At 41.1% G+C, this 576,716-nt stretch overlaps 1 protein-coding gene across 3 annotated transcripts in view; it reads right to left on the bottom strand.

The window, feature by feature from the left end:
- Positions 1-2,301, bottom strand: part of si:ch211-131k2.2 (protachykinin-1) — a 14,812-nt gene extending 12,511 nt beyond the window's left edge. The window contains exons 1-3 of one of the 3 annotated variants that reach the window (XM_059955652.1): positions 2,191-2,301; positions 1,691-1,848; positions 29-131 (exon numbers count right to left, since the gene is read on the bottom strand). In XM_059955652.1, coding sequence (XP_059811635.1) covers positions 29-131; positions 1,691-1,810 — 223 coding nt within the window. In that variant the 5' untranslated portion in view covers positions 1,811-1,848; positions 2,191-2,301. Of the gene's footprint in view, positions 1-28; positions 132-1,690; positions 1,925-2,190 lie in introns of those variants that run through there. The other 2 variants (XM_059955653.1, XM_059955654.1) reach the window with 2 other exon arrangements.
- Between the last annotated feature and the right edge of the window lie 574,415 nt (positions 2,302-576,716).

The following is a 576,716-nucleotide window of genomic DNA, read 5'->3' as shown; positions in this document are numbered from 1 at the left end:
ATAAACCAGGACAGATAGAATCTCTTACCAGAAGAACGCTTCCCCATTAAGCCATAGAATTTATCAAATTTTGCTCTTTTTACCAGGCGCGCAAACTGTTGGATAAGGTTGTTGTCTTCTGGTAAATTATCCTGCAGACAGAACAAAAGCGTAATTACTTCTTTCAGCAATGTTTTAAATCACGCACATTATCGCAATATACAGTATTTGAGAACAGCGGAGAAGCAAATGATTTGAAAGGTAGCATGAAACCAAACATGAGGATATGATAGGTTGACAATTTTAAGACCGGGAGATCAGGTGCCAATGCAGACCAGATATGTGAATTATTTTACAATCAGAATCAGGCTTAATGTCACCGGCTTGTGTCGTGAAATTTGATAATTTTGCGGCAGCAGTACAATGCAATGCATGATAAATATAGAAGAAAAGCTGAATTACAGTAAGTATATATATATATACATTAAATAGTTAAGTTAAAAAAGTACTGCAAAAACAAAAATAAAAGTGAGGCAGTGTTCATGGCTCCACTGTCCATTTAGGAACTGGATGACAGAGGGGAAGAAGCTGTTCCTGAATCACTGAGTGTGTGCCTTCAGGCTTCTGTACCTCCTACCTGACGGTAACAATGAGAAAAGGGTATATCCTTAATGCGTTTAATAAAATAGTTTCCTTGTTTTAGTAAGTGAATGGGGGAATTGTGGAATTAAGTCTAATTTAGTTGAATAAAGATACGTAGTTTATCTTCATGTATATTGATTTGATGGTTATGCATTCCTAATTCGGTGAGGATGGACCTGATTATTAAAACTGGAAAGTACATGGAATTCTGACAGCCGATCAGGAGAGATGGTGGGACGAACCTAAGCTCAGACCCGGCGGTAAAACCATGGCAACGAGCTGTTGGAGACGACCCCTGTACTCTCTGTGATAACTTCTAACAAGATGAGAGATTTTGTTACTTCTCCATTCTCCTGCAACGATGATCGCGCCGATTGAAATTACTCTTGTAGGGACTGGACATCAATCGGTGCTTGGCTTTCGCCTTTTAAACGGGGAAACTCAGGACACGACCGTGTTATTGGAAGGTGAAGAAGAAATCTGGCGCTAACAGGGGACCTAGGCTCGCTGCCGATCCCAAATCCCAAACACTGGTACAAAGAGAAAACGAGGAGAAAAAGCGCGGTGGAGATGGGACGAGTTGGAGAAATGTCCGGAAAAGAACTTTTTTGGCATGGGTCAGCTCCCGAGTCTTCAGGGCTGTCACAATGGGCTGTGCAATGTGGGGCGCAATGTGTACGAAATAAGCAACGGGGAATATATCCCCTGGCGTTTCCCTTTATGGAGGACACTGATCGAGAAAACTCGAGGAGTTCACCTCAATGTCAGATCTCTGGAGAACAAAATGACTTTATCGAATGAAGTTTATATCAATTCACACTGAACACGACTTGCTCTTCATATTTTTCATCAAGCCCCAACAAACCTCTTCCCAGCCCCTGCCTGTCCCCTGCCCTTGGCTCACTTTATTTCCAACAGCCCGACTCTTCCCAACGCTCTTCCAGTTTCCACCCCTCTCTGCAACCCCAATCCTCCCTTCTCGAGATGAGTCGCCGATGGGGTCAGGAAGTTTCAGTTCAGCATCAAACGGACCAGAAAGTATTCTAGGAAGTTAACGTGCACAGGTTACCTGCCAGTTCTCGGTGTCGAGGTTCCACGAGTTCCTGTCGGCGGTCGGCGACGGCTCTTCATCGCAGTAAGCATGTGCAAACACCACGATCAACAGAAGGATGGCTTTTACCATTTCCATTCTCTAGGGTGGACTGGCAAGTCTTGAGATCCGACTTCCTACTTGTTGGGGAGGGAAACAATGTGACTCAACCTATGGTATCTATTTACTTATAAGTGAAGGAAATATGGAGAGAGAGAGAGAGAGAGAGAGAGAGAGAGAGAGAGAGAGAGAGAGAGAGAGAGAGAGAGAGAGAGAGAGAGAGAGAGAGAGAGAGAGAGAGAGAGAGAGAAGAAAGAGAGAGAGAAGAGAGAGAAAGAGAGAGAGAAGAGAGAGAGAGAGGGAGAGAGAGAGAGAGAGAGAGAGAGAGAGAGAGAGAGAGAGAGAGAGAGAGAGAGAGAGAGAGAGAGATAGAGAGAGAGCTCTTCCTATCAGACAGAACAAAAGTGAAGTTTTCCAACCTCTGTGCAGTCTCACCAGCCTCTTTAGCTTCTCGCTGACGCTTCGGTGCGCCCAAGACTCATTTATAGGAAATCTCAACGTGATCTGTAGGTCTAAGACCCTCCTTTCCGTTATCGAAAGCGAATGAATCACCAACCTGTCGTTTCACTATCAGATTTATCAGGGAGGAGGGGAGAAGTAGTAGGCTCGGTGTGACAATCAGTACTTGTCCCATGAGAGCATCAGTATTGATGGAGGCAGGTCGTCAAATGAAACTGGTAACGATTAGTGAATGGAGCGATAAGGAATAGGTTAGAAAAACGAGACCTGTTTGCAACAAAGACTTGTCCTCCCGCCCTCCCGGGATCTCACTCTCAACCCGACTCTTTGCTACACACTGAGAGAAAAACACCTCGGGTTTTTGTAACTATGTCACTAGGGATCATTTTAATGATACAGACCCAACATCTAAGCGACGAAACTAACTGAACTTCTAATTCATGCTATTCTAATTCCATTATAATTCTAAATGTTTATAGGCGAGTGTGTGTAAAACTACATGTTAAGTACGGAATGTGCAAATTTGTATGGCCAACACTTCTGACGACTATTCCAGATCAGAAAATCCGATGGAATAATTGGGCGAGCATTCGCTTTGTTTTGGGAGAGCGCACCTTTAATTGCAAAATAAAAGAGCACATTTAAATTTTCGGACGTTTTCATCATACTCACTACGTTTCTTTTCACCCGAGAAAGAATTGAACATTGAAATTACGGAGTAAGATTACGTGGAGGGGAAGTGATTCAGTGGTGTGGGGATATGAGTTGAATCTGATTAATTTGATCTAAACGTAAGTAGTCAACTTTTGCGCTCTGCTTGCCTCTCCACAGATGCAGAATAACCTGTTGAGCATATCCAGTAATTCAGTTTAATTTCAGATTTCCAGCTGTGTTTGGATTTTAGATGTGGGACTGAGCTAATGAGCTGGAATATTCGTTTGAATCAGTGAGGCTGACAGAAGCAGTAGCGTTGGACTCGATAAATTGACGGAACTGTAAATATGGACTGCAGGGTGAGTTTGCGGAACTGGTAATCCTGATTTGGAGATGGGGAGAAATGATGAAGATATTAAAATGGATTTCAGGGTAAAGTGGCAGGGCTGGTAAATTGATTAGTATGAATCCGTGAAGCTGATATTAGTGGGTCCAGTAATTTTGGATACAGGGGTGAATTAATTGATCTAATAGATTTTTTTCCCGTTTGTAGAGGTCCATGGAGGTCACATTATGCTGCTGATGTGTCTTGTATGGTGACTAGAGAGTTAAATCAGTGTCTCAAAGATTGGTGTAGGGGCAGTGGGTTTGAATTCATGGGAAACTGGCAGCAGTATTGGGGAAGGAGGGAGCTGTTCCTTTGGGTTATGCTGCAACTGTATAAGGGACTGGTGAGGCCGTACCTGAAGACTGCATATAGTTCTGGTCTCCTTACTTGAGGAAGGATATACTGGCTTTGGTGGTGGTGTGAAGGAGGTTCACCAGGTTGATTCCAGAGATGAGGGGGTTAAACTATGAGGAGAGATTGAGTCACCTGGGACTGTGCTCACTGGAATTCAGAAGGATGAGAGGAGATCTATAAGAAACACATAAAATTATGAAAGGGATAGATTAGATAAGATAGAGGCAGGAAAGTTGTTTCCACTGGTAGGTGAGACTAGAAACGGGGACATAGCCTCAAGATTCAGGGGAGTAAATTTAGGATGGAGAAGAGGAAGAAGTGCTTTTTCCAAAGAGTGGTGAATCAGTGGAATTCTCTGCCCAATGAAGCAGTGAATGCTACCTCAGTAAATATGTTTAAGACAAGGTTAGATAGATTTTTGTATAATAGAGGAATTGGGGGGTATGGGAAGAAGGCAGAGAGGTGGAGATGAGTCCATGGTCAGATCAGCTGTGATCTTATTGAATGATGGAGTAGGCTCGATGGGCCAGATGATCTACTCCTGCTCCTATTTCTTATGTTCTCATGTTCTTATGGACTCAGTTCAGAACTCTGATCTCAAGTCAAACAACTTGGAACTTTGACACCTGTAATGTTTAAAGGAGGGAAGATTTTTCTGGAGAATGGTGAGCAGTGAAGGAAGGCCTAGAAGCATGAAACCAACTTCTCCTGATGTAGGGTCTCAACAGAAGTATTGACTATCTTTTTTGCCTCCACAGATGCTGCCTGACTCAGAGTTCCTCCAGTAACTGTTTCATTTTTTGCATTTTTTAAACTTTTTCGGTAATACATTTATAACTGAAAGTATATGCTTATAGTTGTTCTTTTCCAAGACAGCTGGGGTCAAGGTGCTTTTGGGAGCTTATCTTATATAATTGTTTCAATAATTGACAGACAACATTTCGGTAGATTTCTGTAGGACTCAAATTTGCAGACGTGTACACCTACCAGATTTGGAAATTATAAATCAGCTTCCTAACAGAAGAACCTCAGTCTTCTCTTGTTATTTTGTGCATCAGGTTGTAAAGTACTGATGATCAGAATTGTTTCCAAACTCAGATAGAGACAAAGAGAAGCACTTTGTTACAAAAAAAATCTTGGGAAGAGAAGGAAAGCCTAATAACTGGCTGCTTTTTAAAGAAAAGGAAAGGGAAGGGAAGGACCACCAGGATAGGTTTGTTGCATCATATTAGTGTCAATCAGTGGCAAAATATTACAGGATGTTGTTATATTTATTTACTGCAAATGACACCAATAGAAATGAACAGAGGTCCGTCCTAATTAGGGTGGTGCAAACACTTATTTATAGCGAAAGGTCTTGATGATGAGGAAAATTATTGCCAAACTCAGGTGTAAAAAAAAGAGAAATTCTTTAAAAAAAATAATGCAGGAAAATCCTGCAAGAAACAGGTAATAAAAATAATGGATTTGTTGAAGAATTGCTTTAAATAGAATACTATTCAATGGTTTAAGTTTGATTCACAGTTAAGAAAACCTATTGAAACCGTGACTTAGATTTTGCTGAAGAGTGGAAGTTATTGTAATTATGGCAAATGTTAATGGGCAGGTCAGTGCGTGGAATCAATGACAACTGGATCCAGAAGTGGTCATTATCAGAAGTGATTCTGATCTTTGAAAACACAAACAGTAAAATATGCAAAACTTGGAAGTGAAACGGGCTGTTGTCACATATGTAATGTGTGTGCAAGTGATGGACACAGTTCTGAAGCCAAATATTACTTTAAATTTCTATTACCACTCTGGAGGGAAATATATGCCATCTGAATTCTGGTTTAGGCAAGAAATGTGTGACATTGTGGTTTAAAAAGCTGCATTGCCACAGTTCAAGTTTATTGTCATCTGACTGTACATATATACACCAAATGAAACAATGTTCCTCCAGACTGTAGTACACCCATAAAACATACATCACACACAGCACATAAACCAAAATATTACCATGAATAAGTTAATAAACTACAATGCAAAATGTATGTAGTGCACAGCACAGGCAAACAGTTAACAGTAAACAGGTCGCTGTCCTTGTGCACCCATAAAACATACATCACACACAGCACATAAACCAAAATATTACCATGAATAAGTTAATAAACTATAATGCAAAATGTATGTAGTGCACAGCACAGGCAAACAGTTAACAGTAAACAGGTCGCTGTCCTTGTGATGAGACCTCGGTGGTGGCAGGATATTCATTAGTCTCACAGATTGGGGGAAAAAGCTGTTACCCAGTCTGGCAGTCCTCATCCTGATGCTCCTGTACCTCCTTCCCGATAGTAGTTGGTCAATGTGATTATGAGATGGGTGGTACGGATCCTCAACAAAGCTTCGAGCCCCTTGCCTGCAAATCTTGTGGTAAATGTCACAAATGGTCATTCGGCCATACACATGTATGCAGGTAAACAAACCGTCGTTCGTCTGGGGTGAAGGTGAAAAACACAATACATGCAGTCACATAGAGATATAATAAAGCATTATTTAGTCACAAAATAATATTAGCACAAGTCCTTGAGTGGCCTGGCCTGAAGCTTGATGGTGCACGGAATTAGTGGTAAGTAATTTTAAGCAAACAAATGAGAGAATAAGTAATTCAAATTAAGAATGTAAACACTCAAATTTTAGAAGTTTCCATCATTTTCACCATATAAAGGAAAGCTGTTATACAGAGAAAGCATTCACAAGGTTGACATTTAAAAGGGACAAACTTATCAAAAGTGGAGCCGATGATTACTGTCATGAAAGTGAATGGCAGAAGTGTTGGATTTTCAGTGTACAGTGATGAGCCAGTTTGAATATGCAGCTGAGTGGTTGGACGGCATTATACCTGAACTTAAGTTCTGGTTTCCTGTCACATCCATAACAATACACAAATTGGCAGGTTGATTCCATTATAACTTGTTCTAGTATGCAAATGAGTGGTAGAATTTGGAAAGAATTGGAAAGGATATAAGGAGAAGAGGTTATATGGAAAATTGGTTGGGAATGTGTTTGCACTGAGAACTGGTATTGACATGATGAACTGAAATGAGTTTCTATTTTGTAAAGAAATATAAAATATGAAATTGTGGAAAATTACAAGCTGAGTGTTAATTGCGTCTAGTCCCTGGAGCAGTATCTTATTCCTGCAGTGGACTTACTTGCAGTGTTTTCTGGAAGGCAGCAGTTTTCCAACAGACTTCTTAGATTTATCCACAAACGTTATGTGTCAGTTGCCTTGCACACCAGTAGATAATATTAGCAGATCAATGTAAGAAGTCTGTGAAGACTCACAAGGACTACTAACCCTTCAGAGTTTTGCCTGTGTTATTCTTTCTTTCAAAGGTCTATGGAAGGGTATTTCCATGGTCAATGTTCACTTAGGTGCTTGTAGCAGCCTTGAGAGATAAATACCTGTGGCGTCAGGAAGAAGTGGTGAGTGGAACACAGAAAAGGCAGGACTACATCTAAAAGGTGTACTTTCTTGGTGAATGAAGTACAATATTTGAGGTGTTACATGGATGCTAAAGACTAAACGCAGATTAAGAGAAGGTAAAAGATATTATCACAGCTGCTGCCACAGAAAATGTAACTAAGATAAAGACATTTCTATGGTTGTTGAATTATTGTAATAAATTCTTCCCAAATTCTAACAATGCACTTAACTTCATTGCATTAACACTGAAAAATAATGTGAAGTGGTTGTGAATTGAAGCTTAAGGTAAGGCTCTTATGCACTTCAAGTAACTTATACAGTTCTTTGATGTGCCTGTTTTGTTCAGTAGGCAGAGAGTCTAGTGATGCAGTCCATACAATGTTGGTGCTATATTGGATGGAAAATAGTTCTAGAAGGCTGGTAGAGTTTATATCCAGCAGACAATGAAGGGTCACCCATCTTGTTTGGAGTGGAATAGTTTCATAAGGATATATATGGACGTCACTTCACCATTTACGTGAATTACAAACCTTTGAAATCCTTGTTCATGAAATAAAGACAGTGCTTCAAATGGTTTCCCCATGAGTTGATGCTGTGATTTGACCTGGAGAATGTATGAACATCCTTTGTTTTCAAAGCCAGGAAGCACCATTGAAATGTATATACTCTCTGTCAACTTCTGGTATTAGAGACAAATACTGAAGGAATCCAGGACCAAGTGCTGGTAAAGAATCACTTGTGAAGACTTTGTCAGATGTGGACAGCAAAAGATCACATATTGGTTGGAGGTCAGACCTTTTCTAGAAAAATGGTCTCTAGAAAAGATTTTGTTAAGCAATTTTGAATTAGCTTGGTGTGCAGGGAAGAGGTTGAGTACTCCTTATCCAAAATTCCAAAATCCAAATTTTTTTTTGAGTGCTGACATGATGTCACAAATGGAAAATTCCACAAGGCACTGGGAAGGATCCCAGATGATATGCAGGTCTTGCTTCACAACGGACAGTTCTGAGAAGCGACCTCACATATGTAAATAATGAAAAATAGACAAACACTGCATAAAGTGAAAAATGAATATCTAGATTATGTATTGAAAGAGTGAATTTGTCAACATTGGAGTGAATATATGCTGCTTAACGGTATGAGTAATCAAAGGTCCATCACGACAAACTGATAATTGAAGTTATTGTGAATATTAAGCAGGCTTGTTGCTGAAATTTAAGAAAAGGTGTGGCATTAAGATAGTAAAGCATCTGCTTATCATAAAGTAGCAGAGAAATTCATTGAGTTTGATGAGGTCGTCGCTGATGAAAATCTAACACCAGTACAAGACACCAATGCTGATTGTTTTTATACCTTACATAAAATCTTTTCTTTCTTTTTCAATCTTTTTATTGATTTTCACATATACACAAAAAAATAACATAGTAATAAGTAAATTATAAATACAATAGACTTGAAATCACATTGATAATAAGATAATAATATCCTACTAAACATCAACAAAAGAAAATACCTTAATCAAGTCCACATGATTATATGAAAAAAAAACAAATAACCATTAAAAAAGAAAAAAAATATTAAAAAATATGTGAGAAAAAAAAATATATTAAAAAAAATATAAAACACTAAACTAAACTAACATAGGCAATAATAACAGTTTACAAGTATAAGATAGTGTCAAAGAACTCCGGAACTCCATACCTGAACATGAATAAGCAGAAAGGTCTGGAGAAGGCCAAATTAATTCATATGAAAATGTCGAATAAACGGTCTCCAAGTTTCTTCAAATTTAATTGATGAGTCAAAAATAGTGCTTCTAATTTTTTCCAAACTCAGACAAGAAATAGTTTGAGAAAGCCATTGAAATGTAGTAGGAGGATTTACTTCTTTCCAATTTTGTAGTATAGACCTTCTGGCCATTAATGTTACAAAAGCAATCATTCGTCTGATTGAGGGGGAAAACTGATTGCCATCTTCATTTGGTATGCCAAAAATTGCAGTAATAAAATGAGGTTGTAAATCTATATTCCAAATTGAGGAAATAGTAGTAAATATATCCTTCCAATAATTATGTAAAGTGGGACAAGACCAAAACATATGGGTCAATGAGGCCATTGCTAAATGACATCTGTCACATAGAGGGTTAATATGAGAATAGAATCAAGCAAGTTTATCTTTAGACATATGAGCTCTATGTACAATTTTAAATTGTATTAAAGCATGTTTAGCACATATAGAAGAAGAATTAACCATTTGCAAAATTTTTTCCCATTTATCTGTTGATATGTTGTATTGAAGTTCTTTTTCCCATTCTTGTTTAATTCTAACTGATATTTCTGGTTGTATCTTCATAATCATATTATAAATAAAAGCTACTAATCCCTTCTGACAAGGATTTAAGGTAAAGATCAAATCTGTAGTGTCCATCAAAGTTGAATTAGGAAAAGATGGTAAAACTTTATGTAAAAAATTTCTGATTTGTAAATATCTGAAAAAATTAGATTTAGGTAATTCAAATTTATTAGAAAGTTGATCAAATGACATCAAAGTATCTTCAAAAAAGAGATCACGAAAACATTTTATACCTTTCCTTTTCCATATGTTAAAAGCTTGATCTGTCCAGGAGGGTTTGAAAAAGAAATTAAATAAGATAGGGCTATCAAGAACAAAGTTTTTCAAAATAAAAAACTTACGAAATTGAAACCAAATTCGTAATGTATGTTTAATAACAGGATTAAATATTTGTTTATTAAATTTAACTAAATCCGCAGGAAGACAAGAACCAAGAACAGAGAATAGAGAATATCCCTTTACCTCATTACATTCCAAATTTACCCACTGTGGGCACAGTGGTGAATCCAAATCTAATTTCCAATACAATAAATTACGAATATTATTTGCCCAATAATAAAATCTAAAATTAGGTAAAGCTAAACCACCATCTTTTTTTGATTTTTGTAATTGCTTTTTACTTAACCTAGGGTTTTTATTTTGCCACACAAATGAAGAAATTTTTGAATCAATGTTATCAAAAAAAGATTTAGGAATAAAAACTGGTAGGGCTTGAAATAAATATAAAAATTTCGGTAAAATCATCATTTTGACAGCATTAATCCGACCAATTAATGATAAAAACAAGGGAGACCATCTTGTAGTAAGTTGATGAATTTGATGAAGCATAGGTAAAAAATTCATTCTAAATAAATCTTTATATTTCTTGGTAATTTTTATACCTAGATAAGTGAAGTTATCAGTAACAACTTTAAATGGTGTCCTATCAGTCAATAAAGTTTGTGCATTTAAAGGAAATAATTCACTCTTATCTAAATTTAGTTTATAACCAGAAAAAGTACCAAATTGAACCAACAAGGATAAAATAGCAGGAATAGACCTATCAGGGTCAGAAATATATAACAGCAAATCATCAGCATAAAGAGATAATTTATATAACTTCTCATTACGGGTAATACCAAAAATATTAGGAGATTCACGAATAGCAATAGCTAAAGGTTCTAATGCAATATTAAATAATAAAGGACTTAAGGGACAACCTTGTCTCGTACCACGAGATAATTGAAAAAAAGAGGATCTGTGGTTATTCGTAAAAACAGAAGCAACAGGTTTATGATATATTAATTTAATCCATGATATAAAATTAGGACTAAAATTAAAATTTCTCAATGTATTAAATAAATATATCCATTCAACTCTATCAAAAGCTTTTTCAGCATCTAATGAAATAACACATTCTGAACATAAAATCTAAAAAGAAGTAAAATACAAATATAGTGTTCTGTAACCTGTTAATCAAAATGTGGCATTGTAGATGGAGACTGAAAGCCTGTTGTTCAACAGCTGATTCAGGTATGCTCCCGATGCTGTGTTGCTTTTGTTGCCTTGCACACACATTATATTTTCATTTTTTTGATGGTTTGTAACAATTTTTACTATTAATTGCATATGTGTGATGAACAAGTGTAAGACAAAGACTGCTTACCAGTAGCAGACAAATTCAGAGTCAGAAATGATGGCGATCCCAAGCTATCTCAATATATATTTCAAAATCCAAAATCAGAGACACTTCTGGCACAAAGCATGTTGGATAAGGGGTACTCAATCTGTAATATATATCAAACTAAATGTTGATAGTTGATAGTTGCTCTCCTCCAAGCCAGCAGGAGCCATGTGGGGGCCTACTGTGTAACTGTTTTGATCTTTAATAAATGCCATTTTGGTAGATCTCTGGAAGGGCTGTTTCTGCAGGTGTGTGCAATCAGCAGGTTTAAAGAAAATAAACTTCCTGAAGGCTGATACTCAGCTTTTTTATATGTGATGACTGTATAACTATAGAGTAAAATAGTCTGGATACTGAAGGTGAATGAAGACAAAAAGCCTCTTGATAAAATGTTTTTAAATGTTCCAGACACAAAGATGCCTTCTGCCTGTCCCTGTTCTCTATTTTTGTTACTGTGACTTGTAACATAGAACAGAAGAATGTAGTTGCAAACAGATACATTACTTACAGTATATATATTTCAGGAAACTCTCACGAACAACAGCAGATAATATTAGTTACAGTATTTCAAGTGCCCTATCTATTTTGATGGGGAAATTTTCTTTAAAAATTTTAACAATTTGCCCAGTATTATAACTCCACTTCGGAAGTTTTAATCGTTGAGATATACTAAAAGTCTATTTATGAAACAAAGATGTAAATTAAATGATTGGTTGTTGCAGCTGGCTCATTCAGTCTGAATCTTTTCTTCCTAAAATCACCTTCTTATTTCTCCATTTATTATTTGTGTAGATGATGCAAAAGTGAATTGTTATTACAATTCTTATACATCAGTGTAATTAACTGATTATCTCCATCTGTTTTCCATCTTCAGCATTATTACTTCATTGACAAATGCATTCCTCTATAAAATGACTTTCCCTGTTCTTTTTCTCTCTCTTATAAAGTCGACTGTTGCAACTTGTGATTTGTGCAGAGACCAGAGGCTGTGACGAATGTCTGTTTCCTTGATTGCACTGGAAACTGCCCTTCATAAGTAAATCCACAAATTAAATTATATTTTCTAGTGTTTTAACAATTGTTTACTTGCTACTCTATATTATGAAATAACCACTAATTCCTCCTCAGCTCCATTCATTGAAAGCAGCTCTGGCATTGACTTCAGCTTGGAGCTGGTGTTGAGGCAACAACACAAAGTTTCAGCAGAGTATACTGATTAATATGGGATTTAACAGTTTCATTTTGTGCTAGCCCGAGATCACTTGTTACATTAGTTGATATTACCTTTCAGTAATCTACACACTTTGAAATCACTAACACTCTTTATTGGTGAATCAATGTCAGTATAGACAAATCCATGTTATGTTCTCATACATTGGAACAAAAGTAGTTACTTCAACCCCTTATCCCTGCTTCGCCATTCAGTTAGATCATTGATGATGTGCATCCCAGCTTGATATAACTGTTGGAGCTTCATAACCATTGAAAGACATATGTAACAGAAATATGCCCATCTCATAGAACATAGAACAGTACAGCACAGGAACAGCTTCATAGGCCCACAATGTTGTGCCACACCAACTAAATTGAAAATCAAATGTCGAACTAAACTAATCCCTTCTGCCCATACAATGTCCATATTCTTCCATTTTCTGCACTTTCACGTGCCTTTCTAAGATGCACTTGAACTTCTCTGTTGTTTCTTTTCCAGCACCACCCCAGCAGCGTGTTCCAGGCACCCATCATTCTCTGTGTAAAAACTTGCCCTGCATGTTTCCTTTGCACTTACTCCCTCTCACTTTAAATGTGCTCTCTCTGGTACAGGATACTTCAAACCTGGGATAGAGGTACTGACTGTCTGTGCCTCTCATAATCTTACAAATCTCTAGATCTCCCCTCAGTCTCCTTCACTCCAGAGAATACTAGCCAAGTTTGTTCAACCTCTCCTTATAGCACATGCCCTCTAATCCAGGCAACATCCTGGTACACCCTGCCCAGAGCCTCAATATCCTTCCTATAACAGAGCAATCAGAACCAAATGCAACAATCGAGTAGTGTTTTAACACTCTATATAGACTGTTGAACTCAATTCCTCAACTAGTAAAGACATATGACTTTTTAACCACCCTATTAACCTATGTAAATGCTTTATGGGAGCTACGGACTTGGAGCCCAAGATCCCTCTGCTCTTCAACATTATTAAGAGTCTTGTCATTAATAGACAATTAGCATATTCATAATGGATCCCATGCACCTTAATCTTCTAGATGAGCTCCCAATGACTAAAATCCATGTAGGCAACATCCACAGCTCTGCCTTTCATTCATGAAAGCTCCAGCTGTTATTGCATTTGTAATCTCTGAGAAAAGAATATTCCTTTTCTCTAATGTATGCATCTCTCTGGCACCGTACATTGCTGAGACACTTCTGCTTATCATATGAGCACCTGGTGTCAAATGTTCGATAAAAATTTTCGAATGTTGAAAGACCTAGACAGAGTAGATGTGGAAAGGATGTTTCCCATGGTGGGGGAGTCCAGGACAAGAGGGCACAACCTCAGGATGGAGGGGCATCCATTTAAAACTGAGACACAGAGAAATTTCTTTAGCCAGAGGGTGGTAAAGTTGTGGGATTTATTATCACAGACTGCTGTGGAGGCCAGGTCGTTGGGTGTATTTAAGGCAGAGCTTGATAGGTTCTTGATTGGACGCAGCATCAAAGGTAATGGGGAGAAGGCCAGGGAGTGGGACTGAGGAGGGGAAAAAAGAATCAGCCATGACTGAATGGTGAAGCAGATTCAATGGGCCAAATGGCCTTAGTCTGCTCCTATGCTTTATGGTATAAAAAAAACACCAGGAAGCCCTAATCTAGCACATGTCAATGGATGATTATCACCTCTATCACATACCATCATTGTAAAGATAAAATTACAGTAAGTCTGCTTTTAGACTCTTATGGAATGTTTCATTAATGCTTCTCTCTAGCAAAACTGGCAACCTGGGCAGAAACTCAAATCTAGTGAATACTTAACAAATGTCACAAGGAAAGCTGCTATATTAAGAGGTGAAAGGATGTCAAGAATCAAGAAAGAAGAAACAGCAGTAAACAGCAGGGATCTGCATAAAGAGATTACCTAAAAATGTACTGAAGCTAATGTTGTGATGCAGTATAAAGTTCTAATTTTCTGATACTGTCTAAATTAACCTTAAGCGGTCTGAATATTGTCTGGAATTAGCGGGGCTGTGAATGATGAAAGATCTCAGACAAAGAGTAGTGTAAGTGAAGTTTAAAACGACTTTGAATTGTATGATCCAATATTATTCATCTGCCAGTTCAATAGAGAGCACTTTACGTTCAACAGCAGTGCACTATTCTATGATGTTATTTATTATTTGCAATTTTTTTCACTCAGTAAAATTGAGACGCTTGTTCCATCCATTTGCCTTCACCTCACCATTAGAGAATCTGCCCTGGTAGACCAATGTAAACTTAATTGCATATTTATCTCTCAATGGTGAGCAATTCTGTATAAATGTATACTATATAATAATGATTCATCATTCTTGTCCAATGTATAAATCTTTTCAGACTTATTTCCAGTAGGACTCTTGTAGAAAACAGCAAAAAATGTATGCTGCACAGATTCAACATATAAAATTATAATGTATTAATTATGCTAATAATTAATATCCACAAATTAATTTCCTTAAATAATGATCTGGAAATAATGTTAGCAAACAAAAGAAAAATTTAATGTTTAATAATCTATTGTGTATAAGAACAAGGAATGTTGACCATTATGACAGAATGTAATTTTATCCAGTGGAATGTATTTTTTCAGTCATATTGTTTAGTATTCAAGTGACATCTTTCTAATAGTAGAACTTACTCATTCTTTGTTGTGATTGAATCAATATTAATCAATGCGATTAGTTAGCGGATAATTCTCTTTTTATAAAACAATGGTAACAATTAAGACATATCTGGATATTTTGGTTACTGGCTCCAACCTAAAATCCTTTTGTTGGTCAGCTATTGAATGATTTCCAACCACAACTTCTATCAAGGGCCTGAGTCTGATAGTATTACCAATGAAAGGGGTCATTTAATATGATTTGCAAAATTGGACTTGTAAATGTAGCTGAGTTTGTTTTAAATCAGAACCAAGTATTAGGAAGACGGACAAACAAAAGAGATAAAGGCAATGAAATTAGATTCGATGAATTGGGAAACAGGGCTTTTATAAGGTTTAGAAAGGTAATTTTAAAAGTCTATTTTTGCTATCAAATATATTTGTAATGTGATTTGCTTTCTTACTGTGTGCTTTTGAATTAATCATTGTAGGAAGTTATACAGTAATGCCATGGAACTATAGATGACACACAGAGATTATGCAGATGTTGGAAATCTTGAGTAACACACACACAAAATTCTGAGGGATCTCAGCAGGTCAGGCAGCAACTGTGGATGGAAATAAACAGTTGATATTTTGGGTTGGGATTCTTCAACAGTACTTCATCAAGACTATATAGATTATTTGGCTTCATACATAGTTTGATAAGGGATTTACTAAGAAATGTTGTCCTTCAGACAACATTTGTGCTACGAGTCCTACACACACTAAAACTTTATGAAACAGTCCATTTGTTAATGAATACTAAAAAAAATTATAAGTATATCAAATTGTTATGTATTAGCAGACCTTGAACTAATTTCTCCTAGTGTTTGAGTCATGCACAAATTCACTGATAAGCTGATTATTTCTATTATTGTGCATATCCTGGCTAATGTATCTGGAGAAAAATATTATTTTAGGATGGCATCATAAATCAAATCTAGAATTGTATTGCGGGATGGAAATTTGATTTCTCCAAAACTGTCCACATGAACCATTATACGTCATTAAACTCAGAAACTATCACTCAGACACATTAATTGAGCCACCAGGCAGTAACTTGCAGCTCATTTGTCAGTGCTCTTGACTTTGAGTCAGAATATGTGATGCACCATCAATAACTCTCTCTGAGATGTGAAGTCGAGATATTGGCTTTTAGTGACTGGAAGAAAGAACAAGCAGTAGTTGACCACCAAACTACATCCTGGAGACTCCGGGCCGGGCTCAGGCCTCAATTGCCTTTATACCAGGGTCTGTGGGAGGAGCCACAGGAGCAGTCAGCAGGGGGCGTGTCCAGACAGGTAAATGTAGTTCACCACAATATGGCAGATTTAAATCCAATCCCAAAGGCTTGACCACAACAGTTTAGGGTGACAATATAGTGAGGTATTGAAGAAATGCCATGCACATGTACATATTTTCATATGAGATGTTAAACTTAAGCCCTAGCCATCTCAACTGGAAGCTAAGGATGTCCATTGCACTACTTCAAAGAGCAGAGGAGTTAATTCTTCATGTATTGGCTAATGGCTATCATTACAATTAACAGCTCTAAATTATCAAGTAATTGTCACACTGCTATTTGTGGAAGTTTATTTATGCATTAATTAGCTGGCCCATTTCCTACTTACTGCAGAAGTTCATTACAACTATGACTTTACTTCAAAAGTAAGCCAATTTTGGATGTTTTGAAAGGTTTGTAGAAGGCACAACACAGGAAGTGGCTGGTTTGACATATGGATCAATTTTCAAATGGAATTTAGGTTCTGGGAGCAAATGGCCTCCAAAACTTTGAGGATTAAGTTATTCAGAGCAAATGCAAGAAATTGGTGTTTCCAAATAATAATGCTTGTTGTATCCTTCTGAAAGTTAAAGCTGCTTCAGGTTTCCCTATTTCGTAAAATGTTAGATACCGCAATTAGAATCCATGCCCCACCTCACCACCCCACCAACGTTCCTATTCTTCTCTGGGAGAAGCAATTCCAGTGATAATTCATTATCTCTGGTATTCCCCTGAATCTTTGTTCCAAGATAAATCCTTAATTTCTGTTGTGTGATGCCCAAAAATTGAATAGAATATGTTAGTTGACAGTTGATCAAAATTCTGAACAACTGAGCTACCACTTCCTCAGATTTTTTTTGTTGAGATAAAGATCAGTTTTCTATTAACTATTTAGATAATCTTTTATGGTTCTGCAATAGCTTTCAATAAAAATATATTCATGCATTCCAAATCCCTATTCCTCTTTTAGCCTCAGTGAAAAGAAAGCAAGGGTTGTACTTCTGGAATCCTGTATAGAGTCCTCTCTATTCTTCCCTCAATGTAAAAGTGTGCCGAGGAAAAGTTTTGCAGCTATCAAGCAAAGGTGGTGACAAATCAGCACATAGGAGCGAGATTGAACATCCGTCTGATTGCTGCCACAATAACAACCTCTCACTCAATGTCAGCAAAACCAAAGGGCTGATTATTGACTACAGAAGGAGGGAAACTGGAGGTCCACAAGCCAGTCCTCATCAGGGGATCAGAGATCAGCTTCAGATTCCTCAGCGTTATCACTTCAGAGGATCTGTCCTGGGTCCAGCACCTACGTTCCATTACATAGTATGCGCAGCAGCGCATCTACTTAATTCATCTAAAACCTTGACAAACTTCTATAGATGTGTGGTAGAGAGTATACCGATTGCATCAATGCCTGGTATAGAAACACTAACGCCCTTGAATGGAAAATCCTACAAAAAGTGGTGGATAGAGCCCAGTCCATCACAGGTAAAGCCCTCCCCTCCATTGAGCACAATTTACAAGGAGCACTGTTGCAGGAAAGGAGCATCCATCATCAGGGACCCCCAGCACCCAGACCATGCTCTCTTCATGCTGCTGCCATCAGGAAGGAGGCCCAGGATCTTTAGGTCCCACACCACCAGGTTCAGGAACAGTTATTACCCCTCAACCATCAGGTTCTTGAACCAAAGGGGATAACATCACACACCCCAAAACTGAACTGATTCCACAACCTATGGACTCTGGAAAATGTGTTCTTGATATTTATTATTATTATTATTATTATTATTATTATTATTATTATTATTATTATTATTATTATTATTAATTTTCCTGATTTTGTATTTGCACTTTTGTTGTCTTTTGCATATTGGTTGTTTGTGCAGCTTTGTGTGTGGTTTTTCATTGATTCTATTGTGTTTCTTCGTATTCACTGTGAGTACTGCATGATGAATCTCCATGTAGTGTATAGTGACAGTCGTGTTGTAAACTTTGTTGAGGTTAGTTACCTGTCAGGTCAGGAATATGGACCCTTCTGGATTTTACTGCTGAGATATGTTTGTGATTGAAATCAAGAAAGAAAGTGTTAAATTTTTAGAATGTCTTTTGTGATTTCAAGATAATTATTAGTTGAAGTTCTTCTGAATTGTAGCCACTTTCATAGCACTGTAACTAATTTATGTACAAACAGCTCCCAAAAAACAAAAAAAAACTGCTGAGGGACTGATATGCCCTGAACCAATGATTATCCTGTCTCCACACAGATGCTGCTCAACCTGCTGAGTTCCTCCAACAGATTGTTTTGTTTGCTCCAGATTCCTACATCTGCAGTCTCTCATTTCCCCTAAACAACATAATAATTCCCTTAAAGAACAAATAAAGTAAGAGTAGATTTTCTTGCTGTGAGATTTAAAAACAAATCCTCCCAAGAATGTAAAAAAAACACATTTTAATGCTACATCTAACAGGAGGAGTTTTTGGCAATGAGGTTCTCAGAACTGGTTAGCCGAGACTTTTGCTTTCTTCATTGCAAAGCCCTTTTTCTCAGAACTGCAGGTGTGACTTCTTTGTGACTGCATCAATTTGTTGGGCCCAGGACTGATCCTCTCAGGTGTGAAGTTGCTCGCCCTTTCTGCCACTGACCCCTCAATGCAGACTGGTGTACATTTTCATGACTTCCCCTTCCTGAAGTCCACAATCAAATCCTTGTTCTTGCTGACACTGAGTGTGCGGCTATTGTTGCAACACCACTCAACCAGCTGATCTATCTCACTCCTGTACGTCTCTGTCACTATCTGAGATTCTACCAACAATAGTGGTGTTATCAACAAATTTGCAGATCGTGTTTGAGCTGTTAACTTGCACAGTCCTGAGTGTAGAGCGAGTAAAGCAGTGGGATAAGCATACATCTTTGAGGTGTACTTGTGTTGATTGTCAGGGAGGAGGAGGGTTTTCTGAACTTCTGTTTAAACAGTGAGGGTGTAGTTTGTTGCTTCATGAAGGAAGTCATGCAAATAATGTGCCACATTTTACAGCTTAAAAAAGAATGATTGAATTGACAATTTGTTGAGTGTGAGAATGATCCTGTATTCTTGGACTTTTCAAGTGCAAATCTGTCCACAGAGCAGATTTGTGAGAGTGGTGTACCTATGGAGATAATTTACAGTGATTTTTGGACTGATTGCCTGAGGTGAAAACTTCTCTGTGAAATAATTCCTAATTCAATCTTCCTTATCCCTTGTGACTGAGGGGAGTGTGTAGAATAGAAGGGTAACAAGAAGAGGCTTAACTGGAAAGAGAGGAGAAGAAAGGGCTGTTATTCCCAGTAAAGAGAAGGCTGGGGTGTGGGGGTGGGAAAAGAAACAAGAAGAATGTTCAAAATTATCAATGATCTTTCTTGAGTAGGTAATGAGAAATGGCTTTTGATGGTAGTGGAAGATAAGTTGAGGATAATTGCAACAGAGATGCACTTTTCTTTTGTAAACTGTTGAAATGCACTGTCTGAAATAGTGATGGAATTAGATTCAGCGGTAACGTTCAAATAATTGAATATTTCTGTGAAAACAAAAATATTTGCAGAACTTTGGGGAAATAACAGTGGGATGAATGGAATTGGTCTTTTCCAATAGCTAGTTTGTACACCATGGCATGAATGGCTGTTGTCCATGTTGCAAGACTATAATATCCTAATTAGGCAAAACTGATTCATAATGAAGAATGCTCAGTCGCTAGTCTTTGACATGAAATAATGTAATAGGCTAGCCTCATCAATAAAGACATGCACAATGAAGCCAACTGTGAGTTATCTACAGAAATAAATTGATTAATATTAGGTGGTGTGACTGAGGCAGGTAGTTGAATAACATAGCACCTTGTGCTGATTTCTGTCCCGCAATAAAATGTAATAGAAGGTAGACAATGGAAGTTGAATTTTAGATATATAAGATCTATTAACTGATAATATGATGAAAGCACTGCTGTGCTCAAGGAACAGCAATTGTATACCTGTATTTATGTTTAATTGGATTTTTAAATGATGGTCAATGAACATAGACTACACAGTCTGTATATGCATGTTTTAACATTTCTTAATTTGAAAATTACCTTACTTTACATATTCTCATGAAAGTTCCAGAAATTGAAAACAAAAATAATTAAAGTTGAAGTATAAAAGGTCAGTGCTTGATTATCAAAAATGACTTGTGCTTTACAATAATTTATGAGAGGAAATGACTAGCCTGATGCCTGATTTGATCTGACTCTTTTAACTTTGACAAGCATTGAGAAGAAAATGTCAAAAATGGCAATAGCTAGTTAGATTAGAACAGACAGCTCAATTTAGTGGTGCTCTTTGAATGTTAAGTTGTTGCTCAGAGAAATGAGATTAATGATACCATATCATAGTTGATTTTGTAGCTTTTGTGCTCACATCAAATCCATTTCAGTGCCTTGAATACAAGCCTGGCTGACAATGAATTGTAATACCAAGGCATTGCTGGACTGTTGGGGCTTCTGCTATTCGGATGAGCCTTTAAACTGAGGTCTTTCCCTTCCAACTAGGCTTAGGGGGATTTGAAAAATCCCAGGTATGTTCTTTATACATATTTGCACAGTATTGTTCCGTCAATCATCATAAATAAATCAGTTTGGTCATTGTGAAATTGCGTATGTGAAATTCCTGAGGCCAAATTAGCTGCAATGCTCAATGTATTTCTGAAGCAATTCATTGGTGCCTCATGCTAAGAAAGACAATTATATTTATTTCACCTAATGTTTTCTCTTTCCCATATCTTTTGTCTCCTCTCTCCATCCCTTTTCTCCCCTTCTTTCTCATTTATTCCTGTGTCAAAGTCCATTACCTCTTGTATTTTTATAAATGCAAGGTTAATATTTTGAGCAATGCACCTTTAAATTTGATGGCTTCAGGTATTGTTCATTCAATATTGTAGAAGTTATCCTATACTTGGAAAATACAAAATAGTTGTACTTTTAATACATACATACATCCTCTTAGCACTCAGCTTAAAATATGTTCATTAGAAGTACTTTACTTCTAGTAGACAATAGGAGGATGAGGAAATGTTGGCCAATAGTTTGTGGTGAGGAGAGAAATGGAGAAAACATTATCTGCATGGAGGAAGCAGGTTATGGTTTGACTGGGCTTTTGAATATATATAGATTTTATATTATTAATATTGATTTTATACTGGAAATTATTTATTTGCCATTCCTGTTCTGGCACAGGACAGTGTAAATAGCAAACCATGTCATAAAGTGGTTCAAATCCTTCCTTTATTAGAAAGGGAGGATTAGCATTTTACACTTCAGATTTGGCTTCCACACTTTAAAGGTTCTGTACTGGACCAGAAGGTTCATTGCAAAATTAATTAGCTCAATATCCTCTGAGCAAAGAAGTTTCCCTACATGTTCCCCTTAAACTTTTCACCTTTCATCCTTAACCTAAGACCTCTGGTGGTAGTACCACCCAACCTCAGTGGAAAAAGCCTGCTTGCATTTGCCCTATCTATACCCCTCATAATTTTGTACACCACTATCAAATCTCCCCTCTGTCTTCTACATTCTCAGGAATAAAGTCCTAACCTATTCAATCTTTCCTTATAACTCAGGTCCTTCAGACTTGGCAACATCCTTGTAAATCTTCTCTGCGCTTTCAATCTTTCTTACATCTTTCCTGTAGGTAGGTGACCAAAACTGTACACAATACTCCTAATTCAGCCTCACCAATGTCTTAAACAACTTCAACATAACATCCCATCTTCTGTATTCAATACATTGGTTTCTGAAGGCCAATGTGCCAAAAACTTTCTTTACGACCCTATCTACTTGTGACACCACTTTCAATGAATTATGGATCTGTATTCCCAGATCCCTTTGTTCTACCTCTCTCCTCAGTGCCCTACCCCTCACTGTGTAGACCTACCCTGGACGGTCCTATCAAAGTGCAAAACCTTGCACTTGTCTGCATTAAATTCCATCTGCCATTTTTTAAGTTTGTTTTTCCAGCTGATGCTGATCCCTCTGCAAGACATAATAGCCTTCCTCACTGTCCACTGCACACCCAATCTTGGTGTCATCTGTAAATGTCCAGATCATATATATAGTTGACAAACAACAATGGACCCAGCACCGATTCCTGTGGCCTATAGTCAGAGAGGTAACCACCTACTACCACTCTCTGGCTTCTCCCCCAAAGCCAATGTCTAATTCAATTTACTACATTATCCTGAATGCTGAGTGACTGAACCTTCTTGGCCAGCCTCCCATGTGGGACCTTGTCAAACACCTTGCTAAAGTCCATGTAGACAACAACCACTGCCTTGCCTTCATCTACTTTCCTGATAACTTCCTCAAAGAGCTCTAAAATTAGCTGGATGTGACCTACCACACCTTAATCAGTCCATGTCTATCCAAATACTCATATCTAGTCCCTTAGAATACCTTCCAATAACTTTCCCACTACTGATATCAGATTCACTGGTCTATAATTTCCTGGGATATGTTTAGAGCATTTCTTAAACAGTGGAACAACATTGGCTATCCTGCAATCCTCTGGAATCCCCCCTGTGGCTGAGGATAATTTATGTATCTCTGGTAGGGCCCCAGAAATTTCTGCACTTGCCTTCCATAGGGTCCAAGGAAACACTCTGTTAAGCCCTGGGGATTTATCCACCCTGATTTACCTCAGGATAGCAAACACCTCCTCCTCTGTAATCTGTACAGGGTCCATAAAGTTGATGCCACTTACCCCTCACTTTGATAAACTCTGTGTCCATCTCCTTAGTAAATACAGATTCAAAAATATTATTTAAGATCTCAAAGGTCAAATTTAGTGCGAGAGAAATGTATACAATATACATCCTGAAATGCTTTTTCTTCGCAAACATCCACAAAAACAGAGAATTGCCCCAAAGAATGAACGACAGTTAAACGTGAGAACCCCAAACTGCCCCCTGCTCCCGCGCGTAAGCAGCAGTGGGCAACCATCCCCCCTCCCCCCACCAGCAAAAAAAATGCGCATCGGTACCATCACCGAGCCCAAGCATGTGCTAAGCAATAGCAAAGACACAGACCAAAGTTACCCCAAAAGCTTCGCATTTCATCTGACATTCAACAAACCACAGGTTTTCTCTCTCCCTGGCAAGGGAGAGGGAAGTGTCCCCCATTTTCACAGTGAGTGGGAGACATAACAACAACCCGCTGGTTTATGATCTTAAAAGTCCGTTCCCTCACTTTTTTTGAGATCTGTGTCTGAAGATCGCAAAGACCCCAGGACTTTGGGCCCACAGCAAAAGATTTTCCCGGGCTCCCTGACGACACACGAGTCTCCTGCCTTGACACGACTCTTGGTCCTCCCGTCTCCAGGCTTCTGAACACGATCGAGATTCTCAGGCCAAACCCTTCTCCCCATTTGTTTTTGCTCCACACATGGAATACCATTCCCTAAAGATGTCCTGGGTACTTTGTAAGCTGGTGCCCAAGATGGACCTGACTAGATTTACAACCCTCTGCAGCTTCTTTCGGTCCTGTGCAGTAGCCCCTCCATACCAGACAGTGATGCAGCCTGTCAGAATGCTCTCCACAGTACAACTATAGAAGTTTTTGAGTGTATTTGTTGACAAGCCAAGTTTCTTCAAACTCCTAATGAAGTATAGTGGCTGTCTTGCCTTCTTTATGACTACATCAATATGTTGGGACCAGGTTAGATCCTCAGAGATCTTGACACCCAGGAACTTGAAACTGCTCACTCTCTGGTCCCTCTATGAGAATTGGCATGTGCTCCTTCGACTTGCCCTTCCTGAAGTCCACAATCAGCTCTTCCGTCTTATTGACGTTGAGTGCCAGGTTGTTGCTGCAGCACCATTCCACTAGTTGGCATATCTCACTCCTGTACACCCTCTCATCACCACCTGAGATTCTACCAACAATGGTTGTATCATCAGCAAATATGTAGATGGTATGTGAGCTATGCCTAGCCACACAGTCCTGGGTATGTAGAGAGTAGAGCAGTGGGCTGTCATAAGGGGACAGGAGGCTGGACCCAAGCACAGGACACAGGCACTGAAGTACTAGGGGCAGGATGGGAACAACTAAACAATAGACAAGATGTGGTGACCGTGGAGTGTGTGAGGGACGTGACATTCAAGGTGATTCTGGGGTTCCGGGAGAGTCTTAGAGTTCGGGCAAGGCAGGATCCCGGAGTTCACTGGGCGGGTTGCATAACTCATGGCCCAGAGGAGCAAGACAACGCCCAACTCCACTCATTCCCAGAGCCCCCTATGTACACCGCCAGCCGATGGGCATCAGGTGCGCCTCCTTGAGCCCCAACAAGCCACGATGATCCACAGGTGTGATTAATTGGGCTCAAGGGTGAAAGGAGGGATGGCTACAAGACCCAGAGTCCGGAATCTGTGGACCGGATCAAGACCTGGAATGCGGGTTCCGGACCGGACCATAACATGGGCTAAGCACACACCCCAGTGTTGATCGTCAGCGAGGAGGATATGTTATCACCAATCCGCACAGATTGTGGTCTTCCGGTTAGGAAGTCGAGGATCCAATTACAGAGGGAGGTACATAGGCCCAGGTTCTGCAACTTCTCAGTCAGGATTGTGGGAATTATGGTATTAAATGCTGAGCTATAGTCGATGAACAGCATCCTGACGTAGGTGTTTGTGTTGTCCAGGTGGTCTAAGGCTGTGTAAAGAGCCATTGAGATTGTGTCTGCCATTGACCTATTGTGGCGATAGGCAAATTGCAGTGGGTCCAGGTCCTTGCTGAGGCAGGAGTTCAGTCTAGTCATAACCAACCTCTCAAAGCATTTCATCACTGTAGTTGTGAATGCTACCAGGCGATAGCCGTTAAGGCAGCCCACATTATTCTTCTTAGGCACTGGTATAATTGTTGCCTTTTTGAAGCAAGTGGGAACTTCTGCCTGTAGCAGTGAGAGGTTGAAAATGTCCTTGAATACTCCCGCTAGTTGGTTGGCACAGGTTTTCAGAGCCTTACCAGGTCCTCCCTACACTTGTTAACTTTACCTTTTATTCTGACAGGCACATACAAGCTTTGTACTCTCAAAATTTCATTTTTGAAGGCCTCCCATTTTCCAAGTAGACCTTTGCCAGAAAACAGCCTGTCCCAATCCATACTTACCAGATCTTTTCTGATACCATCAAAATTGGCTTTTCTCAACTTAGAATCTCAACCCGCGGACCAGACTTATCTTTAAAACTAATGGTATTGTAGTCACAAGATGTAAACTTTGGTTACCTGCCCTGTCTCATTCTCTAATAGCAGTTCCAGTATCACACCCTCTCTCTTTTGGACTTCTATGTATTGATTACTTTCGTGAACACATTTGACAAACTCTATGCCATCAAGTCGTTTGACAATATGGGAGTTCCAGTCAATATGCAGACATTTATAATCACATACTATAACAACCTTATATTTCTTCCAAAAGTCTGCAATCTCTCTACAAATTTCTTCTAAATCCCTTGGCGTTGGGTGGTCGGTAATATAGCCCCATTAACATGGTTATACCTTATTTCTCAGTTCCACTCATAATACCTCACTAGTCAAGTTCTCCAGTCTGTCCTGACTGAGCACTGCTGTGACATTTTCCCTGACTAGTAATGCCACCCCTCCTCCTTTAATCCCTCCCACTCTGTCACATCTAAAACAAAAGATCCCCAGAATACTGAGCTGCCAGTCCTGCCCCTCCTGCAACCAAGTCTCACTAATGGCTACAACATCATAATTCCATGTTGTTGATCCATGCCCTGAGCGCATCCACCTTTCCCATGTTATTTCTTGCATTGAAATATAGGCAGCTCAGGACACTAGTCGCACCATGATCAACATTTTGATTCCTGACTGTCTGAGGTCTTATCAACATCTCTCTCTACAACGTCTTCACTAACTTTTCCACTAACTCCTCTTGCTTCCCTTTCCCCTGCAACTTTAGTTAAAACCCCACCGTACACCACTAGAAAATCTTCCCACTAGGATATTAGTCCCTCTCCAGTTCAGGTGCAAACGGTCTCTTCTGTGCAGGTCCCACCTTCCCTGGAAGAGAACCCAATGATTCAAAAATCTTATGCCCTCCCTCCTACACCAATTCCTTAGCCACATGTTAAACTGTATAATCTTCCTATTTCTGGCCTCACTAGCATGTGGCATGGGTAACAATCCTGAGATCACAACGCTGGAGGTCCTTCCCTGTAACTTCTCACCTGACTCCCTGAACTCCCTTTGCTGAACCTCGTCACTCATCCTACCTATGTCATTGGTACCCACATGGACCACGACCTCTGGCTGTTCACCCTTCTACTTAGGAATGCTGATGACTCGATCCAAGATATTTCAGACCCATGCACCTGAGAGGCAACATACCATACAGGATTCTCGTTCTCGCCCACAAAACCTTCTTTCTGTTCCCCTAACTAATGAATACCCTACCACCACATTTGTCTCTTCTCCTTCTGAGTCACTGAGCCAAACTCAGTGCCAGAGATCTGTCCATGAGGTCATTCCGCCTCCCCCCCCCCCCCCAGCAGTATCCAAAATGGTATACCTGTTACTGAGGAGGCTGCCCACAGGAGTGCTCTGTACTGGCTGTTTAACCCATTTCCCCTTTCTGACTGTCACCCAGTTTCCTGTGTCCTGAAACTTGGGTGTAACTACCTCTCAATATCACACCCTCAGCCTCCAAAATGATCCGGAGTTTATCCAGTTGCAGTTCCAACTCCTTAATGGGGATTGTTAGAACTGCAGTTTGATGCACTTCTCGTAGTTGTAGTTGCCAGGGACACTTGAGGTCTCCCTGCCTTCCCACATCTTGCAACAAGAACATTCCACTATCCTGCTTGGCATCTCTACTGTACCTAACTGAGCAAATGCAAAGAAAGGTAAAATAAGTCTAAAAGATAAAGATCTCTACAAATATTTACAAGCAAAATATTACAAAAGAACTCATTATATATAGATATATAAAACCAAGAGACTGACTAGATGTATTTAAAAAATCTGCTGACACTGGTGTTCTGAAATAAAATCAGAAAATGCTGGAAACACTCAAAACTGACGAAGGGGTTTCAACCCAAAATTATAACTCCATTTCTCTTCCAATATATTGTATACTGTCTGACCTGCTGAGTGTTTCCTGATTTTTATTTCTGACTAAATATATGTCTGATTAGGTTTCTAAGTGTGTCAATAATGCTCTTAATATGCACTTTATGTCGCAAGAGGTATATTCTTTACTGTAATAACTTTGTAAGTAATTTAGTGGTTGTACGATTTTCTATGAGTAAGTAGTTGTTAAAATTGCATAATTTTGTATTGTATTTTATGTGTAATTGTGGATTGATAATTCATGAGTATCATCACATTCTCACTCAGCTACACGCCAAACGCCCACAGCTTAGCCTGTGTGCTCTTTGGAAAGCACATTGTATGAATCCCATTTGGCACTTACCTATGGTACATAAGTGAAAGCTTCTTCAGCATAACAGTACAACTCAGTTACCACAGTCTGGGACATCTCAATACAGGTCATTAGGGGAGAAGCTGGCCAATGATAAGTATGTGATTGGACACTATGTGAGGTTACTAGTTTGGTTTTGGAAGATGGGAGTTGAGGTGTCTTGCTTGACCACAGGTATAAGAACATTGAACTTTGTCTTGCATCATCCTCAAGGCTTGACTTCTTGCATTCTTCAGGAATCTCATGAAACTGTAAAAATATCTTGCATGAAAAGTACGTTATTTTTATTTTAAATGTCATCCTTGATAGTCACCTCTGCTATTGTCTCTGTTTATCTAAAGACTTCCTGGCACTGCCAATGGAGGGCCGTACTCCTCAGCACCATCTCACCAATGCCCATTTCCCACCTTGTTCAAGTCTGGATGCCAAAAACCTTTGGAATGAAGTTTGCAATTGTTCACATGTAGGCTGGTTTTAATGCACTGTGGATAGCTTGCACTGTTAGATACCCACTGAAGAAATTAGGCCCATAGGCCCGTATTAAGATTAGCAACTGTACTAATGATCCTAAATCATCACCAAGTAATCAGCTTGCTAGATATGATTCTTACATTGGGTCAAAGGGCAGTGGATTAATGAGTCTCACTATCACAGTATTCATTTCCTAGCACTATCCACTTTAGTTCCTTCTGTGCTTTATAGTGAGAATAATTGGCAAAGAAAGTCATATAGTTAGCTTCCAAAGATAGAGATTAGGCAGTAGATAATAGATCCTAACTCTAACCTAAGTTATAGTTCCCTAAGTGGGTGATATTGCCCCCCACGGGGACAGTGGGAGATTCTAAGAGGGCAATAAATATAAAGGGGCACTTGGTAGCAAGGGGAAAATTGAGGAATGACAGGCTTAATTTAAGAAAATAATTATTTATTATAAGCTCTTGCTCCTCATTGTCCTATAATTGATTACAATGATCTCATAATCATCTCATTTCCTGCTAACCCACTGTTCTCTTAGACATTGCACAAAATGTGTTATAGATGTTGAAAAGTAAAGTGACACTTTTGTGTTTGGCATATCATGAGAAATCTGAACTGAAGAAATTGTGCCCGCACATTTTTGCCATTCACTACTGTAGTACAGTGTTAGCTAGTCCAATTCCCATACTCTAATCACACAGTGATGCATTTCCTGTGAATTAGAATGTGGTGTTCAATGGGGTAAAGTTCTGGAACAACCCTTTGAATGGTCTTGACTGCATTTCTCCACCCCAAGGTCCAACTGAGATATCACCTTGGTTTATGTACCTTCAGGCAGAGTCAAGTCTGTCTGAGCTATGATGAAATCATAACTTTCCCCTTTATCAATCGCAGTGCTTGAGGTAGGACTTAAAACAAAAGACGATTGATTGTGGTTGTTAATCCATAATGAAAATGACAGAAACAGACCAAACAGAAAAGAAGTGTAGACAGTATAGTGTGGAGTATCTAAAATATGGGTTTATATCAGCACTAAGCCAATGTGTCTGTTGTGTGAAAAAGCTTGACAACAGAATTTGCTCTGCAATTGGATGAACTAACCTCGTCAGGCAACAAATCTTTGCTTCTTGGTTGTATTTGCTTCATAAAAGATGAAAGCATGGTTTAAGAGTTATTATTAGCAAGGGGACTAGAAGCAGAAACGAAGGGGGATAATTTTGAAGGGAGTATAGGCTCTAGTGTGCATGGCAGCGTATTGCTTTATTCTGACAGTGAGATGGCATCTAATGACATCAGCATTTGATGGCATTAGCACTGCCTTCAGACCCGCCACTGAGTCTAGGGGCAGTTCCATAAAGCGCTAAACTGAGGGACTGGATATACTTCATGTCTGGCTTCTCAGCTCTGAAGCCACCAAAGCTGGATTATGAGCAAAGACCTCTTCATTTGAATGAGATTGCCAACAAGTTTGGAACAGGAAATTGAAAATGAGTCACTTGCTTTTCCTGACTTTAATTACTATTATTGTGACTACTGAATTTCCATAAGTTGAATGTTTTTTAATAGTTATTTATTTCTTCCATAGATTATTTTTAATGACTTAAAAGCATTTCAAATGATTTTAAATGTATTTAATCTTGAGAGACATGTAGAGACAGTGGAAAGGATCTTCTGAGAGCATCAAATCTTCAGGACACAATCCCTGTTGCCCAGGGGTGGGGATCTCTTTGTGTGGACTGATGGCATGAAGAATATCCAGTCCCTCAGCTCCTCCTTATGGACTACCCCAACTTGCAGCTGGTAAGCTTTGAGGACTTTGGTTGCTCCAGGGTCACAAAAGTACACCACTTGGATCCCATGGGAGGTGTCATTGGACAGGTGACCCAAACCAAAGTCTGTAAATACTGAAAGTTGAAATCAATGAGTGAATCCACAATGGACTGATCATGCAACTACTTGATAAGATTTTGAAACAAAATTCCTGAATTTCATTGCTTTTGGACTTTTAAAAGAATAATAATATTGGAAAAAAAGATCGCAAGTGATATTTACTTTTAATATGACGAGTTTGTCACTTGTGAGCTTAGCTTTGCAGGCTTGGTTTGGATTTATTTTCTTAAGAATTCATCTTTTGCTTTGATGTCTGTTTAATGTTTGACTTTTGATTGATCCATAAGCACAGTCTGAATACAAAGAATTAGGTGTGATGTAAATGTACCCAACATGCAACTGTTTTTTGATTTCAGTTGTGATCTTGTATCAAAAACTGAAAGGATGCTTTTCATACCTTCCACCTCAGCACAATTAGCCCAGAAAGTCAGTTTTTATTCCTACACTGTTGGCCTTTTAAAGTGGCATTGGCTGTGAATAATAATTGTTCCTATCAGACTGTTAACCTGTTTTAGGTGCACTGCTCTCTGCGTTGCATCAGTGTTCAAAGAAAATTCTAGAGAGACAGAATGGGAAGGCCTGTTGAACAGAAAGGTGATGTTTTCTTTTGAGCTCTTTGAGCCTCCATGAGTATTTGACTGTATAGTCTATAGATGGATCTAGTTGGATGTTACGAATCCCAGAGAACAACATACCTCAAACCAAGCTTGTGCATTTTTTTTTGTTCTCTGTAGTGGTTGTAGCCATTCCAATAATGTGATTTGTTCAGTGGCATTTAGACAGCTCAGAAGAATTCTTCAGAGGCCTAAAGGCATCTTTGAGTACTTAATGAATGGTGCTTGAATTAATATATTGGTATTTAAATGAGAAATGTTAAGAAAGAGAAGTGAAGTTTTGAAACTGGATAGATCAGTTTTTTGGTAATATTTAAAATATTGCAAGCAGTGACAGATTAGAGTGATATAGCACAGAAACAGCCTTCAGTTCTCCATGTCTATGCTAACCATCAAGTACCCATCTAAACTAATTCCATTTACCAGCAAGTGCTTTGTAGCTTTAGCAATTTAAGTGTTCGTCCAGATCTTTAAATGTTGTGAAACACCAATTTAAAAATCAATGTACAACATATTATTTTCAAAATTAGGACAGTCATACATTGGATTCCCGATGAAGTTGTTCCATCATACACTTGAAATATATTCTTAAGGTATACCGTTAATGTTATTTCAGCTATGTGCATTCCTTTATGCATAATTAAAATCATGATTTGTAGTCCCCCAGGTTTATGTGCCAGGTAATCTGCAGTATGCTTACCATTGTTTATTCAGGTGCTAAATACATGGAAGGCAATTATTGAAAAATAAACAGTTATTACAAATATCATTATTCAAAATTAATATGTCAGAACTCTGCCTCAATCCCAGTCATTAATCATTCATCAATTGTTTCACAGAGTGTAAGTACTATAGTTCTTCTGTCTAATCACAAAGGCAAGTCCTGAGTGTAAATGTTGCCAGTTTAAGTAATTTATAAATGGTTGTCTCTAATGAGCTACTATTGATCTCCGAAAAAGTCACCTTGTTGGAGAGATCACTTCACAAGATGTCAAAATTATAGATCAATTTAACAATGTGTGAGAACATTCCAGATGCCTAATTAATGGTATTTATCACTTTGAAAAACAGTTTGACTCTGATCCTTAATTCCAACTGACATCTCTGTTTCTTCCACTAAAGCCTTCTTTAGCATTTCATCTCTTATTTAGGTCTTTGACCTAAATATTTGCAATACCAACCTTCCTCAACAGAAAGGGGCGGCTTCTCATTACTGACAACAGTTCAATCCCACATGCTTGATCAGTGGCCGTTCTGTGCTGAGGTGTGTGGGGGTATCAGAGGACCTCCCTGTGGGCTTTTGAGACAGAATAGAAAGAACATGTACTGTACATTTAGGGAATTTGACCAGAGATGAAAGATGGAGTGATCTTACTGACTCTACAGTAGAAATAAGTTTTCACTTAAGAATGAAGGCAAAAGAACAGACATTAATATGTTTTCTACAGGAAATGGATGTCTTGAATAGCCGAAGTTAGTTCCAATTTGTACATTCTGGAATGTATCACCAGCTGAGATTATCTGAGCTCAGAGATCAACTTTTCTAGTTTTCATTCACAAATCATGGCCATGAGATGGAAACCATCATTTAATGGTTATCCTCAATCTCTCTTGAAATATGTGGTGAGACTATTTCAGTCAAGCACTGTACAGCGGCCAAAAAACAGCAAATTATATGACATATATCAGTGATAATAAACCTGATTCTGATTAAGTTATAATAAACTATGTAAAGTAAGGATAGGAGATACTCTATATGAGAGGGTATTAGTGAATTAGATAGAATTTTATTACAGATGGTTTTATGGTCACTATCAAATAGTTTTTTCCCAGTTTATTTAATTGATTAAGATTCCCAACTAATTATTTGGGATTTGAAACCATGTTGTTGAATAATCATATCAGGTCTCTCAGGATGATGTTATAAACCACAGATATTTTGATTGCTGTTGGTTCTTGGATGATATGCTTAAAACAATAAGTGTTGTGTTTCTAAGCTCCCTTACTATCTCACCCCTGTACGTGTATACATGCACATAACCACCCAGAACTCAGTCCTACAAGGAAGCATCTTCTCTCTTTCGCAGTTAAGGCAGATATAGTGAAGAGGAAACCAAGCAGATGTTTCTGGTTAATCAGTTCTGATGTGGAGTTTCTTTTGCATGGTATATAGTCATTGAAAGTTTAACTGGATCACACCTTTTAGAAATTGTAAACCAACCTGAAATAGACTTTATTGCCCACCCCTGTTTTTACTGAACGTTTGTTACAATATTTGCATATATTTTATCATAATCAGATGACTACATATTAGTCTCCAGATATCATAATTTGCATATACAATACATTTTACTTGTGGTTTTAAAAATGGTCCTTTTAAAACTGATGCAATGTCTACAGGATTTAAAGAAGATAAAAATCTGTTCAGATTGGTTTGTGTAACATGTAGCAGAACTTCCAGATTAATAACCTTTCTATAACTGGGGTTGGGTCATAAAGAGCTGATTATGTTGTTAATTGTATATTGATGCTATGCTTTGATTGATTGCAGGAAATAATTCAATTGATATCCCCTTTTTTAAAATCCCAGCAACACAGTTTCAAGAAGAACAAACATTATTTACCTTCAGCTGTTGACTGACTCATTTGCATTGAACCATCTTGATGAGCAATGTTCCAAAATGCTTTGTTTATAATTGGACTGGGCAGTTTAATGCATGAATAGAGTTAACAACCAGAATCTTTGTAATGCATTGCAGAAATGATAAAAACAGAATCATTTTTGTGTTTGAGAATTAAGGTTTTCCAAAATATTCTTCTCTTGAGTAAATTCCACACAGCAGGTTAGTGTTGAAAACTAAATGATGTATTTGTATGGACTGAAAGAGCGGGAATTACTGGGTTAATGCTGAGGTGCAGAGCAGAGACTAGTTGGGTACTGTAGGGATCAATGCTTGGGGCCAGCTGTTCAGAATGTATATGATTTGGATGAAGGAATTGGCTGTTGATGACACAATGCTGGGTGGGATTGTGAGTTGTAAGGAGGATGCAAGGAGGCATCAAGGTGATTTAGGCAAGATGAGAGAATGGCCAAATACATGGGAAAATCAGTGATGGGTGTATACACTGAATGTATGTGTGTGGTCTTCTGGTTCTGTAGCCCATCCACTTCAAGGTTCAACATATACGTTCAGAGATGCGCTTCTGTTATAATACGTGGTTATTTGTGCCACTGCCACCTTTTCAGCTTGAACCATTCTCCTCTGATCTCTCTCATTAGCAAGGCATTTTTTGTCACAAAACTGCCAATCAGGGGATTTTTTTTGTGTTTTGCACCATTCTCTATAAGAATTCTAGAGACTGTTGTGCATAAAACTCCCAGGAGATCAGTTCCTGAGATACTCAAATCACCGTCTGGCACCAACAACCATTCCACCATCAAAGTCACTTAGATCACATATCTTCCCCATTCTGATGTTTGGTCTGAACAACAAATGGACTGCTTGACCATGCTTTCATGCATTGAGTTCCAGTCACATGATTGGCTAATTAGGTCTTTGCATTAACGAGCGAGTGAACACATATACCTAAAAAAAAAGTGGCCATCGAGAGAAAGTACACCCAAGTCCCCTTGTGCATAAATGTTATCCAAATTTTCTATTTAAATAATTTTTGGCCTTTCTAGTTTTCCTACCAATGTTGGTTAACTCATATTTATTCACATTAAACAGAAGTTTTTTTTTAAAGTGGATCATCTTTTCCACATGCTCTTCAGTTCAATTTGCTTTTGTTCTGACAGCTGTTGAACGTACTAGTGCTGTGAGGACAATGAGCATTTGGGACCTTGAGAAATGAAGCTATTAGTAAGTAGCACATTCCTTTAACCAATGAGATTTAAGAAAATAAGAGGCAGTGTGTGAATTAAAGAAGATGAATACAGAGACTAACAGCACTGAAGACATTGTGCAAAACTGAGGACAAACAGCAAATACCATCTGATATGTTTACATTAATAACAAAATAAATCCCACCCCCATTTTACTCTCTGCCATTCTTTCAGGGTTCATAAAGAAATTGGGCTGCATTGTGGTGTAACAAGTGATGTTACTGTTCCTGTGACCTTGTAGATATCTTCTGGGTGCTCCAGTTTCTTCCCACATCCTAAACATGTACTGGTTGGTAGGTTAACTAGAATTGACCACATGGTATAGGTGGGTGGTAGGACTTGTGGTTGTGGGACTATGGATGGGGTGGAGAATTGATGGGAATAGATCACAGGAAGGATTGGCAAGGGTATAGAATTGCTCTGTGAGACAGCATAAGCACAATGGGCCAAATGGTCTCCTATGTCACAAAGAAATATAAAAATGTGGAAAATATAGAGGGATAGAGAAGAAAAAATAGAATGGTGAGGATATGAATGAGGTACAATTCCTATATAAGCTATGTATACAGACCAAAGCAGACAATTGAATGGCTCGTTGCAGAAATTGAAGCCAGAAGAATGGATTATATTTCATCTCATGTTTCTTTCATGCTTTCTGCAGTTCTCTACCCCATTCCTAATAAGCCTGAACTGCTTTCTACATTTGTACAGTTTCTTTGCCACTTGGGTGATTTCACATGTACAGTATATGATATTTCCACAGATAACCTTCTTACACAAAAGGTCGAAAAGTCTCTTGGAGACTGTTTCCAGCTACCCATAATTAATGCTGTAAATTGAACTTCCTTGAGCATGTTAAATTCCCAATAAATCAATTATTGATATGCTAAGTGGTTGCTTTCATCTGTTCTGCAAGCTTCCTTGAACTAAGCAACTTAGCCAGCATTGTTTGTTTTGAAACAAGCCAAATAAAGTAACTTTTTATCTTATACTGCACTCCTTGTGCAGTAAGATGTTGTGGACTAGCATTCTGCTCCATAGACAGAGCTTGTTTGTGAAACTGTTTTCAAACTCCAAGCTGATTACTGCTTGCTATTTACATTTAATGAAGTGAATACTGGCTCCTGTTTATGACTGGAAGCTAAATAAAGGATATAGTTGGAAGTTTAACTTGCATTGTTTGATCATACAAGTAGCAGCTGCTGTGTTTAGAAAGCCGAGCTTGGCAAACATGTAGCATTCTGGTCCAGAAAGCAAGTATCCATCACAAGGTTAAATAGGGTTCCATTCTTGAGAGCTGTTCGTCAGTTGGAAGTGAACAAAACCTGTGTGGGAAGAGAATGGCAAAAACAGCTATTATGGGACACAGAGCAAGTGCAGGAAGAATGACTGGTAACTGGCCTCACTGAGTCTGTTCAGTGTTCTCCAATTCTGCTTGGCTTAACCCAGATCCCAATTGTTGTGGCTTTGTGTTGGGGGCTGGGTGAGTGGGGAGAGAAGGGACATGGAAATATTCTGCTGTAAAAATGGTAGGAGGTTCCAGCAGCCTCACAGTAGTTTGTATTTCCTATCCCCATTTATCCTGCTGATCCCAGGAACACACACTCATATGTCTGGGCTGTCTCTCTGTTGGGCACCCATAACCTGGGGAGAACCGGTATATTATTATTAAGGACAATACTTCATATTTTGTTAATTCCTTTTTAGACCATAGAACATAGAAAACCTACAGCACAATACACCACAAAGCTATGCCGAACATGTCCTTATCTTAGAAATTACTTAGGGTTACCCATAGCACACTATTTTTCTGAGCTTCACGTACCTTTCCAGGAGTCTCTTAAAAGATTCTATTGTATCCGCCTCCACCACCATCATCGGCAGCCCATTCCACACACTCACCACTCTCTGCATAAAAAACTTATCCCTGACATCTCCTCTGTACCTACTCCCCAGCACCTTAAAACTGTGCCTTCTTGTGTTAGCCATTTCAGCCCTGGAAAAAATGACTCTGACTATCCACACAATCACTGCCTCTCATTATCTTGTACACCTGTATCAGGTCACCTCTCATCCTCCATCGTTCCAAGGAAAAATGGCTGAGTTCACTCAACCTATTCTCATAAAGCATGCTCCCCAATCCAGGCAACATCCTTGTAAATCTCCTCTGCACCCTTACCATAGTTTCCACATCCTTCCTGTGGTGAGGCGACTAGAATTGAGCACAGTACTCTAAGTGGGGTCTGACCAGGGTCCTATATAGCTGTAACATTACCTTTTGGCTCTTGAACTCAATCCCACGGTTGATGAAGGCCAAGGCACTGTATGTCTTCTTAACCACAGAGACAACCTGCACAGCGGCTTTGAGTGTCCTGTGGACTCAGATCCCAAGATCCCTCTGATCCTCCACACTGCCAAGAGTCTTACCATTAATACTATATTCTGTGATTATATTTGACCTACCAAAATGAACCACCTCACACTTATCTGGGTTGAACTCCATCTACCACTTCTCAGCCCAGTTTTGCATCCTATCAATGTCCCGTTGTGACCTCTGACAGCCCTCCACACTATCCACAACACCCCCAACCTTTGTGTCATCAGCAAATTTACTAACCCATCCCTCCACTTCCTCATCCAGATCATTTATAAAAATCATGAAGAGTAAGGGTCCCAGAACAGATCCCTGAGGCACACCACTGGTCACCAACCTCCATACAGAATATGACCTGTCTACAACCACTCTTTGCCTTCTGTGGGCAAGTCAATTCTGGATCCACAAAGCAATGTCCCCTTGGATCCCATGCCTTCCTACTTTCTCAACAAGCCTTGCATGGGGAACCTTATCAAATGCCTTGCTGAAATCCATAAACACTACATCTACTGCTCTATCTTCATCAATGTGTTTAGTTACATCCTCAAGAAATTCAATCAGGCTCGTCAGGCACGAGCTGCCGTTGACAAAGCCATGCTGACTATTCCTAATCATATTATGCCTCTCCAAATGTTCATAAATCCTGCCTCTCAGTATCTTCTCCATTAACTTACCAACCACTGATGTAAGACTCACTGGTCTATAATTTCCTGGGCTATCTCTACTCCCTTTCTTGAATAAAGGAACAACATCTGCAACCCTCCAATCCTCCAGAACCTCTCTCATCCCCATTGATGATGCAAAGATCATCGCCAGAGGCTCAGCAATCTCCTCTCATGCCTCCCACTGTAGCCTGGGGTACATCTCATCCGGTCCCGGTGACTTATCCAACTTCATGCTTTCCAAAGCTCCAGCACATCCTCTTTCTTAAAGTCCACATGCTTATGCTCTTCAGTCTGTTGTAGGTCATCCCTACAATCGCCAAGATCCTTTTCCGTAGTGAATTCTGAAGCAAAGTATTCATTAACTGCCTCTGCTATCTCCTCCAGCTCCATGCACACTAATCCACTGTCACACTTGATTGGTCCTATTCTCTTCCGTCTTAACCTCTTGCTCTTCTCATACTTGTAGAATGCCTTGTGGTTTTCCTTAATTCTGCTCTCCAAGGCCTTCTCATGACCACTTCTGGTCTCCTAATTTCATTCTTAAACTCCTTCTTGCTAGCCTTATAATCTTCTAGATCTCTATCATTTTTGAGCTGAAGAAGTCAATTGGCAATAGTAAGAACATAATCTGCATAATTAATAATCTACTTGCAGCATTAAGTACTAGTCCCTGCATAAATAGCAAATAAGGATTGAAAGAAAGACTTTGCCTTGACAGCTCCTTTCATGTAATCGCTGTTGTAAAGTAAAAAGAACACAGCCATCTTGGGCACTCAATTTATGCATCAATGCCGTGCAAACAACGATGCAATAATGATCAGATAATGTGATTTATAGTGCTGTGTGGGACGTAGCTATCAGCCAATGTTACAATAACATATTTTCCTTCAAAATAATGCAATGAATTCGTTTGCATGTGACTGAGGGACCAGACAAAATTTACAACATCTGGCACAGCAGCACTCCCACAGTACATTACTGCATGTGGGCCTTGACATTTTCTGGTCAAGGAATAAACAAATTGCCTTTCCTTTTCATTAAAGATGTCTTAAACTCTCAGCATAAGAGTCATACACTTATTACTGCAAAAATATTTTAAAGTTTTGTTTTTTTATTGACTTGTCATTTTAAATTTATTTAATTTATTTTTTATGTGAGATGATTTCTTAGAAATTCATTGCCTTCAAATCTGCACTCTGTTCATGTAAGTTAAACATGTTAAAAACATTTTCTAATGAACTGATTTATTATATGCATTTCTGTTACTGCATTTCAATGTAGATTTATAATGGTAAAAGAAGACAAAAAAGAGCATTATATGTATGTAGCAAGTTTAAATGTAAGAATGCTTCACTAAAAATTAGTTTTTTTTCCCATGGTGGTACATAGTAATTAAAATTAAGATGGAACAAAAGATTATATGTACACAAAGGAAATGCACAAGTGTCAGAAGGGCACTATCCTGATCTGTTTACTGATGTAAAGGAGCATTTTAAAATTCTAACACGGCAGTACTGGGTGTGCTATATTTGATGCCATGGGCATCATAGAGTCATGGCTGAAAGGAGATCACAGCTGGAAGCTTAACGTCCAAGGATACACATCGTATCAAAAGGACAGGCAGGTGGAGTGGGGTGGCTTTGTTGGTTTTAAAAAAAGAGAAATCAAATCCTTTAGAAGGAATTGACAGAGGATCAGAAGATGTAGAATACTTGTGATTGGAGTTAAGAAACTGCAAGGGTAAAAAGACCCCGATGGGAGTGACATAGAGGCTTCTGAACAATGGCCAAGATGTGGAGTACAAATTACAATGGAGGAGAGAAAAGGCATGCAAAAAGGACAATGTTAAAATTCAAAGTAAATTTATTACCAAAGTACACCATATACAACCCTGAGATTTATTTTCTTGCAGGCATACTCAATAAATCCCATAACCATAATAAAATCAATGAAAGACCACACCAAACAGACAAAGTGTGCAAAAGACAACAAACTGCGCAAATACAAAAATAAAGAAATAATAAATATAAATAAATAAATAAATAAATAAGCAAGCAAGCAAGCAATAAATATTGAGAATATGAGATGAGTAGTCCTTGAAAGTGAGTCCATAGTTTGTGGGAACATTTCAGTGATGGGGCAAGTTAAGTTATCCCGTTTGGTTCAAAAGGCTGATGGCTGAGGGGTAATAACTGTTCCTGAGCCTGCTGGTGTGAGTCCTGAGGCTCTTGTACCTTCTGCCTGATTGCAGCAGTGGGAACAGAGCATGGTCTGGGTGGTAGGGATCCCTGATGATGGATGCTGCTTTCCTGCGACAACATTTCATGTAGATGTGCTCAGTGGGTGGGAGGGCTTTACCCATGATGGACTGGTCTATATCAATTGCTTTTTGCAGGATTTTCTGTTAAAGGCATTGGTGTTTCCATACCAGGCTATGATGCAGCCAGTCAATATACTCTCCACCAGATGTCTGTAGAAGTTTGAAGTTTTAGGTATCATGCTGAATATTCACGAACTCCTAAGGAAGTGGAGGCTTTGCTGTCCTTTCTTTGTACTTGCACTTGTGTGCTGGGCCCAGGACAGTTCCTTTGAAATGATAATGCTGAGGAATTTAAAATTGCTGACCCTCTCCACCTCTGATTCCCTGCGTAAGACTAACTCATGGACTTCTGGTCTCCTCCTCCTAAAGTCAATAATCAGCTCCTTGGTCTTGCTGACATTGAGTGAGACGTTGTTGTTGTAGTATCACTCAGCCAGCTTTTCAATTTTCAATGTTACTACAATGATCATGGGTGATTTCAATATGCAGGTAGATTGAAAAAATCTGTTGGTGCTGGATCTCAAGAGACAATTTGTAGAATACCCACACGATAGCTTTTTAGAGCAGCTTGTGATCGAGCCCACTAGGGAAAAGGCAATTCTAGATTAGGTGTTTTGTAATGAACTGAATTTGATTAAGGATCTTAAGGTAAAGGGACACTTAGGAAACTATGACCTTAATATAATAGATACTCTGCTCCTATGTCTTATGGCCTTATCTGTATATAAGCCACCCTTTATGAGGCAACTCGATTTCTACGGTTGCTCTAGATTCTCCTGGTCAGTGGAGTTACAGAATGAAAAATTTTTAAACTTGTCTTGAATAACTTCTTAAAATTTTGTCTGCAAATACTTAATCCTTTAGAGCTGCAAGTGATTGTTCCAGTATTCAGGTCATGTTTTCCACATACTTATAAGTTTTAAGTTGATGCTGTATTGAAGATATTTATAAGGTCTTAAGGAAAGTGACTGGTAAGAACATTGTACAGTTTGCCTGTAAGAACAGAGATGGGTTATTTCCCATCATAATCCTTGTTCTTGTCATCCACTCAATGAGGGGTGAGGGGTCTGAACTTAATTCATACTGTGTGGGAAAATTCAATTCCAAAGACAATCCAGACAGGCAATCAGATAGCTACTAAAGGGAAGCTGCAGTTCAGTGATTGGAGAAACCATTCAGATTAAATCAAACTCTTGACTCTATGTGAACCGAGTTTTAAAAGATAGCGAAGTATGTTACCTGGTACGAAATGTTCACTCACTGAAGAACAATTGATGCATTGTTATTCTCTTTTTTGGTTTATGGTTTAAATTCTGCACGTTTGTGAGTTAATTGAGAGTAAAATAATCATTACATTATTATACTTGTTTTTCTCAGTCTGAAAACAGCTTTAATTTTCAATGTTCTTTAAAATTTAAGAATGTAATCTGAACACAGTAACATTTCACAAATACTTTAGCTTAAATATTGAAAGGCTCTGGCTATTAAAAAAAAGATTTATATTGCTTCCATTCCAATTGTACCCAATTAATGCCCCATTAAAATTGCAATTGTGAATAGTTTGCCAATTAGCTATTCTTTCTGTTAAGGTGATGGGAAAGACGTCAAGATTGCCTTCACTGTTAATGGATAGTGAGGAGGAAATTACTTTAGAGAATATTGATGAATAGAAAACAATGGTGTGACAAATATATTTAAGTGCAATACCCTCATAAACCTAGAGTAGCAGTTAGCACATTCACTTTACAGCATCAGCGAACACCGATTGAGAGTTTGTACGTTCTTCCTATGACCACATGGACTTCTTCATGGTGCTCTGATCTTCCCCCACATTCCAAAGATGTATGGTTAGGGTTTGCTTATTAAATTGTGGACATGCTATGTTGGTGCTGGAAGCACAGCGACTCTTGCAGGCTGCCCTTCGCACAAGATTTGATTTGATACAAATGATGCATTTCACTGGATGTTTCATTGTATAGGTGGCAAATAAAGCTAATCTCTTTAATTTTTAAAAGATATTGATGTTATTGCAAAAGTTGGAATCAAGTAACTCACGAGCTGATGCACCATAAAATAACTCAAATCCTCCCCAACAAATTTGAAGGAGAATTCATGTAAATAAACTCTGATATTCCAAACCAATTATCTGGCTCACTGATCTAAATGTAAAATTTAGATGTTTTTCCACATCTAAATTAACCATATGAAAAATGCTTTATAAATTATATTTTGTTTCATGTTTTGCCTTTTCATTTAATTAGCCAACCATTTGACATTTGAATAGCCATATAAATTTAAGGAGTATGAAAATTAAATTGATTCTTTATCAAACTTGGCTCTTCAGTTCAGACAGTATTTTCTCTGGCAGAAATGGAACTCAGATGGACATGATGGTGGAAGCTGCAGAGTTTTTTTAGCTATTGAGGTAATGTAGCTTTCCAGGTTGAGTGCTACACATTGGATTTCTTAGCAACACAACAAGTAATTCAAAATTAATCCCACATTTCCATGTGCATTGATTGAAAAATCAATTCAAGGATTTGTGATCCACATATGACCTATGAAAATAATTAGAATACCCTTTGCTGAAAATAATTGCGTGCAGCTCATGAAACCATGAAAACTATAGTATCAAAGCAGTCACACCAATTTGAATGAACAGCTATGACATAAATAGTTGTAGAATATTTATTGTTCAGGATTTTTAATGGCCATTATTTGGAAATAAAACACCCTCATAGATATTAAAGATGTTGTTGTGCATAAATGCAATGAAACAATTACAAATCTTGGCATCTCTGAGGTGCCATGGCATTCCTAGAAGTGGATGATAGGATTGCAGGTCTGTGATTGAAGCTCTTTAGTACAATGTTTTAGAATTTTAGCAGGGCAAGTGACTGCTCCCAAGGAATTGTTATCTTTTAGTTGGAATATGAATTCAATGGCCACTTTATTAGGTACCTCCTATGACTAATGAAGTGGCCAGTGAGTGGATATTCACGGTCTTCTGCTGCAGCCCATCCACTTCAAGGTTTAACATGTTGTGTGTTCAGAGATGCTCTACTGCACAACAATGTTGTAACTCGTGGTTATTTGAGTTACTGTCAGCTTGAACCAGTCTGGCCATTCTCCTTTGACCTCTCTCACTAACATGGCATTTTCGCCACAGAACCGCCACTCACTGGATGTCTTTTGTTTCTCGCACCATCCTCTGTAAACTCTAGAGACTGTTGTGCCTGAAAATCCCAGGAGATCAGCAGTGTCTGAGATACTCAAATCACCCTGTCTGGCACCAACAATCATTTCACAGGCAAAGTCACTTAGATCACATTTCTTCCCCATTTTGATATTTGGTCTGAATAACATCAGAACCTCTTGACCATGTCTGCATGCATTGAGTTGCTGCCACATGATTGGCTGATTAGATATTTGTATTAAGAAGCACGTCTACCTAATAAAGTAGCTACTGAGTGTAGCTGCCTTGTTGGCCAAAACTGGTTGCTGTGGAATGGAGTCAAAGTACTCACGTCAAAGAAAGTATCAGCCAGTAAAAAAACTTGTGGTCTACCAGATTATCAGTGTTTCCTGCCCTCCTATGTGCTTCTGATTCCTGGACCACTTTCGCAAAGCACTTGAAATATACCAGCAACACAGTTTAAAATTAGAAACAGAATCAAGTTTATTATCACTGACATATATTGTGAAATTTGTTGTTTTGCAGCAGCAATACAGTGCAAGAAAGAAAAATAAATTACGATGTTACAAATATATATATTATTGAATGGCCCATATTATATATATATACAAAAGATGAATAATGATGACAAGTTCATGGACCATTCAGAAATCTGATGGTGGTAGAGAAGATTCAGGCTCCTGTACCTCCTCCCTGATTTTAGTGCTGCAAAGAGGGCACTTCCCAGATTGAGAGTATTTAATGATAGATGCCATCATCTTGACGAACAACTTTTTGAATTTGTCCTCAAAGTCAGGGAAGGTTGTGCTTGTGATGGAACTGGCTGAGTCTATACAACGCTTTGCAAAATTCTCCAAAATTCAATGGAAAGAAATATAAACCAATGTTAATGACCTTTACCGGGGCAACACTAAGTCACTCTCAGACAGCTGTGTCGAGCAGGCCACATGGTCTGCAGGCCTGACAACAGACTCCTGAAGGGGGTTGTCATGAAGACAGAGAAAAAGATTCAAGGATGTGTTCAAAACTTTGTTGAAGAATTGCAACATTTTGTTGAATACTGGCTCATGACTGTTCAAAGTGAGCTGCCTGTTTGAACTGCTGTAATTTTTGAGGTGTGTGTATACCCATAATGATATTAGGGGATAAGTCGCAGGATCTGACCCAGTGACAGTGAAGGAACCGTGATATGTTTCTGAGACAAGAAGGTGTCCTGATTGGAGGACAACTCATGATGGTGGTGTTCCCATGCTCTTGCTGTCCTTGTCCTAACTGGAAAATGTGAGTTTGAAAGGAGCTATCTAAGGAATCTTGATCAGTTGCTGCAGTGTATTCTGTAAATGGTACAAACTGGTGCTACTGGCATTGGTTGCAGAGGGAGTGAAAGATTGTAGATGAGGTACCTATCAAATCCATTTCTGTCTTTGGATGTGGACTACTTTATTATCTAAATAGTTGCAAGTAGTGCTGAACCAGCTGGAAATGGTTGGGCTTGCAACACTACCCTGAGGAACTCATGCAGAGATACCCTGTGACTGAGGTGACTGATCTCCAACCACCACACCCATCTTCCTTTGTGCGAAGGATAACTCCAACAGATGAGGGGTTGAATTTAGGTTCCTGTTGGCTCCTGTCTTAATCAGGCTGCTTAATGCAGTACTCAGTCAAATGCTTACCTGAAGTCCAGGACAGTTACTCTCAGTTCAACTCTGGAGGCCACCCTTTTGTCCATGATTGCAATGAGAAGCTTTGCAAAGATCTGATCTCCTTGTTAAGGGATCACTTTGTTCTGCCTGTTGCATGCTGCTTATGCAGCTTGACGTGCAAGTAGTCCTGTCCTGCAGCTTCGTTATCTTGATCCATCATTTTGTGGTATACCCCGATGCAGCTCCTGGCGTTCTTGCCCTTTTACACTCCTGCCTCCTGCATTCCTCATTAAAGATATACAATCATCAAGCTGCAAGGCTTTATGTTACATCCTGTATCTTGCTTATCATCTCTCCTAGCCATATCAGGAACAAAACAGCAGAATTATGGTCTATTCTACACATTAATTTCAACTTCTTTTCATCTCATAATTGTGGCACACACTAATAAATGGTTCTGCTCTGCTTGTGAAGTGAAAAATCTCACCTGCCTTTGATACAATATCTGTCAATTCAGTTCTACTTGCATGCAATAATAGACCATCTTTTCATAGAACATAGAAAACCTACAGCACAATACAGGCCCTTCGGCCCACAATGCTGTGCTGAACAAGTACTTACTTTAGAAATTACCTGGGGTTATCCATAGCCCTCTATTTTTCTGAGCTCTATTTACCTATCAAGGAGTCTGTTAAAAGACCCTATCATATCCGTGTCCACAAGCGTCACCGGCAGCCTATTCCATGCACTCACTACTCTCTGCGTAAAAAACTTACCCCTGACATCTCCTCTGTACCTACTTCCAAGCACCTGAAACCTGTGTCTTCTCGTGTTAGCCATTTCAGTCCTGGGAAAAAGCCTCTGACTATCCACATGATCAATGCCTCTCATCATCTTATACACCTCTATCAGGTCACCTCTCATCCTCTGTCACTCTCAGGAGAAAAGGCTGTTCACTCAACCTATTCTCATAAGGCATGCTCCCCAATCCAGGCAACATCCTTGTAAATCTCCTCTGCACCCTTTCTATAGTTTCCACATCCTTCCTGTAGTGAGGTGATCAGTACTGAGCACAATACTCCAAGTGGGGTCTGACCAGGGTCCTATACAGCTGCAACATTACCTCTCGGCTCCTAAACTCAATTCCACGATTGATGAAGGCCAATACACCATATGCCTTCTTATCCGCAGAGTCAACCTGCGCAGCAGCTTTGAGCGTTCTATGAACTCGGACCCCAAGATCCCTCTGATCCTCCACACTGCCAAGACTCTTACCATTAATACTATATTCTGCCATCATATCTGACCTACCAAAATGAACCACCTCACACTTATCTGGATTGAACTCCATCTACCACTTCTCAGCCCAGTTTTGCATCCTGTCGATGTCCTGCTGTAACCTCTGACAGCCCTCCACACTATCCACAACACCCCAACCTTTGTGCCATCAGCAAATTTACTAACCCATCCCTCCACTTCCTCATCCAGATCCTTTATAAAAATCATGAAGAGTAAGGGTCCCAGAACAGATCCCTGAGGCACACCACTGGTCACCGACCTCCATGCAGAATATGACCTGTCTACAACCACTCTTTGCCTTCTGTGGGCAAGCTAGTTCTCAATCCACAAAGCAATGTCCCCTTGGATCCCATGTCTCCTTACTTTCTCAACAAGCCTTGCATGGGTACCTTATCAAATGCCTTGCTGAAATCTATAAACACCACATCTACTGCTCTATCTTCATCAATGTGTTTAGTTACATCCTCAAAAAATTCAATCAGGCACATAAGGCACGAGCTGCCTTTGACAAAGCCATGCTGACTATTCCTAATCATATTATACCTCCCCAAATGTACATAAATCCTGCCTCTCATGATCTTCTCCATCAACTTACCAACCACTGAAGTAAGACTCACTGGTCTATAATTTCCTGGGCTATCTCTACTCCGTTTCTTGAATAAGGGAACAACATCCGCAACCCTCAAATCTTCCAGAACCTCTCCCATCCCCATTGATGATGCAAAGATCATCACCAGAGGCTCAGCAATCTCCTCCCTTGCCTCCCACAGTAGCCTGGAGTATATCTCATCCTGTCCCGGTGACTTATCCAACTTCATGATTTCCAAAAGCTCCAGCACATCCTCTTTCTTAATGTCTACATGCTCAAGCTTTTCAGTCTGCTGTAAGTCCTCCCTACAATTGCCAAGATCCTTTTCCGTCGTGAATACTGAAGCAGAGTATTCATTAACTACCTTTGCTACTTCCTCCGGTTCCATACACACTTTTCCACTGTCACACTTGATTGGTCCTATTCTCTCACATCTTATCCTCCTGCTCTTCACATACTTGTAGAATGCTTTGGGATTTTCCTTAATCCTGCTCGCCAAGGCCTTCTCATGGCCCCTTCTGGTCTCCTATTTTCATTATTAAGCTCTTTCCTGCTAGCCTTATAATTTTCTAGATCTCTATCGTTACCTAGTTTTTTGAACGTTTCGTAAGCTTTTCTTTTCTTCTTGACTAGATTTACAACAGCCTTTGTTCACCACGGTTCCTGTACCCTACCATCCTTTCCCTGTCTCACTGGAACGTACCTATGCAGAACGCCACGCAAATATACCCTGAACATTTGCCACATTTTTGCCGTAGATTTCCCTGAGAACATCTGTTCCCAATTTATGCTTCCAAGTTCCTGCCTGATAGCTTCATATTTCCCCTTATTCCAATTAAACGCTTTCCTAACTTGTCTGTTCCTATCCCTCTCCAATGCTATGGTAAACGAGATAGAAGTGTGATCTCTATCTCCAAAATGCTCTTCCACTGAGAGACCTATTCCCAATAGCAGATCAAGTACAGCGTCTTCTCTTGTAGGCTTATCCACATACAGTCAGTCCTCCTTATCCGCGAATTCCACATTCGCGACTTCAACCAACCGCGAATCGCAAAAACCCGGAAGTGCTCTTCCAGCACTTGTTGTTCGAGCATGTACAGACATTTTTTCTTGTCATTATTCCCTAAACAGTGCAGTATAACAACTATTTTACATAGCATTTACATTGTATTAGGTATTATAAGTAATCTAGAGATGATTTAAAATATACGGGAGGATGTGCGTATGTTATCGTGGATCAGGATCGAAAAAAACCGGAAGTTCTCTTACTAAGTAAGTCGGAACATGTACATCCGGTATTATTTAGCGTCAGTTAGTCAAACGTTTGCATTCGTATATAGTATATATGTTACCTTTCTATGCATATAAAACATTTAAGAATGCATGTTTCAGCGCCAGGCTCGGGAAGTTCCCGAGTTCAATCTAGTGACAGATCACTATTGAGTGCACTCTGCACCGTGCCGGGTTGATGTGGAGGATCAAAAACCCAAACCCAATAATTAAACCACTGCGTTGCTTAGTAATAATTGTAGCTTTCATCGGGGTAGGGCCTTTCTCACTTTATCCTTTAAAATTGTTCCGATTGTTGACCGACTGTAGCCTAATGCTTTTCCAATGACTGATGGCGTTTCACCTCTTTCCAATCGCTTTATTATTTCCATCTTATTTTCAATCGTGATTGTGATTATTTTTGTGAACAGAAACACTGCGGATTCAGACATCTGCCACTGGGTCCTAATGTCCACCACACTGAAACAGGTTAAATAAGTTCTTGGGTTCCGCTGGGTCCTAGGGTCCACAGCATTGAGACAAGTTGATTAAGGGACTTGAGCATCCGTGAATTTTGGTATCCGCGAGGGGTCCGGAACCAATCCCTCGCAGATAAAGAGGGCCGACTGTACTGTGTCAAGAAACCTTCCTGAACACATCTAATAAACTCCATCCCACCTAACCCCCTTGGTCTAGGGAGATGCCAATCAATAATGGGGAAATTAAAATCTCCCACCATGACAACCCTGTTAATATTGCACCGCTTGCAGTATCTGTCTCTCTACCTGCTCCCCGAGTAACCTGTAATAGTAACCCTGTTACTATTGGGGGGTCTATAAAAAACACCCAGTAGAGTTATTGACTCCTTCCTGTTTCTAACTTCCACCCATAGAGACTCCGTAGACAATCCCTCCATGACTTCCTCCTTTCTGCAGCCGTGACACTATCTCTGATCAACAGTGCCACGCCCCCACCTCTTTTGCCTCCCTCCCTGTCCTTTCTGAAACATCTAAAGCCTGGCACTCTAAGTAACCATTCCTGCCCCTGAGCCATCCAAGTCTCTGTCATGGCCACAACATCATAGCTCCAAGTACTGAGCCACGCTCTAAGCTCATCCACTTTGTTCAAGATGCTTCTTCCATTAAAATAGACACATCTCAAACCATCAGTCTGAGCTTCTCACTTCTCTATCACCTGCCTATCCTCCCTCTCTCACTGTCTACAGGCTTTCTCTATTTGTGAGCCAACCTCCTCTTCCCCAGTCTTTTCAGTTTGGTTCCCACCCCCCAGCAATTCTAGTTTAAACTCTCCCCAATAGCCTTAGCAAACTCCCCTCCAGGATATTTGTCCCTCTGTGATTCAAGTGCAACTCGTCCTCTCAGCCACACATTTATCCTCCACCTCACTCTGTTCTTATACTCACTGTCACGTGGCACAGGCAGTAATCCTGAGATTACCACTCTTCTGGTCCTGCTTCTCAGCTTCCTTCCTAACTCCCTGTATTCTGTTTTCAGGACCTCCTCCCTTTTCCTACCTATGTCGTTGGTACCGATATGTACCACGACCTCTGGCTGTTTTCCTTCCCACTTCAGTATATCGTGGATGCGATCAGAAACATCCCAGACCCTGGCACCTGGGAGGTAATCTACCATCTGCATTTCTTTCCTGTGTCCACAGAATTGCCTATCTGACCCCCTGACTATAGAGTCCCCTATCACTGCTGCAATCCTCTTCCTTTCCCTACCCTTCTGAGCCACAGGGCCAGACTCTGTGCCAGAGGCACGACCACTGTTTCTTCCCCCAGGTAGGTTGTATCCCCCAACAGCACTCAAACAGGAGTATCTATTGTTAAGGGATACAGCCACTGAGGTACTCTCTAGCATCTGCCTCTTGCCCTTCCCTCTCCTGACTGTTACTCATTTATCTGTCTCCCCAGGTCCTGGTGTAACTACTTGCCTATAGCGCCTCTCTATCACCTCCTCACTCTCTCTGACCAGACGAAAGTCATTCAGCTGCATCTCCAGTTCCCTAACACGGTCCCTAAGGAGCTGCAGCTTGACACACCTGGCGCAGATGTGGCCATCTGGGAGGCTGGGAGTCTCCTAGACTTCTCACATCTGACACCCAGTACAGAACACCGGCCTCACAGACATAATTCCTCTTCCTATTCTTCACAAGTAACTTACCTCGCCTCAACCTGTTATCGCTGAAGTCCCGTTGAGCCAAAGCCCTCCTACTCTGACTCCCTCTACTCGCATGCCCGCTCTATAAAACTGTCTTCTTTTAAAATTCTTCCCTCTGGTCTAACTCGCTGATGTCCATGCGCCTGCACAGTCATGACTCGATCAAACCGCTGAAGAAAAACTTTATCCTTTTAAATTCTTCCCGCCGGTCTAACTCACTGACATCCACACACCTACGCAGTTGTGTCTTGATCAAACTGCTGAGGAGAAATTGATCATTTAAGTTCTTCCTACCAATCTAACTCGCTGAAATCCACGCGCCTGCACAGTCGTGCCTCGATCAAAAGTATGTCAGATTATTTTTGAGCAAAACTGTACGAACCTGAACTGTGGACCATTATAAGAATCCAGTAATGCAGCGAGGGCACATATCACACAGAAAAGTCTCCTTTGGGTCTACAATCCATGCCCTAGGAGGCACATAACTGCAATGTCAACAGGCACAGCAAATGGTCCTATAATAACTGAAAGTAGTCAACATACATTCTCTAGAAAAATGGGTACAACATGTTTACACAATAGCTGTACATAATTATGTGGCCTTTATTCCTTGTACATAGACCAGGACATTGAAGATCTAGATCAACTACCTTCTATGAACACCTCTCATGTGCCGAGTACCCCTGTACTACCTTCAGATTCAATGCTCCGGGCTGCCATCTGGCACCTTAGCTCACCAACAGCCAATGCAGCTTTCACCACAAGGGTCTCCACACCCCCACATAATTGGACATCTGTTGTAACATTTGTACTTTAGCTTAAGGTAGTTTTAAAGGTAAATGATCAGAGTGAAACAACTGGTAATAAGAAACTTCCAAAAGCCAGCAATTCCAAAACTGACGGCCAGGACCTTTGTCAATCAATGAATAACATTTCTATGGGTCAATCTGATTTCTGTTTGTCATGATGCACCCGAACAGGATTCACTTGTTTGCTCTACATAACTCTCATGCGCTCCAGGCCTCCACTCTGTACAATAACCTGCATAGAGGACTGCAAATATTGGCCAAACCTGGTAAAAATTAATTAATACTGCAGCATCCCCAGAAGAAACATAGAAACACAGAAAACCTACAGCACAATACAGGCCTTTTGGCCCACAATGCTGTGCTGAACATGTCCTTACCTCAGAAATTACCTAGGGTTACCCATAGCCCTCTATTTTACTAAGCTCCATGTACCTATCCAGGAGCCTCTTAAAAGACCCTATCGTATCTGCCTCCACCACTGTTGCTGGCAGCCCATTCCACGCACTCACCACTCTCTGAGTAATAAACTTACCCCTGACTTCTCCTCTGTACCGACTTCCAAGCATCTTAAAACAGTGCCCTCTCGTGTTAGCCATTTCAGCCCTGGGAAAAAGCCTCTGACTATCCACATGATCAATGCCTCCCATCATCTTATACACCTCTATTAGCTCTCCTCTCATCCTCCGTCGCTCCAAGGAGAAGAGGCCAAGTTCACTCAATCTATTCTCACAAGGCATGCTCCCCAATCCAGGCAACATCCTTGTAAATCTTTTCTGTACCCTTTCTGTAGAGAAAAGCATGGCATCAGCAGCCAGATCTCTTGCAGTTTTCCCTAGAAAGGTCTCAGCTGTTCACGTCAATACAGAAAATCTGACTGACAACTGCAGATTGCATAAATGCACTTGTTACATTACGGCTGGACATTGTGGCTCTGTAACCTGTCAAGTACCTCATCCCACACTGTCAAGCACCGCTTTCCATCTCTGTGGCAACAAGAATATCCTGGTTGTTTACACACCTCAAGATTCCCTTCAGCTTTTCACCCATTGCAAAGGAAAAGATCTCGGGGGCCAACTTTACCCCATTTGGTAAATTGATGTAAGTATTAAACGTGTAACTTTGGCTTGGAACACATGTAAGAAGGCGGGATAATTACTTCCGCAAAATCTGGAAGCTCCTTTTAACCTGCACGATGGCAATGAATCACAAAGCAAATTAGGTGAAATAAAGAAAATAACCTCACAAATCCAGCAAAGGGACAGGAGCTTCACTGAGATTAATTCCATCTTAGATTCAGGGACAAGAGCATTTGAGCCACCAGTCCATGGGATCTCTGATGAGCCCCACGAAGCATCATCCACTGACTGAAAAAAAGTGGGCAACATAAAAGCTGCTAAAATAATGCAGAATGAAAGACTCTTAGATAGTGATGGAAGAAATTGCTGGGGTTTTGACAGTGATCTTTGTGTCCTCATCAGACACTGGAGTAACATCAGAGGATTGGAGGAGAGCAAATGTTGTTTGTTTAAGAAATGTTAATAGGGAATTATAGACCAGTGAGTCTTATGTCAGAGGTGGGCAAACTAATGGAGAGAATTCTTAGGGACAGGATTTACAAACATTAGGGATCGTCAGCATGGCTTTGTTTGGGACAGGATGTGCCTTAAGTGTCTGATTGACTTTTCCCAGGAAGTGACAGAACAAACTGATGGAAGGTAGAGAGGTGGATGTGGTCTATATGGATTTTAGTAAAATGTTTGACAAGTTTTCCCATGGAAGGCTTGTCCAGAAAGTAATGAGGATGGAATCCATGGACACTGGCTGCATGGATTTGGAATTGCCTTGCCCACAGAAGGCAAAGGGTGGTAGCAGAAGGAGCACATTTTGCCTGGAGATCTGTGAATAGTGACAGTCTGGAACACCTGCTGTTCGTGCTTTGAAGGCAGAGTACAAGGTTAAATGCAAGATTCTTAGCAGACTGGAAGAACAGAGGGATCTTGGGGTTCAAGTCCACTGACTGCTCAAAATTGCCACACATGTTGATAGGGTGATTAAGAAGGTGTACGGTGTGTTGGCCTTCATTAGCCAGGACACTGGGTTCAGCAGCTGCAAGGTAATGTTGCAGTTCCATAAAGCTCTGGTTAGATCTCTCTTTGAGTATTGTGTTCTGTTCTGTTTGCCTTATTATTGGACAGATATGGAAGCTTTAGAGAGGGTGTATTGGAGACTCACAGAACATGTCTCATGAGGAACGGCTGAGCGAGCCAGGCCTCCCCCACCCGAGGAGCAAAGGAGGATGAGAAATAACCTGATACAGGTGAACAAGATTCTAAGGGCACCGATGCAGAGGATAGGCAGCAGCATTTTCTCAGGGTGGCAATGACTACAACCAGAGAGCATACTTTTAAGGTGAGTGGAGGAAATCTTCAGGAAATTTCAGATGTAGTGTTTTTTTAAAAATACAGGCAGTGTGTATATATACATCGATGGGTCTCGACCCGAAACGTTGACTGCTTCTTTCAATGGATGCTGCCCGACCTGCTGAGTTCATCCAGCTTTTTTGTACGTCTCTTCCCTATGATATGCTCTCCAACCCAGGCAACATCCTGGTAAAACTCCTCTGCACCCTCTCTCCATCTGGAGCACACATTGCATACAGCTTCACATGATGATCATCGACAGGTGTTTAAGTGATATTGTTAAGTGTCATCGATTTCCTGACATTAAAGTTAGCAAAACAGCCAATATAATCAAAGGCCCCTCTCCCACCTGACATAAACATTAGCTTAACTGTTTCCTCTTCCCCACGAGCTTGAAGAAATAGAGAATCTCATTTGTATTGAGTAGCTCTTAAACACACATTAAACTGTCCAATTGTTTGGTGATTAGTTTATTGTTGTCACATGTACTGAGGTACAGAGAATTTCACAACATCAATGCATCAAGGTAGGACAAGGAAAAAACAATAACAGAATGCAGAATATAGTGTTACAGTTCTAGACAGTGCAGTGTGCAGTGCAGGTAGACAATAAGCCACAAGGTCGTGACAGAGTACAGAAGGTTGTGAGGTTAATGGTCCATTTTATTGTATAAAAGGTTTGTTCAATAGTCTCATAATGGTGGGATTAAAGTTGTTCTTAAGGCTGGTGTAGATGCTTTCAGGCTTTTGTATCTTCTGCCCAATGGTAAGGGGGATAAGAGAGAATGTCTGGTGGGAGAGGGGCCTTCAATTATATTGGCTGTTTTGCTAAGCCAGTAAAGAAGTGAAAACAGACTCCATGGAGGGGAGGCTGGTTTTCAAGATGTGCTGAGCTGTGTCCATGGTTCAGACATCCCACCTTGCAAAAACTCATTTCAGGGAGGTAGTACCACCCCCCTGGTCGACCTCCAAGGGTGTATGTAATACTTTGTTTAGTGATTTTGTCTAATCTGTAAACCAAGTTGGGTATATGCAGAAAATGTGACATTATAAAATGTACTTATATTATATTACCATGGAGTCTTTTATTTTATTCTATTACAACTTTAAGTAAGTCTACAGGGGGTTTGGCCTCATCATGTAGGGCATCAATAGAGTAGTTCCTTAGCAGCTAGCCAGCTAGTTTAAATAACGTTAGCTATGCTAATGAACGAATGACACCTGTTAAACTCACCTCAACATGTCTTTTACAGTCATTTAACCCACCATGGGCAATAGAAAAGTCACTGTTGCAAACAGTGCAGCGGGCAACACTGACATTATTTTTTACCCCTATTAGGCAGGAGTACACTTTAGTGTAGTCTGGGGTGAAGTACATTTTATATTTTCTTTTTTTTGGAACACTCTGCCATGGCGCTGCAGGACACCAAACTGAACTGATGGACAATGAAAGAGAGAGAGAGAGAGAGAGAGGTCGACTGTAAAGCCCGCCCACAGAGAAAACTGATAGGTCTACTTAGCACAAGGAGAGACCAATCAGGATGCTCCCTCTCGCTCTTCCTCTTCCTCTCCCTCTCAAAAAAAATCAATTTCTGGGATATTGTATATAATTTGCTGATGTCAGGGAGCTGCTATCTATATGCAGGAGACTCCCGGAACTTCCGGGAGAGGTGGGATGTCTGATGATTCTGCAATGTCTTGTTGTCTCGGGCAGAGCAGTTGCCATATTAAGACATGATGCATCCAGATGCTTTCTATGGTGTGTCTATAAAAATTGGTTAATGCTGAATTTCCTTAGCCTCCAAAGGGAGTAGAGGTGCTGGTGTGCTTTCTTGGCCATGGCTTCAATGTGATTGGATCAGGATAGGCTATTGGTGATGATCACATCTTGAAACTTGAAGCTCTCAAACTTCTTCACCTCAGCACTTTTGACTTAAAGAGGAGCGTGTGCTCTTCCTGATGTCAATGACCAGCTTTTGTTTTGCTGATGATGAAGGACACCATGTCATGAGACCCTCAATCTCATTCCTGGACTCTTACTCATTGTTATTTAAGTTTCAGCCCTCTTCTGTGAACTTGTAGATGGAGTTAGAACAGAACCTGACCAGACATTCCTGACTGTACAGTGAGGCCAATCATGTCAGACTTCCTGCTGCTGTCCTTACTGACTGTAGTCCACTGAGTGTTATTTACTTAAAGTCTCTTTTGCAGCAAACACTGTCTCCTCATAAAGTTTGTAGCTAAATCTAAATAAATTGAACAATTTGAACCATTGCAGCTTTAAAATTCTGCCTGACTATACGAGGGGTGATTGATATGTTTGTGGCTCAGGTTAGAAGGATTCAATTTTAGAAAACCTAGCACATTTATTTTTCAACATAGTCCCCTCCTACATTTACACACTTAGTCCAGCGGTCGTGGAGAATACGGATCTCGGACCTCCAGAAAGTGTTCACAGCTGGGCTGATTGATAAATTTGTGGCCTAAGGTAGAAGGAGATGAGTTATACAGCTCTTGATACATGCACATGCAGGTCAACTCTTTGAATGATTATGCAGAAAGTTTGAAGTTAATAACTCATCTCCTTCTATCTCAGGCCACGAATTTTTTCAATCACCCCGATGAGTTATTAACCTCAAACTTTCTGCATAATTATTCAAAGAGTTGACCTGCATGTGCATGTATCAAGAGCTGTATAACTCATCTCCTTCTACCTTAGGCCACAAATTTATCAATCAGCCCAGCTGTGAACACTTTCTGGAGGTCCGAGATCCGTATTCTCCACGACCGCTGGACTAAGTGTGTAAATGTAGGAGGGGACTATGTTGAAAAATAAATGTGCTAGGTTTTCTAAAATTGACTCCGTCTACCTTAGGCCATGAACTTATCAATCACCCTGGTAAGCTAGAGTTTATAAATTCCTGGGCAGCATCCCCATGTTCATGAATTTGCAGGATGTAAACAGTTTTAGAGCTGATTGACTTCAATAGGTGAGAAATAACACAGATTGTTGTGACCTCAAATGAACATTGTTTATCAGTAATGTAATCCTTATTGCAAGAAAGAAAAATTTGCATTTATATATACACATAATGCCATTCACAACCTTTTTAAAATGTCCCCTTCATCAACATTCTTTGCTGGTTCCTGACATTGAGCCGATGTGATAAAAGGACAGATTCATCCTTGTGTGATCAGCAAGCATGGAGAGTAGCTATCATTAATTCTCATTTTACCATGGGGGCAGTGATGCCAAAAGGATTACAATGGAAGGTCCTAGCGAAGTATTTCAGAGTCAATTCACCTTTACTTTAAATGCAATTAGTATTGTAATGCTTGAAACATGGCAGTTTTAGAAGGAACTCCCTCAGAAATATTATTTTGCAGCCAGGGAAAATTACACACAAATACTTTGTCGGATCTTTAATTCCTTTATCTGTTTTAGATGTTTTAATGCAGAAAAAGTATCAAAATAAAGATGACAAAATGAATTAAAAAAAGCACAGTTCCTGGGTGACAACTTCAGCTTAATTTCGGTCCACACACTTGTGTATCAATTAGTTACGTATGCAGTATGAAAATAAGTAGAATATGCAGAACCAATTCAGTAGTGACAATTCTAAAAAAAATTAGAATCTCACCAGCCCCATGCCTTATACACAACATCAAAACATAAATAAATACATCTCATCTTAACTAAGAGGTATATTCACTTTGACACACGTGTGCTTGACTTCCAAACACGTATAGGCTGAACCCTGAAACGAATTCTCCTCACTCATGCTACTAGGCCGATAAGGAACTTTGCACAACCACGCTATCCAGCGCCAATAACTATTTGCAAAAATGTAAAGCATGCACATACAAAACATGTCAAATTACCGATATTCTAGATTTACAAACGGGTATAAATGAATGTACATGGATATTATCAAATACTATTGACCTTTGCTCACCATATGTTCAGTACTCGATGGTTTTTCTAGAACATTTTAACTCTTTCTCTACTCTGCACAAGCATAATGACATCACTGTTTTCTCTTAAAGGCACAGGCAGCTATTTTAGAATTATGTGAATACATATGTGCATGTTAACAATAAAAAATAATATTCATCAGTCACCTGGTTACAATTAAATATAACTGGATATAATTGAATGTTAGTTTTAATTAATTTTCATATTATACAGAATTACAGTTTATTAAGCAAGAGAAAGGCAAAATTGTGACTCAATTCTTTTTCCCCAATTAAGTTTGAATAAAGCAAGTATACTTGGTGTAATGATATCCTTCCATCTTTGAAATATCCCTAAAATTACTGACTCATCAGAAGCCTTGATCTATCTGTCAATACAAATTTGTTTTGGCTTTTAATTCTGGGTGTGGTGAGTAAAAGACTTGTAATGTAATATATTAACAACTATTGCTAAACTCTGTGAATAAGCAGGAGGTTATTCTCAAATTTAGATTGCTAAAAGCTTTCATGTTGATTTTAAAAGTAGAAAGTAAATGCCCTTATCACTGAAGTAATTATGGTGCAAGTGACTCATTTCAATGCTATTATGATGATTACCACCTTTTAAGGCTCAGCAGTACTCAATTGATTGGAATGCACAGCAGAAGACAGAAGCTTGTCATCCATTTTTCATAACACTTTCAAGTGTATATTCTAAGGTTGGTCCACACTTAGAAATTGAATAGATTTCTAAACAGGCAACTTGCCATTGGAGTTAAAGTAGTTTAAGTGAGAAAGATTATTAATAAAATTACACAAAATAAATATGTCAGGTGCTTCATTAAGAACTCAGGTGGGGAGAAATCTTTGAGCACCAGATGAAGTTCAGTCTTCCTGACTAGAAATGTAAACCTTGGAGAGGGAAGCAAAGAAAAATGCTTCAAGAAAGCCAAGGGGAGACACAACTTCAGCAAGAGAAGCTTGGAAAATGTATTATGGTGAACCTGATTTTTAGGCTCTTCATCATACAGTTTGGTTTTATGTGGAATTAGTAAATATTTCTGTGTGTGATGCTCTCTACATTTCACAGAAAATGGACAAAAAAGTGGTGTGATTGTGGTTCATTGGAAACATTTTTATTAAAAACGGAATTATCTATGACTGCATCGTAAAATACAGAATGTGCAGAGACTTCCAGTTTGGAGTTTGAAAAGTTTTTAGTTGTATCTGATCTAAATAGCCTTAATTTTCAAGAGAGGGGGAACAATGATTTCAGTAGCTTCAAAAAAAAGTCTTCCTGCTGTCTGTCACAGGGATAATAATCATCAAATTCTTCTTCAACCCCTCCTCCCATTGGCTGAAAAGTTGCTCTTTGAATTACAGTGTGGATTTGTTCTCTGCATAGTGGTCATTGTCAGGACGCTGGAGCAGGGATTCCAAAACATCCACAGAAATCCAAAAACCAGAATCAGGAAACGGGCAAAATCGATATTCAGACAGATGGAGTACAGATACAAATGCTGGACAGGCTCAGGAAAACTCACTGGCACAATCTGACGACAAACAGGTGAAAACACAGGACTGTTTTGATCTCTGCCTGAACTTTGACACTGACTTTGTTTGCACCTCAGGATTTGTTACTCAATTAATATCACTGTGTACACAGTACTGCTCTTCCAGCACTTGTTGTTCGAGCATATATAGACTTTTTTTCTTGTCATTATTCCCTAAACAATGCAGTATAACAACTATTTTACATAGCATTTACATTGTATTAGGTATTATAAGTAATCTAGAGATGATTTAAAGTATATGGGAGGATGTGTATAGGTTATCATGGATTGAGATTGAGAAAAAAATGGAAGTTCTCTTACAAAGTAAGTCGGAACAGGTACATCTGGTATTATTTAGCGTCAGTTAGTCAAACGTTTGTCTTAGTATATAGTATATATTTTACCTTTCTATGTATGTAAAACACTTAAGAAACGTATGTTTCAGCACTGGGTGAGCCAGTGACAGATTGCTCCCGGGTGCGCTCTCCATCCATGCTGGGTTGATGTGGAGGATCAAAAACCCAAAACCCCAAAGCCCAATAATTAAACCACTGCATTGCTTAGTAATAATTGTAGCTTTCATCGGGGCAGTGCCTTTCTCACTTTATCATTTAAAATTGATCCAATTGTTGACCGACTGTAGCCTAACGCTTTTCCAATGACCGATGGCGTTTCACCTCTTTCCGATCGCTTTATTATTTTCACTTTATTTTCAATCGTGATTGTGATTATTTTCGTGAACAGAAACACTGTGGATTCCGATATCTGCCGCCGGGCCCTAATGTTCACCGCAGTGAGACAGGTTACATAAGGTCCGGGATTCCGCTGGGTCCTAAGATCCACCTCATTAAGACAGGTTGAATAAGGGACTTGAGCATCCCTGAATTTTGGTCTCTGCGAGGGGTCCCGGAACCAATCCCTCGCAGATAAGGAGGGCCGACTGTAATAGGCAGCGAGGCAGATGATAGGTGGAGCACAATGAGACACAGGTGGCAGCAAAACAAGTAATAAAGAGAAACAGATGAGAGATGGAGTACTCAGTAATACAGGGGTCGGAGTAGAGCAGGAGTAGGGACAGGAGCACATGGCAATACAAGACCACAGACCGACAGCGAGGGGGAAACACACAAAAAGAGAGTTCAACTGGAGGTCTTGCCTTGTCTTGTCCATACTGCACCAATCGCCGCCATTACTGACAGTCATGATATTAACCAAGCAGCTATTCCAACAGAAACGCGGGGAGCAGCAGCCACACCATACACGGACTTTCTTGACCTCACCAAAGCTTTTGACCCTTTCAATCAAGATGGAAAATGAAGTTGTCTGTCCTCAGAAATTTATTTCCCTCAGCTATATGATGGTGTTCAAGCTGTGATCTTAAGCATCAGGACTGTACAGATTCACTATTACTTATTCATCCTAACAAAGGGTCTTTGTTCTGAAACATTAAATCTGATGATCCTTTACAGGTGCTGTCAAAACTACTGAGTTTCCCAACGTTTTCTGTTTTTATTTCAGTTTCCAGCATCTTCAGTTACTTTTTAAATAAAAGCAGAAAATTCTGCAAACCCTCTGCGGGTTGGAAGGAGAAACAGTTAATGTTTAAGATTTGGGATCCTTCATCAACACTGGAATAGAGAGAAGCAAGTTATTGTAAGTAGACAAGAAGTTGGTAGAAAATGTATGGGACAAAGGCAATATCACAGATAGGATGAGATTGGATGACCTAATGTGGTAGTTCAGGATTGGTTTAAGTTTCTGGTACTGCTAATGATAAGGCAGTGAAAAATGCCCAGTAAGCCGAACTGTACAAACAAAAGAAAAATAAATGAAAACTGAGCCAAATGTTGGCAGGCAAAAAGGACTAATTCTGATATAAACAGAAGGAAAGATAGAAAGAGTTATCTCAAGTTGGTAAACACTGTTTACATAGTCCTGCTGGCTGCAAGATGGGATCATATCACGTTTATTGTCATGTATGCACAGTTGCAGTGAAAAACTTACAGCAGCTTCACAGGTGCATAGCATCTGATAAGCAGCATCACAAGAAAAACATAAATTAATCAAAAATGATAGACTATTTTTACAAGAACATGATTAGAACAAAAGAATGTCCATTTCAGTGCAAAGTGACCGTAGTGTTGTTAAACTGTACTGATCAGTATTTTTTGAATGGTTGAAAGGAAGTAGCTGTCCTTGAACCTGCTGCTGTGGAAGTTCAGGCTCACGTACCTCCTGCCGAATAGCTGTGAAAAGATGGCATGACTTGGAAGATGGGGATGTTTGATCGCAGATGTTGTCTTCTGCAGCACCTCCTGTAAGTACTACCGATAGTGGGGGGGGGATATGTTCGTACTATATTGGGCAGAGTCCACTATTCTCTGGAATTTCATACATTTCTCAAGCTGTTCTGGGCCTCATTATTACCACACAGGAGGCCACAGATAGATAGATCTGAGTAGGTGTAAGATGATGAATTAAAGTGGCAGGTAAGAGGACACTTAGAGTCACTCCTGCAGACAGTGTGGAGGTCCTCAACAAAGCAATTTTTGATTTTCAATCTCAGTGCAGACTTGGGTCGAGCTGAGCTACATCACTGCTCCAGCATACCATTCCTGCCAGGTATGATTAAGGGCAAAAAGGATTAAAACCATGCTATGATATGTAACTATCCTTTCAAATAAGGGAACTCCCAGGCAGCTCCCCTTGACCTTCAGTAGCAGCATCAGCATGATTGGGGTTATGATTGATTAGCTATGTGAAGTATGGTTGGTTCTAGGTATGCTGAGATGAATGGCCTGTCTCTGACCCATCAGGTATGTGTTGCAATATTCAGTAGTTGGTGGGTTCCGCCACAATAACATGCAAGAAGAATGAATGCATTAATGTCTTTTCCACTGGACCCTACATTCAACCTCATTCAGGGCACCACATGTGGCTGCAGTATATGTGACCTATAGGACATGGTCCAGCCACATCCTATAGCTCACGTATATAGAACTTTTAAACTACAATGTCTTTTAATCCTTCTTCTTTTGAGCTCTGAGGACAAAGGTTGGAGCGATGTAGTGAGCCCTACAAATTTTTCTCCTATTCATACTATGTTTCTAACCTAGGCGTGTATTGCTGTACATTCAAACCTCCAGGTTGATTCCCCACTGAGCACCACTCTGAGAACATTATCACCACCAGTCTGCAGTAGGTTTTGAGCAATGTTTTTGGGACAAGTAGGGATAGCAAAAAGAACATTGACTTCAGCATTACCCACAGACAGAAGACACACTTACTAGAAAAAAAGCTTCAAGTTGTAATTGACATTGAACCTAAAATGTTAAAAACGGTAAGGAGAAAAGTTATATTTCATCATTGAGGTTAAATGTGTAAATGAATTTTGAGTACTGATTAAGCTCATCTCAATGCATTGAATTCACAGACTGTGTGAGCAGAGATGAATTATTGCAAATGATTGATACTGTCTAATAGCGTTGACTAGCAAAGAAGAATTCTTTCATTACTGGTTTTTAGTCATTCCATGTGCTTCATTTAATGCAATAGTCTGTTCATTACATGGCAAACGTTCTCAAATTCACAATTAGATGGTTAATTCCCACCTGTCAATTTAATAGCCCTTAATTATATGCTCTCCATGCTCTGTCTTTCTCATAATGCAGTAATCAATATAGTAATCCTGGCTAAGTTACAACTTAAGGATCGTCCCTTGAGATTTCTGCTCTATTTCTTTGTGCATACAGCCAAATATATTTGTAAATCTACTGATGTACACAATCTAATGGTTTTGGCAACCAATTCATTTGCATCCTCAAATTGTCTTCCGATGTCATACTGTAAGATCTTGTTCCAAAAAACATAAACCAAAACGTACAGCAAAACTTGGTAGAATTTCTGCTCATTTAGTAGCATCACGCTTTGAACAAATTATCACACTCCTTGTACGTGCATATTGGCTGGCAATGTGAGAACAAATGGGGAACGATTGTTTAAGTAGGATGACATACTATTCTGTTTACACTTTATGCAGATATTTGTAGATGTCTTAAAAATGTAGAATCAAAATGAAGAAAACTGTAAGATTCTTTAGTTATATTTCATTTCATTATTGGACCACATTGAAAGCATTTGCCAGAAGCAGCTTATGATATTTGAAATTAATGCACGTAACTCAAGAAGAGAAAATAATTCATTTAAGCAATTATTAAATGTTTCTCTGCTGTCAGCCTGGAAATTAAATTTAGAAACTCAATATATCAGTTGTTGTAAGAAATAATTCACCCTAGGCTTTCAGCCTAACATATTACGGACCAAGACTGCAATAGAGCAGTCTAATTCTGCAACTGCCAATATCTTCTAAAAGTTCAACATAAATTTAACATCAAGGTACATAATATGTCACCATATACAACCCTGAGATCCATTTTCTAGTGGACATTCACAGTAAATACAAGAAACACAATTACATTAATGAAAGAGCACGCCTAACAGAACAGACAACAACCAATGTACAAAAAAAAAATGCAAATATTCTAGGTAGGCAGCCGTCAATCCCAGGAGATCATGAGTTTGCACCTCTGGTGGACTGTGTCCTCTCCAGGGTGCAAGTCTGGGAGGAAAGATTTGAAAAACTGGCTGTTGCCAATGTAGCAGGTTCCCCCTCTCCACATCACTGATGTAGTCCAAGGGAAGAGTAAACACCGATACAGCTTGGCACCAGTGTCATTGCAGAAGTTGCTGGAGTGAAGTTGCAGATACCATCAATCTGCCTTAGGGACCCCGGCTCCGGATTTCTTCCTCAGGGTTTACTCTCGAAGCTTCTCCTATGGGTGGGTATGGCCGCAATAACAGAATAACAGAGTTTTCCTTCTCCTGGGCAGGATGCTGCCCAAGGCTGATAAACCCCATCTGCCTGAAGCAACTGGTTTTGAGGCGCAAACGGTCTGCCTTTCCCCCTTCTCTTGTCAGTAGACACAGTTCCATCAGGCTTAATAGCTAGACCATACGTGAAGGCCAGGAGTTGAACTTGGTTGCCAGAGGCTGTTAGAGTCACATGCCATTTGGAACACTTTGTAGGTAGTGGAAGCTTATTCCCATTACCACCCCTGGCTATGACAAACTTAGGAACAGTGCAAATATAGAAGAAAGAGAAAATAAATAAATAGATAGATAAATAAATAAATAAGCAATGAATGTTGAGAACATGAGATGAAGAGTCCTTGACAGTGAGTCCATAGGTGGTGGGAACAGTTTGATGATGGGACGGGTGAAGTTATCCCCTCTGGTTTAAGAGCCTGATCGTTGAGGTGTAGTAACTGTCCCTGAACCTGGTGGTGTGAGTCCTGAGGCTCTCGTACCACCTTCCTGATGGCAGCAATGAGAAAGGAGCATGACCTGGATGGTGGGAGTCCTTGATGATGGATGCTGCTTTCTTGTGACAACGTTTTGTGTAGATGTGCTTAGTGGTGGAGAGGGCTTTACTCGTGATGGACTGGGCCATATCCACTACTTCTTGTCAGGATTTCTGTACAAGGCAATTGATATTTCCATACCAGGCTGTGATGCAACCAGTCCATATACTCTCCACCACACATCTCTAGAAGTTCATCAAAGTTTTAGATGACATGCTGAATCTGTGCAAGTTTCCAAGGAAGTAGAGGCGCTGCTGTGTTTACTTCGTAATGGCACTTACGTGATGGACCCAGGACAGATCCTCTGAAATGTTAACACTGAGGAATTTAAAGTTGTTGTCCCTCTCCACCTCTGATCCTCCACTGAAGACTGGCTCATGGACCTCTGGTTTCCTCATCCTGAAGTCAATCATCACCTCCTTGGTTTTGCTGACATTGAGTGAAAGGCTGTTTCCGTGGCACAACTCAGCCAGATTTTCAACCTCCCTCTGACATGCTGATTCGTCACCACCTTTGATTCAGCCTGTGACAGGGGTGTTGTCAGCAAACTTAAACAGGCATTGGAGCTGTTCTTGGTCTCACAGTCATAAGTATAAAGTGAGTAGAGCACTGGCTAAGCATACAGTCTTGTGGTGCACCTGTGCTGTTGGTCCATTAAATGGAGATACCACAGGATTGTGCCTTTTAATGTTTTACAGCTAAGGTTTATCTTTCTCTCTTCATAAGCCTTTAAGTAGTTTTGTTTGCATGAAGTCTCAGTTAAATATTCAAGTCATTAGATGAACCTGTAATGCTGCGACCAGTTATACTATAATCCCTTGCATGAGTATGAAAGACTAATTTTGCCATTGAGAAAAATATCTTATGAATTGATTTGAGCCCCCTGAACTTTCAAAGCCTTTTGGGAAATCACAATGACATAACAGTCAACAAGAACTTGGGATTCCAACTGGGCTGGAATATTAAGGAATCTTTTTATCATTGAAGTATGGTGTTATATAAGGACAGATTGATGGTCTCATGTGGACAGTAGCATTCTTTCATGATTTGTATGTCTATGATTAAAATTGTACACAACCATCATTTCTAACGTACTCCAGTTTTCATTCTGGCCTGAAAGGTGAACTCTGTGTTGAGTCTAATATGTGGAGTTTGTGGCTATCATGAAATTCGTATAAAATGTGTTTTTTTATCAATTGGCTCCCCTCACATTAGTCTGAACTTTAGTACTAATATGCATTGTATAAAAGTGCAGGTACATTCGCTCACCTGTACCAATTATTGATTGCATCAGCTGTAGCACTCCAAAAGCAAAGTATGCAGATATTGAAAACCTGAAATAAATACAAAGAAATATTGGAAATACTCAAGGGGACTGGCAACATCAGTAGTGGAAGAGACAAAAACAACGTTTCAAGTTAATATTCTTTCAAAAATCATTGACCTAAAATGTTTATATGTTTAATCAAATACTCTCTGCATCAATTCTATGTGACCTGCTGACACTTTCCAGCATTTCCTCCTTTTACATCAGCTCTTGGTTTTACTATCAACTCAAGTTCTTCTGACTATTGCTATTCAGCTTTAACTTTGGTTATTTAATAGAGAGTTTAAGGAGAGCTATTGAAGTTTATTGTTTCATAATTGGTCCAGGTTGAGCTTGTATCTTGGTTAGGTATGATGTGTACCTTGTTTAGAACAGAACTGAGCTTAAGCAGGTTTGGCCAAATAGGTTTGTTTCCAAAATTATTAATGCTAGCTGTGGAGATCTAAATCAAAAACTTGAATTTAAAATAATCATCTGTAAAACTTGCTTATTCTCAAACCATAGACAAACTTCCTGCACTGACATCTTAACTGAAACTCTGCATGATTTCTGTTATTCTCAAAGTAAACTAACCAAAGTTGCTAAATATGTAATCACCTGCATGACATTTTTTTTCTTGTGGCTTTGTAGTCTTGATCGTTTACTGTATAATGCATTAAATTATTTTACTCATCAGTAGATTTTCCAATTTTAAAAGGGAAATGTTTCTCCCATCACTCATGCCAGACTGAAATGTTTCAGGGTTAATACTGACAGACAGACAGATAGACATACTTTATTGATCCCGAGGGAAAATGGGTTTCATTACAGCTGCACCAACAAAGAATAGTGAAGAAATATAGCAATATAAAACTATAAATAATTAAATAATAATAAGTTAATCATGCCAAGTGGAAATAAGTCCAGGACCATCCTATTGGCTCAGGGTGTCTGACACTCCGACGGAGGTGTTATAAAATTTGAAGGCCACATGTAGGAATGACTTCCTATGACGCTCAGTGTTACATTTCGGTGGAATGAGTCTCTGGCTGAATGTACTCCTGTGGCTAACCAGTACATTATGGAGTGGATGGGAGACATTGTCCAAGATGGCATGCAACTTGGACAGCATCCTCTTTTCAGACACCACCATCAGAGAGTCCAGTTCCACCCCCACAACATCACTGGCCTTACGAATGAGTTTGTTGATTCTGTTGGTGTCTGCTACCCTCAGCCTGCTGCCCCAGCACACAACAGTAAACATGATAGCACTGGCCACCACAGCCTCATAGAACATCCTCAGCATCGTCCGGCAGATGTTAAAGGACCTCAGTCTCCTCAGGAAATAGAGACGGCTCTGACCCTTCTTGTAGACAGCAGTGTTCTTTGACCAGTCCAGTTTATTGTCCATTCATATCCCCAGGTATTTGTAATCCTCCACCATGTCCACACTGACCCCTTGGATGGAAACAGGGGTCATTGGTTCCTTAGCCCTCCTCAGGTCCACCACCAGCTCCTTAGTCTTTTTCACATTAAGCTGCAGATGATTCTGCTCGCACCATGTGACAAAGTTTCCCACCGTAGCCCTGTACTCAGCCTCATCTCCCCTGCTGATGCATCCAACTATGGCAGAGTCATCAGAGAACTTCTGAAGATGGCACGACTTTGCAGTAGTTGAAGTCCGAGGTGTAGATGGTGAAGAGAAAGGGAGACAGGACAGTCCCCTGTGAAGCCCCAGTGCTGCTGACCACTCTGTCTGACACACAGTGTTGCAAGCACACGTACTGTGGTCTGCCAGTCAGGTAATCAATAATCCATGACACAGGAGAAGCATCCACCTGCATCACTGTCAGCTTCTCACCCAGCAGAGCAGGGCGGATGGTATCCCAAACTTCAGTGGACCATTGTTGTGCTTTTGAGGGTAATTAAAATCATATTGTTGTGCTTTTGAGGGTAATTAAAATCATACCCAGTTGCTGACTTTGAAGATGTATATATTTTATAAATGCACCGGGAAAAATTCTTTTAATGTATACTGCTTGAACCTTCAGTATCTGCGAAACTGTTAATTGTGTTACTCATGGGATGGCATATTGAGGTTCATGGAGTGTCATGCATAGAGCATTTGGTAATTTGATGTTGAATCATCCTAAACGTATGTAACCTGAATAATTATGGTGCATTAAAGCTATTTTATGTAAATACAAGGATGACCTTCTAAGATGACTTATTTGAAGGTTGCTTTTTCCTAAATGAGTATTCATTCAAAGGATAGAGTTGATTTTTAGTGCTGTCATCTTGCACAAGTGTTTTTAAATCTTAAGAATATTTTTGTGCATGGATAATTGACTCGAGAAGTTCATCCTCATTTGCTAGTGCTCACTACATTACATTGTCATGTCAACAAATAACCTTAAATTCCATTTTCTCTGAAACTGCTTTGTACCTGTGAAGGCAGTTTAGTCAGCCTGTTCACAGCAGGCCAACAGAAGTTTTGTTCAAAGGCCAACTTGTAAAAAGTTTAGTAATGCATGAAGCCCAAGCCATCGCTCTGATAGAAGAGGTTTTATGTACTCAAGGTCTTCTCTACTCACCTTTTGCCAGTGGAGAATACACCAAGTAAATTGGGTAAATACTGCAACAAATTTGTGTCCCAGGGAGAACTGCCCGAAACTAAGGATGATGGTACTGGAAGAGCAGGCTTCTGGGTGCTGAGGACAGGGGTGGGCTGTTGGGACTCATTGAAGTGTGGGTTTCATCTTGTTAAAATACAGCAACACCACTTGTGTTTCTTTCTTAAATAATACACCCAAGAAGTGTTTGAGAGGTTGTTACACTTTTAGTCAAAGTTGAGAGTCAGCAGGATGCTCGGCCATGGTGCTTCCCCTTGGACTCTTTGTGGTAGCTACACCAAGCTTTAGTACATCCCTCAGCACGTGCTTCTGCATGCTTCAATGTGCCAGATGACAGCATTTGCTTGAAGACCAGTGAGTTTCAGGCATAGGTTTCTCTTACTGTATGCCTGTAGAATCAGACCATAGACCAGAACACCTCAAAAAATACGCCTCAGTGCAAGTCTTGACAAGGACTGTGGTACCCTGGAAAATCCACAGTCCACAAGGATCTGGATGAATATCTCATCTGCACCTTACCCATCTGGAAGGTAGCATGCATTGGTGTAGGAAGGATCTGACAGGGAGAGCCACTCCTACTGCCAGCTGAACAAGGTCTTTATGCTTGTTTTGAGTTCTGGTGATGAGGCCTACTGCCAAATGCTTTTGACAGCTCCTCAAGAGTCTTACTCACAGTTGTGTACTTTTCCTGCTTTATGGCTTAATGTCTGGCTACTAGCTGATTAAGTTATGGCCAATGGTATTTTTTTTCAGCAGGGGCTTTACTAACAAGGACAGGTAGTGTGGCAAGGTCTGACTGACTGGAATATTTTGTAGCCACGAGGCCTGGCTCATCCTTTGCAGCATTGGGTACTGGAAGAACTTAAGCATGTAGTGAGACTTGGGTGTTTTCATGCTTTTTTTATGCAGTTTGAAGTAGCCACACAATGGTGGCCGTCAGGATGAGGGCTTTGTGGGTTTGCTTCCCCTTTTCACTGGAGACTTTTACATCATCACTTGATGGATGCAATCTATCCTGGCTATCCAGATGAAATGGAAGATGACCTGGGTGACTGCTGTAGTGGAGGAGTAGAGTCAGGACCACACCTGCCTCACGCACAGAAACACTGAGAATACCTCACACCTGATGACCTCATACTTGCCAGCCCAGGTAAAGGAGTGCTGCTCCCACATTCCCAATTCCTGTGTCACCTTGCCTACCTGCTTCTAACTAATTCTTGCCATATGCCCTGACCCCTATTAACTAGATTTCCAGCACTTTCAGGTAGTCACCCTTTATGGTGAATGATACAGAGGATCAGTAGGCCAGTTGCTGAAAAAACATGGCCTTGTTCTGCTTACAAATAATTCCATTCCCCAGGACGAGTTCAAACTGCTGTGGACTCCAGTCAATGTGTGGTCACACTGTGGATCAGGGCAGGAGATGGTGACGTCCATGCATAATGAAGCTTTGATTTGAGTGTTCCAGTGTCTGGCATCATCATCCTTTGTGTCCAGCAAAGGGCTGCACACAATGCACAAGGAAGACAGAGATAGTAGGCAGCCTTGTCTGAGACCAGGTTTAATAGGGAAACTTTCCCAGAACAGATCCCTGAGGCACTCCACTGGTGACTGACCTCCATGCAGAATATGACCCGTCTACAACCACTCTTTACCTTCTGTGGGCAAGCCAGTTCTGGATCCACAAAGCAAGGTACCCTTGGATCCTGTGCCTCCTTATTTTCTCACCAAACCTTGCATATAAGTCTTATATTTGACACGACAAAATATAGGTTCTTTTTTATATCACAACATTTGCACTTATGGTAAAGTGGCTTCCAGGTGCAGAAATGTTTCCATGACCTCTTCCTTTTCCATTCGTTACTTTCCTTTCTTATTCTATGTTCTATGTCAGTAAACTGCTTCAGTACTACCATCCTTTTAGAGGGTCTGATATCTCTGGCTTTTTGAAAATTTCCATTTTCATTGCTGCCTCTGGTGAATGAGGTCTTTAGATCTGGAATTCTATTTTTTTCACTCTCCACTTTTCTCTTCCCTTTTAAAATGGTCCCTACAACTCACACAAAACATGGGAGGAACTCAACAGGTCAGGCAGCATCTGTGGAGATGAATAAACCATCAACATTTCAGGCCTTCTTCAGGACTGGAAAGGAAGGGGGAAGACGTCAGATGGCCCTTACAGCCACCTTGATGACCAAGTCTTTGATCATGTGATCATTTGCTCACGTGGCTTGGCATTGTACATATATTGCCTGTTTATGGTCCTGTAAAATGCCTGGGATCTTTAGTTACATTGAAAGCACAGTTTCTTTCTCTGATATTAAAGCAATGTTTGTGATGTTGCAAAGAGACCTATTTAAAACTTTGAATGCATCAACCTGTCATGAAGAAGATTTCTGGGAATATTTGACTGAGTCCACCTAATTGCAAAGTTACGAAAAATCTACTGACTATATTTCACATGTTGAAAACATGAACAGGAAATACACTTTAATGTTCATGGATGTCTGAGGAGAGTGGTAGCTCTATAAAGAATGCCTGTTCATTGTATTCTTAACCTCTAATGTAATATTACAGACAGAGAGATGGGGAGCATTGCATCGCACTAGAATTCAATGAATATTTTACAAGTGCAAACAGTACTGCAAAATCTAATCCCCTGAGTATCCATCAACACCATTGCATTATCAGGGAACATTCCAGCTTGGGCTACGCTTAAGTGCCTTCTAAGCAAATTAATGAGATCGATATTACTGTTAAATGCAGTGAATTTAAAATTCTAATCATTTTTATTCAGAATATTTTTTATGAGTATTCTAATACTTTTTTGTGTTTAACTCATCTTTTTTCTCTCCTAATAGTTTCAAGTCAAAGTGTGGAAACAATCTGTTATACTTGCCCTAATTGCTCAACTTAATTTCCCTAAAATCATACTAGGTAAACACAAGTATCTCTTGTTCTGTTTCAAAAAAAGCTCTAGCTATTTCAATCACCACTTTTACTTGACCCAGTTTTTTTTTCTCTGGTAATAATGCATCTTCTCCATTGTTATGGAACCTTCCTTATAACCAAGTGTTAGGAATGACGCAGTATGAGTGGTTGTTTTACATTCTATACTTCTTGCTCCAGGATTCCAACTTTTAGCAAGTGCCACTTTTAGCAGCAAGTAATCTACACATCCACTTCTATGACTAATAAATCAAAGCAATGCAAGCTCAGTCTCTGACGTACTCATCTCTGTAAATTGAGAGGTTTGCACAATCCAGCTCATGGTTGTGAAATTCCTAATATAACCCGGGATCAGTCTGTCTTTCACCTGGAAAATGATGAGCTTCTCCCACAGCTCATTTCCTTCAATGTGTGTGAGATCAAAGATGACATGCACAACACTTGAAAAACATGGGGGTCTGCCTTAAGTCAGACATTGTCATATCACATCAGCACCCATGTAAGTTAAGGGTATAGAGTGGGATTCAATGAATGGAGGCTCTGTCAAGATCTGTCAGATGATCCAATATCAACCTGAATATATCAACAACAGTGAACTCCTCAGAATATCTTATCCATTATTGTTTTGAGAATTTTAGCTGTTTGCTAATTTTTATATATGATTGATATTTTTTAAAAAGTTTATTCAAATGATTACATTAACACAGCAGTACACTATTGTACAATATATACAGGACTTCATAAAACTCTGTATTTACAGTTTCAAGTTAAAAACTATTCACAGCACACTGAAGTCCTTGAGGGGTGACAAATAGAAGATAGGTTTGATCCTTCAGCCTCTGGGTTTTGGGTCCAGCACACTTCTGCTGTTGAGCATTGGCTCCCTTTGTGATCTTTACATTGGGCATAAGTGTGGGCCAGAGCCTTTTTAGTGAAGACCTTTGCTCCTGCAAACATTCCATTACCGGTCATGCAGTGGGCAAATGCTCTTGGTTTTCACCCACTACTTTACCATGGGTCATTTTATAATCTGCACAAAGCCAATCTTGACAATCCTGGTGACCTTGGGGTACCATGGCTTCAGGTGTCACCTGCTCATTATGCCCCATTTTCACCAATAGTCTGTGCTCAAATTTATTTAATTCTCCCTCCACCTGTGTTTTGAATGCATTGTATCCTGGCCTGGGTTTACAATGCATTATCTTAGCATTCAACTTTTATGTACATGAACTTTGTGCCACCTGATGCCTGTGAGTGCATCTTAAAATACCACTTCTTGTTTTTACAGAAACTTGCTTATACACAAGCATGCTCTATTCACACTGAACATGTCTTTACAATCTCTCCCAACCACTCTTTCCCAACCCAAATTAGTTTGATGCATAATCAGCCATTAAACTGTCAGCTTTGCTATTTACCTATAATAGGAAACCATCCAGTCCACTTGTGCTAATATTCTTCAGGTCTCATGGTGCTACATTCAACATTTCATTGCAATTCTGGCTAGAGGTAGAAACAGCTGGTCTAGTCTGCAGATGTGCTAATTGGTGCCTCCGTTATTAACCTTTAATTTTGAAATTGTTTTTTTCATAATGAATAGTGGCGCACATGCTATTCAAAATGCACTACTTGATGTTTGATAACCCACCTTTATGTAGCTATCCACTGCGATTGTTCTCTTTTGATTTGTTCGACTGTCTACACAGAGTCGATGTGATCTACAATTTCACAATTAAAACTGTTCTGAACCAACTGTTTTTTTATGTCCCAGACTGGATGCTGCGACAACCACCATTGCTCCTCATATCAATCAGAATTTATGTTAACATTCTGTACCAGCCAAAATCCCTTCACTGTTTTGGAAGTCATGTTCAAAGACATAACTAACGGCATGCCCCTTCAATAATTAAGTGTTAGTGCTAAGCTCCTTGGACTGGATATGTCATCCATTAGTCCACACAAAAATACCATCAAAAATCCACTGAAGTTGAAAGAGATGTCCAAGATGAATTATATAATCATTAATTGTCTCTCCTGACCTTTGATATCACTTATAAAGTAATAATAATAATTGTAATAATACCAGGGAAGAAAAACTGTCATCCTTAGCTAATCCAGCCTTTATGTGATTCCAGAAGCAGAAATGTGACTGACTCTTCCAGTCAGCAACCACTTTATTAGGTACCTCCTGTCCATGGTCTTCTGCTGCTATATCCCATCCACTTCATGGTTCAACGTGTTGTGCATTCAGAGATGCTCCTTTGCATGCCACTCTTGTAATGTGTAGTTACTTGAGTTACTGTCACCTCCCTGCCACCTTGAACCAGTCTGGCCATTCTCCTCTGACCTTTCTCATTAGCATGCTATTTTCACCCACAGAATTGATGCTCGCTGGATGTATTTTTTTTTTGTTTTTTGCTCCATTCTCTGTAAATTCTACGCATAGTTGTGTGTAAAAATCCCAGGAGATCAGTAGTTTCTGAGATACTCAAACCACCCCACCTACTACCAACAATTATTCCATAAGACCATAAGACATAGGAGCAGAATTAGGCCATTTGGCCCATTGATTCTGCTCTGCCATTCAACCATGGCTGATCCTTTTCACTCCCCCCCCCCACAGCCCCATTTCCTAGCCCATAACCTTTGATCCTGTGGCCAGTCAAGAACCTATCCAGTTCTGCCTTAAATACATCCAATGACTTGGCCTCCACAGCTGCCTGTGGTAATAAATTCCACGAATTCACCACCCTTTGGGTAAAGAAGTTCTTCTGCATCTTTGTTTTAAATGGACACCCTTCTATACTGAGGCTGTGCCCTCGTCCTGGATTCCCCCACCATGGAAACATCCTATCCACATCTACTCTGTCTAGGCATTTCAACATTTGAAAGGTTTCAATAAGATCCCCCCCCCCCCCCACATCCTTCTAAATTCCGCTAAGTACAGACCCAGAGCCATCAAGAAGTCCTGATATGATAACCCTTTCATTCCTGGAATCATCCTTGGGAACCTCCTCTGAACCCTCTCCAATGCCAGCACATCTTTTGTTAGATGACGACCCCAAAATTGATCATAATGCTCAAGGTGAGGCCTCACCAGGGCCTCATAAAGCCTCAGCATCACATCCCTGCTCTTATATTCTAGACCTATTGAAATGAATGCCAACATTGCATTTGCCTTCCTCACCACTGACTCTACCAGCAAGTTAACCTTTAGGGTGTTCTGCAGGTTTTTGGATTTTCTCCCCGTTTAGAAAATAGTCTGCACATTTATTTCTACTACCAAAGAGCATGACCATACATTTTCCAACATTGTAATTCATTTGTCACTTTCTTGCCCATTCTCCTAACTGGTTGAAGTCCTTCTGCAGCCTACCTGTTTCCTCAACACTACCTGCCCCTCCACCAATCTTCATATCATCTGCAAATTTGGCAACAAAGCCATCTATTCCATCATCCAAATCATTGCTATACAGCATAAAAAGAAACGGTCCCAACACCGACCTCTATGGAACACCACTAGTCACTGGCATCGAACCAGAAATGGATCCTTTTATTCCCACTCGCTGCCTCCTACCAATCAGCCAATGCTCTAATCATGCCAGTAACTTTCCTGTAATACCATGGGCTCTTAACTTTGTAAGCAGCCTCATGTGTGGCACCTTGTCAAAGGCTTTCTGAAAGTCCATGTATACAACATCCACTGCCTTCCATTTACCTATCCTACTTGTAATCTCCTCAAAGAAATCCAACAGGTTAATCAGGCAAGATTTTCTTTTAAGAAAACCATGCTGATATTGTTCTATCTTGTCCTGTGTCACAAATACTCCACAACCTCATCCTTAACAATGGACTCCAACATCTTCCCAACTTCTGAGGTCAGGCTAAGTGGTCTATAATTTCCTTTCTGCTGCCTTCCTCCTTTCTTAGTCAGTCGAGTGACATTTGCAATTTTCCAGTCCTCCAGGGCCATGCCAGATTTTTGAAAGATCATTACTAATGCCTCCATAATCTCAAGCACTCCCTCGTTCAGAACGCTAGGGTGCAGTTCATCTGGTCCAGGTGACTTGTGTACCCTTAGGTCTTGCAATTTTTGGAGCACCTTCTCCCTTGTAATAATAACTGCACTCACTTCTCTTCCCTCACACCTTTCAGCACCAGGTACACTCCTAGTGTGATGCAAAATACCCATTTAGTTCATCTGCCAACTCCTTGTCCCCCATTATTATTTCTCCAGCCTCATTTCCTAGCAGTCCGATATCCATTCTCATCTCTCTCTTATTTTTTTACATCCTTGAAAAAGCTTTCAATATCCACTTTGATATTGTTTGCTAGATGCTTTCATATTTCATCTTTTCCCTCCTAATGATACTTCTAGTTGCTCTCTGTAGGTTTTTAAAAGCTTCCCAATCCTCTATATTCCCACTAATTTTTACTTTGTTATATGCCCTCTCTTTTGCTTTTACATTAGCTTTGAATTCTCTTGTCAGCCACAGTTGTACAATTTTGCCATTTGAGTATTTCTTCGTTTTTGGAATACATCTACCCTGCACCTTCCTAATTTCTTTCCAGAAACTCTCACCATTGCTGCTCTGCTGTTATCCCTGCCAGCATCTCTTTCCAATTTACTTTGGCCAACTCCTCTCTCATACCACTGTAATTTCCTTTACTCCACTGAAATACTGCTATGTTAGACTTTACATTTCTCCCTATCAAATTTCAAGTTGAACTCAATCATATTGTGATCACTGTCTCCCGAGGGTTCTTTTACCTTAAGCTCCCTAATTGCCTCCAGTTCATTTCATAAAACCCAGTCCAGTATAGCTGATCACCTAGTAGGCTCAATGACAAACTGCTCTAAAAAGACATTTTGCAGGCATTCTACAAACTCACTCTCTTGAGATCCATATCCAACCTGATTTTCCCAAACAACCCACAAGTTGAAATCTCCCATGACTATCATAACATTGCCCCTTTGACACGCCTTTTTTATTTCCCGTTGTAATCTGGTCCACATCGTGGCTACTGTTGGGAGACCTGTATATTCCATGGTCAAAGTCACTTAGATCACATTTCTTCTCCATTCTGACCTTTTGACCATGTCTGCATGCTTTTAGGCATTGAGTTGCTGGCACATGGTTGGCTGATTTAGATATTTGCATTAACGAGCAGATGTACAGGTGTACTTAATAAAGTGGCCTCGAGGTGTAGATTCCTATTGAGATGCACTTAGGGATGGGCAATAAATGTTTGCTTTGCCTGTGAGGCCAAGATCCTGATAAATGAACTTTAAAAATGGTTTACATTAACTAGGTACTTACCATGGCTGAGTTAGTATTTGGCCCTATTTTTACTCACATGATTGCCTTCTTGTGTTAGCCTCATGCCAAGCATATTCACCCTCACCACTTATTTCAATAATGCTATTCAGCCCCCAAAATAATTCCATTATTGTGATGTAGGAATGAAGGAGGGTGGGGTATAGTTATACCACAGTGCAGATTTTAGTGCTGCTTCATCCCCATTAGTTCCCAGTGCTGATTTCTACTCTATTCCTTAATTAGTAATTGGTTTATTATTGTCACATGTTCAGAGGTACAATGAAAAAACTTTGTTTTGTATGTCATCCATACAGAACATTTCACATCAGTACATCGAGGTAGCACAAGTAAAAAACAATGAAAAAGAGCAGAACATAGAGTTATACTGACAGAGGAAGTCCAGTGCAGTCAGGCAATAAGCTATGACAAGGTAGACTGTGAAATCAGGAGTCCATCTTATTCTACAAGATATCTGTTTGATAGTCTCATAACAGTGGCATGGAAGCTGTCCTTGATTCTGACGTATATGCTCTTAGGCTTTTGAATCTTCTGCCTGATAGGAGGGGGGAAGTCTTCCTCGTGTTGATTGGCATGGCTCGTGGCTGTGGGCTCGATTTTGGAGGACTCTGTAGTTCATGTTACATGTGTTTCTGGTTACTCTTCTTTGCTATTTTGCAAGATTTGATTGGGGCTCTTTGATGGAGACTGGGGCTCTTTGTGCAGATTGGCTCTGTGGCCTACAGTCAATGAACATCAAAGCACTAATCTGAACTGAACTGAGCTAAAGTGAACACTCCTAAACCATTTTGAGGACTCTTGTGTTTTAATAGGGATGTTATTCGATTGTTTTTTGCCATTTGTGTGATTTGTTCCTTTTTTCATGTCTTGGGTGTTTGATGTTGTCTTTGAGGAGGTTCCATGGTGTTCCTTTGTTTCGTGGCTGCCCGCGGGAGGATAAATTTCAGGGTTGTACGTTGTATATATACTTCGATAATAAATGTACTTTGAATCTTTGAATCTTTTGAAAAGCAGTCAAGAGGCACATGAATGTGGAATGTGCAGGAAACAGAAGTGTATGGACATTGTGTGGGCTGAAGGGATTAGTATAGTTGGCCATTTGATTACTAATATAATTAGTTTAGCAGAACATTGTGGGCCAACGGGCCTGTTTGTGTGCTATACTCCTCTATGTATTATAACAAGGAAATATTTCTGGTAAAAGATGATTTTAGAACCAGGAAGCATTGTCTAAAAAAATAGAGTCAAAACTTCCAGCTGTGGGGGGACGTCACGTGATGATGTAGGATCGAGACGCTGGAACTCAGCTCTCCCGTAAAAAATCAATCAATTAATGTTTAAGTGAAGAAAAGTTAGTCAATACTTTCTAAAAGTTACTTATAAACTACTCCGGATTGTTTCAAGCTATGCCTCAAAAACAGAAGATGAAGAAAACCACTACCGGGAAGACAAAGCAACTTGGAGCAGAACCAAGGCCCACTTCTACCAAAGAACCGCGGACGCAGGTACATTATACCACCGGCGATACGGAACCGGAAACTGCGGCAACATCGGACATTCCTAAAGGAAAAGACCAACGAGAACTACGCAAGCGCGAAGCAAGGAGCATGCGCAAACGGGAGCAACCAGAACTGCAAAGCCCAGATACGACTGCAACCGAAAGTGAAAGTGAATCTGAGGGAGAGTCAGATTCTCTGGAAAGATCAGACGGAGATGGAGATAAAAGTTCTTCTGGAAATATAGAGAAGACTTTGAGGCAAATAATGCGTAAATTAGGCACATTAAAAGTAATCAAAAAGAAATCAAAATGATAAATATGGAAATTATGTTTGATAAAATGACAAAAAGACAGGAAAAAATGGAAAAGAGAATTATAGACTTGGAAACTACAACAGAAGACATGGTTGAAAGAATGAACAAAATGGAAGATGAGAATACTGCTTGGACATCAGAAAGGAAACAATTTATGGAAAAAATTGATAAGCTTGAAAATTTTAGTAGACGAAACAATATTAAAATTGTTGGACTTAAAGAAGATAAAAAGGTGATGATCCAATAAGTTTTTTTCAAAAATGGATCCCTGAAAAATTGGAAATGGAAGGATAAACTCCAATTGAAATTGAAAGGGCTCACAGAACCTTAAGGTCAAGACCTCAACCTGATCAAAATCCACGATCAATTGTGATAAAATGCTTAAGATACCAAGATAAAGAAAAGATCCTGAAGGCGGCTGCCCAAAGAGCCAAAAAGAGAAACGGGCCATTGATGATAGCAGGGAAACCAGTTCTTTTTTATCCTGATATAAGTTATAACCTTTTGAAGAGAAAGAAGGAATTTAACCCAGCGATAAAAGCCTTATGGGAAAAAGGTTATAAATTTATGATGCGTCACCCAGCAACACTGATAATTTTTTTGAAGGAGGGAAAAAGAAGATTTTTTTCCGATTATCGAGAAGAGGAGGTGTTCGCACAAGAACTTCCATCTAGTGGCTAATTATACGTAGAGACTTCCAAACGTAATGGATTAAAGATGAAGATAGAGACAGTGAACAGAAGTGATGGACATTTAAGGATAATATAGAGGAGAAAAGCAAAATTTTAGAAACACTAATTGAGAATAGTATTTTTTTTTCTTCTTGAGTATATACTTTTTTATGTTGCGGGGGGGGGGGGGCTGGGGAGCTTTGGACTGGTTTCTGCGGGATTCACGTGTTTAATCATGGCAATTGCCATGACCCATACAACAGAGGGGGGTAATGTTGTGTTTTTTTTCACAACATTAGCAGGGGGGGTATTTTGTTCTTTTCTTTATATTCTATTTTTCTTTTATCTTTTTGCCTGGATGATTGGTGGGGACACACATAGCAACATGGAGAATTTTAAAAAGATTTCCCAAGTTACCACAAAAGTTGAAAGATTAGGTATTATTATAGCTTGGAGTAACATAATTAAAAATAATGACTAATTTACTGAATTTTTTAAGTTTTAATGTTAATGGGCTTAATGGACTGGTAAAAAGAAAAAGAATTCTAACATACATTAAAAAAATGAAAACAGATATAGCTTTTTTACAAGAAACACATTTAACAGATAAAGAACATCAGAAATTAAAAAGAGACTGGGTTGGAAATGTTATTGCAGCTTCATTTAATTCAAAGGCGAGAGGAGTTGCAATTTTGGTTAATAAAAATTTACCAATTAAAATACAAAACGTATTAATTGATTCGGCGGGGAGATAAGTAATTATACATTGTCAAATTTTTTCAGAACTATGGACTCTTATGAATATTTATGCACCAAATGAAAATGATGTAAAATTTATACAAGAAGTCTTTTTGAATTTGGCTAACGCACATGACAAAATATTAATAGGTGGAGATTTTAACTTTTGTCTAGATCCAGTTTTAGATAGATCAACAAAGGTGGTCACAAAATCAAAAGTAGTAAAATTAACTCTATCATTGATGAAAGATTTAAACTTGATTGATATATGGAAAAGAATTAATCCAAAAGAAAGTGATTACTCATTTTATTCAAATAGACATAAAACATACTCAAGGATAGATTTTTTCCTATTATCAACGAATATTCAAGATAGAGTGAAAAATGTGGAATATAAAGCGAGAATATTGTCAGATCATTCTCCTTTGATAATGACAATGATAATGACAGATAAAGAGGAATCAATTTATAGATGGAGATTTAATTCAATGTTACTAAAACATCAAGATTTTTGTGATTTTATGAAAAAGCAGATTCAGTTCTTTTTAGATACAAATTCACATTCAGTTGATGATAAATTCATATTGTGGGAAGCAATGAAGGCATACTTGAGAGGTCAGATAATAAGTTATACTTCTAAAATTAAGAAGGAATATATGATAGAAATAGATCAATTGGAAAAAGAGATTACAAAATTAGAAAAAGAATCTCAAAGAAATATGACAGAAGAAAAACGAAGACAACTTATTAATAAGAAGTTACAATATAATACACTCCAGACATATCGAACAGAAAAAGCAATTATGAGAACTAAACAGAGATATTATGAACTAGGTGAAAGATCACATAAAGTCCTTGCATGGCAGTTAAAAACAGACCAGACTTCTAAAACAATAAATGCAATTCGAACAAGAGTAAATAAAATTACTTATAAACCTTTAGAAATTAATGAAACTTTCAAGAATTTTTATTCTGAGTTGTATAAATCAGAATCACCAAATGACAACGTCAAGATAGAAAGATTTTTATCAAATAACTCTTTTTACAAATAACTATTTTTACAAATAACTCTTCCAAAATTAAATACGGAAGAACAGAAGGGATTAGATGTGCCTTTTACATTGAAAGAGGTTGAAGAAGCTCTAGGATCACTTCAAAGTAATAAATCTCCAGGAGAAGATGGTTTTCCGCCTGAATTTTATAAAAAGTTTAAAGATTTATTAATTCCTCCTTTTATGGAGTTAATGCATCAAGCGGAAAGAACACATAAACTTCCAGAATCTTTTTCGACTGCTATTCTAATAGTATTGCCAAAAAAAGATAGAGGTCTTTTAAAGCCAGCATCATATAGACCTATTTCTTTATTAAACACTGATTATAAAATAATAGCAAAAATCTTATCTAGCAGATTATCTAAATACTTACCAAAATTAATACATATGGATCAAACAGGATTTATTAAAAACAGACAATCAGCAGATAATGTAACTCGGTTATTTAGTATAATTCATTTAGCGCAAAAGAGGGAAGAAATGAGTGTGACAGTTGCTTTAGATGCAGAAAAAGCATTTGATAGATTGGAATGGGATTTTTTATTCAAGGTATTGGAAAAATATGGATTAGGAGTATCTTTTATAAAATGGATTAAAACCTTAAATACTAATCCCAAAGCTAAAGTAGTGACAAATGGTCAAATTTCAACACCATTTCAGTTAACGGGGTCAACTAGGCAAGGTTGTCCATTATCACCAGCTTTATTTGTGTTGGCGATAGAGCCATTAGCTGAGTTAATTAGAGTGGACCCAGATATTAAGGGTTTTAGAGTTAATCAGGAAGAATACAAGATTAACTTATTTGCTGATGATGTTCTGCTTTATCTAACAAACCCATTACATTCGTTGCGTAAATTATCCTATAGATTAGAAGAATATGGGAAAATATCAGGTTATAAAATAAATTGGGATAAAAGTGAAATTTTACCTCTTACTAAAGGAGATTATAGTCAATGTCGATTATTAACCCAATTTAGATGGCCGCAAATGGTATAAAATATTTAGGTATAAGAGTTGATAATGATATAAAGAATTTATATAAATTAAATTACTTACCACTATTGAAAAAAATTCAAGAAGATCTTGATAAATGGATGATATTACCAATAACATTAGTAGGTAGAGTAAATACCATAAAAATGAATATATTTCTTAGATTACAATACTTATTTCAATCACTACCAATACAAATACCCCAGAAGTTTTTTCAAGAGTTAAATAAATATGTGAGGAAGTTTCTTTGGAAAGGTAAGACGTCAAGAATATTGTTGGAAAAATTGACATGGAAATTTGATCTAGGAGGGTTACAACTTCCAAATTTTAAGAATTATTATAAAGCAAATCAACTTAGATTTATTGCATCTTTTTTTGAGAGAGATAGACCGGCATGGATTAGAATAGAACTAGATAAAATAGAAGAAAATATACCAGAAGATTTTATATATAAATGGGAATCTAAATGGATACGGGAAAAGAAAGAATCTCATATATTAAAACATTTGATTGATTTATGGAATAAGATAAATGTTGACGATGAGATAAAGAAATCCTTATTAGCAAAGAGATCTTTAATTCAAAATAGACTTATTCCTTTTACAATGGATAATCAACTTTTATATAATTGGTTTCAAAAAGGGATTAGATATATAGGTGATTGTTTTGAAGGAGGTATATTAATATCATTTGATCAATTAAAGAATAAATATAAAGTATCAAATAACACTCTTTTTTGTTACTTTCAACTAAGGGCTTATTTAAGAGAAAAATTAGGTCAAACAATGTTATTGCCGAAATCTAATGAAATAGAAACTTTAATTCAAAAAAGAAAGATTAAAAAATTCATTTCTTGTATGTATAATTTGATTCAAAAACAGGCAATTAAACAAGGAGTCCATAAATCAAGACAAAAATGGGAAAGTGACTTGAATATTAAAATTGAAGAAAAAAATTGGTCAAGACTATGTCTTGAGAGTATGACAAATACAATAAATATCCGGTTAAGATTAGTGCAATATAACTTTTTACATCAATTATATATTACACCACAAAAAATAAATAAATTAAACCCAAATTTATCTGATCAATGTTTCCGATGTAACCAAGAAATTGGTACTTTTTTACATTCTACTTGGTCTTGTTCTAAAATTCAACCTTTTTGGACAAATTTAAGAGTTTTATTGGAACAAATTATTGGAATACAACTTCCACATAATCCAATATTATTTTTATTAGGTGATATTGAAGGGATAAAACTGATACCCAAATTGAATAAATATCAGAAAGAATTTATAAAAATTGTATTGGCAGTAGCCAAAAAAGCTATTGCAGTTACTTGGAAATCAGATACATATTTAAGTATAGATCGGTGGAAGAAAGAAATTTATAGCTGTATTCCACTTGAAAAAATTACTTATAATTTAAGAGATAAATATGAAACATTTTGAAAATTTGGCGCCCTTATTTACAAAAGACAGGATTAAATATACAGATGCTCCGAAGATGAAGTAATTGGTTATTTGGGGAAAGAAATAAATATATATATTAAAGTTATTACGAACTCCATGGAGCATGTTGGGATCTTCCAATATCCAGGCACTCTTTCTTTCTTTTTTTCTTTCTTTCTTTCTCTTTTTTTTCTATAGGGATGCTAGGGGGAGGGGTTAAGGGGAGGGGGGATGGGTAATATACATTTTTTTTCTCTACTTTTATTTTGTAACTACTTGAAATACAATAAAAAAAGTTTAAAAAAAACTTCCAGCTGTGACATCTGGAATCAACTTATATTCAGAAGGAATTGAAGCTTCTACATGGTATAAATTAATACTAGAGTTTTGTAAAACAAAAATAATAAGGGATATGGTATAGGGGTGCGTGTATGGAGTTAGGTCACAGGTAAGACAAGATGTTATTACACAGCAGGTCAGACCTGACTGATGTATTCTAATACTTAGAATGTTCTTGTATTCTAATATTTATCCCTTGTTTATAAATTATTTGGATTCATTGGTTTAAGGGTACCCTTTCAACAGTAAAAGTCTTGGTAACCCTACTTTTAATATTTTATTATGGTATAGGAGCCACTTATTTTGCCCACGGTGACTCCCAATATAACAATCCCATTCCTCCTCTCCATATTGCCCTCCACCTCTGTAACAAGTTCTGTTTCACACATCTATCAATACCTTTCTTCCATTTTGCCATTTATCTACACTCGTTAATTAACCTACCTGTGTGATTTTGGGTTATTTGAAGGAAAAAGAGTACCCAGATGAAACATACATAGCTAGGGGTGATCGTGCAAGCTGTGCATGGATACCAATTGAGGCCATGGTCAAACCCTGGTCATTGGACTTCAAGCCAAACTACAATGGCAGGATCTTGTTAGCAAATATACAGTCACTGGAGAACAAAACTGAGAACCTAAGGGCAAGATTGCTGCATCAGTGGGAAATGAGGAATTGCTGCGTTCTCTGTTTCTTGGAGACATGGATTACTCTGGACACGCTAGATATGTTGGGCTTCTTGATACTCCAGATGGACCAGACTGCTGAATCAGAGGGCAAAAGGTGGTGGTCTGTGTTTCATGATAAACTCCTCGTGATGCTAGGATGTAGTGGTATTGTTGCACTTCTGTTTTCCCAATCTGGAACATCTAATGATTAAGTGCCAACCTGTCTCCTTACCAAGAGGGTTCTCCTTCATGATCCTGACTGCAGTTCAATTGTACCAGTGCCCAAGAAGAATGTGGTAACCTGCCTTGATGACTTGTCCAGTTGCACTTACATTCACAGTGATGAAGTGCTTTGACAGGTTGGTGATAGACATATCGAGTCCTGCCTGAGGAGTGATTTGGATCTGCATCAATCTGCCACCCAACATGACAGGTCAGCAGCAGATGTCACTTCATTGGCTCTTTATCCTATAGTTCAATAGTTCCACTTAATATCAGAGAAATGCGTACAATATACATCCTGAAATTCGTGCTCTTCACAGATTTCCACAAAAAAAGAAGGGTATCCCAAAGAATGAGTGACAGTTAAAACATGAGAACTCCAAAGCCCTCACCTACTCCGTCTTCCACGCACAAACAGCAGCAAAGTATCAACCCTCCCCTCTCCCACAAAAAAGCATCAGCACCCTCCACCCACCAAGCAACCAGTAGCAAAGCCCCCAAGAAAGATCATGATCTGCAGTACAACAAAAACTAAGTACAACAATTTGACATACCACAGACACTCTCTCCCCCAATAAAGGGAAAAGGAGGTGTCCTCTTTCACAGCGAGTGGGGAGGTATAACAAAACAACTCACTGATCTACTGGTGTTAAAGTTTGCCGTGTCACTCTTTTTAACTTTAAATTCCTAGGTTAACCAATGTCAGGTCAAGAACGCTGATGATCAGAGCCAGCCCTTGACCATCCATAAGCTCTTCACCCCTGTCGGAGCTGTCTTGCAAGAATGCAGAATCCTGGCACAAGCTTGGCCGATGGTTGAAATTCGCCAGATGCACCCAAAGATATTCACGTGTTGGTAAAAGCGAAGTGCCCGAGGAATATGTGGGACAGTTTTGCCCAGGGGGTGCAGGATAGTACATGGGCAACTACGGGGAATGCCAGCAATGAAGGAAGATATCGCTCTTTTAAAGGGAAGTGAGACAGTGACTGGGGGGAGGTGAGAGTAACAGGGGAATGATAATATCAGTGATTCAGAGAGCTGATGAGCCAGCCATGGAACATCCAGAATGTAAATACAGAGTGGACGAGGAGTATTCCGGCTTGGATAATCCAGGGAGAGACAACCCGGACTTCCTGAAAATGCTGAAGGAAGGCCTGAGCTCAGCCCACCAGGAAGTTTTAGATGTTGGGGTGAGATCAGTCTGCTCTGCGATAGCGTCATGGGACAGTGAGGTAGACCAGAGGAGGGGGAGGGGAAGCCGTTGTGGCTGTAGTGAACGTGGCCTATGTGACGTCACAGAGAACTTGCTTTGTGTGCCGGCAGCTGGGACACGTCGCAAGGAACTGCTGGAATAGACATGGGAGGGTACAGGGGATGATTTGTTACAGCTGTGGCCTCTCAGGCCACGGTTGGAGAGAGTGTCCTGAAAAGAGAGCAAAGTGTGAGAATCACTCACCAAAGCAGGCAGAATCCACAGTAGAGAGAATCCTCTCAGTCTGATCTGAGTGCTGACCGGATTATAGAGCTGGTGAGGTCAGACAAACGGCTGACGGCAGCCTCTATGGCCAGTGGTGGTCATCCACGGATGTACACAGGAAGTTTATCAGGGAATGAGCAATGTGAGATGTTAGTGGACACAAGATCATCAGTATTGATAACTGATATATCCTTGGCCACGACTGGAGAGATGGTGTACATTGCCAGTGCAGGAGGTGAAACAATGAGGGTGGAGAGAAGTCAGCCCCAGGTGCTTGAGATTGAGGGAGAGCAGCTTCCTGTCGATTTCTGGGTGAGCCCAAACAATGAAGGTACTATCCTGGGGATAGACACACTGAGTAAAGCAGGAGTGATCATGGACTCAGGAAAAGGAGAAATAACATGGACAAGACAGGGACAGCAAATGTGTGTGACCCACAAAGCAACTAGCATAACCCACAGAGAGACAGCAGCCCCAAGCAGAAAGGAGACAGGCGATGTGCGGGAATCATGTCAGGAGGTCCCAAGGGTTGGGCCAGGCACAGTCAGGAGCTGTTAGAAGTAGTGCAGCTGCCTGAGGAGGGAGCAGTGATTAAAGTAAAGGCTCACCAGAAAGGGGAGAGTTAGGAGCAGATAGGGAATGACTGGGCAAACATCAGTGTGGGGGGGGGGCAGTGAAAGAACAAGATGCAACAAAAATTACAAGTGTACAGGAAGAAACTACAAATGCCAATTTAGTAAGATGATGTGGAGACGTGATAGGCCATTGTAACCAGGTTAAAGTTTTTTTGAAGGACTGAGCAAAACAACAGTAGTGAATCGCTGATCAGAGAGAGCCAGAGGGAAAGGAAATGGTCCTCCTACAGCCTGGTGACCAAGTCATGGTGAGGGAGCTGCTGGAAAGGACAGGTTTTTCTCCCAGGTGGATAGAACCACATGTGGTGCCCCAGATGGATGATGCCTGTGCTGGTGTACAGTCCTTGTGAAGCAGCCAGAGGAAATGCTGGACTCAGGTTAAACCACATGACTCATCTTGTCACCCCCACAGACAGAACGAGAGGTCAAGTGTGCCCAGTAACAGAGTCATTGAGGAGAACCTAAGTGATGACCACCAGCCGGCTGCATCAGATCTGATCACAGCTGATGGAGCAGACCCATAGCAAACACAGCTGTAGAAGATACTGAGAGACCATGAGGGCCAAGAGGAGGGAATGTTAGGGCATATTCTAGAGTTAGGGTATATTAACCTTACCAGCAACCAATCTTCAGGCATGAACATGGATTGTAGATTGAATTTAAAATGCAACTCTGAGCATGGTTTTCCTGGAGCTGTGGACTAGAGTTGATTGCAAACCAGACAATGCTGATTAGCATTTATTTTGGGTGTCTAGAGTATGTGTGTGAAGAAAGAAGTGTGTGAAAATGATATGTAATTCAAAGGAAGCATTGTAGATACACTGTACCTACAGAATTGCCCTTCTGTTACCTTTGATCTTAGCACATAAAATGTCATTTAATATTGGGTTGGGAATCCTCTACCTCAAACAGTGTCTCAATATAATGTCTGTTGCTCATTTTCTTTGAATAAAATACTTCTATGTCCACTGTCTTCAGTGCCTCTCTGGTCATTTTGTTCATGTTACAACACTAGTATCTTTACTGTAATACAATGGGTTCTAATCTTGTTAAGCAGCCTCATGTGGGACACCTTGTCAAAGGCCTTCTGAAAATTCAAGTATACAATATCTACTGAGTTTGCTTTGTCTATCTTGCCTGTTATTTCCTTAAAGAATTCCAACAGAATTGTCAGGCAAGATTTACTCTTAAGGAAACCATGCTGACTTTGGCCTAATTTGTCATGCGCTTCCAAGTACCCCAAAACCTCACCCATAATAATGGTCTTCAAAATCTTCCCAGCCATTGAAGTCTGGCTAACTGGCCTATAATTTCATTTCTTCTGTCTCTTTCCTTCTTAAAGAGTGAAGTGATTTTTGCAATTTTTCACTCCTCCAGAACCATTCCAGAATATAGTGATTCTTGAAAGATCACTACGAATGCCTCCACAATCTCATCAGCTGCCTCTTTCAGAACCCTGTGCCGGTGTCACCGACATCTTTTTTTTACTTAGACAGGATTGCTGATAATGATTTTGAGAAGTCTGTTGATCAGAAGATTGCAGTTAGAACTGCCAAAGGAGAGTTTACGGGCAATTGCAGATGTGAATATCTTACCTTTCAGTAGGTTTGCCTGCACTCAAACCATCCCACTCAGGTTCAGGAATGAAAAAAAAACACAAATGACCCTTGGTCACAATCCATAAAATGTTGAGCATGATTGAAAATTGTAAGATTGGAGATTAAGGCAGTCTACGTAGAAATGATATATAGTTTTCCATCTTACATGAAAGGTATGTCATTTTACTTCAGCAAGATACCGGAATGTAAAAATATATAAATGAAAAATGGTCAATTTAGACTTGTCATCTCTCTTACAGGAATTATTGTGAATCTTTGCCCTCCTATTTAGCTGCCTTCTCATAAGTTAGGAAGTGATTTAAATTACTTTCTGAAATTTAATTTGAATCTCCCTTTAATGCAGAAGTCATTAGTTCAAAACTCGAATAATTTTCTTCCCTAAGTAAATTTGGAATTCAGAATCTAATTTGGGATTTGGATTCAACAGGTTAGTTTTGTATTTTGTCCATCTAATTTCTTTCATAATAGATTTAATTTCTGTAGTTATTATTTACAGAATACTAGTAATGGAGGACAAAGAAATGGTTGTTGAACTTAATAAGTATTTTGTATCAGTCTTCATTGTGGAAGACACTAGCAGTATGCCAGAAATTCGAGTATCAGGAGGCAGAAATGAGTGTTGTTGCTGTTACTAAGGAGGAGGAGCTTGGGAAACTGAAAGGTCTGAAGATAGACAAGTCACCTGGACAAGATGGACTACACCTAAGGGTTCTGAAAAAGGTATCTAAAGAGATTATGGAGGCTTTAATAAAGATTTTTCAGGAATCACTAGATTCTGGAATGGTTCTGGAGGATTGGAAAATTGCAAATGTCACTGCACTCTTTAAGAAGGGAGATAGGCAGAAGAGAAGAAATTAGAGGCCAGTTAGTCTGACTTCAGTGGTTGGGGAGATGCTTGAGTTTATTTTTAAGGATGAGGTTTTGGAGTACTTGGAGGCACATGAAAAATATGCCATAGTCAGCATGGTTTCCTTAGGGGAAATACTGGCAGGATATGCAAAAATGAATCGGTGAAGGTTGTTTTCTTAAATTGTCAGAAGGCCTTTGACAAGGTGCCACACATAAGGATGCTTAACAAGAAAAGAGCCCATGGTATTACAGGAAAGATACTAGCATGGTTAAAAGATTGGCTGACTGGCAGGAGGCAAAGAGTGGGAATAAAGGGAGCCTTTTCTGATTGGCTGCTAGTGAAAAGTGGTGCTCTGCAGGAGTTGGTGTTGGGACTACTTTTTTCACATTATATGACAATGAATTGGATGATGGAATTGATGGAACTGATGGCTTTGTGGCCAAGTTTATGGATGATATGAAGATAGGTGGAGGGGCAGGTAGTGTTGAAGAAGCAAAAAGTTTGCTGAAGGACTTGGGCAGATTGGGAGAATAGGCAAAGACATGGCCAATGGAATATAGTGTAGGGAGGTGTATGGCCATGTACCTTGGTAGATGAAATAAAGGTGTAGACTATTTTCTAAATGGGGAGAAAATTAAAAATGAGAGGAGCAAAGGGACTTGGGAGTCCTCATGCAGGATTCCCTAAAGGTTAACTTGCAGGTTGAGTCGGCGGTGAGGAAGGCAAATGCAATGTTAGCATTCATTCTGAGAGGACTAGAATATAACAGCAAGGATGCAATGCTGAGGCTTTATAAGACATTGGTCAGACTGCACTTGGAGTATTGTGAGCAGTTTTGTGTCCTTATCTAAGAAAAGATCTGCTGGCATTGGAGAGGGTCCAGAGAAGGTTCATGAGAATAATTCCAGGAATGAAAGGGTAAAGCTGTGAGGAATGTTTGATATCTCTGGGCCTGTACTTATTGGAGTCTAGAAAAATGAGGGGGAATCTCATTGAAACCTAAAGGCTCAGATAGAGTGGATGTGGAGAGGATATTTCTAATAGTGGGTTAGTCTAGGACCAGAGGGCACAATCTCAGAATAGAGGGATGTTCATTTAGAATACAGATAAGGAGGAATTTCTTTAGCCAGAGGGTAGCGGACCTGTGGATATCATTGAAGCCCAAGTCATTGGGTATATTTAAAGCAGAGGTTGATAGCTTCTTGATTAGTCAGGGCATCAAAGGTTTTGGGGAGAAGGCAAGAGAATGGGGTTGTGGGGGAATGATAAATCAGTCACATGGAATGGCAGACACAGTGGACCAAGTGATTTAATTCTTCTCCTATGTCTTATGGCCTGATACTTGGCTTAAAACTAGGATTTACCTATGATTTTTCCTCTCATGCTTTATTAAGTATCAAAGGAAGAACAATATTGCATGTTTGTGTTGAGTCAATGCCATTAATTTGGATTTGTGTTTGATAGATCTATGTTTATACTTCAGTATTCTGTTTCTTCATACCCTACATTGCCACTTAGTAGTTGGCAGGCCATAAATGTAACTGACATTTTTTTCTTTCCTTCAGCTGAAATGCCTTTAATGTTTAATGTTTAGTGTTTAATGTTAATGATGCAGAGATCTTTGAATTTATGCCTTTGACCTGATGCTTTATAAAAGTTGTCTGTTATCTGACAACTTTGCCCTTTTACTACAACATAATTTATCGATGTTCTTTTTAATCATCATACTCAGCCATGTTCTCAGACTGATAGAACATAAACATTAGAAATATAGGCAAGAGCCAGCTATTTGGATGTTCGTGCTAGCTCTTATATTCAATTAGATAAAAGGCTAATTTGACACATACTCTCCCACACTACTTATTGATTTCCCTAATATCTTGAAATCAATTGCTCTCAGTCCTGAATGACAAACAACTCGTTTTGAGTCTATGACCTCAATTCTGAACCCACAAAGCCAGGAGAAACATCATCATATTTTGCCTAGTGAGAATTCTATACATTTCAATTAGATCTCTTCTTATTATGTTAAACTCTTAAGAATATATGTACATAAGGATTAATTTCTCTTTGTATAAAAATACACTCTTCCAGTATTTACTCTGTTGAACTTTTACTGCACTCCCTCTATTATAAGTTTATCGTTCCTGTACATAATATTCAAGATCCAGTCTTGCCATTCCCTTAAATAATTGGCAAAAATACGCTCCTACTCTTTTACTCAAATCCTCTTGTATAATAGTCCAACTACCTGCTTCCTTTTCTGATTATTTACACTACTTGTGCATTAACTTTCAGTGATCCCTGCACAAGGATACCTAGATGTCTTTGTGTACCAATACTTTTCATTCTCCTACCATTTAAAAAATGTTGTGCATTTATTTTCTTTCTTCCAAAGTCGATGACTTCACATACTTTTCCCACAATATATTCCATTGGGCAAGTTTTTATCCTTTAATTTTACCTATTGCTCCCTGAGACTTCCTAACTCCATCTCCAAAGCTCTTAGCCTCCCTCTAATTTTATCCCCACTTACTGACCACCTTCCAGATACTTTCCAACACCTGGCAGTTTCTATTGTGATGATTACCCCACCACACTCCTCTCCCCAGCTTCTGAACTGAGTCCTAACCATGTCTTTCCTCCATTAACACCCTACTTTTGATCGTCTTCCCACCAACATAATCTTTTCCTCACTGATCTGCATCCACGATTGCCTGTCTCTATTATGATGGCAAACAAGATTTGTGCAGAGATATTTATAACAAGTAAAATGCTTTGGATGCTCTGAGTTTTAGGACATGAGGCCTTCCAAACCTGCTTTGAAACTTAAAACTAATGTTACAAAACCTGATGTTTTGAATATCAGACAACATTGGACTAAAACTCTCAAGTTCTCCATCACATTCTTAACGATTTGTTTTTATTACTGTTGAAGAGTTATTAATTGTTTGCCTTGCTAATAGTAAATAAGAGTTATTATCATTTTATTTAAATAGATGCTTGAAAATGTTGAGTATTGTCAGGATTATGATGTAAAAGTATGAGTACAAATGACATTATGTAGAAATTGCAGTTTATCAGGTAGAAAATTGCATCCATATTAGCATGTTGTCCCATTGATGAATTTCAATCCATCTTGTTATCCCTTTGGAGTTACAGTTATACTTATCCTTTTGTTTGCTTCTGATCCTGAACCCGTTTTCTCATTGCTATTTTCTTTATGCAAATTTTCTTGTTTGAAATGAAACAGCTGCAAACACTACCATACTGAGAGTAAAAACAAATTAAAAAAAACTAATTAAAATGTAATTTAAACCCATTGCTCATTTGCAATAAAGCAAAGTGATAATCAGCAACTAAATATTTTATAGAAACACACTTATCAAATTAGAAATATAAAGCAACTCTTCCCCATCTCATCAGGTCTATATAGTCATTAATGTGAACCAGTTTATTGATCCAACACTATTTGAACTATTACTATTTTAGTGGATAATTTGGCCAAAGTAATGATATTAAGAAATTTATCTCCCTAGTAAGTTATGAAATATAATATGCTGGTTGTGATAGTCTCTTCAATTTTAAAATTTCTGATACTTATATTTATCTATATTTTAGTCATCCTTCCCAGGAAAGAAAACACAGATTTCAGAAAAGTCAAATGTTTAACTTTGGAGATAATGCTGGAAAGCACTAACCCTCTAAAGTAAAACAGTAACTCTGGTATGATATTACGTATAGTTCTTTACTTGTTGCCAGTTGCTAAATAGCAAAGAAATAGCTTGATTGGATCACCTTCTAATATACTGATGCCCAAGGGATTAAATGAAGTAGATTGTATGTTGAAATGTCCAATAAAATGAGGGTATTTGAAAAACATTAAACAATATACTGTGCATTAATTGAAAACATACAGTCATAGAGTAATAGAGAACAGATACAGATCCTTTGGCTCAATGAGTCCAGGTCAACCACAGAGCCCACTGGTCTAGTTCTAATTTCCTGCTTTTGGCCCATATTCCTCTAAGCCATGCCCCTCCATGAACTATCAAAGAACTTGTTAAGTGTCTGTTGGCAAGCACTTTGTGCCTGGTGGCCAAAATTCTATTAGTTTTAAAATACTTTTGGAGAAGGATACAGGTTAAGGTCATAAACTGGGGAAGAGGATATTTTGGAGTCATTAGGTGAGATCTTGCTTTGTTTGATTGGATGAGATTACTTACAGGGAAAGGAGCATCTGCCAAGTGGGATGTTCTGTCAAGAGCTCAGGGTCTGCATGTTAGTCTAAGACTGGCAGGTTTCGGGAATCCCGGTTGTGACTGATGTTGTGATATTAAGAAAAAGAGGGAGGTATTCATTACACGTAAGTAAATCAAAGCTAAGTAATGTCTTGATGACTACAAGAAGTTTTGGAATCTATTTAAGAGAGGTTAGAAAAGGAGAAGGATGATATGAGAAGGATTTTGCAGGCAAGGTGAGGCAAAATCCTGGGAGATTTTATTTGTATATTAAGAGTAAAAGGGTGGCTAGGGAGAGAATATATCTCCTTAAAGCTCAACATGACTGTATGTGTATGGAACCAAAGGAAATGGGAGAGATTTTTAATAAATATTCCTCTTCAGTTTTTGACTGTGAAGAAAACAATGGACGCTAAGGAAATGAGTGAAAGTAGTTTTTTCTTGGACCACATATACATTAGCATGGAAGAGGTACTTGAGGCGTTAAAATGCATTAAGGTGGATAAAGCCCCAGGTCTTGACCTAGTGCCATCCTAGTTCTTGTGGGAAGACAAAGAAGAAATTACAGAAGCCCTTGAAGAGATTTTTGCTTCACCCCACAGATGAGGTTTCTGAGGGCTGAAGTGTGACTAGTTGTTTAAAAAGTATAGAAAAACAAACCAGGAAACAACAGGCCAGTGAACCTTTTGTTGGTAGTGGGGAAATTGCTGGAAGGGATTCTGAGATACAGGATCTACCCATAGTTGGAGAGACAGGGTATGATTCAGGACAGTCAGCAGGAACATGTGAAGTCATGTCTGACAATTCTCTTGGAGTTCTTCGAGAAGGTAACCAAGAGCATAGATGAGGGTAGGACAGTGAATGTTGACTATATGGATTTTACCAAGGCCTTTGACAAGGTTCTTCATGGAAGGTGCTGTAGAAAGTTAGGTCACATGGGATTAGGGTGAATTGATGGACTTATTTATCTTTTCAGGACCAGTAGTATGCCACTGGAAGTAAATTATCCTCATTCCTGAGGGATTGCTTAAGAAGAACAGTATTTAACAAAAAAATGTGTTGTGGGGGCTCTCCATTTTGGTGTCTCTAAAGAGGTGTATGACTGAAAATAAAAATTGCAGGTAATTCTGAAAAATTCCATAACCTGAACCTTTCACTGGTTCTGTATTGTATTGAAGCCCAGGCACAGGCATAGATTATAATCATGCTTCATTGAGTGCACATACATGTACTGCATTTACTCCATACATGAGCCATGTTATTTCACCGACTTTTTGACATGTTGTGTCCCGTTTTTGATTTCTAGACTTCAATCCTAGTCTTAATTACTCATCTACTGTTTTTAAACTGAAGCAAAACAAAATAAAATGCATAAGTATTGGATACTGTGTCAGAATGTGTACTGTTTGCTTTAAAAGAAAGATTAGTCACAATTATAAAAAGCATGTGTAGGCCACTCAGAGCTTTGGGCCTGCTCTGTCATTTAATAAGATCATGAGATCAGATTGTAACCTGAAATCCACATTCCCATTAACCTACTGTAACTTTTCAATCCATTGCTTATCACAAACCTATCTATCTCTGTTTTAAAAATATTCAATGACTCTGCTTCCACTGCTCTGAGGAAGAGAGTTCCAAAGACTCAAAATCTTCTAAGGAAAAAATATCGCCTCCTCTTTGTTTTAAATTGGTGACCTCTATTTTTATGAAGTGACCCTTAATTCTAGATTCTCCTACAAGACACGGCATTCTCTCCACATCCATCCTGTCAAGGATTTTATATGTTTTATTGAAGTCTGCTTTCATACTTCTAAACTTCAGCAGATACAAACATAGCTTACCAAACCTTTCCTCAAAATGTATTTCTAGTACTAATCAACTAAATTTCTGAACAGCTTCTGATGCATTTATATCTTTCCTTAAATGAGAGTAATACAGTACACAATACTCCAGATATCGTTTCACTTATGTCCTGTGTATCCCATAATCTGTCTCACTAATTTTAGATTCAATTCACCTGGCAGACAGCAGTAACATCTAATTAGATTTCCTAATCACTTGCTTGCCTGCAGACAGGTGTTTTGTGAATTAATAGCTTGATGACTCTACATCTCAGATGATGCATCACCATTTCTGAAAACAATGCTTTTTAAATTTTCTTTACCAGACAGTTTCCCATTTTCCCACTCTATGTGCCAGGTCTATGCCACTTTCTTTCATCCATCAATATCCCTTTGTAAATATCTTATGTCTTCTTCACAACGTGCAATTTTACTATCAGCAAACTTACTAACCAAAACTCTGTATTCGTCCAAGTCCTTGATATAAACTGCAAAGGGTTGAGGCCCCAGCACTGATCCCTGTGGTACACAGCTCATTACATCCTGCCAACCAGAAGGTCTATTTACTCTCTCTTTCCTGTAAGCCAGCCATTCTTTCATCAATGCCTATATGTTACCTCCTAAACTGCAAACATTTATTTTCCAAAATATTTGTTGTACCACCTGAACAATATTTTATTTTAAATTCTATAGCTGTTGTCATGGGGCAATTTCTGCAAAGATATCACAAACAATCATAAAGCTAACTTATGGGTCTGTTTCTTATTAACTAATGGAGGGATATTGGTTATGAAACAGTCCCTTCTAAATTTTGTCGTCATCTTGTTCTTTATTGTAAATAATTAATTATGAGACAGATATACGATTTAAACACAAGAAATTCTGCAGAAGCTGGAAATCCAAAGCTACACACACAAAATGCTGGAAGAGCTCCACAGGTCAGGCAGCAGCTGTGGAAATTAATAAACAGTTGACGTTTCAAGAGGAGACTCTTCTTCAGGACTGGAAAGGAGAGGGGAAGATAACAAAATAAAGAGGTGGGGGAAAGGAAAGAAGATAGCTGGAAGGTGATAGGTGAAGCCAGGTGGATAGGAAAGGTAAAGAGCTGGAGAGGAAGGATTCTGAAAGGAGAGGAGAGTGGACCGTGGGAGAAAGGGAAGGATGTGGGGACCCAGAGGGAAGTGATAGACAGATGAGGAGAAGAGTTAAGGGGCCAGAGCGGGAAATAGCAGAAGAGGGAAGGGGGAGGGAAAATATTTTTACTGGAAGAAGAAATTGATATAAATGCCATCATGTTTGAGGTACCTGGACAGAATATAAAATTTGCTCCTCCACCCTGAGAGGGGTCTCAACGTGGCATAAGAGGAGGCCATGGGCTGACGTGTTGGAATGGGAAAGGGAATGGGGATTAAAATGTTTGGCCACCGGGAAATTCCGCTCTTGGCGGATGGAGAGGAGATGCTCGACGAAGTGCTTCCCACAATTTATGACAGGTCTCACCAAGGTAGAGGAGACCATATCAGGAGCACCGAACATGAGAGATGACCCCAGCAGATTCACAGATGTAATGTTGCCTCACCTGGAAGGACAGTTTGCGGCTCTGAATGGAGGTGAGGGAGGAGGTGAATGGGCAGGTGTAGCACTTAGGCCGTTTGCATTAGTGGGGAGGGACCATTGGACAAGGGAATCACAACGGGAGCAATCCCTGCGGAAAGCAGAGAGGGGAGCTTTAGGTTTAGGTTTTAGGTTTTAGGTTTAGGTTGAACAAGTTAGGTCTTTATTCTTTGGAGTGTAGAAGGTTGAGGGGGGACTTGATAGAGGTATTTAAAATTATGAGGGGGATAGATAGAGTTGACATGGATAGGCTTTTTCCATTGAAAGTAGGGAAGATTCAAACAAGAGGACATGAGTTGAGAGTTAGGGGGAAAAAGTTTAAGGGTAACACAAGGGGGAATTTCTTTACTCAGAGAGTGGTAGTTGTGTGGAACGAGCTTCCAGTAGAAGTGGTAGAGACAGGTTTGGTATTGACATTTAAAGTAAAATTGGATAGGTATATGGACAGGAAAGGAATGGAGGGTTATGGGCTGAGTGCAGGCCAGTAGGACTAGGTGAGAGTAAGCGTTCGGCATGGACTAGAAGGGCTGAGATGGCCTGATTCAGTGCTGTAATTGTTATATAGTTATATGGGGAGTGGTAAAGATACGTTTGGTGGTAGGCTATCTTTGGAGATGGCAGAAGTTGCATAGAATAATGTGCTGGATGCGGAGGCTCATAGGATGGTAGATAAGGACAAGAGGAACTCTGTCCCTGTTAGGGTGGTGGGAAGATGGATTCAGCGTGTTCAGTTGCAAATGGAGGAGATGTGGCTGAGGGCACCATCAATGGTGGAGGAAGGGAAACCCCGATCTTAGAAGAAGCAGGACATCTCTGATGTCCTGGAAAGGAAAGCCACATCCTGGAAACAGGTTCGGTGGTAACAAAGGAACTGAGTAAAGGGAATAGCATTTTCACAGGAAACAGGGTGGAAAATGGTATAGTCAAGATAACCATGGAATGGGTAGGTTTATAAAAGATGTTGGTCGACAGTTGGTCTCCAGAGATGCAGACAGAGAGATCGAGAAAGAGGAAGGAGGTGTCAGAAAAGAACCAAGTGGCAGGGTGGAAGTTGGAGGCAAAGCTGATGAAATTGATGAGCTCAGCATGGGTGCATGAAGTAGCACCAATGCAGTCATCAATGTAGCATAGGAAGAGTTAGGAGCATTACTGGGGGAGGCTTGGAACATGGAATGTTCTATGTAGCTTATGAAAAGGCAGCCAAAGTTGGGGCCTTTGCAGATGCCGATGGGTACCCCTTGAGCTTGGAAAATGTGCGAGGAACCAAAGGAAAAATTATTGACAGTGGGGATCAGTTCTGCTAGACGGAGAAGGTGGTGGTGGAGAGGAACTGGTTGGGTCCATTGTTCAGAAAGAAGCGGAGAGCTTTAAGGGCTTCTTGATGGGGGATAGAAATATATAGAGACTGGACATCCATGGTGAAAATGAGGTGGTCAGGGCCAGGGAAATCATATTTTATATATATCCTATCTAGTAGAATGATGCTACAATCATGTGTAAGTGGTGATTATTTTATCTAAATGTCACTAGATCTTTATTTCATAGTTTCTGTTAAATAGTCATCTTTTATCTAAATCAAGCTGTTTATTTGCCTTTCACCCCCACCCCCATAAACTGATGTTCCGCATTATTCTCATTTAGTACAGAGTGACCTTTACATTTGCCCAACAGCTTGCAATCTGTCTTCTCTCCTTGAGCTTCAAGAAAAAGCTAAAGCTGGTTACTACATGTACCTCATTACCAGCCCTAACGGGTACTGCTTCTTCTGGTTATACTGCATGACTACTTAGTTCTGGTTCTGCTGTGAATTGTGAAAGGAATCATAATCAAATTAATCCTATATTTGCTTGAATTTTCTACACCTGTCAGGTTACAGTCAAGGTTAAGTCCTTGCACTCTTACAGTCATAGAAAAGTACAGCACAGAAACAGGCCCTTCAGCCCATCTAGTCCATGCCAAACCATTTAAACTTCCTACTCCCATCAATCTGCAGCAGGACCACACCCCTCCAGACCCCTACCATCCAGTACCTCACCAAACTTGTCTTAACTATTGAAATCGAGCTCGCATGCACCACTTGTGATGGTAATTAATTCCATACTCTCACAACCCTCAGAATGAAGAAGTTTCCCCTCATGTTGCTGGTAAACTTCTCACCTTTCATGCTTAACCCACATCCTCTAGTTGTAGTCCCTCCCAACCTCAGTGGAAAAAACCCGTTTGCATTTACCCTTTGGCAGGAATGCTGAAGGATCTCGGCCTGAAACGTCAGCTGTATTTTTCTCCATAGATGCTGCCTGGCTTGCTGAGTTTCACCAGCATTTTGTGTGTGTTGGTTGGGTTTCTAGCATCTGCAGTTTTTCTTGTTTTTCCATTTACCTATCTATACTCCTCATAATTTTGTATAATTGCCAAAAGGATCTAAAGATTGCAGGTTTATAGTTCAATGCCATTCTGAGAAGGAAGCAACTGATCAGATGGTATTTTAATCCAAGATTCCTTTTGTCCTCTCAAGTCCATGGTCAGATTTGAGGACCAGAAGAATTCTCCTAGGTGCGCCGGCCAATATACTTTCTTTAACCAACTTTATTAAGCAGGTCATCTGATCATTATTGTTTGTTTTATGGCTGCCCTATTATATGAAGGATGTGGAGGCTTTGGAGAGGGTGCAAAAGAGGTTTACTAGGATGCTGCCTGAACTAGAGAGCATGTGCTATAAGGGGAGATTGGACAAACCTGGGTTATTGGCTCTGGAGGGGGTGGAGACTATTACAGCTTGGGGCATTAGAGTTCGGAGTTCAATTCCTAAATGCATGGATTTCCTCCGAGTGCGGTTTTCTCCCACAGTCCAAAGATGTATGGTTAATTGGTCATAGTAAGTTGTCTTGCGATTAGGCTAGGGTTAAATCGGGGGTTGCTGGCGACATGGCTCTAAGAGTTGGAAGGGTCCACTTCGTGCTATATCTCTAAATAAATAATCAAACAAAATATTAAAATTTGCATTGTCAACATCATCTTGTCCTATTTGAATCAATTATTATATGATTTTTATTCTTAGTCCTGGCCCATCCTGTTACCATTCAATACTCAGTCAACAATAATCATTCTCTTATCTTTACTGATTCATGCATTAGCCCTGATTTGATACGTCTTTCAATATGACTGTCAAATGGAGATGGTCTTTATTTTGAAAAATGGGGAGATATTATTTTCCTTGCTTGGAAATGATTGTTTTCCTTAAGCTGCTTCTGACGTTGTACGATTGGGTAATTTGCAACTGTCCAAATTTTGTCTCTATTCTTTAGTTGACAGAGACTACAAATATATCATGATTTATTAGCACCTTTCGCATCCATAATGCCAACATTATTGTGTACATCAAATAACTCAATTGGCATATAATTTGTGTGCAAATGGAACAAGCACAGCAAACTCCACAAAATTTAGCCCCAAAAACTTAGTAATTTTCACTTTTTTTAACAATTCATTCAGATTTTGTTGGCTCAAGCAGCAGTTGAGGACCTTGTTCTTGCATAATTAAATGCATTGTGAGTCTTTTTCTTCTTCTTTGGAGCTCAATGGCTAAAATTTCCATGACTGTGACTTTCATTTCCATGAAAATGGTGTTACGAGTTGATAGGGTCATAAAGAGAGCTTTTGGCACATTGGCCTTCATAACATAGAAACGTAGAAAATAGGTGCAGGAGTAGGCCATTCAGCCCTTCGAGCCTGCACCTCCATTCAGTATGATCATGGCTGATCATCCAACTCAGAACCCTGTACCTGCTTTCTGTCCATACCCCCTGATCCCTTTAGCCACAAGGGCCATATCTAACTTCCTCTTAAATATAGCCAATGTACTGGCCTCAACTGTTTCCTGTGGCAGAGAATTCCACAGATTCACCACTCTCTGTGTGAAGAAGTTTTTCCTCATCTCAGTCCTAAAAGGCTTCCCCTTTATCCTTAAACTGTGACCCCTTGTTCTGGACTTCCCCAACATCGGAAACAATCTTCCTGCATCTAGCCTGTCCAATCCCTTTAGAATTTTATACGTTTCAATAAGATCCCCCCTCAATCTTCTAAATTCCAATGAATATAAGCCTAGTCGATCCAGTCTTTCTTCATATGAAAGTCCTGCCATCCCAGGAATCAATCTGGTGAACCTTCTCTGTACTCCCTCTATGGCAAGAATGTCTTTCTTCAGATTAGGGGAATCAAAGTACTGAGAACAGGAGTTGGGATGTTATGTTGAAGTTGTGTAAGATGGTGGTGAGGCCAGCTGTGTGCAGCTTTGGTCATCTATCTACAGGAAAGGTGTTAGTAAGATTAAAAGTCTACAGAGAAAATTTACAAGGATGTTGCCAAGACTTGAAAACATGAGTTAGACAGAAAGGCTGAATAGATCAGGCAAAAGAATGAAGTGTGTGCCTTATGATAAACTGTCACTTGTGCTCCGATGTGGCGTTTTGTCAAATTCAAGCTCCTCCATAATCCTAACTGCAATTTAGCTACCACCAGTGCTCACAAGAGCATAGTGACCTACCTTATTGACTATAACCCAGTAGCACTTACACCCATGGTGATGAAGTGTTGTTTTGAGAGGTTAGTGATGAAACATTAATATGTTTCTGCCTGAGAAGTGACTTAGATCCGCTCCAGATTTGCCTACCAGAGCAACAGGTCCATAGCAGATGCCACCTCATCTGCTCTTCACTCAACCCGGGAACATCTCGACCGCAAAGATGCTTATAAGGATAGTCTTTATTGACTACAGCTCAGCATTTAATACCATCATCCCCTCAAAACTAATCAATAAGTTCCAATATCTTGATCTCAATACCTCCTTGTGCAATTGGGTCCTTGACTTCCTCACTTGCAGACCCCAGTCAGTTCGGACTGTCAACATCTCCTCCATCATCTACATCAGCACAGTTGTACCACAGGGATGTGTGCTTAGCCTCCTGCTCTACTCACTTTACACTTATGACTGTGTGGCCAAGCACAGCTCCAATGCCATATTCAAGTTTGCTGATGACACCACTGTTGTGGGCTGTATCAAAAGTGGTGATGAATCAGCATATAGGAGGCAGATTGAAAATCTGGCTGGGTGGTGTCATAAGAATAACCTCTCACTCAATGTTAGCAAGACAAAGGAGATGGTTATAGACTTCAGGAGAAGGAAACCAGAGGTCCATGAGCCAGTCCTCATTGGAGGATCAGAAGTGGAGAGGGTCAGCAACTTTAAATTCCTCTGTGTTATTATTTCGGAGGACCTGTCCTGGGCCCAGAAGTTACAAAAAAAGCACGGCAGTGCCTCTACTTCCTTAGGAGTTGCAGAGATCTGGCATGATGTCTAATACTTTGACAAACTTCTACTATAGATGTGTGGTGGAGAGTATATAGACTGCCTGCATCACAGCCTGGTATGGAAATACCAGTGCCCTTGAACAGAAAATCCTACAAAAAGTAGAGGATATGACCCAGTCCATCACAGGTAAAGCCCTCCCCGCCATTGAGCACATCTATAGTACATGAAATGCCGCATCTATCACTGGGGGCTCCCACTAACTAGGACATGCTCTTTTCTTGTTGCTGCTGTCGTGGTTACTTGAAATGACCAGGAGACGCAGACAATTCTTCGAGAAGTTTAAGCCTTTATTTGCAAACAAAGGCTGAGGCAATCAATGAACTTGTCACCGAAAGCCCGCCGAGCTCCGGTGTACAGCGTTCTTTATAGTAATTTCTTATCTCAGTTACATTTCGGTTTTATCAGCATACCCAATCAACTTTTAGTTGCATATCATCTATACATTAACTAATCAATCGCTCTTGCCTAGCTCTCGGTGCGTCACCAGTATTTCTTTCCAGTTCACATCTTGGGCCTCATTCCTGGCCATGGTTGTTTCTCAGTCAGCCTCCTTAACCTCCCTCACATTACATCTTCTGTTCGTAACATTCTGTCCACCACCATTATCTCTTAATAAACAAAGGCTGAGTATAATACATGGAGTACATTTCAGCTAATTAGTGCTGCCAGCTAAACAGGTGTTCTTTAACTGCCACAGTATGTAGCTAAGAGAATACAAGGTATCTGGTAAAACAATACATAGCAAAACGTGTCTAGTAAAATAATACATAGTAATATTCAGTACATAGGAGTGATTACATAGTGTAGTAAATAGCTAGTACATAGTGGTTATATTTCAGGTATATATAGTGATTATGTCAGGTATATTTTTCAATACTGCCATCATAAAGAACTCACACTACCAGGTTCAGGAACAGTTATTCCCTCTGAAAAATAACTTCACTCAACTTCACTGAACTAATCCCATAACCTATAGACTCACTTTCAAGGACTCTTCATCTCATGTTCTCAATATTCATTGCTTATTTATTTGTTATTACTGTTTCTTCTTTTATATTTATACAGCTTGTTGTCTTCTGCACCCTGGTTGAACATCCTGGTTGTTTGATCTTTCATTGATTCTGTAATAGTTGTTAATCTAAAGATTTGTTAAATAAGCCCACAAGAAAATGAATCTCAGGTTTGTATATGGTGACATATATGTACTTTGATAATTAAATTTACTTTGAACTTTATCTCCTGAAGCACAAGGGAATGAGGGGTGATCTGATAGATATTTATGAAGAGATCTATACATAATTATGAGGACTATAGGCACGATAAATGCAATTAGGGTTTTTCCACTGAGGTTGGATGAGACTCAAACTAGAGGTCATGTGTTAAGGGTGAAAGGTGAAATATTTAAGGAGGACAGGAGGGAGAACTTTTTCACTCAGAGTGTGGTGAGAATGTGGAATGAGCTGCCAGTGGAAGTGATGGTTTGGGGTTTGATTTCCAACATTTAAGAGAAATTTGGATACAGTACCTATAAAAAATATTCACACCCCTTGGAAGTTTTCATGTTGTATTGTTTTACAACATTGAATCACAGTGGATTTCATTTGGCTTTTTTGACACTGATCAGCAGAAAAAGAGTCTCTCATATCAAAGTGAAAATAAGTCTCTACAAAGATTGATTGCATAAGTATTTGCCTCCTTCAAGTCAGTATTTAGTATCTTGAGAGGGCATCTTGAGAGGGTCTCAAGATGGCTGTGTCTCAAAAGAAGGGAGCCATGGAGTTATAAGTAGCTAGCCATCTGGACACAAGCTGGGGTCTGATCAGCCCTGGTTGGGTCACCTGGAGGAGGGTGTATGATGTTGAAAGACCCGAAACACCTGATGATTCCAGGAACATCACTGAAGATGTGTCCAGAGGCACCAGTAGATGCACCTTTGGCAGCAATTATAGCCTTGAGTCTGTGTGGATAGGTCTCCATCAGCTTTGCACATCTGGACACTGTAATTTTTCCCCATTCTTCTTTACAAAACTATTCAACCTCTGCAAGATTGCATGGGGATCATTAGTGAACAGCCCTTTTCAATTTCAGCCATTGAATCTCAATTGGATTCAGGTCTAGACTCTGTCTTGGCCACCCTAGGACATTAACTTTGTTGTTTTTAAGCCATTCCTGTGTAGCTTTGGTGTCATGCTTGGGGGTCATTTTCTTGCTAGAAAACAAATCTTTTCCCAAGTTGTAATGCTCTTGCAGACTGCATCAGGTTTTCCTCAGGATTTTCCTTCATTCATTTTACCCTCTACCTTCACAAGCCTTCCAGTGCCTGCTGCAGTGAAGCATCCCCACATCATGATGCAGCTACCACCATGCTTCATGGTACAGATGGTGTGTTTTGTTGATATGCGTAGTGTTTAGACTGATGGTCAGAAAGCTCAATTTTGGTTTCATCAGACCATAGAACCTTCCTGCTGAATTCAGAGTCTCCCACATCTCTAGCCGAGATTTCACGTGAGTTTTTTACAACAGTGGTTTTTCCTTTGCCACTCTCCCATAAAGCTGCAACTGGTGAAGCACCCGGGCAACAGTTGTTGTATGTGCAGTCTCTCCCATCTCAACCACTAAAGTTTGTAACTCCTACAGAGTTGTCATAGGTCTTCCTCACTAGTCCCCTTCTTGCATGGTCTTTCAGTTTTTGAGCTCTAGGCAGATTTACAGCTGTGCCATATTCTTTCCATTTCTTGTAGATTGACTGATTGATTGAGGGATATTCAGTGACTTGGAAATTTTCTTGTATCCATCTCCTGACTTGTGTTTTACAATGACCTTTTCGTGGAGTTGCTTGGTGTGTTCTTTTGTCTTCGTGGTGTAGTTTTTGCTGGGATACTGACTCACCAGCAGTTGGACCTTCCAGATACAGGTGTATTTTTACTACAATCATTGAAACACCTTGACTGCAAGTGGTAATCTCCACTTAATTAATAATGTGACTTCTAAAACCAATTGGCTGTACCAGTGATGATTTGGTGTGTCATATTAAAGGGGGTGAATACATATGCAATCAGTTATTTTGTGTTTTATATTTGTAATTAATATAGATCACTTTGTAGAGATCTGTTTTCACTTTGACATGAAAGAGTCTTTTTCTGTTGTTCAGTGTCAAAAAAAGCCAAATTAAATCCAGTGATTCAATATTGTAAAATAATAAAACATGAAAACTTTCAGGGGGCTGGGGGTAAATACTTTTTATAGACACTGTAGGTACATGGATGGGAGGGGAATGGAGAGCAGTTTGGGTTTGGGTGCAGGTTGATGCAACTAGGCAGATTAATAGTTCAGCACAAAGTAGATGGGCCGAAGGGCCTGTTTCTGTGCTGTAGTATTCTATGACTCTGACTGCCTAATTGACAGAGCTTTATTAGAATGAACAGGTGTTTTTATGGTGCCTCTTACAACGTGAAGATGTCACAAGCTATTTGGAGGTGAAGAAGTATATTTCAAAGTCATGGTCAAATTTATTGACAATTGCAAAAATACATGTAAGTATTGGTGTGATGAAAAACTTGCCTGATGTAGTACCATAGGCAGATAGCATTAGAGGAACAACATTCACAAGAAAAACATAAATATACAATAAAGAATTTTAAAAAGTTCATTGTTGTGTAAAATGGTCAGACTATTCAGACTGTTGCTATACAGAGGCTGTGATTAAGGTTGTGACATATAGTTGCTGTTGTAATATAGGGAATTTGTCTTGTATTCACCCATAACTGCTTCATCACCAATCAAAATAGGCATTCAGTTCTGTGACATGCCAGTGAGCGTTCGATTGAGACCTCACCACAGAGAATTGGAGTGTTTGAGAACTATGATTTTGTCTAGCTTCAAATTAAATAGTAGTGACTCTGTGTTCTGGTCCAGTTCCTGGAGAGCAGAGGATTTAATGGAGCCTGCAGCTGAAGAAGGGGTAAGGCACAGTGAGTATGACTGCTCGAAGATCGGAATATTATGAGTGGAGTTGCTCGGAGTTTGGGAACTGTGGGATTGTTTGACCAGGTACTGATATATTTGGGGTTGCAAGGAGATCAAAGCTTGATTGTGGGGGTATGATCAGAACTTTGGGAGGAGAAGGTGTGAAAATATCAGAGACTGGGATGACGGCTGGCTGAGCTGTTATTGCTGCTGAAGCCACACTTCACGGTCAGAAATGCAGTTAAAATGTCCTGCATAATTTAACCTCATTAAAGTTACATAAATTGGAAAAGCAACTGACTTCATGTTTGAAGGTAACATTTATAGTCTTTTTCAAAGGGAATTACACTTCATCTGGTATATTATTGTAGAAAATGAACAAAATCTATTTGAATTCACTTCAGTAAGAACTTTGCCACTGTAAAATCTGGTTGATGGTTGAGTATTGCTGAAGTCCATATTTGTAAGAATATAGAAGTCTAGAAAATTAGAGCATTGATAGATCATTGGTTTTCCTTGAGTCTGCTCCATTATTCAATGAGTGAATAAATAAAAGTACATTAATAACATGAGCTGCCTGCCGTTTCACTTAAACTGAATGTTTAGTAGCCCCTGTGCATTTGAACATTCTACACATAGAGCATTTAGGCCAAGTGTTGGAAATTGAACAACCTGCTCAGAATATGAAACACCGAGTTATGAGAAAGGAACGTCTATTTTTAGCTCATATTCTTTTAAAGTCTAGAGAATATTGGTCTATTTTACTCAATATCTCCTCATAGCACCCTCATACCAGATTCAAGCTTATGAACCTCTATTTCTTTCCCCATAAGGAGAGACTATCCTTCTCTGGATAAACTGAGTGGTGAAAATTATTGTAGGAATCTATTGCTAAAAGTAATGCATAAGTAGAAAAACAATCAATATCAAAAGGAACGAAGGTGCAGCCACTGTACAATATTAAAGGGAGTATTTGTATTTCGTTTCATTAATATAGATAGTTTGTTTTCCTCTTTGAACCTTGGGACTTTGATTTTCTCCAGTATGAATTTGCCTTGTAATGAGAGCACAATTTCAGCCAACTCACCTTTTGTGTGAAGATTATAGTTTGCATTTCTTTTGTACTTCCACATTGCAGATTTTACTGGAATATTTTACTACAGTCATAAGGTTGTACAATAAAATTGGAAATTGTAAGTCTAATTCTGAGAGATAACACCAGATCAAACAATTTGTACTATAAAGTTAATCCAACTTTAAACAGTTTCCTCTGGGATCAAAGCAGCATTTGAAAATGTTTTACAAAAATGTGAAAAGCATCCCTTGCAACTGTTCTCTGTTCCATCAAATGAGGTCCCTGGACTTATCTCATTCAACTAATTCATCATTTCTCAGTGTAACAATTGGAAGATCTGCAAATAGTTGCTGTCTGCTTCTAGATAACAGAAAGAGTCAATCTCAGAACTCAGATAGGGGAAAATGGTTAGCGAGCTGTGCAGAGGGTTGGGTCTTCTTGAATTTATGTTCAAGTCCTGATCTCCATAGTTATAGTGGTGAATTTTGACTGTTCTCTTTGGAACTGATAAACTATGAAAAATTCTGCTGATCTATTCAATGAGATATTTACAATAAGTCTAATTGCTGAAATAATAAAATAAAACTGTTAAAATTCTCAGAAAAAAATTGCAAATAATAATGGTTTAATGCTCCAAAATGTTACCAGGTATAAGTATTAGTAATTTTGTGTGGTTAAATTTTATAACAATACTACAAACACAAAATTAAATACATCATAGTTGTAAGAACAAATCTTTTTTTATTGTTCGAAGGAAAATCAAATGCAGTATGCAGCTTGATAAGCATTTCTTTGGTATTAGGCTTTAGTGTGATCACTTAGACCATTCACTTCAATTTCAGTGAAGACATATTTAGGTCAAGGTTGTAGAAGCCAATTAGCAAAGACAAGCTCTTAAAAGAATGTACTCTTTCATTCACAACCTTTGGGATGGTGCAGTTAGAAGAGCTGCTGTCTACAATTCCATTAACCCTGACTTTTGGTGCTGTCTGTGTGGATTCTGTACATGAACCCTGTGACTACCAGGTGATCTAGTTTCTTTCCTTATCCTAGTGATGTGTGGGTAGTTGAGTAATTGTATTTTATTTGGAGATACAATACGGTAACAAGCCTTTCTGTTCCAATGCCCAATTAGATATCTAATGTCATTGGAACATGGGAGGAAACTGGAGCACCTGGAGGAAATCCACATGGTCCACATGGGAGAACGCACAAATTCCTTACAGACAGTGGCAGAATTGAACCCCGATCACTGATGCTACATTAGTATTATACCAGCCACCACACTACAATGCCAACTGTGACTGATGACTGTATAGGGCTGTGATAGAATCTAGGCAGTTGATGGGAATGAGGGGAGAATAAAATTGGATTAAAACAGGATTGGTGTAAATGGGTTAGTATAACCTTGTGCCAAAGGGCCTATTTCAACACTTTATCTAAAATACTTTTGCTTTCCTTTATAGATGCATTAATTTACAGGTTGTGGAAATATTCAATGTATTCTCTAATGTGTTACTGAAGGGATTCACTGGCCACTGGCTGTTCACGCTTTAGCATGCCTTCGATTTCCACACATGCAGTCAAAGGCACAAGTCCAAGACAGACAAACTCGTGATCAAATGTTGACACTGCTGATAGTTTGTCTGCCACTGCTCTCATCTTCAGCCTATTAAGTTGAAGTTTATAAGGTTATGAGAAACATGGTGTAGGCAGCTGGTATCTTTTCTCCAAGGTCAAAATGTCTAATGTTAGAGGGCACTCATTTAGAAACAAAGAAACATAGAAAACCTACAGCACAATACAGGCCCTTCGTAACAGAATGTTGTGCCGAACATGTCCCTAACTTAGAAATTACCAGGCTTACCTGTAGCCCTCTATGTTTCTAAGCTCCATGTACCTATCCAAAAGTCTCTTAAAAGACCCTATCGTATCTGCCTCCACCACCGTTGCTGGCAGCCCATTCCACGTACTCACCACTCTCTGAGTAAAAAAACTTACCCCTGACATCTCCTCTGTACCTACTCCCCAGCACCTTAAACCTGTGTCCTCTCGTGCTAACCATTTCAGCCCTGGGAAGAAGCCTCTGACTATCCCCACAATCAATGCCTCTCATCATCTTATTTAAGGTGAGAGAAGTAAATTCAAAGGAGATGTATGGGACAGGTTTTTTTTTTGCACTGGTGAGTACCTGTAACATGCTGCCAAGGTCGGTAGTGTGTACAGATATGATAGAGGTGCTTCAAAGCCTGTCAGATAAGACACATGAATATGCAGAGAATGGAGGTATATGGACATTGTGCAGGAAGAATGGATTAGGCTAGTTAGGCATTTAATTTCTAGAAGGGTCTGTTCTTGTTCTATGTTCTGAAATGTGCAATGATTTAATATAACCAATATAGGGATGAAACATGGAGGGATGGAATCGTGAACAGTGAAAACACACAAAGTTAGCCAATCTTTGGATTTGTGAATCTGCAGATTTTTAGGCTAACTACTAAATCTTGATCTGATAAATCTTTGCTTTAATTTATAAACTGATGAGTAAACCATTGAATTTCAATCAAGGATTGTTAAATGGAAAAGATTCATTACTGTTACATCAGACATGCTTCAATAAATATCATTGCTTTTCGTTTAAATTAAATTGTTAACCAATGATTAAATGGAATGTGATTATAAAATGGTTCAATTATACATTTTGACTGGAGCTGTGGTTTTCTGGTAATGTATAATATTTGATAAATAATGGTCATCAGGATTTGACAATTTAATTTATTCAGATAAATAGCACAAAGATAAAATTACAAAGTAAATTCATGGGTCAGTAATTCTGTACTGTTGTGTAGTGTTTGTATGATGCAGCTCTGAAGATTAAGTTTGGTGTTTTTGAAGACTGGAGTGGTATGTTAGTTCAAAGTTCAAAGTAAATTTTATTCTCAAACTACCATTTTACAACTCTGAGATTAATTTTCTTGTGTGCATACTTAACAAATGTATAGGATAGCAACTATAACAAGATCAACCAGAGTGCAGAAGACAAAAGAACTATGCAAATACAAATATAAATAAATAGCAATAAATAATGAGAAACTGAGATAATGAGATAAAGAGTCCTTGAAACTGAAATCATTGGTTGTGGGAACATTTCAATGATGGGGCAAGTGAAGTTGAGAGTAGTTATTCCCTCTGGTTCAAGAGCCTGATGGTTGAGCAGTAATATCTGTTCCTGAACCTGGTGGTGTGAGTCCTGAGACTCTTGTACCTTCTAGCTGAAGGCAGAAGAGAACATGATCTGGGTGGTGGGAGTCTCTGATGATGGATGCTGCTTTCCTATGACAGATTGGCTAAGTACATCAGAAGTAAAACCCTCCCAACTATTAAGCACACCTACTTGTTATTTCCATGATAAATCCATAAGATACAGGAGCAGAATTAAGCCATTTGCCCCATTGAGTCTGCTCCACCATTTCATCATGACTGATAATTTTCTCTCTGTCCCAATCTCTTGCTTTCTTCCCATATCCCTTCATTCCCTGATCAATCAAGAATCTATCAACCTCTGCCTTAAGTATACATACAGACTTGGCCTCCACAGCTGCCTGTGGCAATGAATTCCACAGATTCACCACCATCTGGCTAAAGAAGTTCCTCCCCATCTCTGTTCTAAAAGGATGCTCCTCTATTCTGAGGCTGGGTCCTCTGGTCTTGGACTCTGCCACTTCAGGAAACATCCTCTCCACATCTCTCTATCAAGCCCTTTCACCATTCGATAGATTTCAATGAGGTCACCCCCTCATTCTTCTGAATTCTAGTGAATACAGGCCCAGAACCATCAAATGCTCTTCATACGACAAGCTATTCAATCCTGGAATCATTTTCATGAACCTCCTTTGAACTCTCCAGTTTCAGCACATCCTTTCTTAGATAAGGGGCCCAAAACTGCTCACAATATTCCAAATGAGGCCTCACCAGTGCTTTATAAGGTCTCAACATTACATCCTTGCTTTTATATTCTAGTCCTCTTGAAATGAATGCTAACATTGTATTTGCCTTCCTCACCACTGACTCAACCATGGGACACGTGATGTAGAAACATAGCAACATAGAAAAGCTACAGCACAATATAGGCCCTTCGGCCCACAAAGCCGAACATGTCCCTACTTTAGAAATTACCTAGCGTTACCCATAGCCATTTATTTTTCTGAGCTCCATATACCTGTCCAGGAGTCTCTTAAAAGACCCTATCGTATGCATCTCCACCACTGTCGCCAGCGGGTTACGTAGGTGAATTACATGCATGTAGCACCAATTTATGAGCTGAATCAAGAAAGCTCCATATGAATCTTTATCAGGTAGAATAAAGACAACACTTTTAAACCCTTAAACAGTTAATGTACAATTATTTTATTGTTGAATTGACTATTTCAAAAATAAATGCAACTTTTTAAATAAGATGTGACAAAGTCACATCACAACCTTTGTTTGAAAGAGAAACATTAACCAGAACACCTGAAATGATATTTGTTCTTCCTTGATTGTTCGCATGAGATTCCTTAACTTTAGAGTGTGCTTTAATAAATACTTCACTATGATAGTAGTTGTCAAGCAACTTTATTAACTCAAGCAAAGAAACAGTGTGGATTCATATTATAATAAAATCCTCCCTTAGTTCCAAAACATTAGGAAATCACACCTGCTCTGCTAATGTAATCTAAAACCGATTCGTAGGACATGGGGACTGGTGCAACATGGCTCAATTGGATGATGAGGCTTGGAAAACTTCAAAACCCACTTAAGTGCCTTGAACTTGAATTCTAGCTGAATCCATAAGGATTATTAGTACATTAACACAGTAGAAATGGCTGTTTCTCTGTGTCCTAAGGGTAAATAGTTGTAACTTTACCATAAATGTGTTAATGCTGGTGACCAAGAAATGGTCATATAGGTGCTTGGGACCCACAGAAATACTTACAAGGCAAAGTAACTATGGAGGAAGAGAATATTTGAAATGACTGGATTTTGGGTTCAAGTAATGTGTGGAGGGTGAATCTGCAGGTTGCGAAAACCAAAGGTATCTCTGCAGTGCCTGGAAATACACTTCTCCTTTCCTTGGCCGCAAGGATTCCACGTAAAACAAAATGATAATTTTATTTTCTGTAAACCCTATTATCACTGTGATGGTAGGGATTGGCACCCTTGGAGCCTCAATATGTAAAGATGAAAATGCTGCTTTGCTGTTGCCAATGTTACTGGGCTATGACTTTATACTTAAACTATTTTGAGAGCCTTAGCTTCAAAGTCACTAGCAATTACATGACAACAGATGAATTGTGCAGCCCTGGAAACATATGTAGATTCTGATATTAACAGTATCGTGACCATCCCTGCTGAGCAGAGTGGCGGAAGAGGAAAAGCTGTCTACTAAACAAACGAAACAATAAACTTGGCAGGATGTTTGATCAAGCAGCAAGTTAACAATTTATCTTCTGCATTGGAATACTTTCTGGGGATATCTGATATTTAACTGCTAATGCAATATGACGAAGGGAGGAAGGAAGCACTGGTGTGATAAATTATTGATAAGATGTTTCACTTTTATAATGAATGATTGAAAATGGCCTGAAATTTAGAACTACATAGATAACAGGTTTGAATGGACATGAGAGCACACCAACTAAAGACACCTGATAATAGCTTTTACGTTTACTGAAATGTGCCAAGCTGAGTTATCCATCCTGTCCTCAAACTGCGTGTTCATATTTCAATGAAGCTTGACAGCTGTGCTTGGGTCGAATTGTGATTTGTATTAAATTCAGACACATTAGATAGATACATAGATAGATAGATAATTTATTGATCCCAAAAGAAATTACAGTGTCACAGTCACATTACAAGTGCACAGAGGAACAAATATATAAATATCAGAAGAGAAGTAAGAAAGAATAAAAAATAAGTTACCTCAAACAGTCTAATGGGAGGGGGTCATCACTTCCCCGGCTATAGGTTGACTCATTATTGAGCCTAATGGCCAGGGTAAGAATGACCTCATATAGCGCCCTTTGCAGCAGCACAGTTGTCTTAGTCTATTACTAAAAATGCTCCTCTGTTTAGGCAAGATGGCATGCAGAGGGTGAGAAACATTGTCCAGAATTGCCAGGATTTTACATAGTGACCTTTGTTCTACCACAGCCTCCAGTGTGTTCAGTTTGACTCCTATAATAGAGTCAGTCTTTCTAATCAGTTTATTGAGCCTGTTGGCTTTTCTCCCAGCAATGAGGGCTGTATGGTATTATAACTTGAGAATGTAAGTTCTGTGAAGATCTGCTCTTTACGTGTATATACATTCAATGGCCACTTTATACACCTGCCCATTAATGCAAATATCTAGTTAGCCAATCATGTGGCAGCAACTCAATGCGTAAAAGCATGCAGACATGGTCAAGAGGTTCAGATGTTGTTCAGGCCAAACATCAAAATGGGAAAGAAATGTGATGTAAGTGACGTTGACCATGGAATGATTATTCGTGCCAGATAGCGTGGTTTGAGTATCTCAGAAACTGCTGATCTCCTGTGATTTCCATACACAATCGCTTCCAGAGTTTACAGAGAATGGTGCAACAAACAAAAAATATCCAGTGAGCAGCAGTTCTGTGGGCAAAAATGCCTTTTTAATGAGAGAGGTCAGAGGAGAATGGTTCAAGCAGATAGGAAGGAGAGAGTAACTCAAATAACCATGCTTTACAACAGCGGTATGTAGAAGAGAATCTCTGAATTCACAACACATTGAACCTTGAAGCGGATGGGCTACAGCAGACCACAATATACTCAGTGGCCACTTTTTTATATACTCCTTAGCCAAATACATTTAAATTCAGTTTTTCATAATTCCTGACATTTAATCCTAGAAAACATTCCCTGTCTGAGGTCAGTTAGGATCACTATTTTAAGAAAGTGAAATGTCAGAATAATAGTAGAGAGAATGATTTATTTCAGCATCTATTTCTTTCATCACTTTCCTGGTGGGTTAGAAGTTCACATACACTTTGTTAGTATTTGGTAGCATTGCCTTTAAGTTGTTTAACTTGGGTCAAACATTCTGGGTAGCCTTCCACAAGCTTCTCACAGTAAGTTGCTGGAATTTTGTTGCATTCCTTCTGACAGAACTGGTGTAACTGAGTCAGGTTTGTAGGCCTCCTTGCTCGCATATGTTTTTTCAGTTCTGCCCACAAATTTTCTATCGGATTGAGGTCAGGGCTTTGTGATGGCCACTCCAATACCTTGAGTTTGTTGCCCTTAAGCAATTTTGTCACAACTTTGGAGGTATGCTTGGGGTCATTGTCCATTTGGAAGACCCATTTGCGACCGAGCTTTAACTTCCTGGCTGACATCTTGAGATGTTGCTTCAATATATCTACATAATTTTCTTTCCTCATGATGCCATCTATTTTGTGAAGTGTACCAGTCCCTCCTGCAGCAAAGCATATCCACAACATGATGCTGCCACTCCCATGCTTCACTGTTGGGATGGTGTTCTTCGGCTTGCAAGCCTCACCCTTTTCCCTCCAAACATAACGATGGTCATTATGGTCACCAGTTCAATTTTTGTTTCATCAGACCAGAGGACATTTCTCCAGAAAGTAAGATCTTTGACCCCATGTGCACCTGCAAACTGTAGTCTGGCTTTTTTATGGCAGTTTTGGAGCAGTGGCTTCTTCCTTGCTGAGCAGCCTTTCAAGTTATGTCGACATAGGACTCGTTTTACTGTGGATATAGATACTTGTCTACCTGTTTCCTCCAGCATCTTCACAAGGTCCTTTGCTGTTGTTCTGAGATTGATTTGCACTTTTCGCGCCAAAGTAAGTTCATCTCTAGGAGACAGAATGCATCTCTTTCCTGAGCGGTATGATGGCTGCATGGTCCCATGGTGTTTATACTTGTGTACTATTGTTTGTACAGATGAACATGGTACCTTCAGGCATTTGGAAATTGCTCCCAAGGATGAACCAGACTTGTGGAGGTCCAGAACATTTTTTTTTAGATCTTGGCTGATTTCTTCTGATTTTGTTTGTAAGCTTCTGACCCACTGGAATTGTGATACAGTCAATTAAAAGTGAAATAATCTGCCTGTAAACAATTGTTGGAAAAATTACTCGTGTCATGCGCAAGGTAGATGTCCTCAACATCTTGCCAAAACTATAGTTTGCTAATATGAAATCTGTGGAGTGGTTAAACAATGAGTTTTAATGACTTCAACCTAAGTGTATGTAAACTTCTGACTTCAACTGTACCTCCTGTATCTAATAAAGTAGCCACTGAGTATACGCTGTGGTATTCACCTGATCAGAAACAACTATGTACGTAAATGTGTATTATGTATTTGAGATCAAAAACCCTTTAGTATTTCCCAGGTTATGACACTAAAAAGATAAATATGCAGATGAATAAATATTTGACCTATTGATTTTGTTTCATTATCTAACTTGCATTGACATTCTTATATTGCTTATCATTATTTTGCATGCTGCTAAAGCTGGCTAAGTCCTCTCTCACTTTTTGGTCTCTGTTCATTGAATTGCTTGTCTCTGGTCTTTTAGTCAGCTTCAGAATTCTCATTGTAGAATGAATTTGACCAACATTTATGATCGACTTCCTGACTTTCTACACTTCATGCATCCTCTATGATGCTTTCTTCAAAGTGTATGTGTGTGTGTTGGAAACAAGATTAATTCAAACAGCTCGGTTTGCTGAGAGGATCATCGGGGTCTCTCTTCCACCCATCTGAAATACTTATCAGGAGCTCTGCGTATGCAGGTCCCTTAGCATTGTCAATGATCCCTCCCATCCATCCCACGATCTCTTTGACCGCCACCATCAGGCAGGAGGTACCAGCACATTAAAGCAAGGACTGTAAGGATGGGAAAGAGCTTCTTCCCCCAGACTACTGAACTCCCTGCCACCACCCAGGTCTCATCATGTAACAAGTGCCAATATTGTTATACTGTTTGCGTTTAACTTGTGTTGTAAATGCACCTTATGCTAAATGTCAATCTTCTGGAATATATTTTATTATTTGTTAATTTATTTGTGGTGAATATTACTTTATGTTTTGTGTGTGAGTTAAAAGTACTGTGTTGTGCACCTTGTTCTGGAGGAATGTTATTTCATTTGGCGGTATACATGTATACGGCTGAATGACAATAAACTTGAACTTGAACTATCAATCGTGTGGATAGTCAGAGGCTTTTTCCCAGGGCTGAAACAATTGCCACAAGAGGACACAGGTTTAAGGTGTTGGGAAGTAAGTACAGAGGAGATGACAGGGGTAAGTTTTTTATGCAGAGAGTGGTGAGTGTGTGAAATGGGCTGCCGGCAACGATGGTGGAGGTGGATATGATAGGGTCTTTTAAGAGATTTTTAGATAGGTACATGGAGCTTAGAAAAATAGAGGGCTATGGGTAAGCCTAGTAATTTATAAGGTAGGGACATGTTTGGCACAAGTTTGTGGGCCGAAGGGCCTGTATTGTGCTGTAGGTTTTCTATGTTTGTAATTTTGAACTCTCCTTGGTTACACACAATGTGACTGATTTGCAGTAACTTCCTCTATCATGCCACAGTAATGTCTTGACTCCAGTTTACCTGCCACTCTGTGCACTCTGAACAAGACTGGTAGCTCTGTTTGGTTTTATTTGGTAGTTCTATCTCAAGACTTCTCAAGGTGGTATCACATAAATTCTTTAGAACTGGTAGAGCAAATATCCTGCCACTTGATTTTGGACAAATCTCAAAAAATAATATTAAAGTGCAGCCTGCACATTCTCAATGGGCTGAGTGGTCTCTGGCTGGGCTGAGTCATCTCTGAGCCCTGAGAGTCAAAGGTAAAATCTCAATCAGTGGGGTATTACTTGAAAGGAATTTATTTATTTTACAAGATACGCAGGTCCATAATTAGATGAATATATTGTTTTAGTATTTTAGAAAGTACCCTTAGCACTGTAATGAAGGATGTGGCCAATTCTTTTAATCAAAGGAGATGAGCAGAATGAGATTCTTCTCTCTCTCTCTGAAAGAGAGAAAGTATTATCCAAACTTTGTGCATACCTCAAAATTATGCTTGCATAGTAGATGATAATTAGATCACTGCTGCTCCTGTATCCATTGATCACATACCATGATCATCATTTTGTCACTAGGAGCCAAGAAACTCAGAATGCTTGTGAATTTATTTACGCATTGGAGTGAGGTAGGTTTCAAAACGAAGGGTACATTAGCTCTGAATAAGCAGTACATTGTGTGCTCCAGTTGCCTTTGTTTATCAGCGGTTGTAGGATGTTTGGGTATATCAAGTCAAGTTAGCTGGCAGACTATATGCCTCAGACCACTATCAATTGACATGATATTTAATTCCCCAGAAGAAATTATATTCCAGATATAATTTATCATACAATATTTGAGATATATTTGATCATTGATCCTCAAAACCAATTATTTTCAAAAGCTTGCTTTTTTCAGATTCTTTCAACACTGTCTTTAAGGAGCTTACAGCCAGATGGGTTTTTCTTGCCTCGCTTCTTGTTCAAAGGTTCATTTATTGTCAAAGCATGTATCAATATACAACTGTGAGATTTGTCTTCTCCAGATAGTCACGAAACAAGAAAGAACATGAAAGTCATTCGGAGAGCAAAATCAAACCCACCCCCCACCCAAAAAAGGACGACATTGTGACTATCAACCCCCAAAACCCCCCTCCCCTTGCACAAAATGGAAGAGGAACATCGACCCCCAAAAGACAAACCCTTATTTGCACAAAAAAACTAACAGAACACAAAAGAACATCAACCCCCAAACACCCTCTCCTTGCACAACGAAACAGAAGTGGAATGGATGATAAAACACACAGGATATAAAAACAGGAAGTCTGAAAAAGTTCATAGTCCATAAACGCAGAACCACGATATCATCCTACAATATCACCGACATTCATCGAAAGAGAAGGACACCACAAAAGACAGAGAGGCCTTCCTGCCTGCCACAGCAAGCCACACAGTGATAAGCCACTCATAGACTTGTTCTCTGGCAGCGATCAAAAGTAGGTAGTCTGCACTGAAATTCTCACTCGCCTTCCATATTCACCTTGATGTCTCGGTCTTCCTTGATGCTTTAATTGGAGATTAATGGACGCATTAAATGGTGAAACGGAGTCGAACATTGGCTTGAGCCCTGTCATAATGTTTCTTCACATCGAGGCCATCTGAGTACACGCTCACTTCCTGGAATCTTCTCAGAGACAGCAAAGCGCTGGATCACTCAACCGATCTCCAAACTGTAAATCACAGGCTCTAACAGTCCCTGAAACACATTTAAGATGAAAAGTAGACATAAAAGAAGTAAAAGAAGACATTTTCGTGGGCTATCGGGAAGACGTTGACCGAGGGAACATTGTACACTGGCAACATCTTGACCAGAACTCCAGCAAAGCTTTTACATTGATGGACTTCTTCACCTTATTCAGGTCTTTCTGTTATCATGTGTGACTAACAGGACTACTTTGTGCCCAAAACCAGAGTTATTTCTGTCAAGCATAATGAAGGGATTTTTTGATGCAATTAGACAGACATATAGCAGGCGTATAAATGGAAGATTCTTTATTGATAGCAGTAATTTCTTATTAGCAGCTTTGATAAAACAATGTTTCACTAATAGAATGCTCAGTTCTTTAAAGTACCTTTACACTCGTATGAACCACACATAGCTTGTTGTTTTCCCTCTCATGGTGTCCAGTGGCTTGGCGCAATAGAAGGTATGAAACCATAACTGTATTCACATCAAAGACCTGAAGCAATTGAAGATATTTGGGTAACTTATGGGAACTGGCTAGGTTGCCCTTCCTATTTCTCTCCTAACCACTGCCTATACCAAAGTCCTTCCAGATCAAATGTTTACAAGATCTCCCTCCATCAACACTTTACAATTGCTTATAGTATGGATGAGATAATCCTCAGTTAAATTTGGAGACATGAAAGACTGCAGATGCTGGAATCTGGAGCAACAAACAAATTGCTGGAGAAACTCAGCACACTGCGAAAGCAAAACAATGGTTGACATTTTGGGTCAAGACCTTGCACCAGCACTGAGAATAAAGATGGGATATGGTCAGTATAAAGAGGGAGGGGTAATGGAGGTGATAGGTGGAACAGGTGAGCAGAGGGGAATAATGGACAGTGAGAGCTGGTTGGGGAGGGGTGGAGATGGGAAACAGTGGCTGCCAGGTGATAGGTGAACACTGATAGGGAAAAAGAGAAAATGGTGGTAGATGGAACTAGTTGAGGGAGGGGAGGGGAGATGTGGAGATAGAAACTAGGAAGTGATAATGGGAGGCACAAGAGGCAGCCAATGCTGGAATATGATAAGGAAGGAAGGTGATAATGGAACTGGATAAGAGAGGGATGTTGGGCAGATGGGACCCATTGGGGAGGGAAATGAAACTCTGTGAAGTTTGGGGTGGGGGGGGGGGGGTGGTGTAAACCAGAAGTACAGGAAAGGGAGCACAGTAGATGTGAGTAACTTGAAATTGGAAAATTCAGTGTTATTACCATTGGATTGCAGACTACTTAGGCAGAATATGATGTGCATCCTGGCAGTGGAGAAGGCCACTTATCCACTGACAGCTCAGACAGACGGCTTAGTGTGGGAATGGGAAATGCAACTGAAACAGTTAGCAATTGAGAGGTCTGGATGTCCACTGTGGATGAAGTCCAGCTTATCTCCGGGCACTTGAGACAACTCCATTTGAACAATACTCCCTCCATGAGGTGTGGCAATGCTAGCTTGGGTTTCTGTCTTCTGGTCTCTGAAGTATCAAGTAACCCCTCAGCCTTTGAACTCAGAACCAAGAGGGTAATAAAGCCATAGCTGATATATCGCAAAGCAAACCCATGTCAATATATTGTTCTATTTGCATAGCTGATCAAGCTCTCAAAAACCTGTTAAGTTGTATAATTTTAGATCACAAAAGCTTTCATCACAAACTGGTAATTTTTCACAGCGTATAATAGCTGCTGGTGAGAAGACCGTAATTAGTTAGCAAAAATACAATCTGCTGGAGGAACTCATTGGGTCAAATAGCTTCTGTGGAGGCAAAGAGTATTGGGTTGAAATCCTGCAACAGGACTGAGAGTGTTGAGGGTAGATTGTTAGTATAAGGTTGGGGGTGGGTTGGTAACGGTTGGTGGGGCAAGGGCTGGCAAGTGGAACCAGGTGAGGAAAGAGATGGCAGGCAGATTGAGCTAGTCGAGGGAGCGAATAAGTTGGAAGAGAGCTGCTGGCGAATGATACGGAGAGAGAGGAAAAAGAGGCAGGGAATGGTGAAAGTAGAAACAGGCTTAAAGGGTTAGGTTAGGAAGGTGATAATTGGAACTCGATAAGGGAGGATAATGAGCTGATGGAACCATGTAAGGGATGGGGGGGGGGACAAAATCAGATGAGGGGACTGGAGGAGGTGGTTTGGGAAAAGGTGGCTGAAAAACTTTGGGTGGATCAAAAGGAAAGAGAGTAACTTATCTCTTGGGATACTCTAGGTGTCTGATATAACAGAGAATGTCTGATTAGTTGTAGGATCAGGCAGTGATTCCACAGTATGAACTTGATTTGAAGGATGTGCAAGGTCAGTATGGAGGTGAACTTGTAGCAGGTACCAATTTATTACCCTGCGCTTTTTCATTTCTTTTTGATCGGTCAGTTGATGAATTCAGACCAAAGGGAGGGTGCTGCTCCTTGTTTGGGTGAACCATGTCTTTAAGCTGATTAGCAGAAAATTCAAAAACATAAAAGAATATATAGGTTAGCCTTTTCAGTTGAGAATTTAAAAGGATTTCTTGCTGCCTACTCTTCCTATTTAAATTTTACACAACAAATTATTGATATGTTATTTTACTTCTATTCATTTATCTGTTCTACTCTGAATTGAAATAAAAATTGAAATTCCCTTGTGTAAGGTGCTGGTAAATTATCTACCATGGGAGAATGTTAAAGAACAGGAGAGTATTTGGGCTTAATAATCCCTTTTGACTTAGATTCCACTGAATCTGAGCTGGCTTTTTGACATATTTCTCAATCCTTTCTCCAGAAGCTTACCAGTTGTCCCTTGGACTTGAATATTCACTTAATTTTAATTATTTTCCAGGTAATTTAGTCCATGAGTATTTGTCAAAGGGGTTAATTATTATTTCAAATACAACTGAATTTGAATCTTTCCTGAAAATAAACTACAGTTTTTTATAGAAGGACTTTAGTGTTTTCATATTCTTTTTCCAAATACTGTACATGGAATGTTTGCAAAATTGAATATTTTTAAGGATCAGTTTCCTGGGGAGGTTTCTGTATATCCAAACTGGCAGCATAATTAATGTTTTCTTATTTGCAAGTACAAATACTGACATTTTATTTTTAAAAAGTAATTAATATTTTCATTCCAAATTAATTAAAGGTGTTTTGGCGAGATTTAAGCCATGCAAAAAAATAGAATTAAAATGAAGAAGGTGGTGGTGGTGGTTGTGTGTGTGTGTGTGTGTGTGTGTGTGTGTGTGTGTGTGTGTGTGTGTGTGTGTGTGTGTGTGTGTGTGTGTGTGTGTGTGTGTGTGTGTGTTACTGTATACACAATTCACAACTTCACTATCAAGAAGCTGATAGATTTGAATGTCAGTGAATGGAGCATTTTCCTTTCCAGTTACTGTTTCATTAAACTATCAATTATCCTTAGAATTATGGTTTTATCCCTATCAAAACTGATGTACAGTGTAGAGTTAGTCAAAAATTAATTACTTACAAGAACAAAAAATACTTAAAGATGGTTGCTTTATCTATCATTTCAATGCTAGCTCTTAGTTATATTATCATAGAATTAATCCTCCTTCTCTGCTTCCGATAAATTCCATTCAAGACACAATAGTTCACACCACCATAATAGTACATTCCCTGCAAAAGGAATGGTTCCTAATCCCTTTTTCTCATTGACTGAGAATTTTAAACAAATAATCATTCATCATTGACTTCCCAAACTGACAATAACAAATCATTTGTTTAATGTCCTCGATCAATGAAAAGTGTTTGGAACAGTATTCTTTCCCTATCATTTAATTTGCTGGTTCTATTTTCTTTACTCTTTTTGATTAGATTTCTTAACCATTTAGTGTTGAACAATTAGCTGTTGTCACAAAGCATTGCCACCTCCTGTCATCTTAGTTAATCTTTAAATGTTCAATTTTCATATGGATTTTACCTTTCTCAATGTAAAAACCATGCTATACCTCAAATATTCCTGAAGCAAACTCACTGCTACCAATGATCAATCTATAGAAAATTCCCCTGCAAGTTTACCTACTGTTGTATTACTTGATTCATTGACCAACCATTTCTGAGATTCCCTCATTTTTCTTTGTAATTACTTTCCTGTTCTGTTGGGAACCACTTTTGAAAAAGATGCATTACTGAACACATTAACGAAATGACACTGTTCCACTCTGACACCATTTACTCCATCACGTGTCAAATAATTCTCTGGAGTGTTCTGGGCAGCATAGTTTGCTTTACATTTTTAATAGGTAAATGTACATTGATTATCTGAGACACAAAGCAAGCAAAGAAGTTCGGAACATTGTTAGCTTCAGGGGTGACTGCCTCCCTGAATGGAAAACACTCCAATAGGGGGCCTTTAACAGAAGATTAAATTGGAAACTATTTCTTAAAATTTCAAGATTCTAAACACTCTTTTTCATGCAGTGCTCTGCACATGAAAATTGTATTTTCTGCAAAATGAAATATAATAATTTCCAAACTGATTTATTGTAATCTGAAAACTGAGCTGCAGACTTCCTGCTGTGAGATACTCTTGCAGGTCTGTATTGTATGATATCATTTCCTTTTCTAAGATTCAGCAAACTATATCTGCAGTGGGATGTCCATTATTGGGCACTCTTGAGGCAATTAGGACTACTCACAATTGTGCTGGTTTGGGACTCCACTAAGTTAAGTCCCTTATTAACATTCTGGATCCCACCACGCACCCTCAGCCCCTTCTACGCCCCCCCCCCCCCGATTGATAATCTACCATCCTTAGTGTTAGTCCCAATCCACTAAAGGTCAGTCCCTGACTTGTGAGCTCCTGTAATGCACTCATTTAACTCTCCAAATCTTTGTACCACCACACTCTCCAACCCTTCAATCCTCTTGAGCTTGAGGCTCCTTGAATCTTATGACTACTTCATCCTAAGATCCTTTGATAAAGCCTCCATCTTGAACTTGTCAATCCCCACCACCTACTCAATCAACGTTCCTGATTCCTGGTCGCCTTTGCTGACCTTTGCCTGATGCACGACTGTTCATTCTTCCGGCACCTTCACCCCTGCATCTTGCCACTTTGTCCTTTGATCAAGCACCAGCATTTCCTTTGCTCACTCGCCCACAATGCCGTCAGTGGTACAGGCATGGATTGGACCTCTGGCAGGGTCCCTCCTACCCCTCGGAACGCGGTCTTGGTTCCATGCAATGTTTTCATTTCTGACATCGAACAACTGAAATTTGAAGTGGGGTGCCAATGATTCAATAGTCACTTGCATCTTTCCTGTTCACCTGCTTGGTGCGCTTGGTATTCTAGACACATGAGCAAAACCCATGACAAAACTAAGCACAGACTGGGCAACACTGTTCCCACATGGAGTTAACAGGGTTGCTTGTACTACAATTCTCTATTCTACTCCCACTCTGTCTTCTCTATTTTCAACCTTTTGCATTGATTCAATGATACCTAATGTAAGCCTGAGAAACAGCACCTTAACTTCTCCCAGGCACGATGCAGATATTGGGACTTAATTTCAGTAACTGCCTCTTTTCTCCCCTCTCTGTCAATGCAATAATGTCTTATGGCTTCATTTTTTTCCTTTTCTTGACTCTCTTATCTCTGCCATTTTTAAAAAAGTAATTATTAGCTTGACAACTTTCATTAGCACCATATTTCAGACATACATTTGGAGCAATGGAGGATGAGAGGTGACCTGATGGAGGTGTATAAGATCATGAGAGGCATTGATCGTGTGGATAGTCAGAGGCTTTTTCCCAGGGCTGAAATGGCTGCCACAAGAGGGCACAGTTTTAAGGTGCTTGGAAGTAGGTACAGAGGGGTAAGTTTTTTTACGCAGAGAGTGGTGAATGCATGGAATGGTCTGCCAGTGACGGTGGTGGAGGCAGATACAATAGAGTCTTTTAAGAGTCTCCTGGATAGGTACATGGAGCTTAGAAAAATAGAGGGCTGTAGGTAACTCTAGGTAATTTCTAAAGTAAGTACATGTTCAGCACAGCATTTTGAGCTGAAGGGCCTGTATTGTGCTATAGGTTTTCTATGTTTCTATATCCCCTGTTCATTTCACACTTGTATGTCAGTGCTGTTTTCTCACTTTTCCAGTTCTGTTAACGAGTGCTTTACCTGAAATTTCATTTTTGTTTCCTTGCTTATTGTTACTTCCTGACCTGTTGAATGCTTCCAGTTTTATTTGATTTTGTTTTGAATTTGCAGCATCGTGGGTTTTGGTGCATAAAACTTGCCAGTATCCTGATACCAGGTTTACAATGATCAGCTCTTATTCCATCCCGGAAATGCACATTAGCTTTTAGTTTACAAGAACACAGCTTACAGTCTATGACACATCCCCATCCTGCATGAACCATTAGCATGAGACAACCAATTACTCAATCTTATGCTGTTGGTTTATACCAGTGTGATCTGATGAAGTTCATTTTATTTTTGGCCTTTACCAGGATGTGACAAAGGACCATACTAGTGAGAGCTAATGTCCAATTTGGGTCACAGTGGTGAAAATGCAGAAGTAACCCCTCATTTTCCTGCCAGATTAATTAAACTTGTGTCAGTTGAAGATAGTTAAGAAACAGAATTATGATGCCTGTACTGTATGAGGAATCTGCTTTTGTTTGGCAAACGAATTTACCATAAAATGATGATCATGACACTATAAAAATTCATTGAGTCTTCTCAAGAAAAACCTTTTAAAGGGGAAATTAGTTAAAAGTATAGCTTTTGCTTTCTGTATGGAGTAATTATATATCATTACCAACAAAATGTGTAATATCATTTAAAATGAGAGGTACTGTTTGCCATTACTTTGATCCTTCTGAAATCAGACCAAGCTACTTACTGAAATGGAACCATTTCTTGCCTCATTTACTCAGATGAGGTCAACCCTTCTTATTGTGTTGGTATTGGAAGGAGGAGATAAGGATTATTTTAAAACCATTAATGGAGAGGTTATAAACTCATACAACACTACAGCACTGAAGCAGGTCCTTCACTCCATCTAGTCCATGCTGAGCTATTAATCTGCCTACTCCATAGACCAGCACCCGGACCATAGTCCTCCATACCCCTCCCATCCATGTACCTATCCAAATTGTTCTTAAATGTTGAAATCAAACCTGCACCCACCACTTCTGCTGACAACTCATCCTACACTCTCACCATCCTCTGAGTGTAGAAGTTCCCCCTATACAGTTCACCTTTCACCCTTAACCCATGACCTCCAGTTCTCATCTCACCCAACCTCAGTGGAAAAAGCATTTTTGCATTTGCCCTATCTATATCCCTCAAAATTCTGTATACCTCTGTCAAATCTCCGCTCAATGGAACAAAGTCCTAACCTATTCAACCTTTTCCTATAACTCAGGCCTTCAAGTCCCAGAAACATCCTTGTAAATTTTCTCTGCACTTTTTCAATATCATTGATATCTTTCCTTTAGATAGGTAACCAGAAATACACACAATACTCCAAATTAGGTCTCAACAATGTCTATTGCAACTTCAACATAACATCCCAACTCCTGTACTCAATACTTTGATTTATGAAGGCCAATGTGCCAAAACCTTTCTTCATGACCTTACCTACCTGTGTCTCCACTTTCAAGGAATTATGGACCTGTATTTCTAGATCCAGTTCGACTGCACTCTTTAGTGGCCTACTGCTCACTATGCAAGTCCTAATCTGGTTGATCCTCCCAGAGTGCAATACCTTACACTTGTCTGCATTAAACTCCATCTGCCATTTTTCCATCTGGTTCAAATCCCAATGCAAGATTTGATAGCCTTCTTCATCATCTACTACACTCCCCCAATTGTGGTGTCACAAATTTGCTGATCCAGTTTTTTACGTTGTCATCCATATCAATGGCCTGGAGAGACAACAACGGATCCTGTACTGATCCCCGTGGCACTCTACTAGTCACAGCCCTAAAGTCAGAGAGGCAGCCCTTTACTACCACTCTTTGGCTTCTCTGACTAAGCCAGTGTCTAATCCAATTGATTATCTTAGGTCTCGGTTACTTGTCAAGTTCTATATCTGGATTCCTACTATGGTTAATTTGACTAATTACTTAGTTAAGAATTACAAAACTTCAGAATCCTACAACACTGATTCTGCCAGAAAATGTAGAGGAGGCTTGACCCAAAAACAGAGTAGAAAAGATGAGTTAGCGGTGAGTGATAACTTTACTAATAAACTGTAAAACAACAACTCATGAGTGGCATCAAAACAAGAGAGGTAATATGGTAACTGAAAGCTAGGAGCAACTGGTTGAGGCCAGCCGGTTGGATGAGTGAACAAAGACTCTGGATGAGAGCTGGGTTTAAATAGGCTGCAGGTGATGGGTTGGAAATGAGTGGCAGGTGATTCCTGTTAGTTGGGTGGATACTGGGAGGTGCTTGCCTGGGCAGGCTTGACATGATCCTCCCCCCCACCCCCACAGCTGGCAACCATTGGCCCAGGATGATCCAAATGGATTTAATGGAAATCCTCAATGAGTGATAGATGCAAGATGAAACTGGACACCACCCAGGAGCTCTTCTCCTCACTGTACCCTTCCCAGTTGACCAGGTACTGTCCACTCCATCCATGATGATGTGAATCCTTCAGGCAGTGAAGTGTGAGCACGGGGCCACTTTCCCAGGTTTCGGAGGTGCAGGCTCAGGTGGGATGAGTGGTCCATTGTGTCTCTGCCAGAGCAGGCTCATGCTGTGGAACCTGGCAGATCTGGTTCTCATAGTCCTGGATGATTGGAGTAAGGATCAGGGAGGATGGAATGATGGGCTAGTGTTCGACTTCCATTTCAGCTGCATCAAATTGACGTGACAGGGTGTCTGCCTTAGTGCTCTTGGATCTGGGTCAGTAGGAGATGAAGTTGAATTGCTTGAAGAAGAGGGCCCAGCGATCCTGACATAGGTTGAATTGGTGGGTCTGTTGAATGGATATGAGGTTCTGGTGGTCTGGTGTCTCCTGCTCCATAATGGTGTTATGCAGAGTTGAACTTGTGTGAGGAGTAGACACGTGTGTGTCTTCCTAGACCTTGCTGGGAGAGGCTGGACCCAGCAACCACGTAGAATGTGCCCAGCTCTCCCACAAAAGGTCTAGAGGAGTTTGGATGGTGGAGAATGGGAGCATCTCTTGAGCTCCTCAAAAGCAGCAGACCAGGTTATCCATGAGGAAGGGGAGAGGAGTGATGATTTGGCTATAGTTTCTGATGAATCGGCAGTAGAAGTTGGAGAAATCTAAGAAGCACTGTCACTGCTTGACGGAGTCCGGCCAGGACCATTCAACGATGGTGCACACTTTCTCTCAGTCCATGGTTAGACTTGGGGTGAAAGGTTGTGACCCAGGATGGAAATGACTGGCATTTCTAACTTGTAATACAGTTGGTTTTCGTGGAAATGCTGAAAGACTGATTGGATGTGACTGACATGGTCTTGGAGGACTTGGTGAATGAAGGCCACAAAAACAGCTGGACAGTTTCACAGTCTGAAAGGCATCGCCAAGCATCATGACTCATCTCCCTGGCAGTTGGGATCAGGTTGTATGCACTCTGTAAATCCAGTTTGGTAAAGATGTGGGCCCTGCAGAGTATTTAGAATGTGCTATCTATCAAGGGGAGAAGATCGCAGTTCTTAATGGTGATTTTGTTGAATCCACGGTAGTCAATACAGGGACGAAGATCCCCATCTTTTATTTTGACAAAGAAGAAACCTACACCAGCTGGGGACTGGGTTGGTCAAATGAAGCCATCTTATAGCACTTTGGCAATGTAATCATTCATGGCTTAGGTCTCAGGAGGGGATAGAGAGAACAGATGACCAAGTAGCAGTACAGTGCAATACATAAAAGTTATAAATTACAATAAGAAATATATATAATAAAGTGTATACATATTAAACATTTAAATTAAGTAAGTAGTGCAAAAAGAGAGCAAATATACTAAGGTAGTTTCATGGTCTGTTCAGAAATCTGATGGCAGAAGTGACGAGGCTGTCCCTAAAATGTCAAGTCTGTGTCTTCAGGCTCCCGTACCTCCTTTATGATGGTAACAATGAGAAGAGAGCATGTCCTGGATAATGGAGGTCCTTAATGATGGAAGATGCCCTTGATGAACCAGAGCTTAAAGCAAAAATCTGCTGAATTGTTACAAAAGATGGTGGATTATTAAATATCTACCAGGAGGAGAAAACTTTGGTACTTTTCTATCCTCTGTGCTGGCTAGTCTATTATGTAAGTATTAAGTATTGTATGCTAAGTATAAGTATTAATTATATATTGTATTTAGAACTATTTCACCCAAAAGTCCCAAAATAAATTATCCATTTGGATTCCTTGTGTCTCCCCTCAACTGCAGGAGCCAATCTACAGTGAATTTGATTCACTCCCTGTGATATCAGGAAACAGCTGACTGGATACTAGATACACTGAAGTTTCAGGGAACAGTCAACACTCAGACTTCATTGCTTACAACTTTTGCTCCAAAAATTAACTGTACATTGAGCATATCTACAACAATGGGTTCTAAACAGCTGCATAGAATATTGCTTAGGTAAATCCACAAGAAACAAAGCACACTTAAGCAGCCAGTCACTACCCAATTATTCTACTCTTAATCATCATTAAATTCATGGAAGGTACCAGAAAAGGTGTTATCAAGTTGTTTCCAATTAGTCTACTGACTGATATCCATTTCTTGATTTTGTGAGGGTCCTCAGTTTCAGGTAACATTATATCCTTGGTCCAAATAGAAAATTACAGACATAAGGTGAGAGTGATTGTCCTTGACATCCAGTCAGCAGTTAATAGATTGTGGCAACAAGGGGCTGTGGTAAAGCTGCAGTTAGTGGCAATCAGGGCAAAGGCATTCCAATAACTTCTGACAATAGGCCATTGACATGAAATTGTGAATCCCTTTCTCTGTGTACCAAAACCCACTGCTGAGTATTGTGGAAATGTGGAACTTGTTTAGGGAACACTTGTGTCAAGTTTAGGTTAGGTTTATCCCATGGAGACAGGGGAAGGATGATAGGGTGACAAGAAAGGTGGAATATTTAGCTTAGAGGAAGAAGGGAGCATATTTAAGGTTTAGGAATCAAAAGTTAGACAGGGTTCTTGAGAGCTGTATGGTGGCAGGAATGAGCTTAATAAGGAACCTAGGATAGCTATTTAGCAATCCTGGAAAATTTTATGACCCATTATGGCTCAATTTCTCTCAGGGAGTTAACTGAGGTTTGAAACATTACTGACAGTTGAAAGTTTTAATGTATGTATCAATCTTTCCAGTGAATTTGACAGTTCTTGGTATAATGTTGACCTACTTTTTCAATGAATTCCAGTCATTCCTATTTATAGAGTTGATTCATTTAACTGTGAAAGTTGATTGTTGCAGCAATGGGAATATCTTAACTGAGAATCACTAAGTCAAATCCTGTGAGAGTTTGTTTAATGGGATTGTTATTAGGAATCCATAGTTAATTTGATCTGATTTCATGTCTAGTAGGAAAATAACATTCTGGAATTTTTGGGCTAGTTTTGCAGGATTGAATCAGTAAGTAATTTTTATTCTTGCAAAATTCAGCCATATGCACAACAGTTAGCTTTTTTAAGTACAAACAATAGATATTAGGGATGGCATGCTAGCAAAGCAGTTGGTATAATGCTTTCACAATGCCAGTGACCTGGGTTTAATTCCTACTGCTGTCTGTATGTTCTCCCCATGATTGAGTGGGTTTCTTCTGACTGCTTCGGTTCCTTTCCACATTGCAAAAATGTACAAGTTAGTCGGTTAATTGGTCACATGGGTGTAATTGGGTGGCATGGGCTCAAGGGCCAGAAAGGCCTGTTACTGTGCTGCATCTCAAAATAAAAATAAATAAAATTTCAAAAATATATTTCTATTGAGTGACACATTGTAAACAGCACCTAAACAGATCGTTCAGCCTAACAGACCTGTGTTAGACTTTAAGCTCTACACGAGCCTCTTCTGAACCTACTTTATCAAACCAAACCTGACCTTCTGCCTCATATTGATAGACCTTCTGCTTAAGTATTTCCCACTTTCGCATTTTTGCGACTCTGAATAATTGCAATTTTATTAACGACCATCCTGTGTTAACATCTTTGTTTCAACCCTATCACATGTGGCAACATTTTCTCTGCATGTTAAACAATCTTTATTGACTTAAGTACATTTTGTCAGGTCACTTCTCTTTTCTAGAACAGAGAAACCCAATTTCTTTCTTGGTAAACATATCTTCTCAGTGCTTCATTATTATTGGTAATTTTTTTATACTTTTCCCCATGGTACAATATTTTGTTTATACTATGCTGATTGGTGATGTGTAGCAACACACACAAAATGCTGGTGGAACGCAGCAGGCCAGGCAGTCAACGTTTCGGGCCGAGACCCTTCGTCAGGAATAACTGAAAGAAGAGATAGTAAGAGATTTGAAAGTGGGAGGAGGAAGGAGAGATCTGAAATGATAGGGGAAGGCAGGAGGGGGAGGAATGAAGCTAAGAGCTGGAAAGTTGATTGGCAAAAGGGATACATGGCTGGAGAAGGGAGAGGATCATGGGATGGGAGACCTAGGGAGAAAGAAAGGGGGAGGGGAGCACTAGAGGGAGATGGAGAGCAGGCAAGGAGTAATTGTGAGAGGGACAGAGAGAGGAAGAAAAAAGGGGAGATAATTAATAAATAAATAAATAAATAAATAAATAAATAAATAAATAAATAAATAAGGAATGGGGTAAAAAGGGGAGGAGGGGCATTAATGGAAGTTAGAGAAATCAATGTTCATGCCGTCAGGTTGAAGGCTACCCAGACAGAATATAAGGTGTTGTTCCTCCAACCTGAGTGTGGCTTCATCTTGACAGTAGAGAAGGCCATGGATTGCCAAATCAGAATGGGAATGGGACGTGGAATTAAAATGTGTGGCCACTGGGAGATCCTGCTTTCTCTGGTAGACAGAGCATAGGTGTTCAGCGAAATGGTCTCCCAGTCTGGGTCGGGTCTCACCAATATATAAAAGGCCACACTGGGAGCACCAGACACAGTATACCACACCAGCCGACTCACAGGTGAAGTGTGGCCTCACCTGGAAGGACTGTCTGGGGCCCTGAATGGTGGTGAGGGGGGAAGTGTAAGGGCAGGTGTGGCACTTGTTTCGCTTACAAGGATAAGTGCCAGGAGGGAGATCGATGGGAAGGGATGGGGGGGAATGAATGGACAAGGGAGTCGCGTAGGGAGCGATCCCTGCGGAAAGCAGAAAGAGTGGGGGGAATGGAAAGATGTGCTTGGTGGTGGGATCCTGTTGGAGGTGGCGGAAGTTACGGAGAATTACATGTTGGACCCGGAGGCTGGTGGGGTGGTAGGTGAGGACAAGGGGAACCCTATCCCAAGTGGGGTGGCGGGAGGATGGGGTGAGAGCAGATGTGCGTGAAATGGGAGAGATGGGTTTGAGAGCAGAGTTGATGGTGGAGGAAGGGTAGCCCTGATGGCATGAACATTGATTTCTCTAACTTCTGTTAATACCCCTCCTCCCCACTTCTTACCCCATCCCTTATTTGTTTATTTATTTATTTATCTATCTATCTATTATGTTTTCCTTTTTCTCTCTCTGCCCCTCTCACAATCACTCCTTGCCTGCTCTCCATCTCCCTCTGGTGCTCCCCTCCCCCTTTCTTTCTCCCTAGGCCTCCTGTCTCCCTTCTCCAGCTGTGTATCCCTTTTGCCAATCAACTTTCCAGCTCTTCGCTTCATCTCTCCCCCTCCTGTCTTCTATCATTTTGGATTTCCCCCTCCCACTTTCAAATCTCTTACTGTCTCTTCTTTCAGTTAATCCTGACGAAGGGTCTCGGCCCGAAACGTCGACAGTGCTTCTCCCTATAGATGCTGCCCGTCCTGCTGCGTTCCACCAGCATTTTGTGTGTGTTGCTTGAATTTCCAGCATCTGCAGATTTCCTCGTGTTGGGTGATATATACATTATTTTAAGTGTGGTCTAACCAAGGCTTGGATTTATTTAACAGAATATCCCTAGTTTACTGTTACTTCACCTCTTAAATAAGCTCCACTAATTGTTTTGCTTTTAATGTGTTTTGTTACTTTCAGTGATTAGGATACCTGAACCATTGGAGTCCTTTAGCTCTTAATTTCATTTACTGCTAGTTCTAAATGTGTGCACGTACTGGCTGCATTTATGCTCATGGCTTTGTCCTTGTTGTAGCAGGTTAAGACAGTGGGACAGGATGCGCAGATGCCATGAGTATCTTTGGCAGTTAATACACTTACTTGCAATTAGAGCTAGTCACCAAGCACAAATGTCCATCCTTTATTATCCAAGCAGAACAGATACTTGAAAAATATATTTATCTGTGTTGAAAACCATTTGTGAATTATTTTGCCATTTTCCAGATTTCAAAGTCTTTCTCCATTATGCTATGTCCTCTCTTTGCATAAATTTCATTTGGTTGGGGTTTATTGGTGAACATTGACATTTCTGAGTTTGTCATTAATCAAAGTTGCTACTGATAGTGAAACCAATACCGGCTCTATTAAACAACCTTTCTCACTCTTTCAATGTGTGAATAGCTGATCTTAACCTTCAATTCATGTCTGTTTTTCTGCAAGCTTGCTATTCATTCTGAAGCCTGACTTTCCAGTACATAACTTAATCATTGTTCTATTTTACCAAAGGTTTTTATAAAATCCTGATTCAGTTTTGTCCTTTTGCCTTGTTCTTTTATTGCAATTGTATTAATTCTATATTGATTGGTGTTGAGCTTATCTCATCATCAGTATATTGGATTTTCTACTAGTGTTCAATAGGAAGTCAATTTTGTTCAATGCCAAGCAATTTTTCTCTTCTTAAAAAGTGAACAGTTAAAAACTAGTGCCTCATTTCAACAAATAAAATATTATTAGAATATTAAAATATTATTATAAATCAATCAAGCTGATCAAATGGCACAGCAGACTCAATGGGCCTAGTGGCCTAATAATTCTCTGTTTTACGGTCTTATGGTCTTCCTCCTTCTGTACGCAGTATGACTCTGTACAATGTCCAGTGTATGTTACTCAAAATGGCTTCTTTGGTTTGTTAAGAGTAGGAATGCTTCTTTGTCTGATAAGTGTTTCTCTCGCAGTTGTTTAGCTTTAGACTTGCTGATATGGGGATTGTATTCATTTGTTAACCAATGGGGAATGTTATTTTGTCTTGTGAGGCTGGGAGCTTGGGGGCTTTTCGTGGGTTTTCATGAGAGTCGGGAAGGAGACGCCGAGGAAGGTGGACGTGCGCTGTACTGCTCAGTCGACCAACGGAGTGGTCCCAGGTGCGAGGACGTGGAGGTCGGTGGAAAGTGACGAGGGGTCGAATGGTTCGATGGTTGAGCTCCAACGATGTGCACTAAACTGACTGAACTTTGATAAGTTGGCACCTTTTGCTTTTTCTTTTCTTTTATATATATAGTATTGCCTAATACTCTTTTAGTTTTAGTAAAATCTTTAAAGTGTATTTCATAACGGTATCTGGTGTGAATTTGATACTGTGTGCGTGCGCGAGGCATAAACTTGATTCCCACAGCACCTACGTGTACAGGAGGTGGGGGTGGTGTGTGTCTGGATCTCATTTTCCCCTAGACATACACCAGCCTGTTGGGTGACTGTTACAACTCTAACTCATTGCTCTCTGTTTTTTTTTCCTTTCTCAATTCCAACATCTCATTGGCTGAGGAGATAGATGATCAGAGATTGAATGATGGCTGTTTCATGTGCTTCAGCTGGCAGGCGAACAAGCATTTCATCCACAAGGAATAGTTTTGGAATGACAGTGACAAGTTTGCTGCAAGGAATTTGAAACATCCTTTTGGATATCCTGCTTTTCAAAGAATATTTGGGCTGATGAATTTAAAATTGCCAATGCATCACTAATTTATCAATGGAAACAGTTTAAGCTTAAAGTATTTTTAAAGACAATAGATCTTTTTAAAAACAATGTAATTTCAATTTTCAATATGACCAAAAGTGGGCTATGAGCTTATAATGACATTTAGTTCCACTGGGACCATGTCTGTGCCAATTCCTGCACCTAATAATAGTTTTAAATATTAATATTAAATATAGTGGTGTCTTGCTGCTTTCAATTTATGGTGTACGTACACAACGCTGGAAGAACTCAGTAGGTCAGGCAGCATCCATGAGAAAAGAGTAGCCAACGTTTCGGGCCGAGACCCTTCATCAAGAAGCATCTGCAGTTGTATTTTTGTGTTTTAATTCATTGCCTGACCTGCTGAGTTCTTCCAACGTTGTGTACGTATTCTTTGATCCACAGCATCTGCAGTTGTATTTTTGTGTTTCAATTTATGGTGAATTTGTAGTTCTTTGGGGTATAGAAAGATATGGTCCTCATGCAGGCAAAAGGGATGAGTGTAGATGGGCAAAATGGTCAGCTGGGGCTGAAGGGCCTGTTTTGTGCTGTACAGGTCTGACACTTACGAGTGCACATGTCTGGGGTTGGTTACTTTTGTGTGTGTACATGGCGGTTAATGGTTAAGAGGATTGACTGGGTGCAATGATATTTTCAGGGATCTGAAACTTCATCTTTCAGAAATTCCCAGGTTTTTAATTTCCCTTCAAGACATTCTTGCCAATCTCTAAAATGCGCTCTCTCTTATACAATGCCTTATGCTGTCATTGCAATAATAATTAAATTTTAATGCTGTTAATGACTGCTGATACAATGTGCCAAATCCCTGATCAATATACTTCTAATGAGCCTGTCCAAGATTCCCTTGGGTCAGCTATGAATATTGATCAGTTGTACATAGTAAAGTGACAGAATTCATCTTGCAATTCTGATAGTGAATGATGTCAGTAACCCGTGCTTCTCATTTTGTCACAATAACGTGTTGAACTGCCGGCTTCTGACATCTGTGCTAATATTTCAGTAATACTATTTTCTATCTGTCCTTTCTAAAGTGAAGTTTTTAATCTTGGACTCACTCTTGGGCTTCCAAGAAATTGTGCATGATTAACAGAAAGCAATTCCAGCTTGTGAATAAAGCACTTGAGACAAAAATGTGGATGCACTAATCCAAGTAGACATGTTTGAAAAGATTTATGTGGTCTGAAATTGTGCAATTATTTGACAAGTCGATATCTTTGGCATTTTGGTTTACCTGAGATCAATAGCACTAATGTGAAGCTTTCAAATTCCCAAGTGTCTCAGTTTCCTGAGTAAGGTAGATTGATGCTGTCAATTGTTCTCATTAAAACTGCTAAACATATTTAGCTTGGGATGTTTAGAACTAACAGAAAGGAGACACTGAAGATTTCACACTGTTACATTTGAAGTTGTTCTGCTGAATGAGGAGGATGAAGAGGAGTCACCTACCCCAGTGAAGTGTCATATTGATGCTTTCTGTTGACATATCCTTGCATTAAAACAAAAACTTTAAAATTAAATTGTAATGCTTTATCAACCTCTAAATGATCTAAACACTCCTTTCAGCTTTTGTTAAATAGTTTTGAACAAAGGTTGTTTTGGTAATATTGGAAATTTAGCAGCTGTTTTCACAATGAACAATAATTTGATAATCACTAGTTAACATGATAATCACTAGTTAACCAACGATATAGGTTGAATTTAGGGAGTTAGGAGATAAACTAAAAAGTAGGACCACAAAGGTAATAATCTCTGGATTACTACCAGTGCCATGTGCTAGTCAGAGTAGAAATAGGAGGATATTTCAGATGAATACGTGGCTTGAAAAATTGTGCAGGGGGAGGGATTCAAATTTCTGGGGCATTGGAACCAGTTCTGGGGGAGGTGGGACAGGTATAAACAGGATGGTCTGCACCTGGGCTGGACTGGAGCCAATGTCCTAGGGGGAGCGTTTGCTACTGCTGTTCAGGAGGCTTTAAACTAATGTGGCAGGGGGATGGGAACAAGTTCAGAGAGACAGAGGGGTGTAAAATGAGGGTGTGGTGAACTACATATACCTGTCTGGACATGCCCCCCCTGCTGACTGATCCTGTGGCTCCTCCCACAGACCCCTGTATAAAGGCGATAGGAGGCACTGCTCCTCCCTCAGTCTCCAGGATGTTGTGTGGTGGGCTCTTGCTGCTGACGGTGCTTTCTTCCAGCTAATAAAAGCCTATCACAACTCATGTCTCCGAGAGTTATTGATGGTGCATCAGAGGGTAGAAACAAAAAGTAGTAAGGTGAAAAGTAAAAGTGGCAGGCAGGCAAATCCAGAGCAAAAAGCAAAAAGAGCCACTTTTCAACATAATTGTATAAGGAATAAGAGTGTTGTAAAGACAAGCCTGAAGGCTTTGTGTGTCAATGCGAGGAGCATTCGTAACAAGGTGGATGAATTGAATGTGCAGATAGTTATTAATGAATATGATATAGTTGGGATCACAGAGACATGGCTCCAGGGTGACCAAGGATGGGAGCTCAACATCCATGGATATTCAATATTCAGGAGGGATAGACAGGAAAGAAAAGGAGGTGGGGTAGCATTGCTGGTTAGAGAGGAGATTAATGCAATAGAAAGGAAGGACATTAGCCTGGAGGATGTGGAATTGATATGGGTAGAGCTGCATAACACTAAGAGGCAGAAAACGCTGGTGGGAGTTGTGTACAGGCCACCTAACAGTAGTAGTGAGGTTGGGAATGGCATTAAACAGGAAATTAGAAATATGTGCAATAAAGGAGCAGTAGTTATAATGGGTGACTTCAATCTACATATAGATTGGGTGAACCAAATTGGTAAGGGTGCTGAGGAAGAGGATTTCTTGGAATGTATGCGGGATGGTTTTCTGAACCAACATGTCGAGGAACCAACTAGAGAGCAGGTCATTCTAGACTGGGTATTGAGCAATGAGGAAGGATTAGTTAGCAATCTTGTCGTGCGAGGCCCCTTGGGTAAGAGTGACCATAATATGGTGGAATTCTTCATTAAGAGGAGAGTGACATAGTTAATTCAGAAACAAAGGTTCTGAACTTAAAGAAGGGTAACTTTGAAGGTATAAGACGTGAATTAGCTAAGATAGACTGGCAAATGATACTTAAAGGGTTGACGGTGGATATGCAATGGCAAGCATTTAAAGATCGCATGGATGATCTACAACAATTGTTCATCCCAGTTCATCCCTTAATTAGGAAAGGGAAAAAAGATTATGAGAGAAAGCTGGCAGGGAACATTAAAACTGACTGTAAAAGCTTTTATAGATACGTGAAAAGAAAAAGATTGGTCAAGACAAATGTAGGTCCTTTACAGTCAGAAACAGGTGAATTGATCATAGGGAACAAAGACATGGCAGACCAATTGAATAATTACTTTGGTTCTGTCTTCACTAAGCAGGACATAAATAATCTTCCGGAAATAGTAAGGGACCGAGGGTCTAGTGAGATGGAGGAACTGTGGGAAATACATGTTAGTAGGGAAGTGGTGTTAGGTAAATTGAAGGGATTAAAGGCAGATAAATCCCCAGGGCCAGATGGTCTGCATCCCAGAGTGCTTAAGTAAGTAGCCCAAGAAATAGTGGATGCATTAGTGATAATTTTTCAAAACTCCTTAGATTCTGGATTAGTTCCTGAGGATTGGAGGGTGGCTAATGTAACCCCACTTTTTAAAAAAGGAGGGAGAGAGAAACCGGGGAATTATAGACCGGTTAGTCTGACATCGGTGGTGGGGAAAATGCTAGAGTCTGTTATCAAAGATGTGATAACAGCACATTTGGAAAGAAGCGAAATCATCGGACAAAGTCAGCATGGATTTGTGAAAGGAAAATCATGTCTGACGAATCTTATAGAATTTTTTGAAGATGTAACTAGTAGAGTGGATAGGGAGAGCCAGTGGATGTGGTATATTTAGATTTTCAAAAGGCTTTTGACAAGGTCCCACACAGGAGATTAGTGTGCAGGCTTAAAGCACACGGTATTGGGGGTATGGTATTGATGTGGATAGAGAATTGGTTGGCAGACAGGAAGCAAAGAGTGGGAGTAAATGGGACCTTTTCAGAATGGAAGGCAGTGACTAGTGGGGTACCGCAAGGCTCAGTGCTGGGACCCCAGTTGTTTACAATATATATTAATGATTTAGATGAGGGAATTAAATGCAGCATCTCCAAGTTTGCAGATGACACGAAGCTGGGCGGCGTTGTTAGCTGTGAGGAGGATTCTAAGAGGATGCAGGGTGACTTGGATAGGTTAGGTGAGTGGGCAAATTCATGGCAGATGCAATTTAATGTGGATAAATGTGAGGTTATCCACTTTGGTTGCAAGAACAGGAAAACAGATTATTATCTGAATGGTGGCCGATTAGGAAAAGGGGAGATGCAACGAGACCTGGGTGTCATTGTACACCAGTCATTGAACGTGGGCATGCAGGTACAGCAAGCAGTGAAAAAGGCAAATGATATGTTGGCATTCATAGCAAAAGGATTTGAGTACAGGAGCAGGGAGGTTCTACTGCAGTTGTACAAGGCCTTGGTGAGACCGCACCTGGAATATTGTGTGCAGTTTTGGTCCCCTAATCTGAGGAAAGACATTCTTGCCATAGAGGGAGTACAGAGAAGGTTCACCAGATTGATTCCTGGGATGGCAGGACTTTCATATGAAGAAAGACTGGATCGACTAGGCTTATACTCACTGGAATTTAGAAGATTGAGGGGGGATCTTATTGAAATGTATAAAATTCTAAAGGAATTGGACAGGCTAGATGCAGGAAGATTGTTTCCGATGTTGGGAAGTCCAGAACAAGGGGTCACAGTTTAAGGATAATAGGGACCGAGATGAGGAAAAACTTCTTCACACAGAGAGTGGTGAATCTGTGGAATTCTCTGCCACAGGAAACAGTTGAGGCTGGTTCATTGGCTATATTTAAGAGGAAGTTAGATATGGCCCTTGTGGCTAAAGGGATCAGGGGTTATGGAGAGAAAGCAGGTACAGGGTTCTGAGTTGGATGATCAGCCATGATCATACTGAATGGCGGTGCAGGCTTGAAGGGCTGAATGGCCTACTCCTGCACCTATTTTCTATGGTTCTAACACATTGGTTGTGGAAGGTTGCGGAAAGAGTAATTTTAGATTGTTTACCTATGGAAGTTTTAGTCATGGGTATATTGTAGCACTCATGACCAAAGATATCAAGAGTTGAGCAAGGGTCTTGTTTAAGGTGTTGTAATGGCATAGCTAATACAACTATTGCCTCACAGCACTAATGATCAGATTCAATACTGGCGTCCACTTTTTGTGTGGGGTTTCCGGGCCCTCTCTGTCACTGTATAGCTTCATTCAGCAGTGACATCAATTTTTTTTTAACCTTTGTTCCTCAAAGGACTTCAACATCCTCAAGCAGTCCTCTATTTTTCAAGAGGAGCTTCAGCAGCACTTTCTTCTTTAAGATTCTTTGCTCCCAAAGTACTACAGCTTCAACAGACTTCAAATAGCTTGCACACTGTACCAAATTTGCTGGCACATCAACAGTTTTTGAGAAGTTTAGCCAACTCATAGCTGACCAGTCTCTCCTCTGCCAGGAATCCTTATATGATGAAATCAAATAGATCACTCTGGACCTGTTAATCTCAGTTTATCTTGAATCTGAAATAAGCGTATTAAGACTTCTAATAATGCAAACATGACTATGATGAAATTTCTCTCAGCTCAAAGCATATGGGATTTCATATAGTAGATCATTAGTACTAATAGTGGATAGAAAAATAGTATTATTAATTTCTACAAGTATGAGATATATAAATTACTTTGTTGTGTTGAATAGAATGTTGGGGGAATTACTAAAAACAGGTTTGAAGCCTGAAACTACCAATTGTGCATCAGTTGTCAAGATGATGGAGATTAATTATAACCTGGTGAAATAAATTTTTATTCTCAAAATATTGAATGATAATGGTTTATTATGTCACATCTTTTAATGAGGTCAGGGCGATGGAATTGTTAAGATCTTTTATGTGCAAAGTTTTTGTCTCTTTTGCTTGCTATTTTAGATTTTCTGACAGGAGTACCAGATGCTGACAGAAGGCAAAAACATAAGAAATAGAAGGAGTTGAGCATTTATTGAGCCTGCTGTGGCACTCATTAGAATTGTGTTGATTTTATGCATCAATTCCACAATCTCTCCTGATCCCTGTAGCACTGATTCTTTTACTGCCCACGAATCTGTCTCAATCACTGAACACCAAAGGAAGAGAATTCCTCCTTAGTGTGTGACTGTAGAAGAAAAATATCTAAAAGCCATGACTCCTTCAGATGGCAAAGGACGGTTTTGTGGGTAATAACCTTTGATACCGTGTTCAGTGTGTTATTAATGTCCATTCATATTCCACCAGGTATATGAATGTACACCAACAACATGCTGAACACTACATCATTTGTCAATTTTGTTAATTACTAAACCCACTATCTGTTTGTGAGGTATTAACATGGTGATTTTATACAGAGCCCAGAAAGTCTCTTATAGTGTTCTATCTTGTAAGCAATAATCTGAATTCCTTGTGCTGTGCACTTTATTTTGCTATTGTGTTGTGAGTAAATACTGAAATTAATGTATTTGCTTTCTAGCTTAGTAGATAATGAATTTGGAAAACTATTTCTTATTTATATAAATGAGGACATGACTTAAATACAATAATTTTATAATGCAAATATAGCTGATGTTTGAGTGATGGTTCCAAATTAAATTGCAGAATACATCTTTGAAACTTAAATTCAAATAATGAAATTTATTAATTGACTTCTTATATATTTACAGACCTTGCACAAAACCAGAGAACAAAAATGTAACATATGCTTACAAGAGTAATATTTTAATCTGTTGCATTTTATTTGCTCAGTCTTTTTTCTAGGAAAAAGTTGTATTTTGATTTTAATTTTTGGAATAATGCAGTGATTTGCAATTCTAAGAAGGAATAATAGTATTGTGATTAAGACACTTTACTAGCTTCTAGGAGACTTGATACTGGTCCCAAGAAGCAAGTTCAATTACCATCAACATCACAATTGTGGAACTTAAATTCAACTAATAAGTGTATTGAACGTACTAATAATGGTGACCATGTGACTGTCAGATATAGACCTATCTGGATTATTATCCCTCGGGGCAGATGATTTGACATCCTTATCTAAGTTGATTTATAAGTGATTCTAAGTCCAGAATCTGCTTTCTTAATAAGTGAAAATCAAAAAATCAGAAACAAACCAGAAGATGTTGGAAACACTCAGCAGGTCAGGCCACATCTATTGAAAGGGAAATGGGGTTAGTGTTTTATGTCCAAACCCACATTGTTGGAACTGGGAAAGCAAAAACAAATTATTTTAAATTTGCAGTTTTTTTTCCATATCCATCACTATTTTTCTATATTCCCCTATCTCCTGTTCTAACTTCTCTTGAAGATACTGATCATTACAGTGTTGTTTCATATACATGATTATTTAGTCATATTTTTTCACAAATAAGAAAAGTTTCCAGTATTACAAGTGAAGGAACATAAATAATTCAGTAAAGTGGCAATCCAGTGTTAAAAGCAGATGAGTGTAGGATAATGTGAATATGAATTTAATGTAGACTGAATCATCTAGTAACTTCTCATGGTGAAAGTTAAATATTATAAAAATACCAATGAGATGTTAAAATAAAAAGCGAAAATGATAGGAATGGATAGCTGTCTGACAGCACCTGAAACAATTATCAAGAGAAGTGACAGTTATCAGTAGAGATGCTTCAATAATGTAAACAAGATCCCTAACAAACTCGTAAGCTAATTGAAAAAGTTCAAAGTTCAAGATAAACTTATTACCAAAGTACATATGCAGTATGTTACCATATGCAACCCTGAGATTCATTTTCTTGTGGGCATACTCAATAAATTCAACAACCATAATTGAATCAATGAAAGACCACACCAACAGGGCAGACAACCATGCAAAAGACAACAAGTGGTGCAAATACAAAAAGAAAGAAAAGCAGGAAATAATAATAATACACAATAAATATCAATAACATGAGATGAAGAATCCTTGAAATTGAGTCCCTAGGCTGTGGGAACAGTTCAGTTGTGGGGCCAATGCAGTTGAGTGGTTATCCCCCTTTGGTTCAGGAGCCTGATGGTTGAGGGGTAATAATTCTTCCTGAACCAGGTGCTGTGAGTGCTGTGGCTCCTGTACCTTATTCCTGATGACAGGGGCGAGAAGAGAGCATGATCTGTGTGGTGGGGGTCCCTGATTATTGATGCTGCTTTCATGTGATAATACTCCATATAGTTGTGTTCAATGGTGGGGAGGGCTTTAACTCTGATGGACTGAGCCACATCAAGTTGTCAAGGGCATTTGTATTTCCATACCAGGCTGTGATGCAGCCAGTCAATGTGCTCTCCACCACACATCCATTGAAGTTTGTCAAAGTTTTAGATGTCATGCCAAATCTTTGCAAACTCATAAATAAGTAGAGGTGCTACTGTGCTTTCTTCATAATTGCACTTGTGTGCTGGGCCAAGAACAGGTCCTCTGAAAAGATAACATCAAGGAATTCAAAGTTGCTGATGCTCTCCACCTCTGATTCCTCAATGAGGACTGGCTCATGGATCTCCAGTTTCTTCCTCCTGAAGTCACTAATCTGCTCCCTGGTCTTGCTGACATTGAGTAAGAGACTGTTGTTTTTGTACCACTCAGTCAGATTTTCAATCTCCCTCCAATATGCTGATTGTTCATTCTGTAGTATGCTTTCAGTTTGGGACTAAATAAGTAAGTCTTCATCTGGAAATGTTATTGCTTTTGCAGGTGGAGGAGAGGATTTTTGTTAATAAAGTGCTCAGTTTATGCAGAATTCATCATCATCAAATGCCTGTTACACCACTGGCATTTAGGGCAGCTTCTTTGCTGTTTACATAACAATTTTTTTGACCAGTCAGGGTTGTTAGCCTTGAGCTGAACCCCTGAACCTGGAAGACTAGTGGACTACTCTTAGTCTGGCCTCTACTTTTTGACCTGTTCGGCATGGGTGACCCTACCAGTCAAAGCTCAAGGCCCTGACTCTAGCCAATATAGCTCTGTGGGTCGTTGAGGCACAAATAAGCAACTAAAATGATTTCCAACCATCAAGAACGTCACCTTGAAGAGTGTATCATCTTCAAAGTGAACAGAAAACTGAATAGTATTTGTGACATAATATTATTTATTTGTTCATTCTGTTGCTGGGCTGCAAAGAGCAATAAAAGGTTGTCGTCTGGAAATTAAATTTGTGGGCAAGCCTAGGTGCTCTGGAATGATGGACCTGCCCAACTATAAACCAAAGACAACCTCCCACTTTTTAAGTTGTTTAGATTGTACTGTAGAATCAAGAATGAGTGGATTCCAAACAACACACACAACTCCTGACGAAGTGTCTCGGCCCAAAACGTCGACAGTGTTTCTCCTTATAGATGCTGCCTGGCCTGCTGCGTTCCACCAGCATTTTGTGTGTGTTGTTTGAATTTCCAGCATCTGCAGATTTCCTCATGAGTGGATTCCACTTTGGTTTTGTGGGTTCTGAAGTAATTGATGAGTCCATTGTGAGAACTACAGACCATTCTGCAGATGGGCAAGGGATGCTTCTCGGGCAGGTGGGTATATTTTAAGGTGCCTCTCATTCTGCTGCTGATATGAGCCTTTTGTGCACCATTGATACGTGGATTTCAGATAGTCAATACCATCCTAAATACCTTTATCTTGGGTGGTTATGGGCCCAAGATTCCCATAAGCTGCTGGAGATAATGAATTTTTCAAACCTTTTACAATTTAAAGCATGTAGCACATCTAGCTGCAAACCTATACTTTCACTGAGGTTCTGCTGCTTAGAACACGCTCCTTTTTGCTTAAACAGTCTTTTCCCCAGGTCTGTTTGACTCTTAATATTTAAGATCACTATTTCTATATTGTGGTGCTTTTGTTAATATTGACTTCTCGACTCCTGTCACTGACCAAGGCAAAGAATGAGTCCAGAGCAAGCACTTGTAAGCAAGGTGGGAGAGCTCTGGAAGCTGATTCCTGTCTGAACTTTCAGTTGCCTTTTAATCTGGAGCTTCAGGCAAAAGGAAATTTGGTGCTCCACCACTGTGTGCCTTTTGGTATTCAGCAATTTTAATTGAGTTGAGTTCCATTTAAGCTGAGTTAGTGCTAAAAATCCCTTGCAATACTGTGGACAGAGTAATTAAATATTCTCATTTAATTTTAAGATTACATACATAATATTACAAGTTTCTGTGTCACAGAAATATACAGATTCGAAATGGGCCCTTTGGCTCACAGAGTCCATCTTGACTATCATGCACCCAATGACTACAATGTCTACAAATTACAATGTCCAATTACCCTTTGGAATGTGGGAGGAAACAGAAGCATCTGGGAGAACCTAGAACATAGAACAATACAGGTCCTTCAAAGTAAGTTATTTATCAAAGTATGTATATGTCACCAGAAAATGAGATTAATTTTCTTACAGACATTCACAGTAAATCAAAGAAATACAATAGAATCAATGAAAAACTACACACAAACACACATTGACAAACAACCAATGTGCAAAAGACAAACTGTGCAAATACAAAATAAAATAATAATAAATAAATAATACTGAGAACATGAATTGTAGAGTTCTTGAAAGTGAGTCCATAGATTGTGAAATCAGTTTGGAGATGAGGCCTATATAAACCTATTCCATGATCAACCTAACTCTTCTTCCCTACACAGCCCCTAACCCTTCATTTTAGAAAGATGTGCCTACCTAAGAATCTTTACTACATCCTAAGAATTGTCAGTATGTCCCTATTGTACCAGCCTCTGCCACCCCCTGGGAAATTAATTCCAGGCATCCACTTTATGTAAAAGAAAACGTACCTCTGACATCTCCCCTGAACTTTCCTCTACTCACCTTCAACAGATGTCCTTTGGTATTTGCTATTGTCACCCTGGGAAAGAGATGTAGACTGTCCACTCTATCCAGGCCTCTCATAATCTCATACACCTCTATCAATTCACCTTTCATCCTTTGTCATTCCAAAGAAAAAGGCTCTAGCTCTCACAACTATTCCTCATGAAATATGCTCTCTAATCCAGATAACATCCTGGTAAATCTTCTCTGCACCATCTCCAAAGCTTCCAGATCCTTCCTATAATGGGGTGACCAGAACTGAACACAATATTCCAAGTGTGGTCCAACCAGAGTTTTATATTGCTGCAACGTTATCTGATGGCTCTAGAACTCTATCCCCCAACAAATGAAGGCCAGCACACCAAATGCCTTCTTAACCTCCCTATCAACTGTGTGACAACTTTGAGGATCTAGACCCCAAGATCCTCCTGTTCCTCCACACTGTTAAGAATCCTGGCATTAACGTTGTACAGTACTCCACATTCAAGTTTGATTTTCCAGTTATATCACTTCAGTTTTCTGGACTGAACTCCATCTGCTACTTCTTTGCTCAACATCGATATCCTGATGTAACCTACTACAACACCTCCAAGCTGTGTCATCTGCAAACTTACGCACCTTTCACTTCCTCATGCAAGTCATTTAAAAAAAAAAAATAAACTGCAGGGATCCCAGAACAGAACCCTGTGGAACACCAGTATTCACCAACATTCAGGCAAAATACACTCCATCTACTATCACTTTCTAACTTCTGAATCCACACAGCCAAGATTCCAAGGATTCCATGCCTCATGTCTTTCTGGATGTACCTACCACAGGGAAACTTGTCAACTGCATTACGGAAGTCTATTTACACCATATGTGCTGCTCTACCTTCATCAATTTGTTAGTCACCTTCTCAAAAAACTCAAATTAGGCTCATTAGGCACCTACCCTTTACACAACCATGTTGACTATCTCTAATTAGATTGTGATTCTCCAAATCCTCAAGTCCTGTTCCTATGAATCCTCTCCAACAGATCGCCCATCACTTGCTGGTCTATAATTCCAGGATTATCCCTATTACCTTTCTTGAACAATGGAACAACTTTTGCCATCCTCCAATCCTCCAGTACCACTCCTATGCCTGGAGAAGATGGAAAGAATATTGTCAATGCCTCAGCAATCTCTTCCCTCGCTTCCATAGTAGTACCTTGAGTTATATCTTGTCCAACCTAGGGACTTATCTATCCTAATGTATTTCAGAAGCTCCAACACATCCTCTTTCTTAACATCATGCTCCAGCATATTAGCTTGTTCTACACCAACCTCACATTCATCGGTCCCTCTTTCCTGAAAGCAAAGTATTCATTAATACCTCCACTGAAGCAAAGGATGTTGTCTACCTCCTCTGCCTTCAAGCATAAGTTTCCCTCTTTATCCCTCAGAGGACCTACCTCACTTGAGTCATCCTCCTGTTCTTCACACATACTGTATGCACAATACTTTGGGGTTTTTCTTAATCATCAAGACCTTCTCATGTCCTCTTCTAGCTCTCCTAGGTCCATTCTTTAGCTCCTTCCTGGATCCCTTGTAATTCTCAAGAGTCCTGTCTGATTTTTGCTTCCTAAACCTTAAGTATATTTCCTTCTTCCTCTTGACTCTCTTAACAACCTCTCTTATCAAGATAGTTCCTTCAGCCGACAGTCCTTTCAGTCTCAGTGAGACAAACTTATGCAGAACCTCATGCAAGTGGTCTCTAGCCAACCTTCACATTTTTGTGTGCATTTCCCTGATAATACCTGTTTACAATTTCCCAAGTTCCTGCCTATTTCCATCATAATTAATCGGCTCCCAGTTAAATGTTTACCCACAATGTCAGCTCCTGTCATTGACCATGGCCATGCTAAAAGTCAGGGAGTTATGGTCACTGTCTTAAAAATGCTCGCCTACTGAGAGGTCTGTCACCTGATCAGGTTCACTGCCCGGTACTAGAAAGAGTATGGCCTCTCTTGTAGTTGGTCTGTCCACATACTATGTCAGCAATCCTTCCTGGGCATACCTAACAAATTCTGCCCCATCTAAGATTTTTACACTAAGGAGATACTAAAATATTAGGGAAGTTGAAGCCACTCATGACAATAACCCTGTGTTTTGCACTTCACCAAATTCTCCCTACCTATCTTCTCAATGTCCTGGTGTATTCTAAAGAATACTCCCAATGGAGTGATTGCTCCCTTCATTCCAGGTCAATTTTGGCACCTTATTTATTTATCATATGAACCCTTAGGGTATCACAGCTCATGCCAATGGCTTGACAGTGCTGGAGTTGAAAGGCTAAGAAGTGTACTCATGTTTCTATCATTAATCACTATTCCATGAACTGCTGAGTGGTGACGGTGTGAAAGCTGAATAAAAACAGAGAGCGTTATAAGCACAAGAGATTCTGCAAGGAGCATTAAATTGTTTTGAGTGATTATGCATAAGACCAATATTGATTCAGGTGTACGGCACTGAAATTTTCTGGCAGGTATAATGGATATTGCATCATTGTTGCCCTAAGCCAAATTTATTTCCAGTGAGCAGATCAGCAAGGAGACTAGATATGTGAATAGAATGGTTGAGGTGAATGGATCTTTTAAAAAAAAGTCACTGAAGAAAATCACCATGAACACAAGAGATACTATAGATGCTGGAAATCTTGAGCAATGCACACAAAATGCTGGAGGAACTCAGCAAGTGAGGCAGCAACTACAGAGAGGAACAATCAGTTAACGTTTCAGGCTGAGGCCCTTCATCGGGACTGGAAAGAAAGGTGCAGAAGCCAAAATAAAAAGTTGGGGGACGGGTGGCTGGAAGGAGTACAAATTGGCAGTTGATGGATGAGGCCAGGTGAGGGGGAAGTGGGTGAGTTGGGGAGGGGGATGAAGTCAGAAGCTGTGAGGTGATAGGTGGAAAAGGTAAAGGACTGAACAAGAAGAAGAAATCTATTAGAAGAGGAGAATGGACCATGGACGAAAGGGAAGGAGGAAGGGAATTGGAGGGACGGGGTGATAGACAGGTAAGGAGAAGAGGTGAAAGGGTAACCAGAACGGGGAATGGAAAAAGAGAAAAGAATGGAGATAAATGAAATTACTGGATCTTATAGAAATCGATGTTCATGCCATCAGATTTGAGGCTACTCAGGCAGAATATCCAGTCCAGAGTGCTCTGAGAGCATGATGGGATGCACACAGATCACCACGATAGAACATTTTCCACCTGCTTGAATGAATGCAGCTCCAATAACACTCAAGAATTGATTGGCAGCTCATCTGCTACAGTAAATACAAGTCCATGAAGTATAGGAGGAGAATGGACCATTCTGTCCATTGAGTTTGCTCTGCCATTCAACTATGGCTGATTATTTCATTTCCATTCTCATCTACAACCTGTAATCCTTAGCAATCAAGAACCTACCAATGTGTGCCTTAAATACACCCAATAGCCTGGCCTTCACAGCCGTCTATGGTAACAAATTCCACAGATTTATCACTCTCAGGTTGAAGGAATTCCTCCTCATCTCAGTTTTGAAGGGACATCCTAGATTCTCTGATTAATGGAAACATCCTCTCTATATTCACTGTATCCAGGCCTCATTTGGAGATATCAGTATACACCCTCTCCATGACTAACCCATCATGGCTGCAGTACATGCCATCCATAAACATACTGTGCTTGGTTGAACCACTCCATCAGCATTTCCTAAGTCTCCAAAATTTACTACCGAATAGGACAAAAACAGAAATCACACACTGTAAGATTGACAGTACCTGCATGCTCCCCTCCCAAGTTGGAAATACTATGTATCAACTTTTCTTCACAGATGCGGGCTCTAAATCTTGATACTCCTTCCATCCTGAGTTCCCTCCTGCAGCAGCTAAAGAAGATAATTCATCAGCACTCATGGGGATGGACAGCCGATGGTGTCTTTCACATATCCCAAAAATGAATTAAAAATAACAGTGATAACAAGTAAAGGATGGATGATTTAAGTTTGCACATTTCTAAATGCAAATAAAAATTGATTAATTGAAATGGAAAATAAAGGAGACACATGGGAAGAAAACTGAGAATGGACGGAAATAAAGAAGTTGAATAATTTTATAACTTCAAAAGAAATCAAATAAAATATGGTATCAAAGAAATGTCTAAAGATATTGGATCAAATTCTGTGTGGTTTATAATTGTGAAACTTGAGGACCAAAGCAAAGGTGATTGCCTAAAATTAGATCATATAGTATCATGCTTTTGTGCATTGTGTGATTCAATTTCCATAAAAGTAAACCATTAATGGAAATAGGGCATTCTATGTGGATTGTAATGCTGCACTTTTTGCTGCAAGACCATTTGTAACATTAAAAATTAACTTTACCTCATTGATTCTGAAGTCTGCAATGTCTTTTGCTTCTCCAGTAGCAAGCTGTCCAATGGTGAGTCTGTGAACAGCAAGATTTGTCGATCATGCAGAGATGGTTCATGTACCATTGTAAGAGATAATCAATTCCATGTTTTATCTGGAAAAGACTCAAAAACAATGCCATCCTCAATGCATTTTCATTAAAGTTCTATTCTCTATACTTTTTTTTATTGCTGTAGTATGCATGTATGGCATTATATTTGAGAAGCTGTAGAGAAATTTAAGCAGCCATATAGGAATTTATTGGTCTGACACACTAGTCAGACTAATTTGTTGTGCTAATTTGTCTGCAGGCACTAACTCTAAACTAACCACTGCACTCCGTAATTGTCTACTGATTCACGTTGTTGTTTTGCTATCAATTCACATATCAGCTTATCTTTTTAATTACTTTGTGTTCTCAGTTGACACAAAATACCCAAGTTGATATAAAATACCCAAAAAAGTATTGTAATTGTGAAACCAGTTGAGGTGCTGGACATCTTAAATAGAAAGAAATAGAATAAAAAGAAATGGAAAGATGGGGGGAGGTTGATGCTTTGATGCTTGGTGCTGTTTGTGCAGGAGAGGGGGGAGAGGGGGCTTTGGGGATTCTAATATTTTTCTGTTGTTCACTCTGTTTGGTTTCTGTTTTTTGTGGATGTCTGCGAAGACAAGTATTTCAGGTTGTATACCTTATACATTATCTGATAATAATCGGAACCATTTGAACCATTTCAAATCAGTTGAAACACTCTGGAGGTTAAGCAGTATGAGTGAAGAGAAGAACAACTTTCATGTTTCAGATCCTGAGCTTTACTTTTTCTTAGAGAGAACCAGCTTGGTTCAGCAGTGCTTATGGCCCAATTACACCCATGTGGTCAATTAACCTACTAACTTGTAGTCTTTGGACTGTGGGAGGAAACCTGAGCACCCGGAGGAATCTCATGTGGATCATGGGGAAAACGTACAAGCTCTTTACAGGCAGCAGCTGAATTGAACCTGGTCACTGGCAGTATAACAGCATTATACTACAGTGCTGCCTCTACTTCTTGAAATGCTTCTCAAAGATCGTACTGGGGAGATAGTACAGGTTGGATGAGTTGGGATGAATAACCTTGGGCATTCTTAATCTGAATTACAGGCTTCATGAACTCTCATAGTAACTGGTCTTGGTCAAACCTGATGCATTCTACCCTGTTTCCAAGCATCAGCTGCAATAATTAAGAGCTCCTGATAAGGGGCAGGTTGGTCTGGTTGTTCTAATGAGAGGGTGATGATCCAGGATCTCAGATAACCAAAGCACCTGTAATTTCTGAATAAATTGTCAAGTGTAATGAATTTGAACTCATTGAAAAGTATAATGACCCAAGAGACTACAGACACTGGAATCTGGACAAGAAACAATGTTTTGGAAGGACTTAATGGGTCTGTTTTGTTTGCTCATCTTTAACTACTGAGGAGGCATGAAGCCAGGAGAGAGGCCAATGCCAGAATTTGAAATAGTCCTTTATTCAGTAAAACCACACAACTACAAAATCCCAAGACTCAAACCTCAACTGTATATCCCAAAACATGGTTTACCCAAAGAACTTTCAAGACATTGATAGGAACAGCGACTAATTTGTGAAAGTCATCCTGGGATTGGTTTTCAGCTGACCAATCAGCTCACTGTTACAGGGTCAAATAACATCTGTGGGTGAAAGGAATTGTTGATGTTTTGGGACATGGTGGAAAGTACACTACATGATTGTCTTTGCGTCAATCATCTTGAGGTGTTATTCCAGAGAAGACAGACCATGACTGACTTGCTCCTGCTTGTAAGACAACAGCAAAAACCTTTTGCACATGCTAAAGATTGTTCCGCCTCACCAGCATCCATCACTCGTAAACAAACAGAAGGCTTAAGAAAGACTTACATGCACAACAAGCTGGACTCAGGACTCAGGGTCTCGGCCTGAAACGTTGACTGTTCATTTCCACAGATGCTGCCCGACCTGCTGATTTCCTCCAGCGTGTTGTGCATGTTGCTTTGACCCCAGCATCTGCAGAGTATTTTGTGTATAAGAAAGACCTAGCTTTTAAACTGGGTATGTGGTCACCACACTAGAGAAATTCTGTGATTAAATTAGAGAGGATACAGAAAAGATTCACAAGTATGTTTAAAAACACAAACACGAGGAAATCTGCAGATGCTGGAAATTCAAGCAACACACACACAAAATGCTGGTGGAACGCAGCAGGCCAGGCAGCATCTATAGGGAGAAGTACAGTCGACATTTCGGGCCGAGACCCTTCATCAGGACTCTCTCACTGCTCCCCATCTATAATTTCTTCGGCCCTTCAACTTTTCAACCACACACTCACCCAGACCCATTTACCACAGCCATATATCCTTCCTTGGAACATGTCTCCACCACCAACTGACTCCAGTTGGCTTCAGGATCCGTTTTCGAGCTTCTCAATTTGGACTTCCTGAGGATCCCAGGTACTCACATTTAATTGACTCTGCCTCCCGTTGTTTCTCCCGTCGAGATCTGAGGGCGACACTCTCCGCCATGAGAAGGTACCTGGCGTCCCTATCACAATCCCTTCCACGCCTCCGGGACACTTCCTTCACCGTTTGTAATGGACCTGTCCGTTATTTCATCCTCCGTCAGACCCACAGGTGCGATCGCCGTTTCTTTGACTTTGTCACAGCCTGCAAGGATCACAAGATCTTCCATCTGCAGACCCCAGAGCATGCTGGCTCCGACACTAGCAGGCATGGACTTTGGATCGTGGCCTCCGCCATCGATCTCGGCGGCCCCACCAACCCAGGGCATATTCAAAACCCAGAGTCCAACACCATCAATGCAGGTTCCAACGACCATGGACAGCTTCAAAGCAGCCTCCAACTGCGACTCCAGCCTTGAACTCCAGGCCGGGTCTTCACTTGCTGCGATTGTGACTCCTGTCTCCCCTTCCCCCACCACCACTCAGCAATCCCCTCTCCCTCAGATCCCATCGTCAGCTCCTGGGCCCTCAGAGGCTCCATCTTCCTCTCACCCCGACCCTTCCCTCTCCACTGACACTACCAGCCTCCCTCCCCTCTGATCCCTGCTCTCATCCGTGCTGGGTCTTTACCAACCTCTCCGACCCTCAAATCTCTGAGTTAGAGTGCTCTGACCTCAGTAAGGGCCTCACCTTTGTCCCCCTTCGCCCACACCTCAGCGAGTTCCGTGTACGCCATGACACTGAACTATTCTTCTGCCAGCTCCGGCTTCAAGATTACTTCTTCAGCAAGGACTCTGCCACACCCACCGATGACCCCTTCTTTTGTCTTCAACCCTCCCCCTCTTCATGGACACCCCGCTCCGGTCTTCTGCCTGCTCTGGATCTCCAGTCCTGACGAAGGGTCTCGGCCTGAAACTTCAACTGTGCTTCTTCCTATAGATGCTGCCTGGCCTGCTGCATTCCACCAGCATTTTGTGTGTGTTGCTCACAAGTATGTCTGCTGGATTGGAAGGATTGAGTTATCAGGAGAAATTGGATCACCTTGGTCTGTTTTCTCTGGACTGAAGAAGGTGAATGATAGATGTATCTAAAATTATGAGAGGCAATAGATAGTTTAAATATTTAGTACCTGTCTCCTGTAGGTGTGACACCGGAAGCAGTGAGGGGCAGGGGGATTAAGGAGATCTAAAGGGTACATTTTTCATGCAGAGTAGTTGTATTTGGAATGAGCTGTCAGAGAGATGATGGAAGCAGGAAGAGTAACAACATTTAAGAGGCATCTTGACGTGAATGAGCAGGGGACAGAAGGATATTTCTCCAAGAAACAAGCATTTTTGTTTTTAAGAATTAGGAAGAGTAACCCCAGGATCAGCATTTCCAGTAAGTTGATTGAAAGCATCAAAAGGTTTATTTGGAAACGTTAGCTATGTCACTTAATTGGAAAGGTTACACTGTCTGGTGCCCAAAAAGATTACTTAGAACATACAAGTCAAGTCAAGTCAAGTCACTTTTATTTTCATTTCGACCATAACTGCTGGTACAGTGCACAGTAAAAATGAGACGACGTTTTTCAGGACCGTGGTGTTACATGACACAGTACAAAAAACTAGACTGAACTAAGTTAAAAAAAACAACACAGAGAAAGCTACACTAGACTACAGAACCTATACTGGACTGCATAAAGTGCACAAAAACAGTGCAGGCATTACAACAAATAATAAACAGGACAGTAGGGCAAGGTGTCAGTCCAGGCTTCGGGTATTGAGGAGCCTGATAGCTTGGGGGAAGAAACTGTTACATAGTCTGGCCGTGAGAGCCCGAATGCTTCGGAGCCTTTTCCCAGATGGCAGGAGGGAGAAGAGTTTGTATGAGGGGTGTGGCGGTCCTTCATAATGCTGTTTCATTTGCGGATGCAGCGTGTAGTCTAAATGTTTCTGATGGTGGGAAGAAAGACCCCGATGATCTTCTCAGCTGACCTCACTATCCGCTGCAGGGTCTCGTGATCCGAGATGGTGCAATTTCCGAACCAGGCAGTGATGCTCAGGATGCTCTCAATACAACCTCTGTAGAATGTGATGAGGATGGTGGGGTGGGAGATGGACTTTCCTTAGCCTTCGCAGAAAGTAGAGATGCTGCTGGGCTTTCTTTGCTATGGAGCTGGTGTTGAGGGACCAGGTGAGTTTCTTCGTCAGGTGAACACCAAGAAATTTGGTGCTGCTTACGATCTCGACCGAAGAGCCATCGATGTTCAGCGGGGAGTGGTCGCTCCTTGCCCTCCTGAAGTCAACAACCATCTCTTTTGTTTTGTTCACATTAAGAGACAGGTTGTTGGCTCTGCACCAGTCTGTTAGCCACTGCACCTCCTCTCTATAAGCTGACTCGTTGTTCTTGCTGATGAGACCCACCAAGGTCGTGTCATCGGCGAACTTGATGATATGGTTCTAGCTGTGTGTTGCAGCACAGTTGTGGGTCAGCAGAGTGAACAGCAGTGGACTGAGCACGCAACCCTGGGGAGCCCCCGTGCTCAGTGTGATGGTGTTGGAGATGCTGCTCCTGATCCGGACTGACTGAGGTCTCCCAGTCAGGAAGTCTAGGATCCAGTTGCAGAGGGAGGTGTTCAGGCCCATTCGGCTCAGCTTTCCAATCAGTTTCTGAGGGATGATTGTGTTGAATGTTGAACTAAAGTCTATGAACAGCATTCGAATGTATGTGTCTTTTTTGTCCAGGTGGGTTAGGACCAGGTGGAGGATGGTGGCAATGGCGTCGTACAATAGGTTTGTGTCAGTAACAGTGATATTATGTCAAATATTTATGGTATTATTGCAGTTGTATATCACAGTGGAATTTGGTCAACCATAAGACATGACTTCTTGGGTTGGTGGGATTGTGGCGACCCATTTCCTGGCACATCCGAACTGACTCACAATTAGATAGCCTACGGGGGTTTGCGAGCACAGAGCTTTGGAGCCTCTGCGTCATGGGGGGCAGGTTGAGGGAGGCTTAAAAGTGAGGCTGAAGTTTTCGAATAAAGTTTTTTCCTTCGACTGCAGTTACCGACTCCGTATCGTAATTTTAGCGCTGCATGTAGCACACCGCTACAGGATGATCTTTTATTGTTTGCAGTTAGGGGAAAGAACGAATGCAATGTTATTTTACAAATTAAGTTAGCATTCTATCTTCTTATTTTCACTGATTTGTGCCAAAAGTGAAAAGAATAACTTGTTCAATTATAAATTAGCATTGAGGTGTATTAATAAATAAAGAGCTGCCCAGAGGGAGTGCTGAGGTAACATGCCATAAATAATTCCTGCATCTGACTTAGAGAACATGATTTCCCCTCCTCATGAAGAACTTATGTTAGCATATTGATACTGACAACATTGACATGCATAATAACTTAAACAAACTGTATTTCATTCTTACTTAAAAATCTTATTGTTCGTTATTGATTTTTTGTGTCTTCCAGAGATGAGTGTTAATTACTTAGGACCTGAAAATAAAAGGGAATGTACAAGAGCAGGTAATGTTAACACAGAAACAGTGGCCTGGGTGATAATAAGAATGGGATTTGTGACTTACATACAGCTCCATTACCAAGCAAAATCTACCTTGTATCTAAAAACTGTACCCTTCAGGAACAGGATTTTCAAGGAAGCGGCAACATTGTAGGTCTCATAAAGTTGGGGGGGGGGGGGCGGGGGTAGATGTTTCCAGTTTGTGAGGCAATAAGGCACAGTAGCTCTGTATGCTGCAAGACAGGAGACAGTGATTTTGCATGTCAACACAAATACAGGCTCTGCATTGGAATTTCAAATCGCTGGCCTTTGGTGGGAGAAAGTGACCTTAAGATGACAAGGTACATTTCTTTGTAAGATTATTTGGGGCCTGTGACTCTCCTTGCCTCCGCTGTTCTGCTTCTGTTAAGAAATGTCACAGAAGTTCTCTTCACTATTGGATTTCCACTGCACTTTCAGGCCCTTGTATTTGTGTAATGTACATACTAAATACTTGCGAGAACACTGCAATTCCAACAAATTTAAAAGTTTATCACTGGTCTATTTTGTACAAAGATCTTAAAAGAAGTGAACTCTTTGGAGTGTAACAATTTTAACTTTCAAAGAATAAGTTGAAAAGGTAAAACAATGAAATAATTGTCAGAAATCTCAGCTATTAATGGAGCAGAGTGCTTCTGAACAATGGCACAGAATGAAATTGACAGCTACAGGCTGGCAACGAGAGCTTCTCTGCAGGAAATTAAACTTGATATTTGAAGAAATTGCTGTTTGTGCTTTGAAGACTTGCTCACTGCAGATCGTGGGGAGGAGGGAGGGTTGAGAGAAATCATCAAAGCACTGTCATTGTGCACACTCTAAAATGCTCATTAGAAACTTGTGTGGGAGGGTATGGAATTGACAGCCTTGCAATGTAAATAATGCCTAATAGCTTGCCAGCAATGAAGTCACGATGTTACGTGAATTATTTGCAATGGTGAAATGTAAATCAAAGTATTTGGGTGGTTGTGATGATATGGAGCCTAGAATAAATGTTTTAGTCATCTTTCCGTATGAGAGATGAGTGAGCCTGGTTTGTATTCCTCTGTAACCGTTCTGTAACTCCAGGTTCAAGACGTGGACTTTGTGTTTTGAGCTGAGATTAGGGGACATGACTTAAAGGAGGGAAGATCTGCCCTCCATCCCTCCAAATATGAACTGATCCTGATAGCCTTTCTTATTGTGTGGCTGCCTCTGGAGAAGCTTAGTCCCAGTATGCAAAATCCAAGTGTGGCAATGTCAATAGGTTCAACCTTTCTCCCTCTCTGGCCACAATAAACCCAAATGGAAAGATTCCTGAAGAGGAGCTTGTTTGACTATAATGCAGTTGGGGTCCTGAGAGGAGAGGAGAGGAAAATTAAGCACTTCCCAGTTAGACAGCTGATGCCATTTAGCCAAAGATCTTGTTGCCAGAGATGCTTAACATGCACCAGGATGCCACCTGAGTAACGGAAAACTTGGTGTGTCACTGTACAATACTACACAGCTGAACCTCCTCCCCAAATTATATAAGAGGTCTTAGATTATGCAGCATAATTACAAAGAAATGAGATTGTACTGCATACAACTTGGAATGTGTTAGATACATTTGGATATTTTTGCGCAAATTATGTGATTCCATAGATATCTATGAAATTTTCCTATGAAATCTTATACGCTCAGTGGCTACTTTATTAGGTACCGCCTGTATTTCTATATGTTCATGGTATTCTACTGCTTTAGCCCATGCACTGTAAGGTTCAACATGTTCAAGTCAAGTCAAGTCACTTTTATTGTCATTTCGACCATAACTGCTGGTACAGTACATAGTAAAAATGAGACAACGTTTTTCAGGACCATGATGCTACATGAAACAGTACAAAAACTACACTGAACTATTTAAAAACAACACAGACAAAAAAAAACTACACTAGACTACAGACCTACCCAGGACTGCATAAAGTGCATAAAACAGTGCAGGCATTACAATAAATAATAAACAAGACAATAGGGCAGGAAGGTGTCAGTCCAGGCTCTGGGTATTGAGGAGTCTGATAGCTTGGGGGAAGAAACTGTTACACAGTCTGGTCATGAGAGCCCGAATGCTTCAGTGCCTTTTCCCAGACGGCAGGAGGGAGAAGAGTTTGTATGAGGGGTGCGTGGGGTCCTTCATAATGCTGTTTCCTTTGCCAATGCAGCGTGTAGTGTAAATGTCCGTGATGGCAGGAAGAGAGACCCCGATGATCCTCTCAGCTGACCTCACTATCTGCTGCAGGGTCTTCCGATCCGAGATGGTGCAATTTCCGAACCAGGCAGTGATGCAGCCGCTCAGGATACTCTCGATACAACCCCTGTAGAATGTTGTATTCAGAGATGCTCTTCTGCACACCACTGTGGTTATTTAAGTTATTCTCGCCTTCCTGTCAGCTTGAACCAGTCTGGCCATTCCCCTCTGACTTCTCTCATTAACAAGGTGTTTTGACCACAAAACTGCTGCTCACTTATTGATTTTGTTTTTCACACAACTCTTTGTAAACTCTAGAGACTGTTAGGCATAAAAATCCTCAGACTGGCAGCAACAATCATTCCAGTCAAAGTTACTTAGATTACATTTCTTGCCATTCTGGTGTTTGGTCCGAACAACTGAACCTCTTGTCCATGTCTGCATGCTTTTAGGCATTGAGTTGCTGCCATATGATTGGCTGATTAGATATTTGCATTATTGAGTAGGTGTAAAAAAAATAAAGTGGCCAGTGGATGTATATAATTTTGTTTCTGGAAGTTCATGGGCCCAAAATTGTTCCAATAATATACTTTTTGTTTGTCGTGGTGCACATGACTAATACAGGTGCACATTTGTGTTAATTCATTTGACAATCACAGGCAAATTTAGTGGATCAATTATCTCCTTTTGACTTTGCTGCTTTATTAGCCATGGCTGATTTTGGCAGTAAATTATTGACAAAACATTGCTTCTTTTTTCATTTGTCTTTGGGTGTTACTGTTATCCTTGCTTGGGGTGTCTAATGTCATCCTTGCAGTTACTGCTGATGAATGGAGCTGGTTCAGCCCTTCCTCAAAGCTAGAACACCTTGGAGAAATTAAACCTGGCTTTGCTGATTTCATCTGGGGATCCAGAGATGTCAATAAGCAAATTAATCTTTAACGTATATAAATCTTAATGTGCTGCTGAACTATCAGTTAATCTGTTTCTGGTGGTGTCAATTGAAAAAGTAAATGTTGGATTGGTCACTAGGGAGTCCTCCTTTCATTAAGTACACCTTTGGATGTTTAGCATCTTTTGGTGTAGACAGATCAGGTCTTTGTTTATGGTGTCATTTCAAGGTCATTGGCGCACCATTATTCTGCACTGTGATCTCTTTCTTTTTGCTCAGTATATATACACACACAGCTATTGCAGTATTGTCAAGATTAATTAAGTTATGATAATGACAATTCTAACATGTAGGAGACTAAAATGCAGTGATATCGGGCTTGCCTAACTAAATTATGAGTGCTGTTAATTGAAGACACACTGTATATATGAGGCAACCTTAGTGGTGTATCCTTTATGATGCATCTACTTATTTATTTAGGGTAACAATTTGGTAGACAATATTAATTGCTTGTTAAAGGGGAATAGTTTTACTCAAAATATTCCTGGCTTTTTTGCTATGCTTGCTTCAAAGATGCATCAAAGCTATGCAGTTTTTGGAAGCCTGTGACTCTGTTCTGGTATGAGTGGCATGAAATTATCAATGGAGGTGAATTACCTTTAACCAGTGACTATACTGAATAGAATTAGTATTTTGGATGATCATCCAGTAAGGGTTCTAAACAGTGAATCTTTTATAATAGTTACTTTGCTCACTGGCAACAAAGGTCATTGAAGAAAGAACAATTGGCCCAGTTGTTAAGTATGGAGCAGATGAAAAGTGAACATGGTGATGTTGTTTTTTGAAACTGGGTAGTCTAAGGCACTTTATCATTGCTGCAACTTTCAATCAGAAAATCAAGACCAGCTGGCGCCCACTATCAATCTTTCACTGATTAAAGCAAAATTCCTGCTCCAGCCAGAAGCCATTACCACTATTGAACAGGGCTAGGCCAGGCAGAGGTCAGGTAACAAAGTATTTTACAAAATAATCAGGCAAAATTGCCCCTGCAGTTCCGAAGAAATTTGTGAGAAAGTAATTGGGGTATAAACAATCATCTATCATCTTAAACTGAAGTTTTAAATCAAAGTTAAATAATCAATTTAAATAATGTTTTTATATTCAAGCTCTGTGTACAGCTGAGTGTAATCATTATGCTAAGCAGAACTTTGATATCAATTTAGCTTGATATCAATGTAATTAATAACAGGAACTAGCTATAAAATATGAATGTAATTAAATCAAGATTAATATAATGAATTTAAAATTATTAGATTGTGATGTTTTTGATCCAAGGTTCTTCAGAAGTTAAGAATGAGGCATGAAACTTGTTGTGCATGATTGCTTATTAAGCAGTAAGAGAACAAAGGGATTGGGAAAGGAGAGTAGTGAGAGAGACGGTGACAGCAGGAAAGGAGAACAAAGAAAAGAGAGAAACCCAACGTGCTCTGCTCTTCTTATGCTACAGATAACAGAGACTCCATTAACAGTTTGTAGGTAAGTGTTAACCAATCAGATAACCCCTATTCAAATAATGTGATACCTAAGAAGCTTCCAGACTACAGAACTGTACTCACTAGGAAACACACTGAACAATTGCATATATATAGGTAAATACATAAAAATACAAGCAAACAGAGGAAAGTTAAACTGCAAGGAAATAACAATTATACAGTCTAATCCAACATTCCCTCATTGATTCTAAATCACACATTTAGAATTATTACTTCTGAAAATTCAGAGGCAGAAAAAGTTGTGGTATCTACATTAAGTATAAAATAACCAAAAAAATTAGGTTATGGAAATATAGAGTCACAGAACACTACAGCATAGAAACAGGCCTTTCAGCCCATCTAGTCCATTCCAAGCTATTAATCTGCCTACTCTCTTGACCCAGATCCGGACGACAGCCCTCCATACCCCTCCCATCCATGTAGGATTCCTCTTAAATTCCAAATTCCTCTTAAATGTTGAAATCAAAACCACATCCATCACTTCCATTGGCAGCTCATTCCACATTCTCAGTGCCCTCTCAGTGAAGAAATTTCCCCTCATGGTCCCTTAAAGTATTTCTCTTTTCTCTTTTAACCCTTGACTTTGAGTTAACTCTTGACTTTTAGTTATAGTCTCACCCAATCTCCGTGGAAAAAGCCTGTTTGTATTTACCTTATCTATGCCCTTCATAATTTTGTATACCTCTGTCACATGTCCCCTCATTCTTCTACACTCTAGGAAATAAAATCTTCACCTGTTCAACCTTTCCCTATAACTCAAGGACCTCAAGTCCTGGCAATATCCTTGTAAATTTTCTCTGTACTCTTTCAATCTTATTGACATCTTTCCTGTAGGTAGGTGACCAAAACTGCACACAATACTCCAATTTAGGCCTCACCAAGATCTTATACAACTTCAACATAACTCCTGTATTCATTACTTTGAACAATGAAGGTCAATGTGTCGAAAGCTTTCTTTATGGCCCCATCTACATCTGATGCCACTTTTAAGGAATTATGGATTGTATTCCATTTTTAAGGAGTTATGAATTGGCGCAGGAGGCCTCACACAGGTCAGGAAGCAGAGGATTTCAGTAAAGGACCTTTAGCATGATTTTGGCAGCATAGTCATTGTTGAATCGGTGCAGGAGGCCTCATGCAGATCAGGGAGCGAACAATTTCAATAAAGGAGCTTTCACGGGATTTCAGCCGTGCAGTCACAGTCAGATCAGCACAGGAGGGAAAGGCAAATAAAAATAAGGTAGGCATAAGTGGAGCAGCCATTGTGTGAGTGGGCCCGGTGTTAGAGTGGGGAGCCTTTGGCTCATCACGCTTGTGTGAGGTACGTATCTGGTAAGCTTCTTCTTATTTATTCTTCATTCTTTGCCTGTTACTACACAGTTAGAACAGGGAGGATGGCTCTAGGGGCTGTGTTGTGTTCTTTGTGTGAGATATGGGAGTTCTGGGAGACCTCCAGCCTCCTAGATAGCCACTTCGGCACCAGGTGCACTGAGCTGCAGCTCCTCAGAGGACATGGTAAGGAACTGAAGCTGCAACTCAATGACATTTGGCTCATACAGGAGGTGATAGACAGGAGCTACAGGGAAGTAGTCACCCCTAGATGCAGGAGACAACTAACTGGGTGACTGTCAGGAGAAGGAGGGAAATGCACAGCCAGTTCAGAGTACACCTGTGACCATTCCCTTCAATAATAAGCATACCGTTTGAGATACTGTTGAGGGCGATGACTTAGCGGGGGAGGCAGTGGGGGGGGAGGGTGGAGTGACACACAGACCGAGTCTCTGGCACTGAGTCTGGTGCTGTGTCTCGTGCTGTGGCTCGGAAGGCAAGAGGGGAGAACAGGAATACGGTCATAACAGGGGATTCCTTATTTAGAGAAGACGTGAGATTCTCTGGGTGCGATGGAGACACCTGGATGCTATGTTGACTCCCAGGTGCCAGAGTCAGGGATATCTTAGATCAGGACCACAACATTCTAAGGAGGAAGGGTATGCAGCTAGAAGTCTTGGTACATATTGGTCTAATGACATAGGTAGGAAAAGAGAGGAGGTCCTGAAGAGAGAATATGGGGAGCTAGGTAGAAAGCTGAGGAACAGGATCTCCAGGGTAACAATCTCTGGACTGCTGCCTGTGCCACATGCCAGTGAGGGTAAGAATAGGATGATTTGACAGATGAATGTGTGGCTGAGGAACTGGTGCAGGGGGCAGGATCTCAGATTTCTGGATCATTGGGATCTCTTCTGGGGAAGGTATGACCTGTACAAAAAGTTTGTGTTACACCTAAACTCAAAGGGGACCGATAACCTTGCAGGCAAGTTTGCTGGAGCTGATGGGCAGGGCTTAAACTACAGTCACTTGGCAGGGAGATGGGAACCAGAATGATAGGGCTGAGGATGGGGCTGTTGGGTTAGAATCAGAGGCAGTGTGTAGTGAGATACTGCCTAAATGACTACTGTCCCGTTGCACTTACATTCATCATCATGAAGTGTTTCGAGAGGTTCGTCATGAGGCATATCAAGACCCTGCTTCCCCCCTCACTGGACCCCCTGCAGTTGACCTCAACCGCTCAACAGATGACGCTATTGCCACTACCCTCCACCTGGCCCTAACCCACCTGGACAAAAAAGACACATACGTTTGGATGCTGTTCATAGACTTCAGTTCAGCATTCAACACAATCATCCCTCAGAAACTGATTGGAAAGCTGAGCCTACTGGGCCTGAACACCTCCCTCTGCAACTGGATCCTAGACTTCCTGACTGGGAGACCTCAGTCAGTCTGGATCAGGAGCAACATCTCCAACACCATCACACTGAGCACAGGGGCCCCCAGGGCTGTGTGCTCAGTCCACTGCTGTTCACTCTGCTGACCCACGACTGTGCTGCAACACACAGCTCGAACCATATCATCAAGTTCGCCAATGATACTACCATGGTGGGACTCATCAGCAAGAACAACGAGTCTGCTTACAGAAAGGAGGTGCAGCGGCTAACGGACTGGTGCAGAGCCAACAACCTGTCTCTTAATGTGAACAAAACAAAAGAGATGGTTGTTGACTTCAGGAGGGCATGGAGTGACCACTCCCCGCTGAACATCGACGGCTCCTCGGTAGAGATCGTAAACAGCACCAAATTTCTTGGTGTTCACCTGAGGAAGAAACTCACCTGGTCCCTCAACACCAGCTCCATAGCAAAGAAAGCCCAGCAGCGTCTCTACTTTTTGCGAAGGCTAAGGAAAGTCCATCTCCCACCCCCCCCCACCCCCTTCCTCATCACATTCTACAGGGGCTGTATTGAGAGCATCCTGAGCAGCTGCATCACTGCCTGGTTCGGAAATTGCACCATCTCGGATCGCAGACCCTGCAGCGGATAGTGAGGTCAGCTGAGAAGATCATCGGGGTCTCTCTTCCCACCATCATGGACATTTACACTACACGCTGCATCCACAAAGCAAACAGCTTTATGAAGGACCCCATGCACCCCTCATACAAACTCTTCTCCCTCCTACCGTCTGGGAAAAGGCTCTGAAGCATTTGGGCTCTCACAACCAGACTACGTAACAGTTTCTTCCCCCAAGCTATGAGACTCCTCAATACCCGAAGCCTGGACTGACACCTTGCCCTATTGTCCTGTTTATTATTTATTGTAATGCCTGCATTGTTTTTGTGCACTTTATGCAGTCCAGTGTAGGTCTGTAGTCTAGTGTAGCTTTCTCTGTGTTTTTTTTATTACGTAGTTCAGTCTAGTTTTTTGTACTGTGTCATGTAACACCATGGTCCTGAAAAATGTTGTCTCGTTTTTACTGTGTACTGTACCAGCAGTTATGGTCGAAATGACAATAAAAGTTGATTTGACTTGACTTGATTAGATTGTCATGAAGGACAGGGCAAAACTGCAGTCAGTAGGATGAGTTGCAGTGTCAAAGTGGGACAAAATTGAAAAGGGTGTTGAATACAGGATTGAAAGTTTTATATTTGAATGCACACAGTACACGGAATAAAGTAGAAGATCTTGTAGCGCAGTTAGAGATTGGAAGGTATGATATGCGCATCACTGAGTTGTGGTTGAAAGAAAATTATAGTTGGGAGCTTAACATCCAAGGATACACATTGTATTGAAAGGACAGGCAGGCAGGCAAAGGGGGAGGTGTGGCTAAGTTGGTAAAAAATTAAGTCAAATTTGTAGAAAGAAGTGACATAGGATCAGAAGATGCAGAATCCTTGTTGGTAGAGTTAAGAAACTGCAAGGGTAAAAAGGCCCTAATGGAAGTTATATACAGGCTGACAAACAGGAGCCAGATGTGGGCTACAAATTACAATGGGAGATAGAAAAGGCTTGTCAAAAGGGCAATGCTACAGAGTCATGGGTGATTTCAATATGCAGGTAGTTTTGGAAAATCAGGTTGGTGCTGGATCCCAAATGAGAGAATTTGTAGAATGCCTGCAAGATGGCTTTTTAGAGCAGCTCGTGGTTGAGCCCACAAAAGGATCAGCTATTCTGGATTGGGTGTTGTGTAAAGAACCAAAATTGATTAGAGAGCTTAAGATAGAGGAAGCCTTAGGAGGCAATGATCATAATATGATAGAACTCACCCTGCAATTTGAAAAGGAGAAACAAAAGTTAGATGTATCAGAATTATTGTAGAGTAAAGGGAATTACAGAGGAATGAGAGAACAGCTGGCCGAAGTTGAATGGAAGGGGACACTAGCAGGGATGACAACAGAGCGGTAATGGCTGGATTTTCTGGGAGCAGTTTGGAAGGCGCAGGATAGATACATCCCAAAGAAGAAGTATTCTAAAGGGAGGGTGACACAACGGTGGCTGACAAGGGAAGTCAAAGCCAACGTAAAAGCAAAAGAAAGGGCATGTAATAGAGTAAAAATTAGTCTAAAGTTAGAGGATTGGGACACTTTTAAAAACCAACAGAAGGCAAATAAAAAAGCCATGGGGGGCGGGTGTGGGGAAGGTGAAAGATGTTGGATTTGATTGTTAAAAATGTGGTTTTGTGTTACCTGTAGGCACATGGTAAAATAGGCCAAAGTCAGCATGGTTTCCATAAGGAAAAATCTTGCCCGACTAATCTGTTGGAACTCTCAGGAAATAATCAGGATAGACAAAGGAGAATCGGTGAATGTTGTGTTACTTGGATTTTCAGAAGGCCTTTCACAAGGTGCCACACGTGAGGCTGCTTAACAAGATGACAGCCCATGGTATTACAGAAAAGGTACTGGCATGGATACAGCTTTGGCTGATTGGCAGGAGACAGAAAGTGGAATAAAGGGAACCTTTTCTGGCTGGCTGCCAGTGACTTGTGGTGTTCTGCTGGCGTCAGTGTTGAGACCACTTCTTTTACATTATATATCAATGATTTTGATGATGGAATTGATGGCGCTGTGTCCAAGTTTGCGGTTGATATGAAGACAGGTGGAGGTATAAATAGTGTTAAGGAAACAGGGAAGCTGCAGAAGGACTTAGAGGTATTAGGAGAATGGCCAAAGAAGTGGCAAATGGAATACAATGTCTGGAAGTGTATGGTCATGCACTTTGATAGAAGAAATGAAAGGGTTGACTGTTTTCTAAATGGCGAGAAAATTCAAAAATCAGAGGTCCAAAGGGACTTGGGAGTCCTAGTGTAGGATCCTCTAAAGGTTAATTTGCAGGTTGAGTCAGTGTTGAGGAAGGCAAATGCAATGTTAACATTCATTTTGAGAGGTCTAGAATATAAAAGCAAGGATGTAATGATGAAGCTTTATAAGGCACTGGTGAGGCCTCACTTGGAGTATTGTGAGCAGTTTTGGGACCCTTATCTAAGAACCTCCTGGGTGCCAGGGTCAGGGATGTCACTGATCACATGCACAGCATTCTGAAGTGGGAGGGTGATCAGTCAGATGCCATGGTACACATCGGTACCAATGACATAGGAAGAAAGAGTGAGGAGGTCCTGAAAAGTGAGTATAGAGAGCTTGGTAGGAAGTTGAAAAACAGGACCTCAAGGGTAGTAATCTTCAGATTGCTGCCTGTGAGGGTAAGAATAGGATGCTCTGGAGGATGAACACATGTTTGAGGAACTGGTGTAGAGGGCAGGGTTTCAGATTTCAGGATCATTGGGACCTCTTCAGGGGCAGGTGGGACCTGTACAAGAGAGACGAGTTACACCTGAACTACAGGGGGACCAATGTCCTTGCAGGGATGGGAACCAGAGTGCCAGAGTAGATAGTGGAGCAGGGGTGAAAATAAATGATGTTAAAAGTTCATGCAAAGTCACAAATAGAAGGTTTGTGTGTGGTGGTAATAATCTTCTGATGTGTGTCTATTTCAATGCAAGGAGTATTGTGGGAAAGGCAGATGAGCTGAGGGTGTGGATTGACACATGGAATTAAGACATTATAGCCATTAGTGAAACTTGGCTACAGGGGCAGGACTGGCAGCTCAATGTTCCAGGGTTCTGACGCGGTGCTCAGGCAGGACAGGTTAGAGGGTTTGTCTACTGAGGCCATATGGGTGGAGCTGAGAAACAGGAAATGTATGACCACATTAATGGGGTTGTATTGTACACCATCCAATTGTCAGCCCAGAATTGGAGGAGCAAATCTGCAGAGATATAGCAGACAACTGCAGGAAGCAGAAGGGATTTTAATCTTACACATATTGATTGGGACTTCCATACTGTTAAAGGTCTAGATGGGTTAGAGTTTGTAAAATGTGTTCAGGAAAGTTTTCTAAATCAGTATATAGAGGTACCAATTAGAGAAGAAGCAATATTAGATCTTCTATTAGGTAACAAGTTAGGACAGGCAACGGAAGTATGTGTAGGGGAACACTTTGGTTCCAGTGATCATAACACCATTAGTTACAACTTGATCATGGATAAAGATAGATCTGGTCCTCGGGTTGAGGTTCTAAACTGGAAAAAGGCTAAATTTGAAGAAATGAGAAAGGATCTAAAAAGCGTGGATTGGGACAGGTTGTTCTCTGGCAAGGATGTGATTGGTAAGTGGGAGGCTTTCAAAGGAGAAATGTTGAGAGTGCAGAGTTTGTATGTTCCTGTCAGGATTAAAGGCAAAATGAATAAGAATAAGGAACCTTGGTTCTACAGGGATATTGAAACTCTGATAAAGAAGAAGAGAGAGATGTATAACATGTATAAGCAACAGGGAGCAAATAAGGTGCTTGAGGAGTTTAAAAAGTGCAAAAAAAAACTTAAGAAAGAAATCAGGAGGGCTAAAAAAGACATGAGGCTGCTTTGGCAGTCAAGGTGAAGGATAATCCAAAGAGCTTCTACAGGTATATTAAGAGCAAAAGGATAATAAGGGATAAAATTGGTCCTCTTGAAGTTTAGAGTGGTCGGCTATGTATGGACGCAAAAGGAATGGGGGAGATCTTAAATGTTTTTTTTGCATCTGTATTTACTAAGGAAACTGGCGTAGGGTCAATGGAAATAAGGCAAACAAGTAGTCAGGTCATGGAACCTATACAGATTGAAGAGGAGGAGGTGCTTGCTGTCTTGAGGCTAATCAGAGTAGATAAATCCCCAGGACCTGACAGGGTATTCCCTCTGACATTGAAGGAGACTAGTGTTGAAATTGCAGGGGCCCTGGCAGATATATTTAAAATGTCGGTATCTACGGGTGAGGTGCCGGAGGATTGGAGGATAGCTCATGTTGTTCTATTGTTTAAAAAAGGCTCTAAAAGTAATCTGGGAAATTATAGGCCGGTAAATTTGACATCGGTAGTAGGTAGATTATTGGAAGGAATACTAAGAGATATTTGGATAGACAGGGACTTATTAGGGAGAGTCAACATAGCTTTATGCGTGGTAGGTCATGTTTAACCAATCTATTAGAGTTTTTTGAGGAGATTACTAGGAATGTGGATGAAGGGAAGGCAGTGGATGTTGTCTACATGGACTTCAGTAAGGCCTTTTACAAGATCCCGCATGGGAGGTTAGTTAGGAAGATTCAGTCACTAGGTATACATGGTGAGGTAGTAAATTGGATTAGACATTGGCTCAATGGAAGAAGCCAGAGAGTGGTAGTGGAGGATTGCTACTCTGAGTGGAGGCCTGTGACTAGTGGTGTGCCACAGGGATCAGAGCTGGGTCCATTGTTATTTGTCATCTATATCAATGATCTGGATGATAATGTGGCAAATTGGATCAGCAAATTTGCTGATGATACAAAGATTGGAGGTGTAGTGGACAGTGAGGAAGGTTTTCAAAGCTTGCAGAGGGATTTGAACCAGCTGGAACAATGAGCTGATAAATGGCAGATGGAGTTTAATACAGACAAGTGTGAGGTATTGCACTTTGGAAGGACAAACCAAGGTAGAACACACAAGGTAAATGGTAGGACACTGAGGAGTGCGGTAGAACAGAGGGATCTGGGAATACAGATACATAATTCCCTAAAAGTGGCGTCACAGGTAGATAGGGTTGTAAAGAGAGCTTTTGGTACATAGGCCTTTATAAATCAAAGTATTGAGTATAAGAGTTGGAATGTTATGGTGAGGTTGTATAAGATATTGGTGAGGCCGAATTTGGAGTATTGTGTGCAGTTTTGGTCACCTAATTACAGGAAGAATATTAGTAAGGTTGAAAGAGTACAGAGAAGGTTTACAAGGATGTTGCCAGGACTTGAGAAACTGAGTTACAGAGAAAGGTTGAATAGGTTAGGACTTTATTCCCTGGAGCACAGGAGAATGAGGGGAGACTTGATAGAGGCATATAAAATTATGATGGGTATAGATAGAGTGAATGCAAGCAGGCTTTTTCCACTGAGGCTAGGGGAGAAAAAAACCAGAGGACATGGGTTAAGGGGGAAAAGTTTAAAGGGAACATTGGGGGGGGGGGTCTGCTTCATGCAGAGAGTGGTGGGAGTGTGGAATGAGCTGGCAGATGAAGTGGTAAATACGGGCTCACTTTTAACATTTAAGAAAAACTTGTACAGGTACATGGATGAGAGGTGTATGGAAGAATATGGTCCAGGTGCAGGTCAATGGGACTCAGCAGAAAAATGGTCTGGCACAGCCAAAAAGGGCCAAAAGGCCTGTTTCTGTGCTGTAATGTTCTATGTACCCACTGGTACATTTAATGTCAGAGAAATGTATACAATTTACATCCTGAAATGCTTTGCCTTTCCAAGCATCCACAAAAACAGATGAGTGCCCTAAAGAACGAATGAGAGTTAAATGTTAGAACCCCAAAGTACCCCCCCAGCTTCCCCTTCCCACACATAAGCAGCAGCAAAGCAACAATCCCCTCTCCCCCATGAGGAAAAAAAAGCATCGGCACCCCCACTGAGCTCTCAAGTGTGCAGCAAAACATCAAGAAAGACACAGTCTTGCAATACCCCAAAGACTACTCGTTCACCCAGTATTCAACATACTACAGGCTCTCTCTCTCTCCCTAGTAAGGGAAAAAGAGGTGTCCCCATTTCACAGTGAGAGGGGAGACATAACAAAACAATTTGTTGATTTACAACGTTAAAAGTCTGTCGTGTTGCTTTTTCCGAGCTTTGTGCTCAAAGAACTCGGGTCTCTGGGCACACAGCCAGAGATCTTCCGTCTCCCATGACACACTGATCTCCTGCAGAGGCACCAACCTCAAGTCCACTCACCTCCAGAGTCACAAAATCTTGAAACCCTGAAGGTGAACTAATTTCTAGACTGTGTCCTTGGCATATTGAATAACGGCCAGTCGTGAGACCCCAAGAGCGGGTCCATTCCTGCAAAGAACTGAAGTCAGCATGTAACTCCAGGTCAGGGTCTTCAAAAGAACTCTGAAAGGGAAAAATAGAAATATTAAAGATGGAAATAGAGCTGTTTCCGAAGATATAAGCAAAGGAGTCGCCGTTAGGCGCCATTGTCTCCCTTAAGCTCCTCCTCTTGTGGCGCCATTGTCTCTCCTCTTTAGCCAGAGGGTCCAGATTCTGTCAAATTCATTCTCAAGGCTGCCATGGAAGCCAAGTCATTGAGTGATGGAGTTTGATAGGTTCTTGATTAGTCAGGGTGTGAAAGGTTACTCTAAGAAGGCTGGACAATGGAGTTGACGGGGAAAGGTATCAGGTATGATGAAATGGCTGAGCAGACTTGATGGGATGAATGGCCTAATTCTGTTTATATGTCTTATGGCCTCATGATCTTATTCCCAGATCCCTTTGTTCTACCACATTCCTGGTTTGATACTTGGTTAGATATGACCTACCACATACAAATCCATACTGACTGCTCCTAACCTGTCCCTGTCTATCCAAATACTCATATATCCAGTTTCTTAGAATACCTTCCAATAACTTACCCACTATTGATGTCAGGCTCATTGGCCTATAATTTCCCATCTTATTCTTCGGGCCTTTCTCAAACAGAATTAGCTATTCTCCTCACCCATGGTGAAGGATACTTTAAATATCTCTGCTAAGGAAGCTACAATTTCTGCACTAGCTTCGCGAGGGTCTGAGGGAACAGCTTGTCAAACCCTGGGGATTTATTTACCCTAATTTGCCTCAAGGCAGCAAACAGCTCCTCCTCTGTTATGTATAAATGGTCCATGATCTTGCTGCTGTATTGTCTCACTTCTGTAGACTGTGTCCATCTGCCGGATAAATCCAGATGCAAAAAATCCATTTAAGATCTTCCCCATCTCAATCAGCTCCATACATGGATGACCACTCTGGTCTTTCAGAGGACCAATTTTCTCCCTTGCTATCCTTTTGCTCTTTCTTTCTTTCTAAATCTTTTTATTAATATTAGTAATATGGACAGAATACAAATGATATATTGATAAAGAAATTACCAACATACAAATTCCATTACATATGAAAAAAAACCATACATAATAGTTACAATATAAATGAGTTTACCAAGACATAAGCCATAAAATATATGTATGAACATGGTAAGTCTAAATATTTCATAATATATGATATAAAGAAAACAGAAAAAAGAAAGAAAATTAATATATATATAATGCAAAACTAGCTAATCTAATCTAATAACTAATATAAAAGATAAAAGAAGCAAAAAAAAGAGAAAAAAAGGGGGCTGTTTATAATATCTCACAAAAATAAGTATTCATTAATGCCGTCACTTCCGATCCTCTCAAAATACATAAGCTAAAAGCTGGGAAATCAAATGAACTTGGCACAGAGTCATATTACATCATATGAAAATGTTGATTAAATGGTCTCCATAACTTTTCAAATTTAATAGCAGTCTCAAAAGTACCACTTCTAATTTTTTCTAAATTTAAACATAACATAGTTTGAGAGAACCAATTAAATACAGTGGGAGGATTAATTTCTTTCCAATTCAACAATATAGATCTTCTAGCCATCAGAGTTAGAAATGCAATCATTTGACGGGCAGAAGAAGATAAATGCAGTGAGTCTAACATTGGTAAACCAAAAATTGCGGTAATAGGATGAGGTTGTAAATCGATATTCAAAACTGCAGAAATAATATCAAAATTATCTTTCCAATATTTCTCCAAAAATGAACAAGACCAAATCATATGAGTTAAAGACACAATTTCAGATTGACATCTATCACAGATAGGACTAATATGAGAGTAAAAATGATCTAATTATCCTTGGACATATGGGCCCTATGTACGACCTTAAATTGTATTAATGAATGTTTGGCACATAACGATGATGTATTAACTAATTGAAGAATTCTATCCCAATTCTCACTAGAAATACTAAGACTAAGCTCTCTTTCCCAATCCTTTTTAGTCTTATAAAGAGGCTCTGAACGTATCTTCATAATTATATTATAAAGTTTTGAAATAAGCCCTTTTTGAAAAGGGTCTAATTCAAATAAACTCTCCAAAGTATCTGAAGGCACAAAATTTGGAAACGTAGAGTACAGAACTTAAAAAATGTCTAATCTGTAAATATCTAAGAAAATGAAATCTAGGCAAGTTATATTTGTTGGATAATTGCTCAAAAGACATGAAACAATTGTCTAAAAATAAATCAGAAAATCTTAGTAATCCCTTAGTTTTCCAAGCCGAATAAGCTTGATCTATAATGGAACTTTTAAAGCGTATATACGTGGACAGATTATTTCTTATTCTGTTGGTTTGAGGAAACGTACTAAGATGGAAACTCTTTTATTGGTTGATATAATTAAAGAAATTGATAAGAAATATTCGATTGCTCCTAGTAAGGAGCTTTACAAACAAAGGGTTGAACTTCAAATGGAACATAGTTTATTACTTACACCCTTGATTGAAAATCAATTAATGAAAACTAAATCTGATTTTTATATACATAGTGATAAATCTGGTAAACTGTTAGCTAGTCAATTGAAGAATGCTTTGGTTAAACGTCAAATCACTAAGATTGGTCAGCAGAATGGGAATCTGACAGTTAATCATGATGAGATAAATAAGGCATTTCAAGACTTCTATAACTCCCTGTATCAATCTGAATTTCCTCAAGATCATAATACCATGTCTGATTTTCTTGGGAAATTAAATTTTCCAAGATTATCATCTGATGATCTTTTGATATTGGATACTCCTATTACGGATGTAGAAATTAAGGGGGCTATTTCCTCAATGAATTCTGGGAAAGCACCGGGTCCAGATGGTTATACAGTTGAATTTTTAAAATTTTTTTCCGTGACTCTTTCCCCTTGGTTAGGTAAGGTTTTTGAGGAAGCCATTAGATTGGGGAATTTGCCACAATCTTTTTATAGAGCTTCCATTTCTCTAATATTGAAGAAAGATAAAGACCCTACTAACTGTGCTTCTTATAGACCTATATCTTTATTGAATGTAGACTCCAAGATTTTTTCCAAGTTACTGGCATCTAGATTGGAGAAGGTATTACCCAAAATTATTTCAGATGATCAAACCGGTTTTATTAAAAATCGTTATTCTTTTTTTAACATTAGGAGATTGTTGAATATTGTTTATACTCCCTCACATGACACTTCAGAATGCGTGATTTCATTAGATGCGGAGAAAGCATTTGATAGAGTTGAATGGCCTTACTTATTTAATGTGTTGGAGAAGTTTAATTTTAGTCCGATATTTATATCATGGATTAAATTGATTTATCATACTCCAGTAGCCTCAGTGTTTACCAATAATCAAAGATCTCCCTTTTTTCGCCTATTTCGGGGCACTAGACAAGGATGTCCTCTTAGTCCATTACTATTTAACATTGCCTTAGAACCTTTGGCAATTGCCATCAGACAATCACAGGATATTTTGGGTATTAATCGTGGGACAGATATTCATAAGTTATCTTTGTATGCAGATGAATTATTACTATTCATTTCTAACCCGGAGAAATCCATTCCAGCAGTTTTATCATTATTGGCTCAATTTAGAGAGTTTTCTGGGTATAAGTTAAATCTTAATAAAAGTGAATTGTTTCCTTTGAATAAACGGGTCCCAATTAATGGAAATTTACCTTTTAAATTAGTTAATGACTCTTTTACTTATTTAGGGATCAAAATCACAAAAAACCATAAAGATTTATTTAGATTTAATTTTTTACCCTTAATTGATCAGATTAAAGGTTTGTTTACTAAGTGGTCACCTTTATCTTTATCCCTAATAGGTAGGATTAATGCTATTAAGATGGTTATTTTATCTAAGTTTTTATATATTTTTCAAGCGATACCAATTTTTATCCTGAAATCTTTTTTTACTAATGTTGACTCTAAAATTTCTTCATATATATGGCAGAGTAAAAATCCCAGGTTAGATAAAAAATATTTACAGAAGACAAAAAAGGAAGGCGGGTTAGCATTACCTAATTTCAGATTTTACTATTGGGCAGTTAATATTAGATATTTGTTATGTTGGTTGAAAGATGGGGGTGGATCTTTTGGCCCTTGTTGGGTGAGTTTAGAAACTAAATCAGTATCAGCTTATGCTCTGGGTTCTATTTTAGGGACTTCTCTCCCTTTTGCTCTTTCTAAATTGCCGAAACAAATTGACAACCCGATAGTTAAACAAACTTAGCGTATATGGTTTCAATTTCGGAGATTTTTTGGGTTGATTCAATTCGTTTTAAATAGTCCTATTGTATCTAATTGTTTTTTTTCATCCTTTTGCTCTTAATATATCTGTAGAAGCCCTTGAGGTATTCTCCTTCACCTTGTCTGCTAGAGCAACCTCATGCCTTCTTTTAGCCTTCCTGATTTCCTTCTTCAGTGTTCACTTGCATTTCTTATACTCCTCAAGTACCTGATTTGCTCCTTCCTGCCTATACCTGCTATGCACCTCCTTCTTTTCCTTAAACAGGGCCTCAATATCTCACAAAAGCCAAGGTTCCATTATCTGTTATCCTTACCTTTTATTCTGACAGGAACATGCATACTATATTCTCATAATTTAATTTTTGATGGCCTTCCACTTACCAAGTACACCTTTGTCAGAAAACTCTCAGAGTATTCATTGTTCAGTGGATTGTCTTTGTAAGTAGGAACCCTTACATGACTTTGATCTACTCTATTAATGTTCACCATTATACAAATAAAAACTATGTAAATTATGATATGACATATCAGGACAAAATATTATGACATGGTATTGAGTAACCCTGGCTTTTTAGTCTTAAATGAATGCAGTTGAAGAAACCCCATAATCAGATTTATGTATTTTAGCTGCTTCTTTCTGCTTATGATCAGCCAAATCAGTTATGTCTTCAGACTCATCAGGTATGTAATTACAACACTCATTGCCTATAACAGCATTTTTCTCCCTAAACTGTGAAGAGAAGATCTAATGCAATACAATTTTGAAGAACAATCTTATGCATGGTGAGTATTTCAAAGTGTGTGGTATATATTGACACACCCAGCATCTAGAAGCATTAACAGCATCTACAAATTCATGCGATACTTGCAAGTATACATACTGATGCACCATCAATAACTCTTGCAGATGGGAGTTGAACGATAGGCTTTTATTAGCAGCAAAATGGAGCACGGCATCTCGGAGACTGAGGGAGGAGCAGTGCCTCCGATCGCCTTTATACAGGGGTCTGTGGGAGGAGCCACAGGAGCAGTCAGCAGAGGGGCATGTCCAGACAGGTATAAACATAGTTCACCACATTCACCCCACCACCCTTTGTTTTAAAAGAGTGTCCCCACGGGGCAAAGTTTCTTACACGTATATTTACAGGTTAAGTCTATCAGGCGGTCGAGTCTGTCGCTGCAATCTATGTAGCACCGGTGGTGATTGCACCGGTGACGGTGGTTGTGCTGGCTCTGGCCTGACTTGAGGTTAGGCGTCAGTAATCCCTCATGCCTGTGCGTGGCGCCTGGTATGGGAGTGTCGTGAGGAGTCTGTGTAGGGCTTGGTGTGCGCGGTGTCTCGTGGGTATATACATCAGTGGGTACGGGGTTCATAGTTACCGGGGAGTGTTCGGGGTAGGGGTCTGGTGCTCCTGCAGGTGCCAGGTCGCGGACGGAGACCATGTCCTCCCGCCCATCAGGTAAGACCACGTAGGCATACTGGGGGTTCGCATGAAGTAGGTGAACCCTCTCGACCAGCGGGGAGTATTTATTGCTCCTTGCATGTTTCCGGAGCAGTACTGGCCCCGGGGACATCAGCCAAACCGGTAGGGTGGTCCCAGTGGCAGACTTCATGGGAAAAGAAAAGAGTCACTCATGAGGGGTGGCATTGATGGACGTGCATAACAGGGAGCGGATGGAGTGGAGTGCCTCGGGGAGGACCTCCTGACAGTGAGAGACTGACAATCCCTTTGACCTGAGGGCTAAGAGTGTGGCCTTCCACACAGTGGCATTCTCCCTCTCCACATGTCCATTTCCCCGGGGATTATATCTCGTGGTCCTACTAGTAGCAATACCCCTAGCCAACAGGTACTGGCGCAGCTCGTCACTCATTAAGGAGGACCCTCTATCACTGTGGATATAGCAGGGATATCCAAACAGAGTGAAAAGATGGCGCAGGGCTTTTATGACGGACGTGGCAGTGGTATCAGGGCAGGGGATGGCAAAGGGGAACCGTGAGTACTCGTCGATTATGTTGAGAAAGTACACATTGCGGTCAGTGGAGGGAAGGGGGCCCTTAAAGTCGACACTCAGTCACTCAAAAGGGCGGGCAGCCTTGATAAGTTGTGTCTTTTTAGGACGGTAGAAGTGCGGTTTGCACTCAGCGCAGACTTGGCTGTCCCTGGTCATCGTCCTGATGTCCTCAAGGGAGTACGGCAGGTTCCGGGCTTTCACGAAATGGTAAAATCGGGTGACTCCCGGGTGGCAGAGATCTGCATGGAGGGCGTATAGTCGGTCGAGCTGCGCACTGGCACATGCTCCCCGCAATAGGGCATCAGGGGGCTCATTGAGCCTTCCAGGCCTGTACACGATGTCATAGTTGTAGGTGGAGAGTTCTATTCTCCACCTCAAAATTTTATCATTTTTGATTTTGCCCCACTGTTGGTTGTTGAACATGAATGCAACTGAGCGCTGGTTGGTCAGCAAGGTGAACCTTTTGCCGGCGAGATAGTGCCCCCAGTGCGTAATAGCTTCCACTATGGCCTGGGCTTCTTTCTCCACCGCGGAGTGCCGAATTTCAGGGCCTTGCAGAGTACAAGAGAAGAATGCTACTGGCCTGCCTGCCTGATTGAGGGTAGCAGCCAGCACGAAGTCGGAGGCGTCACTCTCTACTTGGAAGGGAATGGTCTCGTTGCATTGTTGCTTTGGCAATGTCCCCTTTAAAGCAGCTGAAGGCCACGTGGGCCTCGGCTGAGAGGGGAAATGCGGTGGACTATCGGGGGCGGGCCTTGTCTGCGTAGTGAAGGACCCATTGGGCGTAATAGGAAAAGAAGCCCAGGCACCGTCTGAGGGCTCTGAGGGTGGTGGGAAGAGGGAGTTCCAACATGGGGTGCATACGGTCGGGGTCAGGGCCAATGACCCCGTTCTCCACCAGATGCCCAAGGATAGCAAGTCGGGTGGTTCCGAACACACACTTGTCCCTGTTATAAGTAAGGTTCAGAGCTTCGGCCACTTGGAAAAATCGTTGGAGGTTGGCGTTGTGATCCGGCCAGTCGCGACCACAGATGGTGATGTTATCCAGATAGGGAAATGTGGCCTTCAGTTGGCACTGGTCCACCATCCGGTCCATTTCCCTCTGGAAGACAGAGACACCATTTGTGACACCAAAGGGGATGCGCAGGAAGTGATAGAGCCTGCCGCCCGCCTCGAAGGCAGTGTAGGGGCGGTCCTCTGGGCGGATGGGGAGCTGATGGTAAGCGGATTTTAGGTCAGTGGTCGAGTACGCCTTGTACTGAGCTATCTGATTGACCATATCTGCGATGCGGGGTAGGGGGTATGCGTTAAGCTGCGTGAACATATTGATGGTCTGGCTATAGTCCACGACCATCCTATTTTTCTGCCCGGTCTGAACAACGGCCACCTGGGCCCTCTAAGGACTTGTGCTTGGCTCAATGATCCCCTCCCTGAGCAGCCGTTGCACCTCCGACTGAATGAAGGCCCTGTCCCCCGCGCTGTACCTCCTGCTTTTGGTCGCCACAGGTTTACAGTCGGGGGTCAGGTTGGCGAACAGCGGTGGGGGAGGGATCTTGAGGGTGGAGAGGCTGCAAGTGGTGTCAGTAGCGCGGCTGTTGGCATGGTGCTGGGTGGGATGTGCGGGTCGGTGTGTGTATGTGGTCAGTAGCGGGGTATATGACAAATTCCCACAGAACTGAGGATTCCTGACAGTGAGTGGTGGGAGGGGCCCGTCATATGCCATAGTCACACTTTCGAGATGGCTCTGGAAGTCCAGCCCCAATAGCACAGGGGCATACAGTTGAGGCATGACCAGTAACGTAAAGTCCTGATATTCTGTGCCCTGTACCAACAGTGTTGCTACACAACCCCCCCCCGGATGTCTGTGGAATGCGATCCAGAAGCCATGGTGACCCTCTGGCTTACCGGCTGTGTCACGAGTCCGCAGCGTTGCACCGTATCCGGGTCAATAAAACTCTCAGTGCTGCCTGTGTCAAACAGGCAGCTAGTCCTGTGCCCCTCCAACAGGATGTCCATCATTGACCTTGCAAGCTGGTGTGGGGCGCTTTGGTTGAGGGTCATGGAGGCCAGAGTTGAATCGCCGTCTTGGTGTCCGGTAAGCACCCATGGGTCGGAGGTGGGGCGAGTTGGTGGACAAAGATGGCCGCCCCCATGCCTCGCACGTGGCGGGCAAGCAAGATGGCGGCGGCCAAGATGGCGACCCCCATGCCTCGCATGCGGTGCTGCTCGACCCCGCTCGTGGTTTGGACTTACAGGCCTTGGCGAAGTGGCCCTTCTTTCCGCAGCTGGAGCAGATAGCTTCTTGGGCTGGGCAGCGTTTTCGGGGGTGATTTTCAAGTCCGCAGAAGTAACACTGCGCGGACTTGTGACTGGCAGCAGCCGTGGTCGACTCACCAGCGGGTTGTGGGGACTTCACGGACTCGCGACTGGCAGCAGCCGAGGTCGATTTGCCGGTGGGTTGCGGGGTCTGCAGCGTCCATGAGGCTGTCGGGAGATTGCGTGCCTGGACAGTGACAGCGTTGTGCAGAGCAGCCTCCAGTGTATCGACCAGCTCGATCGCCGAATGTAAGATAAGATCGACATGTTCCAGCAGCCGCTGGCGCACGTACATTGACCTGATCCCCGTAATGAAGGCGTCTCTTACTAGCAGCTCCGCATGCTGTTCCGCCGTCAGTCCCTTGCAGTCGCAGGCCCGCATGAGTGTCTGTAGGGCCTGGACAAACTCAGCGCTCAACTCTCCGGCCCGCTGCCACCGTGTCGCTAAGCGATGTCTTGCGTAGACAGTGTTCACCGGCTGCCCGTATTGTCTTTTGAGGGCATCCATCGCACCCTGGTAGTCCATTTGGTCTCTGAACATGGAGTAGACCCTTGCACTGACTCTGGAGAGGAGAACCCTGTGCATCGTGGCAGGGTTGGCCACATGAATCTCCTCCAGGTATGATTTGAAGCATACTAGACAGAGTTCGAAAGCGTCGCCGGCTTCCTGGGATTGAGGGTCGAGATCCAATCTGTCGGGTCATAAAATGCTCTCCTGTATAAAGGCGATTGGAGGCACTGATCCTCTCTCAGTCTCCAAGATGCCGTGCTCCGTTTTGCTGCTAATAAAATTGATGCACCATCAATAACTCTCGGAGACGGGAGGTGAACGATAGGCTTTTATTAGCAGCAAAATGGAGCATGGCATCTTGGAGACTGAGAGATGGCTCAGGGGCAGGAATGGTTACTTAGAGTGCCAGGCTTTAGATGTTTCAGAAAGGACAGGGAGGGAGGCAAAAGAGGTGGGGGGCGTGGCACTGTTGATCAGAGATAGTGTCACGGCTGCAGAAAGGAGGAAGTCATGGAGGAATTGTCGACTGAGTGTCTGTAAGTGGAAGTTAGAAACAGGAAGGAGTCAATAACTCTACTGGGTGTTTTTTATAGACCCCCCCCAATAGTAACAGGGTTACTATTACAGGTTACTCGGGGAGCAGGTAAAGAGACAGATACTGCAAGCGGTGCAATATTAACAGGGTTGTCATGGTGGGAGATTTTAATTTCCCCATTATTGATTGGCATCTCCCTAGACCAAGGGGGTTAGGTGGGATGGAGTTTATTAGATGTGTTCAGGAAGGTTTCTTGACACAGTACAGTCGGCCCTCCTTATCTGCGAGGGATTGGTTCCGGGACCCCTCGCGGATACCAAAATTCACGGATGCTCAAGTCCCTTATTCAACTTGTCTCAATGCTGTGGACCCTAGGACCCAGCGGAACCCAAGAACTTATTTAACCTGTTTCAGTGTGGTGGACATTAGGACCCAGTGGCAGATGTCTGAATCCGCAGTGTTTCTGTTCACAAAAATAATCACAATCACGATTGAAAATAAGATGGAAATAATAAAGCGATCGGAAAGAGGTGAAACGCCATCGGTTATTGGAAAAGCGTTAGGCTACAGTCGGTCAACAATCGGAACAATTTTAAAGGATAAAGTGAGAAAGGCCCTACCCCGATGAAAGCTACAATTATTACTAAGCAACGCAGTGGTTTAATTATTGGGTTTGGGTTTTTGATCCTCCACATCAACCCGGCACGGTGCAGAGCGCACTCAATAGTGATCTGTCACTAGATCGAACTCGGGAACTTCCCGAGCCTGGCGCTGAAACATGCATTCTTAAATGTTTTATATGCATAGAAAGGTAACATATATACTATAAACGAATCAAACGTTTGACTAACTGACGCTAAATAATACCGGATGTACATGTTCTGACTTACTTAGTAAGAGAACTTCCGGTTTTTTTCGATCCTGATCCACGATAACATACGCACATCCTCCCGTATACTTTAAATCATCTCTAGATTACTTATAGTATCTAATACAATGTAAATGTTATGTAAAATAGTTGTTATACTGCATTGTTTAGGGAATAATGACAAGAAAAAAAGTCTATATATGCTCAAACAACAAGTGCTGGAAGAGCACTTCCAGGTTTTCTCAATTCGCGGTTGGTTAAATTCGTGCATACAGAACTTGCGGATAAGTAGGGCCGACTGTAATATTAAAATAAACTTTATAGCATGTAGTGGCTGTCAATTCTGTTCAAAGTCTTCTGACTGATTAGTGATTTGTTCACTGTATCCCAGCTGTGTAGGCACTGGATCCAGAGGTTACCAGCACATTAACCACGGTGCTTGCTATCTTGTCAGGTAACCCTTTAGCTCGCTTGCAGTGGCTAATGTATATCCACTTATTTTTGCCTTCTAGGCATTTTCACCACTGAGTTAGTAACTAATAGTATTTGATAAGGATCTTCTATTGAGCTCCCTGTAGATCTTTATGTGGTTTCTTAATCAGGACCTACTCACCAGCTATCAGGGTATGTCCTCCTTCTACAAGTGATTGGACAGTTTTTTGTTAATTCACACAATAGGTAACTAAACTGTCTGCCATATTGTGTACATCAGCCTCTCTGAGATCAAGGGCTCCTGGCAGGGATACAAGATGCCCTGTTACCACCTCAAATGGGCTTCGTTTAGTTTTCTTCTTTGGGGTTGCTCTGATGAGGCCACAGGAAGAGCCGTAGGCCATGCATGTTACGTCTCTCTCGTGATACTTAAGTCAGCTGTTGTTTGATGGTACCATTCATTCATTCATCTTATCCTGGTGACTCTGGGTGACGTGGACAATGAAAAGACCATTCAATGTTCATCTGCTGCAGTACGTAATGTTTCCTTTAAAGTTTTGAAATGCTTTCAGTTGTCCTCCATTAAGAGTCACAGGGTCGCCTGAGCATTTACTGCCCCTGCAACAGATTGATGAGTGGTTGAGGAATTTCAGCATATGAATCGACCAATACTCTAATGTAGTTGCACAAACCCAGGAATGACCGGACTTGCTGAACTGTTGTAAGGGGCTTTGCTGACTCAATGGCTTTTGCATGATCTTCAGTGATTCCCTGACTACCTTTGAAAATTTTCCAGTCTCAAATAAATTAGAAACATAGAAACATAGAAAGCCTACACCAGAATACAGGCCCTTTGGCCCACAAAGCTGTGCTGAACATGTCCCTACCTTAGAACTACCTAGGCTTTACCCACAGCCCTCTATTTTTCTAAGCTCCATGTACCCGTCCAGGAGTCTCTTAAAAGACCCTATCGTATCCACCTCCACCACCATTGCTGGCAGCCCATTCCATGCACTCACCACTCTGTGTAAAAATCTTACCCCTGACATCTCCTCTGTACCTACTTCCAAGCACCTTAAAACTGTGCCCTCTCGTGTTAGCCATTTCAGCCCTGGGAAAAAGCCTCTGACTATCCACTCGATCAATGGCTCTCATCATCTTATACACCTCTATCAGGTCACCTCTCATCCTCCGTTGCTCCAAGGAGAAAAGGCTGAGTTCACTCAACCTATTCTCATAAGGCATTCTCCCCAATCCAGGCAACATCCTTGTAAATCTCCTCTGTACCCTTTCTATGGTTTCCACATCCTTCCTGTAGTGAGGTGACCAGAACTGAGCAGAGTACTCCAAGTAGAGTCTGACCAGGGTCCCATATAGCTGCAACATTACCTCTCAGCTGCGAAACCCAATCCCACAATTGATGAAGGCTGATACACTGTGCACCTTCTTAGCCACAGAGTCAATCTGTACAGCGGCTTTGAGTGTCCTTTGGACTTTGATCGTAAGATCCCTCTGATCCGCCACACCGAGACTCTTACCATTAATACTATATTCTGTCATCATATTTGACCTCCAAAGTGAACCACTTCACACTTATCTGGGTTGAACTCCATCTGCCACTTCTCAACCCAGTTTTGCATCCTATCAATGTCCCGCTGTAACCTCTGACAACCCTCCACACCATCCACAACACCCCTAACCTTTGTGTCATCAGCAAACTTACTAACCCATCCCTCCACTTCCTCATCCAGGTCATTTATAAAAATCACGAAGAGAAGGCGTCTCAGAACAGATCCCTGAGGCACACCACTGGTGACCGACCTCCATGCAGAATATGACCCGTCTAAAACCACTCTTTGCCTTCTGTGGGCAAGCCAGTTCTGGATCCACAAAGCAATGTCCCCTTGGATCCCATGCCTCCTTACTTTCTCAATAAGCCTTGCATGGGGTACCGTATCAAATGCCTTGTTGAAATTACTTCTGCTTGTTGTAATTGTGCCTTGTCTAGATTTGCTTTGTGACCTTTGTAGGATAGATAATCGAGCAAATAAAGCACATCATGTTCCTGCTGGTCTGCAGCTTCAGATTCAATCATGACATCATCCACATATTGTACAATAGTTGAATCAATGGCTGCTAAGTCTCTCAGGGCTTGTCTCAAAGCCATGTGGTAGACAGTGGGACTGTTGTGAAGCGCTTGTGGTAGCCTCGTACACTAGCATTGTTGACCATCAACTGTATAAAACAACTGTGGTTAACATTCAGGAGCCAGTGGTACTGACCCAAATCCATTAGTCATATCAATAACTGTAAACCACCAGTGTGATGCATGTAATTGTTGATGGAGCTGCACTAGATGGGTTATCTTGTTGATGCATTGATTAGCAACCTAGTAGTCCACTGTCAGTCTTCTTTCATAGGTTCCATCTTCAGTCCTGCATGTCTTCACTTCCTTGGTCCTCATTGGAGCAAGCTGTGACATTGCTGTCAATCCTATTGTTTCATCACTGTTATCTTCACTTGAGTTACTAGAGGTCACTGTAGAGTACATGTCATGTTCATGCTGTAATTCCTCAGAGTTTGCATGGTGATGCAGTCTTGGAGGACTGTCCAATGTTGGGGTGTTTCCCAAGAAGAAGCATCACTTGCAGGTTCCACCCATTTGAAGTCCCTGCTGAGCTTTCTCATTCTGCCTTGGTCTGTTTCAAAGCTCTGGACAATGCACCTCAATTCTATTAAACATATCATGTTTTTTCACTCATTCAGTTCATGAAAAAAATTGTTTTTTAGACTTTTTACTGTCTCTATCATGCTGTTTTTGTAGTTTATCATATTTTCTGCTTTTCTTTGTCAGTTGAATAGTTAACTTCTTTACTTCTCCATTAATTTTTTCACACGATCACACTGATCATATGTTCAAGGTTCAAAGTTCAAAGTTCAAGATTCAAAGTAAATTTATTACCAAAGTAAATGTATGTCACAATATACAACCTTGAGATATGTTTTCTTGTGGTCATACTCAATAAATCCAGTAACCATAATAGAATTGATGAAAGACCACACCGACAAGGTGGGAAAATAGTGTGTAAAACACAACATACTGCGCAAATACAAAAATAAAGATAAAATGAATAAATAATAACAACAATAATAATAATAAAATAAGCAATAAATATCAAGAACATGAGTTGAAGTCAAGATGGCGGCGCGACGCAGCTTGCAGCGGCCACTCCAGAGCTGATTATCTGTTATTTGTTATTTGTTAAGCGGGGTGCCGTGCACAATCGTAATCTAATGAAAAACAGACGTGGGAGCATGGAGCATGGAGGAACATCTGGAAATCTCAAGGAAGGCCCTCTTCGTTGCTGCTGCTGCTGCTGCTGTGAGGTCCAGGTCTCTGGTGAGAAGAACAGGTCCCCAGTCCACGGGGTCATGTTGCCGGTGGCCATTGGCGGGGGCGTCTTAATACGCTCAGCAGAGGATGGTGCTCGGAGAAGCTGTTCCGGAGAGGATGGTCGGAGGCTTGGAGGTTCGACTGACTCGGAGTCCGCTGCGGTCAGGTCGCTTTCAGTGTGTGTTGTGTCTGCGAGGCTGAGTCGGGCGGCACCGTGATAGTCCATAGCGGGGGTATTCCCTTCTGCCACCGGTGTGGGATGACGAGTCTATCGGGACCCTGAGGACTTGTGGAAACTGTGTGGTGGTTTCTTTCAAACTTGTAGTCTTTTAACATCTTTGAACTATTTTTACCGTGCCCATGGTCTGTTTTTTATCAAATTACGGTCTTGTTTGCACTGTTGTAACTATGTGGTTTTGAGCAGGTCTTGTAGCTTTAGGTTTTGGTCTTGTTTGTCTGGTGGATTTGGAGTTCCTTCCCGGGGAACGTGCTAAGATGGTAGCGCGATATTAATACGCAGCAGCCTCTCCGGATTCTGGATTGGGGATTGCCAAACATTATGTGGATTTTCTGGTGTAGTCTATTTTGTCATGTGCTTTGTTGATATCATTCTGGAGGAACGTTGTCTCATTTTTTAACTGCATTGCATTTGTGGTTTATAAATGACAATAAACTGAATTTGAATCTGAATCTGAAAGCGTCCTTGAAAGTGAGTCCATAGGTTATGGGAACATTTCAATGATGGGGCAAGTGAAGTTACCCCCTCCGGTTGAGGAGTAACAACTGTGCCCGAAGCTGCTGGTGTGAGTTCTGAGGCTCCTCTACCTTTTTCCTGATGGCAGCAGTGAGAAGAGAGCATGTCTTGGGTGGTGGGGGTCCCAGATGATGGATGCTGCTTTCCTGTGATAACGCTCTGTGTAGATGTGCTCAATGGTGGGGAGGACTTTATCCGTGACAAACTGGGCAGTATCCAGTACTTTTTGTAGGATTTTCTGTTCAAGGGCATTGGTGTTTCCATATCAGGCTGTGATGCAGCCAGTTAGTATACTCTCCACCACACATCTATGAAAGTTTGTCAAAGTATTAGATGTCATGCTCAGTCTTCACAAACTCCAAAGGACTAACTTTGACAAACTGCTATAGATGTGAATCCTTTATAGGACTGCAGTTGAAATCTTATTGGATTGCAATTGAAATTTTATAAGATTGCAGTTGATGTTTTTTTAGGACTACAATCAGATTTCTGTAGGATTGCAGATAGTATTTTTGGTTGCAAATAACAATTTTTCCTCACTGGATTCCAATCTAGATGTCTTTTTTAAGCACTAGATTACAATTGGAAGATTTCTTAGGTTCTCCACTGGCTTTTACGAATTTAATTTGAGCACCATGTTAATTTCAGTGCCGGTCTGATTCTTTTTAAAAGTAGCAATGTATAAAAGTTTCCTTCATTCTTAAACTTCCACTAGATGGTGTATTGAAAAAAGAATTAGGTGGTTTCCTCAACTGATTTTGAATTTCGAGGGAGACCTTATCTCCTTTTTGAGTTTGCGCACTGAAAATGTTTCACGTCACCAGGATTCTTCCAAGTCCCTAAACCTTCACAACCATCTTTGCCGACTAGGCCAAAATTTGCTGGATTTTGATGTTTTTGATCTAAGGTTCTTCATAAGTCAAAATTGAGGCATAAAACTTTTGCTCACGGCCATTTATTAAGCAGTAAGAGAACAAGGGGATTGGGAAAGGAGAGTAGTGAGAGAGAAGGTGACAGCAGGAAAGGAGAACAAAGAAAAGAGAGAAACCCAACGTGCTCTGCTCTTCTTATGCTACAGATAACAGAGACTCCATTAACATTTTATAGGGATGATGCACCATCAATAACTCACACTGAGACGTAAGGCGAGATATCGGCTTTTATTGACTGGAAGAAGGAACCAGGAGTGAGTGTCTATCATACAATGTCTTGGAGACTGAGGCCGAGCGTCAGGCCGCAGATCTCCTTTATACAGGGGCCTGTGGGAGGAGCCACAGGAGCAGTCAGCAGGGGCGTGTCCCGACAGGCACATAGTTCACCACAAGGGAAGAGTTAACCAATCAGATAACCCCTATTCAAATAATGTGATACCCAAGAAGCTTCCAGAATACAGAAGAACTGTACCCACAAGGAAACACACTGAACAATTGCATATACATAGGTAATTATATAAAAATACAGAGGAAAATTAAACTCAAGGAAATAGCAATTATATGGTCTAATCCAACAAAATGAATACAAAATGCACTGTATGCATAGCATCCTGAATGCAGCATAAATTGTGGATTTGAGGTCAGAACAATGGTGATAGAATCAATATTTTGTCTATGATGTGTCTGGTCTGTGGGCCCAAGCAAAAGCACAGTGTGTTTTTAACAAAGCTTCCTCAGACTGCAGGGACCATGAAGTATGGATTTTATTGAGGAAGAGAGTGATTTTATTTTAATGTATTTTTTAAATTTCACTTTGAAGTTAACTTCTTTGAAATATGCAATGTTAAGTAATAATAGTGCACTGTGTTCAACCAGTAGCTTATAGTCTCCCAGGTAATTGGATAATTAGCCAAAACTAGTTAATTGAAGTTAGATGATTCAAAATGAAGGAATACAACCAGAGGCCCAGCTTCTCTCAAGTGCAGGGGCCACAATGTGTGAACTTCACTTGCATGAAGGCAATGGTGACAGAAATAAATACATTGATGAAATTTTTAAAAATACATATGAACTTGGGACATGGTAGTTGACATATTGCAGCTGTATTGTATGGGAGTGGGTTGAAATCAATAGGATCCATGGGACAGTAATTGCAGAAATGATGTAGAGTTTGGAATACTTTGGTTTGGAGCTGATGAGCTGCAATCAAGATTCAGACAATGTGACGCATTAAGGAGAGGGGAAAGTTACCTGCATATTTAGTTCTTGAAGGCATTTAACCTCTTGGATTAGATACGATGGAGTTGGTCAGCCATGAGAAATGGGAAAGTATGGCCCTGAGTGAGATGTGTATGCAAACTTTCAAAATGGGCTTCTCAGAGGAAGCGACACAACTATTTTAGGTATGAGATTTATTTTGCCTAGAGATTCATCACCACATCATTGCACTCCATCTCAAGAGTTCAGTTTGATTGAAGCTCCAAACTTGATTGTAGGAGATATAAAGAAAATCTATATTTAGTTCACCCTGACGATCTTACTGCTTAACGGGAAAAGAATAAAATGTCCCAAGAGATTGAAAATTTTAAAAATACAGATTTTGGAAATCTGAATTAAAAACAGAAAATATTATAAATGTGTAATCAGAACTGATAAACTGAGAAAATAAATTAGGTTTTAGGTTGCAGTGGAAAAGACAGAAGTTTAACCTTACAGCAGTACTGAATTGATACTGAATTCAATAATTTCAGCTAATTTGCTTCGGTTTCTATCAGCCAGTTCTGTTATAAAACTACTGTATCCATCTCTAATAATAAACCACTGCCTGATCTCAAATTCCCAGCTTTTTCCTTTTCACGTAAAGGCTTCAGCTAAAACTGCAACCTGCATTTCAAAGCTATTACATTGCTTTCTCTCTCTCTCTCTCTCTCTCTCTCTCTCTCTCTCTCCCCCCCCTCTCTCCCCTCCCCTTCTTCCCCTCTCCCCCTCTCCGTCTCTCTCCCTCTCTCCCCCTCCGTCTTTTGCTCTCTCTCACTCTCTCCGTCTCTCACTCTCTCTCCCTCTCTCTCCCCCTCTCCGTCTCTCAGTCTCTCTCCACCTCACCGACTCCTCCTCACTGCAGTCCTCCTGTGGGCAGAGGGGTGTGGAAACGACGTTCCGGGCGTACAGGAGGGATTGGACTGGGAGGGCCCCTCTGGTGAGGTCTGGTGATGAGGCATTTTGCCAGATGAACTGGACTGTCTGCTCAGGGAACCACCCCACTGTGTCCGTCACGTCCTTCTCCTGCAGTGCCTGCAGGACCTTAAGCGCTGATGGCCCTGTGGTCAAAGGCGTTGACCTGAAAGAACTTCTCTACGAAGGACAGTTATGGTGGCAATGACCAGCTGACAGGGGTGTTGCGCGGTAAAGGGGCCAGACCCATCTTTCGTAGCCAGGGCGACAGGTAGAACCAGGGCATGTAGTGGTACTTGGTGCCCACGTATCTGGGATCCACACACAACCTGATGCAGCCACATACAAAGCTGGCCATCAGGGTGAGGGCGACATTGGGGACGTTTTTGCCCCCGTTGTCCAGGGACTTGTGCATGGTGGTCCGTCTGACGAATCTGAAGATGGCTCGGCTGATTTCCGAGCTAAAGGAGCGGGGGACTGGCCAGACCTGCGCCAAGTACTGCAGCCCTGAGAGCACCTCACACCTGATGACCAGGTTCTTGCCCGCTATCAATAGGTGGTTATTAAATTAAAGTCTGATGCTACAAGACTTTAGTACGGTACACGATGTTAAGATATTGAAGAAAGTGACACTGTAATCGTTAACTGTTTAGATACTGAATTGAATGTATCACTGTATTACTCTGTAGAAAAAAAACTTTGGTGTTGTGTTAGATTCTAACACCCTGTAAGAGTCTGTATTAATTTGATTTTTTCCGATGGTAAAAAAGCGCTGAAGAAAGGGGGTGTTACGTCCGTAGCCCCCTCCTTTGTGAGAATCGCAAGATCACTGTTGGGTTGGGTCAAGGGGCCCAGGAAATGGGAAAAGAGACGTGCAGGCTGGCTCGTTTCCCCCGGCGATGTAAAGCTACGGGACATGGCCATTGTCTCTTGGAGACCAATTTGTGGATTGAGCTACTATACTACATGAACGCCCTCAGGCAAAGTGGGCTGGTTGAGGGAGAGAGTGCACGCCCCCAACCTGATTGACATCTACGACCCTGCGAGTCAGGATAAAAGAGGGTCTGCAGGAAAAGTCCCTCAGACGCACCAGAAGAAACGTTAAGCGACCACGTAACAGCAGGAAGTCATCTGAAGGAAGCCACATGCGTTCGATTCCGTGGCTGGAATTGGTGGCTGGAACCACGGAAAACAGCTTTTAGCTAACAACAGGGGAAATCCGCTCCCCTGACCCAACGGATTGGCATCATAAAAGACCTGGGCAAGTTTAAACCGCATCGCTCTTAAAACCCAACAATGCTGCAGCTTGAACAAACTGATAGTGACTGTTATCTTTCCATCGGACAATATAGTAACCCCTAGACAACGATAGAGCTATTTCTTATTGGTTATTATTATACCCGCGCTTTAGATTTAGTATTGATGACGTAATTTATCTGTATGTTTGCATTAATCTTATTTTTTGTGCCCTTTGTCAATAAATACTTTTAAAAATAGTACCATCAGACTTCAACGGACCTCTCTATCTTTGCTGGTAAGTGATCCAGTTACGGGATTTCATAACAGACCAAAGAGCTGATTGTGGACTTCAGGAACTGTAAAATGATGGAACACGAACCAGTCCTCATAGAGGGATTAAAAGTGGAGAGAGTGAGCAATTTTAAGTTCTTGGGTGTCAAGCTCTCTGAGGATCTAACCTGGTTCCAGAATATCAATACAGCTATAAAGAAGACTAGACTGCAGCTATATTTCATTAGGTGTTTAAAGGGTTTTGTTTGGTCAACTAACACACTCAAAAACTTCTATAGATGTATCATGGAGAGCATTCTGACAGGCTGCATCACTGACTGGTATGGGGGGTGGGGGGGGTGGCTACTGCACAAGACTAAAAGGTGCTACAGAAAGTCGTAAAATTAATCAACTTCATCTTGGGTATTAGCCTTCATAATACTCAAGATATCTTCAAGGAGCAGTGCCTCAGAAAGGCGCGATACATAATTAAGAACCCCCATCACCCAGGGCATGCCCACTTCTCATTGATACCGTCAGGAAGGAGGTACAGAATCCTGACGGCACACATTCTGTGATTCAGGAACAGCTTCTTCCCCTCTGTCATCTGATTCCTAAATGGGCATTGAACCCATGAACATTACCTCACTTTATAAAAATATATATATTATTTCTGTTCTTGCACTATTTTTAATCTATTCAACATACATATACTGTATATACTTATTGTATTGATCTACTTATTCATTTATTTCTTCTTTTCTTTCTCTAGTATCAAGTTTTGCATTGAACTGCTGCTGCTAAGTTAACAAATTTCACATCACATGCCAATGATAATAAACCTGATTATGATACTGGTTCTTATTTTCAAGAAGTGGTGCCAAAGAAAGATGGCAGTCATCATTAAGGGTCTCCACTATCAGGCATGCCCTCTTCATGTTTCTAACATTGGGGAGGAGGTACATGAACCAGAAGTCCCACACTCAGTGTATTAGGAACAGCTTCTTCCTCTCTGCCATTTTTGAACAGTCCAAGAAATTATGAATATGTCACGGTCCTGACCATTAAATCCTCATATTCTCTTAATTCCCTTTTCCCAGTGTTCTTCCGGGCTCCTTGTATGGTGATATCACGTGCAATGATGTGCCAGTACCTGATTGGAGAGCACTGAGCATGCGCGGGGTTTGCCAGAATGTTTCAGCATGTGGCGGTTTTAAGACGTGTTTGTTTATTTCTGTAAATAAAAATTCTCTAATTCTTCCAGAATATGATTCTCTATTGTTAACCCATGGTATGTTTAAGTATAAGTAACATAACACTTTGATTGCGGCACACCTAATTCTCATCTAAACCTGCAGCATAAGTACCCCAGCTTTGCACCCACTCATTGCCAGATCGTTGTTTCAGCCAGATCGTTGTAATTCACACTCCCGGCCACTTAGGATTGTGTATCTAAGTTTTATTTCAGTACTGAGGTTTGCCCTTGTAACTCTATCTCTCCGTGTCAAGATAAGTTTTGCCTGCCGCCTGCCTTTCCGTTTGCCGTTCAGCTCCAGCAACGCTCTGTGTCAAGATAAGTTGTTCCTGTTTGCCATTCAGCTCCAGCCATGCTCATGCCCCCATGTACATCCTCTCTCTCGTCACTACGTTTCTGAGGAGTGCCCTTCCAACCCTGATACCATCCTTCCACCATCCTGTGTTGTGGCTGCCCTCGCCTGGGAGATTGAATCCATAGTTAAAGAGGCCCAATGGACTCAACCTAGCCCAGGCAATGCCCCCCCCCCCACCACAATCTCCTCTTCATGCCTGACTCTGTCCATTGTCAGGGTCTCCAGTGGGGCACACTTCCCAGTTCAGCTGCAATCCTGGAATCGGTAGAACCCTGTCCCTTCTGAAGTGACATCTCTGTTGGCCCTCCATTGATGCTGACACTCGCTCCTTCGTTTCTGCTTATACTGGGTGTGCCCGCGGAAAAGCCTCCCATCTGCCACCTGCTGGGCTGCTTCATCTCCTACCTGTCCCTGGCCACCATTAGTCGCACATTGCTCTTGATTTTGTCACTGGACTACCCCCTTCACATGGTAACACAGCTATACTCACCGTGGTGGACTGTTTTTCCAAAGCCGTGCACTTCATAGCCCTTCCCAAACTCCCTACAGCCCGTGAAACAGCCGACCTCCTTGTCCAACATGTCTTCCACCTTCATGGAATTCCCTCTGACATTGTTTCTGACTGGGGCCCCAAAGTCATCTTCAAAGTATGGAAATCCTTCTGTCAAGCCCTTGAAGCTTCAGTAAGTCTGTCTTCCGGTTTCTATCCACAGACTAACGGGCAAACGGAGCGAGCAAATCAGGATTTGGAAGCAGCACTGCACTGCATTTCCGCCAGTAACCCGTCATCCTGGAGCACACGTCTCACTTGGGTTGAGTACGCCCACAACTCCCTGACCAGCACTGCCACTGGAATGTCTCCCTTCAAATGCTACCTCGGTTACCAACCCCCTCTGTTTCCTTCCCAGGAAGACGACATTGCTGTGCCTTCAGTTCAGGCCCATCTCTGCCAGTGCCACAAGGTCTGGGAGGATGCACGCTCGGCCCTGCTCCGCTCTGCTGACCGCAACCAGAGTATCGCCAATCGCCAACGGATTCCAGCACCCAACTATCAGCCTGGTCAGAAGGTTTGGCTCTCTTGAAGAGACATCCCCCTCAAAACTGAATTCAAGAAACTCACCCCTCGTTACATCGGACCATTCGAAATCGAGAGTGTCATCGACCCCTCAGCAGTCAAACTCAAGCTACCCAGATCGATGCACATTCATCCCATGTTCCACGTCTTCCAACTGAAACCTGTGTCTGTCAGCCCTTTGTGCCCTCCTGCTGAACCTCCTCCACCCACCCGGATCATCGACGACTACTCAGCTTACACTGTCCGGCGAATACTGGATGTGCACCACCGAGGCAGGGGTCTCCAGTACCTGGTCAATTCGGAGGGATACGGTCCTGAGGAGCACACCTGGATTCCCCCCTTCTTCATCTTAGACTTTGCATCACGACAATCTGGTGTTTTACCTGGAGGCTCCCGTTGGGGGCGGGGTACTATCATTGATTCCTCATATTCTCCTAATTCCTATTTCATCCTGTTCTTCTGGGCTCCTTGATTGCGACACACCTGATTCCCATCTAAACCTGCAGCATAAATACCCTGGATTTGCATCCACTAATTGCCAGATCGTTGTAATTCACATTCTGGGCCGCTTAGGATTGTGTATTCTAAGTTTTATTTCAGTACTGAGGTTTGCTAACTCAGTGTAAATCTACCTCTAAGTTTTGCCTCCTGCCTTTCAGTTCAACCTCCTGTTTGCCGTTCAGCTCCAGCCACGCTCACGCCCTCGTCTGCATCCCAACTCTATCTCCATGCCAGTGTCCTAGGTTTAGGTTCACCCGTTCTCTGCAACAGAATATGACTTCACTATTCCTCTTTTGCAGTATTCATTGATTTATTGTAACTTAGTGATAAGAACGCTGATTGATAAGCTTTATTAAACTGATAAGTTAGTGATAATAAAGCTGATGCTGATTTGATTCACTCTACTATAGCATTTTTTCTATACCTAATTGCATAGCGGGGAATGCTGATGTTGCACACTTGTAATGACCAAGGTTCAATCCCAACCTTAGATGCTGAATGTGGGAAGGTTGTATGTTTGCCCCATGAAACCCTGCATTTCATTCTTTCCGAATCCTAACCTCATACTAGAGCGTTAATTGACTGCATTGGTAAAGCAAGTGGGAGGCAGGAGATTCAGGGTAATTGGTGGGGATGTGAGAGAATTAGATTATATTTATAGTTATATTTATTTATTAATCACATATGCATTGAAACAATCTGTGAAATATGTTGTTTGCGTTAACAACCAACGAAGTCTGAGGATGTGCTGGGGGCACACTTCCAACCCCAGGATAGACCACCTCTAGTACTCCTACCTCCAGACTCGCTAACCTTGGGGCTTCTACCTTTGACTTTGACCTCTATACTCGCCGACCTCTGGGCTTCAACTCAAGGACTCACTGATCATGGGTCTCCAATCTCAGGATCTGCCAAGTGACCTCAGGACTCCAATCCTGAGAATGTAGATTCCTGGGAAATAAGTGGGGAAATAGGACTGCTGGGAATACTAAGAATGCTATTATGAACTTGGGTGAATGGCCTCCCTTAATGTTGTAAGGAAATATGCAATATAATTTTGTAAATTCATTCATCACTTGCATAATAAAGCAAAGCAAACAAGTATTTCAACTGTTCTGTGTAAAAAAACACTGAAGTCTATTTGGATGGGTTGTTTAAAACAATCAGGCACATGGCTTTAATATTTTCCCCCTAAGAATAGGGCTTAGTAGCACCGTTGGTATATTTGTCTTTAAATTTCACATCAATCTTAGTTTTTAGATCCCTTTGGATTTACTTATCAAGCCCAGGTGAAACCTAAAATTTGGCTGCCTCGCTTTCAAGAAGACAATCATTATTTTTTTATGTGAAGTTGGGCAGTGACCCAGAATTACATCCTTCATTTCCAGGACAGACATTCTTCAATCAATAATAACAGAATAGTGGTCTAGAATTTCCTCAAAGCCTGCAGGGATATGTTAATCAATTGTTGCAGTGAACCAGAATCAGATTTATTAGCACTAGCATACAGAATGTTGTGGAATGTGTTGTTCTGTGGCAGCGGTACAGTGCAATACATAAAAAGTAATAAATTACAATAAGAAGTATATATGTATAAAATAAGTAGTGCAAACAGAGTGCAAAAATAGTGAGGTATGTAGTTTCATGGGTTGGTTCAATAATCATTCAGAGACCTGCTGGCTAAGGGGAAGAAGCTGTACTTAGAATGCTAAGTATGTGTCTTCAGGTTCCTATACCTCCTTCCTGATGGTAGCAATGAGAAGAGGGCATGTCCTGGGTGATGGAGGTCCTTAATGATGAATGCCACCTTTTTGAGGCATCGCCTCTTGAAGATATACTCAATGCTGTGGTGACCATGATGGAGCAGGCTGAGTTTGCAACCCTCTGCAGCTTTTTATGATCCTGTGCAGTAACCCCTCCATACCAGATGGTGATACAACGGTTAGAATGCTCCCCACTGTCCATCTGTTCAAATTTGCTGGATTCTTTGGTGACGTACCAGATTTCTAATGAAATATAGCTGCTGCTTTTCCCTTTTTTTTGTAAATGCATTCATATGTTGGGCCCAGAATAGATCTTCAGAGATGTTGATACCCAGGAATTTGAAATTTCTCACCCTTTCCACTCCTTCCAGTCCTCAATGAGGATTGGTGTGTGGGTATGTGCTCCCATGACTTCTCCCTGAAGTCCACAATCAATTCCTTGGTCTTACTGACATTGATTGTAACATTGTTGTTGCGACACCTATCTTACTCTATCTTACTCCTGTATGCCTCCTCATTCTGCCAACAGCAGTTGTGTCCAGACATGGTGTCCTGACCTCCACATCACTCTCTATGACTGTGCATGCCCAGGATCCTCTGTGTAGTTATCCTGAATAAAAGGGTTAAGTATCAGATTTTAATCCAGTCTTTTTTTGTTTTGCAAGAATTGAATGACATAAACACAAAAAGCATGATGCATGATTTAGCTTCTAGGCAAATGTCAGTTATATATCACTTTGTCATATAAATGCTGTGCAGAATATGTTGTTCAGTAAAACTTTACAGCACCACTCTCGTGATTCCAGGATACATGACTAATCAGCAGATTCAAGTTTAAAGTTCAGCAAAAGCATGAAGTATAGTGATCTTAGCAAATTTCTGAAGACTTCAATTCCTGCCTGTAACGTTCTCCTTCGCGTGTCACGAACGCCGAATTTAACGTCGAGATAAACCACAGTTAATAAGAACCAGATCGCAGTAAGATTAACCATTTATTGTTCACTCTTCACATTAACATATGGTGAAAACTGTTGATAAAACAATACAAGATTGATACAGTATTTGTTCCTTCCTTAATATCACATTTCAAGTGTAAATACTTGCAAAGGTGACTACAACTACATTACACTAAGGTGCAGTATACAGGGAGAGTTTACCTGCTCCATTGACTACTTTAAATACACTTCCATGCAAACTATCCGCGACTCTTTAACTAACGAAAGCATAAACATTATCTACCGTCGTTACTTCTAACAGGATCGGCATTAACATCTTAGTTCAATATATCGATTATCTATTAACTTACAGCGTTGCTCTCACTATGATTTCTCATGCCTGCAAAACAACTTCTGCTCGGGTCTGCCTTGTGGTAAGCCCCCACCCTCGCGCTAATTTCAAACCGGTATTTTCCCACAAGACGCGGCGAAACCGGATGTGACGTCATCGCATGCCGATATATTTTACATGCAATGAATATACTTTAAACACTTCTAATTCTAACTAGAAAATACTATCGAATGAACTACTAAGCGGAAATATTATAAACTAAATAACTGTCGTAAAGACAGCACACTGCCTATGTATAAGAGTGCAAGCTGATCAAATCAAGTAAGGTCGATAACTGAATATTATGAAAAGATCTCATTTAAGAATTGTTGGTGACTAAATTGGAAGGAATATTAAGAAGTGAGATGAGTTGTTTGAACTGGGCAGAGAGTTAGGACTCTTGATTTCCCTTTATGGTGTAAATTAGATATGGAAACTAAGAAGCAAGTTATTATTGTGATGGATATTTACTGTCCTGGGCCAGGGGCCTTTTATTTCTTGCCATGCTCAGCGCTCTAAACATTGCAGCTGACAGTTCTAAAGATCAAAGTGTTGTTTTTGAATAAGTTAGACCTCCAATCCATATTCTTTGTTTAGCTGCTTATTGTAAATGGGAGCCAGTCTTCAATTCTTAATGTAACTGGCAAACAATGATCAGTCTGAAGTGAAAAAAGGACAGGATTTACAAACAAACTGCACTGTCTATAGAGCACAGGATGCTGGTCCATAGTACCTGGGCTGTCTGTTCAAAAGATGCAGAGTAGTATAATGGAATATTTTAATTGGACATGTTTGAAACTAGACAACACTGGCTGAGTTATTTAGTTCAAGGAAGCTTGCAGACCAGATTGATACTGTCACTTAGCACATCAAATAGCTGATCTATCAATAGCTGGAAGGTTTGTGTGCTTAAAGAGTCAACTTCACAGCATACCAGCTAAAGTATGATTCCTATAAGCTAAAAAGGCATACCTACAAGCTGCAGATGAACCAGTCGCCTGTAGCAGAAATCAATGGTAGAGGTAGGGTTCCAGTTCATGCATAATTATGGGAATCTGGGAACTCTGTCTCCAGAAGCTTTTAGACCACTTGTGTTAAAAGGTTTCTGGAAAAATATCACACATGAGTCAAGTCACCCAGGGGGCAAAGAAACAGTACAGGCTATTACAAATGGTCCAGGAACATCAAGAATGTCAGAAACATGGGATGAACTGGAACCCTACCTCTACCATTGATTTCTGCTGGAGTATCTTCTCCTTTGTAGGGAGAGGGGGCTCACTACTCGAATAGTGGGTATTGGCAGCTAAACTCACTGTGGAGGATGAACAGGGAAGTGAACTAATCTTTGAAGCTCGGGTAGTATCCCTTCAGTGAGAGTACCTGTGGCTATCTATATCTGATAGGGTTTAAGGGCTTCACTTGAGTTTAGAACTTTGCGGGTAGCAAACCCAATTTCATCACACTAACAGTGAAGCCATAGCTCCTCTAACTGTATGAATTATTACTGTGATGAAAATTACCATTATTCTGGTGACTATACAGGAAATAGCAGAACATATTTGCAAATGCAGGAAACAAATTACTGCTCCAGTGTTGTCAATCAGAGTTCTATATTGTAACCAATGCAGTATAATGACCACAGCACACATCCAGTGTAATGTATTTGGTTAAAAAGTATAACCCACATTTGCAGATGCAAAGTCGGTGAATAAATCATCAAACACTTAAAATGAAGCCAGGGAATTAACTCCTCCTTCCATTTCTCTCCTCTCTCCCTCTTTCTCTCTCTCTACCTTCCTCTGCTTTATTCTCCAATTCTAGCTCATCCCCTTCCCCATCCCTCTCTTGCTCCCTCCCTCCTCCCTTTATCTAATATATTGAATCAACTCACCATCAGTTCAAAGCTGATATACTATATTTTCCAGAGGTAAATTTGAGCCAGAGAGCACTACAGAACACCAACAGGCCTTTTGGCCCAACTAGTTGGCACTGAAGTATTATTCTGTCTAATACAATCGATCTGCACCCAGACCATAGCCTTCCATACCCCTCCCATCCATGTGCCTATCCAGACTTCATTTAAATGTTGAAATCAAACCAACATTCCACCACTTGTGCTACCAGCTCATTCCATACTTTCACTACTCTCTGAGTGAAGAGGTTCCCGCTTATGTCCCCCTTAAACAGTTCACCTTTTAGCCTTAACCCATGTCCTTGAGTTCTAGTCTCAACCAGCCTCAGTAGAAAAAGTCTGCTTGCGTTTACCCTGTCTATACCCCTCATAATTTTGTATACCTCTATCACATCTCTATTTATTCTCCTGCACTCCAGAATAATCTATTGATTCCTGTGCCTGAAAATTCCATAACACCTCTCCATTCTCTTATTGTAGCTTTCATAGTAAGTGATAAGGGTTCATTGAATATTATTGATGAAACAAGTCACCAATCCATTGTTGCTGCTTAGGGATGACTGAAGATGAAGCTGACCAGTTATTAAGAGCAACCTATTGATTGCAACAGAGGCGAGGCATGGAGGAACCCAGAGTTCCTGGGTGTTGTAGGTGGTTACAGAAATAGGGAGGTGGGAGCTCGTGGAGATCAAGGCATTGCAATACTCAGTGTTTATAAAGTTAACCTGATGCCCGAGGTGAATAGTTCTTAAGTAACCAACAACAACAAAAGGGAACTAGTTAAGATAACAATCAAAGAAATAAGTCCCTTTTTGAAAATTGGAGGGATGTTCAATGTTGGAGAAACTTAATAAACTAAATTACATTGAGATCAAGAGAGCTAAAGACTCAATGGGGAAAAAAGATCAAAGGAGATGAAATGAAAGAGCAAAAACTCAGTCAACATTAAATCCCTGCGATATTTGAGGGACTTAATGGTTTGATGTTTCTGCAATACATCTATCCAAAAATGCTCACTGATCTTTACATTGTAATCACAGTCTAAATAGCCTAACAGACAGTGATGTGAATTACAAAGAACATTGAAGCAGAACTCGAATAAAGTCTTCCTGGGGCTTATTTGTTATATGCAAACCTGCTTCGATTCAATGAAGGCAGACTCTAGAGTAGTGGTCACCAACCTTTTTAAGCCCAAGATCCCATACCTCGCCTTAGTGAAAGGCAAGATCGACCCCAGATCAATTAATTGCATGCATGTGCGCTGGGGCAGAAAAGACCGGAAGTAAAACCCCACAACCCGGAAGTAGACATAATGTATAAACACCAGGGGTACCCACCCTTTTTTGCACCGTGGACCGGTTTAATATTGACAATATTCTTGCGGACCAGCCGACGAGGACAGGGTGGGGTGTTAAACACGACTGGAATACAGCGATACTCGAAGCAGGTTCCTTATGTCCAGTCTTTTCCGCAATTTAGTTTTCGTGGCTCTCGGCACTAAGCTTCTGTCCCGCTTGCTCACGTTTATTCCACTGAAAAATCTCAACGCGTTGGTCTTTAAGTGCAGGGTGCTTGGACTCAAGGTGCCGAAGCAGTTTTGAGGGCTTCATTGCCTCATTAGACAACCTCCTGGCCCGAACTCTAGCCTCCGCCCGCCCGCCGCTAGATGCCTTGGCCAGGTATGGCTGCTTGTGTGTGGGGTGAGAGGACAAGGTCAGGGCTGGTGGTCCCTGTGCCGGGGCCGTGGCAGTCACAGTCCAGAGAGAGCAACCAAATGAGCGAGGAGTGCGACAGGGCGCCCGCCCGGCTTGTAGGACCTATCAGCCGACAAAGGTTTGTTTCAGTAGATCGCAGCGCAGTAGCTGCTCTGATACTTATGGAACCCTGAGCCCGAATTAGGTTGTCTGCAATATTTTAGCACCGGGTTCCCCACGAACATTCGGTGTGCTAAACAGGTTTAGAGGCGGTACTCATCTGTCCGCGCTCCAGGCCAGTAGCAACAACACTTCCCATCGGCTGCCCGAGGCCAACCAGTGATCCCTGCTGCGAGGGTGTCACTTCGTTTAGGCGACTGATGACCTCGCACGTATTCAAGTTCAACAGTCGGCATGACAGGGAATGAGGAAAGGTGCAGCTGACTCATATTGTTTCCTCGCGGCCCAGTGGTTGGGGACCACTGAATTACACTGTGTAGTGCGGGGGAGCTACATGCATGTGCACTGGGCAGAAAGAACGGAACTAAAACCCCGCAACCTGGAAACAATCTCTCAACAGTACTTGTGTATTTATTTTTCTTTTTTTTTTCTCTGGGATCTACTGGGAAAGTCTCAAAGATTGACCAGTCGATCTTGATCGACGGGTTGGCGACCACTACTCTACTCTAGAGAAACCATGCAATGTACAGTACATGCCAGGTTGATAATCTGCCTTTTATTAAGAAATGCTGTTGGTGTTACCCATTTATATCGTCAGTAAATTAATAACAACAACTCTTACATTAATGACATGTAATTTTCTTTCAAGAGTGTCTGGAGCTGCAATTAATTTGTGTTTCCTCCACTTCTCTCATTGTATTTCATGCCAAAAAAAGTGTATGCTTCCTACAGCCTTTTGAGTAAGCACCAACATCTGCCCTCTGGCAGTCAATGGGTTGGAATGATGTGGGGTAGCACCAGCAAGCTTGCCTGTCTGAATCAGAATCAGGTGTAATATCACTGGCCTACTGTGCATCATGAAATTTGTTGTTGTGCGATACCCAAATATCTGTAAATTACAATAAGAAATTTAATACAGTTTTAAATTAAAAAATATATTTTTAAATTAAATAAGTAGTGCAAAAAGAGAACAAAAATAGTGAGGTAGTTTCACGGTTTGGTTCATTGTTCATTCAGAAATCTGATGGCAGAGGGGAAGAAGCTGTTTAAAAAGCATTGAGTGTGTGCCTTTAGGCTTCTGTATCTCTTCCCCGATGGGAGCATTGAGAAGAGGGCATGTCCTGGCTGATCGGGGGTTCTTAGTGATGGATGCTGCTTTTTTGAGGCAACACCTGTTGAAGATGTCTCAATGCAGTGGAGGCTAGTGCCCATGATGGAGATGGTTGAATTTGCAAACTTCTGCAGCATTTCCTGTTCCTGTGCATCTCCATGCGAGATGGTGATGCAAGCAGTCAGAATGCTCCCCTCAGTATGTCTGTTGAAATTTACTAGAGTCTTTGGTGATATACCTGATCTCCTCAACCTCTTATTCTGAAACTCTCTCTCCAGCTGTGTGGTGGCTCTGAAATTTGTTTTGAAAAATATTGATGTTGTTTGGTAGAGAAACAAAGTGGAAATGTTACGACAGCAAGTTATTAAATCTGGGAAGTTCTGTTTGAAAGAACGTTGGAAGCAGTTTTGGCAATGACTTTCAAAAGGGAATTGAATATACAGTATATAACAAAACAAAAATGTGTAGGGCTCTGGGCCAAGAGCAAGGGGTGGAACCAACTGAAAGGGCTCTTTGTAATACCCCATAGTTTAAGTATAATGCCAGAGGGCATGTCAAGTATGGAAGAAAGCTGTTGAACTTAAAAAGCAAGACACAATTGACAATTTTGGACATGGACTCTCATTCCCATTTAGCCAAATTAGGATTTTAGATGGATATAAGTGGGTCAGAGTATTGGTAACAGACTGGAGCAAAAGAGAGAATGGGAAGGGTAGAATGAGCCATAGTTTTGAGTCAGTATGCAGCACACATGACATAGGGGAGGAGCAGAGAGTAGTAGTCATAGAGTTATACAGCCAGTGTATTTTTCCCAAAACAAGGCTATCTGGACCATCAAGCACTCATTGACACTACACCTGTGCTAATCTAATTTTATTTAATCTTATATTTAACCTTTAAATCAAATCTTTTCTACTTTTATTTAATATTCAAATTTAATCTAATCTAGTTTTATTTTCCCCACATTCCCAGATTTTACCACACACCTATTGACTAGGAGCAATTTACAATGCCCAAGCAACCTGTTGATCGAAAGGTCCTGCCGAAGGGTCTCGGCCCAAAATGTTGATTGTACTTTTTCCATAGATGCTGCCTGGCCTGCTGAGTTCCTCCAGCATTTTGTGTGTGTTGCTTGGATTTCCAACATCTGCAGAATTTTTCTTGTTTGGACTTTAATTACCTACATGTCTTTGGGATTTGGGAGGAAACTGAAGTATGGAGAGGAAGTGCAGAGTGTTACGTATCCTGTAACTGGATAACTTACCAGCAAAGATAGAGAGCTCTGTTGAAGTCTGATGGCACTATTTTCAAACGTTTTTATTTATAAAGGGGCACAAAAGTAAGGTTAATACAAACATTCAGATAATATACGTTGTCAATACTCAATCTAAAGCGCGGGTATAGTAATAATCATCATTAAGAAATAAGCTCTACTGTTGTCTAGGGGATAATATATTGTCCGTTGGAAATATAAAAGTCACTCAGAAGTCTGCAGGCTTCAGCCTTTTGGGAATCGCTGGGTTTCACATGTTGGACAGAGAGAGAGAGATTGGTGAGAAAAGGAAAACTTGCCCGGGTCTTTATGAAGCAAATCCGTTGAATCAGGGGAGCGGGCTCCCCCCGATGTTAGTTAAAAGTGGTTTTCCGTGATTCCAGCCAAAGATTCCAGGCCCAGAATCTAACGCACGTGGCTTCCTTCAAAATGGCTTCCTGCTACGACGGGATCGCTATCGTGTCTTCTTGGTGCATCTGAAGGGGTTGTCCCCCCAGACCCTCCTTTATACTTCCTCATGGGGTCGCAGGTGTCAATCAGGTTGAGATGATGCAATCTTTCTCTCAACCAACCCACTTTGCCAGAGGGCTTTACACGTGGTCTCCATGAGACTATAGTCAATGTCACCTTATTTTGCATCCTGGTGGAACGCGGTATTCGGCACGTCTCTCTCTCTCCCACTTCCTGGGTCAACTGACCCCCTCCTCAACTAGTGCTCTTGCGATTCTCACAAAGGAGGGGGCTGCGGACATAACAAGAGTCACTGGGAGAACATGCAATTTCCATTGAATAGCACCGGGTCACTGCAACTGTGAGGTAGCAGCTCAGCTCACTGGGCCATTGTGCTGCCCTAATCTTAGAATCGTGAGGCTGTGGAATGACTAGCAGGCAACCACCAAGGAGCTCTTGGCTGGAGAAGCCAACTGTGGACCACGAAGAACATATGGGATCATGGGCCATTCCTTCATCAGGAGGTTATTTGCCTGCTCCATCCAAAACTCTGCACCTGCCTTTCTTCTCCTGAAGTCTGGAAACCATCCGGCCAGAGTTTAAGCTGGATCTTAGACAAGCAGTTTTGTTAAACTAATTCATTGAAGAATTTTGCTCTTGCAGATTCCTACATCTATTAAATCAAGTAGGAAGGTTTGACCCAGTTTGGGTTTGCGTTTGCATTTTTTATACATTTTAATCTCTCACCTGTGAAAATTACACTTATCTTGGGAGTTAATTTTACCTCCTATATTTTATATTAGTTTGAAATAATCTTGGATTTTACGATTTATTGTCCAATTTGAGACTGTTACGAACCCTGTAACTGGGTTACTTACCAGCAAAGATAGAGAGGTCCGTTGAAGTCTGATGATACTATTTTTAACGGTATTTATTAGTAAAAACACACAAAAATAATATCAATGCAAATATACAGATAATATACGTCATCAATACTAAATCTAAAAGTGCGGGTATAATAATAATCAATAAGAAATAAGCTCTATCGTTGTCTAGGGGATAATGTATTGTCCGATGGAAATATAAAGTTCACTCAGTTCATGCAGGCTGCAGCCTTTGGGGACCACTGGGTTGCAATGGTTGGAGAGAGAGAGAGATTTGGAGAAAAACTTGCCGGCTTTCCTTTTATGATTTCGATCCGTCAGGAGTCCTGTTGGTGTGGCCATTCACTTGTGGCCTCTCCTTTAGCTAAGCCGTTCTTCCGTGGTGAGCCTGCCAACCCAGGCAAGGGAGGATGCACGCGAGCCCCCACCGGCTGTCGCTATTAAACGCTGTCACAGGATTTCTAGCATTTCTCCTGATGCGTCTGAAGGGGTTGTTCCCCAGACCCTCTTTTATCCTTACTCACGGGGTCTCAGATGTCAATCAGGTTGGGATGATGCAATCCCTCAACCAGCCCACTCTGGTCATCCCCTGAGGGACTTCAATGAATAGTACAGTACTCAATACACAATTCCGTCTCCAAGAGACAATAGCCGTTATCAGTGGCTCCGTTTCACTGAGGCCAGGACACATTCCAAACCCTGTGTATTCTGCGTGTCTCTCTCTCATTTCCTGGGTCCCAGACCCGAATTAATAGCGATCTTGCGATTCTCGAAAAGGAGGGGGCGACTTTGTACCCTTCGTCCCTTCAGAGTCGCGTTACATTCGTAACAAGACAAATCCACCCATTTTGTGAATTAACTTTACCCCCTTCTTTAAGTCTACATATGCTTTCCGCTTAGCTCCCTTCTAGATTACTTGAAGGAAACATCATAGTCTTCATTTATTTTGTTTTAAACCAATATTAGATGTGAAAGCCTTGGATTTGATAAACTTTAAAAATATATAAAATCCCAAAGGTGCAGAATTTTCATTGCCTTCAGAATACTGCACATAGTATTCAAAATGTGCATAGATTATTAACCATTTGCATTTGTTTGTGAGATTTACTGGTTTGTAGTGAATAACTGGGATTTACTGAATAAAAATAGAACTGTAAAGTGGTAGGTGGAAATAAAAGGCAGGTTACTGTGGAAAAAGTGAAGCAACACACACAAAATGCTGGAGGAACTCAGCAAGTCAGGCAGCATCTATGGTGGGTAATAAACAGTTGACGTTTCGAGTGAGCCCCGCCTTTGGAATGAATTATCCAAATGAAGGGTCTCAGCTGAAATGATGACTTCATTTCCCAATACAATATTGGCTACAATAATTGAGGGATTTCCTCACCAAATCTGGCTCCTCCCTTCCTGTAGCAAAAGGACCCTATACTATGGTCCTTCCCCACTGAGCTTCAGTGCATCCCTCAGCAGGTACTCCTGCAGCCAGGACTTTGCCAGTTAGAAGCATTACCCTATGAACATCTTGATGTACTTGCTGGCAGAACAAAAAAATTCTGGAAGACTAAAGTGCGTCTTTCAATGAGTTGATGATCTTGTAGCAGCACTTGATATCTGTCTCAGTGTGTGCCCCTGGGAACAGCCCGTAGATCAGAGAGTCCTCTGTCATGCAGCTGCTTGGGATGTACCACGACATAGACCCCTTTTCCACACCCTCTTCATAAACCCACAGCCCACAAAGAGGGGAATTACCATCTCGTCCCCACTATGGTCATCCCTTAGGCAACATGCGGTGGGAATGATGCTCAGGGATGCAGGAGGTCTGACAGTCAGGCAAGGTCTGGGTGCCTGTTGGTGAGATCTGGTGGTGAGGCAGTCTGCCAGATGGTTTGGACAGTCTGCTCAGGAAACCACCCCACTGTGTCCATGAGTCCTTCTCCTGCAGTGTCTGCAAGATGTTCCTTGCTGACCTTTGTATGATGGAGTTGTGATGAAAGCCATTGGTCTGGAAGAACTTTTCATGAATGACTAGTAGTGCGACAACATTCAGCTAACTGGGACATTGCATCACAATGTGGCCAGACCCATCCTTTGCAACACCAGAAATAGATAGAACCTTGGTTCATAAGAGCCACAGCTTAGCTTAGTTCATTCCAGAACGAAGGAGAGGTCCTCCTTTTTCAAAGGAAGAGGCATCCCTTCCTCTACCATCAACGCTGCCCTCAATCACATCTCTTCCATTTGTCTGCTCTTACCCCATCCTCCCACCACCCTACCAGGGATAGGGTTCCTCTTGTCCTCACCTACCATCCCACCAGTCTCGGCGTCCGGCACATAATTCTCTGAAACTTCCGCCATTTCTAACGGGATACCACCATCAAGCACACCTTTCCCTCCCCTGCACTTTCTGCTTTCCATAGGGGTCGCTCCCTACACGACTTCCTTATCACTCACCCCTCCCCACTGATCTCCCTCCTGGCACTTATCCTTGCAAGTGGAACAAGTGCTACACCTGCCCCTGCACCTCCTCCCTCACTAACATTCAGGGCCCCAGACAGTCCTTGCAGTTGAGGCGACACTTTACCTGTGAGTCTGCTGGGGTCATATACTGTGTCCAGTGCCTCCAGTGTGGTCTCCTATATATCGGTGAGACCCAACATAGATTGAGAAACTGCTTCACCAAGCATCTATGCTCCATCCGCCTGAAGAAATGTAATCTCCCAGTAGCCACCCATTTTAATTCCACGTCCCATTCCCATTCTGATATGTCAATCCATGGCCTCCTCGACTGTCCTGATGAGGCCACACTCAGGTTGGAGGAACAACAGCTTATATTCCACACACACAACACGCTGAAGGAACTCAGCAGGTCGGGCAGCATCCATGGAAATGAACAGTCAACGTTTCGGACTGAGACCCTTCATCAGGACTGAAGAGGGAGGGGGCAGGGGCTCTATAAAGAAGGTGGGGGAGGGTGGGGAGAAAGCTGGTAGGTGCTAAGTGAAAAACCAGTAAGGGGAAAGATCAAGGGGTGGGGGAGGGGATAGGCAGGAGAGGTGAAGACAGAAAGTGAGGGGAAAGCACTATGGGTATTAGAAGAAGAAGGCAGAATCTTGAGAGAGGTGATAGGCAGCTGGAGGAGGAGGCTGAGTGAAGGTGGGATGGGGATGGAATTACCGGAAGTTGGAGAATTCAATGTTCATGCCAAGGTGCTGGAGACTACCCAGACAGTATATGAGGTGGTGCCGCTCCATCCACCACAACAGACAGGATCTCCTGGTCACCACCCACTTCAACTCTGCTTCACAATCCCATTCGGATATGTCCATACGTGGCCTCCTCTATTGCCATGATGAGGCCAAACTCAGGTTGGAGGAGCAACACCTTCTTTATAGGGCCCCTGCCCCCTCCCTCTTCAGTCCTGATGAAGGGTCTTGGCCCGAAATGTTGACTGCTCGTTTCCACGGATGCTGCCCGACCTGCTGAGTCCCTCCAGTGTGTTGTGTGTGTTGCTTTGATCCCAGCATCTGCAGAGTATTTTGAGCTTATATTCCATCTGGGTAGCCTCCAATCTGATGGCATGTACATCGATTTCCAAACTTCTGGTAATGCCCTCCCCTCACCATTTCCCATTTCCTTTTCCCTCTCTCACCTTATCACCTCCCTCTGGTGCTCCTCCCACCTTTTTTTCTTCCATAGCCTTCTGTCCTCTCCTATTAGACCACCCCTTCTCCAGCCCTGTATCTCTTTCACCAATCAACTTCCCAGCTTTTTTACTTAATCCCTCCCCCTCCTGGTTTCACCTATCGCCTTGTGTTTCTCCCTCCCCTCCCCTCCCCACCTTTTAACTCTACTCCCCATCTTTTTCCCTCCAGTCCTACCGAAGGGCCTTGGCCTAAAATGTTGACTGTGCTTTTTTTCCATAGATGCTGCCTGGACTGCTGAGTTCCTCCAGCATTGTGTGTGTGGCTCACATTTCCAGCATCTGCAGATTTTCTCTTGTACGTAGTAGTGCTTCATGCCTACATACTTAAGTTCCACACACAGCCTGATGCTGCCACACGTGAAGGTTATCATCAGAGTGAGGCTGACATTGGGTATGATTTTGCCCCCTTTGTCTAGGGAGGTGTGCATCTGGACTTGACTGACTCGCTCCACTTTGGATTCCCAGATGACCCTAAGGCAGTTCAGGTGATTTCCAAACTGGAAGAGCGGGCGACTGCACCACTGAGAGCACCTCACACTTGATGACCAGGTTCTTCTCAGTTATTGATAGGGAGCATCCTCCCCACAGTCACAATTTCTGTTTTACCTTCCCAGTCCATTACAGCCAAATTTATATATATCAAAATAAGCTTCATTCATAATAAAAAAATTATTAGAATAAACCGTACAATGCCTTTTCATTCATAGATTTGTAGTCAACATGTTAAGTAGGGTCTATTACGTTCCTTAAAACCAACAGGACTGTTACCATCCATGTGGCCCTCTGGGGTGATACACTACGACAATAATTGAAAGGCTTCCTTAAAATGGGCCCTATTCCCCACCATGTCAATGCTGACCATGTTCCCATTGACACTAATCCATTTGCCCCACATTACAATCATAAGAGTTGCACTGAAATTTACCAACTTTGCCATTTGCCCCACATTACAATCATAAGAGTTGCACTGAAATTTACCAATTTTGCCAAAGTTTAATGAAAAATAAAAGATATTCCACACTTAATAAAAAATAAAATCTGAAAGAGGCAAGTTGGCGCCAGTGACAATTGTGCCATGTTGCAGACAGCTCACAAAACTATGAGATACTCTTTATCTTCTAGATCAGCGGTTCCCAACCTGGAATCCATGAACCCCTACAGAATGCTTTCATGACATAGAAATGACTGGGAACCCCTGTTTGAGGTATAATTTTTCTTTTGAACTGTGATCAATTGCAGCCTGTAATTTCCCTTTTAAGGGTGTACTTTTGAGCTGACTAAATAATCTGACACTTTTGTGATTTACTGGGGGATTTGGCAAACGAGACTCTCAAGAGTGTAGGTACTGGCGGGGCAGCAATAGCTAGCGGTGTACACTGCATCAGTGCCTGATGGCAGAACACAAACTCGTATTCGGCTCTATTACACCATGCCGATGAAAGTGCCCAGCAAGATTAAAATTGGAATGTATGGATCTATTTCTTTTAGAGCAATGACTCCCCTAAGCTCTACGTGTGCACTGTTGTCTATGCATGCGTATTGATCTGTTGGCTAAGCATGCGCAATGTTTTCTCTCTCTCTCTTGTTGCATTGTGAATAAACCAGTTAAAGCCATTTCACTTGTGTGTGCTTTTATTTAATTGATATGTAGTTACACAGACACAACAAATTGCCAACAAATATGAACCTGAAAATATCACCAACTGCACTTACAGTTATGGGGTGAAAGAGTGAGAGCAAACAGTATGGAGAAGGCCATCACGGTTGCTAACAAAGGGATGTGTGAGTACAGCATAGTACACAGTCAAAGACGCACAACTAACATAGTTAAAGTGAAAATAACCTGATGATGGCTTTAATCAGGAAAATTGATGAATTTGATCGTGCTAAAGAAGGTTGGGATTCATATAGCAAGAGGGTTAAACTGTATTGTAATGCAAACAACGTGGATGAGGAAAAGAAAGTATCCACCCTTCTTAACTTACTGGGAGCTAGGACATACAGTCTCTTATGCATCCTAGTAATCCCTGAAAAGCCAGCAAGCAAGACATTTGTTATAATTTTACATAATCTCTTAAACCCAAAACTGCTGGTAATAGCATCATTGTGATGGGCAAGAATAATGAAGAGAACGTCCAGCACCTTGATAATGTGCTTCCCAGGCTGAGTGAGTATAGTCTATGTGCAAAGAGAGAAAATGTGAGTTTTTCAAGAATGAAGTCTCGTATTGTGGACATGTCACTGACAAGCATGGCTTGCATAAGTCACAAGAGAAGATTGAAGCAGTGATACAGGCACTCAAACTGGAAAATGTGTCACAGCTCAGGTCATGCTTGTAAACTACTACCCCGGTTTCTCGCGAACATTGCTACAATGCTGTACCCATTGAATGTACTGTTTCAGACAGGAGCAAAGTGGGAATGGTCAGGAAGATGTGAAAGAGCATTCAAGGAAACAAAGAGACTAATAACATCTGATGAACTGCTCACCTATAATGACCCATCACTGCCCATCGGAGTGGCATGTGATGCGTCCCCTTATTGCATTGCAGCCATTTTGTCACACTCTATGAAAGATGTATCTGTAAGTCCGATTGCATTTGCTTCAAGATCACTGATGATCACAGAATACAACTATGCACAGATTGACCAAGAGGCCCTTGGTCTAGTATGGGGAATAAAGAAGTTCGACCACTACCTCTACGTTTACACTAGTGACAGATCACTAGTCCCTTGTGTCCATTTTCAATCCCAGGAAGGGAATTCCGGTGATGACTGCTACTCGGTTACAATGTTGGACACTATTCCCAGGAGCCCATTCTTATGACATAGAGTTCAAGGGTACCAAACAACATTGCAATGGCGATGGCTTGTCACGTCTTCTACTATTGGCGACTGAAGAAGAAAATTCTTCATACTGTGACGCAGCAGAAGTGTTCCACACTGCATCGGTGGATCAGCTGCCGGTAACACATTCTGAAATACAAAGAGAAACAAGGAATGATCCGACATTGGCAAAACTCTTTGAAATCACCATGCAAGGATGGCCAGCTCATGGTAACCTTATGCTTCCAGAGTTCTCAGTGAGACGAGACCAACTGCCTGTATGTTAAAGAACCCCGATGTGTAGATTCTGTGTTGTGGTACCCTCTAAGCTGTACACGAGAGTGTTAAAAATTTTGCATGAAGGACACCTGGGTACAGTCAAGATGAGGAGACTCATCCAGAGTTACGTGTGGTGGCTGGGAATAGATAAACAAATTAAAGACTTGGTCAAAAGCTGCTCAGGATCATACCCTTAGGAGTCAGTGATCATAATCTGATTGAATTCATACTGCAATTTAAGAGTGAGAAGCATAAGTCACAGGTATCAGTATCACAATGGAATAAAGGGAATTACAGAGGAATGAGAGATGAGCTTGTCCAGGTGGATTGGAGGGGGTACTGGCAGGGATGATGGCAGAACAGAGGTAGATAAAGTTTCTGGGGATAGTTCACAAGGTGTAGGATAGATATGTACAACAGTAGAAGTTCTCAAATGGCAGTGCTAGGCAACTGTGGCTGACAAGGAAAGTTAAGGACTGCATAAAAGCCAAGGAAAGGGCATACAAGGTAGCAAAAGTGAGTGGGCAGTTGGATCACAAAAGAGAAAATCTGCAGATGCGGGAAATCCAAGCAACACACACAAATTACTGGAGGAACTCCACAAGCCAGCCAGCATCTATGGAAAAGAGTACAGTTGATGTTTTGGGCCAATTAGCCTAACCTCAGTGGTTGGGAAAGTATTGGAGTTTATCATTAAGGATGAGATTTTAGGATACTGGAGACTAATGATAAAATAAGTCAAAGTCAGCATGGTTTCTGAAAAGGGAAATTTTGCCTGACTAATCTGTTAGAATTCATCGAGGAAGTAACTAGCAGGATGGGCAAAAGAGAGCCAATAGATGTAATTTACTTAGATTTTCAGACATTTGATAAGGTGCCTCACATGAGGCTGCTTAGAACATAGAACATAGGAAACCTACAGCACAATACAGGCCATTTGTACCACAATGTTGTGCCGAACATGTCCCTACCTTAGAACTACCTAGGCTTTACCCATAGCCCTCTATTTTTCTAAGCTCCATGTACCTATCCAGGAGTCTCTTAAAAGACCCTATTGTATCTGCCTCCACCACCGTTGCTGGCAGCCCATTCCACGCACTCACCACTCTCTGTGTAAAATATTTACCCCTGACATCTCTGTACCTACTTCCAAACACATTAAAACGGTGCCCTCTCTTGCTTAACAGGATAAAATCCTACAGTGTTATGGGAAATACACTGGCATGGATAGAGGAATGGCTGACAGGCAGGAGGCAGCGAGTGGGAATAAAGGGGATTTTCTGGTGGTTGCCAGTGACTAGTGGTGTTCCTCTAGGGTCAGTATAGGACCGCTACTTTTCACATTGTTTGTCAGTGAGTTAGATAATGGAATTGATGGCTTTGTGGCAAAGTTTGTGGATAATATAAATATAGGTGGAGGGGTAGGGAGTGCTGAGGAAGCAATGCGATTGTAGCAGGACTTAAATTGAAAGAATGGGAAAAAAGTGGCAGATGGAATGCAGTATTGGAAAATGTATGATCATGCATTTTGGTAAAAAGAACATAAGTGCAGACTATTATCTAAATTGGGAGAAAATTCAGATATTAGAAAGTGCAAAGGGGCATTGGAGTCCTCGAGCAAGATTCCCAGAAGGTTAATTTACAGGTTGAGTCTGTGGTAAAGAAAAATGCAATGTTGGCATTTATTTCGAGGGAAATAGAATATAAAAGCAAGGAGCTAATGCTGAGCCTTTATAAGACACTAGTCAGGCCACACTTGGAGTATTGTCAACAGCTTTGGGCCCCATTGGAGTGTGTCCAGAGGAAGTTCAAGAAGATGATTCTGGGAACGAATGGGTTAACATATGAGGAGCGTTTGGCAGCTTTGGGCCTGTGCTCACTGGAATTTAGAAGAATGTGGGGGAATCTCATAGAAACTTACTGAATGTTGAAAGGACTAGATAGGGTGGATATGGAGAGGATTTTTCCTTTAGTGGGGGTATCCAGAACTAGAGGGCACAGCCTCAAAACTGAGGGGTGACCTTTTAGAACAGAACTAATGAGAATTTTTCTTTAGCCAAAGAGTGGTGAATCTGTGGAATGCTCTGCCACAGACTGTGATGGAGGCCAAGTCCGTGGGTATATTTTAAGCGGAAGTTGATAGATTCCTGATTGATTGGGGCATCGAGGGATTTAGTGAGAGGGCAGGTGTATGGAGTTGAATGGGATCTGGGATCAGCCATGATGAAAAGGTGGACTGGACTCGATGGGCCAAATGGCCCAATTCTGACCCCATGTCTCCTGGTCTCATGTTCTTATGGGATGCCATAAAGTTCAAGCAGATGTAACAGATGTAACGGGCACTGTTACACCATGGCAAATTGTACATATTGACTTTGCTGGGCCATTCATGGACTCCATGTTTCTGATTGCTGTGGATGCTCATTCGAAGCGGCAGGAAGTTATACCAATGAAGTCAACCACCTCGGCAAAGACTGTCTCCAATCTGAGGACTATCTTCACCAGAAATGGCTTACCCAAACAAATTGTGAGTGACAACAGACCACAATACTTGTCACAAGAATTCAGACTGTTTATGATGAAAAATGGCATCAGATATTTCAAGTCAGCTCCTCACCAGCCAGCAACGAATGGGTTAGCTGAAAGGTTTATCCAAACCCTCAAGAAATCCATTAAAGTGATGGACAAGGAGGACATTTCTCTACAGCACAAGGTGAACAACTTCCTCTTTGTGTATCAGAAGTCTGTTCATGTGACAACAAATCAAACACCTGCAAAGCTTTTCATCAGCAGGAGTCTGAGATCTCACATAGACCTCCTGAAACCAGACCTCCGGACGAAAATGCAGAATAAACAGTTCAGCCAGTTGCCAAGTGAAGCAGCAAGGAGCTTTGAGGTTGGACAGGAAGTCCTAGCACATGATTACCAAGAAGACAACTGGACACCCGATAGGATAGCTACAAGAACTGGACCACTGATGTACACAGTGGATGTTGGAGATCAGATCTGGAGACATCACGTGGACGAGATACTGGATGCACAACTGAAGAACACAACTGGGTTGACTGCATCCAACAAGACGGACACGTTACAGTCACCGGACTTGCTGCTCAGTGATGATCATGTCACTGACAGCAACGTGACACCGGAAACTAAGAGCATTATCATTGACAAGACACCTACCAAACCTAATGCTATTCCACAGGTCCAGAGGCACTATCCTGAAGGAAACAGAGTGGGCTCCCAAATGACTGAATCTTTAGAAAATTGAAGTTAGTTATAGACCGTCAAAGCATGTTTATTTGGAACATGGTTCATGAAAGGGAAAGTGAATGTTTTGTACATATACAGGTTTATGTTGTACTAATCTAAAGGGGGAGGAAGTGTAATGTAGGGATCTATTTCTTTTAGAGAAATGACTCTCCTTAGCACAATGTATGGATTGTTGTCTATGCATTTGCATTGATCTGTTGCCTATGCATGCACATTGCTTTCTCTTTATCTCTCTCTCTCGCTGCCAGTGGGCTCCAGGATGGGCTTCACTCGCCTCAGCACTGAAAGGGTTCTGCAGATTTGGGCACACTTTCAGGGACTCTGCAGTTCATGTTCAACGTGTTGTTTGTTTACTTTTTTTTAACTATGTGCATGATTTGGTCAAGGGGCTTCCGCACTGAGCTGACTCAGCAGCAGTGGCCTGTAATCATCTGCACTCAACTCAGCAGTGAACTGGCTCCCTGGCTGTGGCCTGTAGTCATCGGGCCCTGTACCGGCTTCACTCACCTCAGCAGTGAACTGGCTCCCTGGCTGTGGCCTGTAGTCATCAGGTTCCTGTACCGGCTTCACTCACCTCAGCAGTGAACTGGCTCCATGGCTGTGGCCTGTAGTCATCAGGTTCCTGGACCGGCTTCACTCACCTCAACAGTGAACTGGCTCCCTGGATGTGGCCTGTAGTCATCAGGTTCCTGGACCGGCCTCACTCACCTCAGCAGTGAACTGGCTCCGTGACTGTGGCCTGTAGTCATCGGGCCCTGAACCGGCCTCACTCACCTCAACAGTGAACTGGCTCCGTGGCTGTGGCCTGTAGTCATCGGGCCCTGGACCGGCTTCACTCACCTCAACAGTGAAGTGCCTCCGTGACTGTGGCCTGTAGTCATCAGGCTCCTGGACCGGCCTCACTCACCTCAACAGTGAACTGGCTCCGTGGCTGTGGCCTGTAGTCATCGGGCTCCTGGACCGACCTCACTCATCTCAGCAGTGAACTGGCTCCCTGGCTGTGGCCTGTAGTCATCGGGCTCCTGGACCGGCCTCACTCACCTCAGCAGTGAACTGGCTCCCTGGCTGTGGCCTGTAGTCATCGGGCCCTGGACCGGCTTCACTCACCTCAACAGTGAAGTGCCTCCGTGACTGTGGCCTGTAGTCATCAGGCTCCTGGACCGGCCTCACTCACCTCAGCAGTGAACTGGCTCCGTGACTGTGGCCTGTAGTCATCGGACCCTGGACCGGCCTCACTCACCTCAACAGTGAACTGGCTCCGTGGCTGTGGCCTGTAGTCATCGGGCTCCTGGACCGACCTCACTCATCTCAGCAGTGAACTGGCTCCCTGGCTGTGGCCTGTAGTCATCGGGCTCCTGGACCGGCCTCACTCACCTCAGCAGTGAACTGGCTCCGTGGCTGTGGCCTGTAGTCATCGGGCTCCTGGACCGGCCTCACTCACCTCAGCAGTGAACTGGCTCCGTGGCTGTGGCCTGTAGTCATCGGGCCCTGGACCGGCTTCACTCACCTCAACAGTGAAGTGCCTCCGTGACTGTGGCCTGTAGTCATCAGGCTCCTGGACCGGCCTCACTCACCTCAGCAGTGAACTGGCTCCGTGACTGTGGCCTGTAGTCATCGGACCCTGGACCGGCCTCACTCACCTCAACAGTGAACTGGCTCCGTGGCTGTGGCCTGTAGTCATCGGGCTCCTGGACCGACCTCACTCATCTCAGCAGTGAACTGGCTCCCTGGCTGTGGCCTGTAGTCATCGGGCTCCTGGACCAGCTTCACTCACCTCAACAGTGAACTGGCTCCGTGACTGTGGCCTGTAGTCATCGGGCTCCTGGACCGGCCTCACTCACCTCAACAGTAAATTGGCTCCCTGGCTGTGGCCTGTAGTCATCGGACCCTGGACCGGCCTCACTCACCTCAACAGTGAACTGGCTCCGTGGCTGTGGCCTGTAGTCATCGGACCCTGGACCGGCGTCACTCACCTCAGCAGTGAACTGGCTCCATGACTGTGGCCTGTAGTCATCGGGCCCTGGACCGGCTTCACTCAACTCAACAGTGAACGGGTTCCGTGACTGTGGCCTGTAGTCATCGGACCCTGGACCGGCGTCACTCACCTCAGCAGTGAACTGGCTCCATGACTGTGGCCTGTAGTCATCGGGCCCTGGACCGGCTTCACTCAACTCAACAGTGAACGGGTTCCGTGACTGTGGCCTGTAGTCATCGGACCCTGGACCGGCGTCACTCACCTCAGCAGTGAACTGGCTCCGTGACTGTGGCCTGTAGTCATCGGGCCCTGGACTGGCGTCACTCACCTCATCAGTGAACTGGCTCCATGGCTGTGGCCTGTAGTCATCGGGCCCTGGACCGGCCTCACTCACCTCAACAGTGAACTGGCTCCGTGACTGTGGCCTGTAGTCATCGGGCTCCTGGACCGGCCTCACTCACCTCAACAGTAAACTGGCTCCGTGGCTGTGAACTCACTTTTGGTGACTCTGTGGATCAAGTTCTGTGTGTTGTTTACTTCTTTATTGTTTGCATGATTTGTACTTTTTTCACACACTGGGTGTTTGACAGAATTTGTTGTGTGGATTTTTTAATGGGTTCTATTGTGTTTCTTTGTTTTGTGGCTGCCTGTACCAAGATGAATCTCAAGGTTGTGTGCAGTATACATACTTAGATAATAAATAATACATACTTTGAACTATTTTATGTATTCGACCTACTACCTACTACAGTTGGACTGTAATGTTTCCATTCAAATTGTGTTGTGACAAGGTGCTCAAAACTGAAATGTTGCCTCAGCCCTTCATCTGCCATTGTTCCCCATTGTCCTGCCACCTTTGAAACCACAGCTTTGAGAAGCCAAATGAGAGTGTTATGACTGCAAGTATATTGACTAATGTGCCTGGTATAGAGGTGTTCATGTCTAACAGTATGAGAAGTGTTCTTTGTTGTATTGAGTTAAGAATAGGAAATTGAATAATATGAACTATAAAATAAATAATCGTCTTTGTGAATAATAAATCAGGAAAGAAATTTGTCCTATTTTGGATGATAAGCACTTTTGTTCTGTTGACTTCAATGTAACTAAATACGCTAATTATTTGAGTGCCCTCCAAATAATTAACTAGAGACCATAGTACTGTGGCGACCCATTTCCTGGCACATCCGAACCGACTCACAATTAGATAGCCTACGGGGGTTTGCGAGCACAGAGCTTTGGAGCCTCTGCGCCATGGGGGGGGGGGGCAGGTCGAGAGAGGCTTAAAAGTGAGGCTGAGGTTTTCGAATAAAGTTTTTCCTTCGACTGCAGTTACCGACTCCGTGTCGTAATTTTAGCGCTGCTTGTAGCACACCGCTACAATTGGTGACCCCGACAGTCCAAACAATTTTTGGACCAGAAATGACCGACGCCGCCTCTGTTCATGCGGTTTCGTTGAAACTGCCGGGTTTCTGGACACAGCGCCCGAACCTATGGTTCCAGCAAGCCGAAGCCCAATTCCACGTTCGCCGGATCACCTCAGAAGACACCCGCTACTACTACGTGGTGAGCTCCCTCGACCAGGACACAGCGGCCCAGGTCGCGGAGTTCGTACAGTCGTCCCCGGCAGACGGCAAGTACACGGAATTCAAAGCCCTGCTCCTCAGGACTTTCGGACTCTCATGGCGCGAGCGGGCTGCCCGTTTACTGCACCTGGAAGGCTTGGGCGACAGACCTCCATTGGCTTTAATGAATGAGATGTTGTCTCTGGCCGACGGACACACACCCTGCCTCATGTTTGAGCAGGCATTCCTGGAGCAGCTGCCTGAGGACATACGCCTGCTGCTGTCCGACGCGGATTTCAGTGACCCCCGGAAGGTGGCAGCCCGGGCGGACTTGCTGTGGAACGCCAAAAAGGTGAGCGGGGCGTCCATCGCACAGATCTCCCAGCCACGCTCCCGGCAGCAAACCAGTCCGGGCCCGGCCGCAGAGCCCGCCAACCCCCGGCCCAATGAACACTGGTGCTTCTACCACCAGCGGTGGGGCGCAGAAGCCCGCCGTTGTCGCCCGCCCTGCAAGTTCCCGGGAAACGCCAGGGCCAGCCGCCGCTGATGGCTACGGCGGCTGGCCATCGGGATAGCCTCCTGTATGTGTGGGATAGAAGGTCGGGACGCCGGTTTTTGGTCGATACTGGGGCTGAGATCAGCGTTTTACCTCCAACGAGTTACGACACCCGCAGCAGGGCACCGGGTCCCCCCCTGAGGGCCGTGAATGGCAGCACAGTAAGGACCTATAGCACCCATCAGGTGCAGCTACAGTTCGGCTCCAGCCAGTTCACTTGGGACTTCACACTGGCCGCCGTAGCCCAACCGCTTCTGGGTGCGGATTTTTTGCGGGCTCACAGCCTACTGGTCGACCTGCCCAGGAAGAGACTGGTACACGCCGAGACCTTTCAGACGTTCTCCCTGGGTGCAGCCCAGTTGCCAGCCCCTCACCTCGGCTCCATCACGCTGTCTGACAACGACTTCACCAGGGTCCTGGCGGATTTCCCATCGGTTCTGGCACCGCAGTTCACAGCGGCCATGCCCAGGCATGGCGTACCACCCCTCCACACCCACGCTCGGCGGCTTCCCCCGTACAAGCTCCGACTGGCGAAGGAGGAGTTCCAGAGGATGGAGGAATTGGGGATCATCCGGCGGTCCGACAGCCCATGGGCCTCCCCCCTGCACATGGTGCCCAAAGCGACGGGAGGCTGGAGACCGTGCGGTGACTACCTCAGGCTGAACGAGGCTACCACACCGAACCGCTACCCTGTGCCGCACATTCAGGACTTTGCAGCAAACCTGCATGGCGCACGGATCTTCTCCAAGGTAGACCTCGTCCGAGGGTACCATCAAATCCCGATGCATCCTGACGACGTCCCCAAAACGGCTCTCATCACCCCGTTTGGCCTTTTCGAGTTCCTCCGCATGCCGTTCGGCCTGAAGAATGCCGCACAGACGTTCCAGCGGTTAATGGACGCGATGGGACGGGACCTGGACTTCGCGTTCATCTATTTGGATGACATCCTCATAGCCAGCAGCAGTCGTCAGGAGCATCTGTCCCACCTCCGTCAACTCTGCGCCCGACTGAGTGAGTACGGTCTTACAATCAACCCCGCCAAATGCCAGTTCGGACTCGATACCATTGACTTCCTGGGCCACAGGATTACTAAAGACGGGGCAACCCCTCTGCCCGCTAAGGTAGATGCGGTCCGCCACTTTCCCTGACCCACCACGATCAAAGGCCTTCAGGAATTCGTAGATATGGTCAATTTCTACCGCCGCTTCCTCCCTTCCGCTGCCCGGATCATGCGCCCCCTGTTCGCCCTGATGTCGGGTCCGAGCAAGGACATTACCTGGGACGAGGAGTCCGCCGCCACTTTCGTTCAAACGAAGGAAGCTTTGGCGAACGCCGCGATGCTAGTACATCCCAGAATGGACGCCCCTACCGCCCTCACAGTGGACGCATCTAACACGGCAGTCGGTGGGGTGCTGGAGCAACTCATCGCAAGTCGCTGGCAACCCCTGGCGTTTTTCAGCAAACACCTGCGGCCACCCGAGCTCAAGTACAGTGCTTTCGACCGGGAACTGTTGGCGCTCTACCTGGCAATCCGGCATTTCAGGTACTTCCTAGAAGGTCGGCCCTTCACCGTGTTCATGGACCACAAACCGCTTACCTTTGCGTTTACGAAAGCGTCCGACCCCTGGTCGTCCCGCCAGCAACGCCACCTGTCCTACATCTCTGAATACACGACGGATGTCCGGCACGTCTCGGGTAAGGACAATGTCATGGCGGATGCGCTCTCTCGCCCTACCGTTCATGCCCTTTCCCAAGGGGTAGACTTTGAGGCACTGGCAGAGGCGCAGCAGGCGGATGAGGAGATTCCGAGTTACAGAACCGCAGTCTCCGGTCTGCAGCTCCAGGACCTCCCCGTGGGCCCGGGTGAGAGGACCCTACTCTGTGACGTCGCCACCGGCCAGCCCCATCCCGTCGTCCCGACAGCCTGGCGGCGCCGTGTTTTCGACTCCATTCATAACTTGGCGCATCCATCCATCCGGACAACTGTCTGGATGGTTTCCAGCAGGTTCGTTTGGCATGGACTCCGCAAACAGGTCAGTGAATGGGCCAAAACGTGCATGCACTGCCAGACGGCCAAGGTACAGCGGCACACCAAAGCCCCACCGCAGCAGTTCCATCCCGCCCATCGGCGTTTCGACCACATTCATGTGGATATCGTGGGCCCCCTGCCAGTGTCGCGCGGAGCGCGGCACCTCCTGACTATCGTGGACTGGTTCACGAGATGGCCAGAGGCAGTCCCGCTCACCGACACCACCTCCGAATCTTGCGCCCGAGCCCTGATCGCCACCTGGATATCTCGCTTTGGTGTACCGGCCCACATTACCACCTCCAGCCTGTGGTCAGCTATGGCCAGCCTTTTGGGGACTCAGCTGCACCACACAACTGCCTACCACCCACAGTCGAACAGGCTAGTGGAGCGTTTCCACCGTCACCTGAAGTCGGCCCTCATGGCCCGCCTGCGAGGAGTTAACTGGGTGGACGAGCTTCCCTGGGTCCTACTCGGCATCCGCACAGTGCCCAAGGACGACCTGCACGCCTCGTCGGCCGAGTTGGTATACGGCGCGCCCCTGGTCGTCCCCGGGGAGTTCCTACCAGCCCCACGGGGGCAAAAGGAAGATCCCGCAGCAGTCCTGGGCAGACTACACGAGAAGCTCGGTAACCTGGCCCCCATACCCACTTCACAGCACGGGCGGCACCCGACCTGCGTACCCAAAGACCTACAGAACTGTAAGTTTGTGTTTGTACGAAGGGGCGGGCATCGGCCACCACTGCAGCGGCCATACGAGGGGCCGTTTAAGGTGCTCCGGAACAACAGGTCCATGTTTGTGCTGGACGTTGGGGGGAAAGAGGAGGTTTTCACGGTGGACCGCCTCAAACCGGCCCATGTGGACCTGGCGCAACCGGCCGAGTTTCCGGCACCTCGGCGCAGAGGCCGACCTCCCAAGCAGGTTGGGGGGTGTATCACCGGTTCTGGGGGGGGGGGGGTTATGTGGCGACCCATTTCCTGGCACATCCGAACCGGCTCACAATTAGATAGCCTACGGGGGTTTGCGAGCACAGAGCTTTGGAGCCTCTGCGCCATGGGGGGGCAGGTCGAGAGAGGCTTAAAAGTGAGGCTGAGGATTTCGAATAAAGTTTTTCCTTCGACTGCAGTTACCGACTCCGTGTCGTAATTTTAGTGCTGCGTGTAGCACACTGCTACAGTACTTTTTTTCCCTAAGCTTCCTTCTGTAACTCTGCAAGATAAGTTATTACATGAAAACTACTCATAGCAGAATATTATTGTAGATGAGGGCAAAGCAAAAACACAACAGTCGAGAAAAGTGAAGTACCAACTCACTTTATTTCTGGGAGAGGTAACTTTGAAGATTCATTATCCAGAGTTAAAATAAGTAATTCATGATTCAAGATTAATTCATTATCTAAGAATGTATAAATTATACAAATCTTGAGATTTGCTTGCTCACAGGTAGCCACAAAGTAAGAAATCTGAAAGAACCCAATTTACAGAAAAAAAGAATAAAAATAAAAATAATAGACCAACTCTTGATTTACAAGAGAAAGGGGGAAAAATCATACAAACAACTGAAGCGAACAATAGCATTCCGAACAAAAATGAGTCCTCAGATCCAAGCCCTGGAGCAGCCCGGAGTAGGCCCAAAGCCTCATTTATCAGCTGATCATAACAGCAGGCATGGAACACAGCAGCCAGGGCAATCTTAATAGCCTCTGAACTACGGAGATGACCATCACAGAGAGTGAGCGAAATCTGCTCTCATCCCGACTGACACTTAGTCTTTTCAATCTATCTGGGCTGGTGTTTAACTGACCCAACAATAGAACAACGAAAGGCTTTGCACCCTGGAGAGAGGAGTGAAATAATCTTTCACCTTCAATCTGGGCCGGTGTTTAAATTGTCTAAACAGCGTACGGTACCTTGCACCAGGACCCAGCTACTGTGAAAGGCTCTGGCCCTAGACCACACCAGCTAGCGACTCACTCTGGGCCCAGGCTTCGTCACCCAGCCTGAAGTGCTCTCAAGCTCTTCAGATCAGCTCAGCACCCAGAGCGATCCAGCCTCACAGTTGAGCCAATTGAACAAACAATGGAACTTTACTGCCTGGGCCCTGACTCCTCCATTCAGTGCCCAGAATGATCTAATCTCACTCCTGGGGCAGCGGAGCTCCATCTGCAACGATTCTGCAATACACCACTTTGTCCCGCGAACTCATCTTACCATCACTCACCCCTTCATTGTTGGCAATGATAATTTTATACAATTTACCTCAGGAAAAGTACTTTTAGTGATGATTTTAGTCAGATTTCTTAGCTTTTTGACTACCAGAGAGCTGTTGCACACATTTGGTAGTGCCATCTTAACCAGAGCACATGTCTAGAATACTACAGCACAGTACAGGCCCTTCAGCCCTCTATCTCCATCATTCTGGCATTCCTTCTAGGATTGGGAGTACATGCCAGTTGTTTACACAAATCCTGAAATTTTGTAGATGATACATTGAATTCTGGTCTCAGAAGCTGCAGACATGCTAATAGTTTTACCCTGGAATATTTTCCATGATGGTCATATCAATTGATGTGCCTATATTTGAAAAACACATTATGAGCATCCTGTTTTGTACTTCAAGCAATTAAGCAGGCATCAATAGTTCATAAAAATTTAACACCTTAAAAGTATAAAATCTCTGTCAGAGGGATAATTGCTTTAAAATGTACTATTGCACCTGACTCCTTTAATATCTCACATAAAAATGCAGGCTATGCTGGAATGGAAATGAACTTATGGTATCAAAGTACTTGAGACAACAGACTTAGATTGCTGATTAAACAGCAACCATGGGAGCCTAAATGTACTTGATAAAGTGTACCAAGGGGCTTTAATTCTGCTGGTGAATACATTTGCTCATGGCTAATATGCTTATGTCGTACACGATTTTTCATAAATTTTTGATTAAGGGGAAACTAAATTGTAAACATTTTCAGAATATGATCTCATAATAAGCAGTGTAGCATGGGTAAGTTCCAGATTCGACTCCTGTGTCTAGAATTTAAATTAGACCTTTTGTTGTGCTAAAATCTCAGAGTAATGCACACAAAATTCTGGAGGAACTCACCAGGTCAGGCAGCATCTATGGAAAGGAATAAATAACTGATATTTCGGGCTGAGACCCTTCTTCAGAGTAGTGAATGCTGTCTCAAGAAGGGAACATCTCTCATCAAAGATCCCCACCATCTAGGCCAAGCCATGTTCTCACAGTCACCATTGGGCAGGAAGTACAGAAGCAAGTCCCATACTACCAGGTTCAAGAACAACCACTTCCATTCACCAACCAGTACAACCCTAATCACTACTTCAATATAGCAACATTCTGACCACTTTGCATTACAATGAACTTCATCTTTTTTGTTTGTGTTCTTTTTTTCTATAATTTTGTATAATTTTTCATTAATTTATCTTTTTCTTGTGAATATTGTGTATCTGATGCTATGTGAAGCTGCTGCCAGTAAGTTTTTCATTTTTCCTGTGCATTGTGTACTTCTGCATATGATAATGATCTCAACTTTTGACTTAAATTAGACCCATGCACTTTTCAGCTGGATCACAGTATACTGAGTACTGGTACTCACAATCTGCTGTGCACCACCCAGATTGGGACATTAGCCCTTAAAGCCAAACGTTCAAGTTTAATTATTATTCACTCATACATGAATACAGCCAAACAGACCATGGTGCAAAATACACAACACACTGCACATAGCATATCGCGTAAATAACACATATGGTGACATATTCAGGAAAAAAATGTACAGTCGCAAAGAGGAAAAAAATATATGACCCATGTCCAATGTGGTTTAAGGTTGATGCTAAGTTGTCCTGGTCCAGATTGTTCTTCTACTGGGTGAACACCATGCACCTTCTTGGCGCAATTGTACACAACAAGTGTTGTGTTCTTTATATGTACCGTGGGTTACTCATAAGGACACATATTCTGGAAGAACATAACTAGAACTTTTATTTAACAGCAAACAGCAACCACTTTTTAACATACAAGCTTGTAGATCATTCTCTCAGTTCTGTGCATGCTTATACACGTGACAAGTGATATCACTACATCTTCCTTTCCTTAAAAAGAAAACCAATTAGCAACATTAATCAAAACAAATGCATAATTTAACCTGTCTCTATCACTCTCTCTGGGGGTTTATGAACATGAGTAGACCTTCTAAGTGGTTCACACAGCTCTTGTGTTTCGTTGTTATTTTCATGTTTCGTCTGGTCTGCATCAGTTAATGAAAACTCTGAAGTTGGCTCTTTTTGTGGTCTTTGCAATTTCTTTTTTAACACTGCTCTTTCTTCTGTTTGGACCATGTATGATCTGGGTTGTACTTCTTCAGGTACTGTAGCTTTCTGTGTCCATGTGTTCATTCTGTCATGTATCCTCACTTCATCTCCTTGGTGCAGTTCAGGTAATAGATGAGAACATCTGTCAAAGTATGTTTTCTGCTTTGCTTTGTGTTCATCTCTCCACCTTTCCACTTGTTCACCTCCCTCTGTTCTCAGAAGGCTCTCATTTATTGGCAGATTGGTTCTCAAATGGTGTCCCATCAAGAACTGAGCAGGTGAAAATCCACATTCAAGTGGAGTACTGCGATAGGCTAACAAAGCTTTATAAAAATCACCTCTACTATCTTTTGCTTTGTGCATCGGTTTCCTGATAATTCTGACTTCTCAATTAATCCATTGGACTGAGGGGAAAATGGACTAGATGTTGTATGAACAAAGCCACATTCATGAGCAAAATGTCTCATGCATTCACCATTGTCTGTGAAAACATCATCAGGTACACCATGTTTGGAAAAAACTGATTTCATGCATGTAATTATATTCTCTGCTGTTGTTCTGCCCAAACCACACACTTCAGGATACAAGGAATAGTAATCTGTAATTAATAGATAATCTTTGTTGTCAGTTACAAACAGATCAACACCTACCTCTGATAGGGTCTCTGAGGACTAGGATGTGGATTCAATGGCTCCTTAGGGTTGCTAGGTTGATATTTAAGGCATATTTGACAAGAAGACACTAATCCTACAATTTCTTGATTCATCCTGGGCCAAATCATCACTTCCCGCGCCCCCCTCTTACACTTTTCAATACCTAGGTGGCATTCATGAATTTTCCCAAGCATTTCTTTTCTGAGACTTTTAGGAATCACAATTCTGCTGCCTTTGTACAATATCCCATCCACAACAGAAAGTTCTGATCTGTGGTTCCAATATTCTTGTGCTTCTGAGGTACAGTCATGCTTATTATCTGGTCATCCATCCATCACCACTTGGGTTACCTGACTGAGAATGCTGTCCTTCTCTGAATCAAGACGCAGCAGTTCCAACTTCTTGGGAGTGACAGGTACAGTTCCTATGACCATACCAATAAATACCTGAACATCAATAACGTTCCTGCGACTGTCTTTTGTTGTTGGATCCACAGCTCTGGAAAGTGTGTCAGCCGTGTACATGAATTTTTCAGGTGTGTATGACACATTCAACGCATATCTTTGCAATTTGATCATCATTCACAGAATTTGCAAAGGACAGTTGTTTAAAGGTTTGTTAAACAATGCAATCAACGGCTTATGGTCAGTTTCAACATCAATAGATTGCCCTGACACAAGCTGATGAAATCTCTCACAAGCAAACATAATGCTGAGCAATTCTTTTTCAATTGGGCATGCATTGTTTCTGGATCGGATAATGCACGAGATGCATATGCCACTGGTAGCCATTCCTGATCATGTTTCTGGAGAAATACTACCCCTAAGACTGCTTGAGATGCATCACATGAGATTTTGATGGGTCTCTCACTATCATAGAATTTCAACACAAGTTCTTTGGTGAGCACTTTCTTGAGATTTTGCCATGCCTTCTCCTGTTCGTGATTCCGGCTCCATTCGTTTTTCTTTTCTGTTAGCTGCCTCAATGGAGCAAGCTGTTCCGAAAGATTGGGTATGAATTTTCCCATGTAGTTGACCATTCCCATAAACCTTTGAACATCCTTTTTACATTGCGGTCTTGGCATGTTCTCAATAGCAGAAACCTTCAATGGATCAGGACGCACACCCTCATTGCTGATGATATCACCCATAAAGGTAAGTTCAGTCACTCCTAGCTGACAGTTGTCATTATTCAACTTCAGATTTGCCTTGTGTGTTGCCTCTAAGAGTTGTCTTAAGTCTGGTGCCACGCTCTTGTTTAGATGATCCCCAAACAATAATATTGTCCATGGAAGTATCTACACCCTCAATGCACTCATATAGCATATGAATGATTTTATGGTACACTTCAGGAGCTGATGCAATTCCAAATGGAAGCCTAAGAAAATGGTATCTGGCAGAAGGAGTGTTAAAGATACACAACTTTGAATTTGGTTCATCTAGTTTAAGTTGCCAGAATCCAGAGGATGCATCTAATTTACTAAAGTACTTTGCATTGGCAAACTGTGACATAATTTCTTCACAAGTAGGCAAATTAGGTTAATTGGTCATTTTAAATTGTTCTGATTAGGCTAGGATTAAATCTGGGATTGCTGGGCTGCGTGGCTCAAAGGCCAGAAGAGCCTGTTCTGTGCCGTATCTCAATATATAATAAATAAATGTAAAGGGGGTTTCTTCTTTTTTCTTTATTACTGTGTATGTAATCAAAAGGGCTTCTTTTGTTTTGTTAACTGGCAGGAATGCTTCTTTGTTGCGAGAGAATGCTGGAAGCTTGTTTGGGTTAAAATTTACTGATAACGAGAATTGTATTCCTTTGTAAACCAAATGGGGATTAATGTTCTTTCTTCTGAGTCTGTAAGCTTTTGTTGACGGGCTTTTGGGCAGATCGGCGCGAGGGGGGCGAGAGAGAGGATGCAATGCTGTAAGCTGGGCGAGGAACGGACCCCAAGCGGGGGTCTGAGGCCAGGAGGTACTCCGAGGAGGGGGATGAAGCTAGAAGTGCTTGGTTGACCACTTCAGAGGGTCCTGAGCTGCGAGTCGAGGAGTTCGGAGGGGATCGAATGGTGGCCAGAAGACTTCAGTAATTGAGCTCCAACGGTTGTGCACGAAGTGGTTTGGACTTTGATAAGTTTGGCGCCTTTTCTTTATTTTTTTCTCTTCATATATACTGTATCGTTATTAATCACTTAGTTATAGTAACCTTTATAAATTGTACTCATTTAATCGCTTATGGTGTACTGTCTGTTTTTGGGCGAGGCGGGGACATCACACAGCATCCACACCAACCGATTACCCAGTTTGGCGGGGCTGAAGGCTGCTCCCCCTAGACGAGAACGAGCTGAGCGAGCCTGAGGTGACCCGGGGGTTACATAAATATTCTCATTAGTTTTTAACCTCTAACTAAATCCATTGTGGAATATATAGTGTTTTGGACATGAGATATGAAAAGCCTGAACAAAGTGTGAGTGGTTCATTTACAGTTTGTCTCTGAAACTTTAAATACACAGTGCTACAAACTAGAGATCAGTTACTCAAATAACATAATCTTTAAAGTTGCTATCATTATTCAGAACTATTATTACACATGTTACACTTGCTATCATCAAACATTAGTTATGACAAGCAAGAGAAAAAAATAAGCAACAAGTCAAGTGAGAAAGGTAACAATTAGTTTATAGCTAAGTATCTGGAGTCACTTTTCATTGCTTTGCATTCTCTGATCATAGCTGGTGGCATGATTGCCAGGAAAATGTTATTTCAATGTGATATTTTCTTGCAGTTGGTAAACGTAATGGAAATTCCTGTGTGAATAAATATTTAATACATTATCATGCCTGTGCAAGGAACAGAAAATTTTCACAGTAGGAGTTGTCTCACAAGTTGAATGGTGGCATCGCGACGACAATAACATGATGTAGCAGCACAACTTCTCCAGCCAGCAGCAGCAATCTGAAGAGAAAACTTTGCTTAAGAATGCTGTCATGGTGGAAATGTGGCTGGACTATATCCAACATAACGATGGAAGAATAAAGATGAAATCCAGGTTGAATTTGGATTTTACTCTTTTTGTTTGAAGTGAAAAGATGTTGCCAAATTATTCATATTGCCAAATTTCAGATGATTAATTTCAGGTCAGGTTGAGTTGAAATCATGTCCCTGCCATCTCGTAATTCCATTCAGGCAGGTGCAGTAGATATCCCTGTATAAAATATTCCCCACAGCAGCGGTGTCTGAATTTAGAAGGCATAAGATAAGGGGTAAGAGGTATTGAAGGGCTCAGGAATATTTTTTCTTCAGAAGTGGATGGAATCTGGAGTACACTGGAGTCTGAGACTCCCACAGCATTGAAGATATTGAATCCTTGAATTGCCGAGGCATAGAAAGCTGTGTATCAAAAGTTGGTGAAAGTTGTTTAGTATAGATAGGTATTTGATGGGTGGGATGGCCATAACGAATCAAAGGTCCTTTTCCTATGCTGTATGACTATTATATGGATATATCAATAGAACAAAAGTAGTCAATGCTGATGGCAACAGTTCTCTTTTTCTGCAGTTCTTGGCTCTGTTATCTGAAGTTAAACTCGTTCAGTATTTTTTAGTTCAAATGATATCAAAAATGTTCTCCATTGTTTACTTGTCACTTTCATATGGGCTATCACCTCATCTGAAATGTCACATATGTATCCTGTGTCACAAGCTAGCCTTTAAATTATAGAGGTTGAATATCTCGTAACATCACTAGTATCTCTGCGAACAATCCAGTAGCACATACTGTACTATCGTTCTGGAATGTTCTGGATTCGTAAGGTTTTTACATTTGTTAGAGGAATTTTTAGGTTTAGATCATTAACACTTAGTAAATGGCTTCAGTCACCAGTCCTGACGGAGGGTTTCGGCCCGAAATTTCAACAGTGCTTCTCCCTATCGAAGCTGCCTGGCCTGCTGTGTTCCACCAGCATTTTGTGTGTGTTCCTTGAATTTCCAGCATCTGCAGATTTCCTCATGTTCAACCACCAGTCTTCTGTTCCTTGACAATGCATTTCCTAAAGGCTGTGAATATCAGAACCCAGTCCAGACGCTGCTGGCGCCAGTGGGATGAATGTAATCAGAAGGTGTGAAGTTCTGTATGTAGCTTCAAAAGAAAGCATTGCCTATACTTTATAAATATGAATTGCCCTTTGTGCTTAGCAAATAAATATCGAGCCCCACACTGGGCCAGCAGACCTTTCCACCGAAAGTGTCTCCATCTGTATGATGCCTGCTGAACCTTGTTGTGTCGAATAAAGAAACTGCTTCGTATCTACCAGTAACTCTCTCTCCAGTGATTTCATTCACGCAACAACATTTGTTGTCAGGAGTGGGATACCTTCCTGACCCATCATGTGGCCAGCGATCTTAGCAGTCTAAGTGGGTGAGTATTTTCTAAAATACCACTCATACTTGAATCTGTTCGGGTTGATGGTACACGGGAAAACGAGATATCACGAACACGGAGAGCTGAACTGGTAGATATAAAAGTGGTTTGTGTGTGAGCATGTGTGTTTATGTAAGTGATGTAACTTTGCATGTTAACTCGGTGAGACGGAGCCAACAGATGCGAAAGGTGGTTACCAACGGTTCGGGACACCAGAGTAGAGGTGTGTATACTCGATCGGGGAGCTGCATTTTAGTGTATACATTTGCAAGTGTGATGCAAAGAAATACTGCAGGCATCATGAGTCCAGTGGCAGATTGCTGAATACATACTCTGCGATTTTAAGTACATGCTGTTTAACTGGTACCCATCTTTCATATTTTGTGTAGTGTGGGAATTAGTGTGCAAATACCTCAGGGAGAGGTTTTACCCAGATAGATCTACCAGAATGGCACCTATTGAGGTCAGGCAATGTCAGGTTAAGAACCCCGATGAATCAAGCCAGCCCTTGATCCTGATTAAGACCATTCATAAGCCCTTCACCCCCGGGGAGAAACAGAGCACTTTGTCAGAGTTGCTCTCACTTAGTCGCAAGTGGGAATTCAGAATTCTGGCATACGCTTGAGGAAATGGTTGTAATTCACCCGATGCACCCTAAAGATATACACGTGTTGGTAAAAGTGAAGTGCCCGAGGAATATGTGGGAATGGATGGCCCAGGGGGTGCGGGATGGTACCCGGGCAATTACAGGGAATGCTAACAATGAAGGAAGATATTGCTCTTTTAAAGGGAAAGTGAGGCAGCGACAGGGGTGAGGTGAGAGTAACTAGGGAGGGATAATGGCAGTAATTCAAAAAGCTGATGAAACGGCCATGTATTATGCAGAACGTAAATATCGAATGTATGAGGAGTATTCAGGGAGGGATGACCAGAATTTTCTTCCTGAAAATTCTGAAGGAAGGCCTGAGCTCAGCCCACTGGGAAGTTTTAGATTTAGGCATAATGGTGGGGTCAACCTACTCTGCGATAGTTTCCTGGGCCAGTGAGATAGACCGAAGAAAGTGCAAGAGAAATCGTGAAGTGGCTATGGTGGATGCAGCTGCTGTGATGTCCAAGAGAGTTTGTTTTGCTTGCCGGCAGCCAGGGCACGAAGCAAGGAACTGCTGGAATAGACATGGAGGATAAAGGAGTTGATATGCTACAGGTGCGGCCTATTGGTACATGGTTGGAGGCAGTGTCCAAAACAGAGGAAAGAAAAACAAGTGAATGTCACAGCAGACACACAATCTCTCACCCCACCGGTGTCCAGTCTGACCAATCTGACTGTCAATCAGATCATAGAGCGAGTAAAGACGGCTCCTAGCACAGAAAAAAGATGTGGCGGCGGGGCCCACTGCCAGCGCTGGTGACCCGCGGATGTACACAACAGCAACGATAGGGGGATGGCAATGCAATACGTTAGTGAACACAGGGGCATCGGTATCGATAACAGACTTAACCTTGCCAACAACCAGACAGGCCATTTATATTGGTGTAGGAGAGAAAACAGTGAAAGCAGAAAGAAGCGAGTCACAAATACTAGAAATCGGGGGAGTGCAACTTCCAGTGTATTTCTGGGTACGTCCAAATATCGAGGGCACTATCCTTGGAATAGACATCCTAAGTGTAGCATCTTTTCCCCCAATTTACCCCCGTTTGCCTAGGGTGAACTGCCATCACCCCACCAACAGTGCAATACTTTGGTGTAAATACGGTGTAATGCCCCCCCAGTACACGCTCGCAACACAAATACCAGACAATACACCAAAGGCGAGTAAATAATTGCAACTTTATCGTTATTTCTTAGTGATGGGTTAGTAAAAACAGATAATCTAAAGGCGCCACATAAATAAGTTTATCAGTTTGTGCACATATTATTTTAATACATTGGAGCTCACGCCGGTTCCATCCACAACGACCTTCCAAGCCTTCGGCCACCGTCTGAACTGCCGGCGTCCAGTATTCATCGCTCTGGAACCGCTGTCCGCTCCTCACACGTCCGTCCTTGCTTGCCCCCCAAAAAAGACCACGAACTCCCGCTCAGCTTACACATACAAGATAGCATAACAATTCTCCTTTGGTTAGTTCCCCCCTCATCTGCAGTCATAACCCAAACATTCCAGATACAGAAACCCATTACAGCATTAAATAGCATTACAGAGAATCCATTTTGTTAGCCTGAACAGTTAACACCACAGTTACTGGTACTGACAGCCCTACGTAAAGGAAGCAGGAGCTGTTACAGATTCGGGAAAGTGAGAAATAATATGGACAAGTCAGGGGCAGCGAATGCGTACAACCAACAGAATACACAAACTGGCTAGCATAGTCACAGCTGCCCCGATCCCCAGAGACTGGAGCCCGGATGGTGTGACTTTGTCAGCAGTTCCACAAGCAAGATTGTGGTCGAGTAAAGATAAACCCAGTTAAAATAGAGGAGGGTCCATATAAACCCCAGAAGTAGTACCCTATAAGAACTGACGCACTGACCGCTGTTCAGCGTATAGCGAAGGAACAAAGACACCAGAAAGGTGAGAGCATGAAACAGAAGGGAAATGAGTGGACAGATATTGCTGTGAAGAAGGCAGCAGAGGAACAAGAGGCAATGGAAATTGCAAGCGTGCAGGAAGGAACGAGAGAAGTCAGTTTAGTAAAATTATATGAAGAGGTGAAGGCAGAAGAGAAGGAAAAATAGAGGAGAAAGGGGGCAAAGGAGGGACCAGACAGGTGCTGGACACAGGGGGGAGGAAGGAGTCGTGGTGGCCCCACCACGTATTAGGCAGATACCATGGGGCGATGCATCAGGAAGGCAGGGCATGATCACAACCCTCCGGCAGGACTGATGGTGGCCATGGATGGGCGGGGATGTTGAGAAATTCTGCTGCCATTGTATCATTTATGCCCAGCATAACCCTGGTAAGGGCAGAAAGCTACAGCTGGCAAATCAGTCTCGGCTGAGGGGACCCTGGGAAAACATCCAGATAGACTGTCTAGTAATTATGGACCACTTCACCCGGTGGGTAGAGGCTTTCTCATCAAGGGACTGCACTGCCAGCACAGCTGCATGGATCCTAATTCAGGAAATCCTCCCAAGGTGGGGAACCCCAGTCCAGGTGGATTCAGATCAGGGAGCACATTTCACAGGGAAAGTGATGAAGGAAATGTGCCGACTGCTAGGGATTCAACAACGGATCCACGTACCCTACCACCCCAGAGTTCAGGGATGGTAGAAGGGATGAACTGAACAATCAAGAATGCGTTAGCCAAAGTGATAGCTGAGACGGAAAAGACATGGGTTGATGTATTACCAGGAATCCTGATGAGATTGCGCGCAACCCCAAACCGCATGTTGGGTCTCAGTCCCTACGAATTATTGATGGGGCGAGCAATGCAATTCCTGTATGGGGTAATTATGGGTTGCGGGGAGCCTGGGGCTTACAAGGATAGAATGACCCAATATGTGAAAGACCTTTGTAACCAACTTAAAGTGTTGAAGGACTGAGCGAAACAACAGCAGCGAATCGCTGATCAGAGAGAGCCAGATAGTCCTTCCACAGCCCGGTGACCAAGTCATGGTGAGGGAGCTGCCGGAAAGGCTGGGGTTTGCCTCCAGGTGGATAGGACTACAGACTGTACTCTTAACCAACGATATGTGTGTTTATGTGCAGACTCGGTGAGGCAGCCAGTGGAAACACTGGACTCAGGTTAAACTATATGACTCACCCTCTTGTTGCTCCCACAGACAGAGTGGGGGATCAAGTGTACCCAGTAACCATGTAATTACAGAGAACCTAAGAAAGACATGCCAGACCTGACCACAGCTGATGAAAACATACCCGGAGGAAACACAGAGGCTGAAAACGTCAAGAGCGTGGCAGAAGACACTGAGAGCGTGTTGGAAAACCATGAATAGCCTGCTAAAGTGTGATGATGATGGTAGTCTGTAAGGAAGGCTGGTTGCTGAAGGTAGATGATTAGTTTAATAGCATGGAATAGAAAAACATTGGAAAATAGATGGGGAGGGATTTTTTTTAAGTTAAAGCAAGTTACACAGCTTCGATGGTACTTCAGACTGCACACGGCATCTGAAAGCAGTCACCCCCAGTCTGAGCCCTTTATAGCAGTTGGGCCAGTGATCAACTGGACAGTTCGGAAGGGGGTGCCACCGGGGAGAGGTCCTTGCAGACATTTACATAGAGACCACTCCAACCCCTTCTTGTACATCGATGAGAGAGCCCGAGGGTGCTGCTGGAAAGAGAATTTCAGTGACCAGAGAATGAAGGGCTGAAGACAAAGGAATGTAAAAGCTACAATCAGTCTGCAGGGAAGATATGCTTGGAGGCTGTGGAAGTGAGCGAGGTCCTCAATGAATACTTCTCTTTGGTATTCGCCACTGAGAGGGAACTTGATGACGGTGAGGACAATATGAGTGAGGTTGATGTTCTGGAGCATGTTGATATTAAGGGAGAGGAGGTGTTGGGGTTGTTAAAATACATTAGGACAGATAAGTCCCTGGGGCCTGACGGAATATTCCCCAGGTGCTCCACGTGGCGAGGGAAGAGATAGCTGAACCTTTGGCTAGGATCCTTATTTCCTTGTTGTCCACGGGAATGGTAGCGGACGATTGGAAGAAGGCGAATGTTGTCCCCTTGTTAAAAAAGGTAGTAGGGATAGTCCTGGTAATTATAGACCAGTGAGCCTTACGTCTGTGGTGGGAAAGCTGTTGGAAAAGATTCTTAGAGATAGGATCTATGGGCATTTAGAGAATCATGATCTGATCAGGGACAGTCAGCATGGCTTTGTGAAGGGCAGATCGTGTCTAACAAGCCTGATAGAGTTCTTTGAGGAGGTAACCAGGCATATAGATAAGGGTAGTGCAGTGGATGTGATCTACATGGATTTTAGTAAGGCATTTGACAAAGTACCACATGGTAGGCTTATTCAGAAAGTCAGAAGGCATGGGATCCAGGGAGGTTTGGCCAGGTGGATCAGAATTGGCTTGCCTGCAGAAAGCAGAGGGTCCTGGTGGAGGGAGTACATTCAGATTGGAGGGTTGTGACCAGTGGTGCCCCACAGGGATCGGTTCTGGGACCTCTACTTTTCGTGATTTTTATTAATGACCTGGATGTGGGGTTAGAAGGGTGGGTTGGCAAGTTTGCAGACGACACAAAGGTTGGTGGTGTTGTGGATAGTATAGAGGATTGTTGAAGATTGCAGAGAGACATTGATAGGATACAGAAGTGGGCTGAGAAGTGGCAGATGGAGTTCAACCCAGAGAAGTGTGAGGTGGTACACTTTGGAAGGACAAACTCCAAGGCAGAGTACAAAGAAAATGGCAGGATACTTGGTAGTGTGGAGGAGCAGAGGGATCTGGGGGTACATGTCCACAGATCCCTGAAAGTTGCCTCACAGGTAGATAGGGTAGTTAAGAAAGCTTATGGAGCGTTAGCTTTCATAAGTTGAGGGATAGAGTTTAAGAGTCGCGGGGTAATGATGCAGCTCTATAAAACTTTGGTTAGGCCACATTTGGAGTACTGTGTCCAGTTCTGGTTGCCTCACTATAGGAAGGATGTAGAGGCATTGGAAAGGGTACAGAGGAGATTTACCAGGATGCTGCCTGGTTTAGGGAGTGTGCATTATGATCAGAGATTAAGGGAGCTAGGGCTTTACTCTTTGGAGAGAAGGAGGATGAGAGGAGACATGATAGAGGTGTACAAGATATTAAGAGGAATAGACAGAGTTGACAACCAGTGCATCTTCCCCAGGGCACCACTGCTCAATACAAGAGGACATGGCTTTAAGGTAAGGGGAAGGAAGTTCAAGGGGGATATTAGAGGAAGGTTTTTCAGTCAGAGAGTGGTTGGTGTGTGGAATACACTGCCTGAGTCAGAGGTGGAGGCAGATACACTAGTGAAGTTTAAGAGACTACTAGACAGGTATATGGAGGAATTTAAGGTGGGGGGGTTTAGATGGGAGGCCAGGTTTAAGGGTCGGCACAACATTGTGGGCCAAAGGGCCTGTACTGTGCTGTATTGTTTTAGGTTCTATGTTCTATGAAAGAGCTGACAGGCACATGAAAGGAGCCGCATTTCTAAAGACTTGTTCAAATTTCTGGAACAGCCTCTCTGCTTAGCATTTGTTAGGTAGCGATTAGAGAATGCTAGGGTAGATATTGAGGCACACGCAAAAAAAAATTGGGGGGGGGGGGTATTTCGAGACAGGGCGATTTTGCTGCCCTATTTGAGTAGATCCTCCTAGGTTGACCTTTCCTGGTACAAATTTATTTTTGTCCAGGTGGGCCAAGAGGAGGGACTGTTAAGTGATTTTTGGGTTTAGGTCATTAACACCTAGCAAATGGCTTCAACCACCAGTCTTCTGTTCCTTGACAATGCATTTCCTAAAGGCTGTGAATATCAGAACCCAGTCCAGACGCTGCTGGCGCCAGTGGGATGAATGTAATCAGAAGGTGTGAAGTTCTGTATGTAGCTTCAAAAGAAAGCATTGTCTATACTTTATAAATATGATTTGCCCTTTGTGTTTAGCAAATAAATATTGAGCCCCACACTGGGCCAGCAGACCTTTCCACCGAAAGTGTCTCCATCTGTATGATGCCTGCTGAACCTTGTTGTGTCGAATAAAGAAGCTGCTTCGTATCTACCAGTAACTCTCTCTCATTCACACAACATTATCTCAGTATTTTGCAGTTTCCTGCTGTTGTAACTTGTTCTAGTTTAATTTAAGCAGTTATATACTTGTTGCTCTCCCTTGGGAATTCTCTGTTTTCAGTGGATAATCCAGTAGCAATAATTTACTTCTATTGCATTGAAACTTTGAATTATATACAGACATACAGGATCCACATCAGGTTACTGTTTCAGAGAACATCAGGACTGTGCACCCTTTCCTTATATTTTGAACTACTCTCTAAAGTGTTTGAATTGGTCCACTGTACTATTCTTCTGCAGTTATCAATTCAATGGGTTAGCAGCACCTCCACTGATTTCCAACCAGTGCATTCAACCACTAACTTTTCACATTGCACTACTGCCATGGGTGTTTTTCATCAAATTACTTTTAGCCATTTTCTCAGACACCATTCTGATGTGATATTCTCTGTAGGGGTTCGATCATCTTTCATTAAAATACTGATGACAACCACTTATACCCCCACTCTGCCTCTCTCAGACATTGAGACATGGATGAGTCATATTTTTTCCAAATGAATGTGGGTAAAGTAAAAATAAAAGTTTTTTTTAAGCTTAATACAAGCAACAATCTTCCATAACTTACCTTCAATATTCTGCTTGATGACTTGCTCAACAGAATTGAATTCTATTAAATTTAAGCATCCTGCTTGGTCTAGAACTGAACTTCAGGCCTTGCTCGTTATGCCCCCGAGATTAATCCTCCACTGTTCGGAAATTTAGCAAATGCTTTGCTTGTCTTCAGACTTGATTTTTCACATCTCTATTCTTCACAAGTTGCAACATGGGACATGTAATAGCTCATATCCATGCTCATTATTTGATTTGTCCTATGTTTCTGATCTACATTGTGTTCCAGATCTCCAGGCCAAACAAGATGTTAAGATTTCATTGAATTTTAATTCTTAATTGTTGCATTGTAACACCTTGTATGCTTGTAACACCTTGGATCTTTCCTTTTGGTTTTCCAGAGTTGTTTTTCAGTATACACTTTTCTTCTTTCTTCTCCAATGACAGGAGAAGAGGAGCAGCAAGAAAGCATTCTGAGGTGATTAGTGGGCTGAGGAATGATGTACGATGATAGACAGATGGTGTTAGGTAGGTAAAGTGAGCAGGTGTGGAGTCAAAAGCCTGAGTTAGGTGAACAACAGAGGGAGAGTGAGGGAGAGGGAGAGAGAGAGAGAGATAGAGAGAAAAAAGACAAAAACAAATGGAGCAAGGTGGGGGAGAGGAGCATGAAGATGGAAAAAAGCTGCTGGACGGAGATAAGCATGAACCCAAATAGCAATCAGAGCTGGATTTGGATAAGTAAAGGAGATAAGAATGGGAACCATTAGTGAAGAAGGTGGGGGTGGTGTGGGGGACTGATATTTGGTACCAGGTGGGAGAGGAGTTTGTTTGTAAAGTGGGTGTAACAGGAGGGAGAAGGGGATAAAGATGGATGATGTTCACAATTTCTTTCTTCTTACTGATGTTGCTTAACTCTCCTGAGATTTTCCAACAAATTGATTGTTTGTATTGGTTTATTATTGTCACATTTTCCAAGATACATTGAAGATCTTAATTTTGCAAACCATCCATACAGATCACTTCAAAACAGGAGTTACAGGAGAAGAACAATAACAGAACGCAGAATATAGTGTTACAGTTACAGAGAAAGTGCAGTGCAGATAGACAATGGCATGCAAGGCCACAATGAGATAGATTATGAGGTTAGAAGGTCATTTTTATCATACAAGTCTTATAACAGTGGGTTAGAAGCTGTCTTTGAGCCTGGTGGTATGTGTTTTCAAGCTTTTTTATCTTCTGCCTGGTGAAAGCTGTAAGAAAAGAGAATATCCATGGTGGGAGAATGGCAGTAAGAAGAGTGGCCAGAGCATTTGGTGGGGAGGCTGGTTTTCATGATGGAGTGAGCTGTGTCCACAACTCTGCAATTTTTTGTGATCTTGGACAGAGTTGCCATCCGGATAGGATGCTTTTGGTGGTGCATCCCTTACTCTGTCGTAACTTGGCGATGGAATCCTGCTGGTCAGCACGCTTCACGCAACCATATCTATTGACAAAATTAATACTAACATTTTTTGCTGGTAGAAATTGAAAAGCAGCTGGAAATCTTTCTATGGATTGCAGCTTCCTGTGGTGAAGAGCTGAAGAAAGGCAATGCTGAGCATGTGATAAGTTTTTGATAGTTATGCAAATAAGGAGCATGCCATTTCCACTTCTGTGTTAAGTAATGGGATAATGCAGCTTGTGATGCAAAAATGCTGCCATATGTCATGTCCTTGCAAATAATGACAAGCAAAAAAGTGCTCTGAGTCTCTTTAAAAGCTTTTCAAATGATGAGTTGTTTTGAAATGATATAAACGTCAACTTTTCCCACCCAGTGTAATTCACATAATTTACAATTCAGATAACTGAGACACTGCTTCATTTTAACTTTTTTTAAAAAAGTATTCTTTTTTGAAGGCCTCTGCTTCAACTTGAATTTGCATTCTGTTGATCTGTACTTTATTGGTTCCATGCAGAAGGGTGCTTTGAAATGAATATGCTTAAACAAAGTACAATTACACAGTTCAAATTCAAAGCAGTCATTTGTTACCTTGCAGTCTTACTACAGTGCTTACCAAAGGCTACTACTAGAAACAAAGTTAAGGGCTTGGGACATTATCTTTTCTTCATCCTCAGAGATAATATGCTACAAATCTGTCTGAATGTAATCCTGTGTATTTGATTTATTAAGCTTCTGAACTGGACTTTTAAAATCAGTTTTGAGTAAGACTGGAAACTTGAGTTTTAGTATCATTTGATGCAGCCCATGTTCTAATTTCCATCTTGATGAGAACAGAGTTGATAAAAACAATGTTCTTTTTGTGGTGGCTCTTCTTTCACTGTTAATTTCTAAGCAACAACTTTACTATGAAATGAAACTTGCAAATATCACATAGAAAGTGAGTCCAAATAATGTAAGTCTCAGTTCTGCTATTGTTAATTGACTAAGTTGATTTGAGTTACACAAAAAGTCAAGACCAAATGAACTTTTAAGGAGATTTTTGTAATGTATGGATCTATTTTTTTCACAGCAATGACTTCTCTTAGCACTACATATGGATCTGCTGTCTGTGCATGCGTATTGCTTCTCTCTCTCACTGCATTGTGAATACACCAGTTAAAGCTATCTCCCATGTGCAAGCTTTTATTTAATATACATGTGTAGGTGTGCAAAGACACAACAGGTTGGCAATGAGTATGAACCTAAATGGCAGAGGATATCATGAACTGCACCAACAGTTACAGGACAAAACAGTGAGAGTTAAACAGCAAGAGAAAGCTAAAGGACCCATGAGTAACAGTGAAAGACATGCTGAACTTAAAGTGAAATAATGTGATGTTTCATTCAGGAAAGTTGATGAATTTGATAGTGCTAATGAAGGCAGGGAGTCATATATCGAGAGGGTTGAACTGCATTGTAATGCAAACCACATGGAGGAGCAAAAGAAAGCCCCTACACTTTTTAGCTTAATGGCCCAAGAATCTACAGTGTCTTACGTAACTTAGTAACCCCTGAAAAGCCAGCGAGCAAGACATTCGATGAAATTGTTACAATTTTACAAAATCACTTGAGCTCAAAACTGTTGGTAATAGCTGAGGGATTTAGATTTTACAAAAGGAATCAGTCAAAAGGTGAAATCCTTTCTGAATACGTTGCAGAACTGTGGAAACTTCACCAGTACTGTGACTTTAGAGATGAACTTTCTGATGCATTAAGGGACAGGCCTGTTTGTGCCATGCATAGTCAAAGCACTCAAAATAGTCTACTATTTGAAAGAGACCTAATCTTAGAATAGGCATTGACCATTGCATTATCATTAGAGACTGCAGCAAAGGATGCAGCAGAACTACAGAAAAAGTGGTTAGAATGCAAAATGCACAAAATGTCCCTGAATGATGCAAAGTGCCAAAAAGGTTATCGATGTGGCAAATTCTCCCATGATGCAAATGGCTGTTGATTCAAACAAAAAGTTTGCGGAAAGTCACCTAGAGAGGCTGCGCAAGGCAGAATAAAAGCACAACCAAGTGAAAAGTCTCAAACACAAAACTAAGTAAATGCATAAGATTACTGAATGTAAAACAGAATCAGACAACAGAGTCTGACAAAGGTGAACTGTCATGTATAGAACTGCATAGGATAACTGAAGCAGATCACAACATCATCTGGATCACAATAGATGTGTCTGGGTCAGCTTTGTCCATAATTCCAGAGGCTGACTACAACAGACTGTTTTCTAAGATACCATTAGAGGAGACCTCAGTGATGCTAAGGACTTACACAGATGAAAAAGTGTCTCACATAGGTAAACTGAAGGTAAATGTGACGTACGGAGGCTAAACAAATGTATGGAGGTTAGAGCTTTATCTACTGAAAAGTGGAAGCACTTTTTGGATGTGAATGGTTGAGAAAAATCCAACTCGCTTAACACTCAATCAAAGCTCTCAGTTTGGCATCAACAGGCAACTGCAGCCCAAATGGTAGCAATAACCAGAGGCTTAATGCTAATCAGAAGGTGTTTGAGATGCAAATAGATAAACAGATAGAAGTCTTGGCCAAAAGCTGTTTGGGATGCCAAAAAGTTCAAAATGCACCCCCACAGGCAGTGTTACACCTGTGTGAGTAGCCATTGTCACCATAGCAAAGAGTAGATATTGACTTTGCTGGGCCATTCATGGACTCCATGTTTCTTTTTCTTTTTCAATCTTTTTATTGAATTTTTCAAAATAAAAACAGATACATAACGGTCATAATAGTACAAAGGGAGTGGGATTTAATTGTTAGCAATTAACACATGAGTAAAAACTATAGGTAACACTAATATAATTGACCTCCCAAACCCTTAATATAAACAAGATACAAAAAAAATAAAAAGATGGAAAAAAACCCCAAATTGAAAAATCAAAAACAAAATAAACTAAACACAACTAAAACTAAACTAAACAAAGCTGGGCTATTCTATTACATCAAATAAAATCATTAGCGTTGTCAACTCTGCTCCTCTACTCAAATTGGTGAATAATATAAAGGAATCGGAAAAGGTCAAATTACATTCTATGGAAGTATTAAATCCAAGTTTCTTCAAATTTAACCGAGGGATCACAGGCACCACTTCTAATTTTTTCTAACTTTAAACAGGATATGGTTTGGGAAAACCATTGAGATGTAGTTGGAGGATTTATCTCTTTCCAATTCAATAAAATAGCCCTTCTAGCCATTAAAGTAGCAAATGCAATCATTCGCCAAGCTGCAGAGGGCAGATCAATCATTGGTAAGCTAAAAATTGCAGTGGGGTTGTAAATGAATGTAAAAAACTGTAGAGAATGTATCAAAAATAACTTTCAAAAATTTTCCAAAAGAAGGTAAGACCAAAACATATGAGTCAGAGAGGCTACCTCAGAGTGACATCTATCACAAATCGGATTTATATGAGAGTAAGAACGAGCTCATTTATCTTTCGACATATGATAGGGCCATAGGGTCCCTATGTACCACTTTAAATTGAATCAACATATATGTTTAGCATAAATAGAAGAAAAACTAACTAATTGAAAAATTTTCTCCCATTTCTCTATAGGTACAGAAAGTTGAAGTTTCTTCACCCATTCATTTTTAATTTTATCGGATATATATGGCTGTATATTCATAATCATATCATAAATGATTGCTATTAAACACTTTTGATAAAGGTTTAAGCCTAAATTTTTTTCCATGATATCAGCTGGATATGAAATTGGAAAAGTAGGTAACATCGTATTTAAAAAATCTGATCTGTAAGTATCTAAAAAATGGGATCTGGGCAAATTATATTTATTAGATAACTGTTCAAAAGACATGAAAAAGTTATCCAAAAATAAATCATGAAAACATATTATACCCTTCATTTTCCAAACCAAAATGGCTTGATCCATGACAGAGGGTTGAAAGAAAAAAATTAGATATAATAGAACTTGATAAAATAAATTTATTCAAGCCAAAATATTTATGAAACTGAAACCATATTCGAAATGTATGTTTAATTATTGGATGAACTGTGGCGACCCTTTTCCTGGCGTATCTGAACCGACTCACAATGAGATAGCCTACGGGGGTTTGCGAGCACAGAGCTTTGGAGCCTCTGCGCCATGGGGGGCCGGTTGACAGAGGCTTAAAAGTGAGGCTGAAGTTTTGGAATAAAGTTTTTTCCTTCGACTGCAGTTACCGACTCCGTGTCGTAATTTTAGCGCTGCGTGTAGCACACCGCTACAATTGGTGACCCCGACGGTCCAAACGATTTTTGAACCAGAAATGACCGACGCCGCCTCTGTTCATGCAGTTTCGTTGAAACTGTCGGGTTTCTGGACACAGCGCCCGGACCTATGGTTCCAGCAAGCCGAAGCCCAATTCCACGTTCGCCAGATCACCTCAGAAGACACCCGCTACTACTACGTGGTGAGCTCCCTCGACCAGGACACAGCGGCCCAGGTCGCGGAGTTCGTACAGTCGCCCCCGGCAGACGGCAAGTACACGGAGTTCAAAGCTCTGCTCCTCAGGACTTTTGGACTCTCACGGCGTGAGCGGGCTGCCCGTTTACTGCACCTGGACGGCTTGGGCGACAGACCTCCATCGGCTTTAATGAATGAGATGTTGTCTCTGGCCGACGGACACACATGCCTCATGTTTGAGCAGGCATTCCTGGAGCAGCTGCCCGAGGACATACGCCTGCTGCTGTCCGACGCGGATTTCAGTGACCCCCGGAAGGTGGCAGCCCGGGCGGACTTGCTGTGGAACGCCAAAAAGGTGAGCGGGGCGTCCGTCGCTCGGATCTCCCAGCCACGCTCCCGACAGCAAACCAGTCCAAGCCCGGCCGCAGAGCCCGCCAACCCCCGGCCCAATGAACACTGGTGCTTCTACCACCAGCAGTGGGGCGCAGAAGCCCGCCGTTGTTGCCCGCCCTGCAAGTTCCCGGGAAACGCCAGGGCCAGCCGCTGCTGATGGCTACGGCGGCTGGCCATCGGGATAGCCTCCTGTATGTGTGGGATAGAAGGTCGGGACGCCGGTTTTTGGTCGATACTGGGGCTGTTTATTCAATTTAGGAAAAAAACAGTGGAAGCGAGGTCCCTAAGATGGAAGTCAATGAAAATCCTTGTGCAGAATTACATTCAAGATTAATCCATTGTGGACTGACATTAATATCCACATCTTGTGTCCAAAATATTAAATATCAAATATTAATTGCCCAATAATAAAATCTTAAATTCGCTAGTGCCAAGCCACCATTCTTTTTGGATTTCTGCAAGTATTTTTTACTTAGCCTAAGATTTTTATTCTGCCATATATATGACGAAATTTTAAAATCAATAGTATCAAAAAAGGATTTAGGAATAAAAATTGGTACTGCTTGGAAAAGATATAAAAATTTAGGTAAAATAATCATTTTAATAGCATTAATTTGACCAATCAATGATTGTTTGACCTGGTCCATTGTGGACTCCATGTTTCTGATTGCTGTGGATGATCATTCGAAGCGGCCGGAGGTTATACCAATGAAGTGAACCACCTCGGCAAAGACTGTCTCCACTCTGAGGACTATCTTCACCAGAAACAGCTTACCAGAACAAATTGTGAGGGACAACGGATCACAATACACGTCAGAAGAATGTTCATGAAGAAAAGTGGCATCAGACATTTCAAGTCAGCTCCACACCAGCCAGCAATGAATGGGCTAGCTGAAAGGTTTATCCAAACCTTCGAGAAGTCCATTAAAGTGATGGATAAGGAGGACATTTCTCTACAGCACAAGGTGGAGGACTTCCTTTTTGTGTATCATAAGTGTGTTGCCTTTATGGCAGTTATTTAGTTTATAATATTTTCGCTTAGTAATTCGTTTGTTAGCATTTTCTAGTTAAAGTTAGGATTGTTTAAAGTAAATTCATTGTCTGTGATGTATCGCGGCATGCGATGACGTCACATACGGTTTCGCCGCGTCCTGTGGGAAAATACCGGTTTGGAGAAACAGGAAGGAGGGGGCCACACATGTGCGAGTCCAGCGCAAGAAAGGTTGTTTTTCTACGCACTAGAAACATAGTGGGAGCAACGCCGTAAGTCATGAGATAATCGATATGTTGAATTAAAATGTTAACGCCGATCCTGTTAAAAGTAACGACGGTCGATAAGGTTTATGTTTTTGTTAGTTAAAGAGTTGCGGATAGTTTGTGTTGAAGTGTATTTAAAGCAGTCAATGGCGTGGGTAGATTCTGACTGTATGCTGCACTTTAATGTAATGTAGTTGTTGTAGTTTTACTCTTGCAAGTATTTACGATGTAAATGTAATATCAAGAAGGAAACAAATGCTGTACAAATCTTGTATTGTTTTATCAACAGTTTTCACCATACGTTAATGAGGAAGAGTGAACAGTAAATGGTTAATCTTACTGCGACCCTGTTTTCATTGACTATGGTTTATCTCGGTGTTTAGTTCGGCGTTCCGTTACACCCGAGCGAGAACACTACAATAAGTCTATTCATGCAACAACAAATCAAATAATTGAAATGCTGTTCTTGAGCAGGAATCTGAGATCTCACATGGACCTCCTGAAACCCGACCTCTGGAGGGAAGTACAGAATAAACAGTTCAGCCAGTTGTCAAGTGCCTGCTTATCAAGAAGACAAGAGGACACTTGGTAAGATAGCTACAAGAACTGGACCACTGATGTATACGGTGGATGTTGGAGATCAGACATGGAGACATCATGTGGATCAGATACCAGATGATTAACTGAAGAACACATCTGAGTCAATTGCATCCAACAAGATGGACACATTACAGTCACTGGACTTATCTCTCAGTGATGGTGTCACTGGCAGCAATGTGACACTGGAAACCAAGAATGTTGCTTTAGACAAGTCACCTGCCAAACCTGATGCCACTCCACAGGTCTAGAGGTGCTATCCTGAAAGAAATAGAGCAGCACCTAAAAGACTGAATAATTAGAACTGTGAAGTTGGTAGTAAAGGAAGCCATAGAAAGACTTACCAATGTGGAATGGGGATGTGGAATTAAAATGGCTGGCCACGGGAAGATCCTGGCTGTAATGGTGGACAGAGCGAAGTTGCTCGACGAAGTGGCCACACTGGATGCAATGAATGATACCAGTGGGTTTACATGTAAGGTGCTGTCCCAGCTGGAAGGATTGTTTAGGGCTCTGAATGGTGGTAATGCAGGAAGTGTAGGAGCAAATGCAATACTTAGTACAATTGCAAGAATAAGTCCCTGGAGCGGGATTGGTGGGGAAGGTCCAGACCACAAGACCATAACACATAGGAGGAAATTAGGCCATTTGGCCCATTGGGACTGCTCTACTATTCCATCATGGCTGATTCATTACCCCTCTGAACCTATGATGCTGAATTGGGTTTGTGGGTCTGGCAAGTGAGACAGGAAATGCACTGACTTTGAATAGGCATATTAATCATTTCTTTACAAACAATAAAAATTCAACCAAACTTTCATGCTCCCCAAGTTACAGACACTATAAATCTGAATATTGAACAAACATGCATACATTCAACAAAAGTGCGCTCAGAGCAAACCTTCCCAGTCATCATATGCACTCTTGCCTAAAACAAAAAAAGTTGTTAAAAGCTGGTCCCCCTCTTGATTTTATACACGGACTGTGAGATATGATCAGCCAGGTGAGCGATGTTAGCCGGTCTGTCAGGAATGGAAGTGCAGCGTTCTCGACCAATAACAGAACAAGTGCCACCTTCATTTGTGAGCAGGTAATCCACGGCCATCAAAAACAGTTCCCAGGACAGTCTGATGGACCATGCTGAGAAATGCTATCATACAAAACCTTCTTTCTTTTGTAATAGTCCTCTTACTGACCAGCACGGGCAAGGTGCACATCCAGGGCATCACATACAGCACCACATATCAACCGCACCACCCTGTGGGAACAATGGGTTGGCCTAAGTACTGCATATCCAGTAAGTGCCTTTCAGCATTCAACAAGTGCCCAGCCTCACAACACCATTTGGCATAGACACAGCCATCCCAGGATACTGCTCCTGCTCACACTTGCCATCCATCTTGCACCTTGTACCTGTACTCAGCGTACCACCTACACCAACACTCTGTCAGGTGGGGAAATTACTTCAACAGTCAGGACATTCCAATTAAACATAGGGAGATACCAACCCTTGAAGTACCTACTCCACCAGGCTATTAAGGCTCAAGTCCCTTAAGGGTGTAACCATACTCTGGGTTTGGTTGAGATTGGCTGGAATAGACTATTCCCTACCAGCTCCCCCAAAACAGAATGCATGCCAAAACCCAGGAACCAGATAATTTCCCCCAACAGTCATTTTTGCCACCAAAGGGATCGACATCAGTGATGCAGTAAGGAGTCTTCAGACAAATCCAGCAATCTGACCCAGAGCAAATGCCCATTCCCTCTGAAATGTGGGCATCTGGAATGAAGTTGCACAAACTTCTATTCAAATTTCATATGGCCAGTATGAAAATGAGTCATTCCTAAAACCAATTATATAGGGAGATAAACAAGGTAGCAGATGAAGACACAATAAACACAATAACAGATTAAAAACAAAGTAACTGACCAAACAAACACAAAAAATAAACTGACACTTTCCACAAAACTCTGGCTGTTCGCCTCTTCATTAAAAACTTCACATGGAGCAGCAAAAGCTTAAAACAGACAGTAATTTCTCACAGAGAATCAGCACTTATCAAAGAACAACTGATAAAGGAAAAAAGCAACTGGGCGGGGCCCAACACATTCACAGATTCTTAAAGGCAAAGTCCAAACGTGTACGTGCGAACACACACACATGCGCGCGCAAACTGACAAGTGTAACCACACCTCACATTTCTCTGCATTCAAACCATTCACGCTCTATTTACAGGGAAGAGGGATGTAGGTTGAATGACTACAACAAAGAGGCACTAACCACCCCCTGATTCCCACTGCTGGTGAATGTTAGCTGATATCCTTACAGGGAACCCAGAATGTAATGTGAGGAATCTGGCAGAGGACAAAAGGAACCCTTATCTGCAAAGGGCTTGAAGAAAGACTCTTCTCGCTCAACGTTCTCCATACAGAACTTCTTCCACATTGCATAGAGAGTGAGGGTAGGAACCCCATTTACCTGCTCTTCCGGAACCCCAGCTTTAAGCAACACTAAAAACATTTCTTTATGGGACATGCGTGATATGCCACTCCCCATCTGCCTATCTAACTTCCATACCTGGCTATAGACACCCTCTTCCACATACTCTAAAAAACCTTGTAATAATTGAATCACTGTGCTTATAGGGTGACCAAAAGCTAGTGCTATTAGAGACAACACTACCCCTTTTATTGGGAAAACCGCAGCTGTGACCACATGTCCCACCACTCCAGAAGTTAATTCAATATCCTCTCCTGGGCTACCAGAATGGCAGTATAATTCTGTGATTAGAGCCCACTTGCATAGAACTTTAGTGCCCTCCTCTACTGTGCTCCATTCCACTTGGGGTTTTAAATTCCATTCAGTAAGTGTGGGATACCTAAGTTTAACTACAGCCGTTACTCGAACCCACAGTGATGCATTATGCTCAGGGGAAGCAAGCAGTGTTCTCAGGGTACTATTGATTGCGTGTTGGGACAATAAGCTTAATAGACCCATCTCTCTATTAGATAAGGTCCCTCGGGTACCGCCCTCATCCCATAACCTCAATAAACACGCTGCCAAAAACTCCCCAGCCTTTTGTCTGTATCTATCCCCTAAACTTGCTAATTACTTAGTGGAGAATTCTCTGAGCTCTCTTGTCTCGAATGTGTCTGTAGTGTTCTCGCTCAGGTGAAAGAGAACGCTGAACTAAACACCGAGGTAAACCGTAGTCAATGAAAACAGGAAATCAGTAAGATTAACCATTTACTGTTCACTCTTCCACAATAACGTATGGTGAAAACTGTTGATAAAACTACAAGATTTGTACAGTATTTGTTTCCTTCTTGATATCACATTTACATTGTAAATACTTGCAAAAGTAAACTACAACAGCTACGTTCCATTAAAATGCAGCATACAGTCAGAATCTACTTATGCCATTGACTGCTTTAAATACACTTCAACACAAACTATCCGCAACTCCTTAACTAACGAAAACATAAACCTTATCAACCATCATTACTTTTAACAGAATCAGCGTTAACATTTTAATTCAATATATCGATTATCTTATGAACTTACGGCGTTGCTTCACTATGTTTCTAGTGCATAGAAAGACAACATTTCTTGCGCCGATCCTACACATGTGAGCCCCCTCCTTCCCGTTTCTCCAAACCGGTATTTTCCCACAAGACGCGGCGAAACCAGATGTGACATCACATGCCACGATATATCACAGACAACGAGTTTACTTTAAACAATCCTAACTTTAATTAAAAAATGCTAACAAACGAATAACTAATGCGAAAATATTATAAACTAAACAAATGCCATAAAGGCAACACAGAGTCCATACCACCATCCTCTGCACATTCCTGAGCCCTGTCCCCCTCATCCTCCTGAGAAGAAGAAGCTGCAGGCTGATGCCCCCCACGGTGGGTGTGGGAAGGCGTAATCACTGGGCTGGCCCGTACTATTTCAGAAACACAATAGAGAGGGCGATCATCTTGAGGATTAAACTGAGGGACCCACTCTACTCTCTTCCTCATTTTCATCATTCAGCCAGATATCCCCACCCCCCATTCCCACAGTAGGATCATCGCCCCATCTCAACATGGCTTGAACCTTAAAAGGATCAAGCTCCCAATTGGCTTTTTGAACTGCCTCTAAATCCTGTTCTTTCATTAGTCGACAGGCTATCTGTATATTCGTATCTTCTAACTTTGCAGCCCTACTCTGAGCCATCAATAGTGATTCACTCAGAATAATACAGTGCTGACTGAGATCATCCAACTCATTCTTAAAATTTGCTATCATTTTATACTGATGTCTTATAATTGTTGCCAAAAGCCTGAAACTGGCCAGCCAGCTATCTTTTGGGAAAACCCAATGATTTAAGTATAGAAACAATATGATGTTCCTTTTCAACCCCAGCAAAATCAAGTTACAGATACTACAAATCTGAATATTCAGCAAACATATTTAGGTAAAACTGCATGTAGTTCCTAATCATCATGTGCATACTTGTCGAAAAGCACACCCCCTTCCATGCATTATCTTATATACCCAGAATGTTTGAAACTGACACCAGGCAGTTATCCAATGGGAAAAGCAGCTGCAGTTTCTAAACTAACCAATCATAACGGAAGCGACTTTTGACAATCAGAACAAGGCACGCCACCACAGGACACAACCCTGTTCTCCTACCTTCTGCCCATAACCTTTGACCCCGTGACTAATCAAGAGCCTAGCAACCTCCACTTTAAACATACTTAATGACTTGGCCACCACAACCATCTGTGGCAATGAATTCCACAGATTCACCACCTTCTGGCCAAAGAAATTCCACCTCATCTCTGATCTAAATGGATGTCCCTGTATTCTGAAGCAGTGTCCTTTGGTCTTAGATGCCCCGACTAAAGGAAAGATCCTTTAAACATCCATTCTATCTTGGCCTTTCAATATCTGGTAAGCCTCAAAGAGATTCCCCCTGCCCCCCCCCCCCATTCTTCTAATCTCCAGTGAGTACAGGCCCAGTGCCCATGGTATTACAGGAAAGACGGTATCATGGAAAGAAGATTGGCTGACTGGGAGGAGGCAAAGAGTGGATATAAAGAGGGCCTTTTCTAGTTGGCTGCCTGAGACTAGTGGGGTCCGCAGGGGACGTTGAGCTCACAGAGGTCAGTGTTGGGACCACTTCTTTTTGCATTATATGTCATTGATTGTGATGGCTTTGATAACAAATGATCCTCACATGTTAACCCTTTCATTCCCAGATTCATTCTCAGAAACCTTCTCTGGACTGTCTCCAATGCCAGCACATATTTTCTTAGATAAAGGGCCAAAAACTTCTCACAGTACTCCAAGAGTGGTCTGACAATGCCTTATAAAGCCTCAGCAATTACATCCCTGTTTTCCTATTCTATTCCTTTTAAAATGAATGCGAGTATTGCCTTTGCCTTCCTCACTACTGACTCAACCTGCAAGTTAACTGTTAGGGAATCCTGCACAAGAACTCTCAAATCCCATCGCACCTCCGATTATTAAATTTTCTCATGATTTAGAAAATAGTCTATGTCTCTGTTCCTTCTGCCAAAGTGCATGAAAGGACACTTCCCTACACTACATTCCATCTGCCACTTCTTTGCCTATTCTCATAATCTAAGTCATTCTGCAAAGTTCCTGCTTCCTCAACACTACCTACCCATCCACCTATCTTCAAATCATCCACAAACTTAGTCACAAAGCCATCAATTTTGTCATCTAAATCATTGACATATAACACAAAAAGAAATGGTCCTAACACTGACCTCTGTGGGCTCAACGACCCCTGTGGACCCCACTAATCACAGACAGTCAACTAGAAAAGGCCCCCTTTTTTCCCCACTCTTTGTCTCCTCCCAGTCAGCCAATCTTCTTTCCATGATCGTGTCTTTCCTGTAATACCAAGGGCTTGTTAAGCAGCCTCATGTGCGGCACCTTGTCAAAGGCCTTCTGAAAATCCAAGTACACAACATCCACTGACTCTCCTTTGTTTATCCTGTCTGTTATTTCCTCAAAGAATTCTAACAGATTTGTCAGGCAAGATTTCTCCTTAAGGAAGCCATGCTGACTTTGGCCTATTTTATCATGTGTCTCCAAGTACCCTGACACCTCATCTCTAATAATGGACTCCAACATCTTCCCAACCACTGAGGTCAGGCCAACTGGTCTATAGTTTGCTTTCCTCTGCTTCTCACTCTTCTTAAAGAGTGGAGCAACATTTGCAATTTTCCAATTTTCTGGAACCATTCCAGAATCAAATGATTCTTCAAAGATCATTGATCACTGATCAATGTGGTATCAGGTATCACTGATACCTCCACAATCTCTTCAGGTGCCTCTTTCAAAGCCTGGGTTGTAGTCCATCTGGACCAGTTAACTTATCTACCTTCAGATTCTTCAGTTCCCAAGCACCTTCTCTTTAGTAATAGCAACTACACTCACAGACCCCTGACACTCTTGGATTTCTGGCATACTGCTGGAGTCTTCTGCAGTGAACACTAACGCAAAATACTTGTGAAGTTCATCCACCATTTCATTATCCACCATTACTACAACTCCAGTGTCAATTTCCAGTAGTCTGATACTCACTATCACCTCTCTTTTACTCCTTATATACCTGAAAAACTTTTTGTATCCTCTTTTATATTATTGGTTTGCTGGCCTTCATATTTTATCTTTTCTCTCCTTCTGGCATTTTTAGTTGCCTTCTGTTGGTTTTTAAAAACTTCCCAATGCTCTACCTTCCTACTAAGTTTTGCTATAATTTACACCCCCACTTTTGTTTTAATGATGTCTTTGACTTCCATTGTCAGTAAAGGTTGCCTCGCCCTCCCTTTAGAATACTTCTTCATCTTTGGGATTTATCTATCTTGCACCTTCCAAATTGTTCCAGGAAATTCCAGCCATTGCTGCTCTGCCACATCCCTGTTAGTGCTTCCTTCCAATCAACTTTGGCCAGCTCCTTTCAGCTTCTTCCCCTCTGCCATTCAATTTCTAACTTTTTTATTTCTGTTATTTTGCACTACATATTTTAACTTAACAATGTAATAAATGTGCATATACTTAATGTAACTCAGTTATTTTTCCCTATATTTATTTATTATGTATTTCATTGTACTGCTGCCGCAAAGTTAACAAATTTTATGACATATGCCGGCGATATTAAACCTGATTCTGATTCTCATACTCTGTAATTCCCTTTACTTCACAGCAATACTGATACATCTGACTTTCGCTTCCCCCTCTCAATCTGCAAGGTGAATTCTATCATATTATATCCTAACAGTTCCTTTACATTAAGCTCCCTAATCAGATCTAGTTCATTACATAATACCCAGTCCAGAATTGTCTTTTCTCTAGTGGGCTGCTCTAAAAAGTGGATGACGGAATCATGGAAATAGTGATCCCTCAAGAAATGAGAGAGGAGGAAAAGGGAAGATGAACCTGGTGTTGGGATCCCATTGGAAGGCAGAAGTTGCTGAGAATAATGTGTTGGATACAGAGGTTTGTGGAGTGGTAGGTGCAGACATGCAAAACCCAATTCCTATTATGTCTGTGAGGGAGATCAGGGATGGGCTGAGGGCATATGTATGGGAAATGGAGGGGATGTGGATGAGGGCTACAGTGATAGCAGTGAAGGAAAAATCTCATTTTCAGAGAAAAGAAGACATTTTGGATGTCCTGCAGTGGAGAGTCTCATCATGAGAACAGATGCAGTGGAAATGGAGGAACTGAGAGAAGGATCTAATATATCATCCTTTGCAACTCCACGACTTCAGTATCATTCTCCACAACTTGCCCTACATTTGCCCATACCCAGCTCCTTCACCACCATTGCCAGCCCTAAACAGTCCTTCTAGGTGACCCATCGGTGTCATTTAATGCATATAGTGCTCCTGATGGAGCATCCTCTACATCGGTGAGACCCAATGCATATTGGGGGATCGCTTTATTGAGCATCATTGCCCTGTCCACCGAGGCAGCCAGGATTTCCTGGTGGCCAGCCATTTTAACTTTACTTCCCAGTCCCACATTGACATGTTTGTCCATGGCCTCCTCTACTGCCACGGAATATATTATATTCCACCTCGGTGGTCTCAAACCTGATGGCACTAGCATCAATTTCTCTAATCTCTGGCAATTACTCCTTTCTTTTTCACCCACCCCTCCCTTGGTTTTCCCTTATTCCAGTGGCCCCTCTTTGCCATCCATTGCCCTTACAACCTGCCCATCACCAACATCTTTTTCTCTATTGGTTGCCTACCTCCTTCCCTGTATTCCAAGAAATTCTGTCCTCTCCTATCAGAGTCCCTTCTATTCAGGCCTTTGCCTTTTCCCCCTAACAGCTCCCAATTTATTACATCATTCCTACTTCCCTACCCTCACCTATCGACCTACCTTCCTCCCTCTCCTATGTTCACCTATCGCCTGCCAGTTTGTGCTCCTCCCTCTCCCCCACTCTTTTATTTTGGTTTCTGTCTGTTATGTATCCCGTAACTGGATCACTTACCAGCAAAGATAGAGAGGTCCGTTGAAGTCTGATGTCACTATTTTCAAACGTTTTTATTGATAAAGGGGCACAAAAATAAGGTTAATACAAACATTCAGATAATGCACGTCGTCAATACTCAATCTAAAGCGCGGGTATAGTAATAATCATCATTAAGAAGTAAACTCGGCTGTTGTCTAGGGGATAATATTTTGTCCGTTGGAAATATAAAAGTCACTCAGAAGTCTGCAGACTTTAGCCTTTCGGGGAAACGCTGGGTTTCACGTGTTTTAGAGGGATCGGTGAAAAACAAAAAAAAACTTGCCCGGGTCTTTATGAAGCCACTCTGTAAATTCAGGGGAACGTTGTTTCCCCGTTGTTAGTTCGAAGTCCTTCTCGGTATTATCAGCCACCCGCTCCCCAGGCAAATGAGTTAGGAGCGCACGTGGCATTGAGTGGCTTCCAGCCACGGGAGCATTGAGCGAGGGTGTCCTTCTGGTGCGTCGCTCTGGGGTACTGCCTCCTGCAGTCTCCTTTTATCTTGACTTGCAGAGTTGTAGATGTCTATCAAAGTAGGGTGATGCAATCCCCACCCCCACATTGCCCGAGGGTGTCCATATCCATGGTAGCTGTCACGTAGCAGGGACATGCATGTCACACAGGTGCCTCTAAGAACAATGGCCAAAACCGTTGCATCGTCTCTCACTTCCTGGGTCCGAGACCCGAATTAATAGCGATCTTGCGATTCTCCGGAAGGAGGGGGCTGCTCCTGCTCCTTCAGCCCCTCAGAGCTGTGGTACATTTATAACACCTCCCCTCTAAAAACAGCGTTTTTTTTTACCAGCGGTTAAAAATGGAGTTGTACAGTGTCTTACAGGATTTTTAATCTAACACAATACCCAAGCTTTTTCTCTTCACAGAATACTACCGTTATACATTCAAGTCAGTATCTAAATAGTTAACGATTACAGTGTCCCTTTCTTTAATATCTTAACATCGCGTACCGTACTAAAGTCTTGTAGCATCAGACTTCAATTCAATAACCACCTATTTATTATTTTTTTCGCAACAAAACTAAGGAGGTGTGACCTTAGCTTAGGTGCATTTACAAAAGTTTATGCGAATACTAATCGTTTCAGTCGTTTTACGTAACCGGCAGGTCTCCAAAGGGGCTGTCTTTATTATTCACAGGCTTTGGCGCAGACCCGTTCAACCTGCTTGGCTGTTTAACAATGGCATCTCCATTAACCGTCGCCTCTTTTTCGGCGAGCCCCCCCGTGGGGAACTTGAGTAATTTTTCGTGGTGAACTCCCGCCAGCCTCATTCATCGGGGTTATTTTAGCAACACCATGCCCCAAACTTAGACCATTTCCACCCAATTCTTTGATTTTACCCAGGTGGCTGGCCCTTTTATCAGTCCCCTTCAGGGTATTGGTGTTTGAGTCGAACTTTTCACTCAAGTAGCATTTCGAAGGCGGCCTCTTTACACCCCATCCTGGCATAACAATAGAATGGGGGGCCCCGCTATCCCCCGGCTCACTCTGTGAGCGATCTGCCAGGTTTAAGATTTCTTCCTTCGATTTGGAAACTACAGACTTTTCGTTTCCTTCAATAACAATCCTCATCCCCCCATTCTTAAATTCTGCGTTAACTTTGAACCCACCTTCGAGTATAAACACCGGGGAACTCACACTTCCCACGGTTACCAAGGTTAACCCTTTTCCCACTGAACCAAGTCTATCTGACCCACAAGGACGGCCGCCCCGTTCCACTGAATCAGATACCTCAGGCTTCTTCTGAGCTCCGTTACCAGGTTCAGCACCACGTGCATCCCCATCTCGGACACACTCAAATGGGACATTTGCCTCTTCCAGGCTTTCAACACCCGTACCTTTTTCAAATTCTAACTCCCCCCGATCCGCCCAGTTACTCTCTGGGCAGCTCTCACCCGGGGAAGGCGCAACCCTGCGAGCTGAAACAACCTCCTCGGCCCTTTCAGCAGACCCCTTCGAGGCAAGGGTACCCTTTCCATCTAGGACTGCCCTCACCTCATTATCGGGAACACCTTTAGAACTCTCAAGTTCTTCAAACAATTCTGCCAAACCAGACAGATCATCCATGTCCAACTCTGGACCTTTTAACAGCTTTATCTGTTTCTCATCTTTATTTCCTACCTTTAGGACCTTTCTCTTCGCTAAGGGCAGATCTATCTCCTCTCCCTTACCCCCCTTCACTTTACTACTCTTCGTCTTACCACCCTCTAAACGCTCGTGGCACAGGGTCAGCAAAGACGTCTTGGCCAAATCAAAACTGGCCAGATGTAAACTGCTCTCGATCTCAGCTGTCTCTCTCGACATGCTGCGAGTGACTGTGCCTGCGAGATAGTCCTTGGGCGCTAGGGGCGGGGCCACCACACTTGCCGGTCGCCAGGTCGGCAGCATTGCTGACCAAGCCTTACCCCCTGCTAAGTCGTTCCCCAGCAGGATGTCCACGTCAGCTCTCAGGAATTCTGATGGCATCCCTATTTCAACTGATCCATTCACCAGCTCACAATCCAGAATGACTTTATGTAAGGATACCATTTCTATTCTTTTATTTATTCCTTCCACCTTTACCATGCCCATTTTCCGACCAAATTCTAGTACCTCACGGCTAATCAGAGTCAGTTCAGCCCCCGTGTCTCTCCAGATTCGTACAGAAACTGGGGTGTCTCCCTCCGTCACAGACACGGTTCCGTGTGACAGACAACTCCCAGAGCCTTCTCGTACTCTGTCTACCCTCAGCTCTCTGGTCGATTTGCTGATTACCACGGCACACCCGATAAGGACTGCGGCTTTCCCTCTTCCTATCTCTTTTCTCGGAGCAAAGCATCGAGATGCAATGTGCCCCTCCTTTCCACAATTAAAACAGGTCAAACCCGGAACCCTCCGGCCGTCGTGCCTTTCCCCCTGAACCTTACCGCTAGCTCCCGGTGGAACCTCTGCCTCACTCGTCGGACTTTCTCGATCGTTCCCACGGTCTCTCTGGGGACCTTTATTCGAGGAAGTCTTTGTCTTGTGGGTTAGGACATATTCGTCCGCAAACCTAGCAAATTCTGAAATGGACTTATCCGGCTTCTCATTCAAATACATCCGGATCTCCTCTGGAACACAACTTTTAAATTCCTCAATCAAAAGTAACTCCCTGAGACGCCCATAATCCTCGTCCACCCTTTCCGCGGTGCACCAACGGTCCAAGAGCACCCCCTTCTCATGGGCTAGCTTGGTATATGTTTGATTCCACCCTTTCCTTAAATTTCTAAACTTTTGTCTATAGGCCTCAGGTACCAATTCGTAAGTCCAGAGAATGGCCTCCTTTACTTCAGCATAATTCTCCACGTCTCCCTCCCCCAGGGACAACGCTGCATATGCTTGTTGGGCCTTCCCCTTTAACACACTTTGTAACAACGCCACCCACTGCTCTTTTGGCCACTTCTGATTTACTGCCACCTTTTCAAAAAGCAAGAAATAACTATCGACATCTGTCTCCTCGAACGGGGGCACCAATCTCAACTCCCTACTAACATTAAACCGCTCTGCTCGGTCTAACCCTTGATCTCTTCGCTCGTTCCTCATCTTCTCAATTTCCCAGTCATGTTGCCTCTGTTTCTCTTTCTCAGCCCGTTCCCTCTCTTTCTCGGCTCATTCTTTCTCTTTCTCGGCCCGTTCCTTCTCTTTCTCGGCCTATTCCTTCTCTTTCTCGACTGCTTCTAGCTCCTTTAGCTGAATTTCGTGCCGTCTTTGCCTCTCAGCCGCTTCCAGCTCTTTTAACTTAATTTCACGTTCCAACCTTAATTTCTCCACCTCCAACTGAACCGTCCCACTTGATGGTACCTTTTCAGGGATATCTCCCAATACCTCATCTTCAAACACATTCTTCCCAATGTAATACTGAGTTATTGCCCTTCACAACTCCCGCTTTTTCATGGACGACCTCACTTCTGCAAAATTCAACCCCTTCGCTAAATTTAACAAGTCTGATTTGGTGGCTGCCTCAGTCGGGTTTTTCATAAATTCACCCACATCCATCTTCTGCTAGTTTCCCGTCTGGCTACCCGCGTAACCAGATTCAAGTTTTGGACTTACAAGCCCGATTCACTGGCCTCTCAATTTGGTGTCAGATCCCGAGACGAGAAACCCAAGTTGTTACGTATCCCATAACTGGATAACTTACCAGCAAAGATTGAGAGGTCCGTTGAAGTCTGATGTCACTATTTTCAAACGTTTTTATTTATAAAGGGGCACAAAAATAAGGTTAATACAAACATTCAGATAATGCACGTCGTCAATAATCTAAAGCACGGGTATAGTAATAATCATCATTAAGAAGTAATCTCGGCTGTTGTCTAGGGGATAATATTTTGTCCGTTGGAAATATAAAAGTCACTCAGAAGTCTGCAGACTTTAGCCTTTCGGGGAATCGTTGGGTTTCACATGTTTTAGAGGGATCGGTGAAAAACGAAAAAAAACTTGCTCGGCTCTTTATGAAGCCACTCCGTAAAATCAGGGGAACGTTGTTTCCCCGTCGTTAGTTCGAAGTCCTTCTCGGTATTATCAGCCACCCGCTCCCCAGGCAAAGGAGTTAGGAGCGCACGTGGCATTGAGTGGCTTCCAGCCACGGGAGCATTGAGCGAGGGTGTCCTTCGGGTGCGTCACTGGGGGTACTGCCTCCTGCAGTCCCCTTTTATCTTGACTTGCAGAGTTGTAGATGTCCATCAAAGTAGGGTGATGCAATCCCCACCCCCACATTACCCGAGGGTGTCCATATCCATGGTAGCTGTCACGTAGCAGGGTCATGCACGTCACACAGGTGCCTCTAAGAACAATGGCCAAAACCGTTGCATCGTCTCTCACTTCCTGGGTCCGAGACCCGAATTAATAGTGATCTTGCGATTCTCCGGAAGGAGGGGGCTGTTCCCGCTCCTTCGGCCCCTCAGAGCTGTGGTACATTCATAACACCTCCCCTCTTCCTTTCCAGTGCTGATGGAGGGTATTGGCGTGAAACATCAACTGTTTATTTCCCTCCATTGATGCCGCCTGACCTGCTGAGTTCCTTCAGATTCTGTGTGTGTTTCTCCAGATATTGAGTATCTGCAGTCTCTCCTGTGCCACAACTTATTGAGATACAGGAAAACCAGATTATTTCTGAATCAAGCCAGGACTGCAGACCTGTCTGATGCATATTGGGTCCACTCTCAAGTGAGCCTGAATGACTTTGAATTGAGATTGGTATGATTAAAGAATGCAGAAAGTTATAATTAATGCTGTGGATGAATAGCTGTTCAACCTTTGCTGTGTTCTAGACAGTCTGCTTAAACATCTCATTTAGTAAACTTGAAGAAGAGGCTGCCATCAATCCTGTGCTACAGCCAAGGGGCTAGTAATAAGAAGGTTGATGACATTTTAAATGGATTGGAGGAAGTGTCGTTGAATTTCAATGTGGATATAAATGTAACATAATGTACCTTGGACAGGAAATTTGAATATGAGAACTGCCCAATAGCAAATATGGAAATAGATTTAAATATGGTTGTCTTTTACTGTAGGCACAGAAATATTTTAAAAGGTACTCTGAGAATATTTCAGCTTTATTTAAACCTATCGACCTTATCAATAAATTTACAGTTAAGGTGTTAACTTTCTTTGCCAATCCATCAAAAGTGATTCCATTCTGGTTTCATGGTTTTTGGGGTGACAGATGAGGTCAACTTGGAAATCACAGTTCCTTCTACAGTCAAGAGAATTGTGTTCACGTGAAATCAATATCAAGGATGTTAGCAGGTCAGGCATCATCTGTGGAAGGAGAAACAAAGATTTACATTGAGTAAATGTTTTAATTAAATAAAGGTTATCCATCATTCCTGTGTTTATTGACATATACTGATTCCATTACAATGTCTAAACACAAGAGAATCTTCAGATGCTGGAAGTCCAGAGCAACACACATAAAATGCTGGAGGAATTCAGCAGGCCATGCAGCATCCATGGAAATGAATAAACAGTCAACATTTTGGGCCGAGACTCTTCAATTGGACTGGAAGGGAAAGGGGGAAAATGCCAGATTAAGAAAGTGGTGGGGGGGGGGGGGAGGGAAAGGAGGACAAGCTAGGAGGTCCCAAATGCGAGAAAATCTGCAGAGGCTAGAAATCCAAGCAACACACACAAAATGCTGGAGTTAAAAGATGGGGGGAGGGGAGGGAGAAACACAAGGTGATAGGTGAAACCAGGAGGAGGAGGGATGAAGTAAAGAGCTGGGAAGTTGATAGGTGAAAGAGATACAGGGCTGGAGAAGGGGGAGTCTGATAGGAGAGAATGGAAGACCTTGGTAGAAAGAAAAGGTGGGGGGAGCACCAGAGGGAGGTGATAGGCAGGCAAGAAGATATGGTGAGAGAGGGAAATGGAGAAGGGGAATAGTGAAGGAGAAAGTGGGGGGGGGGGGGGAAGGGAGGAAGGGAAGGTGGGGGAAGCCATTACCGGAAGTCTGAGGAATCGATGTTCATGCTATCAGGTTGGAGGCTACCCAGACGGAATATAAGGTGCCGTTCCTCCAACCTGAGTGTGGTTTCATCATGACAGTGGAGGAGTCCATGGATTGACATATCAGAATAGGAATGGGAGGTGGAATTAAAAAGGGTGACCACTGGGAGATCCTGCTTGTTCAGGTGGATGGAACGTAAGAGTATAGGGTCCCAGCCTGAAACATTGATTGTTCATTCTTTTCCATAGATACTGTCTGATCTGCTGAGTTCCTCCAGCATTTTATGTGTGTTGCACAATCTAGATGGTGATAGGTGAAGCCAGATGGGTGGGGGAGGGGGATGAAGTAAGAAGCTGGGAGGTGAAGTGGAAATGGTCAAAGGCTGGAGAAGAAGGTGTCTGATAGGAGAGGAGAGAATTTGAGATTTCTCTAACTTCTGGTCATTTTTCACCTCCCCCTTCCCTCTTCCACAATTCCCCACTTTGGCTTTTTACCTCTTCTCCTGACCTGCCTTATGTTACTTCTATTTAAACATACCATGGGTTAACAATAAAGAATCATATTCTGGAAGAATTAGAGAACTTTTATTTACAGAAATAAACAAACACGTCTTAAACCTGCCACATGCTGAAACATTCTGGCAAACTCCTCTACACACAGATCTTGTGTTTCCTTGTTATTATTTACATGTTTTGTCTCATCTGCATCAGTTAACTGAATCGCTGAAGAATCACATCTTCCTTTCCTTAAAAAGAAAAACAAATAACAACATTAACCAATGAACAAATCTAAATCAGCTAACTGAAACTCTGAAGTTGGCTGTTCGCTGTCTGAGCCATCACTCTTCTTGTGCTTCTTTTTTTTCTTCTTTTCTGCTTTAAGCTTTTCTTTATGTATCACAACCAAACTTTTTGGTATACTCTCACATGCCTCCTGGTTAGAATCTGGAATTTCAGGTAAGCAGTTCACACTATCCTCCTCAGTAATCTGCTTCCCTGCTTCTGTTTGGACTGTACCTTTCCTAATTCCTTCCACTTCCATTTGTAATGAAATACGAATCTTCTTTTCTTCATCTAATTCATTCATTAACTGTGTAATCTCTTTTTTACGCTGAGACTTCATCATTTCAATAAAACTTCTCAATTCCTTCACTTGTGCTTTCACTTCTTCCATATACTGTGCCCACTGTGAGCCTTCTTGCTCTAGCCGGTGATTAGACTGAATCTCGTACCCTCTCAGTGTCTCTTTCATTATTGCTTGCATTGAAGCAACCTCTTCCTGCCATTGCTTTTTCACATCATCAATTGCCTCGTGTTTGGTCGTCTCAGACTACTTCTCCCACCTGGTTCCATCTGCTCATCCCTGCTTTTATATTCTCCATTTCAGCATTTTCATAAAATTCCTCACGTTCATCTTCAATCACTGCATTTACTTGTTCTATTTCATTTTCTTTCTTTCCACTTCTACAACAGTGTGGAAAATGATTAATCTTACCGCAGCTGTAGCAAATTGTCCTATATGCGAAACACTGATTTGGACGGAGTTCCCGCGCACAGTGATCACATGACTTTTTTTCAAGTGCCATCTTGCTCTGTCATTTTTTTGACGTGTTATTATATTTCTTGATATATTTGCTCTTTTTTACAGTGTCTACATTGCAGTTTTCAACAAAAAGCTCTTTGGCCTGCGACATTACGGTTTCAGAAGCTTTGCAGAGCATGAAAACTTGTTCAAAATTTAAATCTTGCTCATGCAAAAGCCTCTCTCTCAGAGCATTATCTCGAATGCCACAAACCAGTCTGTCTTTAATGAGAGAGTCTGTGAGCAATCCAAACTCGCATGTTCTACTACGCTTTCTTAACTCAGTAACATACTGACTAATTGTTTTAGTAGCTCTCTGTGCATGTGAAGAATTTAAATCGCTCATACGTTAAGTTACGCCTAGGTATACAAAATACTTCAAATCTGTCCATTATCAACTTTAAATTGAAATTAGCTCCATCTTCAAAGACAAAATTATTCTATACCTCTACTGCGTCATTCCTGATTACATGGGGCAAAAGTGTAGCTTTGGTTTTTTCCGATTTCTCTTCATAATTGATCGTTGATAATTACAGTTCAAACTGTTGCTTGAATATCCTCCAATTCTCAGCTACATTCCCAGTCAGCTTAAGTTTCTGTGGGGGTTGTAAACCTTCCATTTCACCAATTACCGTTCAAACTTTTTTCTTCTTTTTTGCGATTAGCTTTGATTCTTGATTCTCAATTCTCCTGCATTATTCTTTCAAAAGCACTTCTGACACCATGTTATGTTGCTCCTGTTTAAACATTCTATGGGTTAACAATAAGGAATCATATTCTGGAAGAATTAGAGAAATTTTATTTACAGAAATAAACAAACACGTCTTAAACCTGCCACATGCTGAAACATTCTGGCTAACCCCACGCATGCTCAGTGCTGTCCAATCATGTACTGGCACATCATTGCACGTGATATCATCACAACTATCACCTCCACCTGGTGCCTCTCCTTCTCTTTCTCCCATTAACCTAATGGCATGAACATCTATTTCTCCAACTTCCAGTAATTTTTCATCCTCCTCCTTCTCTCTTCTTCAACTGCCCACTCTGGCCTTTTACCTCTTCTCACCTGCCTATCGCTACCCCCTGGAGGCCTTCCTCCTTCCCTTTCTCCCATGTCCAATCTGCTCTTCTATCAGATTCCTTCTTCTCCAGCTCTTTACTTTCTCGACCTATCACCTCCCAGCTTCTTACTTCATTCCCCCCCCCCCCACCCCTACTCAGTGGGTCAAGTAACATCACAGAAGGGAAATGGACAGCTGACAATTTGGGTTGATATCCTTCACATGGACTGAAACGGTAAAGAGGAGATAGTCAGTACAGTATAAAGAGGTGAGAGGGAGGGGTGGAGGAAGAGCCAGTTGACAGCTCTTTCATTTGCTCCAGATTCCAGCCTCTGCAGTTGCTTGTGTCCACAATTAAACTACAATTCACAAATATTGTGAATGAAAGCAACTATACTGAACTTCTACCCTTCAACTATTCTGTCAGCAACTGATCAAGATGTTAATGAGCAGAATTGTAAGTGTAAAACTCGACAATATCTGCTGAATTTTATACCAAGATATACACATCTAAGAGCACACTCTTCCTATTTTGAAACTTGTCAACATAATTTTTGTTGGAACGTATGGGAGCGCTATGAACACTATGTGTGACTGAAAATTACAATTAAGATGACCAATCTGATACAATACTGCCACCATTACTCTTTGAATTAGGACTTGATAATAATCATTAGAACTACTTTCAATTTGTGGTTGTATGTTTTATGCTTCAGAATGTTGTCTCTGCTCACTATAGGTCAAGTGCTCTATTGCACACTGACTGTTCATTTCTCAAGAGTGACCCCAAGATCCTGGTTGTCCGTAATTTTCTGTGTTTGCATTAATGACACACACCTTTCCCTCCACTGAAATTTATCCTTACCTTAATCTGCTCTTTTGGATGGGCAATTTACTGCCTTTGTTCCTAACCGAATTCAATACTTTCAGATAATAATTCAACTATAGCTCCTCCAAACATGCCTTTTATTTCTGTCCTCTATTCATTATTACTCCTTTTACCTTCAAGCTATCCTCAATTTTGTCACTTACTTTTTCCCCATTTTATCTCAGATCTTTTCTTTCCTACCCTTTTCCACCTTATGCACTTGCTTAAATTATCAAACACTAGCATTTCCCAATACTATTCCTGTCTCCACTGATGAGAATTTCCAACATTTTTAGTTCTTGAATTCTCCACAGAGCTTGCAAAATGGCAGCATAACAAATCAGAATTCTTTTAACTTTTTCTTTATTCTATGATGTATTCAAAGGAGTGGGAGGATAGAATGATAGAGCTGTTGCCTTATAGCAACTCAGGTTCAGTTCTGACATTGAGTACTGCCCATGTTGAGTTTACATGTTCTCTGTGACTGTGTTGGTTTCCCCTGGGTCCTCCTTCATATATCCCAAAGATGTGGGGTTGTTTGATTAATTGGCTGCTGTAAATTGCCCTGGTGTAGTTGAGTGGTAGAATCTAGCGGGAGTTATGAGAATGTGGGGAGAATACAAAGGGATTCATGTGGGATTAGTATAAATAGGTGCTCAGTGGGCCAAATAGACTTGGTGGGCCAAAGGGTCTTTTCAGTGTTTTATGACTAAGGACAACAAACTTGGGACAATTTTATTGATATTAGCATAGACAAAAGTCTCCAATTCTGGATAATACTTGCATCTAAAACTTTTGGAAGTTTTGAGTTGGTTCAGCCAATTGCAGGTCTGTTCATTTCTTTTTACAGCAAAATAATTTTCCTACTCTGTAGCAGGCATTACCTTCCATCAATGAATGCGACTATCTGAAGTGCATGAAGAAGCAATCCCTCTGTACAGATGCTTAAGATGTAACAGCCAATCCAATCTCTTTTCCTCTAGTCCCAATGAAGGGTCTCAGCCCAAAACATTGACTGTTTACTCTTTTCCATAAATGCTGCCTGGCCTGCTGAGTTCCTCCAGTAATGTGAGTGTATTACAATACATACATGGAATGTAATTGAAAATCAAAAAATCTGCAGCTGAAGTAAAAACATACTGGGATCACTTAGCTAGACAGGCAGCTTTTGAGGAACACCTATTCTGATGAAGATTCGTTGGGCTGAAAAGTTAACTTTGTGTTCCTCTCTCCATAGATGCTGTCTGGCTTGCTCAGTGTTTCCAGAATGTTTTGTCTTTGTTCCATATTACATATGAAATGTATTTGAAATTCCTGGATATGGCCACATTTTCAACATGCCTTCTGAATGTATCATGTCCTAATATTAAATCTGAGCTTTCATAGTTGACTGCAGTACTTAAGAAATATTGTCCTTTTGGCCACTTCATGCCAGAGATAAGTTGAAGGCTAACCACAGTGCTGTGAGTTTCAAGTCTGTCATGGTCCCTTCTGGCACCTGGCTATCTTCCTCAGGAATTGGGCCTTAACCACCTCGTTTAGTTCCCAATCATTCCCCGGTTCCAATAACTACAAACACCTGCATTCCATCAGCCAATGCTATATAAGAATCCTGTGACCACAACAAGGAGCTGCCAGTTTGTTGGTCGACTCGTGTATGAGTAACCTTGTTTCATGGTTCTTAGGACTATCAGTTCTAAGTCTAGCATTGTTCCTGAACTCGCCACTGAAACCAAGACTCTGGGTAAAGACTCCCTTGACACCAACTCCACGCCCATGTTCAGCACTTGAGTTCGTTCCACCGTCACGGCCTGGCAACAGAGTCAGATAAACCCCTTACGTAAAGGTAGCAGCTTTTCAAAGTTCAACGTAAATTTATTATCAAAGTACGTATATGAAATAATATACTACCCTGAGATTCAATTTTCTTGCAAGCATTGGTAGTAAGACAAAGAAATACAATAGAATCAATGAAAAACTGCATGGAAAAACTGACAAAAAATCAGTGTGCAAAAGAAGACACACAGTGCAGGTACAAATAAGAACAAATAATAATCATAATGAATAAATAAATAAATAACTCTGAGAACATGTGTTGGAAAGTTGTTGAAAGTGAGTGCATAAGTTGTGGAATCAGTTCAGTGTTGAGGTGAGTGAAGTTATCCACACTGGTTCAGGAGGCTGGTGGTTGAAGGATTATAACTATTCCTGAACCTGGTGGTGTGGAGCCTAAGGCTCCTATACCTCCTTCCCAATGGCAGCAGTGAAAAGGGAAGTTGGCCTGGATGATGGGGTCCTTGATGTTGGATGCTGCTTTCTTGTGGCAGTTCTCCTTGTAGATGTATTTCTTCTCTAAAAGGCATAAACCAAGCAGAATGATTTTTGAGAGTAACCAGTAAATTTCACAACTATCTTCTATTTCATCATTTCTGTTTGATCATCCAGTCAGGTTTGTTTTCCCCAGTTCCCAACCCAGGTCCAGACCTTTAGATTCTGCACCCACGAGTGAGATCCCTGAGATTCCAAAGCAGTTTCTGTGTTCATGCATTGACCTTCTGCAGACAAAGCTGACTGTCATTTTTGTTTCCAGCTGCCATCAAACTTTGAAACATAGTAGAAAATGAATAATGATGTGGATGTAATGGCGCTGTTCAATGTAGCATGGTCAGCAAATTTACTTCTCCAGTCTTGCAATATTAAGGAATTACATGTATCTTAGTTTCCTGGTTAAATAATAACTTGAGGTGGGACTACGGTCTTCCAATCTGAGAATTAGACTATGAGTGCAATGGGGTGTACTCAACTTGTTATGAACTTTTCTTATAAAATGGGGAAAGATATCTTTAAAATTTACGATATTGGTGAGTTTTCTTTTGGTGATAAATTCTGTAATACACCCTCACTATGTATTGTATTATATTGGAGTCAAAAATAAATTATTTCATGGCTGCAGTTCATAAATGAATCTGAGCAGGCTTGCAGCATGTTGAATATGAACATAACATGTGTTGTAGGTACTTCAATATGTTGTACTTGTGTTGAAAAAGTAATCCTGATTACATTGCATTAAGTAGCTGTGAACGGTTGTGTGTATCATTATGGGGATCAACTATGCAATTTGCATTCACTCAATAAACTGGAGCATCCCTTTCATGGAATCCACTGCAGATATGCTAATTGAGTCAAATAAACTTTTTTACTAATTAGCCTCAAGAGATGTAACATTAATTTAATGAGGGTTAAAACCCAAAAGGTCAGCTTGCTGTGCATTGCAAATACTTTCTCCTTTAAATCTTTAAATTGCTTGAGGCCAAGCACGTGTTGTTCATCTTAATGGTGTAGGGATATGTAAATGCATTTGTAGCAAAATTGTCGAACTGTTTAAAATAGGAAAAATTATTACTGCTTTAGTAATGGGCTCTCCATATTCATTAACATGAGAAATACAGTAGATGATTATCATGTGAGTGTGTTGAGTTCAGTTATTTCTGGTATTTTTTACCCTTTCAAATCTGGCAAGGAGATTTCTTGGAGAAAAAATTATCATTGTATCAAGACACACAAAAGCAAGGATTGCAGGAAGCCTGTAAAGCTAAGTGTACAAATTCCCTTTGGTGGAATTGACCATCTGTTTTTGGACTGGAGTCATGATATATTATACTGTCATTTATTATTACTGCCACTCTTCAAACATCCTGTACATGTTGACCATGATAATAATGTTGCAAGGCCCTTTTCCTGTTGATTATACAGGACAAATACAAAACTACTTTTAAACTGTCTAAGTTAACTTGAGGTGCAACTCAATTAACACCAGGCCAGCACCTTAAACCACTCATCAGCAATCAAGACAAATCCCCAGTATAGGAATTTCAATGCACTTAAAATGCATTAGTATTTAAACCCCATTCCCTCACTTTCTAAACAATAGTTCCACTTGCAGTGATGGAAATACCTAAACAGTAACATTATTTGTCCAAAGAAGAGCACAAGATGATGATAATAATTAAATGGTTATGATGACCACCAGGCCTCCAACAATATAACAACCTACTTTTTATGTAGCTTTGTTAACTGAGCAAAGTTCTGTAAGATATATCACAGGAGCCTGCAATGAAATTTGATGCCAGGGTATCTGGGATAATGAAGGAATTCCTAGTCAAGGAGACACAATTTGAGTGTGTTCAAGGAGAAAAATGTGTTACAGGGACAGAGGGGCTTTAGGAAAGAACTCCCAAGCTGAAGGCAGAGATGCCAATAGTGGAGCAGGTAAAGTCAGCATTGTTCAAGAGGCCACAATTGTAGGGAAGGGTGAGATTATAATGATCTGAAGGATCAAGAATCAACTTTATTCACCATATATATTTGCATGTATTAGGAATTTGCTGTGGTGTGTTGACGTGATATGCAACAAAAACAACAATATTCAACAATTATAAAGAATAAAGTATTATATATAAAAAGTTAGAGGTTAAAGTATGAAAATTTAATAAAATGTGCAAAAACCCCCACAAATACCAGCTTGCATTTACAATGTCTGAGGAAGGGTCTTGGCCAAAACATCAACTGTTTATTCATGTCCAAAGATGCTGCCTGACCTGCCGAGTTCCCCCATTTTATGAGTGTAGCTGATCATTATAACAAGTAGTGCAAAGTAGTTACAGTGCACTGGCTGAGGTAACAGATAGAGGGGGTGGGGATGTCTAGCTAGAATGCTTAATCGGAGTAACTGCCTGGGGGCAAGAAATTTTTAAACTGGCATAATTTTTTTGTTTAGCACTTTCCTGCTTCAGGGAGCTTTTGGAAAAGGTAGATTGCTGGGTGGGTAGTGCCACAATGATATTTCCTGCCTGCTTCTTTGTCCAGGACACATATACAAGTGATGGTAGACTGCAGTCAATGACCTTCTGTTGACTGACAGCTCACTGTAATTGTCTATTGTGAGAAGGGTGAAAACAAGAAGGAAAGCTTTAACCTTGTGAAATGCCAATTAAATGGATTACTTCAAATTGGTTGCAGTTATGTTTTGTGTTATTGCAGTAACAGCTATCAAAACAACTGGGCAGTGTTCTATGAAACCCAGGGCCTGCTCTGTGCACCTGGTTCAGAGGATGCAGAGAACCAGTAGCTGAGTTACTCAGCTCCAAGTAATCAAATTTGATGTGCTCCAGTAGTTCCTATTTTGGTTTCTGCTCTTATCTAATTTCAAATGTAGTCTTTATTCATAAGCAAAAACAAGAAATGAAAACAGTACACAACTCTCTTTATATTCATGGTATTCATAACAGTATTAAGTTAGGATATTCATAATCTCAACAAGTTAATATGTTCTTTGTACATAGCAGCCTTCTGTGCCATGGGTGCCCAATTCCTGATACCCTTTCTCTCTAGATAAGGATGATAATGCCTGTCCTCACAGATACACACATATACTGCCTACTGAAAGAATGGTGTTGGACACTTACATCAGAGTCTGGCCCATCCAGTCCCAAAGAGGCAAGAACAACAGAACATGTAAGCCATGACTTGGGGAGTTTTGTTTCAGGGGAATGGATGAGGCTTAACTGAGATGGCGCTCATAAGTGGCGATTCTTGGTGTCCAACTCTGATGGGAATCATCAAATATTCCCATATAGGATTATTACAGCTGAAATCCACAGACACAGACATGCACACTTCAGTAGCAATATAATTTTAAGATGTTTAAAAAAATCTATCCATTCTCAAATCTAGCAATATTGACGGATCCCAGACTGCAGACTCGGGTTACGAATGTAGTTCCTCTTTAAAAAAACAGAAGTGCAGACACCAAACCAGTCTGTAGGTATGATTGAAACACAAAGGCTTTAGACCCCCTCTCCTGACTATCCTGCTGAGAAACGTACAGTCTCTGGAAAATAAAATTGAAGACTTCAGAGCAAGATTACGGTACTAGACTGACATCAGGGACTGCTGTGTACTTTGCTTCACGGAAACATAGCAGGCCTCCTGCCAGATTGGATGTTGCATTGGTGCCTGATGGCTTTACCATTCTCTGCAAAGACAGGACAGCTCAGTCCTTTGAAGGTAGAGGAGGTGGAGTATGCTTTATGATTTACTCATCATGGCGCACAGATGTGGCAGTTCTGTCTCAGTCCTACTCACCCAACCTGGTACACCTAGCGGTCAAGTGTTGATCTATGTGAATCTCTGCAGTGCTTGGTGACTCTGTGACCTTTGTCTCGGTGGTTGACAGCCGAACATCTTTCAAGAGGGTGAACCCTTGCAAGGCATCAGGCTCTGATGGTGTACCTGTAGGGCATTGAAAACCAGCGCCAACCAACTGGTGGGGGTGTTCAAAGACATCTTTGGTCTCTCACTGCTGCAGTTGCAGTTTCCCGTCTGCTTTAAAGGGGTGACAATTATACCACTGCCCAAGAAGAGCAGAGTGAGCGGCCCCAATGATTATTGCTCAGTGCCACTCACATTTACGGAGATGAAGTGCTTTGAGATGTTGGTCATGGTCAGCATCAACTCTTGCCTAAGCAAGAACCTGGACCTGCTGCCATTTGCCTATTGCCACAATAGATCTACAGCGGTGCAATCTCACTGGCTCCTGTTACATGCCCATAGGTTTCGTTTACTGTGGGTGTCACTTTAAACCACTTGAATATGGCAGGACTATGATATCAGTATAATAAATAATGATGGACTGCTGGGATTTTCAGTGGTAAGAAGAGAGAGAAAGAGTGGAAGGACTTTGGACTGCAAGCTGCCAGCAGGAGTTTGCTGTGAAATGGGTAAAGTCTGATACTTTCCCATGCCCAAAAGATTGGGTTGCTTAACAGGACACCATGCATTGGATGTGGGACTGTCACTTCATATAATCCACACATGAATTTTTGTTTGAATATCCTGTGGGACCACTGTTGTTGAGCCTTGCCTGGATTTGGGGATGTTATGTGTAACCACCTGGAAGAAAGGATATTCGGTGACTGTTACCTGGTGATACTTCTACATGTATTTCAGAATGACGCGACGGATGAGATCTTCAGTGACTGAAATTTCGTTTACCCAGCATGGAACCTGTGGAATTTCTTCATAATCGCCTTCTCTCTACATGTTAATGTGGATTTACAAATCTCTCCCCTCACTCATTTACTCTGTGGATAACTGAACCTTTCTACTTTGGTGTCTGAATCTTAAGACTTTAAGAACTGTTCCTGAGCTTGACTGTTTGGGAGCCACACACACATATACACACATAACACTGTTAAGTTCTCTTTATTTCATTTAATTTTTTTATATTTAGAGTAGATATTAATAAGGATAGTGGTTTTAACATTAAAACCTGGCTCAATTTGTGATCTATTGCTGCTGGTATGTAACATAAATTGGGGGCTCATCTGGGATATTAACAAAATTGGAGCTTATTGATTGATTATCGATCTAATTGGTTATTTCTGTTTTGATTGGCTTGTGTGTGGAAACCAGTATCAATGGATATTGAAGTATTTCTGACATTGCCAACCCCTGAGGCATTAGGGGATGCCGGAAAGGACAACTTGTTGGCCATTGCTAAAAAGGTGGACCTTGCTATGGTAAGGCTGGCTATCAGAAAGGCAGAGATTCAGAGGAGAATAGCTGAGCATTATGTATCTACTGAGAAGTTTGAAGAGGAGGTGTTAGAATTGTTTCCTGAAAGTAGACCAGTCAATCCTGTGAACCAGTTACGGTTGGAATAATTAAAGTTTGAGTGAGAGAAACTTAGATTTGAAGCTGCACAAATCAAAAACCAGGGCAGAAAGCAGGAAAACAGAGGCAGTTTGTGCTAGAGAGGTTAGAGAAATTACGGCAAGGGGATCTAGTGTTTGACTCAGGTGATAAGTTTGTTGCCAGTCGGGAAATTAAATTGGTCCCTCCATTTGATGAGGCTGATGTTGACAAATACTTCCAGCATTTTGAGAAAGTTGCTCAGAGCCTATGGTGGCCAAGAAATGGTTGGCCTCTCCTGTTACAGAGTGTAATTAAAGGTAAAGCTCAGCAGGCTTATTCTGCTCTATCAGTTGAAGATGCAGCTAATTATGAGGTTGTGAAGCAAGCTGTGCTTAAAGTCTATGAGCTGGTTCCAGAAGCCTATAGGCAAAGGTTTAGGAGTCTGAGGAAATCTGTGAACCAGACTCATGTGGAATTTGCTTATGAGAAGTCTATGTGTTTTGAACAATGGTGTACGTCTAAAAACTGTGCATGACGATTTCGACAAACTGAAAGAGTTGGTCTTAATTGAAGAGCTTAAGAAGTACATCCATAATGACATAAGGACATGTTTAGATGAGAAGGATGCTGCCACTTTGCAAGAATCTGCTAAATTAGCAGATGAGTTTGCCTTAACCTACAAGTTTAAGTTTACCCTGAGTAAGACCTTCCAAAAGAGTAGCATGGATGGTCAGGGTAAACTAGAAATTAAATCTGGGACTTGTGACAAAGGTAATGATGAAGGGAAGCAGTTAAAGGAGAAACATTGTGGTCCTACTTGTCACTATTGTAAGAAACCTGGTCATGTTATGGCAAATTGTTTCCTCCTAAAGAAGAAGAAGGAAAAGGAGGCAGTTCCAGATGCCTGTATTCAGCACTTTGAAACACCTGTAAACCCACAGGGTAAACCCACATTCTGATGAAGCTCTATCAAAATCTGACCTGGTTAGGAAAGAATTCATTCCTTTTATGTCAGAGGTGTTTGCTTCAGTGAATGAAGGGTCACTTCCGGTGCCAGATAAAATTCTTCGAGATACTGGGGCTTCTCAGTCACTCTTGTTAGACAGTGTTTTAGAGTTTAGTGATGAGACTGCCACTGGTGAAGTAAATCTTATTCAAGGCACTGGGGACAACATTGCTTCTTTGCCTATGCATAAGGTGATTTTGAAGTCAGAGTTAGTTTCAGGATCGGTTAAGATAGGACTATGGCCCAGCTTACCAGTGAAAGGTGTTTCTTCTTTGTTAGGGAATGACCTAGCAGGTGGCAAAGTTGTCCTTGCAGTGCAGCTGATGACTAAGCCAATCACCGATGATCCAAAGACGGATTCTGACATGTATCCATCCTGCGCAGTAACTCGAGCTATGGCCAAGAAACTTGCCAATGCAGCTGGTTCTGTGCAGAATAGTTCTACAACATACGATAGCCCAAATCAGGATTCAGATTTTGATGACTTGTCGGCAACTTTCCTTCCCCATTATTGGAACAGGATCCTTGTATTATGTCTGATTATAAAGATTTGTCTTTGTCCAGGAAGGAATTTATAATAGAACAGACCAGAGACCCTGAGATTGCCGCCTTGAGAGAAAAAGCTCTCCCAGGTGATGAGATTGAGAAACTGCCAGTAGGGTATTATATCAAGGATGAAGTGTTAATAAGGAAGTGGAGACCACCTCATATTCCTGCAAGTGAGGAATGGGCAATTGTTAACCAGGTTGTAGTTCCTAAATTCTATAGGAATGAGATTTTAACTTTGGCCCATAGTATACCCTTGGGTGAAGAAAACTGTGGATAAGATTTTTAAACAATTCTTTTGGCCTAGTTTGAGAAAAGATGTTGCACCATTTTGCCGGACTTGTCAGACTTGTCAGGTTGTGGGTAAACCTAATCAGGTCACCCCAGTAGCCCCACTGCAGCCTCTTTCTGCATTTGGTGAACCCTTTGCGAAAGTTATTGTGGATTGTGTTGACCATTGCCCAAGACTAAAGATGGCCATCAGTATCTGATAACCATCATGTGTACAGCATCTAGATTTCCAGAAGTAATACCTCTCAGGAATATACAAGCTAAAACTGTGTCGAAGGCTCTCATAAAGTTTTTCACCTTATTTGGTTTGCCTAAAGAAATCCAGTCTGATCAAGGAAGTAATTTTATGTCAGGATTATTCCAGCAGGTAGTTAACAAACTGGGAGCCAAGCAAATTAACTCATCTGCGTACCATCCAGAATCCCAAGGGGCCTTGGAAAGATTCCATTCTACCCTCAAAACCATGATTAAGACATTCTGTATTGAAAATGAGAAGGATTGGGATGAGGGAGTGTACTTGCTTCTACTTACAGTAAGGGAGTCAGTGTAAGAGTCCCTAAGCTTTAGCCCTTTTGAACTTGTGTTTGGACACTGGGTCCGAGGACCTTTGGCATTATTAAAGGAGCAGTGGATTAACAATGTCCTGCATATTAATTTGCTAGACTATGTTTTAAAATTCAAGAGCAGATTGCAAAGTGCTTGTGATTTAGCAAGGGAAAATTTAAAATCAGCCCAGGAAGGAATGAAAACTTGGTATGATAAGGGAGACCGGATGAGGTCATTCCAGGTGGGAGATAAAGTGCTTGTTTTGTTCCTAGTCCAGACAAATCATCTGCAAGCAAAATTTCATGGTCCTTATGAGGTTGTGTCTAAAGTTAATGATGTGGATTATATAGATAGATGAGGGCAATGCAGCTTTGTCATGTAAACATGCTTAAATTGTACCATGAGAAACCGACAGAAGCTGTGACTGTTATTGTCAATAACAACGAAGCTGACTTCTTTGGGAACTTACCAGCTGACTCACCTGAGGCCTATTTTAAATCAAACATTATTTCAGCCAGATTGACAAATTTGACTACTTTGGAAAATTTTGATGAGAAATTGACTCACTTACAGCCACAACAGCAGCAGCAGATGAAGCAGTTAATCATGAAATTTAGGGATTTGTTCCCTGATGTCCCAAAAAGAACCACAGTAGCCTCACATTGTGTAGACGTTGGCAATGCTAAACCCATAAGACAACATCCCTATTGCATGAATGTTAAAAAATGCAGACTTGCTGGACAAGAAATTGAGTACATGTTGGAAAATGGTATTATTTGGCATTCTACTTCAGATTGGTGCTCACCTTGTGTTATTGTACCTAAGCCAGATGGTAGTATCTGGTTTTGCACTGATTACAGGAAAGTGAAAGCTATAATATAAACAGGTTCTTATCCCATTCCCAGAGTGGACAACTGTGTAGATAAGGTTGGAAAGGCTAAGTTTCTTACAAAGATTGATCTGTTAAAAGGATATTGGTGTGTTCCATTAACGGATAGAGATAGAGAAATTTCTGCATTCGTAACACCTTCTGGGTTGTATGAATACAATGTTTTGCCATTTGGAATGAAAAATGCTCCAGGAACGTTCCAGAGAATGATTAATTCTGTAATTCAAGGGTTAAAACACACAGATGAATATATTGATGATTTAGTCACGGGGAATGACACATGGGAAACCCATATCTTTGCAGTGGAAAAGCTGTTTGACAGGCTCTCAAAGGTAAATCTTACAGTTAACTTAGCTAAGAGTGAATTTGGCCATGCCACTGTGACCTATCTTGGTTATGTTGTAGGTCAGGGCAGGTTGGCTCCGGTTGAGGCGAAAGTTCAGGCACTTTCTGAGGTTCCCATTCCAACTGGTGAAAAGGCTCTTAGAAGATTCTTGGGAATGGTTGGATATTATTGCAAGTTCTGTAAGAACTTTGCTGATATTGACTAACTTTCTGAAGAAGGGTGAGAAGTTTGTTTGGAGAGACTCTTGTCAGGAGGCATTTGATAAATTGAAGGCCATCTTATGTCATCAACCTGTGCTCAGGTCGCCTGACTTTGCAAAGCCATTTTCCATTGCTGTGGATGCCAGTGATGAAGCTGCAGGAGCAGTGTTACTACAAAGAGATGATTGTGATGATGTTGACCATCCTGTGGCTTACTTTGCAAAGAAATTTAATGAGCATCAAAGAAATTGTTCCACCATAGAGAAGGAATTATTATCACTTATTTTGGCTTTGCAGCATTTTAATGTTTATGTTTGCCCAGTTCAGAAACCGCTTGTGGTTTATACAGATAATAATCCATTGGTGTTTTTGCATAAACTGAAAACCAAAAATAGGAAGTTGTTGTATTGGAGTCTGAATTTGCAAGAGTACGATCTCATGATAACTCATATTAAAGGCAAGGATAATATAATTGCTGAGTGTCTTTACAGATGTTAAGCCTGCAATGTATTTTAATAGCAGATTGGAATTTATTATTGGTATATGCTTCTGCAATATGTTATCTTATTCTATAGTATGCTATATGGTAACTGTAAATGTATTGTTTCACATATTGTAGTTAGCAGTTAAAAATTTTACTCTCCAGGTCAAAATTTTTCTTTTTGCAGGGGCGGTGTTACATGCCCATGGGTTTCATTTACTGTGGGTGTCGCTTTAAATCGCTTGAATGAGGCGGGACTATGATATCAGTATAATAAACAATGATGGACCGCTGGGATTTTCAGTGGTAAGAAGAGAGAGAGAGAGTGGAAGGACTTTGGACTGCAAGCTGCCAGCAGTGAAATGGGTAAAGTCTGATACTTTCCCATGCCCAAAAGATTGGGTTGCTTAACAGGACACCATGCATTGGATGTGGGACTGTCACTTCATATAATCCACACATGAATTTTTGTTTGAATATCCTGTGGGACCACTGTTGTTGACCCTTACCTGGATTCGGGTGTGTTATGTGGTAACCACTTGGAAGAAAGGATATTCCGTCACTGTTATCTGGTGAATTATCTACATGGATTTTGGAATGACTCGACGGATAAGATCTTAGGCGACTGTTATTTCATTTACCCAGCATGGAACCTGTGGAATTTCTTCATAATTGCCTTCTCTCTACATGTTAACGTGGATTTACAAATCACTCCCCTCACTCATTTAATCTGTGGATAACTGAACCTTTCTACTTTGGCGTCTGAATCTTAAGACGTTAAGAACTTTTCCCAAGCTTGACTGTTTGGGAGCCACATGCACACATCCATGCATAACATTGTTAATTTCAGTTTATTTCATTTAATTTTCTATATTTAGAGTAGATACTAATAAAGATAATGGTGTAGCGGTGTGCTACACGCAGCGCTAAAATTACGACACGGAGTCGGTAACTGCAGTCGAAGAAAAAACTTTATTCGAAATCCTCAGCCTCACTTTTAAGCCTCCCTCAACCTGCCCCACGTGGCGCAGAGGCTCCAAAGCCCTGTGCTCGCAAACCCCCGTAGGCTATCTAATTGTGAGCCGGTTCGGATGTACCAGGAAATGGGTCGCCACAATGGTTTTAATATTAAAACCTGGCTAAATTTGTGATCTATTGCTGCTGGTACGTAACACTCTCCACTCGGTCTTGGATTACCTGGAAAGTAGCAATACCCATGTCAGGTTGCTGTTTATTGATTAAAACTCAACGTTCTTCACAGCCACACCCTCAGTTCTAACCAACAAGCTCAAAAACCTGGGCCTCTGTACCTCCCTTTGTGACTGAGTCTTTGAATTCCTTACTGGAAGACTGCAGTCAGTGCGATTGGAAATAACATCTTCTCACTGATGATCAATACTGGTGCATCTCAAAGGATGTGTGCTTAGACCACTGCTCTACTCTTTCTACACCCTCAGCTATGTGGCTAGGCATGGCTCAACCACCATCTATAAATTTGCTGATGGCACAACTACTGTCGGCAGAAGTTCAGGTGGTGATGAGGAGGCATACAGGACTGAGATAGATCTCTGCTGTCATAACAACAACCTTGCACTCAATGTTGGTAAGAACAAGGTTGTGGACTTCAGGAAGGGTAAGACGAGGGAACATATGCCAGTCCTCATCAAGAGATCAGCAGTGGAAAAAGTGAGCAGTTTCAAGTTTCTGGGTGTCAATATCTCTGAAGATCTAACCTGGACCAACATATTGATGCAATTACAAAGAAGACACGACAATGGCTATATTTCATTAGGAGTTTGAGGAGACTTGGTATGGCATCAAAGACCCTCTCAAATTTCTACAGATGTACCATAGAGAGCATTCTAACTGGTTGCATCACCATATGCTATGGAGGGGCCACTGCACAGGATTAGAAAAAGCTGCAGAAATTTGTAAACTCAGCCAGCTCCATCATGGGCTTTAGCCCGCCCAGCATCAAGGACACCTTCAAAACGTGATGTCTCAAGAAGGTGGCATCCATCATTAAGAACCCCCATCACTTCAACATGCTCTCTTATTGCTACCCTCAAGAGCCAGAACACAAACACTCACCATTTCAGGAACAGCTTCTTCTCCTCTGTCATCAGATTTCTGAATGGACAACGAGCCTATGAACACTAACTCGCTTTTTTTTTGCTCTCTTTTTGCAGTACTTAAGTAATTTGATTTTATATATACATTTTGATTGTAATTTATATATTTTTTAGAAAATTATTATGTATTGCAATGTACTACTGCCACAAAACAACATATTTCACAACATATGTCAATGATATTAAATTCGATTCTGATTCTCTTTCTGGGTCAGTGACTGGTCCACTTGCTCTTGTCTAAGACAGCTGTGATAGGGGACAGAAGTTTTTGAGACAGTGCTGTCTATAGCCTTTCTGTCATCCAGACTGGCGTAGAAGGATTTGAAGATATTCAATAAGTCCATCTGTGACAATGTTACTGTGTTTCTGCATGCTGTGGATTACAGAGCTCCCTGCAAAACTTCTGAACAAAGAAGTACAGGCATGTGTCATCTTACTCTATGAAAACAATGTTTCTAAAAGTTTTCTAGAGTTAATGTAATTTCTTGCTTTGGAATGTGTTTAAGTAGTGCCTTTGCTTTCTTATAAGTTTGTGTAGGTTCGGCATGTCACCAAAAACTTTGATAAACTTCTATAGATGCACAGTGGAGAGTATCTTAACTGGTTGTATTAAGACCTGGTATGAAATGAAATGAATGAAATTTATTTCAGTCAGTACAAACATAACAAAATACATCATCATAACGATGATTTCGTAAGACAAAATTAAATAATAAAAACCTTTAAAACAGACCGAAAGGGTGTAGGCTGAAGCTACAGCTTATTACACCTACCCCTCTTACTTATACAAAAACATATCTGGCGTCAATCATCACATCAAAACAGAAAATTTCATAATCTTTTAACGCAAAATCCAATTCCAAGTATCATTTATTTACATTACTCCCATTCATTTTAAATCATGTATTTTATATTTGTTCATTAATTTATTTTTAGATAATTTTTTAAACTTGTTAAGTGTGGTGCATGTATGGAAACAGCAATGCTCAGGAATAGAAAAGGCTACAGAAAGTGTTGGATACTGTTATGTTTTATTACTCTGAAACACAAAACCAATCAAAAGAAAAACATGGGGAGACCAGGAGAATGTGTATGCTTCATTTTTATTTTAAGCAAGATGTGCCCTTAATTCGTAGTGGCGTAATGATGTATGCCATTCACGTGCTTTTACATATAACCCACAATGAATTATGTAAACAACAAAGAATGCTTAATCAACAACATATTTATAATATTGCTTAAGTATTACTGAAATATTAAATACACAGCAGATACAGCTCAGTCCATTACAGGCAAAACACTCTCCACCATTGAGTACATTTATATAGAGCGTTGTCACAAGGAAGCAGCATCTATCATCAATGATTGCTGATTTTAGAAAGGGGAAGGAGGGTGAACATGTGCAAGTCTATAGCAGTAGAGAGAGTCAGCAGCTTTAAATTCCTGGACGATCTGTTCTGGCCTCAGCTCTTAGATGCAGTTAAAAGGAAGTTGTGTCAGAATTCTTACTTTCTTAAGAGGTTAAGGAGGTTCAACTTGTCACCAAACTGACAAACTTCTATAGATGTACTGTTGAAAGTATCCTGACTAGTTGCATCATGGTCTGGTACAGCAAGTCAAAGTGTAGGAACCTGACACTTGTTGACAGTAGTGGATTCAGCCCAATACATCATGGGCTGAATCCAATACATCACGGGCACGTATCTCTCCACCATGGGTAGCATCTATGGCAGGGGCTGCCTCAAGAAGGCAACATCAATCATTAAAAATTCCCACCATGCGGGCCATGCCATCTTCTCACAGCTATACAGAAGTCTGAAGTCCCAGACCTTCAGATTCAAGAACAACCACTCAGTTCTTGAACCAACCAGCACAACCTTAATCACTACAATTTGCCAACACTATGACTACTCTAATCACCGTGTACTAAAATGGATTTTTTTTGTTCTAGCTGTGTTCTTTCTTTTAAAAATGAGTATATATTGATGTTTAATCTATGTTTTTCATGCTGCTACATGTCTGTGATGCTGCTGCAAGTAAATTTGTCATTGTACCTGTGCATACAAGTACTGGTGCAATTGACGATAATTAACTTCGTCTTTGAACGTATAGGTGGAATATACAGTATATACAGTGATAATACGTTTTTTTGTGTGGGGAGGGGGAAAAGCAACTGTACCTTTAGCAGAGATTGTGGCATTTCACTTTCCTTCTCCTGGACTTGAAGGCAATGTTGAAATATCTGGACCTGGGAAAACCTGGAGGCAGTTGATATCCTTGGCATTGAACTAACAGCAGTCCATTAGGATCTTCCTCACAAAGAGTTCACGGTTAAAAAGATTCACATGCTGAGGCTCTTCTCTGTCACCTTGACAATGTTGCAACTCCTCATCTTTCAGCACAGTTTATGGTCTGGCCATCACAATGGAGTAGGTTATAGTAATTTTAGTCTCTGGAAGGAGGTGTTTGCTGGGTCTCCCAGTCAGCATAGGGTCTCCCAGGGTCTCTGCATCATTAGATTAAACTCACACCACACAGCCACTCAGTCACAAGATCTTGAAGAAACCTCAAGGTCACCCCCACTTTGTTTTTACCTCTGGGACTCCTTGATAGCCTCATCCTAGGAGAATAGCCATAGTAGTCACCATTTCTGCTCAATACTGTCTGAGCATAAATGTGGCAGTATTTGATGATAGAATTGCCATTGAGTGTCTGAGTCTCTGTTTTTGGAGTTAGTGAGCACTTGTACGATGTGAATGCTTCTTTCCTCCTCAGCTCAAATGTGGATGCTGCCAAGGTCCTTTTATACACAGAACTGTTTCTTTGTCTGAAGAACTGCTAACAAAGCTGAACATTGGGTGATCAGCAAGAAACTAGTTTCTACCTTCATGAAGAATGAAAAGCTGTTGATGTAATAATTAAAGGCAGTTGGCTCACACACATCTTCCCTGAGGAACTCCAACATGAATGCCCTAGGGCTTGCCTTGTGACAATCCCAATCCCCCTTTATTTTTGGAGGCACATGAGACAATAGGTGTTGGAGTATCCAGATGAAGGATATCAACTTAAAACACCGATGATCCATTTACCTCTACAAATGCTGCCTGACCCAGTGAGTTCCTCCAGCAGCTCACATTTCCCACGTTCTTCAAGCCAGATATAAATTTCTCCTTCATCCCCATTGACACCAGTTTTACTTGGGTTGCTCATTGAAATGTTTATAGAACATTTCAAATGGAGCTGAAGTTCTGAGGTGGGTTAGCACATACAAGTGCACACCAAGCACATATGACTATAGATAAATTGTACCTCTAAGACATTCTCAGGAGTTGGCAACTATGTATTTGCAAACCTATGTAGGTGGCAAGTGATTTAATTGAGAATAACTAAGTGGGGTGGTATCATAACAGTGACCAGACATGATAATGGTGAATACTCATGAGTGAGCATCTTGGTCAATTTTTCTTCTCACCTAACTGTACATTAATTACACCAATGCAATTGGACTGATATTAATAAGTTTATTGAAGAACAATAGAATTATAGATCAGTGAAGTTTAGAAATCTGTTAGTTAGCTTTCAAATATATTTCAACAGTATTCACTTTAGCAGTAGCCCTTCAAAAATCTCCTGTGCTCCACTTAAAAGTGTTTCAAGTTCTTACCGGAAATGCAACCTTTTCCAAATTAAGCTTTCAACATAGCAAAAGCAGCACTCCATCTAATGCAACTCACTTTGACTTATTTTGCACAATGAGCATACAGCTATTGATGGGCAGGGACCTGAAGCCAGTACATCAAAGTATTATGCACCTTGTAATGCATCCTGTACAACCAGCCTCACACTGGGGGAACAATGACATATTCTCATTAAGAATGAGCTATTTTTAGTAAATTGGATACATAATATTCTTGAATTTTAATAATGATAATGATCTGCAGAAACAGCTGGCTCTTTGTTAATCTTATGAGGGGAAATTAAGTTTAAAAATTGCAAGAGGGGCCCAAAGGGTTTTATACTTAATGCAAAGACCAAGTTCAACAGAACAATAGAGGTACACTACAAACAAATCCATTTGGTCCACTGTTTCAGTACAGGCACTTTACGAGAGTAATCTAAAATAGTACCAATGCTCATTTCCATCACCACAGACCTGCTTTTATTTTGTATCAAATTATCTGAAATATTTATTTGATTTTTGTCTCAGTCTACCCTATGGTAGACCATGTGCTCCAAAAGTTCTCTGTAGCCAAGACCCCAGATTCTCATTCAGTATTTAGTGACAATTTTTGATTGACAACACATTATTGTTGAGTCCCAATCACAGTAAATAGTCTTTCACATTCAACTGATTAGAAAGAGTATCAAAAATCTTTCTGAAATCACTTCCCATTTCTTTTTTATCTTAATGGGAATGGTCCCAAGTTTTGCAGTTTGTTCCCATGATGGTAATTTCTGAACCTCAGATGTGACTACTACATTGTCCAGCACATTAACTTCCCTATTCTTGAATTTCATACTTGGAGAGCACATGAAGTCCATGCTGATCATCAACCACCCTTTACATTTATTCAGCATTTAATGCAATTTTTAAATTGTTTGCATATTATTATTGGCTCCCCTGCGGTTCTGCCACATGCTTACACACCTACATTCCCCCCCCCCCCACCCCTCCAGCAGGTAGGCTGTGGGAGGAAACCCCTGCCACCAAAGGGAGAATAAGCAAACTCCACACAAACAGCACCTGAGGTTGAGATTAAACCTGGGTTGCTGGCACTGTGGAGAAGTGCCTCTATGGTTGCCACACTGTGCATCCCAAGTTATGCTTAGATCATCAAAACTTCTGCTCCATCAAATTCTGATCACTCGTCACCACGTCATCCCTGAATGATAGCTCCCTCACCCCTCAACTCTGTGAATTGGACACTAATGTATAATTTTATTTTTAATCTTAACACTACCGATCACTGTCCCCTCCAGCAGGTACACTACTCACACTCTCCTCCCACAAACTCTTTCCGCTCTCCAATCCTTTGCCCCTTATTGACCCTCAACTCACTTCCAATGTTCCAGAGCATCCCTGTTTAGTCTGATGCCCTGGAACTCCCACCCCCACCCTCCCATCAATAACCTCCATCTACATTGTGCAAGTTCTCTTTGGCTACTTACATCTCCTCTTTAATGCTTCTTCATAAAACCCACCTCTCTGATCAGTTTACCAAGTGTCTTTTCTTTAACTTGGTGTTTATTCTTTTGTTTTGATTTTGTCCTTGGGATGCATTTTGTATCGTTTTCCTACATTAAAGCTAACTAGTATAGAAACACCAGTGCCCAAGAACAGAAAGTGGTGGATATAGCCCAGTTCATCATTGAAGATCTCCACCATCCAGATCTTTGTCACTGCTCGCTGCTACCATCAGGAGCCTTAGGTCCCATATCAAGAAGTTCAAGAACAATTATTATCCTTCAACTATCAGGCTCAGGAACCAGCATGGATAACCTTACTCACCTCAAATCTGAACTTGATCATTGAACACAACCATTGGACTCACTTTCAAGGAATTTACAACTGATGTTTTCAGTTTTATTTATCTATCTATCTATCTATCTATCTATCTATCTATCCATCTATCATTTTACTTGTTATTACATGTTTCTTTTTGTATTTGCACAAGTTGTTAATCTTTGTGTGCCATTTTCATTGATTCTAATATGAAGGCCAGTAAGAAAATGAATTTCAGGGTAATATTGGGGACACATATACTTTGATAATAACATTTACTTTGAACTTTGATCCTAGTACAAATGCAAATATATCAAAACACCTCTATAAAATGAGCAATGATAAGCAACATTTCTGTTTCCTTATTATTTCATTTTTGGAATTTCGGCCCTGCCTGTTTCCATGCTGTAATTGTTATATGGTTATATATGACCTTGCATTTCAATTGAAAACTGCTAATTCATAGACTGTGCCAGTTTGATCCTGCACATTTATGTAGGATATAAAATACATTGTTTACTGCTAAATCAAAGATATACTGCAAAATATAATGGTCTTTAGCAAAAGCTAATTAATTCTTATCAATGGCCTCTGACTGACCAGGGCATTTTATTATTTTGCATTCCTTCTTTATCTCAGGAGCAGGAAACTATTTCCTACAAATGTCTGCTTAACACAGCCAGCAAATTATTCCCCAGTCATTATAACACACACAACCCAGTCACAGCTTTATACATTTTCAGCTGCCATAATCAACTGAAAAATTGTCGAGCAATTCATCTCCCAGAATGGTAATTTGTGAACTACTTTGTACATTTTGCCTTTTCTAACAACATTTCACTACACTCCCTTCCATCTCCACACTGAGAAATAAAATGTAAAATATACTTTGTTTCTATGTGCAACAAAATAAAATGGCAAATGGAACTTTACTATTCTAGATTCTAGTAAATGAAAGTAATTAGGTACATTCTAAGGAGCCTACATAAATAAAGTGAATAGCTAAATTATGTTTCTACTTAAGATAAATTGCATAATATTTGTACATACTGTACATTGTTGTCTTGTATTCTTCCATCTGAACTCATGGGGTGGGATGCATTACTAAACACACTGCATTTTGATGTTGTGGTTTGAAGCCCCAGCATATCTATGGTTGTGTGCTCACTGTGGAAAACAAATCAAAGTCTGTCTTTCCCTTGGTTGCTCAGATTTGCACACCACAATACTATACTGATAGGTTAACCATAAATTGACTGTAGTGTGTATAGGTGGGTGAAGACAATGGTAGGGATGTTGATGGGCACGTGAAAAAGATTAGGTTACAAAGAATTAAATGGGACAATGAGATCGATGATACTGTGGCGACCCACTTTCTGCACAGGTGAACAGGCTCACAAATAGCCAGCGCGCAGGGGGAGACTTTGGTAATGCACCTCTGATGTCATTTCTGCCCGGAGAGGGCAGGTGCTAGGGATTAAATGCCAGCGCCGCGAAGTTTGAATAAACTAGTCTCGAAACGACTTACCGACTGCGTGTCGTTATTTCAGCGCTGTGTATAGCACATCGCTACATTGGTGACCCCGATGGTCCAAACAGGATTTGGACCAAAGATGACCGACTCTTCATCTGTTCATGCAGTTTCGCTAAAACTGCCGTCTTTCTGGACGCTGCGACCACGCGTGTGGTTTAGCCAAGCAGAAGCCCAGTTCCAGATTCGGCAGATATCCTCTGATTCCACGCGTTACTACCACGTGGTGAGCGCCCTTGACCAGGAGACGGCCGCCCAGGTTGCGGATTTCATACAGTCGCCCCCGGAAGAAGGCAAATATGAAGCATTCAAAGCGCTGCTCATTGGGACCTTTGGCCTCTCATGGCATGAGCGGAGTGCCCGCCTACTTCACCTGGACGGTTTGGGAGGCAGACTGCTGTCAGCATTAATGAAGAGATGCTGGCCCTGGCTGACGGACACAAGCCCTGCCTTATGTTCGAGCAAGAGCTCCTGGAGCAACTGCCCGAGGACATACATCTACTGCTGGCCGACGGAAGGACATCAGTGACATCAGCGACCCCCGGAAGGTGGCGGCCCGGGCAGACGTGCTGTGGAAAGCCAAGAGGGAGAGCGTGGCGTCCGTCGATCAGATTACCAGGCCAGGCCCGGCAGGGGGGCGCACACAACACAGAGGCAGGAGTGAGGAGGCCAGTGAACAGTGGTGTTTCTACCACCAGTGGTGGGGCACAAAAGCCCGCCGTTGTCACCCACCCTGCAAGGGCCAGGGCCAGGGCCAGGGCCAGCTGCCGCTAATGACTATGGCGGCTGGCCACCAGGACAGCCTCTTGTACGTCTGGGACAAACAGTCAGGACGCCGCTTCTTGGTCGACACCGGAGCGGAAATCAGCATCTTGCCCTCAATGGCGTACGACACCCGCAACAGGAAGCCAGGACCCACCCTGTGGGCCGCAAACGACAGCACGATACGGACCTACAGCACCCACACAGTGCAGCTGCAGTTCGGCATCAGCCGGTTCACATGGGACTTCACACTGGCCGCCGTGGCCCAACCACTCCTGGGGGTGGACTTCTTGCGAGCTCACAGCCTGGTGGTCGACTTGCAAGGGAAAACACTGATACATGCCGAGACTTTCCAGATGTTCTCCCTGGGTGAAGCCAAATTGCTGGCCCCACACCTGGACTCCATCACGCTGTCGGACAACGAATTCACCAGAATCCTGGCAGACTTTCCATCGATTCTGGCACCGCAATTCACAGCAGCCATGCCCAGACACGGGGTACAGCACCACATTCTGACCCAGGGACCACCCCTCCATGCCCACGCATGAAGGCTCCCCCTGGAAAAGCTCCGCCTGACGAAGGAGGAGTTCAAGAGGATGGAGGAATTGGGGATCGTACGGAGGTCCGACAGCCCATGGACCTCCCCCCTGCACATAGTGCCCAAAGCAGCCAGGGGTTGGAGACCATGCGGCGACTACCACAGACTGCACAGTCAAAGGCCTACAGGAGTTCATTGGTGTGGTGAACTTCTACCACCGTTTCCTCCCCTCAGCAGCCCATATCATGTGCCCTTTGTACACCCTGATGTTGGGTAAAGGCAAGGACATTACTTGGGACGAGGAGGCTGCGGCTGCTTTCGTTAAAGCCAAGGAAGCCTTGGCAGATGCCGTGATGCTGGTGCACCCCAGAACGGACGTTCCAACCGCACTCACAGTGGACACATCCGACACAGCAGTCGGTGGGGTGCTGGAGCAGCTCATCGAGGGGCACTGGCAACCCCTGGCATTCTTCAGCAAGCACCTACTACCACCCAAACTCAAGTACAGTGCTTTTGACCGGGAGCTGTTGGCACTGTATCTGGCAATCTGGCATTTCAGGTACTTCTTAGAAGGCAGGCCATTCACCGTGTTCACGGACCACAAACTGTTGACCTTCGTGTTCATGAAGGTGTCTGATCCCTGGTCGGCTCGCCAGCAGCGACATCTGTCCTACATCTCCGAGTACACGACGGACATCCGGCATGTCTCGGGGAAGTACAACGTCGTGGCGGACGCACTCTCCAGACCAGCTGTCCAGGCCCTGTCCCTGGGGGTGGACTATGCAGCACTGGTGGAGGCGCAGCAGGCAAATGACAAGATGCCCAGCTACAGGACCGCAGTCTCGGGTTTGCAGCTGCAGGACTTTCTCGTAGGCCCAGGGGAGAGGACCCTCCTGTGCGACGTGACTACCGGCCAACCTCGCCCCATCGTCCCGGCAGCCTGGAGGCGGCGAGTTTTCGACTCCATACATGGTTTGGCGCACCCATCTATCAGGACAACCGTCCGGCTGGTCTCCAGCAAGTTTGCGTGGCATGGACTTCACAAGCAGGTCAGTGAATGGGCCAGAACGTGCGCGCAGTGCCAAACAGCCAAGGTGCAGCAGCACACTAAAGCCCTGCCGCAGCAGTTCGAACCCACCCACCGGAGGTTTGACCACATTCATGTGGATATCGTGGGCCCCCTACCAGTGTCCTGAGGAACGGGGTACCTCTTAACTATGGTAGACCAGTTCACGAGGTGGCCAGAGGCGGTCCCGCTCACCGACACATCTGCCGATTCCTGCGCCCGAGCACTGATTGCAACCTGGGTAGCACGCTTCAGGGTATCGGCCCACATTACCTCCGACAGAGGCGCCCAGTTCACCTCCAGCCTGTGGTCGGCTGTGGCCAGCCTGTTGGGAATGCAGCTACACCACACAACTGCCTACCACCCACAGTCGAACAGACTGGTGGAACGCTTCCACCGTCACTTGAGTCGGCTCTCATGGCCCGTCTGAGAGGACCTAACTGGGTGGACGAGCTTCCCTGGGTCCTGCTTGGAATTCGCACAGCGCCCAAAGAGGATCCGCACGCCTCGTCGGCCGAGTTGGTGTACGGCGAACCCCTGGCCGTCCTGGGAGAGTTCATACCAGCCCCAAGGGGGCAAGAGGAAGAACTCACAGCAGTCCTGAACAGGCTACGCGAAAGGCTCGGCAACCTGGCCCCCGTACCGACTTCATAGCACGGACAAACCCCGACCTACATACCCAAAGACCTGCAGAACTGTAAGTTTGTGTTTGTACGAAGGGGCGGACAGCAGACACCGCTACAGCGGCCGTACGAGGGGCCGTTCAAGGTGATCAACAACAACGGGTCCACGTATGTTCTGGACATTGGGGGGAAAGAGGAGGTTTTCACGGTGGACCGACTCAAACCAGCCCATGTGGACTTGGCACAGCCGGTCAAGGTTCAGGCACTGCGACGCAGAGGCAGACCTCCCAAACAGAGGCTGATCCAGACTGTGGACATTGGGGGGTGTATCGCTGGTTCTGGGGGGGTGGGGTTATGTGGCAACCCACTTTCTGCACAGGCGAACCGGCTCACAAATAGCCAGCGCGCAGGGGGAGACTTTGGTAATGCTCCTCTGATGTCATTTCCGCCTGGAGAGGGCAGGCGCTAGGGATTAAATGCCAGCGCTGCGAAGTTTGAATAAACTAGTCTCGAAACGACTTACCGACTGCATGTCGTTATTTCAGCGCTGTGTGTAGCACATCGCTACAATACAACTTGGAAAGCCAGTATAGATTTGGTGGGCTGAATGGCCTCCTTCTATATCATAATGATTTATGAAAATATAAAATAAAATATAAGGCTTCACAATCTCATTGGAAACTTACTTCTGCATGAATGATTGGTGGACAGTATGAACCACTGAGACAACACTGAGATCTACGTCTGGACTGGACAACAAGCAAAATTTAGAACTCAGCACGCCTTGGATACCACACATACTTATTCAGAAACAGAGATCTGTGCATCGAAGTTCCTGCTGCTTTGTTCCGCTCATTAGGCCCATTGATAAGCTGTGCTGGGTACTTTCTGCATCTGCCTCCAGAGCTGACGTCAAACTGACAGACACTGAGGTATGTGGCTTATCTATTTCACTTCATTGTAATCGTTTGAATTATTTCCATACATTTTGAGGTATTTTAATTAGTTTTATTGCTTTTTGGTTCTTAGATGATGTTTCTATTTGTTTGAATTAATTAAATTTATTAAGTAGTTTTTAAATGTCTCGGAGTATCAGAACTGTTCTCAAACCTATGAGAACAATCTATGGAAGGGGTCACAGTGTGGTGAACTACATGTGCCTATCTGGACACGCCCCCTGCTGACTGCTCCTGTGGCTCCTCCCACAGGCGATCTGAGGCCTGATGCTCGGCCTCAGTCTCCAGGACGTAGTATGATGGTCACTAGTCTCAAAACGACTTACCGACTGCATGTTGTTATTTCAGCGCTGTGTGTAGCACATCGCTTCCAGTCAATAAAAGCCGGTATCTCGCCTTTACGTCTCAGAGTGAGTTATTGATGGTACATCAGACCAGCATAATCAAACCTGCAATCAAAGTCCATTGATTATGTGCTGGAAACACTTGGCCTTTATTCAATGTCACTTGTACTTATCTGTTAAAAGTGTCGGCTTTAAAACAACCACAAATTTGATTTTGGATTGCTTTCCATAACTTGGGTTGTTTTGAATTGTATTTCATCCATTCAGAATGTTAATATGGCCAGTAAATAATGAAATATTTCTGTTGGCAGATTTTATTTATTTGCTTCTGATAAAAATTTGATTAATCTCTTCAGGAATGCAGCATCTATCTCATTTATCTCTGTCAGTCTGTATTAAAGAAGTCCACTTAAAGTACAAGTAGAAGTTTTTCATTCCATCTCATTATGCACGAGTCTGTCTGATACGTCTGTCTGGAGTGCTTTGTCTGTCAGGGTTGTCTGTCCAAAAGAACTCCAAGAGATGTTTTGTAATTGAAGTTTGGACCCATTGAATCCTCTGACTAATTAATAGATTGAGAACACACAGGAAACAAGAGAATGGAAAAGTAGAGAGAGAAACATAAATTAAAGGCTGACAAAACAAAACTTAGTTTTATTGTTATAGAATCACATTTGCAGTCATAAATTCATACAGCAAAGAAGCATGTCCTTCAGCCTATCAAGTCTGCACCAACTATCAAGAAGCAACCTACAATTATCCTACACTTCTGCTATATTCTCCTCACATTCCATCAACTCTTCCAAAGTTCTACCACTCACCTATGAACTAGATAGTTGCCACTTGTCCTATCAACCTGTAAATATTTAGGCTGTGTGAGGAAGCCCAGTGCAGACCCAGGGAGACCTTACAAACTCAGTGCAGCCAGCATCATAGTTAAGAATCTAATTTGTGTCACTGGATTTTTCGTATTGTATCACCTGTAAATGGAACATTTCTCTGAATGGAGTGATACTGAGCAAATAAAGTAAATCATTGGATCATTCTGAAGTGCTCATTATCACTGCATTTTTAATCATGTGTTAATATCTAGAATTAGTGCAAATACAGATAACCAATATGAGTCATACTTAAAGCTGATTAGTTTACAGAATTTGAACATGCTCAGATCTGACGAAATTCTACATTAGATTATATTCATTTAGCTTTATTCTAGATGAGCTACTATTACTAATTTACCATACGCTTTTTACAACAATCAGTCTTGTTGTGGTGTGTCATGTGGCATACACTGAATTGATGAATCCAACTATTTACATGGTTTAATAAATTAAGCACATTATTATCATAGACTATGTGATGATAATATTTTTGGTTGTAGTGGATTTTCAGTACTATGGTCTTGCAGAGAGAAAATTTAAATAAGTAGGAGGGGTTTCCTTGCTATGATGTGAGAACATTATTATGTTGCAGTTGTATAGTTCTTTTAAATTATATTTAAATTTTCTTAAATTACAGCTGAGAATTCCCCATCATCCCTACTGTGACTAACTTCTCTCCATCTAGTGTAGCTATACACTTGGATGGAATTATGATAGGAACAGAAGTGGTTGGGGAGGTCCAGTTGGAAAGTAGAGGACAATTTCAAACAAAGGGTAAACCTGCATAATTAAAATACCAGTAGTTCCTGGTAATATAAATGTCAGTCAACACTTTGTTTCCTAAACCTGGGCCAAATATTTATTTTTCTGCAGCTATTCTTTTATTTATGATAGTGATACACTGGTGGAAAATATTTAATTAAGCTACATTTCATAAATTGAAAAAGTAAAACTTAGTACATTAAGGGTATATTCCTGTAGGCAGTGAGTGATGTTCTAATTTTTGAAGAGATAGATTTAAAGGTTGAAGGCACATATACTAAAGAGTCAATAGCATTACAATGAAAAATCATAAACTGAACATTTATAATTCTGTATTGATGGTCACTCAAGATTTCCCTTGAGAAGGAATGTTGCTTCATTTAGACGTGAGGATCAATGGAAGGAAACATTATCCTAAGCTGAAAATATTGAGCCAGCTGAAGTTTAGAAAAGGGAATGGTGATGAGAGGACATACAGGAGTGAGATAGATCATCTAATTGCGTGGTGTTGTGAAACAACAAGACCAAGGAATTGTTTGTGGAATTTAGGAAGGGGAAGTCAGGAGAACACAGATTAGTCCTTATTGAGGGGTCAGTGGTGGAAGGGTGAACAGTTTTAATTTCCTGGGATGGAGGATCTGTCCTGGGCCAAACACATTGATACAATCATGAAGAAGGCATGTCAGCAACTCTACTTTGTTAGGAACGTGAGGAGATTTCGTATGAAAGATTGCACCACAGCCTGGTATGGAGGCTCCAATGCATAGGATCACAAGAGGCTGCAGAGGGTTGCCGACTCAGCCAGCTGGCATCAATCTCCCTGCCATTAAGGATATCTTCAAGAGGCAGTTCTCAAAAAGGTGGCATCTATCATTAAACATCCTCACCATCTGGGACATGTTTTCTTGTTACAACCATCAGGGAAGAGGGACAGGATCCTAAAGAACTACACTCAGTGATTCAGAGACAGCTTCTTCTCCCTGCCATCAGATTTCTGAATAGTCCATGAACACTATCTCATTATTTCTTTTCTTGCACTATTTATTGATTTTGTAATTTATTGTAATTTTATGTCTTTGTACGGTACTGCTGCCACCAAACAACACTTTTCACATCACATAAGATAGTGATAAAAACCTCATTCTGAGGCTATGTCCACACTAGACCGGATAATTTTGAAAATGCCGGTTTCACATAAAAATGATAGGTGCCCACACCAAGCATTTTTGAAAATACCTCCGTCCACAGTAAAACGGGTACTTGGGTGAATCTCCTCCAACTGGGCATGTGTAGGACACATCTACAGAAAACAAATGACATGTTTGGTGTCAAATCTCGCTGTGAAAGTGCGCTTTTGTGCAGTTACAGACTAGAAAAACTTAAAAGGAAATTGCCAAATGACGGACAGCTGTTGGCTCTCGCACAGGAGGACTTAAAACTAAAAAAAAACAGATACTGGATTGTTTGGAGGCAACTGACAGGGAGTTCACAGAGTGTATGATCCAGCTGATGATAAACATTAAAAACTGACTAACTCTGTTGCATTAATAAAGCACCTTGTTAAATGAATAAAACATGTCTGCATCAGTGTTATCTTGTATTTCCATACAAGGCTACAGTAGGCTGTTACACATCTATTGTCAGAGGTAAGCAACCTTTATACAAGAAAGGACAGAAAACAGGGCAAAGTGAGTATACTTATTCATTCAATAAGTTATGGGTCAAAGTATTTGGTGAGTACATTTCTAACTCTTCTGGCTTCAGTCTCATTGCTGTCTGTTCTGAAATTGCTAGGTTGTTCCGGCACATCATGATAGCGTTTTTAAAAATCTCCGGTTACTTCATCTACACTGCTCTGCCCAATCACCGTTTTCAAATTTACACACTCTGGAGGGCGTTTCAGAAAAGCTCCGTTTTCAGGGGAGGAAAATGCAGTTTCAGTGTGGATAGAGGGTCAAAACAAAGAGAAAAAGCTTCTGTTATGGATTTATTCAGTCTAGTGTGAACGTAGCCTGATCCTGGTTTTTGGATTAATCCTGAATCTGCTAGGACTATAATGACCAGAGTTGGTACCTCTCAAATTAACTGTGGGAGATGCACTACTGGAAGGAAGCTTAGAATTTACTGTTGCAGTCCAAAGAAAGATGTGAAAGATTGTCTCTCTTGTTATGTTTTTTAGATTTTCCACAGGGTTCTGAACATATTGTGTGGGAAACCTTTATACAGATATGTAAGATAAATACTGCAGTGTTAGGCTGATGGTGGGGGTATATGTCAAGTGTTCATTTTGAGATGATGCCCCGCTAAACATTTTCAACCACTTCAATGTCTTTTCATAGAAGCTCATTAAGTCATACAGCATAGAAACTGGTTGTTCAGCCCAATAAGTGCATGTCAACCATTGAATAAGCAATTACACTAATCCCCTTTCATTCTTCCTCTATTCCCATGAACTCTCTCCACATTTTACCTCAGCTACATGGTAAAGGTAATGTACAATGCCCAATTGACCTACCAATCTGCCATTCTTTAGGAGGTAGGAGGAAAAAGCAATCTATGTGGTCACAGACAGCAGCAGAAGTAGGGATTGAACCCAGGTCACTGGGGTATTTGAGGCAGCAGTTCTACTGGTTATAATGTTGGCATTGAAAGAAAGAAGGGAAGAGAAGGTTTCCACTTAATATCACCTTTCACAATGTCTAAGGACACCGATAACTATTTAAATAGATTTTAACTATATAGTGCATATTGTAAAATTTAGATTACAAGAGCCAAGAAACTTTAACAACAGTCCCTTCACTGGCAGTCCCTGAAGTTTGATGAATACTTACTCCGACCCCAGTTTTGTGGATTTTGAGGTGGCTAATGAGGTGCATGTGGGAGCTGGAGATACTTCCTTAGAAGGTGTAGGAGCTGCCTAAGAGGGTCAGTGTTCTTGAGTGGATCTCGACTGTTGTCTGTTCCAATGATTTCAGCTTTATTTCTAGCAGTGAGTGGGGATCTTTGCGAGTTTTATCTTAGATAGCCTTTAGCATTTCAGAGCCCCACACACATCATGTCTGCCAGTGAATGGTTGAGCCACCTGCACTCTTTTCATTCATCACTTGTTCTTTCAATTTAGTATTGGTCAGATCATAGAAAGGTACAGCATGGCATTGAGTCCTGTGGCATACTATGTCCAAGGCGACCATCAACCTATTTACATTTACATTAATCCTGTTTTTTATTCTCCATACATTTTTATCTCTCCATGCAGAGTCTACTAGGTACCCAAATGACAGGAGCAATTTCCAGTGTACTTTCAACCTACCAACCAACATCTCTTTGGTATTGAATTCATCTGCTCTTACTTAGCATAATGCGACATGAGGTGAAGCAGCAGGGCGTTGGGTCAATAAGGCTCAGCCTTCCAAACACCACATTCCAGAACAGTCATTATCCCTCAACCATCAGGCTCCTGAACCACAGGGGATAACTTCACTCAACTTCACTTGCCTCATCACTGAACTATGGATTCACTTTCAAGGACTCTTTATCTGATGTTTCAGATATTTATCTATCTATTTATTATTTATTTATTTTTCTTTTATACTCGCACAATTTATTGTCTTTTGCACACTGGTTGTCCGCCCTATCGGTGCAGTATTTCATTGATTCTATTATGCTTATTGAGTAATGCCTGCAAGAAAATGAATCTCAGGGTTGTATATGGTAACATACATGTACTTTGATAATGAATTTACTTTAAGCTGTGAACTTTTTGTAAATTGTCCAATTCAGACTTAAATATTTAATCACTGTGAAGGGCTTCTTACTCTTGTGGGATAATTTCTTTTCTGACATGAGGGGTCGCTCTGCTTGGGAAGTGAAACTTGTGGCTGTGAAGTAATTTCAGATGCTGTGACTCCAGCATAGTGGTTGTACGAGTTGTCTCTGAGACTGCAGAAAGAAGTTCTGTCAATTCTGGACACCTTCCTTCTCTAACAATTGACTCTGCTCTCCTCAATTGATCAATTTGTCATCTCCAGATGACATCAGATGCAATCTCCACTGTGTAGGAGAGTGGTCCAGTTCTGTTCTCAATCTTTCCAAGTATGCACTCTTGATCACCTCTGTAGTTCCTCACCAGGACTGCTTGTCCAGAAATAAAAATTCGAACCTCCTTGTTTGAGGACGCCTCAGTTTGTCTTATTTGTCTTTTTCTGCATACGCCTTCTGAGATTGGGTTTGAGGAGATCCAAGCGTGAGCACAAGGGACAACCCAAGGAACAGCTTAGCTAGTGAGCTATTGGTTGTGGAGTGTGCTGCACTGCGATATGAAAAGACGAAATTTGTGAGCTGTGGACAAACTTTTCTGCCAATCCATTTGTAGCTAGGTTGTATGCTGCAGATGTAATATGCATTATTCCATTCATTTTCAGAAATGACTGAAACTGTTCTGCAACAAACTGTGGTCCATTATTGTGATTAAGTGTTCTGGAAGAACAGTCCTTGAGAAGAAGCTTCTCAACACATCAACAGTGTGCGAGGCTGTAGCGGAAGCTATTGGGAACACTTCTGGCCTCTTTGAATCTGCATCCACTACTACCAAGAAATTTATGCCATGAATTGTCTGCCAAATTCCTTATGAATCCTCTGCCAGAGTAATATGGACCGTACCAGGGAAGGAGAGGTGCTGCTCTTGGCATCTTCTGGTTGTGTTGGCACTCCGAACAGTGCCTGGCAAGCTACCCGATCTGCTGATCTATCCTAGGCCACCAGACAAAGCTTTGAACCAAAGTTTTCATTTTGACCACACCTAGATGACCAGCATGTTCAGTAGCTCCTCCAATACTTCAGCCCTCAGCTTGGGTAGTACAATCACTCTCGATACCCACATAAGGTAACCCCTATCAGGGGCAAGTTCATCCCAGCACTGGTAAAAATTGAAGAACTAGAATTTCTGTGGCACATTCCAGCCACTTTGGGTTTCCATATAGATTCAAGACACTGTGGGGTCTTTTCTGGTTTCCGTTTCGATCATCTCTGCAGTAATAGGGACACTTTCAATTTGCATTAGGGAGAATATGTCAAGAGAGTGCCCTCATGTAAATTTTTCAGGTATTTCTTTTTCCAAGGCTAAATGGGACAGGCCATCACCATTTCCATGATTAATTGTCCTTTTGAATTAAATGTTGTAATTTAGTCTTCTAAGGAACAGAGCTCATATCTGCACTTATGCAACTGCTTTTAGTGGATCCCTTCTGTGGATTGAAAATGGACACCAGTGGTTGATGATCGGTAATGAGGGCAAACTCTCCCCCATACAAGCACTGGTTGAAACATTTTACACCTCAAACCAGATACAAGGCCTCTCTGTCAATCTGTGTGTAATTATAATGATAAAGCCCTTTGTGAGTGTTTATGCTGAGAAACAGTTTGGACTCTTCTTCGATCTCCATCTGTAGGTAGGTCTCAGCTAAGTTCATTTTGCTGAGGTGTTTCCCTCCAAAAAGGTTTGCAGAGATATCCTCTATTCTGGGCAGAGGATATTGATCTATTTTCAGTACTGGGTTGATGGTGACCTTAACATCACCGCAGATCCTGACAGACCCATTCTTCTTGGCTACTGGGACCACTGGCATTGCCCTTAGGCTCCACTCAGCCTTAGAAAGAATTTCTTCAGCCTCCATGTGATCTAACTCACTGACTACTTTATCACAGGTGATATAAGGAACCGGATGGGCTTTGTAAAACTTGAGTGTGTTCATTTCATTGAACACTATTTTACCCTTGGTACGTTTGAGTTTCTAATGCCATCCTTGGAATCATCCAAGGATGATTTAAAAGACACTGCTGTGGCATCATCCAGTACTTTTCTTAATTGACTTTTAGCTGACTCTATTGCAGGGGATGTGGCATGTAAATGGTGGAGAGATCCCCACAATGCTGGCCCTTCTTCTTTTACCACATACAAGCCCAATGTGGTTCGTTGGTTGCTGTGTTTCACTGGTACGAATATCATTACGGAGTTGTTTTTCTCCAGTGTAAGTTCTTAGTTGGATATCTGCAGGCTTCAGTTCAGTATCTTTGAAATGCCATTCAACCTCATTTTGTGGAATGACTGAAACTCTGAGCCAGTGTCCAATTCCATTTTAATTAGTTTGCCACTCACTTCTGGTGTAAGCCATATTGCTGGTCTCATGTTAGTTGTCACAAGGTTACTCAGTTCGATGTCACTCTCATCATTATCAGATTTTTCATCAATAACATTCATACTAGTAATCTTTTTGAAACTGCAACTTGACTTTTTACCCTTTTCTCTTCCCTGTGCTGTCCATTTATTATTATCTGCCTAACGTGCTCTTTGTATGTGTCCTAATTTGTTGCATTTTCTGCAGGTTTCACCTTTAAACCTGCATTAGTCTGGTGTATGTGAGCTCCTACCACAATGGTAACACAATTGATTCATCCAGGCAGGTTTCTATTCTGACATCGCAATTTTATTCACGCTTATTTTCATTCCAGTTGTGTCTTTGTCTGCTACTTCAACAGCTCTTTTAAATGTAAGCTGCGCTTCAGTTAGTAGCAGCGTTTGAATTCTTTCTGGTAAGATTCCACAGACTAACTGATCTCTCGGTGCATCATTAAGCCCATCAATGTTTGGACAATCTCTTCAATTTGGCCATGTAAGCTGAGATGGGCTGCGCTTCCTTTTGATTCTGATTGTGAAATCCAAAGCATACTACAATCAACAATGGTTCAGTTCTAAATGTTTCTGCATTAATTTCATGATATCAGCAAAACTCATTTGGCTAGTTTGGTAGGAGCAGTCAAACTTCTATGCAAACTGTATGCTTTTCCATCAGCTGTATTACAATCAGCAAAACTAGCACTTGCTTTGCACTGGCTATTTCATTTGCCTCATAGTAGTGCTCAATTCGATCAGTGTACAATATCCATTTATATGTTGTGCAATTGACAGCATCTATCTTTCTGATGCAGTCAACTATTTCTGCTTTTATAAAGATTATTCATTATTTTTATCACCTGGTACTGACTATTTATGAACCTGAGAATTTCATCTGTTTTCTTTTTTTTAAACTCGACCGCTTCGGTGCACTTCTGAAGAAAATGTGCGATGCTCCCTCCTCCTCTTGCAAAGAAAAAAAAGTGCTGTGTTTCAACAGGTAGGTACTCGTCTCAGGTTCGTTTTAAAACTTACTCATTGCCACTGTTATGTTTTGCAACTCCAAAACATTTGATTGGGAACTTTCCCGACTTGAGTTGCCCTTGATGTTTGATATGATTTTTGCATCAGAACCTGTGCAAAATTCCTTATGGAAATGGACCTTGGTTTTCCAGAAGTGAACAGGTTTCATCATTTCCAGGGCAAAATAATTGCCTTTGTTTCTCTCCTTGCACTAAAGCACTGATCTTTCCTCCTCACTAGTAATGCTGAACATCTATAATACTTAGTTATCCTCAGACCTGACCTCTGATCTCCTAGACCATTGATTGTTGCTGGCCCTGACTCTCAAGTCTTCACACTCCCAAGGCATTTGCTTCCCAACCCTCAACTAATGCCCTTCGGCCCTAATGGCCTTGACCCTGCTCTCTCAAGCATCAAATGCCGTAGAGAAAGTGCTGATCTCTATTTCACCCCTTTCCTCCACACCCTGACTTGATTCTCTGATGGCTGACCTAATCCATCTACTAACTCCTACCAGGCCCTTGACTGGCCCTGCTTTGCCATCAATAACCCAAATCTGCAAGCAAAAAACACAAAAGAAAATTGCAATGTTGCCTCAGTAGATTTTGAGGCCTTGAAAGTCTGCAATGGTGTATCCATGACCTGGTTATTGATGCTGCATCCAACAACTATATCACATATCTATAATATCATACCACAAAATCAAGGCCATTGTTTTCTTAAAAGTAAAACAATTGATATTCAGTTTGCAGCAGAATAGTATTGATCAGCACAGCTGCTCCCTTAGGCTGAGGCTTACCCTATTGCATTTTGACATTTGTGATATCCACAATGTAGGATTCTCCTCTACAAAATTTGTGCACCTTGTTCACAGTTAATTCTCTTTAAATGTTCTATGGATTGGAATAATTTATGTAGACTAGAAATTTTGTATAAGATCAAAAGAATTGTACCTTGAGTTTAGTGAATCACGGAGATGAAGTCTCAAGTGAATATTCTTGTGTCATTTCTGAGCTACATATCTTGTTTAGCTTGTTTGAGACCTGACATTTTCTGAAAGATGAATAACATCTTCAGGAAAATCTGCAAACAGATTTATGAACAAAGGAGTGCAGCAAATCATGGACTGACAATGTTTTGATTTATAGTTACCTGGTAGCACAAATGTGATTAAAAAGGAAGATATGAGACTGAGAAATGGCAATTCTAGTTCTCTGCCTCAAAAGGAATTGATAATTATCTGAATAGACCCAAGGAACGTCTTAATTCCATCTACACAGATTTTCATCTTTTCTGATTCCCATTTGTTGGTGACAAATTTAATAGTGTCCTTAGAAAACTTTCCTTTCTAACTATTTTGCATCTTTTCTCTGGGATTGTGACTCCCCACAGTAGCTGAAGATCTTTTGCTTTGGTTATTCCATTACTTTCTGTTTACAGAGTGTTTGCAGTGAAGACTTTGATTCGTGACTCATTCACACTCCTCATAACAAAAACAGAATGCTGGAAGAACGCAATGGGCCAAGCAAATCTGAAGAGGCCAAAGTAAGTAGATGCTTTATATCATGAGCCTGCATCGGGATTGAAAGCAAACAGGAAAGATTGCCAGTGCATAGTGATATATAGAGGGTGGGATAGATGTCGGTAGATCATAGATGAAAATAAATGGGGAGGGAATAATAGGCAGATGGAACCAGGTGTGGAAGGGGCAGTGTGACATGTATGCCATTATATTCCTCTCCCCAGCAAAAATTGAACACACACCCTTTCAACAAACACTCTTGTCCACTTGGCTATGTGGAACAATCTTTGTTTCAAGCTTATTCCGGCACACTTCTCTCCATCTCTTTCTCCACCACATTGATGACTGAGCAATGCTGCCTCTGCATACATGTAGAACTTGTTAATTTCATCACCTTCATCATCAACTTCCGCTGTGTCCCCAAATTCAACTGGATCTTCTCAGACACTTCCCTTTCTTTACTGGATCTCCTGGTCTCTATCTCAGGTGACAGGTTTGTTACTGGTACCTTCTATAAGCCAAATGCCTCTACTGCTACTTCCACTACATCTCCCCCCCGCCACATCTCCTGTAAGGATGCCATACATTTACCTCAGTTATTCCATCTCCACCACATCTGTTCTCAAGATTAGGCCTTCTGCTCTAGAACTTCTGAAATATGCTCTTTCTTCTGGACACATGGCTTCTCCTCTACTGTAGTTGATGGAACCCTCACACATAGAACCATAGAACATTACAGCACAGAAACAGGACTTTTGGCCTTTCTTGGCTGTGCCGAACCATTTTTCTGCCTGGTCTCACTGACCTGCACCTGGACCAATCCCTCCAAACACCTCTCATTCACGTACCTGTCCAAGTTTTTCTTAAATGTTGAAAGTAAGCCCACATTTACCACTTCATCTGGCAGCTCATTCCACACTCCCACCACTCTCTGTATGACGATGCCCCGCCCCCCCAATGTTCCCTTTAGACTTTTCCCCCTTCACCCTTAACCCATGTCTTCTGGTTTCTTTCTCCTCGAGCCTCAGTGGAAAAAGCCTGCTTGCATTCACTCTATCCATACCCATCATAATTTTATATACCTCTCATTCTCATACCTCTCAAATCTCCCCTCATTCTTCTACACTCCAGGGAATAAAGTCCTAGCCTATTCAACCTTTCTCTGTAACTCAGTTTCTCAAGTCCCGGCAACATCCTTGTAAATCTTCTCTGCCCTCTTTCAACCTTATTGATATCCTTCCTGTAATTTGGTGACCAAAACTGCACATAATATTCCAAATTCGACCTCCCCAATTCCTTATACAACCTCACCATAACATTCCAACTCTTATACTCAATACTTTGATTTATGAAGGCCAATGTACCAAAAGCTCTCTTTACGACCCTATCTACCTGTGACGCCACTTTTAGGGAATTTTGTATCTGTATTCCCAGATCTCTCTGTTCTACTGCACTCCTCAGTGCCCTACCATTTATCTTGTATGTTCTACCTTAGTTTGTCCTTCCAAAGTGCAATACCTCACACTTGTCTGCTTTAAACTCCATCTGCCATTTGTCAGCCCATTTTTCTAACTGGTCCAAATCCCTCTGCGAGCTTTGAAAACCTTCCTCACTGTCCACTACACCTCCAATCTTTGTATTATCAGCAAATTTGCTGATCCAATTTGCCACATTATCATCCAGATCATTGATATAGATGACAAATAACAACAGACCCAGCACTGATCTCTGTGGCACACCACTAGTCACAGGCCTCCACTCAGAGAAGCAATCCTCCACTACCACTCTCTGGTTTCTTCCATTGAGCCAATGTCTAATCCAATTTACTACTTCACCATGTATTTCACATATCTGATCATACCCTCTATCTGCAGGCAGAGCTGCAGTGGAATTCCCTTGGTTCTCACCTCCACATCCAACACATTAACCTTTGCTATTTCCACCAGCTCCAACATGATCCAACCAGCAGTCTCATCTTCCCCACTTGTTTCGTGTTTTTGCCAGAGGCTGCCCTCTTGAAGGCTCCTTGGTTGATTAGTTTCTCCCATCCACCCCTCCCATCACTGCCACCTGCAATCAAGGGGTTGTCTCACTATAACTCTCCCCCACCTGGTTCTATCTATCCATCAGCTCCTCCCCATCTAGTTTCACCTATCACCTTACAGTTCTCTATCCCATACATTCCCACCCCTCCCCCAATGTGTCAACTTACACCTTTTGCAGCCACTGAGTCCATCCAATATTCCATTTCTGTCTAGATTCCAGCATCCGAAGTCTCTTTGTCTTCCATTATCCTTACAAACCTTGCTTGAAAGATAAACTAGTGTGTGTCACAACTGTAGCCAATAATGTTAATGTTGAAATGAGGCTCTGAGATACTTCAGGATCTCATAATCCGTGCTCAGGATCTCATGCCTCTAGATCTATAGAATATCAAGTCAGTGACATTAAAGGTTTGAATTATGGTGAGTTTTTATTTATTTTCAATTCTTCTGGATGCTTCCAATCTGTTACTTCCATTGCCAAGCAGAAATTAATTCATGGATGGTGGGCACGTATACATTTAAATTAATAAATAACTCCCCTACCTAGAAAATGGGGTTTGTCAGATTAATTTATATCACTTGTTATCCTGGTGATGTGGCAGCAATTTGTTGTGGAAACTTGTAATTGAATGTTACAGCAAAATATTAAATTAGTATTGAATAATGTCAAGAGAACTTTCCCCAATGTACACTTATCACTGCACTCTTCAAAGGACACTACAGAAGATGATTTAATTCTTTTCTCATGGAGGGCAGAAACCCACATATGTTGGTGAAAGAGACCGATTGTTAAGCATAAAACAGCTTAAACTGAGGATGATTCTGGTAAAATTGAAATCTCAAAACATGACACCAGGCAATCAAATGACCTGGACAGATTCAGAAGAAAATTAGAGATAAACAGTCTGGAAAATTTGGAAGCCTTATGTTTGATGTTTTTTTCCCAGTGTAGAGCACAATTACAATGGTTTCTGAGTTAAATTAACCAGTTTGGACACTTTGATTATGAATCATACTTTTATTCATGATATAGTGGTGACATTCTCCTTATGGTAATGAAGCCATTTTCGTGGTTCCAGTTACAGAGTCATGCAAGTTACACAGCATCAAAAGGAGCCCTGGGAAAACAAAGGTTTTGCTATGCAAAACCAAGTTTTAAATACAAAACAAAGTTTTTTACTGTACCTCAGTACAGGTGACAGTAATAATCTAATTTACCTTCAGTCCAACTTATCCATGCTATCCAATGTGCTTGTATTTCTCCCCATTCTCTCTAAACCAGGGATGGCCAACCTATGGTGCATGCACCAAAAGTAGCACATTGGATGATTAGAAGTGGAGCAATGAACAGTGGGAAAATGAGTTTTTATTTTTAGTGGGTCCTAGAGCCCCTAGGTCCTAGAGTCCTAGAACCTGCCAGCCGATAGGTCTCAGGTGCACCTCAAGCCAAGATGATCCTATTTGGGCTCAAGGGCAAAAGGAGGGATGGCTACAAGACCCGGAGTCCAGAGTCTGTGGACCGGATCAAGACCCAGAATGCGGGCTCTAGACCAGACCATAACAAAATGTTAAGTTATTTACAGAAATCTGATGTGGAAATGCAGTCATTATGTCAGCAAAGATGTCAACAAAATAGAGAGAGTACAGAGGAGATTTACTAGAATGTTACCTGGGTTTCAGACCTAAGTTACAGAGAAAGGTTGAACAAGTTAGGTCTTTATTCTTTGGGGCGTAGAAGGTTGAGGGGGGACTTGATAGAGGTATTTAAAATTTTGAGGGGGATAGATAGAGTTGATGTGGATAGGCTTTTTCCATTGAGAGTAGGGGAGATTCAAACAAGAGGACATGAGTTGAGAGTTAAGGGGCAAAAGTTTAGGGGTAACACGAGGGGAACTTCTTTACTCAGAGTGGCAGCTGTGCGGAATGAGCTTCTGATAGAAGTGGTAGAGGCAGGTTCGATATTGTCATTAACAAAAAAAATTGGATAGGTATATGGACCGGAAAGGAATGGAGGGTTATGAGCTGAGTGCAGGTAAGTGGGACTAGGTGAGAGTAAGCATTCGGCACGGACTAGAAGGGCTGAGATGGCCTGTTTCCGTGCTGTGATTGTTATATGGTTATATTATGTTAAACAGGAACTAACTAAGTTAATGCCACAATATAAAGCATCCAACCAAGCAAGCCCTCTATTAAGCTTTCCACATTGTCCTGTTACAAAGATTACATGCTGCTTTGCTGGGGAAGTGAATGATGCAGTGTTATTTTTTTAAATACACAACTGGGGATGAATCCACAGCAGATTAACAGAAAGCCTCCTTTCCTTGCTTCCTTAAGAAATTGAGGATATTGTGGCTCCTTAGTTGTTCTAGATCAGGAGGTACAAACTTATCCTTAACTCTCTGGAATTTTGTTGACAAATGCAAAACATAAATGCTATAATGGTGGGTGCTGCTCTTAGGCTTGTACTGAAACATTAGTGTGAAGGTGCTTGTTTTCCGTCTTATGCCAGTGACGTCTAAACTGAATATGTTTTGTGGTCTTTGAACTTAAAAAAAATCTAATTCCCTAACAATAACATTGTTTAACTATAAGCACGCAATACATTTATGCAAAAAAAATGAAATCAGTAAAGAAGAAACGTTGCTGTGTAAGGTATTTCGTACTGCAGAATGGAAATTAATTATTCAGTGAATATTATTTAATATTGTCTTTGCATAGATTGTTTTTAATTTTTTAATGTATTAGAGCTATGCCATAAAAACAAAAAAAAACTGATAGTAGTTAGGCCAGGTTTCTCTTTCTTTTGTACATGGGCTTTTGATTCTCCATAAATCAGCATTTTAAAATAAAAACTGATCAATTACGTTCACTAAGAGCACAATGCTCCTACAGATGATTATATTAATCTATGTTATTCCAATTGCTAGCAATTTTTTTTATTATGACAACTATTCACCTCTTGATGCCTACAATTTCTTACATAAGTACTTAAACACATAATTGAATGAGTCACTAAAATAGCCAGATTTGGCACATTTTGAAGGCTGCAGTGTAATATTCTACTTCTGGTGTGGTAACAGTTATCTTTTTGAAGAAGAACATTTACATAGCATCCTTCAAGATGTCCAAGAGTGTTTCATGGTGAATGGAGTATGTTTCAAGTGAAGTCACAATTGAAGTATACAAACTGTACACTTAATTTTCATTCTGATTTCTATAGGCTAAATTGGATTGTTGAAAAAACAAATCCAGGTGCTGGAGTCAGGATAAGTGACTAACCCATGCACTTTTTACTGATACAGTCTGAGTGGCGTCCTCCATTTAAAGCCAATCTGCACTACCCATTATCAAACCATGCTGCTTAATGAGGAGCCCCACAACAGGTGCTGGGAAGGTTTCCAGTATTCCTTCTGATGCAGGAGTCATTAAAGAATGACACTTGAGTAAGTACATTTTCCACTGTTTTGTGATACTAGAATGGAGGTTGCAATGCAGGGGATGCAGAGGACGACTATCCAATTAGCTTGCACAGCATTTATATTCACTTGGTGATAGAACTTCATTGCATCACTAAATATAGCTATGTATTCACTGCAACTGAAGCATTGCTTGTGATTTTATTTCTGGGTCCTTTGTGTGCAGAGGCACTTGTATATCCGCAGTGTTGTAGAACAGCCTGCAAAGCAGATCTGGGACCCACTTCGTGAAATTTACTTGTGTTACAGCCCTTTTCATTTATGTAAGTCTTTGCAACAAATTATTTCCTGTTTCAGCATTTCTAGTCAAATTGTGCCCATTGCTGCAAACACCTTGCACGTAGATGCAAAATAGTTTTAAAAAATCCTTCCTAAATAACCCCTCAACTTTCACATCTCAGCCTCCATCTTCCCAACATAATCTGACCTACTTCCCTCTGTCCCTTTGTCCTCCCCTCCCTTATGACCCCACTGAAAATCCAACTCAATCTTTGAAGTCATTATTAAGCTGCTCCAAGTACTGAATGCATTGCACAGTTGTAGGAGTGGGGTGCTGCGTACACAATCACCTCTTTGTAGGATTGACATGGCAAGAGAATTTTGCAATGACAGACTGTCACAAGAGACATGCATTGGCTAGTCAAGCATTGCATACCTCATGCAACTTCTCTGGCATGGAAGAATTCTGAGGAGATCCTGCCTCAATCTGTTTGTATTAGCCTGGGACCTCCTGCATAGACAGCAGGAGAAGAAAGTTGATGACTTGAAGCACATCTGCAAGAAACTTAATGATTTTACACACACTATTAAAATTGGTGCAGTAATCTTCAAATGTCATATTTCACTAATTGAACTGTTAGCCTCAGACACTGTTTAATGCACCTATCCTCTTCATCATTTGATGCCTCTGTACATCAGAAACCATACCAAACATTCATTTGATCTTCCCCAACCTCACACACTCCAATTCTCATGCTCACATTTCATAACTTCTGCACACAACATCCAAGCACTTTGTGCACTGCTTACTTCTCTCCTGTTGGACAAGGAATAACACAGCTGCAGAGTACAAGTAAGATCTTCCTCCCATGGAAAAATAGTGCAGTATGCACATCATATGTGCTAGCGGCCTGACCATGATGCCAGTTGGTGCAGCTCAGGTGCATCAAAGTTCATTTCACGCCAGTCAGCATTTTGAAAACTTCTCCATACACAAGCAAAGCTAAGTTTTGCAGATGTCCAGGACATTTGGCCCAGAGAGTTTATTCTAACCTTTAAGGATCAGTCCACAAAGACCCACACCCTTGTACCATCTCTTCAGCTCCAAAATTCTCATTTGAAGTATGAAGTAATGAATCAACTCTATCACTCTTTCAGTTTATGCATTCCTAAACACAACAATTAAGCTCTTTGTTATTCAGCGAGTCAAAGATTACAGGGAGAAGGCAGAAGAATGGAGTCTAGAGATAATAAATCAGCAGAGCAGACTCGATGGGCTGAATAGTTCCTATGTCTTATGGTCTTAATTGAATAAAATGAATTGATTAACAAGCAGAATGACACTTGTACCTCCACTAATTTGGTTGCCAATATCTTTTCCTAAGCTGTTAAAAGTTTTACCTGCAATTACTTTGTGGGATCAATTACTTACTTGGAGGTGACAGTGCACCACCTCTTGGTGTGGTGATGATAGGGCATTGTTTTATAGTAGGAGATTTAGCCCCATCTTGTGGAAATATAGTTGTTTCACTACTTGAGACTGATGTTCCAAACTCTAATTAAGAGTAAGCAAGATGTAACACCTACGTAGTTATCAGCAAGAGGAAAAGAATAAAGAAGTGTATAACTCTACCCAGGTTCATCAGTAGCAGTCACTGTTTCTGATTATTGCACTTCTGCAAAAATGAGGTTCTTCGAAATGTACAAAGCACTCTTACATTTAGATACAAATGGGCCAGGGAAGTGCACCACCTTATGGTATTTATTGACTATCGGTCTCGTGCTGGTCCTTAGCCTTACATGGAGCTTACCACCTGCTTTGGCTGCATTCACAAGTAACTTGACTCTGAGAAGACTCCATCCCGATGAGCCCAGGGCCGCTACTGGCCTCACATCATTTGCAGGCTAGGACCATATTGACCTGGTCAAATTCCAAGTTCACTGAAGAAAGAAGAGTACTTTGTGGTTGCAGCCTATATAGACTTAGAGATACACAGCATGGAATCAGTACCTTCGTCTACTGAGTCTGTATCACCGTCAAGCATGATAGGGTTAACGCATAGTCTTTTGCTCTTGGAAAATAAACTAGAGGGCCTAGGTTCAAGGTGAGAGGGGAAAAAATTAAAAGGTACCTAAAGGGCAACTGCATGTAGAGAGCGGTGCATACATGGAATAAGCTGCCTGAGGAAATGGTTGAGACAAGTATGATAACAATATTTAAAAGGCACTTGGGCAAGTACATGGATAGGCAAAGATTTAGAAAAATTGGTCAAATGCAGACAAATGGGACTCACTTAGGTGGGTATATTGCCTGGCATGGACCAGTTGTACTGAAGGTCTTGTTTCCATGCTCTATGGCTCTACCATACATAATGTATGGTAGATAATGAACATAATGTAGCTCGTGTCAAATGAGATCAATTCTGTACAGCACTAGACGCATCAATGGTCTAGGTCTGCAAGTCTCTGCAAGTCCCTGCGGTCAAACAGGATATACCCCAGGTTACTACGGGAAGTGAGGGAAGAGATTGCTGTGCCGTTGGCGATGATCTTTGCATCCTCATTTGCCACACGAGTAGTACCTGATGGTTGGAGTGTAGCAGATATTATTCCTTTGTTCGAAGAAAGGGAGTAGGTATAACCCAGGGGATTATAGATCAGTGGTGGTCAAATTATTAGAGAAGATTCTTAGAGACAGGGTTTACAGGTACTTGGAGAAGCATAGGCTGATTAGGGGTAGTCAGCATGGCTTTGTGAGGGGCAGATCATACCTCACAAGCCTGATTGAATTCTTTGAGAGTGTAACAGGTCACGCTGATGTGATTTATATGAATTTTAATAAAGTACTTGATAAGTTTCCCCATGGTAAACTCATTCAGAATGGCAGGAGGCATGGGATTCAGGGAAACCTAACAGTGTGGACTGAGAAATGGCTTGCCCATAGAGGTGGTAGAAGCACAGTGCTCTGTCTGGAGGTGGGTGACCACTGGTGTTCCATAGGGAGCGGTTATGGGACCTCTCCTCTTTGTGATTTTTATAAATGACTTGGACGAGGAAGTGGAAGGATTGGTTAGTTTGCAGGCGACACAGAGGCTGGCAGTGTGAACAGTGTGGAGGGATGTTGTTGGTTGCAATGGGACATTTACGTCATGCAGAGCTGTGCTGATAGGTAGCAGATGGACTTCAACCTGGAAATGTAATGAGCTCTTCAGACCTGTGCGGGCAGCCAGAGAGCACTGGGCTCCAAGGGTTTTAGAGCACCTGTACTGATTCATTGTTGTTTAATGAGAGTCGATAATTGTTCACAGTTCTTTGTGTTTTTTCTCAAGCAACTCCCTCTTTGTAATGCAGTCTCCTGGTGCCTTCTGTTTAAACATGTTAAGTTTATTTTGATAAACGCAGGGATTCCATGTTACTTGCATTATTTAAGTGGATGCCTGATTAGTTCTAATTGCGGGGACCTAGTTTTCAGAATGTTACATCTTGTGGTGTCGCTTGGCCAAACCACCAATGTTCTGTTTGAATTCTTATGAATAGATGCTGGTTGCTCTCTCTACATTGGAGTCTGTCTTTTCTCCGTAAGTGGGTTCTGACATTGTCAGTGTACATTGTACAGGTGTGTCTTAAGAAGATAGTTTAAACAAGCTAGGACTTTTCTTGTTGAAGTGAAAGAGGATGGGAGCTGACTTGACAGAGGTGTATAGATTCCTTGAAAAGTACAGCACAGAAACAGGCCCTTCAGCCCACTGAATCCATGCCGAACCATTTAAACTGCCTACTCACATTGACCTACACATGAACTATAGACCCTCCATTCCCCTACCATCCATGCACCTATTCAAACTTCTCTTAATGTTGAAATCAAGCTCGCATGCACCACTTGCACTGGCAGATTGTTCCACACTCTCATGACCCTTCTGAGTGAAGAAGTTTCCCCTCATGTTCCACTTAAACTTTTCATCTTTTTACCCTATCTATTCCCTTCATCGTTCTGTACACCTCCATCAGATCTCCTCTCAATCTTCTACATTCCGAGGAATAAAGCCCTAAATTATTCAATCTTTCCATGTGTAAGATGGAAAGATTGAATAGGCTAGTGTTTTCCCACTACTGTGTAAGACCTACCCTAGTTGGTCCCACCGAAGTGCAAGAGCTCTCATTTGTCTGCATTGTTTCATCTGCCATTTCTCAGTCCCTTTTTCAGCTGGTCCAGATACTGCTGAAAGCCATGACGGTCTTCCTCTCTGTCCATTACACCCCCAATCTTAGTGTCATCTGCAAATTTGCTGATCCATTTAACCACATTATCAATCAGATTGTTGATATAGATGAGAAACAACAACAGACCTAACACCGATCCCCGCAGCACTCCACAGTCACTGGCCTCCAGTCAGGGAGGCAACCATTTACTACCACTCTCTGGCTTCTCCGAGAAAGCCAATGTCTAATCCAATTTACTACCTCATCTTGAATCCTGAGCAACTGAACCTTCTTAACCAACGTCCCATGAGGGACCCTGTCAAGTGCCTTTGCTAAAGTCCATGTAGACAATATCCACTGCCTTGCATTCATCAACTTTCCTGATAACTTTCGTGAAGAAATCTGTAAGAGTGGTTAGACACAACCTACCACACACAAAACCATGCTGATTATCCTTAATCAGTCCATGTCTATTCAAATACTTATATATCCAGTCCCTTATAATACCTTCCAATAACATTCCCACTACTGATGTCAAACTCACCAGCCTATAATTTCCTGGTTTATTTTTAGAGCCTTTCTTAAACAGCAGAACAATATTGGATATCCTCCTGTCCTCTGGTACCTCACCTGTCACTAAGGATGATTTAAATATCTCTGCTAGGGTTCTCGCAATTTCCCAGGTCCCATAGGGTCTTACGGTAAAAACAGCACCAACACAGTTATCAATGTGGCGTAGGAAGAGTTTGGGAGTGATGCTGGTGTAGGCTTGGAACATAGACTGTTTCAATCTTACACCAGCATCCACTGATAACACATCCACTGTTACCTTGACTCTGCTTTAGCCCCCCGATTCAGTCTCTTCCTACCTACATCCATGACACTTCACACAATCTTGCTCTTTTCAATGACTTTAAGTTCTCTGGCCCCAATCTTCTCATTTTCATTATGGATGTTCAGTCCCTATGCATTTCTATCCCCCAACAGGAGAGCCTTAAAGCTCTCTGCTTCTTTCTGGACCACAAACCCAACCAGCTCCCCTCCACCTCAGCTCTCCTCCATCTAGCAGAACTGGTCCTCACCCTCAATAATTTTTCCTACAGCTCTTCCCACTTCCTTCAAACCAAGGGTGTAGCCATGGGCACTTGCATGGGTACAAGCTATGTTTGCCTTTTCGAAGCTATGTGGAGCAGTCCATATTCCAAGCCTACACCGGTGCCCATCCCCAACTTTTCTGACCCATGCTGAGCTCATCAACTTTGCCTCCAACTTCCACCCCGCACTCAAATTTACCTGGTCCATTTCCAACACCTTCCTCCCCTTTCTCAATCTCTCTGTCTCTATCGCTGGAGACAGTTTATCTACTGATTTTTTTTTATAAACCCATAGACTCTCACAGTTACCTGGACTATAATTCTTTCCACTCTGTCACTTGTAAAAATGCCATCCCCTTCTCTCAGTTCCTCCATCTCCATCGCATCTGCTCTCAGGAAGAGGCTTTTCATTCCAGAACGAAGGAGATGTCCTCGTTCTTCAAATAAAGAAAAAGGGGCTTTCCTTCCTCCACCTGCTCACCTGCATCTCTTCTATTTTGTGTAAGTCTGCTCTTACCCCATCCTCCCACTACCCTACCAGGCTCACCTACCACCCCACCAACCCCTGCGTCCAGCACATAATTCTCCGTAACTTTCGCCACCTCCAAAGGGATCCCACTGCCAAGTATACAGTGACATGCAAAAGTTTGGGCACCCCTGCTCAAAATTTCTGTTACTGTGAATAGGTAAGTGAGTAAAAGATGACCTGATTTCCAAAAGGCATAAAATTAAAGATGACACATTTGTTTAATATCTTAAGCAAGATTACTTTTTTATTTCCATCTTTTATAGTTTCAAAATAACAAAAAAGGAAAAGGGCCCAAAGCAAAAGTTTGGTAACCCTGCATGGTCAGTACTTAGTAACACCCCCTTTGGCAAGTATCACAGCTTGTAAATGCTTTCTGAAGCCAGCCAGGAGTCTTTCAATTCTTGTTTGGGGGATTTTCACCCATTCTTCCTTGCAAAAGGCTTCTAGTTCTGTGAGATTCTTTGGGTTGTCTTGTATGCACTGCTCTTTTGAGGTCTATCCACAGATTTTCGATGATTAGGTCGGGGGACTGTGAGGGCCATGGCAAAACCTTCAGCTTGCGCCTCTTGAGGTAGTCCATTGTGGACTTTGAGGTGTGTTTAGGATCATTATCCTGTTGTAGAAGCCATCCTCTTTTCATCTTCAGCTTTTTTTACAGATGGTGTGATGTTTGCTTCCAGAATTTGCTGGTATTTAATTGAATTCATTCTTCCCTCTACCAGTGAAATGTTCCCCATGCCACTGGCTGTCATGGTCCGGTCCGTTGATTACTCATTTAGTTAATTTCCTTTTCCCCATGTTCCACTGGGCTCCCTGATTAGGACACCTGATCTTCATCCGAACCGGCAGGATAAAAACTCCGGCTTACAACTACTCGGGGCTGGTCCGTCACTGTAGTTGGTGCGGTAATGCATCGTCCGAGCTGCCAAGAACAAAGGACCATCTTCCGAGCCTGCCATCTCTAGTTTCTGGGTCGAGTTGAGAGCCTGCAGTCCAGGTGAGTTTTGCCAGCCATTTGCTGCTTCATGTGCTACCCAGAGTCAAGACATGAATGGACTATCATTGCTTATTTTTGTCGTCTTGTGTCTGGCCGGGTATTGCTGGCCTTTGCCGCTGCTCTGAGCTGCAATATGTATTGTCTGTCATTGTTTGGTTTTGTCTCTCAGTATCCATGTCCAGTTCCAGGCTCCGTGTCCCAGTCTGGTCCAAGTCCGTGTCCGTGTTGAGTCTCCGTGCCTGTGTCCTGCACTTGGGTCCACTTCCCACCGCTCATTGCGACACTGGCTGCAACACAAGCCCAAAGCATGATCAATCTACCTTTGTGCTTAACAGTTGGAGAGGTGTTCTTTTCATGAAATTCTGCACCCTTTTTTCTCCAAACATACCTTTGCATATTGCGGGCAAAAAGTTCTATTTTAACTTCATCAGTTCACAGGACTTGTTTCCAAAATGCATCAGGCTTGTTTAGATGTTTCTTTGCAAACTTCTGATACTGAATTCTACAGTGAGGATGCAGGAAAGGTTTTCTTCTGATGATTCTTTCATGAAAGTCATATTTATGCAGGTGTCGCTGCACAGTAGAACAGTACACCACCACTCCAGAGTCTGCTAAATCTTCCTGAAGGTCTTTTGCAGTCAAACGGGGGTTTTGATTTGCCTTTCTAGCAATCCTACTAGCAGTTCTCTCGGAAAGTTTTCTTGGTCTTCCAGACCTCAACTTGACCTCCACCATTCCTGTTAACTGCCATTTCTTAATTACATTACAAACTGAAAAAACAGCTACCTGAAAACACTTTGCTATCTTCTTACAGCCTTCTCCTTCTTTGTGGGTATTTTCAGAGTGCTAGGCAGCTGCTAGAGGAGCCCATGGCTGCTGATTGTTGGGACAAGGTCTGAGGAGTCAGGGTATTTATAAAGCTTTGAAATTTACATCACCTGGCCTTTCCTAACAATGACTGTGAACAAGCCATAGCCCTAACAAGCTAATTAAGATCTGAGACCTTGGTAAAATTTATCTGAGAACTCAAATCTCTTGGGGTGCCCAAACTTTTGCATGATGCTCCTTACCTTTTTTCACTCTAAAATTGTACAAAACAAAAAAATACACTAATCTTGCTTAAAATGTTGAAAAGGATGTTTCATCTTTAACTTTATGACTTTTGGAGATCAGTTCATCTTCTACTCGCTTAACTATTCACAGTAACAGAAAATTTGACCAGGGGTCCCCAAACTTCTGCATGCCACTGTATCTTTCCCTGCCCCCTCACTTTCCACTTTCCACAGGGATCACTCCCTACGTGACTCCCTTGTCCATTCACCCCTCCCCACCGATCTCCCTCCTGGCACTTATCCTTGCATGTGGAACAAGTACTATGCCTGCCCCTACACCTCCTCCCTCACTACCATCCAGGGCCCCAAACAGTCCTTCCAGGTGAGGTGACACTTCATCTGGAAGTCTGTTGGGGTCATCTATTGTATCCGGTGCTCTCGGTGTGGACTCCTGTATGTCAGTGAGACCTGACATAGGTTCAGAGACCGCTTCACCGAGCACCTACACTTCGTCTGCCAGAAGAAGCGGGATCTCCCAGTGGCCACCCATTTTAGTTCCACCTCCCATACCGACATGTCAGTCCATGGCCTCCTCTACTGCTGTGATGAAGCCGCACGCAGGTGGAGCAGCAACAGCGTATATTCCGCCTGGGTAGTCTCCAGCCTGATGGCATGAACATCAATTTCTCGAACTTCCGTTCCCCCCCTCCTTCACCATTCCCCATTCCTGCTTTCTGTATCTCCTCACCTGCCCATTACCTTCCTCTGGCACTCCACCCCCTTCCTTTTCTTCCATGGTCTTCTATCCCCTCCTGTCAGATTCCTCCTTCTCCATCCTTTTATCTTTTTCACCAATCAACTTCCCAGCTCTTTACTTCAACCCCTCCCCCTCTCCTCTCAAGGTGGTAGGTGATATGTGAAACCAGAACGAGAGGAGCAGCTTGCCACCATTTTGCCCCAAGCCAAGGTGATAGCGCCAATTCATTGGGGAATCGATACACTTATTCACAGGGCCCAAGCACGAGGGGAGATTCCCAAGAATAGTCCTCTAGGTCGGCTGTTTGTCCAAAGTTCTGTCTGGTCCCAGGTCCCAATGGGGGCATTTGTTGAAAATGACCGCACCCTCACGTTTATCAAGTTTATCAAGAGGAAGTATTGGAGGACCGGAATGATGAAGGAGGTTTGGCAGTACATGCAGGCTTACAAGGAATGTGCCTAGAACAAGTACTTGGCCTCAAGGGCTCCTCCATCCCCTATCTGTTCCAGAAAGACTATGGGCACATGTCTCCATGGACTTTGTCAAGGATCTTCTATCCTACCAAGGGGAAGACGGTCATCCATAATTGGCGACCTGTTTTTGAAAGCACGCAAATCTATTGCCTTGGAGAAACTACCGTCTGTGGCAGATACGACCAAAGTTGTCCTGGACCAGGTCTTCAGGAACCATGGATTCCCGGTGGACAATGTCTCGGATCATGGTCCACAATTCACATCACATTTCTGGAGAGTGTTCTGTAAGCTGATTGGGGCAATAGCAAGCCTTTTCTCTGGATTTCACCAACAGTCGGAGTGGATCAACACAAGATTTAGAATGTACCCTAAGATGCCTGGCCTCAGAAGGACCTGATGAGTGGTGTGACCATTTGATGTGGACAAAGGTTACCCACAATATCTTACATCATTTGGTGAACAGGAGGTCTCTGCTCAAGTGCCAGTTTGGTTATCCTCTGCCTCTCTTTCTGGAACAGGAGTCCAAGGTTGGAGTTCCTGTGGCTGAAGATCTCATCTAACGCTTCAAGCAAAACTGGATTAGGATAAGAGAGATTTTGCTGGCCTCTAGCCGGAAGGCGGAGATCAAGTGACAGTTTGGTTATCCTCTGCCTCTCTTTCTGGAACAGGAGTCCAAGGTTGGAGGAGACACCTTAGATCCAGCTCTCATCCATGACTACCATCACTGCCTCTCCGACCAGCCAGGGTTGTCAGGAGTAGGCTGTAGAGGACGGTATCTTGTTACGACACACTCCCAACTGCGCCAGCTTCTGGGGTTTAGACGCTGTAAACCTCCAGAGTGTGGCCAGCTGGTGCATCCCCTTTAAGGTTCAGGATGGTCCTGCTAATTGGCAATCATGTTTTAGGCACCAAGAATTGAGCATTTAAAGAGCACCTGAACTGTGTGTGATACTGTTAAGGGGGATGAAATACCAGGGGGAGCTGTAGTTACTGGGTCTTTGGCACTGAGTCTGCCACTGTTATTCAGAAAGGAAGTGGGAGAAGAGGACTGCGATAGTAATAGGGGATTCGATAATTAGTGGAGTATACCCGAGATTCTGTGGATGTGATAGAGACGCCAATTGAATGTTGACCAGCCCAGATAGAGTGGATGTGGAGAGGATGTTTCCTATGGTCTTGGAGTCTAGCACCAGAGAGCACAGCCTCAGTAAAGAAGGGACATCCGTTTAGAATGGAGCTGAGGAGGAATTTATTTAACCAGAGAGTGGCAAATCTATGGAATTCATTGCCATAGGTGTCTGTGGAGGCCAGGTCATTGGGTATATTTAAGGCAAAGGTTGATAAGTTCTTAATTAGTCAGGGCATGAAAGGTTACAGGGAGAAGGCAGGTGAATAGGGTTGAGAGGAAAATGGAGCAGTCATGATGAAATGGCGGAGCAGACACGATTGCCTGAATGTCCTAATTTTGCTCCTATGTCTTATGGACTTCTGGTCAGTCGATGTTTTGGCTCAGCTTCCTTCAGATGAACATGCAAGGAATGCTAGAACACCTCCCAAACAGCCTAGGCACAATCATGCTTGCAGCTGACATTCTGAGCCAAGCCCGTCTCAATTTATCAATACATAAGACAAGATGATTGAATACATCGCTTTAAGTGAGTTATTCAGACAGAAGAACAAGACACAGCATAATTGATGTAAGGTTTCAACAAATTTCATACATGAAAAAGATTTTGCTTCTTTAAGTCTCAAATAAGAAGAAATATTATGGGCTAAAATAATCTTAAGGCATAATCGCAATGGTCTTCATAGTTCTTCAGTAACTGGTGAGTCAGAAGAAGGTCTCGTCCACTCATCCAAGGGCCAGGATAGTAAAATGCATGCAAAACAGATATGACCCAGAGCCTGTGATTGATTTGCTAATATTATCTTCCTATAGTATTGTTGACTTTGATTCATTAAAATTCACTGTTAACAGGAACTGCATTGTCAGTGAACACTGAAAAAAGATTCTGAGCAAAAAAGCTTACGGAGAAGGGGATTGTTAACTTGATGATACGTTGGAGAGCATCCAGCCACCATTGCTAGCTCCCCCAGTAATGGTCAGACCTTCACGTCAGAAGGAACACTTAGGAGTACTGAGGAGAGAGCAATCAGACATTTAACACTGCAGCAGCTGCACAGAGTTTCTATTCAGAAAGCGAGAAAGCTTTACCATGGAAGTGTGTCGACATGTTTTTGTTTGTTGTCAGTTTTCCAGTGACTATTCTTTTGCTAGTGGTAAAAATAATACTGAGAATAGAAATGAAAAGAAATGGAATTCAATATTTGCCAATAGATGGAGAACATAAAAGAACAAGTTTACCTCCCTGTACACAGTGGAAGTGATTTTTCTCCCCTCCATCTAAAACTGTAAATTGACAAGGTGGCAGAATGTTTGCATCCTTGGAAATGTACAACAGATTTCAAGATAACTTTACAGAGAAGCTGGCAGTCTTAAATTTCATTGATCAGCAAAGAATAAGACTTGGTTGCTTATATGGCATAGGGCTTATTTTGATTCCCCAGCATTCCCTCTTCCACTGTACTCTTCACACCCCCCACCACCACCACCGCTACCACCAGGACTTTTAGCCAAGTCTACAAGCGGAGAGTAACCCAAGGAAACCAAAACAACATGGTCTCAGTTTCTGCAGTTTTCCTTTATAATGATCAACTCTGGAAATATTGAAAGAAAAATAGAGTTTCTGCAAGTTAGAAGTTTTATTGTGCATATACAAATCTATCCAAGCGATAGATAAAATTAATATTAGAAGTGCACAGCTTTTACAAAGAGATGGTTGCTTCTTACAAGAAATTAAAAGTATGGAAAACACACAACAAATTCACTCATCCAATCTATAATAGTTACATTTATTTGTATATCTCCTTTCTGTACAGGTTGGTTTTAAAAATAAGACACACAATTCCAATGAGGCTATAACAGGTTCAAGGAATAACCAGAACAAATGCATGCTGGTTTAATTGCTTCCAAGCTTGAAATCATTTTCAAATTTGTATTTACTGGGAGACCACAGTCTGTACGGATGAGTTGTAACATCTCTTCCGCACTGACAATCAACACAGGCCCACCTCAAGGATGCATGCTCAGCCCACTGATCTATAACCTCAGCACCCATAACTATGGCAAGGCACAGCTCAAATGACATCTATAAATTCTCCCATGACACCACTGGCAGAATCTGAGGTGCTGATGAGGAGGCATACAGGAGTGTGATAGATTGGGCGGTCAAGTGTTGTCACAATAACACCAGCATCAAAAACACCAAAGAATTGATTGTGGATTTCAGGAAGGAGATGTTGAGAAAACATACACCAGTCCTCAATGTGGTGTCAGCTGTGAAATGAGTGAGCAGTTTCAAGTTCCTGAGCATCAACATCTCAGAGAATCTATCCTGGGCCCAACACATTGATAGAATTGTGAAGAAGGCACGCCAACAAAAAACTTCATTAGGAATTTGAGGAGATTTAGTATGTCACTAAAGACTTTCACAAATTTCTACAGATGTACCATGGAGAGACTTCTGGCTGATTGCATCACTGCCTAGTATGGATGTAGACCATAAGAGGCTTTAGAGGGTTGTAGACTCAGTCAGCTCCATCACAGGAACAAGATCCCTGCCTCTGAGGACATCTTCAAAAGATGGTCTCTCAAGAAGGCAGCATCCAGAAAAAAGAACCCTCAATATCTAGGACATGCCCTCTTCTCATTTCTACCATCAGGTACAGGAGGCCAAAGACCCACTCTCAGTGATTTAGGAATAGTTTCTTCCCCTCTGCAATCAGATTTCTGAACAGTCCATGAATTCATGAACACAACCTTGGTATTCCTGCTTTGTACTACTTACTTTTCTTTATTGTAACTTGTAATTTGTAATGCCCACACTTTACTGCTGCTACAAAACAAATTTCATGCCTTCTGTTAGTGACAATAAACCTGATTCTGATTCTGGTTATGACACTTCTCAGCTGGGTATTCACATAAAATGTGAATATTGTTGTGTTACTAAATTAATTTCCATGCATTTCAAATTGTTCATTCAGTCTTTGCACCATTTACTTGCTCACTGGCAATGTTCTTTTCCCTTTATGCCGAATCTGTTGTGCTCCATATCAATTATGTGCAATGTAAATGTTAAGCTACTCAAAGCTGATCTTACTTTTCTCTGGAAAAGGAACTCATATGAACTGATACATTATGCTGATTCCTTCACTTAAATCTTTTTTACTTCACTCAGAATTAAATAGTTTCTCTAATACATATATTTTTGATGTTGGCAAGTCGAGCTCTTGAATATGACATTTTAGGGTTTAAGGTCTAGACATCAGGTATATTCTGTTGAAACAGCTTGTCTACTTTTTTTGACATACCATGTAAGCTTGTTGACTTCGTTTTTTAAATGGTAGTTTTAATGCTGTTCAGATGCCTTTGTGAATATCATGAGGCAAACTAAGTGACATGAAAAGAAGTTATTTTAAAAAAATGCATAATGTCTAATGGATGAATAGAACATTGCTTCAAGCCAGCTTCTGGCTTCATTCCAAGTACCTGGCTGTGAGACTTCTGAACACCCTGCTACCACCCAGTACATATTATTTATGACAATGTCAGCAGCATTATGCTGTTGTATATTTAACTGTATGTCATAGATGCACTTTCTGTCAACTTGTACAACTACAGAATTGTTTTTTAATTGTCTGTCAATATTACTTTGTTAATAGTATTTTCTGTGCTGTATGTGATATAGGTACCATGTTTTGTACCTTGGTCCCAGTAGAACATTGTTTTGTTTAGCTGTATACATGTGAACAACCATAAACTTGAATATCTTCTGAGAAGTATATGTTGGTTGTACCTCTGAATTCAAATTTAAATTATAGAAGGAAAAATAAAAATGATTTAGGAGATGAATAGTGAAATCTGTGAATAGTGAAATTGACATAACTTTCCCACAATATCAGAGAACTTTAAAAATAGTAAGCTTGTTTTAGAAGTCAGCAGCGCTATAATAAGTAAAAGCCATAATACTTCTTGGCAATTAAATGGACATTTAGGTCGGCCATTGTTTAACTCTTGATGACCTTCCAGGCATTGTTGTATTTTACTATTAACCCAAAAGCACTGGAGTAAGCCGATTTAAACATTTTAAATCAGTTTTCATTGCCATGCTAAAAATACTATATTTCCAATATAAGCTCTAAGTAAAATATACATTATTTCTCTGAGTATCTCTGGGAATCAAAGTATTTGCAAGATGAGGAGTTCTTAATAAAGATCACAGTACAGCAGTTAGCGCAATTGCTTCACAGTGCCAATTACCAATTGGTGTTTGATTCCCACTGCCATCTTTAAGGAATTTATACATTTTCCTCATGACTGCTTGGGTTTTATTTGGGTGCTCTAGTTTCCTACCACATTTGAAAGACATCCGGGTTAGGGTTAGTAAATTGTGGGCAAGCTATGTTGGCGGCAGAAGCATGGTGGCCCCAGCACAATCCTTGTTAATTTAACATAAATGACTTATTTCACTGTATGTTTCAATGCTTCTATATATATGTGTGACAAATAAAACTACTCCTTATACTTTTAAAAATAATTCACTCAATTCGCCTTCCTCCCACCACAACATTGCCTTCTGTAAGAACCTGTCAGGCTTGTTCTAAGGATGGGCCTCTGCAAAATGCCTCATTGAATAGGAGTTGACTGACATCAGCCATCTGTCTTGGCAGCCAGCAGTAGGCAGGGTCCAATCAATTGGCTGTGAGAAGTTGTGCATGTTATTGAGGTACGAGGAAAACCCAAGTCTGCCTTTTGAGATTTTTATTAGGCTTGTCACCATCATCTCTGTTTTGGGGATGGAGTAAATTTACTGTGAAAATGTGCAACAAAAGAAATCTGTTTGAAATTTTGATAAAGAACCTTATCTTACTTTCTTCTCTTTTTCTGTGCAGAACGTTGACTAATAATGAACAGTGATTAAACATTATATAATTCATGATAAGGATGCAATTTATTTACAAATATGTTGCTGGGAGGTTAAGCACAGGACATGCCCACACACATTTAGCATTCTTTTATTATTGTAGGCAATTTGTATGCAAATTTTGTTTTAGCTTGGGGTGAGAAGTGAGGGAAGTGGGAGGAGAGGTTATGATTCATATCTGGGAATGTGTAGGAAACAATAATGTGGATGCGTGTTACTTAATCCATTCCAAAGATGACCAGAGAGGTCAAATCTAATTTCAAAACAAAGTTTAAAAAATGGTATGCTTTTGATTTGATGAGCTTAGAAGCATTAATATTTTTAAAAATTACCAGACCTCTTTAACATTTGAAAAAAAATATATAATCAGAACAATTGTCCATAGTTGTGAATGTAGATTTGTTTTTTTATATATGTTCCACCTCTCAGTTGAGTTTTTCATTCTTGTGTTCAACCAGTCAAGAGTCCTGACGAAGTGTCTCGGCCTGAAACGTCAACAGTGCTTATCCCTATAGATGCTGCCCAGCCTGCTGTGTTCCACCAGCATTTTGTGTGTGTTGTAAGAGTTTTATTGTGGTGTGGTGTGGTGTGGTGTGGTGTGGTGTGGTGTGTGTGTGTGTGTGTGTGTGTGTGTGTGTGTGTGTGTGTGTGTGTGTGTGTGTGTGTGTGTGTGTGTGTGATATTTGCCTGAAAATTGACAAATAATTGTGAAAATTTTGGCCAAAATTTTGCTAGGGACAACTTGAATCACTTTTAGTGGCTTTTAAAACATCATGGAGAGCCCAGAGCCAATGTTCAGACTGAAAGGGCACAGGGTAAACCACAAGCCAACTGGAGGAGAGGCTGTACTTGATCCGGTATTGGGAAATAAACCTGGTCAGGTGTCAGATCTCTCAATGGAGAGCATTTTGGAGATAGTGGTCACAACTCTGTCTCCTTTACCATAGCACTGAAGAGGGATAGGAGCAGACAATTTGGGAAAACATTTAATTGAGGTAGTGGGAAATATGGTGCTATTAGGCAGGAGCTTGGGAACATAAATTGGGTGCAGATATTCTCAGGGAAATGCACGGCAGAAATGTAGCAAAAGCTCAGGGGACATTTGCATGACATTCTGCATTGGTATGTTCCATTGAAGCAGGGAGAGAATGGTAGGGTTGAAGAACCATGGTGTATAAAGGATGTAGAAAATCTAGTTAAGAAGAAAAGAAAGGCTTATGAAAGGTTCAAGAAACCAGGTACTGTTCGAGATCTAGAAAATTACAAGGGTGCCATGAAGGAGCTCAGGAAAGAAATTAGGAGAGTTAGAAGGGGCCATGAGAAGGACTTGGTGAGCAGGATTAAGGAAAACTCCAAGTATGTAAAGAGCAAGAGGATGAGCTGTGTGAGAATAGGACCAATCAGGAGCGAGAGTGGAAACACGTGCATGGATCCGGAGGAGGTAGCAAAGGTACTTAATAAACACTTTGCTTCAGTATTCACTAGTGAAAAGGACCTTGACAATTGTGGAGATGAGCTACAGTGGACTGAAACGCTTAAGTGTTAAGACTTGCTGAGTTCCTCAAATCACAAACAAGAGTAATTTTGGGCCGAAATGTTAACTGTACTTTTTTTCCAAAGATGCTGCCTGGCCTGCTGAGTTGCTCCAGCATTTTGTGTGTGTTGTACAAGACTTCCAGTATCTGCAGAATCATAAACTTAATTCCTAAAGAAATATATACAGATAAACAGAAAACCCTCAATGGCTCTGTGTACATTTGTGAAGTTGTTCATTCCAAGATATATATTCCATACATTGGCAGTATGCACACCATTTGTTTACATAACACCCTTGCCATGCATATGGTTTCCTGGGATGATACATAAAGCTTAAAGTGTTAGAGAGGCATCTACCTTTGACTTAGCACCTTAGTGTCTAGCTGCACATGGACCCTAGACTGCAGTCCATCCCCAAAATGTCTTTGCTTTGTCTGCACAAAGCTTCAGTGTGTTCCTCAGCACATACTCCTGCAGCCTGGAATGTGCCAGTCAGCAGTATTCCCTTATGGTTTTCTCACTGTACTGGAAGACCAACAAGCTTTTTGCTGACCAAGGAACATCCTAATGTCCATTTGTATGTGTCCATCTGGGAACTGCACATAGATCAGAGCACACTCTATTTTGCAGATGCTTGGAATGAACCACGGCAACAGTTCCAGGCACTATTTGAAACACATGGTCCACAAAGAGGTGAGTGACCTGCTACAACCATCCCGGTGGCTGCATGCATTGGGAATGAGATTCCAAACATATAAGAAGAACCTGATAAGGACAGCCCCTCTCATTGCCAGTTAAGTGAGGTCTTGGTGCCAGTGAGTTATGGTGATGGTGGCTTGGACAATCTGCTCAGGGAACCACCTTAAAATGATCAGACATGATGGACTGAATAGTGGATCAAGCCCAAAAGACTAAGTGCCAACTAATTGCTCCCTTTCTCTTTTCTTCTATATATCATATTCAAAGAAAGCTCGCCCCATAATCTTGGACATCCTTGTCGATGAATTAACCACGACTGGCAGTTTCCATCCACTTATCAAGATTCAAGAAGACTTCAAACATCGAACGGATTCTTTTGGGTTCTAGGGTATTTGGTTGTGCTAAAATATTGATCAGGTCATCATTGTGCAGGCATTTTGCTATGTGCAAGTAGGCTATGAGGTTTTCTACATCATAGCAGTAAGTGCATTTGAATAGCGATAACTCATTGTGTGTAGTGCACTTTGAAACGTTCTGATGTTGTGAAAGACCATATCATTATTTTTTTTCATTTGTAAGTGAAAGTAAGGTTCCTTTACCTGAATGTGGAGTGTGCTTCCAACAGAGTCACATTGCAATTAGCTAATTAATGTCCTATGATGATAAATATGTGCCTTTTCTTGTTTAAACTCTTAATCTCTTGATGTCAGTACCAGCCCAAGCTCTGAATTCTCTCCGTACACTACTTTAAAACCATGTTAATCATTTTAAGATAAAAAGAAAGTGTGCAAGATAAACAGCTGTAGTTGGAAAGTTGGATGGAATAATGGCAAAAAGAATTTAATCTGGACACATATAAAGTGGAGTGTCAAATATGGAGAGGAAGTGGAGAGTTAATAATAGACCCGACAGAGTGTTGATAAACCATGGGACCTTGGAATACATTTCCATTGCTTCTGAAAGTGATAGCAAAGTAGTTAGGGTGATCAAGAAGGAACATAGAACGTTTGCCTTCATCAATCATGGCTGAGAATTTCAAAGTTCAAAGTAAATTTTATTATCAAAGTACATATATGAGAGGTGATTGATAAGTTCATGGCCTAAGGTAGAAGGAATCAATTTTAGAAAACCTAGCATATTTATTTTTCAGCATAGTCCCCTCCTACATATACACACTTAGTCCAGTGGCCATGGAGCAAACAGATCTTGGACCTGCAGAAAGTGTCCTCAGCAGGGGTGATTGATAAGTTTGTGGCCTAAGGTAGAAGGAGATGAGTTATACAGCTCTCGTTACATGCGCATGCAGGTCAACTCTTTGAGTGATTATGCAGTAAGTCTGAAGTTAATAACTCATCTCCTTCTACCTTAGGCCACAAACTTACCAATCACCCCCATATGTCACCATATACAACCCTGAGATTCTTTTTCTTGTGGCATACTCAATAAATCTATAGAATAATAACCATTATAGAATCAAAGACCACCCAACTAAGATGTTCAACCAAAGTGCAGAAGACAACAAACTGTGCAAATGCAAAAGAAGAAACAGTAATAATAAATAAATTAGCAACAAAGTCGCCAAGAGTAGTGGGAAACTGGAAGACTGGGAGAAGTTTAAAAAGCAACAAAGAACCTCTAAGCGAGCAATAAAGAAAGGAAAGATAGATTATGAATTAGTACAAAATATAAAACTGGATAGTAAAAGTTTTTATAATTATGTAAAGTGAAAAAGGGTGGCCAAAGTGAACATCAGTCCCTTGGAGGATGAGGGGGAATTGATATTGGGTAATGAGGAAATGACAGGCTTTGAATGACTATTTTGTGTTGGTTTGCACAGTGGAGGACATGTCTAACATGCCAAAAAGAGATGTTATGGATGCGATGGGAGGTGAGGACCTTAATAGAATAGGTCTCATTAAAGAGGTACTGCTGAGTAAACTTGTGGGCCTGAAGATAGACAAGTCTCCTGGTCCTGATGGGAGCATTCCAGGGTACTGAAAAAAATGGCAGAGGTTATAGTTGAGTCTTTGGTGATAATTTACCAAAATTCTCTGGACTCTGGGTAGGTTCCAGAGGATTGGAAGAAAGTGAATGTCCCATCACTGTTGAAAACAAAATGAAGGTAAAAGGTAGGTAACTATAGGCCAGTTAGTTTAACATCTGTCATTTGGAAAATGCTTGAAGTCATCATTAAAGAAGAAATAGCAAGGCATCTGGAAAGAAATGGATCCAACAGGCTGATGCAGCATGGATTCAGCAAAGAAACGTCCTGTTTGACAAACTTACTGGAGTTCTTTGAGGATATAATGAGCACAGTGGATAGAGGGGAACAGATGGACATTATTTATTTGGATTTTCAGAAGGTGTTCATTAAAGTGCCACAGAAAAGACTTATCCATAGGATAAGGATGCATAGAGTTGGGGGTGATGTATTAGCATAGATAGAGGATTGGTTAACTAGTAGAAAGCAGAGAGTTGGGATACATGGGTGTTACTCTGGTTGGCAATCAGTGGTGAATGGTGTGCCGCAGGGGTCGATGCTGAGCCCGAAACTGTTCACGATATACATTAATGGTCTGGCAGAGAGGACCAGGTGTAGTGTATCTAAGTTTGATGATGACACTAAATTGAGTGGAAAAGCAAATTGTGCAGAGGATACAAAGAGTCTGCAGAGAGATATAGATAGATTAAGTGAGTGGGCAAGGGTCTGGCAGATGGAGTACAATATTGGTAAACGTGAGGTCATCCACTTTGGAAAGAAAAATGGAAGAGCAGATTATTATTTAAATGGTAAAAAATTGCAGCGTGCTGTTGTGCATTGGGACTTGGGAGTGCTTGTGCATGAATCATAAAAGGTTGTTTTGCAGGTGCAGCAGGCTATCAAGAAGGCAAATGGAATGTTGGCCTTCATTGCTAAAGGGATTGAACTTAAGAGCAGGGAGGTTATGCGGCAACTGTACAGGGTACTGATGAGACCGCATCTGGAGTACTGTTTGCAGTTCTGGTCTCCTTACTTGAGGAAGGATATACTGGCTTTGGAGGCGGTGCAGAGGAGGTTCACCAGGTTGATTCCAGAGATGAGGAGGTTAGACTATGAGGAGAGATTGAGTCACCTGGGACTGTACTCACTGGAATTTAGAAGGATGAGCGGCGATCTTATAGAAACATACAGAATTATGAAAGGGATAGATAAGGTATAGGCAGGAAAATTGTAGGTGAGACTACAACTAGGGGATATAACTTCAAGATTCAGTGGAGTAAATTTAGTATGGAGATAAAGAGGAACTGCTTTTCCTAGAGCGTGGTGAATCTGTGGAATTCTCTTCACAATGAAGAGTGGAGGCTATCTCAGTATATATGTTTAAGACATGTTTGGATAGATTTTTGCATAGTAGGGGAATTAGGGTTATGGAAAAATGGCTGGAAGGTGGAGATGAGTCCATGGTCAGATCAGCCATGATCTTATTGAATGATGGAGCAGGCTTGATGGGCCAGATGGCCTACTCCTGCTCCTATTTCTTATGTTCTTATGTAAATATTGAGATAACAAGAATAAAGATATTATGTTACAACTTTATAAAACATCAGTTAGGCCATACCTGGAGTATTGAGTGCATTACTGGTCACACTGTAATGGAAGAATGTGATTACACTGGAGATGGTGCATTGGAGATTCGCTCGAAGGTTGCTTGGATTGGAGCAGTTAAGGAGAGATTAGATAGGCTGGATTTGTTTTCCCTGGACCACAGAAAGGTGAAGGGTGCTCTGATGGAGGGGAATAGATATGGTAGATTGTAAGAATCCTTTTCCTTTAGTGGGGAAGTCTAATGCATGAGGGTAAATGTGTAAGGTGAGCGGTAAAAGGTTTAGTGGTATTCTGTGGGGGAATTGTTTGATATGGAGGGTGGTTGGAATCTGGAATATAGTGCCTGAGGAAATGTTGGAGTCAGGTATTCTTACAATGTCTAGACAAGCACTTGAATTGTTAAGGTATAGGAAACTATGACAAAATGCAGGTGAATGGCTCTAGTATAGATAAGTACAATGGTCAGAATGAATAGGATGTGCTGTAGGGACTGCTTCTGTGATGTATGACTCTGAGGCTCTAAATGAACGGAAAACACTTCAATCTGTGCTGGTAGAAACAGAGATTGATTTAACTCAAGGAAATAGCTGCTTATTGGACTGGATACTTGTATGAGAATTTTGGAGAACTAAGAGACCATCGTTTTCATGATCAATAATTTCTGTGAGAAAAATAGATTATCAGTCAAGAGGTACTTGCCATTTCAAGGTTATAATATACCTGCGTAGGGTGCTATACTCGGGAAATTGTATTGAAATGTCACCTAATGTGTGGATTACAAAAGGAAATGTTTTGAAATACAAGAAAGACACCATGAAGAGAATAATCTCAACTGCTTTTTAACAAGTGTGTGGGTATATAGGTTACTGCTGGATGTATTGTAGATCAAGCTGCGTTTCAGCGGTAGACAGCTCTGAGTCAATACGTTGTTTATTCAAGCTCCACTCTTGAGATGTAAAGAAATAATTTAAGATGACATTGCCACACTGAGAGAATACTACATGACCAGAGGGATGTTTCTTAAACAACTATTGTTTCATTATACATTTTTTGTTCAACTGCTATCTTGTAACTTGAAATATTTCTAGACAGCATTTATTTTTGATCTTTTTATTCAACCACTGAGTTTCCAGTCTTGCTGTGGTTTCTTAATATGGAATTGTTTATTTCTGACATAACTCTTCTGATAAAGATCTTGGACTACGAATCCATCTGAAATTTCAAAGTGGTGATATCTCCAATGGAGCTTTCAATACCGGACCTAGTCATTTATAATCGTTGTTCTTGTAGCTGAAATTAAGATGAAATTCAATGAAGTTGTTGTTTGAAGTGCAATTGTACATTTCTTCTAACCATGTGTTGCTTTCTAATTTTATTTCTCTTGATATCAGCTTCAATGTAAAATATGAACAGTATCTCATTTATCTGGAAACACAGGCTGAAATGTGTTATGAAGTATTATACATTTCAATATCAAGCAATTGAAATAAAAACTTAGGTGGATTTGCATTTCTATTTGTATCTGCTGATAAGCAACTGCTTTATAAAACTCTGCATTTATTGTAACATTGCAACCATCTCTGACTGAAAATGCCGTTTTATAGCACTGCTTATTTTTAGCAAAGTGCTCAGGAAAATTAACAGACCAGATCTTGGTAGCACAGTGCTCTCACCTGGAAGCACCGTGTGATATCCCATGTGAATAACTTCCTTGGTTTAGATGCAATGATCCAATTTTGCTGAATCTAAATGCCCTGAACTCTTGTGGTGAGGTTTGAGTAGCACCAGGCATTGGATAGAGTATAAAGGAGCCTCTGCCTTCAAACTTTATCTGACAGCCAGTAAAAACTTGCCCCAAGTCTCCTGAGTGTTAAAGCTGCATGAAAATTGTTTTAATGTATTTTAAATATCTTTGACAATCAGGGATACTTAAAGAGAATTAAGGTGGAAGCAACTAGTTTTTGAAAATAATGTTCTTATTTCTTTCACAGTAAAAGGTAGGAGACCCACAAATAAAGAAATGCTCAACTAAGACAATGTACTTACAAAAAGAATCTTATCTTTTCTTTTCCCTTCTAATTCATAGCCTTACAAATCTTATTGAAATTAATAGAATGTTGGACCCTGCCCAGGTCTAACCAGATAGGGATTCAGAGAGTTGATTTCCTTATTGTAATGATCAGCAACACTGGGTTCCACTGCTAACAAGGAGTCCAGATTTATGATTTGGCAAAGTTTGACATTACATTTGCTATTGGGTTCTAATGTAGTTTGTTCCAACAATGTAACAAAAGCCTGAGTTGTTTAGAGGAGTGTGTCAGTTGTTCGGTGGAGTCAGCAGTTCTTCCAACCCCAGAGAGATTTGATGGTGATCCAGTTTGCTCCCACGGCTTCCAGACTCAATGCTCATTAGTGTTCGAACTCCAGCTCCACTCTAACTCCAGTTCTCTTTGGTGTGTTGAAAGGTGGCCTTTATTATCTCTTATGACTGGAAGATCCCTGGCCTGGGCCACCGCACATTGAGAATGGAAGTCCGAGGTCTGCTTGGATTTGGAGGAATTCATGAGGAAGGTGCCCCATTACCCTACTGGAGTCGGCCAAGCCTCAGCCCACCTACTGAAGATTTGGCAGGGCAGACAGTCTGTGACCTTCTATGCTATCAAGTTTGGCCCAAGAGAGTGGCTAGAATGAGGAGGCCTTGGTCACTCTGTACAGCCACGGACTCCAAGATGAACTGAATAATGTCCTCGCCTTGTGAGAGCCAAGAGAGAACTTAATGGTTCTGATTGACCAGTCTATCCATCTCAACGATCATCTGGCAGAGCAAAAGTGGGACTACTTCACGAGGTTGAAGAGGGCTAGCCCAAGCCCAGCCTCAATGCATTGCAGTTCCATGCCCCGACTACGGACCATGACCAATGCATCTCCTGCCCAGATCCTGTCGAGTCCATGCAAATCGGCTCTACTAGACTCTCTGCCGATGAGAGGTCCTGGCATCAGAGTCGAGGTTTCTGCTTTTACTGTGGGGAAGCAAGTCACCTGCGGACCGAATATCTGAGGCTGCAGCCTTCAGGAAACTGCTAAGACTGTCCAATGTCGGGAGGACTATGATGGTAGCAGCCACCACTCCCAATCCCACTGATTCTGGTTTTGTGCTGAAGGCAGAGATCTCCTGGAGTAAGAACTTGAGGCAGGTGAAGGCTTTTGTGGAGTCTGGGGCAGTGGATAATGTCCTGGACTTTAAAACCACCCATTGGCTTGACATACCACTGCAAGAGTTGAGCCCGTTCATGCCTGCAACCGTCTTGGACAGCTGTCCACAAGGTTCCGGGCAGATCCAGCAACAGACTGTGGTCTTGCAGAAAAGGATTGAGGATCACGTGGAGGACATCAGTTTCTATATTTTTGACTGACCACTCATACCCTTGATCCTCAGGCCCTTGGCTGTCGCAGCATAACCCATTTGTGAACTGGAGGGAAAGGGGAATCCTTGCTTGGTCCAATCGTTTTAAGAGGATATTTTTGCGGCATCGTGTTCCGATCCCCAGACTCTCTTGAGATCAACAATCAACAAGGGGGTGGTCTTCAGTTGGAGTAACATGAAGCCTTCTGGAGAACTAGTCTTGTCCTCAAGGACAAACATGCCGGTCCCGGCCAACTGGCCTGTGTGAGTCCCGACCCTGTCTAGTTGGGGACACACTGGAACTAGTGAGAGAGAATCACTTGTTCAGAAGTTGAAGGAGGTGCCCAAGCAGTCTGAAACTCTTGCAACTAAGCCTAAGGGATCCAGTCACCTGGTCCCGACTGAAGGAGAGACTCCTAAACACAGACTCTTGCATCCGATTCCTGGGGGCACAATGAGCATTAGTTATGCCTCGCTGCCAATGCCTGAGGATACAGACAAGGATTTGGACTCTGATTTGGCCACTGTTTCAATGAATGAGTCTAGAGAGGAGACTCTGAGGTATTTTGATTCACTCCTATCAGTTAAGAAGCCTCAGGAGTCATCCTCGAAGGAAACTCCGGAGGAAATTACAGCACTCAAACACTTCGAGATCCCTTCCATCTACAAGGACTTGGAAGAGATCCAGCGAAGGAAAGGCTTCAACTCTTCCACTGCACCGACCCTGCGACTGTGCTATAGACCTGCTGCCTGGTACTTGTCCTCCATGGGGTTTATTATGTGTGCCCTCAGGCCCAGAGAGAAACACAGTGGAGGAGTATGTAAATGAGGCTCTTGCCACAGGCTTCATTCAGCCCTTCACTTCACCAGCTGGCACAGGCTCCTTCTTTGTATAGAACAAGGATGGGAGCCTGCAGCCACGCATTGATCATAGAAGGTTGAACCAGATAATGGTTAAGAGTCGTTACCCCCTTCCACTTACGAATACTGTCTTCGAGATTCTCCAAGGGACAAGAGTATTCACAAAACTAGACTTGCACAGTGCACACTATCCAGTCCGCATAAAGGAGGGCAATGAGTGGAAACCACATTCAATACACCGACAGGCACTCTGAGTAGCTGATTATGCTCTTTGGTCTTCTGAATGCTCCAGCAGTTTATCAGACCTTTATAAACAACGTGCTCCAGGATACTATCCATAAGTATGCCTTTGTCTACTTTGATAATATTCTAATCTTCTTGAAGTCCATGGAATAGCATGTCACTCACATCAGAGACATTTTAATGAGGCCTCTAGACCTTGGACTTTATGTTAAGTTGGAGAAGTCCAAATTACACGTGATGGCTGAATCATTCTTGAGTTAAATCATCTCCAACTGCAATCTCAAGATTGAAGACCCAGGCAGTCAGAGATTGGCCACAAACATCCAGTGTCAGCAAGTCCAATGATTCTGAATCAGAATCCTTTATTATTGCCAAGTATGAGGGCAAATACAGGGAATTTGATGCCGGTTTCCCTGAGCTCTCTCTGTACAGAATTAAAAGCAAACAAAAACAATAGTGCAAATAATCATAAACTATATACAATGAGGTCCACCTCATTGAATGTACAGGTAGACTTGATTTATAATAGACTAAGATTCAAGTGTTCATAAGACTGATGGCATAGGGAAAGAAACTGTTCTTGTACCTATTTGTCCTGGCATACAGTGATCTAAAACGCCTACTGGAAGGAAGGAGTTGGAACAGGTGATGTCCAGGGTGTGATGGGTCTACAATAATGCTGTTTGCTCGCTTGCTGACTCTAGATACATATAAGTCCTGGATCGAGGACAGCTTCACACCAATAATCCTTTCCGCAGCCCTGACGGTTCTTTGGAGTCTATTCTTGTCTTGTTTGGTAGCTGATCCAAACCAGACAGTGATGGACGAACAGAAAACAGACTCCTGGGATTCCTGGGGTTCGCAAACTTTTATCAGAAGATCATCATGAATTTCAGCTCAGTGGCAGTGCTGCTGACGGCTCTGACTAAGAGTTCCACGGGCCCCTTTGTCTGGACTACCGAAGAAGAGGCTGCTTTTGCAGGGCTTAACTAGTGGTTCACATCAGCTACCATCTTAGTTTCATCTAACCCGGACCTTCCCTTTGTCATGGAGGTGGACGCCTTGGACATCAGTGTGGATGCAATGTTTTCACAATAGTCACCTTCAGACAGTAAACTGTACCCAGGTGCATTCTTCTCTAGGTGGCTATCCTCAGCAGAGAGAAACTATGACATTGGGAATCAGGTACTATTTGCAGTTAAGTTGGGAATGGAAGAATTTCATCACTGGCTTAAGGAGGCCAAGAACCCTTTTATTGTCTGGACAGACCACAAGAATCTTGCTTATATTCAGGAAGCCAGGAGACTGAATTCTAGGCAGTCCAGGTGGTCTCTGTTTTTCAACTGTTTTAACTTTGTCCTGATCTATCAACCGGATTCAAAGAATTGAAAACTAGATGCCTTGTCTCTTCAGTTTGGTGAACTTGAAAGAGGGAAGCAGCCTACCACCATATTGTCCCAGGTTAAGGTGATAGCCCTAATTCCCTGTTGGGGAAATGATGAACTTGTTCACAAGGACCAGGCACAAAGGGAGGCATCTGAGAACGGTCCTCCGGGTCATCTGTTTGTCTCAGGTTCTGTCATGCCACAGTACTCCAGTGGGGACATTCATCGAGAATGACCGCTCTCCTGGGGATTGCCAGAACCACCGAGTCCATCAAGCAAAGGTATTGCTGGCCCGGAATGGTGAATGAAGTTCGACAGTTTGTGAAGTCATGCGAGGAGTGCATCTGGAACAAGGAGCCCCATACCCAATCTCAAGGATTCTTCCACCCTCAGGTTCCAGCATGTCTCCATAGTACCATAGAACGACAGAACACTACAGCACAGTACAGGCCCTTCAGCCCTCCATGTTATGCTGACCCATGTAATCCTTAAAAAAAAAGTACTAAACCCACACTACCCCATAACCCTCCATTTTTCTTTCATCCATGTGCCTGTCCAAGAGGCTCTTAAATACCCCTAATGTTTTAGCCTCCACCACCATCCCTGGCAAGTCATTCACTCGCAAACCTCTATGTAAAAAACTTACCCCTGTTGTCTCCCCTAAACTTCCCTCCCTTAATTTTGTACATATGCCCTCTGGTGTTTGCTATTGGTGCCCTGGGAAACAGGTACTGACTATCCACCCTATCTATGCCTCTCATAATCTTGTAGACCTCTATCAAGTCTCCTCTCATTCTTCTGCGCTCCAAAGAGAAAAGTCCCAGCTATGCTAACCTTGCTTCATATGACTTGTTGTCCAATCCAGGCAACATCCTGGTAAATCTCCTCTGCACCCTCTCCATAGCTTCCACATCCTTCCTATAATGAGGTGACCAGAATTGAACAGAATACTCTAAGTATGGTCTCACTAGAGATTTGTAGAGTTGCAACATGACCTCTCTACTCTTGAACTCAATCCCCCTGTTAATGAAGCCTAGCAAACCATAGGCCTTCTTAACTACCTTATCAAACTGTGCAGCAACTTTGAGGGATGTATGGATTTGAACCCCAAGATCCCTTTGTTCATCCACACTCTTAAGTAACTGACCATTAATCCTGTACTCAGTCTTCTGATTTGTCCTACCAAAATGCATCACCTCACACTTGTCCAGATTGAACTTCATCTGCCATTTTTCTGCCCAACTCTGTAGCTTGTTTATATCCTCTTGTAACCTTCGACCACCTACAGCTGCATTCACAACTCTTCCAATCTTCGTGTCATCCGCAAACTTACTCACCCATCCTTCCGCCTCTACATCCAGGTCATTTATAAAAATCACAAATAGCAGGGGTCCCAGGACAGATCCCTGTGGCACTCCACTAGTCACTGACCTCCAGGCAGAATACTTTCCTTCCACAACTACCCTCGGCTTTCTTCCTTTAAGCCAATTTTTTTATCCAAACAGCCAAGGTTCCACTTATCCCATGCCTCATTACCTGCCGGATGAGTCTTTCATGAGGGACCTTGTCAAATGCTTTGCTAAAGTCCATGTAGACCACATCCACTGCCCTACCCTCATCAATTTCTTTTGTTACCTCTTCAAAAAACTCAATCAGGCTTGCGAGGCACGATCTTCCCTTCACAAAGCCATGTTGACTATCCATGAGTAGACTGTACTTCTCCAAATGTTCGTAGATCCTATCCTTAAGAATCCTTTCCAGTAGTTTGCATACCACTGATGTAAGACTCACCGGTCTATAGTTCCCAGGTTTCTCCCTATTACCTTTGTTAAACAAGGGAACTACAATTGCCATTCTCCAGTCCACCGGCACTTCCCCTGCAGCCAAAGAGTATTCAAAGATCATAGCTAATGCTCCTGCGATCTCTTCTCTCAATTCCCACAACAACCTGGGGTGTATCATATCCCGCCCTGGGGATTTATCAATCTTAATGTTTTGAAGAAGATCCAGCACTTCTTCTTCCTTAATCTCCACATTGTCCAGCACACAGGCCCACTCTACTTCGACCTCATCCTGATCAAGATCCTTTTCACTTGTGAATACCGAAGCAAAGTATTCATCTAGGACTTCCCCTACCTCCTCCGCCTACAGGCATATGTTGCCCTCTTTATCCTTTAGCGGTCCCAGTTTCATTCTCGTCATCCTCCTATTCTTCACATGCGCATAGAATGCCTTGGGGTTCTCCTTAATTCTACATGCCAAAGCCTTATTATGCCCCTTTCGAGCTCTCCTAAGTCCTTTCTTTAGCTCCTTCCTGGCTACCCTATATTCCTCATAAACCCCTCCTACTTCCTGCTTCTTATATCTAACATATGCTTCCTTTTTCCTCTTGACGAGTTGCCTCACATGTTTCGTCAGCCATGGTTCCCTTTTCCTACCATTTTTTCCTTGCCTTAGTGGGACAAACCTATCCTGAACCCAGCTCAAGTGGCCCCTAAACTTCTCCCACATTACTTCTGTGCTTTCCCCTTTGAACATCTGTTTCCAATTTACTCTCGCTAGTTCCTGCCTCATCCCTTCAAAGATTGCCCTTCCCCAGTTAAGTACTTTACCATTTTGTCTAATTTTATCCCTTTCCATAGCTATGCTGAAGCTGAGGGAGTTGTGGTCACTCTCACCAAAATGCTCCCCCACCAAGAGGTCTGTCACCTGACCAGGGTCATTACCCAGAACTAGATCCCTTATAGCCTCTCCTCTCATTGGCCGGTCCACATACTGTGTCAGGAATCCTTCTTGAACACACCTGACAAATTCAGCCCCATCTATCCCCCTTGCACTCAGGAGGTGCCAGTCAGTATGAGGGAAGTACTCTCCTGTATTTCCTGCACCATTCTAAAATCTGCCTGCTTATCTGTTTCTCGATGTCCCGAGAGCTATTTGGGGGCCTATAGACTACTCCCAGCACAGTGATTGATCCCTTCCTATTTCTGACTTCCACCCAGACTGACTCCGTGGACACTCCTTCTGCAGCGTCCTCCCTTTCTATAGCCGTGATACTATCCCTGACCAGCAATGCCACTCCGCCCCTTTTCTACCCCCCCATCCTATTCCTTTTAAAACACCTGAACCCCGGTGTTATTATCCAAACCTGCCCTTTGTCCAACCAAGTTTCAGCAACGGCCACAACATCGTAATTCCAAGTACTAATTCATGCTCTAAGTTCACCTCTTTGTTCCTAATACTCCTAGCATTGAAATAGACACATTTCAACCCCTTTAACTGGCTACATTTATGTTCTGCCCCTGCCTGTCCTTCCTCATCAACTCAGAACTCTTAGCATCATGCCCTTGTCCTACCTTAATCCCTGCACTCACATTCTGATTCCCACCCCTCGCCAAATTAGTTTAAACCCTCCCCAACAGCTCTATCAAACTTGCCCGCCAGGATATTGGTCCCCCAGGATTCAAGTGCAACCTGTCCTTTTTGTACAGGTCACACCTGCCCCAAAAGAGGTCCCAATGATCCAGAAACCTGAATCCCTGCCCCCTGCTCCAATCCCTCAGCCACACATTTATCCTCCACCTCATTCTATTCCTATTCTCATTGTCGCGTGGCACAGGCAGTAATCCCGAGATTACTACCTTTGAGGTCCTGCTTCCTAACTCCCTGTAGTCTTCTTTCAGGACCTCTTCCCCTTTCCTACCTATGTCATCGGTACCAATATGTACCATGACCTCTGACTGTTCTCCCTCCCACATATATCTTGGACATATATCCAGATATCTTGGACACGATCAGAAACATCCCAGACCCTGGCATCTGGGAGGCAAACTATCATCCGTGTTCTTTCCTGCGTCCACAGAATCGCCTGTCTGACCCCCTGACTATAGAGCCCCCTATCACTACTGCCTTCCTCTTCCTTTCCCTACCCTTCTGAGCCACAGGGCCAGACTCTGTGCCAGAGGCACGGCCACTGTCGCTTCCCCCAGGTAGGCTGTCTCCCCCAACAGTACTCAAACAGGAGTACTTATTGTCAAGGGGTACAGCCACAGGGATACTCTCTAGTACCTGACTCTTCCCCTTCCCTCTCCTGACTGTGACCCATTTTTCTGTCCCCCGTGGCCCCGGAGTGACCACCTGTCTGTAACTCCTCTCTATCACCTCCTCTCCCTGACCAGATGAAGGTCATCGAGCTGCAGCTCCAGTTCCCTAACATGGTCCCTTAGGAGTTGCATCTTGATGCACCGGGTGCTGATGTGGCCATCTGGGATGTTGGGAGACTCCAGGACTTCCCACATCTGATATTGACCACAGAAAACGGGCCTCACACACACACTACCTCCTTTTGCAATCAACAACTGCCTCACCTCGTCCCATTCCCGCCAAAGCCCGTGGAGCCAAAGCCCTTTCACTCTGCTGCCCGCTCACTATGCTGCCCGCTGGGTATGGCTGCCTTCTTTTTAAACCGTTCGTGCTCAACTGGCTGACGTCACACGCCTGTGCAGTCTGGCCTCTCTCTTCCGCTGAGAACTCAAAATGTCTTCTCGCTGGAAATCCTTAGGTGCTCTCCTGCTGCCTTCTTCTTCCAAATGGACTTTGTCACAGGTCTCCTGCCATCCAAGGGGAAGACCATCATTCAAAGGCCTGCAAATTCATTGCCTTGGACAGGCTACCATCTGCGACGGAGATGGCTGAGCTCATCTTGGACCTGGTCTTCAAGATACACGGATTCCCAGCAGACATTGTCCTGGATCGTGGTCCACAATTCGCATCATGTATCTGGAAGGTGTTCCGTAAGTTGGTACGGGCAACAGTGTCTTTCCTCTAGGGTTCACCTGCAGTCCAATAGCCAGATGGAGCGGGCTAGCCAAGATTTGGAATGAACTCTAAGATGCCTGGCCTCAAATTTCTGATGAGTGGTGTGACTATTTGATGGGGGCAGAGGTCACCCACGACACTTTACAGCATTTAGCACATGGGATATCACCGTCTGAATGCCAGTTTGGGTATTCTCCGCCACTTTTTCTGGAGCAGAAGGCCAAGGTCGGGATTGCTGCAACCGAAGATCTCCTCTAATGCTACGAGCAGAAATGGCCTAGCTTCTACCCAATAGGCAGAAACCAAGGCTAACTGAAGGAGAAGATAGGAACCCGAGTTACAGCCTGGGCTGGCTCTCCACTCAGTATTTGCCTTTCAGGGTGAAGTCTGGAAAGTTGGCATATAAGTTCATTGCACCCTACGAGGTCATCAAGAAAGTAAACTTGGTGGTTTACACCCTGCAGCTGTCTAAGAGCCTGAGGATCAATCCCACTTTTCACATCTCTAAATTAAAACGAATCCACACCAGCCCTTTAGCCCTGCCACAACCGAGGTTTATCGATGGGGAACAGGTCTTCACAGTAGGAAGAACTCTAGACTCACGAACCGTTCGTGGTGTTTGGCAGTACCTTGTGGACTGGGAGGTATTCCGATCCGAGGAAAAGTGCTGGGTGCCTGAAAGGGACATCTTGGAAACACACACAAAATGCTGGAGGAAATCGGCAGGCCAGGCAGTATCAAGGAAAAGAGTACAGTCGACCTTTTGGGCATTTTGGGAAACGTTGACTGTACTCTTTTCCTATATGTTGCCTGGCCTGCTGAATTCCTTCAGCATTTTGTTTGTGTTGCTCGGATTTCTAGCATCTGCAGATTTTCTCTTGTTTGTGAAGGGACATCTTGGATCTGGCTCTCATCCACGACTACCATCACTGTCTCTCCAAACAGCCACAGCCATCAGGAGTCGGCCGTAGGTGAGGTGGTCCTGTTACAATACGCACCCAACCGTGCCAGCTTCTGGAATTTTGACACCCTGACTCTCCGGAGTATGGATAAGACTGTACTGCTAAAAGGCATCAGGATTTCAGTATTTAAGGAGCACCTGAATAGAGGTTCATGCTCAATCATAAGCTCAACTGGAGATATCGTCAAGCGTCTTGTTTAGTGCTCAGTTTGTGTACCAGCTTTATCCGTTGTCTCGATCCTTGCCTCGGATACTCCAGCATTTGGGTCCTAACCATCCTCATCAAGGTTTATCCTCACACAAAAAGGAAGTAAGAAAGTAAAACTCTGCTCATTGGAAGTTCAGGATAATTGAAGCAGGAGTGAATCAAATGAGATCTTGAGTGTGCTTCCACTTCAATACATTCATGCTGATCTTGTGTTTTTATCTTCCTTGGTTTCCTGTTCTTTCCATATATCCTGTGATTTCCTTAGTATCCATAAATTGATTGATCTTATTCTTGAACATGGTCAATTATTGGGTATCTGCTGTTTGTTGGGATGGGGAATTCTATAGATTTGATTCAAGTTGTGCAGAGAAACATCCTCTGATCTCTGCCCCAAATGTCTGTTCCCCCCCCCCCTTCCTTGTTTCTGGCTTTTCCTGCTTCACCACATCCACCTTGTCTATCGTTCTCAATGAGATTGCCTCTCATTTTCTAAACTGCACATAGTATAGATCAATCAGTTTCTTTCCTGCCTTTCCTGCTTCATACCTTAATCACAGAGTGATGAGGAATCATACCTACCTTCCCTCCAGTAATACATTGCCACATCACAGTAGCATGAGATTAAGCCAAAATTTAAAAAGAAGCCATTTCAATTATTGGATTAGCTAATTCCAGTTTTGTATAAAATATTATTTAATTATCAACTTCATTTTGATGTTCAAGAGATTCTAAAATCATCCTCTGGTTGTGAAGTTCCTCTGATCTGATGCTTATTAGTCTTAGACACATTTTTCAATAATTTGATCATCCTCTGCAACTTTAGAGTAATATTGTTGAATAGACTTTTTCAAGTTCTTTCTTCACCACTCCCATCTTGCTTACCAACCCAATCCAATACTTAGTTCCTTAAAATGGGAAGGTAAAGTAGGAGAAATTTTGATGCATGACACCTTATGCATGACACCAAGGCATAGAATTTCTTCAGAAAACTGATCGTGAACCCTGACAGGGTATGAATGTGTCATCTGGGATTCTTAAAAGTGTTCTTATCAAGAATATCTCTGCTTTCCAAAGATTCTGCTTCTACCTCCTTTTAAGTTAAGGACAAAAGTTCCAAAGACTCACTCCACTGAGAAAGTGGGGAAAATACCTAACCTCTTTATTCAATGAACAGTTCTTATTTTAAATAGTGAACCCTAGTTCTAAGTTCTAAAGTGACATCTACATATGTGTTACATGTCACTGGTTGCCATTATATATATCTGGATCCCTCTGTGTGCCTCTGCCTTTGCCACATCGGGATCATAGCAACAATCATTGACCTTGTGATCTATGAGGTAAATCCTAGATTTTCAATTGTGTTTTATTTTCATTGAAATTGAATTGTGTACCACACAAAGATGTGGTGGTCTCTGAACTGATTGAACATGTTTATGCCAAAGGGGGTTCAGATTTTCATTAGATTGGTATCAAAGATGATGAGCTTCATTTCTGTTGGTGATACCGGCTTTATGTGAATTTCAGAAGAGTTCTAAGCAGATAGAATAAAAGAGGAGAATTCCAGGGGAAGTGGGCTGAATTATGGATTTAATGTAATTAGCACATAAAACATTAAAACTATTAAGAAATCGGGGTGGCAATAGGCCAATTGGCCAATTGAGTCTGCTCTGTCATTTAATGCCATCATGGCTGGTTTAAATTTGGCTTCAAAACCATTCTCCTTCTCCTTCCCCATACGCATTGACTCCTTTATAGTTCACGTGTCTGCCCATCTCATTCACAGCTTTCTGTGGTAGAGTGAAGGCTCGGAGGAAAGAAAGTCTTCCTCATTGCTGCCTAACATAGGTGACCCCTTATTCTCAAACAATGCCTTTGGAATTCTGGCTTAATTGCACTGCACTTTTCACAATGAGACAAGTGAACTTCCTCCATGCTGTGTCATTCCATGTTTTAAGTTTAGGATTCTCAGCATTTCCTGATTCATTACACTGTGTGGGAAGGGAAAAAGAAGGAGGAAAGGAATGATATTGCTTTGCCTTCTCAATTTCCAAGCCAGTCTGTGAATCATGGTTAGTCTGAGACCAGGCTTGACTTCTGGCATGTCTGCAGCATATCCAAAGAAGAATTTGCATTATTGGAGGCTTTATTTGAGCTCATTGAAAAATCAGTCGCTTTATTTTGGAACTGTAGAAGTGTCAATTTTAATAGAAGTAGGTCCATACCAGAGGTGCCCTCCAGAGGATTCTAGCACTGACAGGGATTTATTTTCAGGCTGTGCTTCAGGTTGATCAATACTTCAATGTCAATGTCTGACAATTTTATAAATACAATATTGGAACTGGTTTCATACTCATCCACTGCACATTGGTTAGCTTTTCATAAACACAAGAGATTCTGCAGATGGTGGAAATCTTTAGCAATGCACACAAAATGTTGGAGGAAGGCAGCAGGTCAGGCAGTATCTGCCAAGGGTCTCGGTCCAGAATATTGACTGTTTATTTTCCGCCACAGATGCTGCCTGATTTGCTGAGTTCATTCAGCATTTTGTGTGTGTTAGTTAGTTTTTGATGCTTTTAATTTTCTTCATTGTACTTGGGAGGGGAAGAAATTAATGAAGGACACACTTTGTATTAAGCACCCTGTGGTAAACCAGATATTCACTGAACAGGAACTGACTGAGTCTCAGAAATCCGGCTAATTTGGTTTGCTTTAAGTGCCGCCTACTCCAGAGTCACAATGCATCAAAAGCTGAAGAATATATTACACATGCAAAAAGATATTCAACCATTAGAGGGCAGTGTGTAACCAATTTTGTTGTATGTCTTAAGTACTAATCTAAAAGGTAGGCTTGTGAAATGCTGCAGTTCTTCCCATCGTGTCTGATTTCAAAATTTCGCTTTCGCTTTTGCTGTCAGCCTTATCACACAGCACACTGTTGATTTACTCCAAAGGGTCCTGCCATCTTCAGCAGTGTTTTAGTCCTTTCCTCTAAGAGTAGATCCCTTCCCTTTTCCAGGTCAGTTTGCTTACAGTATTTTAATAACATCCATCTCCTGAAGACTTTGATTCTGATGGTTTATTGGGTTCTTAAATGTGCACAGTTTCTAGCTGATTCTGCCAGACACCCTCAGGCAGCAGCAGCGCCACAGAGTCTTCCCACCTCTATTTTGTGGTGGAAGAAGTTGCTCAGCCTCTTTGAAGGCAAGGAAGACTAGGTCTGGGATGTTGTTTGGTCTTAAGTCCGCCCTGTGCTTTTTTGTTTGTGTGGGCAGAGGAGAATGCTTGGTCCTTGGTAATGACAGGGACATGAGTAGGATAAAAAAAGGAAGGGTGTTAAAAGGGAGGATGCTAATAAGTGCTCGAGCTGTAGGCCGCTGTGGGTTCCCATGGTGGTTAACCCTTTGTATTTCTACTTTATCTTCATGTTTTATAGAATCCTTACCCACTTACTGCTCTTTTAGCATGTCTTAAATCAAATAAAATTTTGTTTGTGTGTTTAAGACTTGCCTCTTAGATACAGCACTCAGGAGCTTGAAACAGCCAGGGTTTTGTTACATTAAACAATTCCTTCAAATTCCATTGTTTTATTAGTTCCTGGTTACCTGAGACAAATTGAGGTAAACTGATCCTTTTCCAATGGTTAGAAAAAGGCAGTTCAAAATGCAGTTCTGTCACTTATGAATTCCATTTATAGAGCACTTTTAACTTAGCAGAAATGCTGCAAGACACTCCACAGGAGAGTTATCAACTAAACAACTGATGATGTGCCACGCAAGGAGATACTGGGGAAGGGAATTAGTTGAAGACTTGAGCAGAATGGAGTGGGGGTGATCTACATGGCTGTCAAGGTTGTGTCTGTTTCTTCCTTGTCATTTTAAGCTTTGTTTTCTTTCGTTGTAAGGTAAAAACAGTTAGCAAACCATGCAGTCCACAAACTTATGGTTCCCTTCTTCCTGAGCCTCATTTCAAGTCCAGAACCTCTGCCAGAAGGTGGACTTGGACAATCCTCTCTGCTCAGTCACTCACCCTCCTTTTCTGCCAAAATCTTTTCCTTTTGCAATATTCAAAAACTTTTGCATCCCATTATCATTTTAAATGTGACAAAACGCTCTTAAAGATTAGCTTTATTTGTCACATGTACGTTAAATATTGAAACATACTGTGAAATGCGTCATTTTGTGTCGATAACCAAAGCAGTCCGAGGATGTGCATGAGAAGATGTTAGTGATATTTGCTGATGATAGGGCCAGAAAGAAAATGAGAAATGAGAAGTCTGTTAGTACTATGAATTACAGATGATGTATCATTCAAGGATCTAGCAAAAAAAACTTGAAGGGATTTTTTAATCTGATGGCATTAGAGATTTTTGAGGCTTGTACGTCTTCAAAACAGATATTGGAAAAATGGTTGATGAATACAAAGTCCCTAGTAGGGATATCCAGAACTTCTAAAATCAGGGTTCGTGGGATTGTCTTTTTTGCGAACTGGCAAGTGAGAGAGTTCTGGTGAAGTTATTTTATACGATGGGAATTAGCGTTGAAGGGAACACATCGAATAGGCACCAATGTGGGTATGGTATTTAAAAATCTGAAACACCTATTTTCAACATCTATAGATCCTACCTGATCTGCTGAGTTCCTCTAGCATTTTGTGTATGTTTCTCTGGATTTCCAGAATCTGCAGAATCTGTTGTGTTTATGATTTGCAGCTTCTTTCAAAGTATGATTGACAGAGATGTTACAAAGACATTTGTGGCCAAGTCACCACGATGCTACAAAGGTATGGATGCCAGAATTAGTGTAGGAGTAGGCTATTCAACCCACCAACCCCCGTTCTACTTTTCAGTAACTTCCTGCTGGATCGGATTATAGCCTCACCTTCGCATTCCTTTCTACCCACAGAACACAGAGGAATACAGCACAGGAACTGGCCCTTCAGCCCATGACTTCTGTGCTAACCATGTTGCCAATTAAACTAATTCCATCCACTTGCATGTGGTCTATATCCCTCTATTCGTTGCTTGTTCACATGCCTATCTAAATGCCTGTTAAATGTTACTACAACATGTGCTTCCACCTCTTCCCTGGCAATGTGGTCCAGGCATTTAACACTTGCTGTGTGTAAAAAAAAAAGCTGCCTCATAAATCTCTAAGCTTTCTGCTCTCACATTTATGCCTTGCCTTAAAATATTGGATGTTTCCACTGTAAGAAAGAGATTTGGACCATCAACTCTTTCTATACTTCTCACGAATTTTTGCAGGTTGTCTCTCAGCTTCTGACATTTTAGAGAAAACAGTTCTTATAGCTAATACTTTCCAATCTGGGCAACACCCTGTGAACCCCTTCTGCACCCTCTCCAAAAACCTTCCTGTAATCTATCTGTCTTAAATGGGCACCCCATGTTTTTAAACACTGGTGAATCTTCCAGGAAAAATCACATTGTTACTACCTGAAGGGCAATTGGGTTGGGAAATAACAACAGGCCTTGCCAGAGGACCTCCATACAAACTGAAAACTGAAAATTACAAGAAATTCACCAGAGTCATCCCAAAACTCAAAGATCAGTTATTCTGCAGCTCATTCCAGTAAAGAAAGAGGTGGCTGTACAGTATAGAGCTAATACACCATGTTTGTAGTGCAGTCACTGTTGTCATTTAGGCTAAAGGATGGCCTGCTTTTCAACAAGATCATAACAGCGTTATGATCAACATTAGTCATGTTGATTGAAAAATATTTATTGGCGAGGTCTCCAGGTTTGACATCTTCACTCTTCCTCTTCAAACCAATACCTATTGTTGACTTTATAGAGGTGATAGTTTTAACTTGGCATCTTATATGAAGGCCAGCAACTTTAAGTGGGTTGTAGTCACTTTGGGTAGCACAGGTGATGGTCTGGATTTTTGTGTTGCAATTGGATTTGAACCCACATTTTGGCTTAGAAGTTATTTGCCTAATCTTTGAGCTATAACTGACATTGCAGTGATTCAGGTTCGTTAAGGATGGAGACAGAAATCTGGTAAGTTTCCCATTCTTAATTTCTTTATGGTGACCTTTAGATGAAAGAAGTGTGTGAATATATCTGTGGGCTAAATCAGGTATACTATGAAGTATTTTCTTTCATTAATCCTGCCAGTCCTCTGAGATCAAGCTCCCACATGAAGACAGGCTGGTTGGAAATGAGTGATGTTTAGAACAAGGATAGTCCTTTCAACCACGAGCTCATTCTGCTATTCAATGAGATCTGTAAATTCACCTATATCCCCTGCCTTGGTTCTATGTACTTTAACACACCTACCAAGGGTAGGTTGTCAGTAGATTTAAAGTTATTTGTTAAGTAAGCTTTAGGTGGAGGGAGTTCCCCTTTTCTACCATTCTATTTGTGGTGGTAAATCAGCTCTTCTTTTTCTGTGTATAGTCTGGCCCTTACTATAGCCCTCTTCTTCAAAACACTCATTAGTAAAACATCTCAGTCTTTGCCACTCAAGTACTTTCACTGGATTCAAAATGAACACATTTGTGACCATGTTAGAGATTACATCTAGAAATACAGGATTGCCCATTCTGAGCTCTCAAGTTTAGCATTGCTGCAGTTGTTCTAGTTGTCTTCAGATAGACTACTCTTTGCTGAGCAATACAAGCCAGTGATTGTGGGCGAGAAGAGGGAAAGCCCAATTTGAAAAGGATGATAATTTCTATAATTATGAAAAAGGATCTAGTGCTTTCCTGGCAGATAAGAAGAATAATTTCTTCTCAGGCTTCCATTCCAGGTATCGATTATAACCAGCGTTTTGATGAAAATCTCTGCCATCTTCTTCAGGATGATACCCGGGCCTGTCTAGTCCGGTGGTGTAGTATTTATACCCCCATCGTCTGTCCCTCCTGATTGGTTAGTCCTCAACAATCTAATAACAGTGCTTACTTAGAGTGAGACCTTTGCCTTTGTTAAAATTCTTTTCCTCTAGTTTTATTTCAATAGCTTCTTTCACTAGGTGGTCCCAAAGGTATTGGTGCAGCACAGTAGTTACCATAAGGAAGTTCAGGTCACAGCTTATGTGGGTCAACGATGACCTGGGACTCAGGGTGGCTGACGTTTACAGGATTCCCTGTGAATGTGAAGCAGCATATACTGGCCAACTGGAACGCACGGTGGAAACCCACATCACTGAGCCCAGGAAGTGTATCTATTTGAGTTACCCACAGAAATTAACCATAGCCGAACATTGCATTCAAGTGGCTATAGGATTGACTTCAACGGCACAAAACTGTTCTGCTGTGCCAGTGGGTTTTGGGACCCCTAGGTAAAGGAAACCATTGAAATAAAAGTAGAAGAAATTTTTTTTAACTAAGACAAAGGTCTCACTCTAAGTAAGAAATGGAATTTGATTGTAAACAAGGTGGGAGAGCAGAAACCTGATTGAATGAGGACTAACCAATCAGGAGTGAAGAACTACGGGGGTATATATGCCACCAGACTAAAAATGCCCAGGCATCATCTCTGATGAAGATGACAGAGTTTGTCATCGAAATGTCAGTTAAAATCGATACCTGTGCCCAAATGAAAGTCCAAGAAGAGTTTATTCGTTCTAGAATTATGTTTAACATTGGGTACCATTCAGGTTGAAGCTTTGCTATCATTCAATGTCGAAGTTTGTTGCTATATCGAAATTGCTATATTCAACTGCTTGAGTGTCAAGTTGTCTGTGAACGCACATCAAGGCAGCAGAAATATTATAAGAGCTATTTCTACCTTCTGGCAATATTAGAAAGCATATTTAACCCACATTGATGGTATCTGCCCCAGTTTGTTACTAAAAATCAGGTGAAGTGGGTTTGCACTGTGGAAGGAATGATCTGTTAGTAATAATTCCACAGTTTATCAGTGCTCTAGAAATATCAAATTCTATTGTCACTTCTGTCTACCACCTCTCAGATTCTGGCACACTCTCCCCCCTGCCTATCATGCCTTCCCTCTCTCCTGGATCTACCAGCTCTTGGTCCACCCCTTCATCTTTTTCATACTAGCTATTATCTTTCAGTCCAGATGAAAGGACCTTCCAGCGATTCTATCTGGCCCATTGAGTTCCTCCAGCATTTTGGGTGTTGCTCCAGATTCTAGCATATGCAGTCTCTATTTATTGCCATGTCATTTTCCCACAAGTAAAAAGCCCAATGATGAAGCATCACAGTTGCCTTGAGTGAAGGATGAAGTAAGTCATTGAATTTTTATATTTCAAACAGAACAGCCTGTGTCCCGCTGCCCAGACATCCAGTGGGGAGGGCTGCAGAGCTCAACCTAACGTTATTCTAGGGGATCACTGCTAGGATCTTGATGCAGAATTCAAAGCCTCCTTAATTTCAGTGTGCTTTAAGAGATGATACAGAAGGCAAATTAACATAAAGTAGAAAATGTTAAAAATATTTAGCTAGCCAGGCACTATTTGTGGAATGAGAGGTTAGCATTTCATGTTGATCTAACATTAGAGTAATTCAGATAAAAAAGGGACAATAAATTGTTTACCTATACTGTGCTTTCTCAGTAGCCTTTACACTTTGTTATTTCATTATTATTTTTTAAACTAGTTCTACCACAATGCATTATGTAATGACTTGTTCTGTATGAACAGTATGCAAGACATACTTTTCACTCATCTCGGTATGTGTGGCAATAATGAACCAATACCAATACTAAAAAAGCCAAGAATGGAGCAAATAATGATTTTTTTTGTTGTGCTCTCAGACCTAAGAAAATAGTTAAGGGTCCTTGAATAATCCAGGCTCATCAATGGTCCAGTGATACTGATGGCATATGTGTAGGTGTAGGTGGACAAGCTGTGCAGTTGGTATCAAAAACAAGAAAATTTATTTATGAAATTGATATGAAGATGCCTAAAGTTATCTGCTTACTTACACACAATGGTGTGTTATTAGTTTGTTTACATGTAGTTATGCTTTTATTGGATTTTCCACTTCTTCTACTGTACATGTTTGCATAATTCATTCTGAGCAATCACCAGCTGTAAAGCAGCAGACAGAAACTGCAGACTGTTTCAGCCTCAAGGTTTGAGTCAACATGTTGTCACCTCAGGAGCTTTAGCTTTGGTTAGTTGTTACCTACATTCCACAATATATGTGTGTAATTCATATATAGCTCTCACTAAAAAAAATTACAGTTTGGATTCCTCAGGCTTCTTGGAATTGAATGCAAATATGTCATAACCATTCACATCTCCTGTCAATGAACTCACTATACAATGATGATCAGCTCTCTCATCATAATGTACTTATTAACTTCGGTGACATTTCGTCTTCCCTTTACAAGAGGTTGCAATCTCCCTGAATACTGGTGATTATTGCTGATAACACTTGAAATATTTGATGGTGCACTCATTTTTAAAGTGAGTTTTGGTAGTAGAGAGACTGGATAGGTTGGGTTTATTTTCCTTGATGATGAAGGGGACTTGATAGAGATACATAACATTTTGAGGAACGTTGATCAGCTAGCAACTTTTCCCCAGAGGGAGGGGTCTAAAACTAGAGTACATAGGTTAAGGATTAGAAGTAAAAGGTGTAGAGGAGATTTGAATACTTTTTTTATGCAGAGGGTTGTTGAAATCAGAAACACGCTGCCAGAGAGGATGAAGGAGGCAGTAACTCTCACAAAATTTAAGAAATATCTAAATGCCAATGCAGCAAAGGCTGCAGACCAAGTGCTGGTAAATGGAAGAGTGTGTGATGACCATCGATGACCTGGTTGACTGAAAAACCTGTCATTCTGCCTCAATTCTGTGTCTCTGTGCTAAGAAGATACACATATTAGCTGCATATTTCTGTGCACAAAGTTAAGCAGAATGTCATCAACATGTTGAAGGGAATGTCAAATGATTAAAATGATTGGCTAATGTTTGCTGTGTCCCAAGGTACTCCATGCAAGGCTTATTAAGAAAATAAGGAGGCATGGGATCCAAGGGGACATAGCTTTGTGGATTGAGAACTGGCTTGCCCACAGAAGGCAAAGAGTGGTTGTAGACAGGTCATATTCTGCATGGAGGTCGGTGACGAGTGATGTGCCTCAGGGATTTATTCTGGGACCCCTACTTTTCGTGATTTTTATAAATGACCTGGATGAGGAAGTGGAGGGATGGGTTAGTAAGTTTGCTGATGACACAAAGGTTGGGGGTGTTGTGGATAGTGTGGAGGGCTGTCAGAGGTTACAGAGGTTACATTGATAGGATGCAAAACAGGGCTGAGAAGTGGCAGATGGAGTTCAACCCAGATAAGTGTGAAGTGGTTCATTTTGATAGGTCAAATATGATGGCAGAATATAGTATTAATGGTAAGACTCTTGGCAGTGTGGAGGATCAGAGGGATCTTGGGGTCCGAGTCCATAGGACACTCAAAGCTGCTGCGCAGGTTGACTCTGTGGTTAAGAAGGCGTACGGTCTATTGGCCTTCATCAATCATGGGATTGAGTTTAGGAGCTGAAAGGTAATGTTGCAGCTATATGGGACCCTGGTCAGACCCCACTTGGAGTACTGTGCTCAGTTCCGGTTGCCTCGCTACAGAAAGGATGTGGAAACCATAGAAAGGGTGTAGAGGAGATTTACAAGGATGTTGCCTGGGTTGGGGCGCATGCCTTATGAGAATAAGTTGAGTGAACTCGGTCTTTTTTCCTTACAGCAATGGAGGATGCTAGGTGACCTGATAGAGGTGTACAAGATAATGAGAGGCATTGATTTTGTGGATAGTCGGAGACTTTTTCCCAGGGCTGAAATGGCTAGCAGAGGGCATAGTTTTAAGGTGCTTGAAGGAGATGTCAAGGGTAAGTTTTTTATGCAGAGAGTGGTGAGTGTGTGGAATGGGCTGCTGGCGATAGTGGTGGAGGCAGATACGATAGGGTCTTTTAAGAGACTCCTGGATAGATACATGGATCTCAGAAAAATACATGGCTATGGGTAACCCTAGGTAATTTCTAAGGAAAGGACATATTCGGCATAGTTTTGTGGGCCGAAGGGCCTGTATTGTGCTGTAGGTTTTCTATGTTTCTATGTCCACCATTGCATGCTGCCTTGACCTTCTGGTAGATATTCCAGGAGTACTATTGATCCTGTTTAGATTAAAATGATTCCCTTGGTTATTGCAATATAAGTGGCCACAGACAAGGCCAATTCAGATAAACTGATCAAATCTCGTACATTTCTCTTTCATATAACATGAAAGGCCTCAGGCTTAAATGTCCAGTCAAACTATTCAGTCAATGGGCACCCATGTTGGAAAATAAGATACCTGTTCCAACAGGTCTTAGTTGACGTTAAGGTTCCATGGTTTTGGCCTGATGGCCACAGATACACTTTGGGTCACTGAAAACCTTACATTTGTGGAAAAAGGAATACAGCGTCCATGGTCTGTGCAGATTCTGTTGAAAGCTGTCTCCTGTCTTTGAAGGTGTTCAAAACTAGCACCCCATTCAGTTGTTGGTTCCAGCACTGGATGTTTCTCATAGTTCCTTCCATCTGGATAATGGATTTGAGTTAGTAGAATGGATTTAACCTGCATTTTATGGAATAAACAATGCAATTTAAAATGCTCTTGCCTTTCCCCAGTATGACTTTCAAGAGTCTGAACTTCATTTCCCTGCTATATTTGGACTGTATGTAATTTCCTGTATCAGCGACCATCTTACCTCGAAGTGGATTGATCAAGATCCTGACCAAAGTTAGTGGAAAGACTTGGCACTCCAAATGTAATGAAGTGATATTTTAAACCTAATACATACTGCATATTAGACATGTTTTCCTCAGGGTCTCAGGTATGTTATAGTTATCGAACCAGATCCATCAGTTTATTTAGCAATGTAAGGTTTGTAGAGATATTTCCTTCCTCTAAGACACTGAAAGTCTGCTAAAGAAAAATAAATACTTTCATTTCCTTGCCAATTATCCTAAATGAGCCATGAGAAAATCCAACATGAGAATGAAGCTCCCTAAATTACTAAACTGAAATGCCATTTTGAACTTATGCCTCACCACAGTTACAATTCTTGATATGAAAAGATTTCAGAGTCATAGAGACTCTATGACTGTTCCAACATGGAACAGGCCCTTCAGTACATCTAATCCACACAGTCCTAAACCACCCGACATTAAAAGGATTTAGAGGAAAAAGAGTAGAAGCAAAATCAGTTGAAAGGTTTGTATGAGCAATCCTATTTGTACCAACAAATGAAGGGAGAAACTAATGAAGCTTGAAGCCAAATAATTGAGTGTGCACAAATCAGTTAATATCTTGCCTGTGTGTGGCTCAGATTTATATTTGCAGTATTTTAAAGTCTTTGCTGAATTATAAATGGAATTGTGTAATTAAATATATTGCTGTAGTGAATTTCATTTATTATTCGTTCATAGTGTATACTCACAGGGAAAGCCAACATTTTTTTATCCATTTCTAATTTTCCTTTTGGGTTAATTCCAAGGACAATTAAGGGTTAATCACATATATTTGAATCTGTAGTTATATTTATGCCAGACCAAATAATTCTGCAGATTCTTATCCTAAAGGAAACCAGTGAGAGCTGTGATAGGTTGGTATCATTCTTTGGGGCTCTATACCTAGAACAATTTATGAATTGAAGTACATGTGACTTCCTTTGACTACGACTCCACCAGGGGACTGATTCCTGTGAATCCACAGCAATAACTGTGATATATGTGTAACATGAGGTTATTTGTCATGCGACATTCATCAACAACATGTAGAATATTAGACCATAAGATATAAGAGCAGAATTGTGCCATTCAGCCCATTGTGTCTGTTTCACCATTCTATCATCCGCATTAACAAAGATACCATGACTAACCAAGGAACTATTAACCTCTGCTTTAAATATGCTCAATGAGTTAGCCTCCACAGCCATCAGGGGCAATGACTTCCACAGATTCACCACCTTCTGGCTAAAGAAATCCCTTCTCATCTCTGTTCTAAATGGGTGTCCCTCTACTCTAAGGCTGTGCTCTCTGGTCCTACACCATACATTATAGGAAATATCCTCACCATATCCATTCTGTATAGGCCTTTCAATATTCAATAGAATATTGAAGAATCCCCCTCATTCTTCTAAACTCCAGCAAGTAGAGTCCAAGAGTCAAATGATCCTCATCATTAACCCTTTCATTCCCAGAATCATTCTCATGAACCTCCTCTGGGCCCTCTCCAATACCACCAAATCTTTTCTTGGATAAGGGGCCCAAAATTGATCACAATACTCCAAGTGCAATCTGACAAATGACATATAAAGTCTCAGCATCACATCTTTGTTCTTATATTCTATTCCTCTTGAAATGAATGCTAATATTGCATTTTCCTTCCTTACCACTGACTCGACCTGCAAGTTAACCTTTAGGAAATCCTGCATCAAGACTCAAAAGTCCCCTTGCACCACTGATTATTGAATTTTCTCCACATTTAGAAAATAGTCTTTACCTTTATTCTTTCTACCAAAGTGCATGAGCATACACTTCCCTATACTATATGTTTCTGCCACTTCTTTGACCATTATCCCAATCTGTCCAAGTTCTTTTGCAGACTCCCTGTTTCCTCAACACTACCTGCCCCTCCACCTATCTTTGTGTTGTCTGCAAATCTGACCATAAAGCCATCAATTCCATCATCTAAATCATTGACATATAGCATGAAAAGAAGCATCCCCAATACTGACCCCTGCAGAACACCACTTGCTCCCAGCAGCCAACCAGAATAGGCCCCCTTTATTCCAACTCTTTGTATCCACCCAGTCAGTCAGTCAGTCAGTCAGTCAGTCAGTCTTCTATACATGCTGGTATCTTTCCTGTAATACCATGGGCTCTTATCTTGTTAAACAGTGTCATGTGTGGTATCTTGTCAAAGGCCTTCTAAAAATCCAACTAAGCAACATCTGCTTTGTCTATCCTGCCTGTTATTTCCCCAAAGAATTCCAAAAGATTTGTCATTCAAGATTTCTCCTTAAGGAAACCTTGCTGACTTTGGCCTATTTTATCATGTGCTTCCAAGTACCCTGAGTCCTTATCCTTAACAATCGACTCCAACATCTTCCCAACCACTGAAGTCGGGATAACTGGCCTATAATTTCCTTTCTTCTGCCTTCCTCCCTTCTTAAGGAGTGGAATGACATTTGGATTTCCAATCTTCTGGAATAATTCTAGAATCTAGTGATTCATTACTAATACCTTCACAATCTCTTGAGCTACTTCTTTCAGAACCCTATGGTGTAGTCCATCTGGTCCAGGTGAGTTATCCACTTTCAGACCTTTCAGCTTCCCAAGCACCTTCACCTCAGTAGCAGCTACTTTATTCATTTCTGACCCTTGACTCTCTTGAATTTATGGAATACTGCTAGTTTCTTTCACACTGAGACCTGACAGAAATACTTATTAAGTTCAACTACCACTTCTTTGCCCCCATTACCATTTCTCCAGTGGTCCAATATCCACTCTCGCCTCTCTTTTACTCTTTATATCTGAAACATCCTCTTTGATATTATTGGCTAGCTGACCTTCACACTTCATCTTTTCTCTGCTTATGTTTTTTAATTGACCTCTTTTGGTTTTTAAAAGCTTCCCAATCCTCTAACTTCCCACTACTTTTTGCTATATTATATACCCTCTCTTGCTTTTGTGCAGTCTTTGACTTCCCTTGTCAGCCACGGTTGCTGCATTCTCCCTCTAGAATACTTCTTCATCTTTGGGATGTATCTATCCTGTCCCTTCCGAATTGCCCCAGAAACTCCAGCCCATTGCAGTTCTGCCATCAGCCCTGCTAATGTTGCCTTCCAATCAACTTTGACTAGCTCCTGTCTCATGCCTCTGTAATTCCCTTTACTCCACTGTAATAACTGATATCTCTGACTTTATCTTCTCTCTCTCAAATTGCAGGGCAAATTCTATCATATTATGATTACTGGCTCATAAGGGTTCCTTTACCTTAATCTCCCTTATCAAATCTGGTTTATTACACAACAGCCAATCCAGAATTGCATTTCCCCTAGTGGGTTCAACCACAAACTATCTAAAAAGCTATTTTGTAGTGTTGGAAAAAGAGAGAGATAGAGAGATACCGCTTCTACCTCTTCCAACGATTCTGAGTGAGGCACAGAGAGATCTGTATTTACTGACAATTACCTTTATTGTCCAAACTAACAAATACGTGAATTCATACATTAAATACCTTGTGCGCACAACTGCTAAGTACCCCTGACTCTCCTGGATAGTCAAAGAATACCAAAGGTATTACCCGGGTAGAGGAATTTACGCTGGCCAGGCGCTCCTTGTTCCTCGTGGTCCCGACTCACTCTCCACGTGTTCACGCAGGGTTCTTCTCGCTTGTGTCTGTGATGGTTATTCTTCGAAGTTACCACCACCCGGCGCACACAAAGCATCCACTCTTATATCCATTGCTTATCAATTCAAATGTCACATTCCCATGTCATTGGCCGCAGGTCATGTGTCTGGCCTTTAACACCTGGTCATTGGCTCTAGTCCAAAGCAGCATCCATCTGTTGTCCTCTCCCCATCAAGGGACAGTTGCTGACTCATGGCTCTTTGTTCTCAGTCAGCAATGAGCTCGAATCACCTCAGGCATTCACAATCCTGCATGTTATAGCCAACTGGAGAACACCTCACAAACAACTCCTTATTTGGAAATGACCTCCAGTCCAGCAGATTACCTGAAGAGTCTTTGTGTCTTCTTTAAAACACTAACCAAGCACAGCATGTCAAGCTCACAAAATGGAGAATAGTGTCTTCACAAAATGGCAGCCATCTCCAAGCACGCGGCAAGAACAAAGACCGCTTCCACTGTCCTTGATTCATTTGAATTCACTGATTTGAAGATTGTCATTCTTTCTGGCCAACATATCCCTCCTCTTGATCCAAAAATTTATCTTAGGATCAGTAGGCATTCTACAAATTCCCTCTCTTTGGATCCAGCATCCTTAACCTGATTTTTCCAATCTACCTGCATATTGAAATACACCATGATAATAAATAACATTTCCTGTATTACATGCCTTTTCTATTTTCTGTTCCAATTTATATCCCACATCCTGGATACTGTTTGGGGACCTGTATATAACTCCCATCAGAGTCGTTTTACTCTTGCTGTTTCTTAACTCTCCCCATAAGGATTCTACATCTTCCAATCCTCTGTCACCTCTTTCTAAGGATTTGATTTCATATTTTACCAATAGAGTCACCCCACCTCCTTTGCCTACTTGCCTGTCCTTTCGATACAAGTTCCCATCTATGATCTTCTTTCAGCCATAACTTAGTGATGCCCACAATGACATACCTGTCAATCTCGAACTTCGCTACAAGACTGTCTACCTTATTCCATATACTGCATGTACTCAAATGTAACACTTTCAGTCCTGTATTCTTCACCCTTTTTGATTTTGCCCCTGTGTTACACTTCACCTTTGCCTACTGACTGCAATTTTGTCCTATCTTCTGTCTGTCCTTCCTCACAATCTCATTACACACTGCATTGACTGTATATCAGCCCTATCACTCTGGTTCCCATCCCCCTGCCAAATTAGTTTAAACCCTCCCAAACAGCTTCAGCAAACCTGCTCATAAGGATATTAGTCCCCCTCAAGTTCAGGTATAACCTGTTCTTTTTGTAAAGGTCATACCTTCCCCAGAAGTGAACCCAATGATCCAAAAATATGAAACCCTTCCCCTACACCATTTCGTCAGCCACTCATTCATCTGTACTATCATCCTATTCCTGCCCTGATTAGCACATCATTCTGGGAGAATTCCAAAGATAACTACCATGGAGGTCCTGAGGTCCTGTTCTCCAGCCTCTTCGCTAGCTCCCTTTACTCATAGTGCAGGACCTCTTCCCTTTTTCTATGTATGTCATTTTTGCTATGTGCATCATGACCTCTGGCTGCTCACTCCCCCTCTTGAGAATCTTTTGCAGTCACCCGGAGACATTTTGGACTGTAGCAATGCCATCCTGGCTTCTCTTTCATGGCCACAGAATCTCTTGTCTGAGCACCTCCCCCCCACCAACTCCTGAGTCCCCTATCACTATCTCACTGCCTGGACCTTACTCTTCTCTGCTGAGTGTCAAATCCAAATTCAGTGCCCTGATAGGTCATCCCCCCAACAGTATCCAAAGGGGTATGTTTGCTGCTGAGGGGAATGGCCATAAGGGAGCCCTGCACTAACTGCTTTCTCCCTTACTTGTCCTGATGGTCAACTATCTATAATCTGAAGCCTGCACTCTGCGTGTGACCACCTCAGTAAAAGACTCATCTATGAAGCTTTCAGCCTCCTGGATGGTCCTGAATGTATTGACCTCCAGCTCCATTTCCTTGACATTGTCAGTCAGGAGTTGAAGTTGGGTGTACTTCTGCAGATGTAGTCATCAGGGAGACTGTTAGGTTCCCTGAAATCCCACATCTCACAGAAGGAGCATTCTACTGCCTGAACTACCATCCTGCCTCAAGGTTAAGTTCTAGTCTTTGCTTACTCCCACCTGCATTTGAGTCAAAACCTGGCCACTCTAACACTGGCCCACTCCATCAATGGCTGTTCCTCTTAAACCTCGCTTCTTTTTATTGGCCCTTGCTAAGTTACTATTAACCCAAGCGGTCTTCCACTCCACAGACAAGTCCTGACAGGCCACGCTCGCTTTTTAAAACTGGAGTGTAAAGTCCACAAGGAACTATCACAAACTTATTCTGAGCTCTCCCACTCCTCAGACAGATTCCGCTCACTTTTGAAAACTGGCGCATAAAATACACAACAAAAATCTCCAACTCACTTTGCGATCTCTTGGTCCATATGTATAATAAATAACGCACATGTTGAAGTTACCAAAATAACACTTCCAGAAAAATGTAGGGAGGAACATTCAGGATGAAATGGAGCAATATAATGAAGTGAGGCATGGAAGAAGCATAGTTGTATGAACTGAATTTGGTGGTGAAACAGAATTTTCAGGACAAATGCTATCCAGATGGAACAAAATGAAAGGAGGAGAATGCCACATTTAGACATTTACATGGTCAGGAAAGGTTTAGAGGGGCATTGGCTGAATATAGGGAAACAGGAATAGCTCAAGCAGACAATTTAGTTGGCATGAATGAGTTGGGCCAAAAGGCTTATTTCCATGTTGTAGGATTCTGTCACTCTATGACTCTAAAACGATGCCCAAAAGCTTATAGGGTAGTGCACACAAAAGAGGTAATTTCTTGCTTGTGTATGATTGAGATCCACATTTGTTTGGAGTATTTTAAAATTATGACTTTCTTGGCTATGACAGGACTGACCATCTAAGAACCTTGTTTTCCATAGTCAGCTCCATAGAACTATTTTCTTAACCATGATTGAGCTGCATATTAAAGAAAAATCCAACAGATATAGAGCCAAAACTTTTTTATATTAAGAATTGAGATTATATGCAGTTTTTCTGGCTTGTTAATTGCGATGATTTCTAAATATTTGGGACTGTTCCATCTTTCCAGAAAGATGAGTCGCTTGGCTCACATCACTAAGTGGAAGGTGCTGAGGAATCTTGCATTCAAAGCCCACTCATGTTCTCAGTCCTTCCTTTCCTTTCATTTTGTGGATTTCTACATTTATAATGTACATAGAGAAAAATGGTGGAAACTGAATTTATGATGAGAAACTTCATCTGCTCAGGGAAAGTTAGGAGGCCTCGGGAGACAGATAAGTGGGTAATAGGAGTGGGAAGGGCAAGAGTCAGCTATTAGAAAGTACCCCTTTGGCCATCCCCCTTGACAATAAGTACTTCTGTTTGAGTGCTGTTGGGGGTGGGGGGAACCTACCCGGGGGAAGCAACAGTGGACATGCCTCTGGCACAGAGTCTGGCCCTGTGGCTCAGAAGGGTAGGGAAAGGAAGCGGATGGCAGTAGTGATAGGGGACTTTATAGTCAGGCGATTCTGTGGACATAGGAAAGAAACGCAGATGGTAATTTGCCTCCTCGGTGCCAGAGTCCGGGATGTTTCTGATCACAGCCATGATATCCTGCAGTGGAAAGGAGAACAGCCAGAGGTCATGGCACATATTGGTACCAACGACATAGGTAGGAAAATGGAAGAGGTCCTGAAAACAGACTACAGGGAGTTAGGAAAGAAGCTGAGAAGCAGAACCTCAAAGGTAGTAATCTTGGGATTACTGCCTGTGCCATGCAACAATGAGTGTAGGAATAGAGTGAGGTGGAGGATAAATGTATGGCTGAGAGATTGGAGCAGGGGGCAGGGATTCAGTTTTCTGGATCACTGGGACCTCTTTTGGGGCAGGAGTGACCTGTTCAAAAAGGACGGGTTGCACTTGAATCCAAGGGGGACCAACGTCCTGGGAGGAAGGTTTGCTAAGGCTATTGGGGAGAATTTAAACTAGAATTGCTAGGGGGGTGGGGACCAAACTGAAGAGGTGGAAGAAGCGGCTGTTGGCTTACATTTAGAGAAAGCTTGTTGGCAGTGTGAGAGGGAGGATAGGCAGGTGATATGCTCAGATCTATGGTTTGAGATGTGTCTATTTTAATGTAAGAAACGTCATGAACAAAGCGGATGAGCTCGGAGCAATGATGTTGTGGCCATTACAGAGTCTTGGGTCAGCCATTACAGGGGCAGAAATGGCTACTTAGAGTACCAGGCTTTAGATGTTTCAGAAAGGACAGGGAGGGAGGCAAAAGAGGTGGGGGCATGGTGCTGCTGATCAGAGATAGTGTCACAGCTGCAGAAAAGGAGGGAGTTATGTAGGGATTGTCTATTGAGTCTCCATGAGTGGAAGTTAAGAACAAGAAGGGGTCAATAACTATTATAGACCACCCAAAAGTAACAGGGACATCGAGGAGCAGATAGGGAGACAGATTCTGGAACAGTGCAGTAATAACAGGGTTGTCATGATGGGGGATTCTAATTTCCCCAATATTGATTGGCATCTCCCTAGAGCAAGGGGTTTCAATGGGGTAGAGTTTGTTAGGTGTGTTCAGGAAGGTTTCCTGACATGGAATGTAGATAAGCCTACAAGAGGAGAGGCTGTACTTGATCTGGTATTGGGAAATGAACCTGTCAGATCTCTCAGTGGAAGAGCATTTTGGAGATAGTGATCACAATTCTATCTCCCTTACCATATCGTTGGAGAAGGATAGGAACAGACAAGTTAGGAAAGTACTTGGAGTAAGGGGAAATATGAAACTATCAGGCAGGAACTTGGAAACATAAATTGGGAACAGATGTTCTCAGGGAAATGTACGACAGAAATGAGGCAAATGTTCAGGGGATATTTGCGTGGTGTTCTGCATAGCTACCTTCCAATGAGACAGGGAAAGGATGGCAGGGTACAGGAACTGTGGTGTACAAAGGCAGTTCAAAATCCAGTAAAGAAGAAAAGAAAAGCTTATAAAAGGTTCAAAAAAACTAGGTAATGATAGAGATCTAGAAAATTATAAGGCTGGCAGGAAGGAGCTAAAGAGTGAAATTAAGAGAGCCAGAAGGTGCCATGAGAAGGCCTTGGCGAGCAAGATTAAGGAAAACCACAAGGCATTCTACAAGCATGTGAAGAGCAAGAGGATAAGACATGAGAGAATAGGACCTATCAAGTATGACAGTGGAATAGTGTGCATAGAAAGTAAGGAGGCATGGGATCCAAGGGGACATTGCTTTGTGGATCCAGAACAGGCTTGCCCACAGAAGGCAAAGAGTGGTTGTAGACAGGTCATATTCTGCATGGAGGCTGGTGTCCAGTGGTGTGCCTCAGGGATCTGTTCTGGGACCCCTTCTCTTCGTGATTTTTATAAATGACCTGGATGAGGAAGTTGAGGGAGGGGGTTAGTAAATTTGCTGATGACACAAAGGTTGAGGGTGTTGTGGATAGTGTGGAGGGCTGTCAGAGGTTACTGTGGTACATTGATAGGATGCAAAACTGGGCTGAGAAGTGGCAGATGGCGTTCAACCCAGATAAGTGTGAGGTGGTTCATTTTGGTAGGTCAAATATAATGACAGAATATGGTACAGCATTAGTGGTAAGACTCTTAGCAGTGTGGAGGATCAGAGGGATCTTGGTGTCTGAGTCCATAGGACACTCAAAGCTGTTGTGCAGCTTGACTCTGTGGTTAAGAAGGCATATGGTGTACTGGCATTCATCAACTGTGGGGCTGAGTACAAGAGCCGAGAGGTAATGTTACAGCTACATAGGATCCTGGTTAGACCCCACTTGTAGAACTGTGCTCAGTTCCGGTGACCTCACAACAGAAAGGATGTGGAAATTATAGAAAGGGTGCAGAAGAGCTTTACAAGGATGTTGTCTGAATTGGGGAGCATGCCTTATGAGAATAGGTTGAGTGTACTTAGCCTTTTCTCCTGATAGAGGTGTATAAGATGATGAGAGGCATTGATCGTGTGGATAGTCAGAGGCTTTTTCTCAGGACTGAAATGGCTAACAGGAGAGGGAACAGTTTTAAGGTGCTTGGAATTAGGTACAGAAGAGATGTCATGGGTAAGTTTTTTACGCAGAGAGTGGTGAGTGCGTGGAATGGGCTGCCAGCGATGGAGGTGGAGGTGGATACAATAGAGTCTTTTAAGAGGCTCCTGGATAGGTACATGGAGCTCAGAAAAATAGAGGGCTATGGGTAACCCAAGGTAATTTCTGAAGTAAGTACATGTTTGGCACAGCATTGTGGGCCGAAGGGCCTGTATTGTGCTGTAGGTTTTCTACGTTTCTATGTTTCCAGAATCTGTGTAGATAGATTGGAAAATAGACTGTGAAATCAAAGCCTGAGGTCAAGTAATCAGCACTGATGAAGGGTCTTGGACCTGAAACATTATCTCTACTTCTCTTTTCACAGATGCTGGTTTACCCACTGAGTGTTTCCAGTATTTTCTGTTTTCATTTTGGATTTCCAACTCTGCAGTTTTTTTTGATATCCATATCCAATAAGTGTTTGGTTCATTGGGAAAATTCCCATCCCTTGAAAGGTTTTGTAAAACAATTATTGCATTCTAAATAAATTATCGACTTTAGTGAAGAGACATAACAGATACAAGGAACACAAGTTAAGAATGAGCAAAGTGTGAGAAAATAGAATTCAGGTGGATTATTTTTTAGCTGAATTTGTGGATTGAATTGTGTTTGCAACTGAAGTATAACTGAAGATAGGCCAATTCAATGTGTTTAGCAGTAAATGTTATTTGTTGATGCTTCATGAAGTGACAGTGAAGACTAATATTTATTACCCATGACTATTATCCCTCCTGACTCATTTTAGAGGGCAGTTAAAGATTAATCAAACTGCTTTGGAATTGTATAAAAGGTCAGACAAGATAAGGATCATTATCTGATTTTAGAAAACCATAGAGGCCTTTTATAAAACTTTGGTACTTAACTGACCACCTCAGACTTGGTGTTGGTGGTGAGCATGCAAAGAATGTGTGTGGGATGCAGGAAGATGTGACTGACTATTGTGAAAAGGGATCCATGGAAATGTCCAAACTCTGTTTCTAATTTTCCCTTTAAACCCACCAGGCCCCATTTCTCATGCTTTCTTTAAACTCACCAGCAAAAAAAAAACTATGTGAATTAATAAGAATAATACCCAATGAAAGGGAAAATCTGTCAGACCAGAGCCACCAAACTCCTAAGCACACTGGAATACTGTAGAAGGAATTTACATTTACATTAGTGGCAAGTTGAAGCAGGAATGGAGGATACAGGAGGTCAGAAATACCTATTTGACTTTCTGTAGGCTTCATGCATGTAGACTAGGCTTGGTGGAGCAGTCGTACCCTACCTTTCCCTTTTCACCTCCACAAGGAAGTTATCCTTGTAGATCTTCTGTATGGTGTCTTACAATTTGGTGTCACATAAATCTGGCCAAATTTAAGCTTTGACAATTACACATTAGTATGAGCAATATTTTAACAGAAATGCTTAATTTCTGGAGAAATCTTTCCTCCAGGAATAAGGACGTTTGCTAGAACTGAGAAATTAGCCTGGAAACTCTTTTTGCTAATGAGGACTAGCACATGGACCTCTGGTTCACACCTGCCAAAGTCAATAATCAGCTCCTTGGTCTTGCTGACATTGAGTGAGAGGTTATTGTTGTGACACCACTCAGACAGATTTTCAATCTCCCTCCTGTATGCTGATTCTTCACTTGTGTGTTATTGCTCAAGCCAAGAATGCTTCTGGTAGAGGTTTAAGAATCAAAACTGAATTTCAACATAATTCTCACATTGACAGATTTAAAAATATAATAAACTACAAATGTTGTATTTCACTTTTTCTTAATCTTGATTTGGCCTAAAATGCAGGAGATAATTGGGGTGTGTTCATGTGGAAAGATGTTGAGACTCTTATACCAAGCAAACAAAAATTATTACTGTTGATGGAGAAACATAAGCATGAGACTGGTTACAACATGTCATATGCAATTAATCCAAAAGATGACTCAACATGGCAAGGGACTCGTGGTTATTAGAAGAGATTATTAAAATATTTTATGTTCATTTTTATTGCCATTCTGTGTTTTCTACTTAAAACTAAAAATGATCCAGGGGCTATTCCTTGATGCAACTGGTGCCATTGGATCTATGTATGTGTGGACTAAACATGAATGCATTGTTGACATGTGGAAGAACAAATGTTGGGATGGTTTCCTTATTTTGCCTCTCATTTGAAAAAAACACATACTGAACCATTATGTTCTTTCCCCCATTAATTTCTGTCTTCCCACTTCAAGGTTTAGCTACTGGAAGGAAAATAAGACCAGTAGGAGAATTTTTTTCTCCAGAATTTTTTCTATTTGTCTTTCTTCCTTCATGTAGTTCAGTGAAATACATTGTAATCCTCACACCGGTATGCATATACTGTATATCTTCAGACCAGCAAATCCCCAGTTGCTGATTTTTCAGCGTTAAAGATAGGAGATAGAACCATAGAACATTACAGCACAGAAACAGGCCTTTTGGCCCTTCTTGGCTGTGCCAAACTATTTTTCTGCCTAGTCCCACTGACCTGCACCTGGCCCATATCCCTCCATACACCTCTCATCCATGTACCTGTCCAAGTTTTTCTTAAATGTTAAAAGTGAGCCCGCATTTACCACTTCATTTGGCAGCTCCCACCAATCTCTGTGTGAAGAAGTCCCCCACTAATGTTCCCTTTAAACATTTCCCCCTTCACCCTTAACCTATGTCCACTGTTTTTTTTTCTTCCCTAACCTCAGTGGAAAAAGCCTGCTTGCATTCACTCTATCTATACCCATCATAATTTTATACACCTCTATCAAATCCCCCCTCATTCTCCTACGCTCCAGGGAAAAAAGCCCTAAGCTATTCAACCTTTCTTGGTAACTCAGTTTCTCAAGTCCCGGCAACATCCTCGTAAACCTTCTCTGCCGCTCTTTCAACCTTATTAATATCTTTCTTGTAATTCTGTGACCAAAACTGCACACAATACTCCAAATTCGGCCTCAGCAATGCCTTATACAGCGTCACCGTAACATTCCAACTCTTATACTCAATACTTTGATTTCTAAAGACCACTGTATCAAAAGCTCTCTTTACTACCCTATCTACCTGTGACGCCACTTTGAGGGAATTTTTTTTATCTGTATTCCTAGATCCCTCTGTTCTATTGCACTCCTCGGTGTTCTACCATTTACCTTGTATGTTCTACCTTGGTTTGTCCTTTCAAAGTGTGATACCTCACACTTGTCTGTTAAACTCCATCTGCCATTTTTCAGCCCATTTTTCCAGCTGGTCCAGATCCCTCTGCAAGCTTTGAAAACCTTCCTCACTGTCCACTACACCTCCAATCTTTGCATCATCAGCAAATTTGCTGATCCAATTTACCACATTATCATCCAGATCATTGATATAGATGACAAATAACAATGGACCCAGCACTGATCCCTGTGGATCAGCACTGATCCACTAGTCATAGACCTCCACTCAGAGAAGCAATCCTCCATTACCACTCTCTGACTTCTCCCATTGAGCCAATGTATAATCCAATTTACTGCCTCTCCATGTATACCTAGCGACTGAATCTTCCTAACTAACCTCCCATGTGGGACCTTGTCAAAGGCCTTACTGAAGTCCATGTAGACAACATCCACTGCCTTCCCTTCATCCACTTTCCATGTAACCTCCTCAAAAAACTCTAATAGATTTGTTAAACATGACCTACCATGCACAAAGCCATGTTGACTCTCCCTGATAAGTCCCTGTCTATCCAAATACTTGGAGATCTGATCTGTTAGTATTCCTTCCAATAATTTACCTACTACTGACATGAAATTTACCGGCCTATAATTTCCCAGATTACTTTTAGAGCCTTTTTTGAACAACAGAACAACATGAGCTATCCTCCAATCCTCCGGCACCTCACCCATAGATACTGACATTTTAAATATATCTGCCAGGGCCCCTGCAATTTCAAAACTAGTCTCCTTCAAGGTCCGAGGGAATACTGTCAGGTCCTGGGGATTTATCTACTCTGATTTTCCTCAAGATAGCAAGTACCTCCTCCTCTTCAATCTGTATAGGTTCCATGACCTCACTACTTGTTTGCCTTATTTCCATTGACTCCATGCCAGTTTCCTTAGTAAATACAGATGCAAAAAACCCATTTAAGATCTCCCCCATTTCTTTTGGTTCCATACATATCCGACCACTCTGATCTTCAAGAGGACCAATTTTATCCCTTACTATCCTTTTGCTCTTAATATACCTGTAGAAGCTCTTTGGATTATCCTTCACCTTGACTGCCAAAGCTACCTCATGTCTTCTTTTAGCCCTCCTGATATCTCTTTAAGTATTTTTTGCACTTTTTATCCTCCTCAAGTACCTTATTTGCTCCCTGTTTCCTATACATGTCACATCTCTCTCTTCTTCTTTATCAGAGTTCCAATATCCCTCGAGAACCAAGGTTCCTTATTCTTATTCACTTTGCCTTTAATCCTGACAGGAACATACAAACTCTGCACTCTCAAAATTTCTCCTTTGAAGGCCTCCCACTTACCAATCACATCCTTGCCAGAGAACAGCCTGTCCCAATCCACACTTTTTAGATCCTTTCTCATTTCTTCAAATTTGGCCTTTTTCCAGTTTAGAACCTCAACCCGAGGACCAGATCTATCTTTATCCATGCTCAAGTTGAAACTAATGGTGTTATGAAAACTGGAACCAAAGTGTTCCCCTACACACACTTCCATCACCTGTCCTAACTCGTTTCCTAATAGGAGATTTAATATTGCATCCTCTCTAGTCAGTACCACTAGGTATTGATTTAGAAAACTTTTGTGGACACATTTTACAAACTCTAACCCATCTAGACCTTTAACAGTATGGGAGTCCCAATCAAGGTGTAGAAAATTAAAATCCCCTACTATCACAATTTTATGTTTCCTGCAGTTGTCTGCTATCTCTCTGCAGATTTGCTCCTCCAATTTTTGCTGACTATTGGGTGGTCTATAATACAATCCCATTAATGTGGTCATACCTTTCCTGTTTCTCAGCTCCACCCATATGGCCTCAGTAGACAAGCCCTCTAATCTGTCCTGCCTGAGCACTGCTGTAACATTTTCCCTGACTAGCAATGCCACCCCGCCCCCCACCCTTCATCCCTCTGCCTCTATCACATCTGAAACATCAGAACCCTGGAACATTGAGCTGCCAGTCCGGCCCCTCCTGTAGCCAAGTTTCACTAATGGCTACAATGTCATAATTCCACGTGTCAATCCATGTCCTCAGCTCGTCTGCCTTCCCCACAATACTCCTCGCATTGAAATAGACACACCTCAGAAGATTATTACCACCACACCAACCCTTCTATTTGTGACTTTGCATGAAACATCATTTATTTTCACCCCTGCTCTACTATCTACTCTGGCACTCTGGTTCGCATCCCCCTGCAAATCTAGTTTAAATCCCCCCCCCCCCCCCCCATAGCCATAACAAACCTCCTTGCAAGGATATTGGTCCCCTTGTAGTTCAGGTGTAACCCGTCTCTCTTGTACAGGTCCCACCTGCCCCAGAAGAGGTCCCAATGATCCTGAAATCTGAAACCCTGCCCCCTACACTGAGGAACTGGTTGTTTTTATTGTTACTTCTTATTTTTGTTGTTGGCCTGCTCTTCATCATCTTTGATGATTTAAACTCTAGCCATAGGACGAATGCACAAGTGTTAATGAGCATTTCTTATGTGCAGATCCAGCAAATAAATGCATGGTATACCAATCGAATAATAATTTACTGAGCCTGGCAACATGTATATGATCTAAGCATATAACGTCTAGTGAATGCATATATGTCAATGTAATCATCATTGGATAAACTATCCCTGAATGAGCATTTGCAGCATAGTTTATCCAATGATCATTACAGTGTATATGCAATTTAGATGTGAATTTATTGGTAATCATGTTTCCAAGATTACAACCTTGAATACGTTCAAAAGTACATAAGTGTTTTGGATTATCCTGGAAGGGTTGTGATAGGTGCATTATAGATGTAGTATTTTCTGTAGTGGATGGAGCTAAGTACTTTTTGTTTGGCTCTCTCAAATTCAGGCTGCTGAGATCAACTGTACCACCCAAAATATCCCTAGTTGAGAACAGCTAACATTAATTCATTGCTGTATTGAGTGGAATGGCTTCATTGTTTACCTCGCGTATCTCTGACAGAAGAGGCCAACTTACTAAATATACGTAAGAAGGAAATACAGTAAGACTCCAATAATCCAGCATCTCAGGCCTTTGCGGGTATTGGTCTGACAGATTTTCTGGACTGTTGGGTGTTATTTAGCATTATTGTCCCAATACAATATCATTTATATAGTATACATTATTATAACAAATTTCCTGTGAACCTGTTAAGTTTAAAGAGAATATGAGAAATGGGCCCTGGTCAGTTAAAGGAGAGGTCAGGAACTAGGGCCTTAGTGAGCAGAACATGAACATAGGAAAATGCAGCCCCACTTAGTTAAATTCAAGTGTGATAGATGCTGAATTGTGTTCAATTCTGGTCACCTCATTATATGAAGGCTGTGGAAGCTATGGAGAGGGTGCAGAGGAGATTTACCAGGATGTTGCCTGGATTGGAGAACAAGTCATATGAAGCAAGGTTAGCAGAGCTGGGACTTTTCTCTTTGGAGCGTAGAAGAATGAGAGGGGACTTGATAAAGGTCTACAAGATTATGAGAGGCATAGATAGGGTGGATAGTCAGTTCTTGTTTCCCAGGGCACCAATAGCAAACACCAGAGGGCATATGTACAAAATTAAGGGAGGGAAGTTTAGGGGAGACATCAGGGGTAAGTTTTTTACTCAGAGGGTTGTGGGTGCCTGGAATGACTTGCCAGGGATGGTGGTGGAGGCTAAAACATTAGGGATATTTAAGAGCCTCTTGGATAGGCACATGGATGAAAGAAAAATATAGGGTTATGGGGTAGTGTGGGTTTAGTACTTTTTTTTAAGGATTATATGGGTCAGCACAACATGGAGGGCTGAAGGGCCTGTACTGTGCCATAGTGTTCTATGGTTTAACCATTGGGATTTTTGAATAGCAGATAGCAAATTATAGGAGTTTTGCTTAGTTAGATTTCTAAACATAAAAGACATCAAAAGAAAGAAGATATATTAGAAATATATTATTGAGAGAAAGGACCAGCCGTGATTGCATTGAATAACAGAACAGAATCCAAGACCAAATGGCCTACTCCAGCTCCTAACTTTCTATATCAATGTTTCAAAGTTTCAAAGTTAAAAATAAATTTATTATCAAAGTACATATATGTCACCATTTACAACCCTGAGATTCCTGTTCTTGCAGGCAATCACCGTAACTACAAGAAACAGAATAGAATCAATGAAAGACAGCACACAACAAATTGTGCAAATACAAAAAGAAAGAATAATAATAATAATAAATAACAAATAACGAGAACATGAGATGAAGAGTCGTTGAAAGTGCATCCATAGACAGTGGGAATAATTCAGTGATGAAGCAGGTGAAGTTAAGTGAAGTTATCCACTCTGGTTCAGGACCCTTATGGCTGAGGGGTAATAACTGTTCCTGAAACTGATGCTGTGAGTCCTGAGGCTCCTGTACCTTCTTCCTGATGGCAGCAGTGAGAAGAGTGCATGGCCTGGATGGTGGGGGCTTTTGATGATGGATGCTGTTTTCCTGTGACAGTGCTCTGTTTAGCTGTGCTCAATGGTGGGGAGGGTTTTTCCTGTGATGAACTGGGCCATATTCACTACTTTTTGTAGACTTTTCCTTACAAAGGTATTGGTGTTTCCATATCAGGCCGTGATGCTCATCAGTGTTTTGAACTATTACTCATCCTGGGTATGGGGGTCATAGCCAGAGAAACAAGTCATGGTTGGTTCTTCCTATTCTCAGAGCTCTTCAAGCTATCACAACCTGAGTCCTTGTTTGGATGAAAACCAAATGCAGCACAACACTGAAGAACCCTGGGGAGAAGCTTAGGCAGAGAAAGCCCTTACCATCAATCAGCTTGCTTCTCATCCATCCAACAACACAATAATCATGGTTCACCTAATCTGGTATGGAACATACGGACACCCAAAGCAGCAACAGAGCATTGGCCATGACCATTTGATGCATGTATTGTCTTAAAAATTGCCTGACTGTAAATGTGGAAACCATAAATAAACTACAAGGCATAGCTCATAATATTTTGTCCCTGACAAAATATTAGGGCAATGCTTTAGAGTTACATTTGTTTCTCAACAGGGCATTACACTGATTAAGGAACCTGAACTTAAAACAGTGCTGACAGTTTTGCTCCTAAACTTATTAAGAAGGAGGAGATCAGTACCTATGGAGAAAACACTATAAATACTTAAAGTACTGTATATATTCTTTCTGGGAACGCGACTCTAAGCTTAAGGGCAGATCTCATGTAGCTCAAGAATTATTGGCACAAGTTCCCCAATCCAGTGGTGGAGTTGTGACCACCTATTAGGAATATGGGTTTGGAAAAATGTTCATCTGGAACAATACACAACGTGGAAGAATAAAGTGTCATATGTTTTGTGTTTGCTTGTTTTAACAAAAAACATAAATTTTAGTTAGCCATGGTTAGTGTAAATCATTTTTAATTAATCAGTGCTTCAGTGGTTGGCTATTAACTGCCAACGATCATGGATGCAAAAAGCAAACCAGACTTTTGTTATGATACTAAGATGGAATTCAAATAGTCCCTTCCTTTCTTGATAGTGGTAACCTAGTGGGACCTTGGCCATAATCCAAAGCACTACCAGACACTCATTTAGCTTCACCACATGAATGTTATAAAACATCCCACAAGTTGGTATTATAATGAAGCAGTACTGCTGGCTGCATTTAAACAGGGGAAGAGGGACTACAATACTAAGCAAACATCGTGGAATATTTATCCAAATTTGTTGATTTTAGACATTAATTATATATTTTCATAATACATTTGGATTTAGTGTGCTAATGTTGTTTTCTTTATTATGTTCGTACATTTTCGATGCATGGCTGTAATACAATACCTTGACTTCATTGGTACTAAAGGATGGAACAGTAAGGTGATTCAAACTTATCCTTTCCGTATAAACAGCATAAAAGGTGACCATTTTCCAGTTTTGTTAATTATTTTGTCAAATTCTGCATAAAAGTTATTCTGATTCTTAACTTATTTAATGGAATGTTGTCTAGGAATTTTGTCACCAGTAGTCAGCATTAAATATGTTATCGTTTGCAGCTATGGGTTCATCATCCCTCATTAAATTCAAACTGAGAATGAATACCAAAATACAAGTGTATATGTTACATATTTTGTACACTCTCTTCCTTCAGTAATTGAAACGAAATAAGGTTGTCATGGGTGAAAAACCTTTGCAAAGGCTGATGGGAATTTGATAACTTACTCTGCATCTTGCCATCTAGCTGAGATTTTCTATGTCCAGAATTGAAAATAAAAAACAAGTACAAGAATATTACATAAAATACTCATCAGGAAGGTTGATTACACTGTTAAAGAGTGCAGAGAAGATTTACCAGGATTCTGCCAGAGTCGAGGGCTTGAGCTACAGGGTGAGTTTCAGAATCAGAATCAGGTTTAATGTCACCAGCATATGTTGTGAAATTTATTAACTTTGCACCACATGATAAGTAAACAAATATACTGAATTACAGTAAGCAAATATATGCATATTAAATTGTTGAATTAAGATAAGTAGTGCAAAAACAGAAATTAAAAAAAAAGTAGTGAGGTACTGTTCATGGGTTCAATGTCCATTTAGGAATCGGATGGCAGAGGGGAAGAAGCTGTTCCTGAATCACTGAGTGTGTGTCTTCAGGCTTCTGTATCTTCTACCTGATGGTAACAGTGAGAAACGGGCAGGTCCTGGGTGGTGGGGGTCCTTGATGATGGAAGCTGCTTTTCTGAGGCACTGCTCCATGAAGCTGTCTTGGATACTATGGAGCCTCGTACTCATGATGGAGCTGACTAATGTTATAACTCTATGCCACTTACTACGATCCTGTGTAGCAGCCCCACCCCCCATACCAGACACTGATGCAGCCAGTCAGAATGCTGCACCTGTAGAAGTTTTTGAGTGTTTTAGGTGACAAACCAAATCTCAAACTCCTGATGAAATATAGCCGCTATCCTGCCTTCTTTATAGCTGCATCGATATGCTGGGTCCAGGTGAGATCCTCAAAGATATTGACACGCAAAAACTTGAAATTTTTCACTCTCTCCGCTTATGATCCCTCTGTGAGGATTGGTGTGTGTTCCCTTGTCTTACCCTTTCTGAAGTCCACAATCAGCTCTGGTCTTACTGATGTTGAGTGCCAGGTTGTTATTGCGACACTACTCAACTAGCTGGTATATCTCACTCCTGCATGTGCTCTCATCACCATCTGAGATTCTGCCAACAATGGCTGTATCATCATCAAATTTGCAGATGGTATTTGAGCTATTGGCCAACAGGTGGTGTAGTGGCATCTGCACTGGACTTGGAGGTGAGTGGTCCCAGCTTCAAATCTGGCCAGCTCCTTGCATGCTTTCCATCCATTGAATGTTGAGCTAGCTTCTCAGTTTCATTAAATAAAATAGACAAATACTAAAGAAATGGCAAGATTGCCACGCGATGCACTATCAGGCACGGAGAGGAACAACAACTAAATTTGAGCTGTGCCTAGCCACACAGTCATGGATATAGAGAGAGTAAAGCAGTGGGCTAAGCACACACCGCTGAAGTGCACCAGTCTTGATTGTCAGTGATGTGGAGGGCAGGTTAGGACTATATTCCTAGGAATATGGGAAATTCAGAGGTTACCTTATAGAGGTGTTGTGACTGACTAATGCTGAGCCACATGGAAGCTGTAACTGGGAAGTATAAAAGTCTTTATTCACACAGCAAACCTTCAGGAGAGAGTTTGAGAGAATCCAAGAGTTTCTCAATCTCCTGAATAATAATCAGAATCAGGTTTAATATCACTGGCATCTGTTGTAAAACTTTTTTTTTGGCAGCAGTGCATTACAATTAATGATAAAATAATAATAAAAAGAGGGCTACATCTGTGCCATTCAAAAGCAGTGGTCTAAAACTATGCAAAAAATCTTGGTATGACCCTGGTGTCATCTGAAAATTTGCTGATCTAGTTTCCTATATTATCATCCAGATAATTGATATAGATGACAAAAATAAAAGGACCCAGCATCGATCCCTGCAGCACACCACTAGTCACAGGCCTCCACTCAGAGAGAAACCATCTACTACCACTCCCTGGCTTCTCTCACAAAGCCAAAGTCTAATCCAAGATACTACCTCAATTTTAATGCCAAGCGACTGAACATCCCATATGGGACATTGTCAAAGACCTTGATAAAATCCATGAAGACAGCATCTATTGCCTGGCCTTTATAAATTTACTGATAGCTTCCTTTCCATTCTATCACATCTAAGACAAAGGAACCCTGGAACAGTGAGCTACCAGTCCTGCCCCTTCTGCAGCCAAGTCTCACTAATGGCTATAATGTCATAATTCCACATGCAGATCCATGCCCTAAGCTCATCTGCTTTTCCTACAATACTCCTTCCATTGTAATATATGCAACTTAAAATATCAGTCCCACCATGCTTAAACTTCCAATTCCTGACTTGGTATGTAGGCTTAACAGCATCTTTCCCCACAACCACTCCATTATCTTCTCTGGTGCTCTGGTTCCCATTCCACTGCATCTTTAGTCCCTCTCCAGTTCAGGTGCAAATCATCCTGTCTGTACACACCCCATATTCTCTGGAAGGGAGCTCAATGATCCAGAAATCTAAAGCCCTCCCTCATACACATCATGTACAAGTTAAATTGTATGAGCTTCCTACTTCTAGCTCCATTAGCACATGACATGGGTAACAATCTTGAGATCACAATGCTGGAGGTCCTGTCCTTGAATTTAGCACCTAAGTCTCTGAACTCACTTTGCAGGACCTTGTCACCCTCCCTCCCAAGTCAGATACTAATGTGGGCCACATCAAGTTGTGGCGATGGTGGTTTGTAGTTCTACCTCCAAATTTTGTAGGTTTTTGCAAATAAAATGATCTGAGGTGTTTTATGTTTCAGAAAAAAACAGTTTATTGAACTCCAAAACATGAGCTCAAAGCACGCTAAAAACCTTTTACATAATTACATTATCACATCAGACCCACCTCTTAAAATGAACCTCAACTTTCCCTAACTAACTTTCAACTAACATCTGCCAGACAAAGCTGAGGATGTTCTACGAGGCTGTGGTGGCCAGTGCTCTCATGTTTGCTGTTGTGTGCTGGGGCAGCAGGCTGAGGGTAGCAGACACCAACAGAATCAACAAACTCATTCGTAAGGCCAGTGATGTTGTGGGTGTGGAACTGGACTCTCTGACGGTGGTGTCTGAAAAGAGGATGCTGTCCAAGTTGCATGCCATCTTGGACAATGACTCCCATCCATTCCATAATGTACTGGTTAGGTACAGGAGTACATTCAGCCAGAGACTCATTCCACTGAGATATAACACTGAGCGTCATAGGAATTCATTCCTACCTGTGGCCATCAAACTTTACAACTCCTCCCTCAGAGTGTCAGACAACCTGAGTCAATAGGCTGTTCCTGGACTTATTTCCACTGGGCATGATTAACTTATTATTTTTTAATTATTTATGGTTTTATATTGCTATATTTCTTCACTATTCTTGGTTGGTGCGGCTGTAATGAAACCCAGTTTCCCTCGGGATCAATAAAGTATGTCTGTCTGTCTGTCAACTCAATGTCAGTGGTTGTGAATTATGTACGTTTCTTTCAATTACATTACCCAACAAGTTCATGGAGCTAAATTCTGGAATCAGTGGACAACGAGCTGCTGCACTTACATGCAGTGCTTTACACTACAGATCAGAGTGAATTTCAAAGACTAGTTGTTTTGTGCAGATTAAATAAACCTTTAGCTCGGTTGGGAAAATCTTAAGTGGTGTTGTATCAAAGCTTCTGCTTTTAATTAAGAGTTTCTAGTTGAGACATTTTATTTACATACCTTAGTTTAGTATTCAGTGTTTTGGAGTGATTACTTGAGGATTATGAATTGACCTCTAGTTTTGTGTTTGACAATGAGGGCACAGGGCAGCTATCTAAATGTATGGTGCCTGCTTATGATTCCTATCTGATTATAAAGTTAATCTTTGCTAGATTTCAAACTATATTTTCTTTGGACCTGTTACTTGGGAAAAATAAAATGATTTTCGGCACATGTAGATTGCTAATACTAATTTTCTTCAAGTGTTGCCACTTTGTACTTTTAGACTTTGGTTTCTACTTTAGTGGGTTAAGACTAAAATAGAAATACTTTACTGATAAAAATTAAATCCAGTGTCAGGCTAGGTGTCTCTTCGCAGTTTAGATCACTTCCATTCAATGTGACGTACAATTGCTCAAGGCATCTTGCACAGGAAGCAAAATTTACTCTGATAGTTGTAAGAATAAAAGGATACCTGATTTACTGGAGTATGTTAAAATTTTACTGTGTGTGATAGATGATTTTTCTCATTGGAAATGTGAACGTTATTGTGGTACCAGAGTAGCATACTATGACGCTATTACAGCTTGGGACATTCCAGAGTTCAGAGTTCAATCCCAGCATCCCCTGTAAGGGTCTCTGTACGTCATCCCTGTGGAATGGGCGGGTTTTCTCCAAGTGCTCCTGTTTCCTCTCACTGTCCAGAGACACACTGGTTAGGTTAATTGGTCATTGTAAATTGTCCATGATTAGGTTAGGTTAAATAGGAGTTGTCAGGGGTTGCTGGGCAGCACACTTGAAGGGTTAGAAGGATGGATTCAAAGATTTAAAGTACAGTTATTATCAAGTAATGTGTAAATTATACAGCTTGAGATTGGTTTGCTTACAGGCAGCCACAAAGCAAGAAACCCAAAGAACCCAATTTAAAAAAAGAAAAGACCATAACCACTGCACAGAGAAAGAGGGTGAAAACACACACACACATCATGCAAACAATAGAAGTAAACAAAAACATTACAAGCCAGACTAAGGCTATGCCCACACTACACCAGATAAATCCGTAACCGAAGATTTTCTCTTCATTCTTACCCTCTGTCCACACAAAAATGGTGTTTTAATCCCCCAAGACCAGAGCTTTTCAGAAACGCTTTCCAGGGTGGGTATTTTTGAAAATGGTGCTTGGGCAGATAAGTGTGGACGGGGTAACTGGAGAAATCTGAAAACGCTGTCAGACGGCAGCGCGCTATTTCATTGTTTTCTTGAACGCGACCTAACAATTTCAGAACAGACGGCAACGAGACTGAAGCCAGAAGAGTTAGAAATGTACTCACCAAATACTTTGACCCATAACTTACTGAATAACTAAGTATACTCACTTTGCCCTGTTTTCTGTCCTTGCTTGTATGAAGGTGGTTTACCTATTTATGCAAGTACTTCTTTGACAATAGACGTGTAACAGCCTAATGTAACATTGTATGGAAATACAAGATAATACTGATGCAGACATGTTTTACACATTTAACAAGGTGCTTTATTAATGTAACAGTTAATCAGTTTTTCAATGGTCGTCGTCAGTCGGGTCATACTTTCTGTGAGTTCCCTGTCGGTTGCCTCCATACGCTTCAGTATTTGTTTTTTTAAAAACTTTTAAGTCCGCCTGCACGAGAGCCAACAGCTGCCCGTCATTTAAGTTTTTCTAGTCTGTAACTGCACAAACACGCACCATCTTTCACAGTGAGATTCGACACCAAACATGTCACTTGTTTGAGGTAGATGTGTCCTGCGCATCCGCAGTAGGAGGAGATACGCCAAAATCTCCGTTTCAATGTGGACAGAGATATTGCTTAAAATGCATAGTGTAGAGGCCTATCATTTTTACATGAAACCGGCGTTTCCAAAATTATCCGGTCTAGTGTGGATGTAACCTAAGTCCTTAGATCTACTCCCTGGAGCAGCTGGAGTAGGCCCAAGCCTCAGTTCATCATATTAGCTGGGTAAAAACACCATGGAACTCATAGAGGTGACAGCCAATGAAGAGTGGAATGAACATTGCTGTATCTCTAAGTAAAATAAAGAAGTATATATATTTTTACATATTTCTAAATTTGGATTTAGTAGGTGGATCCCCACCTGTTGTGATCGGAATCTTGTCGACAAGAGGACTTTTGGCTACTGAAAGGAAGAGCACCACAACTTAAAAATTCTCATACTTAGTTTCAAATTATAACAACGTGACAGCAAAGAAATAAGAATAGCTGTAAACCATATGCTCCCCTCCCCACCCTTGCATGGTCCTGCAATCAATAAGATCGTGAAAATTGGGATTTTAGACTTGGCTCCTTTATTCTCTTTGATCCCTATGACCTTTGAGTCCTGTATAGTTCCTCAGTTTTGAATATGTTTAATGGCTCTGCCTCCACAACTTTCTTGACCCATAGAGAGATGAAGAAGGGTCTCGGCTTGAAACGTCAACTATCTATCTTTTTCCACAGATGCTGCCTGACCCGCTGAGTTCTTCCAGCATTTTGCGTGTGTTGCTTTGGATTTCCAGCATCTGCAGATTTTCTCATGTTTGAGAGCTGAAATTTATTTTCACCTCCACTTTGAATAACAGGCCTTTTATTCTGAAACTGTATTCTTCAGTCCTAGATTCCCTCGCAGTGGGAATTATCATCTCGTCATCTACTTCTTCAACACATTATATCTTTTGTTTTATTCATTTAAGGGAGCCAACATTTAATTGTTCATCCTTAATTGTCCTTGAGAAGGTGCTGGTAGGTTACTTTCCTGTACTGCTGCAGTCCTTAAGAAATTAGTTATTTCTGTTAGACAGGGAGTATTTCAACCCAGGAACAGTGAAGGACTGGCAATATAATTCCAAGTCAAGATTGTGTCTGTTTTGGAGAGCAATCCTCAGGTGGTGGTGTTTCCATACTTTTTGTACCCTTGCCTTTCCAGTTGCTGGAGGGCAAAGATTCGAAAAGTGCTGTTTAAGGAGTCTTGGTGAATTGCAACAGTACATCTGTAGATGGTACAAGATGGTACTGTGCGACAGTGGTGGGGAGAGTGAAGGTCATGGATGGGGTGCCTATTAAGTGGGCTGCTACGTTTTACATTGTGTTGAGCTTCTTGGGTGCCATGTGTTTCAATGGGAGCATATTTTATTCTAAACTGCAAAGAGTAGATGCAACCTGCTCAGTCATTACAAGAAAACACTTTCATCCCAGGGAATAATCTAGTGAACCTGCTCTGAAATGACTCCCTTATTAAATAGGGAAACCAAAGCTGCATACAATGTGCCAAGTGTGGATTTCTACAACTTTCTGTAAATCTGTAGCAAGACATCCCTACTGTTGTACTCCATCTCCCTTCCAATAAAGGCCAAAACTTCACTTGCCTAATTAGTTGTTCTAATTGCACCTTAACTAATTCCTTTAATTTTCAAGGCAACTGGCGCATTCCAAACTAAAGCACTCTGCATTTCTCCATTTAAGTGAAACACCCTGGTTTCTTTGGCTGCGTAAGTCTAGGGAAGACAACCTCTGGCCTTGCCAAACTCATGAGATTGTGCGCTCAATCCCACCCCAAACCCTGGTTTATGTGGATGCTGTGTCATTTGCCACTCTGTTACAAATTAATGTCATGAAATAATGGACAGTACACTGCATGTGATTAAAGGAATTATATTTATGAATCTTAACTAAAGGGTTAGTAAAGAATAACAATAAGAAGAGGACCCATTCTAATTAAACAGTCAAATGTGCACAAGTTGGAGCTCATCTTGAAGTTCTCTGTCACTCACACACTGGGCCCTCCATCAATGTGAAAGCACGCACCACCTTCTGAACGTTGCTCGCAATCCATCTCGAACAAACGGGTCTCCCACTGGGTTGTATGGTATGACTGGTTCTTCTCAGCATCTTCTCTCTTCATCTCCTCTTGAACAAATGCTCCAACCCAACCTCCCCTTAATCTGACCATCCTATTTCTCCTCTCTCTTATCTTCAATGGTAACCTAAACAAGCATGAAAACAGAACAGACTGCTCTTACAGAACTGCCAAAATGAAATACATACAGCACAACAGTAAAAATATGAACCAAGTCAGTACATAAGCAATATGCTGCTTTTTTTAAACTTCTCACTGTCTGTCCATTCTCTTTTTTTGTAACCATCTCCAGCCCTGCATTATCCCTCTCTTTCCTCTGGTCCAGCTTCTTACAACCTTTCACTAATGATGAGCATGTTTTCAACAGTCCAGCTCCAGAATTTCCTTCTTAAACTCTCCTCGTTCACGTTCTCCCTTTTCTCCTTCAAGACGCACCCCATTCCTTTGGTCCCCTCTTCTAATATTTCCTTCTGAGACATAATATATTTTGATAGCTAAAACTCCTGCACTGAATCGGATTCATGTTTTACATTTAAAGCACCCAATAAACATGAGTTATTGTTGCAGTTGTTCTATGACAGGATGAACAAGGGGGTTTTGAACAAATTTAATGCTCTAGGCATGAGAAGATTAAGGATCAGCCATAACTCCAACCAATTGCTGTCCAATGACCCTGCAGAAAAATGCAGACACAGAATAAATTGGTTTGTCTGTCCAGCTCAGTTCAACAAGTTTAGCAATTTGTCCTTCAGTCACATTTGGGCCTGGAGGGGAAACAAAGCAACATTCCATCGCTGGGTGTAAGTCACAGAGAAAAGTAACCTGTTGAAATTCACGTTTGAAACACATTTTCTTTTAAAAACATTGAAATGTCATGTCCTTCCCACTGAGGACACAGTCATATCCTAGTACTCTATCACAATGTGTGAGATGCATCAGCTTAAGAATACAACAATAGAAAGCACATTCTCACTTACACCTTCCTCATATGTTAAATTGGGAGTATCTTCTGAAAGCTCAGTTCTCTCTCATTTTCAAGTTGTATTGACAAAACAGCTGTTGGTCCTGTTTTATCACACCAACTATATTTGTACATGCATCTACTTTGTACCAGGTGAGATATACCACAAGATTATTATGTCCCTACAAAAATGTAGACTCCCACATGAGACATATCATAAAATCGCTATGGCCTCACAAGGGGTCTGTCTCTCCTGTGATCTATGTTATTGCAAATTCACATTTACCTCATGTAATATCAGCTCATTCTTGCCTCTCTGCCTCATGATGCTTAACAGAGTAGATCAAATAGCAAGACTTGGGCTGCATTACAGAAGAAATAAACCCAAGAAGCAGAAATGGAAGATTGTAACACACTGCATTAAAAAGTATCTGGCCTGGACAATGTGTTACAAAGCAGCAACACATGCTGCAGGCTGCTATTATTGTATTTTCCTTCTCTCCTTTTCTGTGGTTTATTAGGTTCAGTTGGCAGGCATTGGACAACAGGGAAAAATAAATGTGTAATCAGTTCAGTTGACAAGTGTTTAACGGTGTGTTAAAGCCACTGCTCAGGTACTACATGGGTTTTATTACATTTTTTGGCAAAGTGCAAATTGTTGCTCACTTGGAAATCCAAGAAACCAGGTTAATTTTGTCTTCCTCTGCAGCTTGAAAGGCTATGCCAGTCATTTTCTCCTGCTTAATATTATTCCTGATCAAGTCTCGTTAGCTCTCTATTTTAAATCAAGTGCCAACTTCTCATTGATTTGGCTTTGAGACAGAGATTCTTTCTGCATATTATTCTGTTTGAATTTCAACAATGTTTCAGATTACAATGTTTCATAATTAAGAATTGTGAATTTAAATTGTTAAAAGACACTTAAGATTTGAAGTAGAAAAATCAATACCCAAGACAACAAATTTTTTTGAAAGTGTTGCTTCCTCAGAAAACGTCTGTGTTTATGATAGACTGCTTAAAGCTAAACATAAATATAACATATTGTAATATTGTAACCAATAGGAATTTGAAGAAACATGAAATTAATTTTTATTGAATATAATATGTTTAATTGCATAATGGTGCAGATGCTTTGCAATAGTTCAACTAAGCTAAAAATGTTTTGTTGATGATTTTCATTTGTACTCAGTGTCTGAGGCTTCTTGTTTAAGTGTCCAACAGTATTTAGCCAACATTGATGGATTCCAGTTGCCCTGATACCATTTCTCCATGACTGCATTGTTCTGGTTAAACCCTTCTGCATGTTCGTCACTGACAGAACTGAGATTTGCAGGGAAGAAGTCTAAATGGGAATGCAGAAAATGAATCTTTATTAATCTGTTGCACTTCATGGTTTTGTTTGCTTGAAGCATCTTGTCAACCAGCTGCATATACGTAGTTTGGTGCTCTGTAGTTGCCAAGAAAATTTTCAACAACATTCTGGAATGCATTCCATGTGATTTTCTCTGGTCCCAGTAGAAGTTTCTAGGATTGCTTGTCATTGATGACCTATTTGATTTGTGGACCAACAACAATGCCTTCCTTAATTTTGGCATCAGTTATTCTGACTTGAATTATGAACTGAAATAACAAATATAAGCAATTTCAAAAAATGGTGATTTTCATGATCAGCTGCTCAAAATCCATAAGATACACCCAAAAGTATTCAGGAAGCAAAACCTTTGTTATCCAGTTTTATCTTTCTTGGTTGATTATCTTTTATTTGCTTTATTTTCCTACTTTGATATATGTTAAAGCAAATTTCAGCCTCCCAACTACTTAGAGATGAGCAGAGTCCAAAGATTCAATAATAATTGAAAACACTGGAAAAAAAATCAACAAGTCAAGAAAGAAACAAAGCAGTGGAGAAAGAAACAAAGGTAATATTTTGTGTGGATGCCCCTTTATCGGAACTAGAAATGTGAGAAAACAACTGTGTTGTAAAGTATAAATTCAGACAGAGTGAAGAGAACAGAGGGAATGCTTATAATAGGGTTCAGACCAGCAAAGTGTAGGTAAAATTTACATTAAAGACCAACAGTTAAGGACAGAGAAAGAACTGGAAATAAATTGAATTAGAGAGATATAGCCACACCTTTGGAAAGAAGAAAAGGAGATGGATACCTGAAATTGTTAAATTCAATATTAAGTCACGAAGTCCACAATATACCCAGAGGGAAACTGAGATGCTGTTCTGCAGAGAAAAGGCAATTCTTTCTGCAGATAAGCATTTGGGCTATTTAACATGGATAGCATCAGAATTCTGCTTTCACCTATATGTACACAGGCTTGCATATGCACAACATGCATTTTCTTGGTACAAGGCATGATCAGAAGTGTGAACATTAGTTGATTGGCCATATCTCTAATTCAAAGCACTCAGACCAATGGATGAAGCCCAGCTGCTGCCATGGCTGGTACTAGAAAATCAAACTCATCACTTGCAGTCAAGTGTGATTCATTTGCACATCAGAGAGCGTCCTGCAACCTAGGATGGCATTTAGTTGCTGTCACTCAATACCACATACATGTTCTATTATGAATACCATGAACTGCTTTACAATCAAGGTCTTTCCTGTAAATATTAGCAAAACGTACTGCTCAAAAGCCTGAAATTAGCTCACTGATCAATGACTGTCTTGTCATCAGCTCATTTCTATGGCATGCCACTACATTGGGTGATCCGTTTTTCAATTATACTGATGGGTTAGAAAAGTGTTTGAGGAGTTTAAACCTAGATGATTTATTAATCTAAAAAGAATAATTCACAATTCACAAAGTATCTGCTCTATATTTCGATATATATTTTCCAAATATTTATGAACTTCAAAGCGCCTCTTCTTTTTCTTCTGACTGTTCATGAAACCTATGAATCCTTCCCTTGGCAGTACAGTGGTCCCTTTCCTTGGTGAATGGTGAACAGGATTAGCAGTCAGAAAGACTCCTGGCATGTGTCACAGCATGCATGCTCTTACCATAGCCCTGCTGTAACCTTAGTGCCACAGCTGTTTCCCTTTGTCAGCCAAAGCATCTTTTAATTACTTTAATTTGGGGCCACCAGACAGGCACTTAAATGGGTAAAATGACTTCTGGTGCCAATGTACAGAGGAGGCATGGGCATCCGTGCCAATAATGTGAAGTTGGCTAGACAAAAACACTGTTAAAACTATTCTTTGCAGGCTTTAAATCCAGTTTTTTTCTATAAAAAGTTTGTTTCCTTATTTTTACACAGTGGTTCTCTGTAAAACACAACTATATTATACAGGCTTTCAATTACCTTCTGGTTCTGTTGAAGAGCTAAAACAAACAGCATCCACCAGTGTTTTAGTGCCAGGGATTTTAAAGTTCAGTGCTGGTTTGGTGCCTTTGTGCTTTTGGTCAATGCTTCACTTAATGATCGTTAAGTTTGCAATATTGAAACCAAGGGAGTGAAAAGTCTTCTTGCTGTAAGCACATTTGATGATAGTCACTGTGCATTATCTTATGCCAGATTTTCAGATCCATGTTGTCCCATATAGCTGGCTGAGTTTCAGGTCAATTGTTTTGGCAATGACTAAGTGGAAGGATTAAATGTTGATTCTCTTTAATGCATAAGTGTTCCCCTCAAGTGATTCAGACATAATGTCTTGGCTTCTGCTATCGATGTTATGTTAATCAAATATTGAAAAAAGTTGTTAATTTAAGGGCCACTTTTCTAAAGGTGAAGAACCAATACATGCTGCATGATTTTACTTTGACCTTCCTGACAGAATGTGTTACAGTAAAGAGATAAGCACATAAATGGGACAGCCATTTACAGAAATTGAGATGCCGGGTGTTGATTCTAATCATTCCGTAAAAGAGATCAGAAATCACACCACCACTCTGGTTACATAAAGGAGGAGGAGGAGGAGAAGCTTTATCCACCTGGTAGTAGGTAATTATTTTGGACTGATGCAGTATTAAGGTTGTGTAATTTCCAGATAGTTATTAACGCATTGCTCTTAATTTATTTTCGCTTATTTAGAGATACAGCATAGAACAGGTCTTTCGGACTCATCAAGCTGTGCTGCCCAGCACCCCACCGATTTAAGCTCAGTCTAATCACAGAACAATTTATAACCATCAATTAACCTATTCACCGGTACATCTTTGGACTGTGGGAGCAAACTGGAGCACCTGGAGGAAACCCATGTGCTCATGGGAAGAACATACAAACTTTCTTCCTCTGACACACTGAGCTGTAGTAGCATCTCACTAACCCAGCACTATCATGGTGCCCCAAAGGAGCAATGTTAGGGGTGGGATGGCTGTGTTGTACAAATGCCCATTTCCATATGCCAAAGATTCTTCCCTGAGTAATACCTACGACAGTTGATCTGTGAGCTTTTATTAACCCAGTGTCACTTGAACATTGACATGAAAAGATATGCCATATATCCAGAGATACTCTTCTCCTGGTGAGATTCCTTCCTTGTCAGACTTTTGTTAGTACCTAAGGGAGAGCCAGCACATTTGGAACCAAGCAATAGAAATTTGTCTCAGGTAGTGATGCCATCTGGGTGTCCTGAAAGCACACAGTGAGTGCTTGAATTAAATAGTAACAACTATAAGGTTTTACTGTCCACACTGAGAATTGGGTTTAATATCACTGACATTTGTCATGAAATCTGTTGTTTTATGACAGCAGTACAGTGCATAATAATAAAACTATAAATTACAAAAAATATACATAAAAATTAAATTAAGTAAGTAGTGCATAAAGAGAACAAAGAAAATAGTGAGGTAGTGTTCATGGGTTCACTGTCCATTCAGAAATCTGATGAAGGGGTTCCTGATTCACAGAGGCGGAGTGAAGTGATGATGGCACTAAATGGCGACTCCTTTGCTTGCATCTTTGGAAACAGCTCTATTTCCATCTTTAATATCTCTATTTTTCCCTTTCAGGATTCTTTTGGGTTTGGGGTTCTAACATTCAACTGTCATTCATTCTTTGGGGCACTCCTTTGTTTTCATGAATGGATGCAAAGAAAAAGCATTTCAGGATGTATATAGTATACATTTCTCTGACATTAATTGTACCTTTGAAGCGATGAACATGTGTCTTCAGGCTCCTGTACCTCTTCCTTGATGGTAACAATGAGAAAAGGACATGTCCTGGGTGATGGGGGTCCTTCATGATGGATACCACCATTTTGAGGCATCACCTGTTGAAGGTGTCCTCGATGCTAAGGAGGCGAGTGGCCACAGTGGAGCTGGCTGAGCTTGCACGTCTCTGCAGCTTTTTCTGACTGGGTGCTGTGGCCCCTCCACATCAGATGATGTGCAAGTTAGAATGCTCTCCAAGGTATATCTGTAGAAATTTCTAAGTCTTTAGTGATATACCAAGTCTCCTCAAATTCCCAATGAAATATAGCCACTGCCGTGCCTTCTTTGTAACTGCATCAATATTTTGGGCCCTGGACAGATCCTCAGAGATGTTAACACCAGTTATGTTTTGTAACTCCAAAATGTTAATCTAATCAAGATAAGAACATGGAGCTGGGAATAACATCTTAGCTTCATTTTTACTTTAAGCAAACTTCTCACGTATGACATGGTAGCATCACGATGTATGCAATTAACTCACAGTAGTTTATGTATATAATAAATTATTTAAATGAGCAAGAATGCTTAATCAAACAATAAAATATTAAATACACAACACACAGGAACTTGAAACTGCTCACCCTGTCCACTGCTGACCCCTCAATGAAGACTGGTATGTGTTCCCTTGACTTCCCCTTGCTGAAGTCCACAATCAATTCCTGTTGTTACTGATGTTGAGTGCAAGGTTGTTTTTGTCACACTACTCAACCAGCTGATCTATCTTGCTCACGTATACCTTCTCATCACCATCTGAGATTCTGCCAACAATAGTTGTGTCATTGACAATCTTAAAGATGGTGTTTGAGCCATGCCCAGCCACACAGTCGTGGGTGTAGAGAGAGTAGAGCAGTGGGCGAAGCACACATACTTGAGGTGCTTCAGCTTTGGTCGTCAGTGAGGACTGCTGCACTGCCAGGAAGAGTTTCTATTCCATTGAATCTAATTGCACTGAAGTAGGTTTTTCTGACTGCCCTCATGGTATTATTGAAATGAATTGACTTTATTACTTACATCCTTCACATACATGAAGAGTAAAACTCTTTACGTTATGTCTCTGTCTAAATGTGCAACGTGTGATTCATAGTAATTTATAATAACTAGCATGTATACACACTATTTATAATAAATAGTATGTACAATATAACGTAGAATACAGTTGAGTCAGCGTGAATTAAGCAGTCTGATGGCCCGGTGGAAGAAACTGTCCTGGAGCCTGTTGGTCCTGGCTTTTATACTGCCCGGATGGTAGCAGCTGGAATAGAGTGTGGTTGATATAGCTTGGGTCCCCAATGATCCTACAGGTCCTTTTTACACACCTGTCCTTGTAAGTGTCCTGAATCATGTGAAGTTCACAACTACAGATGCGCTGGGCTGTCCGCACCACCCTCTGCAGAATCCTGTGATTAAGGGAGATACAGTTCCCATACCAGGCAGTGATGCAGCCAGTCAAAATGCTCTCAATTGTGCCCCTGTAGAAAATTCTCAGGATTTGGGGGCCCATACCAAACTTCCTCAACTGTCTGAGGTGCAAGAGGTGCTGTTGTGAATAAAGAAAATCTATGAAGGTTGAAAATTTGAAATAAAAAGGCTTACTCAGCTTGTGTTAATCAAAAGGAAAAGGAGGAGTTCTATGAAGGCATTTTCATCATAACCCATATTTTACTTGCAAAAAGTATGTCTTCTTTTCCTTTTATAGATGCAAAATATTTCCAATATTTTTTGCTTGAATTGCTTTTGGACCTTGTCTATTCATTATAATTATAGACAAGACATTTTAAAATTTAAATTTATTTTCAGAAAATTATACTGTTGGCAGTAACAGATTGTTGAAGTTTACAGCTTTAATGCTCACGTCCACCTGGAATGGATGGAGGCAGTTGCCTTGTGTCAGCATATTTAAAAACACACTTGATCCCTAATATATGCCTTCATATTGTCTGGACATTTCACCAAAGATTATGATGCAATGGAGAAGGGTAGGCACTGCCATATGAGGTGTTTGCTTTTGGTTGATGTGCAGTGGTACCACATGGCTAATTGCTTTGTTGATTGCTTTTGTCAGATTTAGTGCATTCAAGGCTATCACACAGTTCATCTCTGCACTATCTTAGATATCTGGGATCATTCCCCATCTCTTCACTTAGCCAGTCTTTCTTCCACTGTCTCTTTCTTAGCATTGAATAAGGATTAAAGTGGATTTTGATCCAGCTGCCTAATGTCAGTAGAGTCGACACAAAATAGCATTGATTGAACTTGTAAATTATCTAATAAATAATCTTTTCCTGTTTTTCCTCTAAGTTACCATTTGTCCGTAAAGCTCTTAATCCCACAACATTATTGGTTCCTAGAAAAGTGCCTCAGCATGTTATTACAGTGAATAGCTGATACTCACATCTTAGCGATGTCTATATTTAATTTGCAATGTGAGATGGCTAACTTAATCAGGGCAATTGCAGAAGGGCTTTCTGTTGGGTTTGGCATCCAGCATTTATGTTCCTGGTCATAAGATAGTGATTCCTGCTTGAATTCCAATGACAAATCAGGACATAGTCAGACATATTTTAAAGGTTCAAAGGTTCACTTATGAGCAAAGCATGTATTCATATCCAAGTTTGTCTTCTCCAGATAGCCACGAAACAAAGAACATGAAAGTTGCATGAAACATGAAACATGAATGAACAAAAAGGAGTGGCATCCAAATCATCAACTCCCCAAAAGAACCCTTCCCCCACACAAAGAACTAACAGAACATCAACGCCCAAACATCCTTCCCTCTCACAACAAAACAGAAAAGGAACGGCCACTAAAAAACACAAAATATAAAAACTATAAGTCTAAAAATGTCCACAGTCCATGAATGCAATAGTCCAATCCATAAACGCAGAACCATGATATCACCAACGTTCATCGAAAGAGAAGGACACCACACGAGACACGAAGCTTACCCAGTTGCCACAGCAAGCCACTCACAGACTTGTTCTCTGATCAAAAGGTAGGTCGTTGGCATTGAAACTCTCGCTCGCCTTCTGCATTTGCATTGATACCTCAATGTTCCTTGACACTTTAAACGGCGACATTGAGTTGAACATCAGCTCATGCCCCGTCTCGAAGTTTCTTCATATTGAGGCTGTCCTAGTACATGCTCGTTTCCCAGAATTTTCTCGGAGACAGCTAAGCGCTGGATCACTCAACTGATCTCCAAACAGTAAACTGCATGCTCCAACAGTCACAGGAACACATTTAAGATGAAAAACAGACATAAAAGAAGTAAAAAAAAAGGTATTTTTGTGAGCTTTCTGAAAGATGTCGACCAAGGGAACATTGTACGCTGCCGCCATCTTGACTGGTCAAATAACCTTAAAACCTTTACTGTCGTACCCCATCCATGGTTGTGGGCTACTTGGTGGTGAAAAGCGGTCATTGTTAGAAAGGATTACATTCCTCTGTGCACAGGATAAGATGTGAAAGAATAGGACCAATCAAGTGTGACAGTGGAAAAGTGTGTATGGAATCGGAGGAGATAGCAGAGGTACTTAATGAATACTTTGCTTCAGTATTCACGATGGAAAAGGATCTTGGCAATTGTAGGGATGACTTACAGTGTACTGAAAAGCTTGAGCATATAGACATTAAGAAAGAGGATGTGCAGGTGCTTTTGGAAAGCATCAAGTTGGATAAGTCACCGGGACCGGATGAGATGTACCCCAGGCTACTGTGGGAGGCAAGGGAGGAGATTGCTGAGCCTCTGGCGATGATCTTTGCATCATCAATGGGGATGGGAGAGGTTCCAGAGGATTGGAGGGTTGCAGATATTGTTCCCTTATTCAAGAAAGGGAGTAGAGATAGTCAGGAAATTATAGACCAGTGAGTCTTACATCAGTTGATGGAAAAGATCCTGAGAGGCAGGATTTATGAACATTTGGAGAGGCATAATATGATTAGGAATAGTCAGCATGGCTTTGTCAAAGGCAGCTCGTGCCTTATGTGCCTGATTGAATTTTTTGAGGATGTGACTAAGCACGCTGATGAAGATAGAGCAGTAGATGTAGTGTACATAGATTTCAGCAAGGCATTTGACAAGGTACCCCATGCAAGTCTTATTGAGAAAGTAGAGGCATGGGATCCAAGGGGACATTGCTTTGTGGATCCAGAACTGGCTTGCCCACAGAAGGCAAAGAGCGGTTGTAGACGGGTCATATTCTGCATGGAGGTCGGTGACAAGTGGTGTGCCTCAGAGATCTGTTCTGTGACCTCTACTCTTTGTGATTTTTATAAATGACCTGGATGAGGAAGTGGAGGGATGGGTTAGTAAGTTTGCTGATGACACAAAGGTTGGGGGTGTTGTGGATAGTGTGGAGGGCTGTCAGAGGTTACAGTGGGACATTGATAGGATGCAAAACTGGGCTGAGAAGTGGAAGATGGAGTTCAACCAAGATAAGTGTGAGTTCATTTTGATAGGTCAAATATGATGGCAGAATATAGTATTAATGGTAAGAGTCTTGGCAGTGTGGAGGATCAGAGGGATCTTGGGGTCCGAGTCCATAGGACACTCAAAGCTGCTGCGCAGGTTGACTCTGTGGTTAAGAAGGCATATGGTGCATCGGCCTTCATCAACCGTGGGATTGAGTTCAAGAGCTGAGAGGTACTGTTGCAGCTATATGGGACCCTGGTCAGATCCCACTTGGAGCACTGTGCTCATTTCTGGTTGCCTCACTACAGGAAGGATGTCAGAACTATGGAAACGGTGCAGAGGAGATTTACAAGGATGTTGCCTGGATTGGGGAGCATGCCTTATGAGAATAGGTTGAGTGAACTCGGCCTTTTCTCCTTGGAGTGACAGAGAATGAGAGGTGACCAGATAGAGGTGTACAAGATGATGAGAGGCATTGATCGTGTGGATAATCAGAGCTTTTCCCCAGGGCTGAAATGGCTAGCACGAGAGGGCACAGTTTTAAAGTGCTTGGAAGTAGGTACAGAGGTGATGTCAGGGGTAAGTTTTTTACACAGAGAATGGTGAGTGTGTAGCGACGGTGGTGGAGGTGGATATGATAGGGTCTTTTTAAAAACTCCTGGACAGGTACATGGAGCTTAGAAAAATAGAGGACTATGGGGAACCCTAGGTAATTTCTATAGTAAGGACATGTTCAGCACAGCATTGTGGGCCGAAGGGCCTGTATTGTGCTGTAGGCTTTCTATGTTTCTATGATACATACTCAGAGCCAAAAATGACACACAACAATGCAAAATGTAACATCCGATGTAGTCATGTAGTCTTGATTTTGCTCTGGCAGCATGGAATAATGCTGAAAAAACTATGGACTCACACTGGAATATTAAAGTCTTGATGGGAGAGAGGAAGATAAGGACATTCCTTAGTTTAGTCTCTACTGAGTGCTTTATCACTGAGGACAACTACAGAATCTTCTCGGATTGACCAAATGTAATGTTGCAGGTAAATCCTTACTTTCTTTCTGTAGGGACACCTAGCTTTCCAAAGCTACCCTTGAAGGCCCACCTCCTGTTCTTTGTTTAATCGATTGAGTATTACTGAGACAATTTTTATTGAATAAGTATTTAATTTATTTGAGAATTTGTAAATGGTGATCAATCTATTCCAATAGAACCTTTTTCATTTGTTTTCTGAAATAGTTTAAAAAATTTTTTTGTTGCAATTTAGGAACTGGTTCATAGAATTGACCTGTTCTTCAGCATGATTCAATTAATACGAGGGCATTATCAGAAAACCATCTCTAGGACATCGTTATAGGAGATCCATAGAACAGTGTCCAAGGCTCAGAAACTTCCATCAATAACATTTCTCCAATCATTGATAGGCTGGAAGTATAAATGCTTGCATGATATTCAATTCCATTTACAACTCCTTACATGGTGAAATCACCCATTCTTCAGTAAATACCCTGGCATTGTTGCTCAGATCAAGAAAACAAAGAACAAAATTTAAAGATTCGGGAGAAAGAAACTGTTACCTTGGTCTACAGTTAATCTAGCAGCTATATTAAAAGTGCATTGCATTCTGAGTCATCTGAATAGTTACCCTAATTGTACATAAAACTGACCCTTAGTTTTAACCAATAAGTTACTCTGTGGTTGGTAGTCCTTACCTTCCAGACTGGGGAATGATACACGAAATTTTAGCACAAAATATTGACGAAAAAGTTATTTGGTTAATCCTTTTTTTCAAACTATTCATTTCACATTGTGTTTAAGAATGCAAACTTCAAGACACATCAAAGGTGTGGGTGGCTTTAGGGCAATGCCTTCTGATGTGATATAAAGAGAGCATTGGGAGAAATAGCAATATTTTAAAGAGCCACACAGACACCAGATAGAAGCTCTGTTTGAATAAGGTGGAGCACACTGCTCCTTATTGTAAAGATGACACAAATATGTAATTAAGGTATGTTGATGTTTAAATGTTAACCTAAAGAAACAGGCAATGCAGGTGATTCTCCAAACCCTCTGTGACCTTTGAATGCTAGCTGAGCAAACACGAGGAAATCTGCAGATGCTGGAAATTCAAACAACACACACAAAATGCTGGTGGAACACAGCAGGCCAGGCAGCATCTATAGGGAGAAGCGCTGTCGACATTTCGGGGCGAGACCCTTCGTCAGGACTCAGCTTAATGCTAGCTGAGGCTTTTTTCCCTAATCACCTTATTTGTTTCAAATCCTTCTAAATTACAGGTTCAATTTAAAAAATGCAGTGAAATAAAAAGAACATCTGAGTGGACTGCCTTGATTGATTCTCTTTCTCTGAAGGTAAATCCCTGCTATCCCCTCTGGACCAGAAATGGTTGGCCCGAGCAACTTCTTTTTAGATCCTTTAAAGCACAAGTTAATTCTGCTTACACAGCCAGTGCCATGTTGGTTTGGGCAGGCCAGTGGAGCCAGCAGGTCTGGCAGATGTGGCTTAACCACAGCTCTGCAATGAAGACACACTGTCTGTTGCAAGCCAAAACAGCAGTGTGGGTGGCAGTATGGTTTGACATTCCTGCCAACATAAAGACTACAAAGGGGGTTACCCTTTTGATTTTGGAATCACCTGTTGGTACGTGTTTGGGGAGGGGGAAGTGGAAAACAACATACAGCTTTTGTCTATCTTCTGCCACCCCACCCAAGGCCACAGAGACAGAAAACCATCAAGCAGACTGCTGGCTTCATGTAGAAAGCTAGTCAAAATAGTCTTGTTTCAGGCAGTTTACACAGACATGTTATATAATTTGTGAAGTGGGAGCTCCATGCATGGATTGATAAAATGTGAAATTGTTTGGCTTTAAATATCCAAAGTACAGCCTTATAGACTGGAAGTAGCTGCTTTTTTTTTACATTTAAAGAATCCTTTATCTTTTGTCTACAATATATATTTCAGAGTATAAATTCAGTTTGCCAGTCCATGCAAATCTTAAGTAGTTACAGAGTCTTCTCTGCATCTAGAAACTGCAGGATGTGATTAATATGTTAAGGTGCATATGCTAACTTTAAATATAAGGAAATGAACTTGGAGCACAGAACAGTACAGCACAAGAACAGGCCTCTTGGCCATGATGTCTGTGCTGAACCAGGGTAGTCAGAGGAGAGGCTGGTTTTTGCCATGGAAGCTTCGATGTCATACAGACATTCATTTCTACAATGTTGAATGCAGATGTCCAAGACTCACTAAGTGACATCTGTACTGTTCACACCACATGGAATCCAGTGGCAGTGCTCTGTTCTGCTGGGGTGTTCTGGTATTATGATATGGGATTTCCAGTTGGATCTTCAAGAGCGATTAAGATGCTGTTGATTTCAATGCTAACCTCAGATTGGAAGATAAATAAGGAAACCAAACTTTTCAACAATTTTACTTCATATTCATGTTTTAATTTCTTTTTCTAAATGATTTTATGTGTTAATAAACTTTTAATACTTCTATCTTTTCTTCAGTGATTTTTATTGCAAAATATCATTTACATCAAGTTTAATAGTTATTGACATTCAGAGAAATTTTGAATTGTTAGGAAACACCCTATCACTGACAGAAGACAGACCTTAGCTTCTTGTCTTGGCTCCATTCAAATCTCCACTAAGGCCTGAATCCAGGGTGTAGAGGACCAGTGAGTTTGAACCTCACACCCTCCATCATCATCTACTTTGTATCTGACCCTGATGGTGGGAGGTGTATAGGCAGAGTGGGTAATGACTCTCTTTGGAAGGCCGGATGCAGAAAGATGCTTCCAACTGAAAAATTCTAATGAAATGTCAGTTGTGGAGATTTGCCTTTGGATACTAACACAACCTATCTGTTGCCTTCTTTCTTCTTGTTCATTTTCTTTATATCTTGAAGAGCAGGATAAAAAAACGGAGGGATTGAAGCAGCACTTCATCAAACTAAGCTGGAAGCGTATGTGCAGCTCTGGAGAAAATACACTAGTACAGAAAATCAATACTGGTTTTAAAGGGATATTAAATAGTTGCTGTGTGTCATTCCAACAAATGTTCTGTTCAATGGACTGATTTTTGTAAAGCAATCATGTTCAAGGCCAGGATGTTCGACTCTAGTGAATCAACCTTTCATAAATTTGAGTTCCTTATCTTGTATAATACAGCACAGCAGAGCTGAAGGCTATAAACAGGGGAGTGCCTGCACTGGGATGAGACGCCATGAGTGGAGAGGAGGGTCATGGAAGTGATGGGGTGGGTGTCAAGGGTGGTGGGGTTCTGGCTAATGAATGGTGTTCTGAGGGAGGGTGAAGGGTAGGGGTAGGTTGGAAGTGAGTGGGAAGGGAATGGTTTGACAGGTTACCATGGCATTGGTGGGTCAGTGTAGAACCTCACAGTGACAAGGTCCAGGTGTCAGATTGTCAGGGTGAGTGTCCAGAAGAAATTCTGGCGTAGTTTGATTTGACACATAAATAATTGCAAGCATTTTCCACTCAAGAAACATGCTTTCAGATACAAATTGCTAACAATAACACTGTGAGAAGTTCTAATTTCTGTAACAGTAGCTCTAAAAACTAGGTAACACCATCAACATATTTGGCAGGGAACAATTTGCTTCAGACTGAACCACAGCTGATCTGGAGAACTGGCCTCAATATAGTGTTAACTGCAATTGAAACAGGTTAGCTGCATATGAACTATAATGCGAAGCATGTTAGTGGTTGAGGTTGTTGTTATTTCAACAACATAATCACAGCTATGTTAATATGTTTGCTGTGGGCTCAATTACCTTAGTTTTGCTTCTGGGTTAAATATTTGTGGGGTCAAATTCCTCTTCCAGTGGTTTTAGTCTAAAAATTCTTTGCAATGTTTGGGGAGTAGTGCTATTGAGTTATTGAAATGAGACCCTGTCTGTCTTATGTGCACAAGAAAGATCCTAAACAACTTATACAACTTCTTTGTAAAAGAAAGGAATGTTCTCCTTGATGCTTTGGTCCATATTTATCCTTTGGCCAGCACTGCAAGATAAGTTATTTGCTCAATATTAAACTTTAGCTGAGGGGAATCTTTCTGTATACACATCCGATGCATAAACACAAGAGATTCTGCTGATATTGTAAATCCAGGGTAACACACAAAATGCTGGAGGAACTCAACAAGTCAGGCAGTGCCTATGGAGGCAAATAAACAGTTGATGTTTTGTGTTGAGACCCTTCATCATAGATGCTGCCTAACTTGCTGAGCTTCTCCAACATTTTGTGTGTGTTACTCTACATATCCGATATAATTGGTCAAAAAATCCAAACTCCTTCTGTACATTTTTGTAGATTTTGAAAGATTTGTATTTTTTTTTAAATGTTCCAGCTTCCTCTTTCATTAGAAATCTTAATTTTTTTGCCATTAACTTTTGTTTTGTCTGACAGGCTAATGATGGCCCACTGCTGACATTATTCCTTTCAGGAAAGGGTATTGTGTATGAGTCTTGTCTGATTTAATGCAAATATCTAATCAGCCAATAATGTGGCAGCAACTCAATGCATAAAGGCATGCAGACATGGTCAAGAGGGTCAGTTGTCCAGAACAAACTTCAGAATGGGGAAGAATTGTGATCTAAATGACTTTGACCATGGAATGATTGTTGGTGCCAGACAGGTTGGTTTGAATATCTAAGAAACTGCTGATCTCCTGGGATTTTAACACACAACTGTCACAACCATGGATTTGGCAGCACAGCAAATACAGCAATTGCGCTCATGAATATGCACTTGTCAACTAATTATTATTTAATTGTGATGGTATTTAACTCCATTCTTTTCATCCTAGCGCTTGTCTTAGCTTAAGCAAAGCACAGCAATGTTTTGCTGCCTGCATGCATTCTGCCTTGCCTGAGAAATTGGACTGACGAGTCAACTGACTCTGATGACTAGTGGTGTTCATTTTATATTTAGTTGTTCCTTTAAGCCACAATGTTGGCTTCATTTTCTGTTTGAGAGTTTTAATGGCCCTGTTTGGCTATTGTTTTCCTTTCCCTCTAACACTGTTTGCATTAAAGTCTGTGAACTATCGACCCACTTCAGTGTCTCTCACTCAGCACTTGGGCCATATTCTAACATAGTGACACACAACAGTCTTTAGAGTTTACAGAGAATGGTGTGATAACAACAGTTCTGTGGGAAAGATGCCTTGTTAATGAGTGAGGTCAGAGGAGAATTTTGCCAGACTGGTTCAAGCTGAGAGAAAATAACCACATGTTACAACACTGGTGTGCTGAAGAGCATCTCTGAACGCACAGCATGTCAAACCTTGAAGTCGATAGGCTACAGCAGCAGAAAACCATAAACACATACACAGTGGCCAATTAATTAGATACAGGAGGTACTTAATAAAGTGGCCACTAAGTATATGTTTTTTGGTGGGGTGGAGATGCATTTCCACCAAAAGAGGTGTAAGGTGCTCCTTTCGTCCGCTAGCTTGCAGGTCACCCTTGGGCAAGGTGTAGCACCTGCTTAGCCCCTCAGTCAGGGTCACATGAAGCCATGGGAGTAGGTGGACAGTTGTATGAGCGACTGGTGTATATCACAAGTATGTGACCATTGATGCCAGGCAGATAATCTCTGAAGAGTATTGATAGTGGCTGGAGCCACTTGTCCTGTAAAGACACTGTCCAGAAGAAGGCAATGGCAAGTCACATCTATAGAAGAATTTACCAAGAACAATCATGGTCATGGAAAGTCCTTGATCACCCATGTCATACAACACGGCTCATAATGATGATGATGATGATGACTGAGTGTATATCCAGGATTGTCTTAACTTCAAAACTATTCCCAACTTTATCCGTGCACATCAGTAAACTAGATGAAGGTGCTATCAGTATGCTGAGCTGATGCCACATCGCAGCTGAGGATTTGGTCTGCTCAATTTTGCTTCTTCTGATTACAATTAGATTAACAACATTCAAAAATGTGGAATTCCCATTGCAATAATGTTTTAGCAAAAGGCATCTCCAAAGGGGCAATAATTCTGTATTGTTTAATATAATTTTTTCTGAGTTCTTTGTTGTATAAAATGAAATCTGATATGCTTTTACTTCATCCTTCTTGGCTGGAACTGGAGAGTATAACCACTTTGGGCCATTGGGTGTGTTGCTATTTATTTTAAGAATAAAGGCAACTTCAGCACCATAATTATAATTCAGTAAAGTACATTGTGGGCCATTTTTTTTAGGATTTTGTGTGGTGCTGGTAGTCAGACCTTTCATTCACAAATCCTTTGCTGAAGTCCAGCCTAGAATAGGGTTTATAAATGGAATGAATAAGTCATCTTTGAAAGGCTTGCATGAGGTAATGCATTTTTTATTTGTTTCCGGAACACTTGGAGTAGTCTACAACTGTACTTCGTTTCATGCAGTTACTCAGGACTTATACATTTCAGATGAAAATATAGAAAAAACTGTAGAAAAGTAGGCTTAATATTTCAGGTTGAAGATCTATTGTGAGAACTATTTATTTTGTTTGGAGAAGTATTTAGAATTAAGGTTAGTTAATTAAAATGACCAGTGCAACACAAATGCTGCTTTATCATTTATCCCTGTGATTTCAGCTCAGCCAAATACAAACACTTCTTCACTTGAGTTGGAATGTCCATTTATATTCAAAATAACAGTATAATAATAAAGTCCAAAAATATTTCAGACATTTTTTCCCTTTTCCACCAAGGCTGCCTAACCTACTCAGTGTTTCCAGCATGTCCTCTTTTTATCACAGACTTCATGCATCTGCAGTCTTTGATTTTCATTGAATGTTATACTATATTGGGCCGGCATAAATTCCCTGCTCTTAAATACAATGTCCTCCTATTGAAGACAAATATTCTCTTTGCTTTTATATCCATGACATCTACCTGCTCTGCTGGCTTCACCTGCATCGCGTGGTGAAGCGGGCCCAGCGAATTGTCAGGATGGAGCTCCCAGGACTGGACACCCATCTAGTCCAGCAGACTCAGGAGGAAAGCAATCAGCATAACCTGAGACACCACCCACCCCAGCCACTCCCTGTTTGACCCACTGCCATCCAGCAAAAGGTTCAGGACACTAAAAACCGGAACAAATAGAGTGAGGAACAGCTTCTACCCCAGAGCTGTGGCCTCCAGCACACCACTCCCACAGAACAATGACTGAAACTGTGAGCACACACAAGGACTCAAATACTTGCACTAACAGTACTTTGTGCATTACTGTGAAATTCTGGTGCTGCTGCAACTTATTTTCTGCTACTTATCTATTTAATACTGTTTTTCTCTTACTGTCTTGTTTTTACCTACTGATTTATTACCTGCCTGAGAGGAAGCCAAACAGAGTTTCATTGTATCTATGTATAATGACAATAAAGATCATTCATTCATTCAGGGATCTTTGGGCTTGCAAACTAAGTCTCAGTGTTCATCAGTGCTCTCCAGGGTCTGACCATTCACTCAAGTTCAGTTTATATTCCTACTGGATGACACTCTGGCTGCTGGTGTGCCACTTGCACGCATTTGGTCTTAGCCAAGTGGGCTGAAAAGAAGAGTCAGGAGTCAGATGAATTGTCTTGTTTTCAGAACATGGATAGGGCATAATATGCATACAATCCATGTAACAACTTGATCCTTCTGGTTGAGACATGGTGGCCTGGATAACAAAGACCAGCTTTATATTTTATTGGTGTTTCAATTATTGTATTTTGAAATAATGCTGTTTTCTCCCAAAAATAGAAACACTATTTCTTAATTCCGGCAATATACCATTTCTTACCTTTACATAACAGTTTAGCAGGCATAATCTCATCAAGCCTGTATGCATTTTGAAGTTCAAAGTAAATTGATAACGAAGTACATATATGTCACCATATACTACCCTGAGATTCATTTTCTTGCTGGAATTCACAGTACAACAAAGAAATTCAATGGAATCATTGAAAAAGCTACACACAAAGAAAGACTGACAAACTATCAGTGTGCAAAAGAAGAGAAACCGTAAAAATACAAATAAAAATAGTGAATATTACTGAGAACATGAGTTATCAAGTCCTTGAAAATACTGTATGTTGTGGAATCAGTTCAGTTTTGAGTGAAGTTATCCACGCTGGTTCAGGGGCCTGACATTCCAATATTCCAGCTTTAGATTGTGTCCTTAATAAATCCCAAGCCTAAATGCTTATTAAACATTAAAGGAATCTGCAGCTGAGCCAGATACTGTTCCATTTAGACTCTAAGAGTATATCTCACATCTCAATTGTTTAGTCTCTGAGATGAAATACCATGATATCAAGGACATGTTAATGCTATAATGTGATGAAATTTATTTCACCCCAGCCTTCGTGTTTATAGTTGCTGTACACTTGCATGTAATTTATTTACAAGGAAGAATTTGACTCTCTCATTTAAAAATGTTTGTCCTTGTAAATGTTACTTATGTGGACCAATGAAGTTGACTTGTTCCAGGTTTGGAATGGGATCTGCAGCTTTCTGGAAGTTAAATGCCAGGGACCTGAAACACACACCAGAACTCAGCTGAGGTTGAGGAAATTGTATCCTTGTGCAACTAAACCACAAGGAAAACCTGCAGAACATCTGCTGTAACAATCTAGCCAGTCTCAAAAATAGTCAAACTTTGTATTAAGAATCTGCCCTCAAGCATGCACACAATCCCTTGGAACGTTTTCAGATGCTGATTTCATGCATTGTTTTCATCTTCCTCCCCCTTTTTTCCCCTGCGTACGATGAAACTCCATTCACTTTGTTCTGGAATTTTCAGCTCTGCGGCGGTTGCTCTTGTGAGCCAAGGGGTGCCAACAGCTGCTCACATTTTCTGAGATGCAGTGATCTACGGTCTAAAGATTTTTGAGCAGAGGAAAGACAAATTTCTTTAGTCTTAAAGTGCTCTAACATATCTTAAGGATTCACTGTTGCAAACGAGTCCAGGAATCCAATAGTGCAGTGCAGTTTGTCAATGCACCAGGCGATTGAAAATAAGCTTTGTATGGAGTGATGACAGCTTCTGGCAGTTTTATGTTATTCTTGAAATAAGATGGATCACTTCCACGTGAGTCACATGTGTACAGCTGCTTCAATTCAGCAATGATAGCCATCAAATACACCACTTCCAGTCCACTTTACATTGCCCCAGAAGAGACAATTGATGAATAGGACAATACTAAATTATCCAATAGATTATTTAGAGAATCCAAGGATACGGTGCTAGCAGAGGAAAGTAGTTCTAGGTTCAAAGATATCTGCCATTTGATTAAACAACAATTTAATTGAATGGCAGAGCAGGCAAAATAATTTGAATGGCCTGCTTGTGTTTTTATTTCTTATGGTCTAGTCTCATAGATTCTACTATACGCCCACCAACCATGTTTCCCTCCAGTCGCAAACCTTATGTCTCTCACTTGCCAAATTTGTCACTCTTTGATATACCTAACTCCTCTAACTGGATGAGGTTCAACTCCCCGATCCATCAAGCCCTGAAGTCGGTGATTCTGTCGATCTCAAAATCATTCTGGTCTCTGATTTTCCATTTCTCTATGGCCCCCTCATGTTTCTAATTTCTGAGATCCTCCCTGCTTAGATTTCATGAGACCCGAACTTCTGGGTCCTCCAATACCTTGCTAATCCTGTTGGATACATTAAGCCACATTTTATACATGAGAGCAACAGGATGATCCATAGCTGACCTGATCCCCAACCATGAAAACATCACCTCATTGCCAACCTGTCCAATTCCACTTTGAGAACCTCAGCAAACTTCCAACTATTGGCTTTGCCTCTCCCCCAGTTCACAAGACCCAGCCTTGATTCAAGAAAACATGTTTTTGTTCTCAAAAATATATCTATTCCAATGATATAATGTGCCTTGACTAATACCTTATAATTTGTATGCCTCACTTTTCCTTTATGGCTGAAGGTTTCAGTAATGAGATTAAGCCTTCTAGTTATCTATGAAGATATTGGATCTGATTGTAAGTGTTGAGAGAGTACGAGTGAGTTTCATTCCTACTTAGTCATCATCAAGCAAGAGCTACTTTGTAGCCTCATGTTGATTTTCATAGATCCAACAATGATTTGTGAAGATTAGATATCCCATCAACTCCATCTGAAGCACCAGGAAAGAAAGTGTTGGCCAACTGCAGGATGCCCTTAATATCAGTGTTTAGGGTAAACATTTCCACACCGTGAGGTCCCACAGGTATGAGTTTGGATTGCTCTATTATGAAACATAGGAAACTCACCCCACTAAACAAAAAGAAGCACACATCAGTCACTCCATCTAAAAGTGAATGGCAAAATTTCTAACTTCCATGCCCAATATTCACCTTGTACATCACTGAGTTTAAATGCGTGATTTTAGTCTTGATCACTAGCCTTATGGTTCAGCCTAAGTTATTGTCTTGACAAGCAGAATAAATCAAGCACAAGAAAACCCGCAGATGCTGGAACTCCAAAGCAACACACGCAAAATTCTGGAAGAGCTCAGCAGGCCAGGCAATATCTATGGATAAGAGTAAACAGTCGATGTTTTGGGCCAAGGCCCTTCAGGTTCTGATGAAGGGTCTCGGCCTGGAACATCGGCCATTTACTCTTTTCCAGAGAATAAGATAAAATGTGTTAAATCTAAATTAAGACAATACAATAAATTCGAGATTGATGCAGTTTTAAATAATTACCCAACACTTAAAAATGGTTAAACCTGGCTTACCCATTGACATGCTGAATCACTCCACATTGTGAAGGTTAAATGCAAGTTATTTGAACAATTTGTTACATGTTCTATTGCAGTTTTAAATCTGAAGTACCTAAGATACATTGAAGCATCTTTCCATCATTAATCAAATGTTAAAAGACATGATGTATGTAGGAAGTTCTGAACATTGGAAAACCAGACATAGATGTTTGAATGCCTGATTTATATTAGCATTAAATATGAGACCAATATATATATTAGTGGGGAAACTGTCAAACTGTGGTGTAGCTTTTAATATTTAGTTTTGACAACATGGGTAACCTCTTCCAAGGATAGGATTTATTGCTCATCCCTTCTTGAACCACTGCAGTCTTCCTGGTGAACTTTCTCCCACAACGCTGTGAGGAGTTCCAGGATTCAGATATAGTGACATTAAAGGGCCAGTGATGTTTTCCTTAAAGTCAGATGGAAGGAACCTATGGCTGGTGGTGTCCTCATTTGCTACTTCTCTTGTCCTACTTGCCGATAGATGTTGTAGATTAGGAAATGCCACTGGAATAACTTCAGTGAGCAACTGAAGCTGGTGCACACTGCTGCCACAGTAGTAAAAGGTGGTCGATAGAGACTCTTATTATACAGGTGCCTAGTTTTTTGAATGATGTTGGCATTGCAAGTCAAGAATATTCCATTATAGTTTGACTTGCTACTTGAAATCTTGAAGATGCATTTTAAATTGTTAGCCAATATGTGAGATAGGGAAGAGGAAGCTTGCATGGATACTGATGTTCCTGATGCAACTGTCATATATGGCGATAGGGATGGTGTATAATGTGGCAGAACCAGGTTTGGCTGTGAAGCTCTTTGTGCTAGAGAACCCTACCATGGTTATCCACTTGAAGATAATTCTACAGGTAAATTTGCGAAGGTGTGGGAATAATCGACAAAACTTGCCACAGCACAAGTTGGAATGGTCAGTGCAGAGGCAAGGAATAACTTGCTCATCCAGAGGGAGGCAAATTCTTGGAACTCTCCACCTAAGATGGCTGTAGAGGCTCAGGCACCAGTATCGATAGTTTCTTAAAGATGAAAGGAATCAGCTTTATAGGGATAACGCAGGAGTACTGAGGTAAAAATCTACCATGATCTTGTTGAGTGGTGGAGCAGGTACAAGACATGAATGGTTTAATCCTGCTTCAATTTCTTACATGTGACCAAGTTCTAAATGAAGAATAAGGTTACATCCTGAAACCGCAGGAAGTGGAGTGACTTGTGCGATGAGAGCTTCTTTTTGTTAAACCCAGGTGTGAGTACACTGAAGCTGGCAGTTATGGGGAATGGCTACAGATGGTTACAATCTTCTTTCAGCTTGGAATTTAAATTGTCTTTCAAAAAGGTGCTGAGGTATCTGAAGACTTTGTAGTCAGAGCATCAGTGTTCATTTTAATCAATGTTTTGATACCTATTGTTAGAATGTCGGACTCCATGCAGTGTGTGGCATGCGCTCATTTTAAGAATAATTGATATGTTTCAAGTAAACTGAAGATAAACTCGACTTTTTTCCCCTGAGTATTTGGCAACATATAAAAAGGTCTGCTTTTACAGGCAAAAGATATTTGCAAACTTACTTTGATAATTTTCTTTCTCTGGTGTTTCTTAAAATCAGTACATTGGAAAATATAAAGGCTAATAAGCCTTATACTAGCTTTCTATAATGAACTAGAGTATCAGACAAAAATTGTGAACACAAGATGTGCACCGGTTAATATTAAATAACTAGCATAAGGCTTTAAGATCAATTAAGATAAAAACAATTTGTGTTTCTGACTTTGCACACCTCTGCTGGACCATGCAAATCTTCACTGGACAATGAACCATAGCTGAGCTACTTATAATTAATCAATGCTATCAATAAATGGGGTTAATTGAATATATTTTCAACAGTTTGGCATGGGCATAATGGCCTGTTCTAAAATACAAAATTTTAAAGTATGGTTCTAGAGACTTACTCTAATGTTGTGATTTTACAAAATATATTCTAAAACAGCTCACACTGGGACATTTTGTAGAATGTTTCACTTCTATATGCCCCTTTGCTCTTACAGTTCTGCAAAATTAACTGGATAAATATTCATTGTTATTCCATCTCTTTTTTGTGATATTGACATTAAATACACATTGAGGGTTATGCTTATTTCAGTTAATATGCTACAAGTGAATAAACAAAAATTACATAGAAATAAGATGAAGTTTCTGTTCTTTCTGGACAAATCCTGTTTCCTCTCTCCTCTGTGACCCAACCTCCAACCCTTCCTTCAGCCCCACAGCCTCCAAAGACCCTGTAATCTCAGTTTGAGGCTGACATGAGAGCATCCTTCAGGAGGGCGAATCCATGGGAAGTATCTGGCCCAGATGGTGTACCTGGCTGGCTGAGTACGGAAGACCTGCTAATCAACTGCATGGAGTGTTTATGGACGTCTTCATCCTCTCAAGGTTCCAACCCGTTTCAAGCAGGCTTCAATCAAGAAGAATGTGGTAACCTGCCTCAATGACTATCATCCAGTAGCACTTTCATCCATCATGATGAAGTGCTTTGAGAGGTTGCTCATGGAGCATATCAACTCCTGCATGAAGAGTGACATAGATCCACTCCAATTTGCCTACTGTCACAACAGGTCAACATCAGATGCTATTTCATTGGCTTCACTCAGCTCTGGGACATCTGGACAGTGAAGATGCATACATCAGGATGCTTTTCATTGACTCAATAGGCCTCCGTTAGTCGGGGTTGACCATGGATGTTGCATCCTAGCTGTCTACAATCAATCAAAAACAAAGAGCTGATTATTGACTATAGGAGCAAGGAGCTGGAGGCCCATTAGCCAGTCCCCATTAGGGGACTGGAGATGGAGAGTGTCAGTAATTTTAAATTACTGGGTGTTATCGTATTAGAGGATTTGTCCTGGGACAAGCATGTAAGTGCCATCACAAAGAAGGCATGAGAAATGCCTTTACTTTCTTAGAAGTTTATGTAGATTCGACATATCACCAAAATCTTTAACAGACTTCTACAGGTGCACACAGAGAGTATCATAACTGGCTCCATCACAGCCTGGTATGGAAACACCAATGCCTGGGAATGAAAAAGGCTACAGGAAGTTGTGGATACAAACTAGTCCATCACAGACGAAGCCCTCCCTTCGATTGACATGGAGCACTACAGTGAAAAAGCAACATCCATCATCAAAGACCCTCACCATCCAGTCTGTGCCCTCTTCTCACTGTTATTATTGGGCGGAAGGCACAGGAGCCTTAGGTCTCACATCACCAGCTTAAGGAACAGTTATTACTTAGAAGCATCATGTTCTTGAGCTGGTATGGATAACTTCACTCACCTCAACACTGAACTGATTCTGCAATCTACGGACTCATTTTCAAGGACTCTTTACAAAACATGTTCTTGGTATTTTTTTATTTACATGCACATCTTGTCTTCTTGGTGAAGGAGAATCCTAAGAGCTTCTACAAATATGCTAAGAGCTTGCAAGGGCCAAAATTGGTCCACTGAAAGATCAGAATGGTAATCTATACATAGAACAAAATGAGACAGGGGAGATTTTAATGGGTATTTTGCTTCTGTATTTACTCAGGAGATGAACATAGAAGTGAGGTCATGGACCCTATTCAGATTATAGAGGAGGAGGTGTTTGCTGTCTTGAGGCAAATTAGGGTGGATAAATCCCCAGGGCCTGATGGGGTGTTCCTTTGGACCCTGTGGGAGGCAAATGCAGAAATTGCAGGGACCCAAACAGAGATTTTTAAATCATCCTTAGCGACTGGTGAGGTACCGGAGGATTGGAGGATAGCTAATGTTGTTCTGCTGTTTAAGAAAGGCTCTAAAAATAAACCAGGAAATTATAGGCTGGTAATCCTGAAATCAGTTGTGGGAATGTTATTGGAAGGTATTCTAAGGGACTGGATAATAAGTATTTGGATAGACATGGACTGATTAAGGATAGTCAGCATGGCTTTATGCATGGTAGGGCATGTCTAACCAATCTTATAGAGATTTTTGAGGAAGTTAGCAGGAAAGTTGATGAAGGCAAGTCAGTGGATATTGCTTACATGGACATCAGCAAGGCATTTGACAAGGTCCCACATCAAAGGCTGGTCCAGAAGGTTTGGTTGCTCGGCATTCAAGATGAGGTAGTAAATTTGATTAGACACTGGCTTTGTGGAAGAAGCCAGAGAGTGGTAGTAGATGATTGCCTCTCTGACTGAGGCCTGTGACTAGAGGAGTGCCTCCGGTTCTGTTGTTGTTTGTCACCTACTGTATATCAATAATCTGGGTGATAATGTGGTAAATTAGATCAGCAAATTTGCAGATGACACCAAGATTGGGGAGATTGGGGTGTTGTAGACAGCGAAGAAGACTATCAAAGCCTGCAGAGGAATCTGGACGAACTGGAAAAATGGGCTGAAAAATAGTAGATGGAATTTAATCCAGAGAAATGTGAGGTGTTGCACTTTGGGAGGATCAACCAGGGTAGGTCTTACACAGTGAGTGATAGGGCACTGAGGAGTGACGTAAAACAAAGGGATCTGGGAATACAGGTCCATATTCATTGAAAGTAGCGCTACAGGTAGACAAGGTTGTAAAGAAAGCTTTTGGCACATTGGTCTTCATAAATCAAAGTATTGAGTACAGGAGATGGGATGTTATGTTGAAGTTGTCTAAGACATTGGTGAAGCCTAATTTGCAGTATTGTGTCGACTTCTGCTCCTCTACCTACAGAAAAGATGTAAATAAGATCGAAAGAGTACAGAGAAAATTTACGAGGATGTTGCTGGGACTGGAGGACCTGAGTTATAAGGAAAGATTGAATAGGTTAGAACCTTATTCATTGGAACGTAGAAGATTCAGGGGAGATTTGATAGAGGTATACAAAATTGTGAGGAACATAGATAGGGTAAATGCAAACAGGCTTTTGCCACTGACTTTGGTTGAGATTACAACTAGTGTCATGGGTTAAGGGTAAAATGTGAAATGTTTAAGAGGAGCATGAGAGAAACTTCAATCAGAGGGTGGAAAGAATGGGGAATGACCTGCCAGCACAAGTGGTCAATGCAATTTTGATTTCAACATTTAAGAGAAGTTTGGATAGGTGCATGGATGGGAGCAGTATGGAGGGCTATGGTCTGGCTGCATGTCAATGCGACTAGGTTGACTAAATGACTAGATGGGTTGAAAGGCCTGTTTCTGTGTTGTAGTTTTCTATGACGCTATGACACTTTTTCACATTAACTATTTGTCAGAACTTGTTTATATATAGTTTTTTTTTGTAAATTCTACTGTATTTCTTTACTTTCCTGTAAATACCTGTAAGAAAATGAATCTCAAGGTAGTATATGGTAACATATATGCACTTCGACAATAAATTTTACTTACACTTTGGCACTGCTCCACACTCTTGACAAGGTTTTGCACTGAATATCTAAAATCAGGATCTAGCTCTATGAGAAGTGGTAGACAGAGGTTCAGGACCCATCGCCCTAAGATGCAGCATACCCGAGAATGCTTTTGTAAATGCTGGTTGCAGTGTGGCCCTTGACAGTAAATTAAATAACAATGCTTTGAAGCTACTTCGCTTCTTGATAACTGTTTTAATGCCTAAAGATTTTGAGTTGAAGCTGTAATTATTACCTTTCAAATCACTTTGATATGCTACCGCACACTACATTGTCAGCCATAGCAAAATATTAATGTATATATAGCTTTTAAGACTTATAACTTCACACGCACACTGATTATATTTCTTCTCATAAAACATGGAAACTTTATGCATGCTTTTTTTAGTGTTCTGAATGCAGTGCTGTCGAGGACTAATAAATCCAAGGCTTGACATGTCTAACAAATACTGTATATTAATAGATTTTTATCTTCAGGCTGTACTGATTTTAATATTTAACTTTCTCAGATGTATAACAGGAACATCTGCATTATTTCTAAATAAAAATGTCCTCCTTGCCAATAAAAATTGGTTTGAATTTGAAGGAATCCTGCTGCATTGTAAACTGTATGCAGCTGCCTGCAAAATTAATGAACGTCCAGAAGTAATGTTGTTTCTACCAGCTATACAATCAAGGTAAGCAAGGAAGTGAAATCATAATTTATTAGAAAGGAGCCTCAAGCAGTCAGAGAGCCATTTGACTGCCATGTGGCAGAGAATATTGATGTATGTTGCAATCATTTGCGAACAAATTTTAGAGAGCAGTCCTTAATTATTAGACTCCCTGTTTCAATGTGCACAGTTTACCAGGTATTAGCTCTGTACTGCTATTCAGAAGCTGTTACCAAAATGGTAGATAGAGTGCATTCAGCAGGAAGTCACTCGAAGAAAAATATTGCGAATGTTAGAGATCAGAAATAAAATGAAAAATGCACAACAAATAAGGCAATATCAACGAGAGGGACAAACAGCATTCCAGATTGATAACAGCCATTTCTGTGAAAGGTCATTGGTCAAAAATGTTAACTCTATTTTCCTTTCCTCAGATACTGTTTGACCTACCATTTTCTGTTTAATTCAGTTTAGAATGCACTTGTGTAAACCCCCTGTTATTTTATTTTTAGCTCATTTCACCATTTATTCCTTTTTCACATTTGTACAGATGCTACATCTAACGTTTTCTGTGATTTCATACCAAAAATGTTTTAATTTGTTGTTCATAAAGTAATCAGTACTGAAAAGAAACTAAGTAATTTTTAGAATGCCCTTTGTGGTTCTCTTATATGCAATGTAGGACCTAACATGTAAAATTGAAATAAAGGCTTTAGATTGTATTTACTTTTTAAAATTATATTGTGATCTCATTTTTCCACCAGGGAAACAAATGATGGCTCTGATCAGTTCATGTGAGAATAGTTCTTTTATCAAACTGAAACATTGCACAGAAAATACAAGAAGAAAGCAGAGTCTGAGGCATCAATAGAGCATGCAGGTGCTTGCCATCTGATATTGTTGTTGTGAAATGGATTCATAAGAGGTTGGCAGCTTTTGCATATAAAATGACCTGAAATTTCCCTCTCTTTGCTAATGCTGACAGTTTAGGAATATCAGCTTTTTGGATTTTCCACTACAATTTGACCTCCGACTCTATCTCCATCTTCTGGTTTCATGATGTTGTTGGATGCATTGACCTTGTCATAGAGGGTGTTTCGAAATTGGGATTGAGGACTATGAAATCCTTGCCCCTCTGGAATTGTATCTCTGCAATTAGCCATTTCCAAAATGAGAATGTTTCTTTGTTCCTTCATGCTTGATTTCTCTTTTTGCTTGTTCTTGAGTTCCTTCTAATTCTTTGCTGTTGCTATCCAGCACCTGGGTTCTGAGCACAATTGCTAATTTTACAGTGTCTAACAGGTCAATTGCAATTTTCATAGTTTCTGGAATTTTTATCATTTTTTCAGGGAGCATATTCTGATACTCTATTATTTTTCTGTTAAGCCTTGGATGGACAGACTTTGCTTTCAATGTTTATTAATTTGTGTTTAAACTTTTAAAATTATTAATGTTGAACTGTGAGGAAACAGCTTCAACAATAAATGGCTCTGCTGAGATTCCATTCCTCTTTAAGTGAATATTCTTTTCAAAGTTTCTGACTCTGGATATTTCCCATGTTATTGACTTCAAGGGACTTACCTACTTCATAAGAGGTTGCACACCCAAGCCAATAATCAGTATCCAAGTCAGAAGGTTATGAATTGCTTTGAAGCTTGACCCAAAAGTTATGGTTTGCTATTGAATGGAAACATTTTGGAAAATAGCAATTGACATGTTGTGATATTTAGAAATAATCAAGGGCATGCTTACTTAAATTTATCTACATATTTAAATTACATTAGAGGAAAGGTTATTTTGAGTGTAAAAGATACAGTCAGATTTCTTTGAGCAGAAGCCACAGTAACATGACAGTTACCACTTGAGGAGTTCCAGAGTTCAGAGTTCAATTCCGGTGCCGTTCTTTAAGGAGTCTCTATACATTCTCCCCATGGAATTTGTGAGTTTTCTCTGAGTCCTCCAGTTTCTTCCCACAGAAAAAAGACACACTGGGTAGGTTAATTGATCATTTTAAAATGACCCGTGATTAGGTTCGGGTTAATTGGGTTTGTTGGGGGTTGCTGGGGCAACGTGGCTCAAAGGACCAGAAGGGCCAACTCTGTGCTATATAAATAAGCTGATTTCTCTAAAGTCGTAGGGCAGGCTTTTGTAATTCGGTCTGATATCTTCCCACTCACTGAAATTCAATTGTCTCCCTAATACATACATTGGTCTTTCATCAAACTCACCAAAAGTTTCATAAACAAGAGAAAATCTGCAGGAAATTCAAGCAATACATACAAACTTCTGGAGGAACTCAGCAGGCCAGACAACACCCATGGACATTTCATGCTGAGACCCTCATTACACTTTCTTGTTCATGAGGAAGTTTATGTTTCGATGTTGAATGATGCAATTGGGAAATGAACATTTTTCAATTTATTCCATAGGCAACACTAATTACCTTCAGTGATGTATGTCTGTGATCTAACCTCTATCCAACATAGCACAAACTATGAGATTTTCCCCTGTAAAATAATAATTCTTAGTGCATTTTTTTCAAGCCTGTATTTTCTGAATACGAGGGGTGATTGATAAGTTTGTGGCCTAGGGTAGAAGGAGTCAATTTTAATAAACCTAGCACAATTATTTTTCAACATAGTCTCTTCCTACATTTACACACTTAGTCCAGCGGTCATGGAGCATACAGATCTTGGACCTCCAGAAAGTGTCCACAGCAGGGGTGATTGATAAGTTTGTGGCCTAAGGTTGAAGGAGATGAGTTATTAACTTCAAACTGTCTGCACAATCACTCGAAGAGTTGACCTTCATGTGCATGTAACGAGAGCTGTATAACTCATCTCCTTCTACCTTAGGCCACAAACTTCTGGAGGTCCAAGATCCGTATGCTCCACGACTGCTGAACTAAGTGTGTAAATTTAGGAGAGGACTATGTTGAAAAATAAATGTGCTGGGTTTTCTAAAATTGACTCCTTCTACCTTAGGCCATGAACTTATCAATCACCCCTTGTATAGTCTTGCACTGTGGAATTACAGCCATTAGAACCAGGAGCAAAGAACTGTTGCTTCCACCCTGAGGAGGTTCAGGAAGTCATTACATTAATGATAATAATGAAAATTGAGGATATACAGGAGATCAAAACTAGAGGAGCACGGAGTCTAAGTACACATAAACTGATTGATGAAAGTTTATTGACAAAATTGTACTGATGTACAGGAGCTGCTTTTAATTATTTTTTCATAGCGAAGATGAACTTCACAATTCAATGAGATAATTTCTTAAAAAAAATAAAGACAACTAAAGGCCTTTACCTCTTAATGCTGAGCCTAACATTGTTTTTTAGTAAAGTAACAGAGGCTACTCGTACGTAGAAGGTGATGGATGATGAATGTGTAATTTTGGAGGGCAGTGTGAATTGTCTGGTTTTCTGCATCTCAGCAGCTCTGAAGAACTTTGTGTTTTGACCTCCTCCACTGCTAAAGCACCATAGCTGTTGGATGTGGAAAAAGATTACAGCAGTGATTTGGGAGAAACACCCACCTGGGGTACTGTAATATAGAGAGTTACTGATCTACTGACCACTTATGTGAGGCAGAAGTACTGAGATCAACATTTGGATGCTTGTCAGTCAGTTTTTACGATGTATCCTAGGCACATTTACCCTTTAGATCAGTGCAGAGTTGCAAAGGATTTGGAAAAAGCTAAGTGGTTGTTCAACACTGTTGTTCTTTTTCAGTCAAGACTGCCAATCTTGACAGAGATGTAAATGTCTTCGGATGCTGAGATCTAGGGCAACAATCCACTGGAAAAACTTAGCAGGTTGAGTAGTATCTGTGGGAGGAGAGGAATTGTTACTGATGTTTCAAATCTTTTGATCTGAAATGTCAATGACAATTCCTCTCCTCCCACAGCTATTGCCCAACCCATTCAGTTCTTCCTATAGATTGTTTATTACTAGTGATTATGACACTGTTTTCAAAAAAGGAGTATAAAGTCATTGAGTAATGGAAAATTTCAGTATAGAAGCAAGCACTTCAGTTCCATGCTCCATGTCAGCCAAGATGCTCATCTTAGCCAGTCTCATTTGCCCGTGTTTGGCCCATATACTAGTCCTCTCCATGTACCTTTCCAAATACCTTTTAAATGTTGGTAGTCTATCTGCCTCAATTCCTTTATCTGGCAGCTCATGGTGTACACCCACCACCCTTTTAAATCTTTCCCATTCACCTTAAACCTATGTACTCTAGTTTTTGATTGCCTTTCTCTATAATAAAAAACTGTGCACATTCAGCCTATCTATGCCCTGAGGAATATACAGGATGCACCTTTATAAGGTCCCTCTTCAGATTTTTATGCTTCAATGAACAACGTCCTAACCTGCCCAGCCCTTGAGTCCTGACAGTATTCCCATAAAGCAGTGCTGGTGGGATTCCTCCTGTGAAAAGGTAATAGTGTTGCCCTAATTATCAATTTTTTAAAAAATCCATGAATTTCCTGCAACTTAGATACTTCCTCAGCATGTTATTTCTGAGAAGACTTCTATTTTTAAATGCATAAAGTGACATTAAATAACTCCTTTTCTGATGGACAAATGTAATCTAGACCACTTTGTAAATGGCAGACATGGGCTCCCAAGTGTTGACTTAAGGATCTCAGTTTCTCTGCCTCGCACAAGTGGCCACCAGATCAGTAACCCTCCATATTAGAATCCCTCAGGTGTCTGTTTCCATCAAACCATAGCTGGAATGACTGCTGATCCTTCACTTTTGATTGATACCTCTGAACTTGTTGCTTCCTACGCACTAGCCTTGAGGTGCTGCAGCTTTTGAGGGTTTGGTGACAAAGAGAGCAGCTGGTGAATAAAAGAGAAGAGAAACAGCATTATGTGGTAGCAAGAAACAAAGATGGTAATGAAGTTAATGATATTGGAATATAAAGGGGAAGGGCAAAAGAAACAGCTCAATATGGACAGAATGTCTGAAAAAGAATCAGGTGGAAGATTAGGGTGTAACTTAGCATTGCTGTAAACCTTCAGAATCGGAATCAGCTTTTATCATCAGTGACACATGTCACAAAAATTGTTTGTTTTGTTGCAGCAGTGCCGCAGACATAAAAAATACAAGAAGTTGAAATAAAATAGTGTAAAAGAGGAATCACAAGGTAGTGTTCATGGGTTCATGGACTGTTCAGTAATCTGATGGCGGAGGGGAAAATTTTGGATTTCTTTCAATGTTCCAGTAATAGTACCCAACTCACTTACTGAATGTATCCAAAGGATCCCATTTCTCTGCTCCAACCACCGCAATGTAAAATAAAATGGATAATAAAGATTGTTGAATGAAGAGGAAAATGATTGTTGTGCCATTGAGGAAATAGGAACATAAAACCATAGAACACTACAGCACAGTACAGGCCCTTCATCCCTCCATGTTGTGCTGACCCATATAATTCTTTAAAAAAAGTACTACACCCACACTACCCCATAACCCTCCATTTTTTCTTTCATCCATGTGCCTATCCAAGAGGCTCTTAAATACCCCTAATGTTTTAGCCTCCACCACCATCCCTGGCAAGTCATTCCAGGCACTCACAACCCTCTGTGTAAAAAACTTACCCCTGATGTCTCCCCTAAACTTCCCTCCCTTAATTTTGTACATATGCCCTCTGGTGTTTGCTATTGGTGCCCTGGGAAACAGGTACTGACTATCCACCCTATCTATGCCTCTCATAATCTTGTAGACCTCTATCAAGTCCCCTCTCATTCTTCTACTCTCCAAAGAGAAAAGTCCCAGCTCTGCTAACCTTGCTTCATATGACATGTTCTCCAATCCAGGCAACATCCTGGTAAATCTCCTCTGCACCCTCTCCATAGCTTCCACATCCTTCCTATAATGAGGTGACCAGAATTGAACAGAATACTCTAAGTATGGTCTCACTAGAGATTTGTAGAGTTGCAACGTGACCTCTCTACTCTTGAACTCAATCCCCCTGTTAATGAAGCCTAGCAAACCATAGGTCTTCTTAACTACCCTAGCAAACTGTGTAGTGACCTTGAGGGATGTATGGATTTGAACCCCAAGGTCCCTTTGTTCATCCACACTTGTAAGTAACTGACCATTAATCCTGTACTCAGTCTTCTGGTTTGTCCTTCCAAAATGCATCACCTCACACTTGTCCAGATTGAACTCCATCTGCCATTTTTCTGCCCAACTCTGTAGCTTGTTTATATCCTCTTGTAACCTTCGACCACCTATAGCTCCATCCACAACTCCTCCAATCTTCGTGTCATCCACAAACTTACTCACCCATCCTTCCACCTCTACATCCAGGTCATTTATAAAAATCACAAATAGCAGGGGTCCCAGGACAGATCCCTGCGGCACTCCACTAGTCACTGACCTCCAGGCAGAATACTTTCCTTCCACAACTACCCTCGGCTTTCTTCCTTTAAGCCAATTTTTTATCCAAACAGCCAAGGTTCCACTTATCCCATGCCTCATGATTTTCTGGATGAGTCTCTCATGAGGGACCTTGTCAAATGCTTTGCTAAAGTCTGTGTAGACCATACCCACTGCCCTACCCTCATCAATTTCTTTTGTTACCTCTTCAAAAAACTCAATCAGGCTTGCGAGGCACGATCTTCCCTTCACAAAGCCATGTTGACTATCCATGAGTAGACTGTACTTCTCCAAATGTTCGTAGATCCTATCCTTAAGAATCCTTTCCAGTAGTTTGCATACCACCAACGTAAGACTCACTGGTCTATAGTTCCCAGGTTTCTCCCTATTACCTTTGTTAAACAAGGAAACTACATTTGCCATTCTCCAGTCCTCTGGCACTTCCCCTGCAGCCAAAGAGGATTCAAAGATCATGGTTAATGCTCCTGCGATCTCTTCTCAATTCCCACAACAACCTGGGGTGTATCATATCTGGCCCTGGGGATTTATCAATCTTAATGTTTTGAAGAAGGTCCAGCACTTCTTCTTCCTTAATCTCCACATTGTCCAGCACACAGGCCCACTCTACTTCGACCTCATCCTGATCAAGATCCTTTTCACTTGTGAATACCGAAGCAAAGTATTCATCTAGGACTTCCCCTACCTCCTCCGCCTACAGGCATATGTTGCCCTCTTTATCCTTTAGCGGTCCCAGTTTCATTCTCGTCATCCTCCTATTCTTCACATGCGCATAGAACGCCTTGGGGTTCTCCTTAATTCTACGTGCCAAGGCCTTATTATGCCCCTTTCGAGCTCTCCTAAGTCCTTTCTTTAGCTCCTTCCTGGCTACCCTATATTCCTCATAAACCCCTCCTACTTCCTGCTTCTTATATCTAACATATGCTTCCTTTTTCCTCTTGACGAGTTGCCTCACATGTTTCGTCAGCCATGGTTCCCTTTTCCTACCATTTTTTCCTTGCCTCAGTGGGACAAACCTATCCTGAACCCAGCTCAAGTGGCCCCTAAACTTCTCCCACATTACTTCTGTGCTTTCCCCTTTGAACATCTGTTTCCAATTTACTCTCGCTAGTTCCTGCCTCATCCCTTCAAAGATTGCCCTTCCCCAGTTAAGTACTTTACCATTTTGTCTGATTTTATCCCTTTCCATAGCTATGCTGAAGCTGAGGGAGTTGTGGTCACTCTCACCAAAATGCTCCCCCACCAAGAGGTCTGTCACCTGACCAGGTTCATTACCCAGAACTAGATCCAGTATAGCCTCTCCTCTCATCAGCCGGTCCACATACTGTGTCAGGAATCCTTCTTGAACACACCTGACAAATTCAGCCCCATCTATCCCCCTTGCACTCAGGAGGTGCCAGTCAATATGAGGGAAGTTGAAATCACCCATAACTACTCCCCAGTACTTCCTGCACCATCCTAAAATCTGCCTGCTTATCTGCTCCTCGATGTCCCGAGGGCAATTTGGGGGCCTTTTGACTACTCCCAGCACAGTGATTGATCCATTCCTATTTCTGACTTCCACCCAGACTGACTCCGTGGACACTCCTTCTGCAGCGTCCTCCCTTTCTATAGCCGTGATACTAAACCTGACCAGCAATGCCACCCCCCTTTTCTACCCCCCCCATCCTATTCCTTTTAAAACACCTGAACCCCGGGACCTGCATTATCCAATCCTGCCCTTTGTCCAACCATGTTTCAGTAACGGCCACAACATCGTAATTCCAAGTACTAATTCATGCTCTAAGTTCACCTCTTTGTTCCTAATACTCCTAGCATTGAAATAGACACATTTCAACCCCTTTAACTGGCTCCAATTATGTTCTGTCCCCTGCCTGTCCTTCCTCATCAACTCAGAACTCTTAGCATCATGCCCTTGTCCTACCTTAATCCCTGCACATCACATTCTGATTCCCACCCCCCTGCCAAACTAGTTTAAACCCTCCCCAACAGCTCTATCAAACTTGCCCGCCAGGATATTGGTCCCAATCTCCTCCGCCTCCAGGCACATGTTGCCCTCTTTATCCTTTAGCGGTCCCACCTTCGTTCTCATCATCCTTCTGTTCTGAATGGAGGATGTCCGGATGTTTCTCTAATGTTCAGAAGAAATCCTCAACCATGACTCACTTTGTGGGAATCTTGTGATTTTCTTTTAAAACATCGAACACAGAAAAATACAGGACAGGAACAGGCCATTCAGCCCTCAATGTTGTGCTGAACCAACTAAAAAGCAAATCAAAAACAACAAAACACTGATCCCTCCTACCTCCATCATGTCCATATCCCTCCATCTTCCTTAATTCCGCGTACCTATCCGAACATCTCTTAAAAGACTCTAATGTATTTGCCTCCACCACCATACCATAGAATGTGGATGCCAAGACCAGCATTTATTGCCCTACAGTCTTTGTAAACCAAATGTCTTGATAGGTTATTGCAGAGTGAAGTTAGAGCCAACTTCATTGCCGTGGGTCTGGAGTCACATACAGACCAGATAAAGGAGATAGAATTATTTCAATATTTTATCATGACAGCCTGAGAGCCTCAAACTCACCTTTCCTGAAGCTGGCTTATTAAGTTACTGAACATATGCCTGGGTCAATCAATCAGGCCTTTGGTAATTAATCCAATGAACCCCCCCCCCCCCCCAGGACAACAGCCTGTTTGCAATTTGCCAGAGATAACAAACTTCGCAATTTGCAATTGATGGGACATTTTATGGACTTTAAGAATCAGTGAGGATTATTTGAATAATTCTAATTTGGAGTAAAATAATTAATCAGTTGACTCATTTTAAGTTCCTGGGGCAGATGGTTCATTAATACTTTTATCATGGAAGTGTTTACCTGGTAGAGCGAGAAAAAGATTCCAGTATGCAATCAGAAAAGAAAGCCAATATCCCCACTCACTCCTGGGAATGCCTGGTACAAGGCCACCTGAAGTGGAGAAGCAGTATTTGGGGTGGCACAGAGAACTCGAGGGAATGCATTATCAGCACATTGAGGCTCTCTGTAAATAGTGAAAGAAGCAGACAACCTCATGTGAGTTACTCACTCGCGTGTTCCATCAGCTACTGCCTGTCACAATGTGGAAACATCCGCAGTTTCCAGTGTAACAGTTAGTGCAACGCTTTACAGCACAAGCTTTAAGATTAGGGTTCAATTCCTGCTGCTGTCTGTAAGAAGTTTGTACATTCTCTCCGTGACCTCATGAGTTTCCGCCAATTTTCTCCCACATATCAAAGGCATATGGGTTAGGATTAGAAAGTCATAGGCATGTTACCTTGTGCTGGAAGTGTGGTGGCACTTGCGGGCTGCCCCCAGCACATCCAAAGTGTGTTGGTTGTTGATGCAAACAACACATTTCACTGTATGTTTTGATGTTTCAGTGTATATGTGACAAATAAAACTAATATTTAATCTTTAACTTTTAAAACCTGAGTGGATGTAAGCTATTCTTGATCTTGAGAAACCGCTTAAAATAAAGACTGACTTATATCTCACCTTATTTTTGTTTGCTTAACCTGAAGAACTGGGGAGATATGGATCACGTAGTTGAGTGGTTACATGGCCCAACAAGTTATCTCCATTATTTCTCAACAAAAACTTTTCACCTTTTGTGGTTTAAGATCAATAACAGTGTGTTATTGCTCTGACATTTGGCGTGTTGAAGATGATTATTAGGAAAATGCCAGTTTTATAATATTCTGTTATTTCATTTCAAGCTACAGATGGATGAGCACATTCGTCCTTTACAGTGTCAACATCATAATCTAGAATGTGCATTTGTGAGAGAAAGATGTCTCTTAGGTACAAAGATATTACTTAGGTTCTCATTATTCTCTGCATGAGTATCACCATGCTGTTAGTAGATATCTGGGTACAGGTCAACATTTGCTGATTCTTTAGCTCAGTAAATAGTGTAGGAAACAGAGTACTTGAGAAGGAGAGGATATTAAAACAGGGTGGGGGTGTGTGGAGTTGGTGGCAGGAGAGGTGAAGAGCAGAGAGCTCTTTTCCTCAAAATTAAGTTCACTGAAAAAATCATTAAATGCATTGATAATGAAACTTTCTGCATTAAACAAGACAGTTCAAATATATTAAATATACCAGGCTTCAAAAAACCATAAAATGTTAATTCTACAAAATGAAAAGGGTTTACAAAAGTACATCATAAAGGAAATGGAAAATTCTAATCTTTTATTAGTTTTGGATCCATGACAAAAATTCTACTATAACCCTGAAGCGATCATTAGCATTACCTGGGAAAAAATCTGTTTGAATTTTAAGAGTGGCAGAGTTTTTTCAGTATGTTGTTTCATAGTTCTTTTGGTTTTTCTCTGTAACTTAAACTGGTTTATCATAAAATAAGTCAGGCTGTATGGGTGAGTGGGCTAAATGCAGTTCTAAACATAGATTTGAGGAACTGAGCTCCAGGACCATGTTTCTGCCAACATTGAAGCATAAAGTACTACAATTAGTTTGCTATTTACTAACTCACCCATAGGAATTTTTGGGTGCACCCAACTTAAGATGTTGTCAGCATATGCATTGTAGGAATGAGCAAATACAGTTCTTGCAATAAAGCAATGTACAGTATGTGAAGTGTGCTTTTGAAATAACTCAATTTCAGAAATGCAGTACAATATACGTGTTGGCATGTTGTGCATTTTGCTATGAGACCATAGCAGATGTTCTCTTCTTTTCTTTGTGCTCAGTCCTTTTTCAACACACCTATCCTTTTTCAATATTGTGTTTTTTGCTATTTTCTTTACCTTTATGTTTCCTTCTGATAAAATATAGAACATAGAACAGTACAGCACTAGAACAGGCCCTTTAGCCTACAATGTTGTGTCGAACCAATTAAATTGGTAATCAAATCCCCTCTGCCTACACAATGTCCATTATCAAACACTCTTCCAAATTCTTTCTACAAAATAGTCCTAGCAAGGAAATTAGAAAAATCTTCATGCTAGTCATGTTGGGAATGGATACATTCTGTCTCATTAAGTGGTTTAAGGAGATAGCATTGATATATCTAATGAGAGCAAGGAAAAGTGGGAAATGGACACAAAAGGGATAAGAACAGTCTATTAGACTATGAGGAGGGGTGTGGAAACCTTGGCAGCCAACAATGTTAGAATTTGGATGAATACCACTCACAATTTAATTTATGTTGTGTCATGACATTATGAGATATAAGTTCAAAAGGATAATCTGACTGTAAAAAAAAAGTTAGTTTTAGGCCACCTACAATGAGGCAGGCAAATCCATTTCTTACAATGTCACAACGTTGTATTTTCAACTTTGTTTCCAAAATTTAAGTTTAGAAGAGAAAAAAGCCAGGGGAATGTTGTAAAGCTAATGTGAACAGGTAATTTTACCTAACATTTCTTGATCAGGAAATTACAAGAATCTCATGTCAACAATAGAGATGAACTCATTGAAATTTTTCAGTTCATTAGAGAGACTAAGTTTTATGTATAAAGTCAGATTTTGTCAATACAAATATGATTTTTAATTTGCTTGAAATATTGACTGGAATGATCAAGGGAAATTCAAAAAGTTTTCAGAAAGCATTTGATATCATGACTTAGAATTGATGTGACTAAAAATCATTTAATTCATGGTTTGCTTTCAGCATTATGACAATTGAAGATTCTTTCTCCAGAGTGAAACATAATAACAAATATCTCCAGGTCAGTTTAGAATATCCAGTCTCCGTTCTGCTTCAGTTGTTATGATCTTTATGTGGCTAGCTCATCTGATCAATGTTTCGATTAAATTAGATAAGATTTATTAGTCACATGTTAAGAACCAATGCAGGGGGCAGTCTGCAAGTGTTGCCATGCTTCAGGTGCCCACGATATTCAGCAGAACAACAACAGACACAATAACAGCAAAAGAAAACCCTCCTTACCCCACCCCCCACCCATTGGGGATCACCGGCTCTCGTTGTCAGGGCTCGCCAACTGTGGTCTTGGTCCTTGAGGATCACAGGTTTACCTCTATGTGGCAAAGGCAATGGTAGTATCACTAAATTACAGCAGTGGATGGTTAGAACCTCCCTTGTTTGAGATGGACGTTGTTTTTTCTGGTATGAATGTTATGTTTCACAGATCAGCCCGTACATGAATATGATCCATGTCTTTCTGTGGGTTATTTCATATTCTATGGATTTTTGAATGGAATTGACTATGTGCAATCATCAGTGAACATCCTATGAAGGATTTGCCAGATTGGTTTTCTTCAACTCTTTGTGGGCAGGATGCAATGGCTGCTTTTCTATTTTGTTGTAACTACATTTGGGTGGTGGCATGGATAGATCTGCAGCACAAGCTTTGGACGTTCCTGTTTTTTGTCCAATAGTCTTTACTATGTGGAATAGCAGAATATTACATCTGGAGTGCTCAAATGTGAACTTAGAAATTACATGTCTGATACACAAAACCCTGGTTAAATCACACCATGAATATATTGATGATTTCCATGCACCACACTTTAGAAGGAATTTGTTTTATAAGATACCCAGTCTCCAAGGATTAAATTACAAAAGGAGAAGACACAAACAGAGGAATTCTGTAGATTAAGAGGTGTTGTGATGAAAGTATTAGGCTGGAATGCATACATTCCACTCTTACATACTGTCGTGTAAGAGACTGGAATAAATTGGAAGTGGATATACATACATCTGTGCTCTCTCATCACCCTTGGAGTCACCTTTAACTTAGGGATCATCTGTGTTGTCAGATGCACTTCCTATCTGACCTATTTACACCAGGGAAAATGAATGCATTTTATACAACTCCACCTACTTGAATGGAGCTGCTAATCTTCATGTAAAAGCTATATTCAGATTCATTTTTCTTAATTTTGCAGTTAACCCATCATCATACATTTCACATATTTTCAGTTTCTGTTAAGTTTGCTTAAAACTTACGGTATTCCTTTCTGGAATCACTTGTATGTGCAAAGTGAGGTGGAGGTTTGAAACTCCTGCTGGAGCAACAATGAATGAACAATAAATGAGAATTATAAATAGATGGACTATTTTAAAATCAGTGAATATCACATAACTAAGTTGTGACATCATTGAACGATGCAACAGATTCTAAATGACCAGTTTGTTTTCATTTCTTTTTCAAAAGAAGATTTATCTAATTACATTCAGGTCATCCCAGTCAATATTATAGCAAAGAGGCATTGTTTCTTTAAGGATATAATCACACTCCCAATGAATGGAGATTTCAAAAGCAGCAATGAATAGTAAATCTCTTTTTGTGATATTAGGTGAAAGATCAAATGAGCCAGCACATCAAGAGAGTTTCTATATGCTTCTTCAAATCAGTTCCAGAAGATGTTTGGCAACACCACACAAAATGCTCGAGACCCTTCATCAAGCCTGAAAGATTGACTGTTTACTCTTTTCCATGGCTGCTGCCTGGCCTGCTGAATTCCTCCAATATTTTGTGTGTGTGTTGCTTTGGATTTCTTGTGTTCCAGAAGAATTTTTATAGCCATCTTAGGAAAGCAGACATGGTCCAGTCAAATATCTCATTGGAAAGGTAGCACTTCCTGATGTCAACATTCCCTCAGAGGTTTGTTGAAATATCAGACATGATCAAGTCTCTGAAGTGGGATTTGAAACCACAAAATTTTGACTCAAAGATGAGTGTACTGCCAATGTGCTCGAGGCTGAAACAGAAGGTGAGTAATGAGTAATAAACTAATAAATGGTTGTTTCTGTGATGTAGATTTTCTGTACAACTGGTCACAGAATATCACTGATGAAAAGGAATATGTGGAATGCCCATGAGAAGACTTTTTTTAGAGCAGCTTGTGGTTGAACCCACTAAGGAAAGGGTAATTCTGGCTTGGGTATTGTGTAATGAACCAGATTCCAGTGGTGTAAAGGGTGCATGAGAGAGGAGCTGGCCAAAGTTGTTCTGAAGGAGACACTGGCAGGGATGATGGCAGGACAGGAGATTCTAGGGGCAATTCAGAAGACGCAGGATAAATACATGCCAAAGATGAAGACGTATTCTAAGGAAGAATGAGGTAACCATGGCTGACAAGGGAAGTCAATGACAGCATAAAAGCAAAAGGGAAGGCATATAATATAGTAAAAAATTAGTGGGAAGTTAGAGGATTGGGAAGCTTTTAAACACCAACAGAATGCAACAAAACATAAGGAGGGGAAAGATGAAATATGAAGATAAGCTAACCAATAATATCAAAGAGGATATTCAAAAGTTTTCTTCAGATATATAAAGATATATAAAGAGGTGAGAGTGGATATTGAACTGTTGGAAAATGGTGCCGGAGAAGTAGTAATGGTGGAGAAAGAAAAGGCAGACAAATTTAATAAGCATTTTGTGTTATTCTTCATTGTAGAAGACCTTAGTAGTACTATTAGTAGTAGTATACAGTCAGGAGGCAGAAATGAGTGTAGTTACTATTACTAAGGAGAGGGTGTTTGGGAATCTGAAAGGTCTGAAGGTAGATAATTTACCTAAACCAGATAGACTACACCCTAGGTTCTGAATGAGGTAGCTGAAGAGTTTGTGGAGACATTACTAATGAAATTTCAAGAATTTCCCATTACTAATGGTATTTCAATGATTCTGGAATTGGTTCAGGAAGACTGGAAAATTGCACGTGTCACTTCATTCTTTAAGAAGTGAGGGAGCCAGAAGAAAGGAAACGATAGGCCATTTAGCCTGACTTCAGTGGTTGGGAAGATGTAGGAGTCCATTAATAAGGATGAGCTTTTGCAGTACTTGAAAACAAATGATAAAATAGGCCAAAGTCAGCATGGTTTCTTGGGGGAAAATACTGCCTGACAAATCTGTTGGAATTATTTGAGGAAATAACAGGCAGGATAGAAAAAGGAGAATCAGTGTTTATTGTGCACTTAGATTTTCAGAAGAAGAAATGAGCCTGCTTAACAAGATAAAAGTTCATGGTATTACAGGAAAGATACTAGATTGAGGATTGACTTACTGGTAGGAAGCAAAGAGTGGGAATAAAGGGGGTCTTTTCTGGGAGGCAGTTAGTGACTAGTGGTGTTCCACACAGTTGGCCAGGTTTGTGAATGTTATGAAGCTAGGTGGAAGCGCAGGCAGTGTTGAAGAAGCAGGGAGTCTGCAGTAGGACTTAGATGAGAGGTCACTAACTATTTTTAAGCCATGGACCCCTACCACTAACCAAGGGGTCTGTGGACCACAGGTTGGAGAATGGGCAAATAAGCCCATTATTTTCAGATAGAATATAGTGTAGGGAATTGTATGGTCATGCACTTTGCAAGAAGAAAAAAGGTGTAAATGGGGCAAAGATTCAAAAATCAGATGTGCAAAGGGACTTGGTAGTCTTTGTGCAGGATTCCCTAAAGGTTAACTTGCAGGTTGAGTCGGTGGTGAGGAAGGCAAATGCAATGTTAGCATCCTTTTTGAGAGGGCTAGAATAGAAGAGCAAGGATGTGATGCTGAGGCTTTATAAGGCACTGGTGAGGCCTCACCTTGAGTATTGTGAGCAGTTTTGTGCCCCGTATCTAAGAAAAGACACACTGGTATTAAAGAAGCTCCAGTTTATGAGACTGATTCTAGGAATGAAAGGGTAATTGTACGAGAAGCATTTGATTGCTCTGGCCATGTACTTGCGGGGATGAGGGAATGGGGGAGTATCAACACCAGTACTTAATGATGAAGATGGATGAGGACCCCAAATTCCGTGCCTCGAACTCCAGACTCTCCAAAACTCCAAAGACTCTCAGAAAAGCAGCAACAATGAGGGAGGATCTCATTGAAACCATCGAATATTGAAAGCCCAGATAGAGTGAATGTGGAGAATATGTTTCCTAAAGTGGGTGAGTCTACTACCAGAGGGAACATCCTCAGAATAGAGGGACATCCATTTAGAACAGAGATGAGGAGGAATTTCTTTACCCAGAGGGTGGTGAATGTGTGGAATTCATTGCCACTGACATTGTTAAGACAAAGTCATTGAGTATATTTAAAGCAGATCTCAATTCTTGGTTGTCCGGGTGTCAAAGGCAGGAGCATGAATCTGAGAGGGATAATAAGTCAGTCATGATGAAACCATAGAGCAGACTTGATGAGCGAGTGGCCTAATTCTGCTCCTATGTTTTATAGTCTTAAGGTTTTATGGAAAGTCTGAGAGCATCCTATCATTTAAGCCAAATTAAGTTTTCAGTTATTTAACCACAATAAAGTGTCAAGGCAAAGAGGCTCTGCTTTGCACTGACACTGGTTATATACAACTGAAATATTCATCTACAGCAGCTCCCTGATCAGTTATCTCACTCCACCTTGATTTAGATTTATGTAAGATTTTAACTACGATTTGCACTGCATATGGTTAATAATGGTGTGAGGGAGAAGCAAGTTTGCATTGTCTCCTGATTTTTAACTGGGATCTCTTTAACTTTGTGTGAATAAGTAAATGAGTCACATGTATAAACATTGTAACTCTTATGGAGCTTGACAAGGATACATGAAGAACTGAGATTTCTCCAGATGGAATGGTTATACAGTATCAGTCTTTGCAATTCTCTTTGGAAAATTGTGGGAATTGTAGAGTAAGTTCAAGACAATGGCTAAATTTTTTTAGATATTACGGATTCAAGAGGTTATGATGTTAATGTGTGAATGTAATACTAAGATAAAATATAAATTATTTAACTGAATGAGCATTAATGAGAGACTGAATGGTCTCTTCTAGCTTCTATTTCCTATGTTTTTTTATGTAATGGACTGAATATGCAAATTGATATTATCATACAAATGAAATAAGCAGTTGTGGATTCAAGAGACTGCAGATGCTGGAATCCAAAGCAACAAACAATCGGCTGGCGGAACTGAAGCAACACACTCAAAATGCTGGTGGGACACAGCAGGCCAGGCAGCCTGCTGTCTGGAGAAGCGCTGTCGATGTTTCGGGCTGAGACCCTTCGTCAGGACTAACCACACAATCAATGCCTCAAATATCCTGCAGACCTGTGACCAATCTCACCAACATCGCTTTCAGATTCATTTATTTATCACATGTACATTAAAACATACAGTAAAATGTGCTAACAAATGTGCTAAAAAATATGCTGGCGGAACTGAATTAGCTGTGTATATGGCGGGAAATGAGTTGTCGAAACCCTGCATCAAGACATCAAACAATTAACACATGTTAACTTTTAGTTGGCAGAAAGTGTACACAAACATTCGGAATGTCCTGCTATTTCCTGATAATCATTGTAGACTACATTTACTGCTACTACAAAGTGATCTCACGGATGCCCACAAAATACACTGCAACCTGTGACAGTCAATTGGATGAACATCACAACAATTGAAGTGACTCATTTGAAGAAATTCTACAAAATAGAAACATAGAAACATAGAAAATAGGTGCAGGAGTATGCCATTCGGTCCTTCAAGCCTGCACTGCCATTCAGTATGATTATGGCTGATCATCCAACTCAGAACCCTGTACTTGCTTTCTCTCCATACCCCCTGATCCCTTTAGCCACAAGGGCCATATCTAACTTCCTCTTAAATATAGCCAATGAACCAGCCTCAACTGTTTCCTGTGACAGAGAATTCCACAGATTCACCACTCTCTCTGTGAAGAAGTTTTTCCTCATCTCCGTCCTAAAAGGCTTCCCCTTTATCCTTAAACTGTGACCCCTCGTTCTGGACTTCCCCAATGTTGGAAACAATCTTCCTGCATCTAGCCTGTCCAATCCCTTTAGAATTTTATACGTTTCAATAAGATCCCCCCTCAATCTTCTAAATTCCAGTGAGTATAAGCCTAGTCGATCCAGTCTTTCTTCATATGAAAGTCCTGCCATCCCAGGAATCAATCTGGTGAACCTTCTCTGTACTCCCTCTATGGCAAGAATGTCTTTCCTCAGATTAGCGGACCAAAACTGCACACAATATTCTAGATGCGGTCTCACCAAGGACTTGTACAACTGCAGTAGAATGTCCCTGCTCCTGTACTCAAATCCTTTTGCTATGAATGCCAACATACCATTTGCCTTTTTCACCGCCTGCTGTACCTGCATGCCCACCTTCAATGACTGGTGTACAATGACACCCAGGTCTTGTTGCATCTCCCCTTTTCCTAATTGGCCACTGTTCAGATAATAATCTGTTTTTCTGTTCTGGCAACCAAAGTGGATAACCTCACATTTATCCACATTAATTTGCATCTGCCATGAAGTTGCCCACTCACTTAACCTATCCAAGTCACCCTGCATCCTCTTAGCTTCTTCCTCACAGTTAACACCGCCGCCCAGCTTCGTGGCATCTGCAGACTTGGAGATGCTGCATTTAATTCCCTCGTCTAAATCATTAATATATATTGTAAACAACTGGGGTCCCAGCACTGAGCCTTGCGGTACCCCCCCCAGTCACTGCCTGCCATTCTGAAAAGGTCCCATTTACTCCCACTCTTTGCTTCCTGTCTGCCAACCAATTCTCCATCCACATCAATACCATACCCCCAATACCGTGTGCTTTAAGTTTGCACACTAATCTCCTGTGTGGGACCTTGTCAAAAGCCTTTTGAAAATCTAAATATACCACATCCACTGGCTCTCCCTATCCACTCTACTAGTTACATCTTCAAAAAATTCTATAAGATTTGTCAGACATGATTTTCCTTTCACAAGTCCATGCTGACTTTGTCCGATGATTTCACCTCTTTTCAAATGTGCTGTTATCATATCTTTGATAACCGACTCTAGTATTTTCCCCACCACCGATGTCAGACTAACCGGTCTATAATTCCCCAGTTTCTCTCTCCCTCCTTTTTTAAAAAGTGGGGTTACATTAGCCACCCTCCAATTCTCAGGAACTAATCCAGAATCTAAGGAGTTCTGAAAAATTATCACTGATACATCCACTATTTCTTGGGCTACTGCCTTAAGCACTCTGGGATGCAGACCATCTGGCCCTGGGGATTTATCTGCCTTTAATCCCTTCAATTTACCTAACACCACTTCCCTACTAATATGTATTTCCCTCAGTTCTTCCATCTCACTAGACCCTTACTATTTCCGGAAGGTTATTTATGTCCTCCTTAGTGAAGACAGAACCAAAGTAGTTATTCAATTGGTCTGCGATGTCTTTGTTCCCTATGATCAATTCACCTGTTTCTGACTGTAATGGACCTACATTTATCTTGACCAATCTTTTTCTTTTCACATATCTATAAAAGCTTTTACAGTCAGTTTTTATGCTCCCTGCCAGCTTTCTCTCATAATCTTTTTTCCCTTTCCTAATTAAGCCCTTTGTCCTCCTCTGCTGGTCTCTGAATTTCTCCCTGTCCTCAGGTGTGCTGCTTTTTTTTTTTGCTAATTTATATGTTTCTTCTTTGGACTTGATACTATCCCTAATTTCCCTTGTCAGCCATGGGTACACTACCTTCCCTGGTTTATTCTTTTGCCAAACTGAGATGAACAATTGTTGTAGTTCATCCATGCGATCTTTAAATGCTTGCCATTGCATATCCACCGTCAACCCTTTAAGTATCATTTGCCAGTCTATCTTAGCTAATTCACGTCTCATACCTTCAAAGTTACCCTTCTTTAAGTTCAGAACCTTTGTTTCTGAATTAACTATGTCATTCTCCTCTTAATGAAGAATTCCACCATATTATGGTCACTCTTAGCCAAGGGGCCTCGCACGACAAGATTGCTAACTAACCCTTCCTCATTGCTCAATACCCAATCTAGAATGGCCTGCTCTCTAGTTGGTTCCTTGACATGTTGGTTCAGGAAACCATCCCGCATACTTTCCAAGAAATCCTCTTCCTCAGCACCCTTACCAATTTGGTTCACCCAATCTATATGTAGATTGAAGTCACCCATTGAAGTACCCATAAAGGAACTACTGTTCCTTTATTGCATTTCTAATTTCCTGTTTAGTGCCATCCCCAACCTCACTACTACCGTTAGGTGGCCTGTACACAACTTCCACCAGCGTTTTCTGCCCCTTAGTGTTATGCAGCTCTACCCATATCAATTCCACATCCTCCAGGCTAATGTCCTGCCTTTCTATTGTGTTAATCTCCTCTCTAACCAGCAATGCTACCCCACCTCCTTTTCTTTCCTGTCTATCCCTCCTGAATATTGAATATCCCTGGATATTGAGCTCCCATCCTTGGTCACCCTGGAGCCATGTCTCTGTGATCCCAACTATATCATATTCATTAATAACTATCTGCACATTCAATTCATCCACCTTGTTACGAATGCTCCTCGCATTGACACACAAAGCCTTCAGGCTTGTTTTTACAACACTCTTAGCCCTTATACAATTATGTTGAAAAGTGGCTCTTTTTGCTTTTTGCCCTGGATTTGCCTGCCTGTCACTTTTACTTTTCACCTTACTACTTTTTGCTTCTACCCTCATTTTACACCCCTCTGTCTCTCTGCACTTGTTCCCATCCCCCTGCCACATTAGTTTAAATCCTCCTGCACAGCAGTAGCAAACGCTCCCCCTAGGACATTGGTTCCAGTCCAGCCCAGGTGCAGACCATCCTGTTTATACTGGTCCCACCTCCCCCAGAACTGATTCCAATGCCCCAGAAATTTGAATCTCTTGCACCATTTTTCAAGCCACATATTCAACTGAAATATCCTCCTATTTCTACTCTGACTAGCACGTGGCACTGGTAGTAATCCAGAGATTACCTTTGTGGTCCTACTTTTTAGTTTATCTCCTAACTCCCTAAATTCACCTTTTAGGACCTCATCCCGTTTTTTACCTATATCGTTGGTACCACGACCACTGGCTGTTCACCCTCCCATTCCAGAATGTCCTGCAGCCGCTCAGAGACATCCTTGACCCTTGCACCAAGGAGGCAACATACCATTCTGGAGTCTCATTTGCAGCCACAGAAACGCCTATCTATTCCTCTTACAATCAAATACCCTATCACTATAGCTCTCCCACTCCTTTTCCTTCCCTCCTGTGCCACAGAGCCACCCATGGTGCAATGAACTCGGCTGCTGCTGCCTTCCCCTGATGAGACATCTCCCCGAGGGAGATGACCTCAGGGGACTCCTGCACTACCTGCCTACTGCTACACTGTCTAGTGGCCACCCCTTTCCTTTCTGCCTGTGTAGCCTTTACCTGCGGTGTGGCCAACTCACTGAACGTGCTATTCACGACTTTCTCAGCATCGCGGATGCTCCAGTGTGAATCCAGTCGCAGCTCCAGACGCTCAATGCGGTCTGCCAGAAGCTGCAGCTGGACACACTTCCTGCACACATAGTCGTCAGGGACACTGAAAGTATCCCTGATTTCCCACATGCTGCAGGTTGAACAAACCACGGGGCCGATTTCAGCTGCCATGACCTACCCAATACTTGCCTCAACTTTTGAAACCTTCTCCTTTGAAAGGAACTTACCCAGCTTCACTTGGAGTGAAGCTCATCCTCAGCCTCTTCCCGTCGAAGCCTCTCAAGTCAAAGCCTCAAATCTCCACTCCTTCACTGGCCCACTCACTCACTGGCCACTTTCCACAGGCCAGTGCTGCTGACTATTAATCATTGATGACTTTAACCACAGGACTTCAAAATTCCACAGTTAGCAAAGACAAATAGAGTTCTCCTGGGTGTACAATGAGCTAGTTTTTCCTCAGAAAGGCAACGCAATGGCCTGGCCCTTATCAGCACTCATTCCCATTGGACATGTGGGATTGTGCACAACAGTAGATAATGTACTTGTGGAGTTCAAAATGATTATTATAACTCATTTCAGAGCCAAACAATTAGTGGCAGGAAATGAACTTCAATTCACATGATGTCAAATTGAGCAGTTCGTGAAATTTAATGGAATCAAGCAATCAATAATTCTTCCATGGTATCTGGCCTTGTGCTTCCAAAAGATCTACATATATCTTCAAGAAAACCTTGTGTTTTGTGGGGTTGCTTCTTTAAGCCAACTCATCACTTGGGTAACTTACTCTTCATGTATGTTACAGTATCACTTTCTACACTAAATATTAGTCAAAAAGGGCTGTTATTTGTGACAGATTTCAAATACTTCTGAATTGTTTTCAGCGCAGCTTGGAACTGAAAGCACAGTTGAAACAAAAGCAAAGGCATGATTCACATTCTGACAATTCGTAAAGAGTGGGCAAAGGGAAGTTAGAAAGTGAGAGTCCTACGATGAATAAGAATGATGCAGAGAAGCTGGGTATTTCTGGATAAGATGGCACCGAGTTGTGGTCCCCACTGAGGTTGTGGCTCCAACTTAGTTGTTTTTTCAGAGGAAAGTTAGGGGTCAGGTTAGGATTTGGAGACAGGGATATAAGGGAGTTTGAGGTCACGCCTCTGCTCCATGCTTCATGTTCAAATACCAGCAATGTGGGCATGGGACAAAGGACATATTTGGTCAGTTATTGGTCAGGCAGACCAGCAAGGACAAATGCTGGTGGTCCCTTCCCTCCAACACAGATCAGCAAGTTGTCAGTGGGTTCTAGGATTAGAATTCCATGTAGCCTAGAGGCATGAAGGCCAGTGACACCTCGAAATAAGTGAGTCAGCTAGTGTTCCAGGCTGTCATCGAAGACTCTGGAGCTTGAAGGCTGGAGTCTGGGGTCCTCATTCATCGTCAGTGTCCAGTACTGGGGTTGATACTGAAAACTGAAATTCAAAGACTGAAGTCAAGCCCCAATAGCCAAAGCCCTGTGTCTCAGAGACCACTAGGGAAGTCAAAGACCCAATGTCTCTGTGTCTGTGATTCCACTGGAGGCTTGAAGCCCAGGGATAGCCTGTCCTGGGGTTGGAGGACTGCCTGTGTAGTCTGTGGTCAGGTGGCTGGGAAGGAGCAATGGGGCTTGTGTTGCCACTGTTATTTTGTTGCTGTCATTCTGTGGTTGTTGTGTGACTACGGTGGGCATGATATGTTTATTTATTTATTGAGGTACAGCATGGAGCAGGCTCTTCCGGCCCTTCAAGCTGTGCCGGCCTGCAACCCCCGATTGAACCCTATTTACAATAACCAATTAACCGGCCAGCCTGTACGTCTTTGGACTGTGGGAGGAAACTGGGGCACCCGGAGAAAATCCATGCGGTCCTGGAGAGAATGTACAAACTCCTTACAGACAACAGCAGGTGCTGGCATGTGTGACAACACTTGCAGGATCCCCCCAGCATATCCTTAGGTTGTGCTGATTGTTAGCACATTTTACCATATGTTTTAATGTACATGTGATAAACAAACGAATCTGAAAGCAATATTGGTGAGATTGGTCACAAGTCTGCTGAATATTTGTGGCATTGATTGTGTGGATAGTCAGAGGCTTTTTCCCAGGTCTGAAATGGCTAACATGAGAGGGCACAGTTTTAAGGTGCTTGGACTTCAGGAAGGGTAAGATGAAGCAGCACATACCAATCCTTAGAGGGATCAGAAGTGGAGAGAGTGAGCAGCTTCAAGTTCCTCAGTGTCAAGATCTCTGAGGATCTAACCTGGTGCCAACATATCGATGTACTGTAGTCATAAAGAAGGCAAGACAGCGGTTATAGTTTATTAGGAGTTTGAAGAGATTTGGCATGTCAACAAATACACTCAAAAATGTCTATAGTTATACCGTGGAGAGCATTCCGACAGGCTGCATCGCTGTCTGGTATGGAGGGGCTATTGCACAGGACTGAAAGAAGCTGCAGAAGGTTGTAAATCTAGTCAGCCCCATCTTGGGCACTAGCCCACAAAGTATCCAGGACACCTTTAGGGAGCAGTGTCTCAGAAAGGCAGCGTCCATTATTAAGGACCTCCAGCACCCAGGACCTGCCCTTTTCTCACTGTTACCATCAGGTAGGAGGTACAGAAGCCTGAAGGCACACACTCAGTGATTCAGGAACAGCTTCTTCCCCTCTGCCATCTGATTCCTAAATGGACATTGAAGCTTTGAACACTACGTCACTTTTTAAAAAATATACAGTATTTCTGTTTTTGCAAGTTTTAAAATCTATTCAATATACATTATTGATTTACTTGTTTATTTATTATTATGTTTTATTTTATTTATTATTTTTTTCTCTCTCTGCTAGATTATGTATTGCATTGAACTGCTCCTGCTAAGTTAACAAATTTCACGTCACATGCTGGTGATAATAAACCTGATTCTGAAGTAAGTACAGAGGAGATGTCAGGGGTAAGTATTTTTATGCAGAGAGTGGTGAGTGCGTGGAATGGGCTGCCGGCGACAGTGGTGGAGGCGGATACAATAGCGTCTTTTAAGAGACTCCTGGATAGGTATGTGGAGCTTAGAAAAATAGAGGGCTATGGGTAACCCAAGGTAATTTCTAAAGTACATGTTTGACACAGCATTGTGGGCCAAAGGGCCTGTATTGTGCTGTAGGTTTTCTATGTTTCTAATATGGTAAGGATGTGAGAACACTGGGGGTAGAATGAGCCACAAAAATCAAATCAAAAACAACACTACCAGAGACCGAAAACATACTCAAGACATCTAAGTAACTGAGAAATACATTCAACAAATTGAACCCGTGAAACACAGTCTCCAAAAACAAGTCCATTATGTTATACTTCTATGGAAATATGTAAATCAATTACACTTGTATATGATCTAATGATATCATGCATGGAACGGAACAATTTGTGGTAATTGTTGTTAGTTTGCAATAAACTATACACGTGCTCTAAAACTCCCGGTGTCCCCAAGAGACTGTTATAATTAGTATTTACCAGGCTAGCAAGGCTGGTTCACAGACAACCTCCAAGAATACTATAGTTGCCATCGTTCAACCATTAAAAAAATACATTTAAGAGAAAGCAAACCTTAAAAGAAACAGACATCACAAGTATAAAACCTTTTTGGTCAACTCATTTTTTGATGACCAAATCAAGGTATGACCCCAGATCTTGATGACCCCAGTGAAGAATTTATGGAGATATATTGTTTCTTTAAATCCAAGACAGTTGATTAACTCTCTGTTAGTTTGCATAGGAACATGCATGATATTGTGAAAATACCAGTGAAAGGAAAATAGTCTAATAAACTGCTTTATCGAGTTATAGCACGGAAGCAGGCCCTTTGGCCCAACTGATCCATGTTGAGCAAGATTCTCATCTGAGCTAGCCTAGTTTGCCCACTTTTGGAGCATATAAACCTTTCCTAGCCGTGTATCTGTCTAAATATGCACATATTCCTTTTCCCAGGGGCGTAGAATCAAGAACTAAAGGGTATAGATTTAAAGTGAGAAGGGAGAGATTTTATAGGATCCTGAGGGGCAACCTTTTTCACTCAAAGAATGGTCAGTATATGGAACAAGCTGTCTGAGGAAGTGGTTGAGGTTGGTACTTGGACAGGAACATGGCTAAGAATAGTTTATATGATTCAAATGTGGGCAAATGGGGTGAACTCAGATGAGAATCGTGCGTGGCATGGACCAGTAGGGCCAACGGGCCTGTTTCTATGCTATTACTCTATAAAGCAGTTTATTTTCCTTTGCCTGGTGTTTTCATAATATCATGTATGTTCCTAGGTATGGTCCTTAACTCTACTTCTCTCTTGCAGATGCAGCCTGACCTGCTGAGTATTTTCAGAATTTTCTGTTTCTGTCTCTAGCATCTGCAGTGTTTTGCTTTTGGGAAAAGTGGTCACATTGATTGCAAGCCTAGAATTACACACAGACCATAAACCCACATTTATGAGCTAAGACACATGCCTGGCGTTGCAGTGAGGATTACAGTAAGGTTGCCTTTCTAAAGGCTTTGGAAATAATCTATTTTTTCTTCAGAAAATCACTATAACCCTTCATGGGCAATTTTGCATCCATCAATCCTAGTTTGTTGCCTGCATTTTGTGTCAAACAAATGCTTACATATTTTTTCTACTTTAGGTAAGTTGTATAAATGTTTATTTCCAGACCTTATTGGACTAAAATACATTAATGAAGTGAATGAAATCTAAATTCATCTGATACATAACAGAGAGTGCACAATGTCATTTCACGGTGATATTTTAAGGCAGAAATTACTCCATTTTGAAGTCAAGCTATAAAGTGGGGTGAGTGGGGAAGGAATCTTAACCCCTTTAGGTATTTCTGCTGTAGTTAGGAGAATTAAGATACCATAATACATATCTATTGCTCCAACTATTTCACTATCTGAAGTCCAACTTATTATTTTGGTTATGTGAATTCAATCTTGCACAATGCATTGGCTCATCCTCCTGAACTACTGACAACAGATGGATGAATGAAATGTTGCAAATTTGGAGACTGATGCAAATCTTGTTTTCAGATCATTGAGTGAGTGCATAGAGCCCTTGTACAGACTTGCTGCCTCTTGAAGAGTTAAAGCTTTTGCCTGAGAGATTTTTCTTTTAAGTGTGTGGTTTAAAAAAAGGTGCCGACACGTCTATATTGATGCTGCAGATAGATCAGCTCCACCCTACTTTCTGAGTCCCTCTGTCTCCTTGTGTCCACAAAATGGAACCCAAAGCCTCAAAAATGCACTTGTCTTGTGCCAAACTTTTGATTGCTGTGCACAGAAGATTAGAAATATATTTAACTGTCTGCAAGTGATGGAACGTATACATCGACATTTGAAGAATTGGCACCATGAGACAGCTCGTTGGCCAGCAGCCAGTCGAAACTTGGTTTGGGGCAAAAGTACAGCTTAGGCAATTAATACTGGATTTACTTTGGAGTCTGCAGATCCTTATGTACTTTCCAATTAAATGCAAGGAATGAAATTAGTGTGTGGAGAATGGGCAACTCTGTTGCGTATTTAACACAAGTGACCTGTCCATAAGTACAATACCCACATAACAGTTCTGTCACTCCATTCTGCAAGAAACTGAACAAGCATTCTAGGATTATCTCTACTAAATCATTTATTATTGTTGGATTAAGCAATATAACGCATTCACATCGAATATTTAAGAGATTAGGAATAGGATGGTACAACGTGTCCTTGCAGTTTTGAGTTCAGACAAATCTCAAGAGTGCAGACTGACTAATCATCCCTGTCAGAACACAAAGTTAGTACCCATCAATTTTGTTTGCTTTTGAAACCAGGACCATCCTCCTACTCTTTCTGGGTATGATCAGTAGGCTTGTCTGTCTTCAGCTGTTAATTCTACCTTATAATTTGCGTAAGCTACTCAAAGGTGGTGCCTGACTTGGAACAGATTCCAGGCTAACCCAGCATGATGCTAGTCCTCTGAGAATGAAAGCCTTTCCCTAAAGGTTAAACACGACACAGGAATCTGAGGACAACCCTTTGAACTAGGCCCCTTTTGTTCAGATACTTGCATCACTCCAGAGGCTTGATAACAGAAAAGAAACACACATATTGGTGCACACCCCATTAGATTTTTTTCTGGTTTATTATGACGAGAATGTTGAACTGAACTGAATTTGCTGTGGTTAAAGGTTTGACCTGTGTGCATAAACCTGCATAACCTCCATAAAAGCGGTAATTTGTCCTTGATAGCTTCATTGTCAAATTGCCTCCTGATGCAGACAACTGAGGGACATAAAATGCATTAGAAACACATATGTCGGTACTGTGTTTTGCACCTCGACCCCGGATGAATGCTGTTTTTTTTTTACTGTATTCACGTGTATGCTTGAGTAACAATTAAACTTGAACTTGATATGCCAATATATTGTGTTAGTGCAATTAACAGAACTACTGCCTCGCAGCTCCAGCAATCCAGAGTTCAATCCTGACCTCAGGTGCTGTCTCTGTGGAGCTGGCATGTTCTCCCATGAATTGCATGGCTTTGCCCTGGGGCTCACTTTTTCCTTCCACGTCCCAAAGACATGAGGGTTAATAGGTTAGTTGGTCACAGTAGGTTGCCCTAAGTGTGTTGATGTTGGAGAATTCAAGGGGAGTTGAGGGGAATGTGGGGAGAATGCAAATGAGATTAACATATGATTAGCGCAAATGGTCTGCGTAGATTCTATGGCAAAGACCCTGTTTCGGTACTTATGACTCAATTATTTTATTATGAATGGCAACTTAGAATTAATATGTTTTTTCTTTATATTACAGTAACATACCTTGAGGTTTTTCAAAGGAGGGGATACAGACAAAATTTGATATATAAGGAGATGTTAGGTCGGTCAGGTGACAAAAACTTAGCCAAAGAAGTATTTTTCAAAGTTAAAGAAAAAAATAGTTCATGGGACAGAGACATCTAAGGTGTGAGTTAAAAAGATAAGAGCAGTGCAAATTGAAGTAAGGCAACTGTTCCCTGCGATAAAGAGGAAGTGTGCAGCCTAACAGCGAGTGAGTATCTTAGTCACTTTTCTTGTGATCACAAGACCCTGTTGGATGCTGGGGGTGTGGAATGATACAAATCCAATTGGCGAATGGTGGGGTAGCTGCATGTCCTTGGTCGTAGTGAGGAATAGGCCTCAAACTGCGGCGTTGTCATTGGACTGTTGGTCGCAGTGTGGCGTGGCAACCATGCTGTGCTGCTCCCCAGTGTCTGCTCGGCAAAAGACAAAATGTATTGTGTTCAGCTGCAGGCTGCTGCAACATTCATGGACTCAGGGACTTGGACTATATTTTTTGTGAGACTGTTTTTAGCTGCTATCTTATATGTGCCTTGTGCTGTATATGAATATTGGCACCTTGGGCCAATTTGGCTATATCCATGGGTATTCATGTATGGTTATATTAACATTAAACTTGACCTTGAACTTGAATTTTTTAATTAAACAAAATAAACTTTATTCCTAATAAAAAATATTTACAACAATAAACAGTTCAATGCCTTTTCATTATTTGCATACATGGTCAAAGCTTTCCATACTGTTCTATTACATTCATAAACATTAAAATTACTGCAGCCACTCATGTGACACTCTGGGGTGGTACTCTAACTACTACAGTAATTGAGGGTCTCCCTCCATCACCCTGCCCCACCCTCTCCAGTAGGGGAGCATCTTCACTGAGTTGATGAACTGGTAAGAAAGTCAAGGAGCCAACATAAGAAGAATGCAGAGATCTATGAGGGTTTTATGCTGAAAGGATGTTTCAGAGGCATACTTTAAAAACAAGGTGAGGCATAAGCTGGCATTAATGCACCTTAGTGTGAAGACTGTGTTGCATAATTTAGACATGGGAAACAGATTTATTATCGATATATGAAAGCTTATCATGTTAAATTTATACCCTTCTACTAATAGTGGCACTGCAGGAAGATGATGCAAATTAAGGTAGCTGACATTTGCAAAAGAACACTTCCGTAGCACAAAATCAGAACACTGGGTGAACTCAGTAGGTCAAGCAACATCTATGGAAGCAAAAGTTGTCAATGTTTTGAGTGACAGAGGCATTCATTCATCCTACTTATGCCACTCATTATCATGTATACATCTCTCAAATCTCCCCTCATTCTCCTATGCTTCAGGGAAGAAAGTCCTAACCAATTCAAAGAGTGAGAATAAAGGGGATCTTTTCTGGTTGGCAGCTGATAACTATTGATGTTCTGCAGGGTTCGGTATTGGGACCGCTTCTTTTCACGTATTATGACAACAATTTGGACGATGGAATTGATGGATTTGTGGCCAAGTCTGCAGATGAGATGAAGATAGGTGCAGGTGCAGGTAGTGTTGAGGAAGCAGAGAATGTTCAGAAGGACTTAGTCAGATTAGGAGAATGGACAAAGAAGTGGCAGATGGAATATAGTGTAGCGAAGTGTATGGCCATGCACTATTTTCTAAATTAGGAGAAAATTCAGAAATCATAGGCACAAAGGAACTTAGGAGTCCTCAAACAAGAAAAAATCTGTAGATGCTGGAAATCCAAGCAACACGCACAAAATGCTGGAGGCCAGGCAGGCCAGGCAGGATCTTTGTAAAAAAGTACAGTTTACATTTCGGGTCGAAACCCTTCGGCAGGACTGGAGAAAAAAATGCTGAGGAGTAGATTTTAAAGGTGGGGCAAGGGGAGAGAGAACCACCAGGTCATAGGTGAAACCTGGAGAGGGAAGGATAAAGTAAAAAGCTGGGAAGTTGATTGGTGAGTTGAGGTGAGAGAGGAAATAGGGGATTTCATCTGCCATTTTTCAGCTCATTATGCCAGATGGTTCAAGTCCTGCTGCAGAGCCTTCTGATAGCCTTTCTCACTGTCCAATATACCGCCAAACTTGTTGTCATCACAAATTTGCAGATCCAGTTTTACCACATTACCATCCATGTTGATATTGATGATGACAACGATCCCAGTACTGATTCCTGTGTCACTCCACTAGTCACAGGCATCTAGTAAGAGAGGCAACCATCTATTACCACTCTCTGGCTTCTCTTGCTAAGATAATGTTGAATCCAATGTAATACTTCATCCTGAATACCAAATGTCTGGACCTTCTGGACCAGACTCCCATGCGGCTTTGGAAATATGATAAACAGATCGAGTGATTTTTGTGTATTTTCTGACTTATGAACAAAATTGACTTAAAGTTGTCAGTTAAAACACAACCTATTTGTTATGCATGGACAGCCTGAACTTAATTTACTTATTTTAATTATTTTTATTTACTTCAATGTGCTTTTAATTAAATTTTACGAGTGTCTTAACTAAATTTTATTTCTTCTAAATTATTTAGATCTATTTGAACAATTAAACTTCTCTGCTCTGACCATCAGAGACATAACAAACTCTTTAAAGGACTTTGTGATTGAGTTGTCAAAGACCATCAGGTGTCAGAGCATCTGGGAATTAGTCTGCATTATTCAATATCTGAGTCTATTTGTTGTCCAGAGCTGTCTCCTCCATACCAGATACTTTTGGATGTTGTGCTTTAAATTATTCAGGTCTCTCTACACAGAAGATTGTGGGCAAGTGAGGCTCATGAGCAGTAAATATAAGCAAGAGGCCAGATATCCAGGATCATTGGGCCCATATTGTATAATCAAATGTACGATATTGATAACTTAGTAAAGGAAACTGAAGTCCATTATCCAGTTCAGTTATGTTACTTTCATTAGTTGTTGCAGGAAAAGTCTGTTCCTATTTATGTTAATTGAAAGAAATACAGCAAACATTTGTGATTGATTAAAACGAAGCCACACAGAAGCTGTAACTAGGAAATATTAAAGTCTTTATATTTGGCTTGCAGCCACAAATTTATTCCATAAAGAGTTTACATAATTTATTTAAAAGATCTAATATTTTGTAAATAAAACTTGTACTGTTAAGCAAATTAAACTTTTGATTATCTTAATGATTCAAGACCAGAGATTTAAACAATTGTATTGATCTGTTTTGTGTCTGTAATAAACTGAGCTAAAACTATCTCTAAACTATTTCCCGTGTAAGATGCTTTATACTTCTTCAACACGAAGATAATAATAAATGATTGACTACAGCTTCAATTGCGATAATCACTTACTTAAATTTTAATATTCGGAATTTAGATAACATTGAGGTAAATGTTTGTTTTGCTTATTCACAATGGCAGTACATCGGATTAGAACCCCTTTGAATATTCAATACTGGTGTCTGTTTCCCCTTTTTGCTACAGTGTTGATGGACGGCTCTATGAATATACAACTAATCAGAAGGTTAAGTGCCAAAGCAGATCGGTCCTGAACTGTGCATTAAATGGGAAGGACACACCTTTAGCAATCGCAGAACCTTTAACAATCATAAATTATCTTAGCAGGAAAAGCCAGAGAGTGGTAGTCGATGGTTGCCTCTCTTACTGGAGGCCTGTGACTAGTGGAGTGCCACAGGGATCAGTGCTGGTTCGTTGTTTTTGTCATCAACGTCAACGTGGATAATACTGTGATAAAACTGGATCATCAAATTTATGATGACACCATGTTTGGGGACATATTGTAAATTGAATAGGACAGAGGATGGTCCACACTCAATCACAAACAAAAGCAAATCTGCAGATGGTGGAAATCCAAGCAACACACACAAAATGCTAGAGGAGCTCAGCAGGCCAAGCAGCATTTATGGAAGAGAATACAGTCGGCATTTAGGGCTGAGACCCTTCATCAGAACTGGAGAAAAAAAGATGAGGGGAAGAGTTAAAAGGTGGGGGGAAGGGAGGGAGAAATACAAGGTGAGAGGTGAAACTGGGAAGGGGGAGGGATGAAGTAAAGAGCTGGGAAATTGATTGGTGAAAGAGACACAGGGCTGGAGAAGAGTGAATCTAATAGGAGGGGACAGAAGGCCATGGAAGTTAAATTGCATACAGAAGATGGGTCTGCATTTTAGTGCAGATCCTTAACAATAACAATAATGCATGTTTTGACATCTTAATGGGAATATAGATCCAAATGATCTTTGATGGATTTAGTAATCGGTTGTCGGTAGCACTCAGGTCTGGTTATTTCTCCATAACATTACAGCAAGGATTTAAGACTTTAAAGCAGATTGCTCTTCAGATTCATAGGGGGTAAATGACTTTTTCCCAAGTGAGGAGCTCTGTTAATCATTTGGAAGACACAACAATGAATTTTGATAACGTCTTCCAGTAATTGAGTCGATAGTTCAGAATCAGAATCAGAATCAGATTTAATATAACCAGCAGATGTCGTGAAATGTGTTTACTTTGCAGCAGCAGTACAATGCAATACATGATAAATAGATATAGAGAAAAGAAGTGATTCCAGTATATATATTTATATGTCTATTAAGTAGTCAAGTTAAAATAAGTGTTGCAAAATAGCTGGAATAAAAAAAGTAGTGAGGTTCAATGTCCATTTAGGAATTGTATGGCAGAGGGGAAGAAGCTGTTCCTGAATTGCTAAATGTGTTTGTACCTCCTTCCTGATGGTAACAGCTTGAAGAGGACATCCCCTCGGTGGTGGAGTCCTTAATGATGGAACATAATTCAATCTTGTGCAATAGTTTCTCCCCCCCCCACCCCCCATACCAGATGGTGATGCAGCCAATCAGAATGCTCTCCACAATTGGAGAGTTCTTTAATGACAATAAAATTTGTCCACATAAATTTTTCAGAAAAAGTTTCAACTCTGGAATTCTGTTTTTTTAACAAATTTATGTGCACAAATTTTCTACTTGTATTTTTAATTGCTTCAATTATGTTTCATACTTTAAAAGTAAAGATCTTTAATCTTTACTTGTAAAGGCATGAAACATAACTGAAAAAGAATATTTTGCATGGAATTCAAAACATAGATACAACCAAGAAAAGGTGACTGGTTTTGTGACAGTATATAAATCCACAAGACAAAATGGAAAAGGAAGCAGCTCTCATCTCAAGCCTCCACATGCAGTTTGCTAATTGAAAATCCGTGTCTCCTGATGCTGTTCTAGCAGAAATATACCAACTGTTGCTGCATGGTGTATTAAATACATACAAACTTCATTTCCTCCCTCCTTCATTGGAGAAATTAAACTTAAATATGTCCTTGTCTGTCCATTTTTGTTAAGCAAATCCATTGGTCTTCAATCACCAATACATTTTTAAACGTGGCGTCTATAATTTGTAGGGGTGTGCTGTCTGACAAATCACTCATCTGAAAAACAATTGTACATATGTAAAGAAAAATAAGTAAAAACAGTCAAAAACTGACAGATTAATTTTGTTCCTTTGTCTACAGTTGATATGATTTCTTTACTTGTGAGAATGTAACTGACAATATACTGGGAACGAGTTTTTTGTTCACATTACCTCAGTCAATAGAAAAACACTTCCATGCCGAGCCATCTACTTGTTGAAGACGTGTGTGATATCAAAAATGTTGGTGAGCTTGACAGACAAAGGTGGAAATCTAGCTCTGTGTGATTGATAGTTTGAAGGCCTGCTGCCTTTAGCAATAATGTTTGTTGATATCGTGTAAAGAATTGCTGTTTATATGGCTGCAACAATTCTCTGAAATTATTTGGCTCGCAGCCACAAATTTATTCCATAAGGAACTTACATAATTTATTTAAAATATTGATCATTTTGTGAATAAAATTTGCACTATTAAGCAAATTAGACTTTTGATTTAAGAACAGAGATTGAAACAATTGTACTCATTTGATTTGTGTCAGTAATAAAATGAGTTAAAACCTATTCCTATCTAGCTGTAAAACATCATTGCTTTCAAGATATTGCTTTCCAGACTGTATAAAAATTAATTTTGTCTTATTCTGGTGCAATAATTTCCAGTGTTATATGATTGAAGTCTGAGAAAATTTAGCAGAATTTTTAGCTAAATCATGAAAAAGTATATTGCAATATTAGATAAGCAGAAATATCTTGTAGATTTCTAAGTAAACAGCTATTTCTAATGGTAGTATAAGTTTTATTGCAGCAAGAGCAGAGCCAGCATCTCGTTCATCAATGCTGACGGCAGCCTGTCTCCCAAACCATCCGGGTGAAGCAGGCGGGCACCGCGTTCACGCTGTGAGAGGCCAAAGGTCCCAATGAGCAGCACTTTGAGTGCTTCATATTTGCCTTCTTCCGGGGGCGACTGTATGAAATCCGCAACCTGGGCGGCCGTCTCCTGGACAAGGGCGCTCACCACGTGGTAGTAACGCGTGGAATCAGAGGATATCTGCTGAATCTGGAATTGGGCTTCTGCTTGGCTAAACCACACGCATGATTGCAGCGTCCAGAAAGTCGGCAGTTTTAGTGAAACTGCGTGAACAGATGAAGAGTCGGTCATCTTTGGTCCAAATCCCATTTGGACCGTCGGGGTCACCAATGTAACAATGTGCTACATACAGCGCTGAAATAACAACACGCAGTCGGTAAGTCGTTTCGAGACTAGTTTATTCAAACTTTGCGGTGCTGGCATTTAATCCCTAGCGCCCGCCCTCTCCAGGCGGAAATGACATCAGAGGTGCATTGCCAAAGTCTCTTCCCGCGTGCTGGCTATTTGTGAGCCGGTTCGCCTGCGCAGAAAGTGGGTCACCACAGAAGCTTCTTTACCATTCTTCACCCAACCCTCTCTGCCTACCTGCCTGTCCTTTGTGACTTTGTGTCCAATCTGTATCCTTGGATGTTAAGCTCCTAACTATAATCTTCTTTCAGCCATGACCCAGTGATGCTCACAATGTCATACCTGCCTATCTCTAACTGCGTTACAGGATCATCTACCTTATTCCGTATACTGCACACATGCAAATATAACATCTTCCATCCTGTATTCATCACCCATTTCGATTTTTTATCTCCATGTTACACTTCAACTTATCCTACTGACTGCAATTTTGTCTTATCATCTTCCTGTCCTTCCTCAAAGTTTCATTACACACTGCATCTACTTGTATACCAACCACCCCAGCCTCAGCCCTATCACTTCAGTTTCCATCCCCTGCCAAATTAGTTTAAACCCTCCCCAACAAATCTAGAAAACTGCCCACAAGTATGTTGACCCCCTCGTACAGGTCATACCTTCCCCAGATGAGATCCCAATGAGCCAGGAATCTGAAACTTTGCCTATGCAGCAATTCCTCAGCCACACATTCATCTGCCAAATCATCCTATTCTTACCCTCACTAACATGTGGCACAGGCAACAATCCAGAGATTGCTACCCTGGAGATACTGTTTTTCAGCTTTCTACCTAACTCCCCATATTTTCTCTTCAGGACCTTCTCCCTTTTCCTACCTATGTCATTGGTACCAATATGTACCATGACTTCCACCTGCTCACTCTCCCCCTTTAGAATGCCTTGGTCCCAATCTGGGACATCCCTGATGCTGGCACTTAGGAGTCACTTTCACATCCATTATCACTACTATACTCCACTCCCCTTCTCCCAACTTCCCTTCTCATGACATTTTAAAGAGTTAGCTCTCAGCTGAGGTCAATTTGTTTCGAGAGAATAATTGGAAAGTGAGCATGTGTTAGAGATGATGTCTGAGACTTTAGAGAATGCAATTGTTTTTAATGAGTCATGTAATTTCCAAAACACCAATAAAATATAAGAAGGTAGAATGGAAAGTTCATGCCTTTCTGGGGCTTTTCCATAGTAACTGTGGTATAAGTATGCCAGAAAGACACAGTGGAAAGTTATTTGAAATGTAAAGGGCAGAGAAATAGGATTAAGCCGAGCCAGCATGGATTTACCAAGGGCAAATCATGCTTGACTAATCTGTTGGAGTTTTTTGAGGGTGTAACAAGGATGTTAGACGAGGGTAAGCCAGTGGATGTAGTGTACCTAGATTTTCAGAAGGCATTCGATAAGGTGCCACATAGGAGATTGGTGAGTAAAATCAGAGCTCATGGCATTGGGGGCAGGGTTTCAACATGGATAGAAAACTGGTTGGCAGATAGAAAGCAAAGGGTAGCAGTGAATGGGTGTTTCTCAGACTGGCTGGAGGTGACTAGGGGGGTACCACAGGGCTCTGTATTGGGACCACAGCTCTTTACGATTTATGTCAATGATTTAGATGAGGGCATTGAAAACTATATCAGCAAGTTTGCTGACGATACTAAACTGGGTGGCAGTGTGACATGCGAAGAGGACGTTAGGAGAATACAGGGAGACTTGGATAGGCTGAGTGAGTGGGCAGATACTTGGCAGATGTCATTCAATGTGAATAAATGTGAAGTTATCCACTTTGGAAGCAGGAACAAGAGGGCAGAGTATTGTCTGAACGGTGTTGAGTTAGGTTAGGGAGAAATGCAAAGAGACCTATGAGTCCTAGTTCACCAGTCAATGAAAGTGAATGAGCAAGTGCAACAGGCAGTGAAGAGGGCAAATGGAATGTTGGCCTTTGTTACAAGGGGAATTGAATACAAGAGCAAGGATGTTCTTTTGCATTTGTACAGGGCCCTGGTGAGACCACACCTGGAATATTGTGTACAGTTTTGGTCTCCAGGTTTAAGGAAGGACATTCTGGCAATTGAGGAAGTGCAGCGTAGATTCACTAGGTTGATTCCTGGGATGGCAGGGCTGTCTTACGCAGAGAGATTGGAGAGATTGGGCTTGTACATGCTGGAATTGAGGAGATTGAGAGGGGATCTGATTGAAACGTTTAAGATAATTAAAGGATTTGATAGGATTGAGGCAGGAAATATGTTCCAGATGTTGGGAGAGTCCAGTACCAGAGGGCATGGATTGAGAATAAGAGGTCAGTTATTTAAAACAGAGCTGAGGAAGAGCTTCTTCTCCCAGAGAGTTGTGGAGGTGTGGAATGCACTGCCTCGGAAGACGGTGGAGGCCAATTTTCTGGATGCTTTCAAGAAGGAGCTGGATAGATATCTGATGGATAGGGGAATCAAGGGATATGGGGACAAGGCAGGGACTGGGTATTGATAGTGAATGATCAGCCATGATCTCAGAATGGCGGTGCAGACTCGAGGGGCCGAATGGTCTACTTCTGCACCTATTGTCTATTGTCTATTGTCTATTATCTTTGTCCTTGTGCGAAGGGCTCTAAATATGGCACTGATTTCTTCATCCTGGGCTAGCAATTGAAATACTCAGACTGTGCAAAAGTTTGACTGGGAATTTTAGTGAACAACAAGAAAAAGCAGAATTCCTTATTCTGAGGTGCAATACTTGAGTTTGAAATATTAAAATAATCTTCATATAGCAACAAACATAACTATTCTGTATACTCTATGCATTTAAGTATAACACCTTCAGTCCTGTATTCATCATCCTGTTTGATTTTGCCCCCATGTTACACTTTAACTCATCCCATTGAACTGCAATTTTGCACTATCATCTGGCTATCCTTCCTCACACTCTCACTGCACACTACATCTCCTTATATATCAAATATCATTCCGGTTTCCAACCTCCCCCCACCACACCAAGTTTATTGGACCCCACTTGAGTTCAGGTGTACCCCATTCATTTTGTACAGGTCGAAGTTCAAACTTCAAAGTAAATTTATTATCGAAGTACAAATAGGTCACCACATACAACCTTGAGATCCATTTTCTTGTGGGCATTCACAGTAAATAAAAGAACCACAATAGAATCAATGAAATACCACACACATCAGGGCAGCCAAACAACTAAAGTGCAAATACAAAATAAAAAAGGAAATAATCAAATTTCTAAAGATATACTTTCATAAACAAAAACAGAATTCAGAATGCCATGCAGGCATATGCAATTTTGTTAAGTATACACCATCAAACTTAAGTGAAAGCACAACCCAGAAAAATGAAGACATTATCACTATTGAAGAAAAGGTTAACCAATGGAGGAGCATGACCCTCTATGGAAGACATCCCCACAATGTGAACAGACGAGGAAGCGACGAATACCTGGCTCAGTGTTGGCAACCTCTTCCCAGAAACAGAGCAACGCAGAACCAAGTGGTTAACACAAATAATATCAAAAATACTTCATCAAAGATCAACAAATTCAAGATGATAAGTGCAGAAAATGCTAAGAGAAAGCAGAAATAATCTAACACATTACGGGATTTGGCAACAGTTTAATTCAATCTGATTACTTACATTTGCACAATCAAGTAACAAACATCATTCACCAAAATCTTGCTTTAAAATGCAAACTCATCTAAGACACTGTACCTTACTACAAATACAAGCCTGATCGAGTTTTATACTCAGAGTCTCACAAGTTATATTGCAGCTGATCCATTATTACAGATAGGACAATCCATATTAACCATCTGGAATTTTACAGGATAAACAAGCAAGAACAAGTTACTTAATAGAAAACAATAAGTGAAAAATACATGAGATATGCTGAACTAAAAGAGGAAATTGAAAGACTATGGAACATGAAGAGGGTTTACATTGTCCCAAGAGTAACATCTACAACTGGTGTCATTCCAAGTCACTACACAATTGCTTTAAACAATTAGGGCTACACAGCAATATCTATGTAAATCTTCAGAAAGCTACAATACTAAAGATCACTAGAATCATCCAAAATTTCCTAGCAATTGAGAAATGAGTGTGCTTGGCTATGTCTGTACCTCAAGTTTTACCAGCTTGAGCTGAGAAAAATATAACTGAAACAATACTAAACAAATAAATAAGCAATAAATACTGAGAACATGAGATGAAGAGTCCTTGAATGTGAGTCCATAGATTGTGGGAACAGTTCAGTGAGGAGGCATGTGAAGCCTGATGGCTGAGGAGTAGTAACTCTTCGTGAACCTTCTGGTGTGATCCTGAGGCTTCTGTATCTTCTTTCTCAAGATACAGAAGACAGCATAGCCTGGGTGTTGAGTGTCCTTGTTGATGGATGCTGCATTCCTGTGACAGTACTCAGTGTAAATGGGCTTAATGGTAGGAAAGCCTTTTCCCATGATGGACTGACCAAATCAACTATTTTTAGTAGGCTTTTCCATTCAGGGGCATTTGTGTTTCCATACCAGGCCATGATGCAACCATTCAATATACAGTACTCTCCAATGCATGTCAAAGTTTTAGATTACATGCCAAATCACAAACTTCTAAGAAAGGCAAGGAGCTGCCATGCTTTCTTTGTAATGGCACTTAACCTCCTGGACCCTAGATCCTCCCTAGAAGAGATCCCAATGATCCAGAGCAGGAAAAATCCTTTGATACTTTCTTACAGAACTAAAACTAGCAGGTGATATCTGCAGTTTCACAGGTTGGAAGGACAAACTCATCAGCAATCAGATTATTAGCGAACTAACTCTAAAAAAGTGTGTAGAGATAGGTTAAGCTGAAGTACTATATAAAGGCAGGCTAAAGATAGTTGATGGTCAGTATTATACAGATCATGAGTAAAGTGCAAGATGAAAAACACAAAAAGAAAACTACTGTCATGTTGCCTAGATGCTGAAGTATTGTGGACAGCAACATAGTTAGCTGAAAAGGAACTTATCCCTTTACATAAGAGAATTAATCTGGTCATTGTGGATTGGAAAACATCCAGGCAATGATGTGCGAACTGCCCAAGGATATGGAAAGGATTAGATACATAGTATCAATGGAAAACAATGCATGTGATGATGAATAAGGTCATAAGGCTGAAAGGAACACCATCAGGTGACAGTAACTCAACTGCACATTGTAACAGTGGTATGCAGCAGAGCACCTCTGAACGCACAACACATCAAACCTTGAAGTGGATGGGCTACAACAGCTGAAGACCACGGACATGCACACAGTGCCCACTTTACAGGTGCCCACTGAAGTGGTCACTGAGTGTACACCCTACCCTCATTATATCCGTCTTCAGACTATGTGGATTCACAGTTATGCGTCAAACCTGTTTCTACCAACTTCTCCTTACACGCGTCCAAAACTCACAGTTATGTGAGGCTGTTGGGACGAGAAGCACCGCTTTCCCGCCAATACAAGTCACATGCGCACGCCTCACAATCTCACTCCCGCCAGTCTCGCAATGGTTTTGACAGCGCATGGATGTGCGATCTTGCACTCTTAAACTTTTGTTGTTATTACCTATGGTTGCACTGATTTTGTGCTTGAAATATTTGACTATGCCTCCTAAGCGTCCTATGTAAAGTCCTGGGCTGTCAGCCAAGTGGCAGAGAACCGCTTTAACACTTGAAAAAAGTTGGAAATTATAAACAGGGCGGCGTCAGGTAAAGATAACACAGCTTTGGGTCGCTACTTTGGCCTGGGTGAGTCCATGATCAGAACCATAATGGAAAATGCTGAGAAAATAGAGTGCAGTGATTGATTCATCACAAGTGTCTTCAACTATTGTTACCAAAGTGCGTAAACCGGTTATGACAAAAATGGAGAAAATGTTGAGTTTCTACATTGAGCATGAAACAAAGGAAAAAGACAACACTCAGTTCCGATCATCTTCATGTGAAAGCTTTGGAAATTTATGGTCGCCTTTGTTCAGAGGCTAGTGAGGAAGTGTCAAGTGATATTGTTAGCTTTAATTCAAGTAGGGGATGGTTTTCTAAGTTTGTTAATCATCACAGGCTTCACAACTTAGCTGTGAGTGGTGAGCAAGCTAGTGCTGACCACGAAGCTGCTGAACGCTACCCTGTGTAGTTGCGGGCTATGATAGCTGAGTTAGACATCACACCAAAGCAGGTGTTTAATGCAGATGAGACCAGGCTTTTTTGGAAGTGTCTGCTGAAACGCACTTACATAAGTAAGGATGAAAAGACTGCGTCAGGTTTCAAGGCAACAAAGGATAGGTTGACTCTGCTTATTTGTTCCAATGTCGAAGGAGACTGTAAGATGACGCCTGTCTTAGTTTACTATTCACTGAACCCCCATGCTCTATGATTTATTACAGGAATGTTACCTTAAGTTGATGAAATATAATACGAATGTGCCTTGTGGTACTACTTTTGTGTCATTTTGGTATGAAAATGTGAATAAATTACAGATAAAACATACTTAGGAAGCCCTCTGGAATGCATCCCTATTTTCTCCATTTAAGTAATTATTCACATTTTGCATTTTCCATATTATGCATCGACTGCGGGGAATGTATCTCCCGCATATAATGAGGATAGGGTGTATTACAATGTAATGTTTTGTTACTATCTAGGCAAAGTCATGCACATAGCAGATGCATTGAGTAGAGCCTCTTTTCATTCATCAAGTGTAAACTCCAGCTTCTCAAATTAAACCACCCAATTTGAAACCATTACTAACATTTGCACATAAGCATGAAACCACTCTTGGTTTACTTAGTGAAGGCTCTTACTGTCGCTGCTTCATCCAGAATTTTTCAGCAACCCATCAGTCAACCATAGCCAGCGTGAATTCAATACAGTTGATTTTCCTCTAATGAATATCATGTTTTGGTCTGTTTTTCCTTTAGAAATTCCTTTAGAAGTTTCCATATGTGAATTTCAGACCTGAACAGGAATGAACTCAACTGTGATGCACACAATGAGTGAATAAGACAGCTGATATGCACCCGACACTGACTGACTGTCTGCAATGTCTTGTCAATTGGTGCTGGTGGGATGGTGGGGGAGCATCAGATCACCATGGAGATATGACTTTGACTCTATCAAGACTATTGGGATTATGCATCTCTTAAAGAGAGCATTGGCTCCCTAAGTACAATGGAGTGCCCTAAAAATTGAAAGCAATGCTTACCTGAAGGAAATGTCAAGGAAATGTTATAAAACCCTGCATAAAATGTTCCAAAGTTGAAAATAAGGATGTCTAAGATCACATCTCCCCTGCGTTCACATCTTCAACAAACTTTGAGAATTGGTTGCCAGGTTACATTCCCCATTCATTTGTCAGCAAGTAGTTTTTACAAACTATTTCCCTTGTTTGCATATGTGTGCCAAAAATGAGTTGTGCACTAGCAACAGGCTGCAGGGACAGAAGATTGCAAGGTAAATAATAGAAAGTGTATCCGAGCACGGTGTCGCTCTAGCTGTCTCAAAACTTCTCAGGAAATGGAAATGCAAAGTCCCCGTTGTTCTACCCTCCCAAGAAGATGGCATTTGAACTCAATGCCTGCAGGTATGCAATTGTAACATCTGTACTGACCATTCAGAACAGAAGCCAGAAAATCTGAAACGACACACACAATTGTCACAGAATTTAATTTACCCATGACTAAAATCTTGTAATTAGTTAATAGGGATCTGATTAATACTTGGTTTAGGTAAGCTGATCAGTGAGTTTAAAGAGGTTTCAATTGAAGGGTAGCAGATTCAAAGATGTGCATTCACTGCTTTGACAATAAACCAAAGGTGGCCCATGGAGCAGCGTTCTTTGAAAACAGCTGTCTGATGACATCTCATTTCTACACCGACAATTGGTCTAAGATTCGTTGATGGTGTTTCCATGTTTCTGAAACATTTTGACATGCCTCGCTTGTCAGAGTTTCCTTGCAGGACTTTGTCCCATTTCAGTTATCAATGCATCTCCTGCTGTGGTAATGACTGGCTAGCTGGCTTAGCAATTCACAGGCTGAAGACTATTATTTTTTCAAAAAAGGAAGTAAGGGTATCAATGGATACAGTGACACACTATATACTTTGAGTTATAGCAATAATTATCTGTTTGTCAAACACTTCCACTTTTGCATCTGTGAGCTCAGGATCTGTGAAGCATCAAGATGAAAATGGCTATGCATATAAAACGAAGAAATTCTTTCTTCTCTGGAGATAGAAAAATAATTAAAATGGTCATGTTTATAGGCTAACTGACATCGCAACAAAGACTTCCGTTCAAGTTAAAATTAAAATACAAAATCCATAAACAATCAGGTGATTTAAATTCAGAGCTTATTTCCCTTTCTGAAACCTTCAGAAGTGAATTTGAAACTTTACGATGATAACAACCACAAATGATATCTAAATTCCTCTGAGAAGGTGCAATTTGCATTTGGATTGAATTTACAATTTCCTGCCAAAGATCTCCATGAATATTTTATCAAGTCAGTACTCATTGCACTAGGTGGCAGTCTATTCCATAAGCTAACAAGTCTCCGGCTAAAGAACTCACTAACAAGTTCAGCCCAAGTTTGTTAATTAATATCATGTTTACTGTTGTTTTCACATTCTGGTTTACATCTTAGGTATTGTACTATTGAAGAGGATAAAGTGCATTATACGAGAAGGTTTGAATATTTCAGAATCAATTGCTTATAGTGTTTGAAGTGGCCATTTGTTAAATACCACCCTGCTTAAAGATAAGACTGGTGAGTAAAGGCTCACTGCCTCTCTGCATTCATTTTCCTTTCACTTTGCTTCTTGGTTCAAAAACTGAATGACTGAAGGGATGTAGTTGTTTGTGAACCTGGCTTCAGGGTTTTGGATCTCTTGCCCAAAGGTAGCTGTGAAAAGCTGGCAGGGCCCAGATGATGGGGATCCTTGATAATTCATGCTCAAAGATCCAAGTTCAGGGTATATTTATTATCAAAGTATGTATAGTCATCAAATATGACCCTGAGATTCATTTTCTTTCAGGCATTCAGAGTAGAACATAGATGTACAATTGAATCAATGAACAATTATGCACTAACAAAGAATGACAAATTGTGTAAATACAAAAAGAAACAAATAATAATAAAAAAATGTCAATAAATAATACTGAGAACATGTGTTGTGGAGTCCATAAGTTATGTTCAATGATCAGTTCAGTATTGTGGTGGTTCAGGAGCCTGATGGTTGAAGAGTTAATAACTGTTCCTGAATCTGGTGATGTGGCTCCTGTAACTCTTTCCTGATGGCAGCAGTGAGAAGAGGGCATGGTCTGGATGGTGGAGGTGCTTGATGATGGATGCTGCTTTCCTGTGGCAATACTCCTTGGAGTCATTATTGAAGGAGCTCTGTTAATATCTTTCATATTTGAATTTATATCCTGCCTTTTATTGCCTTGGATGTCCCAGATATTATAGCTTTGTAACACTTTGAAACATAGTCATTATCAGAAAAAGATTACAGCTGGGAAGAAGGGTTGTCGACTCACCAATATCATAGGGCTTCATACAAGAGCAATTCAGTTAATTGCATTAATCACGCTACTGCTCCCCCCACAGCTCAACGCGCGCGCACAAACACACACACACACACACACACACACCTGTCCGCCCTGCAAATTCTGCTTTTCGGTATTCGGCTATTTATCCAGAGCTACAATTGAATTTTGTCTCCAAGGCATTCCATGCCCTAGATACTTGCTGTCTTTTGTACCTTACTGTATGTTACATCCATAAGTCATTATTGATTCTTTGGCAAACCATATTAATATCCTTTGTTTCTTACCCCTTTAATCAATGGGATCAGTTTCTTTCTCTCTATTCTGTTTATCTCATGACTTTGAATATGTTGATCAGATCATAAAATTTCAACTGTTCCAAGTAGAAGAACCTCAGCTTCTTCATTCTATCCACATAACTGAGAACCCTCATTCCTGGAATCTTTTTATTATGCTGCTTTTGCACCTTCTCCAAAGCCCTCACAACTTTTCTAAGTTGTGGCACCCAGAACTCAAAATAATACTGCAATTATGTTACAAAAGTTCTTCATGATCTTTTGTTGCTGTACTATCTGTCTCTACTTATGTACAGCAGAATCCTATATGCCTTTTTAAATACTTTCTGAGCCCTCTGTGCCACTTTAAACATACATGCACATTGTACATGGCCAGGTCACTTGGTTCTTAAGCTCTTTTACAACTGACACTCCAGTTTATGTACCTTTTATTTCTGGAGCTGTAATCTTGGCTATAGGGCACCCGCTCATAAAATGAAGAACTATGATACCAATAAGCTCACAGTACAGTTCCATGAAGAATAATGAGGGTCTTTTAAGAGACTCCTGGATAGATACTTGGAGCTTAGAAAAATAGAGGGCTATAGGTAACCCTAGGTAGTTCTAAGGTAAGGACATGTTCGGCACAGCTTTGTGGGCCAAAGGACCTGTATTGTGCTGTAGGTTTCCTATGTTTCTTTGTTTCTATGAGATAATTGGGCAGATGAGCTGATTTTGATGATGTTAGCTGGAGTGTAAGCATTGACCAGATTCAAACTACTCCATTAACTTAACCTGTTTGATTAATGCTTTGTGACATTACATTGCTGAAACAGTCTTGAAAGCAAACACTTTAGTGGAGCAAGGAACTAATTTACTCTCCACTCACCACCTGATTATATTGGGTTTGAACCAATTGGCTGCCGTTCCACAGCCTGGTATTTCCTGGGAAGATGCCCATTCTGGCCACTTCATACGAGTAAATATTGTGAGGTGAGTAAAACTAGTAGTCGATACTCATGTGGCTGGTAATCAGAAGGACATTCTTCCTAGAATATGTATACCTCCATGCATATTTCACCTAACCAAGCAATCAAGAATTACTGAAATTAGATGAGTCTGTGGATACTGGAATCTAGGGAGAGAAACAATTTGTTGGAGGAATGTGGAAGATTGAGCAGCTTCTGTGGAGTAAAAAGAATTGTCAACCTTTCAGGTCAAACTCCAACATCAGGACTGGGTGAAGAGGGAAGATAGCCAGTACAAAAAGGAGAGGAGGAGTGGTGAGATAAGAACATGTAGGTGAATGGTGCATCTAAGGAGGAGTGAAGCAGATGATGTCTAGGGGAGGGGGAAGATGACGACAGCTGCTGGAGGATGATAAACAGGAACACAAAAATTACCAGTGCTGGAATCTCTGAAGTGAAGGAAATGATAATAGGAATCATTAAGGAAGAGGGGAAGAAAGGAGATCCACAGGGTAAAATGTGTGGGTGATAGGTGAATAAAACCAGGAATTAATCCCTTATATTAAAATAAATTCTTCAGTAGACTCAATGACTGAAATCACAATAAATTACTTGTCCTAATTAAAATTATAATTTGGCAACATCACATAAACCCACATGTGCCATTATTTCATTAAATCTGGGTAAGTGTGGGTTGATTTTCCAGATGTTGGGTATTATGGCAATTTTGATGCTTCTGTGGTTGTAAATTGATTCACTTATTTCTTGAAAGCGAACATTGTGTATTCTGATACACAGAAATATTAACTTTTTAAAAAATATTTTTATTTAGATGTATAGCACGGAACCAGTGGTATGTGAAGAACAGCTGAAATGACGCAATCTACTGCCTTTGTGATTGAAAATGAGGTACCTCATTTGACCCACACTCAATAGCAATGGTAGAAGATTACAAGTTATTTATCTTTGAGAGTCAATTTATCAATATAAAAATTCCTCCCAGGAGATCAAGGTTGCAATGGCAGAGCAGGCTCAACAATGTAAACTAGAAGTTGCAAAAACTACACAAACCTTGCAAAATTTTTGAAAACATCCTACTGATTTCAAGTGTATATCTGAAATAAAAATGCTATAGAGCAGGTGATGGAATTCTTCTCTTTTAAGTAGGCATAAATGAGATTTAATCAGAAGAGATAGGGAAATATTTCATGGCTTTATTAATGGTTAAACTGTCTAAACATAGCATGTAGTAATAACAAACACGCTAACATTAGATATAAGAGCTGAAGACTATCACAATTTTCCATCTATCTACCCTATTGACTAATACCTCAAATACCAAATTTATATTCCACAATTTCTCTTTCATGGATCCGTGTTACCTTACTAAGCCACACTGAGACAGGTTTTATTGTCACAAGCTGGTGATTCAGCAAGGAATTGCTTGTATTTATGTTAATAAATCATGGCAAGTTCAGATCACCTGTTGAGAATATACAGTAGTTTCTTGATCTTGCTGGCCAAATCTTGCTAATGAGTTCCCAAATACACTCTGTCACTTCCTTCCACAATAGGTCCAGAGGCTTGTGAGAACTTATGCTGGCAAACTGAGCTCAGTTCCTGTGACAGATTCACAGGCTCAGTTGTTGCATTGCTTTGCCTTAGTAGAAAATGCAAGGGGAATGTAGGCTATTACTAACTAAATTATTTACATTTGCTTTGGAATGTAAAATTATTAGAACAGAAGAAATAAATATGATCCACGTAGTCTTCCAAATCTGCTTGACTACTCAATAAGCTCAAGGATCAGATCTTGGCCCCAACTCTACTTTTCTGCTTGGTCATCATAATACTTGGTTTATTCCGTGATGCCAAAATCTGTCAATCTTAGTCTTGAATTCATGTGAAAACTCAGCTGCCATTTCCCTTTGAAGAGGAAGTTCATGGATGGGCCTCAGGCTGTGTTTATTGAGCAAGATCAACAACAAGAAGCCACTATGGAACGTTTAGGACAGTGGGGTCATGAGAAATGAATGTCAGGCGCAGGTTCAAAATGCAAATGATTACGGTTTTCAATGTGTCCTTTTTGCACATCCTTTCCACTTTCAACATACAGGAACACATGTGGCTGCAAAAAGTTTTAGATACAGCTTAGCTCATTATAGCAGAGCCTATCCACCATCAGCAGAAGACACTGCCTCATGAAAGTGACATCTATCATTAACAATCCCCACGATCTGGGCCATGTCCTTTTCTCTCCGCCACTGTCAAGCAGGAGGTACAAAAACCTGAAGTCCCACACCACCTGGTTTGGGACCAGCTACTTTCCTGCAACCATTAGATATTAAGGACGAGGATGTGCTGGAGCTTTTGGAAAGCTTCAAGTTGGATAAGTCTCTGGGACTGGATGAGATGTACCCCAGGCTACTGTGGGAGGTGAGGGAGGAGATTGCTGAGCCTCTGGCAATGATTTTCATATCATCAATGGGGACGGGAGAGGTTCTGGAGGATTGGAGGGTTGCGGATGTTGTTCCCTTATTCAAGAAAGGGAGTAGAGATAGCCCAGGAAATTATGGACAAGTGAGTCTTACCTTAGTGGTTGGTAAGTTGATGGAGAAGATCCTGAGAGTCAGGATTTATGAGCATTTGGAGAGGCATAATATGATTAGGAGTAGTCAGCATGGCTTTGTAAAGGGCAGGTCATGCCTTACAAGCCTGACTGAATTTTTTGAAGAAGTAACTAAACACATTGATAAAGGTAGAGCAGTAGATGTAGTGTATATGGATTTCAGCAAGGCTTTTGATAAGGTACCCCATGCAAGGCTTATTGAGAAAGTAAGGAGGCATGGGATCCAAGGAGACATTGCTTTGTGGATCCAGAACTGGCTTGCCCACAGAAGGCAAAGAGTGGTTGTAGATGGGTCATATTCTGCATGGAGGCTGGTGACCAGTGGTGTGCCTCAGGGATCTTTTCTGGGACCCTTACTCTTCATGATTTATATAAATGACCTGGATGAGGAAGTGGAAGGAATGGTTAGTAAATTTGCTGATGACACAAAGGTTGGAGGTGTTGTGGATAGTGTGGAGGACTGTCAGAGGTTACAGTGGGACATTGATAAGATGCAAAACTGGGCTGAGAAGTGGCAGATGGAGTTCAACCCAAATAAGTGTGAGATGGTTCATTTTGGTAGGTCAAATATGATGGCAGAATATAATATTAATGGTAAGAGTCTGGCAGTGTGGAGGATCAGAGGGATCTTGGTGTCTGAGTCCATTGGACGCTCAAAGCTGCTGAGCAGGTTGACTCTGTGGTTAAGAAGGCGTATGGTGTATTGACCTTCATCAATTGTGGAATTGATTTTAGGAGCTGAGAGGTAATGTTGCAGCTATATAGGACCCTGGTCAGACCCCACTTGGAGTACTGTGCTCAATTCTGTTCACCTCACTAGAGGAAGGATGTGGAAGCCATAGAAAGGGTGCAGGGAAGATTTACAAGGATGTTGTCTGGAATGGGGAGCATGCCTTATGAGAATAGGTTGAGTGAACTCGGCCTTTTCTCCTTGGAGCAACAGAGGATGAGAGGTGACCTGATAGAGGTGTATAAGATGATGAGAGGCATTGATCATGTGGATAGTCAGAGGCTTCTTCCCAGGGCTGAAATGGCCAACACGAGAGGACACAGGTTTAAGGTGCTGGGGAGTAGGTACAGAGGAGATGTCAGGGGTGAGGATTTTACTCAGAGAGTGGTGAGTGTGTGGAATGGGCTGCCGGCAACGGTGGTGGAGGTGGATACGATAGGGTCTTTTAAGAGACTTTTGGATAGGTATATGGAGCTTAGAAAAATTGAGGGATATAGGTAACCCTAGTAATTTCTAAGGTAGGGACATGTTCGGAATAGCCTTGTGGGCTGAAGGGCTTGTATTGTGCTGTAGGTTCTTGAACCAAACTGCATAAACCCAATCTTACCTCTGCAATGGAACACTACAAACCATCACTTACACTATGCGATTTTATCTATGAAGTTGTTTTTTCCTCTTGCACTGTTATTTTCTCCCTTTTGTACAAATTATGCATGTTGTCTAAACCTAGTGCCTATGATGCTCTTGCAAGCAAGGTTTTCATTGCACCAACAACTCACCTGGTTCCTTAAGGTTGTTATAACCAGGGAGGGGCGGTAAGCTTCCACTACCTGTTAAATGCTCCCAATGGTGTGCATCTCAAATAGCCTCTGACAGCCGTCCAGCTCCTGGACCTCACGTAGGTTTTAGTTGCTAAGTCCAGTGGAAATGTTTCTACTGACAGGAGGAGGGGCAAAGGTGGATTACTGACACCTTAAAACCAGTCACTCCAGGCAGATGGGACTCAGCAGTTGAAGTTGTCAGCTCATCTAGGAGAAGGAAAACTGATCTCAAACCTCCACTGCCTTGTGGCTATACCCACTCATGGGGAAGGTTCAGGAGTAAACCCTGAGTAAAAATCTGGAGTTGGAGTCCATAAGGAAGTCCTACGTTGAGTTCAATGCTGACTGGCAACTCCTGCGTTGCTGCTGGTGCCAAACTGTATCGGCATCTGCTGTTCCTTTGGATTCATCTGCTGCATGGTGAGGAAGAGCCTACTACATGGGCAACCTGCTTGCTGTCCATATCATAATACCCTGGCTTGTGTATTAAACATAGCCAGCTAGGACACAACATCCATGGTCACCCCTAACTAACTGAGGGCCTCCATAGCTTATCGCACTTATGCACAGGACAATAAGCTTGACCTGACTTGATATTAGGCTCATCGATCTTTAACTCGTGATTTCTTCTCTCGCTCTGTTTTTGCCTTTGCTACCTTCTAAATTGCTGGGACCATTCTTCATTCTACCAGAATATCTTGGACCACCAAAAGCAATTGAACATCTATCTCTATGCTGGACTTTAAAAATTAGAATGTGGGAGCTCAAATATCAGCGTTGGAAACAATGTTAATATTCTAGGATAAAGAGAGCAATTTTTAAAAAAAAGTGCCTCTGCCATTTGATGATTTTCTCGAGCCTCCCTTTAAAGGACACAGATTTGCTTTTGCTTTGTGTAACTAAGTATGTTTTTACAATTCGTTTGCATGTCTCCTCTTTACTATTCCATTTTATTTTCCTTCAATTTATCAATTTCTTGGTAATCCTGCGCTGAATTTTAATACCTTCCTAATATTCAGCCCTAATGTTCCTTTTGCTGACATAATAATCTCTTTCTTTCTTTCTTTCTTTGACAAAACTCTTTTTGGATATGATTGGGCAACTTTTGCAACATATTACATCATGTTTCATCCTCAGTCACGAACATTTAAACTGCAAATAAACAATGACTGTGCACTCTACTTTGATGAAAAATTTTCAGTTTGAAACACTGTTTTGTTTTCCAACATTGCTGCCTGATCTGCTGATTGCTTCCAGTATTTTGTTTTTAGTTATACTTACAATTGAAGTCAGAAGTTTACATACACCTTAGCCAAATACATTTAAACTCAGTTTTCATAATTCCTGACATTTAATCCTAGAAAACATTCCCTGTCTTAGGTTAGTTAGGATCACTACATTATTTTAAGAATTTGAAATGTCAGAATAATAGTAGAGAGAATGATTTATTTCAGCTTTTATTTTTTTCGTCACATTCCCAGTGGGTCAGAGGTTTACATACACTTTGTTAGTATTTGGTACCATTGCCTTTAGATTGTTTAACTTGTGACAAACGGTTTGGGTAACTTTCCACAAGCTTCTCACAATAAGTTGCTGGAATTTTGTTCCATTCCTCCAGACAAGACTGGTGTAACTGAGTCAGGTTTGTAGGCCTCCTTGCTCACACACGCTTTTTCAGTTCTGCCCACAAAATTTCTATCAGATTGAGGTCAGGGCTTTGGATTGGCCACTCCAATACCTTGAGTTTGTTGCCCTTAAGCAATTTTGTCACAACTTTGGAGGTATGCTTGGGGTCATTGTCCATTTGGAAGACCAATTTGTGACCGAGCTTTAACTTCCTGGCTGATGTCTTGAGATGGTACTTTAATATATCCACATAATTTTCTTTCCTCATGATGCCATCTATTTTGTGAAGTGCACCAGTCCCTCCTGCAGCACAGCAGTCTCACAACATGATGCTGCCACCCCCATGCTTCACGGTTGGGATGGTGTTCTTCGGCTTGCAAGCCTCACCCTTTTTCCTCCAAACATAATGATGGTCATTATGGTCACCAGTTCAATTTTTGTTTCATCAGACCAGAGAACATTTCTCCAAAAAGTAAGATCGTTGTCCCCATGTGCACTTGCAAACTGTAGTCTGGCTTTTTATGGCGATTTTGGAGCAGTGGCTTCTTCCTTGCTGAGCAGCCTTTCAGGTTATGTCGATATAGGACTCGTTTTACTGTGGATATAGATACTTTTCTACCCGTTTCCTCCAGCATCTTCACAAGGTCCTTTGCTGTTGTTCTGGGATTGAATTGCACTTTTCGCGCCAAACGCATCTCCTTCCTGAGCAGTATGATGGCTGCGTGGTCCCATGGTGTTTATACTTGCGTACTATTAATTGTACAAATGAATGTGGTACCTTCAGGCGTTTGGAAATTGCTCCCAAGGATGAACCAGACTTGACATCATTTTCTGACCTCAATCCGATAGAAATTTTGTGGGCAGAACTGAAAAAGCGTGTGCGAGCAAGGAGGCCTACAAACCTGACTCAGTTACACCAGTCTTGTCTGGAGGAATGGAACAAAATTCCAGCAACTTACTGCGAGAAGCTTGTGGAAGGCTACCCAAAATGTTTGACCCAAGTTAAACTTAAAGGCAATGGTACCAAATACTAACAAAGTGTATGTAAACCTCTGGCCCACTGGGAATGTGATGAAAGAAATAAATGCTGAAATAAATCATTCTCTCTGACATTTCACTTTCTTAAAATAAAGTAGTGATCCAAACTGACCTAAGACAGGGAATGTTTCCAAGGATTAAATGTCAGGAATTGTGAAAAACTGAGTTTAAATGGATTTGGCTAAGGTGTATGTAAACTTCTGACTTCAACTGTAGGTAGTTTTAATTAATATGATTTAAAAGCTTAATTTTCATGCAATTGTAGTCAAACTTTTTAATAACATTTTTAAATAATGAGTCCCCCCAAGTATCCTTTATGATAGGTTTATTATTTCACCCTCTTACGTACACATTTGGGATCTAGCTCCTCAAACTATACATCATAAATAAAACGAGGAATGGTATATATAAGCAGTGGATTAATCAGGTTCTGTGGTATGAAGTCCAGGTTAATAACTGCTCATAAGAACTTCATTCGCCATGTTCTGCCCATGTTATTTGTTCTTAAATGTGCCACAACAAGATCCATATCCTGCGTCACCAATTTTGTTCAACAACAGTGACAAAACAAACTTAACTACTGCGATTGGCCAGGAGGCCTCTTTCCTTTTTTGCCAAGCTCAGCTTTCTAAACACAGCAGCTGTGAGCTTCTAAAGATCAAAGTGTTGTTTTTAAGTTAACCTTTCAACCAATATTTGTTTAGCTTCTCGTCATAAACAGGATCCAGTCTTTAGTTCTTTATGTAAGTGGAAAGCAATAATCAGTTTGAAGTTAAAGGGACAGCTTTTCAAACAAGCACTGTCTATAAAGCCACAGACTTACTGGCACCTAGGCTTATTGCTTGAGAGGTGCAGTGTAAGACAATGGGGTATGTTAATTGTGCTTGTTTCAAACAGGCAATGCTGGCTAAGTTATTTCTTTCAAGGAGGCTTGTAGGCCAGATTGATATTATAGCTTAGCGTATCAAATAGCTGATCTGTTCATTCTTGGAAGGTTTGTATACTCAAAGAGTCAACTTCACAGCATAAAGTCAAGTCAAGTCGCTTTTTATTGTCATTTTGACTATAAACTACTGGTAATATGTAAAACACAGTAAAAATGAAACAAGGTTCCTCCAGGACCCTAGTGCTACATGAAACAACTCAAAACTACACTAGACTACAGACCTACACAGGACTACATAAAGTGCACAAAACAGTGCAGGGCAGTATAATAATTAATAAAATAAATAGTAGAAAAATAAATAAATAATAAACAAGACAATAGTCATAGTAGAGGACAGGTTTCAATATAATAATAAATGATGTAGATGTCAGTCTGGACTCTGGGTATTAAGGAGTCTGATGGCTTGGGGGAAAAAACTGTTGCACAGTCTGGTCATGAGAGCACAAATGCTTCAGTAACTTTTGCCAGATGACAGGAGGGAGAAGAGTTTGTATGAGGGGTGCGTGGGGTCCTTCATAATGCTGTTAGCTTTGTGGGTGCAGTGTGTGGTGTGAATTTCTGTAATGGTGGGAAGAGATGATCTTCTCAGCTGACCTCACTATCCGCTGCAGGGTCTTGTGATCCGAGATGGTGCAATTTCTGAACCAGGCAGTGAAGCAGCTGCTTAGTGTGCTCTTGATACATCCTCTGTAGAATGTGGTGAGGATGGGTAATTATGGGTTCCTGGGACCCTTGACTCCTGAAGCTTTAGACCACATGTGTGAAAAGGTATTTGAAAATATATCACACATGCATCACCCAAGTGGCAGAGAAACAGCATAAATATAGAAAACAGTCCAGGCTTATTAGGAATGATTTGGAACATCAAGAATGACGGAGAAATGGAGTGAAGTAGAATCCATTCCCCTGCCTTCGATTTCTGCAACAGATGACAGGTTCACCTATGGCTCATGGGTCTTTTTAGCTTATAGGAATTATTCCTGTGTTTTGGAAATCCTTTGTGTTTCAGAAATCATTTGTATTTTGGAAATCTTTTTTAAGATAGAAAATTTCTGTGGGTTTTAAATCTGGGTTAAGAATGTTGTTTGAATTTCAATGTATATCACTGAAAATAAATGAACTGTGTTTTAAACTACTTTTATCTGGAACTATCTTCTTCTTGGTAGAGAGGGGAGATCCACTGCTCGACTAGTGGGTATTGGCAGCTAGGCTGACTATGGAGAATTAACATGGAGTGAACTAGTATTTGTCAATTGGGTAGTTATAGTATAATCTCCCTTCAGTGAAAGTACCCATGGCTATTTATATCCGATAGGGCATAAGTTCTTCATTTGAGTTTAGACCTTTGTAGTCAGCAGACCCATGGATTACCACAGTAACAGCAGCAGAACACATTATTTATCCAAATGCTGAAATGTTAAAGGCAATGGGTAACATAGGATAGCAGCTTATTCACCATCATTGAATCATAGAACCATACAGCACAGAAACAAGTGCTTTTGGGCTCCCTTGTCTATGTTAACTATGCTGTCTATCTATGCTAACCCCATTTTCCTATATTAGGCTCATGTCCTTCACTGCTTTTCCCAATTAAGTACCTGTCCAAATGCCTTTTCAATGTTGTAATTGTATCTTCCTCCACCACCCTCTGGCAACTCTTTCTAAATAACTATCAGGTAATCAAACACTTCAGATCTCTCTTTTTAAGCATGTCTCCTTTAGCTCTAGACTCCACTACACTGGGAAAAAGACACTCTATCCTATCTATGCCCCTCATAATTTTATAATTCTCAATACTGTCATCCCTCAGACTCCTACATTCTAGTAAGAATAAACCCAGCCTATCTAACCTCTCCTTATTACTACAATCTTCCATTCTGGGAAACATCCTGGTGAATCACCTCTGCACATCCTGAATTGCTACCATATCATTCTTGTAGTGTTGTAATCAGAACAAAGTACAAAGTAATTCAAATGCAGTTTGACCAATTATTTTGCCCAGCTACAACATCAGAATACATCCATGTAAAAATCCAATGGGTACAAAGTACCCATACACTGTATATCCTTTGTTTTCTGCCCCACCAAGGTTTGAAATCCTGCCATTTATCCTTCAAAGATCATTTAATGACCTCAACTCACATCCTCCTATTGTTGTCTTGAGTTGTGGTTTATTCCCGAATGTGGTCTTAGTGTTTTAATGTTTTAAAGTGTTTTAACGACAGAGAAGCATTCCTCATGATTTGTATTGTTATTTTAATATCTCTCATTGTGACTATGTCCTGATTTTTAAAAAGCCACAAATTGGTTTAAATGTAAGTTTCTTCTATGTGCCAGTAGACTGTTAGTAATCGTTCCACTACAGCTTATGATAGCTATTTTCACCTGTCAGGTCTAATAGTGTCTCAGTAGATTCTGTTTTTGGTAACATTAAAGGGAAAACTTGCCCCAGTCTTCAAAAGACAAGGCAGAAGTATTGATGCCATTCAGAGAGCATTATATGCACTGTGTTGGTACAACTCAATACAGTCTGTCAAAGCACCTCTATCTTTTCACGAGAAAAGAGAAAATGCTTTTTCTTCAGAGAAAGGATTAGCTGTAATCTTCTCTACTTGAGATCAGAAATGAAGATTATTGTGCAGAGGGCTAAAATCTAAATGTTAGTATAAAATTGGAAAATGCCTTCTATTTTGGAAAAACAATAACCATTGTTTAAAAAAAACTTGTGGATCCTGCAACTTGAAGTGTAAAACTTCAATGAATTCGATTTTGTTGGTGGTATTGTATTGCTTTATCATTGTGACATTTACCTAGAAACAGTGTCATCCAGATAAGAATGGCATACATAATTACATCAAGTTAGTAAAAAGAAAACTGAGTGAAAGTATAGTGTTAAGGTACAGAAAAAGTGCAATGCAGGTAGGCAAATTAAACGGAATGTGCTTTTTTAAATTAAGAACAAGGACATTTTGGTCCCTTCAGTTCTAAAAGGACATCACTATGCTTTTTGTTTTTCATTCATAGCAATAATTTTACAGATCTGTATGTGCATATAGTTAATATCTATAATGTCAGAGTTTGGGTTACTTTCCCTTTTCCATTATCTAACATCAAATGTCATAGAATCATAGAGCAATGCAGCACAGATACAGATCCAGCGAACTCCATGCTGACAGCAGTGCTTATCCAGCTAGTCCCAATTTCCTGTGAACAGCCTACATCGCTCGAAGCCCTGTCTCTCCATGTACATATCCAAGAGCTTCTTAAATGTTACTATAGTATCTGCCTCAACCATATCATTCCATATGCTCACCACCCTCCACTTGAAAAAGTTGTCACTTAGGTCCCTTTTAAATCTTTCCCCACTTGCCCTAAATCTATGTCCCTTCGTTTTGCACTCCCCTGTGCTGGGGAAAAGGCTGTATGCATCCATCTTATCAATGCCTCTCATAATTTAAAACATTTCCATAAAGTCCTCATTCTCCTATGTCCATTTCTTGTAAATAAAACCCCTCGTTCTCCTACATTCCAAGGAATAAAGACTTATCCTGGCCAACCTCTCCCTCTAACTCAGGCCCTCAGGCCCTGGCAACATCCTCACAGCTCTTTCCAGTCTAACAACATCTTTCCCAAAATAGGGTGTCCAAAATTGTACACAGTATTGAACATTTTGTCTTGATGGCAGAAGTCAAATTTTGAATTTATAATTATATTTGGTACAATAGAGTTAATCTATGAGGCCCACAATATAGGATCAGTACTTGAAAAGAGACAATCAGGTGTTGGAACAAATGGCTGCCTTTTATCCAGCTAAGCAGTTTCTCAAATGCTTCATTTAGCATTTTGAACTTTCTGAAGAGACACTGAAGAAATCACTTTTACCTCTGGGTAGAATTTGCATTATCTGCACGACCTGATCAGTCAACATTTTCTGAGCTCCAAGACTGCTAACCTGAGCCTCCTATGCTTCTGGGCATCTAGAAGATTGATAGATGACATTTTGTACATATCCCCTTCAACAAGTTTAAGTCTGTTTTCAGATCCAGCCTTAAACTTGTTGACATCTGTGGTTTTGTGTGGGTGTTCCTCAGTATTCAGTCAAATTAACTTCACATGAGATCACAGCTGATTTGATACGCCCAGTTTCCTCAAGTCTCGTTATTGAGTTCTCCCTTATAAACATTGACAAATTCATCTCCAAATCCATTATCAATGGGCATAATGGAAATTGCAATAATGTTAATGTACTAACAAAAGTAAAGCTATCATGTTATACAATGAATACAGTAAACACAGAACATTTTGAATCCTTATGAACAATAATTTTACACCTAAATTATGATCAAAATCAATGACAAACACAAGTAAAATGAAAAGCTTACATGCAGCAGCGTCAGAGGCATGGAGCATCATATATGCAGCATTCACAAGAAAGGCATAAATGAAACATAAATTGAATGGTTTTTGCAAGAAAGAACATGACTGGAATAAGAACAAGTTCATTTTAATGTAAAGAGTGATCAATGTGGTCATAGTGTTGGAAACTTCTAGTGATCTTGTGCTGGCTGATTCTAGAACTAAATCATTGAAAGGAAGTAGCAGTTTTTGAACCTAGTGCATGAGACTTTGGTTTCAGTACCTCCTGCCCAATGGTAGCAGTGAGAAGATGGCATGATCTAATTCAAGTCAAGCATATAACTAAATCAGTCCACATAGTTACTCTGCCCTTAACTTTAAAAACAATTGTTCAGTGAGCATGAAGATGCTACCATTTATTATCCATCCCTTATTGTCTCAGAACTGATGAGGAAGTTAAGAGCCATGAATGTTATTAGGTCTGTAGTATTTAATGGATCAGAATATAGCAGGAAAGCTAATTTCCTTCTGTAACCTTCTCACCGTGGTTCATAACAACTAGGCACATTAGCTAACTCTGCCTAACAGCCACGTGATTCAGCCTTGCATGGGTAATGGTGAGAAGGTCACCTTTAATAAGCAACACACATCTAGGGTCAGTATGATTTGGGTTCAATCAAACAGGAAAGTTGAAATGTTCTGTTGAGGAAACAAAATTTGAGGTGAATGCTGTATCAGTACTGCCCCGTGCAAAGTCAACATTTGGGAGGAAATAACAGACCTTAGAAAAAGTTAAATTAAAGTGGAAGTATATTTACAGATATTTCAACTTTAACAAACAGTTAACAGAGAAAAAGAGAAAGGGTTTTTACAGTTAAACTAGTCTAAATGTGCAGATAAATGTTGGAGCTCATTTCTGGAGTAGTCGGGTGCTTCGCTTTGATTACTCATGCGCTAAACCCATGTCCTGCATGAAGGACACCAGCCACTGTCTGAACTTCCCTTGAAGACTATTTCAAATGAACTGGCCAACTCAGGAGTATTGGCACTTACTGCTTAGAACCATTTATCTGCACAAAGCACTTCCTACAATGGGGTCTATCCTTCAGACAGGATTCTGTGAGCATCTTCCCTTGTGCTCTTCTCTGCATCTCCTTCTTCCTCCAACCCCTGCCAACAAAGACCCAAAACCAGCCCCCTGCCCCTCAGAAATTTGATCCTATGCAGCTCTCTCGAATGTTCCATGGCATCCCACTGGACATAATGTTATAGCATGTTACCGAAACAAAACTGATGGGCTGACACAACGTTCCTAAGTTGATCAACTGTCAACCAATCAGGTTGGAAATTTTTATGATAATCCAGTATTTCCATGGTTACTGTCATTGAGGAAACTTTTTTTAAAAATAGGACTGTATTTTGAACTTAGAACACAGAACAGTACAGTGCAGGAACAGGCTTTTCAGTCCACAATGTCATGCCGAATCAATTAAATTAGTAATCAAGTACCCAACTAAACTAATCTCTTCTGCCTACACAATGTCCATATCCTTTCACTTCCTGCACATTCATGTGCCTGTCTAAGAGTCTCTTGAATGCGTCTTCTATCACCACCCCAAACAGAGAATTCTATCTACCCACCACACTCTGAGTAAAAACTTGCCCCACACATCTCCTTTTAACTTTCCACCTCACTTTAAACACATACCCTCTGTCATTAGACATTTCCGCTCTTGGGAAAAGATACTGGATGTCTGCTCTATCTATGCCTCTCATAATCTTTTAATCTTCTATCAGATCTCACTTCAGCCTTTGCCACTACAGAGAAAACAACCCAAATTTGTCCAACTACTCCTTAAAGTGTATGCCCTCTAGTCCAGGCAACATCCTGGTAAACCTCTTCTGCACTCTCTCCAAAACCTTGACACCCTTCCTATAAGAAGGCAATCAGAACTAAGTGCAATATTTCAGATGTGGCTTTAATAAAGTTAAATAAAACTGCAACATAACTTTACAACCCTTGAAATCAATTCCTCGACTAATAAAGGCAGCATGCCATATACCATCTTTACCACCATATCAATCTATGTAGCCACTTTCAGGGAGCTATAGACTTAGACTCCAAGATCTTTCTGCACATCAATATTGTTAAGGGTTTTGCTATTAACAATATACTATCTCTTTACATTGGATATCCCAAAGTATGACACTTCACACTTAGACCATAACATTATAAGACATAGGAGCAGAACTAGGCCATTCAGTCCATTGATTCTGTTCTGCCATTCCATCATGGCTGATCTATTATCCCTCTCAACCCTATTCTCCTACCTTCTCCCTGTAAGCTTTGATGCAAAGTTAAACTCTACCTGCCATTTTTCTGCCCATATCTGCTATTGACTTATATCCAGCTGTATCCTTTGCCAGCCTCCTATCCTATCCACTACACTATCAATCTGTCTGTTGTCTACAAACTTTGCAACTCACGCATCTACGATGTAACTAAGAAAAAAACTGAAAGGTGTAGCGATGTGCTACACACAACGCTAAAATAACGACATGCAGTCAGTATGTCGTTTTGAGACTAGTTTATTCAAACTTCACGGTGCTGGTATTTAAATCCCTAGTGCCCACCCTCTCCGGGAGGAAATGACATCGGAGATGCATTACCAAAGTCTCCCCCCGCGCACTGGCTATTTGTGAGCCGGTTCGCCTCCGCAGAAAGTGGGTCGCCACAAGAGATAGATTTAAAACAGGCTTGAATTCAATGAGAAAATAAGACTGGATTAAGAAAGAGAGAACAAAGAGAAAAAAGAGAAGTAAGGAAAAAATGCTCAGAAGGAATGAATGAGAAACGAAAAATTATGATGCACTTAAAATATCCAATAATAATTCACAATCTGAAGGAATGAGAATCCATACTTAGAATGGCTCACTTTACATGTAAGAAAGATTGATAAGCAGTTAGAAATAATTATTACTTTGTCAAAAGGATCATCATGCCTTTTGGTATCTGGATTTAATATTCTGTAATAAGTTTAATGGTCAAGTTGATAAGCAGATGCAGCAACTTTATAAAAATTGCGGCGAGGTTAACAGAAGATAATTGTTTCTGTGATGTCGGCTTCAGAGAAGTGCAATTCAACCAGTATCTCATGGACCAAACATTTTTTGAACACAGTATTGGCACACACTGTTATTATTCTGGCACTTTCTGGTCCACTGAGTTGAGAAAAAAAGTCCATTTTTAGTTCTCTGGGACTTGATTGAAAGGAAAAGTACACTGATGTTATTTGATAATAGAGGCACAGAAGGGTAAACTTGTGGAGTTTCTCTTGACTCACAACAATAACCATTACAATTCTAGCCTGGCAATGGTTGAAAAGACCATCTGATAAATAACAAGGCCTTGGGAGCAGATAAAATTGAAAACACACATAGAAGTAATTCTGACAGGAATTATTGACCTTGTCTAAGACAGCATGCTTGAGGATCTCAGGGAGTTATGATTGTCACCACACTCACAAAAAAAAAACAATTCTGCTGGTATTAAATACTGAGAAGACAGGGAAAGTCATTACAGAGTCCTCTGAATTCTCTTGTTTCCAGTAGCCAGATTTATTATCCAGATTACATCAATGTTTTTGCCACACAACAAATGCGAGAAAAAATCAGAATCAGAATCAGAATCAGAATTTGGCTTGATATCATTGGCATATGTCGTGAAATTTGTTAACTTACTGACTGTACGACAATGCAATACATGATAATATAGAAAAATAAGTCAATTACAGTAAATATATATATGTATATTAAATAGTTAAATTAAAATTAGTGCAAAAGCAAAATTATAAAAAAACATGAGTTAGTGTTCATGGGTTCAATGTCCATTTAGGAATGGGATGGCAGAGAGGAAGAAGCTGTTCCTGAATCGCTGAGTGTGTGCCTTTAGGCTTTTGCAGGGGATGCACCAAGAATAGTGTGTTTAGCCTTTTCTGTCTTGTAAAAGCCATTGAGTTTCCTGTCGTCAGAAATTCATTCTCTCCACAGTGACCTGCATACCATAACCCTAAACTACACCACCCAATCCCACTGCAGACTAAGGTCAAGTGAACACATTAAGTGCTGGAGGAACTCAGCATCTACAGATTTTCTAATGCAAGGTCAAGTGAGATAGTTCTTCTGAATTGCTCTTACTCTCCTTCAGCCTGTTGGTACATGCTTGGAACTGGAGGGGAAGAAAGTTATCCTCAATTCCAAGGGATTTATGAAGGAAAGGGTGAAGTGGCAGAGTGCCATTTACTACATTTGTTATAAGGTCGTCATTCTCATGTCTTCTTTAAACATTGAGTCTCCTTCAATGTGCGACCTTCTTTGGAACTTGTTTTTATAATTATAGTAAGAGAACATAATCAGATTTATAATAGTGAAAAGCCTGCTGCAGTATTTCCTAATGTGCAATGTATGCTGCTTCCATTCTTTCAATATGGACTAACCACAAATTTTAAGATTCTCCAACCAAAATAAAATTATCATTGGGTTTATTAGAGTTCTTTGTCACTAAAAATGAGGAACTAAAGTACAGGATGGGCTCCATAGCTCCAGGGGCTTGACTTCAATCCTAACCTTGAGTGCTATATGTGTGTGTAGGTTCTTCCTGCGAGATTTCTTTAGGTGCCCTCATTTCTTTGCACATCCTCAAGACATATTGGCTGGTATGTTAATTGGCTACTGCGAATTATTCCCCGTGTAGGTGAATGTCAGGTGAACTGGGGGCAGTTGATGGACATATGAGGAAGAACAAACAAAAAAATTGTTTTATTTGTTACACATATATACCAACGCGTGGCCAAGTGGTTAAGGCATCGGTCTAGTGATCTGAAGGTCGCTAGTTCAAGCCTCAGCTGAGGCAATGTGTTGTGTCCTTGAGCAAGGCACTTAACCACACATTGCTCTGCGGCGACACTGATGCCAAGTTGTATGGGTCCTAATGCCCTTCCCTTGGACAACATTTGTGGCGTGGAGAGGGAGATTTGCAGCATGGGCAACTGCCGGTCTCCATACAACCTTGCCCAGGCCTCAGTTATCATCGAAAATCAATGGACAGCCAAAGAAAAGAAGATAGCAACACATACAACGAAATGTGCTGTTTTGTGTCAATGACCAGCAGAGTCCGAGGGTTGTGCTGGGGGCAGGCCACAAGTGTTTCCACACTTCTGGTGCCAACACATCATGCCTACAACTCACTAACTCTAACCGTAATCTTATGTCTTTGAAATGTGGGAGGAAACAAGAGCACTCAGAGGAAACCCATGGTGTCATGGGGAGAACATGCAAACTCCTTACAGACATGAGTGGAAACCAAATCCTGATCTCTGGTGTTGTAAAGTGATTGTGCTAGCCACTAAGCTAATAGGCTATAGGGAGATAATTAAGGAGTGGATGAATGGGATTCTGCTTTGAGAACCAGCATAGACTTAATAGGCTAATGACCTCCTTCTGTGTCTATAAGGAAATATGAGAACTTTGAAAATGCTGAGACCACTGACTCATTGAAGGATACTACTATACTTAATTACAGTAAAAGATTTTATCTGTTCTTTAACAGTCTTACATGATCAAAAGTGATGACCACTTTGGTTTTGTGAGTTCCGGCGTGGCTGATGAGGCCAACAAGGGAATTCAAACTCTTCCACAAATGGCAGGCAGGTGGGTGGTTTGTGAGGTGGTCTATTTTTTTCTACCTCTTACACAGTGTCTCCATTTGCTCCCAATGATTGACCATAAGGTTCTCAATACCATCCACAAGACTCCTTCTCCTCACTGGGTGGATATTTGCCAAAGATTCCCAGGAGTTCGTGGAGCTGTTGAAATTTTTTCAAGGAAGCTTTGAATATATCCTTGATATTGTTCTCCTCTGTCTGCTTGGTAATCTTTCCCCATCATAAATTTTAACAAATCTGCATTCTGTTATGTTGGGCGTGATGTGAAAACAAACCTGAATCAATTTGCAAATCTTATAGCCCAGGATGATGTAAAATCAGCATCAAAACTAATTCAACTGTCCTTATGATGCAAGTTATATGAACGGCCAAGTTATGCAAAGTGGATAATAGCAAATAAAGTATAAGCACTGTTTTAGGATTAGATGCCACTACACTCAAGAAAAACAGAGGTTGAAGAAAGAAGGGACGATATTTAGATCTATATTCTTTGGAGTTTAGATTCTACTTTCATATGTTTTTATGTTAAAAGAGAAGAAAGAAACTGACTGGTTAGCATATGTTTGGCATATTAACATCTCTTTAAGCATATTCCTAACTTTTTAAATGTATCAATCTCAATGCAATGTCTGCGCATAGTCAGCTCCCACAAATACCAATGGTAACACTAATGTGATAATGATCAAATAGTTGTAATGATGTGGTAAAAATATATTGTGGTTCTGGGATTGAATCAGTTAAGGTTTTTGCTTATATTGTCAAGGGTCTTGATTTATACCCAATTCCTAAAATTTAGGATCATAGAATTGTACAGCACAGAAACAGACCCTTTGGTCCACCAAGCACATACTAACCCTTTTTATAATGTTACAGGAATCACCCCTTGTAACAATGATCAGAGAGGCATTGAGAGAATCTATACTTATTGACTAGTAACCTTTATTGTCTCAACTAAAAAGCATGTGGGTTTGCAAACTACCAGTGTACACAACCACTAGGATTCCCTGACCCTCCATGAACAGTCAATTAAAATAAAAGAACCTACACTGGTCAGGCCTTCCTCGTGGTTCCAGTGTCCACGTGTCCGTGAGGTCCAACTCATCCGTGGTGGTCGGTCTCTGGTTGCTGGAGAGTTATCACCGATACATATCTGGAGCTCATGACTCTTACAGTGTTCCTCATCCCATTAGCTCAAGATCACTTGACCTACCTGGGTCACTTTCTTACTGGCTGTAGTCCAGGACTACAACCAATATGGTTCTATATTTCTGCCTCCACAGCCATGTGCATTTGTGTCTTTTAACTCTTGACTGGTCCAAAGCAGTTAAACTAGGTGGACTCAGAAACTGAATCTAACAAGATTACAGACTGCTTGTTTAAATAGTCTGGCACTTTAAATATCTACTCATCTGAGAATGGTCTCGGATTTAGCAGGTCATTACCCAAAGCTCCTGTGTCCATATTCAATGGCTCTGATTAGATTGTCCCAGAGCAAGAATCAGTTCAGAGTCCACAGAATAGGGGGGAATCAAAGACAACTGGTTTGTCTGCTTCCACTGTCCTTGATTCATTCAAATCCACTAACTTGTACACTGTAGTTCCTTCTGGCCAACAAAAAGATTTCATGTTGTAATGATGTTACTGCTAAAAATAACATTTTAGTATTCCATAAATATGTATGGCACAGCCCGAGCAGAAAAAGGCAGCAGCTGGAGCTGGAACTGGATGGACTCCAGATCATTCAGGCAGGAGAAAGGTTGAAAGCTAGGACCTATAGAAAGGCAGTTACACCCAAGGTGCAGGACACTGAAAAATGGTGACAGGAATGGGAAAGGGGTTAAGGAGCCAGAGGAGAGTACTCCAGGGGCCATCTCCCTCAACAAAAGGTATACCACTTTGGATATTGTTGGGGTTGGGGGTAACAGTCACAGCTGCTGGGTCTCTAGCACTGAGCCTGCCTGTGTGACCCAGAAAAGAAGAGGGGAGAAAAGGTATGCTGTGGTGACAAGGGATTCATTAGTTAGGGGTATGGACAGGAGATTCTGTGGATGAGAATGAGATTCCTGGATAGTATTATGCTTCCTGGGTGCCAGGGCCCGGGACATCACGGACTGAGTCCTCAGCATTCTTAAGTGGGAAGGTGAACAGCTAGAAGTCATGGTCCATGTAGGTACCAATGACATGGGTAGGACAGGTGATGAGGTTCTGCAAAGGGAGTTCAGGGAGTTAGGTACTAAATTAAAGGGAAAAACCTCCAGGGTTGTGATCTCGAGATGAGATATGCTACCCATACCACATGCTTGTGTGGCCAGAAATAGGAAGATTATACAGTTTAATATGTGACAAAGGAGTTGGTGCAGGAGACAGGGCATAAGATTATTGGATCATTGGGCTCTCTTCCAGGGAAGGTGGGACCTGTACAGAAGGGGCTGGACTGAACTGAAGGTATCTAATATCCTAGTGGGAAAGTTTGCTAGTGCTGCATGGTGGGGTTTAAACCAGAGTTTCAGGGGGATGGGAACCTGAATGCCTGAACAGTTAGTGGAGAGGTTGTGGAGGCAGATGTTGTGAAGACCTCAGGCAAAGTTAGGACTCAGAAGGTTGAGAATGGTACGACTATTGTCCTGACCTGTGTATACTTCAATGCAAGAAGTATTGTGAGAAAGGCGGATAAACTCAAGGCATAGGGCAACACCTGGAATTATGACATTGTAGTCATTAGTGAGAGTTGGTTGCAGGAGGGGCAGGATTTGGCTGCTCAATATTCTGGGGTTTAGTTTATTCAGACATAACAGAGTGGGAGGGTTTAAAGGAGGAGGAGTGGTGTTATTAATCAGGAAAATGTCACAGCAGTGCCCTGTCAAGATGGACCGGAGAACTTGACTAGTGAGGTGTTATGGGTGGAACTGGGAAATATGACAGGTCTGACCACATTAATGAGGGCCGTATTACAGACCACCCAACAGCCTTTGGGATTCAGAGGAACAAATTTCTAAAGAGATTGCAGACTGTTGCAAGAAACATCAGATGTTATAGTAGGTGAATTTAACTTTCCACATATTGACTAGGACTCCCATACTGTAAAAAAGAGGACATGGGATAGAGTGTGTCAAATGTGTTCATGAAAGTTTCCTTCATCAATATGTAGAAGTCCCAATGAGAGAGCTATCTCCCAATGAGAGATCTACTGTTAGGGAATGTGACAGGTCACGTGATAGAAGTTTGTTTAGGGGCACACTTTGCATCCAGTGACTACAATGTCATTAGTTTCAAAGTAAATATGCAAAGACATACAATGCCAATAAAAAGTACTCACCTCCAGTGGAATGGCAATACTTCTTTAAACTACTCTCTCTGCTACTGGAAAACACACACAACCTTCTTTAGAATACATGTCCATTATAAGACTGTAAAGGGCTGACAAATGAAGTACTTTTGATCTGTATTGAATTATGCAATCAACTTTCAGTGCACATTCCTTTTCTTAAGGTTGCTTGATTTTACTCAATACATTGCTCAATGTGCAAGTCGATGGTGACAAGAAGGCAGACAGGAGTGGGATAAATCAGCTGTTCCAAAAAATTCATGACAGCAGCTATATTTCATTAGGAGTTTGAAGATATTTGGTATATCACCAAAGACATTTACAAATTTCTACAGATGTACTGTGAAGAAAGAGGAGGGAGGAGGTCCAGGAGTCTGAAGGCACACATTCAATGATTCAGGAAGATTTCTGAAAGGACATTGAACCCAGAACACTTCCTCACTAATTTTTTTATTTCCCCTTTTTGCATTATCTATTTAATTTAACACACACACACACCCCACCTTGGAAGTTTTCATCTTTTATTGTTTTACAACGTTGATTTACAATCGATTTCAGTTGGCTTTTTTGCTACTGATCAAAAGAAAAAAGACTCTTTTGTGTCAAAGTGAAAACAGATCTCTACAAAGGTTAATTACAAATATAAAACACTATATAATTGATTGCAAAATATTCACCCCCCCTTTAATATGACATACTAAATCATCACTGGTGCAGCTAATTGGTTTTAGAAGTCACATTATTGTTAAATTGAGATCTGTTTTTGGAGAAGTGTGTGCACACAAGGTGTTTCAAATGATTGTAGTAAAAATACACTGGTATCTGGAAGATCCAACTGCTGGTTAGCCAGGATCCTGGCAACAACTACACCATGGGTTGAGTTTCTAAATTGGAGAAAGGCCAATTTTGATGGTATCAGGAATGATCAGGCAAGACTGGATTGGGACAGGCTGTTTTCTGGCAAAGGTGTACTTGGAAAGTGTAAGGCCTTCAAAAATGAAATTTTGAGAGTACAAAGCTTGTATGTCTCTGACAGAATAAAAGATAAAGATAACAAGTATAGGGAATCTTGGTTTTCAAGAGCCCTGGTTAAGAGTAAAAAAGAAGTGCATAGCATGTATAGGCAAATAGGAACAAATGTGGTGCTTATGGAGTACAAAAAAATGCAAGAGAACACTTAAGAAAGAAATCAGGAAGTCCAAAACAAGGCATGAAGTTGGTCTAGCAGACAAGATGAAGAAGAATCCCAAGAGATTCTACTAGCATGTTGAGAGCAAAAGGATTGTAATAGACAAAATCACTCTTCTGGAAGACAAGAATGGTGATCCATGTGTTGATCCAAAATAGATGGGGGGGAGATCTTAAATGACGATGGATACAGAATCAATAGAAGTGAAACAAAGTGGCATCAAATTGATGGACCCTGTATGATTACAGAGGAAGTGTTTGCTCCTCTGAGGCAAATCAGGGTGGATAAATCCACAGTCCCTGACAAGGCCTTCCCTTGGACCCTACAGGAGGCAAGTGCAGGAGTTGCTGGTGCTCTAGCAGAAATATTTAAACATCCTTACTAACAGGGGAGGTAACAGAGTATTGGAAGATAGCCAATGTTGTTCTGCTGTTTATAAAAGGCCCTAAACAGAAACCAGGGAATTATAGGCTGGTGAGTCTAACATCAGTTGTGGAAAGTTATTGGAAGGAATTCTGAGGGACCAGATGCATGAGTATTTGGATACACATGGATTGAGTAAGGATAATCAGTATGGCTTCTTATGTTGTAGGTCATATCTAACCAATCTTATAGAGATTTTCAAGGAAGTTATGGGAAGCTGGTCAAGAAGGCTCAGTTGCTTGGTATTCAGGATGAGGTAATAAATTGGATTTGATATTGGCTTTGTGGGAGAATCCAAAAAGAGGTAATAGTTGGTTGCCTCTCTGACTGGAGGCCTGTGACTAGTGGTGTACAGCATGGTTCAGTGCTGGGTCCTTTGTTGTTTGTCATCTATATCAAAGATCTGGATGATAATGTGGCTAACTGGGTCAGTAAGCTTGTGGATGACACCAAGATTTGGTGTGCAGAGGGATCTGCATCAGCTGGAAAAATGAGCTGAAAACTGGCAGATAGAATTTAATGCAGACAAGTGCAAGTTTTGCACTTTGGTAGGACCAACCAGTGAACATTAGGGCACTGAGGAGTGTGGTAGAACTAAGGGATCTGTGAATGCAGGTACATAATTAGTTGATAGGTGGATAGGGTCAGAAAGCTAGGAACAGTTTTCTGTTAAATTATAACAAGATGCGAGCAGAATTATTTAAAAAGATTGTTGACATTACACATTACACATTACACATGTAAAACAAAGATATCGTGGTGCTCTGGGGAGTGGGGGGTGGTCAACAGCTTGCCCCAGTATTCCTAGCAGCTGGCGCTACTTATTGTTCTTGTTTAAAATGCGTTCATGGTGTGTGTGTTCAATGGAATTACAGTGAGATGTTCAAGTTCATTTACTTTAGATCGGATTACACAGTTGCTCGCTTGAGTGTTTGTGTGCCACCCTGGCTGTAACCGGGGTGTGTAATAATTACCTCCCCTGTCTGTATGTGACTGAGTTAGTCCTCACCAAGCTGTTGCGCTCTGTCTGTTATTGTGCTTGTTGCAATAAAAATGGCAGTTGAGATGAACAAGTTTTTCTCATTTGTCTTCATGGACCGAATGCTCATCACAATATCATTTCAGCAGAAGCTGTAATTCTGACTGAACAAACATTGCTATGGGCACCAAGTATTAACTCTTCCTAAAAACTGACATAGTAAAGCCACTCATTAAAAAAAAGAGTTAACAGCTACCAAGGCTGTTGTAAATTATGCAGTGAATTTCAGGGATTTATTGCCATGACAATTTAAATCATCATTAGTGGTATTCAAGGTACTAATCCGATGATGTCAAGGTCAACTGCAAAATGTATGAACTTTGTGATGAGATGGTTTGCTGGCAGGCATTTTGAGAGAGGGGCTGTGTGAGGTGGTGCCAATCATCCTAAGTGGCGTGCTTCATTTTTGTTGTCGTCACAGGAAAGGCAGATAATGATGAGGAGAGTTTCTCTTAAGTGATTATAGTGGGAAAGAGGATGTTGACTTCAAGCATTTGCCTTGTCCTGGGATGGGTGGTGTGTGTGAGAATAAACAATCATCTATAAAATCATATTCATAACCCAAAGTTGGCATCAAGCTGGATAAATCTATCCACTACAATTTACCTTGTCCTTTATCCATTTTAGCCATTAATAGTGTTCCGATATGTAATGCTAATAATGGTCAAAACAGCCAGAATAATATGGCCCATGACAACCCAAAATTTGCAATATTATGAAAAGAAAAAGTTCCAAAAATATGTCATTGAAACAACACCCTTAATATTCGATCCAAGTATTCACCTTCATCAAAATTGTTTCAACCTCAATACTCAATGTCTATCAAATATGCAACATTTCACATCTGTCATTATGTATTGATAATAGTATCTAATTGTGCAGTAACTGAAACTCTTTTGTAATTATTTAGTGAATCTTCCTTTATATTTACTAAGATTAAAAATTCTCCAATTGCCCTAATGAAATATTCTTTTTGATGAAACATCAATTGACATGTACAAAAATACCTAAAAAATACAACTATGTGAAAAAAATCACAGTCAAGAAGGATTCTTTTAACCCGCAATGGAGTACACCTATACAACATTTATGAAACAGTTATTCATTTGTTAACATGATTGAAGTAAGCTTGCTCCAGCAGTTTGAGTTCAAGTGACACACTAACGGTGGTCTGGCATCAAGTATAGTGTAACTGCTATTAAGCACTGTGCTTGACACTGGGGCATTTGGTTCCTGATTGTAATTTTAAAAAATCACTTTTTGTCCTTGATTTTACCTTCATCACTTGTGGGCTGACCGAAAATTGAACACTGTTGCTTATTACTCTGCCTGGGTTTTGTCAGAAATACATTGCTCAGTAAACTAATGGTAGTATTGTTCTCTCAAATGGCAGTGTGGTCACAATGTGATTTTTGTTATGTTTATTTTTCACATATTATTACAATAGACAATAGACAATAGACAATAGGTGCAGAAGTAGACCATTTGGCCCCTCGAGTCTGCACCGCCATTCTGAGATCATGGCTGATCATTCACTATCAATACCCAGTCCCTGCCTTGTCCCCATATCCCTTGATTCCCCTATCCATCAGATATCTATCCAGCTCCTTCTTGAAAGCATCCAGAGAATTGGCCTCCACCATCTTCCGAGGCAGTGCATTCCACACCTCCACAACTCTCTGGGAGAAGAAGCTCTTCCTCAACTCTGTTTTAAATAACTGACCTCTTATTCTCAATCCATGCCCTCTGGTACTGGACTCTCCCAACATCTGGAACATATTTCCTGCCTCAATCCTATCAAATCCTTTAATTATCTTAAACATTTCAATCAGATCCCCTCTCAATCTCCTCAATTCCAGCGTGTACAAGCCCAATCTCTCCAATCTCTCTGCGTAAGACAGCCCTGCCATCCCAGGAATCAACCTAGTGAATCTACGCTGCACTTCCTCAATTGCCAGAATGTCCTTCCTTAAACCTGGAGACCAAAACTGTACACAATATTCCAGGTGTGGTCTCACCAGGGCCCTGTACAAATGCAAAAGAACATCCTTGCTCTTGTATTCAATTCCCCTTGTAACAAAGGCCAACATTCCATTTGCCCTCTTCACTGCCTGTTGCACTTGCTCATTCACCTTCATTGACTGGTGAACTAGGACTCCTAGGTCTCTTTGCATTTCTCCCTTACCTAACTCTACACCGTTCAGACAATACTCTGCCCTCTTGTTCCTGCTTCCAAAGTGGATAACTTCACATTTATTCACATTGAATGACATCTGCCAAGTATCTGCCCACTCACTCAGCCTATCCAATTCTCCCTGTATTCTCCTAACGTCCTCTTCGCATGTCACACTGCCACCCAGTTTAGTATTGTCAGCAAACTTGCTGATATAGTTTTCAATGCCCTCATCTAAATCATTGACATAAATCGTAAAGAGCTGTGGTCCCAATACAGAGCCCTGTGGTACCCCACTAGTCACCTCCAGCCAGTCTGAGAAACACCCATTCACTGCTACCCTTTGCTTTCTATCTGCCAACCAGTTTTCTATCCATGTTGAAACCCTGCCCCCAATGCCATGAGCTCTGATTTTACTCACCAATCTCCTATGTGGCACCTTATCGAATGCCTTCTGAAAATCTAGGTACGCAACATCTACTGGCTTACCCTCGTCTAACATCCTTGTTACACCCTCAAAAAACTCCAACAGATTAGTCAAGCATGATTTGCCCTTGGTAAATCCATGCTGGCTCGGCCTAATCCTATTTCTGCCATCTAGATGTGCCACTATTTCGTCCTTAATAATGGACTCAAGCATCTTCCCCACGACTGACGTTAGGCTAACAGGGCGATAGTTCTCCGTTTTCTCCTTCCCTCCCTTCTTGAAAAGTGGGACAACATTAGCCACTCTCCAATCTTCAGGAACTGATCCTGAATCTAAGGAACATTGGAAAATGATTACCAATGCATCCGCAATTTCCTGAACCACCTCTTTTAGAACCCTCGGATGCAGACCGTCTGGACCCGGGGATTTTTTAGCCTTCAGTCCTACCAGTCTACTCATCACAGTTTCTTTCCTAATGTCAATCTGTCTCAATTCCTCTGATATCTTATGACCCTGGCCCATCCATACATCTGGGAGATTGCTTGTGTCCTCCCTGGTGAAGACAGATCTAAAGTATGTATTTCCCTGTTTCCCATAACAATTTCTCCCAATTCATTCTTCAAGGGGCCAACATTGTTCTTAACTATCTTCTTTCTCTTCACATAGCTAAAAAAGCTTTTGCTATCCCCTTTTATATTCCTGGCTAGACTGAGCTCATACCTGATTTTTTCTCTCCGTATTGCTTTTTTAGTTAAGATCTGCTGTTCCTTAAAACTTTCCTAATCATCTGTATTCCCACTCATCTTAGCCCTGTCATACTTATTTTTCTTTAATGCTATACAATCTCTGACTTCCTTTGTCAACCACTGTGGCCCCTTCCCCCTCTTTGAATCCTTCCTTCTCATTGGAATGAACTGCATTTGCATCTTTTGTATTATGCCCAAGAATATCTGCCACTGCTGATCCACTGTCTTTCCTGCCAGGGCATCCGCCCATTTAACTTTGGCCAGCTCATCCCTCATGGCTCCGTAGTCTCCTTTATTTAATTGCAACACTGACACCTCTGATCTGCCCCTATCCCTCTCAAATTGTAGATAAAAACTTATCATGTTATGATCACTACTTCCTAATGGCTCCTTTACTTCAAGATCACTTATCAATTCCTGTTCATTACACATCACCAAGTCCAAAATAGCCTCGTTCCTGGTTGGCTCAAGCACAAGCTGTTCCAAAAATACATCCCTTAGACACTCCACAAACTCCCTATCCTGGGGTCCAGCACCTACCTGATTCTCCCAGTCCACCTGCATGTTGAAATCTCCCATAACGACTGCATTACCTTTAGCACATGCCAATGTTAACTCCCTAATCAACTTGTACCCAATATCCACGCTACTGTTTGGGGGCCTGTACACAACACCCATTAGGGTCTTTTTACCCTCAGCTCAATCCACACAGACTCTACTTCCCCTGTTCCCAAGTCACCTCTTGCTAAGGACTGAATCTCATTCCTCACCAACAGGGCCACCCCACCCCCTCTTCCCATATTTCTGTCTCTACGATAGCACGTATACCCTGGTACACTCAATTCCCAGGCCTGATCCCCTTGCAGCCATGTCTCCGTTATCCCAGCAATATCGTAGTTCCCCATTTTCATCTGAGCTTCAAGCTCATCGGTCTTATTTCTGACACTACGCGCATTCAAGTATAGAATTCTTAGCCCATTCTTCCTCTCTTTGCTTAAAACACTGTCTACTGTACCTAACCCAGCTCCTTGAACTTCCATCGGGCAAATTGCACCCTGAATTTTGATGACCTTCTCAAGATCACCCAAGCCTTGTACACATTTAACCCCATGCACCTTCTGACCAACCCTCTGGATCTGGATCCCTGCCCCCTGCACATCTAGTTTAAACCCTCCCGAGCAGCACTGGCAAATACTCCTGCAAGAATGTTAGTACCCCTCCGGTTCAGATGTAGACCGTCCCTTCGAAACAGATCCCAATGTCCCTGGAACAAAGACCAATTATCCAAAAACCTGAACCCTTCCTTCCTGCACCATGCTCTCAGCCTCGTATTAATGTGCATAATCATTCTATTCTTCGCCTCACTCGCACGTGGCACAGGTAGCAATCCCGAGATTGTCATCCTGGAGGTCCTGCCTTTCAGCTTCACTCCTAACTCCCTGAACTCTCTAAGCAGGACCCCCTCACTCACCTTACCTACATCATTGGTCCCTACATGGACCACTACATCTGAGTTCATGCCCTCACTCTCAAGAATAGCCTGCACCCGATCTGAGATGTCCCGGACCCTGGCACCAGGGAGGCAACATACCATCCGAGACTCCCAATCTGCCCCACAAAATCTCCTATCTGCCCCCCTAACTATAGAGTCCCCTAAAACTATCGCTCTCTTCTCTTCCCTCCTGCAATTGTAACTACCTACAATTGTAACTACCCATTTGAATACATATATCATCAGCTAGGTAGAGAACCTAATTCTTAAAATGACAACACTGGATCAGCCAATCAGATGAAGAACAGGCTGAGGCACATGACTCATATTAAGAATTGGTTGCTCAACAAACAAAGTTAATTTATTCAGGAAATAATTTTGAGAACCAAAGAGACAGAAAGAAGGGGACTTCTCCTTACATAAAGACATAGTAACCTTGCCAGAAAAAATGTAGTGAGTAAAAAACAGTTGCACAAAAAATAATGTCACTGTCATGAACACAACTATGGTGAAAGTATAATTGTTGATCCAATTAGCTCTTCTCTGACTAATCATGACCTTGACACTAAATGCAGCTTTTGCTAAAGCAGTAAATGAAAATCAAAGTAGTGTAGATGCTGGAAATATGAAATAAAATCACAATGGCATAAACACTTTACTTTTTACTTTTTTGCCATGACAGTCCATCACGATTAGCACAAACTGTATGCTAAAATTACCAACAGACTTATAAGTGACCATGAGAATCATACTTTAACCTTTTGTCCTGATAGCTAAGTCTGCCCACACTGATTGGAACAATTAAAATGCTAAATTTATCACCAGGAATAGCAAATGGATGTTAATTTCCCAGTGAGGATGGATATCTCTGAAAACCTCAAGCAGTAGAAATAGTTAAGACTGTATCATTGATTTCTCAATTTGAACAGAGTGTCTTCCCAAACATCGAAGTTTATTTTGCTGGTTTGAGAATGAACTTGGCAAGATACAGGAGCTGTAAATATTTCATCAGAAATGTACATCTGGATAGAGTCTCATCCAAAATATACTTTGACCAACAGCAGTCCACAGGCACTAGTGTATTCAGTTTCCTTTGTGCATTCCACTCCAGATGCCAATGACTATAATTTACTGAAAAGGGAATATAAAGGACAACTGAAATAGCATGCTATTAGTACAAAGCATCTTTCCTTCCCCTAAGTTCAATGCCGTGCTCCCTTCGTACTGCTGTGGAATATCAACCCATGTTAGAGTTGAATAAGCCTATTTTCACTGAAGTTTAGAAGAACAAGAAGATTTTATAAAAACCCTATAAAGCTCTCACAAAATTAGGCAAATAACACATAGAGAGGATTATCTGAAAGAGACACAGACTTAGGATACAGGGTTGTACACTGAGTTCGGGAAAATTAGCCAATTGCTCAGATGCCTGCAAATTTGTAACTGAGATCAGGAGAAAATTCATAACCCAGAGGTTGTGAATCCATTGAATTCTCTCCCAAAAGAGACAGTGGAGGCCAAGTCATTAAAATATTTAAGAAGGAGGGAAATACATTAATGTTGGAAGGATCACAAATGATAACAGGAGATGGAATTGATGATGTGCAATGATCATGTTGAATAGTGGAGAAAGCCTATTTTCAATGTTTCTATATGGAAGGAGGATACCTCTTGGTTCAGCAGCCTGCTTCAAAGAGGCTAAAATCCTACTGATGCCCAAGAAGGGTAGTGCATTTAATATTTCAGTAATATTTAACTAATATTGTAAATATATTGCTTAATTAAGCATTCTTTGTTTACTTACATAATTCATGAAATTATATGTAAAAGTACTGTACATATATATGGCATACATTATTATGCCTCAACTGCATATGTGCATACCTCACAAAAGAGAAATTAAGTGGTCATGCACCCCTGGCTCAGTGTTTTTCTATTGATTAGTTTCTGGAGTTACAAAACATAACAGTGGTGATCAGTAAATTTTAAAACGATCCCGAGATGACTACCTGTTGCAGTGCAGCAAGATGTTCGAGTTAAAAAAAGCACAGCACCTTTTTTTTCATATGGGGAGAGAGACAGTATAGTTAAAAAAATAGGCAGAAAATGAGTGAAACTCATAGGTTTATAAACAGTAAGTACCAGGCAAAAATAATAAATAACATAACAGCAGAAAAAGTTGTCTAAGCTGGAAAGATAGATGCATTTGATTGCACAACAGTTAAGTGGATGATGTATACTGAACGAATTGAACAGTATTTTTTTAGCAAATGAAATAGCAAATGAAAAGCAAGTACAATAGGCAGAAAAGCATGCAGTTTGCTTAGAAGTTTAACTGCTTCAAGCAAACCAGCTGAAATGAACTTTGCTGCTTTATGAAAATAAAGCAGGAATATTTAGAACCAAAACCATTGTTGATTGCAGAACACTTGAAGTTTCATAAGCAGAATCAAAAGGAAGGGGAGTCCATTTCAGCTTATGTGACCAAATTGAAGAATTTGTCCAAGCATTGTCTATTCAGTGAAGGGCTTCATGATGCACTGAAAGATTGATTAGTTTGTGGAATCTTACAAGAAAGCATTCAAAAACAGCTTCTAACTGACGTGCAACTCACATTTAAAAGAGCAGTGGGAATCAGTGTATCAATGGGAACAGCAGCCGGAGACGCAATTAAATTGCAGTCAGGAATGAAAGTGAGCATGAACAAAATTGCAACATCTAAACGGAAACCAACCAGGCTGAACAAATTGTGTTACTATTGTGGCAGGGGCTCATATACACCAGACCAACACAGGTTAAAAGGCAAAACTTCAAAGATTCAAAGGTTTATTTATTATCAAAGTATACAACTGAAATTCTTCTTCTCCAGATAGGCATGAAACCAAGAAAGAAAAGAACGGCAGCATGCTCATCAACCCCCAAATTTCTCCTCCCCACGCAATAAACAAACAAGACACAGAACATGCACATCAACTCCCTAATCTTCTTCCTCCGCACACACAAAAAAAAAATAGAAGGGTTGGGTTAAAAACACAGATATAAAATATAAGTCTGAGGAAGTCCAAGTTCATATCCAAAATTAAGAAAACCTGGGTAAAATTCTCTGGGCACAGGGACAGGCATTTCCTTTTCCAGCAGTGAGCACTTCACCAGTGCTCAAAAGACCGTCTCCCTTTTCCGTAGCAGAGCTATCAAAAAGCAATCAGTTGGTGTAGACCTTCCACATTCGTCTTGATGTTTCAATTTCCATTGGCACTTTAGTCAGCAAACAATGCAAACTTTAATTGGTGAAATGGATTCAAATGGCTCCACAGCCATCCCGCAGTCTTCTTGCCACGAGGTTCATGCATGCTGCCTCTGCCTTCCGGAATCTTCTTAGAGACTGCAAAGTGCTGGAACACCCAAAAGATTTCCAAACTGCAGATCAGAGGTTCCAACAGTTCCAGAGTCATATTCAAAATGATAAACAAACATAAAAGACATAAAAGAAGTGAAATAAACTTGCAGAAAATGCAACAAAATGGGACACATACAAAGAGCACATCGAGCCCACAAAAATAAACGGACTGCACAGGGAAGAGAAAAGAATAAAACGTTAAGTTGCAGTTTCAAGAAGAGCACCAATCTGCAAGCTGTGATGCAAATTTTGATAATGATGAGAGTGAAACAGGACTGAAAGCCTTGAGAACTACAATGTGAAAACTAACCGGAGACCAGTAATATGGCTTACACCAGAAGGGAACAGCGAAGTAAGTAAAATGGAATTGGACACTGGCTTAGCTGTTTCAGTTGTTCCACAAAATGAGTTTGACCAACTGGAGAAAAGTTAACTCCCATAGGAATGATATTTGTAACAGTGAAATGCAACAACCAACAAGCCACATTGAGCATTATGGTAAAAACTGGAGAGCCAGCATTCTGGGATCATGATTGGCTGAGACAACTACAACTTGATTGAAGATCCATCTATCATTTTCATGTCACATCCCCTGTGATAGAGTCAACTGAAAGTGAATTTAAAAAGGAACTGGATGATGCCACAGCAGTTTTCAAGGATAGCACTGGAAAACTGAAACATATCAAGGGTAAAATTGTGTTAAATGAAAACGTCACACCCAGGTCTGTATCCTTACACCATCCGTGATAAAGTAACCAGTGAACCAGATTGCCTGGAGGCTGAAAGAATTCTTTCCAAGTTTGAGTGGAGCCCATCGGCAATGCTAATGGTCCCAGCAGTGAATAAGAATAGGTTTGCCAGGATCTGTGGTGATGTTAAGGTCACCATCAATTCAATACTGAAAGTAGATGAATACCCGCTGCCCACGATAAAGGATATCTTTGCAAATATTTCTGGAGGGAAACACTTCAGCAAAGTGGAATAAGCTGAGGCCTTCCTACAGATGGAGATGGAAGAAGAGTTGAAAGTGTTTCTCACTGTAAACACTTACCAAGGGCTTTATTGCTACAATAGGTTTACTTTTGGTGTAGCATCTGCACCTCCGCTCTGGCAGAAAGTTATGGACCAGGTGCTGCAAGACTTCCCAGCACTCAGTGTTACCTGGATGACATCATTATTACCAGCAAGGAACATCTCCAAAATCTCAAGACAGTGTTAAAAAGATTTGAAGATTATGGGCCCAGAGCATAATGCAAAAAGTGTGAGTTCTTTAAACCAATTATCACTTACTGTGGTCACACCATTGACACACAAGATCTATACAAGTGTGCAGAGAAAGTTCAAGAAGTGGTGGATGCTCCAAGGCCAAAAGATGTGTCACAGTTGTGGCCCTTTTTAGGATTTGCCAATTACTATAGTATGTTCCTGCCAAACCTGGCTCCTGTGTTCCCTTCCTTGAACTCATTACTACAGAATGGGAAGAAATGGCAATGGACAAAGCAGTGTGAGGTGGCTTTCTAAAAGGCAAAGGAAACAGTTATGTCAGACTTTGTACTCAAATATTATAATCCACATCGTCCAGTGAAGCTTGCCTATAACATCTTGTCTTTTTGTATTAGTGCAGTCATGTTACATATAATGAGTAATGGAAGTGAATGCCCTATTAAATTTAGCATCATGTCCCTTACTGCTGCAGAGAAAAATTACTCACAATTGACTGAGAGACCTTGAGTCTGGTTTTAGGTGTAAAATGTTTCAACCAGTCCTGTATAAGAGAAATTTACCTTCATTACTGACAACAACTGGTGTCAACTTTCACTGGAGTTTAGAAGAACAAGAAGATTTTATAGAAACCTTATAAAGTTCTCACAGAAATAGGCAAATAACACATAGAGAGGATTATCTAAAGGGTGGGATGTAGAAGGTAAGGGGTCACAGACTCAGGGTACAGGGTTGTACACTGAGATGAAGTTCCACTAAAACCAGCAGCACGAATGCTGAGATGGGTTCTCTTTCTTGGAGGACACTATTACAACATTGAATTCAAGAGGACAACTAATCATGGAAATGCTGATGCATCCTTGTGTACCCTTGGAAAACAAAATAACTAAAAAACTTACAAGGAGGAGGACACTCCTTTCAACATATTCTCCCTAATGCAATTTGAAAGTCTCCCTACTATGGCAGAGATGATCCAAAGAGAAACCAGAAAAGACCCCACACTGTCTCAGGTCTAAATGGAAACCTAAAATGGCTGCAATGTGCAGCAGAAATTCCAGTTTTCCTGTTTTTTCCAGCTCTGGGATGAACTTGCCCTTGAAAAGGGTTGCCTTATGTGGGGATTGAGAGTTGTTGTATCATCCAAGATGACAGCTAAAGTGTTGGAAGAGCTACATGCCAGTCATCTAGGTGTGGTCAAAATTAAAGTGGTGGCTTGAAACTTTGTCTGGTGGCCTGGGATAGATAAGTATATCAATCAGCTTGCCATGCTCTGTTTGGAATGCCAACGTGTCCAGAAGATGCCGAAGAGCAGCACACTCCATAACTACCAACTCACCAGACATGCTGATCCTGGATTGTCTCCTGTGCTCATGCTTGCATCTTCTCAAACCCAATCTCAGAAGGAGTGTGCAGGACAAACAGCTGAGACAAATTGAGGGCTCCTCAAACAAGGTGGTTTGAAGTTTCAGTCCCGGTCAGCGATCAAATCCTTAGGCCTGAATGGGACAATTTTTAATTTACTATGTTGTGGAAGTCTATATGGTAATTATATTGTATAGTATGATGTAAATATAGTTGAGATGCATTCGATATTGAATTGGAGTTTATAGCTAAGCAAGGAGGAGTGTAGTGTATTTAATAATTCAGTAATATTTTAATAATATTGTAACTATATTGTTTGATTAAGCATTCTTTATTTGTTTACATAATTCATTAAAGGTTATTTGTAAAAGTACGTGAATGGCATACGTCATTATGCAACCACAGCAAATGCATGTGGCTCACTAAAGAGAAACTAAGTAGACATGTACCCCTGGCTCCATGTTTTTCTTTTGATCAGTTTCCGGAGTTACAAAAATGCTAAGAAATACAAGATAACAGTATCCCTCTACAATCACTATCTGAATAGGTGCATCACAAGGCCTTGCCCCTTTCTCTACTCACATTATACTTATAGCTGTGAGACTAAGTGCCGCTCTGATGCCATATTTAAGTTAGTTGACAACACCATATACTGTATATACCAGCTGGAATGCTCTTCATGCTACATCGGTAGAAATTTGTGAGTCTTTGGTGACGTGCCAGGTCTCCTCAAACTCCTAATGAAATAAAGCTGCTGTCATGTCTTCTTTGTAATTGCATCAATATGTTGGGCTCAGGATAGATCTTCAGAGATGTTGACACCCAGGAACTGAAACTGTGCACTTTTTCCCACTTCTGATCCCTCAATGGGAACTGGTGTGTGTTCCTTTGACTTCCCCTTTCTGAAGTCCACAATCAATTCCTTGGTCTTACTGATGTTGTTGTTGTGATATCACTCAAAAAGCTGATCGATCTCACTCTTGTGTGACTCCATATAACCATCTGAAATTCTGCCAACAATAATTGTGTCATTGGCAAATTTATAGATGGCATTTCAGCTGTGCCTGGCAAAACTGTCATGGCGGTAGAGAGATAGAGCAGTGGGCCAAGTAAACATCTTTGAGGTGTATCAGTTTTGATTGTTAGCGAGAAGGAGATGTTATTTCCAACCTGCACTAACTGTGGTCTACCGATGAGGAAGTCAAAGATCCAGTTTTAGAGGGAGATACAGAGGTCCAGGTTTTGGAGCTTGTTGATTAGTTTTGAGCGTATGATAGTGTTGAACGTTGAGCTGTAATCAAAAAACAGCAGCCTGACACAGGTATTGCTATTTTTCAGGTGATCCAAGGGTGGGTGGAAAGCCAGTGAGTTTGCAACCACTGTAGACCTATTGTGGTGATAGGCAGTACGTCCAGGTCCTTGCTTAGGCAGGAGTTTGATTCTGGCCATGATCAAAGCACTTCATCACTGTAGATGTAAGTGCAACTGAGCAACAGTCATTGAGGCATTTCACCTTGCTCTGCCGGGGCACTGGTATGATTGTTGCCCTTTTGAAGCAGGTAGGAATTTCTGACATCAGCAGTGAGAGATTAAAGATGCCCATGAATACTCCTGCCAGTTGGTTGGCACAGGTTTTCAATGCCCTATGAGGTATACCATCAGGATCCAATGCATTGCAAAGGTTCACCTTGACTTAAGATGTTCTGACGTTGGCCTCCAAGGTGGAGATTACAGATGTTGAGGGATTCGCACAGGGGCGGTTTTATTTTCCCTCAAAAAAATGAACCTCAGGATAGTATATAGTGACATGTATATACTTTGATAATAAGTTTACTTTGAACTTTGAGATGTTTGTTCAAGATTCCCTACTACCCATCAGTCAGACTGCTAATCATCCTTTATGGTTAAGCAATAGTCATACTTTCATGATGTGGCTTTGTTTGAAACTGTTTCAGACAAGTCTGATGAGGATAGCAGACATTACTGGAATTTCTTTCCCCTCATATGGGTGGAAAGGCCTTCAGTGAGTAACATCTCGATGGTGTTGAAATCTGAATGCACATTCTCTACCTCAAACTCAATCTATCCTGGAACCTCAAAATCACAGAGTTGTTTGTCTTCCTCATTGTTTTTTCCTAAACCAGTCAATGGAATCCAACCTTGGAATCACTTAAGCACCTTGTTTTCCAAAATTACCTCATTTCTGTTCAATCCTATCCATGCCCTGAATATGAACCATGGGCTGTAACTTGGTAAATGAAAAGCAATTTAAACAAAGCAATTGGAATTGTGGCACTACAATAACAGCACCATCATTCAGTATATGTATCACGGAGGAGAGATTTATAAAGTAAATTGAATTTACTTGCAAAATGCAAAAGAGAGACTAAACATGATAACTTACAAATAATTATGGAAAGCACAATTAGGAACAATTTACCTCTATGTTTTCTGAGTGTTTATACTGTTCTCTTCAGTTTAGATCTGCACTGCACCCAGAGTGAGGGAATAAAAGGAGCTGCAATGAGGAAAAGACCTAATCCTGATTAACCAGTGAACCATCAGCTATCAACTTGCATCTCCATTGCCTGGGAGAGGTTATAAAAATGTAGGCACCTAGGCAATTGGTCAATTCCTCCTCATTTCTGAAGATAGTTTCCATGAGTTCTCCACAGCCATGACTGATTGCATTGTCAATCCATTAGCAACTCGCAGTCCACAACTAGAAATGTCCCTTTCCTTCATAAATTTGTCAAGTTCCTTTTCAATGGCCTGGAATAACCACATATTTATCACACATGGCAGCAATTTCATCCAGGAGTGAAGATCCTCACAAAACAAAATATTTCCCAAATAGCTGCCCAGAAAATACTTTCCTGATGTGAGACACAATGCATGTTCATTTACCAGCCAAAAGCCCTGATAGAGCTACTTACAGTATGTGCCAGAATTTACTACCAGCATCGCAAACAAAATCTAAATTTTATTTCACTTGAATCCTGCAATGTTTCTGAAAACATTTTTATAAAATTATTTTAAGCATTGAGATGCTTTCAAATCATAGATGCAAAATGTAAACATTTGTCTATTTTTTTGTTTGCTTTCAACCCGCTTCCATTATTGTACTTTCCGTCGACCAATAACCCTTTCTTTGTACTTTCCCATTACCTGATTCTTCTTGAACTAACCCTTACCGCAGGGTTTCTTTAATATTTCTTAATATTCTTTATTTTTCAGAGGAAATTACCTTAATCTTCCTTTTTACCTGTTGCCATTTTTCATCACTTCCTGTATCCCTCATCACTTGTGTCTTTGGTGTACCTTCCTCCTGTAAAATGTTTGCATCCGTTACATTCTCTCTGTAAATCTGAGGGATTACCAAAGTGAAAGAAAGTGTTGTACAACTGATTTAGCACTTCTTTGTCTAACTGGACTGCAATAATTATGGCTAACTCTTTTCTGCTGAACTTCTTATAATTCTAAGATCATCCTGGACTGTAAAGAAAAATCACTGCTTATTTTGTCCAGTGCCATTTATCTCCTCACACATCTAACACCACTCCCCCTGCCCCATATCCATCAACAAATGCTATCATAGACTTCTAAGCAATTTGTTAGGCTGTCTCTTTCATTCCTCTTCCTTTTTCCTCCCTAAATGTAATCTAACATTTTCTCTAATTTGCTTCCAATCGCTACTCCTATTTTCTCCTGTCTCATCTTAAGTATACAGTCCACCTCTAGCCCTGCTGTTTCCACCAAGCTGCTAACAGCACAATTCTCTTTCCTGGCCTCAATCTTATTCAAATGTGCCATAAATGTCCCAAGAACTAACATCTTCTCAAGACACCTTCACCTTCCTAATCATTGCCTTTCTTGAGGCTTCTATTCCTAGTAAATCACTAACATTTTGGACTCCCCCTCTCCCCAGCTTAGTGCCTTTTAAAGTGCAACTCCATTTTTCATTATCTATAATCAGATTTCAATTCTCACTACAGTACCAGAACAGTCCTAATCAAAGTTACAGAGGATATCCACTGAAATTGAAGTGATAGACAATTAATCCTCCTCCTCTGTGGCCATACTGCTGTTTCTAATTTGGTTGGCAATGCCAAACTCCTCCAATCCCCTTAACTGGCTGAATACAGCTTCCCTCACTTATCTTCATTCTTATCTATTCTGACATTGGCAGAAGATCTCCTGCTGTCTTCCCTTCCTGGCTCCATACTACTATTGCTTGTGTCCCCCCAAGGACTTAACTTTGCACATCTCTGTTTCTCATCTACATGGTTTCTAGGATACAATTGGTTCCACATGTACCCTGATGGCACATTTTTCCATATTATCAACCTTCTCCCACAAGCTGATAGCTTGTCCAATGTCCAGTTCTGGATTAACACTAGTTATAGCATAAAGATTTGGAAAATTTAACTTATTGTTTCTACAATTAACTTCATTCTCTCTGTACTCATTTCAACCTTCCCTTACAATTCTTAGAGTAAATAGTCTGTTTGCAACCATGCAGTCCTATAATTTTAATATATAAATCTACATCTTCTTTCAGTTTACTGATGATTATTTAGCCATATTGTTTTTGCCCTGCAATTTATGGAGAAGACATGCTAGAAATGTTACACTTTGCTGGCTGGACACCAGTGTTGTGACTATAAAAAGCCTCCTTCAGCCTGAGTGTTGTTGGGGCTCTTGGGCTTCACTGTATCCAATGTGCTCATTTCTCTATACATGTGGCCTGGAGTAGATAAAGTGGTTGCCAATTGGTTTACCTTGAGCTTTTTTTTTGCACTCATGTTTCAGGTTCTGAGACATGTTTCCTTTTCCTCTTTTGAAGATGAGTAAAATTACAAATATTCCTTCTACTGACACTTGTATAGTTACAGCCCTGGCAGTTTTTTGTTGCTGAACTTCACATGGGTGTCTTAGATTAATTGTTCCAGATATAAAGCTTTACAAGAACTTTACATTCTTCCAAGTCTTCATTTATAGGATTTTCCCACTCCTCTCACCTACTCTTGGTGGCTGTGCCTTCTATTATCATGGTTGTAAGTTGTGTAATTCTCATCCCACAGCCTTCTTATATCTTCTCCTTGACCAAACATTTATTCACCCTTTCTAATCTCCCTATTTTTGTTTTAGTATCAATGTTTCCTTGATTATATGTCTTTCAAGGGTTTTGCCAGATAGTAATTGTTAAACCTACTCTATGAAATTAGAGTGATGTTGATCATGCTCTACCCCTTTCTGGCATATTTGTAACCTAGATTTAGTGTCCAAAGAAAATTCTTATGGTTGGTGTAGAACATGGGCTTGTCAGAGATAGTGGATATGAATATTATAAGCCTATTCTAGGCACACGGGTGACGGGATAGAGATACGTTTCTTCAAAAGGATGTCTAATTCATTCCTTCCCTCCATTACCCTGCAGGTCACCCTTGGGCAAGGTATAGCATCTGCTTAGCTCCTTGATCAGGGTCACGTGAAGCAGAGGTTGAACGTGGTTGTTGGTCAGTTGAGAGTTAGGGGGTAAAAGCTTAGGAGCAGCACGAGGGGGAACTTCTTGACTCAGAGAGTGGTAGCTGTGTGGAATGAGCTTCCAGTAGAAGTGGTGGAGGCAAGTTTGATATTGTAATTTAAAGTAAATTAGATAGGTATATGGACAGGAAAGGAATGGAGGGTTATGGGCTGAGTGCAGGTAGGTGGGACTAGGTGAGAGTAAGCGTTCGGCACGAGATGGTCTGTTTCCATGCTGTAATTGTTATATGGTTACATGAGCAGCAGGTGCATATCATGTCTTGGTTATGCAACCACTGATGTCAGGCAAATAATCTCTGAAGAGTATTGATAATGGCTGGGGTCACCCATCTTGTAAAGACACTGCCCAGGAGAAGGCAATAGAAAGCCACTTCTGTAGAAAAATTTGCCAAGGACAATCATGGTCATGAGATCATGATTGCCTATGTCATACAACATGGCACATGGCATCATTTTATTAATGATGAAGGTGATTCTAGGTACATTTCTTTTTGGTCTACTGTGTGGCTGGAGTTTATATTGGAACTTAAACATCCAGGGTTTCAGCTTTGGACATAGCATGAATGCTCATTGTCCTAAACAAATTGGGTACTTATTCTTTGGAGTTTAGAAGAATGAGAGCTGATATTATTAAAATACATAAGATCTTAAGATGAAATGACAGAATATATGGGTGAGTCTCAGCTGAGGATATAGTTACAAAATAAGGGGCCAATCATTTAAAACTAAAGAACATAGAATTTTTTTTTCTCACAGAAGGTAATGAATCATTTGAGATTCTCTACCACAGAGAGTTGTGAAGACTATAGACGTAATTAAAATGGAGGTAGATCAATTTTTCAAAGTTTGGAGAATTAGGGACAAAGGAGGAGTTGAGGCCTGTAGTAGATCAGCCATGATCATCTGGAAAGGTGAGGCAGGCTTGAGGTGCCAGGTGGCCTCTTCCTGCTCCCCTTTTTAGTATTCTTGTGTTATGTGATGCCCTGTGTGGGAAGATAAGAAAAACAAAGTTCTGATTTCGAATATGTTTCATGTTAATTGATCATGCCAGAAAAGTTGGAGTAAGGTAATATTTGGCCATTTTGGTAATATTTGGAGTAAAGTAATATTTGGCCATTTTGTTTCTGCGATGCATTTATAGAATCTTAGAGTAATACAACAAAGAAACATATCCTTTCGTCCAAGATTCCCATTTCAGCTAGTCCAATTTGATTGCATTTGGCCTTTATTGCTCTAAAGCTTTCATGTTCGTGCACCTCTTTAAATGATTTTTAAATGTTGTTTTTAAATGCCTCAAACATTTACTCTGACAGTGCATTCCATACACTCATCATCCTCAAAAGTCCTTATTAAATTTTTCCTCTCTTATCTAAGCCTGAGGCCTCTAGTCTTTGATTCTCTTTCCCTGGTAAAAGATTGTGCATCTTTGCCTTATCATATATCTGTCATAATTTTATACATCTCTATAAGGTCAGTTGGACAATAAGCTGGAACTTGTGACCACTGCTAGAAGGTAAACATATTACTATTATTTAAGAACAAAATAGGACAGGGGTTTTTCCTGCTGCATTAATCACATTCTTTAGTAAGTTACTGATGCTCACTGGGCAGGCTCACCGAAGAAGGAATGTCATTTGAGTTAAAGTAACATGCAAAATGCTGTAGCAACTCAGCAAATCAGCCAGCATCTATGGAGGGGAGTAAACAGTCAATGTTTTGGGCCAAGACTGTTAGTTCCTCTTCATAGATGCTGCCTGATTTGTTGATATCCTCCAGCATTTTGTATGTGTTGCTCTAGATTTTCAGCATTTGCCTAATCTCTTGTGTTTATCACTCGAATTGGATGTAGGTCTTGACTGTACCTTCAATGGAGAAGCCCATGTCAAATATAGACATGATTGTAATCAGATTGGCAAAGTGATAAAAGTGATTGTCAGTGATTAGAAACCAATTGGCCTTTTGTTTGAGATAAACAAAATGAAGCAAATCTTCACATTACAAAGGTGCACACTAGAGTGGAATCTCTTTACAAAGGGAGCACACACATTCCTTCACGCTCTGTGCATCAACACTTTCGATCGCTCCACTGATTCTTGAAGTGTTGTTCTTCTTATTGTTAGTTCTCTGAGGTCAAGTAGGTTAATTACCGATGTTGTGACCATGGACAGAAAACCCCATCAAGCATATACATTCATTCAAATGTTCAGGGAGAATTAAGTGCCAATGTCATGTTAATAAGATAAACTGATCTGTAATACATATAATTAATGGGTAGCTTTCAAAGTCAGCAAAACAGAAGTAGATAATGCATTAACAGATGGATAAGAGAATGACTAGGTCTGAACAATGTCATTTCTGAATCAGGAATCCTGTAAGTGGGAGACTGAAATGATTGATTTCTAAATGTTTGCTCTATTCCCACCTTTCTCAATCTTTCTTTGGTATAGCACATTTTTTTTCTCTCCTTAATCTGATCCAGCCCTTCAAAGATGTGTTTTATTCCAAGATCTACAGCATTTGCACTAACATTGGTGGTCATGCTTGCTGTGTCATAAACTTTGGAATTCCCCCTCTAAATCTTAACATCCTTCTACGTACCTTTCCTCCATAGTTATCTCTATGACCAAACTTTTGATTTCTTATCCTAAGATCTTATGTGCTTCCTTACCTATTTAAGAGGAATTTCAGGAAATATATTGTTCTATCAATACCAAGATTGTTGACAGCATTCAGGAAGTTAAATTCTCAGTTTCTAAAATTGATGCGAAGAGAAAAAGGCAAGTGCGGCATGACAAATCATTTTAAAACTTTAATTTCCATTTTATTCATGCTCAAAAGATATATCTCTCAAAATTAGTAAAGTACATGCAAGTTTTGTGGCTATCAAATATCTCCAGATATTGTCCTAGAAATTGCTTGACTTAAATCTGTTTGTTATTGATGCACCATCAATAACTCACTCTGAGACGTAAAGGCGAGATATCGGCTTTTATTGACTGGAAAAAGGAACCAGCAGTGGTTGACCACCATACTACATCCTGGTGACTGAGAGGCCTGGCCCAGGCTAAGATCGCCTTTATACAGGGGTCTATGGGAGGAGCCACAGGAGCAGTCAGCAGGGGGCGTGTCCAGACAGGCACACGTAGTTCACCACAGTTATCCCCAAAATGAAAAAAATGGGCACGAAGTTATACTAAAAGCAAAATAAGATATGAAATTTATTGTGCTTATTTAACAAAGAATAAACAAAAACATAAACCTTAACTGTTATGCATATTAGCCACATTCTCATCTGTTTATTGTCAAATGGAAGATATTAAACAATATATACACTTGCAGCCTTTTCACTGATGTTGAACTAAAAATAACAATGAACATCGGTAGAGCTTCATCTCAGAAAACCCAATCCAGCTGCTCACCTCCACCATGGGATTGGCTAAAAAGACTTCCATAAGTCATTCAAATGGCTGTTCTTTTATATGGTTGCTCCAAGCAATAACTTGAGCAATGATGTAGACCATAAGACTTTGGAGCAGAAAAAGGCCACTAAGCCTATCAAGTTTGCTCTGCCATTCCATCATGACCATACCCCTTTCAATCACATTCTCCTGCCTTCTTGACACTCTCACTAAATCAAGATCCTATCAACCTCCACTTTAAATATACACAGTTCATTGGGTTCCACAACCATCTATTGCAATGAATTCCACAGATTCACCAGACTCTAGCTAAAGAAGTTTCTCTTCATCTCTGTTCTAAAGTGACATTTTTCTATTCTGAGGCATGCCTTCTGGTCAAGACTCCCTCACTATTGGGAATATCTTCTCCACATCTGCTCTATTTAGGCTTTTCAATATTTGATAGGTTTCAATGAGATCCCCCATCATTCTTCTAATGTAAGAACATGAGGATCTGAGGCTGGTGTGGGTTCTACTCTGATCCAGTGAAGATGAAGATGGGTACTAGAGAGTACCCCAGTAGCTGTACCCTTTGACAATAAGTACTCCTGTTTGAGTACTGTTGGGGGGGAACAGCCTACCTGGGGGAAGCAACAGTGGCTGTGCCTCCGGCCCTGTGGCTCAGAAGGGTAGGGAAAGGAAGAGGAAGGCAGTAGTAATAGGGAACTCAATAGTTAGGGGGTCAGATAGGCGATTCTGTAAACACGATCAGGAGATCCGGATGGTAGTTTGCCTCCCTGGTGCCAGGGTTTGGGATGTTTTTGATTGCTTCCAAGATATCCTGAAGTGGGAGGGTGAGGAGCCAGAGGTCGTGGTACATATAGGTACCAATGACATAGGTAGGAAAAGGGAAGAGGTCCTGAAGGAGAATATAGGGAGTTAGGAAGGCAGTTGAGGAGAAGGACAACAAAGGTAGTAGTCTCAGGATTACTGCCTGTGCCACGCAACAGTGAGAGTAGGAATAGAATGAGGTGGAGGATAAATGCGTGGCTGAGGGATTGGAGCAGAGGGCAGGGATTCAACTTTTTGGATCACTGGGACCTCTTTCGGGGCAGGTGTGACCTGTACAAAAAGGACGGGTTGCACTTGAATCCTAGGGGGACCAATATCCTGGTGGGGAGATTTGCTAAGGCAGCCGGAGAGACTTTAAACTAGAATGGTTGGGCGGTGGGAATCAATTTGAAGAGACTAGGGGAGAGGAGGTTAGTTCACAAATAGAGAAAGTTAGTAGACAGTGTGTGAGGGAGGATAGGCAGGTGATAGAGAAGGGGAGTGCTCAGACCGAAGTTGTAGGGGAGAAGGAAGAAAAAGATAATAAAGTTGTTTGCATTGTTAGGGATAAACAGAGAGGAAGAGGTGGAGAGTTTTTTAAATGCATCTATTTTAATGCTAGGAGCATTGTAAGAAAGGTGGATGAGCTTAGAGCATGGATTGATACTTGGAAATATGATGTTGTAGCTATTAGTGAAACATGGTTGCAGGAGGGGTGTGATTGGCAACTAAATATTCCTGGATTTCGTTGCTTCACATGTGATAGAATCAGAGGGACAAGAGGGGGAGGTGTTGCATTGCTTGTCTGAGAAAATATTACAGCGGTGCTTTGGCAGGATAGATTAGAGGGCTCATCTAGGGAGACTTTGGGAGGAATTGAGGAATGGGAAAGGTGTAGTAACACCTGTAGGGGTGTGTTATAGATCACCTAATGGGAAGCGAGAATTGGAGGAGCAAATTTGTAAGGAGATAGCAGATATTTGTAGTAAGCACAAGGTTGTGATTGTGGGAGATTTTAATTTTCCACACATAGACTGGGAAGTCCATTCTGTAAAAGGGCTGGATGGTTTGGAGTTTGTGAAATGTGTGCAGGTTAGTTTTTTGCAGCAATACACAGAGCTACAGACTAGAGAAGGGACAGTGTTGGATCTCCTGTTAGGGAATGAGATAGGTCAGGTGATGGACGTATGTGTTGGGGAGCACTTCGGGTCCAGTGATCACAATGTCATTAGTTTCAATATAATTATAAGGATAGGACTGGACCCAGGGTTGAGATTTTTGATTGGAGAAAGGCTAACTTTGAAGAGATGCGAAAGGACTTAGAAGGAGTGGATTGGGACAATTTGTTTTATGGGAAGGATGGAATAGAGAAATGGAGGTCATTTAAAGGTGAAATTTTGAGGGTACAGAATCTTTATGTTCCTGTTAGGTTGAAAGGAAAGATTGAAAGTTTGAAAGAGCCATGGTTTTCAAGGGATATTGGAAACTTGGTTCGGAAAAAGAGGGAGATATTTTATAAATGAGTAAATGAGGTGCTCGAGGAATATAAAGAATTTAAAAAGAATCTTAAGAAAGAAATTAGAAAAGCTAAAAGAAGATACGAGGTTGCTTTGGCAAGTAAGGTGAAAATAAATCCAAAGGGTTTCTACAGTTATTTATTTTTTATTAATAGCAAAAGGATAGTGAGGAATAAAATTGGTTCCTTAGAGATTCAGAATGGACAGCTATGTGTGGAGCCAAAACAGATGGGGGAGATTTTGAACAATTTCTTTTCTTCGATATTCACTAAGGAGAAGGATATTGAATTGTGTAAGGTAAGGGAAACAAATAGGGAAGTTATGGAAATTATGACAATTAAAGAGGAGGAAGTATTGGCACTTTTAAGGAATATAAAAGTGGATAAATCTCCAGGTCCTGACGGGATATTCCCTAGGACCTTGAGAGAAGTTGGTGTAGAAATAGCAGAGGCTCTGACAGAAATGTTTCAAATTTCATTAGAAACAGGGATGGTGCCGGAGGATTGGCATATTGCTCATGTGGTTCCATTGTTTCAAAAGGGTTCTAAGAGTAAACCGAGCAATTATAGACCTGTCAGTTTGACGTCAGTGGTGGGTAAATTAATGGAAAGTATACTTAGAGATGGTATATATAATTACCTGGATAGACAGGGCCTGATTAGGAATAGTCAGCATAGATTTGTGTGTGGAAGGTCATGTTTGACAAATCTTTTCAATTTTTTTGAAGAGGTTACAAGGAAAGTTGACGAGGGTAAAGCAGTGGATGTTTGTTATATGGACTTCAGTAAGGTCTTTGACAAGGTTCCGCACGGAAGGTTGGTTAGGAAGGTTCAATTGTTAGGCATTAATATTGAAGTAGTAAAATGGATTCAACAGTGGCTAGATGGGAGATGCCAGAGAGTAGTGGTGGATAACTGCTTGTCAGGTTGGAGGCCGGTGACTAGTGGTGTGCCTCAGGGATCTGTATTGGGTCCAATGTTGTTTGTCATATACGTTGATGATGGTGTGGTAAATTGGATTAGTAAGTATGCAGATGATACTAAGGTAGGTGGTGTTGTGGATAATGAAGTAGGTTTTCAAAGCTTGCAGAGAGATTTAGGCCAGTTAGAAGAGTGGGCTGAACTATGGCAGATGGAGTTTAATGCTGGTAAGTGTGAGGTGCTACATTTTGGTAGGAATAATCCAAATAGGACATACATGGTAAATGGTAGGGCTTTGAAGAATGCAGTAGAACAGGGTGATCTAGGAGTAATGGTGCATAGTTCCCTGAAGGTAAAATCTCATGTAGATAGGGTGGTAAAGAAAGCTTTTGGTATGCTGGCCTTTATAAATCAGAGCATTGAGTATAGGAGTTGGGATGTAATGTTAAAATTATACAAGGCATTGGTAAGGCTGAATTTGGAATATTGTGCACAGTTGTGGTCACCGAATTATAGAAAAGATATCAACAAAATAGAGAGAGTACAGAGAAGATTTACTAGAATGTTACCTGGGTTTCAGCACCTAAGTTACAGGGAAAGGCTGAACAAGTTAGGTCTTCATTCTTTGGAGCGTAGAAGGTTGAGGGGGGGCTTGATAGAGGTATTTAAAATTTTGAGAGGGATAGATCGAGTTGACGTGGATAGGCTTTTTCCATTGAGAGTAGGGGAGTTTCAAACAAGAGGACATGATTTGAAAGTTAGGGGGCAAAAGTTTAAGGGTAACACGAGAAGAACTTCTTTACTCAGAGTGGCGGCTGTGTGGAACGAGCTTCCAGTAGAAGTGGTAGAGGCAGGTTTGGAATTGTCATTTAAAATAAAATTGGATAGGTATATGGACAGGAAAGGAATGGAGGGTTATGGGCTGAGTGCAGGCAGTGGGACGAGGTGAGTGTAAGCGTCAGCATGGACTAGAAGGGCTGAGTTGGCCTGTTTCCGTGCTGTAATTGTTACATAGTTATATGGTTATATGGAGTAGCAATGGAGCATGAGGTAACTACAGGGGGATAGGCCACAGAACAATGGTGATTTCAGAAAAGTGACTTAAAAAATCTGTTTAAGGTAAGCATGTTGCTCAAAAATGTAGCATAGTATATTTTAACAGCTGTACAACTGTAAATTTAAAAATTCCTGAAAGGAATGCAGTTGTGACCATTTCCTCATTGAGCTGTGCAACTTTAGAAAAGCCAAAATTTACCGTTATAATTTCCATGCCAGAAATGCATTGGCTGATGTCAATTCCATGCAATGCTCCTTATACATGGCTATGTCCTGTTACTTATTGCGATGCAGCCTTGGTGCTTCCTGTGCATTGCTGGAGATGCACTTGTTCCAAGAACTAAGGTGACATGATCACATATTCTATCTTGTGCCCAGCTGGAGGGAGTTAGAATGGGGGTCAGTCACTGCAGCATACACGACCTCAGAACTGCTCTACTGGCCATATTTAAGTGGTTGATCCAATTAACTACCTGGCCAATGGCAAATTCTGGAAAGATGATGGTGGCAATACCATTCAAAGTCAATGTATCTAAATTCTGTTGTTTAAAGTGATCATAACACACAATTCATGTGCAATTTCAACTGCTCAAATAATAAAATAGTCATAACAGGCACACAATAAAGACTTGAGTCGATAAATTCTATTTTAATTTTTGTTTAGAGATGCAGCACGGGAACAGGCCTTTCTGGCCCAGTGAGCCTGTGCTGTCCAATTATACTCATATGACCAATTAACCTACTAACCCATACTTATTTGGAATGTAGGAGGAAACTGGAGTACCCAGAAGAAACCAACGCGGTCATGAGGAGAAAGTACAAACTCCTTATAGAATTGAAGAATTGAAGCTGGGAGGCAAGCAGTCACTTGCTGCAGCTCAGGGTACTGCAGTCCTAAGTTAAGCAATCTTTCTGTATTGCCCTATCAGTGGAAAGGTCTGAATCTCTTCACTTTGTTCCAGTCTATGGTGCACTGTTTTTCACAATAACCTACAGGATCTAAGATTATAGATGTTCTTTATTTACATCATCATCAAATAAATGATGTCTAGGACCCAGCTGAACTCATAAATACCATTCAAGACGTCTAAATCATGTTGTGATTCTATTTTTTTTAATCTTTTACTGACTGTTTGAATGCTTGTTTGCATCCTTTTATTCTGTGGCTGGGTGCTGAAGGTTTGACATTTGGCACTCCTTCTCCTTGGCTGCATTGTATTTTGCCACAGGCTATACTTGCTCACTCCTGTTAATCCCCATGTCTCCATTCCACCTCCTTCCCATCCAATTGTTTTTGATTTTTCTCATGATTTATTTTTCTTTCAGAAAATTGCTAATCCTTTCCTTTTACATTTAGTTACATCAGACAACCCTGAAGCATTGGCTCATTCATGGGAGAATTACTTTTGTCTTTGTGTTTGTTAAAATTCATAATTTAAAAATTCATCTTGGACCATCCATAGTCATACTAACAGATCCAGTACCCACTCATGGATTGGGAAATATGAAAATGTTGCAACATTACAGATGAGTTCTTGTATTGTGGGTACAGTAGTTCAGTAGTTAAGTATCTGGACAGGAATCTAGAGTTCTGGACCATTGATCCAAAGCATATGTTCAAATCACACCATAGATGCTGGGCGGTTTAAACTGAAGTGAAAAATAGGAATTCTTTTTTTTTAAAAAATGGTTTTGGTGATGGTAACCTTGAAGCTACTGAAGGGCCTGTATTGTGCTGTAGGTTTTCTATGTTTCTATGTTTACGGGGAAGCACAGAAAGTATGGATGAAGAACAAATGACAACATCGCCAGTGACTTCTGCTCTGCATAAACAAATAAAATTTTAACCATATGAAATTTTGGAAATGCACAGTTTTGAAATAAGTCTTTTCAGAGAATGTAATTTTGAAGGCAGCGATTATATATGCAGTATATAAAAACAACTTGACACAATGAATCATTTTCTCAATATAATCATGGCCGCTATCTCATCAAAGGCACATTCCTGTGCTTTCCTCTTATTTTTAGGTCTAGAGATTTATTTTAAAAATAATCAGCCTTTGCAGTAAAAAATTACAAAATTCACTTTCCTCCAAATGTAGTAATTCCTACTCCTCAGTTCCAAATTTCTACCCTGTAAACTATGACAGAGACCCTACATTACAGATGCCCTCCAGCCAGAGGAAATGTCCTCCTTACATCCAGTCTCCCTAACCCTGTCAGAATTTAAAAAAAGATCAATTAGAGCTCCCTTGTTCTTCGTGGATTTTGTGAATGCAAATATATTTAATTTAATTTATCCTCATACAGCAAATCTGCCATCCCAAATGTTAGTCTGGTAAGCTTTTGTTGCAAATATAGTACTGTGCAAAATTCTTAGGTACAGTTTCTAAATATCAAAAAACTACTATAAAGTGTAGCAAACAGTAAAAAAAAACCTAAATCAAATCAATATTTGGTGTGACCACCCTTTGCTTTTAAAACTGCAACAATTCTCTTAGGTACAGTGTTGCACAGCTTTATGAGAAAATCTGCCGGTAGGTTGTTCCAAGTATCTTGGAGAACTTGACACAGTTCTTCTGCAGATTTTGGCTGTCTTGTTTCCTTCTGTCTCTCTGGGTAATCCCAGACAGCTTTGATGAAAACATATAAAAAATATCTAGGGTGCAAAAGAGTTTTGCTCAGTACTGTATATCCTTTTCTTTCAATAAGAAGATCTAAATTGCACACAATGTTCCAAGTGTGATGTCCTCCAAAGTCCCAGATAATTGCAGTAAGACTTTCTTGCTCTTGTACTAAAATCTTCTTGCTATGAAGCTGAACGTTTGTCTTCTTGACTGCTAAACTCGCATATTTGCGACTAGTGGTTTATGAAGATATCTAGGTCTCTTTCTATGTCAACACTTACCAATCTAACACTACTTAAATAACGTACTGCTTTTCTGTTTTTCCGATTGAAGTAGATCACTTCATATTTATCTATGTTATATTGCATCTGCCATGTGTTACCTACTATTTTATTCTATCTAACTCATCTTGAATCTTCTCTGTATGCCACTCATAGTTTATAATCCCACTCAGTTTAGTGTCATTGGCATTTTGAAATATTACATTTGGTTCCTTTGTCCAAATTATTAATATCTATTGTGAATGGCGAAGGACCTAGTACTGATCCCTGCTGTACTTTTTGAGTTACTAGTCTGCCACTCTGAAAAAGATCTGTTTCTGGTTGCATGATAACTTATTTTACATCAACAGCTTAAAATGTGAAAAAAAGACTTTAACATGCTTTTAACTAACATGCACATGACTCATAAATAATTAGAAGATTACAATATAAACCTTTCTTCCTCACATCATCTGCCTCTTTTTCCCACTTTTCCTCAAATGGGGCCAATGCTAACATTCTACTTTTGGCAATTATTTTGCCTCCAATCAATGCTTTAATTTAAATATGTTTAGTTGATTTCTTTGTTTAGAGCATTGAAAACAGCAATTTCTTTGATCTTTCAACTAGAGGCAAGTCCTTTGGTGACATAACTCCCCAACAGATCAGAAGATCAGAATCATAATCCACGCATAGAACGAAAACAGATGGAGGAGATCTTAAATAAGTTTTTTGCAACTGCATTTATTCAGAAGATGGACACAGAGTCTATAGAAGTGAGGCAAAGTGGCATCAACTTCACAAGATCACAAGACAAAGGAGCAGAAGTCGGACATTCGGCCCATCGAGTCTGCTCCACCACTCCACCATGAGCTAAACTATTCTCCCATCTAGTTCCAATTTCAGGCTTTTTCCCCATATCCCTTGATACCCTGACTAATTAGATACCTATCAATCTCCTCCTTAAACACCCTCAATGATCGGGCCTCCACAGCTGTATGTGGCAACGAATTCTATAAATCCACGACCCTCTGGCTAAAAAAGTTTATCCTCATCTCTGTTTTAAATGGGTACCCTCTAATTCTAAGACTGTGGCCTCTTGTCCTGGACCCACTCACCAAGGGAAACAGCCTTTCCACATCTACCCTGTCCAACCCTTTCAACATTCGAAATGTTTCTATGAGATCCCCTCTCATTCTTCTATATTCCAATGAATACAGTCCAAGAGCCGACAAATGCTCCTCATATGTTAGCCCCTGCATTCCAGGAATCATCCTCGTAAATCTTCTCTGAACTCTCTCTAACATCAGTACATCCCTTCTAAGATAGGGAGCCCAAAACTGCACACAGTATTCGAAATGAGGTCTCACCATTGCCCCATAGAGCCTCATCAACACCTCCTTACTCTTATACACTATTCCTCTTGAAATGAATGCCAACATAGCATTCGCTTTCAATAGACAATAGACAATAGGTGCAGAAGTAGACCATTCGGCCCTTCGAGCCTGCACCACCATTCTGAGATCATGGCGGATCAACTACTATCAATTCCTGGTTCCTGCCTTGTCCCCATATCCCTTGAATTCCCTATCCATAAGATACCTATCTACCTCCTTCTTGAAAACATCCAGAGAATTGGCCTCCACTACCTTCCGAGGCAGTGCATTCCAGACCCCCACAACTCTCTGGGAGAAGAAGTTTTTCCTTAACTCTGTCCTAAATGACCTACCCCTTACTCTCAAACCATGCCCTCTGGTACTGGACTCTCCCAGCATCTGGAACATACTTCCTGCCTCTATCTTGTCCAATCCCTTAATAATCTTATGTGATTCAATCAGATCCCCTCTCAATCTCCTTAATTCCAGCGTGTACAAGCCCAGTCTCTCTAACCTCTCTGCGTAAGACAGTCCAGACATCCCAGGAATTAACCTCGTGAACCTACGCTGCACTTCCTCTACAGCCAGGATGTCCTTCCTTCACCCTGGAGACCAAAACTGTACACAATACTCCAGGTGTGGTCTCACCAGGGCTCTGTACAAATGCAAGAGGATTTCCTTGCTCTTGTACTCAATTCCCTTTGTAATAAAGGCCAACATTCCATTAGCCTTCTTCACTGCCTGCTGCACTTGATCATTCACCTTCAGCGACTGATGAACAAGGACTCCGAGATCTCTTTGTATTACCCAACTCTACACCATTCAGATAATAATCTGCCTTCCTGTTCTTACTCCCAAAGTGGATAACCTCACACTTATTCACATTAAACGTCATCTGCCAAGTATCTGTCCACTCACCCAGCCTATCCAAGTCACCCTGAATTCTCCTAACATCCTCATCACATGTCACACTGCCACCCAGCTTAGTATCATCAGCAAATTTGCTGATGTTATTTTTTATGCCTTCATCCAAATCGTTAATGTAAATGGTAAACAGCTTGGTCCCAATACCGAGCCCTGTGGCACCCCACTAGTCACCACCTGCCATTCCGAGAAACACCCATTCACCGCTACCCTTTGCTTTCTATCTGCCAACCAGTTTTCTATCCATGTCAATGCTTCCCCCCCCTGATGCCCTGATCTTTGATCTTACCCACCAATCTTCTATGTGGGACCTTATTAAATGCCTTCTGAAAATCAAGGTACACTACATCCACTGGATCTCCCCCATCTAACTTCCTGGTTACATCCTTGAAAAACTCTAACAGATTAGTCAAGCATGATTTACCCTTGGTAAATCCATGCTGGCTCGGCCCAATCCTATAACTGCTATCTAAATATGCCACTATTTCATCCTTAATAATGGACTCTAGCATCTTCCCCACCACCAATGTCAGGCTGACAGGTCGATAGTTCTCTGTTTTCTCCCTCCCTCCTTTTTTTAAAAAGTGGGACAACATTAGCCATTCTCCAATCCTCAGGAACAGATCCTGAATCTAAGGAACATTGGAAAATGATTACCAATGCATCCGCAATTTCCAGGGCCACCTCCTTTAGTACCCTAGGTTGCAGACCATCTGGACCTGGGGATTTGTCAGCCTTCAGTCCCATCAGTCTTCTCATCATCGTTTCCTTCCTAATGTCAATCTTTCCTTACTGCCGATCCAACCTAGTGGTTAACCTTTAGGGTATCCTGCACGAGGGCCCCCAAGTCCCTTTGCATTTCTGATTTTTGAATTTTCTCCCCATCTAAATAATAATCTGCCCAATTATTTCTTCTTCCAAAGTGTACAACCTTACTTTTCTCAACATTGTATCTCATCTGCCATTTCTTTGCCCACTTTCCTAAACTGACCACGTCTCTCTGTAACCTTTCCGTTTCTTCAACACTCCCTGCTCCTCCATCTATCTTGCTGTCATCCACCACAAAACTTAGCCATAGAACCATTTATTCCATAATCTAAATCATCGATGTACAGTATAAAAAGAAACGGCCCCAACACCGACCCCTGCAGAACTCCACTAGTAACCAGCAACCAACCAGGATAGGATCCCTTTATTCCCACTCTTTGCTTTCTGCCTATCAGCCAATGTTCCACCCATTCCAATATCTTTCCTGTAATTCCATGGGCTCTCATCTTATTAAGTAGACCCTTATGCGGCACCTTATCGAAGGCCCTTTGAAAATCCAAATACACAGCCTTTCCCATTTCAATTTTATTTGAGATTACCTCAAAAAATTCCAATAGGTTGGTGAGACAAGATCTTCCTTTCATGAAACTATGCTGGCTTGGCCCTATCTTGTTATACACCTCGAGGTATTTCATAGCCTCGTCCTTGAGGATCAACTCCAAAAACTTTCCAACTACCGATGTCAGACTAATAGGTCTGTAATTTTCTTTTTGCTGCCTCCCTCCTTTCTTAAACAGTCATCCGGAACTATGACAGAGTCTATTGATTCCTGGAAAATCATTTCCAATGCCTCCACAATCTCCAAAGCCATCTCCTTCAGAACCCGTGGGTGCACCTCATCCTGTCTGGGAGACTTACCTATTCTTAGTCCATTTAGCTTCCCATGTACTTCCTCTCTGGTAATTTTAACTGTACCTAATTCTATTCCCTGTGACCTCTGGCTATCAGGTATGTTGCTAATGTCTTCCACTGTGAAGACTGATGCAAAATACTCATTTAGTTCCTCTGCCATCTCTTTGTTACCCATTATAATTCTTTCAGCATCATTTTCCAATCAGTCCTATATCTACCCGTGTCACTCTTTTACTCTTCATTTATATAAAAAAAACTCTTAATATCCTTTTTTATGTTAATTGCCAACTTCCTTTCATAAATCATCTTTTCTTTCCTAATGACTTTCTTAGTTTCCTTCTGTAAATTTTTAAAAGTCGTCCAATCCAAAGTTTTCCCACTAATTTTTGCTTCCATATATGCCATCTTTTTTGCTTTTATTTTAGATTTAACCTCTCTCGTTAGCCACATTTGTGCCATTTTTCCATTTATGATTTTCTTTTTTCTTGGAATATATTTTTCCTGCACTTTCCTTATTTCTTGTAGGAATTTCATCCAATTCTGCTCTACCATCCCTCCATCTAGCTTATTTTTCCAATCAACTTGGGCCAGTTCCTCTCTCATACCACTGTAATTTCCTTTGTTCCACTGAAATATCGATACACTTGATACCAGCTTCCCCTTTTCAAATTTGAAACTGAACTCAATCATATTATGATCACTACTTCCAAGGGGTTCCATTACCTCTAGCTCCCTAATCGCCTCCGGTTCATTACACAGCACCCAGTCCAAAACAGCCGATCCCCTGGTGGGCTTATGGACAAGCTGCTCCAGAAAGCCATCCCGTAGGCATTCTACAAACTCCCTCTCCTGAGATCCAGTATCTTCCTGACTTTCCCAATCCACGTTCATATTAAAATCCCCCAGAATTATCTTGACGTTTTCCTTCTGACACGCTTTTTCTATTTCCAGCAGTAACTTGTAGTCCACATCCCGGCTGCTGTTTGGAGGCCTATATATAACTGCTATTAGTGTCCTTTTACCCTTGCCATTTCTTAACTCGACCCATAAAGATTCTATCTCTTCTGATCCTATGTCCCTTCTTTCTAGTGATTTGATATCGTTGTTTACCATCAGGGCCATGCCACCCCCTTTACCTACCTTCCGATCTTATGTCTGCTGTCTATTTTGAATAAGGGTGCCATATTTACTGACTTCTAATTACCTAAAACATCACTAACAACAAGCAAAGTTTTAAAAATCTCTGTTACAGCCCCAGCAAATTCCTCCCTGTAGAAATGTGGGGTAATTTCATCAAGCCCTGGTAAGCTACCTCCTTTTAATGAAACTATGGGTGAGAATTTCACCACTTAGTTCCTTGAATTCTTCATCTTTCTCCTTATTGAATATGCATGAGAAATACTCTTTTAGAATTTACCAAAGTACCCTGCCTCTATCATCTTGCGTATAAGATATACATAAAATGCACTGAGGATTACAAGAAAACAAGGGTAGTATATGGTGACATACAGTATACAGATTTCAATAATAAATTTACTTTGAACTTTGATCTTAATTTTGTCTGCCAATGATATTTTAAGATCCTGTTTGCCCTCCTATTTTTTTCATAAGTACCCCTACACTTCTGTGTACAATGTTTTCAGTTCTCTATGTTGTGTATATTTTGTGTTTAATATTTCAATAATATATGAGTAATATTGTAAATGTATTGTCTATGTAAAAGTGCGTGAATGGCATACTTCATTATACCACCATGCCACTTGTGCATGCCTCGCTAAAAAGTACAAAGAGTACACCTTTATCCTAGTCTCTCTGTGTTTTTCTTTCAATCAGTTTTATGTTTTAGAGTTCTAGCTAAGTTTTAAAACAGACCCAAAATGACTATCTACCTATTGAAGCACAGCAAGAAACAGTTGAGTAAAGTAACAGCACAGCAAGTGCTTCTTTGAGAAAGGACAGAAATGGCCTAGTTGGAAAAAAAAAGTAGAAAACGTATAAATTCACTGGTTCATAAACAGTGAGTACTGGGTAATAATAACAGTAAATTTTAAAAAATCAGAAATGGCTGGCTACATTGGAAAAATAGACGGGTTTGATTGTATAAGAGATATTTGGTTGGTATATACTAAGCGAATTGAGCAGTATTTGGAAGAAAATTAAGTAGCCAATGAGAAGCGCATTCCAATTTTGCTGCATACATTGGGTGGAAAGGCATATGGTTCACTTAGAATTTGACTGCTCCTGCCCAATCAGCTTTGTTGATATCGTGAATGTAATGCAAGAACACTTTAGGTTTCATTAGTGGAATGAAAAGTAAGGGGAGTCCATTTCAGCAACATGACTGAACGGGGATTGGTGCAGGCCACCAACCTCATAATTCCTTCACCCCACGTCTCCCATTTCTACCTCCTACCTGTCCAGGTAGACCGATTGTTTCAGCTTGTTCTTGCCCCACAGAGCTTATATCGGCATACCTCAACTCTGTTTTATCCTCCCTAGTTCAGCTCCTTCCTACCTACATCCATGACACTTCACACGCTCTAGATTTTTTCAATGATTTCATGTTCCCTGGCCCCAATCATCTTATTTTCAATATGGATGTCCAGTCCCTATAAACCTCTGTCCCCCACCAGAAAAGCCTCAAAGCTCTTTGTTTCTTTCTGGACACCAGACGCAACCAGTTCCCCTCCACTACCACTCTCCTCCATCTGGCGGAACTGGTCCTCACACTCAATAATTTATCCTTCGGCTTTTCCCACTTCCTTCAAACAGAAGGTGTAACCATGGGCACTCGCATAGGTCCCAGCTATACCTGCCTTTTTGTCAGCTATGTGGAACAATCTATGTTCCAAGCTTACACTGGTGTTCATCCCGCACTTTTCCTACACTACATCAATGACTGCATTGGTGCTGCTTCCTGCACCTGTGCTGAACACATCGATTTCATCCACTTTGACTCCAACTTCCACCCTGCCCTTAAATTTACCTGGTCCATTTCCGACACCTCCCTCCCCTTTCTTGATCTCTCTGTCTCTAGCTCTGGAGACAGCTTATCTACTGATGTCTATTATAAACCCATTGATTCTCACAGCTACCTGGACTATACCTCTTCCCACCTTATTACTTGCAAAAATACCATCCCCTTCTCTCAATTTTCCATCTCTGTTGCATCTGCTCTCAGGATGAGGCTTTTCATTCTAGAAGAAGATGTCCTCCTTTTCCAAAAAAGGAGGCTTCCCTTCCTCCACTATCAACACTATCCTCAACTTATCTCTTCCATTTTACACACATCTGCCCTCACCCCATCCTAACACCACCCCACCAGGGAATAGGGTTCCTCTTGTCCTCACCTACCACCCCACCAGTTTCTGCGTCCAACACATAATTCTCTGAAAGCTCAGCCACCTCCAACGGGATCCCACCACCAAGCACATCTTTCCCTCCCCCCCCCAATGTTCTGCTTTCCTCAGGGATTGCTCCCTATACAACCTGCTTGTTCATTCATCCCTCTCCACTGATCTCCTCCTGGCGTTTATCCTTGTAAGCAGAACAAACGCTGCACCTGCCCCTACACCTCCTCCCTGACTACCATTCAGGGCCCCAAACAGTCCTTCCAGGTGAGGTGTCATTTCACCTGTGAGTCTGTTGAGGCCTTTTACTGTAACTGGTGCTCCTGGTGTGACTTCCTATATATCGGTGAGACCCAACATAGATTGGGAGACCACTTCACCAAGCACCTACACTCTGTCCACTAGAAAAAGCAGCATGTCCAAGAAGTCACCCATTTTACTTCCACTTCCCATTCCCATTCCAATATGCCTATCCATGGCCTGCTCTACTGTCATGATGAGGCCACACTCAGGTTGGAGGAACACACCTTGTATTCTATCTGGGTAGCCTCCAACCTGATGGCATGAACATTGATTTCTCTAACTTCTGGTAATGTCCCTCCCCCCTTCATCATTCCCCTTCCCATTTCTCTCTCTCATCTCATCCCCTTACCTGCCCATCAACTCCCTTTGGTGCTCCTCCCCCCCATTTTTTTCCTTCCATGGCCTTCTGTCCTTTCCTATCAGACCACCCCTTCTCTAGCCCTGTATCTCTTTCACCAATCAAATTCCCAGCTCTTTACTTCACCCCTCCCACTCTCCCGGTTTCACCTATCAGCTTGTGCTTCTTCCTCCCCTCCCCCCACCTTCTTATACGACTCCTCATCTTTTTCCCCAGTTATGATAAAGGGTCTCAGCCTGAAACATTAACTGTTTACTCTTTTCCACTGAAGCAGTCTGACCTGCTGAGTTCTTCCAACGTTTTGTGTGTGTTGCTACAAAAAGTTATACTGCTGTTAACATGTAAAAGAGTGAAATATAATTGTACTTTGGTATTAATAGGAGTAGAATCAGAATCTGAATCAGGTTTATTATCGCTGACATACGCCTTGAAATCTGTTGTTTTGCTGCAGCACGACAGTGCAATATAAAAAAAACACTATAAGTTACATAAAAGCATAAAACTATAAGTTATATAAAAACACTATAAGAAATATAAAAAGTAAATAAGTAGTACTGAGAGCAAATATGTGAGGTAGTGTTTATGGTTTCATGAACCATTCAGAAACCTTACGGCAAAGGGGAAGAAGCTGTTCCTAAAACGTTGAATAACTTCCAATAGTCTGGAAAATCTACTCATCCCAAGGGAGCTGGGTTATTGGACTTTTACTGCACTCACTAATGGGAAGCAGAATGGTGTTTAAAGAACGTGCTCTACAGAAACCAAAGCACACTGGCAGCAATGAATACCATGGAAGTGAGGAAAAATGCAGAAGAGCGACATAATGTTTCTGTGCGTGTCTAGACCACCCTCCTAGCAGAGGCCTAATCGGATCAAGAAACTCTCATGCTTTGAGTGACCCAAATCAATGAGGACTATGACCAGACTAACAGGCTAGTGACCTCTCAATACAATGTACAAGTGATTGTAATAAGAGAGGAAAAATGAGGGAAATAAACTCCAGAGAATTATGTCACATTATATTGGGCATATGGTGAAATGATGTATGAAGAATATCAATGCATTAGTGCAGTTCCTTTAATCTCTTGATCCGATGCAATCTACTTCTGATTTCATGAGTTCATACCATACATTACCTCCAAAGACACTAAAACAGAGGAAGTGTGTATTATACGATCTGTAATGATATCAGCAATGTAACAGCTGGACAAATTTTAGCTGAACAAGGTGAATCATGTCTGGACTTGCCCCAGCTAGTTGCCCCATCCCAGCTAGAGTGGTATTTGATACAGAATTAATCTCTGGCTCAATTTAACGTGGACAAGGTTTTAGGCCAAAAGTTTGTGGAAAGTTTACAGAGTAGTCAGACTAGAATAAGTATCACATTTAATATCACTGGCATATGTCATGAAATTAGTTTTTATGTAGCAGCAGTACATTGCAAAATATGATAAAAAAAAACTAAATTATAGTAAAAAGCTTGTGTGCATATATTTATCTAAATATATACATAGTGCCTATAAAAAGTACTCACACCCCCCACCCGGAAGTTTTCATGTTTTAATTGTTTTAAAACATAGAATCACAGTGGATTTAATTTGGCTTTTTTGACACTGATCAGCAGAAAAAGACTCTTCCGTGTCAAAGTGAAAACTGGTCTCACATGATCTAAATTAATTACAAATATAGAACACAAAATAATTGCTGGGTGATGGGGTTCCTTAATGATGTATGCCACCTTTATGAGGCATCAGTCCTTGAAGATGTCCTGGATGCTGTGGTAGCTAGTGGCCATGATGAAGATGACCGAGTTTATAACTTTTTGCAGCTTATTTCGATCCTGTGCTGTGCCCCAGCCCCCTCCATACCAGACGGTGATGCAACCAGTTAGAATGCTCTCTGTGGCACATCTGTAGAAATTTGCAAGTGTCTTTGGTGATATACCATTTACCCTCAAACTCCTAATGAAATATAGCTGCTGTCATGAATGTTTTGGAACAACTGATCTATCTCACTCCTGTCTGCCTTCTTCTCACCATCTGAAATTCTGCTAACAACAGTTATATCATCAGCAAATTTATAGATGACACTTGAGCTGAGCCTAGCCTTGTAATCATGGGTGTCGAGAGAGTAGAGCAGTGGGCTAAACATACTTCCTTGAGGTGTGCTAGTGTTGATTATCAGTGAGGTGGAGATGTTATTTCTGATTCACAGAGACTGTGGTCTTCTGCTGAGGAAGTCGAGGAACCAGTTGCAGAGGGAAGCAAAGTTCTGGAGCTTTTTGATCAGAACTATAGGACTGATTGCACTAAATGATTATCTGCAGTCAATAAACAGCAGCCTGATGTAAGTATTTGTATTGATCTTGCTATTAATTAATGTGTTAAAGCTGCCACTTTGGAGTTCAATAACTATGTCCCTGTTAAACATGCAAGTCTGAACATTCATGTCTCTACAAAATGGAAGGACCTCCACCAAATAAATCTTAATTCATTTCGACTTGCACATTGAGCAATGTATTGAGTGAAATCAAGCAACTAACGAAAAGGAATGTGTGGTGAAAATAGATTGCATAATTCAATACGGATCAAAAGTACCTCATTTGTCAGCCCTTTACTGTTTTATGATGGATTCTAAAGAAGCTTGTATGTGTTTTGCAGTAGCAGAGAGAGTAATTTAAAAGAGTATTGCCATTCCACTGGGAAAAGCCAGCAACGATGATTCTAAATGAATTCTGGCCTATTAAACCAAGGAATTGACTGTGGTCTTTCAGGAAGAAGAAGTCAGGACAACACACACCAGTCCTCTCTGAGGGGTTAGTAGTGGAAAGGGTGAATAGATTCAAGTTCTTGTGCATCAATATCTCAGAGGATCTATCCTGGGCCCAACATATTGATGTAATCATGAAGAAAGCATGCTTCTTTGCTAAGAGTTTGAGGGGATTCAATAAGATAATAAAGACTCTTACAAATTTCTGTAGATGTACGATGGAGAGTACCTAATTGGTGGTATCACAGCCTGGTGTGGAGGTTCCATTGCACAGGATCTAAGAGGCTGCAGAGGGTTGTAGACTTAGCCAACTCCATCATGATTACAGCCCTCCCCACCGTCGAGAACTGAAGACCCATACTCAACAATTGAGGAACAGCTTCTTTCCTTCTGCCAACAGATTTATGAACAATCCATGAAGCATACTACCTTGTTGTTCCTTTTCTTTGCAGTATTTATTTATTTATTTTAGTAACTTCTAGTAATTTTATGTCTTTGCATTGTCCAGCTGCTGCAAAACAAGAAATTTAATGTAACCTCAGTGATAATAAATCCGATTCTAATTCTGATTTGGAGAATAACCACATAACACAATCGTCTATTATTTTTGGTGCTATCACACTTACTCCCTGTCAATCCTCATTCTCTAGTAAGTGACATTTTCAGTTTCATGAGATTATCCTCCCTGCTCCAATTGTCCTGATGTGCTATATTCTTTGGTCTTTAACGTTTGGAAGAGTTCTCATTTCAATGGCTGCATATTTGTAGTTACATAATTATTTCAATATTTCTTTTCTTTCACTGTTGGCAAACAAGACAAGATTCTTACTGTCTTGGGAAATTAAAAGATAAGATGCTGACTTTATGGAGTGCAAAATACTGTGCTTCTGTGCCTAATTTTACTCAAGGGTGATTTTAGCCCAATAGAAGCAAGCACTTGATATAAACCAAAAAAGTCAGATTATTCATCACATACCACAAACTGCCTGCACATTTCCTGCATTGAGGATCCATCAGCTTTGAACAACTTTTCATCACCTCAAGTTTTTCAGCTGTTGTAACAAAACAAGATACGGCTTCCTTGCATGAGTAGCACTCCTTCCATGCTGCTGACAGAATTTGATGCAACTTTGTAACGATGACAGTTCAGGATGCTACGACTTCATTTTATTTCTACTCATGTGCATCCATCCTGTTAAGTCATCTACTAGGCAAGGTTCAGCTGGCAGCATTCCTGCCTGTTGAGAAGCTTTGTATAAAAATATAGGCCGAAACTTCAGATTTTTGGAGCAGATTTTCTGAGGCATTATCAACTCTTTCCAGACAATGTAAATGATCCTCTGGTGCAATTCCAATAAGGAGGAAGGAAGTTACCTCCAGTGTCCTAATTTATCTTTCAAATCAGCATCACAAATGCACCATATCTGTTCATTATTATATTGCTTTAGTGGGAGTTCCTTCTGCTGTGAATTGTTACTACCCTTCTTATTTTAGAACTTCCATATTTTAGAATTATTTTAATATTGGTGATTTGGGGGCATTATGAAAGTTGTAATATAAACGTAAGTTTTCTATTTTCAATGTGCCAACTTACAATTACCTATAATGTTCTATTTAACTTTATTAGCTTTCAGCTGCTCCATTTAGTAATATTATCCCTGAAAGCAGGTTGCTTCATAAATTTTTTGCTCTGTGCCTTTCCCATAATCATTGGTGATTCATTCTCATGGTTTATAACAGAGAACATAGAACACAGATGCGTACCACAGAGGATTAGACCCTTTGTCGACCTTGGCTCACTGAACAACAGACCTCAATCAGTATGGATAGGGATCAACACCTCTGCCTTGATTATCCTCAACAAGGCTGCATACTTAGCCCTCTACTTTATTCCCTATACATTCATGATGGTGTGGTCAGATTCAGCTCCAACTCTATCTACAAATTTGCAAATGATACCACTGTAGAGGGCAGAATCTCAAATAACAATTAGACAGAGCACAGGATGGAGATAGTGACCCTTTTGGTCCAGTGTCACAATAACAACCTTTCACTCAATGTCAGCAAAACAAAGGAGCTGGTCATTGACTTCAGGAAGTGGGGGGAGGGGGTTGCAGAGCACATGCTCATGGTTACATCAACGGTACTGAGGTCGAGAAGGTTGAGAGCTTCAAGTTCCTAAGTTTAAACATCATTAATAACTTGTCCTGGTTCAATCAAGTAGGTGCTATGGCCAAGAAAGAACAACAGTGCCATTGCTTCCTTAGAAGGCTAAGCAAATTGGGCATGTCCCTGCTCTCCCACATGAATTTTTATAGATACACCATAGAATGCATCCTATCCAGATGTATCACAGCTTGATATGGCAACAGCTCTGCCCAAGATCACAAGAGACTGTGGAGAGCTGTGGGCACAGCTCAGCACATCAGAGAAACCAACCTCCCTTCATGGACTCTGCACATCTCACAGAGAAACAACCAACAAGGCCCTTCCTACTCTAGAATTTTTCTCTTCTCCTCCCCTTCCTTTAGACAGTAGGTACAAAAGCTCAAAAACATGTACCAACAGGCTCAAGGACAGCTTCTAGGATATCTCTGCTGATAATTCTCCATGAACTGCATGCAAAAGTAAGTAGATTTTGGAGCTTGTTAGTCACTTGGACAATAAAATCAACTCTTGACCTCACAATTTTCTTTTGTTATAGTCCTTACAACTTACTATCCACTTACACTGTGCTTCCTGCATAAATAGTTAGTGTTTTCCCTCGTACCACCTCAATATACTTATGCTGTTAAAAAGTCTATAAGGATAAACAAAGTTTTACTCTGTATCTCATTACTTAAAACAATAATAAACTAATTCCCATTTACCAAGATATCACCAGTCCAATCCACAGTTATTCAAAGCATTCTAGCAAATAATGAACTGAATAACAGGTTAAACAAATTTTTCAGGTCATTAGGATTCTCAAATTTGATGCATGTCAGCAACAACAGGCCCTATGTTCACTGACATATAGAATGATTGAATGTATCATTGCATACAACTATAGGAAATTGGAACACTGAAATCTCATTGGTCCGCAGCATATGTACATTGATCCCATTCTGAGTTTTAACAAATAAACAGGTAACAAAAAGACTTGCATCATACCTTTAAATACAACTGTTCAGTATATTCCTAAAAGTCAGCTTTTAAAGAGTGCCTGATAATTATATCAAGATGATAATATTGACAGGTTTCAAATTTTGATATTATCTGTGGGCTCTGAATATTTACTTTCCCATGCTCTGTCAAAACTTGCATGCAAATACCATTTCAAAATTATTAACTACCCCAAATAATTCATAGTATTTATGTTACATCTTATTTATTACTGTTTATGTGGATTGGTTATAAAATACTTGTTAATTGGTGATAAAACTATTTTCATTCTCTGTCAGATTTAGATCAGAAAACTCCATCTTGCTCCATTTTTATCCCTGATGAGGCTGCATTCTGCTCTTCTCAGAAGAAAATCTTGCTGTTGATTCTTCATGGATCTTCATGGCTTGTTTGACTTAAATCAAAGCAAACGATTTCACTTCTAGTCCACTGGTCATCGTGACATATATATAGACACCTTTTGATAGTTTGTCATTAAATCTATCACATGTGATGGATATTCACATCCTGGGCCAGTGCACCTCTTGCTTTTTTTGTCAAATTTGGCTCTCTAAACACAACAGCTGCCACTTGTAAGATTGAACAATGTAAGTTATACTTCCAACTATATGCTTTGTTTAGGTTCTGGTCATAAACAGCAGCCAGTCTGCATTTCTTAAAAGGTAAATGGCAAACAGTAATCAGTTTGAAATTAAAACAAAGCACATAGAGCAGCTTTGCAAACAAGCTCTGTATGTAGCAAGTACATTGTCTGTGGAAAGTAAGATGTTGGTCATTGCACCTGGTTTATTGCTTTACAAGAGGTGCAGTATAAGGCAATGGGTTATTTAATTTGGCTTGTTTCAAAATAGAGAGCATTGATTAAGTTGCTTAGTTCAAAGAAGCTTGCAGGCCAAATGGACAATATCATTTAGCATATGAAATATTTGATCAATTAATAAGTTGGGAGTTTCCAGTATGCAGAGAAATTAGCTATGCAGCATTAGTTATGGGTGACTGGAAATAGTGTCTCCAAGAGGCTTTAAGACCTTTTGTGTAAAAAGTGTATCCGAGGAAATAACATATTTGTGTGAAGTCACACAAAGTCACACAAAGAAGCTGTATAAATGTAAAGAACAGTTCAGACTTATTAGGAATGGGGTGAAGAACATTAAAAACATCTGAATCATTGCTATGTCTTCTTAATTTATAGGAATTGTACCTGTGTTTGGAAATCCTTTGAGTTTTGGAAATGGCTTGAAAGTTTAAAATAGGAATCATCTGTGACTTTTAAATGTGTTTTAAGAATGTTGTTTGGATTTAAATGTGTATCACTGAAAATAAATGAACTGTGCTTTAAATGACTTTGAAGTATCTTCTTCTTGGTAGGGAGAGGGGACTCACTGCTCGAATAGTGGGTATTTGCAGCTAAACTCATTGTGGAGAATAAACTAGCCTTTGAATATTGGGAGGTAAACTAGTCTTTGAAGATCGGGTAGTTACAGTATAATCTCCTGTTCGTGAGAGTACTTGTGCCTATTTATGTCTGATAGGGATTAAGGTCTTTGAGTTTAGAACTTCACGGTCTGCAAGCCCAGTACCATCACACACAGAATAGAGCTTGAACCTACAGAACTTTATTCCTCCAGTGAAAATGTACTAATCAATGGCTACTGAAAGACTAAAATAAGATTTCAAAGATAAAAGCAACTTACCACAATATCACCAATGTACTGTACAATCAATATTCAGGACATTCTAGTAAATCCTAGGCAGTGTCTATGATAGGTAAAGAAACTTAACAGCAGGTAACAACAAGCTCTTCATGCCAACCGAATACTGACTGCATTGCTGCCCATGATTGTAATGTTAGCACTGACCTAATGACCATGTCTCCCAGCATTTAGAATAATGGAACATATCAATCTGTGTAATCTATGGGAGATTGGAAGAGTGGAATCTCATCGTGAGGTGAGGATTTGTGTTATATATTTATAAAAGAAAGCATGTTTGTTGATTTTGCTATTTTCATTACAGTATATTGCCTAAAACCATCAACAAATCTCAAATATGTGTCTAATAATTTTACCAGGATGATGTTTCAAAGTTTCATAAAACCTTTGGGCTTTAAGCACTGACTTTCAAAATACTTTGCTTCAGTACAAAATGCTATTGCTAAATTGACATCTTTCTAATAAAAATCAACCAAATAGGTATGATTAAATAAAACTTATAGTATTTCAATTATATTTGATTTATTATTCTGCTATGCCAAACATTTGAGTTCAAACCTTTGACACTCTATCAAATGGAGGTTCCAAAATAAATACCTGAATCCATTTTGATTTGTTGCTTTCTATTGACTTGTACAGGAGGGGAGAGATGGAGGAAAGGGGTATGATAATTGGTCATATCATTCTCAATTTAGGCCAGGACTTGTATTTGCACTCTTCGTGATTCTGACAATTATTTCATTATTTTGTGGCTCTTTAAATCCCCTTGCTGCTGTGACCTTTTTACCCAGCAAAATTGTCTATGAGCAGCGAAAAACCATCCTAAAAGGCCTGGAGGCATCAAAACAGAGTTATATGGCATAGAAACAGGCATTTTGGTCCAACGTCCATGCAGAGTAAGGTACCTCCCTGAGCCAGTCCTGTATGCCTCCATTTTATCAATAGCCCTCCTACTTTACTTATCCACTGGTACACGATGCTGCTTATAGATCCGGTGATGCCCAGGCATAAAGTGAGGCCAGATCGAATCTTAAGAGAGGCATCAAGACTGTCAAGTACAGATATAAAATCCAGATTGAGTCATATTTTTATAACACCACTGGAACCAGTGATGAGGGCCTTAGCATCAGATGGAGGAACTGTGCCAACACTGGACATACATGAAGTCATGCATGTTCTCCATAATGTTAATGCATACAGAGCCAGCGGGACCAGACAGCGTACCAGGATAGGTCCTCAGGGGCTGTGCAGACCAGCTGGAAGAAGTTCTGATGGGTATTTATAACCTCTCATTGTCCCAGGCTATGATTCCGACATGTTTAAAAGCAGGAACAGATACCAAAACGTCAGCGGTGACATGTCTTAATGACCACAGCCAATGGCACTCACTCCCGTTGTTGCCAAGTGCTTCAAGGACATAATCCTGGCTAGCTTGGACCAGCACCAGCTAATCTACAAAGCAAGTAGATCAGTTGAAGACTCTATTTCTATCATCCTTCATACTGTCTTGGAACACCTGGAGCACAAAGGCACATACGTTAGGATGCCTTTCATTGATTACAGCTCTGCCTTTAACACCATACTACTAAACAAGTTGACTGTCATGCTCCACAATCTAGATCTCAGCACATCAGCCTTGACCATAATCAACTACAGTCTACAAATCAAGGAATTTGAATGAATCAAAAACAATGAAAGTAGAAATTCCAATATTCTTTGTTCTTGCCATGAGGTCAAAGGAATGGAGGATGCCATTTTGTGAAGGTGCCCTGTTTCCTCCATTTTGGGAACTGGTTTTGCTCAACTGAATTGGTGTTTTAAAGTAGAGACAATGATGCTCCAGGTAATCTGCTAGACTAGAGATAACATTTGTGAATGGTGGGTCTTGTGTCTGCACTGAATGGTTCAAGATGGTTACTGGTTTGGAAACTGATTTAAAACAAAGAGCCATGAATTACCAATTGTCACTTGCAGAGAAGGGCAATAAATAGATGCTGGCTTGGACCAGAGACAATAAGGTGACACAGGTCAATCAGGTGACCTTCAGCTAATGATATTGAAATGCAACATTTGAACTGATAAGAAGTGTTTAAAAGTCAGGAGCTTTGAATACAAAGCAGTGAAAACTCTCTGGAGCCCAATCATCGCAGACATGGTGTCAACTACTTTCCTGGCACTTACCTCTTCTATTTTTTGATTGTTCATGGAGAGTAGGGAAACTTAATAGGTGTGCACACAGGTATTTGTTGTTGTAAATTCATGTAAGTTTATGGCAATAAAGGTACAGTCGGCCCTGCGGGGGATTGGTTCCGGGACCCCCCACAGATACCAAAAAACGCGGATGCGCAAGTCCCTTATTTAAACTATCTCAATGCGGTGGACCTTAGGACTCAGCGTAACCCCAGGCATTATTTAACCTGTCTCAGTGCGGTGGTCTTTAGGACCCGGCGCAGCTCTGAATCTGCAGTGTTTCTGTTCATGAAAATAATCACGATCATGATTGAAAATAAAGTGGAAATAATAAAGCAATCGGAAAGAGGTGAAACCCCATCGGTCATTGGAAAAGCATTAGGCTACAGTCAATCAACGATCGGAACAATTTTAATGGATAATATGAAAGGCCCTGCCCCAATGAAAGCTACAATTATTACTAAGCAACACAGTGGTTTGATTATTGAAATACATATGTTTCTTATGTGTTTTATATGCATAGAAAGGTAAAATATATACTATATATTAAGACAAATGTTTGACGAATTGATGCCAAATAATACTGGATGTACCTGTTCCGACTTCAAATCCGTTTTAAAGACAGACTCAGGAATGGAACTCCTTCATAACCCGGGGACTGCCTGTACTTTTAAATCATCTCTAGATTACTTATAATACATAATATAATGTAAATCCTCTGTAAATAGTTGTTATACTGTATTGTTTAGGGAACAATTACAAGAAAAAATAATCTGTACATGCTCAAACAACGAGTGCTGGAGAGAGAACTTCCGGGTTTTCCCGATCCGTGGTTGGTTGAATCCGACATGCAGAACCCGCGGATAAGGAAGACCGACTGTACTTGGCAGTAAATTCAGATTCTCTCTGTGCCCAATTGATCATTATTACTATGGGGTAATCCATGTAACACTGTAATTAGATCTTGGACTTCCTCACTATTCGTACTCAGACAGTGAAACTAGAAAAATGCACATCAACCCCTGCTCCCCGACCCTGACCACCAGTGCCCCAAGTAGGTGCGTACTAAGCCCACCTCTCTACTCTCTCTTCACCTATGACTGCACTCTTGCTCTTGCAACAAGCTCAATCATCAAATCTGCAGATGACTCAACTGTGATTGGCCTAATCACAAATAATTGTGAATCTGCATATAGACAGGAGGTGATGAAGCTGTCTGATTGGTGCAGGAACCACAGCCTATCACTCAATATCAAGATGACAACATAAATGATAATTAATTTCAGGAAGGTAAGAGGTCCTGAACAAGCTTTACTATCCATAACTGGTGAGGTAGTGGAAAGGGTCTCCAGTTTCAGGTTTTTGTGGATGAACATCACCGAGGAGCTCTCTTGGTCCATCAACACAATCTCGATATTAGGGAAAGCACAACAGTGAATGTACTACTTGAGGTGCTTAAGGAGAGCTGATTTGCACCCAAAAATTGCTGGGCAACTTTTATTGATGCATGATAGAGAGCATACTGACAAACAAAATGACAGATCACAAAGCTCTCCAACAAACGATCAAAAAGATTGCAGTGCTACTCCAGTCCATGCAAAAACAGATATTTACAATGCATGTAATATGGCTTATTTTTTTTTAAATCCTATATTTACACACAATAAGTAACATCAATAGTCCATAACACTCCAAGACCATTGGCAAGCCAGGGTGTAGCATTATTCAGCTGCATAACAGCCCTTGGAAAGAAGCTGCTTTTCTGTCTTACTGTCTTGTTTAAGATGTTTCTGCATCTCCTACTAGATGGCAGGAGGTTGAACAGACAGTGTCCAGGATGGGATGTGTCTTTAATGATGTTACGAGTGCACCATAGTCATTGAGAGTTTTAGATTGTCTCCAGGCCCGGTAGTTGAGTCTTCTTGTCTTGACTATAAAATACTATTCTATTCTATCCACAACCCTGTCCAAATGTTTTTTAAATGTTGTTAACATACCTGCATCAAATCACTTCCTCCTGCAGTTCATTCTATATACCAGCCAATCTATGTGTGGAGAAATTGCCTCTCAGGTGTGTCAGTATTATTGCAAAGCTCTAAATCCAAATGAAGACCTTAAGGCCTGTTGGATATAAATATCCATGGGTATCCATGATTAACTTATTATTATTTAATTATTTATGGTTTTATATTGCTATATTTCTTCACTATTCTTGGTTGGTGCAGCTGTAGTGAAACCCAATTTCCCTTGGGATCAATAAAATATGTCTGTCTGTCTGTCTGCCTGTCTGTCTGTACCCTCACTACCATAACTATCCAATCTTCAAAGACTAGTTCACTTCCCTGTTTATGCCATATTTTGCTGCCCCTTCTATCTCCTGGGTATTTCAACTGTTGTTTCTCCTTACTACAGAAATCACTGCCAATATTCACTCAGCCTACTTCAAGAAAATCTGAAAGCTGAAGCAGCAGGCAAAATCATTTCCAACAGATGCTGTCCCACCTGGAATCATGTCACTATTTCATTATTGCTCACCATCATGGAAGCTAAGGAGTAGTGAGCACATACATCTCGAGGTCTGTGGAGGAGCACGTCACTCATGTCAGGTCCATTTTAAAGAAGCTTCTAGACCATGACTTTATGTCAAGCTGGAGAAGTCCAAAATTTTGTGATGACCATTTCATTTTTGAGTTTCATCATCTCTAATGGCATTCTCAAAATGGACCCTACCAAGAGCTAGGCAGTCAGAGATTGGCCACAACCATCCAGTGTCAATGAAGTTCAGTGATTCCTGGGGTTTGTAAACCTTTACTGGAAGTTCATCGGGTACTTCAGCTTGGTAGCAGCTCGGCTGACGACACTAGCTAAGAAATCCATGGGCCCTTTTATCTGGACTACTGAAGAGAAGGCTGCTTTCATGGAGCTTAAACAACGGTTACTACAGCTCCCACCTTGGTTTCTCCTAACCTGGACCTTCCCTTCATCATGGAGGTGGACATCTCAGGCATCAGAGTGGGTGTAGTGACACCTCAATGGTTACCTTTGGATGATATACCATCTGCATTCTTCTCCAAGCAGTTATCCCCAGCAGAGAGGAACTATGAGATCAGGAATTGGGAGCTTTTTCCGGTTAAGTTAGCTTTGGAGGAATGGCATCACTGACTAGAAGGGGCCAAGCACCCTTTTATCATTAAGTTAGATCATAAGAACCTGGCTTATACCCAGAAGGCTAAAAGACTGAATTCCACCAGGCCAGGTGGTCTTTGTTCATTAACTGCTTTAATTTCACCCTGACCTATCGACCGGGGTCAAAGAACCAGAAGCCAGATGTCTTGTCCTGTCAGTTCGATGAATCAGAATGAGAAGAAAATGCCACCATTTTGTCCAAAGCTAAGGTGATAGCGCCAATTGGGGAATTGATGTTCTTGTTCGCAAGGCCCAAGCACAAAGGGAGATTCTTAAGTGCGGCTGTTTGTCCCAAGTTCTGTCCAGTCTCAGTCAATGGGGACATTCATTGAGAATGACCTGGGATTGCCAGGACCCTCGAGTTTATCAAGAGTATTGATGGCCCAGAATGATGAAAGAGGTTCAACAGTATGTTCAGGCATGCGAGGAATGTGCCCGGAACAAGGAGCTCCATACCCAACATCAAGGGCTCCTCCGGAAAGACCATGGACACAGGTTTCCATGGATTTTGTCACAGGTCTTCCACCAACCAAGGGGAAGGTGGTCATCATGGTAATTGTCCATTGGTTTTCGGAAGTCTGCAAGTTCATTACCTTGGACACGTTACCATTTGAGGTGGAGATGGCTGAAATTATCCTGGATCAGGTCTTCAGGATTCGTGTATTCCCAGTGGACATAATCTCTGATCGTGCTCCTCAAGTCGAGTCACATTTCTGAGAGCATCCTGTAAGCTGAATGGGACAACAGCAAGTCTTTCCTCTGAGTTTCACCCACAGTCCAATGGCCAGATGGAGCAGGCCAGCCAAGATTTAGAACATACCCTGAGATGCCTAGCCTCAGAAAGTCCTGATGAGTGGTGCGACCATCGGCTGTGGGCAGAGATCACCCACAACACCTTACAGCGTTCAGTGCAAGGGGTATCATCATTCAAAGTTGGTTATCCTCTGCCACTTTTTCAGAACAGGAGGCTGAGTTTGGGGTCCCTGCAATTGAAGATCTTATCCAATGTTGCAAGCAGAAATGGATTAGGGCAAGAGATATTTGGCTTGTCTCTACCCAGAAGGCTGAAATAAAGGCTAAACGAAGGAAAAGACAGGGACCTACTTTGCAGCCTGAGCAACAGATCTGGCTCTCCGCTCAGGATTTGCTGCTCCAGAGTTTAGAAAGTTGGTGCCAAAGTTCATTGGACCCTTCAAAGTCCTGACAAAAGTAAACCCGATGGCTTACACCTTGAAGGTCCCCAAGACTCTACAGATTAACCCCACCTTCCACATCTCTAAATTAAAACCTGTCTGCACCAGCCCCTTAGCCCCACCACCATCAGCCCTGCCACCACCCAGGTTTATCGAGGGAGAACAGTTCTTCATGGTGATAACAGTTTTGGACTCACGTACTGTTTGGGGTGTTCAGCAATACCTCATGGACTGGGAAGGATTCAGACCTGAGGAGAGGTGTTTTGTGTCTGAAAGAGACACTTAGGATCTGGCTCTCATCCACGATTACCATCACAGTCTCTCCGAGCAGCCAAGACCATCAGGAGTCAACCATAGGGGAAGGGGTCCTGTTACAAGACACTCCCAAACAGGCTAGCTTCCAGGGTTTAGACACCATAACTTTCTGGAGTATAGCTAGCTGGTGCAGATCCCTTAAGGGTTCAGGACCAGCCCACTAATTGGCAATCATGTTTTGGGCACCAAGAATTGAGTATTTAAAGAGCACTTGAATGGAGCCTCAGTGCTCAATTGTAAGGCTAACTAGAGATATCGTCAAACATTTTGTTTTTGCACAGTTCTCAGTTATACCATGTCTCTGCTTTCAGATACTCCAGTATTTGGGTCCTAACCATCCTTGTCAAGGTCTCTCGCCACACTTGTAGATACTATGCGGAAGGATGTACCTGTGATGTATTGGGCTGAGTCCACTAATCTCTACTGGTTCTTACGTCCTTGCATATTTGAATTACAGTACCAAACAATGGTGTAAATAGTTAAGATACCTTCAAAGGTGCATCTGTTATAGTGTGTAAACGTGGTGACAAGTCAAACCTCCTTAACCTCTTAAGAAAGTAAGGATGCTGGCAGACCTTCCTTGTGTATCTAAGTGCTGGGCCCAGAACAGATAATCCAATATATTAACACTCAGGAATTTCAAGCTGCTGACTCTCTCTACTGCCAGTCTCCCATTATAGATTGGTGCATGTTCACCCTCCTTCCTTCCTGAAGTCAACAGTTAGCCCTTTAGTTTTACTGACATTGAACAAAGGGTTGTTGTTACAACAGCACTTACCCATGTGTCCCATCTCACTCCAGTATGCTGACTCATTACCACCTGTGATTTGTCCAACAGCGTAGTGTCATTGGCGAATTTGTGTATGGGATTGGAACTGTGCTTAGCTAATAGTAATGTGTATATAGAGAGTAAGGCAGGGGAGCAAACATGCAGCCATGAAGTGCACGTATGTTGATGGTCAGAGAGGAACAGATATTACCAATCTATTGACAGAGCCTGTGATGAGACTACCTTCATCCTCCCCTCCCCTCCAGCTCCATCTTCCTCCTTTTCTTCTACTTCCATTGGTCATGTCTCAAATCTATCCTTCCCCCTTCCCTACCTGGTTTGATCCACTTTGTTGTCCCTTAACATACTCACAGCCTCCCAGTCCACCTTTCAACTGTGATCTCTGTCTCAAATCTTCCCCTCTCTTCATGATATTGGCTATCTCCCTTCTTATTTTTGATGTAGGGATTCAATTTGAAACAGTGACACCTCTTTCCACCAGTTCAGTTCCTTCAGCAGGTTGTTTGCTGTTCAAGCTTCTTCAGCTGCTCTTCATAGGGAAACCTGTACCCCTAGGATTCAATCTATGGACCATTGTCTCTAAGGTTCCCATGACCTTCCTCAGCCACTGAGACCACAACAGTTCCACAAGGGTTCTCATCAAGCTCCACTAGAATTTCTGCACAGTCCACCTTCAACTCCTGATTTTCAGCAGCTCCTGTGTCCATTTTGGATCTGAATTTGCATTTCCCTTCTTCCTCCTGAATGCAAAGAGTTTCCATGCAAAATGATTTACAATACACTATTTTAGAGTTAGGGATAATTGGCCTTTCTGCAGTTCTGAGCAATCCAAGGTTGTTTGGTTTATTGACATGAAATATTTTATTTCCATCAACAAAACTGAAACGATTAAATCTGTTTCCAGAATTTAAAAAGAGTTTTAAGCACTTATTCTGAATTGAGAGCCATCCAGTAAATTGTGGGATAAACAAATGCATTCTATAAGCTGTGCAAACACAAAATGTAGAACAAATGTCAGTGCAGTAAAAGGATAGAAAATGAGATACAAAGAAAAGGTAAATGAAAATAGAAGAGAAATGAGGGCTTGGATATTTGGCTTCATATTTCACTTCATTGGTTATGTGTAAGACTGGGTATTCAAACTTTGAAGAAAATACATGGCAAGGAAATTTAAATTAAAGCACGAAGTAGCAAAGAAGGTCTGGAAAAAAAAACAAGTTTAAAGAGCCAAATCTATCAGATTTGGATATGAAAAGCAGAAATAAAGTGCACCAGCAATTCATCTGATAATGTGATAACAAACAGCAAACATGTAACATAGTGCAATTAGTTAGAGGTGGATAAACTACTAATTGTGCTACATAAATGATAAACTGTGTGTACAGTTCAACATCAAATAAATCCATGGTTCTTTTCTTCTTTCTAAAGTCGATTTATTCGTATTGTTCAACCCTACCTCCAGAGGATAATGAAATCCAGATGAGTGACCAGAAGGTGGCAGTATATTCAACCCTTTTGAGAAAGTTAATGTGCACTGGTGCAGAAGTAAAGCTATTCTTCCATTACCATAGTGTAGTTTAGGTGCCGGTCTTGAAAGAGTCGAGCATGCTGAGTGCCGAACAATCTGCATTTCCTTCTTTCTTTCAATCTTTACTTCTTTTTCCACTGCAGTGTAGCCGCTGCAACAAACACTAAATGTTGGAGAAACTCAGCAGGTCAGGCAGCATCTATGGAAATGAATAACCAGCTGATGTTTCAGGCTTCCAAAGATGCCAGAATAAGAAGATGGGGGAGGGGAAGAAGGACAAGCTAGAAGGTGATAGGTGAAGCCAGGTTGATGGGGAAGGGGAGGGGGATGAAGTAAGAAGCTAAGAGGTGACAGGTGGAAATGGCAAAGGGTTGGAGAAGAAGGAATCTGATGAGAGGAGAGTGGATCATGGGAGAAAGAAAAGGAGGAGGGAACCCAGTGGGAGGTGCTAGGCAGGTGAGGAGAAGAGGTAAGAGGCCAGAGTGGGGAATGGAACAGGGAAGGGGGAGGGAAGAAAACTTTGCTGTAAATTAGAGAAATAGATGTTCAGGCCATTAGATTGGAGACTACCTAGACAGAACATGAGGTGTTGCTCCTCCAAACTGAGAGTGGCCTCATTGTGGCAGAAGAGGAAGCCATGGACTGACATGTCAAAACAGGAATGGGATAGGAATTAAAATAGCTGGCCATTGGGAAATTCCATTCTTTGCTGATGGAGCGGAGGTGATCAAAAAAGCTGTCTCTAGTTTACGTCAGGTTTCACCAAAATAAAGGAGGCAACAAAGGGACCACTGGATACAATATTCCTGCTTAAGATGGTGCTGGTGGGACACAGTGATGCCTTACTGGCAGCAAACAAATCTACTAGCTATTCTATTAATTACACTTTACTTGGACAATGAATAGCCTGTAGCGACCCTTTCAGAGTTGCGCATTTGAACCTACTGTATGACCTGGCAATTTGAGGTGCGAACTGGAGTTTTGAAGATGCAGTAAGGGTGTGGCGTGATAGGTATGGGCCGAATCGAAGATGTGCAGCCTGGGCCTGAGAACAAGGAACAAGATGATGTTTGGACATTGTCGGAGCAGAGTTGGAGCTGAACTGAAGTTGCAGGGCCCGGACCAGAGAGCAAGGAATGAGCTAATGTTTGGCCAATTTAAACACTGGGCCAGATTGAAAATTTCGGGGTGTTGGGGCCAGAAGCAAGTTCAACTTGGTACTCCACGAGGTGTACTCATCTCTGCACTGAACTGAGGCTATGGCATGCATCTAATGGGCTCTTGGATTAGTTGCAATGATGAGTTGACTTTGTGGCTGTGGATTCACTTTCATGAACTTTAGTTCTGAATGTTATTTGTTTCCTTTTTATTTTTTGCATGATTTGTTCTTTTTTGCACATTGGGTGTGTGGCAGTCTTTTTTTAATGGGTTCTGTTGGGGTTCTTTGTTTTCCTTGTAAGAAAAATTCAAGATCCAAGATGGCAGCGCGACGCAGCTTGCAGCGGCCACTCCGGAACTGATTATCTGTTACTTGTGAAGTGGGGTGCCGTGCGCAATCATAATCAATTGAAAACGGACGTGGAAGCACAGAGAAACATCGGGAAATTCTAGGAAGACCTTCTTCGTTGCTGCTGCTGCTGTGAGGTCTGGGACTCTGCTGGAAAGAACAGGCCCCCAGTCCTCAGGGTCGCGTTGCCGATGGCCGTTGGCGGGGCCGTCTTAATACGCTCGGCAGAGGATGGTGCTCGGAGAAGCTGTGCCGGAGGGGATGTTCGTCGGCTCGGAGGTTCGATGGACTCAGGTCGCTTTTGGTGTGTGCTGCATCTGCGAGGCTGGTTTTGACGGAGCTTCCATTGAGTGCTGCGTCTGCGAGGCTGAGTCGGAAGTCCATAGCGGGGGTACTCCCTTCTGCCGCCGGCGTGGGATGGCGAGTCTGTCGGGACCTTGGGGACTTGTGGAAACTGTAGTGATTTCTTTTGAACTTGCAATCCTTTAACATCTTGGACTATTTTTACTGTGCCCGTAGTCTGCTTTTTTAAAAATCAACTATGCTATTGTTTGCACTGTTATAACTATATGTTGGAATTATGTGGTTTTGTGCAGGTCTTGTAGCTTTAGTTTTTGGTCTTGTTTTTGTCTGGTGGGATTGGAGCTCCTTTCCGGGGAACGCGCTAGACGGTAGTGTGTTATTAATACGCAGCAGCCTCTCCAGACTCTGGATTGGGGATTGCCAAAGTTTACGTGGATTTTCTGGTGTAGTCTGTTTTGTCATGTGCTTTTGTGATATCATTCTGGGGGAACGTTGTCTCATTTTTTAACTGCATTGCATTTGTGGTTTCTCAATGACAATAAACTGAATCTGAATCTGAAGAAGACGAATCTCAAAGTTCATCTTTCGTTTCACAGGAAGAATAAGTTTCACATCCATTGGTCTCCACCCAATGTGATAATGTCGAAACTGCTGGCAGTTGTGCTGTGTACTCTATCCTGTATCCTGACTGTTTTGAATGAATGCTAAGAGTTACCCTGCCACTTTACGTAACAATATAAGGTGGTTTCTGGTGAGCTTGAGGATGAAGTTGGCAGCTCTGTGACACATGATTCATGTAAACCAAAGCAACTACCATAAGGCCAATGCCATTTTGAATGGTAGTCCCTGGTTTGACTAACAGTAACTCCAGCCCATTGCATTGTTAAGAATATTCAGAGTGCTATTGACTTGCCGAAAGTTTCCTTCTCATACAAGAGGGAAAGAAAGTACTTACTACCACCTTTAGTCCTTTAAAATTAAAATGAAGCTCACTATGCATTTGGGTTCTGTGCTCATGTTCTAGCTTACACATGAAAAGCTTTAATTTCTAGTCTGTGTGCACAAAACAGAATTGAATTATACTGCATGCTGATGACCAGAAAATTATTACAGCTTATACTTCAAGAAATTCCTCTTCACCCTCTATCTACCCGATTGCTCACTGGCTGAGACCCCAAAACCCTATCCCATTTCTGGAACTGACCAGTTTCCAATTCCTTCATCAAAGTCTTGAAGTAAAATTAATATGTTTGGGAAGACAAGTGCAGATAAAGATTTTTCTATCAGTACCTGTACAGAAGATTCTGCTGTCTCCTGTGTCCATTCCCAATTATTCTTATAGCCAAAAATAATAACCATGTTGCTCCATTGACCTGACTAAAGCAATGCTTCGAGCAGGTTTGCACATAGTGAAAGGGTTCAGAATTGGAGTACTTCTTTAATTATGCCTACTGTACACTCAGTGGACACTTAGGTACACCTATACATCTGCTAATTAAAGCAAATATCTAATCAGTCAATCATGTGGCAGCAACTCAATGCATAAAAGCATGCGGACATAGTCAAGGCGGTCAGTTGTTGTTCAGACCAAACATCCGACTGGTGAAGAAATGTGATCTATGTGACTTTGACTGTGGAATGATTGCTGGTGGCTGGTGGGGTGGTTTGAGTATCTCAGAAACTGCTAACCTCCTGGGATTTTCACGCACAGCAGTCTCTCTAGATTTGACAGAAAATGGTGTGAAAAACAAAAAGAAAACTATACAGTGTGTGTGTGGTAGTTCAGTGGGTCAAAATGCCTTGTTAATGAGAGAGGTCAGAGGAGAATGGCCAGACTGGTTCAAGCTGACAGGAAGGCGATAGTAACTCAAATAACCACGCGTCACAACATGGTGTGTAGGACAGCACCTCTGAATGCACCACATGTCGAACTTTGAAGTGGATGGACTACAGCAACAGAAGACCATGAACATACACTCAGTACTACTTTATTAGTTACAGGAGGTACCTAATAAAGTGGCTACTGAATTTATATATTATTAATATATATAATATATAATTAGCTGAATATCCTCCTCTGCTGAAACAGTCTTCACATAAATTAACATTCCCATGTTATCTCATATCCTTCAAGATTTTTCAAGTTGATTTTAACATGGATCAGTAGCTTAATTCAGATTGCCTAGTCACTATAGGATTCTATCCATATTATATTTTGTTGCCTATGACCCATCCAATATTAATAAGAAATTTATATTAGGAAATTTATATTAGGCAAGAAATGGTGTTGGATAGACTGTTGTGTCTGAAGGCTGATAAGTCCACGGGACCTGACGGTCTGCATCCCAGGGTACTTAAAGAGGTGGCTCTAGAAATCATGGATGCATTGGTAATCATTTTCCAATGTTCTATAGATTCAGGAACAGTTCCTGCTGATTGGAGGGTGGCTAATGTTGTCCCACGTTTCAAGAAAGGAGGGAGAGAGAAAACAGGGAATTATAGACCGGTTAGCCTGATGTCAGTGGTGGGAAAGATGCTGGAGTCAATTTTAAAAGAGGAAATTATGACACATATGGATAGCAGTAGAAGGATCAGTCTGAGTCAGCATGGATTTATGAAGGGAAAATCATGCTTGACTAATCTTCTGGAGTTTTTTGAGGATGTAACTATGAAAATGGATAAGGGAGAGCCAGTGGATGTAGTGTACCTGGACTTCCAGAAAGCTTTTGATAAAGTCCCACATAGGAGATTAGTGGGCAAAATTAGGGCACATGGTATTGGGGGCAGAGTACTGACATGGATTGAAAATTGGCTGGCTGACAGGAAAAAAAGAGTAGTGATTAATGGGTCCCTTTCGAAATGGCAGACTGTGACCAGTGGGGTACCGCAAGGTTCGGTGCTGGGACCGCAGCTGTTTACAATATACGTTAATGATTTAGATGAAGGGATTAAAATTAACATTAGCAAATTTGCTGATGACACAAATCTGGATGGCAGTGTGAAATGTCAGGAGGATGTTATGAGAATGCAGGGTGACTTGGACAGGTTGGGTGAGTGGGCAAATGTATGGCAGATGCAGTTTAATGTGGATAAATGTGAGGAAAAGGGGAAGTACAATGAGATCTAGGTGTTCTTGTACATCAGCCAATGAAAGCAAGCGTGCAGGTACAGCAGGCAGTGAAGAAAGCTAATGGCATGCTGGCTTTTATAACAAGAGGAATTGAGTATAGGAGTAAAGAGGTCCTTCTGCAGCTGTACAGGGCCCTGGTGAGACCCCACCTGGAGTATTTGGTCTCCAAACTTGAGGAAGGACATTCTTGCTATTGAGGGAGTGCAGCGTAGGTTCACAAGGTTAATTCCCGGAATGGCGGGACTGTTATACGTTGAAAGATTGGAGTGAATGGGCTTGTATACACTGGAATTTAGAAGGATGAGAGGGGATCTGATTGAAACATATAAGATTATTAAGGGATTGGACACTCTCGAGGCATGTTCCCGCTGATGGGTGAGTCCAGAACTAGAGGCCACAGTTTAAGAATAAGGGGTAGGCCATTTAGAACAGAGATGCGGAAAAACTTTTTCAACCAGAGAGTGGTGGATATGTGGAATGCTCTGCCCCAGAAGGCAGTGGAGGCCAAGTCTCTGGATGCATTCAAGAGAGAGTTAGATAGAGCTCTTACAGATAGTGGGGTCAAGGGATATGGGGAGAGGGCAGGAACAGGGTACTGATTGTGTATGATCAGCCATGATAACAGTGAATGGTGGTGCTGGCTAGAAGGGCCGAATGGCCTACTCCTGCACCTACTGTCTATTGTCTATTATCCATTTTAGATAACTACACAAAGTTTTGAGGGCCACACATTTGCTGCTGTTGTTGTGCAGTTTCACAGATGCTTTCAGTATTTCTGTAAGGTTATCTTTTCCCTGTTAAGTCTAGACAGTGATAAACTCAATGACAGCTAAGCCCAATGTTTTTGTCACTGCACTTCCACACATGTTATTGTCCAGGGATAGTACTCCCCAGGCATGGAGCACCTCATTCAGCACAGAAAGGAAATTGAACTTGATTGAATTAAGAGCAAAACTCATTTATTTTTCATTTCCAGCTGCAATCATCTTTGCCACAGGCACTTTCAGCTCCTTGCATGTTTCCCAGTTATTTCACTTCTGGATTCTGTTATTCTGTCCTCTGGTACTTTCCAACTTGGTTAAGGAAGATTTTACTCTGTCTATTCTGCAGAGGTTTCTACTTACACTATGTTGGCACTGAAATGTTAAAGGAATGATTAGACTTTCCATTTATGATGTTTTCCTGTATTTCAGGCATCTGAATGTGAAAATAATAAACAATGAAACAACTCCATTAAGAATGGGAGCATTGATATAGTCCATGGCATGTTCATGTAATGACATACTTTGGAGCTATTTTAATCCAAAGCTCTATTATTGATCATATTTTACTAATAACTTCCCCTAATTTCTTTATGCAGTGGATTCCAGTTAATTGGTCCCTTGGTTAATCAGGACAGCTGCTTATTTGGGACAATTCTTAAAGAAAAAAAACTATTTGAGAAAATAGCCAGGATTCCCTTTGTTTATTTGGGACATGATGCACACTTAATTAGAACAGGAGCCGGTTGCCAAACAGTTTCTAACTAGTGTCAGTTGCATGAACTTGTGTGGCCGTTAGATATAGAAACATAGAAAACCTACAGCACAATACTGGCCCTTCGGCCCTAAAAGTTGAGCCAAACATGTCCCTACCTTAGAAATTACTAGGGTTACCTATAGCCCTCTATTTTTCTAAGCTCCATGTCCCTATCCAAACGTTTCGGAAAAGACCCTATTGTATCCATCTCCATCACCGTTGCCAGCAGCCCATTCCACACACTCACTACTCTCTGCATTAAAAAAAACTTACCCTTGACATCTCCTCTGTACCTCCTCCCCAGCACCTTAAACCTGAGCCCTCCTGTGGCAGCCATTTCAGCCCTGGGAAAAAGCCTCTGACTATCCACATGATCAATGCCTCTCATCATCTTGTACACCTCTATCAGGTCACCTCTCATCCTCCGTCGCTCCAAGTAGAAAAGGCCGAGTTCACTCAACCTATTCTCAAAAGGCATGCTCCCCAATCCAGGCAACATTCTTGTAAATCTTCCCTCCACCCTTTCTATGGCTTCCACATCCTTCCTCTAGTGAGGTGACCAGAACTGATCACAGTACTCCAAGTGGGGTCTGACCAGGGTCCTATTTAGCTGCGATATTACTTCTTGGCTCCTAAATTCAATCCCACGATTGATGAAGGCCAATACACCATATACCTTCTTAACCACAGAGTCAACCTGCACAGCTGCTTTGAGCATCCTAGGGACCTGGACCTTGGGTGAAGTGGATGACCATGGTTTCTATGACATATCATGCCTTTCTCTCTCCATGAAGTGTTGCAGAACCGGCTTCCTGGCCACTGATCTCACTGTTAGTCTCATCTGCCCAGTCCACCAGAGCTGACTTCATATGCTAGGACAGGCTTGTCAGCTGGTTTAGCCCATCTGTCGAAATGGTGTACCAGGGTGTTTCTGCTGTCGCGGGCAAACAACTTCTTGGAGCCACTGGTGAGAGCTGAGTGTCCATTGGGGTCCAAATGTGTGTCAGCTGCCCTAGAATGGACATGACAAGCTATTAAAAGTGTGATCCCTCCCTTAACACCCTATGTACAGCAACGTACACTGGATGAATTCCTCCGTCAGTAACTATTTGCAACTAATACTCAGTTTTATAGTTCTATAGTAGCATTGGTAGTGTTCTAATGTGTTTTGTATTTCATTTGAATACATAATTTATTATTCAGTTAAATGGTAGTTTGTCATTTTATACCCTTTTAACTATTTCCACGAAATTTTGGCTAATTGGGGCAGCCACTTAATTGAGCCAAAATGTACTGGGCCCAATGTGCCCCAATTAACTAGAATCTACTGTATTTCTTTCTTTAAGACTCTTTGATGCCTTAAGAAAGTGCACATTTTTTTGTATTGTGTACAAAGCTTTACAAGCACATTTAACCTGACCTCTAGTAATACTGTCATTCTGGCATAGTTCAAAGTTCAAAGTAAATATATTATCAATGTACATAAATGTCAGCAAATACAACCTTGAGGTTTGTTTTCTTGCAGGCATGCTCAGTAAATCCAAGAAACACAATAGAATTAATGAAAAAGCACACCCAACAGGACGGGCAAACAACCAATATGCAAAAGGAATAAACTGTGCAAATACAAAAGAAAAAAAGAAATAATAATAAATAAAGAAGCAATAAATATTGAGAACATGAGATAAAAAGTCCTTAAAAGTGAGTCCATTGGTTGTGCCAACAGTTTGGTGATAGGGTGAGTGAAGTTGACTGGTTATCCCCACTGGTCTAGGAACATGATGGTTGAGGACTAATAACTGTTCCTGAACCTGGTGGTGGTCAGCTCATCAAGTCCATGCCAGCTCTCTGTAGGGCAATTTGCTATTCCATTCACCTGTTCTACATCCACAAGCAAACAAGTTTATTATCCTCCAATTCTCATCCAATGTGCTTTTAACTTTATTGATCATCTCCACTTCCTTCTCATTTTACACACATGCGAATATACATGCGATCCTCTGGGATTCAGTTGTTCAGTATTGGGAACACAGCCAAATTTATTTTATCCTCATCTGTTTATAATGGGCTTATATGTGTACTCTACAGCTCCCATTCCCACTATGAAGGCTCCTACTGAATGCTGTGTGGTCATCGACTAGAGATTCTTGTGGATGTTATCCTTTCTCCAGGAGGCTTAGATTAACTCTTGCATGGAGCTAGCATACTGTGTCTGTTTCATGTCTGTTGTTGGGCACACAAATAATCTGGCATGTTCATCAATTAGATTTAATTAAGGACTCAATGTTAGGGATGTTGGTCTGAGAGATGTTGCTGCTGTTTGTTTATACTGCAAGTTGAACTGGAGGACTTTGGTGGTAACTCTCCAGGTTATTGAAATGCCTCAGGTAGATAGTCCACATCTCAGGAACAATTGATGGGGTGGGGGAAAAGAGATCAGTATTGCCTTGTAGACCATATGCTTTGTGCTGGGATTGTAAGTTTGATTTTTAAACACTTCTTTCTTAAAAGAGTCAGGTTCTGTATTGAAGCATCGGAGTGAAAGATGACTTTTATCATCAGTGACAGCCTTTGTTAAGAAGTAGTTCTATGATAGAAGTTGTTCACATTTTCCAGGATCTCATCATGGTTATTTACTATTAGAAGACAATGCAGATTCTTGGAGGAACTCTGCACTCCAGATGTTTAAAGGCTTTCTCTTGAAAGATAAGCTTCAGAAATTAAGTTAAAAATTACTTGGAGCTCAGACTTCAAACATGTACATACACCATTGTCACCAAAAATTTATTGATTTGAGTGGTTTTGGTTCTGGAGTGGAGGTAACATTATGGTTGAACAGCTATTCATTTATCTTGTAGATTAGCTCCATTTGAGTGGGTAGCTTGTTGAAGGTGAGGTGCAGGATTACAATAAGAAAGATATATGTGGTGTGGGAGAGAACAGAATCATAGTGGGCATGCTGGAATCCGTGCTAGGTTGGGTGCTAATCCCTGCAGGCTGGCTACTTTGTCAGTGCTGCTCTCCAGTGCTCACTCACTGGAAGACAAGCTGGATTGCCTTTGTCTGTGGCTGACCAAGCACGAGATGAGGAATTGCCGCATGCTTGTTCTTGCAGAGACATGGCTCAGGACAACACCCCATGCACCATCAATCCTCAGGCCATTCCACTCAGGGACTTGGACTAATATTATTTTGTGACTATGTGCTGTTGTAACTATATGTGCTCTGTGCTGTGCGTGACTGGATGTACTGTGTTTTGCACCTTGGTCCTGAAGGAACACAGCTTCGTTTAGCTGTATACATGTGTGTGGTTAAATGACAATTAAAATTGAACTTGATCTTAAGGGAAAAAATAGTTAACAATTACCTGATATCCGAGATTCAATGTAAAACCAAAAGCCTAAAGCAGAGATGGGTGATGGAATGCTAGGAACTTGCTGATGCTTGCTCCAACAGTGTTTGGACAATGTTTGCTCCAAAACTCTGCTAAGAACCAAGAAAGGAGGTGAAATTGTCAAGGACAGAGAGGCCTGGAGGGAAGATCAACAGACTTCTTAACTGTGACAACATGGAATACAGAACAACACAACACTGAGCAGGACATTGTGCTGATCATGATGCCCACAAAGTTGTGCTGATCACGATGCCAAGTTATACTAAATGTCCTCCTCCTGTGTGTTCTGGTAATTCAGATTTCTTAGAATCATAAAGTCATATCAAACTTTGGCTTTTCCTTCTGGACTTTGCTGGTTTTGACCTTCAGGCCTCTACTTCTGGACTCACACGGACCTCAACTTCCAGACTTGTATAGTCCTCTGACCCTGGTGACCTGGGGGGGGGGGGTGTCACCAGCCCTCATGACTTCCCACCTGTACCCAAGACTATATTAATCCTAAATCCATCCCATTTTATTCTCTTCACATCTCACATTGTCCTTCTGTGTCATTGCAGCTCTTTGGCCTCCACCCTATCACTGCCCTTCCCTTTTATTCTCTCTGCCCCTCTCTGTGTTCTCTGCAGCTTTAAACTTGTTTCATTTCTAACATTTCCCATTTCTGAAAAGAAGTACTTTGACCTGAAACATTAACTTTATTTCACTCTCCACTGATGACCTGCTGAGTATTCCAAAAAATATCAATTTTTATTTGTATTTTATATTTCATTTAAGTTTCTATTTCAATTTGTCTGTTCCTCGGCAGTGCTTTGTTGTCTATTTTCTATCAGAAAACAGCTCAAGCCTGAGTGTTTACCTTGCTATCAGCATAAATCAAGTCATAGTTAAGGGTCACAGAAACCATTTTAACCAAAGTTTCTAGATGAGGTGGTCACTGGAACTTTGTGTTTCCATCATTTTCAAATTAGTTCAAATGTAAATTGTGAGTTTCATGACATCCAGGATATTTTGAAATTTCTCCCATCCTATACCATGCCAAAATCCACATGCTCTAGTTTTCTTCCTTGCTGACTGACAGGTTGGGTCATGCTTATTCTCTAATTCCAATTTCCCCACATGCATTCATGTGTAATGTTATACCATGGGTTGAATTCTTTTCATTGTTGGTATGTGTCAAGACTGTTCACTGACGTGTGATATTAAGTTAGCCACACAATGCTTGGGAGGAGATAGGGAGGGACATTATCAACGCAACACCTTAGGCAACTCCACTGGCATACTGTGTGTGTATGCGTGATGAACCTGTCATATCTGCCATGTTCTGAAATACTTCACTCCCACAGGTAAAGGAGCAATTGACACATTGATAAAAGAAGAAATTCTCTGCAAATTTCCAAAGCTCCAGAGTGCCTTTTAAAAAACAGAAATGTCATCATTGCCTTTTAAGTCCAAATTGAAAGCAGAGTCTGTATTTTGCGTGTCATTTGTGAGGTTTCTCCTGCTTTCCTGTGCATCTTTACAAACTTCGAGCACAAAAAGATAAATATTTGCATTCATAAAGCACCTTAACGATTATCTCAATGTATTCTATTCAGTGAACCACACTTTGAAGTAGAGTCATTGTTGGAAATTTGACAGTCAAGTTGTCCACAGCAAGCTCCTATCGAAGGCTATGTAGTAAAGACTGGATGTTGACTCAATGGTCTAGGACAGCAGACAGAACTCACTGTTGATAAATAGATTAATATTGATGGTTGGCATGGGCATAATGTGCCAAAATGTCTGTTTTAATGCTTTATCTACATGCTGTTTGACAATGGTTGGGCACAATGTCGAGACATAATCTACTAGGAGAGAAGTAATCAGAATCAGATTTAATATCACTGGCATGTGTCATGAAATTTGATAACTTTGCAGCAGCAGTACAATGTAATACATGATAATATAGAAAAAACTGAATTACAGAAATTATATATATGTATGTTAATTAGTTAAGTTAAAATAAGTAGTGCAAAAAACAGAAATTAAAAAAAAAGTATTGACTTAGTGTACATGGGTTCAATGTCCATTTAGAAATCAGATGGCAGAGGGGAAGAAAGTGTTCCTGAATAATGGGACCTGTTTTGTATGAAATTTCTCCTTGCTTCCTTAGTTGTGCAAAATTGTTGTGTGTTGACTGCCTATGATTTTGTAACAATGCAGCAAGTGAAACAGGGCTCTGTGAATCCGAGCAGAAAAAAAATCAACCATTTTGAAGTATCACACACACATGCTGGAGCATTGTGTTTGTGTCACACAAGCTTTCTAGCATCTGCAGATTCTCTTATGCCTATAGTTTGAGGTACTCTCAAATTGACTGACAAGGACTGAAAAGTTGGAATGGCAGCATTCAATGACACAGAAAGAAATAAAAAGAAGGAAGGCAGGCTGAACTAAGAAAGAAAAAATAAGGGAAAAGTAAAACAAATATCTTAATCCTAACTCTTTTAAAATCTTCAATGATAATAAAACTTGAAAGAATGGGACTCCCATTCATTGTACCCAATCGGATAGCAGTTAACTTGTTGTTAGAAAAGAACATAATAGACATTCTTGATTAAGAATACTTTATACATACTGAACAAACACACCAGTCACATTGTTCAATATAATTCAATGGTAATATAGACAATAATTAATCAATAAGCTCTAAGACCTTAGCCTCAATACATCCTTATGCAATTGGATCCACAATTTCCTCACCTGCAGATCCCATCAGTACGGATTGGCAACAACATCTCCTCCACAGTCTCCATCAGCTCAGGTGCACCATAAGGCTGTGTGCTTAGCCCCCTGCTCTACTCGTTTTATACTTATGACTGTGTGGCTAAGCACAGCTGAATGCCATATTCAAGTTTGCTGACGACACTACTATCATAGACCGAATCAAAGGGGGTGATGAACCAGCGTATAGAAAGGAGATTGAAAATCTTACTCAGTGATGCCATAACAACAACCCCTCACTCAATGCCAGCAAGACCAAGGAGCTGATTAAAGACTTCAGGAGAAGGAAACGAGAGGTCTATGAGCCAGTTCTTATTGGAAGATCAGAAGTGGAGAAGGTCAGCAACTTTATATTCCTTGGAGTGTTATTACTGAGAGCCTGTCCTGGGCCCAACACACAAGTGAAATTAAGAAGAAAGAATGGCAGCGCTTCTACTTCCTTAGAGGTTTGCGGAGATTTGTCATGACATCTAAAGTTTACACAAACTTCTAAAGATGACTAGTGGAGAGTACTGACTGGTTGCATCATAGCCTGTTATGGAAACACCAATGTCCTTGAATAAAATATCCCACAAAAAGTAATGGATATGGCCCAGTGCATTATGGGTAAAACACTCCCCCGCCCCCACCCCCATTGAGCAGATCTACGCGAAACACTGTTGCAGGAAAGCAGCATCGGTCATCTTGGACCCCACCACACAGAATATGCTCTCTTCTCACTGCTGCCATCAGGACGAAGATACAGGAGCCGCAGGACTCACACCACCAGGTTAAAGAACAGTTACTACCCCTCAACCATCAGGCTCTTGAACCAAAGGGGATATTTCATTCAACTTCATTTGCCCCATCACTGAACTGTTCCCATAGCCTATGGACACACTTTCAAGGACTCTTCATCTCATGTCCTTGATATTTATTGCTTATTTATTTATTACTATTATTTCTTTCTTTTTGTATTTGGACAGTTTGTTGCCTTCTGCATTCTGGTTGAACATCCAAATTGGTGCTGCCTTTTACTGATTCTGCTATTGTTATTCTGGTAAAAAAAAGAAAATGTGCATGGATTTGGAGTAGTTAAGTAAAGTTACAAATCAAAATAGTACAAATGCTGAAAACCTGGTATAAACACAAAAGTTGCTGGAAGTGCTTAGCAAACCAAACATAACCTATGGAGGAAAGAAAGGTCAATGTTTGAATTAAAACTGGGAACAATTCATAAATTTGTTAGTTTTCTCTAATTATATGTTTTACTAAACAATAGCGATTTTTAAGATACAGAGAAAGGGGAATTTTGATAAGCTTCAATAGATGCACAGCCAAGAGTAACCTGACTGGTTGCATCATGGCCTGGCATGGAAACACCAATGCTCAAGAATGGAAAAGCCTATAAGAAGTGGTGGACACAGCCCAGTTCATCACAGGCACAACCCTTCCCACCAGTGAGAACATATACAAGGAATACTGCCACAAGAAAGCAGCAACCATCAACAAAGGCTCACATCATTCAGACCATCCTCTCTTCTCACTGCTGCCATCAGAAAGGAGGTACAGGAGCCTTATGTCTCACCTGGTTAAAAACAGTTATTACACCTCAACCATCAGGCTCCTGAACCAGCATAGATAACTTCACTCACCTCAGCACTGAATTGATTCCACAACCAACTGACTCACTTTCAAGGACTTGACAATTCAATTCTCAGCATTATGTATTTATTTGTTGTTTACTTTATTAATTATTATTATTATTATTATTATTATTATTAATTGTTTATTTTGTACTTGCACAGTTTGTCTTCTCTTGCACTTGGGTTGTTTGTCAATCTTTGTGTGTAGCTTTTCATTGATTCTTCTGTTTTTTTTTGTTCTACTGTGAGAGCCTGCAAAAAATGAATCTTAGGGTAGTGTATGGTGACATTTAGGTACTTTGGTAATAAATTTACTTTGAAGATTAAACTTAACAGGAGAAATTAAATAACTAAAACAATGATAATGCTTGTAAATACAGAATGAATCTAAGAAAGAAATTTGAAAAGTGTATTGGAAATCTATGATATAAACATGAGAATAGTTGATCATCTATAAGTGCCTATCTCACTGCTGGGTCCAGAAATCCCAGATCTTTTTAGTCAGGAGATGAGGCACTGTTGTTCAGCCTCACCTTGAACTTTATTGGAAAAGTTTAGCATACTAAAGATAGAGCCATCAGAATAAGGGTAGATGAAGAAGAACAGGGTTTTAGTAAGGCAGTGTTTTGTTTGCAAACTGAAAGGATGTGCCTTGCTAAGCCCTAAAGAGGAAACATAACACACAGCGCAGAATGGACTCATTAATGCCTAACTTGGGACTTTACCAAGCTACAGAAAATTTAAATAAACTGGAATGTGAAACAGAAATGGGTTGAAAGATATTGGTTGAAATATACTCACATGCAATGTAACAGAAGCAATAAATCATGCACTAATGTTTTACTGGAGGCCCTTGGTAAGTGAATAAATGTGTGTGGAAAATATGCGATCATGGATCGGGCTTGGAGTGGGTTGTGCAGTAGGCTATAAACACTCAGCACCAGCTCTGTCTCTATGCCCTGACAACAATCACGTGCTGAAAACAAGCAATTTACAACATGAGGTCGACACGTCTTTTCCCCTATGGATTAACTACTTTAACAGAAAACTGAATCCAAATGTTTCTGTGGGCTCCAAGTTACCAATGAAATACCTCATGATATACCAGGTTTCGGTGTGCTCTTCCTTTGAATCTTCAGTTCAAGTTCAGATACTGAATGCAAAATTAAATTTCTTTCCCATCTCTGTCCATCTAATCCTCTATAACTGAATTGTGCAATTTTGTAACTGATGTAGTGCCAAGCTGATAGCAGGTGCAATGTCTCCCAGACAGACCCAGCACCTTAGCAATGCAGATACAAACAGGTCCAAAAGCAAAGATAAATGTTAGCTTTATTTGCCAAATTAACATGAGACATACAGTGAAATGTGTTGTTTTTTTGTGTCAAAGACCAACACAGTTTTATGCTGGGGGTAGTCCGCAATTGTCACCAAATTTCCGGCACCAAAAAATAACATACCCATAACTCACTAACCCTAGCCATACACCATGCAATTTGGGAGGAAACCCCAGCATCCAGAGGAAACTATACATTCATGGGGAGAATGTACAAATTGCTTATAGACACCGATGGGAATCAAACCCCGCTGTCAAAGATCAAAGATCAAAGATCAAAGATCGCTGGCTCTGTAATGTAACTTCTCTAACTGTCATGCTACTGTGCCGCTCCATTACCATTCAACAGAAAGACAGCTAGAATTCATATTACAACAAACATTGGTACTAATTCATTTTGCATATTTCTTTATGGTGTACAACGAGGTCTTTCAGCTGATCAAGTCTACTGGCACCCAGAGAAATACCATTTCCTCGCTTATTTCCAATGAACATACTCATCAACTCATTCTTAAGGCTTCTACCAGCCACCTACACTAAAGGTAATTTACAGTTAATCCACTAACTAGCACATCTTTGGAATATGAAAGGAAATCAGAGCACCATGTAATTGCTCATTAAATTGTAGAAAGAATGCACAAAATCCACACTGGCAGCCCGGATTTGATCCTGATTGCCACATAGAAAATCAGGATCAAATCCAGGTTTCTGGATCCTTGAACAGCAGTGTTAACCACTGTTGTGTTAGAGTAATCCAGCGCACAGGCCGATGTTTCTCCGCACAGTGGAGGCAGAATTAAAGGGTAGCTTTCTGAATTTCTTGATGGTCCTAGAATTTGCTGCCTCCCAATAGCTTTGCTACAGAAGGTTGCTGATTTAGGGGCTTCATAATGGGGGAGAAAACAGTTGGAATTTTAAAATGGTTTGAATGAGATCAAAGCTATTTATGTTTTGGATTCCCCAACAGGTACTTACCATGCATGAATAACGTTCTTAAACAGAAAACTGTAGTTATGAATTTTGAAGGACCTTAAGCAACTCCTAAAATGGCAGTAATGAGATGATTATCAACTCATAGAATGATAGATTAATACTGCACTCTATCAGGCCATTTGGCTCATTCAAGTCATGTGCAAGAATGTTGCTTTTGGCCTCATAGCCCTCTCCTTCACCTCAGCTATTTTTTCAAAGACACGAACATGAAGTTGTGGCCTATGAGCTGAAGTAAACCTTGCTTTCAACTGGGACATAGCTAAGCGATAGCAGCATTTACTTTAGCTGTTAGGGGTCCCATTTTAATTGCAAGCAAAGTATTTCACTGTTAATTTTATCAAGCACTAGCCCATCAAATTACTGTTATTGAAAGTGCATTCATACGTAATTAATTTGGTCTTTCACTGGTAAAGGGTACTTCAGTCATGCACCAGTTAAATTGCCATCTTATTTAATGAGAGATAAAAACAGAGAATGCTGGAAATACTCATCAGGTCAGTTCTGTAGACAGAGAAGTACAATATTCATTTCTAGGGATATCCCAAAGGATGCATATTACTTTACAGACTTAATGTTTCAGGTCTAAGACCCTTTGCTAAAACTGGTCAAAGCTGAAGCTCACACTGGACCTCAATGGATCAGCACAGGAAACCACAGATTATCTACAAAGCTATCTTTGGCTTCTCCACTGAAGTGGAGGTCAGATCATGAGCATGAAGAAAAGCAAGTGAGTTGCTGACAAATCTGTTTTGGTCAGCAGATGGTGGAAAGGGAGGAGGTAAAAGATCATGTGTGCTTTTCTTGTGACTGATTGGGAAATTTCTGTGAAAAGGGGAGTGGTCGGTTGACTTGGAAGCAATGATCAGGAAGCCACAGAGAAGCAGTCCCTTCAGAATGCAGAAAGGGAAGGAGAGGGTAATCATGTGTCTGGTGATGAAATCCCAGCAAAGGTGGTAAAAATTTTGAAGGATAATCAGTTGAACTTAAAGATTATTGGATGGAAAGGGAGGACCAGGGAACCTTATCCTGGGAGATGAGGGAGTGAGAGCAGAGATTCAGGAAATAGATGAGACATAATCAAGGGCTCTATAGATTATGAAAGCTACAGCTAGGAAAAATGAAGACATCTAAGAAGCCCCTACATAGAACGATTGATCATTAGAACAAGCTTGGCAGAAATGGAGGAAAAAGAAGAATGTTTCAATTGCTTTTTGATCTGCCCAACCTCCTGTTATTAGAAGAATGTATTGAAGTAACTTGTATATTAATTCTCCTGGTTTCAAGTATAGCACACTTACCTCAGGCTTATACAGTAAAACGTGTTGAGGTGAAATCTTAGATCCGTGCACTGTGAAAGTTTTGGGATAAAAATCTTAGGACAGATATCAGCTCCCGTGATATGAACTGGGCCATTACACCTCATTGGAACTAATAAAAAACTCCTAAGACAATTCAATAAAAAAACTGTCTCAACATTCATTGCCCAAGCGTAGGGCTCATTTCATACATCAGTGATGAGTAGCACAAAATTGTTGTCTCAAATGGAAAGCAGCAGGGAAAAAAGTATTATATTTCTGCTTCTATTTTGTTTATAAACTGCTTAATAATTTAAGGTGCAGTGAACTCTGGGTATTTCCTGGCTGAGCTCTATTCCAGTGATGTTGATGAGCTGCCTGCACCATATCACTCTGAAAACACAGGTGTGTCCTATTGAAAGGGACAATAGAAGTGGTTATTACTGTCACATCTAATACTTGGGTCATGCTTTTGTATCAATTTTTCTCCCCTGAAAATCTGGAACAAATGATTACCATTGATTTACCATCCCTTCACTGTCACTGTATCATTCGCACCAAAGCCTTTCACAATACATTGATGTAGAGCTTACACCTTAATGAGTTGTATCAGCAGGAGGTGTAAATTTACAATACTTGAAACCAGTGGCAGTTATATTTCAGCTATCATATTACATGAAATAACCAGTCCAGTTTGGTCTGAATCCAAACTTAACATTTTACCTGCTGTTTTAACTTCTTTGTTATTCATGAAAAATAATGAACAATAGACAGAACATTTGTATGTGAATCTGTTGGACTATCACAAAAATGGTGGCATGATGGTGGCATCTGTCGGTCTCGAGAGACCATGGATCTGCACCTGGAGTTTCCAGGGCGCAGGCCTGGGCAGGGTTGTATGGGAGACCAGCAGTTACCCAAGCTGCAGGTCTTCCCCTCTCCACGCCACTGATGTTGTCCAAGGGAAGGGCACTAGGACCCAAGCAGCTTGGCACCGGTGACGTCGTAGAGCAATGTGTTGTTACGTGCCTTGCTCAAGGACACAAACACGCTGCCTTGGCTGAGGCTCGAACCAGAGACCTTCAGGTTACTAGTTTGATGCCCTGCCCACTAGGCCACACGCCAACACAAAAATAGGTTGGTGTATTAATATATTTTTTCAGGAGGAAATCTGTCCTTACCCAGTCCATCCCATATGTGACTTAATTTCTACACTTCATTGCTTAACTTATATTTGCCTACTTGTCACTCTGTTGTCCCAATCAACTGCAAAGAATAAGAAGAACAAAACGATAAAGATGACTTGGTGACCATCTACTGTAGGTAGATATAGGTAGAACAAACACATAGACAAAATAGAGTGAGCATCAATGGGGAGGGGTGCGCACTGGATTAGCGAAGTAATAGTCTATGTAGCTGTACTCATAGATTCATACCTACCAGCTAAACTCCCAGAGTTTATTGCATCTACCATTAGGACAGGCTCAGTAGGATCAGGTGGGAGTGTTCCTATAACATCACATCACTGGAACTGGACGCTGTGAAAATTCAGGGTTTCAGGTTAAACATGAGCAACAAAACCGCTTGATTAATATCTGGCTTTTGCCCATGAAAATATTGGAAGAAATACTGTGGGTAACAAAAGGTGCAGCATAGTTAGGAGAGAAACCTTTCACTTCCATCTCCAGAAGTTCCGAGGGAATATCACTCTAACAGAACAAACTGAATTTTGAGGATGACTGTGGATATCAATTGCTTTTAGGAGGTGATGAAATCAATGCAGGGTTCATTGGTAGGTTTTATTATCAGAGAGAGCATTTCTGTAGAAAGGCCCATTATCATAATATGACATCAGTACCTCTTTGCTTTCAGATGTAGAACTAGGATCTATCTGAAAGCTTTTACTGAATATCCAGCACTCAATGTCAGCAAGACCAAGGAGCTGATTATTGACTTCAGAAGGAGGAAACTGGAGGTCCATGAACCAGTCTTCATCAGGGGGTCAGTAGTGGAGAGTATCAGAAACTTTAAATTCCTTGGTATTTACATTTCAGAGGATCTGTCCTGGGTCCAGCACATAAGTGCCATTATGATGAAAGCACAACAGACCCTCTACTTCCTTAGAAATTTGGGAAGATTTGGCATGTCATCTAAAACTTTGACAAATTTCGATTGATGTGCAGTGGAGAGTATATTGACCGGTTGCATCATGGCCTGGTATGGAAACACCAATGCCCTTGAACAGAAAAGCCTACAAAAGCAGTAGATATGGCCCAGTCCATCATGGGTAAAGCCCTCCCCACCACTGAGCACATCTACATGGAACATTGCTGCCATCATCAAGGATTCCCACCAACCAGGTCATGCTCTCTTTTCACTGCAGCTATCAGGATGGAGGTACAGGAGTCTCAGGTCCCACACCACCAAGTTCAGGAACAGTTATTACCCCTCAACCATCAAGCTTCTGAACCAGAGGAAATAACTTCACTCAACTTTACTCACCCCTTCACTTATCTGTTTCCACAACTTATGGACTTACTTTCAAGGACTTTTCATCTCAAGTTCTCAATATGTATTGCTTATTTATTTTTTTTTATTTTTGTATTTGCACAGTTTGTTGACTTCTGTACATTGGTTGTTTGTCTATCCTGTTGGGTTTGGTTCCATTGTGCTTCTTGTATTTGCTGTGAATGCCACAAGAAAATAAATCTCAGGGTTGTTTCTCGTGACGTATATGTACTTTGATAATTTATTTACTTCAAACTTTGAAACATTTTGAATCATTAAAAGTGGAATAATATATCACTGTCCTCCATAACCTCATGACTGAGTGTAGCACCAATGATCTCAAAGGAAAAGGAAGATGTTTTTGTTGTTGAAGGTCAACAATCAAATAATTTGGATATCCTCATGTCAACTTCTTATACCCAACCTCAATCAACTTCAATTGCTCAATGAATAACCTTTCCTGGATGATAAGATGAGAAGTGAGGCTGTTCGCTAATGAATACACCATCACCATGTTCATCTACAGTCAACAGCTGCACAGACTAAGATGAATGAAACCTTCATGACTAACTCTTGCCTTGTTAATGTTGATTAGGTGTAACACAGGTACACCCAACCCTCAAACCAAGCAATGTTACATCAGTATCCAACAGGGGCGAGTGCACAAAGATTCAAAGGTAATGATGAAACAGACCTTACAACACAAAACAACTGGTACTGGTGTTAATATTGGTTTATTATTATCAAATGTAACAAGATACAGTGAAAAGTTTGTTTTACATCCAATTCATACAGGTCAAACACACTGTGCATTGAGTTGGAAAAAAGGTAAAACAATAACAATGTAGAATAAAATGTAAACACTTCTGTGAAAAGTGAATTTAGGGTGAACAATAAAGTACAAGATCATAATGAAGTAGATTCTGAGGTCAAAAATCCATCTTATCTTTAGAAGTCTGTTCAAGAGTCTTATAACAGTGGGATAGAAGCTGTTCTTGAGCCTCGTGGTATGTACTTTCAGGTTTATGTATCTTCTGTCTGATGGGAGAAGGGAGAGCAGAGTATATAACCATATAATATAACAATCACAGCACGGAAACAGGCCATCTCGGCCCTCCTAGTCCGTGCCGAACTCTTACTCTCACCTAGTCCCACCTACCCGCACTCAGCCCATAACCCTCCACTCCTTTCCTGTCCATATACCTATCCAATTTTACCTTAAATGACACAACTGAACTGACCTCTATTACTTCTACAGGAAGCTCATTCCACACAGCTATCACTCTCTGAGTAAAGAAATACCCCCTCATGTTTCCCTTAAACTTCTGCCCCCTAACTCTCAAATCATGTCCTCTCGTTTGAATCTCCCCTACTCTCAGTGGAAATAGCCTATTCACATCAACTCTATCTATCCCTCTCAAAATTTTAAATACCTCGATCAAATCCCCCCTCAACCTTCTACGCTCCAATGAATAGAGACCTAACTTGTTCAACCTTTCTCTGTAACTTAAGTGCTGAAACCCAGGTAACATCCTAGTAAATCGTCTCTGCACTCTCTCTAATTTATTGATACCTTTCCTATAATTCGGTGACCAGAACTGCACACAATATTCTAAATTTGGCCTTACCAATGCCTTGTACAATTTTAACATTACATTCCAACTTCTGTACTCAATGCTTTGATTTATAAAGGCCAGCATTCCAAAAGCCTTCTTCACCGTCCTATCTACATGAGACTCCACCTTCAGGGAACTATGCACTGTTATTTCTAGATCTCTCTGTTCCTCTGCATTCCTCAATACCCTACCATATCTGCAAGTGGGCAGGGTCTTTGCTTTACCGAAGCAGTGAGAAGTTCAGACAGAGCTGGGCTGATAAACGACGAATAATGCCAATGTCAAATCTATGCCAGACAATGACCAGCTCTCCCTCTTTGATGTCCAATGGCAATATCATTGGGAAGTACCTGACCACCCAAAGTGTCATAGCTATCCACTACAGCTGAGGGAGTCTCCAGTCATGATGATTTCTCATACCATCGGACCAAGATTTTTGAGGTTGAGAGAGTGGAACTGTCTTATTACAGTGTACACACACACACACACACACACACACACACACACACCAACATCCAATAGGTTGCTATTTATCAGAAACACAGCTAAAATAGCTAACTGAACAGGTCAGAAGCTGTGTATTCTGTGATAGGTTCCTAAACTTCCCAAAGCCTCTCCTCACCTGCAATCTACAAATGAGGAACAAAATAATCTTTAAATGCACGAATGGTGAAAGTCCATCAAGAAACAAACTCAACATCATCTAGGAATAAAAACTTTATAGTCCATTCTGAAACATTGCTATACTGTCGATATGAAGTGTCCTGTCAGACGATGCAGCACAGCAATCTGCAAAGGTTGTGACCTCCTACTAACTAGTTAGGGGCGGGCAGCAAGCGCATGGAAACAGCTGGGGATAGGAAAGAAATACCAACATTTCCAATGACATCTACGTTTTATTCATTGCTTTTCTCCAAGGGTTGCAACCTTGTTGTGGTGGAGATGCTTCTGAGTTTCTAGATCCCAAGAGTGATGCCATCTGGCGTTTAGCTCCTGGTAGGGTCACCCATGGTGGTAAGGTCAAGGGAAGGCTCCAGACAAAGGGTAATTCAACCAAGATTTCAACAGTGGAGCTGGCGAAAATAATGACGCATCACAGTAGCAGTGAGTGCGGAGGAAGGCTGCAGCAGTGAAGGGTCTCCAGTCATCTTGCATTCTCTGTCACTGACCCCTGACCCCGATCTGTGAAGGACTGTATGCTGGCTGCCCATCCATCAGCCTCACCACATTAAATAGCACTCTCCATTAAGGGAAACCACCCTAACATCCGGATTAAGTTCTGCGGTGATCACCAGTTAGCAAAAGGGGCAGGATTGTGAAATCTGGAAGCACCTCAGAATATGTGGATCCTGGAATGGCCTCTACAGCCACCTGAGGACCCACCAACAGACAACCCCTTAGGAGAACATCATGCTCAACCCGAGTGAATGATATTCATTGCCATAGATGGCTGTAGAGCCACATCATTGGGTATATTTAAAGCGGAGATTGAAAGGTTCTTGATCAGTAAGGGTGTCAAAAGCTATGGGAAGAAGGCAAGAGAATTTGGTTGAGAGGAAAAATAAACCAGCCATGATTGAATGGCGAAACAGACTCAATGGCCAAAGGGCCTAATTCTGCTCTGATGTCTTATGACCTTATAGCTTTATTTTAAAAAAAATGCGTTATTATTACAAAAAAGACTAATCTTATAGTATTCTATATAATTGTCAAGATGATGTTTTATATTTTCAAATAATTTTCCGGAAGTATCTGAGTCAGGTTGAAAAACTATCCATATAATTCCATAATAAATAAGGATTCAAAGATTCAAAGTACATTTATTATCAAAGTTTATCTACAGAATACAACTCTGAGATTCATCCGCCCACAGGCAGCCATGAAACAGAGAACACAATGGAACCCTTTCAAAGAAAACACCAAACAACCAATGTGTGAAAAAAAGAACAAATCACGCAAATGGCAAAATGCAAGCGAACGACACATAGAGTCCAGGAGTATTTGGTTTAGTTCAGTTCAGCTCTGCATCACTGGCCTACTGCAGGCTGCAGAACCCGTCTTCACCAAGACATCCTAGTCTGTATCAAGCTGCTCAAAAAAGAGTGAACAGAATCCAGAATCTGTCTTCGTCAACTTCAAACTTCCTCGATGCCTCAATCGGAGAGGAGCAATGGAGTTGATCACGGGCTCGCTCCCCGCATCCAGCTTCCAGGTCACCAGGCCGCACACTCCATTTCCAACCTCAGCAAGCTCCCTCGGACACACCAAAGTGTTAGATCGCTTAATTGGCTCAAAAACATGCCATTGAAATGTGAATAACAGGTTCCAATTGCATGCAGCTTAGCTGTAGGATCATATTTGAAAGAAGTAAACAAAGCAATTTCATGAACTTTCTGTAGGACATCGCCATTGGTCACATTGTTTGCTGGTGCCATCTTGAACAGATGGGGTAATAACACAGTACCTTCTGTCCGCATTGCTCAATGTCCATGTGGTCCTGCTGTGTGCTTATATGCAATGGAAGCTTATTGTATTTTGAGAACAAACTAATAGTACAATACTTGTTGTTCATTTTCTTATTTCTGTGCTCTTCCATTTAACAGCTTCTTTCAAGGGTTTATATGTACTGCCTTTCTGAGTATCACTACCTTGTCTTTAAGTCAATAAGTGAGGCCAGGTCCATATTTGTATATATATTTTTTACTTGTATTACTGACTAGATCAAAGGTTTCAGTGACTCAGAGTAAGGAAATTCCAACAGTATTACCTTAGGCAATCATGTGAGTTCTTTTTTGGTGTCTTTTCAATGTGATTATGAATGACAGATACTGCTAGGAGGCGTCCATTCAACTCTGTTTGGCTTTTACTTTGATAAAAATACAATGCAGCCTAAATATGCTATTGATCTGTAAAATCAAAATCATACAATTGCACATGTAATATTTCCTTTGTAATGGAAGATAATTTGTAATTCACCTTAACTTCTGGTTAATGAATGGAGAAAAAAAAGAAGATATATGGTCCTATTTGAATCCTCAAGATATATCAGTTTGTTTTAACTAAGATATACCAAGCAGCCAATCTGCATAGAGTAAACCCCAAAAATACCTCTGAAAAAGATGACAAATTAATCTGTATCGGTAGTGCTGCTGAATAACATTTGTTGGGCAGAATTTAGTGGTGATTCCTTGCTGTTCAATTAGCATCGTGGGAGCATTTACATCCATTTGAACAGACAGATGGGGCCTCATCTGAACAACATACCTCGAGCACTACGGGGAAATGTCAGCACAGATTATGCGCTCAAGAGCTGGACTGAACCTATTATGATGAAATTTGGCACGCAACATAATTCTGAATTAGGTTACCTTTGAGCTCATTTGTCCAAATTTTCAGCCAGCAAATAGAATACTATATTAATTTAGAATAATACGATAAGTTGCTATTAAAACCTGGTGTTGTAGTTCAATGACACTTATTAAATTGTGCTCATCCTGATGGTAATAGTGGAATTTCAACCAGCACCAGGGCCAATGTTCTTTGTATGAGAAGCCTGTTCTGTGGGTTTGTATGAAAACAGTTTGCTGCTACTGTGAAATATTAAGTTGGTTTGTAAAGCCCTTTATAAATCAACACATTGTCCAGTCTCCATAACTCAAACCCCTCCACTCCATCTTAACTGTCCTTCTAACACTTCAGACTTGATAAAGTACAGAAATACCCATTTTTTTAAACAACTATTCAGTTAAACAAATATAGAGTTTGGTGGCAGTCAAGTGATCAAGGAGTAATCAGAGGCACTGTTCAGTGGAGAGGCTCATGGGACATTAGCAGAGAGGGAGGGTGGGTGTGAATGAGCTCTAAGAAGACCACTTAAAAGACCAAACAGGAACACAATGGATGGCTCAAAGCTTCTGGCAGTAGATTAAGTAAAATTAAATCCCCTTTAACTAATGCCATTGCATGCCAAAATTCTCTGGATGAAGGCTGTATCAAAAGGTAAGGACTCTGTGTGTCTTACATGCATAGAACAGTTTTGGACAAGTGCTGTTAAAACATGCCCTACATGCTATTTGGTGCCACTATACATATTAGAATAAACTTTTCTGAAATTACACATGTGAGAAAAGTTACCAATCGTGCTTCCCAATCAAGTTTTATATAAAAATTAGTCATTTAATGCAGAAATATGTTGCAAGGTCAAGAGAATTTCTAGACATGAATTTCCACACAGAAAAAAAATCAGATTTAACATTTTTACACAGTGAGCGTTTGGTGCCTGGAATGAGTTGCCAGGGTTGATAGTGGAAACAGGTAAAGTAATGATGTTTAGGAGGCATTTAACAGATTTATGAACAGACAGGGTTATACTTCTATGCAGGCAGATGGGATTAGTTTGATTGGCATCATTGTCAGCACAGACATAGTGGGAGAATGGCCTTTTCTTGCATTGTACTCTTCTAAATTCTATGTAAACTAGATTCAAACATATGTTTTGAACAAGTGAAGTTAAAATGCACCAAGTTGATATGCATTTAACCAGTAATAACAAGTGTGATCAAATTAAACAAAATTTTAAAAAAGCAGAAACACAACTCAGGGAGGCGACAGATGTGTTAACAATTAGAATGTAACACTGCATTTCGTCAGAAGTGAATGAGGCAGGAAGATATAAATGAAGATAACATATCAGCAGAACAGGCTGAACAGAACAGTTTGAGTGACTGGGTGCTCACATGTATCTACCTGCATACACACGTGAATAAACATATTTCTGTGTCCTTTGATCTTTTGTTTTCTTCCGTCCTCCCCTTGTAGAATATTTATCGGCTTATACTTCAGGTGACCTGTTGCTGAACTTGTTTTACTTTTTCTCTCATAAGAAGGGAAATCTAAAACCCCTACACCCTTCAATGGTCGACAGGAAAGTCTAGGTGACTTGCATCCAGAAGAAGTTTGCATTCTAACTGAATGTTTTAAGGGTACCATTGCTACTTGTTTGTATGAAAAGTAAGTAAAATAAGTAAGTTACTTGTTTAACAGTAATGATTAATGATATTCAAGTTCTGTTCAGCAGGGGATCAGATGGCTACTGTAATGGGCATTCAATAAACAATACCAAACATTTGATTTGCTGGCCACTAGGAAACTTTACCTCATGGTGTTGGTAAAGGCAGTTGAGGGATTTCAGTTTTGCGGATTATTTCATGGACAAGCTTGCTTAAGCTGGTTCTGTGCAAAAAGGTCTGGTTATCATAAATTCTGACAAGCATTCTCCGGCAATACAATATAGGCTGCAGAGCAACTTTGTGAGTTATGTTGTGTATCTGGACTGTGACTGCATATTATGAAGAAGATGAAAGGTGCTAAATCATTGATGTCCTTCAGAGAGCATATATTCCAAGCCTTTGTAATGACAGCACCTGCATAAATAACCTGCACACCCACTTGAGCAAGAAAATCCACTGAGTCCTCCAGGATACTGAGCTGATTCCTCTCTTCATAAACTGCCACCTTTCTGGAGACAGCTGTCAGAATTCATCAAAGTTACTGTCTTACCTGGGTATTCAGTTGAATAGTATGCTTAAATGCCTCTGGGATTTAGGAGGAGGTCGAGCCTGAGGCCAGTTCACACAAAAAAAGTACAGCATTAACTCTTTTGGAATGCAGTAAAACAGGCTTAGTGTTCTCTAAGGCCTTAGGCCAAGCTCCTCCCCAGAAGAAACAAGCAGGCTAAACCTGCCCTTTTCTCCTAAATGGAGAACATAAATGGTATTATTTTTTACTCTCCAGAATTAAAAATGGTGATGTGATTGAATTCTTGCTAAGAAACTTAAGATGTATATGTATTTACTGAGTTAAAATAATGTTTATAAATATACAAAATACTGCGAACAGTTTAGCAAAATAATTAGATTCCATCTTAAAAAGAAATTACAGAAAATAGCATATTGACACTAATACAAAAATGCAAATGTGCTTCATTGTTTTTTTACCTAAACTTTGTAATAAACTTCCTTAACTAAACAAAACACATTTTAGTTCAGGAGAAGATAGCAAAGATCAAAGATGTTAGTTACATAGTTTTCTTTTGTATCTGGCTCCTGTAAACTACACTCACCACCTAGCTTTAGAACTAAAGTACAATTTCTGTGTAGTATTTTGATTTAATTACCAGTGACAGTGTAGTTGTGCTTTGTGATACCATGGAGATGAATGTCATATTTGCTGTGAATTCCCAAATGGGTATGAGTGCTATCTGTCAAGACTAGTAGAAGTTCTTTGAAGATTTATTTGGATGAACTGCAATATTGCTATACCTTTCTGATTAAAGGAGCAAAGATGGGACTAACTTCATGGGCAGTATGGAAGTCTAGTGATCAACACGACGCTTTACATTGCCAGTGATCACCAATCACTGTTCAATTCCTGCTGCTGTCTAAAAGGAGTTTGTATGGCTTCCCCATGATCGTGAGGTTTTTCTCCGAGTGTTCCAGCTCCCTCAAGGTTCAAGATTCAAGATTGTTTAATGTAATTTTCTGTACAGAAGTATAAAGGAGACCAAAATAATTGTTACTCCAGATCCGATGTAGTACAGAAAAATGCAGAAAGATGAAGAACACAGTAATAAAACAACATAATAAATATAAATGCATAAGATAGGTCATAGACATAGATTAATTGTATATCCATAAATTGATTCTAGGCACAGAAGCATCTGTACCTAAGCCACACTCCAAAGACATATGGGTTAGGACTGTGGGTGCGAGAAGCATGGCATCACTTGCGACTGCCCCAGCACATATTCAGACGTTGTTGGTCATTGATGCAAAATGACACATTTCACTGTATGTTTCAATGTTTCGATGTACATGTGACAAATAAAGCTAATCCTGAAAAGAATAAATTCCATATTGTCAATGAAAAGAACAGGCATTAAGGACTGAAAGCATATTCTTAATTCTTATAACATTCAAATTTATATTTGGATCTTCTGAAAGTCAAGACAAATTTGTACCAAGTTCCTCTCAATAGCTGGCAATGATGTAGGAATTTCCTTTCTGCAAACTTAAATGCATCCAGCCCATCCGATTCTGTTCATTTGGATTGTGGAGAGGCACCACCTCAGAGCAGAATTACTTGAAAGTAAGCATTTGCTTTCAAATTATTGTGTAAGATATTAACTACATCTCCATCTAGATTATCTGGCTAGATGGAAATATAGTTAATAATAGAGATAATGTGGTAATAATAAAGATAATATGGTTTACGATCTCCTGTAATTATTACAATACATAATCATGAATATCCAACCTGTAAAGCAACCTCTTTACTTTGGTTGACTTCTTAGGCCAGAAAACATAGGAGCAGAATTAGGGTACTTGGTTTATTGAGTCTGCTCCAACATTTCACAATGGCTGATTTATTATCCCTCTCAACCCCATTCTCCTGCCTTCGCCCCATAGACTTTGATGCCCTGACTAATCAAGAACCTATCAACCTCTGCTTCAAAAATATCCTATAACTCATCCTCCACAGCCATCTGTGGCAATGACTTTCATAGATTCACGACCATTTGGTAAAGAAATTCCTTCTCATCTCTGTCCTAAATGGACATCCCTCTATTCTGAATCTGTGCCCTCTGGTCCTAGACTCATCCACTATAGAAAGCATCCTCTTCACATCTGCTCTATCTAGGCCTTTCGATATTCGATAGGTTTCAATGAGACCTCTCTCATTTTTCTAAACTCTAGTAAGTACAGGCCCAGAGCTATCAAATGCTCCTCTTACCTTAATCCTTTCAATCCTGGGATCATTCTCGTGAACCTCCTCTGGATGTTCTCCAATCCCAGCACATTCCTTCTCAGAAAAGGGGCCAAAAATTTCTAACAATATTCCAAGTGCTGTCTGACCAATGTCTTATAAAGCCTCAGCAATACATCCTTGCTTTTATATTCTACTCCTCTCAAAATGAATGCAGACATCATATTTGTCTTCCTTGCCACCAACTCAACCTGCAAGTTAACCTTTCAGGAATCCAGCATGACGACTCCCAAGTCCCTTTGTTCCTCTGATTTTGAATTTTCTCTCTGATTAGAAGATAGTCTATGACTTTATTCCTTCTATCAATGTACATGACCATACGCTTTCCTTCACTATATTCCATCTGCCGCATCTTTGCTCATTCTCCCAATCTGTCTAAGTCCTTCAAAGTTCAAAGTACAGTTATTATGGAAGTATGCATACTTTATACAACCTTGAGATTCGTCTCCTTACAGGGAGCCACCAAACAAAGAAACTCAATAGAACCCATTAAAAAAAGAACGTCAAACACCCAATGTGCAGAAAAAACAAATGGTGCAAACAAAAGAAGTAAGCAAATAACATTCAGAACTTCTGCAGACTATCTGCTTCCTCAGCACTACCTGTCCCTCCACCTATCTTCGTATCATCCTCAAACTTGGCCACAAAGCCATCAATTCCTTCATCAAAAGCATAGACATATAACATGAAAAGAAGCAGTCCCAACACCAACATCTGCGGAACACCACCAGTCACCAGCAGCAAACTAGAAAAGAATTCCTTAATTCACACTCTTTCCCTTCTGCCAGGCAGCCAATCTTCTCCTTAGTAATAGCTACAGCACTCACATCTGCTCCCTAACACTCTTGAGTTTCTGGCATGCTGCTGGTGTCTTTCAAAGTGAAGACCAACATAAAATACTTCTCAAATTCATCCACCATTTCTTTGCTCCCCCATTACAACCTCTGCAGTGTCATTTTTCCAGTGGTCCGATGTCCACTGTTGCCTCTGTTTTACATTTTATAGATCTGATAAAACTTTTTTGTATCACTTTTTATATTATTAGCCAGTTCACTTTCATATTTCTTTTCTATCCTTATGTCTTCTTTAGTTGCCCACTGATGGTTTTTGAAAGTTTCCCAATTGTTTAACTTTCCATTAAAGTTTGCTATATTATGTGCCCTCTCTTTTGCTTTAATGCTGATTTGGACTTTGAAGGAATCTACATAATCTGATCCTATGTCACCTCTTTCTAAGGTTTTGATTTCATTTGTCACCAACAGAGCCACCCCACCCTCTCTGCCTATCTTCCTGTCCTTTCAATACAATGTGTATCCTTGGACGTTAAGCTCCCAACTATAATCTCAGCCACAACTCAGTGATGCCTACAACATCATACCTACCAATCTCTAACCACAAGATCTTATTGTGTTTACTGTGTGCATTCAAAGATAACACCTTCAGTAATGCATTTATCACCACTTTTATACTTCAATTCATCCTACTGGTTGCAATTTTCCCCTGTCATCTGCCTGTCATGCCTCATGCTCTCACTATACACTGCATCTGCTCCATCCTCAGCCCTATCACTCTGGTTCCCATCAAATTAGTTTACATCCCCCAAAAGCTCAAGGAAACTTGCCTGCAAGTTTGATGGAGCTCAAGTGTAACCTGTCCTTTTCATACAGGTCAAACATTTCCCAGAAGAGATTCCAATGATCCAGAAATCTGAAACTCTGTCCAATGCACCAAGTTATCAGCCACACATTCATCTGCTAATTCATTCTATTCTTAACCTCACTCATGTGTGGAACTGGCAGCAACCCATTTTGACAGTAGAGGAGGCCATGGATAGAATGAAGCCACACTCAGGTTGGAGGAACAACATCTTATATTATGTCTGTGTAGACTTCAACCTGATGGCAGGAGCATTGATTTCTCTAACTTCTGTTAATGCCTCTCCTCCCCTTCTTACCCCATTCCTTATGTATTTATTTATTTGTTTGTTTGTTTGTTTGTTTGTTTATTTATTATTTTCCCTTTTTTCTTTTTCTCTTTTTTTTCTTTCTCTGCCCCTCTCACAATCATTCCTTGCCTGTTCTCCATCTCCCTGTGGTGCTCCCCTCCTGTCTTCTCCTACAATTTTGGATCTCCCCTCCCCCTCCTACTTTCAAATCTCTTACTATCTCTTCTTTCAGTTAGTCCTCACAAAGGGTCTCAGCCTGAAATGTTGACTGTACTTCTCCCTATAGATGCTGCCTGGCCTGCTGCATTCCACCAGCATTTTGTGTGTGTTGCTTGAATTTCCAGCATCTGCAGATTTCCTCGTGTTTGCCAGAACTAGGAAGATTATATAGTTTAACACGTGGCTATGGAATTGGTGTAGGAGGGAAGTTGTCAGAATTTTGGATCATTGGACTTTTCCAGGGAATGTAGGATGGGTACAGAAGAGATGGTTTGGACCTGAACGAGAGGAAGACTAACATCCTAGCAGAAAGGTTTGCTAGTGCTGCACAGTGGGGAGTGGAGGTTGGAGGGGAATGGGAACAGATGGTCGACAGGTTGTAGAGACAGATGTTCATAAGACATCAGACAAAGTCAAGAATCAAACAGTTGATCATGGTGTGACTAGTGTCCTGAGCTGTGTATATTTCAATACAAGAAATATCGTAGGAAAGGCAGATGAGCTCAGGGCATGGATCAACACATGGAATCATGATATTGTAGCAATTAGTGAGACTTGGTTGCAGGAGGGGCAGGACTGGCAGCTCAATATTCCGGGGTTCTGTTGTTTTATATGTGACAGAGTGGGAGGGATTAAAGGGGGGGGGGTGGTGTTACTAGTCGGGAAAATGTTACAGCAGTGCTCAGACGGGACAGACTGGAGAGCTCAGCTAGTGCAGTGTTATGAGTAGAACTGAGGAATAAGAAAGGTATGAATGAGGCTATATGACAGTCCACCCAACAGTCGATGGGATTTAGAGGAATTTGTAGAGAGATAGCAGGCAGTCACAGGTCTGGTCCACAGGTTGAAGTTCACAATTCGAGGAAGGCCAGTTGTGATGCTATCAGAAAGGATCTGGCAAGTGTGGATCAGGACAAGCTGTTTTCCAGCAAAAGTGTACTTGGTCAGTGGGAGGCTTTTAAAAGTAAAATTTTGAGAGTATAAAGCTTATATGTGCCTGTCAGAATAAAAGGTAAAGATAACAAATTTAGGGAACCTTGCTTTTCAAGACATATTGAGACCTTGGTTTAAAAAAAAAGGAGGTGCATTTAAAAAAAAAAGGCAGGTAGGAACAAATGAAGTGCTGATGGAGTATTAGGAACGCAAGAGAGTACTCAAGAAAGAAATCAGGAGGGATAAAAGAAGCCATGAGGTTGCTCTAGTGTACAATGTGAAGGAGAATCCTAAGGAATTCTGCAGATATGTTGAGAGCAAAAGGACTGCAAAGGACAAAATCTGTCCTCTGGAAGATCAAACTGGTCATGCATGCATAGAGCCAAATGAGATGGGGGAGATCAAACGGATTTTTTGCATCTCTATTTACTCAGGAGGCGGACACAGAGTCTATAGAAATGAGGCCAAGCAGCATCAATTTCATGGACCCTGTACTGATTACAGAGGAGGAGGTGTTTGCTGTCTTGAGGCAAATTAGGATGGATAAAGTTCCAGGGTCTGACAAGACGTTCCGTCAGACCCTGTAGGAGGCAAGTGCAGAAATTGCAGAGGCCCTAGTAGAGATATTTAAAACATCCTTAGTGACAGGTGAGGTACTGGGGGATTAGAGGACAGCTAATGTTGTTCCACTGTTTAAGAAAGGCTCCAAAATTAAATCGGAAATTATAGGCCAGTGAGCCTGACATCAGTAGCAGGAAAGATAATGGAAGATCTTCTAAGGGACTGGATATATGAGTATTTGCATAGACATAGACTGATTCGGGGTAGTCAACGTGGCTTTTTGTGTGGTAGGTTGTGTCTAGGTAATATTATAGCGTTTTCGAGGAAGGTACTGGAAAGGTTGATGAAAGCAAGGCAGTGGATATTGTCTACATGGACTTTAGTAAGGTATTTGACAAGGCCCTGCATGGGAGGGTGATCAAGAAGGTTCTGTTGCTCAGCATGCAAGATGAGGTAGCAAAGTAGGTTAGACTTTGGCATTGTGGGAAAAGCCAGAGGCTGTTAATAGATGGTTGCCTCTCTGACTCGAGGCCTGTGACTATTGGTGTGCCACAGGAATCAGTGGTGGGTCCTTTGTTGTTTATCATCTATATTAATGACCTGGATGATAATGGGGTTAACTGGATCAGCAAATTTGTGGATGGCACCGAGATTGGGGGTGTAGTGGAGAGCAAGGAAGTCTATCAGAACTTACAGCAGGTTCTGGACCAGGTGGAAGAGTGGGCTGAAAAATGGTTGATGGAATTTAATGCAGACAAGTGCGAGGTGTTGCACTTCAGTAGGACAAACCAGGGTCGGCCTTACACAGTGAGTGGTAGGGCACTGAGGAGTGTGGTAGAACAAAGGGATCTGGGAATACAGGTACATAGCTCATTGAAAGTGGTGCCACAGGTAGATAGAGCAGTAAAGAAAGCTTTTGACACATTGATGTTTATAAATTAATGCATTGACTACACGAGAGGGAATGTTATGTGGATATTTTATAGACATTGGTAAGGCCTAATTTGGAGTATTTTGTGCAGTTTTGGTCACTTAACTACGGGAAAGATGTAAATAAGGTTAGAGGAGTAGAGAGAAAATTTACAAAGGACGTTGCTATGACTGGAGGACCTGAGTTATAAGGAAAAATTGAACAGGTTAGAACCTTATTGCTTGGAACGTAGACGATTGAGGGGAGATTTGATAGAGGTATACAAAATTATGAGGGGTATAGATCGGGTAAATGCAAGCAACTTTTCCCACTGAGATCGGGTGGAACTCCAATTGGTTAAGGGTGAAAGGTGAAATGTTTAAGGGGAAACTTTTTCACTCAGTGGGTTGTGAGTGTGGAAGGAGCTGTCAGCACAAGTGGTGCATGCAAGCTGGATTTCGACGCTTAAGAGAAGTTTTGATAGTTACATGGATTGCAGGGGTCTGGAGGGCCTCGGTCCCAGTGCAGGTCGATGGGAGTAGGCAGTTTAAATTGTTTGGCATGGACTAGATGGGCTGAAGGGCCTGTTTCTGTGCTTTTTTTTATATGCCTCTATGAGAGGTCTGAATAATGTAGATGGTTATATGTCTTTTCCCCGGGGCTGGGAAGTCCAAAATGAAAATGCATAGATACAAGATAAGAAGGGAGAGATTAAAAGGGACCTGAGAGGCAACTTCTTTACACAGTTCTGGAATGAGCTGCCAGAGGAAATAGTCGAGGAGAGTACAAATGCTCTATTTAAGAGGCACATGGAGGGGGGGGGGGGAGTGGGTGGCCTGGAAACTGTATCACCTTCAACAAGAGCCCTGCTTCAGCTGCAATACTTGCAGCACTATTGTTCCGTGCCTTCCCTAAATTACCTTCCCACCAATTTTGTTTCCTTAACAAATTTTCTTCAAATATGCCTTTGATCAACCATTATCAACATTGTTGATAATTCCATTAGTTCAAATAACACCAGTGTAAATCTATTAAGTATATTTATCACATATGTTACTCTTTCTTAAAATGGACACCTCACCGAGTTTCTCCCCAATGTTTAATGATTCTTCATTGTGATTACAAAGCCTCACAAGTCAACTCTGTCATTCAGTATGTTGGAATTAATATTGACTATCCCAGTGGACTATTATACTCGATTATTCTACTCATTAACCAATGATTTCACTGCAGTGTGTAGGACACCTTCTTCCTGACTTCTGCATCTACGCACTGGAAGGTGAAAATCAGGTTTGAGCTGGAGATGAGACAAAAGCACATTAGGCCTCTTGCTCTGACATTGAACTGATAAACTGAATATGCCTTGCATCTGATCCTTATTTTATCTCAGTCCATGCATATGGCTGCACATGTGGCATAACCCCATTGATTTAAATGGGTTTGCTGACTAGAAAGATAAGTAAGGAATGTGTATGTTTTTTTAATTTCAATATAATTTAACTAAATTTATTGTTTTTAAATTATGGTTTTATTTTAATAGTTTTGAACTACATTAAATGTCTCTGATCATCAGTTTGCTATCATCAGGGCATTTCAGAGGCAGGGCCTCAGATCTTTTGCCCAAGGTCTAGTCACTGCTTGTGAGCTACTGCACTTCATGGTACAGTTGTGACAACCAGGACTGGAAGAATTTGAACCCTTAGGGCTGTAGAATGTTGCCATGGTCATGGAATTTCTCAGGAGTCAAGGGTGATGAGATGGCCTATTGATGAATAATCGAGGCCAGGGGTTCCCAACCTGGGGTCCACAGACCCCTCAGTTAATGGTAAGGCTCCATGACATAAAAAAGGTTGGGAACCCCTGATCTGGACCACTAATGTGACCTGTGTTAATTTACCTGGAAGACATGACACAACCAAATAACCTGGAAGTAGTAAGCATGGGCACTACTTACACCAACTACTAGTAGTTGACCTGTTAGTATTTGTTTTCAGACTCTTTAATTCTGATGAATGAGTTAATTTAAGTTAGTGGTCCAGAAATCAGTATAGTGTGTTCATTCCTGATGAACAAAACAAGTGTTAGTTTGGAGTCAGGAATAATAACTCACCAGTAACATGAATAATACTCTAATCTGTGAATATAACATGAAATATTGAAATTAAATTTTTGTTTGTTTTAATATAGTCATATCTTGGGCTAAATGAAAAATATATACTAAAATGGTTTGTGTTGCAGTCAGACATGAGATTGTGGGTAATACATGAGCAAGTGAATTCAGCAATGACTTTGGAGCTTATGTGAATTAGTAACATAAGTGGATAAGTATGGATTTGGATTTGATTTCATCTGAATGCAGAAAATTAAACAAAGAAGAAAGGCAATATCTGGTGTCTATTGACTAATGGTTCCATAGATAGAAATACTAATTCAATGGATAATCCAGCTGTATAAATGACAGCTATATATCATTATCTGTAAAATCAGAGCTCATGCACGTCACCAGCTTAAGCCATTCACCCACTGGCAGCTAGCTGTACTGTTAGCTGCAGTGTCCTTAAGCTCTGAATTCCCTTCCTTATCCTTTGTTTTTCTGCCTTTCTCTTCCTTAAGGACATTCTATGAAACCTACCCCTTTCTCCAAATTTTCTACATCTTTACTCATACCTTCTTATGAGGCTCAACGTCAATCTTGTTTGGTAATGCTCCAATAGAATCTCTTTGTATATTTTACTGCATATGCAGCATGAAGTAAAAATGCTGTTAATGCCAATCACTTACTTGCTTATTTGTGTCTCAGACCTATTAATTCCATTTAGTGTTGTGAGACTCGAATTGAAATTCTCACAGTTTGTTCTTCATAAGTATGGTGTAAGCACTTAAATCTACGTTGATGTAAAAAAATGGTTCTTACTGATTTAAATCAAAATTAGAAAAAAATTACAAAAGGGTTCTCCTGAAAGCCCTTTGCCTCTCTGCCTCCTCTTCAAATAGAATAAGGCCAATTTAAATACCTCTCTTTGACAAAGGTTTTATTATCTTTCTTATTACCTCCTTCCTTCAATTGTCAACTTTTATTTTGCTATGTTTCTCTGGGTTATTTTGCTACATGAAATAAATAATAGAAATGCTTTATTCCACCAATTTGCATAAATCTGTTTAGGATATTTCCTAAATTTGATTTAGATGAGTAAGTCAATCAGATGCAGTATGCAGAGTTAACACATAGTCTTGATACACACAGAATCTGAAAATCTATTAAGTTTTACAAAGTTGGTAACACATGAGCTAAAACAGAATTAGAAAGAAAACAAGAAAACACACCATTGGAATACATTTATCTTGAAGCCATTACTTTAATAAATCAAATGTCTCAATGGAATTTGTCTTAGACTGAGACAGGTTGGCCAAGAACTTCACAATAAATTATCCACAAAATAAAACCTCCTGAGGCTTTTAAAAACATGCTTGTTTGGACTTTATCATTGCATTCAACATGGATTTTTCTTTTACAGCCTCCCATCATCTTACCTCTGACACTACACAAGAGACTGTGGTCATGTACTGTTTATGCAGTTAGCAGTTTGGATGGTAAGTGGTTGGTGTCTAGTACTTTAGACTAAATGATGTGTCTATGAATGTGAGATAGAATGAGGCACTTTATCTGATAAAGTGTAAGCAGTGATTTTCCCATCAAATGTTTGCTCATGTTTGCAATTTAATCGTTGCTAATTTCAAGTCACTGGGCATTTTATAGCCTCCATTGAAAATGCATTTGAAAATAATTATTTTTCCATGTGGATAATAGACAGCAGGCAGAGTAAGACAAAATAATGCAGGCAAAAGAATATTACATCCCATCATCTCTTCGTTTTGGCATAGTCCATCCATCCAGTTACACACACAACATGCTGGAAGAACTCAGCAGGTCAAGCAGCATCTATGGAGGCGAATAAACAGTTGACATTTCAGGCTGAGACCCTTCATCAGTACCAGAAAGGTAGAGGGCTGAAGCCAGAGTAAGAAGGTGAAGGAGTACAAGCTAGTAGGTGATAGGTGAGACCAGTTGAGGGGGAAGGTGGGTGGGTGGGGGAAGGGGGTGAAGTAAGAAGCTGGGAGGGGATAGGTGGAAGAGTTAAAGGACTGAAGAAGAAGGAATACATGTGACAGTAGAAGCAAGTCTGGGTGAGCACATGCTTGAGCACATCAGAGATCACAGTTGGGGAGCAGTGAGAGAGGGTCTCGCTGAACTCACATCGAAGAGAAGATTTAAACTTCTTCAGGGGATGCATACCTCATAACTCAGCCCCAAAATGTCGACTGTTTATTCCCCTCTACAGATACTGTCTGAGCTGCTGAGTTCTTCCAGCATTTTGTGTATGTTGCATGGGAATCATTAGGGTTGTGGAGATTAGCATCGGAGCCAAGCCAGTTGCTGCTTGGTTGGAGTCAATTCAAGATTTCCTGTCATCATTCCATCTTCAGAGCAGCATTAAGCTACATAAGCATTAGAGATTTGGTTGGTGACTGTAGGTTCATGAGATATTATTTGAAGATGATGTAATTTATTACCAGGAAATTCAATTACATGATGAATAATGATCTATCCGTCCGCAACCTTCTTCACTGTCAGGGTGAAGCCAAATACAAACTAGAAGAATGGTATCTCATAAGTCAAGTCAAGTCACTTTTATTGTCATTTCGACCATAACTGCTGGTACAGTGCACAGTAAAAATGAGACAATGTTTTTTAGGACCATGGTGTTACATGACACAGTCCAAAAAACTAGACTGAACTACGTAATAAAAAAAACAACACAGAGAAAGCTACACTAGACTACAGACCTACACAGGACTGCATAAAGAGCACAAAAAAAGTGCAGGCATTTACAATAAATAATAAACAGGACAGTAGGGCAAGGTGTCAGTCCAGGCTTCGGGTACTGTGGAGTCTGATAGCTTGGGGGAAGAAACTGTTACATAGTCTGGCCGTGAGAGCCCGAATGCTTTGGAGCCTTTTCCAAGATGGCAGGAGGGAGAAGAGATTGTATGAGGGGTGCGTGGGGTCCTTCATAATGCTGTTTCCTTTGTGGATGCAGCGTGTAGTCTAAATGTCCGTGATGGCTGGAAGAGAGACCCTGATGATCTTCTCAGCTGACCTCACTATCCGCTGCAGGGTCTTGCGATCCGAGATGGTGCAATTTCCAAACCAGGCAGTGATGCAGCTGCTCAGGATGCTCTCAATACAACCCCTGTAGAATGTGATGAGGATTGGGGGCGGGAGATGGACTTGCCTCAGCCTTCGCAAAAAGTAGAGATGCTGCTGGGCTTTCTTTGCTATGGAGTTGGTGTTGAGGGACCAGGTGAGATTCTCCGTCAGGTGAACATCAAGAAATTTGGTGCTGTTTAAGATCTCAACCGAGGAGCCGTCGATGTTCAGCGGGGAGTGGTTGCTCTGTGCCCTCTTGAAATCAACAACCATATCTTTTGTTTTGTTCACATTGAGAGATTAAGAGGTAACACAAGAGATTCTGTAGATGCTTGAAATCCAGGGCAATATATACAAAATGCTGGAGGAACTCAGCAGGTCAGACAGTATTAATGGAAATGAATGAACAGTCAATGTTTATGGCTGAGACCCTTCATCAATGCTATCTCATATTCTATTTGGGTAGCCTGCAGCTCTATAATATAAACATTGAATCTTCTGATTAACAGGTAACTGTGTGTTCCTTTCCCACTCCTACCACTCCACCCTTGTTATTTCTCTCTTTGTTCTCTTCTATTCTCTGCCCGTGTTACCGAGATTCATTGCTGTTCCCCACTTGGTTTCTTCTCCCTTGATTGACCTTTCCAATCCCCTCCTCTATCTTAACTATCTGCCTATCATTCCTTCCTTATCTGACTTCACTAAACACCTTCCTGATTCTGTCTCTACCTTCCCTCTCCTCTCCCCCATGTGGTTCCATCTGCCCATACTTTTCCTTTTCTGTTTTCATCTATCGCCCAACAGTGAAAATGAGAAGTAGGATGGAGAGAATTCCAGAGTATGTATCCCAGCAGCTGAAAACACAGCCACTACTCATGGTATGATATAAATCAAGAGTATGCAAAATGCAAGAATTGGAAAAGTAGACATGCCCAGAAGGTGCAGAGTTGGAGAAGGGGTGAATCTGTTGGTAAAAATTATATCAAATCCTTAGAAAGATGTGACATAGGATCAGAAGATGCAGAATCCATATAGGTAGAGTTAAGAAATTGTAAAGGTAAAATGACCTTGAAGGGAGATATATACAGTCCTCTGGATAGTACTAAGGATGTGGGGTACAAATTACAATGGGAGATCCAAAAGAGCAATGTTACGATAGTCATGGGGGATTTCAATATGCAGGTAGATTAGTAAAATTAGGTTGGTGCTGGATCCCAATAGGGGGAATTTGTAGAATGCCAATGAGATGGTTCTTTTAGAACGGTTTGTGGTTTGCCCTCTAGGGAAAAGGCAATTCTGAATTGGGTGTTTTGTAATGAACCAGATTTGATTAGGGATCTTAAAGGAAAGGAAATCATAATATGACAGAATTCATCCAGTATTTTGAGAGGGAGAAGCCAAAGTCAGACGTATCAGTGAATTATAGAGGCTTTAGAGAGGAGCTGGCCAAAGTTGATTGGAAGGGGACACTTATGGTCCGGTCCGGAGCCCGCATTCCGGTTCTTGATCCGGTCCGTGGACTCCAGACTCTGGGTCTTGTAGCCATCCCTTGTTTCGCCCATGAGCCCAATCAGTCATGCCTGTGGATCATCGTGGCTTGTTGGGGCTCAAGGAGGCACACCTGATGCCCATCAGTTGGTGGTGTATTTAAAGGGCGCTGGGACTGAGTAGAGTTGGGGGTTGTCCTGTCCTAGAGTATCCACTGTTATAGATGAATTCTGTGAGTGAGTCTGGAAGTCACCCTGGACTGAGCTCCCTTCCTATCACTTGCCTCTGTTGGGTAAGCCAGGCTGGACTGCCATTGCCTGGTGGAGGGCTCTGCCCCTTCCTATCCCTCACCTCTGATGGGTTGTGCCCTGTGACTTGTTCAGGCCCCTGTGTTCCTGCCTGGGTCTGGGCCCTGCCCAGGAGTTATGTGGCCTGCCCAGAGGACTCTGACCCTTCCTATCCCTTGCTGCTGATGGGTTGTGCCCTGTGACTTACCCATGTGCCCTGTGATTTGCCCAGGCCCCTGTGTTCCTGCCTGGGAGGTCTGGGCCCTGCCCAGGAGTTATGAAGCCTGCCCAGAGAACTCTGGGATCCTGCCTGACCTCTAAGATCCCGCTTGAACTCCAAGACTTTCCCTGAACCCCAGAATCATCTTGAACTGTGGCGTCCCTCACGCATGCCACAGTCTCCACACCTTGTCTATCATTTAGTTGGTCCTGTCCTGCCCCTACAACTTCAGTGCCTGCGTCCTGCATTTGGGTCCACTATCAGGGATGATGGCAGAACAGCAATGGGTGGATTTTTTGGGAGCAATTTGGAGGGCACAGGATAGATAAATCCCAAAGAAGAAGTATTCTAAAGGGAGGGTGACACAGCTGGAGCTGACAAGGGGAGTCCATGACAGTATAAAAGGAAAAGAGAGGGCATATAATAGAGCAGAAATTTGTGTAAAGTTAGAAGATTGGGAAGTGTTTAAAAACCAACAGAATGCAAAAATAGACATAAGAAGAGTAAAGATTAAACATGAAGGTAAGCCAACCAATAATATAAAAAAGGGTACAAAAAGTTTTTTTTTCCAGATATATAAAGAGTAAAAGAGGTGAGAGTGGACAGCTGGAAAATGATGCTGGAGAGGTACCAATGGGGGACAAAGAAATGGCAGATGAACTTAAGAAGTATTTTGTGTCAGCCTTCAGTGTGAAGGACACTAGCAGTATGCCAGGAATTCAAGAGTGTCAGGGAGTAGAAGTGAGTGTCGTTGCAATACTAAGGAGAAGATGCTTGGGAAGCTGAGAGGTCTGTAAGTAAACAAGTCACCTGAACCAGATAGGATACACGCCAGGGTTCCAAAAGAGGAAGTTGTGGAGATTGTGGAGACATCAGCAGTGATCCTTCAAGAATCACTAGATTCTGGAATGGTTCCAGAGGACTGATTACAAAGGAGGAGGTGTTTGCTGCCTGAGGAAAATCAGGGTGGATAAATCCCCAGGCCTGACAAGGTGTTCCCTTTGACCCTGTGAGAGGCAGGTGCAGAAATTGCAGGGTCCCTAGCAGAGATACTTAAAGTGTTCTTTGCCATGGGTGAGGTGCCAGTAGATTGGAGGATTGTAATGTTGTTCTGTTGCCTAAGAAGGATTCTAACAATAAGCTAGGAAATTATAGGCCAGTGAGCCTTAAATCAGCAGTGCATAAGTTACTGGAAGGTATTCTAAGGTGTGGGTAATGACCTCACGTGTTCAAGTTCAACAGTGGGCGTGGCAGGGAATGAGGAAAGGTGCAGCTGACTCATATCATATCATATTGCCAAATCATATTGTTTCCTCACGGCCCAGTAGTACATGCTTTGCGGCCTGGTACCAGTCCACAGTCCGGTGGTTGGGGACAACTGTTCTAAGGGACTGGATAGACAGGGACTGATTAGAAATAGTCAACATGGTTTTGCACATGATAGTTCATGTCTAACCAACATTATAGACATTTTCAAGGAAGTTACTGGGAAAGTTGATGAAAGCAAGGCAGTGTTGTCTACGTGGACTTAAACAAGGCCTCTGACAAGGTTTTGCATGGGAGGTTGGCATTCAAGATGAAATAGTCAATTAGATGATTCTTTGGCTTCACAGGAGAAGCTGGAGAGTGTTAGTAAATGGTTGCCTCTCTGACTGGAGGCCTGTGACTAATGGTGTGCCGCAAGAATAGGTGGTGGATCCATTGTTATTTGTCATTCATATCAATGATCTGGAAGATAATCTGGTAAACTGGATCAGCAAATTTGGGGATGACACCAAGATCGGGGGTGTAGTGGACAGTGAGGAAGACTATCAACACTTGCAGTGGAATCTGGACCAGCCGGAAAAATGGGCTGAAAAATGATAATATGGATTTTAATGCAGACAAGTGTGAGGTGTTGAATGATACTACTAGCTCAAGAAAGCGAATGGGCTGTTCCTGATACTGTTTCTTAAGTTCTTTGAGCAGGTTGAGTTAGTGAATGGATTTAAGCTTCTGAAGGATGGAAGGTGGGGCAAGGTAGGAGAGCACTATTACTGTATTGTTTCGAATGATATATGTGCTCAACTAATTCAAGCAAGTTTATTTCTTTAAGTCTTCCTCATTTGTAAATACATTTGTTCTACAGGCTGGAGAACAGAGAATTGTCTTTAAAGTTAGTCATATTTTTGATATGCCAATGTGCTGATTTAATACACAAAATCATTCACAGAACATGAATATGCAGGCAGAGTCCAGAAGAGGAGATTGAAATCTGGGCCCTTTTCCTGCTGAGTTGCCAGCAAATGAAGGCCAAGAGGTTCAGATGTGGTGTAATTTAAATATTTAATATTGCTGCTTCAAAACTGGAGCATAACAATGCACTGAAGATCGCTCTTTGATCCTCAACTACAAGAGGTCAAGAATAGAGTCACAAGTGTAATTTAGAGAGTTTGTCCTCATTGGTCAAACTAATGCTGTTTCTGTGGAGTTTGCATGTTCTCCCTATGATTCAGAATCAGATTTATTATCACTAATTTATACAACATGAAATTTGTTGTTTTGTGGCAGTAGTACTGTTCAAAGACATAAAATTATAGTAAATTACAAAAATAAGTAAATAATGCACACAAAAAGGCACTGAAAAACACGAGAAATCCTGCAGATGCTGGAAATCCAAGAGCAACATCAGAAAGGTTGGCCACTGGGAAATTCCACTTTTGGCAGTTGGAGTGGAAGTAGTTGAAAAAGCGTTCCCCTAATTTACATCGGGTCTCACCAATGCAGAGGAGGCCGCATTGGGAGCACCGGATATAATAGACGACCCCAGCAGATTCACAAGTGCTGCCTCACCTGGAAGGGCTGTTTATTTCCTGATGGCCAACCACTTTAACTGTTATCCCCATTTCCATTCTAACATGTCGCTCCCTGGCATCCTTTTCTGCTACAATGAAGCCACTCTCAGGGTAGAGGAGCAACACTTCATATTCCATCTAGGTAACCAACAAGCTGATGACATCAATGTCAATTTCTCCTTCTGGTAAATTTATTTTTCTTTTATTCTTTTCCCTTCCCCCTTTCCTCTTCTTCTATTCTCCTCTATGGCCTCTTACATCTTCTCCTCAACTGCCTGTCATCTTCCACTGCTGCCCTTCCTCCTTCCCTTTCCCCCATGATCCATTCTCCTGTCCTTCTCCAGCCCTTTACTTTTCCCACTCACCTGGCTTCACCTATCACTTTTGAACTTGACCTCCATCAGCTTCTCCCACCTTTTTATTCTGGTGTTTTCTCACTTCTTTTCCAGTGCTGATGAAGGCTCTTGACCCGAAACATGTATATTCATTTTCATAGATGCTCCTGTACCTTCTTCCTGATGGCAGCAGCGAGAAGAGAGCATCTCCTGGGTGTGGTATCCCTGATGACGGGTGCTGCTTTCTTGCAACAATGCTTTATGTAAATGCACTCAATGGTGGGGAGGCCTGAACGGTGATAGACTGGGCCATATCCACTGCTTTTTGTAGGATTTTCTATTCAAGGGCATTAGTGTTTCCATACCAGGCAATGATGCAGCCAGTTCTCTGACAGGTTTTCTGAAATGATAACACCAAGCAATTTAAAATTGCTGACCCTCTCCACATCTGATCCCCCAATGAGGACTGGCTCATGGACCTCTAGCTTCCTCCTCCTGATGTCAATAATCAGCTCCTTTGCTTGGTTGACATTGAGTAAAAGGTTGTTGTTATGGCACCACCCAGCCAGATTTTCAATCCCTCTCCAAAATGATGATTCATCACCACTTTTTATTCGGCCTACAACTGTGGTGTCATCTGCAAACTTAAATATGGCATTGGAGCTGTGCTTGGTCTTACAGTCATAAGTGTAGAGTGAGTAGAGCAGGGGGCAAAGCTCACAGCCTTGTGGTGCACCTGCACTGATGGAGATCGTGGAGGAGATGTTGTTGCCAATCAGAACTGACTGGGGTCTACAAGTGAGGAAATCGAGGATCCAATTGCACAAGGAGGTATTGAGGTCAAGGTCTTGGAGCTTATTGATTAGTTTTGAGGGGATGATGGTATTGAATGCTGAACTGTAATGGATAAAGGGCATCCTGATGTCTGCATCTTTGCTGTTGAGATGCTTCAGGGTTGAGTGAAGAGTCAATAAGATGCCCTCTGCTGTAGACCTATTTCTTCGGCAGGCAAATTGAAGCAGATCCATGGTGTCTCTCAGGCAGAAGCCAATATGTTTCGTCACCAACCTGTCAAAGTGCTTTGTCACTGTGGATGTAAGTACTACTGGATGATAGTCACTGAGGCAGGTTACCACGTTCTTCTTAGGCACCGGTATAATTGAAGCCTGTTTGAAGCAAATGGGTACCTCAGACTGCCACAGCGAGAGATTAAAGTTTTCAGTGAACTTTCCAGCGAGTTGATCAGCACAGGTCTTCAGTAACTGCTCAAGTACCCCATCTGGGTCAGATGCTTTTCATGGGTTCACCCTCCCTCAGGGACTGAAATCACATGACCATTGGGGATTGTGGGAGTTTGCGATAGAAGCTGTTTCTGAAATGTTGAATATGGGTCTTGAGGTCCCTATGCCTCCTCTACAATGGTAACAATAAAAAGAGGGTGTGTCTTGGCTGGTGAAGGTCCTTAGTGAATGCTGGCTTCTTGAGACATTACCTCAACTTAGATGTCCTCATTTTATTGGCAGTGTTGTGACCGTCATGGAACTGGTTAGGTCTACCATGGTTTTCTTACAGACTGGTAGATTTGTAAGCTTGCTAATTTGGTGCACACCAGCACAACTACCAGAGTAGCTGTCTTACTCTTAGTCTTCAGTGTGTCACACCTTCAATTCTCACCACTCTCCATATGGAGCTTGCATGTTCTCCATGTAACTGCATGGGTTTCCTCTGAATGCTGCAGTTTCTCCCCATATTCCAGGTTAGTCCGTTAACTGGCCACTGTAAATTACCTGTAGTGTGCCGGTGAGGAGTAAATCTGGAAGGATGTGATAGGCATGGGGTGAGAATAAAATGGGATTAGTATTAATGGATACTCAAGAGTTGATGAGGGCTCAGTTGTCTGAAGGTAATGTTTACTTCTTTGTGACTTTATGACTTTTTAAATTGTTCCACAAGAAATTTGACCCTCCGTGGCCTGAAAAAAAAACAGGCAAGGATCATCTGGCCAAAGCCCACCCTCACAGGCTGTACAATTTCCAACCCAAAGTCTCTGAACTGGCAAGACAAGGGTTAAATCCCAGTAGAGGTAGGTACGAAGCCTACTTTGGGCTTCTGGCACATTGCTGTTCCACGTGTACAACACTTGGACTTTGGGTCACGTTGTAAAGCTGTGTTAACTTTCTATATCCATCTCATATATGTTTAAAACCTGAAAGGGCTTGGAAATATAAGCGTTTCTGCTATGATTTTCTTCTGTGAAAATAGAAACTGTAATTTGAGCTGGTGACTCAGTGAAAAACTCACAATGGATAACTCTGATGGTGGCCCCAGATGGCATCAGATCACATCAGTGGAGCCACATCCATTCTATAATTTAGCATTCTAAATTTACACCGGATGGACCAACTGGTGACATTTCAGTCTGGAGGTAGTGAGGAGATGTTATGGTATTCTGACGTTGATATATAATTTAGTGTCTAACAGAATCTCAATGGATGAACCCAAACTGATATTACAGAGCAAACAAAATAACTTGTGAACTTTTACATTTTCTGAACTTTCAGAATGCATTTTCAGTCTATGAGACAACAAAGCACTCGTCATTGATCTGTTAGTGGTCCTGTGTAACATTGCTTCAGATCCCAGTGGAGTCACTTCCTTAGTATAATTTAGAATTCTAAATTTGTAAATGTAAAGAACTGTGCTTTGTGTAACTTGTTTTCTAAACTAATTTACCTAATATCTTTGACCTTCAAGCGGAGCTGCCAAGGCTTCAACCATAGGGCCTGAGTATAGCCTGAAGCAATGACTAAGATACAACACGTCCCACAAAGGGTTCCAAATATTCGAACCCTCTGTGCTAAAGATCAAAATTGTGGATGATGGAAATGAAAGGAATCAAAACTAAGACTCATTGAATCTGGTTGCTACAGAGTTTTTGGGCAAGTGGTTTCTGAACAACTTAAGCTTCCCACTATAATGAAGCCAATCTCTTATCCAGTAGCTAGTGATTATCCTTTAAAGGTCTCATTCATTCCAGCCTGTTATTTGCAAATACATTTGTTAATTAGAACAAATGGCAAATTTTAAAGCTGCCAAAAGAAATACAACTGTAAGGAACATTATTGCCAAGAAGTTACATCACAATGCTCATTTACTTTATTTATTTAGAAATACAGCACAGTATCAGGCCCTTTCAGCCCATCGAGCCTGGACAGTCCAATTACACCCATATGACCAATTAACCTACTGACCCATATGTTTTTGGAACGTGGGAGGAACCCAGACCACCCAGAGGAAACCTACAGTCATCGGAAGAAACTTCTTACAGACAATAACAGAATTGGACCCGGGTTACTGGCACTATAATAGCATTACAAGAATTGCTACGCTACCATGCTGCCCCACACTTTCAGAAATCTGCATTTGAAAGGTACTTATCATGAAGTTAAAAGTGTGAACAATCTTTTCTGGGTCACTTCTTGTAACATGGTAAACTTGACCAGACGGTCTCCAATATGAACTGTGCTTGCACAGTATTGCATTCAATGTGAATCAAATTCAATCATTTTTGGAACAAAACAATAAAAAAAATCTACCATGTTGTTGTAGGAACAGCTGTACATAAGAACTATCGAGACAACTCAACCTTCATGATGGATCGCCCACTGGAGCTCCACTGATCTAAGTCCAATAGGGATGATGGTGTCTATTGGGACCCTAGGAAATTCGCTGTGATTGAGACCTTGGGGTATGATAGAATCAAGGGAGAAATCAGTGGTATAGGTGTCAGGGCCTTGAATGATTGGCAGGTCACGTGATGATTGGTAGTCAGGATGTGGTTGGGTTCATGGGAATTGATGGATCAAAAGGAACATGATGACTTCAGATAGAGTGAGACCAGATTTAGTATGTTTACATTTTTCCTTCACACCCATATCCCTTCCTTCTTTGGCATCCACTAGTTGTACTCACTAGTCTCTGGCCAGCATTCCAGTCACCCATTCTTCCACCCCCATCTGCTGATCTCTCACACTTGGACCCTCTGTGTGACCTGTAAACAGCCCACCAATCTCTCTGCAATCTGTCAACCCCAAAAGCCATGACCCCACCCCCCCACCTCAACTATCAATAATCCCATGATTTGCCAATCTCCTTGGTCCTGACAATTCCACTACTGAATTTTCCCTTACCCCTAAAATCCCCCAAGGCCCTTGGCCACATGATCCCCCTGGACATCCAGTAAGTGGTCCAACCTCCACCACTCCTGGCACTCTCTCACCCTAACCAACCACCATCTGCCACCACTTTTCCACGGACTGCTTACCAGATTGGACAATTCCAGGTCAAATCCATGCCTATGACTGGTGGCCCTAGCTACCTACCCTCCAGTTCCACTAATCACTTGGATATGGCTTTAAGTCTAATTCAGTGTTGTAACAGCAAGCCCCATGCAAAACAGTTTCTCCTGTTCCACTCCCATGACTATCCAGCACACTAGAATCCATAGGTCTGTTTTTTTCATGTCCTCACAAGTGACCATGATCTCTCTAACTCAATGGCAATGACATACCCCTCCCCATACACATAACATCAGCCATCAAACCTAGCTTTATGCTTGCACGTGATTCTTAGTGAGCTTGGAAGCTGAAGATTTTATGAGGGAAGAGCACAAAAAATGGGTGAAGAGAGGTATATTGGATTGAGGTGGAGATCAACTATGATCTGAGTGAATGGCCAAGCAAATTCAAGGTGCTAAGAGGCCAACAACTAAATGGACTATTTCTAAACAAAGATATCAGTATTAATCAGAAGCTAGAGTAAAATTGCTGAAACTAATCTCTTTCAGTTTCTGCTAGGCTTACAGATAAATTGCATCCATCATACAAAGTTTAGAATAAGAACCGAAGATGGAGTAATGTTCATTCATTGGAACACACAGACAAGAGAGATCGCTGGCATTTACTTTCAAAGATGAAGTTTTGGTCAAAGTTCAAAGTAAATGTAATATCAAAGTACATATATGTCACTATGTACTACCCTGAAATTAATTTTCTTACAGGAATTCACAAGAAATAAAATAACGTTAATGAAAAACTACACACAAAGTCTAACAAACAACCACAGTGCAAAAGAAGACAAACTGGGCAAATACAGGGAAAAAGTAAGAGATAGATAGATAAATCTAATAACACGAGTTGTAGAGTTCTTGAAAGTGAGTGTATAGGTTGTGGAATCTGTTCAGAGCTGAGGAAAGTGAAGTTATCCATGCTGGTTCAAGAGTCTGATGGTTGAAGAGTAATAACGGTTCCTGAACCTGGTGGTGTGGGACCTAAGGCTTTTGTACCTCCTTTACAATTGCAGCAGTGAGAAGAGAGTATGACCTGGTGGTGGGGGTCTTTGATGATGGATGCTGCTTTCTTGTGGCCACGTGCCTTGTAGACGGTGGCCAGTTAGTGTGGTGGGGAATTGATGGGAAGATGCGGGGATTTGCATCACACACTCACATTTTAGTAAAGTTCCATTTGTCCCGATTCGCATTTAATATACAGATTAGTTAACAGCAGAGATTGAATGATTGACT

This window comes from Hypanus sabinus, chromosome X1 (genome assembly GCF_030144855.1).
Source record: "Hypanus sabinus isolate sHypSab1 chromosome X1, sHypSab1.hap1, whole genome shotgun sequence".
NCBI classification, from domain to species: domain Eukaryota; kingdom Metazoa; phylum Chordata; class Chondrichthyes; order Myliobatiformes; family Dasyatidae; genus Hypanus; species Hypanus sabinus.
This window is presented reverse-complemented; position numbering and strand designations above follow the sequence as displayed.